Source organism: Trichoderma breve, chromosome 2 (genome assembly GCF_028502605.1).
Source record: "Trichoderma breve strain T069 chromosome 2, whole genome shotgun sequence".
Classification (NCBI taxonomy): Eukaryota; Fungi; Ascomycota; class Sordariomycetes; order Hypocreales; family Hypocreaceae; genus Trichoderma; species Trichoderma breve.
The window spans coordinates 5,420,274-5,886,110 of record NC_079233.1 but is presented as its reverse complement, the minus strand read 5'-3'; the positions used below and the strand labels follow the sequence as shown (position 1 = coordinate 5,886,110).

General features: G+C 51.1%; 141 protein-coding genes across 141 annotated transcripts; 75 read left to right on the top strand and 66 right to left on the bottom strand.

The window, feature by feature from the left end:
- Window positions 1-4,740: 4,740 nt before the first annotated feature.
- On the top strand, window positions 4,741-5,674 carry T069G_03995 (ras family domain-containing protein; the record flags this gene model as incomplete). The annotated part of the gene is made up of 3 exons (XM_056171205.1): window positions 4,741-4,845; window positions 5,066-5,290; window positions 5,345-5,674. The coding sequence occupies 3 exons, from the start codon at window positions 4,741-4,743 to the stop codon at window positions 5,672-5,674; spliced, it is 660 nt and encodes a 219-aa protein (XP_056032097.1).
- A 4,108-nt stretch (window positions 5,675-9,782) lies between these two features.
- On the bottom strand, window positions 9,783-11,119 carry T069G_03994 (uncharacterized protein; the record flags this gene model as incomplete). The annotated part of the gene is made up of 3 exons (XM_056171204.1): window positions 9,783-10,839; window positions 10,912-11,005; window positions 11,068-11,119. The coding sequence occupies 3 exons, from the start codon at window positions 11,117-11,119 to the stop codon at window positions 9,783-9,785; spliced, it is 1,203 nt and encodes a 400-aa protein (XP_056032096.1).
- A 2,915-nt stretch (window positions 11,120-14,034) lies between these two features.
- On the bottom strand, window positions 14,035-15,358 carry T069G_03993 (UAA transporter family domain-containing protein; the record flags this gene model as incomplete). Its single annotated transcript, XM_056171203.1, has 4 exons — window positions 14,035-14,474; window positions 14,536-14,904; window positions 14,958-15,048; window positions 15,107-15,358. 4 exons carry the CDS (start codon window positions 15,356-15,358, stop codon window positions 14,035-14,037), a joined length of 1,152 nt encoding a protein of 383 aa, XP_056032095.1.
- Window positions 15,359-18,061: 2,703 nt separating this feature from the next.
- On the top strand, window positions 18,062-20,935 carry T069G_03992 (chitin synthase domain-containing protein; the record flags this gene model as incomplete). The annotated part of the gene is made up of 4 exons (XM_056171202.1): window positions 18,062-18,133; window positions 18,224-18,429; window positions 18,499-20,734; window positions 20,798-20,935. The coding sequence occupies 4 exons, from the start codon at window positions 18,062-18,064 to the stop codon at window positions 20,933-20,935; spliced, it is 2,652 nt and encodes an 883-aa protein (XP_056032094.1).
- Window positions 20,936-21,727: 792 nt separating this feature from the next.
- T069G_03991 (ubiquitin-conjugating enzyme domain-containing protein) lies at window positions 21,728-22,500 on the top strand (the record flags this gene model as incomplete). Its single annotated transcript, XM_056171201.1, has 4 exons — window positions 21,728-21,748; window positions 21,804-21,903; window positions 21,970-22,259; window positions 22,348-22,500. 4 exons carry the CDS (start codon window positions 21,728-21,730, stop codon window positions 22,498-22,500), a joined length of 564 nt encoding a protein of 187 aa, XP_056032093.1.
- Window positions 22,501-24,718: 2,218 nt separating this feature from the next.
- On the top strand, window positions 24,719-26,268 carry T069G_03990 (acetohydroxy acid isomeroreductase, NADPH-binding domain-containing protein; the record flags this gene model as incomplete). The annotated part of the gene is made up of 5 exons (XM_056171200.1): window positions 24,719-24,926; window positions 25,003-25,034; window positions 25,157-25,435; window positions 25,506-26,173; window positions 26,241-26,268. The coding sequence occupies 5 exons, from the start codon at window positions 24,719-24,721 to the stop codon at window positions 26,266-26,268; spliced, it is 1,215 nt and encodes a 404-aa protein (XP_056032092.1).
- A 2,238-nt stretch (window positions 26,269-28,506) lies between these two features.
- T069G_03989 (subtilase family domain-containing protein) lies at window positions 28,507-31,198 on the top strand (the record flags this gene model as incomplete). The annotated part of the gene is made up of 3 exons (XM_056171199.1): window positions 28,507-29,652; window positions 29,713-30,290; window positions 30,361-31,198. 3 exons carry the CDS (start codon window positions 28,507-28,509, stop codon window positions 31,196-31,198), a joined length of 2,562 nt encoding a protein of 853 aa, XP_056032091.1.
- A 624-nt stretch (window positions 31,199-31,822) lies between these two features.
- On the bottom strand, window positions 31,823-33,383 carry T069G_03988 (PX domain-containing protein; the record flags this gene model as incomplete). The annotated part of the gene is made up of 2 exons (XM_056171198.1): window positions 31,823-32,962; window positions 33,135-33,383. 2 exons carry the CDS (start codon window positions 33,381-33,383, stop codon window positions 31,823-31,825), a joined length of 1,389 nt encoding a protein of 462 aa, XP_056032090.1.
- A 1,091-nt stretch (window positions 33,384-34,474) lies between these two features.
- On the bottom strand, window positions 34,475-36,162 carry T069G_03987 (LETM1-like protein domain-containing protein; the record flags this gene model as incomplete). The annotated part of the gene is made up of 2 exons (XM_056171197.1): window positions 34,475-36,045; window positions 36,102-36,162. The coding sequence occupies 2 exons, from the start codon at window positions 36,160-36,162 to the stop codon at window positions 34,475-34,477; spliced, it is 1,632 nt and encodes a 543-aa protein (XP_056032089.1).
- Window positions 36,163-38,508: 2,346 nt separating this feature from the next.
- Window positions 38,509-39,368, top strand: T069G_03986 (adenylate kinase domain-containing protein; the record flags this gene model as incomplete). Its single annotated transcript, XM_056171196.1, has 2 exons — window positions 38,509-38,665; window positions 38,725-39,368. 2 exons carry the CDS (start codon window positions 38,509-38,511, stop codon window positions 39,366-39,368), a joined length of 801 nt encoding a protein of 266 aa, XP_056032088.1.
- A 909-nt stretch (window positions 39,369-40,277) lies between these two features.
- T069G_03985 (ER lumen protein retaining receptor domain-containing protein) lies at window positions 40,278-41,429 on the bottom strand (the record flags this gene model as incomplete). The annotated part of the gene is made up of 3 exons (XM_056171195.1): window positions 40,278-40,928; window positions 40,985-41,344; window positions 41,415-41,429. The coding sequence occupies 3 exons, from the start codon at window positions 41,427-41,429 to the stop codon at window positions 40,278-40,280; spliced, it is 1,026 nt and encodes a 341-aa protein (XP_056032087.1).
- Window positions 41,430-42,777: 1,348 nt separating this feature from the next.
- On the top strand, window positions 42,778-43,894 carry T069G_03984 (licD family domain-containing protein; the record flags this gene model as incomplete). Its single annotated transcript, XM_056171194.1, has 6 exons — window positions 42,778-42,886; window positions 42,957-42,966; window positions 43,046-43,214; window positions 43,280-43,585; window positions 43,647-43,774; window positions 43,831-43,894. The coding sequence occupies 6 exons, from the start codon at window positions 42,778-42,780 to the stop codon at window positions 43,892-43,894; spliced, it is 786 nt and encodes a 261-aa protein (XP_056032086.1).
- A 153-nt stretch (window positions 43,895-44,047) lies between these two features.
- Window positions 44,048-46,861, top strand: T069G_03983 (uncharacterized protein; the record flags this gene model as incomplete). Its single annotated transcript, XM_056171193.1, has 4 exons — window positions 44,048-44,060; window positions 44,595-44,643; window positions 44,696-46,331; window positions 46,622-46,861. 4 exons carry the CDS (start codon window positions 44,048-44,050, stop codon window positions 46,859-46,861), a joined length of 1,938 nt encoding a protein of 645 aa, XP_056032085.1.
- A 61-nt stretch (window positions 46,862-46,922) lies between these two features.
- Window positions 46,923-47,773, bottom strand: T069G_03982 (CS domain-containing protein; the record flags this gene model as incomplete). The annotated part of the gene is made up of 3 exons (XM_056171192.1): window positions 46,923-47,273; window positions 47,441-47,643; window positions 47,761-47,773. 3 exons carry the CDS (start codon window positions 47,771-47,773, stop codon window positions 46,923-46,925), a joined length of 567 nt encoding a protein of 188 aa, XP_056032084.1.
- Window positions 47,774-48,296: 523 nt separating this feature from the next.
- On the top strand, window positions 48,297-49,427 carry T069G_03981 (CDK-activating kinase assembly factor MAT1 domain-containing protein; the record flags this gene model as incomplete). Its single annotated transcript, XM_056171191.1, has 1 exon — window positions 48,297-49,427. One exon carries the CDS (start codon window positions 48,297-48,299, stop codon window positions 49,425-49,427), a length of 1,131 nt encoding a protein of 376 aa, XP_056032083.1.
- Window positions 49,428-50,370: 943 nt separating this feature from the next.
- T069G_03980 (ANTH domain-containing protein) lies at window positions 50,371-52,647 on the bottom strand (the record flags this gene model as incomplete). The annotated part of the gene is made up of 7 exons (XM_056171190.1): window positions 50,371-50,701; window positions 50,750-50,844; window positions 50,902-51,650; window positions 51,707-51,818; window positions 51,877-52,067; window positions 52,132-52,369; window positions 52,603-52,647. 7 exons carry the CDS (start codon window positions 52,645-52,647, stop codon window positions 50,371-50,373), a joined length of 1,761 nt encoding a protein of 586 aa, XP_056032082.1.
- A 1,269-nt stretch (window positions 52,648-53,916) lies between these two features.
- T069G_03979 (tRNA synthetases class II (D, K and n) domain-containing protein) lies at window positions 53,917-56,171 on the top strand (the record flags this gene model as incomplete). The annotated part of the gene is made up of 5 exons (XM_056171189.1): window positions 53,917-54,097; window positions 54,155-54,837; window positions 54,893-55,012; window positions 55,079-55,153; window positions 55,203-56,171. 5 exons carry the CDS (start codon window positions 53,917-53,919, stop codon window positions 56,169-56,171), a joined length of 2,028 nt encoding a protein of 675 aa, XP_056032081.1.
- A 526-nt stretch (window positions 56,172-56,697) lies between these two features.
- T069G_03978 (utp11 protein domain-containing protein) lies at window positions 56,698-57,592 on the top strand (the record flags this gene model as incomplete). The annotated part of the gene is made up of 2 exons (XM_056171188.1): window positions 56,698-56,793; window positions 56,894-57,592. 2 exons carry the CDS (start codon window positions 56,698-56,700, stop codon window positions 57,590-57,592), a joined length of 795 nt encoding a protein of 264 aa, XP_056032080.1.
- Window positions 57,593-57,955: 363 nt separating this feature from the next.
- T069G_03977 (uncharacterized protein) lies at window positions 57,956-59,803 on the bottom strand (the record flags this gene model as incomplete). The annotated part of the gene is made up of 1 exon (XM_056171187.1): window positions 57,956-59,803. One exon carries the CDS (start codon window positions 59,801-59,803, stop codon window positions 57,956-57,958), a length of 1,848 nt encoding a protein of 615 aa, XP_056032079.1.
- Window positions 59,804-61,091: 1,288 nt separating this feature from the next.
- Window positions 61,092-62,343, top strand: T069G_03976 (uncharacterized protein; the record flags this gene model as incomplete). The annotated part of the gene is made up of 3 exons (XM_056171186.1): window positions 61,092-61,627; window positions 61,699-61,972; window positions 62,023-62,343. 3 exons carry the CDS (start codon window positions 61,092-61,094, stop codon window positions 62,341-62,343), a joined length of 1,131 nt encoding a protein of 376 aa, XP_056032078.1.
- A 1,333-nt stretch (window positions 62,344-63,676) lies between these two features.
- On the top strand, window positions 63,677-64,858 carry T069G_03975 (alcohol dehydrogenase groES-like domain-containing protein; the record flags this gene model as incomplete). Its single annotated transcript, XM_056171185.1, has 2 exons — window positions 63,677-63,712; window positions 63,803-64,858. The coding sequence occupies 2 exons, from the start codon at window positions 63,677-63,679 to the stop codon at window positions 64,856-64,858; spliced, it is 1,092 nt and encodes a 363-aa protein (XP_056032077.1).
- Window positions 64,859-66,717: 1,859 nt separating this feature from the next.
- On the top strand, window positions 66,718-67,745 carry T069G_03974 (membrane-associating domain-containing protein; the record flags this gene model as incomplete). Its single annotated transcript, XM_056171184.1, has 4 exons — window positions 66,718-66,879; window positions 66,941-67,263; window positions 67,325-67,562; window positions 67,629-67,745. The coding sequence occupies 4 exons, from the start codon at window positions 66,718-66,720 to the stop codon at window positions 67,743-67,745; spliced, it is 840 nt and encodes a 279-aa protein (XP_056032076.1).
- Window positions 67,746-68,267: 522 nt separating this feature from the next.
- T069G_03973 (cytochrome c oxidase biogenesis protein cmc1 like domain-containing protein) lies at window positions 68,268-68,882 on the top strand (the record flags this gene model as incomplete). Its single annotated transcript, XM_056171183.1, has 2 exons — window positions 68,268-68,412; window positions 68,569-68,882. The coding sequence occupies 2 exons, from the start codon at window positions 68,268-68,270 to the stop codon at window positions 68,880-68,882; spliced, it is 459 nt and encodes a 152-aa protein (XP_056032075.1).
- Window positions 68,883-69,112: 230 nt separating this feature from the next.
- T069G_03972 (FAD dependent oxidoreductase domain-containing protein) lies at window positions 69,113-70,343 on the bottom strand (the record flags this gene model as incomplete). Its single annotated transcript, XM_056171182.1, has 3 exons — window positions 69,113-69,558; window positions 69,645-70,252; window positions 70,321-70,343. 3 exons carry the CDS (start codon window positions 70,341-70,343, stop codon window positions 69,113-69,115), a joined length of 1,077 nt encoding a protein of 358 aa, XP_056032074.1.
- A 2,485-nt stretch (window positions 70,344-72,828) lies between these two features.
- Window positions 72,829-74,556, top strand: T069G_03971 (cys/Met metabolism PLP-dependent enzyme domain-containing protein; the record flags this gene model as incomplete). Its single annotated transcript, XM_056171181.1, has 2 exons — window positions 72,829-73,011; window positions 73,069-74,556. The coding sequence occupies 2 exons, from the start codon at window positions 72,829-72,831 to the stop codon at window positions 74,554-74,556; spliced, it is 1,671 nt and encodes a 556-aa protein (XP_056032073.1).
- A 1,277-nt stretch (window positions 74,557-75,833) lies between these two features.
- On the top strand, window positions 75,834-76,906 carry T069G_03970 (phytanoyl-CoA dioxygenase (PhyH) domain-containing protein; the record flags this gene model as incomplete). Its single annotated transcript, XM_056171180.1, has 3 exons — window positions 75,834-76,349; window positions 76,418-76,593; window positions 76,675-76,906. The coding sequence occupies 3 exons, from the start codon at window positions 75,834-75,836 to the stop codon at window positions 76,904-76,906; spliced, it is 924 nt and encodes a 307-aa protein (XP_056032072.1).
- Window positions 76,907-76,947: 41 nt separating this feature from the next.
- On the bottom strand, window positions 76,948-78,561 carry T069G_03969 (fungal specific transcription factor domain-containing protein; the record flags this gene model as incomplete). Its single annotated transcript, XM_056171179.1, has 2 exons — window positions 76,948-78,455; window positions 78,528-78,561. 2 exons carry the CDS (start codon window positions 78,559-78,561, stop codon window positions 76,948-76,950), a joined length of 1,542 nt encoding a protein of 513 aa, XP_056032071.1.
- A 1,029-nt stretch (window positions 78,562-79,590) lies between these two features.
- Window positions 79,591-80,376, top strand: T069G_03968 (uncharacterized protein; the record flags this gene model as incomplete). The annotated part of the gene is made up of 2 exons (XM_056171178.1): window positions 79,591-79,783; window positions 79,859-80,376. The coding sequence occupies 2 exons, from the start codon at window positions 79,591-79,593 to the stop codon at window positions 80,374-80,376; spliced, it is 711 nt and encodes a 236-aa protein (XP_056032070.1).
- A 552-nt stretch (window positions 80,377-80,928) lies between these two features.
- T069G_03967 (uncharacterized protein) lies at window positions 80,929-84,075 on the bottom strand (the record flags this gene model as incomplete). The annotated part of the gene is made up of 2 exons (XM_056171177.1): window positions 80,929-83,904; window positions 84,001-84,075. The coding sequence occupies 2 exons, from the start codon at window positions 84,073-84,075 to the stop codon at window positions 80,929-80,931; spliced, it is 3,051 nt and encodes a 1,016-aa protein (XP_056032069.1).
- Window positions 84,076-89,088: 5,013 nt separating this feature from the next.
- On the bottom strand, window positions 89,089-90,882 carry T069G_03966 (the record flags this gene model as incomplete). The annotated part of the gene is made up of 2 exons (XM_056171176.1): window positions 89,089-90,200; window positions 90,252-90,882. The coding sequence occupies 2 exons, from the start codon at window positions 90,880-90,882 to the stop codon at window positions 89,089-89,091; spliced, it is 1,743 nt and encodes a 580-aa protein (XP_056032068.1).
- Window positions 90,883-91,845: 963 nt separating this feature from the next.
- Window positions 91,846-92,229, top strand: T069G_03965 (ribosomal protein s30 domain-containing protein; the record flags this gene model as incomplete). The annotated part of the gene is made up of 4 exons (XM_056171175.1): window positions 91,846-91,879; window positions 91,947-91,972; window positions 92,043-92,147; window positions 92,206-92,229. The coding sequence occupies 4 exons, from the start codon at window positions 91,846-91,848 to the stop codon at window positions 92,227-92,229; spliced, it is 189 nt and encodes a 62-aa protein (XP_056032067.1).
- Window positions 92,230-92,984: 755 nt separating this feature from the next.
- On the top strand, window positions 92,985-93,490 carry T069G_03964 (RNA recognition motif domain-containing protein; the record flags this gene model as incomplete). Its single annotated transcript, XM_056171174.1, has 2 exons — window positions 92,985-93,218; window positions 93,278-93,490. 2 exons carry the CDS (start codon window positions 92,985-92,987, stop codon window positions 93,488-93,490), a joined length of 447 nt encoding a protein of 148 aa, XP_056032066.1.
- A 1,031-nt stretch (window positions 93,491-94,521) lies between these two features.
- On the top strand, window positions 94,522-98,436 carry T069G_03963 (uncharacterized protein; the record flags this gene model as incomplete). Its single annotated transcript, XM_056171173.1, has 1 exon — window positions 94,522-98,436. One exon carries the CDS (start codon window positions 94,522-94,524, stop codon window positions 98,434-98,436), a length of 3,915 nt encoding a protein of 1,304 aa, XP_056032065.1.
- A 401-nt stretch (window positions 98,437-98,837) lies between these two features.
- T069G_03962 (vacuolar sorting 38 and autophagy-related subunit 14 domain-containing protein) lies at window positions 98,838-100,822 on the bottom strand (the record flags this gene model as incomplete). The annotated part of the gene is made up of 3 exons (XM_056171172.1): window positions 98,838-98,956; window positions 99,008-100,325; window positions 100,412-100,822. The coding sequence occupies 3 exons, from the start codon at window positions 100,820-100,822 to the stop codon at window positions 98,838-98,840; spliced, it is 1,848 nt and encodes a 615-aa protein (XP_056032064.1).
- Window positions 100,823-101,798: 976 nt separating this feature from the next.
- On the bottom strand, window positions 101,799-102,682 carry T069G_03961 (NUDIX domain-containing protein; the record flags this gene model as incomplete). The annotated part of the gene is made up of 3 exons (XM_056171171.1): window positions 101,799-101,978; window positions 102,094-102,299; window positions 102,442-102,682. 3 exons carry the CDS (start codon window positions 102,680-102,682, stop codon window positions 101,799-101,801), a joined length of 627 nt encoding a protein of 208 aa, XP_056032063.1.
- Window positions 102,683-109,331: 6,649 nt separating this feature from the next.
- On the top strand, window positions 109,332-110,658 carry T069G_03960 (GLEYA domain-containing protein; the record flags this gene model as incomplete). Its single annotated transcript, XM_056171170.1, has 2 exons — window positions 109,332-109,375; window positions 109,434-110,658. The coding sequence occupies 2 exons, from the start codon at window positions 109,332-109,334 to the stop codon at window positions 110,656-110,658; spliced, it is 1,269 nt and encodes a 422-aa protein (XP_056032062.1).
- Window positions 110,659-110,993: 335 nt separating this feature from the next.
- Window positions 110,994-112,454, bottom strand: T069G_03959 (enoyl-(Acyl carrier protein) reductase domain-containing protein; the record flags this gene model as incomplete). Its single annotated transcript, XM_056171169.1, has 3 exons — window positions 110,994-111,182; window positions 111,709-111,755; window positions 111,830-112,454. The coding sequence occupies 3 exons, from the start codon at window positions 112,452-112,454 to the stop codon at window positions 110,994-110,996; spliced, it is 861 nt and encodes a 286-aa protein (XP_056032061.1).
- Window positions 112,455-113,737: 1,283 nt separating this feature from the next.
- T069G_03958 (endoplasmic reticulum oxidoreductin 1 (ERO1) domain-containing protein) lies at window positions 113,738-115,629 on the bottom strand (the record flags this gene model as incomplete). Its single annotated transcript, XM_056171168.1, has 3 exons — window positions 113,738-113,852; window positions 113,920-115,472; window positions 115,540-115,629. 3 exons carry the CDS (start codon window positions 115,627-115,629, stop codon window positions 113,738-113,740), a joined length of 1,758 nt encoding a protein of 585 aa, XP_056032060.1.
- A 2,016-nt stretch (window positions 115,630-117,645) lies between these two features.
- Window positions 117,646-118,273, bottom strand: T069G_03957 (cyclin-dependent kinase regulatory subunit domain-containing protein; the record flags this gene model as incomplete). Its single annotated transcript, XM_056171167.1, has 4 exons — window positions 117,646-117,676; window positions 117,745-117,803; window positions 117,907-118,051; window positions 118,170-118,273. The coding sequence occupies 4 exons, from the start codon at window positions 118,271-118,273 to the stop codon at window positions 117,646-117,648; spliced, it is 339 nt and encodes a 112-aa protein (XP_056032059.1).
- A 1,092-nt stretch (window positions 118,274-119,365) lies between these two features.
- On the bottom strand, window positions 119,366-120,408 carry T069G_03956 (uncharacterized protein; the record flags this gene model as incomplete). The annotated part of the gene is made up of 2 exons (XM_056171166.1): window positions 119,366-120,033; window positions 120,111-120,408. The coding sequence occupies 2 exons, from the start codon at window positions 120,406-120,408 to the stop codon at window positions 119,366-119,368; spliced, it is 966 nt and encodes a 321-aa protein (XP_056032058.1).
- A 2,345-nt stretch (window positions 120,409-122,753) lies between these two features.
- T069G_03955 (pal1 cell morphology protein domain-containing protein) lies at window positions 122,754-124,746 on the top strand (the record flags this gene model as incomplete). Its single annotated transcript, XM_056171165.1, has 3 exons — window positions 122,754-122,786; window positions 123,419-124,363; window positions 124,441-124,746. 3 exons carry the CDS (start codon window positions 122,754-122,756, stop codon window positions 124,744-124,746), a joined length of 1,284 nt encoding a protein of 427 aa, XP_056032057.1.
- A 789-nt stretch (window positions 124,747-125,535) lies between these two features.
- Window positions 125,536-130,095, bottom strand: T069G_03954 (CPSF A subunit region domain-containing protein; the record flags this gene model as incomplete). The annotated part of the gene is made up of 6 exons (XM_056171164.1): window positions 125,536-125,678; window positions 125,724-126,047; window positions 126,117-127,362; window positions 127,422-127,595; window positions 127,657-127,973; window positions 128,025-130,095. 6 exons carry the CDS (start codon window positions 130,093-130,095, stop codon window positions 125,536-125,538), a joined length of 4,275 nt encoding a protein of 1,424 aa, XP_056032056.1.
- A 598-nt stretch (window positions 130,096-130,693) lies between these two features.
- On the top strand, window positions 130,694-132,475 carry T069G_03953 (LMBR1-like membrane protein domain-containing protein; the record flags this gene model as incomplete). The annotated part of the gene is made up of 1 exon (XM_056171163.1): window positions 130,694-132,475. The coding sequence occupies one exon, from the start codon at window positions 130,694-130,696 to the stop codon at window positions 132,473-132,475; it is 1,782 nt and encodes a 593-aa protein (XP_056032055.1).
- Window positions 132,476-132,771: 296 nt separating this feature from the next.
- On the bottom strand, window positions 132,772-133,941 carry T069G_03952 (uncharacterized protein; the record flags this gene model as incomplete). The annotated part of the gene is made up of 2 exons (XM_056171162.1): window positions 132,772-133,768; window positions 133,847-133,941. 2 exons carry the CDS (start codon window positions 133,939-133,941, stop codon window positions 132,772-132,774), a joined length of 1,092 nt encoding a protein of 363 aa, XP_056032054.1.
- A 1,191-nt stretch (window positions 133,942-135,132) lies between these two features.
- T069G_03951 (uncharacterized protein) lies at window positions 135,133-136,083 on the bottom strand (the record flags this gene model as incomplete). Its single annotated transcript, XM_056171161.1, has 2 exons — window positions 135,133-135,700; window positions 135,797-136,083. The coding sequence occupies 2 exons, from the start codon at window positions 136,081-136,083 to the stop codon at window positions 135,133-135,135; spliced, it is 855 nt and encodes a 284-aa protein (XP_056032053.1).
- Window positions 136,084-139,211: 3,128 nt separating this feature from the next.
- On the top strand, window positions 139,212-143,415 carry T069G_03950 (uncharacterized protein; the record flags this gene model as incomplete). Its single annotated transcript, XM_056171160.1, has 5 exons — window positions 139,212-141,997; window positions 142,064-142,210; window positions 142,429-142,485; window positions 142,565-142,753; window positions 143,307-143,415. 5 exons carry the CDS (start codon window positions 139,212-139,214, stop codon window positions 143,413-143,415), a joined length of 3,288 nt encoding a protein of 1,095 aa, XP_056032052.1.
- A 4,321-nt stretch (window positions 143,416-147,736) lies between these two features.
- On the top strand, window positions 147,737-149,750 carry T069G_03949 (SRF-type transcription factor (DNA-binding and dimerization domain) domain-containing protein; the record flags this gene model as incomplete). Its single annotated transcript, XM_056171159.1, has 5 exons — window positions 147,737-147,792; window positions 147,867-148,023; window positions 148,131-148,609; window positions 148,652-148,679; window positions 148,767-149,750. 5 exons carry the CDS (start codon window positions 147,737-147,739, stop codon window positions 149,748-149,750), a joined length of 1,704 nt encoding a protein of 567 aa, XP_056032051.1.
- A 1,049-nt stretch (window positions 149,751-150,799) lies between these two features.
- Window positions 150,800-151,510, bottom strand: T069G_03948 (uncharacterized protein; the record flags this gene model as incomplete). The annotated part of the gene is made up of 2 exons (XM_056171158.1): window positions 150,800-150,832; window positions 150,902-151,510. The coding sequence occupies 2 exons, from the start codon at window positions 151,508-151,510 to the stop codon at window positions 150,800-150,802; spliced, it is 642 nt and encodes a 213-aa protein (XP_056032050.1).
- A 3,316-nt stretch (window positions 151,511-154,826) lies between these two features.
- Window positions 154,827-157,009, top strand: T069G_03947 (FAD binding domain-containing protein; the record flags this gene model as incomplete). The annotated part of the gene is made up of 4 exons (XM_056171157.1): window positions 154,827-154,860; window positions 155,004-155,072; window positions 155,178-155,415; window positions 155,491-157,009. The coding sequence occupies 4 exons, from the start codon at window positions 154,827-154,829 to the stop codon at window positions 157,007-157,009; spliced, it is 1,860 nt and encodes a 619-aa protein (XP_056032049.1).
- Window positions 157,010-164,910: 7,901 nt separating this feature from the next.
- T069G_03946 (sugar transporter domain-containing protein) lies at window positions 164,911-167,203 on the top strand (the record flags this gene model as incomplete). The annotated part of the gene is made up of 4 exons (XM_056171156.1): window positions 164,911-165,026; window positions 165,468-165,737; window positions 165,856-166,279; window positions 166,343-167,203. The coding sequence occupies 4 exons, from the start codon at window positions 164,911-164,913 to the stop codon at window positions 167,201-167,203; spliced, it is 1,671 nt and encodes a 556-aa protein (XP_056032048.1).
- A 1,526-nt stretch (window positions 167,204-168,729) lies between these two features.
- Window positions 168,730-170,573, top strand: T069G_03945 (IBR domain, a half RING-finger domain-containing protein; the record flags this gene model as incomplete). Its single annotated transcript, XM_056171155.1, has 2 exons — window positions 168,730-169,619; window positions 169,697-170,573. The coding sequence occupies 2 exons, from the start codon at window positions 168,730-168,732 to the stop codon at window positions 170,571-170,573; spliced, it is 1,767 nt and encodes a 588-aa protein (XP_056032047.1).
- A 2,183-nt stretch (window positions 170,574-172,756) lies between these two features.
- Window positions 172,757-173,293, bottom strand: T069G_03944 (uncharacterized protein; the record flags this gene model as incomplete). The annotated part of the gene is made up of 1 exon (XM_056171154.1): window positions 172,757-173,293. The coding sequence occupies one exon, from the start codon at window positions 173,291-173,293 to the stop codon at window positions 172,757-172,759; it is 537 nt and encodes a 178-aa protein (XP_056032046.1).
- Window positions 173,294-178,215: 4,922 nt separating this feature from the next.
- Window positions 178,216-178,710, bottom strand: T069G_03943 (uncharacterized protein; the record flags this gene model as incomplete). The annotated part of the gene is made up of 1 exon (XM_056171153.1): window positions 178,216-178,710. One exon carries the CDS (start codon window positions 178,708-178,710, stop codon window positions 178,216-178,218), a length of 495 nt encoding a protein of 164 aa, XP_056032045.1.
- Window positions 178,711-180,197: 1,487 nt separating this feature from the next.
- T069G_03942 (MBOAT, membrane-bound o-acyltransferase family domain-containing protein) lies at window positions 180,198-182,205 on the top strand (the record flags this gene model as incomplete). The annotated part of the gene is made up of 4 exons (XM_056171152.1): window positions 180,198-180,453; window positions 180,515-181,116; window positions 181,173-182,034; window positions 182,099-182,205. The coding sequence occupies 4 exons, from the start codon at window positions 180,198-180,200 to the stop codon at window positions 182,203-182,205; spliced, it is 1,827 nt and encodes a 608-aa protein (XP_056032044.1).
- A 4,864-nt stretch (window positions 182,206-187,069) lies between these two features.
- On the top strand, window positions 187,070-189,517 carry T069G_03941 (uncharacterized protein; the record flags this gene model as incomplete). The annotated part of the gene is made up of 3 exons (XM_056171151.1): window positions 187,070-188,119; window positions 188,192-188,809; window positions 188,855-189,517. The coding sequence occupies 3 exons, from the start codon at window positions 187,070-187,072 to the stop codon at window positions 189,515-189,517; spliced, it is 2,331 nt and encodes a 776-aa protein (XP_056032043.1).
- Window positions 189,518-190,499: 982 nt separating this feature from the next.
- Window positions 190,500-192,149, bottom strand: T069G_03940 (f-box-like domain-containing protein; the record flags this gene model as incomplete). The annotated part of the gene is made up of 2 exons (XM_056171150.1): window positions 190,500-191,678; window positions 191,742-192,149. 2 exons carry the CDS (start codon window positions 192,147-192,149, stop codon window positions 190,500-190,502), a joined length of 1,587 nt encoding a protein of 528 aa, XP_056032042.1.
- A 1,037-nt stretch (window positions 192,150-193,186) lies between these two features.
- T069G_03939 (mitochondrial carrier protein domain-containing protein) lies at window positions 193,187-194,595 on the top strand (the record flags this gene model as incomplete). The annotated part of the gene is made up of 3 exons (XM_056171149.1): window positions 193,187-193,361; window positions 193,430-193,457; window positions 193,509-194,595. 3 exons carry the CDS (start codon window positions 193,187-193,189, stop codon window positions 194,593-194,595), a joined length of 1,290 nt encoding a protein of 429 aa, XP_056032041.1.
- A 668-nt stretch (window positions 194,596-195,263) lies between these two features.
- T069G_03938 (uncharacterized protein) lies at window positions 195,264-196,547 on the top strand (the record flags this gene model as incomplete). The annotated part of the gene is made up of 4 exons (XM_056171148.1): window positions 195,264-195,561; window positions 195,702-195,801; window positions 195,882-196,289; window positions 196,355-196,547. The coding sequence occupies 4 exons, from the start codon at window positions 195,264-195,266 to the stop codon at window positions 196,545-196,547; spliced, it is 999 nt and encodes a 332-aa protein (XP_056032040.1).
- A 538-nt stretch (window positions 196,548-197,085) lies between these two features.
- On the bottom strand, window positions 197,086-198,031 carry T069G_03937 (FRG1-like domain-containing protein; the record flags this gene model as incomplete). Its single annotated transcript, XM_056171147.1, has 2 exons — window positions 197,086-197,527; window positions 197,619-198,031. 2 exons carry the CDS (start codon window positions 198,029-198,031, stop codon window positions 197,086-197,088), a joined length of 855 nt encoding a protein of 284 aa, XP_056032039.1.
- A 711-nt stretch (window positions 198,032-198,742) lies between these two features.
- T069G_03936 (uncharacterized protein) lies at window positions 198,743-200,246 on the top strand (the record flags this gene model as incomplete). The annotated part of the gene is made up of 3 exons (XM_056171146.1): window positions 198,743-198,794; window positions 199,041-199,193; window positions 199,339-200,246. The coding sequence occupies 3 exons, from the start codon at window positions 198,743-198,745 to the stop codon at window positions 200,244-200,246; spliced, it is 1,113 nt and encodes a 370-aa protein (XP_056032038.1).
- A 4,273-nt stretch (window positions 200,247-204,519) lies between these two features.
- Window positions 204,520-206,093, top strand: T069G_03935 (cytochrome p450 domain-containing protein; the record flags this gene model as incomplete). The annotated part of the gene is made up of 2 exons (XM_056171145.1): window positions 204,520-205,178; window positions 205,238-206,093. 2 exons carry the CDS (start codon window positions 204,520-204,522, stop codon window positions 206,091-206,093), a joined length of 1,515 nt encoding a protein of 504 aa, XP_056032037.1.
- A 918-nt stretch (window positions 206,094-207,011) lies between these two features.
- Window positions 207,012-207,662, top strand: T069G_03934 (uncharacterized protein; the record flags this gene model as incomplete). Its single annotated transcript, XM_056171144.1, has 1 exon — window positions 207,012-207,662. The coding sequence occupies one exon, from the start codon at window positions 207,012-207,014 to the stop codon at window positions 207,660-207,662; it is 651 nt and encodes a 216-aa protein (XP_056032036.1).
- A 310-nt stretch (window positions 207,663-207,972) lies between these two features.
- Window positions 207,973-209,093, top strand: T069G_03933 (uncharacterized protein; the record flags this gene model as incomplete). Its single annotated transcript, XM_056171143.1, has 3 exons — window positions 207,973-208,222; window positions 208,289-208,447; window positions 208,636-209,093. The coding sequence occupies 3 exons, from the start codon at window positions 207,973-207,975 to the stop codon at window positions 209,091-209,093; spliced, it is 867 nt and encodes a 288-aa protein (XP_056032035.1).
- A 3,578-nt stretch (window positions 209,094-212,671) lies between these two features.
- On the bottom strand, window positions 212,672-215,885 carry T069G_03932 (fungal specific transcription factor domain-containing protein; the record flags this gene model as incomplete). The annotated part of the gene is made up of 8 exons (XM_056171142.1): window positions 212,672-212,892; window positions 212,962-212,981; window positions 213,180-213,649; window positions 213,758-214,593; window positions 214,661-214,999; window positions 215,057-215,578; window positions 215,639-215,683; window positions 215,762-215,885. 8 exons carry the CDS (start codon window positions 215,883-215,885, stop codon window positions 212,672-212,674), a joined length of 2,577 nt encoding a protein of 858 aa, XP_056032034.1.
- Window positions 215,886-223,800: 7,915 nt separating this feature from the next.
- T069G_03931 (iron-sulfur cluster assembly protein domain-containing protein) lies at window positions 223,801-224,911 on the top strand (the record flags this gene model as incomplete). Its single annotated transcript, XM_056171141.1, has 2 exons — window positions 223,801-224,086; window positions 224,526-224,911. 2 exons carry the CDS (start codon window positions 223,801-223,803, stop codon window positions 224,909-224,911), a joined length of 672 nt encoding a protein of 223 aa, XP_056032033.1.
- A 2,452-nt stretch (window positions 224,912-227,363) lies between these two features.
- Window positions 227,364-230,584, bottom strand: T069G_03930 (elongation factor tu GTP binding domain-containing protein; the record flags this gene model as incomplete). Its single annotated transcript, XM_056171140.1, has 5 exons — window positions 227,364-227,929; window positions 228,006-228,093; window positions 228,167-230,307; window positions 230,364-230,500; window positions 230,565-230,584. 5 exons carry the CDS (start codon window positions 230,582-230,584, stop codon window positions 227,364-227,366), a joined length of 2,952 nt encoding a protein of 983 aa, XP_056032032.1.
- A 1,467-nt stretch (window positions 230,585-232,051) lies between these two features.
- Window positions 232,052-233,434, top strand: T069G_03929 (uncharacterized protein; the record flags this gene model as incomplete). The annotated part of the gene is made up of 4 exons (XM_056171139.1): window positions 232,052-232,116; window positions 232,190-232,239; window positions 232,296-232,368; window positions 232,432-233,434. The coding sequence occupies 4 exons, from the start codon at window positions 232,052-232,054 to the stop codon at window positions 233,432-233,434; spliced, it is 1,191 nt and encodes a 396-aa protein (XP_056032031.1).
- Window positions 233,435-234,323: 889 nt separating this feature from the next.
- On the bottom strand, window positions 234,324-239,611 carry T069G_03928 (sin3 family co-repressor domain-containing protein; the record flags this gene model as incomplete). The annotated part of the gene is made up of 8 exons (XM_056171138.1): window positions 234,324-234,863; window positions 234,934-236,637; window positions 236,706-236,913; window positions 236,956-237,533; window positions 237,594-237,688; window positions 237,755-238,164; window positions 238,216-238,316; window positions 239,003-239,611. 8 exons carry the CDS (start codon window positions 239,609-239,611, stop codon window positions 234,324-234,326), a joined length of 4,245 nt encoding a protein of 1,414 aa, XP_056032030.1.
- Window positions 239,612-240,957: 1,346 nt separating this feature from the next.
- On the top strand, window positions 240,958-242,491 carry T069G_03927 (nicotinate phosphoribosyltransferase (NAPRTase) family domain-containing protein; the record flags this gene model as incomplete). Its single annotated transcript, XM_056171137.1, has 4 exons — window positions 240,958-241,153; window positions 241,226-241,876; window positions 241,922-242,288; window positions 242,356-242,491. The coding sequence occupies 4 exons, from the start codon at window positions 240,958-240,960 to the stop codon at window positions 242,489-242,491; spliced, it is 1,350 nt and encodes a 449-aa protein (XP_056032029.1).
- Window positions 242,492-243,324: 833 nt separating this feature from the next.
- Window positions 243,325-247,915, bottom strand: T069G_03926 (uncharacterized protein; the record flags this gene model as incomplete). Its single annotated transcript, XM_056171136.1, has 3 exons — window positions 243,325-243,556; window positions 243,640-244,184; window positions 244,247-247,915. 3 exons carry the CDS (start codon window positions 247,913-247,915, stop codon window positions 243,325-243,327), a joined length of 4,446 nt encoding a protein of 1,481 aa, XP_056032028.1.
- An 869-nt stretch (window positions 247,916-248,784) lies between these two features.
- T069G_03925 (something about silencing, SAS, complex subunit 4 domain-containing protein) lies at window positions 248,785-250,508 on the bottom strand (the record flags this gene model as incomplete). Its single annotated transcript, XM_056171135.1, has 2 exons — window positions 248,785-249,827; window positions 249,932-250,508. The coding sequence occupies 2 exons, from the start codon at window positions 250,506-250,508 to the stop codon at window positions 248,785-248,787; spliced, it is 1,620 nt and encodes a 539-aa protein (XP_056032027.1).
- Window positions 250,509-251,378: 870 nt separating this feature from the next.
- Window positions 251,379-253,127, bottom strand: T069G_03924 (uncharacterized protein; the record flags this gene model as incomplete). The annotated part of the gene is made up of 1 exon (XM_056171134.1): window positions 251,379-253,127. One exon carries the CDS (start codon window positions 253,125-253,127, stop codon window positions 251,379-251,381), a length of 1,749 nt encoding a protein of 582 aa, XP_056032026.1.
- Window positions 253,128-255,099: 1,972 nt separating this feature from the next.
- Window positions 255,100-256,001, bottom strand: T069G_03923 (PX domain-containing protein; the record flags this gene model as incomplete). The annotated part of the gene is made up of 3 exons (XM_056171133.1): window positions 255,100-255,163; window positions 255,227-255,405; window positions 255,528-256,001. The coding sequence occupies 3 exons, from the start codon at window positions 255,999-256,001 to the stop codon at window positions 255,100-255,102; spliced, it is 717 nt and encodes a 238-aa protein (XP_056032025.1).
- Window positions 256,002-260,516: 4,515 nt separating this feature from the next.
- Window positions 260,517-261,224, top strand: T069G_03922 (uncharacterized protein; the record flags this gene model as incomplete). Its single annotated transcript, XM_056171132.1, has 3 exons — window positions 260,517-260,625; window positions 260,680-260,768; window positions 260,829-261,224. The coding sequence occupies 3 exons, from the start codon at window positions 260,517-260,519 to the stop codon at window positions 261,222-261,224; spliced, it is 594 nt and encodes a 197-aa protein (XP_056032024.1).
- Window positions 261,225-262,969: 1,745 nt separating this feature from the next.
- T069G_03921 (CDP-alcohol phosphatidyltransferase domain-containing protein) lies at window positions 262,970-264,661 on the top strand (the record flags this gene model as incomplete). The annotated part of the gene is made up of 4 exons (XM_056171131.1): window positions 262,970-263,048; window positions 263,204-263,313; window positions 263,455-263,580; window positions 263,666-264,661. 4 exons carry the CDS (start codon window positions 262,970-262,972, stop codon window positions 264,659-264,661), a joined length of 1,311 nt encoding a protein of 436 aa, XP_056032023.1.
- A 1,024-nt stretch (window positions 264,662-265,685) lies between these two features.
- On the top strand, window positions 265,686-266,895 carry T069G_03920 (peptidase family m28 domain-containing protein; the record flags this gene model as incomplete). Its single annotated transcript, XM_056171130.1, has 2 exons — window positions 265,686-266,296; window positions 266,367-266,895. The coding sequence occupies 2 exons, from the start codon at window positions 265,686-265,688 to the stop codon at window positions 266,893-266,895; spliced, it is 1,140 nt and encodes a 379-aa protein (XP_056032022.1).
- Window positions 266,896-267,289: 394 nt separating this feature from the next.
- On the top strand, window positions 267,290-270,376 carry T069G_03919 (oligosaccharyltransferase subunit ribophorin II domain-containing protein; the record flags this gene model as incomplete). Its single annotated transcript, XM_056171129.1, has 6 exons — window positions 267,290-267,414; window positions 267,535-267,730; window positions 267,791-268,078; window positions 268,141-268,376; window positions 269,198-269,366; window positions 269,492-270,376. 6 exons carry the CDS (start codon window positions 267,290-267,292, stop codon window positions 270,374-270,376), a joined length of 1,899 nt encoding a protein of 632 aa, XP_056032021.1.
- Window positions 270,377-270,560: 184 nt separating this feature from the next.
- T069G_03918 (uncharacterized protein) lies at window positions 270,561-272,418 on the bottom strand (the record flags this gene model as incomplete). Its single annotated transcript, XM_056171128.1, has 3 exons — window positions 270,561-270,962; window positions 271,054-271,636; window positions 271,727-272,418. 3 exons carry the CDS (start codon window positions 272,416-272,418, stop codon window positions 270,561-270,563), a joined length of 1,677 nt encoding a protein of 558 aa, XP_056032020.1.
- Window positions 272,419-273,618: 1,200 nt separating this feature from the next.
- On the bottom strand, window positions 273,619-275,131 carry T069G_03917 (alpha/beta hydrolase family domain-containing protein; the record flags this gene model as incomplete). The annotated part of the gene is made up of 5 exons (XM_056171127.1): window positions 273,619-273,701; window positions 273,752-274,451; window positions 274,620-274,798; window positions 274,867-274,940; window positions 275,019-275,131. 5 exons carry the CDS (start codon window positions 275,129-275,131, stop codon window positions 273,619-273,621), a joined length of 1,149 nt encoding a protein of 382 aa, XP_056032019.1.
- A 1,542-nt stretch (window positions 275,132-276,673) lies between these two features.
- T069G_03916 (uncharacterized protein) lies at window positions 276,674-279,016 on the top strand (the record flags this gene model as incomplete). Its single annotated transcript, XM_056171126.1, has 3 exons — window positions 276,674-276,942; window positions 277,003-277,252; window positions 277,322-279,016. 3 exons carry the CDS (start codon window positions 276,674-276,676, stop codon window positions 279,014-279,016), a joined length of 2,214 nt encoding a protein of 737 aa, XP_056032018.1.
- A 1,036-nt stretch (window positions 279,017-280,052) lies between these two features.
- T069G_03915 (TLD domain-containing protein) lies at window positions 280,053-281,923 on the top strand (the record flags this gene model as incomplete). Its single annotated transcript, XM_056171125.1, has 2 exons — window positions 280,053-280,115; window positions 280,172-281,923. The coding sequence occupies 2 exons, from the start codon at window positions 280,053-280,055 to the stop codon at window positions 281,921-281,923; spliced, it is 1,815 nt and encodes a 604-aa protein (XP_056032017.1).
- A 295-nt stretch (window positions 281,924-282,218) lies between these two features.
- T069G_03914 (hypoxia induced protein conserved region domain-containing protein) lies at window positions 282,219-282,989 on the bottom strand (the record flags this gene model as incomplete). Its single annotated transcript, XM_056171124.1, has 3 exons — window positions 282,219-282,736; window positions 282,808-282,878; window positions 282,934-282,989. The coding sequence occupies 3 exons, from the start codon at window positions 282,987-282,989 to the stop codon at window positions 282,219-282,221; spliced, it is 645 nt and encodes a 214-aa protein (XP_056032016.1).
- A 601-nt stretch (window positions 282,990-283,590) lies between these two features.
- Window positions 283,591-285,365, top strand: T069G_03913 (zinc finger, ZZ type domain-containing protein; the record flags this gene model as incomplete). The annotated part of the gene is made up of 2 exons (XM_056171123.1): window positions 283,591-285,238; window positions 285,310-285,365. The coding sequence occupies 2 exons, from the start codon at window positions 283,591-283,593 to the stop codon at window positions 285,363-285,365; spliced, it is 1,704 nt and encodes a 567-aa protein (XP_056032015.1).
- Window positions 285,366-286,953: 1,588 nt separating this feature from the next.
- T069G_03912 (uncharacterized protein) lies at window positions 286,954-288,852 on the top strand (the record flags this gene model as incomplete). The annotated part of the gene is made up of 4 exons (XM_056171122.1): window positions 286,954-287,179; window positions 287,294-287,354; window positions 287,415-287,849; window positions 288,027-288,852. 4 exons carry the CDS (start codon window positions 286,954-286,956, stop codon window positions 288,850-288,852), a joined length of 1,548 nt encoding a protein of 515 aa, XP_056032014.1.
- A 347-nt stretch (window positions 288,853-289,199) lies between these two features.
- T069G_03911 (VIT family domain-containing protein) lies at window positions 289,200-290,012 on the bottom strand (the record flags this gene model as incomplete). The annotated part of the gene is made up of 1 exon (XM_056171121.1): window positions 289,200-290,012. The coding sequence occupies one exon, from the start codon at window positions 290,010-290,012 to the stop codon at window positions 289,200-289,202; it is 813 nt and encodes a 270-aa protein (XP_056032013.1).
- Window positions 290,013-290,898: 886 nt separating this feature from the next.
- On the bottom strand, window positions 290,899-291,591 carry T069G_03910 (metal binding domain of ada domain-containing protein; the record flags this gene model as incomplete). The annotated part of the gene is made up of 1 exon (XM_056171120.1): window positions 290,899-291,591. The coding sequence occupies one exon, from the start codon at window positions 291,589-291,591 to the stop codon at window positions 290,899-290,901; it is 693 nt and encodes a 230-aa protein (XP_056032012.1).
- Window positions 291,592-292,156: 565 nt separating this feature from the next.
- T069G_03909 (mannosyltransferase (PIG-M) domain-containing protein) lies at window positions 292,157-293,546 on the bottom strand (the record flags this gene model as incomplete). The annotated part of the gene is made up of 3 exons (XM_056171119.1): window positions 292,157-292,432; window positions 292,490-292,748; window positions 292,831-293,546. 3 exons carry the CDS (start codon window positions 293,544-293,546, stop codon window positions 292,157-292,159), a joined length of 1,251 nt encoding a protein of 416 aa, XP_056032011.1.
- A 525-nt stretch (window positions 293,547-294,071) lies between these two features.
- T069G_03908 (translin family domain-containing protein) lies at window positions 294,072-294,989 on the top strand (the record flags this gene model as incomplete). The annotated part of the gene is made up of 3 exons (XM_056171118.1): window positions 294,072-294,253; window positions 294,326-294,343; window positions 294,416-294,989. 3 exons carry the CDS (start codon window positions 294,072-294,074, stop codon window positions 294,987-294,989), a joined length of 774 nt encoding a protein of 257 aa, XP_056032010.1.
- Window positions 294,990-295,732: 743 nt separating this feature from the next.
- On the bottom strand, window positions 295,733-297,520 carry T069G_03907 (alpha/beta hydrolase family domain-containing protein; the record flags this gene model as incomplete). The annotated part of the gene is made up of 3 exons (XM_056171117.1): window positions 295,733-296,926; window positions 296,983-297,243; window positions 297,308-297,520. The coding sequence occupies 3 exons, from the start codon at window positions 297,518-297,520 to the stop codon at window positions 295,733-295,735; spliced, it is 1,668 nt and encodes a 555-aa protein (XP_056032009.1).
- A 1,135-nt stretch (window positions 297,521-298,655) lies between these two features.
- Window positions 298,656-300,527, bottom strand: T069G_03906 (uncharacterized protein; the record flags this gene model as incomplete). Its single annotated transcript, XM_056171116.1, has 2 exons — window positions 298,656-298,915; window positions 298,973-300,527. The coding sequence occupies 2 exons, from the start codon at window positions 300,525-300,527 to the stop codon at window positions 298,656-298,658; spliced, it is 1,815 nt and encodes a 604-aa protein (XP_056032008.1).
- A 6,163-nt stretch (window positions 300,528-306,690) lies between these two features.
- On the top strand, window positions 306,691-308,172 carry T069G_03905 (subtilase family domain-containing protein; the record flags this gene model as incomplete). The annotated part of the gene is made up of 4 exons (XM_056171115.1): window positions 306,691-307,323; window positions 307,382-307,684; window positions 307,742-307,937; window positions 308,003-308,172. The coding sequence occupies 4 exons, from the start codon at window positions 306,691-306,693 to the stop codon at window positions 308,170-308,172; spliced, it is 1,302 nt and encodes a 433-aa protein (XP_056032007.1).
- A 905-nt stretch (window positions 308,173-309,077) lies between these two features.
- T069G_03904 (squalene/phytoene synthase domain-containing protein) lies at window positions 309,078-310,673 on the bottom strand (the record flags this gene model as incomplete). The annotated part of the gene is made up of 4 exons (XM_056171114.1): window positions 309,078-309,200; window positions 309,259-309,420; window positions 309,489-310,542; window positions 310,618-310,673. 4 exons carry the CDS (start codon window positions 310,671-310,673, stop codon window positions 309,078-309,080), a joined length of 1,395 nt encoding a protein of 464 aa, XP_056032006.1.
- Window positions 310,674-312,530: 1,857 nt separating this feature from the next.
- Window positions 312,531-313,508, top strand: T069G_03903 (rmlD substrate binding domain-containing protein; the record flags this gene model as incomplete). Its single annotated transcript, XM_056171113.1, has 2 exons — window positions 312,531-312,998; window positions 313,059-313,508. 2 exons carry the CDS (start codon window positions 312,531-312,533, stop codon window positions 313,506-313,508), a joined length of 918 nt encoding a protein of 305 aa, XP_056032005.1.
- Window positions 313,509-314,148: 640 nt separating this feature from the next.
- On the top strand, window positions 314,149-315,850 carry T069G_03902 (x-domain of dnaJ-containing domain-containing protein; the record flags this gene model as incomplete). The annotated part of the gene is made up of 3 exons (XM_056171112.1): window positions 314,149-314,254; window positions 314,348-315,579; window positions 315,671-315,850. 3 exons carry the CDS (start codon window positions 314,149-314,151, stop codon window positions 315,848-315,850), a joined length of 1,518 nt encoding a protein of 505 aa, XP_056032004.1.
- Window positions 315,851-317,200: 1,350 nt separating this feature from the next.
- T069G_03901 (uncharacterized protein) lies at window positions 317,201-319,636 on the bottom strand (the record flags this gene model as incomplete). Its single annotated transcript, XM_056171111.1, has 1 exon — window positions 317,201-319,636. One exon carries the CDS (start codon window positions 319,634-319,636, stop codon window positions 317,201-317,203), a length of 2,436 nt encoding a protein of 811 aa, XP_056032003.1.
- Window positions 319,637-321,076: 1,440 nt separating this feature from the next.
- On the top strand, window positions 321,077-322,078 carry T069G_03900 (cytochrome b5-like heme/Steroid binding domain-containing protein; the record flags this gene model as incomplete). The annotated part of the gene is made up of 1 exon (XM_056171110.1): window positions 321,077-322,078. One exon carries the CDS (start codon window positions 321,077-321,079, stop codon window positions 322,076-322,078), a length of 1,002 nt encoding a protein of 333 aa, XP_056032002.1.
- A 171-nt stretch (window positions 322,079-322,249) lies between these two features.
- On the bottom strand, window positions 322,250-324,821 carry T069G_03899 (second BRCT domain on nijmegen syndrome breakage protein domain-containing protein; the record flags this gene model as incomplete). Its single annotated transcript, XM_056171109.1, has 4 exons — window positions 322,250-324,314; window positions 324,371-324,605; window positions 324,669-324,728; window positions 324,788-324,821. The coding sequence occupies 4 exons, from the start codon at window positions 324,819-324,821 to the stop codon at window positions 322,250-322,252; spliced, it is 2,394 nt and encodes a 797-aa protein (XP_056032001.1).
- A 660-nt stretch (window positions 324,822-325,481) lies between these two features.
- Window positions 325,482-326,981, bottom strand: T069G_03898 (major facilitator superfamily domain-containing protein; the record flags this gene model as incomplete). The annotated part of the gene is made up of 2 exons (XM_056171108.1): window positions 325,482-325,834; window positions 325,880-326,981. The coding sequence occupies 2 exons, from the start codon at window positions 326,979-326,981 to the stop codon at window positions 325,482-325,484; spliced, it is 1,455 nt and encodes a 484-aa protein (XP_056032000.1).
- A 1,929-nt stretch (window positions 326,982-328,910) lies between these two features.
- On the bottom strand, window positions 328,911-329,873 carry T069G_03897 (GPR1/FUN34/yaaH family domain-containing protein; the record flags this gene model as incomplete). The annotated part of the gene is made up of 3 exons (XM_056171107.1): window positions 328,911-329,004; window positions 329,058-329,453; window positions 329,521-329,873. The coding sequence occupies 3 exons, from the start codon at window positions 329,871-329,873 to the stop codon at window positions 328,911-328,913; spliced, it is 843 nt and encodes a 280-aa protein (XP_056031999.1).
- Window positions 329,874-336,350: 6,477 nt separating this feature from the next.
- T069G_03896 (uncharacterized protein) lies at window positions 336,351-338,176 on the bottom strand (the record flags this gene model as incomplete). Its single annotated transcript, XM_056171106.1, has 3 exons — window positions 336,351-336,603; window positions 336,659-337,875; window positions 337,955-338,176. The coding sequence occupies 3 exons, from the start codon at window positions 338,174-338,176 to the stop codon at window positions 336,351-336,353; spliced, it is 1,692 nt and encodes a 563-aa protein (XP_056031998.1).
- A 1,052-nt stretch (window positions 338,177-339,228) lies between these two features.
- T069G_03895 (uncharacterized protein) lies at window positions 339,229-341,954 on the top strand (the record flags this gene model as incomplete). The annotated part of the gene is made up of 2 exons (XM_056171105.1): window positions 339,229-340,237; window positions 340,303-341,954. 2 exons carry the CDS (start codon window positions 339,229-339,231, stop codon window positions 341,952-341,954), a joined length of 2,661 nt encoding a protein of 886 aa, XP_056031997.1.
- Window positions 341,955-346,728: 4,774 nt separating this feature from the next.
- Window positions 346,729-348,197, top strand: T069G_03894 (rad4 transglutaminase-like domain-containing protein; the record flags this gene model as incomplete). Its single annotated transcript, XM_056171104.1, has 3 exons — window positions 346,729-346,930; window positions 346,985-347,258; window positions 347,339-348,197. The coding sequence occupies 3 exons, from the start codon at window positions 346,729-346,731 to the stop codon at window positions 348,195-348,197; spliced, it is 1,335 nt and encodes a 444-aa protein (XP_056031996.1).
- A 1,401-nt stretch (window positions 348,198-349,598) lies between these two features.
- T069G_03893 (alcohol dehydrogenase groES-like domain-containing protein) lies at window positions 349,599-350,780 on the top strand (the record flags this gene model as incomplete). The annotated part of the gene is made up of 2 exons (XM_056171103.1): window positions 349,599-349,792; window positions 349,877-350,780. 2 exons carry the CDS (start codon window positions 349,599-349,601, stop codon window positions 350,778-350,780), a joined length of 1,098 nt encoding a protein of 365 aa, XP_056031995.1.
- Window positions 350,781-351,403: 623 nt separating this feature from the next.
- T069G_03892 (uncharacterized protein) lies at window positions 351,404-352,060 on the top strand (the record flags this gene model as incomplete). The annotated part of the gene is made up of 2 exons (XM_056171102.1): window positions 351,404-351,551; window positions 351,615-352,060. 2 exons carry the CDS (start codon window positions 351,404-351,406, stop codon window positions 352,058-352,060), a joined length of 594 nt encoding a protein of 197 aa, XP_056031994.1.
- Window positions 352,061-352,661: 601 nt separating this feature from the next.
- T069G_03891 (PQ loop repeat domain-containing protein) lies at window positions 352,662-353,580 on the bottom strand (the record flags this gene model as incomplete). Its single annotated transcript, XM_056171101.1, has 2 exons — window positions 352,662-352,919; window positions 352,984-353,580. 2 exons carry the CDS (start codon window positions 353,578-353,580, stop codon window positions 352,662-352,664), a joined length of 855 nt encoding a protein of 284 aa, XP_056031993.1.
- A 576-nt stretch (window positions 353,581-354,156) lies between these two features.
- On the bottom strand, window positions 354,157-354,906 carry T069G_03890 (uncharacterized protein; the record flags this gene model as incomplete). The annotated part of the gene is made up of 2 exons (XM_056171100.1): window positions 354,157-354,382; window positions 354,728-354,906. 2 exons carry the CDS (start codon window positions 354,904-354,906, stop codon window positions 354,157-354,159), a joined length of 405 nt encoding a protein of 134 aa, XP_056031992.1.
- Window positions 354,907-355,225: 319 nt separating this feature from the next.
- On the top strand, window positions 355,226-357,041 carry T069G_03889 (uncharacterized protein; the record flags this gene model as incomplete). The annotated part of the gene is made up of 5 exons (XM_056171099.1): window positions 355,226-355,351; window positions 355,417-355,504; window positions 355,567-356,068; window positions 356,120-356,785; window positions 356,831-357,041. The coding sequence occupies 5 exons, from the start codon at window positions 355,226-355,228 to the stop codon at window positions 357,039-357,041; spliced, it is 1,593 nt and encodes a 530-aa protein (XP_056031991.1).
- A 743-nt stretch (window positions 357,042-357,784) lies between these two features.
- Window positions 357,785-358,808, bottom strand: T069G_03888 (thymidylate synthase domain-containing protein; the record flags this gene model as incomplete). Its single annotated transcript, XM_056171098.1, has 2 exons — window positions 357,785-358,652; window positions 358,723-358,808. The coding sequence occupies 2 exons, from the start codon at window positions 358,806-358,808 to the stop codon at window positions 357,785-357,787; spliced, it is 954 nt and encodes a 317-aa protein (XP_056031990.1).
- A 449-nt stretch (window positions 358,809-359,257) lies between these two features.
- T069G_03887 (acetyltransferase (GNAT) domain-containing protein) lies at window positions 359,258-360,073 on the bottom strand (the record flags this gene model as incomplete). Its single annotated transcript, XM_056171097.1, has 1 exon — window positions 359,258-360,073. The coding sequence occupies one exon, from the start codon at window positions 360,071-360,073 to the stop codon at window positions 359,258-359,260; it is 816 nt and encodes a 271-aa protein (XP_056031989.1).
- A 1,706-nt stretch (window positions 360,074-361,779) lies between these two features.
- Window positions 361,780-362,733, top strand: T069G_03886 (uncharacterized protein; the record flags this gene model as incomplete). The annotated part of the gene is made up of 1 exon (XM_056171096.1): window positions 361,780-362,733. One exon carries the CDS (start codon window positions 361,780-361,782, stop codon window positions 362,731-362,733), a length of 954 nt encoding a protein of 317 aa, XP_056031988.1.
- Window positions 362,734-363,652: 919 nt separating this feature from the next.
- Window positions 363,653-365,001, bottom strand: T069G_03885 (bromodomain-containing protein; the record flags this gene model as incomplete). Its single annotated transcript, XM_056171095.1, has 3 exons — window positions 363,653-364,705; window positions 364,789-364,919; window positions 364,980-365,001. 3 exons carry the CDS (start codon window positions 364,999-365,001, stop codon window positions 363,653-363,655), a joined length of 1,206 nt encoding a protein of 401 aa, XP_056031987.1.
- A 663-nt stretch (window positions 365,002-365,664) lies between these two features.
- T069G_03884 (oligosaccharyltransferase subunit 5 domain-containing protein) lies at window positions 365,665-366,026 on the top strand (the record flags this gene model as incomplete). The annotated part of the gene is made up of 3 exons (XM_056171094.1): window positions 365,665-365,803; window positions 365,862-365,916; window positions 365,981-366,026. The coding sequence occupies 3 exons, from the start codon at window positions 365,665-365,667 to the stop codon at window positions 366,024-366,026; spliced, it is 240 nt and encodes a 79-aa protein (XP_056031986.1).
- A 175-nt stretch (window positions 366,027-366,201) lies between these two features.
- Window positions 366,202-367,231, top strand: T069G_03883 (repair protein rad1/Rec1/Rad17 domain-containing protein; the record flags this gene model as incomplete). The annotated part of the gene is made up of 2 exons (XM_056171093.1): window positions 366,202-366,358; window positions 366,420-367,231. The coding sequence occupies 2 exons, from the start codon at window positions 366,202-366,204 to the stop codon at window positions 367,229-367,231; spliced, it is 969 nt and encodes a 322-aa protein (XP_056031985.1).
- A 623-nt stretch (window positions 367,232-367,854) lies between these two features.
- On the top strand, window positions 367,855-368,211 carry T069G_03882 (uncharacterized protein; the record flags this gene model as incomplete). The annotated part of the gene is made up of 1 exon (XM_056171092.1): window positions 367,855-368,211. The coding sequence occupies one exon, from the start codon at window positions 367,855-367,857 to the stop codon at window positions 368,209-368,211; it is 357 nt and encodes a 118-aa protein (XP_056031984.1).
- Window positions 368,212-373,768: 5,557 nt separating this feature from the next.
- Window positions 373,769-376,042, top strand: T069G_03881 (uncharacterized protein; the record flags this gene model as incomplete). Its single annotated transcript, XM_056171091.1, has 1 exon — window positions 373,769-376,042. The coding sequence occupies one exon, from the start codon at window positions 373,769-373,771 to the stop codon at window positions 376,040-376,042; it is 2,274 nt and encodes a 757-aa protein (XP_056031983.1).
- Window positions 376,043-376,908: 866 nt separating this feature from the next.
- On the top strand, window positions 376,909-377,244 carry T069G_03880 (anaphase-promoting complex APC subunit CDC26 domain-containing protein; the record flags this gene model as incomplete). Its single annotated transcript, XM_056171090.1, has 1 exon — window positions 376,909-377,244. The coding sequence occupies one exon, from the start codon at window positions 376,909-376,911 to the stop codon at window positions 377,242-377,244; it is 336 nt and encodes a 111-aa protein (XP_056031982.1).
- Window positions 377,245-377,657: 413 nt separating this feature from the next.
- On the bottom strand, window positions 377,658-379,704 carry T069G_03879 (uncharacterized protein; the record flags this gene model as incomplete). Its single annotated transcript, XM_056171089.1, has 4 exons — window positions 377,658-378,889; window positions 378,941-379,016; window positions 379,071-379,322; window positions 379,426-379,704. The coding sequence occupies 4 exons, from the start codon at window positions 379,702-379,704 to the stop codon at window positions 377,658-377,660; spliced, it is 1,839 nt and encodes a 612-aa protein (XP_056031981.1).
- Window positions 379,705-381,123: 1,419 nt separating this feature from the next.
- Window positions 381,124-386,274, bottom strand: T069G_03878 (uncharacterized protein; the record flags this gene model as incomplete). Its single annotated transcript, XM_056171088.1, has 6 exons — window positions 381,124-381,647; window positions 381,711-381,813; window positions 381,892-382,540; window positions 382,613-385,242; window positions 385,300-385,752; window positions 385,843-386,274. The coding sequence occupies 6 exons, from the start codon at window positions 386,272-386,274 to the stop codon at window positions 381,124-381,126; spliced, it is 4,791 nt and encodes a 1,596-aa protein (XP_056031980.1).
- Window positions 386,275-388,277: 2,003 nt separating this feature from the next.
- Window positions 388,278-388,889, bottom strand: T069G_03877 (beta-lactamase domain-containing protein; the record flags this gene model as incomplete). Its single annotated transcript, XM_056171087.1, has 1 exon — window positions 388,278-388,889. The coding sequence occupies one exon, from the start codon at window positions 388,887-388,889 to the stop codon at window positions 388,278-388,280; it is 612 nt and encodes a 203-aa protein (XP_056031979.1).
- Window positions 388,890-390,194: 1,305 nt separating this feature from the next.
- On the bottom strand, window positions 390,195-393,555 carry T069G_03876 (uncharacterized protein; the record flags this gene model as incomplete). The annotated part of the gene is made up of 6 exons (XM_056171086.1): window positions 390,195-390,808; window positions 390,887-391,292; window positions 391,380-392,107; window positions 392,165-392,278; window positions 392,453-393,011; window positions 393,067-393,555. 6 exons carry the CDS (start codon window positions 393,553-393,555, stop codon window positions 390,195-390,197), a joined length of 2,910 nt encoding a protein of 969 aa, XP_056031978.1.
- A 454-nt stretch (window positions 393,556-394,009) lies between these two features.
- Window positions 394,010-395,277, bottom strand: T069G_03875 (uncharacterized protein; the record flags this gene model as incomplete). Its single annotated transcript, XM_056171085.1, has 2 exons — window positions 394,010-394,800; window positions 394,866-395,277. The coding sequence occupies 2 exons, from the start codon at window positions 395,275-395,277 to the stop codon at window positions 394,010-394,012; spliced, it is 1,203 nt and encodes a 400-aa protein (XP_056031977.1).
- Window positions 395,278-395,971: 694 nt separating this feature from the next.
- On the bottom strand, window positions 395,972-397,771 carry T069G_03874 (ferric reductase NAD binding domain-containing protein; the record flags this gene model as incomplete). The annotated part of the gene is made up of 3 exons (XM_056171084.1): window positions 395,972-396,048; window positions 396,116-397,599; window positions 397,659-397,771. 3 exons carry the CDS (start codon window positions 397,769-397,771, stop codon window positions 395,972-395,974), a joined length of 1,674 nt encoding a protein of 557 aa, XP_056031976.1.
- Window positions 397,772-401,252: 3,481 nt separating this feature from the next.
- T069G_03873 (c2 domain-containing protein) lies at window positions 401,253-404,923 on the top strand (the record flags this gene model as incomplete). The annotated part of the gene is made up of 4 exons (XM_056171083.1): window positions 401,253-402,393; window positions 402,460-404,402; window positions 404,470-404,748; window positions 404,813-404,923. The coding sequence occupies 4 exons, from the start codon at window positions 401,253-401,255 to the stop codon at window positions 404,921-404,923; spliced, it is 3,474 nt and encodes a 1,157-aa protein (XP_056031975.1).
- Window positions 404,924-405,215: 292 nt separating this feature from the next.
- Window positions 405,216-406,126, bottom strand: T069G_03872 (uncharacterized protein; the record flags this gene model as incomplete). Its single annotated transcript, XM_056171082.1, has 2 exons — window positions 405,216-405,627; window positions 405,723-406,126. The coding sequence occupies 2 exons, from the start codon at window positions 406,124-406,126 to the stop codon at window positions 405,216-405,218; spliced, it is 816 nt and encodes a 271-aa protein (XP_056031974.1).
- A 988-nt stretch (window positions 406,127-407,114) lies between these two features.
- T069G_03871 (uncharacterized protein) lies at window positions 407,115-408,758 on the top strand (the record flags this gene model as incomplete). Its single annotated transcript, XM_056171081.1, has 1 exon — window positions 407,115-408,758. One exon carries the CDS (start codon window positions 407,115-407,117, stop codon window positions 408,756-408,758), a length of 1,644 nt encoding a protein of 547 aa, XP_056031973.1.
- Window positions 408,759-408,836: 78 nt separating this feature from the next.
- Window positions 408,837-410,576, top strand: T069G_03870 (uncharacterized protein; the record flags this gene model as incomplete). The annotated part of the gene is made up of 1 exon (XM_056171080.1): window positions 408,837-410,576. One exon carries the CDS (start codon window positions 408,837-408,839, stop codon window positions 410,574-410,576), a length of 1,740 nt encoding a protein of 579 aa, XP_056031972.1.
- A 3,858-nt stretch (window positions 410,577-414,434) lies between these two features.
- T069G_03869 (vacuolar sorting 38 and autophagy-related subunit 14 domain-containing protein) lies at window positions 414,435-416,340 on the bottom strand (the record flags this gene model as incomplete). Its single annotated transcript, XM_056171079.1, has 2 exons — window positions 414,435-415,273; window positions 415,761-416,340. 2 exons carry the CDS (start codon window positions 416,338-416,340, stop codon window positions 414,435-414,437), a joined length of 1,419 nt encoding a protein of 472 aa, XP_056031971.1.
- Window positions 416,341-417,374: 1,034 nt separating this feature from the next.
- T069G_03868 (uncharacterized protein) lies at window positions 417,375-417,984 on the top strand (the record flags this gene model as incomplete). The annotated part of the gene is made up of 3 exons (XM_056171078.1): window positions 417,375-417,665; window positions 417,736-417,859; window positions 417,929-417,984. The coding sequence occupies 3 exons, from the start codon at window positions 417,375-417,377 to the stop codon at window positions 417,982-417,984; spliced, it is 471 nt and encodes a 156-aa protein (XP_056031970.1).
- A 243-nt stretch (window positions 417,985-418,227) lies between these two features.
- On the top strand, window positions 418,228-418,728 carry T069G_03867 (uncharacterized protein; the record flags this gene model as incomplete). The annotated part of the gene is made up of 2 exons (XM_056171077.1): window positions 418,228-418,330; window positions 418,388-418,728. 2 exons carry the CDS (start codon window positions 418,228-418,230, stop codon window positions 418,726-418,728), a joined length of 444 nt encoding a protein of 147 aa, XP_056031969.1.
- A 1,103-nt stretch (window positions 418,729-419,831) lies between these two features.
- Window positions 419,832-421,279, top strand: T069G_03866 (protein kinase domain-containing protein; the record flags this gene model as incomplete). The annotated part of the gene is made up of 7 exons (XM_056171076.1): window positions 419,832-419,904; window positions 419,976-420,017; window positions 420,105-420,283; window positions 420,372-420,566; window positions 420,670-420,962; window positions 421,008-421,089; window positions 421,166-421,279. The coding sequence occupies 7 exons, from the start codon at window positions 419,832-419,834 to the stop codon at window positions 421,277-421,279; spliced, it is 978 nt and encodes a 325-aa protein (XP_056031968.1).
- A 772-nt stretch (window positions 421,280-422,051) lies between these two features.
- Window positions 422,052-424,940, bottom strand: T069G_03865 (centromere protein scm3 domain-containing protein; the record flags this gene model as incomplete). The annotated part of the gene is made up of 3 exons (XM_056171075.1): window positions 422,052-422,744; window positions 422,823-424,493; window positions 424,542-424,940. The coding sequence occupies 3 exons, from the start codon at window positions 424,938-424,940 to the stop codon at window positions 422,052-422,054; spliced, it is 2,763 nt and encodes a 920-aa protein (XP_056031967.1).
- Window positions 424,941-425,574: 634 nt separating this feature from the next.
- Window positions 425,575-427,113, top strand: T069G_03864 (autophagy protein apg6 domain-containing protein; the record flags this gene model as incomplete). The annotated part of the gene is made up of 2 exons (XM_056171074.1): window positions 425,575-425,659; window positions 425,729-427,113. 2 exons carry the CDS (start codon window positions 425,575-425,577, stop codon window positions 427,111-427,113), a joined length of 1,470 nt encoding a protein of 489 aa, XP_056031966.1.
- A 1,034-nt stretch (window positions 427,114-428,147) lies between these two features.
- Window positions 428,148-430,680, top strand: T069G_03863 (ATPase family associated with various cellular activities (AAA) domain-containing protein; the record flags this gene model as incomplete). The annotated part of the gene is made up of 4 exons (XM_056171073.1): window positions 428,148-428,376; window positions 428,435-428,959; window positions 429,023-429,562; window positions 429,629-430,680. 4 exons carry the CDS (start codon window positions 428,148-428,150, stop codon window positions 430,678-430,680), a joined length of 2,346 nt encoding a protein of 781 aa, XP_056031965.1.
- A 387-nt stretch (window positions 430,681-431,067) lies between these two features.
- Window positions 431,068-435,978, bottom strand: T069G_03862 (ABC transporter domain-containing protein; the record flags this gene model as incomplete). Its single annotated transcript, XM_056171072.1, has 4 exons — window positions 431,068-431,631; window positions 431,698-434,838; window positions 434,898-435,545; window positions 435,625-435,978. 4 exons carry the CDS (start codon window positions 435,976-435,978, stop codon window positions 431,068-431,070), a joined length of 4,707 nt encoding a protein of 1,568 aa, XP_056031964.1.
- Window positions 435,979-439,968: 3,990 nt separating this feature from the next.
- On the top strand, window positions 439,969-442,325 carry T069G_03861 (uncharacterized protein; the record flags this gene model as incomplete). The annotated part of the gene is made up of 5 exons (XM_056171071.1): window positions 439,969-440,191; window positions 440,272-440,505; window positions 440,575-441,604; window positions 441,677-441,712; window positions 441,770-442,325. 5 exons carry the CDS (start codon window positions 439,969-439,971, stop codon window positions 442,323-442,325), a joined length of 2,079 nt encoding a protein of 692 aa, XP_056031963.1.
- Window positions 442,326-442,925: 600 nt separating this feature from the next.
- Window positions 442,926-444,391, bottom strand: T069G_03860 (DNA polymerase ligase (LigD) domain-containing protein; the record flags this gene model as incomplete). The annotated part of the gene is made up of 2 exons (XM_056171070.1): window positions 442,926-443,762; window positions 443,870-444,391. The coding sequence occupies 2 exons, from the start codon at window positions 444,389-444,391 to the stop codon at window positions 442,926-442,928; spliced, it is 1,359 nt and encodes a 452-aa protein (XP_056031962.1).
- Window positions 444,392-446,049: 1,658 nt separating this feature from the next.
- T069G_03859 (variant SH3 domain-containing protein) lies at window positions 446,050-447,490 on the top strand (the record flags this gene model as incomplete). The annotated part of the gene is made up of 3 exons (XM_056171069.1): window positions 446,050-446,104; window positions 446,222-446,716; window positions 446,781-447,490. 3 exons carry the CDS (start codon window positions 446,050-446,052, stop codon window positions 447,488-447,490), a joined length of 1,260 nt encoding a protein of 419 aa, XP_056031961.1.
- A 508-nt stretch (window positions 447,491-447,998) lies between these two features.
- On the bottom strand, window positions 447,999-450,447 carry T069G_03858 (dihydrouridine synthase (Dus) domain-containing protein; the record flags this gene model as incomplete). The annotated part of the gene is made up of 5 exons (XM_056171068.1): window positions 447,999-448,080; window positions 448,176-449,010; window positions 449,077-450,140; window positions 450,194-450,227; window positions 450,288-450,447. 5 exons carry the CDS (start codon window positions 450,445-450,447, stop codon window positions 447,999-448,001), a joined length of 2,175 nt encoding a protein of 724 aa, XP_056031960.1.
- Window positions 450,448-451,246: 799 nt separating this feature from the next.
- Window positions 451,247-452,991, bottom strand: T069G_03857 (uncharacterized protein; the record flags this gene model as incomplete). Its single annotated transcript, XM_056171067.1, has 3 exons — window positions 451,247-451,765; window positions 451,816-452,500; window positions 452,567-452,991. The coding sequence occupies 3 exons, from the start codon at window positions 452,989-452,991 to the stop codon at window positions 451,247-451,249; spliced, it is 1,629 nt and encodes a 542-aa protein (XP_056031959.1).
- A 789-nt stretch (window positions 452,992-453,780) lies between these two features.
- T069G_03856 (kelch motif domain-containing protein) lies at window positions 453,781-455,430 on the top strand (the record flags this gene model as incomplete). The annotated part of the gene is made up of 2 exons (XM_056171066.1): window positions 453,781-453,971; window positions 454,053-455,430. The coding sequence occupies 2 exons, from the start codon at window positions 453,781-453,783 to the stop codon at window positions 455,428-455,430; spliced, it is 1,569 nt and encodes a 522-aa protein (XP_056031958.1).
- Window positions 455,431-456,334: 904 nt separating this feature from the next.
- On the bottom strand, window positions 456,335-457,115 carry T069G_03855 (uncharacterized protein; the record flags this gene model as incomplete). Its single annotated transcript, XM_056171065.1, has 2 exons — window positions 456,335-456,411; window positions 456,482-457,115. The coding sequence occupies 2 exons, from the start codon at window positions 457,113-457,115 to the stop codon at window positions 456,335-456,337; spliced, it is 711 nt and encodes a 236-aa protein (XP_056031957.1).
- Between the last annotated feature and the right edge of the window lie 8,722 nt (window positions 457,116-465,837).

Here is a 465,837-nt window from a genome sequence, read left to right as displayed (position 1 = left end):
TGCATGGGATGAGATGGCAGAGTGGAAGAGCGACCAAAGGGAGCAGATATGATTTGCCAACGCTCTGTATACTCGTACTCCAACTGGTAGTCACGAGCGCAAGGTTCGTCATGTCATCGTACAGATGCCCGAAACAGTACTAAGAAGACTGACTGCTTGTAGAGCATCATATCCACCAATTCCTCTGGTCGACTGCATGTTGAGAGCGGATGTAGTTTGCGGTCTGCCGCTGCGGGTCGTGCTCCATGTGCTCCATGTGCTCAGCAAGGCTAGGCTAGGCTCCCACGCACGCGGCGGGAGGTTGGGGGCATACGAGAGCACAGATAGATACAGAATGCCGTTGGCGCCTCTCAGAGACAAAGGGAGAAGAATGCCATGCTACTGGCTGAAGGCGAGGCGCCGTGGTCTGTCTTTGCCCTTGATGGGGCTGGAAGCTGCGGCCTTGATCTCAACCCGGAGAGCCCCATATTCTGTACAGTATTCCGGACTAGTGCGCTGTGTGTTGACTGCAGAAGCACTTGTCTCGTGAGCCTTCAGCCTTCAGCTTGGATGGGGTACCGACAAGCACGAGCAGGCACTGCTGGTCGTGCGTGTAAGAAGCTGACGAATTGATAGGCGGGCATTTCCAGAGCAGGGCCAGAGCAGGGACATGGCAGCTGTCATCTCACAAGAGAGGCAGGCTACATGCCGACTCTGGCAGGATGAGAGAGGAGACTGCATATCCACAGCTTACTCTGCGGTGGGTTCGTGCTCTGTGCCCCCGTTCACGCACGGCCATATGCATAAATGTGCGAAGCTGATGCGAGTGACTTGATGCTCTTTAGAAGTCAGTTAAGCACGTCAGCAAGAAGCGTCAGTGCTGGAGCGGGAATGGTTTCCAAAACGAGACGCTGATGTGGCAAAAAGGCTGTCTGTCCGTTGCCGGAGGCACTGCTGCTGCTGCTGCTGCTGCTATGAGGTTTTGCTGGTGCTTGTCCGGAGCACTCAGCTCAGCTCACCAGATATGACAAGAGAGCGATTCTTCCACCCCCGTCTGTCTTTTCGTCTAGCTTCTTCCCGTCAACGCTGGCCTGGCATTATGGGGGCAAACAGCGAGGAAATCAGACCATTGATCTCATGGTCCTTGTCCGCGCGCCTGGTAGCGGCTTTGCTGGGATCTCGGGATGCGAATGTAGCCAGTCTGGAGTTACGAAAAGCACGACTACTGCGACTGCTAGCACCGGTACGAGCAGTCGCGCGCTCTCAACTGTCCATGTACGAGTACGACTAGTGCCCTAATAGTACAAGGTAGGCGCTCAACGGACAGCCGAGCGTGTGAAGCTGCGGTTCCGACCGCTAGCTCGGCCGGCGCTGCAGATCGACGACTTCTGAGAGGCTCGCTGGTGAAGCTGCAGCCATGCTTCCGGCTCTGCTGGCATGGAGCATGTCGCTTCCGCAGTCGCTCCGCGCTACGGATGCAGCGTTGCTTTGGCCCGTTGGACTTGTACGAACGAAGCCGCCGTAACTCGTTTGTCCTTGCGTCGAGCAGCTTTCTGCTCTGGCTGGTGGGCAAGTGAGGGTAGCAGTAGCGTACAGTATCGGCCTCGATTGAGGCTGTAGACCATTGGATTAGATTGGACTGGATGCTGACCTTCGGCGGCAGGCAAACGCTGGTTGCTATCGGGTCGCCCCGGCAGACTCATCACATCGCCATGGATGCTCGCCAGACTTGCAGATTTGCAGCCAGACTTGCGAGCGACACAAGACAGACACGGACACGACTGGGACTGGCTCCTACGAGTACTCACTCGTACATACTGCAGGCTGGGGCTTCGGGCCCCGCAGGTTGGCACATGTCGTGCTCGTGTGATAGCAGCATCTATCCCATGAGAGGCTTCCGACTGGTTCGGCTCGCAGAGGCGTCAATGGCGGTTGGCTAATATGCTGCTGGATGATGTAAAGGGCAGCGGTTGGAGGTTGGCCAACCAGGCATGAATGAGGCAAGAGTGCTGCCCAACCAAAGTGGCTCAAAGCTTCAAGGTGCCAAAGGATTTGGATTCAAAAAATTCGATTGATCCGAAGTGCCGTACCAGTACAACCCACTAACAAAAGAGAGCATATAGAAATCTACCTGTACTAGGTAGAGAATGCGCTGTCTACTGGTACTGATACTGCACGTCCATTTAGCATTGATTGACTCAAATTACTCGGTACATTTCCGTGCAGTATACCTGGCTCCTATTCATACTAACCCACCAGGCACAGCTCCTACCATGGCCGCATTTTACTTTGTAATTACATTGCAGATGCATGCCTTGATCCTCCAATATTACAGATATTGTACTTTAACTTTACAAAAGGTGAGAACTGGGAAGAGAAAACAATTGCTGGGCAGTATCATCGTAGGGCCAAGGAGAGGGCCTCTTGATATTCGTGCCACTGATAAAGTACATGCACATTGTAGGTAGGCTACCAAGGTATCTAAGGTAGTACTGTACAGGCCTCGTCCATGGGCTTGGTTGTTTCCGGCTCGGACTTTATCTCGATGCAACCCATTTTGCAACCTGAGCATTTACAGTACAGTGGCACTTACTCGTACATGTAGTAGTATAGTAGTATTGATGAATTGGTCCATATAGCGTTTCCAGCACTTGGCACTACTATCCTTCATGTTGTCTCTTGTCGTCTCGGTCGGTACTATCCAATGCCTGTTGACCTAGTAGACGCTATAACCTTGGCAGATCCTTTTTGCGTCGCTTCTCTCAATGGCACTTCGAGATGTGCATACGTGGATTTGGTCCGACGTGCCGATGGTTTCCCGTGCCGCGCACTCTGACATAATCCCAGCGCCTACGGAGTACATACACAAGGATTCAAACTGTCTGTTAACTCGTAAGTTGGATCAATTCCTGCGGGTTCAAGGTTAGTTTTGCGCGCTGCATACTCCCTCCGTACGAGTATCTGCTGCACAGTACAAACGCCAACACCAAGCGCCGCTCGCTATTATAAATGGCCGCCTTGCGAGCATCCCCCCCGTTGCCGCTACTGGAGCTAGCGTCCGCGAAACAGCCAGACAAGCCCCAAAAGCCCGCCCCAGACGCCTTGACCGCATGGCTGTCGGGGCCGCAAGCTCAATCCATGTCTGCTGCGAAAAAAAAAACCCTGTGCCAGAGTCGGGTGTGATACGATACCGGCGGACGCAGGCTGCAGACGGACGCCAGCCTCCTGCCCGGGGGCCTGTAGGGGAGAATGAAAAATAGGGGATCATTGGCCGCCGAGATGCCTGCAGGGCTTTTGCATTGGATTGGAGCGGGCTGCAAGTACTGATACCTGCGTCTGTAGACTGGAGGTACCTTGACCTCTTGTTCGTGCGGGCTGGCTGGTACCTCACTTGATCTCATTAAAGTTGCAGCATCAGCATCAGCATCAGCAATTGATCCATAGCACAGGCTGAAGTGTCTATCAATGGATGGCACTAAGACTGCTAGGCACACGTTCGAGCGACTTATAGTTAGTAGCGCTGGGCTGGGCGGGCAGTACCTAATGGATAATGGAGGTGCCATGGAACGGACGGTACGGTACATGGGCGATGGGGTCAACATTAATCGATGGATCAACGGTCGTGTAGTGGAGGCTTTGCTATGGACCTTAGTCCTCATGGAGGGATGGAAACATTGAGTTGGCCGGCCCAACAGCCGTTTTATTCTCCTAGTATTGGTCCTACTGCAGCGCTCAGCGCGCGTTTTGCTGCCCTCGAGTTGAGTTTATTTCCATGGATTGGGTGGGCATTGACCAGACCTCACTCAATTGACTGCACGCCAACCTCAGTACAAGCACGCGTCCGCCTCTGTATCCGTACCTGTACCTGTGCCTGCACCGCTGCTGGTACCTGTACCCCTCATCCTCCTCAGCGCTTCCAATCAACCTAGCCAGACCCAGACCAAGCCAAACCAAACCAATTCAAACCAACCAGTGCTAACCTAAGCCTCTCCGCACATACATTAGCATGCTAGGCCTAGCAGTAACTCCAAAACTCGCCATGCCATGCCATGCGCTGTTCTGCTCTGTTCCGCTCCGTGCATGCAACTTGCACACGAGTTGCATTGACCTGATTGATTGATTGACTGCTTCCAGGCCCCATCATCATCCCCATTCCCATCCCCCATCCCCATTTGATTGATTGATCCCTCACTCAACCCATCCCCCATCCCCCATCCCCCATACCATCCAAACGCATACGGACCGGCTGTCCTGTACGAGTAACTGCACATCTGCGAACGGCTCTGACTGAGCTTGAGCCCTTCCATTATTAGTACCGCTGCTCCGGCCTCGAACCCCCTATCAGCACCCTCTGCAGACCAACCTCGACGCCTGCTATCCCAAATCCAAAGCCGGACCCGCCAAATCCACCTTTTTGCTTCTCCACCAAGAGCACCAAAAAGTCCACTCGGCCAGCTCCAAGGACGCCCAAAGCATCTCGTCTTTTGGCCGTGCTAACACTGGCACAAACATCCCTCCCCAAACTTGCGTCTCTGATCCCAATTGCATCTGCACCGCTCGCACAGCTTCTCCTTCGCCCATTGCACAGTCGCCGCGCCTTTGTGGTTCGACTTCGCTGCCCTTCTGCTCAGTGCAATCTTTCTCCCCCTCCTCCAGCTCCTTTCGCAGCGCCGCTAGCGGGCCCTTTTGGAATCGCCGGCCAAACAACCCTAGGATTGCTTGTCTTAGCTCGGTCGCTCAACCGCTAACTTTGCGCCCATCATGGCGGGCAGAATGGTGCTGTACAAGCTGGTGGTGCTGGGCGATGGTGGTGTTGGCAAGACGGCCTTGACCATTCAGCTGTGTTTGCAGCATTTCGTCGAGACGGTAAGCATTCGCCCTTTCTAAACACCAACGGGGAGACGGAGAGAGAGAGGCGCGCGAGAGGGCCAAGAGAGAGAAAACACCGACTCTTGCTTTCCCCTCTCCTGACCGATTGGGCGACAGCCTCGGGCAACGGCGGTAGCGCATGAGGGGAAGAAACAGGAGCTCTCCGTCCACCGAAAAAAGATGTACGTTTTTATGGCTAACAGTCCTTCGCTCACAGTACGACCCGACAATTGAGGATTCGTACCGCAAGCAGGTTGTCATCGATGGCCAGCCCTGCATGCTCGAGGTCCTCGACACGGCCGGCCAGGAGGAATACACAGCGCTGCGAGACCAATGGATCCGAGACGGTGAAGGCTTTGTTCTAGTCTACAGCATCGCATCCCGCTCGTCCTTTACCCGCATCAAGCGCTTCCACCACCAGATCCAGCGCGTCAAGGAGTCTGTAGCTTCCTCGCCCTCATATCCGGGCTCCCCTCTATCCGCTGCCAGCCCGCAGCTGCCTGTGCCCATCATGCTTGTGGGCAACAAGAGCGACAGAGTCACCGAGCGGGAGGTATCGACCCAGGAGGGACACGCCCTGGCTCGGGAGCTTGGCTGCGAGTTTGTCGAGGCCTCGGCCAAAAACTGCATCAATGTCGAAAAGGCCTTTTACGACGTCGTTAGGATTCTACGCCGACAGCGCCAGCAGGCCTCGCGACCGCCTGCGGGCGCAAGCGGCCGCGCTCGAACAAGCAATGGCGATGTAGGCGGCGGAGGCCGAGACACGCACAAGTATCGGCGCGGCAAGGACGGCGACAAGGGCAAGTCCAAGTGCATCGTGTTATGAGCGGTTCCAGCTTGTCACGCCTTCCAACTCCCTATCAATCTTTTGATGGCTGGGTAATGTCGGATGCGGCAGCGTTTTTGGTCCCCGGATGCTTGGTTTGTTTTTGGTGCTTGTCTCTACTTATCGAATTTGGCATGCTATCTACCAGGACGTTGTTCATTCCCATAGAATGCATCTTGGTATATGTCATACGCTGGCAAGAAGAGCTGGCGCTCTGATTTTTGGCTCCTCTTTCGGTCGTTGGGTGGGCTTGCGATATTGTTACATGATGACGACGACATTCGGCAACAAGAAAAAAAGCATCTTTTTTTTTATTTATTTATTTTTACAAACTCACGGGCCCCCTCGATTGGCGCATGGCGTAAGGCCACTTACGGACGCTCAAACGCACATCACAAAAAGGTGGCATCATTTCCGCGGCGCTGGATTCTTACGATGTTTATACTGCTACTGGACCTCCTGATGGTGCTCATTGATGATTTCTTGAGGGGTAGCGACCTATTTCTTCTGGCTTACCTGACTATCTGACACGCGCCGGCCGGTGCCAATTGCGCCTCTAAACCTCTCATCTCCTGCGTCATTACCAATTCTTACTCTCTCTTTGCGTTCGTTCCCCCCACAGATATGGAATGGATGGTCGCGGGTGTTCCAGGAGTCTTGGTTGAGTCTGTTTTTTCTCTACCCCTTTCCCTTTCCCACTTCGACAATTTCATCTCTACTGCTCCCTCTTCCTTTTGGGTTATAAAAAGTAAATCACCGTACACGTCTTGGCACATGTCATGGGGGGTGTTGATAGCGATATCTTGTTGGATCTGTCAGAATTTTTTTACATCTTTTTTTTTTACATGTTATTATCCCACAAAGTGCTTATTTGTTTTTTTTTGCCGTTATACTACTATCCGGAGAATCTGGTTTCTAGACGCACATGGTATGGAAGAAGGGGATGTTGGATGCCTAGAAGCTACTATTTTTTTCTTCTTCTCTGTTTTTTAAAGAAGCTGTCTTTTCTCTCTATCTCTCACATCTCTCTCCTTTTTTCTTTTTTCTTTGTAAACGAGAGCGAAATTGGGAACGGCCACTGCCGCCTTTTGGCCGACGGAAAAAGCAAGAACAAAAAGTCAAACTGCATTGATGTTTTTCAAAGACGGTGACGGGATTTTTTCATTGGGAGGGTGTTTTGCGAGGTTCGGGTAGCTTTACTACTACGGTACCTGAAATTGACCTGATCCCAGTGCTTCTTGCGTCGTCACTCTACATGTGTAACCACTGCTAACGCCACGAAGCCGACGGTATCACAGGAGGTCTGTGTACAGGTGCCAAGAGGGATGTGCAAGTCTCAATGATGTAATAATGTGATCGGTGTACGCGGTTTCGAGCATGACAGTCCGTCCATTGACCGCTTGATCTTCTAGAGTAAGAATTTCATACAGTGAAAGTAAAAAAGAGGCTTGATGTGTCATAAAACCGGCAATCCCAAAGGCAGGGCGAAGCATTAAAATGGAGCTCCTAAAAACGGTGATCTACACATGAAAAAAGGTGAGGATGTTACTGTCAACAAGCATTTTTTGGAGGGGGACGGAAATAAGTGGCTAGTCCTGGAGAAGTAGGGATATGCACGGCAAGCCGTTCCGACGGGAATTTTATTCTGTTGGTGGAGTGTTGATTTTGGGCATGTGAGTTGAGTGCAGGGAGAGTCTGAAGAGGAGGAGTTGACTTGTGTGTTTCTTGAACTAATTTGTGGCTTGAGGTCGGTCCGTTGACAGGATGCAATGCAAGTTTGGAGTTGTCATGTATGTCTTGCTTTGTTGGGGACTCAAGAGAGGAGAGTTTCGTAGTGGCCGAGCCTATCGCTGGATAGGTAGGTAGAACAAGTGAGACTTCAAGTTGAAGTGCAAATACGCACATATTTTTATGTCAACCACTTTTATGTTCCTAACATTTATTACACCTGTCTACTTCTTGATAACCTCAAATTGTGTTGTTTTGAAACTGCTGACGTATTGAATCCTCCTCTGACATACTGATTCTCTTACACCACAATTACCGTCTACTACAACCGAGCCCTTTCACACAAACGTAAAACAAACTTTTGTCAATTTAGCTCCCTGCAGGAACTCATCTTCTCTTAATTCTCACCGGTTAAACACGGGAAATCGGCACGTTTCTCCAGACTCAATGATAAGAAGAGGAGAAAAAGAAAAATAGGCACATGTTTTCCCGTCGGTCTTCTCCTAGCTTCTCCTAGACACCGAAAACTTGCAGAAAGTGGATGCCTTCAAAACTGCATTAAAAAGGGAAGAAGTCTCTCGATGGCGTGTAAGTTTGCTGCAGTTTGAGAACGCCGCTGCATGAGAGCGGGGTACTAGTTTATATGAGGAAGGAAAGAAAAGAACCCTAGGGATTTCTATTTCGCTTTCTTCCTTTTTCTTTAATCTACGAGGCCTTTTGTGTGGCTCATCTATCAGGTTTTGAGCTTTGTTGGCTTGCGTAAGCAATTAGTTTGAACGTTAGGTAGGGAACTTGTGTATTTCGTTTGACACTCGAACTGTCACTTTAGTGCCTGTTGGCTGGTTCACTAGAAAATAGATTGGATGGATGTCAAAATACCCTAAACACCCCTCGGGGAGGTTAATAACACGTAATTAACATGTTGCCCGTGTGCTCATGGAATGTAGGGGGTTTTGGATGACGGGTTGTTGCGAGTAAATTGGCAATTTTGCCTTTTGCCCATGGTGACATTCTCTCAATCTGGTGTTAGGTTAGGAGGTATGGACCTAGCTGCGGTACCAAAGTCACTACTGAAAGGAGAAGAAAGAAACCAAATAAGAGAAACAAAGATGAATAACAGTCTGCATTACGCGTATGGTTCGAAAAATAAGCTGGCTATTGAGGAGTGAGAAAAGATGATATTGAATGGCTTGTGACTGCCTGCAATTAGATAGACAAAATAAAATGAGACTGTAAGTTGACGAGCGAGAGCTGGAATTAGTCACACTTGGCAGAGAGCCTCTCGTTATAGACATCTAGCACATTCATTCGATACAAGTCGAGTTGCGTATTCATCGAAGCTTGATAAACGTATTGCATCAGCCTGTAAGTACTTTGATCCTAAGATAAGGATTCACTTGCATGGTTTACACTTGGCTATCCATGGAGCAAACCGGATGAATGTACGTGTCTTTATCAGCATCCCGTCCTGGTACTTTTCTTCACCACCAGGTTTATAGAATCAAGGAGATATTACGATAGAACCTCATATAAGGTGTTCGAGTACTATCCCCCGGATCTGACTGTTCCCACATCAAGTAATCCTAAGACAATCACAATCACACAGTCTCGCATATCTTGTCGATATCTCCATTTATTCAGCAATAATCTCTCTTTTTACCCTTCTGCTACATCCATTCATGTAAAGCCGGCTCCATCTAAACATCATTTGATTGTGATTCCAAGAAAAACCCCCTTACCTCACTCACTGCTTGACTGAACTATCCAATCACCTATACGTACGTATCCCATGATACAGCACTGCAAGGAAGTTGAAAGTTTGGCAAACAACTCAAGGTCTCAGTCAATCTCCCACCCCCCCTTACATAGGAGGCAAAACTTACGTCTCGTGTGCCAACGACTATGCAAGTCTGAGCAACTTCATCGGCCATCGTCGACCTACCAACCGCGATTTTTAAATACCTGAGACTGCAGCTAGCTCAGCAAGCACTACCGCCAATCGTTGGTCTGTCTAACTGGCCTCATACCCAATTTACATGAATATCAAAGCTTATAAAGTACCGGGCTCGAGTCGTGGATCACAAGGACATATAATCATCATGCTACAAGAGAGGCAAGTAAAGTAAATCATGTTCTATTCAAGTGGTAATCGAAATCGAGCACACAAATGATGTCCACATTTTGCTGCTTCAAACCGTGCCGCCATCTGTCATATCAATCCCTGCACGTTTGTCCCGATAAAAGACGCCATAAACCCATAATTGAAGATATTCTCTCGTCGCTGAAGAAAGCAGAAGTCTCCAAAAGTATAACACGAAAAGTAGAAATCAGATATATAAAAAAAGACGACAAAGAAAATAATCACCACATCATTGATAGATCAGTCCTTGGTTTCATGCTCATCGCCAAAAGGGCTAGAATCACGCTTTTGTGAGCCAGAATCACCCTCCTTAATAGATCCCCTTTCTCTGCCGGGGGAAGCAGGAGGAGCCTCGACGGAGATTTTGGGGCTCAACTGGTCCGGAGGATCAGAAAATGGGCCCTGGTCTACTGTTGATGACTCTCCACGGCTTGTCGGAGGGGTGGTGTCGTCTGTTGTCTTTGGTGACTTGTTACCAAGCGTCGTAGAAGATTGGCTCTCGGGCTTGGAAGCAATCTCTACCATTCTCAATCCAGAGCCTCCCACCTTGACGACTTGTGCACGGGCTTGAGTCACGGTATTGGCGTTGTTGAGGAACGTTGAGCCGACACTAAAGTTGCTGGCCGCGCTCTGGGGTCGGAGGGTCTTGGAAGGGTTGAACTTGTCGTAATCGATGCTGGGGACAGGAGGTGTGCCGGGGGCGCTTGCGCCGGACTTGACGCTCACCATTGTCGGCTTGGCACGCATAACGGTCTGGGCAGGGGTCAGGACCTGCTGCTTGCCACCACCAAAGATGGTAGACGCGATGCTAGAGCGAGGCGGAGCAAACGAGGTCCTGTCCGAAAAGGCGGAGATGCCGGAGTAGGTAGAGTCTCGCAGGTTGCCGGGAACGAAGAAATGGGGGTTGTCAGCCCCGGAATCGCGGTAACCTTCGGTGTGGTGCATAGGGATCGGCGGAACAGGGGGTACCAAAACGTTGGGTGACGCAGGCGTTGCTCGGTTGGTGACGCCGGGAATATATGCGATTTGGATAATGTTGGAGGCGCGTGTGAGGACGGTAGAGGCAATCGAGTGGACAGTATGCGTAGATCCGCGGCGGGTGACTCGGTTGCCGTTCTTCTCGCCGCCTTGGGTAGCGGCCTCTTCGACTCCGTACACCGACTGAGAGAGCCGCCTCTTGGGCTTGATTAGGAATCTCCAGACCAGGTAGGTGATGATGGCGATGGCAGCAATACCACCGATGACACCACCAGCAATAGGTCCGGCGCTGGGTCCACCACCACCTCCGCCTCCGTTGCTGGGAGTAGGGGAATCGTTGACCGCACAGAAGGACTGTGGGCATTGAGTGCAATCGAGCGGAACCGTAAACTGGCAGCTCTCATTGGAGGCGCAAGACGGGCATTGAAGCTTGGACGTATCGTCGCATTTCACACACTCGCCCTTTCGGGGGACCAGTCTCATCACTGACGTTGTCGTTAGCATTCGCGACCACGACGAGACGCGGCTCATTCCATTGCTTTCTCACCTTGGTGAAGCTCTGTCAGGTCCCTCGCGACGAGGTACGATGTCGTATCCATCTTTGACGATTTGCTTATAGCGATGGGTGATAATAATAATAATGATGAGGAGTAGACACGCGGCGATTGATTTTGGTAGGTCTGATTCGATCAAATCGGAGTTGTAATTCGGCTGACGGAGCTGCGATGGATGGCGGCTGATCGACAATACCGACACTTTGGGACGCTGACGTTCTGGCTCTCGAATATCGTATGATTCGTCTTCTCTTATTTTCTCTTGAACGCGAAGAGTAGATAGATTCGATTTTTTTTTCGGCAAAAATAGAGCGCTTGTCTTGTCGTGTAGAGATCGAAGGACAGGCGGAAATTGAGAGAAAGGAGTGGACTGAGTCTAGCTCAAACAAAACAATACCAAAAAACGAGAATAAAAAAATAGAAGGAAAAAGAAACCACAAAGAGGAAACGAGAGTGAGTGGTAACAAGATGCTAGATCGTGGACGAATAGAAAGACATAATCGGCCCTGGCGACAGTCGAGATAAGAAACGAACGGATGAGAAAAAACTGGTTCCTGTTCGTCGATGGATTGGTTTTTTTTCTCTTCCAGGTGCTGATTGTCGCTCGAACAAGCACAGGCAAGAAAGAGAGGCGAAGCAACGGGGTGGTTGAGAAGCGAAAGAGGGAACAGCGCTTGTTTGGGGGGCTGCGGCAGAGCGACATACGAATAAGCCCGTTTAGAGGCACTAAAAGTACGAGCTCTACAGGCATCAGCAGCGCCAAGTTGCCCTTGCAATGGCGATTCTGCTGCAAAGAACGCAGAAAGATGGAGCACCCCCCAGTTGACGATGGGGGCGTTTCCTGGCGCCAGGGGTAGCATCAGGGAGCTAGAGCCGCGTTGAGACTAGCCGCTCGAATTTATCAGAGGGGCCGAGCACAGTGCAGGAAGTGCTGCGGCCCACCTGTTGTTTTGAGCTGTTTTGGGGCGGCCGGGGGGTGTTTACATGGCGCTGCGTGGCGCTGCGAGGCGCTGAATGGCCGCGGCACGGATGCTGGTGGGGCGTCTGATTGGTCGACGGACGGTGTGGATACTGTGAAAGTGCACTGTAGCCCGCCTCCGCTCCTCCATTATTGTTTACTGGCACCAGCTTAGTACAGACTCGGCCGTGCTGTTGTTTTGAAGCGTTGCAACGGTGTGGATTTCTAGTGGCCTGCCCGATTCGCATCGACTAAGATTCACGACAATGCACCACCAGGATGGATCTTTGTCTCTTTTTTTTTTTTTTTTCTGGCTTCTCATCAAGCCTTGCCGCAATCCGGAATCACTCGGTGCGGGATCCGCAGCTCCCGTGTGTGTGTGCGTCCAGGAACCAATTTAGAGGTACTCCGTGCAGACAATCAAACATCTAGAATACCTTCCAAGTACTCGTACCTGTGGAAAGTACGGAACGTTGCGGGTACTAGGGTCCTCTCCGTGTACATGTACATTGACGAGACTCCGTATTCCACCAACGAAGAATCTTGTTCCGTGGACACGTAATGCAATCACTCGCCCTCTCCGGCACAGCTGACTCTTCGCATCACCGAGACGCCGGCTATCGCTTCGATCACGTTGGCAATAAAATACCGACAAAACTAATTAAAGCAGAAGAACAAGAAAAGAAGAGACAGTTCGCGCCAAGGACGCGTGTCTCGCGTGCCAGTGAACAAACGACTCGGTGCTACCCAAAGCCCATATAACTCCAGCGCCTCGCAGCCCGCGTGGGACGAGAGACGGCTCGCACTGATTCAGCCCAGCCCTCTGGATCCAATGAGTCCTCGTCTAAAGGGAGGCCCTGCGCGAGCTTCTCCAATCAGACCCATGAGGTTGTTGAGGCTTCTAGAGCAGTGACACAGTATGTAGCGGATGAAGAAATTTTAATTGGCGAGCATGTACTCTCGTAGTAAAAGGTGAGATTCATGGTCACCACTCAGTATTGCCACCAAATGAAAAAACGAAAAATAAAAAATTCTTCCTAGCTTCTCTCATCCATTGATTGATCCCTTGCTTGTTCCGACTTTGAGCTAAAGAGAACCACTTGCAGCCGTCACTCCCCGTAAATTAACAATTTGCCAACACAGCAAATCACGCTCGCTGCCCGCCATCACTGAGCATGACACTCGCAAATGAACCAGCCCTCCAGCAGGGGTCCAGACACACGTTTCGCACGTGCAAGCACACTAACACCGCCTAGCAAGTACTCAATACGGAGTACTGGGTACATTCAACAGAAGATGGAGCGACTTTTTTTACTTGATGTGCTCATACGAAGTGCTGGAGAAGGCAGCCTCACCGCATCCTTATCTACATAGCGGCAACGCTGCATATGGAGAGAGCAACTGTTCAGCATCCCGTCAACTCATGGAACTTCAAGGTTACATACTAGTAGTGATAATGCTAGATACTTGAGGAGTATAGCTGCAATAGCAGATATTAGGCGTAAACCAAACGCCCGGGCTTCAATTCTGTCGCATGCTGTTCCGTGCTGGATGGCCAATTTGGCGTGCTGAAGAATTGCGACTCTAAAATATTACCAGGCTGTATCGTGCAGATCCTTCGTTCTGGAACACGCCCTCCTTTCTCATTGCAGCGGAGAATGACCATTTTTGGGACAAGCCCGTTACAGATATGCTCGGGCTCGCATTTACCAACTGTATTTATCCAATCGACAGTGTTTACCCGAAACTCGAATGATGTTTGTGTGGACATTTAACAAGGTGAAGATGCTTTTGAAATCGAATCAATCGTAATTGTCATGACGAGACACTGCTATCATTAATTTCCTGACCTCTTCACACATGGGTTCCAAAAATCTAGAGTACAATCCCATAAAATCTATAGCTTCCCAAGAGTAGCATCAATGTTCAAACTCCAAACATCCCTTCCTGTCCCCGACCCTTCTACCGACAAGTCTTTTTTATATTCCATGATCCAGGGGCTTTACGCTCTTGACGCGTCGTTGTTGCTCTGAGAGCTGGCACTCATGACGGGCTTAGTCACTGGCAGCGACATCTTGGCCTTTTCACCCTGGCGGATCTTGCCCCAAGCGTACACGAGACCGCTGACGAAACCAATGAAGATGGCAGAAACACTGCCAAAGGTAACAGGTGCATCGAAGAAAATGAGACCGCTGACAGCAATGGGAAGCTTGTTCAGAGCTCCCACCATTGAGTAAGTCGTAGAGGAGGTAACGCGAATACACCAGGCGGAGGAGTAGGAGATGAAGATGGCACCCAGACCCGAGTACACCATGCCGAGGATGAGGTTGGTACGCGTTTCCTCGGGAAAGTTTCGTGCCAAGTTTTCGGAAGACCAGTCCTCAACCAGAAGAGATCCAATGATCAGGACAGGAATAGTCAAGAAGTTATTGTAGAACATGGCTAAAGTGGAAAAAGTTAGCGGTCGATGCATCTCAGTATCTATAAATAAGGGGCTCCTCACTGTCCCAGTCCTTGAAGCCCATCTTCTTGATGACCTTGCGCATACCCAGCACAAACGCAGCCTGGCAAATGACGTTTAAACCCATCCAGGTGTAGCCAATCTGCAGAGTACTAAAGGATTGAGATGCCTTTGATGAACGACCCGCGGCATCGGCATCGGCCCAAGCAGCAACCATGGAGCTGAAGATGATCAGGCCAAAAGAGAGAAGAATGGTGGGGGTAACGCTGCCCCCAAACCAGAGCACCTCTCCGTAAGCAATGACAATGATGGTAAGGTTCTTGAAGATGGTATACACGGGCACGGAGATGTATTGAAGCGCCTTGGCACCAGTATAAATCATGCCAACCAAAAGAACAGAAACAGGGAACCCTAGACAGAATGAGCAACTCTGCTTGTCATGAGATATAAGGATAAAAGCTCACATTTCTTTCCCTTCTCCGGATCAAATGGAGAAAGGTTGGTAATTAGGCCAGCCTGCTTGCAGGCTTGAATAGCAACAACACACACAATGGACTATTTTTTGCCAATTAGGACACTATGTCTCAGAGAGGGAAAGAACAAGAGGTCTTACTTGAATAGCAAGGTAGAGAAAGTTCATGTTCCATGAAGAGCCAGAAACAACGTATTTGTTGACGACCGTCATGGAGATGGACGCCAAGCAGTAACCGAGAACAGATGCTCCCGGGCTGTTGTCGATCTTGGAAAAGTCAAAGCCGCCAGACTTGGCTCGAGGCGACGGTGAGCGAGAGTAGGCCCTGACCTTTCCCACATCTCCGTTCTCCATGTCCTGGAGGGGATAGTCGTCGTTCTTCTTGTCCGACATTGTGAGGCTCACTGAGATGGACGCTCAGACAGCTTGGAGGTGAAAATGAGAGTGAGTGAAATGATAGACTGGCAGACAAGAGTCTCGCTAAGGGTGGGTTCCACGCGAAAGAATCAGGATCCCCGGGGTGCTAGAGATGGCGCGATCTGCGTCCGAAGGGAGAAGGACAATGTGTCAAACGAGAGGCTTCTTCTAGAATAACTGAAGAGATGAAGACTATGCAAGAGGCGCACGCGTGAGGGTCGTAGTGAAGACCGCTCTTTGCCAGACACGTACTCCCTAAGACTACTCCTAACTCCGTACATACAATTCAGGAGAACAAATCCTGTAAGGTTGGGAAATTTCATCTCGATCCCTTTGTGGGGCGGGCGGCCGAAAGGGGCTTAGCGAGATGGGCGCACCGCCTCACACAATGTGCTCCGTACGAGGACATTTTGGTAGGCCTTTTCTTTTCACAAGTGGCGATTGGAATCAAAAAGGCCTCGCAGCTGCGAGTGAGTGCTCGTATCGGATCAATGGTACTGTACCAGTGGTGTATCATGTACGAGGTACTATAGTTACGAGATGCAGGCGACGGGCCACACACACTGAGCACCCTTTCTTATCTCAACTTCTTTATGCATGAGGCCTTGATGCTGGATAAGGACTCGAACCTTAGTGAAGCGAGCTGGCACAGATTAGTGATTTGATGCCAATTGCCCTCCATCCGTCTTCAACACCACCTGCACCCGTAATCCCCTCCTTGCAACAAGAGTCGCTTGGCGGGGGTCAAGCCAATCTAATCGCCCCGAGGAGTTGAGATTAGTCGCAGGCTCATGTACTGTGCTCTGCAGGGTGGTAATTCGGCTGTCCCGCAGCTGCTGGCATGTGGTCCCTGGATGGGAAAAATGCCTTGTTACAGGTTCCTGGAACAACTGCCGGGCATCGATGCTTCTATATGCGGCATCAGTGCAGGAGAGTTGCACGCAAAGCCAGAAGCGAGCCACTCGAGTGTATATGACTGGTGATTGTTTACATTGTTCTTGTGCGGAGTATCCCCGTAGCTCAGGATGTGTATTTTGGAAGATTGGCAGATAACCTTTACGAAGCAATTTGTCTACAGTGCCTTTGTTTGTATCTTTTGAAGTGCGCCCAGCCAACATAGAAGACAAATCGAATACTGTGCACGGACTTCTTAAAATATACGCACTGTGGGAAATACCCGTCAGATCAGCGGAAAGCCTTACCACTACGGCGTAGCAAGGCAGCAAACATTCCATTAGGAGAATAGCCCTTTGTAACTTGAGGCTGCACCGCCTCCACAGTGCTGCGGGCGCACAGAGCTGATTGGCCACGGCCTTAGCTGGTGCTATTTTTGGTAATGATCAAGAAGGAATCGGTAATGATGAGATGAGAATGGCCTGTGGCTGCGCTGGCTACTCCCGAGCTGCATTTACCTCTTCGGACATAGCCAAGGGACGGAGAGTAAGCAGAAATGAAGAATATCGCTAAGCAATGATGCTAATATACAGCAACAGCTGGGAAGCCCAGGTAAATATAGACGGATTCCATAAACCACGCTGTGGCTGGAATCAGGAGCGTCCGTTATTATTAGTGAGATGAAGCCGAAATACACAGTGACCAACACTGTGCTTCGTTCTCCAGTGTACAGTGGGACGCAGTCAGCCGCGCTCCAAGGATTGGACGTCAGCAACTGGGCTGGGTTCTAAAGCGGATACCGCCTTGTTTTTTTGTGCCCACAGACATACGAGATTTTGACACATGCGGCTCGTGCGAGCAAAAGGGACGCAGCACGAGCCGTATATCAAATTTTTAGGCCTCTGTTGCGGCAAACGGTGGGCTGGAATGTGGGAGGGCTGCCAATAAACAAGAAAAACTCATCGACGTCAACATTGTACAGTACAAGTATATTAAAACAAGTTGAGACTGAATGTAACCAGACACGAGAGCCGTTGGACCCTCCTGCACAAGGGAGGGGCAACGTGATGACGACAGGTGATACTCTACTGCGTCCGGCCCTTAAATCGAGCTGCGCTGGAGCGGCGTCTTACAGCGAGCAGAGCAGCTTTGGTTCACTACGGCTGTCTCACCGCAGACGCTAAGTCAGGCTGATAAGGCACCCTAACCCAAACGTTGCCCAGTGGACGTTGGTCTGTTTGAGAGTAAGAGTCTTGTCCTGGCACAGTGCATGTGAGGTGGCTCAGCTTCCCCCCAAATCCCCTTAGCGTCAGTCTCCCCTATTCTGGGCCACTACCCAAGTGGCTGGACACTGTATGCCTTTGTTCGTACTGTCCCGAAACAAAGATCCTAGAAGCAAGCTGCACTTGGGGCATCTCCTGAATCGTTCGCGAGAGCCTTTCCCTCCCCTTATTATCTTTTTCAGCCCACTAAGCTTCGTCGGTCGACAACTCTCTCTCCTCCATCTTCCCCAACCTTCAATCCTACCATTCGAGGCTGGTGCCTCATTGCTCGCATCGTTAGGGGTCGGGTTGCTTTCCGCAAACAAAGCTGGCATTGAGCTCAATAGATTTTTTTTCTCTCTTGGTCTTGGGGGTCCCCTTTTTTTTCTCCGTTGCAACCTATTAGGACCTAGGCGGAGCCATCTAGACACGAATTACGAACAACCTTAACCAAAGACGCTCTTTAGCACATTACGATTCCAACAAGCCGTCGTCTTGATATCATTTTAGAAATAGGACCATCATGGCATACAACGGTCCTGGCGGTGGCCAAGGCGGGGGACACCCGCTACAAGATCTTCCCTCGGGCAGTAGCGTGAGTAACTACCAAACCAAATATCAACAATGGGAAGGGAGGGTAAGTTGGACAAGGCTGGCTAACGCGACTTGTTTTTCCCTCTTCTAGTATCACCTGCCCCCTCACGAGGAGGAAGAACAAGCCGGACGATATCTGCTGAACGAGCCTGGCTCGCATGGCTACGAGCATGATAGACTCGGCGCCGGGACTCCTCCCGACCGCCCTGTTTCAGCTTACAGTCTCACCGAGTCTTATGCTCCTGGAGCCTCGCCCATCGGCACTCCTGGCCTGGGCAGCGACAACGGATACGGCCAGTACGGACAGGGCCAAGGATACGATTTCCCTCGCCCCGCCTCTACTGTCCATGACAACGATGACGACAGCTGGGTTCAGAGACAGCAGCAGCCCGCCGGTGGTGGCCTGAAGCGTTACAACACCCGAAAGGTTAAGCTTGTCCAGGGTTCCGTTCTGAGTATCGACTACCCCGTGCCCAGCGCCATCAAAAACGCAGTTGAGCCCAAGTACCGCGATGTTGAAGGCGGCAACGAGGAGTTTGTCAAGATGCGATACACCGCGGCTACCTGTGATCCCAATGACTTCACCCTGAAGAACGGTTACGACTTGCGGCCGCGAATGTACAACCGTCACACCGAACTCCTGATTGCCATTACATACTATAACGAAGACAAGGTTCTGCTTGCCAGAACTCTGCACGGTGTGATGCAGAACATTCGTGATATTGTCAACCTGAAGAAATCGACCTTCTGGAACAAGGGAGGTCCTGCCTGGCAGAAGATCGTCGTGTGCTTCGTCTTTGACGGTATCGACAAGGCTGACAAGAACACTCTGGACGTGCTCGCCACTATTGGTGTGTACCAGGACGGTGTTGTCAAGAAGGATGTCGACGGCAAGGAAACCGTCGCTCACATCTTCGAGTACACCAGTCAGCTTTCCGTCACGCCTAACCAGCAGCTCATCCGACCTTCTGGTGACAGCCCTCAGAATCTGCCCCCCGTTCAGTTCATCTTCTGCTTGAAGCAGCAGAACACCAAGAAGATCAACTCCCATCGTTGGTTGTTCAATGCCTTTGGCCGAATCCTGAACCCCGAAGTCTGCATTCTTCTTGATGCCGGTACCAAGCCCAGCCCGCGCTCGCTGCTGGCTCTGTGGGAGGGTTTCTACAACGACAAGGATCTCGGTGGTGCTTGTGGTGAGATTCACGCCATGTTAGGCAAGGGCGGCAAGAAGCTGCTCAACCCCCTGGTCGCTGTGCAGAACTTTGAGTACAAGATCTCCAACATTCTCGACAAGCCTCTTGAGAGTTCATTTGGCTACGTCTCTGTGTTGCCCGGTGCCTTCTCAGCCTACCGATTCCGAGCCATCATGGGACGCCCTCTGGAGCAGTATTTCCACGGTGACCATACCCTGTCCAAGATTCTTGGTAAGAAGGGTATCGACGGCATGAACATTTTCAAGAAGAACATGTTCTTGGCCGAAGATCGTATTCTCTGTTTCGAGCTGGTCGCCAAGGCTGGCCAGAAGTGGCATTTGACCTACATCAAGGCCGCCAAGGGTGAAACAGATGTGCCCGAAGGTGCTGCCGAATTCATCAGTCAGCGTCGTCGTTGGCTCAACGGTTCGTTTGCCGCCTCTCTGTATGCGCTGATGCACTTCGGCCGAATGTACAAGTCTGGCCACAACATCATCCGCATGTTCTTCTTGCACATTCAGCTCATTTACAACTTCCTCAACGTCATCTTCTCCTGGTTTTCTCTGGCTTCTTACTACCTCACCACCACCGTCATCATGGACCTTGTGGGTACCCCGGTTATTGCTTCATCCAACTCGTCTGAGCATCACGGCTGGCCTTTTGGAGACGAGGCGACGCCTATTATCAACACGCTTCTGAAGTACCTGTACCTCGCATTCGTTATCCTGCAGTTTATTCTTGCCCTGGGTAACAGACCAAAGGGTTCCAAGTTCACCTACATTGCTTCCTTCATGGTCTTTGCGTTGATTCAGGGTTACATCTTGGTTCTTTCCGTCTTCTTGGTCGTTCAAGCGTTCAACACACCTATCCAGGATCAGATCAACTTTGACTCTGGAGAAGATTTCGTCAAGAGTTTCTTCTTCGGAGCGGGTGCTGCAGGTGTCATTATCATTGCCTTGATCACCATTTACGGTCTGTACTTCATTGCCTCTTTCCTCTACCTCGACCCTTGGCACATGTTCCACTCTTTCCCCCACTATCTGTTGCTCATGTCGACCTATATCAACATTCTCATGGTCTACGCGTTCAACAACTGGCACGATGTGTCTTGGGGTACCAAGGGTTCCGATAAGGCTGAGGCTCTCCCGTCTGCCAACGTCCAAAAGGGCGAGAAGAACGAAGTTGTCGTCGAAGAAATTGAGAAGGAGCAGGAGGATATCGACAGTCAGTTCGAGCAGACTGTCCGACGAGCCCTGGCCCCCTTTAAGGAGGAGGAAGAGGTCGAGAAGAAGGACGTCGAGGACGGCTACAAGTCTTTCCGTACCGGCCTGGTCGTCTCTTGGCTGTTTTCCAACATTATCCTCATCATCGGTGTCACTACCGACGACTTTGCCCAGTCTGGTTTGGTGGTAAGTAACATTTCTCGACTTGTTCTCTACGGCTGAGCTTTATATACTAATTGATCGCAACAGGGAACCTCATCCAGCCGTACTGCCAACTTCTTCAAGTTCCTTCTGTACGCTACGGCCGTGCTGTCTCTTATCCGCTTCATAGGTTTCCTCTGGTTCCTGGGTAAGACGGGTCTCATGTGCTGCTTCGCCAGAAGGTAAATTATTGCAAAGTTGGGTTATTGCAAAGTTGGGTTCGGCCCCGGCCGGCTGCGTGGGTGGTGGTTTTTCCAGGAATATTACGGGCCTGCCCAGTAGACAAATTATTTCATATACAGATACCTTGGCTTGTAACGTTATTAGGGCATTAATGTTTTTAGCATGTTTCTTTGTTCATGGGATGGAATAGGCGACTTGAGACACAAAAAAAGTTTTGCAGATAGCTTGGAAGAATGTTTGCTGTGTAACTACAGAGTAGAGAAACGGAGGGATAGAGGAAACAAGGGAACCTATTCAATTGATGATCAAAACGCGGATAATCTGGTGTTAAGTGCATGTCTTGATGGTTACAAGGTGGTCTCCCTCTGTTACAGTGCTTGAGGTTGTATTTATAGTGCACTACCCGCTGTAATGGCGAGAGCTTGCAATAAAGCAGCGCCCTGTGGAAATTCAATTTGATCCCCGCCGACTCAATTCAGTTAGACCACTGAATTAGTACTAATTGCATCCATCCCGCTTATTGTCCCGCCTTATCTTATCGTCATTGTGTGACAGCATTCAGTCATCTTCGGCAGACAGGCAACGAGCACCGAAGCACTCCCCGCGGATAAGGCTTCTTTTTTTCCGTCTCCAAAACGTCACCTGTGCAACAGCTGAAAGCTCTCTGTCCCCTCCGATTCGGCGGTCCAAGCCTCTCTTCCCACCCCTTTCAAAGTTTCTTTCAACCCTCTCCCTTCGATCAGGCATTTCAGGATACCGCTTCTCGTCCTCACCGGCGACCTCCGACGAGCCAAGATGTTGAACATATGGTCTATGGTATTTGGAAAATGCGCCAGCTTTCTATGCCGCCACAGAGAGTTCCTAACACAAGTCGCAGAAAAAAAAGCAAAAGGAGGCTGAGAATGCTGAGGGTCAGGCTGCCGGAGGGAAGAGGAAGAAGGTGACGGCGGCACAGCTACGAGTACAAAAAGGTGCCTCTCTCCAACGTCTTGGGGTCTACTGTTAACGGGGAGGGCGGAACAGCTAACGGGCAGCAGATTTGTCAGAACTATCTCTCGGTGCAACGATGAAGACGGACTTTCCTGATCCCGACAATATCCTCAACTTTATCCTGTCGATCGAGCCGGACGAGGGCATGTACCGAGGCGGAAAATTCACATTCGACTTTGCCATCAACCAGAACTTCCCGCACGAGCCTCCTAAAGTGCTGTGCAGAGAGAAGATATATCATCCCAACATTGATCTCGAGGGCAAGGTTTGCCTTAACATTCTGCGGGAGGACTGGAAGCCGGTGTTGAACCTGAATGCTGTCATTGTGGGGTTGCAGGTATGACACCGCACGTGTTCTTCTGCTTCACGGATTGAGGGAAGCGGAAAACAAATTCGAGCCAAGATGCTGACTTGAAGAAATGTAGTTTTTGTTCCTGGAACCCAACGCCTCGGATCCTTTGAACAAGGAGGCGGCTGACGACCTGAGAAGCAACCGAGAGGGATTCAAGAGGAACGTACGAACGGCAATGAGTGGAGGATCTGTCAAGGGAGCGCCATATGACCGAGTACTGAAATAGATGCTGGTGTTTTTAAAAACCAGGGGACCGGTTTGTGTGGATTGCCCAAGGTCGGTGCCCACAACCTGGAGAGTTTTGGGGGTGGAGAGAGAGAAGGTGGACGTGACAACGACGACGAGCAGCCGACATACCTCACATAGAGTATGTACTTTTGTACATCATCCAACACCCGGCACATCTTTCATCACGGAGATGGCGCCATAACAAGAATCCCGATCTCAGCTAGTGCTTGAGTTGAGGAATGGCATGTTTGCCGTTCTTCGTGATTTTGGCCCGGGCCTAGCTACGGGGTTACCTGATCTATATACTACCTTTCATTAAGTCGACAGTACAGCATAGAAATACATGGCGTTCATTGCAAGATGGAAGATGGCGGTTTGTCGTGATTGCCGAAAAGAGCCAGTTTAACCTTGGTCAAGGGTATGATGACCTGTGGTGGCACGGCTGTATTGTAGAATCAGTATAAATGTTTGGTAGATATTAACCGGTTTGCTATCCAACACCTTGAGTTGGGCATTTCACTGAGATATAGAGTGATAACAGCAGATACTAGAGAATTTAGTTAGTGGATAAATGGCGTTTCTCTGTATCATATTACGGCACTTGAATTCTCAGCTACTCCATCCCATTAATATTCGGATAGCACATAGAAGGCCACCTTACACCAAGTATATTACGATGTGTAAGTTAATGCTTGTGCCTACAACTAATTTTCCCTTGCAACTTGTATATCTAAGGATTCCGCAATAGCTATAACAATGACTGGCCTTGCCCTCTTATCCGAATTTGTCCGATATAGTCCGATGTATTCATATCCCGTCAGCAAGGTAGGTAAGTGCCCATGCAACTCGTGCGTTCGCGTCGCATGGAATATGAAACTTGAGCAATTCCATCGGCCCACGAAGACCTGCATCCCACTAAAATGAAGTCCTTGCATGTATTTCTTAGGGAGAGACGCAAGGACGGGGGATACACGGTGACGCTCTAACGGCCGGTAGATCCAAAAAGATGTGACTTAGTAGTAGATAGCTGCTTAGTATATGCATGCATGCAGGGAGGTAAAGCGTCAAATCAGTCATACTCGGAGTTTACGAGTACATGGTAAGCTCCCCTAGGTGCCTAGCGAGCTGGGCTATAATACTAATCTAGTAGTGGGAAGATGGGCAATCCGGGTATTGGATGTTTGACTGTGGTTTTTACGGAGCCCGTACGGAGCCCGACATGAGTGAGATGGAGTGGCTCGGGAGATGGATAGACGGATGTGGGATTGGCGGGGCTTTTTTGCACCTGGATGGATTTGATGGAATATATCACGACTGGCGTGTTTACTTAGGGATAATCTAAGCGGTGGCAAGTATGACTGAATTGTTGGAGAATATGAGGTCCATCTACTCCGTAGAGATCAGCATACTCGTACATACAATAAGAAACGTCCATTGGTCGGGCCGAGTATTACGAGTCTGGTGCTTGTCAAGAAGCCAGATTTCGGCGGTTGTGGTGGGGGCTCTTAAACTATTTCGTACCCCGGCGGCACTGGCACTTGGTATTAGTGCATGCTGGACGCAGCGAACGAACGCCCAGCGGATGCGTCATCTCACGTCTTGGTCTTGGGCCAAGAGAAAATCAGCGCTGTGTGATTTCCCTGGACTGCAACGCACAAGCCCTATCCATATACTAGTAAATACAATTAATGCAAGCTGGACGCGTTGTACAGAGGTACTACTTGTCCTGCCAGCGAATTGGTCTCTATACCAAGTAAATTGGGGTGCGTGTGCCAGATGGTAAAAGTAGAGTAATATCAGTGCATCTCGATACAGTAAGCTACATGTAGGGTCCCCCCCTCGCAGCAACGCTTGTATGTAACTTGTATCCACGACGCACTCCGGAAAGCGCACAAAATCCCAGGCAACGTAAGGCTGGCCATTGTGCTCGTGCCTGTTACTCATCGCACTGACTGTATTTTTGATACTTAAACCCGGGGCTTTTCACATGCGGTGGGACAGGGGGGGCAAGACCGGCGCCGTTGAGACAAAGTTGCTGGAGCTGCGACCGAGATCGGGCCCTTGAGAGCTGAGGCTTTTCCCCCACCCACCCTTCAAAAGTAGACTTTCTGTTGCTCATCCCAAGCTTTGGACTTTTTCTTTCTTCTCCAAACAATTTTCCTGCCGGTTCTTTTCTCCTCTCCTCTCCATCCTTCTCATTCACATCTCCATCCACAATGGCTTCAAAAGCTTTCTCCAAGACCCTGCGGGCGCCAATTGCTCGTCAATTGATTGCGCCTCGCGTCGCCCAGCGCTCCTACATCGCTGCTCGAAGCGCCACTCGTGCCGTCGCTGCTGCTCGCCCGGCTCTGGCTGGTCTCTCTCAGCAGCAGGTCCGTGGTCTCAAGACCGTCGACTTTGCCGGTGTCAAGGAGGACGTCTATGGTATGTGCAATTCCTCTTCTGCGTGCGAGAGCCTGGAGGCGTGAGAGCTGTGTTCTGACAACGACTGCCTGTATAGAGCGTGCCGACTGGCCCCAAGAGAAGCTTTTGGTGAGTAACTGGCGATTCTGAAGAGTCATCGACGAGTTCAAGCAAGAGGATTTGTATTGATCTCAAACGATCTACGGGTGGCTCATTGGAATGACTTGCATGACTGACCCAATTGCCTGCAGGAGTACTTCAAGAACGACACCCTTGCCCTCATCGGCTACGGCTCCCAGGGCCACGGCCAGGGTCTCAACCTCCGCGACAACGGCCTCAACGTCATTGTTGGTGTTCGAAAGAACGGCAAGTCATGGAACGACGCCATCCAGGATGGCTGGGTTCCTGGCAAGAACCTCTTCGAGGTTGACGATGCCATCACCCGTGGTACCATCGTCATGAACCTTCTCAGTGATGCCGCTCAGTCCGAGACTTGGCCCTCCATCAAGCCCCAGCTTACTGAGGGCAAGGTACGTATTTTTTCAATCTGTGGCGCGCTATGGTAGCTCAGCTGTGACTAACACGGGCTCTTAACTGTAGACCCTGTACTTCTCCCACGGTTTCTCCCCCGTCTTCAAGGACCTCACCAAAGTTGATGTCCCCAAGAACATTGACGTCATCCTTTGCGCTCCCAAGGGCTCTGGCCGAACTGTCCGCTCTCTCTTCCGTGAGGGCCGTGGTATCAACTCCTCTTTCGCCGTCTTCCAGGATGTGAGCGGTAAGGCTGAGGAGAAGGCCGTTGCCCTGGGTGTCGCCATTGGCTCCGGTTACCTGTACAAGACCACCTTTGAGAAGGAGGTCTACTCTGACCTGTACGGTGAGCGTGGTTGCTTGATGGGTGGTATCCACGGCATGTTCCTTGCCCAGTACGAGGTTCTCCGTGAGCGTGGCCACAGCCCCAGCGAGGCCTTCAACGAGACCGTCGAGGAGGCCACTCAGAGCTTGTACCCTCTGATTGGTGCCAACGGCATGGATTGGATGTTCGAGGCCTGCTCTACCACTGCCCGTCGTGGTGCCATTGACTGGACCCCCAAGTTCAAGGATGCCCTGAAGCCCGTCTTCAACAGCCTGTACGACAGCGTCAAGGATGGTTCCGAGACCAAGCGATCCCTCGAGTACAACAGCCAGCCCGACTACCGCCAGAAGTATGAGGCCGAGTTGGAGGAGATCCGAAACCTGGAGATCTGGAGAGCCGGCAAGGCCGTCCGGTAAGTCATGCGTTTCTATACTACATTCATTTAGATACAGCTAGCTAACATGTTCACTTCTTTACAGCTCCCTGCGACCCGAGAACCAGAAATAAGTCAGCGCAACTGGGCGCATTATGGGTTGATGGGTGTTGAGGGGAATCTTTCAAAAAATGTGGTTTTTTCTTTTCTTGTACTTGCATCTGGATTCTCGGCAAAAGATCTTGGAGATCTGGGGTTTGACGAGGGCATGCTGTTGTGTTAGTTTAAAAAGTTAGGGCCTTTTACGATACCGCGCATGGGAAGACAATGAATTCTCGTTTCACACACATAACACACGCTCCCACGCGATCGCACGTGCTTGTAGACTGACACACAAAAAATCTTGTACGCTCTTCTCCTCCGTATTCTCCCGCCGGACTTTGGGATAGCTGATGATTGACGTTTTTCCATGAGTCGAAACAAGGTACAAAGCGGGTCCCCTTGGTCTTGAAGTCTCCGGCTTCGGCCTCTCAACTAGATGTCGCGATATGGAGTAGCAGAGCTGCCAGACTGGGGTTCGTAAATTAGTTCGAGTATAGAATCCATCCAAATCCATCGGCCTGCCGCCGAAGGGCCGGATGTCGCGACTTTGGTGGCCGGGCCGGTTCGAAGTTCTCGGCGGGACGCCAAGACCGGGTTCAACTGTGGTATGAGAAACCGGAGGATTTTGAGTAGCTGGTTTGCAATAGTGTTTCGGGAGGAGAGATGGATTAATATAGCAGTGGGTGTAGAAGAAGCATTGAGATTATTGACAATATCTGCTCTTTTTTACTGTATTTTTGCGTTATTATTTTTATTTAGGATGCCTAACATACCGAGTACACGGACTGCTTGGTGGAACTTGATGTCTTCCAAGTTTTTTAATGGCGGCCTAGTAGCATTGTGTGTGTTTGCTACTTTTGCGCTATTGTAGCCTTTAAGAAGCGCTTGAGTTGGTTCGGTTTTTTTTGTGACTAAGCACATCATACGCTTTACTATTGTACAAGTACGGAGTATGCAAGCCATTTATTGAATTGAAATGTATGTGATGAGGCTGTCTGTATCACAATGGATGGGGCAACAGTTTCATGGATGGGTGACTTTTCCGTCTTCTTCGGGCGTCTATTGATTGTACTAACCCTACTCAGGTCTGCCCACCGATTGCAATCCTTACTCTGATGCTATTCTTGTCTCTGATGCCTGCCTAAGACGGTGATGCTGACACGAATGAGGAATATACAAGGTACCGTAATGGTGGCATACCTACCTGTAGTCCTGCATACAAAACTGCGATAAGTATGGCTGGCTACCTGAAAAAGGTTGGAAATAGCAACACATGATGACTGGTCAAAAAGAATCTAATTGCGGCAACGTGGCATTAAATCCACGACGGTCGAGATCAATAGACGCCCCAAGTTCAGTCGTCAATTGAGGCCTCGAAACGGGGTCCCGTGTTCGACACCTTAGCAAAAGGGCCCTTTCGTAATGAGTTCTGCCGATGCCGATGTATTGACTACCATATGCTTGGTATTCGCCGCGCCAAACCCTTCGCCGGACGCTGGCTAAAGCCAAGTATCTGATACATATGCACATGCACTTTGGCAACTTGGACGTGCTCAGACCTTCTAAAGCTGCGTTAGTGGCGCGGCATCCAGCCTGCTAGTGCAGCGCCCCCTACAGGAGTGTGGTAGCAGTACAGATTGCGTGTCGCTGTTGCGGGCGACGACACAGTGAGAATGCGAGGGGCTGCGTGTACCTGTACTTGAGAGCGGAGGGATTGGCATCTCTATTCAATGGCGGTTTCGACGGAACGGCCACGACAACCTGCATCTCCAAGCCTGCCAATCTTTTTTTTTTCTTTTGTGTCTTCGCTTGCGCATCGTTATATCTTTGCTTGTTTATTTTTTTTGCAGGCATTTCTTGGCCGTTTCAGGAGAAGAGAGGCAACTGATTCCTGTCATTTTGGTGAGTTTCGGACCCGTCGCTCTTTGGCACCATCTACCCACCTGAAATCAATGGTTTCGTTTCTCCTGAGTAATTGGCACTTCTGCTGCGGATGGCGCAGGCTGGCCTCGGGAGCCCCGTTCCGAGTCAAACTGTGGCGAGTTGCGACGCATCTTCGACTCCTGAACCTGCATTTGCAATCGAGCACTACATCTGTATTCCAGTTCGTCTCTTTTTAACTAACGGCTATTGCGCAGACGCTATTCCTGTTTATCGGCCCATCTGCAGGGGAACAAAGAACCCAGAGAGCTCCATGTGCTGGTAGCTCCAGTCGCTATCCTCCAACGCGCGTTCATCCCTTTCCTGCGCCGTCATTGCTTTTCGCTGCCATGAAGGTCGCTTCTGTTCTTGGACTTGCCGGCCTGATGGCCCTGGCGCAGGGTGCTAGAATCGCTAGAGACTACGACAAGAACGACTACTATGTACTGCATCTCGAACCGTCGGTGCAGCCTGGCGATGTCGCCATGCGCCTTGGCATGACGCACGAAGGCCAGCTTGGAGAGCTTACCGACCACCACGTTTTCCGCGCCGAGAAGCATGAGCGAGATGTTGTCAGAGACGAGGTTCGGGAGCGAAGGAGGAGGAAGCGAGACATTGGCGGATACGATGTCCTGGACGGTGTCCTTTTGACCACAAAGCAAAAGGCTCGCAGCCGTCTGCAGAAGAGAATCATTCCGCCACGTCCGCCCATCGATTTAAACCCTCGTTCTCCTCAGAAGCCAGACGATACGGCGGTCCGCACACAAGAGAATGTCATGAGGGACTTGAGCATTGCCGACCCGATATTCAAGGATCAATGGCACCTGTTCAACACGGTGCAGCTTGGCCATGACGTTAACGTCACTGGGCTCTGGCTCGAGGGCATTACCGGCAAGAATGCGACTGTGGCCATGGTCGACGACGGCCTGGATATGTACAGCCGAGACTTGAAAGACAACTACTTTGCCGAAGGTTCTTGGGATTTCAATGACAACGACCCGGAGCCGAAACCAGAACTGTCGGACGACAGGCACGGGACAAGATGTGCTGGTGAGATTTCTGCGGTGCGCAACGATGCGTGCGGCGTTGGCGTTGCATACGACTCCAAGATTGCAGGTATTCGGATTTTGAGCAGCCCTATCAGTGATGCGGATGAAGCCGAAGCCATGATCTACAAGTACCAGGACAACCAAATTTACTCCTGTTCCTGGGGACCTCCGGACGATGGCAGATCCATGGAAGCCCCTGATGTCTTGATTCGACGAGCCATGCTCAAGGGCGTCCAAGCGGGTCGTGGAGGCCTTGGCTCTATCTACGTCTTTGCTAGCGGTAACGGTGCAGCCAGCGGCGACAACTGCAATTTTGATGGATACACCAACTCCATCTACAGCATAACAGTCGGTGCAGTCGACCGTGCTGGCCAGCACCCATATTATTCAGAGCACTGCTCTGCCCTGCTAGTTGTCACTTACAGTAGTGGTGGCGGTGATGGCATCGTAAGTTCTTTATCCCTCTCTTCTCTTTCCGAAATCAGTATTAGTAGCTAACTAGGGCAGCACACAACCGATGTTGGAGAAAACGCCTGCTATGGCATGCATGGCGGTACATCAGCCGCGGCACCCCTTGCCGCAGGTATTTTTGCCTTGGTCATGCAAGTTCGCCCGGACCTGACTTGGCGAGATCTTCAATACCTTGCCATGGACACAGCCGTCAAACTTGATGACCAGACGGATGCTGAGTGGCAGAACACTGCCGTCGGGAGACAGTTTAGCCACACCTTTGGCTACGGCAAGATTGACTCTTACGCTCTCGTTGAAAAGGCCAAGACATGGAAGAAGGTAAAGCCCCAGGGCTGGTACTTTTCTCCATGGCTGCACATCAAAAAGGACATCCCCGAAGGTAACGACGGGTTGGTAGTTAGTTTTGACGTGACCCCCGAAATGCTCAAGAAGGCCAACTTGGCTCGCCTGGAGCACGTCACCGTCACCATGAATGTTGAACATACTCGACGCGGCGATTTGAGCGTGGATCTAGTCAGCCCTGAGAACGTCATCAGCCATATTTCCGTTGCTCGTAAGCAGGACAACTTCAAAGGCGGTTACGACGACTGGACGTTTATGAGTGTTGCCCATTGGTAAGTCCTTTTCCTTCTCCCTTTCAAGGCGTTACCGAGGCGGGCCATTCGATGCTAATAATTTCACTAGGGGCGAGACTGGCGTTGGCAGATGGACACTCGTCGTCCGAGACACCGAGGTGAACAACGAAAAGGGCAAATTTATTGACTGGCACCTCAAGCTCTGGGGTGAGAGCATTGATGCCAGCCAGGCCAAGCTGTTGCCCATGCCATCAGAGGATGACGATGCCGATCACGACCAGATCCTGTCTACTGTATCGGGTGCAGCCTCCACAAAAACCAACGCAGCAACAAGCTCGACTAAGATGGCGGCTGTCGTGACTAATCCTACCGATCACCCTGTACGACCGACGAAACCTGGAGCCAAACCTACAGAGTCAACAAAGCCTCAAGAGGGCCCTGTGGATGACAAGCCATCCGACACCGAGCACGAGGCCGCAGCTGGCACCGAATCTGCTCAGCCATCCAGCACGACCAGCGCGTCTTCATCGTGGGTTTCCTGGCTTCCGACTTTTGGAACGAAGGCCAAGATCTGGATCTATGGCGCCATTGGCCTGATTGCCGCCTTCTGCTGCGGCCTCGGTATCTACCTCTACATCGCCCGCCGCCGCCTCCGCAACAACTCCCGCAGCAACTACGAGTTTGAGCTCCTCGACGAGGAGGAGACTGAAGGCCTGAATAGCGCGGAGAAGGGTCCCAATGCGGGCAAGAAGACCCGACGAACTCGCGGCGGAGAGCTATACGATGCCTTTGCGGGCGGTAGCGACGATGACGACGAGTTTGACGAGTACAGGGATCGATCGGCCGATAGGTTGGCGGGTCACAATCCTGATGAGCCGGAGCACTATGCCGTTGGCGAGGATAGTGATGATGACCATATTGAGGAAAAGCAAAGACTACGGGATTGAACATAGACGTTGCTTATTTTGACTTGCTCTTTTTTTTTTCTTGCACGGAAGAGGGAGGACGTTGATTGAAAGCTTCAGTATTCATTAGACGGAGTATATTTCACATTGGCTTGGTTCATATCTTATATCTCATAACTTACATGCTACTTGTTTATCCATCACTCATTTCGACTTGATATATTTGCCTTTTCGTGTTTGTAAAACACGAGAGGCTTTCTTTGGTAAAACAGTATTATTCTTCTCCTTGTTCTTGATCGGAGTACCTTATAGTGATGCGTTGAATGGCGAAAGGCGGGACTTGTAAAAAGTATCACACAATGGTCTGTCAAAACAGATCATCTCATGATGAAATTCATTCAAGTCACAAGTCACTTCATTTTCTTCTTTACTCATTTCTTCTTTAAACACTTCTTTATTACAACGCCGCCATAGTATCCCAAACGCCCCAAAAGATCTCAATACACCACGCTCTTGAGTTGTTCCTTGACCTCCCCCTTGTGTGTCTTCCATCATTATTTATGCTTCATGTTCCAAGTCAAGCCATGCCCACGCCTCAGCCAGCCCGTCATCAAAAGTGTACTTTAGCTTCACATACAAGAAAAAAAAAAGAAAATGTCAAACACTTCACGCTACAGGAACAACGCCCTCCTTCTCCATCTCCATGACATAAGACTCCCACAGCTCAGCAACGTCACCGTAGAACTTGACATGGGCATCGGCCAGGCCTCCAAGCTGTGCCTTCATCTCGATGCGTTTGATGCGCTCAAAGTCGGCAACTTCACGGATGACCTCGTCGTCGAAGCGATCGCTCGTTAAGCGGGCGTTTTCGACCTCGGTGCTGAGCTCCTCGACCCTCAGCTCCAGCTTCCTGGTACGCTCGCGCCGGGCCTGCTCGTGATCCACGCCTCGGACATCCTCAATCTTGGCGCGGATGAAGCCGCCCGGTCCGCTGGGTGCGCCGTGGCCCGAGCGCAAAGAGTCTCTCTCAGATGTGGATTTGTTCAGGTACTCTGTCAGTTGCTCGTAATCAAGCTGCTTCTGCTCTCTGGCTTTGAGCAGGTTCTTGAGAGCGAGAGAATAAGCTTGCATGTCGCGCAGCGAGCCAAGGTAGTCCTGGTCTGTGACCTCCTTGAGCTGGTGGAGGTTGGCAGCTGTATCCTCGATGGAGGCGGCGAAGGCGTGAACGGCGGGCTCGATGCCAGGTTCAAGGGTAATAAGCTTCTGGAACTGCTCTGCTAGGTCCCGAAGGTCGGTTTCCAGGTCGCCCTCTCGACGGGCCACACGGGCAATGACTTTTTCAATATGGCCGAGGTCTTCGTCGAGCTTGTCGCTCTTTTCCTTGACCTCAATGAAGCGCCTGTCGGGCTGGTGGACTTTGGTAAAGGCATTGATAAAGGTGTCGGCAAAGTTGTCGAAAACGCCGCTAGAGCCGCCGGGGTCGCTCGTTATGCTGCCGCGAGCTGTGCGGCTCTTGACCGTCGCATTCCAATCGGGGCTCTCGAGGAAGCTGTGCAGGATGGTGCTCCGGCGCAGGACCGGGTGCAGAGACAGGCGGTTGAGGAAGCGCTGCAGCGAGTGGCCACGTCGTGAGGTGAAGTCGTTACCAAAGCGATCGCCACGGACGTACTCCATGCGCTGCTTGTCCGGGATGGGCGGGACGGCGCAAGCCGGATAGTCTCGCATCAGCTGCTTGAACAAGAAGGCAAAGTCGGTGAAGCGCCGCCGTACGGTGGTGACTTCTTTTTGGAAGGACGGGAACGTGGACTAAAGACCATGTCGTCAGTTAGGCATCACTCAACAGCAATCGATTTGCATAGCCTTGCAACAGCGTTCAAGGTGAGGTGAGGCGGGGTAACGAGGGGAGACGAAGAGACATGGAGAAAGCCAAAATGAGTTGTCTGTGATTGTGACTGGATGTAGATGAAGATAGACGTACGTGAGTGGTGACGAGATACGAGACAAAGGCGTCCTTGGTGCCGTCATTCTCCTTGATGGGCGACCCAACGGTACACTCGAGCTTCTCACGGCCGATGCCCTGCGAGGAGCTGTTTCCGGCCTCGTCCATGGCGCGAGCAGGTGAGTCGGCAGCGGCTACAGCAGCAGAGCGCGCTGCCTGGTCGTGGACATGGTCGCTCCAAGTGACGTTGGAGAAGTCGTCGTTGTCGTTGTCGTGGTGCGTCGTCATGGTCGAAGCATCAGACGACTCTTTGGTTCGGATTTCGGGAGTTTGCGCCTGAAGGGAGGGGTTACGGGCTGAAGAGATGCTTGATGGTGTAAGCTGCGGCAATTGATTCAAGGCTCTCTCTCGGCTTCAGTAGAGGTGCAGTGCGAGAGAATGAAGGGGGAAGAAACGGCGGGCTTGAGTCGAGAATCAAAGGTGGCGTATGTCTGAGGCTAGTCGAGAGGCGTGGACAGGCAGTTGGTTGCTGGCTGTTGGTGTGGAAAGATGCGCGCAATTAGCAGGGCTCAAAGTGCCTAGCAGGTACATGCAGCAGCTGCAGCTCGTTTCGGGTACATGAACAGGGTGGAATTCGTTGAGACTCCAGCCATCTACAAGCTGTATCATATTACTGCTGAAATATCAGATGAGCTGAAAATGCAATAAAAAATAATTTAAAACCAGGTGTATTTTCTTTTGAAGCTGTAATTTCATGGCTGTTGAAAAGTGCTGTTTCGTCTCCAAAGTCACTTCCCACAGCCTCGGTACCTGGAAGGGACTGATGACGCAACAGCTCGGCCGCATCCAGACAGCCAGCCTTTTTACTTGGCACGGTAGCCTGCATCGTTTTTGCTCTTCCATTCTTTAACCCCTGTCTCTATGATTTCTACTGTACTCCGTATGCTCATCAGTTACTACAGATTGGTATCACGAGGTTGTGCTACAGATTTGAATTACTTTGCATTCAGTACCTTGTGTGCCTGTAGATACTAAGTAATAAGGTAGCTGACAGTCAAATTGGCCTTCACTCCCCTTGGTCATGAACAGTATGCGTAGTCTATTTGTTTGTTTCCTGTGTGTCGAGATGTCTATGCCGCCCCTTCTCCCTAACTAAATAGTTTCCATGTTTCTCATCATCCGGCTATTGTAAACATGTTTCCCTTATCCTTTCAGGGTATGCGGTACCCACTGTACATATGAAATTGCTAAGAATAACACGTCGTTTGATTGCTGGCGCTCTTGTGTACGCCGTAATTTGTTTCCTTTATGACCCTTTGTTTTTTTGGTGCTTTGAGCTTCCTCCTTTTTTTATACTTTATACATTTGCTGGCTCGTCATTATTTCTGGTCCTTGGCAGCGGCCTTGTGCTCGGCCTCGACGGCTTTGATCTGCTCCAGCTCAGCGTCAACCATCTCGCCGGCAGGCTTCTTCTCGAGCCCGCTCTCAGCAGCCGTCATTTGTCGCTCTTCCTTCTCGTCAATGTCGTCGACATCACGAGGAGTGGCGAAGCCGGTGGTCTGGCTCTCCTGGTTCTGCTGCTCCTCCTCCTCAATGAGCTCTTGCTGCTCCTTCAGAACCTCGAGACGCTGCTTGTTGGTGGCGGCACCCTCGGCATTGTGAACCTCGAGCTCAATCTCGTGGAACAGCTCCTCGGGGATGGAGGACAGAACACCAACGAGAGCTTCGATCTGGCTTGAGCCCTCGCCAGATCCTTGACCGTACATGTAAGCATTGCTCAGGACCAGCAGCGTGGAGGGAACACCCTCCTTGAGACGCAAATCAAGCCATGTCTGCAAGTCGGCCCTCATCCTAGCGGGGGATACGCTGTGCGTGCGGATGCCGCGAGCGGCACATGCCAGCTGCAGCTCCGCGACGGTCAGGCTGTCAGCGCCCTCATAGGCGATAGCCTTATCATCGCGCTTGATCTGACGCATGCGGTGACGGATCTGGTATCGCAGCATGGAATCCGTGCCAAAGGTGTTAAGGCCCATGTATCGGCACATGGACACAAGCTGAGGGCGTGACAGATTGTCCAGAGTCATGTCATCCCGGAAGATCTTGCAAACCTTGATGACGTCCTGGTCGGTGGGCGCCTCGCCGGTGGACCTGACCTTGCGGAAGAAGTTGGCAAACTCCTCCTTCTGAGCAGTCGCAGTCGCCTGGCTCAGGGGAAGACCAGTCTCTTTGAGTGTCTGCCGCATAAAGGAGCTGACCTCCTTCCTCGTAGACCGCAAGAGACTAGCCTTGGCCTCCTTGGACTTTTGCCCCTCAAACGTGCTGGGGAGCATGTTGGGGAAGAGCTTCAAGGCCAGAGGAATCAAGGCCTCACCAAGGGGAACAATGACGAAGATGGAAAAGGGGACCAGCCGACCGAGATCCTGAACAGTGCGTCGAAGCTGCTTGTTCTCTCTGCGGGTAAGCTCATAGCCAGCGGCCATCTTGAGGGCCAACCGCCAGCTGATGCGGACCTCTGTAGCAAGAAGCTTGCTTCCATCCCAGTAATGCTGAGCCTCCTTCTTGACCTTTTGCCAGACTGTCAATTTGACCTCCTCTTCTTTCTTCTTGGCCAGCTCTTTTTGGCCGGTGAGCTCGTCCTTCTTTGCGGCTAGTTCAGTTAATGAGGCGTCGTCAGCGGCCTTGCCGGATTGAACAGCAGCATTGGCCGATGCATCTTTAGTATTTGCCTCCGCATCGGACTTTTTGGCAGCGCTCGAGGGATCCTTGGGTAGCGGCTTCTTAGCCAACTCGGCGTTGAATCCGGGGGGCGGTCCAGACGGCGCATCCGGTCGATGAGGCTCGGTTCCCAATTGGCGCAATGGGACCAACAGGGCCAAGGCAGGAATCTGAGTCTGTCGGGCAATATGTCTGGTGATGAGAGCTGACGAGGCACCTCGGGATAGGTTTCTTGCTATTGGGAGATGTCAGGAACCATGGCGGTCTGTAAGGGGTTTTGCATAATCTCACCTTGACCCAGCAGGGGGTTGCGAACCACTGCCCTGCGGGCAAGGCTGGATGAGGCGCTCATTGCGAGCAAATTTGTGAATTACAGAACGAAACGGACAACAAGTTGATGGCGACACACAGCAAAGACACAACGAGAGCAGAACAGAGATGAAAGAGACAGAATTGATGTCGAAGCCGGTGGATGGAGGGATGATGAAGGAAAGAATATCGATGGGTCTAGGCCAAGCCGGCATGGAACAGACCTTGAACAAGGGTCGATCAAGAGGTACGTACCGGTTGTTGGCTTTTGGTGCGCCACATGTCAGAGGCGGATACTGGCATTCCATTGGCCTGATCAGAGTTTACATGGGGCGGTTGGGCTGAAGCCATCCGGCATGTAGAATCACGTGACATAATCTCTCCTGGCGCCAAAGTCAAAGAGGCCAGCATTACATAATCTGCCCTGAATGGCGATCGCTGATTTGATGCTGATTTTGAACTGGGCGTTCTGGGCCTCGGACACGTCGGACTTTGGGGGGGACGCATGCAAGATGCACTGTACATGTATGCTTTGCTGGCAGCATATGCTGGTTTGTATGTACGGTCAATCGTGGGGATGGGTGCCATGATTTGTTGTGAGAGGCCTACGGGTGCATGTACGGATCGCAAACGCTGGCAGACGCTGTCAACCGTGGAGGGACATGCACGACAATCATCATCGTTGGGCTTCACATGGTCGATGCCCTACCTGCTCCTCGATGAAGTGCGTGAACATGCGATGCCTCGGACGACAGCCATGGTTTGGCATTGATTGCGAAGCGTCAAGATACAGTCCCTGGTAATGAAAGGGTACGTGCACTCATCAGACTCTGGCAACAAACAAGATGCCAATGGATCGAATCGGGTTTCAAGAGGCTCCAAATCCAAATCCGAGACGGGGATTGCGCATGGATTAATACTCGTACTCGCAAGAGCTGTGCCCAGCCCTCGACAGCGTAGGCCTATATGGCTGGCCCATCGTGGATCACATCGGGCGTCGTTCGCTCTTTGCTGGAGATTGCTCGGGAACTGGTCCCCATCGGACCTTGAAGTGAAGCACGACTGTCTCAGTGCCTCCATGTACTGCTTTGCTTGTGCCAACAGCCAATAAGCATCTAGCAAAGACCTCAATTCTGTTGGCATCAACAACAAGAGCAAAGCAAGAGCAGCAATAGCCCGGCCATCCTCTCGTTCACTGCCGTTGAACAACGCAGCTAGATCTAATCCACTCAGCTGAGCCCGTAGGTGTAAACAGAAAATCATTGGGGCACCGCCTTTGCTATATATACATGAAGTAAGAGTAATACATCGACGACTTGATTACTTCAAGTTGTAATCGTACCTGATAGTACCTGTAAGACTGCATATATCCTCAACTTGGACATTGATCAGCTCTTTCGGGGCCGGACCGCCGCGGACCGACTTGTCCGCACTGCCAGCAGAGCCCATTCTCTCTGATAATTACTGCTTTCAACCTCAAACGGCAAGACGACACTTGCCATCCAGGCCAGAATGCTGTTTGAGCCGAATGCTCGCCCAAGCAGCAGCGCAACGAAATCAGGCAGACGCCGGCTAAGTCGCTGCTTAGCGCCCACCCTTTCCACTGTTCCACTGCAGCAAGGCACCCCTTGTCCCCGGATTTAGCGCACGTGCCGGCCGTTTCCAGCGCTCTTCCAGCACACCAAGGCCGCGTCGCAACCGCTGAAGTAGGTTTTTTTCGGCGCATTTACAGGGCGGAGCGGCGGGGTCGCCCCAAGCACAAGCTCGTGTGTCCTCGACCTCGAACCGGAGTTTGGAGCTAAAACGTCCCATCGCATGTCCATCAAACCTCGATTAATCCCATCCCATCCCACCATCTTTTTTTTGCGCCCACAAAGTGCCACGTCCGGCCATGAACTGTGCAATTGCACCCATGAAATGCTTGTACACGCCGTGCGGCGCTTCTTCGGCTCGCACATTCAACGGTTCTGAGCTGGCCCCCCGCCCGTCCCGCCATTGGCAAGACCGGGCCATTATCAACACTCAACATTATTAACACCTTTTCGTCCCACGCGCTCGCTCTGGTCCTCCTTCTCCCGTCCTTTTCAGCTTTCTGTTACATTTATATAATAATCCTTTCCTTTCTCGTCCTTGTAGAAAGCTCGTATACATCCTTTTTTTGTCTCCCCAAGGCCACGTCTGGTTGATTTCCGCTGTTCTACGTAAAGAATTTTTTCTTTCTTTCTTCCCTTGTCGGCCGGGTTTCCCCAAGGACTCCGCGTTGTCCGTCTTCGGGCATTGCTTACGCAGCAACTGTCTGCATTCAAATACCTTGCCATCCGAAGCTCCAGGACTTTCCAAAAGGACTTTTTTCTACCGTCTCTATTTCAATCTCGGCTTCACATAGACAATGCAACTCAAGAGAGCAGCGCGGGTAATTCTAGTTGGTGCGCCGGGCGTGGGCAAGGGAACCCAGAGCGACAGGCTGCTGAAGCGCTTCCCCCAGCTCAAGGCCATTAGCACCGGCGACCTCCTCCGTCACAATGTCAAGAACAGGACACCACTCGGTGAGCAAGATAGAAGCCTTTGATGTTATCGTCGTTACTGTAACTAACCATCCAATCAGGCATCATGGCTGAAAATACCATCAAGGCAGGAGGCCTAGTGGCTGACGATTTGATGCTTCGTCTCATCTCAGGAGAGCTTCGATCCCGAGGCTGGCTGCGACCTCCCATCATGACGCTCTCAGCTGAAGCAACCTCAACCGAGGGCTCATTTCATTCCAGCGCCTCCATGGATGCTTTCAACTCGCTGCCTTTCCAAATGGACGAGCACACCATTCCCCAGGCTTCAGAGGACCCCAACGCTTCTTTCATGCTGGACGGCTACCCCCGGACTGTAGCCCAGGCTATCACGCTCGACAAGATTGTGCCCATGAACCTAGTCGTCTCCATCCAGACTCCCTTCTCCGTCATTCTCGAGCGGATTGCTGGCAGATGGGTGCACGAGCCCTCTGGTCGGGTGTACAACACAAGCTTCAACCGGCCCCGTGTTCCCGGCCGCGACGACGTCACCGGCGAGCCCCTCGTCCAGCGCCCTGATGACAACGAGGCGACATATCGTGCGCGCTTCCAGAAGTTCCAGGAGAACAGCGAGCCCATCCTCAACCACTACGCTAAGAAGGGCGTCTTACTCGAAGTCGAAGGCATGAGCAGCGATGAAATCAGCCCCAAGCTGTACGAAGCCTTTGAGCAGCGTTTTGCTCGGTGAATGTCCTGTCTTGTTTAAAACACGTCATACCTACGTTTTATTATTGTTTCAACAGCCTTTTTGATATTATTACTCGGTTGGCTTTTTGCTCGATTCGGCGACTTTTTTTACGTTTTACAGTTTTGGCTATTAACAGGAGTTTACACGTGCGGTTGGGAAAACGCCCTTTGGCTTCAACATTTTTGGGTTATTGTGTTCATGTCACGGAAGAAAGGGAGAGGAGGACCCCATGACGGAGCAATTGCCGAGAGTCTTCTTCCGGCGCCTACCTTGGTTATTTTTTCTGCGTAGTGTGCGAATAGTGTACATATGGGGTGACGAAAAGTCCCCGGCGTTGAATTTTCATCGGAGTTTTAATACCGCGCACCCTGCTACTGTTTTGTATATGAAAATGACCTGACGTTCACATGCCTGTCGTGCGACTTGGGCGAGCTAGAACGGGACTGAACCTGGATGGATGCTTGCGTCTTTCTCCGCACCCCGGGACAGGTACCGAGACTCCACTACCAGGCCGAGGGCCCTTGACTTGTGCTCCTTACCTTCTCGGGCTGTTTTCTCGGCTACAACAACAAATCAACGGCCCGCGGCTCAAACAGTCCCGGAAACACGAGCAGGAGAACAAATTCCATTGCAATACTCCGAACATTCATGCCACTAGCCGTACATGGCCCAGCTATTGAAATCAAGTACTAAACCAACCTCTCGTCATCCAACTCCCCACCACAGCTCCGTGAATCCCGTAGATACAAAACCACAAACCAAATGGAAAATATCCCAAACAATGCCCCAGTGTAAATCAACGGTGAACGGCTGAATAGCCGCCACTACCTATCCTCAGGAAGTCGAAGCTATGACCACGAACTTGTACATCTCGCTGAGAGATGTGATATCGAGGCAGCCACAGCTCCTTCAATCGTCCCATTCGTCTCCACTCCGGATACCTGGCGGCGTGTTGTTCGAGCGAGAGGAGCTCCCGCCACGCAGTGGTGTATCCTCCTCATCGTCGTCGTCGTCCATGGCCTTGGCCAGGTCATCGGGGTCGCGCATCTTGGCATCGGGGTCCACCACTCCGTGAATTTCGTCGTCGTCGTCATCATGTCGACCAGTGTCCAAAACACCTTCGTCGGCACTGACAGAGATGCCGCGAGATCCCCACCTCGCGCGACCGCCACCGTTGCCTGCCACATTGCTCTCTTCGTCGTCGGTAGCATGAGTGTTCTTGCCGAAGATACGGTGTAAGAACCATCCCCGGCTCAAATCGTCAGCATCAACCACGCCGCCGCCGCGAAGCTTAACTCGCTGTCGTGTGTAGTAGACCCAAGCGAAGTCTATATAGAAGGCAGTCTGGATAATGCCAAAAATAACGGCAATGGCATCAGGCGCCCTGTCATTGACATCGAGTTCCCGAATGAACCAGTTTATGCAGTAAAAGGCCCGGTAAGATCCCAATGCCAAAAGGTAGAACGAGTCGATTACAGTCGGAACAGTGGTCTGTCTCAACAGCAATAGCTGCGGAAGAACGGCCACGGATTCTAGGATTTCTGAGAAGGACCACATCCACTATCACGACAGTCAGTAAATAGACGCTTCGACTTTGACAGCGGGCCAGGACATACAGTCAGGAATCCCCAACGGAATTTCTTTTCGAAAATCAACATTGCAAAGGGAGACAGAGCAAGAGAGCCAAAGAGGATAATGGCGCCAAGCTTCCAGGAGATCTCACGCTCTCGAGAGCGGGGGAATACCCACTGCATAACGCCGAGGATGTAGAAAGATGTGACAATGTATGTTACTTTGAATATCGCGTTCCATGCCGACTGTTCTCTGAATAGATCGAGGTATCGCGTACAGAAGACGACGGCGTAGAGGCCTTGTGTGATGAGGGACACTCCCTCTGCGCTGCGGTTTCTGTGGATGGAGAAGATTAGAATGCCCTTGGAGAGCATGTGGACGATGTCGCCCAAGAGGCGAAAGATCTGAGCCGCACAAGTTAGCCTGCATCATTCTCTATTGCATCGCGAGAGGAGGATTGGGGATCAATCGTACATTCCAAGCTCCCATGATGGAGGTTCGCGGCACAGCCTCGCCGCTGCTTCAGGATCGAAATAGGAAGAAGCCAAGGCAGTAAGAAAGGGGCAGAGAGAAGACTGCAAAAGAGACAAAGTCAAGAACTTTTATAGGGTGAAAATCATCGAATCTATCCGGTCGATCGCAAGGACCGTTGAATAGGAGATGCTCAAGGTTCAAGGAGAGAAGCCGAAAAGCAAAGGCAAAAGCATGGAGCTGAAGCTGAGCTTGCGTCAGATCCCGAGTCGCAGGAGGCACGACACAGCCCCACTTTTGTGACGAAGCCTTGGTAGCTGCATATTATGGGCAACGTGTACCTGAGATTGCTAGCGTCGATTGCTTTGATGCAAAGTACCTTCAGCAGGTTGAACGTTTTCAGCCATGGCCATGTTAAAGCTTCATGATGAATCATAGGTACCTTGGGTAGGCAGTGGTACAAAACTATGAGAGTGCCAAACTTACACCGTAATGTCAGCATCTGCCTCTCAAAGTGTGACAGTTTGGAAACGCCATACTTTGCCATTTGCTGCACGTAGGTGTTTATTTTACAATCTAGAAAAGTGAAGTGTTGGATGGCTGTACGGAGTACTGCAACTAGTAGTACTACTAGGTAGCCAATTTCCCCGTGAAATTCCCCGTATGGTAGGTACAGGGGAGACGTTTACGACATAATACACCTTGATATTTCTTTAGCTCGTATTAGGAGGGGTGTTTCACAACCCTCTCCCTTCACATACAATTCTCATTAGATTGTGTCTGTGCAATGGCTCAGCCTGATTTTACAGGGCGTGGAGGTAGAAGGTTTGCTAGTGAAAAGCCTGTACTGTACCTGTAGAGCCCCATTTTCAGAGGTACATCTTTGGGAGCCCAAAATCAGTGTCGCGTGATGTCACCACAGCGGTGTTCTGTTAGGTACCGCTGGAGCCGGAATTTGTCAATTAGTTCCAGGGGGTTTTTTCAACAAAGGGTGGAATTATCAGAATCAAAATCAACAAACAAAAAACATGACTTCTTCTACCTCCCAAACAGCGCGCCGCATCGACAATCTCGAGGTGCATCTTCAATCTATTTAGCATCCCAAATAGGATCGATACGCGCGTCAACCCCCATGTACGAGGACTGCTCCCACCGCTGCCGAAACAGTCGCTGCTGAGTGGTCGCCTTCTAGTCCCCCTTCACGGCATCGTATTGCCGACGCCAAAGCGTCACCAGTTCCACCCTGGATTGAAGTTATTAATTTATATTCCTCTGTTGAATTCCTGAGATTTGTTCAAAAGGGGGTTTTCTGAGGAGACAAGAAGAGAGGCTGCGCCTCTACCGACGAGTATCAAACCAGCCCCAAATGAAGTCCTGCAAGAGCATCATCACCGCAGCCGCGTGGACAGCGCTGGCTTGGAGTATTAGTGCTGCTCCGTCGGCAAAACCCAAGGCTCCTGAGCCAAAATATTTCCGTGAGTGGATATTGAGAGTGATGACGCGGCTACTCACCAGTTGCCATATACTGACAAGAACCGCCTGTAGATGAGAACCCGTGAGTATCTTAGCTACGGCTATGTAACTGTTACTGTTACTAGTCTTGGCTGCTCTCATATCTAACACAGAATCAATAGCTATGATGTTCACTATGATGATCGCTACTCTCTCATACTTCTCGAGGACCCTGAGCAGAGAGAGGCCATCAAAGTCTTAGTCCAGACGTATCTGGCAACATTCCGAGACTTGGGCATTCAAACATGGCTGATGCATGGGACTCTTCTCGGATGGTGGTGGGGTAAGAAGGTATTTCTACCTTGAATCCTTCACACTCATTATAGCCCTTTCTCGCTCTAACCTGCAATCTCAAGGTCATGCCGTGGGACTATGATGCGGACGTCCAAGTCACAGAGGCAGACATGTATCTTCTAGCCGCCTATCACAACATGACCATATACTACTACAAGTACGGCACGATGGAAAAAGGTCGCTACTTCCAGCTCGAGATCAACCCATATTTCGTTCACCGAGATCAAGATGATAGGTCCAATGTCATCGATGCCCGGTGGATCGATATGCAGAACGGACTATACATCGATATTACTGCGGCAAGATATGCTCTTAATCATGAGGAGGGCGAAGGTGTTTTGTATGACAAATATGGCCATGAATATCGCGTAAGGACAAGTTTTGGTTCTGGGTAACTCGCCATTCATAAGGTACTGATGTGCTCAATAGGATACATATGTCTTCCCGCTGCGAGACACAACCTTTGAGGGAGTGCCGTGCAAGATTCCCTATCGATACGAAGAGATGCTGCAAGCAGAATACGGAAAGAGGTCTTTAACTAATACAGAGTATCACGGGTATGTCAAAAGGGCTTTTATCTTTACTTTGGCAGCTCAGCTGACATTCAATTTAGCCACAGATTCGATAACGAGACAAGGTCGTGGATTCCCCTTGAAGAAACGGAAGAAGAATTATAGTTTGGCCATATGGATCGCATCAGCATATGTAGGCGTTGGTACTCTCGGTATTCATGAGACAGTGTTGGCATTTGACGACGGTTGGGGTATTAAATGATGGCAGAATAACCGGCGGGCCCGGTACATGGATGGGCATATTGACAGAATACCACTATGAGGTTTCAAAGTCAAATCATCAAAGGTGCTTGGGATATGTATTTATGTTTGTTACCGATTACACAAAATGGGATTATCATCGCGGATGAGTGCTATGACCGAGATATCTTCAATCTTTTATGCGTTTCCTTTTCGAGTATCTATACTTTATAGCATACACCAATCAAGCGTCTCACTATGTACCAGTACCTCAAAATTCCCAGCCCTACCATGTCGAAAACCCCACAGCATTAATCAACGCGTGTCTCGAAACAGTCGCGTCCTAGCTGCCGTTGGAATCCACTTTTAACGCCTCCAACTTGGAGCTCTCAGATTTGCATCTGCCAGTATCGCAACCTCCAAATCTTCTCTCCATATACGACAATCAGCGCTCTTCACACTCACACAAGAAGAAAACCACCGATCGACCGATAGATGGATGTCAGATCCCACATGTAGAGGCTGAATAGCGCAATTCCCTCCCTGCCTTTAAGATGGCCACAGGCGTGTCTCACCGGAACTGCTTCATTGCGCTATCTCGAATTTCATTCTAACACGCACATAGGACGACAAACCCGCGCGGACCGCCTGAATGAGCGTCTTCGGGGCGCGCAGTAAGTTGACGTTTGACAGCTGCTAATGACCAGCTCGCTTATTGCTCTGCAGGCGCGCCAATGTGGACGACGAATCCTTCAACCTCGACATCAACAGCCTCGACATCGGAGGTCTTGCCATTGCCTCATCCATCGCATCAACCTCAAGCCCAGCGACTCGGAACAAGTACTCTCCCACTACCTCAGCAAAGAGAAGGAGACTGGAGAAAGATGCGACAGCTCCTCCAGAGCCTAAATCGAGCTCCACTCCTCGACGACGACGGGTCAGATCTCGGCCCATAGAGCCACCGGTCGAACCGCCTACCCTACCGAGCGAGCCGATGGAAGAGGATGGCGAAGATGACGGCCCTACACCTAAGGCTAGCAGGACCTATCGAGTGCCAATGTCTATAAGTTCGGTGCGGACAGCCGGACAGTCGGTTGAAGAAGCTCAAGACGAGCTTGAGACCTTGCCTCCACACCCCGGTGCAATATCACCTGTACGCATGCGATCACCTACCTCGGCGCACAAATCCGATGTAATCATGGAAGAGGTTTCAGAGTCTCCTGCGGATGCGCCTGGAAGTGGAAAGCGACGTCGGGTACCTATGAGCGAGACGCTCAGCTCAACCGTGAAGTTAATGGGTGTGCTATCATCAGATGACGGGATTCCTATGCCCTCGTCCCCCCTTAAGAATAAGGCGCGACGTCGCAGTGGTGCAGCTACAGCTCGATCATCGCAGAGATCAGCTGGAAGGGTATATGGTGGTCACGATACGAGGCACTTGGCGGATGAACTGTCGTCGGATAACTTGCCTCAATTAGCAGGAATAGAGGAGGAAGAGGAATTCGTGGAAATAGAGGCTGAGGCTGCTACCGACTTGGTTATTGAAGAGAGCACTTTGGCACAAGATGAGGACGAACAAGAGGAGCAAGAGGAAGACCAAGAGAACTCTGATGGCATTGATGTGGAAGAAGTGGCAAGACTTTTAAAGAGGGGAAGCGCAAGAGTACGACGGGAACCATCTCCAGAGCTGGGATCCCAGGAACTGGAAGATGCAGGAGAAATAGAAGAGGAGGAATTAGAGCCTGAGCCTGAGCCCGAATCGGAGCAAGAATCAGAGCCCGAACCCGAGCCAGAGGAGGCACCCGAGCCAGATGTGGAGGAAGCAACTGAAGTCGAAGAAGAGGAAGAGGAGGTGACAGTCCTGCCAACACCCCCTAAGAGGAAACGCGGACGGCCCAGCAAAAGCCCGGCTGCTCAAAGACAACCTGCTGCCAAGTCACAACCCGCTAAACCCGTCAAACCGAGGAAACGTGTTGAAGCACAGCCACGGGATGCCAGCGAAGAACACGAAGAACCGCAACCTAAGAAGGCTAAAGCGAAGAAGCGACATAGCGACCAGAGCGAGGGCGACGGCGGGACGATTGAAATCACTGTCCAGCGATTTGTCAACCACAAGAAACGTGGCCATGAAGATGACGATATAGATCCTCTACAGAATGAGATGGCATTCGTCAACCACGGAGGAGAAAGCGTAATTGATGTTTTTGCTCAGGTCTGCGACGAGGTGATTTCTTCAACATTGGAGCAGCTCCAGGAGGTGGCCGGTAACGCAGAGGATCCGGCCAAAAAGAAGGAGTATCGCATCAAAACGCGAGCCATTGAGGCTTACCGAGAGGAGCTCAAATCTCGGTTCCTTCAACACGTATGTCCTGAGCAAATGCGAATCTGAACCTTATGAGGCGATACTAATGAGGTGCTCTTAGGCTATCCACTTGAACCACTGGCATTCCCTGCGGAAGCGGGTTCGACACGTACAGAAAGAGAGAATGGCTTTGCGCGAGGAGATTATGCGTATCAAAGCCGAGCGAGAGCAGGTTGCTCTTCGAATGGATGCCATTAGGATCAAACACGAGGCCGATTCTAGAGAGTCGAAGGTAAGAGTCAACTGAGACTTTGCTTTGTCGAGGTATTGTACTAATGAACGTGTTACAGTATTGTCTCGACGCATCTTCTCTTATGCACGATGTAGACCTTGCTGTAGAACAGGGCAGGGAGGCGCCCGAGCTTTCGCGAGCCGCACAAAGGGAAGCCGAGCTGGCTAATCTCGAGTTGCTTGTGTCTCGTGTATCAGAGCAAGCCAGCTCGTCGAGCTTCACAGGCGGGATGCTCAAACAGGTCAAGGAGTTCAATTCATTCTTAGAGCGGGCTGCTATGGCACTTGAATCACGATGATACCCCCTCGTTGTTAAAGCAATTGTTTATTCATTATTTTTGTACATATACCCCCCTCGCCTTACTGGATCTTGGCCTTGCTGAAATCCATCTCTGGGTGTTGCTCCTGGAATTTCTTGAGGATATCCATCTTCTTCTGCTCGTCCGAGGTCGGCAGGCCAGCCTCCTTCTGTCGCTGGTCAAACATCATCTTCTCAACCATGCCCCTGGTCTCGCCGTCAAGATCGGAGAGCTTGGAGTTTTCGGGCTGGATCTTGGTGACGTCGATGGTGGGTGCGCTGGTAACGACGTGTGCCCACCACTCCATCTTGTTGATCTTGTCGAGGTGGATTTCTACGCTCTTGGTGCCGTCGGAGTTGGTGGACAGGGTCCAAGTAGAGTCGTCGACGCGGATCGCATGGGGGAGATCGCCCTGTTGGTAACACTCAGAATGAGCACATGTATATAGGTAGATAGAAAGCTTCTGCCTCGTTTCGTTCCATCTTTGTATAGAGGGAGAAGAAGAAAGGGGAGCGTTTAGGTCGATCTCGCAGAGAGCGGCCATGGCGCATCATGATTATAGCAGAGGTAATGTCATACAGTTATGATGGGTTCCTGTCCCTTGACGCCCGCAGTCAGCGTCGTCTTTTTTATATCAACTACCAGGTCTCTCGACTTGTAGTTTCCGGGGACGTTGAAGGAGAGATCCAGCTCGCCGATGGTCTGGGTCCATTTGTAAGGCAGCGCAGCCTGTTCCTCGGCCTCCTTCTTGCGCGCGGCGGCGTCTTCAGCGGGGGATGGATCTGCAGGTAGCCGCAACTTTGTTAGCTATTTGAAACATGAAGATGTATGTTACAAGGCAGAGAGGTAGATGGAGATGAAAAAAGGTAGCACAGCTTGTCAAGTCGGTAGTATCTTACCCTTGTCAGCCATGGCAAAGCACTGTGAAGCTTGTGAAGAAGAACTTCTTTGCCTGTGATATCAAAGCACTGAAGGTAATGGTAGACAATGGATGCTGGTGGAAGTTTAGCTCGAGTTGGAGGGGCAGATGCGCTAACAATGAGCCTGGCAGATGCTAAACAGGCCCGCAGGCCAATGATATGGCGGGGATCCTGCTTACGTACTCCTAGTAGCCCCCGAAGCTTAACATGCAAGGGCGGAAAGCTATCCGGCCGATAACTTGGTCGCTAGAGAGGATGAATTGTCAGCCATTGGAATCATTCTCTCTCCTCTACACGTCGCGTGGCCCAAGGCGATTGTCCCCGATATAAAGACATAGGTTGCATCGAATATTGCCACAGCCAGATAAAAGATCCATACGACTCAGTTTTGGCTACGTAGTGCCAACGCGACCGCCGTGTCCGACTGGCGTCAGGCCATCTGCACTTCCATCTCGAAGCTCGAGTCTCGCATCCCCAAATCACGATTCCATTATCAATTCACAACATCCGAAACAATGTCTCGTACAGGCGGTACCAGCACCATCTCGGTGCGCCATGCCTCCAGCTCCTCCGCCTCTTTCGTCTCCGCTCCTCTCCCGCCCGCAGACCAGGACGAAGCCTGTCCCGTGTGCAAAACCACACGCTACTTCAACAAGGACATGGAGTTCAAAATCAACACCGAGTGCTATCACCGCATGTGCAAGACTTGCGTTGAGCGAATTTTCAAGGACGGTCCGAATCAGTGCCCTTATGCGGGCTGTCACAAGACGCTCCGCTTGAGAGGCTTCAAGACGGCCTTCTTTGGAGACTTGGGCGTCGAGCGGGAGGTGGACATCAGGAGAAGGGTGGCGGCCGTGTTCAACAAGGCCGAAGACGACTTTGAGAGCTTGGACGCGTACAACGACTATCTTTACATGGTGGAATGCCTCACCGACGACCTCGTCAACGGAAACGACGAGGCTCGCAAAAAGGCCGAGGTCCAGCTCTCCGAGTGGGAGGCCCAGCACAAAGCCGAGATTGAGCGCAACCGCAAACTCGCTCGCGAATCGGACGAGTCACGGCAGAAGCGCCTCGCTCTGGAACAAGAGGCTGCTCGACAGCGCCGTATCCAGGAACTGCAGGAAGATGCCGACGAGAGAGCCAATGCCGCGCGGTTCCGGGAGGAGATGCTCAATTCCCTGCAGAACGCAGAGCTCGGCCATGCCGAAGAGACAGTTGATCGGATCTTGCTCAAGAAACGAGGACAGCAGAAGCGCGATGCTACGCTGGATGCCGTTGCGACGCTGGGAGGCGGCTTGTCGATTCGTGGTCTAAGAGAGAAGCGTACTGCCGTGTTGGATGATAAACCCTACGATCCGTTTGGCGGCCTGGACCTCGCGCCTCAGAGAGTCGACTTGGCCAGCGAGAACCTGTCGCAGTACAAGAGCGAGTGGCTGGACATTACGCGCACCAAGGAGGATTACATTGTGGGCGGATACAGCTCTGAGGAGTACCTCACGAGGGCTCTGTTCGAGGCATTCTCTGGTCTAGGCGTGTTTGTTGCTGAAGACAAGGATATCAGAGAGGAAGCAACTGTGGCAGCTTCTTTGGAGGCTGGTGCGACGGTACCAGTGGGTGGGAAGATGGACGTGGATGATCCATTTTGAGGAACGAACTCTTAAGAGACATCTCTTATCGAGATTGAGAACATTTCGACACTGCAAGGTACCGGTTTTCAAATTACTCACTCGATCTTCACTAGAGTATACATGTTTTTGCATTTCAAGGCGTTAGCGGGAGGTCAGCTGAAATTATAACAAGGCGATATGGGTAGGCGTTTGGACATTGGAGGACTTTTATTTTGTTGATATTTCTTTCTTTTTATTCATCAAGATCGATACCATGACATATTACACTAGGCTAGATATACAGGCAGTTTATTCCAAAAGAGTTGACCTTCCAGCATCTCAATTTTTATCCTGGCCACTTGTACATTAGAAAGTGATGAAGTTGTGATTTTTAAGCAAATAGGTATTTTATTCCTCTGCATATCGCTACAGTATTAATACTACCCCAACTCAACAATAGCCGGGCCCCTTCCATGAAGGAAATGCATTTATAAACCTAACGAATACTCTTTGCATCCCTCGCCCCCCCAAACGAAACCCTCCGCCCAACAACACGCGATACTACCAAGCCGAATCGTTCCAGTCTGCCCAATTCTTTCCGTCTCGTCTTCGCTTTCTTAGCAGAATGCTGCTTCCTTCTGTGCTAAAAGCCATCCCCCCCAGTAATAAAGGCTGTATGAATTTGCATGCTAAAGAAATAATTCCTCCAGAAATTCTGACTAGTAATAATGATTCCACAGCCGAATCCTTCCCCTCGACTGAACAAAGAAAGAGGACGAAGAAGAAGAAATACACCCAAAAGCCAATAAACGCCTCGCTGCTTGATGCGATATGTAAGAGTAATAAAAAAAAGAAAGCGGAACCCCCCGTAGCAACGAATAGACCCATGAAAGGAAAAAGGTAGGCGATAAAGAATGACGAAATCCAGATTACCAGATCACAAAGGCTTTACATAATTCAAAATATTGAAAAGCAAAGGAGTTTATTGTTGCCAGGGCGTCTGCTGTGCCGGGCGAGGGAACACGGGCACAGTTTGGATGTGATCAATACCGCCACCAATCGGAGTCTGATTATGCTGCCAGCCCATCCCAGTAGCGTGATTGACGAAGGCGCCTTGGCGGAACGGATTCGTAACACCCGTCGGCTGTGGAGCAAGTCCCGAAGATTGCTGCTGCTGGTCCTGGAGCTGCTGCTGCTGCTGCTGCGGAGCTTCGGTGGGAACGTTGCGAGCAAAAGGGTTGGTGCTCGTGGGCTGGGGCTGTACAGGCTGGGCTTGGAAAGGGCCCGTATTCTGGCCTGGAGAGTTTGTTGACCTGGCAAAGGGATTAGTTGATTGGCGGTTGAGAGTTGGCGTGCTCGACGTCGGTGTTGACAGCTGAGATGAAGAGGATGTCGGCTGTGCTACCAGCATGGACTGGCGGAAAGGATTGGTCATGCCCGGAGCGGCAAGTGACGGCTGGAGACCAGTGGGTTGGAGGCCAACGGGTTGAAGGCCAGTGGGCTGGAGACCAACAGGTGGTTGTTGTTGCTGGATAGGAGTCTGGAAATTGGCAACAGTGTTCTGAGGGATAGGGCCCAGTTGTGGCCCAAAGCCGCTGAAGCCGGTGATGGTTGGCTGCAGTTGCGCAGGGGGTTGCATAAATCCATTGTCCTGCTGTGGAAATCCATTGCCCTGGACAAAGCCTTGAGGTTGCTGGACAAATTGACCTTGCTGGAAGCCTAGCCCGACGTTTTGCGCCTGGAAAGCTAAATCCTGCCCCTGAGCTTGAATGGGCACCTGCATAGGAGGCTGTTGGGCGGTGACTTGCATCGGTATCTGATTTTGCTCGATGGAGTCAAAGAAGTCGATGAGGTCGGGGTCCGGTCCTTTGTTAGCTTGAGGCTTTGACTCGACCTTGGCAGTCGCATTTCCACTGTTGGGGAGCGGGAACGGATTGTTAGCCGCAGGGGATGGTGCCTTGGGGAAGTCGATTCCGCTCTTTGTAGCCTTGGACTTGGATCCCTTGTTGCCCTTCTTTGCCTCTTGTTCTGCCAGGTACTGCCGCCGGTGGATCTCGAAATCCGGGTCGTTGAGATATTCCTCAAGCTGGCGACCCAAGTTAACGGGCGCATGCTTGAGCTTGGGAACCTCAACCCTGGTATGATGCTGCCACTGCTTCGCAGTGCTGAGGTACTGGACGACGTAGTCTGTGTGCTTAGTGAAAGTCCGATAGATTTCCATAGCTCTGTCGGCGTCCGGCTTTGACATTTCAAAGAAATGACCTATAGTAATAACGTTAGAATGGACCCAACATTCAGCAAAGGTACCCAAATCTGACCAAGAATGTTAATAAGTCCTTGGTTCAAGACCTGGAACAAAGGTAGAAGGTCGAGGACTAGTAATCGAAATACGGCAATCGTGATCTCGGTCTCTGGTTCTTGATCGAGGAGCTGCGAGAAGGGTAAGCTTCAGTTCCACCATCGAGAAAGTATTTTGAATATGACGCACATCGCATTTCAGTAAGGCCGTAAGCTGATGCTGAACGACTTCCGTCTCTCGCAACAGACCCTTCTCGACAGTGAGTCTCTCCAGCCTTGATTCCGGGGCGCGCACCCAATCAGTCTTGGTATCGCGATATGCGCGCACTCGCTCGATGAGGTAATTGGCATAGTGGCGGATGTTTCGGCCTTGGGTTTGAGCTATTGTACACTGTTAGTTTCCTGGTGTGGTTATGGCTTCTTGATGGCTTCGGTTGGAACGGACCATCTGCGAAGTTGCTAATAGCTAGCATGTTTCGATGTCGGGCAAGATACGCCAGTGTCGCCTCTGGAGACCCCTCGCGGATCATGAGGTGAACCGTCATCAAGCTCTTGAAGACGACGGTCCATGTTGAGTCGTGAAGTCGGTTCTGGAGCGCGCGGAGGACCTCGGCGATGCCAGCCTCGCCGGAGTGAGTACCGACTAGGATGTGCTCGATATACTTGGTCTTGGGGGGAGCATTCTGCAGGCGCACATAGACGAGGAGTAGTTAGCCATCTGGTTGGTTGTCTTGGGGGTTGCCCTGCTTCTGTCTCCGTGTTTGGTCTGGCGCTGGGAGCCCAAAGATGAATAGATGCCCCATCGCCATAACAAGAGGGGAAGAGAGAAACAACCATCGCCATCGTCATTGCTTGCCAACAGTGACGCTTGAGCTTGAGCTGTGCGGAGCTGAGCGCAGCTGGAGTCGCAACTCACCTTGATCTTGGTCGCCCCCTTGACGGACTTCTCAAAGGAGCTCATGGTTGCGAGGTGTGATCGGGGGCCGTGCTCGAGGGAATTCTTCCGGCTGAGGGACAATCGTCAAGTCGTCGGTGGTGGATAAGAAAGTTGGGCGACTGAACGGATGTCAGGCCGAACCGGCAGCCGGGCGGAGCTTTGGTTTGGTTTGGGGTTGGTGGGAGGATGCTGGTATTGCTATTGGATTGCTATTGGGCACCAGTAAGTCGAGAGTTGGGTTGAGGTTATGGCGATACCCCGAGCGCTGCGGCACGTGGCGGCGGAAGCAGCGGAAATATGGTGGCTGGGCAGGGAGACGAGAAGGTCACTCACTAACGGCAATTGACTTTACTGTAGATATGCCTTGCCGCGCTGTATCTGTATGTACATAATTCACCGTGCAGTGCAGAGGCGTCATATGCAAGGCTGCGCAAGTCTAGTCTAGTTGCTTTAGCCAAACCGGTTATTTTCCAACCAGCAGCAGCAATAGCAGGAATCACGAAACACGGCAGACGCATTGCTTTTATATCAGTGCGAATGACGTTCCACTCAGGCGCAATTTGGGACACGGCACGGATATTTATTTTTTTACCAATAGCAAATTAAGGAACACGAACCAGGTTCTGTTTGATTATTACAGCATCCCGACACAATCGAAGAGCTAAGCCCTTCTGCGTATCAAGATGCAAGATACTACAAGTGCGAAATCCATGCGTGGGAGAGATACATTGCTGGGCAAACAAACGGCAAGAAAACAGAAAATCCAAAAGATAGATAAAGAATAAAACAGACAATAAGAAAAAATAATAAAAACTTCCACTCTTTATAAATCAGAGCTTTTTTTCATCGCGTCCGATGCAATAACAAGGTCGGTGTGTCGAACGCCCATATCATGGAACCAGCCCTCCATCACCTCCAAACCCTGAAGCCCCGAAGGAAGAGTGTTGAAAGGTCAGGAAAGCGGCTCCTGCATCATATTATACACGGAATCTCATCACCTGCAGTCTCAGTTAGCAATTGCACGCATCGTAGAGTCTCGCGGCGGTTTGGGGTGCGTACGTTTATTTGAATGGAAGGATAAAGAAGAAAAGAAAAGAAAAAAATCTAGCTCGCCAAACGCCGGCAGAAATTTAAAGCTCTGCGCAGGCGTGGGGTATCCGGCATATCATCGGCTGATTGGGCGGCTTCTCTACCAGGTCCATCTTCTATCTTATCGGCATCAGTCATGCCATATTTCTTTGTGCAAGTCATTCTTCTATTACTTGAATGCCAATTTCGAATTGATATTGGGCAATGGGGCCTCTTGTTGGTTCCCGTAGCCTGGCGTTGCGTCGTCATGTTTGCATCAACGCCTTTGCCGCAGCAATTCCACGACGGGTGATTTACAGGAACAGCCGACTCTACTCACAGGTAGCCAAGGATGAGGCAGAAAGCTCGTCAAAGCGCACCAGCTTATTAGATCTTTGGCATAAATGTGAGCCTTTCTATGAAAGAATTCTTTTTAAAACCAAAAACATTTAACATGCAGCAGATGAGGCCAATGATGAATTACTTGGACTCGGATCAGAGGACGTCTACGTGGGATTATTAGGCAAGAGTCGCAATGTCTCAAAGCACCTCTCATTCGCAGATCTCACCACGCCGTCTGGTGAAATCATTCAGGTCTGCTCTAGCTCAGAAAGAGACAGTGAAGCCCATGACGATTTCCGCCAGGTTCCAGCGTTCAGTCCTGTGCTTATTCGTATAAAACAACAAGAGGCTGTAAACGCCGCTGAGCCTACTACCAATGAAAACTCATCAAAAAGAACCGTCTACCTTGACAGCATACGGGCCCTCAACAGCGTTCCGAAAAATCTCATAGTAACACCCGAAGTCCAATTCCCGCCAACCAAGAGACATCTCCAGATTCGATTTCACCCGGAATTACAAGCCAGACTTCAATTTAGATCATGGCTGAAAGGAATGCTCAATCAAGGCTTGCTCCAGAAGGGCTTTACTGATATAGAGACGCCGACTCTCTTCAAGTCTACCCCCGAAGGCGCTAGAGAATTTCTTGTTCCTACTCGACAAAAGGGTACCGCCTATGCTTTGAGTCAAAGCCCTCAACAGTACAAGCAGGTCCTCATGGCTAGTGGTATTATGCGTTATATGCAATGGGCTCGCTGTTACCGCGACGAGGATCTCCGCGCCGATCGGCAACCTGAGTTCTCACAGGTAAGTTGGATCTCAATATATCTTCCGGCAACTTAGTACTGACGACTTGGACCAGCTCGATATGGAGTGGGCGTTTGCTGGAGCTGAGACTGTGCAAAAAGATATCAATGATATCGTCTTAGGAGCATTAACCGCCCTGCAGCCTGCACAAAGCTACAAGGAAATTCGAGGAGAGGTGATTCCGGTTGTTGCTGATATACCTTCTAATCCACCGCCAGCAGACCAACCTGTGGCCCATCAGTTTACCAATCTTACCTTTGCAGATAGCATTGCGGCGTATGGCTCTGACAAGCCAGACTTGCGTATTCCCTTAAGGGTGAGACAATTAAGTGTAACCGCGTTGATTATATACTGACGTATCATAGATACACACTCTCCCGGATCTTGAGCCTTATCGCAACTTCGTTAGCATGATCACTCATCTGTCTAACCCTCTTATAGAGGCCTTCACATTGCCATTGAACGGCTGCTCTCCCTCGGATGCGCGCAAATTTGTTATTAAGTTTATGGACGAACTTCCACCTTCTTTGGCAAACAATCCAGACGGCAAACCTCAAATTCTCATCCACGACTCGAGCAAGCCACTGTGCGGGTTCTCTTCGCTGGGCTTCGAATATGAGAGCGTTTTGGACTTGGTTTCAGAAAAAGAGGGTCTCCAAGACGGAGACCTTGTTATCTTCCAGGCCCGCGAGAAGCCTGCTGGACAATATTACTCAGGCTCGACTAGAATTGGAGACGTCCGTAGCATGCTGTGGAAGGCACTTGTGGACGCAGGTTACATGGAAACCCCACGACTTGGTGAGCCAGGATCGCTCCAGTTCGTATGGGTGACAGAGTTTCCCATGTTCAAGCCAGTTGAAGAGGGTGAGCCCGGTCAGGAGGGTGCAGCAGGAATTGCGGCTTCTCACCACCCCTTTACCGCCCCCCTCTCCCAGAAAGACCTAGAGCTGCTCTTTACCGATCCCCTAGAGGCAAAGAGCGCTGCTTATGACCTGGTTCTCAATGGAATTGAGATTGGCGGCGGCAGTGTGCGTAACCACATTGCCGACGTTCAAGATTTCATCATGCGGGATGTTCTGAAGATGACCGACAAGAGAATCAAGGACTTTTCTCATCTGTTCGAAGCTTTACGCTCAGGATGTCCTCCTCATGCCGGCTTTGCGCTCGGATTTGATCGCCTTGCGGCCTTGATGACCGGCACACCGACTGTCCGAGACGTCATAGCCTTTCCGAAGACGATGAAGGGAGAAGATCCGTTCGTTCAGTCACCCAGCAAGCTCAGCAATGAGCAGCTTGCTCCATATGGTCTGCAACTCCGCTCAAAATCTGCATAGGTTGAGAGTGGAGAATTCTACATCACTAATAATTTCATCACTGAGATCATCTCGAGAGTATTCATATGACTGATTAGAAAGGACGGCCTTTAGAAAGCTATCATGTAAGAGAGAACTGTATGACTAGGGCGTGCAGAGTCTTGGACGCAAATCTTGTATAATAAATGTCTAATCACGACACCATTTAGACAACATATATTCCATTCAATGACATTATGAACCAATTCAACCTTTTCATATGCTTTTTGAAAAAATAAATAATTCTATTCAACTCTTCCCTTATACAACAGAATCATCCTTTGGGGAACTCCTTCAGTGCCATTTCTCTAGCGCCACTCTTGGATTCAACGGCGCCACCAGGCACTAGCCACGCCCTGCTCTCACCGCCAAAAATCTCAGAATTCTGCCGCTCTGCCACCTTCAAGCACTGCTTTCTTCAGATCGCAGCGACGTCTTCGCATTTGAAGCCGCCAAAAGCTCTTTTCCCACCAAATATCTCTACGGAAACGTCGTCGTAGTCGCAGAGATGTCATCTTTGCGAAACTCGATTCAGCGGCGCCCCCATCGGGAGCGTGCGCAACCTCTCGAGCGCCGCCGCCTCGGTCTCCTCGAGAAGCACAAGGTACGAGACAAAAGACAAAGACAGCAAATCCCCAATCTTTATCCCCCGGGAGCCTCTTTTAGAAAAGTCTCGATGAAGTGATACTGACGGCAGAGTGCAGGATTACTCCAAGCGTGCAAAGGACTACAACCAGAAAAAAGCACAGCTCAAGGCCCTCCGCGAAAAGGCCGCCGAGCGCAACGAAGATGAATTCTACTTCGGCATGATGTCGCGCAAAGGCCCCGGCGCCAAGATCAACGTCGGCAGGAAGTGGAACGGCAGGGTCGAGGGCGACCGCGGGAACAACAAGGGCATGGACCAGGACACGGTGCGGCTGCTCAAGACGCAGGACCTGGGATACGTCCGCACGATGAAGCAGGTCGCCGTGAAGGAACTGGCGAGGTTAGAGCAGCAGGCCGTTTTAACAAAGGGCCTGGATCAGCTGGCCGAGGAAGACGATGAGGACGAAGACGACGATTTTGATCTCGACGATGAGATTGACGGCCCGTCAAAACGAAGGTCAAATTCAAATGGTCCCCGGAAGATTGTATTCCTGGACAACGAAGACGAACGAGACGAAGCCCTACAAGCAGCCGAAGACGAAACTACGAAAAGAGAAGACCAAAACGAAGCATTCGAACGATCAGAAAACCTCAACGAACTCAAGCGCAAGCTCGAGCACTCGCGCAAAAAAGTCAAGGCCCTCATGACCGCGGAGACCCAACTCGAGGTCCAGCGCGCCAAGATGGCCAAGACGGCTACTTCAGGCGGGACGACGAGGAGAGGGAAGAAGATTATGGTGCGGAAGAGGAAGCGGTAGATGTGAGGCGAGCGGGCGGAAGAGAACAAAAAGTGGAAAGGGTTGATGAGAGAGAGGGAAGATTCTTTAATCATAAGCGCTGTTAATGCATTATATTGTGCAATTGCAAGATGGTCCTAATGCGTATATATAACGTATGGATGTTAGATCATCCCGAAAATGGATTTTCAAAATGGGCTTTCTTTTATTTACAATTTGTTATGAACAAGTTTCTTGGCATTACAATCATGAAGTAACTGTGTGATGGGCTTATACAACCTAGATTTCCGCATTTAAATGTAGTGGACCGGTAATATTCACGATCACATTGAAAGAGATGTTTCGGTCGCTCGTTGTCATCGATCATCATAATGCATTGTCGTATTAATACTTGGATCCCACACATTTATAAAAAACCTTGAAAACTCCCTTGACACATGCAAACCCAATCGTAAGTATCCATATAAAACAGTTAAATATCCCCTTCACCAGCTTGACAATGACTCGTAGTATAAACGGCCCTTTGTCTTCCGATGACTTTTTGCTCCCCCTACCCAGCTCCTTGGCCAGGCTGTCATTTTGGCTCTCGAGGTCAATTTCGAATTGTTCCATCCGTGTGCGCTTCTTTTCCTTCTTGTCCTTCTTCTTCTTGCCGTCCTCAGAGTCACGGTGTCGGCTCAAAGCGCTGCTGAGGCTTCTTGATTGTCTGGGAGGCTCTGGTAACGGCGGTGCCTCGAATGCCTCTATAACAGTGTTGGGTGAGTTTCGATCATCCATGGCGGCAACAAGAAGCAATGCCGTAACAGCCACATCGACAATATAAAATGACTCAATTTTGGACGCAACACCAGTATCGATTTCCAACCACCCACTACCAGTACCATCTCGCGTCAGCTTGGCAAGGTGTTGTGGCGATTCATGATGCTCTAGTGTATACTCAACACGAGACCAGGCACCAGAATGCTCAATTGTGAGACAGAAGGGTGTCGCCAAAGCGGGATGCACCAAATAGTAACTTGCACTATCGTCATCCCACACAAGCCTTCCACACTCTCTCTCCGCAGCCGCAACCGTGCCAGGATCGTCTGCCCTATCCATGACTATCTTTGTTGCGGCACAGGGCATGAGAAGAGCAGCAAGGCCGTCATTTGGAGAATGTTTTCTAGATTCCTCTTCCAGGGTTGTATTCAGAGCCTCTTGCCAATACTTTCCGTCTGAGGCACGATTGCCACCACCCATTACACCATTGAGAATGTTTGCAGCGGAATTTGACGGTGGTTTGGGAACTTTGTAGGCCTTGCTGGGATCGTATCTGTTTAGTGATACATAGGCTGATGCAGATGTGGGATCCAAACGGAGGTTATAGAAAGGCTGTGAGGTGGAAGAGAGTGTATAAACGGGGGCATCTTTCTGCTGTGTCAACTTCAAGCAGTAAACGCGGCCCTCAGAGCCAGATGCTTGCCAGCCGTTTGTAACTTTCCAGAGATCTTGAAGTTGCTCGGTTGTACAGATGGCGGGAATGACTGGAGGGTTTTGAGGGCGAACGGGGACTCTGACAGGAGGTTGCTCTGGTAGAGGTTCAGCGTTTTCATAGTAGCTCTGGCGACTGACAACAGCCCGAGGCACGCCAGATGGGTTCATTTGAATTGGGCCGTAGTTTTGTTGGTCCAAGGGTAGGTCGGGATTGTATGTCGGGAACATAGATCGCAAGGGCGGCGGCGGTTGAGAATTTGGGGGAGGGTCGAAAAATAGAGGGGGTTTGGCGATGGAATTCCTCGGCTGGTTGACATTATTACCAAGGAACATCGGAGGTGGTGGTGGGAGTGCACCATCTCTAGGAACTTCGATGGTCAATCGTGGGCGACTCGGACCCTCGCCAGGTCCGTCAAGTTGCTCTTCTGTGTCCATGGTTGGCAGAACATTGTGGTCTGAGACAACCTCTGATGCTTCCTCGATTGGAGGATTGAACTCTAGAGGCGTGTGCGTCCTCTGTTGTGGAGTCTGTCGGCCATTTTGAGAGGGCGATGCTACTGGAGCAAGCACCGGCGAGGGTGAAGCAACAGGTGTTACAGCGCGACTATCTGGAAGTTGCTGCTGCGGCGTGGCCGCTCGACGCTCATGGGACTCTGAACGACGGGCTCGAGGTGCCTGGGCGCGTGGGTGAGGTTTGGAAAAGTTGGGATTGGGGAAGAGCGACAAGCTGGCACTGCCAGACGGCCGATGTGAGGCCATGGTTTAAGCACGAGATGGTGTATTAGTATACACAAGCAGCGCTCAAAAAGGGCCTTCTTCACGGAAGAGGCGTGGGGTATCGAGTTGAAGTGGTGCGCCAGAGCACCGAAAGAAACAAAAAGAAACGCCTAGGGTATCCAAAAGGTGAGGGCAAACGCTAACAAGATGCTACGGCTTCATTGTTTGTTGGCTGAGCGTCGCATCGTGATACCAGCAGAGCAGACACAACAAAGAACAACAACAAAAGGAGCACTATGCAAGGGCAGGAATAAAAAACAGCGCTACAAGACCAGATATAATAAAGAAGCACTCCTCTTGTCCAAGTGTGCCAGCCTTGTGAATGGGTGGGGAGCAGGTCGGCGACCCAACCTGATAGCCAAAAGATGCCGCCATCGAATCAGTCGATTAAGCGCCTTTGGCTAGACAGCTTAGTCGAGTCGGCATGAGAATCGCAGCCGGTGTAGACGGACAAAGGCACACATCACGGCGAACCACGAGAGAGAGTGGGTGGCACCATGATCTCTGCGCCCCAAAATAGCACCTTGATCTTGAAGGGTGGACGCCATCGATACCCCGGCAGGCCAATGGGAAGCCGCATCACACTGCATTGGCGTACTTAAGCGCTGGAGACGCAGGGGTGGGTTGAAGCTTGAAGGCACTGGACGAACGCCATAGGCCACTCACACGGCCTGCAGCATCGCGTCTGGTCGCATCGAGGTGGGTTTCTGATAGGCTGGAGGATGTTGGCCGCGGCAGGAAGGGCGCTTAATTTATTGGGGCGGGCGAATGTCTGTCAAGCGTGCAGCGAGCGAGAAGAAGATCTTGGGGGAATGAGATTGAGGGAGGGAAAAATGGAAGATTGAAAGTCGCCGTGTCAGATCTTTGACATGATTAGGTGAGCCTTTGTTTCCTTTGGTCCTTTCTTTTTTGGCTTCCAAATTTGGTGGTTCCTTCCATGACGAGCCCTCCATCTCACGTGGTGGTGCCTGAGCAAGTGCAGGTCGTACAACACCCAAGTTCCAACAGGTACCTCCAGGCAGCGCTACCCCGCTTATCGCAGGCAGAGTTTCGGGAGATACAAGGAAGAGCCCCGCCTCTTTATTTAGCAGCAACTTTAGCATCAAACAATTGCCCAAAGCTGACTGACAGATGCAACCCACTAGAACTTTACTACACGTTTCGGACTTGCAACTCCACAAATAGCTGGATATTTTGGAGAAGCGTGTCTGATAAGAGCTTCCTGGCCGGGTAGCTTCCATCATCATTTCATACCTACTAGTACCTTGCCATGCTTTGGCATAACTGCCCCACAGAGATTTATGACATAGCGCTTCTCTGGGGCGGTCCTTCATATGGCTCCTCGTCCAGATTCCGGAGACTTCTCAGGTCTTTGCCGCGACCACATCCTGACCATCAGCTAGAATGGCATCTACAACTATACGATCAGTATACCAGACTGAAGCGCTGCTTGGAGATAAGAGAGGACACACCGCTGTTATCCGATGAGGATTTAGAGGAACTGAAAGTCATTCGAGGTGCCCCACTTAACATTGACGACTTTGACCCAATTGATGTCGAAAAGAGGTTCTTCTTTTCCAAACCCACTCGTCACAGATGGGCAAAATGGCTGGCCGAACAATATCTCGAGGATGGAGAAGTATGGCCAGAACCCGAAAAAGAGACGCGTTGGATCATAGACGAGGATGGGAATCGAATACCAGACATTTGTTGTGTCAATTACTATGCCAATGCCCTCTGGCAGATGACAGACGCCTGGATTGATGGTGGCACTATGAAACATAACCCATGGTGGATCGTCAGTCGGTATGTGCGCTCCCATCAAGCCTCCCCATCATATCAAATGTATTGATATGCTAATCCCGCTCGCCTGCTAGTTTATACCCTGTAGATCCTACTGGGGCCACGGGTTATGGGAAAGTTTACACAGGTCCAGCAAATGAGTATCATGAGTTTGAAGCAACATCTACGCTCCTTTATCAGGGCGGAAGCCGATATGGACCTAATCCACAAGTGCCTCATATAATTATCATCACATACGATACAATTATACCCGATGACCGAATATTAAGGAGCGAATTGTTACTAGCTGTCAGCATACTCCGCAGGAACCTTGCTCTATTTCCATGGCTCGAGCACCATACATTTCCGGTAAGGGCGTTACAACAGCTGTATAATATCATGGCTCACGTTCATTCCAGGTCTTGATGTTAAGCTTTCACGAAACAGGAGCTCGGATATTACAGATGCACGCCGAAAATGGATACTTCATAGTCAGAGCCTCTCGTCAGCTGGTATTTCCTACAGATGATGGCAGCATACCAGCCGACGGCCTCATCATGCTTACATGGATGCTGGCTGAGCCCATGGGCGCGACGTCTTTCTCTAATATATCAGTCAATACCTCCAGTGAAGAAAAAAAGGTTTGTCGACATGAAGGAGATCTGAGTGTAGCCTCTACATTGGGGATGCCGATTGTTGATGACACAGACGCTATCCCGCTTAAGCACCGTGCTAGATAATGATGATGATTGTTATATTGTGAAGGCGATGTGTAGCGAGTTCTAGGTTTTGACGTACACAACCAACTCTATTTGCTGAGCTACATATTTTACTTCATCTCAGAGATTGGAGCATTTACATCCTTATAAGTACTTGACGAGCTCTTTTATTTAAGACCATCGTGCCTCAAAGTCACAGTGTTTCTAGTACCTATCCAAGTATCACGAAGTTCCCTTTTTGTTTGGTGGCTATCGTTGAGAGACGCCCTCCTTTTAGACCCATTGCGACCCAATCAATGTATTTTGCCTCCCTTATCTATAGAAGCGGATACTGATTGTAACTCATGTTAGTAACTGTGAAATGATAAATAAAGATGAGTCCGCAATGCTCATCTACGAATTGAAGAGTTATGTTTATGTATTCAACTTCGCAAAATACAGATTAGCGACTGGTGTCCGCCGCTTATGACACAGATGCAATAAAAGGAATTGGAAACGCAACCAGGAGAGCTTAATAGAATAATCTCACTCTTGTTTTTGCGCAGACACAGTGACATCATATGGAGAAGAGATATCAGCCTCTATCAAGAGCCACTCTCCATCAATGCCCAAAATATTGAGCTGTTTGCTACAGGGTAGGCATGAGTGGTGTGCTTCAAGCGCAGATATATTGCTCAAAAGACAGCCGGAATTGATCTCATACGATGATATGGGCATGTGATGGTAATGAGTCAATCTCTTAAAATCATTCGGAAAGCTTCCGAGTGTATGCTTCATTGGCATAACACGGATTTCATGGTCATGCTATTCTGCATCCCGACTTACACAGCACGTGGTGTGGCAAGAAAAAATCAATGTCTGCCCAACTACACCACCGAAATCGCTGGCGACCAGAATCTCCATTAATTCTCCAACGCTTCTCCCATTGGTGCGGCTATTGTCACCGGTTAAATTGCCATTGGTCCTCTTATAATTGTGGGTTGCACTTCAAATAGTTTTGAAAGTTCCTTGTCACTCAGGAACCTGGAGCCTCTGCCAAAATACTAGGCGCGCAGAGTAGCACTGCGCGGGGTCCTTGGAATATGGAAGCCTGGCAGCGTGATCCGTGGCTCTCCAATTAGCTATCGTGGGGCGTCGGTTGGGAAGAAACTCGTCGCGGATGGAAAATGTCATATGGCTGAATCCCAATGCGGGGATGAGATTTGCGTATATAATGGAATTGCCATCGGGCTGCGAGAGGAATTTTCTTTCTCGCTCAACTCTTGCTTCATCGTCACTGTGACTGAGGATCTTTTGCTGATTTGAAGAGCTACCCCGCCAAAGCGTCTGCTCATTGAATTCCAGCACCGTTAAAATGGCGACTCAGACGATTAACAAGGATGCGATCAGCGTAAGAGGACTCACCCAACGGAGAGGCAATCGGCGTTGAGAATACACGTATAGAGCATTGGAGCTGACCGGCTGGCCTCGACGGAAACAGAACCTTTCTTTTGTCCTTAACAAGCCCGGAGACGTCACCTTTGAGGAGCGCCCCAAGCCCACCATCTCCGACCCCAACGATGTCCTCGTCGCGGTAAACTACACGGGAATTTGCGGCTCAGACGTCCACTACTGGGTGCACGGCGCCATCGGACACTTTGTTGTCAAGGACCCCATGGTCCTGGGCCACGAGTCTGCCGGAACCATTGTCGAGGTTGGCCCGGCCGTCAAGAACCTCAAGGTGGGCGACCGAGTGGCCCTCGAGCCCGGCTACCCATGCCGTCGATGCAACTTCTGCCGTGCCGGCAAGTACAACCTCTGCGCGGACATGGTCTTTGCCGCGACGCCGCCATACCACGGCACCCTGACCGGCCTGTGGGCGGCCCCAGCCGACTTTTGCTACAAGCTGCCGGACAACGTGTCTCTGCAGGAGGGCGCTCTGATTGAGCCGCTGGCGGTGGCGGTTCACATTGTCAAGCAGGCCCAGATCCAGCCCGGCCAGTCTGTTGTGGTGATGGGAGCTGGACCCGTGGGCCTGCTCTGTGCTGCCGTGGCGAAATCCTACGGCGCAACCAAGGTGGTCAGTGTCGATATTGTGCAGTCCAAGCTGGACTTTGCCAAGAGCTTCAGCTCGACGCACGCCTATGTGTCTCAGAGAGTCTCGCCCGAGGAGAACGCCCAGGCCATCAAGGAGCTTGCAGACCTGCCCATCGGCGCTGACGTCGTCATTGATGCCAGCGGCGCGGAGCCGTCAATCCAGACGAGCATACACGTCGTTCGCATGGGAGGCACTTATGTGCAAGGTGGTATGGGCAAGAACGACATCACATTCCCCATCATGGCCATGTGCTTGAAGGAGGTGACGGCCCGGGGATCGTTCCGTTACGGTGCTGGAGATTACGAGCTTGCTGTTGAGCTTGTCAGGACTGGCCGCGTTGATGTCAAGAAGCTGATCACGGGTATTGTCAGCTTCAAGCAGGCCGAGGAGGCCTTCCAAAAGGTCAAGACCGGAGAGGCTATCAAGATTCTGATTGCCGGACCCAACGAGAAGGTCTAAGTCATGAATGTGCTAGGATAAAGGAAAAAAAACCACACAATGCACAAAAAAAGTTTAAAAATAAAGATTTCAATGAAATTAACGGAGAGCCGGGAAAAAAGTAAATAATATGAGTAATGCAGATTCTTGCAGCGTTAAGCGCGGTTATAGTGAAACCGATGAATTCTATCCATGGATTCTATTTGATCCAGGTGAAAGTGGCGTGGTGATCCGTGTGCTGAAAGCGAGCGGCGGCCACCAAGAACCCCCAGAATTGAGGCTCTACTGGCTGTGGATTCACGGCTCGCCAGTCACGCACGCAGTGTGCAGAAGCGAAGCGCCCCTGGGCTAATTCCATGTCCCTTTGTCGGTTATCACAGGCCTCTGAGAGATGGCAGCAGTGCTCCTACATGTACCTACTCGTATGTGGTGTTACGGAGTTCATTCCCGAGCATGTAGGAATTGCAGCCAATACAGTTGCACCACCTTCATGCTAGCCTTAGCGAACAGTCGGGACAGCGCACAAACAGGACAGAAGCGGCTAAGGACGCTAAACAAAAGTGAGGCTGAGTTGTGAGCGCGATCGGGCTAGTTGAGGAGTTGGACAAGGTCACAGTCACAGTCACAGCTTTCCGCGGCGGATCCCTGTCTGACATCTGACGACCCAATCTATCTGTCTCTGCTTGTCAATGCCCAAAGGTCCGCGCTTCCACGTGCTGAAAAAAGCCTAGAGAGGCATAAGACGGCGGAACGAATCCCGCGCACTGCCGATCGGTCGATATTGATCGACTCCGCTCACGAGCTGCCAACTCTGTACGAGTACAAGTTGGGAAACAAAAGCCGGAACACAAACACATGGTGGTAGCGCAGGCACAGGCACAGGTTCAGCTGCTGGGCCGTGCAAGCAATGTTGAAGCCAGGGGTGGCAAAGCGCCCATGTAACTGTACAGATAGAGAGAGAGTCGATGAGTGTGCCAATTCTCTACCTTACATATTGTCTTCCCTTTTTTCGATATTCGATAGTCTTTCATCCCGCCCTCTAAACTGACAAATCGGCTGCATCTGGGCGGCACCAGTAGCTGATCCGAGGTGGCTTACAACTCTCATTTAACAACCAGCATTCTTATGCAAGCCACATGTTCCAACCCAGCCCACCCTGGCCTGACGTTTTTGCCGCGTCTCGTCTGCAGTATTCTGTCCGCCCACTCACACCATTTGTCCCGTTGCATCGATGCGTGCAAGGCCTTCGGGATGGGGTTCAATGTTTTTTTGTCGCTCCACATCACGATCCTGTGCTCAACTGCAGCCAGGTACATGTGCCACCTATTAGATCAGTCCCAACACCAGCTAACAAGACGCTTCATATGCGGGCCCAGAACGCCGTCAAAACGCCCTTGGGCTGCCACAGCCGCACGGCTAGTGACTGACATCCGAGTCCCTGATCAGCCTGGTCCAAGCTCTCTCAAGCAAGAAACCTAAACACCACCCTGGCCTGCGGCTGAACCCGAGGGGGGCACCAAGGTAGCTAGTCACATCGTTGGCGCGGGCAGAATGGAGCGAGCTCGACAGACGATGGGGACCAAGACCCGGCAGTCTGCCTCACCGACCGCTCCCAGGCTGATAGACGTGCCGGTGGCGGAGATAGAGGTTAAAGCGGACTTGCTCGGCTATGGCCCTAGCAATGTTGGCGGCAGCAATAAGAATGCCGTGTTGTCCTGCTGCCAGCGTCGGCCTTGGTTCCTCGGTTGTTGTAAGGCCAGACTCCTCACTTGATACACCCTGTATAAGTTGGGTTACCAAGTTTTCTTGTTTTGACTTTTCGGTATATTCAAGAAAGCACTCGTTGTGACTTTGGTTTACACTTGGTAGACTCGCCCATCATGCAACAGCCTGAAACCGAATCCGGCCATGTGCTGGTCACTCCTCTCTGGGTGTTCATTTGCCGTATTTTCCAGATTCTCATCTCTCTCATCATCCTCGCCTTGGCTGCTCGTCTGATGCATGATGCCTACCTTGACGAGGAAGGTCTCGCTCTGGCTATTGTAAGTAACTCTCTGCTCTCTATTCCTAATGCGAAATTCAAACCATCTAACAGTGAACTAGGCTATCATCACCTGGCTCGTCTCCTTGTACATTATCCTCAGTGAGAAGCTGCCAACTCTGAACCAATTCTACCATGTCGTTGCCGTCATCGTCCTTGACGGTGTCATGATGATCCTCTGGCTTGCAACCTTTGCCGCCGTGGCTGCCAAGCGCGCCCAGTTCCGCTTCAATGTCAGGGTTGACGGCTGCTTCGACGATGGCAGCTTGTTTAACAGCAAGACATGCTTCAAGAAGCGCGACTTTGTCAAGAAGCGTGACGTTATCCTCTTCAAGTCTGGTGGCGACATGCTTTCTGCCATCGCTGGCCTCGGAGCCTTGGTCTGGTGAGTTTGAATAATTCCCCTTTGAATTGGTTGATGTCTTGCTGACCAAATACGATTGAAGGCTTCTATTTATTGCAACCTTTGCCTGGACTCTGTACAGCTTCCTCCAGGGCCGCAAGGCTGGTCGATTCCTGTTTGACAATGAGTCTGCCCCTGTTCAGACGATTGCCATGGAACCCAAGCAAGATCAGCAAGCCCAGCAGCAGCAGACGCTTATCCCACCCCAGGGTGTTGCTCAGCCCAACGCTCAATACCCCCCACAGGGCCAATACCCGCAGGACCAGTATCCTCCTCAGCCAGTCAGCCCTTACCCGCCAGCTCAGTCTCCTTACCAGCCTCAGACTGCCTATTCTCCTCCTCCTCAGGAGCCGCAGACATATAACCAATATCCTCCTCAGCAGTATCAGCAGCCACAGACTTACCACGAGGCGCCTTCCCATGATACGTCTTCACCTCCTCCTCCTCAACAGACCTCCTATTAATCCCAATAAATAATGAATACATAAAAATGAAATCAAATATTTGGGTTTGGGGACGAGTAGATGAAGTTGGACAAACGATATGTGGGGCGCAATGTGTTTTATGGATATCCCATGGGGTAATGGCTGGGTTAACGTAATGAACTGGATGGAACACGGTAGATACCTATATAACGAAGCATTTTGGGCTTATTGATAGTCAAATTACATTCATTTTTCATTGAATTCTTTGTCCAATCTGAAATGCTATGAAACACGAGTGCAGTAAATGGAAAAAAGGCACATATTGTCGTGATTTCGCTGTAAGTCAAAGTGGGCAGGCGGTGAAAATTCTGCCGGATTATCGGCCCAGCTCAAACCCCATTTGACGATTACCATTCGAGATCTGATCAAGCTCAGGTTCAACCAGCCTCCATTTCATAAAACCCACGTCCACTCTCGAAACGACAGAATCCCTAGCTCAAATCCTGCCTCATTGGCTACTTGATTATCGCTGCTCAGAGATTGTGTACCTCAATGGCCACGATGGCCGCAGAAACCCCCAACATCCCTCAGCAGCGGCTCGGCGTCCCATCTCGGAATCCGCTGCCTTTATCGGCTTCGCAAGAGTCGCAAGTGCGAGATATATATTATGCTAGGGTGCGCAAACAATGCGCCGACGAAATCAAAGGTAGGTCTATCCGCTGCATTCTTTGTTTAGCTGCTCTAGGAGAGAGCGTGAAGCCCTTGTGGAAGTGGCATGATCTCCCCTCACTTTTCTCATCCAATTGCTACTACCCCCCCTCGGAGCTGTCACAGAGCCAGTTTGCTAATAGAAGCCAAACAGCATTTGCCGATTGCGCCCTTGGCCGGACGTTTAGCGTCACGTTTGCTTGCCGAGCTGAACACACCGCTATGAATGCTTGCATGAAGCTCCGAGCTACACAGGAAGAACAGGACGCCGCTCGAGAGGAATGGTTCGCACTGCGAATGGAGCGACAGCGACAGCGCGAGAGGAAAACTAAGATGGCAGCGGCCCAAGAAGAGTTCATGCGGGAGTGGTGGGGTCTGCCAGAGGATGTGAGGCTGTCGAGACAGAAAGAGATGGAGAAGCGAGGAGAGAAGATACCGCCTCTAAGACCCGAGGCCAGCACGAAGTAAGGTTCTCTGGTTGAAAGAAGGAGAGGAAGAAAATCATGGTTTTTGTTGGCGTTTTTTATGTTGGCGCAGGGAGGGTACTTTTGCATTGACCAAAGACTTTGATGCCTTTTTTGTTTGAGTATGAGTTGATGAGAGGGGGCATGTACAGATATAGATAACGGGGACTTGTACGATTATTACATGTTTGAAAAAAAGGAGGAGGCTGCTTTCTGAATAGCGCAGCGGCCGATTTATAGACGACTAGAAACTCGCTGCTTGACAAGCTCAAATACTTCCTCTGCCACGCCCCACGAGAGTTCAAAGCCCCTCCCACCGAGGCCATACGCATGCACAATGGATCTCACCTCATTATCCTGCAGGCCCTTGATCTCATCAGCGGCAATCTCCTCTTTCTCTAACCTAATCCCTCCACGACGAGTTGGTCTCCGTCCAACAATGTCCCCCAGCGGCTGCAAAGGCCCGTCCGCGACGATGGGCGGATACGTGGCAGCGAAGGCGGAGAGTAGGCGGGCGCGAGTCTCGGGACTGGGCTCGGGGTCCCAGTTGTCGGGCTCCTTGGTGCCGCCGATGATGGTGCCGCCGTGGAAGTTTCGGGGCACGCAAAACGACCACGAGCCGTCTGCGTTTTGGCGGGTGACGGTGGCGGGACAGGGGTTTGCGACGAGGCAGGTTTGGCCTGGAAATTTGTAAGATTTTGATACTTTTATGTGTATACAGGCAGAAGATAGGAGATGTGGGGAGATTTGTGACATAAAGGCTTACCTCTTGTGGGAAACACGGCTGGGTCGTTGAATCCCTGGCCGGAGCAGTTGACGACCATTTTGACTCCAGGCACAGTCTTAACAAGAAACGCTTCATTCAAGTTTCGAAGTTCCATGGCCATAGCTTTACCCCCGAGAATATGGAACCGGCGAAGAAGAAACGAGCAGTAAACCATGGGATTCACGCACCACGTCTTGTACTCGCACCCCCAAGCCACCTTGTCATCCGGAAAGTCCTTCTTCTCCAACAGCTTGAACTCCTCAAGACCAAGCTGAAGTGCCTTCTCCACCGTCAAATCACGATGCACAGGGGGAGGATTCTCAAAGTACTCGATGCCCTTCATGAAAGTAATGCCAGCCTCGGGAAACTCCCTCAGCGTGGCCTCCATGTGGCGATACGTCGTGAGCGAAAACTCGTGCTCACGCTGCTCGGCGGGATTCGTAGGGAGAACCCAGCGATTGTGCGCGCCGCCCCATTGCGAGGTGTAGTTGATGAGGGCGCGCTTGTCTGCTGCTTCGAAGGGAGTGGGGAAGTCTTTTGCGATGATGGTGACGCTGTGGCCGGCTTGTTGGAGGCGGAGGGCGGCGCTGAGGCCGATGACGCCGGCTCTGCGAGTGAGAAAGTCATATCAGCTTTTGTGAGGTTAATAGGATGAAGATTTTGGAGGAGGGTTTACCCAATTACGATGATGTCGGACATGGTGTTGTGAGATGAGATGTTGTGGGTGTAAGTCGTGAGAGGTGGGCTGATGAGATTCTATGGGTGTTATCGCACGCTCTGCCACACGACCATGAGTGCTCTCTCCGTCGCTCAATGCACAGATATATATAAGTATGTATATTCGCAAACAATCAACAGACAACGTTACACCAAATCTTGAGCCTCATCCCAGCTCTCACTTCGATAACACACCTGATGACGCAGCCATCACCAATTCCAAGTGTCATGCGGCGAGTCGCGAGTCTGCCTCTAGGAGATCCGGCCTCCGAGTCTCGGCGCTTGGATGCGGGGGGTGGAGTTGGGCAGATCGGGAAGTGAGGCGGGCCAATCATTCGGCCTGGCGGGGTGTCGAGAAGAGGGTGTCGTGAGGGCTGTTTGGACTTGTCGAATTTCTTTTTTTCTCAAACTATTTGGTCTCCTGCATATTAGCTGAGGTGAAAGTAGGGCGGATGGGCTGATTTGGAGCTTGGAAAAGTGCCTACTCGGCAGGATGGATGCCGTCGTGTCAAAGCCGCACTTATATAAGGAGTGTAGCTTGATTTCAGCTATCTCACAGGAGAGCAAGTCCATGATAAAGAAAAAGAGGAGTAAAGAAGTAAAGAAAAATGGGAATCGTAAAATGAAGATGAAAACGGGCTGCGCAACGGAATTACCTATATAGCAAATTTCCTTCCTATGTGTTCTTGCGTCTATGTCAAAGTTATGGCATGGTATGCTACGCTTGTCCTCCCTTCGGAATCGTGTACGTAGAAATTGTTCATCAGCTGTACCTACGACTGGGCGCACTACGTCACTTGTTTTTCTGATCTAAAAGTCAAGCTGCCTGATAATATGGTGATCCTTCATATCCAATCCTCGTTCACATGAGATTTGCAAAATCTCATTTCAGCGCCGATGTACTGGATAGATTAGTTTATCCCTAGTTCTGCGGCTCCTATGCCACCCATTCGTTCCTGCTAGAACCTACAATAAAATAACTGAGAAGAACTACGTCGGTTGGATTAACGACAATACGCCGCAATATTCTACAGTCCCCGGCGCCCTATCTCCATATGTTGGCTCAATTCTTAAGACGGGGAGAATATATAGCTCCATGTAATGAGAACATGCGAATATGTCTCTGTGCAGTGCTGACATTCTAGCATGCATATTTCGGTATAGCCTGCCGTTGGATAGTAAGTATATTGAAGTCAGCTTTCATTGTTGATCGTCATCGCTAACCTATGAGAGATATGTGTCTCGATACTTTTATCTGATCCCAATTGCATCGTTTCTATCTCAGCTGGCAGTTATTTTGCAGATATCCAAGGTATTCGAAGGTGCTTATCGTATACGCCAAGCCCGCTTCTTATCTACTACAGTTAAACAAAGTACCTATAGTACATATCGCAAGGCAGTCGCAGTCCTACTTCGTTAAAAGTGGCAGCTCCCCTTCTCGATTCTAATCACGTGTGAGAAAATACCGCCATCCTTCAAACTTTTCCCTCATCTTGTTTCAAGTCGTAATAAACTTCCTTCGCACTACAGAGATGATTTGTTTATTCATCATGACTGCCGCATCCCGGAGCGGGCTTACTCGACAAAGGTCCGCTCGCAACGGCAATGAAACGCGGCCACGGAGCGGCCCACATCTCCGGGTCGACGACGTTGAACTAAACCACACACGCAGGCGCATATTTTAACAACGCCGAGGGCCATGTGGGCTCTTTTCGGACCAGTTCGCGATGAATGTTTCCATATCTGGTCATTAGTTCTCGAACCATGGGATTGCTTATGCGGAACTTTTGCCGCCTGATTCGCGGACATATATTAACATGAGCCTTTTTAGTTGAAATGCTTTGTAAGGGCGCTATATACGGTCTCACCATAGCTTGCCACCAGCTTACACCCCACCAAACAGCTACTAACAGTTATTTCGATCCATCTTGCAAATCACGACTAGCCTCCAATGGGGAATTTGTACGGAGTAGTGGTAGAGGTATCGGGAGCAAACTTTATCGTTCTCTTCGTGGCGGGATGTGTCGGATCTATACGTGGATTGAGCGTTTGCCTCTTTCGCCAAACAAAAGTCGAGACAAGCCATTCTGGCCTTACCCCGCCAGACAAAAGCTGGTGATACCGGCTTTAAACAGCACAAGCATCATCCTCACTCATCCTGCGTGAGCCGCCACACAAGCGAGCAGCGCTAGCGCCAACAAATCACTGGGGCATACTGTATGTCTGACGAGTATCGGAGCTGGTCCGCTAGCCTCGAATCCATAGGCTATGTACGCATAAGCTCGGAAGCTAAGAAGCGTGGGATTGGTCTCTCCCGGAGTATGCAAGTTGAAGGGGGCACTGCTGTTGTTTAAATAGGAACACATGTCCCCAAATTGCTGCCTTGGGTTCAATCATCTCCCCTTATTTGTGTAACCTCATATTCCTTCAGGATCGTTGTGGTGGTAGCCCATCAAGTACAGCCAAAATGGTCGTCCTCAGAACACAGTCCGACTTTGGCCACGCGCCTCCTCCTCAGACCCCGTACAGCATCATCTCCAACTTGCCAGGATGGAACATGCTTCAGGGCGTCCGTGATGGAGACATGTCTCCCTTTGCGAAAGTTGTCCATGTCTATCCGCGCTTTGGCCCAACTCAATTCGCTGCTAAGGTAAGCCTCACAGCCTACTCGCCAACGATGGTCGACTTTTTAACCATGCACATATAGATTGGTCAAGAGGTTGCAAAGAGACTAGGCTACGAGGGCAAGTCTTGCATGCTCTATCTCAACCCCATCATGTGGCCTTTTACGGCTGGTCATGTCCAGAATAAGGCCCGAGACGAGGCCGCCATTAGTCCGGACAAGCTAACATTCAAGTGCATCGATGTGGCTGGCCACCGCGTTTACGCTGTCTTGTTTGAGCCTATGCACACAAAAGCTCTCATGCTTAGCTGGGGAGCTCCAGGCCTAGGACTCTCTATTCGCATTGCTGAGTACTTGTTAAACAACATCGACACTCTGGTTGAGGTCCCATTTGATGATTACAAGAACCCTCCCAAGCCAACTTTCACTCCCGATGGCCCGGCTCATCAGCTACTCTGCGAGCGCATCAACCAGCTCGTCCACCGCGCCTCCATTGACCCAGAGCTGGTCAAGAGCCAACCCAGTGATGTCCGCCTCTTCCCCACTGGTATGGCTGCCATTTTCCACACGACAAATCTCATCCAGGAATACCGCCCTGGAACCAATGTTGTTCTTGGCGTCGTCTTCCACAACACGCACCATCATTTACATGAGGAGAGCCCCAATGGATTCAAGCACTTTGGCAAGGTTGATAAACAAGGCCTAGATGAATTGGAAACATGGCTCGACGGGGAGACAAAAGAAGGCAGAAAGGTTAGCTTCGTCATTGTTGAATTCCCTGGAAACCCAACCCTGGAAAGCACTGATCTGCCTCGCCTCAAGAAGCTGTCTGAAAAACACGGTTTTGTGTTGCTTCTCGATGATACACTGGCGGGATTCGCAAACGTCGATGTATTGGCCTACTCGGACGTCCTCGTGACTTCTCTTACCAAGTCCTTCAACGGCAGGGCTGATGTCCTTGGCGGCTCCATTGTCCTCAACCCCCTCTCTCCTCACTATAATGAACTCTCTTCTCGATTTGCCAAGTCCCACAACAACGAGCTCTTTGCCGACGATGCAAAGGTGTTGCTTGCCAACTCACACGATTATCTCCAGCGTACACGCCGTTTGAATCGTAACGCAGAAGCCATGGCTACCTTCCTTCACAGAACAATTGGCCGCGATGATTCTCCCGTGGTCAGGGTCCAGTATCCTAGTCTGCTGGCTGACAAGCCCAACTATGATCTCTTCTTGCGGCGTAGCACGACTGAACTCCCCAATCCAGGATACGGCTGTCTCCTGAACGTCGAGTTTGAGAGCGTAGACACGGCTCGAGCATTTTACGACAAGTGCGGATTCTACTCCAGCCCACACCTGGGCGGCCATGTCACCATTATGTTGGCATACAATATGATGATGTTTGGTAAAAAGGCTGAGGAAAAGGAAGAATTTGAAGGGTTTGGTGCGGCTGAAGCAAGTATACGACTCTCTGCTGGTTTGGAGGATGCAGAGGATTTGGTTGACACACTCAAAGATGCGCTCGATGCGGCGATTGAGGTGAAGAAGAAGGCAGCCCCGAATGGCACCAACTGAGGGTTGAAGGTATGCTAGCTGCTATGGTTTACGTATGACGATACAATGAGATCAATACCCCAAGGGCATGTTTACTCTGTGAATAGATGAGTGAGTGTAATATGGACTGGGTTCACAGTGCTTTGCCTCTCCAAGATTAGTAATGTCTTCATGAGAAGCATGAGACTTATAATCAACATGGCGGCCTTTATTGACATGCGAGCCTTGATAACTCAGAGTGGTTATCCGACTTCCTAACTAGGCTATCCAGCAGTCCAACGTATCAACATTGGATTTTTCACTCACTATTACTGCCTGATAGGTTATCGTGGAATGATTAATCCCTGTTGTTTATCACCATCTTCTTCTGGTACCTGTATATCCATTGTGTATCTCTTGGTATAACCATTTCCTCCAGAAAAGCAGTAATTCACTATGGCCATGAGACTCTTCACTCACGTCGTCCATTTCACAATCCCAATTCCCGGCTATAATTAGCACTACTACAACATTATCCTTCCCATCCAACCAATCATCCAACACCGCGATATTAAAAAGGTCTTGCACTGCACACACACACACATCAATCAACGCCTCAACCTATCACCATCCAAAGCGCCACCCAAACGTCCATCAGCATCACCTCGAAACAAAACACACAAAAAACATTCACTCATTAACATTCTGCCCCCATCATCACCATCATCATCATTGTTCTCCGCTGGGGTTTATTTCTCCAACAATCCCTCCTCCATCCCCCCATGTAGCGGAGCACTCCTAACCACATCAGGTTACTATCCGGAGAAGCAAATCGCCGGGGAAAAGAGACGCCCTCTCGGCCATCGAATCTTCCCCTCTTGGGGAAGCAAACTACAACAACTACATATACTTTAAACATTTTAGCCAAAGATAGTTCCCGGGGAAGCCATAGTGGCAGTTTCTCGGCTCTCTCGTCTAGGGTCCGATCTCGTCGTCTTTTCGGATTTACCCCCCAGGCTCTGGCTTGTCATTCTCGATCTATTTGCTTGGATTGGCAAGGTCGCAGCGTCTTTTTCTCTGGATATTTCCCCAAGAGGGTTTTCGATGAGAGCCTAGATCGGATAGACGAGATGGCTCAAGCCCGAGATGCCTCGTTTTGATGGACATGGTGGGCTGCTGGACGAGGATAAAAAGAGAACAGCATGCCTTGATTTCAAACAAGTAGATCTCTTGTCACTCTATCGATCTGAACTATATTCAAATCCATCGCTTGCTGTGCTAGTTAACCAACCATACACTCATCTTTGGAAAAAAAAAAAATGACGTGCACTCAGCATTACGCTACAGACACGTTTCCCTCCGAAGCCGGCAAGGAAATCACCACCGTCTATGCTGACGACCCGGCCACAAATACCACCCTGCTCCATTCCCTATTAGAGAGGGATGGCGCCGTAATTGTCAAGAATCTTTTCCCCAAATCCCTCTGTGCTCAGATCAAAGAAGATCTCAAGCCCATATTCGACGCAGACAAGCCAGATCCCGCTGGTTTCTTCCCCAGCACAACAAAGCGTGCTCATGGCATCCTTGCTCAGTCACCTTCCAGTGCCAAGCTGGTGGTGAATCCGCTCTTTCAGTCTGTCGCAGAGACCATGTTGACCAGCAGATACACCTATTGGGAGGGCCAAAAGCAAAAGAGCGTGGCGGCAAAGCCACAAATTGCGAGCATCGTAGGCTTCCGCGTTGAGCCTGGTGGCAAGCAACAGCCTCTCCACAGGGACGACTCGGATTATCATACTCGAAACTGCGACATGCCCGTCATGCTGGGCTGCGTCACGGTATTTGCCTGCCCCTTGTGTCCAAATGACAATATGAATCCCAGGCTGACAATCGTGATAAATTCCAGGCACTGTCCAAGACGACAAAGGAGAACGGCGCGACGGTCATTATCCCAAAGAGCCACCTATGGGGACCGGAGAGGTGCCCGCTCGACGAGGAGACCATTTCAGCAGAACTCGAAGTCGGAGACGCAGCCATGTTCGTTGGCAACGTATATCATGCGGGAGGCGCAAACGTCACCAAGTACTATCCCCCCTTGAAATATTCCTGGGCAACTCTCATCAATGGGAATCATGATGCTGACTTTTTGTTTACCCGTGCTAGGGACGACGCACGTGAGACAATCGGCGTGTTCATGTGTAAAGGAACTCTAAGGCAAGAAGAGAATCAGTATTTGGAATTGCCACCAGAGGTAGCAAAGGACCGAGGTTTCTCACCGCAGCTGTTGCGTCTTCTCGGGTATGGGCTCTGCCCACCAGCGCTTGGCTTATACAAGTACAAAGACCCAATGGAGGAGATATTCAACGTCTTGGATGAAGAAACAATCCGCAGATAAGAGCCATGCATGTAACATCGATGAACCATCTCTTAGTGCTTTTATACGACAAGAATTCTGAGTCCGTTCGCTTGCAACTGTTGTGCAACCGGCAGCCAGTTTGGCTCTGTACCACTCCAAAAGGCGTTTAAAAAGCTCCGGATGGTCTCGTATTGATTAAAGCCCGTCGTTCTGATAGTCTTGTCGAGAATGGTGGCGACCTTGTGCTGCCGTTCTGTGTCGCCATGACACTCCGTGCCCGCGATGAAAATTGGCCACGGGAGGTTTTGAATGCAGAGAGAGATGTTCTCAATCTGATCTAGCTGGTCAAACAGTTTGGTAACGGAAGCCAGCCAATCGAAATTACTGGGAATCGCATAGCCCAGGCATCTGTACGCGTAGACAACGGCAGCGTGGTGGTATAAGTCCACCAACCTTATAAAGTCACGGCGCACAACCGGGGGGTTTATTTGCAGCTTCCCCGCAATCATCAGCGTCTGGCCTCTTGCTTGCTCGAAGCGTGACTGTACTTCGATGATGGTAAAACTCTCGGGCCAGAGCGATACGTCAATGTCCTCGTTCACAGCCATGGATCGTCGCGAAGCCAGCGTGATTTGATGCAGAAAAGAAAGGTACTCGGAGAACAGCACATGACTACCGGAGCCTGGCGTGGGAAGAATGGTTTCTGCGACATCGGCCAAGTCGAAGGATGTACAAGAGCCGAGGACTTCATGGATTGCGAGCTGGTTTCTCAAAAACGCAAACAGGCCCTTGGTGCACGCCTCGTGCTGCCCAAATACATTGACGATTCTCCTTGCCGCAAGTCGATGGTTTTCAGCAGCCACAGAGTGATTCTTTGCCATTTCGTAATTCGCAATCACGAGGATGCAGGCCAGCATCCATTCTGCGTTGGCAACATCGGCTCGCGTATTAAGCTCAGCTCCGCCGCTGATCCGGGTGTTCATTTCTCGAAGCTGCCTTTGGAGGACTTCCAGGCAGGCGTCTCTCGCCTCCTCATGGTATCGGGCCAACTCGCTCGGGAATTTCATGGGCCCATGGTAGAGAGAAAAGGCGGCAATGGCAAAACGAAGGCCTGGGGCATTGGCAGCCATGGGCAACATACGACGCCGATAGTCATTTTCATCCGAATCGATCCATACCATCCGCCCTGCCAGATACTTGTCGTAGTATTCGATGATCTCCGGTGAAGACGCCCACTGTGTAAAGTTCAACAAATCCGTGCCTGCAGAGGTGCTTTCGATGGCCCTGTTAATGCTGAGAGCCGTCTGTCCCATTACTTGAAGGGCTCCAGAAATAGGAGAGGGTACCGGTGCGGGTGCCGGAGCAGGAAGAGGAACGGGCTCTTCGATTGTCGGTAACGCCAATTCCATGGCCATCGAGCCCGCCACAGGCAATCTCCGACCTTTCAGTTTCCCTCGAACCGCCACTCCATCAGCCCAGCGAAGATGCCGCCCGTATCCGGGGCAGCTCAGGCCCTTCTTGATGCATTTCGAACACTCCGGACGACCGAGGTCACATCGAATGCGTCGCCGCATGCAAGTGCGGCAGCCTTTGGGGACACCAAGTCAGCGCTGCATTAAGCGGAAGGGGAACCAAACCTAGGCGAGAATGCCTCCCTCACCTTTTGATGCGTCAGCCGAGCCCTTTGAGCTCATTGCAGTCTGTGCTTATAATGATAGACGCATTCATCAATCCTGAGGCTCGAAAAGTAGAGTAGCGTTGGAATAGTATAAAGTGGGCGAAGACATGGGATTACCGTTGTAATCGAAGACAAAAAAAAGTGGACGGCATCGGAGAAATAAATTCTACCAGATGACTTATGTCAGTTTACGTACAAAGAATGCATCGCTTCGCCTTATCGGTTTCGTTAGCACATGTAGGCGGCCTTTCCATACGAGCTTTAGCCGCGGCGCCGTTCACCATCCACTCGTCGGAGAGTTCCGTTAGTTTGGCGCATGTAAATAGCTTCAACTTGCAAGGGTGACAGAAAGAGCAGCGACAAATACCCAGCAATACATACATACTTCTTAATTCATCATTTCGTTATCCGATAATCCGCATTAACTTGGCTATCAACAGTCCACATTAATGCATTTTATCAAAGATGGAACCAAGATAGCTTCTCTTCTCGCCCCGATAACAACAGAAAGCTGAGTGTTATCAAGAAAAGCATCAACCCATTGTCCCGCCTTGTCACACAATGCTCGCCTCCAGTAGCAACCCTCTATCTGCATCAATTAACCGTTCCCTAATCCAACAGTTAAAGCCACCTTACACACACAGGTGACACAGCAACAAGAGCACGACACTCCCAAGGCGCGGATTCAAATTTAACAACAGAGCATTTAGACAAAATGGGGAAGAATAGCAAATTAGGCTTGTTTTCATTTGTTTTCAAATCCGCCAGCAGCACTCGATTCACAGGAGCTAAAAGCGCAGCCTATTTGCCCAGGGGCACTCTTAAAGCACCTGCAGTGCATCAGTTACAGCAGCACTTGTTTATCCCTCCTATTTCTCCCCCCAAAAACCTCCATGCCTCAAATCACCCTCTTTGACATTTTTTCTCCTTCACCAAACACACACAAATTACTGTATAGACAACTCTTCTTCTTGCCTCGCCCGACATTCGGGTTGGTTCATCTCTTAGCACATCTCTATCCTCCCATATTCAACAAAGCCCCATCATGCCAAAGGACTTCATCAGCGTGGTACAGGACCTCGAGGACCTCCTGTGCCACCACATCACCACCTCGACTCCAGCAGATTTCACAGAAGAGCTCGCCGACGTCCTCAAGACCGTGCTGAACATAGATCGCAACACCCACTGGAGCATCCAATCATTCCTCTTCGACTTTCGCGAAGAATACTTTCGTCAAAGTATGTCCTCCCGTCTCCCCCTCTTCATGCTTCAGAAAACCTCTAACCAAAGCCAACTGATTTCTTCCATCACAGAGCTCACAAACGAACAACCAGGCCCCGTCCGCCCCCACAACGACATCTGGCCTCGTCTCAACCGCTCCGCCGTCGAGCCCCTAAGCAACATGCCCATGACCCACGACATCGGCCCCGATCTCTGGGCCTTCGCAGTGCGTTACGCCGACCAAGTCTACAACGTTCTTCGTCTCCAGGCAAAGATGCCGTATAAGCCCTTCATCGAAGTGCTTACCGAAAACAGCTTCATCAAGGGCCTAGCAGACACCGATAACATCGTCATGCAAGACAATGCAACTGATGGCAGCAGCGACCACATCATGGACCGCCGGGAGTACGACGTAAGCCTCCATTCGAGACTGATGTTTCTAGAAGACCGTGTCATGATCCTTGAGAAGAGGGAGGAACTATTAGACGGTCAGCTCGATCGAGCTACTCAAGCAATGGGGGCCCTGCGCTCTACAAACTTGGACTTGGCCAGAAAGGTGTCGGAAGTGCAGCAGCGAAACCACGACCTACGCAGAACGTATGCTGTGTAACTTCTTCATCAAGGAAGTATTTATTATTGGTTGGTACACACGTAGACGGAGGGCACTATAGCTGCGAGGTATCATTTGATATATTTGTCATCTCATTCTTGCTAACTCTGGACCAAAAACTCGCCCGCATTTTGCAACATAAATAGCGCCCCCCTCTAAATCATCAGGAAGAACAAGAAAACTCCCCCGTGCATATGTGAAAGAGGTCATAAATAGTTGAATGATAGTCAACAGTCAGCAACCAAAATCCAAACAAGCTTCACCATTAAAATAAGTCCACAATCATCTTTTTGACTTGTGTACATCGTCATAATCATAATCATTATAAGCAGGAAACGAGAAGGGAATCAAAGAAGAAAAGCGAGTTGGGGATGGAATATCAGCTGATAGCCCCCTCCAACCCTGGGTCATTATTTTGAAAGAGACATTTGCTCCAGGAGCTCAATCTTAGTGGGAAACAAATCGTGGCATCATAAATGGGGTGTTATGAACAAGAAAAGAGAAAAGAAAAGGAATGAGATAGAATGAGGGAGAGTAGCGGCAGTATAGTCACTAGTGCAGCCTCTCCTTCACATATACCATGGCAGCATAGCCAGCGCAGCACTTGGTGCTCATCTCGTGGAAGCACCACGGGCACTTCACCGTCACGGATAACGCGCCAGTGAATCCGACACTTCCCCTTGGTCGAACAACAGCATCTGGGTTGGCCATGGCTTCATAGATGTTGCTGGGCATGTCGTGGTAATATTTACATCCACAACACTCCACAAACATTTTGGCAATCGGCTCCCCGCCGACAGGTGAGCCAGTTGTGTGTCGCGGCGCCTTCGTCGGCGCAAGGTCGGTAGTTGGGGATGGCTGGCTCCGGATCGAGGATGGCGGCGTGACCTTGGGACCAAGACGCGGCGATCCCAGCACCTGAGGAGGCGGAGCGAGGGGAGCAGCTTTGCGAGCTTCTTCCAGATAGGAAGCAGGCCACGGGGAAGGAACTAATTGAACCTTGCCATTGACTTTTTCCTCTCCAGAGAGCAGTGCAGTCGAAGGGAGGTGTTGCCTTGGCACTGATACATGTTCCACGGCCTTCAGGGGCTGGTGCTTCAATTTCGGCAAGAAATCATTTGCGGTTATCGCATCCACGTCCGTTTGTGACCGACGGTGGGCAGTCTGGCCTGTAGCCACAGTCGTATTTTTGGTGGAAACGACGACGCTCGACGTGCTGGTGTTTCCTACGGGCCGTGTGTTCTTGGGTGGACTTGAGTAGCCTCCGCCCCCGCCCCCGATCTGGAGGAGAAGCGGCTGTCTGACCGGGCTTGTGGAACCGTTCCTGGCGCGAGGTGTGGCTACTCGTTTACTCTCAACATCTTGCGTCATGGGGGGGAGACCCTTTTCAGATTGAGGTCGGGAAGTGTCAGGCGTACCAGGCATTGATGGCGAGTGGAAATCGTCAGACGAGTCATCATCAGTCGACGTCGTTGGAACTGAATCGTCCGTGAGACGGCGAACAGTAAAATCACTATCATCCCGAAGGGACCCGTGAGATTTGCGGATCGGAGATAGCGATACTTTGGTGTCGATGACCTTCATGACGGAGGATTGAATATCTTCCCATGTCGGAATCTCTATCGGGTCTGGCTTTGGACCCTTGACGATGCGACCAGCCTCTCGTGGAGTAGTTTGGAGAGATGCCCCGCCGCTCTTCAGTTCAGTGTTTCCAGACGCATTGTTCGCGATATGCTTGGGCCGGCCAGACAGACCATGATTGCTGTTGGCAGACTCGGAGCTGCCGGGTCTTGGCGTGCGTGGAGATGACATTGATGACACTGAGCCATCTAAACTCACCACCGAGTTCCGCTTTGAACTTCGACGGGGCGGTGCTGGAGGCAAGGACGTCGTCGCGAGGGTTGCATCTTGAGCATTGCCACTCTTGACAGCGCCGTTGCCTTCGCGTGAAATCCGGGCAAGATTGGTTTGGCTTAATTTCTCTTCCGCTGGCTGCTGCACAGTAACAGCAACGCTTGGAAGGAGATCACGATCGCTTGTAGATACGCTGAGCTTGGGCTTTGTGTTCTGGTTCTCGTTGCCGGTAGGTGAGGCTGGCTGAGGGGCGTTTTGACCAACAGCCGTTTGAGGACGTGTATCGGCAGTTAATCCCGCTTTTGCACTGGTCTGGGATGATGGCAATGCGGATGCGGATTTGGTTGCCTCATTAGTTATTACAGGCTTCTTTGACTTGTCTTGCTGGGCGGCGGTCTTTGATGGCTCAGCCGAGTCCTTTGGCTTCAGGCCCACAAAGGCTCTCCATTTGCTCTCCATTGTCCCGGTCTCCTGAGCCTCCATCTCTGCAGACGAGATAAGAGATCTTGTCTTGGCCGCTGCAGCTGGGTGTCGAGTGATGGGAGGATAAACTCGACGTTGGGACTCGGGGGCCGGGCGTGCTGGAGGGGCAGACCACTTCTGATTATGAGCGTTGTTTGTTCGCAGTGCCGGGTGGATTTGAGACTCGTCCATGTTCTCAGGCGATTCAGCGGTCTTTTGGCTGGCCGCATGTCGTTGAATCTCCAACTTGATGCCGCCGATGAAGCCCGTCTCGCTAGGGCGAGCAGTGTCAGCGGAAGCCCGGCGCGACTCGAACGGCGACATGATATACGAGGTGAAAGAGCCGGATCGCCTGTGATGAGGGCGGACGGGCGCGTCATCTTTGGTAAACTCTAGCGCACTCGAAGGTCTCTGCTTATCTCTAGCAGCTGCCTGTGCCGCCGCTGACGAGCGATTCGCCTGCTCCAAGGCATGCGACGAAGAAGGGGGAGGTTGCTTGCTCAAGCGCTTTTTCTTAATTAAAGCATTCCTGAGCGCGGATTCCTCCTTTTCCCGCTTCGATGCCTTCTCCTGCTGCTCCTTTTTCTGCTGCTCCTTTTTTCGTTGTTCTTTCTCCGCCTGTTCCTTTTTTAGCTGCTCTTTCTTTAGCTGCTCTTTTCTCAGCTGCTCCTTTTTCATCTCCTCCTTTTTCAGCTGCTCTTTGCGCTCCTGCTCCTTTCTCTCCTCTTCTTTCTTTAGTTGTTCCTTCTTCAGCTGCTCTTTCTTCAGCTCTTTCTTGCTGTCCTTTTTATCACTCTTCTTGCGACGACCATATGCCTCCCAGCTTGGAGACTGGCAAATCGACCTCCGTTCATCTTCATCGCTTAACGGGACATCGAAAGAAACAGCTTTGAGAGCGGGCTTGTCCACCGGTGGAGGGTTGTGCACTACCACAGTGGCCCTTTGCGTGTTGTTGTCTAACTCGGGCGCAAAATCTAATTTGAGTTTGGGAGAACTGACGTTGATGGTCAGTGGAACTATTTGAGCAGCCGGCAATCTCTCTTTGGTGATGTTGGCGCCCATTGGAGCATCCTTTTGAGGAGCCGCCTCAATACGTTGAACCTGAACTGCAGGGCGATTTGATGCCGGAAGTGGTCGTCTGGAGACAACGGCAGCTATGGAAGCTGAATTGGCGGACAGCGTATTCGATTGTGAGCTTGCGAGACGCTCAAGCTATATTTGGACGAAAAAGAGAGCGCATTAGCTTCCATGGGCTACTTGGAGGCATCTATCTGAGAAATGCAACGCGACAGGAGAGACCGCTCTTACCATGTAGCGTCGCTCGAGCTCGAGCATGCGCTGCAAGCTGTTCGAGCGAGCGGGTCGAGTCTTGTGGTTGGACATGATTGCCAGGCTGCGAGTTGGGCGCTTTGGCAAATCCTGCCCGACGAAAAGGACGGAATGCGTGTAAAAATAGAGGGCCGAGGACGAGAGCTGGCAAGGCAGCACAAGGGAGAGACTTCGTCAGTGGCTACGATGTGGCTGGTAAGACTATAAGCTGGCGCACGACGGCGAGCAATGCGCCTCTGCTGAGGTCCCAGGGTGGCCAACTCTCAAGAGCACTGTATCAAGACGAATGTTGGGCGATTCGATTCGAGCACAGAGCTCACCCGCTGTGGAAACGAGTGACGATGGAAGACGTGAAGAAGAAGGAGAGAGGAAGAGAAAAATCACCCAACGGAGACATGCATGAGCTGCCCTCGGTAGAAAAGCGGTTGGGCGTTGGCCCTTTGAGGAAGCATTCGACAAATGCACGTGGGGGCTGGCCGAAGCGAAGACGACGACGTTTGGTAATCCGAGCTTCTGGCCCAGGGACGACTCAATACTGTGCCGTACGAGAATCCGTACGGGTAACAGGGTAACAGCACAAATATCACTTAGGAATCGGTGCTAGCAAACTAAGGACCGGGAGCAAGCGGATAAAGGAGGCGCCAAAAACCAAGCCAGTGCCCTTGGTGCCCGCAATACGAGCTGGGGAAGCAAGGTTTGGGGCAGTGTGGTGTGCAAAGCTGAGACACAGGCGATGAGGTGGCCCAATAAGCCGAGCAGACGAACCACGCCAGCTGAGCAGGCGGCAAAGCAGTCGGACGATTGATTGACGCACTTGGGATCCGTATTCGAGAGTGACAAGTCCCAGTTCTGGTCCCTGGCTCACCGTCGACGGTGCGACCCTGCAGGCAGTGCTAACGGAGTCGGGAGTAGGCAGAGCCCACAGCGAGTGTAATTCCGGCTCCTGGGCCTGGCGCTGGTGTTTTCGGGCAGGTGGAATTTTGAGGGCACGCAGCGAAGCGAACGACGATTGTCGGGTTTTGCAGGGGTTTGACGATGGAGACTGTTGAGGGACCCCTACGGAGTACGAATGAGGCCATTGATGGATTGGGTTGAAGTGCGAGGGCGAGTTAGGACAAGCCCAACCGCAAAGGACGGCTCTCCGAACTAGCACCAGCAATACAGTAGCGCTTCGTACAGGCTGGGGCCGCTGCGTGGGGACGTGCGGTGGGAGATGCCCACTGATGGCGCTAGCTCTTTAGCGCACCTGTCGCTGATGCCCAGTATCAATCACTCACTGATCCATGTCGACCTGCAGTCAGTGCCTGACCCGAGAATGCAATGCCTCCATAGAACCACAGCCCTCAACTCAGCTAAACAATGCGCACGAAAGCCACTCTCTCTTCAATACGAACCGCTAGAGACACCCCAAAGCAGCCCATCCCTGCTAGCCCCGGTGGCTGTTGCAAAGGCTCAACTTTGATCTCGTCGCTGGGGGCCGATCGTCGACATGGATCGTTGACTTTGTGACCCGCCGGCCACTAAGTGCCACTAGCGCGCCAGCAACACGTTGTTCCACCTCGTTTTTTATTCACGCCAGCATAAAAATAGGAACAAATTCCATTGGCGCCGTTTTGAAAACGAGCTTTGGTGCAGGGTAGGCCATGACGTTGCACTCGTACATGAATTATTTCCAACACGAACTTTTAATCTCTACTACATATGTAGGTAGGCAAAAGATGTCGTAAAGAATTGGCGGGCATGGGGACGAGCCAATAACAGTTGAGGGGTAAGAAAATACGACCCAAGGTTGAGCTGACTGCACTGGTGGCAACGTTCAACTGCCGCCGATCCATCACTTTGCTACATGATATAGGCCTGACTTTTACCTTTTTATAGCTTTGAATCCATGGCTGTCGATTTTTAGACCTCGTATCCATGCAAGGTACCCATTGATGGCTGCAACCAATGTCAAAAGTCAAAGAGCAACCTTTGCCTCCCCACAGGTCCCGTTCCCAGCATCACTATCTCAACCCTGCCTGTCTTTTTATATAGGTACACACCAAGTATACATATCTGTGGAATGTCTTTTGTAAAATTACATACTATGTAAGAAACCCCAGCTGCTTTTGTATAGATGTTTATACGGACCATTTGAGATCAGTAAGTGCAGTAACATATTGTTTCTCACCTACATTAGATTAAGAGTGACATTGTGCCCTTTATAAGTGTCTATATACAGGTAATTGATCTCAAACTGCATTGTGTACATCACCATATTTGAGGAAGGGAGTGTACTCCCTACCATCGCCCTAGGGGCTCATATAAACTGCCGTGTCTAATGAAGCCCTGTCCAAGCCACGCTGACAAGTGGGTTGATCTGGTATCCATGGTATGGGCGTTCTCTTCCGGGATAAAATATGTCTAGAAGGGGGACGGGATATCGGAGCTAGTCATGCGAGAAGCCGTGCGGATAGTTGAAGCCAGCATGAGCTCTAACTGGGGGCGGGTGTTTCTGCTCGTGAAGATGTGACTGGGCCGCTGCCACTACAAAGCCTCGATCTGATCTTACTAGAGAACTAGAAGCTAGGCCAATACAAGTGTAAAGTGTAACTACTTACTTACGCTGCCGTTACGATGATATTTTTTACCTTGTGTGGCTTCTTGCGGAGTCTGTTTATAGAATGAAAAGAGTGGAGCTTCCACCAACTGTTTACAAGGCCTAGAGATCATGTATGACTACCCGTTTCTTGACTCTCGTCTACTTAACAATGACAGACATTAGGTAACGAGCTCTAAGAACCTTGGAACTTTACTCATCTATGTGAATTGTTGTCTAGAGTCAGGAGACCTTGGGCGCCGGTTGTAATTATCTGGTTGTGACGGAAACAAGGACTGAATTTTTAGTTGCAGATATATTCCTGGTAGTAGTAAGCGCCTATATGTGCGAAGGCGCTTGTTGTCTTTCTGCAGAGCTGAGCCTCTCAACATAGTGATACAAGTCTCAACTCCAGCAAATATGCAGTATCAGAGGCTCTTCAATTAATAAAATCATGGAGATTCAATTGAGGACTAACCCAATGGGCTTTGACGGAAGGCCAGTCGTGACAGGCCAGTCCTACTTGCTCGTTCTGGGGAACAATCTCACTAATGGAAATGTCTAAGACACACTCATTTTGTCGTAGTTTCAACACCTGGCAGCGCCTGGTTGGCTGTAAAGGTTCACTCAAGAGTTTGGGCAGATATCCCTGTGTTGGGAGGTGTGATCCTTGCGTGGAAATACATTCCAGTTCAATGTGCAAATTGTGTATGTCTCACTCGTTTCTACAGAGTTTCATATACTCGTAGTCGTTTAAAGTACTTCTGTGCTTACTGAATCATACACCGTACAGATCTATTTTCTCCCATACGGAGTAAAGCAATCAATTATGTAGTATTACGTGCTCGATCGAGAGCAAGATGACCAGCATCAAATACATTACCGGCAACGATCTGACAAGTTGTCAAAGCTGTTTTATGATGTACTCCATAAACAAGAGCACCTTCAAATGTCTCACAATCGACTCGCGGGAGGGTGAAGAGCACCGGCATTGGACATTCATAACCAGGATGTAGAAACCGGATCCCTGATCCATTAAATTGGGGGAAAGTCTGAGGGAGAGTCGGCGGATGTGGCTCAGTCAACTGTGTTGGAGACACTTCGCTGGCCATTCTGGACAAGTATTGTCAGTAGAAAAAAAAATGATAATTCAAGATCTGTTGATGCAAGTTCTGGTTTCGCAAGCTCTAGCGAAAAGCCGGTGATGCAAGATCTGAATTCACAATTGCTCTAATGAGAATTTGGTAGGATTGGTGATTTGCAGACGTGGACGATGTTGATGAAGGAAAAGAAAAAGAAAAAGAAACAAAGGGGAAAGAAGTTTAGATATAGTCGGCAGAAATCAGGGCGGTGCATATACTTAATACATTCAATTACTGAAGTATAAGGCCGAGTTTGAACTCTATAGGTCAAAGGTCAAGCCTCTCTGGCGAATGGTTTTGACCTTTGACTTTCATATAATATGTTCTACGGCTTCTGCCGTTAGTGTACTTCAAGTATCCAAGGTTCGTGACCGAATTAACCTGGAGTTTGATTCTGATCTTTGACCCAATGGCTGGGTAAAAACAGTTGTTCGACTTGTTGTCTACTAGTACCTGAGTCATTGAGCAAAAGAGGTTGCTCCGAAAAGAATGGAAACTTTATTAGATATAACAACTGAGGTGTAACGTTAGGCCAGTATTTCGAATCTACTAATATCAACGTCGGCACTCTGGCACGGATCTAATCGGGTGTCTACCTACGCAATGTCGGCATTTGTATCCTGCAAACCGACTAAATACTTGCAACAATGCCTATAACAACCTTGAAAGAAAGACGGTTTCGGTAGTAGCCATTCTATTCCGTTCCGGGTGATTGCTTTGGGTCCGTCTGTCGCTGTCTGGGCATCGATGGCCAGTGACTGCGTGGAGGTCACGGTCGAAGTAGAATACGAAAGGGGAGCCTTGTATTTGTTGCTACAGATACTAAGCGCCCGCCTAGTGGTGATAGATGCCCGGTTTTTTGTAAATCTGCTACCATCAGCTACCTTCTGCTATTATTGCTACTTTCCTCTAGTATCTACTACTATATATACATTCTTCTAGCATCTACCATTACAGCTATATTCTTCTGGCGTCTTGTAATATTACCAGGGTTCATGACTAGAAATCACTGTCTGAGTAATGCCTTAGGTGCTACTCATTGAGCGTAAATTTCGTGTGAACAGCGATGCGATGTAATATCATTGCTTTATGCGGAAGAGAAGATCACTTTGTGCTAGATCTAGACGGTCGATGTTGAACCTGGTGCAATCTATCTGTGAAGCATCTATTGTAACATATAAAAAACATTCCACCACTAACGCCAAACTCCTAGTGCTGTTCATACATTCGTTTCCATTCGTCATAATTCTTAATATACAAACTCGATTGATCATACAGGACGGGAATCATGCCACCATACCGCTCTCCCTTTCGAGAAATCAGCAATCGCAAATCACGCAAGTGATTTCATCGAAATTGGTTCATGTATTCTTCCACCTTCTCGTGAGTAGGGCACATGTGTGTCCAGATTTCTTCCTGCTCCCCGAAATCATGCAAACCATGGGCGAGGTCGGCCACCTCACGGCCAGCACAAATAACGAATCGCCAAGTACGACGGAACCATGCCTTTACCCGTACTGAGAACTCATTGGGTATCTTGAGGCGAACAGCAACCCATTTGTGATCAGGTGCGTGGTCCGTCCGAAGAGGCTCTGTGGGCTCGGGTGGTTGCTCTGCAGATTGTAGCAGCTGCTCGTCTGCCCACATGTTGTATTTGGTCTGTTCTGGAGGCAATACGATTTTAAGAAATTCCAAGGATGCTGTGATAGTGAGAGAGATTGCCCGTGTCGGATTGACCATGGACTTCATTAGTATTGACATCCATTGAGGATAAAGCACGGCGAGATCGGTCATTGCGAGATGAGTTGATCCAACTATTGTGAGCATCCAGCACAATGCCCCAGATTCACGCGCTTCATCACTAAACTCGACGACTTTATCAAAATTGTCTTTCCAGTGCATGAAGGCCTCGGATGAGATTGATATAAGCGGCTTCGCGATCCTTTCTTTTTGACTCTCTCCAGCTGGAGGCGTTGCTTGACCCCAGGCATCCAGAATAACTCCCTGACCAATCCATTCCAGCGAATGATCGCGGCAAACCTGGACTGTAGTCGCACCTCCAAATGAGTGTCCCATCATGGTGACATTATTTAGAAACATGCTGCCTTTCCAATCTTCCCAGTTGACGCCATTGAGACCCACGGAGCTAGATGCCACATTGCCTTTCTTTCGGAGATTCAGAGACGCAACATCATCTCCATGACCAGAATTGAGTAGATCGAGAATATGGAAGGCCTCCTTTACCTCTTCTTGCCTCAGTTCAATTTGAGCCGATCTCAAAGTGTGATCAACACCTCTGCGGTTATGAGGAGAGGTGTCCTGGGCATTGTCTTTGGGGAGAATATAGTCGACAACATAGTATGGATTCAAACCCTCTTTCCTTCGACGTTGCACTTTCTTATCTTTGGCATCATTTTCCTTGCCGTCGTTATTTGTGTGTATTTCGGCCGTTGATGATTCTATAGCCGCGGCCTCAACATTACTTGGAAGACTGACATATGTCCTGGCACCGCTGCCATCACGATGTTCTATCGCTACCACAACAAATCCGAAGCTCGCAAGTTCTCCACAGATTGAGCTGTAGCAGAGCCGCGAGCCGCCAAGTCCATGGCTGAAGATGATGACGGGAAATTTTGGCCGACTATTAGGATCTTCCTCTTCCTCTCTGGCCTTCTGTCCGGTTGGGCCAGAGTCATTGCATATATCTTCCGGCCAATGAGCAGCCAGTTTGGCATTTCGAAATGCAGGCAGCTTTGTGAAGAGAGAGGTACAGGCAAGGTAGGCGGTAACTGGCAGTGCTGGAATGTGAAGATACTTGGCGTAGCCCTTGGCAGTTGCAGCTCTTGGTCGTGGCATCCAGTCGACACGATGGGGCTTTTCTGCACCAGTAGAAGCTTGTAAATCACACGGATAATATATTCCCATCAGGATCGTGTCCAGTCGAAGGACTGGTTTCCCATTTCTTCGAAGTTTGGAAACAGGTCGGGGATCGCGGACTGGAACTTCGATGTCCATATATCCAACATTGTAAGGTCCATTGTAGTTAGGTAGTCGATGTAGAAATAGTTCTCTGAATGTCTTTCGTGGTTTGACAGCTGACCTGCGAAGAGGTTTAGTATTGGCCTGTGGAGGATTCGCCATTATGTTTATGCTAGAATGAGGATGAGGCCGCTGAAGTAAGTTAATGAGAGTTGAGCATGGTATTTGTGGTATTTGTTCATTTGTTTGCTTGTTGCATAAAAATAAGTTCAAGCTTACTGGATCAGCACGGGGATTTATGTCGTCGTTGACTTTCATGTTGAATGTTTGGGCTGTGACGTCAAGACTACATGTGCTCGCACTCAAAGGCCGAAGCAGGCTTCCTTGCGGGTCTTTAACGGTGCACATCGTCACTGCAACTTTCACATGCCTCAAAAAGAACTTTTACGAAAGATGCTCTAATCGATGAGAGAATTTAGGTCAGCTGGCAAAAAGTTAATGGGAAACTTGACTTGAGCTTATATCATTGCAATCTTTTCTTTGACGCATGAAATACATTGATATATGGCCGGCTGCAACGTTTTGTCTATCCTAGTTGTTCAACAAGGCTCACCATGTCGATCTTTGTTCCTTACACAGGCATTTTTTGAACACCTTTCACACAACTGTGGCCAGAATAAATTTACAATATTCAGATGTATGTAAAGAACGATATTGTCCAACTACTGCACGACCAAGGCTTATTTTGTTTATATCTTGGTAGCTGCCAACCATTCTTGAGATTAGACTTCCAATGTTCTTGAACTTTCTACATAGTTCACGCGAGCAGTAAATAAATGATGACGACATAATGCAGCCAAACATATCGAAGTAGCGTCGCACCGTTGAGATGAGAGTGGGGCCATTTATTGGCCAATAGAAGGGCTTACTTTCAATGTCCTGCAAATTCGCTGTTCCTTGACTCATTCGCCGGCAAAAGTCGGGGCTAGATTAATCCGGGAGGGCAGTCCCCGCTCACGTGACAGACACCTCTCGCCCACAATCATTTGGCGAAATCCCCCAAAAATCTCACCGCGCCACTGCAGATTCAGCGTCCACACATCATCGCCAAATCAATCTATCACCATGGGTAAAGTTCACGGATCTCTTGCCCGTGCCGGTACGTCCAAACTATCCCCAAAAGTTTCGCCTTTGTCTTCAAGCCCACTGACTTTTTTATTCTGCAGGCAAGGTCAAGTCTCAGACTCCTAAAGTACGCCGAACCGACTCGCTCATCTCCCGCTGACGAACCCAAAATACTGATCATTTTTTCCGCCCTACAGGTTGAGGCCCAGGAGAAGCCCAAGACCCCCAAGGGTCGTGCTCTTAAGCGCCACAAGTACACCCGACGATTCGTCAACGTCACTCTGACCGGTGGAAAGAGAAAGGTGAGAATATCGGAACAGATAGGAGTATCCGGAGTTACGTTGCTGACGACGGCGATAGATGAACCCCAACCCCGGCTCTTAAACGAATTAGACCATGGCTAGGGAGAGAAGGATGTAAAGATTGACAACGGGGCCGTTCTCCGATGGTTGCTTGATTTCAGCAGAAGGCAAATGGAATGAGTCGGGTCGATTGGCAGGCTGAGCATCATCCACAGTTTTGAGAGATGCGAAGAAGCGCGACGGCTTTACTCGGCGTCTGGTGTCGTTCGTCAATATAACGAATATTCGTCCGCGATGAAAAAGTCCCATTAGTGATAATTTTCGTGATGTTAAGATGGGTTGAAATCACAGGCGCTTCTACGAGGGAAATCAACCACACGTCTATTCTGTCCTGATTTGCGGCTGCCCATCTGTCGGAGGTGTTTTAGTACCTAGTACATATAAGAATTGTAATCTGCGGCGCTGATCTTTTACATATCTGCCCTTCATGCCTGCCTTCAAAATATTCAAGCCATGAACTAGCAATAGGTGCCCCTGACTTCATGCCCATATCACACCGGCATGGGTAGAGGATATTTAGGCGTATCGTTTACAACAATAAATATTGCCATATAGTTTATGTGTATGTGACTCTGCCGGCGATTTCTTGATAAAATTACGACAATTTTGATGACGATGATCTATGCCATCTCATAGAAGAAAGCGCTTTGAGCTGTCGCGGTCACGTGATAAATATCCAGCATCCAACTTCTCTGCCCCGCGGTCAATAGCTGATCTACAAAGCTTCAGCATTCGTTCAAACATCATTCTCCTCGCAAACATCAGCCATTGCCCGAGATGGCCGACGTAGAAATGGAAGTCGACGACGTCGCGCCATCATCAACGCGAAACGAGTCCGAAATGCAGACGCATACCAAGGCAACAGCGGTCCGGTCAATCGAAGGATGGATTATCATTGTCACAAATGTTCACGAGGAGGCCGACGAGGAAGCTTTGCAGGACAAGTTTGGCGATTATGGAGAGATCAAGAATCTTCACTTGAACCTCGATAGACGCAGTGGTTATGTCAAGGTATGAGACGTGTCGCAAAGCCAGGGCTTGCAAGCAGGACACTGACTCTTTTCCGCCAGGGCTACGCCTTGATAGAGTACGCAACACTAGAGGAAGCTCGAGCTGCAATCGACGGGGCGCATAATACAAAACTGCTAGATCAAACGGTGCAAGTCGATTTTGCCTTTGTCAGACCTCCCCCGGGCAAGGGTAGGCAGGGAGGAGGCAGAGCTGGAGGCAGGAGAGGACGCAGTCGAAGCAGAAGTCCCGACGCCAAGGGCAACGACGCATGAAGATTTTGAAATAATACTGGGACAATAAGTGTGCGGCCGATGTGATGGCCCGTGGTCATGGCATATCGGCATGTGTAATTTAATTCAGCGAGGTATGGGTCTTAGAAAGCGAATAATTGTCTGGTTCGTGGCTGACTGTATCTCTCTAGGATGCCAGAGTCAAGCCCGAAACCATTGGGATCTCATTATCACCATTATAAAGATGATGGCAAGGGGGCCGTGTCGAATTTGATGGATAGTAGGCACGGTGACTTTCAAGTTGGCTCTTGACTCGCCTAGGATGCAAATGAAACTATACGATACAATTAATCACAACGCCGTGACCTCAGACTGGATGGTCTTGGGTCTAGAACAATACGATATCCTGAAAGCCTTTCTGAGTAGCTTTGACTACCCATCACATAAATAGAAGATTATTACGCGAAGTTTATTCTTCACACAGCCTGTGCCCTACAAACTGTGCATGGCCGCTGGCATTTGGAAGCATGTGGTATCCGATCACAAATCTTGATGTATGTACTCCGTATGTTGCTCGCCTAATACTGTAGCCAGTCGAGCTGCAGTCACGAGGTGGTACAAGATATCATCTATCAAAGAAATTCCCTCAAGTACAGTCATATATTATCTGATGCTACCCGACATGATCTAATGAGCCCCGAGTTCATTTTGCTCCTAGCAAATGTGTTTTGTCGCGCTTGGAGCACGCTTTGGAACTCCTCTGCCATCAATGGTGGCAGCCCCCACATGGTAACTGAAGGCTCAGGATTTCCCCACTACAACATTCTCCAGTCAGCGTCCAGTTATTACAGAGGTATAGTGTACAAGTGCCTGGTCGGTGCAAGCTACAGGCACCTTATCCTCTTCGGTGACTTCATGCCCACTATCGTCAGGCATGATCGCGACGACATTCGATCCCAATCTTCAGCAATCCGAGATACGCAGCCATTTCTCCGCGCGCGCCTCATAGCAATACGCAATTGGGTCTTAGAACAAACACTGTCCACACGCGATGCGCCATTGAGCCAACTGGCATGGCTCGCCAGGCGCATTTCGACTCGAGGATTATGCGCAAGCTACTCGGCAAGGCTGCGCCAGATGCCTCCAGCGGTGATCTGACCAACAGCCAAGGAAACATCCCGACCGTCTTCCGGCCTTCAAAGTCACAGAATGCCGTGCATCCGGTTGGCAGCCCCATTGCCTGCCTCGACATAACGCCGGATCATCGTGCCGTGGTCCTCGGCGGCCCTCACGTCCTCAAAACGATAGTTGCGGATTCGTCTGTCGACTCTAACTTCAGCTTCAAGTTCACCGATGGGGTGGATGTCAGGGCGGCAATTACGTCGCAGAAGCCGTCCGGTTCGGGAGGAAGTCTTGTTGCAGACCAGCTCAACATTCGCGATGTCAAGTGGCAAGGCGCGTCGACAGTCTTCACAGCTTGTGCCGCCGGGAGGATCTTCGCCTACGACGTTGCCAGGCTCGGCTCCGGAGGGGCATCTGATCCCCTTGACTACATACAGATCCAGGAGGACTCGCGACAGGTCAACAGCTTGGATGTGAACCCTCATCTCAAGAGCTGGGTGCTGTCCGGCAGTCAGGATGGAGTTGTTCGCGTCTTTGACGTCTCTGCGCCTCTTCAGACTCGGGCTGGCTTCCTAACCTTTAGACAGCGATACTCACAGTTGAAGACCAATGATTCAGTTAGACAAGTCAAGTGGTCACCCAAAGTCGGCCACGAGATGGCGTGCTGTACCGATTCCGGGGTGATTATGAAATGGGATGTACGGCAGGCAGCACGGCCTTTACTGCGGATCAATGCACACGAAAAATCCTGCTCCGCCATTGCCTGGCATTCGGATGGCATCCATTTGATCAGCGCCGGCTGGGATGCAAAGCTGCACGTATGGGACTTTGGAGCCTCGGCAGACAAGCGGCAGAAGCCCAAATGGAGCATCACTACACCAGCGCCTGTGACCACGGTCGCTTGGCGACCCGGCCTTTGGTCTGCAACTGCTCAGACCCGTCGTCTTGCCCAAGTTGCCGTGACTTACGATGAGACAAGCAATCGACGATATGGCACTTCGGTTGTCCACATTTGGGATCTGGCAAGGCCCGCAATGCCTTACAAGGAGATTGAGAGGTTCGACAGCTCACCGTCAGCACTCTCATGGCTAGATCAAGACATGCTCTGGACGGTGGGGCGGGACGGCATGTTCAATCAGTGCGATGTTGCCTACGCACCAAAGGTCATCGACCGGATGTCTACCTCTGCTATGGCCTTTTCATCCAGAGGAGACGTAGTCATGTTCCTTGACGAGCGGCCACAACCTCCTCGGCCACACCCATCTGTCGGCCATGACTCCGAGGTGGTGCCCCGAACTCCTTTCAGCACAAGCCCCAATACCCCAATGCTCAGCGTCAGCCGAAGTGATTCAGAAGAGGACGTGCTGGGCAGCTTTCTGGGACCACGAAGGCGGACGATTCGGAAAAGGAGGTTTAGCACTAGATCTGGCTTGCCAATGAGCACCACTCCGCCGTCCTTGCCCAGCTTATCGGATGATGGGAAGCAAGTCCTCGGCTTGGAGCAGTCAATCAATGTTACTGGGATGTTTAAGACCCAGCAAGGCATGGCATCCGGCCATGTTCCATCTGCAAAGTCGGTTGGTGTATACCAATATCTTTCTAGCATTTACCTAGAAACCCTTCAGCGAGAATTACCTCTAGATAAAGGCGACAAGTCACTCGTCGAACGAGTGGCGGGCATCATGGAGCAGTATGCTGTGGCGGCGGAGAACGTCCGATTGTATCGCCTCTCACAGACATGGCGCATCCTAGCTTATGCCATGTCCCTATTAATGGAGAGACGCGCGGACTACCACCTGAGGCTTCGGACAGCTCGTTTCCGTAAAAGGAGTCTTGACGAAGGAAAGGGCAGTCTTAAGAAGACGCCTAGCCACATCCATGTCAGCCGCCTCGCCAAGGTCGAAGACCCCCCGCGCAGACCATCAGGGCAAGCCGGCAGTGTGGATGGCCGCTTATCAATGGCGAGGTCTCTGCTGTCGGAGGAAATTGAGAGCACGTCCAATGTACCAACGCCTCTTGCGAGGCCTGTGGGCGAGGGCGATACGGTTGAGTGGGACGAGCGACATTATCTTCATGGGAAAAAATTAACACCCATCATCGAGCCCGAGAGCCTCAACTTGGGACCTTCTGCTCATGGATCCTATCGTCCAAGTCCACGCCAACGTCACGATTCAGCCCCGATTTCAGAGATGAGTCATGACAGCGAAGCATCTAAGATCTCCATCACAGAGGGGTATGACTTTTACGATATGGAGGCTTTAGCACGAGCCATCGATGTGCCAATGACCAAGAAACCTCACGATGATGCTGAAAAGCTCCAGAGGTTAAAGGCCATACGGCATGATTCAACTGATAGCTTTGCTCAAGTGTTTTCTGCCTCTGATAGTAGCGATCCCACTTCGCCGAGGAGAGACTCGTCTAATCCCCCTAGCTCGCTGAAGCCCGAATCATTAAAAATATCGGCGATAGGCAACAAGATTGGTGCAGAGTTTGCTAGCTTAGCTCACGATGATGGCGAGCAGCATTCTCCAAAACAAACCAAGGGGCCGTCAAATGGCACCGCTACTCATCCACGTGCAGACTCCCCTGAAGAGGTCTTCATGATTTCTCAGACGACCGCTGCCACGGACGAGACTTTTCCGTCTCAAATATCGTTTGCTTCACAAACCGACTCGGAAGTCCATCAGGGATTTGCAGGTCATCACCCAACTCCATCCAAAGACATTCAAATGGCGAAACCTGCCAGTCCTGTCCCAGTGGTGACGGCCCCCGAGTACGATCCCAGCCCCAATGTTGTTGTGACCGATTATTTCCCCTGGCCAGGTGATGGACCTTATCCTTTCCCCACAGACACACCAGAATCCAAAACCTTTGCGCCGCGCAGCATGCTTGCATGCCCACTTGATCCCTACTCTCTCATAACGCGTGCCCTGGAATTCGAGTCACGGACTTCGGCACTCAACGCCTCTGCGATAGTGCTCTTACTCAAGCCCCTGGTCCCCGAGTCTATCATTGACACCTTTCAAGCAACTGCAGTCTTGCGGCAGCATCACTCTCGTCTCATGGGAATGAGCCTCTTCGTCGAGGCTGCGCTTCTGCGCAATCTGGCAATCAAAGGCTGGCCTGCTGGCCTGCCCTACTGGGGCGAGAATTACACCTCCTTATTCACGCCAGCGCAACAGGGGGTCAAAGCAGGCTTCATGTGCTCAAACTGTCGCAAGCCCCGAGAAATCGATCGGAGTAACGGGGACTCTGCCTTTTGGACGTGTGAAAAGTGTCGCCAGACGGTAACACCCTGTGCGGTATGTGGACATAGGGATGCGGAGATCGCTAGCTCGATGCCCACCGAAGTCGTCGACATTCCCAGCATCGATTCTTGGATGACGGAGTGGTGGTACTGCCCCAGCTGTTGCCATGGCGGCCACGCATCGTGCATGCAAACCTGGCACGCCGCCCTCCGCCCGTCCGAGGCAACCTCGTCGTCTACCGTATACAGCGACGGATGCTGTCCCGTCGACGGCTGCGGGCATGCCTGTCTGCCTGGAAAATACAGGGGCGAGACGGCGACCGCCCGAGCTAACGAGCTCAGCCACGCCGTGGTGGATGGTAGTCGCATGCGGGACGGAATCGCGGGGGTCAGCACCAGCCGGAGGTCTAGCCCAGGGCGAACTGGTCCAAGTAGCATGGGCGTGGATCGCAGTATCAGGAGCGATGCCAATGACGTGCTGCAGAGCAAAGCTGTTGGAATGGCGAGGGAAGCGCTGAACAAGGGCAGTGGAGGCATTCTGAGTTCAAGTCCTGGGCGGACCATGACTGGCGAGAGGGAGAGGAGGAAGAGCGTCAAGTTTGCTAGGACGGAGCGTTGAAATGTGAGGCTTGTGGATGATGCCTTCTTTTTGGGCGGAACTTTATCAGCTTTTTCTTTGTTTTCTTTTTTTCCAGCATGGTGTTCTGGGAGAACTATTGGGTTTTTTGCTCTCGGGCAAAGGGGGGGTTTGTCTATTAAGCAGCTGTCACAGCAAGATATTAGGGGTAAAGGCAATTAGATGTAGTGTTATAAGGGGTACAACTCATGACATTTGAACAGTCAATAAACGAATACAATTTGATGAGAATAATTCACCAAGCTCTATTTAATCGCTTTGTTGGTACGCTGAACATATAAGATACACGGCTTCTGCCGCCGCTGTGAAGGATATTTCAACCCTCCCTCCCTCTCCCATTCGAAAGACACCCATACTTAGTGCCCCTGACCTCCTTTTATGCTTCAACCCGCAATATTCTCTCGAAGGCCCTTTGTCCTCAGCGTAAACTTAGCATCGCCAGAAGCAAACGGCAAGCCCAAGTCTCTATCCGGACTCCACGCCCCATCAACCACATCACCCCCTGCACCATTACTATTACCATTACCGTTGCCGTTGCCATGCGCATTATTACTCTTCGCAATGGCGTTTCTCAGAGCATCAGCGTGCTGGGTCGTAAGGTCACTATCCGAGCTCCCACGCCTACTACCCGCAGCACTACTGCTCTCCCCGTCCATCAGCGACGGCACAGCCGAGAGCCTCCCCTTAAGCCTCCCTGCCCAAAGGCCCCTGACGCCGCCCTTTTTCCGCGCAGGAACCTCTTCCGAGCCGGCGCTGCAAACGTACAAGAGGTACTTAAGATTCGGAAGCGTTTGTCGAATGTCGACCACTTTGAGGCCCTGGGAGGCACATAGAGCTTCAATGTCTTTGTTGAGGAGGAACCATGCGTATTCGAAGCGCCACTGCAGGGCGGTTGATCCTCCCCTGGGAAGATAGAGAGGGAATTCTCTACGAGAGCCGCTCTTATCCGAGAGAAGAGAGATATCGTCCTTTGCGTAGGAGCGAGAGCCATAATGATACAGCGGATAGGGCAGCGCATGACCCAAGTAAAGCTGCAAATGGCGTGTGACTAGCGCAACCAGCCCCAACCCAGCTGAGAGAACGTCTTCGTTGAGGGTCCTGGCAGTGGCGGCGTCGTATATCGAGTTTGGTAGCGGCACGTCACAGATCTGGAAAGAAAGCGGAGGCGCATTGGGTATGGGTGTAATGGGGAAGATGTCGGCCAACTCGGAGCAGATGCGGCGACGCTGGCCCCGGATTTGCTGCTGCGTCTGTTCCAGTAGCTGCTTGGAGGCCAGCAGCGTCTCGCGGTTATTTCTAATATCTTCGTCTACCTTTTCCTGGAGCTCTCTGCCCGTAGCAATGGCAGCACTCCGCTTACGCAACGACTCTTGTAATTCGTCTCTTCTCGCCAGTGTAAGTTTATTTGTGCGCTGCTGTATGGCGACATACTTTTGGGCCAGAGCAACTTCTTGCTCGGCCACGTCCGGCGCCTCGGTAGTAGAGCTGTTTAGAATCTCGTTAATCTGCTCCATGATTCGTTGCTGAGTCTGGATGGCGTCTTCGATGGAGCTCTCGAGGTTGGCCAACTTCATCAATGCATTATATGACGAGGTTGCAACGGGAGGAGCGTTTCTCGGCTCGGATTGTCTCGTTGGAAAGTCAAAAGAGTAGACGCCGTCTTCGAGGTGGAAGATGAGCGCATTCGGGGGGTATTGGCGGTCCAGCAGCGTGCCAATGAAGTTGAGGTTCCTGAGATCAACCAGCTCCTCCAGCAGAAAAGTCCATGTCGTCTGCTTCAGCCGCCTGGCCCATACTCGGATGACGATACGGCACGATCTGGAGACATCGCCTCCCCGGGATGCGAGATCGAAGAATTGGAAGTTGAAGTTCTAGAATGGACAAGAAGAAGAAAAGCAAGTCAGCGTCGGAGCCTTTGCGAGCTTTGTAATGATGCGCAGGATCCGTTGGCTCATACCGCCGATCTCTCGCGCACTTCGCTGACGTAGACGGGCTCGTCGATGCCGGCCACGTGCAGCGAGAAGAAGACGTCCCCGAGAGTGTCGTCCAGCAGCTCCTTGAGCCGCTTCTGCCTCTGGGCCGGGCTGAGGCTGACGGTGCTGAGGCTCGTCCTCCGGGGCGGCTGCGACCTAGACCGTTCGGGCAGCGCCTCGTGTCGCAAGTTGTCCGACGACCGCGAGCCATGCAGCTGCCCGGCCTCCTTGAGCGCGCCCAGCTTGTTCGGGCTCCTAATCAGGGCGACATCGTCCGAGGTGCGCAGCTGCACGGGGGCAAACGACAGATTCCGCAGCGAGAGGCCCTTGAGGTGACGGAGCTTGCGGTTCTGCGGTAACAGACGCGGCCGGCGAGGTTCGGAAAGCGAGGACATGGATGCGAGGCTCGAAGCATGTCGTCAAACGATCGGAGACTGGAGTCGGCTCTCGCGACCTGCACGATGGAGTTGCGCCTTACTGGAGCATATCACAGGCTCGGCTTGGATGAGGTTCGTCACTGTTAGGTTACGAATGCACTGGGGGGTGGGTATGTAGAATAGTGGGAGAAGCTCCGAGGCCCGGCCATAAGCATAAGACGTAACGGGCGTGGCATGCCTTGTAGCTCTGCACTGAGAAACTGGGGCAAGGTACAAGCTTGTTGCTTTCTGTAGTACGGCTATTTGCATACCTAACTGATAGTGAGCATAGGAGAACTCGAGCTTCATGGGCTAGCTAAGAGAAGTATGAAGAGCAAGAAAAAGAAAGAAAACTAAAAAGAAAACGAGCAAGTGCGCATCTGCGTCCGTGTACAGAATCAATTCTACTAAAAATAGCCTTGCATTATGCCATGCGAGTGAGAAGCATCCAATTAATATCCTGCATGCTGATGCATATGCTCAAAGCTCTGCTGGCACTTACATCATGCAGTCGTGTCTTTCTGTCTTTCTGACCCTGAGTCACTACTACTTGGTAACTATCATTGAAGCACGCATCACCAATGAATTCTAGTGAGCCTTTTAATGAGCATTTATCTTTTCGCAATACGTTCATTTTATTAGTTCATTCTCAGTTTGTAGGCTCCAGCCACAAAGCAGCTCTCGCCCCAGACTTGAATGTAATTGATGATTTGACGTCTTTTTCTTTATCGCACCAGTCGTATCCTACCCTAGAACAGAAAATTCACAATCCGGAAGAGACAGACATGCCCTCCCTGCCGCCCATGATATCCATATCCATGACCTTAGACAACGAGTACCGATGAGAAAAGAAATGGGGAAATTAAAGTAGAAAGATGAAGAAAAGAAGAAGAATCATAAGAATCATAAGCAGGGGTAGGATTACGTGTCGAAACCGAACGATGCGTAGATAGCATCAGAAGCCTTTCGACTTAATAAACTCATCGAGGCTGAGGTCGGATGTCTTCTTGATCAGATTCACTAGAGGCAGAAACAGGCCGTTCGTTGCAGTACCAGCAGCCGCAGCGTCATTGATGGCCAACAGCTCATCCCACGACTTCCAGTACCATCCGTCGCACTTCTGTGGCTCCAAGATCTATAGACAACCAACCGTTAGCCACCTCATCTAGCATGACGTTCTGTCTGATTGATAACGGGGAAAGGGGGTGAAGAAGGCCATGCTTTCCACCCATAGTTCCCGAGAGTCTTACCTTTGGCTTCTGGCTCGGGTCCTTCATGACGAACTTGGCAAAGATTGTAATGTAGTGCTTGCCTTCCTTCAGAAACACATCATTCGTAATAGTAAAGACACCCTTTCCTTCAACCTCAAGGCCCGTTTCCTCAAGCGTCTCTCGCGCGCCACAATCCAGGAGCTCCTCTCCAGGCTCCAAGTGTCCGCCAGGGAACTGCCATGTGCCTGTGGAAACCCCCATTCGTTAGCTCTCATGTCAACAAAAAACGCGCAGATATACGCTTTCTATCCCATTCCAAGGCAGATTGGAACACGCTATAGAATTCCTTGAGGACGAGGTGAGTAAAAAAAAAAGGGGGACACTTACCCTCGCCATGGCTGCCCTTTCGGATGCTGCAGAGGAATTTGCCCTCTGCATTTTGGATCACAGCCGTGACACCAACCCTTGGAACGGCAACTTTTGGAAATTCGGCTGGCATTGGAGCTGCTTGATCGGTGGTCTTGTTTATTTCGGCGGTGGATGCGACATCATCTCCTGGAACCTGGGTTGCCGTTTCTGGCGATGCGGGTTCGATCTTGATTTTGACACTTGAATCTTCAGCCGACATTTTGAATATTGGTCAATGAGAAGGATTGAAGTTGAATAGAATAAATTGAGAGCGATTCACAGTTGCTTCAATACTGGATATCTTGCGTTCAATGCAGCAGACAACGGGGTCTTTTAAGTCCATGATGAGCCATACTTGTGCTACGGGGCTTATGTAATGCTTCAACAAGGCGTTTCTCACGATCCAGGCAACCAGTCCCTTTCCTTTCACGACCGAGCCGCCAACGCAAAAAATCCACAAAAGGAATAAAGAAAGCGGAGAGAATTATCAAAGAAGAGAGTCACTGCCTGGTGTCGCGTGCCGCCGGCCCGAGCAAACTTCTCAAGTTCATACACTTTCTCTTTGACCTAGCCCTAGCCGACAGTCAGGCTCAATCCCAGGAGGGGCTGTGCTTCCTCCTGTCTTTGTTCTCTTGTGCCACCAGGTGATAACTATCCACTTATCTCATTGCACAGCCCGCGAATAAAATCGTCAACCGACGGGATTCCTCTTCTTTCAAAAACCCTCAAGGTGCCTCCAGTGTCGCGCGCTTGTTTGCTTCTTTGTTCTTTTTGCACACTGGCCGTGGCCCTCAGTCTCGTGACGCCGTTGTCTTGGACCAGAGGCCTTGGCCATGCGACAAGAATGAGATGAAAAGAAGAAGAAGAAGATCAGGAGGCCTACTGGTGCTACCGATTCCAATCCAAGGATGATCAGCGGCTCTGGATGAAACGAGGCAACAGCTTCAGCAGACGCGGGCGCAAGACAAAGGAAAGGCGCTGCAAACGTCCCTATGCTACGAATACTATGATCAAAGAGATGTCGACGAATACTGCTCGAAACAACACCGGCAAGGCATTTCGCCTCCCCCCTTACTTATTTCCTCTCGCCCTCAGGCCAATGGCCTTTGACCGGAGCAAAGTCCTGCAATGTTAACTGTCTCGGCCAGTCATTCAGTGAGACACGCTGGCCCTGGCGGAGTAAGGAATTCGTGCTGTCTCAGGGCCACATTATGGGACGCAAGGGGACCAGCTTGCCAGGGCTATGCGTTGTCAACTTGTGAGTGGTCTTCCCTCTCGCCATTTCTCTCCGAGGTGTCGCTGCATCTGCATGCATATTTGATGTGACGTAGTCAGTGTTTTGCGTAGGTGAGCTTGCATATACGGAAGACCATCCCATTATTTTATCAGCCTCAATAACCAGCCTCAATTCAACTCTGGACTCAGAGCTACAGCCCGTTATGTTAGAGACAATATTTGCATAGAAGGCCATTGGGATAATGACCTGTCACTTAATGCTGCCCAGAGGACATGCCTACAAGGCAGTCTGTTGTTTATCAACACTCGCCGATAGGAATGGTGCCGCAACGGAGTACTCCTTCTTGACTTCATACGTCCCAAGATCCTAGGCACAGCAAAAAATATCCATACTGCACAAGTCAAAGCCAGAGCTATTCAAAAACGGGTTGAGATCAGCTTGCCTGTTCCATACTGCAAGCATACCCTTTCTTTTCCCTTACTGAAAGTCAGCCTACGTACCTGTAGGGATAAAACACAATGTTAATCAATAGCCAAAACGCCAACTAATGCGAGCGAGGCAAATTAAGACAGACGCTAGAATAGGAACACTGTCATACGGGTTGCAAAAAAACGCCGCCGGTCTACACTATAAAATTGTAAGTGGTAGGCTGCGGTGTTTTTTGCACCCCCTTTGGCTGTATCGATACCATGGCCTTTGAAATGGATCATCTCCATTGGTACCTGAAACATCGAACGTTTTTTTTTCATAGTGCATACTCGTGCAGCACCGAGAGCCCGAGACATCCAGGGGAATGCAGGCAAAGGATGCTCCCGCGGTCGTAGGGGAAAGGGCGGGTAGTTAGAGGGGCCTTACCGCTGCCGATCAAAGTACATGAACGGGAGGAGCCCTTAGCGGACGACTCCCGGTGGGCTGATATTCAACCGTTATTCTCAAGTCAAGGGACGAATATTCACCTAGGTAGTCTGGGGTTGGTCTTTACTCCTCTTGGAGAGAGGTACTGCTATGATAATGAGGAGTTGCCTTCCCTTTTCCTTTCTTGGAGAGAATCAGGGGTGGTGGTTGGGCAAATATGTTGTCAGCTTGAATTAAAATATGCTGTAATTGGGTCTGAGCCTTGTCATATTAGAAAGCAATTATAACCAAGTTGTAAGTTTTGAACTGGCTGGGCATCACCGTCTGCGAATGAAGGGGTATGTGGAGGTGGGTAGGGGAAGGAGAAAACCACCAGAGGGAACTGGAAAATGGATAGTTCCCCGCGAATTGATATGCCAAGAAGGGTATTGGCAACTTCTTGCAACCGAGCTCACCTGCACGTACGAGTATATGCAGAGCCTTGCCAGGGGTAAACGTCCAATTCGCACCAATAAAGGGTAAGAGTCTGAAACCTCAAACCTAGTTTCGTAAAATGTCTTAACGTCCATCGAACATGGCAACCCTGAAGAGGAAGCAGCAAAAATGCTTCATTTAAAGTTGGAATGCATCGCCTTTCTTGTTGACGCTTGCTGGTCGGACCAAGGTCGCCATTGGTTGATGGCTGGGATATCTCGACAGTCAGGACATTTGCGCGTGTGCTTAAATACACATACTTTTCTCTACTCTCGGCTGGTCGGCTTCATAGTGCTCTTGAATCCCAACACTCCTTTATCTCTTTTGTTTCATCACAATCGTTTTATCATTCGTTCGCTCATAACAACATGTCGCGGTCTTTTCGCCGCGGCCTCCTGGCGGCGGCAGCTGTCTGGGCAGCATCGGCGGCCGCTGGCAGCGAATGGAATCAGGAGCACGACAATGACAACAAGTGGCTCGCCTCGACCGTCGTTGTCACGAGCACCGTCATGGTTGACTTGAACGACATCAACGAGAAGTGCCTCCGAGGAGAATTTGTCTGCGGTCCCACTCCGCCACCTACTGCCGACCCGGAGCACCACTGTCCCGAGTGTGAGAAATGGCATGAGGATCCCAAGGATCCTAAGGGTGCTTGGGATTCTGTAGACATATACCACGGGCTGTGGGGAGGTTGCTCTGGTGATCATCACTGTCCAAATACGTGCAGCTGTAGCTCCAACGCCATCTGCGAACACTCCTCTGATGCTGAAGGGCCCGAGTGCAAGAGTAGCACGGAATGCTCGCCCGGTTACATGTGCAATTCTTACGGCTACTGTCAGCCTCAACCTGGCCCTCGATGTCACGAGAAGGCTTGTGTAGTCGATGATGGACCTGAGTGTACTACGAACAAGGACTGCTCCCACGGTGAGGTTTGCAATCATCACGGTTTCTGTCAAAAGGTTGTTTTCCCCGACTGTGAGAAGAACTGGGACTGCAAGCACGGCCAAATCTGCACCAACAGAGGCATTTGCAAGACAGTCGACGAACCACAGTGCACTTGCGATTCGGACTGCAAGGATGGACAAATCTGCAACTCACAGAGAGTCTGCCAAGACGTCGAGTGCCCCAAGTGCCAGTGGGAGAAGGAGTGCCACGAGGGCGAATCCTGCAACGACAGCTTCTGCAAGCCCAAAGAAAACAAGTGCAAGGACAAGGACGACTGCGAAGACGATGAAGTCTGTGACTGGGAAGGCAAGTGCCGCCGAGGCAAGCAATTCCGATGCAGAGTCGACTCAGAGTGCAAGTGGGGACAGATTTGTGATATTCATGGTAGTTGCCAGAAGCGTCCGGTTGGTCACATTTGCAGTTCAGACCGCGACTGCAAGTCAGACGATTTTTGCAATGCATTTGGATACTGCGAAAGCAAGCCTGAGGAAAGGTGCGAATCGGACAACACGTGTCTTCCTGGAGAGATTTGCTCAAGTGGCAGGTGTCTTCCCAAGATTGGCTGCTCGAGGGACAGAAACTGTCGTCACGGTGAAACCTGTGAGAACGGCTTTTGTGTTTTCAGGAGGTTCTGTGCCATCGATTCGGACTGCAATGGCCTCCTCAACGAAGTTTGCAGGGACCACCAGTGCGAGCAGGAGAGGGTTTGCACATTCAATTTCGATTGTGACCAAGGGGAAATTTGCGTGCCGAGGACTCAGCGCCTGACGGCCTTGGTCGCGAGAGCAAACGAGGCTGTACAGGTACAGGATGGTGTATGCGTCAGGCCTGAATGCAATGTCAACGGAGACTGCACAAGGCGTGGTGAATTCTGCAGGGACCACCAGTGTGTTGAGGAAGAATGCACAATCGACAGAGACTGTGACGATGGTACACAGACCTGCAGAGACGGCCAGTGTTTGACAAGGTGTTTAAACCAGGAGGGCTGCAACAATAACGAAACTTGCGAACTTGGTGTGTGCATCAGGAGGAGGTTTTGCCTCAACGCCGCAAGAGACTGCGAGCTAGGTCAAATTTGCCTAGACAACTATTGCGAGGACCCTCAGGAAGAATGCACAATCGACAGAGACTGTAACGATGTCACGTTGGCCTGCAGAGACGGTCAATGTTTGACAAGATGTATAAACCAGTTGGGCTGCGACAATAACGAGACTTGTGAACTTGGGGTGTGCATCAGGAGGAGGTTTTGCGTCAACGCCGCAAGAGATTGCAACCTGGGCGAAATTTGCTTGGATGGCTACTGCCAGGAACCTCTTCAGGATGAATGCACAGTTGATGCGGATTGTGGCGATGTCACGTTGGCCTGCAGAGACGGTCAATGTTTGACAAGGTGTATAAACGAGTTGGGCTGCAACAATAACGAGGATTGTGAACTTGGGGTGTGCATCAGGAGGAGGTTGTGCGTTAACGCCGCAAGAGACTGCAACCTGGGCGAACTTTGCTTAGATGGCTACTGCCAGGAGGATGAATGCACAGTTGATGGAGACTGTAATATTCTCACGCAGGCCTGCAGAGATCACCAATGTCTGACAAGGTGTGACGACGCAACGGATTGTAACATCCTTACTGAAACTTGCGAACTTGGGTTGTGCCTTAGGAAAAGGTTTTGCGCCAACGCCGCAAGAGACTGCAACCTGGGCGAAATTTGCGAAGACGGCTACTGCCAGGACCCTCTTTCGAATCCAGAATGCATAATTGATGCAGATTGTGGCGATGTCACGTTGGCCTGCAGAGACGGCCAATGTTTAACAAGGTGTATAAACGAGCTGGGCTGCAACAATAACGAGGATTGTGAACTTGGGGTGTGCATTAGGAGGAGGTTTTGCGTCAACACCGCAACCGACTGCGGGCTAGGTGAAATTTGCTTAAACAACTTTTGTCAGGCACCCAACACGTGCGGCGCCACCACATGCCAGCCCGACGAGAGATGCATAAACGACAGGTGTGTGGGGAGGTGCGGCGGCGTTTTCTGCACAGGAGACGACATCTGCGTCAACGATACGTGCGTAAGGAACCGCACGTGTGGTTTGACGGCTTGCGATGCCGATGAAATATGTGTCAACAATAGGTGTCTGCAGACGTGCGGTGCTACTGTCTGTGACGATTCAGAGCTTTGCGTTGGTCTTGAATGCCAGCCAAGATGTGGCTTGACAGTTTGCCAGAACAATGAGGTCTGCGTGGGCAACACGTGCCAGGCAACGTGCGGCAATGACGTCTGTCTGCCCACCGAGACGTGTGTAGCCAACCAGTGTAACGAGAACTGCGGACTTGTTGTTTGCGGACCTGATGAGACATGCAACGACCTCCTCCAATGTGTTCTGAAGCCCCTGTGCGGTCTCGTTGTCTGCGAGAATGACGAACTTTGCGAGGACGGCACATGTCAGCCAAGGTGCGGCGATATCGTCTGCCAGGCCGATGAGGTTTGTAATAACATAAGGTGTCTACAGAGATGCGGAGGCATCACCTGTGGGGACAATGAGGTTTGCAACAACGACGACGTATGCGTCGAGACATGCGGATTAGGCACCTGCCAAGCTAACCAGATTTGCTTGAACGATGCTTGTGTCCAAAGGTGCGGCCTTGGCGTCTGCGACGACACACAGACCTGTGTCCTTGGCCAGTGTCTCGAGACGTGTGGTTTAACAACTTGCAATGCTAACCAGACCTGTGTCCTTGGCGAATGCCTCCAGACCTGTGGCTTGACAACTTGCAATGCTGATGAGACCTGTGTCCTTGGCGAGTGCCTCCAAACCTGTGGTTTAACGACTTGCAATGCTGATGAGATCTGTGTCCTTGGCGAGTGCCTCCAGACGTGTGGATTGACAACTTGCAATGCTAACCAGACTTGTGTCCTTGGCGAATGCCTGGAGACGTGTGGTTTAACAACTTGCAATGCTGATGAGATCTGTGTCCTTGGCGAGTGCCTCCAGACGTGTGGATTGACAACTTGCAATGCTAACCAGACTTGTGTCCTTGGCGAATGCCTGGAGACGTGTGGTTTAACAACTTGCAATGCTGATGAGATCTGTGTCCTTGGCGAGTGCCTCCAGACGTGTGGTTTAACGACTTGCAATGCTAACCAGACTTGTGTCCTTGGCGAATGCCTGGAGACGTGTGGTTTAACAACTTGCAATGCTGATGAGATCTGTGTCCTTGGCGAGTGCCTCCAGACGTGTGGTTTAACAACTTGCGACGCCGACGAGACCTGCGTCAATGACACGTGTTTGGCGAACTGTGGATTGAACCCTCCTTGTGATATTGATGAGCTTTGCGTTGATAATACCGCGTGCCAAGCGATATGCGGTCTCACGACATGTGCCGTCGGCGAAACGTGTCAGCTGGGTGCGTGTGTCAGGACATGCGATGTCGACACTCCTTGTGACGACGGCCTAGTTTGCAGCATCGATGGCACCTGTGAGCCGGGTTGCGACGACTCCACCGATTGCGCAGGTGGCCTTGTTTGCTTGGATATCTTGGGTATCACCCTGCAATATTGCGGTCCTTGCACTAGTAACCTGGAGTGTACAGGCACAGACAGTTGCATCGCCGGACTATGTCAACAAGGATCAGTCTGCTCTCTGGGTTTCCAATGGGCGTATTACAAGCTCGCTCAATCACCCAGTGACCTCACGACATTGCCGGGGACGATTCCCTTCCACGACGACGACCCCGTGACGGATGAGAACTGGCCGCTTTTGCAATTCCAGGCACGAGTTGCCCTTACCGGCCAGACACCCACGGTCACTGGTCAGACGCAGACTCTGGGTATTGATGAGACTTGCCCCCCTGAGGACGCCATCGTCTATGGCATCGACACTGGAAATAGCATTGATTACAGTATCATCCAGCACATCGGATACTTTGTTCCTGCGCAGGCAGGAATATACACTTTCAGTGCCAATGCCCCTGTTCCCGACCAGAGTCTCTACGTTTGGTTCGGCGACATTGCTCGGCTAACCTGGATCAACGCCAACGCAGACCTTATCGCTGATGGAGACTCGACCGTCGGAACCAACACCTACCTGAGGGTCGTTGCTCCGGCAGATGTCGGCGCATATATCCCCATCCGCATCCTGTTTGTCAACCCTCAGGATTGCGGTGAGTTTGAGCTCACTGTCCAGGACCCTCTAGGAAATGTCATTGTCTCGCGCGAGGAGCAGACCACGGATGGAGAGTTCGTGAGCAACTGCCCCGCGGCGAACGACATTCTAGATTTGAACTTCGCTCCCCTCATCGACATTGGACTCGGCCTTGACGGCCTTGCTGCTAACCTCACTGGCGGATTGGATCTGGGTGGCCCTACCAATCTCACTGGCGGCCTTACCAACCTCACTGGTGGCCTCACCAACCTCACTGGTGGCCTTGGTGGTATCAACCTCACTGGCGATGCGAACCTTGGTGGCGGCGGTGGCATCAACGTCACAGCAGGGGCGGATCTTGGTGGTCTTGGTAATCTCACTGGCGATGTGAACGTTGGCGGCGGTGGCATCAACGTCACAGCAGGGGCTGGTCTTGGTGGCCTTGGCACCAATCTGACTGGCGGATTGCTTGGCGGCCTTACCAATCTGACTGGCGGCCTTCTTACCAACCTCACTGGCGGATTGACTGGAGGTGGCAGTTCTTGATTGTTCTTAGGGATACCGAGGCTTTAGCTTCATGATATGTATTATTAGCTTAGGATTACGTGTTGGATATTTCTTTTTTGTGGAATTGAAAGTTTGTAGTGAACCAACCTTTCCTGTGTAAAACAAAAGTGTGCTATTCTTCGGGCGCCAAGATCGCGTCAGTCGCCTAAAAGACGCGGTTCTGGCTATTGTGAATAAGAAGTCGCCGACATTGCGCAGTTGAAGTTACCAACCTCATAGTTGGCGTAAGTCCAATACCAGGAATGCCAGAGGGGATATCCTTGGAACTGTCGAGCTGTAACGGAAACTACTGCTCTGTCCTGGAAGAGCATGTCTTAATGGTAGGAGAAACGCATCAATCTGATTTCGAAGAGCATGGAGTCTGCAGATGTGCTGTTGTAGAGCTCTGAGATGTGATTTGATTTATCGCTGTTGGCTTCCTTGTGTGTCAACTTCTCGGCATGCTCGAGTTCATCGGACGGCCACTGCTTGAAAATACACCATCGTCGAATCGACAGTGGTAGCTAGAGCGATAATCATGTTGATACTTTTCGTCCAGTTTCTTGCTACTGATAGATATGGAGTTGAAGCGTAGGTATGGTATAAAGGAAGTTTATTTCGGTGATATATCGAGGTGCAAAGCAACTTGAGAGAAAGCGCGCTGTGACACGCGAAAAGCAACGCCAGCTGCCAGCAGCTCTTTCCTGAAACGGATAGCCGCATGGCTTCAATTCAGACTCGAATTTGTGTATGACGTCATATGCACTTATTAGATGACTCCAATTCTCTCTACTACATACAAAAATACGTATACAGGTTCTCTTTCAATTCAGAGGCAGATCTATAATTGCTGTTTCTATTTTCCCACATTAGACACATAAACCATCACTCAGGCATGATATATGAGCATGTCGCCCCAGCGTCAACCGTAATCGTCGTCCCTGTAATCCATCTCGCCTCATCACTCGCTAGAAACCTCACCGCCGCTGCACAGTCCCAAGCATTGCCCTCTGTATTCAACAAGCCTTGATTGCGGCGCATCTCACGTACCTCATCTGACATGCCATTGCCCGCAACCATGGGCGTATAAAGGAATCCTGTGACATGAGTGATCTCCGTCTCAGTACTGGGGCAAACGATGGCTATCGAGCAATGGAGAGAAGCCACTTACCTGGACACACACAGTTGACCCGGATGCCTTCTCGTCCGTGATTATACGCCATGCTTCGTGTCATGTTGACTACCGCACCCTTGCTCGTTGGATAGAACAGATGCGGCGTCCCTCCTTGCAGGCCTGCTATAGACCCCATGTTGACAATGTTGCCTCTGATGCCTCCATCCCCAGGCTCGTTTTTGAGCATCAGCGGAATTGCGTACTTGGCCATGAGCATCATCCCCGTCACATTGATGCTCAAGCCCTTGGCCCACTCCTCAGCACTCGCCTCCACAGCCGTTCCCGTTGCGCCCATGATGCCCACATTGTTTATCAGAATATCCAGTCTCCCAAACAGGCCTCCCGCCGTCCGAACTAGCTTCTCACAATCCCCCTCTGTGCTCACGTCCGCGCATAGTGAAGCTGCTGTGCCTCCCTCCTGGACAATCATCTCTACCGTACGCTTTGCCGCAGCCAAATCCCGGTCCGCGCAGAGCACCGTGGCGCCGTCGCCAGCGAGGAGCAGGGATATGGCACGTCCGTTGCCGAGGCCGTCCCCGAGGCTCCCCGCGCCGGTGACAATGGCGACTTTTCCGTCGAGACGGCGTGACGGCCGCGGGGGCAGCGCGGGAAACGGAGGCATATCGAGAAGAGAGGAACTTGTGAAGCCGCCCAAGCTGTTCACCAGTTGGATGACTGTTAAGATGACAACCTAGGTGCTGTGATGATGTGCAATTGCACAATGCCTGTGTCGTTATGAGTTCACTGAATGGAAATTCCAAGGTGCTCACTTACATTGCAAGCATCAACACTCACAACCCCTCACCAAAATGGAGCCAGCTACCCAAGAACTGGGGTAGGCCTTGCAGCTGCAGCGTTGCATCTGCGGGTTGACCAGCCCCAATGAGGAGGCATTCCAGGCTTTGTTTCCAGTGCCTATTGCGGAAATGATGCGATGCTCTGTGTTGTGTACTTACATAGGGGTTGGGGTACAACTGCGCCTCCTAGGTATAAAGCAAACTTCTTGCACAAGTCAAACTTGTAGTCTATGGCCATGCCGTGCGGTCATGCGAGCGAGTCTACCATCGTGGACCCGAATTATATCGCAACCCTGAAAACTCGAGGTATTCTCCGAGTACGCTGAAACCTATAAATCCTCCTCGCATATGCTACCTGCCTCCCTGTACTGCAGCAACTCTCAACACCAAAACCTGCAAACTCCGTATATACACAATTACCATACGCACTCCAACAGCAATCAGCAAAAATAGGCATTTGAGCCGAGTGTAACTAACCAGGACAACGTACAAACTCTGTATCCAAGTACTTGATGCCACAGCTTTCACTACTATAATGCTTAAACTTGAGTACGCCGAGGCCTTCAAACTCCGACTGTGCTTGGTACGTACCTCAGCACCTGCCTCCTGTACTGCCGCAACTCTCAACACCACTTTCACAACCTGTATGTAGATATCTAGCATCACCACAGATCAACAACAAACAACAGGAAAAGGCACTTTGGCCGAGTGGTCTAAGGCGCCGTGTTCAGGATTTATCTTGCTTCGCGGTCTAGTAATAGGCGAGGGTTCGAATCCCTCAGGTGTCATCTTTTTGGAGATTGGGCCTCCAATGCGGGATGTGGTCAATACTTTTTTTTCCGGGTTTGCCGGTCAGCCGTGAGAATTAGGATAAAGACACCGTTCGTGTATTTGTATTTGTATGCATTGTGTTATCACAACAGTCTGTTGGGCATGGGAGCCAATTCTATCAATGCCAGACAAATAACCAGCCGCTCATGTTATGAAGCCCTTCCGCTCAAAATGAAATGAAAACTGAAAACCCAACAGTTTGACCCTCCCCAAAACGCCAAAATCTGCAAATCGAATGTATATACAGCATGTACAGTGGGTGTATGTTGCGATGCGCTTATAACTCGTCTCTATCCAAGCTCGGCAGCCTGAATGCATAACGCCTGGGGCGCGGAGGCAAACCGATCCAAGCACGGTATACCCTCATTGTTTCATCCGAAACAATTTCCCAGCTGATGATTTAGTTAGTCGAGTTCGAACAAGTAGTTGTAGTGTTTAAAAAAAAAAAAGGAGACTTACATCATTCTAGGTGTTCGAATCCAACTCTTGAGCACAATCTTGACCGCCTTCATGACACGGGCAAACTCATTTCCCATCTGCTCGCCCACCGTATCACCGTGGCTTCCGCGATTACGCATTTTGATAAACTCATTCATGTCTTCGTCAACCTCGTCCACGAGTGTCCAGACATCTTCGGGGCTCTTGAACGTTTGGGACTCAGCCTTGTCGCGCATGTCTATCATGGCTCGGAACTTGCCAACAGCAGAAATCGATGAGCTGAGTCTGGCGTATGTGTTGAAGAGGGCCACCAGCTCGGTTCGCTTGAGGGACGGAGGCTTCTGGCCTTCATTGAATTCGAAAAGCACCTTCAAAGCTGTTCCGTAGCCGTTTGTCTGGATCTTGCCCCAGAGGCGGCACTTGTCGCAGCCAACACAGTCCATGACTCGGCTGATGTTGCGGAAGCGGTTGCGGAAATCTTCCTTCAGAGAAGGGCCTTCGCCATTGACAAACATGACACTCTCATCAAAGATTTGAGGGACACTGGCTGCGTGCTGAGTCACGGCAGAGATCTTGTCTCGAGTGTCCTGGTCCTGTAATGGGTCCCCGGTACAGAAGGTGTACTGCGGCCCAAGAACATATGGGGCTAGCTTCGCAACGGCGCGGGTGACGAGGGCGTAGTTAAAGTACAGATTGCTGATACGATCGGGGTATCCGTGCAGTCGGCTTTCATAGCAAGCCAAGTTGGGCTGCCACTCTCCGGTACTCTGGTTCAAGAAATCCCAGCACAAGTGCACGCTGATACTGGCATGCATTCCCGAGACTACTCGGTAAAAGACTCGCTTCTCTAGGCACTCATCCTCGCCTTCGTAACCAGTGTTTGCAACAAACGGAATGTTTGGGTTGCTTTGCCGCTGATGCTCAAGCTGGGCTTGGCGGCCGGCTGTATCCAAGACCTGCTTGAAATCCAAGGCAGCAGGGTCGGTTGGCCGATGCGAAACGCCAAGATCGGCGGATTTGGGAAAAGAGCTCTTCTTAAAGCAGTTTTCCAAATAGATGGCGTCCCAGACCTGCTTTGAACTTTGACCACCGTATCCAGTAAACCGCTCCGGGTTTCGCAACAAGCTGACATAGTCTCCCTTGGAGGTTGCGCCTTCGTCGTCCATGACGCAGTAATCCCTGTCGTCGCATTCGTCGTCGTATTCAACCACGCAGCTTTCCCCCACATCTTCGCCCAACTCTCCTTGTAGCGGTCGATCCGGGTGTTGCTTCTGCATCTTCTTGCCCGGGTGCTTCGCTCGAGGACCCTCCAGCTTGCTAAGCTCGTGAGCCCTCCAAATTTCGGGGATATCCTCTTCATTGTCCAATGTCTCGACGGCGCATGCGATGTTACCGCACATGCCATCTTCGTCATTCCAGAATGGACATGTTTTGTGGAAGAGATTCATGCGATAATGCGAGAAGAAATCGGTCGTGCGAACAAGGTCGTCGACCGCCGGCTTTACTTTAACGTTGAGTCTATCGAGCGTAGCATACGAGACGCATCCATCGTCGATAATGGCGTTTGGAGAAAACTGGAAGAAACAACAACTGTCAGCGCAAAGCGATCTTGGTAAGAGAGGCGAAATTGGGCTGTCCTACCGGGCAGGAGTCTGTAGAGCTCGAACACGCCCCCGGTGCCGCCCAGAGGGCAAACACTGAGAGGAAAAACAGGTTGCTTGCGGATTTCATTCTGTAACCAGCAGAAGAAACTCTCAGTGCGACAAAGTCTATGGGTTACTATTTGGCCAAAACGATTGGCATCGCTTCACGGAGCGAGGGTCCGAAACGGCTGCCGGATGGAAGATGCGATCCTCTGGGAAATTGCGACTTTGACGGCCGATGTAATGCAGTTCGATGAAGAGTCCCAATGAATGCGACCCAAGTAACGAGGCAGTAAAAGCGAAAGATGGATTGAGAGAGGCTGCCGGTCCAATGGGTAAAGAAGGTTGACTGAAGCCTACTAGGTATTGACAAGCCACAGCAAGTAAATGCAACTTGTGGCTACAACTGCAACGGTTCCAAGGCTCGCGGCAGGGGGATATGCAAAATCTTATATAGATGAAAGAAAAAAGAAAAGAAGGCACATTCAAAAGAACAAGCACAAGCAGCTGCACCGGAGACTTTACAGCCTTCTTGCTGACATATCATGAGATGTTCCTCAAAGGGGAAAGATGCCACGCTGGCGATCCGGATGCTTAGAAACGGCGTTTTTGCGCTGGAAGAAAAAAAAATGGCCTCTTTACGGTGCACGGTGTACCAGGTACCACCAGCCTACCGTAGTTTAGTGGTGGCGCGGGGGAAGGAAAAAAAGAGAGACAGGGGCGATTCGGTCACTGGAAGCCGGCCAATGGTGGCTTCAGCAGAATGGCAGTTTGACGCCACCGACGCGAGACAAGAGGAGGGGCCCTTGAAATGTGTCCACAAGGCAAAGATGAAGCCAAAAGTCAGGGCATATAGTCCGATAATTGGCTTCCGACGACGCTATTAATAAATTGAAACCCAAGCCTGCAGATTGCATCGCCTACGCCTACATTTTACGAGGCGTCTGGGCTGGTATAAGAGAGGCTGCGCGCCGCTGGTGAGGCCATCCATCATCACAGAATCAGCCCACCCGACCAGCCGAGATTCGGTTGAGACGCCTTCCACTTTGAGCACCTACACATTCCATTATCACCTACCTTGCTGGTGATACGGCGCATTACTGCTTACCACCACAACTGCTGGAGTTCTCGTGTAAATAGACGCCATCTGCTACTAGGCCTAGGTACTGGGTACTAGGTAGGTAGATTAGATGACTCCATGAGCAAACCTTCTCACCTCTGCATGCCTGCCTCCCAGCAATTACACGTGTTTTCATGGCGTGACATGGTACGGTAAAGCTTGATCTATGAGGAGGTGCAGACGATCGTTGTTGAAGTAGACACGTAGACAATATGAAAGCGAGCAAAGGGTGTTTATGGGATGCGCTCTGCTAGATGTCTGAGCTCTTGCTGAACAATTCGGTCATGATCATCAACAACAACGCATATTCATTGATAGGTAGGATATATCTAATAATACCACTCTGGCATGCGCATCTCTCTGTCAAGAGACCGACCGCCAACGAAGTCAATTGTTTCCCAACGGGTCTCCCCAGAATCAGCTGCAGTCATACTAAAATACTGCCAGTATATATGAGTTCCAGAGTTCCTAGACCATTCTTCAATTCTGCGTCAACTACCTCTACACAAGGCTAACCAATCGCCTAATGCGTCCTTCCTGCAGCACCCGTCATCCTCCAAAGTGTCAACCCATCTGGCCACCAGCTTACATTCGACTCCAGATACCTATAGGGGATTGAAGAGTTCTTGTCACAAGATATGGAAATCATCGAGACACGCGCGCGCCAAATCACAGGGTTAATGCTCGCAATATTGACATATACATCCACATGCCGCTTGTCCAAATTCTGAACCAAGGCTTGCGTGGGGCCCTCAGGTTGCCATAGACACGCCATTCAAGGCAGAGCGAGGGCATGTGCGTCAGGGGAGCGAGGGAGCGCCCACCAGTCTCGCAGGCTTATTAACCCAACATTATTGCAGTATGCAGACCGTAAAAATCGTAAAGAGACATTCAACAGAGAGACTCTTCGTGTAGCAGGAGTCGGCGCGGAAAAGCCATAGCTATCGTACACAACTGAGCGAAGGAGATGTTCGTTCGACGAGCTCACTGAGGAGGTTGGTAGTTGAGAGGTCGCCTTTCCGCCAATTAGACAATGCTGCCCCCGAGTGGCCTGCACACGATGAAACAACGGTAAAAACTTACTTGAAAAGAAGAATATGCGGCTCCGGCTCATGGACCTCGTAGTGCTCCCAGCCGAGACTCTAAATGCGGAGAAGAAACTGGTGTCAGCGTAACGCATTCTTTGCTCCCTTATCCCTTTGCCCGTGGGGGATCCAGAGGGAAAAAAAAAAGGCTGCCCCTCACCTGTGTCATTCCCATGGCCCTCCACTCGTCCTCCCAGAGAAGCTTCAGTGTGCCCTTGGCAGAATCATGGTACTCCTTTGGAATCGCCTTGAGCATCATCTTTGGTAGCTGGACATGGCGGTACTCGAATTCGCTATCGTTATATCTGTTGACCATTTAACGCCTTAGCTTCCGGTGTCATATTCGCAAATCCGCCGTTTGATGTGTATTTTTCTCCTCCCTCCTAGCCGAAGTCGATAGCGATTTTCCCCACAAAGACTCACCTCTCAGAGTATCGAATAGCATCTACAAACTCTTCAAGTCGGGCTCGTTCCGAGTCTGTCAGGGGACGCGGAGTCTTGTTTCGCCGGCTCATGTCGATATCCATTTTGATAGTTTTTAGAGTTTTTCCTGGCTTCTCTAGCACAAAGCGTCCACCGCGTAGCGCGACCTTGTTTGTTGACAAGTCGTAAAAGTTGAGTGGGTTCCTTTCAAGGAGAGACCACGCAAGGTTTGTCCAATTGTTGAGTAATTCGTCTCGAGATGATGAAACAATTCGGCTTCGACCTCTTTTTGCGGTGAAAGTCGAGGGGAACGAGGTACGGCGTATCAGTCAAAGCGGGCGAGAAGCTTCTAGCAGATCGAAAGAACGGCGGAGTCGCGTGGCGCGTGAGTCACGAGCGGCAAGCTGCAAAGGTAGGCGCAACAAGGATGAAAGGGCAAGACTGAATCACGGTCGAACAAATAGAGAATGCGCACGAGACTTGGGCTGGTGGGTTGCGGGAGGAAGAACGGGGGATAAAATAAACAAATCTAGCGCTTGCGATGGTTCTCGAATCGTGGAAGCCCAAAAATCGACCCCTGGTCCGTGGCCCGCTAATCATGGGTGCCCGCCGCTCCGTTGGCGGTACAGAATACAGGGGGGCAAGGTCAGTCTTGACGTATCTGACCGCTGTCGTTGTTTCTACCTCTTCATCATTGCTCTCCATTTTGAAAAGATACTGCGATGGGTGTTGAAATTAGCTGATAGGATTTGTGCTATTAAGCAGATGTATATTAATTCATTTATTTATTAAGGGCGGTTAAAGAAGGATTGTCTTCTTCTCACAACGTTGTACAGCAAGTACCCCCAAGCTCCATTAGCGCCCAAGCGTCAACGTGGTACCGAGGCCGGAGCACATCCGGATTAACTGCTAATGGAACGGAATTAGCCGACATGCCGTGATGCTTGAAGATCCCTCGAATAACAACTGCTGTACAACGAGATTCCTGCTACGCTCAAAGTTTGGTGTTTATTGCTGTCTCGTATGGAGTCCATTTGATAATACTTTTCCTCGAGCGCAAGATGCGTAAATATATTCAAAGACCATTCTATACGCTCCGAGTGACCCGCCAAGTGATGTCAATACTCACGTAGATGCTTATCATCTATCTATACCAACAAGCTTATTTATGAAGTATGCCCATGCTCTTGAGGGCTTTAGAGTCCAAAGAGCGATTTTGATAGGCCCTTTGAAGCAGTTGAAGCCGCTCCCGTAGACAGCGGTAGGTGGCTTACGACATTGCCTATCTTCACCTTGACCCCGGGCACCGAAATCTTCCACGACTTGACGAAATGGAAATCTTCATCTCCAAACGCGTCTAGAGCTTTATTGGATTCTTCATCCACAGGGAGATCGAGTGCCCATCCAATGGATATGTGGAATGCTTCATCAGCAGAGTCCGTCTCCTTGGTCTGGTACAGAATGGGCTGGTTGAACGACTGGACCATGCCATTGCAAGCACTCAACAGCCGCATCAGCTCTGGATTCGATAGCGCTCCAGTGCTATTCGAAGCTTGCGAGCTTGCTACTTGGAGAACAAGAAATGTGCGATTGGAATCAGGAGATTTATACCATTTTAATCTTTTGGGGCTAACAGAGAACTGGGGCACGGCGCTGGCATGTAGGGCCGATGAGATCTTGTCGAGGAACACGTCCTTGTTAGAGGTGCTGAGGGAAATGGGCCTTGACAGGCTAATGTGGAGAGGTAAGGGCGCCCCCAAGTCACTCGTCAGAAAGTTGTGCAGCTTGGCTCGATTGCCAATGTGCTCGTTGACCTTGCATACCAATTGAACCAGCTTCTCATGCTGGTCAGCCAGTGGATGCCCTATACGAGCAGAGAAGAGTTAGCTGCTCCGGCCGTGTGTATACGAGCTCAGCCTGGGCTTTATTGATTGGACTCACACTCAATGTACAGATGGCTGGGCCAGTTGCCCACGACGTGAGGAATCAGTCTCTTGCGGCCCTGATGCAGCGCGGGATCATCGACGACGCTGTGGCGGACGGTGGACGCATACAGGTCGTGGAATGCCGAGGGCAAGGGTGGCAGCCCAGATTCGGAGCTGGACGGAGCGCTCGGGGCGTTGGGCTGTGGCCCGGAGCCCGGCGAGTGCTTACGCCGCTTGGCTGGCGGTGCCGATGGCGCTTCATCGTTTTCGCTGTCGGAATGCGATGACGATGATGAGTAGTCGACAAGAGCCATCGGTCAAGGCGGTGATGCTGTCACCAAGAGAGCGTTCAATGTTGAAAAATGATCAAGTTGATGTATTGCACTTCTGCCTGCCAGGTACAGGTACTACTAAGCAGTGAGTTTTTGCGTGTGTTGGCTACCCTGAAAATCGTGCAAGGCAGTACAGATACCGGACCCTTCCAGAATCACCCTTTGCATGTTGTTACATAAGCCGCGCTGCATGAGCTCTCGGTATCACCTTATCTTACTTTTTCCAGCGTACCGGTACCAATCAATGCTTTTCTGCTGGGTCCAAGGCAGCCGAAAATAGCGACTGTGAGGCTGACACACTGACGCAGATGAAACGCAACGCATCCAAGCCTCCCGTCGTACTGAAAGATATTAGGAATTAATATGTCATTTCTATGTAAGGCGGTCTGTCGAATGCCAGGATCGGGGTGAAAAGCTGAACCAAGACGCAGAGCGCTAACAGTTGCGCCTGGGCGCTGAGAAGAGACGTGGCGCAAGCCTGGTCCCCTGTGGAAGTGTGTGACCAGCCCCCAATGTCCACATCGGTTTTGTTTCCCCATGTTTTTTCTTTGGCTGTGTTGGCTGTTGCGTGCCTACAAGCAGAGTTCAAACGCCCTGTTTTTTTACACGAATTTCGGTGGGTACGGGGGCTTCCTCTTTGAGGGTCCTCTGGCTTCTGGCCCGGTATGTTGGAAAAGTAAATGTTTTTATGGCCTAGAAGAAAGTGAAGGAAAAGAAGCTCGAGATAAGGAAGTCGGACAGTGCGAGACCAAGTTCTGTTGTTTGGGTACCGGCGCCCGTATTGAGACAGCGAACCGACAAGGGATATGAAAGCAGTAAAGGCCGAACGCACATCCAGTCAGACCTAGCAGTTGCTCATCAGCGACGTTTGGGTATATTTAGCATACATGCAGAGCTGTGTGATAATTATAACACTTTTTGTCCAATAGCTCTCCTGCGAGGCTCATGTAGTATTTGTCTATCTCCATGCAAGATCAGAACGGGTAGATCTATTACCGGTCAGGCGCCGGCGAGTTAGTCCAGTAGGGTATCTCGACACTGTATTGCATGGCGTGTGGCTCACACTCATGGCAGCCAACAAGCCCCAATCCAGCTTCCCGCGATGGAGGCGTCTAGCTCGCCAGCGTCTCCGAATCAAGCCTGTTACACCATTATGATCCGTCATTGTGCGCTGTACTGATTGTAGCGTTGGATTCCACATGACAGCTCAGCCGGCCGAGACAGAGGAACGAAGAATGGCCAGCTTCTCCGTCAGCTCCGCCCAGCCCAGATCTAAAGGGTCCAGACTGAAGCAGGGCTAGTCTCGTTATGGCGCCTGTCTCCAAATTCCGAACACGAAGGAGGGCAAGGGAAGCCGTTGGGAGTCATTCTAGTACTAGGTAGTCAAATAGTGTGCGAGAATGGGTGACGACTACTGCAGGTCGGTCACCTCGAGTTCCCTCGACTTACATGGCCGCAGCCTCAAGGACCTCGCCACTTTTTCCCGACTGGGGGCCCTACATACTCCGTACCTCGAATTGGTATTACACAAGTGACTTTTGGGGGGCTTGGTTGGCTGCATGCTCAATAATCCCGATGACAAAGTACCTTTTTTCCCCCTCCAGCAGGCCGCGTGGATGTTTATGTTGGTGAGCCAAAAGCTTCTTGGCCTCGTGGTGGGAACAGCTCCCAGGTTAAAAGTCTCCCGCTTCCCCTCTCCCCTCCATCCTCGTGTAATCCCGGACAAACCGTTTTTCGCACATACATTTTGCAGTGTCGCTGCATTTTGTAGCTAAAGAGATTTTTTTCGTGTTGCTGCGCCTATTGCGGTGTTGCTACTTTGTGGTAGCTTTTACTCCTTCGCCGCCGGAACTCATTGCGATTGAATACACCGAGTTATTCAAACGGCTTTTGTTTTACTTTCACCGGAGAACCCAAATCGAGTTCAACCTTCAAAAGCCCACACGAACTTGACTTTAGCGATAGGATATTTCATATATGGACAAAAACTATAAGGCTTCATCACCTCTGGCAACCGGGAACTTTCATCGAGATAGCATTCGTCCTCCATAGTTGGGCTTCGACTTAAATACCGGCCTGCGCCCTCTTTTTCAGACCCTTCTCTTTACCCTCAAAACACTCACATCTCACCCGCTAAAACACTTGTTCACTCTATACGAGTTCAACTGCCATCTTCTGCGCCTCTCTCTCTCTCTCTATCTTGCAAAGCGCAGATTCCAAAAATCGGCGTCATCGCTATCCGAGCATCCGCATCGAGCAGACCTCAAAACACCTACGGAGCCACTAGCTGCGATATTTCATATTCAGCGCAACATCAATCCGCCAAAATGTACGACAGCGACGGCATAGATAAAGACTGGGTAAGTGTGCGCTGCATTTGCAATCTTTCAATTCATCTCCCCTACCTACTGTGCACTTTCATTTTGGCAATCCTCATCATCTTCTCTCATCACCATTTATCTTCTTCATCCGCGCTCCCGGTGGGTTTTCGTCGTCACCTGCAGGCGATCCACGCCGATCGCAAGGGTGCTGGAGCGAACCCTGAAATGCAGGGATTCAGGATCCCACATGGCCACCACATGCTGCGCTGCGTTGCGTTTCCTTGCGTCACCAATTCGGCTTCAGCGGATCGGGCAGAGCTCAAGTGGGCCGGCAGATCGGACGATTCGCCGTTTGGATTTTCTTGCTTCAATGCCGAGTTTGATTGCGACAGCATCATCTCATCCACCGATAGCTTCAATGTTGTCATTGGCTCTTTTCCAAACCTGTCTGGTTTCGTAGATCAGGCCGTCTGCGTTTATCGCCTTGTGCGACTGCCCGGACCAACATTGAACCTTGTCAGCCATTTCGTCATTCCCCACTTACCACCTCATTCATACTCGTATATACTTTGTGGTTGCCCGTTCTTATCTTCATTTCTGCTTTCTATTTCATTACATGAACACGTTTGAATTCATTCAAATTGAACGCAACTAACATTACCCGATTCTAGGCTCGCAAGTACATCTTGGACCCTCTAACTGCTCCTGAGCCCAGCGAAGAAACTGGCCTTGGATCCTCTCACTACAACCCGCACCGCATCTCGCTGCAGGCTCTACCATCTCACACCCGCCAGCGACCAGCAAGCCCAGCTTCAAGCTCAAGCTCATTTTCAGATCTTGGCGATAGAACTGCAGCCTCGTATCCTACACCTCCTTCTACAGGCAACCCCGAGCACAAATTCAGCCAAAGAAAACGGCTGCCGCCTCCACCCTCAGCGAATCACACGGCTCAACACAGCGTCGACAGCCACTGCCGTCCAATGATGCGGACTCCTAACGCAGCCAGCCCGGAAAGCAATTTCCATCCGACAAATCCGTTTGTTTCTTCTCCGCAGTCATCTAATGGCAAGGTTCTCGGGAAGCAGGCCTCCATGAACCCGCATAACCGCAGTAACTCGGAATTAGGCCACCATAGCCAGCCTGGAGCTCACAAACACAGTCATCGCCGTCCTCGCACTCAGTCTCTTGGCGAGCGCTTCCCCGGAGACATGTCGCATCGTCCTCTGGATATTATTATTAATGATACCCGCGCTGCTGACCGTCAACGTCGTCACCGGCCTCGCGTTTCTGAAACCGACGTCATCGATGCTCTCGACACAGTCGGCGGCATGTATCACCACGGCGGGCCATATGATGCCACCCTCCGGAGCCGAAACCTTGATCCCAGAACCTCGCCGGTTGCTGCGGTGCAGGAGTCAAACATGGAGGCCCTGCGAGCTACGCCTCGGGAATACGTCATGGACAGCCTCCGGCATCACGTTCCTCTCCAGGGTACTTCAACCATACCTTCTGGAGAATATGACTATCGCGGGTCTCGAATGAGCTATGAAGAAGGCGCTGATCTCATGAGGGAACCAGATGCTCCTGGTGGCCCGTACAAGCGCTATGCGGACACTGTAACCTCATCCTCACCCTCCTCTTCCTCCACCTCGGTGCGAGGACATCTTCTTCGGAGATGCTTACTCAATTGCAGAAATATCATCCGGACGATCTCAAAGGAAAAGGAGAGCCGTCCTACTCGCTTGAGCGGGCGCTAAAGGAGAAGAAGCGTGCCAAGAACGGAGAGCCCGATGAGATTGAGATGCAGACCGGCTTGCGCAGTCGCAACCCTCATTCTAAATCCAAGCATCAGCGTAGCATGACTGTTGCGCTGCGTGGAAGCTCTTCGGCCACTGGCAATGCTTACAATGACTCCGAGCTTGAGCGTCGCAACTCGACTGGCAAAAAAATAAGTGACAGTCTGAAGCGACGATGGGGCAGCATTCGCGGTAGGAAGTGATGCTACTCTATACAAGACAAATTTTCGGACTGGATCCGAGTATGTGATCGATTATCCTCCCTATTTTTTTTTTTTTTTTCATTTGGTGGGACTCATTCTACTTTCATTGGTTGTTTTGGTGTTCCGGCTCTGGGACGGTGTTTTTGATGGACGGAGTTCTCCCTGATCGATGGCTTCAAATCTTTCAATGGATAGCCTTCTTTCTTGTGGGCGTTCTGTTTCATGGTTTGGATTTATTTCTTAGGAACGGATTATGTGTGCAAATGATCGGATATGATGGGAATTAGACTGGCAATCTTCGGCTTCGATTTTTTATCCCCTACACCAAGGAGATGGCGTCACAGGTTTTTTGATAGGACGGGCTATAGAACCGGATGGCCACGGAGACAGCCAAATGTCAACAAATATGATAGGATTCTTTTTTGTGTGATATTCGGGAGGAAGCAAAAAGTATCGCTTGTTCTCTCGGCAGATTGTGCAAATATCCGGAATAGATATCCTCACATATGGCAACTTGGGCAGTTACTGCGGGCCCCCTTCTATTTTGTCAACTTTTAGTTAGATTGATCACCAAAATTGATAGTTCTTGTACGATGCCTTTATTACGCACAGAATAAGTGAGCTTGTGACACTATATTCGCCAGTAATACTATATTCTCCATGTAAGCATTGTGACATGTATGCTAGCTACTGTACCCTTATCCATAACGGTCCTACCAAATCCCTCCACGCTCGTCTATCCTCTTTATGCATCAATATATGTAGATATATATAACGAAATCATTCATCTTAAATATATGCAAGTCCACTCCATCCCAACACTGCTTCCAGATCCTCTCTCATCTCCATGATGCCATCATATCCACCCCTAGTCGCAACCTCAGCCCTCTTAGCGGCGCCCAGCTCATTCCATCGAGCCAAGATCGCGCCATCTACGATTGCGCGGCCAGACGCGGCAGTTTCGACACCAACTGTACGAGACATGCCGCCTCCGCCCTCGGGGGTGCGGTGTGCTCTGGCGTGGAGGCCGCCGTGGGGCACGAGGGCCGGTAGGAGCTGGTTTGTGACGGAGAGGAGTCTGCGGTAGGCGGACTCGGGGAGGGGCGTTAGAGCGGCTAGGGAGCCTGAGGGAGATGCGAAGAGGAGCAAGTGCGGTTGAGAAGATGATGAGTCGGGCGATGTAGTCGCGGAATGAGATGCGGGGAGGGTGCGTGGTAAGAGGAGAGTCGAGGTTGGGGGGTTAGGGGTCACGCTGAATGTAGTTCGGTGAAGTAACAGGTGGCCTTGAAGAGATTTGGGGTCTAAAAGAAATGTCAGTATTATCAATCTAGTGATAATCAGTGACCATATAGACAGGCAAGAAGACTTACGCTCTGGATTGAACTCGAGAACATGGATATCCCCATCTGCATCCACAGCAACCATCGATAAATCTTCCCCGTCTGGGAGAAAATCTGCCACCAGCAGGGGCAGCGACCCGCTACTCTTGCCGAGCACCTTGAATGTATATGGCTCCTCCGTATACCCGGCGAACCACAGACCCTTAAACGCGTCCGCAATCAGGCAGAGGCCGGTGCCTGGTAATTCCCGTGCCGTGGATACATGACAGCTCATATCTAGAAAGGCCACAGGAAGCAATGAGCCATCTTCCTTAAGACCGCGCACCATACACTTCTGGCCTTGCGCCACCAGCATAAGCCCCTGAGTGCCAATTTCGGACAAGGCCGTCACGCCGCCACGAGGAATTTCCTCCTTGGCTAGGAGCTTGAGTCTCTTGTTCGTTTCTGGCTTCCCAGGCTCTGGGATGACGGTAACGATGTCGTACACTTGCACGCGCCCTCTAGTGGGCAAGTCTTCGCCTCTTGTCAAGGCAGTGCCTACTGCTAGCAGCATTCTCCGCTCTTTGGTCTCTTCAGACACTTCGAGATGCAACGTCTTCATGCATTCAATCGACTCTCCGGGCTCCATGTCAATTGAGTGAATGACGGTCCATGTGATGGGGTTGATTAGTTTAAGAGCCCCTCTGGCCATCGAAGGCAAGAAAGAGAGCGACTCTCGAGCCCATTCTTTATGATAATCATCATCCTTTGGCAACTCAAATTTCTCAGTGATTGTACAGCCCGCAATGTACATCTCGGTGGGGTGGTGGTAAGAAACATGGCGAACGTCGTGGCCCAATGGAACCTTCTTCACCGAGACACCCAGTTCTGTAAAGTTGGTTTTGCTCGGGAGCTGTGTCACTCTAGCTATGCCTTCAGAGTCTGCGTAAATGAATCCTCTATCGCAACCTTCAGTGTGGAAAGTGCTCATGCCCCGAACCCCAAGGCCTTGCAGACCAACCACTCTCGGAATACTTTTGCTGTTCTTGATAATGAACGCCGGCGATGGACCGGGAAGGAACACGGCGCTGTAGCCACCCACATTCGTGCAGGTTCTCAGAGGCACGTACCGCGGCGGTTGCGCCGTGTCATCCGATGGGTCCTCGATGGCACTCTTGGCCAAAGTAGAATTTGCCGATTTTTTAAAGAAGAGCGTATCTGATAAAGTGTGAGTAGCTGAAGTTGCAGGTAGGCGAATTGGCTCATATATGGTAAGATCATCAGTGGAGTGTCGTAACTAGAGAGCCCTGTTGTTAGCTGATTATCGACGATCGATTGGAGAATCATGAGGCATACTATCAAGTAAGGTGAGGAGTGGACCGAATCTCCAAGGTCTGCTACGACAATCTCCGTGAGACTTTCTCGGGTGGCACCTCTTCTAGCCACAAATCCAGCTGAAAGATGGGGAGGTATTGATGAAAGTCCCTCGGCGACATAAACAGGCTTTGAAAGATCCGGTAGTGCGTATATCTACCACAGTTAGCCTACTGAAATACGAATCATGGTTTGTTCGTTAGACAGGATAACTCACATGCAAAGCTCCTGCTGAATTGAGCAAGAACATCATGACTTCTTCGCTTGGTTTCCTAGCTGCGCCATCGAGGCTTGACTGAAAGACGCCCTTGGTGTCTTTATACAGACATCCAGCTACCCATTTTGTTGATGTAAGGCCACTGTCTGCCTTTTCCACCTCCTCAATCTCATTGTTGCCATCAATTTGTGCGAGGAACACGCTGCCGTCGTCGCGAATAATGAGCAAATACGGGTCAACGATACTTGCACTGACAGCCCGCGGCTCTGCACCTGTTTCTTCATCCAGCATGGGCAAAATCTGGATCAACCCCAGATCTAGAAATCACTTAGCATAAGCATGACCATAACTGCTAACAAGAAACTTACCTCCGTTATAACATCGCACCTCCGACTTGAGCACTTGAATAACCACCATTTGCTTTCCCATCGTGCCAGCTTCCACTGTAAATCCAGCAGCAGGCTCAAACTCTGTCTCCTTCAAGGTCTCAAAGCCCGCTGCCGTCAGGGCATACACATCAGATGTTTCGTACCCATCCAGATCGACCTTGGCAACAATCATGAATTTGTCGTGTTGTATCGGTGTGTCGTAGTCGCCAGCAACCCCAGCATTCGTACCCAACGACTTGGGAACTGGCTTCTTAACACACATTGTCCAGAACCCTCTCGCTTCTGGAAACTCAAACCGGCCGATAACTCTGGGCTGGATCTCGCGGTTGATGATTGCAAGGGAACCTGCTCCTCCACGCCCGACAGCACAGGCAAGCTGCAGATCAGCCGAGACACCTTTGTTCAAGGTGGCCTCCTCGCCGTCTGGAAAGGCGGCCTGTCCGCATGTAATATCTTGTATCGGTGCGATGCTAAGTAGCACATCGTGTATTCGAAAACTCAAATCTCCAGATTTGGCTGGGCCTCCATTTGTCGTTTGGGGCTTGACCGCAGCGGAATCATCGCCGTAGAGGTCATCATCCTCTTCATCATCCTCCAAGTCGAGCTCGTCCACTTCCAAAGCTAGATCTGGATCTATGAGCCGAGATTTCCTACGCTTTTCCTGTGTCTGTCTTCTCGACCATCCTAATACGACGGAGTCGCTAGTTTCGCTCCCGATGAAGAACGCGTTTTTCCCCAGTCGGGAAATACACGTAACTCTGCTCTGGATTACATTGCCGCCGCAGTCTGCGCCCACCAGCCTGACACTGAGCCCTGACACTGTTCGTCCGTCAATCTTGAAGGAAATTATGCCTAGTCGGCCATCACTTAATATTAAAAGTAGCTCGCCATTTTCAACAGCAAGTAGCTCGATGGCACAGTTCTCAAGGCGCAGATTTAAGTCTGCTTGATCAGTCAGACTAAAGGACGTCGCCAGCTTAGCCATAGGATTGACGGCCACGCCATTTGGCTTTCCAGATTGGTCAACATGGATCAACTCGTTCTGACCAACTAACAAGGCGCCACCGACAGGAGCAGGCAGAGCGATAACTTTGTAAAGGTCATGAGGCAGGCCAGTCACTGATAAGATGGTCGTAGAGGCCCTCTGTTGGAGGTCCAGAGTAAAGACCTTGTACGACAGATGATCCTTGGATCCCAGGGAAGCAGCAGGCGCTTGGCTAGAGGACAAGACACCGAACGTGGGCTCGCGATACTCATGCAGAAAGGTGAGGTGCACGGGGTGAAGCAGGCTCGGGTCTAGGAGGGGCAGACGCAAGACAAATGACGGGGTATATGCTGCTTCTACATTGTCGCTATCTCCGTTGACGGCTGCCGCTTGTTCCTTGACAGGTCGAGGTCCGTCTAGGTCCTCGTCCCAGTCCTCCATCTCCAAGTCTTCTTCGGAGCGTCTGAAGGGCAGAATGGCGAGGTTTCGGGTGCCGAATTTGAAGGCGGCACATCTACTGCCGGGATCAGCCTCGAGGTGGTTGACATATTCCCCAAACACCTCCTCCCACGGTGCTCCTTGCAGCTCATCTTTTTCATAGTAGTGGATAGAAATCGTCTCGAGCTCGTTCTTCTTCGGGTCCCACTCTGCCAGACACATCTTAGCCGCCTTGTACGCAAGCAACAAAACCTCGCCTCCCGATGCTGTCTTGCTTGTTTTTAATCTTGCCAGTCCAATTACTGTTCCCGCAAGCGGAATCTCTGCAACAAGCACGAGCTTGGTGTTGTTCGTCCGATCGGTTCGCATAAACATGGACTCGCCGCCGAGAAAGGAGGATTCGAGGCCATCGTCATCGTTTACTTGACGGTCAAATCGGGTGTCAGAATCTGCCGGCTGATTGGGCTGGAATTCGGGGTCGAGCTCGGCAGAGATGCTCTTGACGGTAAAGATCTGGAGCAGCGAGCCCTTTGCAACGACCAGGTTGTTGGCGGTTGCAGAAGTCAGAGGCAGACTCAGGCTGTGGGTAACGGCTGTGGGAGCCGTGAGCTCAGTATAGACCTGCATAGCTGCAAGAGCATTGCCTCCGTCGTCTCACGAGCGCGATTGGGCGATACTGCTGGCGATTGAGAGAGACAAGGCGTCGCAAAACAATTTCCTTGAGGTGGGTATTGATGTTTTGTCCGGGGAGCTGCTGCACTCAGGCCGGCAGTGGGCTAGCGGCCATCGATAGCGGATCAACGCGCTGCCGTGCCGGCCACTGACATTGAGCTTGCTAGAGGATTTGTACCTGCTGGCAGTATTGGGTACCTACAACCAGAGCACGATGCAGGACTCCACTCGTGTATTGGGTACGCTAGGTTTCTTAGACTGCCTCTGTAGCTGCTCCTGTGGAGAGTCACCCCCAGCTCCAATCCAGGCACCGAATGTACCTGAAGCTCTAGAACAGGGAATGTAACGCTGGGTGAGACAACTGGTGATGCCCCCATTGCGTCACAATCCAGCCAAAGACAACAATCGCCACGCGTTCCCAAAGAAACAACATTGAACCGATTACAACAACCCAACAGCCCAGCCAGACAAATGCTGTATAACGAATCTTGCCCTTTATCTACAAGACACACAGCATAGCACTGCTAACGACTGAACCCACCTGTTGCCCGTCATGGCCGCGGGCTTCGTCCAAGCCGGTCTCATCTGGCTGGCTTACGCAGTTGTCGTTTTGCTATGTCTCGGCGCCGCGATTATCACGACATTCACATGGCAGACTCCCATCGACCGTTCGGCGATGGTGAGCATCGTCGCCATCGTCAGTCTCACATCTCTTCTCGCGACTGTCTTGCTTCTTCCTGTCGACATCGCTCTCGTCTCGTCTACCGGATCCTCAGCTCTAGGCGTCAAGAAGGATTGGGCCACACCAAAGCGAGTCGCAGATATTCTCCTGACTCTCAAAGTCGTCTACTATTCGCTTTACAGCTTCGATGCCCTACTGTGCCTCTTGGTCATCCCCTTTGCATATTTCTGGTATGAAGAATACGATGAAGTCGCCTTTGAGGAGGAGGGCCGTACATGGAAGAGCCGGTTTTGGGCCGCCACCAAGTATACACTGTTTTTCGTTGCTCTCACCGTCGTGCTCTTTATTCTGGGATTTTTTGTTCCTGCAGCCGGTGGGAACAAGGGCCATTGGGATCTGGACTACTACAAGTCGCTACTGTCTCAGAACCATGGAGAAAAGGCCCTTACCTTTGCCCTTGGCCTTTTGGTGACGCTCGGAACGTTCCTCTACGTCGTTTACACCAGCGCTGGGCTTGCTCTTTTGCCCATTTCCTTCATCAAATCAGCTCCTCCAATCTCGGCTCCACAGCTCTCAGCAACAACGGCTTCTCAGCTTGAACAGAACCGAGAGCGCCAGCATCAGCTTGAGCTGCGCAATGCCGGCCGTGAAGAGGGCATGTCCCGAAAGGATAGGCGGGAACTGGATGCTCTGATCAGGGAGGAGCAAACTCTGGTCCGGCGCGAACGTCTCGCCGCCGAGGCCCAAGGCGAGGGCAAGAGCCGAGTCTATCAGATTTGGCTCAAACTATGTGCGCTGTTCAGACCAGTCAAGATGCTTGGCGGGATTCTGCTGCTGATATTCGCCGTTGTCATTTGGGTGTCCATGTTCATCACAGGCATCGATAAGGCAAAGAATTCTGTCTGCAAGCAACGTTGCGGATACATTCTCGGACAAGTTCACGTTTTCCAGCCGATGAATTGGATATTCTTGCAGGCTGCGAAGGCGTTCCCTGTCGACTACGTTTTGATGGCTTTACTGGTCCTTCTTCTCTTCAGCAGCTCCATTTCCGGTATTGCCGTGGTTGGAATACGCTTCCTCTGGATCCGCATCTTTCAGATTCGAAGAGGTAGAACAGCCCCGCAAGCCCTTCTCATCGCAACGGTCATGCTCTCACTCATCACTTTGGCCATCAATTACGCGGTCGCCATGTTTATAGCTCCTCAGTATTCATTTTACGGGACGCAAACATTTTGTACGAATGAGCTCGCATATCCCGGTGCTCAGCCGGACTGCAGCCACCACCCCGAGTTGGTTCAACCTTGCTCTGATACTCTTGAGTATAAGCACGCCAAAGATGTTTGTACTCCATCTATGATGTCGACTCTCCTGAATCGTATCACCATCACATGGCCACTCTTTGGCATTATTGATTTCTGGGCTCAATACTTTTTCATGGCTATATTCTTCATCGTTTTTATTACGGCGCTGGTACGTGCCCCAAGAGTCAATGTCGCCGAAATCGATGAGTTTGCCGAAGCCGACGAAGAGGAAAGCCTGCTCGCCTCAACCAGCCGCCGATTCGATGCGACTTGGCAAGATGTCAGGGGCCAACCGAGAGGGACAAGGAACGGGCCTCAGTTGATTCGAGGTTCACGACCACAAATTGGTTAATCAAGTCAAAGACAACATACTGACACCCTTTTTTTCTTCCCCCTTCTTAAGTTGAGAAACGTTTGGTGAATTGGTTTGGTTATTCAGATTGTTTTTGAGGAACAAGGACCGGAATTCAGATTATGACATAGTTTGGGAGTTTGGAGTCAACATCGTTAAGCGCACTCTCTCTATTGCTCATTTTTCATATGATGGAGAGGTGTACACACAATCCTGGGATTAGGTGGCACACATGGAAATTATGGGTTCGGGCATTTTTAACTATTTTTTTCTTTTTATCCCATTTTAGGAAAATATCAAGCTCCTAGCGCTATCCGATGTTGTTTGTCCTTCTTCTTCGCCTTAGTGAACTGGACAGCCTTATGACTTCTATCGTCAAAGGCAGCAGCCGGTCCAATATGCATCTCCCTCCAGCATCGCGTACAATAAGGATCGCCGTCACATCCTATACACTGTAGCGTAGCATCATTAAGACAGACGGTGCACCAGCCGTCGATGTCGTCATCCGTATAATCCGTCTTGCTAGTAAGTCGTTTGACGGGCTTATCGCCCGCAGACGGCTTTGAACTAGGAACAGAGGGGAGTGAGAAGGAGTCTTCGGTAGAGGGAGCTTTGAGCGCGGCCATGCGAGCCGTGATATCATTCATGTTAGCCGGGCGTTGAGGAGCAAAATTCGGGAGATCTGCGAGATTAGAAGGGAGCGAAGGGAGAGCGAGATTTGCGCCTGTCCCATCGTTTCCGTCTCCATCTTCGTCTTGATCTTGCTTTGCAGAGTCTGCTTCATCGTCGGGATTCCCGAGAGCAGCCTCGAGCTCTATTTCATCTTTGAACTGGGCGATGAGGTCCTTCACTTTACTTTGCATGTGCTCGCCGTCTGAATCGTCTGAGTCACCGGCCTTGTTCTCTTTTTCATCTCCGCCTGCGTCACCTTTCGGTACAGACAGTGATAGATTTTCCAAGAGGGCTTTGACCTGCTCATCGCTAGGCTCTTCCACGGGGTTGTCATTGAGGCTGACATCGTTGAGCAGCTCTTCCAGAGTCTGGTCATCCGTCGAGAACATCAGGTCCACCTCATCGCCATCCCCCGGCCCTGCTGATTTTGATGTAGACACAGCATCTTTTGCTTTAGCCGGATGTGACCCCGATTCTGCTGAGGAAGCTGCAGGGACAACCTTCTTCTCCGTCTTCGGTGAGGCTGAGCCATCATCCCGCCCTCGCAACGACTTTAGCCGAGCAGCGAGGGTATCTTCTCGGGTGGCTGGTTTTGATCTCTCAATCAGGTCTACGTCGAACCTGCAGCTGTTTTAGCGACGATTCTTGCTGTGAACTCTTGTTGTGTAGGGATACAATGAGCGGATGGTTTTCTCGTACTTTATGGGAGCTGCTTGACCGGGCGATGCGCCGGAGCTTGAACCCCGCAACGCTTGTAGCCGTTCCAGCAGCGAGTTGTCTAAATCTTCAGGCATTGTGTGAATATATTTGATGTGAAGTAACTCATTAACTCTTGTGTTTAAAGAGGAATTCAGTGAGTCGCATCACACAACTCTGAAGCCGGTTATCATGCGCATTCATGTTCATGTGAGAGGATCTGGTGAAAGCATGATCAATTCGCACGGCGCGCCAAAGTCACGCGCCAAGCTGGCTTTACTTAAGCAGTTCTCTGTTTGCTCTCAGCCTCGCCTTGCTTGACATTGATTCATCACCATCTGCTTTCCCATTTTCCATCTTTACCTCTAGGACAATTTTTTTTAAAAATCGCAGTCATGAAATAATTCGAAATTAACAACCCGTAAAAATGAATTTTTACTTCGTGCATATCAAAAAGAGTCTCCCCACACAGCGCAAAATTTCCAATCAAAAGCGTCGGTATAAAACAGCCCGTAAAAAAGCCTTGCACCCATTTCGGGGATTTGGTGTTGCCAAGAGCTTCAAAGCGTCACCATCGCCAGTAGATTCCGCAGCAGAATCGCTAATGCAGTGTGATTCGACGTAATAAGCAATCGCCGAGTTGGTCCGGCAATAGGGAACGTGGAACCTTACTGGCAAGAATATGGCCGTCACCTAACCTACCAGGAAACCTCGGAGTATCTGATGATATCATCTTGCCACCTACTGGATTTGTACCCAAGACTGCATCATCATGATTCTAGAACACCTCGTCGCGCGCAATGCCTCTCTTAGTGGCGTGGACAAATGCGATTGTTGGTCGTCGCCCTGCAGAAAAGTACAGATTGAAAAAGCACTGCCACTTTTAAGATATTAGATATGCAATTACAATTACTACATCCGCACTAAAAAAGCCCGCTCTGCTATTCCACATGATGCAAGCCCCAGTAAGCTCGTCGAGAAGATAGCCCGAAGTCTAATAATCACTGCCCAACAGACCATTATTCCAAATGATTCCTCTCTATTGGTAGCCGTGTATCATCTACCTCTAGAGGCGGGTAAAAAAGCCAGAAGAAGCGCCAAACCCGTATCACCGCCAACATTTTTTTGGCAACTCGTCGTAAAACATGATGGTATCGATCGTAAAAAAAAAAAAAAAAAAAAAAAAAGTGAAAGCATACACGTAGACATGAAAGGTAAAGAGCACACCTCAAACTCTAGAAAACGTAGTTGTAGAAAGAGAGGCCATCGAAGACCTGGGTTTGCATCTCTTATGCGAGGAAGACGGTGACGAGAACCGCAGCAACAACAGGCCAGAAACCGAACATCTCAGCAGCGTTTCTCAGACCAGTCGCGCTCGAATCTGGGCCGTCGGCTGTTGTACCATTTGGAAGGCTGCCATTAATGAGAAGGGTCGTAGTGCCATTGACGTCGGCAACATTAACAACGCTCTTGTTGAGCGCGGCGTAGCTGCCATTTCCGATAAGGCTGTCATAGTACGCCGTGTTGTTGTTGTCATCGCAACTGCAAACATCGTACGTGCCACATCCGCAGAGAACATCTCGCGTCTCGTTACGACCGCTCGAGTCATTGTGGAAGTGGTACGGTTGGTGATAGGGGTACATGTACGCGCCGTACAGCCAGATTCCGGGCCAGACTGCGAGAGCAGCAGCACCTCCAAGGAGAGCAATCGGGACAATGCCACTTGGGCTTGTGCCGCCGGCACGGTAGGGAGTTGTCGCACCACCGCCATAGTATCGGCCACCGCCGTATGCCGGCTTGGGGCCGCTTCCACCCACAGATGTGCCTCCGACGTTGGAGGTTGGGGCTCGGTTTCCACTGGTTTTTTTGTTAGGTCGCCGATGCGATCATTTTGATGGGGAGGGTGGACGAGGCTTCGGATGGACGAAGACCGGGTCCTAGGGCCGAACATACGAGCTTCCACTTCCACCTCTGCTTCCACTGCTGCCACTGCTGCCACTTCCACTGCTGCCGCCGCTGCCACTGCTACCACCAGAACTGCCACCCTTGCCGCCGCTGCTGCCTCCGCTGCTGCCGCCTCCTCTACCTCCTCCGCCGCCGCCGCCCTTGCGCTTGTACAGATCGTGCTCCTCTGACTGCGCGATGCCCTCAACTCTCACCACATGCCGGGAGCCATCGATGGCACTGGCAGTCACAGTGGTGACGAGCGTGACGAACAGGAGCGTGAAATCGATTCTCATGGTGAACTCGTAAGATGAAAGCGATGCTGGTGGATATACAAATATGCAAACACGCAGCTGTGCGAGAATGAGAAAAGCTAGAGAAGATGAGCACAGATCCGAGATTTGCCTGTAGACCGCGACCAGGTATATAAGACAAACTGGATGGAGGCAGTTGCACTAAAAACCTGAACTACCTTAGCCTGGGACAGGGACAAAGAAGGAAAGCCCTGGGCGTTTGGGGCTGGCTTAGAAGGGGCTGGCGGCGAAACAGGTACCTACCATGTAGTGTTCAGCAGGTACAAAGAGCCTTGGCCTGTTTGTGCGACAAAGTCCTACCCAATACGCTCCGCGAAAAGTACCTCATTTGACACGGGCTGAACTGTTTGGAGCGGATCCGCTCGGGATGCGCTGAATACGCTACCCATTCAATCATTACTCATGCTAGCTATTTTACCCTGCCACACAGCCATCACCAAACGTGGGATGCTCTCTGGGTCATCAGAGCGTCAAATTTGTCATGGTTCCTCCGTGATCCGCGCACGACCGCTTTGTTGCTTTGATGCGCTATGCGCTGCGGGTTGACCGACTGACGGCACGAAGCAACTTGAAGAGACTGCTTCTAAACCCGCGGATTCGGATTTCCATGGCCAACTATTCGAACGTAAAGCCGTACATATACCGCGGCAGGGAGAGCGCAATGCCTCTCAGACATCAGGGTACGGAGTGTCGGCCTCGGTCATCACTCCACAGCGTATTTATTAACTATGAACTTTCCTTACTAAACTCCGTCGCCATGGGAGCCTGGCTTCAAGGCACCTGTGAGAAGAAGCCACGCTGAGTGGCAGTGCTGTGATCATTGCCGCCTTCTGCTTCTGATACTTTTTGATATCCATATGGAGTAAGTACATGGAATTGGAACAGTTGAAGTTGTAAGAGGCGGTCAAGTGGCGCGGGCCGGTTGACCGTCTCGTTGAACAAACAGCCCGAACCTTGGAATTCCATAGCCGCTGATCAGCCTTCCGAAAGGAGAGCGTAGCTTCCAATTGTCTATATCTACGGGTAGATGGTAGGACCGCACTAACACATGATTTGGCAATGTCCCTCTTTTCCTTCTTCCTTTTGTTCTTCTTCTCCTTTTTCTCTCTCTTACAACTTTGCGACCCGTCATTGTGCAGCTAAAATGCACCTGCATGGAGTCGGGCGAGTGCGGAGTCAAGAGTGAAATAAGGTTAAAATCTAGGCGAGTGATTGGGCCAGTTAGTGGTCGGGGGGATTTCTCGGCGTAATTACTCCCGCATCTACGGAGCACCACATCTTGAAATCAACTGCGTCATCTCAGGGTTCCATCGAAAGATACAAAGAACCTTGGTATCTACCTAGTAGGGAACAAAATAGCCGCTTTATCGTCTTTGCCTTAAATCATTTCTATAATAGATCAAATCGATAGGTTTCCAAGCGAAATGACACATCTAAATTTATGTCATGGACTCTCCCACGTTACTTATCGCCAGCCAATCGTGATCTGAGTGTAGTCACATGAATGACGCATTTCTTTCAAGCAAGTTGAAGAGAAGGATCCTAAAAATTGATTAAACGCCAACCATCTTGTTCTAATTATGACCAATCATCCCATCTACCCGGCATGCAATCATGTATCTCTGTGACAACATGTTGCTAGGTAAGAGTGTGAGTGCTTTGGCAACGTATTCACACCGTTTGTTTGTTTGTTATTTTACCTTCTCGCCACAAGGTAGCGGCCAAAAGAACATCTTGTTGTTGTTGTCCTGATTCTTCTTATCCACGCCCCCAAATTGACTATTCAATACCCCAGTGAATATATGTGAAGTTCAAGTGTCGAAACAGGCCGCGAAGAAAAGTCTTTTATTTGCCGGTACTATCGGTACTTACTATGATGCCCGGTCGTATAGCATTCTAGGCTTAAACAAGAAGCTCTTGAGGATACATATTCTACAGCGTCACTCATGAGTCCTCGTACGACGAGATGGAACATGAACGTGTGGAAGGATCTCTCAAAATTTGAACAAGTGAGTCTCGTTATATGTGACAGTTTTTTTCTTTTCTTTTGTCGGTAAACTCAGTACTTCTTATCCAAGATCGAGCCAGCGACTAGGAACATAGACGATATGTTTGGACGGGAGGATAGTCAAAAGACCGTGTGCCCTGACGAAACAGTCGTCTTTATGCCTGAACCCACACCTTATACTGGCTGGCGATGCAGCACTATTTCATCTTTCTTTAAAATAAAGATTTTGGAAAAGATATACGCCACCTTTGTTTGCATTGTAAGGCCGAAGAGAAAACAACCCAGAGAATTGTCTGGGTGCCTATGGCAGTTGGACTAAAAAGCTGATACGGGAGTTTGGAGAGAATTCATTTCGAGGGCGGATTTGACCTTTGCAGTTGTAATTGCGAGGGAAAAAAATATTAAAAACTACGAGATGCACGCAAAGACGATCAAATAAAAAGGTGTTAGAATGGGAATGGGAATATATTCCCTGCAGAAATCATTATATCACTACCTCATATGTCAGCTATAAGGTGCTGCGCATCTTGTAATTGCGGAAGGCCATCATGAAATGGTCAATGCCCGAGAAAACGAAGGCAAGCGGGGTGACTTGCTCGATCAGAGCATAGTTGCCTGAGGCCAAGTCTTATTGAGACCTCAGGCTGCAATAGGCTCAGCTCTTATTTCAGTTCCATGGTCTTCGCAAGTTTGCTCTCACCTTTAACTGAGAACATCAAGATTTTACTCTGGGCTCACTTTTGACTAACATCAAGAGCAGTCAACTCAACATGCACTAAATTTTAGCTGCAGCTTGTTCAGTTCCGCATGCCGACCGGCAGTTTAGGCTGAAACACGTGTGCACGTACCACTTATTGATGACTCAGCGGATTCTGCCGCTGCGCTCAAACGCCACCTCCCAGCTTTCTCCAAACAACCACATCAGAAGCTCACCTCGAGTTCACAGAAAGAGATCTCTGCTCAGCGCCCGCCCTTTACCGCTCCTTCGATCGCACAGATACTACAGTCGCCAATTTTCAATCCATCAGAAGCATGATTTAGGCCCTCCGAAGCCTGCAGACCCCTCGGAGGACGCTTTGAGGGGAGGTAGCGCGTCACGATCATGGCCGAGGAACTCGAGTTCTCGTCATTTGACGAGAAAGATTGGAAAGCGCAGGATGCTGCTGACGACCGTGAGATTGCGCGACTTCTAGAACAGAGTCAGGACGGCCCTGGCGGTGGTCTCAAGCTTGACGATACGCCTTTCGATCAAACCAACAAAGCAGACGATGCAGAAGACTTTGAAGATATCAGCGACGACGACCTACCAGACGAAGAAGAGCCTAGCGCAGCTACATCGCTGGAAGTGCCTGCCCTGACAGATGACGGAAACACTAGCAACGATGCAGACGACCTGTTTGGAGAAGGCCCCTCCTCTCCCATCGATCTCGTCGATGGCCCAACTTCTCCTGCTCCTCACGTTCGCGACGCCGAGGCAGTTGACGATTCGCAAGTGGTGGACGCAGGCATAAGCTTTGGGGCTATCAATTTTGACCCAGATCCACATCTCAACGGTGCCGACAACCAGGATCCTGGCATTCCTGCCCCTGCCGAATCGATCGGAGACTTGTTAAAGGCAACATGGCCAGCATACAAGAAAGGTCATATTCTTACCTGGAGCGAACTATTGCCACCGAAGAAAGCGACTTGGAAGGAGAAAAAGCCACTTAAGAAACCCAAGTATCTAGTGACGAGCAAATTAAGTCTTGACCTAGCGCCTGATGATGAGAAGCAATTTCGGATTCCTGGGCCAGCAAGCTCAACCATGAAGGCGAAGCCAAACGAATTAGCGGTCAACGGCCTGGTACATTGCAACCTTGCAAGCGATGGCCGGGAAGAAGACATTGCACAGTTTGATGTTGATCTTGACTCTGATGCAGAAACTGTCATGGGCTTCACACTACGTGATATTGAGTTGGCATGCGAAGATTGGAATGTCCATATCGACACTGTCGAAAGCAACTTTGCGGCTCAACAGCTGGCTGCAGAACAAGCCGCAACATCACAAAAGCGCCACATCGACGAGGTTGAGCAAGATGACGAGTGGGATGCAGAGTTCCTGATGGATATCGCTGATGACCCCCAACCTCGCCCGAAGAAACGCAAAGCTATTCAGCTCGGCTTACCCGAAATTCCTCGCTATACGGCTCCCTCTTTCGATAACTTTGAAGATGCGACCCGGCGAGGTGCAAAACGCGTTCATCTGGATATTAACGATCCACATCTTCTGCTAGAGACGGAGTCATATAATCACAACAAGAGACCGCGGCAAGAGGCCAAGATGAAGCGCATGGCAAACGGAAACATGGGCCGGGATATTTCGCAGCGTTTCAATCTCTCCAACGATGAGGCGTACGAGCTGTTGAAAGAAAACCATCAGAGTAAAGTCAGAGCTACTCTCGGAAACATTTCGGTGGAACACGGCATGCCCGCCCTCAAGCTTTCATGGCCATATTACAAAGTCAAGCTTGGTGGAACAACGGATGAATATCATCGCCCTCGCTTCCGCTATAAGAAAACAGTGGGACACACCGTTAAATTTGAGAAGCCCATGCATTTCAAGCGAAAGCAGATGAAAGGCAAGGCACATGAAATCTTCCTTAAATCGAAGGACTTGAGCTTGTGCGATAACTCAGCCGCCGTACTCTTCGAATACTGCGAGCCGAGGCCACGGGTATTAAACAGCTTCGCAATGGGTAGCCGGCTTATCAATTATTACAGACGGAAGGAAAACAGCAACGAGGAGGATCAGCTTGCGAAGCTGGAGCTGGGCGAGTATCGCACCCTTCTTCCAGAGGATCGGTCGCCATTTTCCCTATTCGGTACTGTCGACCCTGGTGAAGTTGTGCCAACACTCCACAACGAAATGTACAGAGCACCAGTTTTTAAGCATACGCCTCGGAACACAGACTTTCTTATTATCCGCAGCACGACTGGTATTGGTGGCCCTAAGTGGTACATACACAAGATTGACCATATGCACGTTGTCGGACAGACCTTTCCATCCGTGGACGTTCCAGGGCCTCATAGTAGGCGCGTGACGAATGCATCAAAGAGTCGAATGAAGATGCTGGCCTTTAGAATGATTAGACACAGCCGAACAGATAACTGCCAGTTGTCCGACATTACTAAGCATATTGCGGACTCTACGGATACTCAGAATCGACAGAAATTGAAAGAATTCCTTCAATACGACAGAGATAGCAAGGAGAAGGGAATGTGGCGCCTCAAGCCCGGAGAAATACTCCCGGATGAAAATGCCATACGTGCCATGATCAAGCCTGAAGAGGTGTGTCTTCTTGATGCCATGCAGCTCGGTATCAAGGAACTTGAGGATGCCGGCTACGACCCTCGCAATGCTACTATCGACGATGATGCACAAGGGATAGATGCCGACGACGACGAAGATGATGATGGCGAAGGCAGCAAAATTGTCAAGGGGGCTAAGAAGGTTGCTGAGAAGCAGGAAGAAACACTTGCTGATAAAATGGCTCCGTGGAAAACGACAAAGGCGTTCATTGATGCATGTGCTCAGAAGGCCATGCTTCAGCTACACGGCGAAGGAGACCCTACAGGCCACGGACTTGGATTTAGTTTCATAAGAACTTCCATGAAGGGCGGCTACATAGAAGCAGTTCAGGGGCCCTTGGCCACGTCAGCGGATGCAATGGAGCGTGAGAAACGGGCTAACGGCGGACACGCATACAACGTCAAGAAGCAGCAGGCAATGTACGAAGACGGCATTCGCGAAATCTGGGACAAGCAGAAATCCACCCTCTCGGACCCCCAAGAACACGATATCAACGATATTGCGACGACAGAAGACGAAGACGACAGGTTCAACGTTCAGTCAGCAGCCACGCCGGCCGTATTCGACGAAGGGAACAGCCAGATCAGCGGCTTCACATCATCCAGCCGTCATCCGAAACGAGCGATTCGCATCTCGAGAGAAGTAGAGCTTCCAGACGGCACGACGCAGACGAGGATCGAGGTTGTTCATGACCCAGTAGTCATTTCACAATACATCAAGCGGCGAACTGAGGCCGACTTGGAAATGAGAGAGTACGTCAAAGCCATCGTTCGCTTTCAAACCCTTTCCAGAAAGCCGCCCGCCACTTGGACGAAGCTGCCCGTCTCCGTCCGGGCACTTCACCGGTGGTCGAGGCTTGCTAAGTCTTTCGTAAAGAGGCGGCCTTCTTCTTATGGACCAGGATCTCCCGGTTCAGTGGCAGATATTGGCTTGGAGTTTAGAGCGCCAGCTTACGTATATTTCTCTACAGTATCTACAGCGCAAGGCCTACGGGCAATGCCGATCATGACCGTCTTGCGGGCCTTAGGTAAGCCGACATACCTTTTGCAACAGTTGAAGATTTGCTTTTTTTAGTAGTATCTGAGTTTGCTCACATTGCCGCGCAGGATCAAAAAGGAACTCGAGCGACTGGAGAAAAACAAGGCTCGACGCCAAGCTCGAGAACAGCAGAAAGAGCTACATCAGAAAGCCAGCGCCGGCGACGCCGGGTCTCCTGGAGCCGATAAGATCCCTACAGGAACCACCCGCAAGTGTGCCAATTGTGGACAGGTCGGACACATCAAGACTAACAAAAAGTACGGTAATTCCTACTTGTTCACCTTCACCCCCCATCTCACCACCCCCTCGTGCGTTGTTTGATTGGTGGCATCATGCCCAGGAGGCGGAAGATGGTGCCAGTAGCGCCAAAAGGAAGAGGAGAAGGAAAGCAACCCTCCTATCCCGAAAGCTGCATCAGTCAGATGCTCAAGCGAGAAAACAACTACGGGCAAGCCAGGCCAAGCAGAAAAGCAGCAAGAAGGGCAGGGAAAAGGAGCCAGCTAAAACGCAGGAAGAGCTAGAAAGGGAGCAAGCGCTTCGCGAGGAAAATGAGAAACTGCAAGTACTCAAGCGAGAGTTGCAGCAAAAAGCTCGTCAAGACAGAGAAGAGAGAGAAAAGGCGCAAGGCTTCCCTGACCGGGCGTGGTGGAGAGCTGCAGCTGGCAGGTCTCATTAGCCACAATCCCCCAGGCTGATGAGACCTGTGATCCTCCCACTTTTCCTCTGTGCAACCTTGCCTTTTCCGTTTTTATACTCTCATTGTTTTCCCCGCAAAAAGATTCTATTTTTGCTAACTTTACGCTACCCAAGACTATGTCCTTTGCTTAACGGCACGATGAAGGCGGACAACGGCGCTTCGGAGCACGGCGGCTTTGGTAACTACAATGCCCCCGCGGGAGGCGCAGGATCACCGATCTAAATCTTTTACTACCTACCATTCAAACCCTGAAGACTGCGATACTAGGAAGATTGTTTGTCTATTCCTGCGTTCGGCGGAGAGGAATAGCGCATTGACTGATACGGACAAGAGGAGAGATAAGCTGAGGGGATTACTCGAAGCTTCTTACGGGGCAAAAAGACAGAACTCACTCCAGCTGTTTGATGGAAAGCCTCTTGTAGGCATGGCTTGGACGGTTCAGGTAATGAGAAAATTGGAAATGACGAATTCAAACTAAATACACCAATGGGGGAAGAAAGGATGGACCCGGAGTTGGAGGAGGCTTTTTTTTTCTTTTCAAGAGTGGTGGCCAAATACGGCTTGATTGGCGTTCAAAGGGAGCAGGAGGTCTTTTTTGCATCAAACAAAGAGTTTGTTTCAAAACATGAGCTCGGCATTTTAGGAGCTAGGTAATATCTACCTGTACAAAGAGAAATTGTTCATGGTAACGGTGGTGGTGACAAAGATCTCAAATGGTGTGCACGAAGCTTCTAGGTGACCTGTCATGACGTTTTGGTCTTCCCTTACAAATTATAGGCTACGTAGCCCGTACCTGGGGGTGAGGCATGTCAGACTATGGCCTGCATGAGCCTGGCAGCGTGAGGAATTAGGCTGCTGTGGATTTGTGAGGGTGCATGATTGGGTCTCTGTGCAGCTGGGGCAAGTATTTGGAAAAACGAAGGGCTGGTTCGAACGCAAAGGTGGGATTTGGATGAATGAGATGTGATAAGTTGGCACACGGCTGCAGAAACCAAGTTGCGTTCCGTATCTGTATAAGCGAGTGCGAAAGTCCTAGGGAAACGGACAAGGCCGTGGATGTTGTATGTATGCGTGATAACGGTGATGGTGTTGATGGGAAGCAAAAAAAGGGCGGCATCATAGCGCTGGGACAATGGGAACAAGGGAAAAAAGGGCCCAATCAGGGGTCCACGAAGTATTTTTAGAAACGCAACGACAAAACCTTGCATAAGCTCGAAAGAAAAGTGGGCTCCAATCGGCAGGCTGGAGTGGCGGCGGAGAGGCTGAGCGGAAAGGCGGCGGAGTCAGAAGTGAAAAAGAGAGAATTGGTTGAGGTGACGGAAAGGAAAGTGGGCTGATGATGATTTGGGAAATTCGGAGGGTATCCGTGTTGGGGACTGGAAACAATGGATGCAAAGCGGAGAGGTAGAGGGTAGGGGTTGGGGATAAATCGGTTGAAGCAAGAGACAACAAAGAAGCAAAAGAGAAGAGGCTGGAAGATGAATGCAGTAATGCAGTAAATACAACGTCCATGCAAAGTCTAGCAGGGCCAATGACGGCAGAGACAATAAAAAATGAGCTGAGAAGGAGGCTGAGTCAAAGGAAAGCCCTGGTTCTTTACCTGTTGTAGCCTGGCCACATGCAATGTCTGCAGCATTACGCTTCTTGACTGCTTGCTTGCTACTCTATTTTAGTTTTGTTCCTTGTTCGATCCGAAGGAGAGGGGGAAGGGGGAGGCGTGGGGGTTTCATTGCGTCTGTAAAGTTTCAACTGCTGCAGTGTTCTATTTCCAAATAGTTGGAAACAACACGGCTTTCTAGCGAGTATCCGTGCAATACGTGATGTTGGTTCCGAGAAGGTGGACATGGACAAAGTACGCGTAGGGGTAGCGCCAGGGCGCTTATTCATGACTGGTGATAGGACCGGCAAGGACATGACATGCCATGACCCAGGGCCAGGTCATAGGTATGGATGGTATTTAGTAATTGTGCGGTATTCGGATATGTATGATTATAGTTGACGGGGTACTGGAGCCTCTATTTCGCCGGCACATACTCATGCACAAGCTGTAATAGGAGTAGTAATAGTACTAACATGGAGGCTTATCCGACTGGGTGGAAAAGCGAGGCACCAGATACGGCCCACGATTGAGACGCCTCGGCATGTGACTGTAACAAGCTTACCGGTACGAGTAGAGTAGTGGCCGTCTAAGCGCGTGGCCCCAAAAGATCCACGAGGCTCCGGCGAGAAGCGCGTGTGGGAGGCGTGCTGGCATTGGTCACAAAGGCGACGGTGACGAGGATGAGGTCAGCGTGGGCTCGGGTATCGATGCTTCCGGACGACTCGGTGTATCTAAGCAGTGCGGTGCCATCAGCACGCTGTTTCGTTTTGTGCCCTTGTAGCCTTGCCAACGAGCTAGGGGGGGAGAAGAGAAGAGGCATCTTTGTTGACTCTTGGCAGCTCGGCTGGTAGCTTGCAGTTGGTGATGAAGCGATATCGCCTGCAGGTCGGCTAGTCTTGCCGTCAGTCCTCGTGGGGATTGGGAAGTGGGTTCAACGGTGTCTGCAATGATCAGGGCTTGGCTGGAGAGACAAACGGGCACAGACCCAGGCAGCATTTGACATTGGATCATTGCAATCGGTCGAGCCAACAGATGGACCCTCTTTGGGCGGACTTTGACGACTGGAGAGTGCCCTGTAGCCGCTTTGTGTGTGGTGGGTGGCGGCTAAACAGGGCGCGGAATGGCCGTAGCCGCGATGCATCACAGCATATACGCGGAGTTGGATTCAAGGCAGAATCTCACCTAGATGGAAGCTTGTGAGATTTCGAGAGAATTCGTCCATCATGGAAGCTTGTAGTGCTAGCTCATTAATTGAAATCAATACCAGACGTGAGCTCGTGTATGGGGTAAGTAATGCCGAATACTGACTAATGGACTAGAGTCGGGCTGTAGAGCTCCTAACTAATTTTACGTCAACCGTGGGGCGAGTTTACAAAGACCAAGCCTGTGATGGCTCAATGCGCCAAATGCTATCCACTGACTCGGCTACAAAGGCCGAGGGTGAAAAAACAAAAAAGAACTCAAATCAAGTCAATTCCATAAAGCGGTGGCCCCGTAGAGGCTGCAAGATAGAGAGACCCTTGGAGGGGGTGGTGATGGAGCTTGACGTCGCCGGTGGGTTGGGCCAAACTGGTTCATGAGCCCTGCCTGCTGAGTCTATGGCATGACGTGATTCGTTGAGTATGGATAGTATCTAAAGAGACAAGGCAATACAGAAACCCCCGTTTCTTTGTGACTTGTTTATCGAAACAAAAACAAACGAAAGCACAGGGGGAAACAACGCCAACAAAGGGCCTACAACTGCACGGGCTGTTCATGGAATGGTTAGGTGGACTTGACCCATCAATGGATATCCTTGCAACCTCACCTACAAATTAGCGCGAGCCGTGCTGTATGTCAACCTGTTCTGGTGCATCAGTCCCCTGTAGCCGTTAGTGCTAAGCCCTTGTGCTTGGCGCCGCAGCCAGTCATAGGGCTCGTAGCGGCAGCAGTTTGTGCTTTTGTAGGACACCGCAGCCTCCGCCTCCACCCTTGCTGCTTTGGCTCTAGCGACGGCAGAACCTCTTGTCCCAGTCCCTATCCATCTTTTCCATGTTCCCACCAGCCTTTCAGACTGAACACGATCTGGCTATTATTAGAAGCCTCCAACGCCAGATTCAGCCCCATGGTGCTGCAACACGTTTAAACCGACCCCCAGCATCGATCAACTGCACCATCTTTGCCCCGAACCCGAACCCAAGCGAACAGACTGCCGCTGCATGCATTGCATCGCATCGCATCGCGACAGCGACAGCGACAGCACGGCTCTGGCTCTGGCTCCGCTCCCAGTGAAAACGACATACTTCGACACACACCAGATTCATTCATCCTTGAGCCCTCTGACCTGACGGCATCATCCTTGCGAGCCTCTCCCGCGACCTGGTAGCTGTCCAGTACTACAACTCGTACATAGGTGCCGTCTTCTGCCTTTGCTTCGCCCTTGGCTCTGACGTCCGCCTCGACGCATCCATCGCCCTCTTCCTCCTGCTCCTCCTCCTCTTCTTCCTCCTCGCCCTCGCCCTTATCCTTGTCCTCCTTGCGCGCCCGCGCATAAGGCAAAAACAAGCCAAACAGACGCAGATCAATCTATTGTTCGTCGCCTGGCCTGTTCTCCTGATAGACCCCGTCTTACCTCCCTTCCGTCCTCTTGTCTCTTCTCTTTGTGGGTCCGGACAAACACTTCCCTGCGGCGCGTGCTTTTTTAGACATTGCACAAATCTTCGCTCCCGCTTCACGGGCCCGTTTTCGACTGCGATTGCGATTGCGACTTTGCCTCTAATCTCGGACGTCCCCCCGAAGAGCGACCGGCCTTTTTGAGCTTCAAATCGAGGCCCGACAGAGATATACACACGTACGCGGTCTACTACTGGGCGAACCGAAGCCCTGAGCCCGCAGGCCTCGCGCGCCGTTACACCTCGCCCTACTCGCAGCGCGATACCTTTGCGCTACAAGCAATAATTCAAAATGGGTCGAAGAAAGATCGAGATCAAGGCCATAAAGGATGACCGCAACCGTTCGGTGTATGTTGCTGCCAGGCCATTCCCTTGAGCCCATCGTCATCTCGGCATTTAGACTAACTCCAGTATCTCTCTAGGACCTTTCTCAAGCGAAAGGGCGGTTTATTCAAGAAGGCGCACGAGCTCTCCGTCTTGTGTTCCGTCGATGTTGCCGTCTTCATCTTCGGCAACAATAAGAAGCTATACGAATACTCTTCAGCAGATATGCAGCATCTCATCACCAGATACCAATATGTAGGTTCCACCAGGTCGTTGCTTCGGTCGCATTGCATTCATTCCTACCACACCTTTTACTTCTTGCTCTCCCTGGCTGGACGCGATTAGCTAATATCATGGCATAGCACGGTGGTCCCAACGAACACAAGGGGCCTTCCGACTTCAATGGAGGTCAGAATGACGATGATGACGATGAGGATGGAGATGGAACACCTCCTCGAGGCTCCGAAGGGATGGACAGCTCGCACATGATGCCACCTCATTTCCAGGGCCAGGCCCCTCCACCTTTCCCCCATATTCGCCATCAGACAGCATCGGTGTCGCCTCCCATTCCGAACGGTGTGCCTTTCCAAGGTCATCCTGCTCATCTTCAGCGAAGCCACACGCCACAACCCGCCGTGCCATCACGGCCCGGTTCGAGAGGAGACATGCGCCGCATGGGCCCTGGCATGATGTCCCAACCCGTTGGACCTCACGGACCTCATCCGGGTATCACTTATATGCCCACGCCACCCATCTACAATCCATCTGCTAGCAACCAGTCCAGCCTTATGCCGCCTCAACCTGGCCCTTATCCTTTCCAACCTCCACAACAGCAGCCGCCGTATATGGAAGAACGAAGGCCATCTGCACCTCCCACATTTAGTGCTCATCCGCCGCCCCAGCCGATGGCAGTAGGTCCACGCACAGAGCAGCCATCTCCTCAGCCGCCTCACCAACTGCTACCTCCGCATTCCATGCCTCATACTACTTCACCCCAGCCGGCACGTCGTCACCTGGACCCGCAGCCTCCTCCACCCGTCGAGCCAAGGACAGAGTCCGCAGAGAGGCCTAGGGCGCCACTCATCAACACAGATACGGCTATCAAGAAGATGTCGCAGCGCAAATCCCACAGCATCTTTACACCAATCGAGGAAAACAGATCCATCTTATCCCAACATTTAGCCTCCTTTGCCTCTGAGCCTCAGCCCATGAAGAATGAGGCTGGAATCTCGGCTCCAGCGAACCCGAATCGGTCCCAGTCGGCAGACACCGGGGCTACCGTTCGAAATGGAGAAACAGCTTCGCCACATCTGCAACAACGATCCAGCTTGCGTAATACGTCGGTGTCCTCCCTTCCCGATACACCTACAACCAGTCTGAAGATCAACACGGCTGTAGGAGGCACAAGGCCAAAGCCACCTCGCCTAACAGTGCAAATCCCTGACGGCGGATCTGAAGCTGGTAGTGCAACGGGAGACTCAAACTCGCCTCGGAACGCGACGGATGCTGCATCTCACGCGCCGCATCGCGGCAGCGTGGTCCTCCCTCCTCCTTCTCCGTCTGGGTCTGGGCCACAATCAATCTTGTCCGCAGGGGCCATAGGACCTCCCAATCCTTTTGCTCGGCCGGTACCTCAACAGAACGTCAATGGCGACACGCCCGTTTCGGCCCTTCCCTCTCGGTTCCTGAACAATGAGCTGCTGCCAAGCCCCAGCAGTTTCTATCCAGAGTGGAATTTCAGAGGCAGTGATAACAACACGCTGCCCAGCCCTCTCAACTTTGCCACCCCCGTGGTGGGCACCGGGCCCAGCTTCCTCCGGGAGGATAACCATTTGTTGAGTACCAGCAGTGGGAACGCTGGCACCGGCACAGGAGGCGGATCAGGCTTGGCAAAACGAAAGAGTCCAGATCTTGACGCGACTGGACATGATGAGAACCACGAAACGGCTAGCGATCCCAAGCGCCTGAAAGTGGAACGATAGGCTGTATCAAATACTGTTGATCGATTGCGATGCTCATCATTTTCTTCCAGATACCCCCTTTGTCATGTGTCAACTTTTGCTTTAGTTTCTCCTCATCATCAACTTCTTCTTCTTCTTCTTATTTCAAATGTATTTATAAGGCTCTTTGATGGATGAGTCATCTTCTTCAAATCATTTGGTTGCACTTATTGCAGAGCCGCATGAGCTGGATCATGGTGGAAAGTTCCATATTCCTTTCGTTTTATCCCTCGCGAAGACGGGGGCATTTACTATTTCTTTTCTTATACGGGGAGTGTCTATTGATATATTGGACGGTGCTGAAACGAGGCATTTTTGTTATGATACCGCTTCATGCTTGCCTTTTTTCTTCTTCTTTTTTTTTCCTTTCCTTCTATTCTTTCTTTTGTGGCATATCGAATGGGTTCATCCGCCTTCTTTTGTGGAGATAGGGAAAACAGGTCGGAATATCACTTGTCAGACTTGACAAGGGCAAGTGGTTGAGAGAGGGGGGAAAGCCTCGAGGAGGGTTTTTATTTCCGGGCGTTTTGGTTTAGAAAATGTTGCGGAACAAGAGATGGGAGAATGAGGCATTGGTGGATATTGGTGAATATTGTTTGATTCTGCAATGTTGAATATATTGGGGTTGTTTATTGAAGAACTAGCCTCTACTCATTCTACTTGAAGCACGTGATGACGATTATGGGAGTTGGCTAGCTATGTATATGATCTCGTCGATATCTTATCACATGTTACTGATTCTCACGTCATGGAACAGTATTTGTAAGATTCATATGCTGGCATATTAGCTGCCGGTAAGCCATTCTGTATTATCCATAGATGCCGACGTTATGCTCCTCTTCTGCATAGGAAAGAAGGGAGGTGAAGTACAGGAAACGTCAATCCATTATGCCACTTAGCCCGCCACCGTTGGATGTATAGTAGTTCGAACATGTATATAATAATAAAACATAGGGGGAATAAAACTCGTGTATGATCAAGCCATTTGCCAAAAAAGCAAGCCAAGGAAACAAAAAGCCATCATCAAAACATCACGCGTAATTCAAAACGCCTTTCAAAATCCACTACGTCAAGCATCTTCAATCAGCACAAGGAGCTTTCCTCCAGAGTTCCACAAAAAGGAGCGAACTTACCACCTCGCCATTGGCGACCCGGCTGGCGACACGATCCACCTCTACGCCATCCGGCATGATGACTCTCTTCTCGTCGCCGTTGTCATCCTTCTTGGCCTCCCACCAGATGGTTGTTCCGGCGGCCGTCTTGACCTTGGCGCCGGCTTCCCACGGACTCGTCCCGATGACCAAATGCGCCTGGACGAACTTGCGCAGGTTCTCGTCCGCGCGGTCCTTGCCGCCCGACCCGTCGTAGGCTTGCGATCCTAGGGCGTCATAATCGCTGGGGTTCTCCCAAGGCTTGCGCGGGAGATCCTCGATGACGATGTTGTTTGGCGCGAGGACGGTGGTGTTTGTGTTGGCATCGCCGAGAGGTTCGCTGGTGTCCTCGTGCATGCGCGAGAAGGAGAAGAATGTCGTGAGGGAGCGCTGTGTGCCGAGGATGTCTATGAGCAGCACGGCGGGCTGGACTTGGCCGTCGGCGGGGGCGGGCATCATGACGGGGAGGTGGCCCGGGGGAGGACGTTGGGGGAGCCGGTGGTGGATGGGCTCCTGGGCTGCTTGGTCGGACGCCGTGGCTGCGGTTGTGCTGGTGAGGAGGCTAAGTTGAAGGAAGTTGGAGAACCGCATGGTTCTATTCGAATAGTTGGGGGGAGTAAGTTAGGCGCGAGTTGGGCTGGAAAGTAGTTTCTTGGATATTTGACGATATGGATGACGATTGGCAAGTGGTTGGATAGCAGATATCAGGCGAGACAGGCTGGACGACGTCACTGGGATGGTTTGGACGAATCGGGCAATCGACGGCGGCAGAATGCTGAAAAGGGGACAGTATGGAAAAAGTCACATGATTTGGACTTTCCTCTGGAGAGAAGTGGAAGGGAACGAAAAGTAGAAGCGCAAGAGGTGGAAAAATAATATCCGAAGGCTAAATGCTAGAGCCGGTGGGTATTTCACAACACGACGAGTGCAAAGGGGAATGAAATGAAATAAATCCGTCGTAAGATGGCAATTGCAAGAGGATATTGAGACGTTGTGCTCCGTATTCGGCGTCTTCACTTATGTATAGGTACTTTCGTGTAAGTTGTACGAAGAGGGCATTGCATGGCTACCCACTTACTGGATGACAGTTGGGTACTAGAGAAAAGTAGTGATGATGGCGGATACCAAAAGAAGGTGATGATAGTAATGGCTATTGCAGCAATGCAACGGTGGCAGATGTAGTAGATGTAGTTAATGCGGGAGAGTGCGGAAAATGCGGTAGATGCGGTAGAGACATGATTGCTGTTAACCGAATTAGATATCAGAGATATAAGCCACGCTTGCTCACAGAGTACAACATAAAATGGCTTTACCAGATTGTGACATTATGACCAGCATTATTTTGACATTGGTCGTCTTGCTTTAGGCCGAAAGGCTATAAAGGGCCACCACATCCTTGGATAGTCTCCTGACTGAGTCTCAATGTTATCTTATTGTTGATAGAATCGGCTTACATTCAGTTTCTCTGACGTTCCCTTATGACGATTGGTAACGGTAATATTTCCCGATTGTCTCGGGGCTTCACGATCGACAACGTGCGTGCTAAGGCGTTGCCTTGCCCGACTAATCATTCCAGAAACTCCCTTCCGGCTTCGAATCCAATCTATTCGGACCTTCAAACCTGTCGGCAGCATCCGTGCCCCACATGCCTCCAACCCACAGCCCCAGAGGGATGCGATCTTAGTCAATTTTCCTTCTACAGCCGATTTCCTTGCTACGGCTATGGCAGTTTGCCTTTAGTCTGTGGCACGCAGATTTGTCTATCGTGTGGTCTGCACAGACATATAGTCGTAAAGGGAATTCTACGCAATTGTATTCATACAGACAGGACATCTTTGCCGCAGGTTGGCTCAACATTGACTCAAAGGGGTGGTGAACTCTCTAAACTTGGATAATAAGTATTTGAGAGAGAGACGCTGACCAGAACTCAAACAAGACAATTGGTCTAATACTGCACAGAAGAGAAAAGAAGAAAGGATAAGACAAGGCGAATCGATCATATCTACTGCGTTCTTCCACTTGAGCACCTCATCAACCGCACGGATCTCTCGCGCATGTTTGAGGTCACGTGATGCGAGACGATTGTTCACTCCTTCTCTCAACGGACAATCTACCTGAATTTACTCCGTAATTCTATATCATCTCGTCCACTATTGCACTCATCCTTGATTTAAAATGTAACGAGGTTGGTTCAATGCTGGATTAAAGAATCGGTATAGTAGTTGGTTCCTAGTACCAGAAGCGTATCCCCTCATTTCGATAATTCAAGGTACAATCAAGCAGGGATTCCAGGGAATAAATGCCCAGGCCGTGGTGTCACGGGGGAATGTTTGAGAGCATTGATTTTCATGTGAAAGTCGTTTTTGAAGGGCAAAATATGGACTAGAAAAAGAGCAAAGGGGTCATGCACAGAATGCAACTCCAGAATCGGAGAGCCTGGGGCTACCCCGTAGCGTGGCTGGGGAATCGGCTCACCGATGCAGATGCCGGCAAAGAGAAAAGCCGTCATCTGACTTGCGCCGTGTGGCCCCCCGGATTTGGGAGTTATTATGTGTGGGGTTTGGGGTACTCGTACGCATTGTTTCTGCTTGTTCACTTGATGTACGAGTACTAGGCTTACTCGTGTGTACAGGAGGGAAAATGACACATGAGCGCGGTGATGTCAGTTTCGGTGTCACGGTCAGCTGGCTGATGTTCTGCGACCTTGACATGTGAAAAGCATGTGGGTGCAAGGTTTGGTCGTGGTGGCTTGTGCTAGTAGTTTGGCGCCGTGGGAACATTGTCATGTATCATCAATTGGTGGAATCGCATGTTCTATAGTTTATCATCTAGTCTTGCCAAAGAATAGAACAAGGAGATGGGCGTTGGCACGGATGAATTATGGATTAATTACGAGGTGAGCTTTGTTGAAGCGCGTCTTGGTTAGTGCATGCTAGCAGCCTGCTGGAACAGATTGCACCTCGTCAAAGCGGTTTTGGGGCGACGATAGCCTCGGCAGTCGCCCATCACGTCAAATATGCCACACAAGACAGTCCATTGCCGATCAAAAATCATGAGGCTCTCCAGACAAATACTCTCTACTCTCATTTTTACATGAATCCATTTGGAGAACACTTCTTTGTGGTTTTTGCTCTTCCAAAATGTGTTTCCTCCTGATCCAATGGTAGCCGGATCTTCGGGTATATGCTGGCCGAATGGACGTGCCCCAGTGGAGGTTTACAAAAGCCTAGGCTCTGATTTGGCAGTGCGCTTGGGGTAGTTTAGTGGGGTGATGAAGCACTAAAGGCACAACGGAGTACCGATACCGTTCAAAAGACAGCTTATTGTAAGGATCCAGTTGCAAAATTGGGCAGTCCGGGCCGAGATAGAAAATATCTGGCTCCATGTTTGCTTCTAGTCAAATGGTACGAGTACCAGACATCATAGTATTGACAGAGGGGCCATCTCCTGTAGCTGCTGCTTGCGGATGAACACCAGCCCCGGGGAATGTAGCCAATGTACAGCTACTCGACGCCTCCCCCGGCCCCAGGCTTCAGTGGGCAGAGTGGGCTATCGACCGCCTACTTCCCCACTACCAACCAGCAACAACCTCGCCGCGGCCATGCTGCACAAGTACAGGTACGCGCCCAAATTACGGAGTACCTGCTCGGGCGGCTTACCCACCCCAAGGTTGCCTCGGCTCACTACCGCCCTCGGCGTGGAGCTCATGCCCATCCATTCCCTTATTCTTAAACTCCAAAGTCGAACCGCGATCTGGTCCTGATTCTCTTCTTTTTCTTCCTCTTTTCATTCTCCATTCCCTTCCCTTTCTCTCCATCCATCTGTATACCCCCCTTTTCTCTTTCTCCGCGCGCCGTCTTTCTTTCTGCCCTCATCCACCTCCTCAAAACTTCTACACGTCACAATTATGGCTCCCAGAGTAATTGTCGTTGGTGGCGGCCGTAAGTAGCCCCAGATTGCATCGTCTCCCGCCTGTTCTTTGTGCCGCTGCTCCTTTTCGTCCTCGCGGACGAGCTGGGCAGATGCGCGACAGCGGGAAGAGATTCGGGTTTGACCATCAGTTTGCTGACGTTCGCCATTGCAGTTTCTGGTCTGTCTGCCGCCCACACTATCTACCTTGCCGGTGGCAACGTCGTGGTTCTCGACAAGCAGGGTGAGTACCATTCTGAACAGCGCAATCCTGGGCCAGTCCTCGCATCGCAGAAATCGCGAGAGGCTCCAGCAAAAGCTGTATGAAATGCTGACTTTTCTGCTCCAGGTTTCTTCGGTGGTAACTCTACCAAGGCTACCTCCGGTATCAACGGTGCCTTGACCCGCACCCAGGTCGATCACAACATCCGTGACAGCGTCAAGCAGTTCTACGACGATACCCTCAAGTCTGCTCGTGACCAGGCTCGCCCGGACCTCATCAAGGTTCTCACCTACAAGTCCGCTGCTGCCGTTGAGTGGCTGCAGGATGTGTTCAACCTCGACCTGACGCTCGTCTCCCGACTTGGGTAAGTTTTGCTCCCATGGCTTGGTTTGATTACTTTGACTTTGCGGACCAATTCAACTGACAACTTGGTTTCCAGTGGTCACTCCCAGCCCCGAACCCACCGAGGCCACGATGCCAAATTCCCCGGTATGGCCATCACCTACGCTCTGATGCAGCGCATCGAGGAGCTTGCCGAGGCCGAGCCCCACCGCGTTGAGATCATCAAGAAGGCCCGCGTTACCAGCCTGAACAAGGAGGGCAACAAGGTCACTGGTGTCACCTATGAGGTGAACGGCGAGACCGCCAGCGTGGATGGCCCCGTCATCCTCGCCACCGGTGGTTACGCCGCCGACTTTGGCGATGGTTCTCTGCTCCAGAAGCACCGTCCTGAGCTAATGGGCCTTGCTACCACCAACGGCACTCACGCCACTGGTGATGGCCAGAAGATGATCATGGCTATCGGTGGTAACGGCATCGACATGGACAAGGTCCAGGTCCACCCCACTGGTCTCGTCGACCCCAAGGACCCCGGCAACAAGTGGAAGTTCTTGGCCGCTGAGGCCCTGCGTGGTGAGGGTGGTCTCCTTCTCAACGGCGATGGTGACCGATTCTGCGACGAGCTCGGCCACCGTGATTACGTCTCCGGCATGATGTGGAAGGAGAAGGACAAGGGCAAGTTCCCCATCCGCCTCGTTCTCAACTCCAAGGCCTCCAACGTCCTGGACTTCCACACTCGCCACTACTCTGGCCGTGGCCTCATGAAGAAGATCACTGGTCAGCAGCTCGCCAAGGAGATTGGCTGCACTCCTGAGCACCTCCAGAAGACATTCCAGACCTACAACGCTATTGCCGACGGCAAGCAGAAGGACCCCTGGGGCAAGAAATTCTTCCACAACCTGCCCGTCGACATCAACGACGACTTCCACGTCGCTCTCATGGAGCCCGTCCTCCACTTCACCATGGGTGGTGTCGAGATCAACGACAAGGCCCAGGTCCTCAACCAGGAGAAGCAGCCTTTCGAGGGTCTCTTCGCCTGTGGTGAGCTGGCTGGTGGTGTCCACGGTGCCAACCGTCTCGGAGGCTCCTCACTGCTTGGCTGCGTCGTCTACGGCCGTGTTGCCGGTGACAGCGCCAGCAGCTACCTCTTCCAGCACGCCCTCCAGGGCACCGCCGGCGCTGCTCAGCGTTTGGGCCAGATCTCTCTGCACCTCGACCCCTCTGCTCCCGGCAAGCTGACCGTCGAGTGGGCCAACGGCGCCGCTACCGGCTCCGCTCCCGCCCAGGTCGCCGAGAAGCCCGCCGCTTCTTCTGCCGGTGCCAAGGAGGCTTCCAGCAAGCCCAAGGCCTTCTCCATCCCCGAGAAGGAGTACACCATGGAGGAGATTGCCAAGCACAACACGAAGGACGATCTCTGGGTTGTCGTCAAGGGCGTCGTCCTGGACCTGACCAACTGGCTCGAGGAGCACCCCGGTGGCGTCAACGCCATTCTCAACTTCATGGGCCGTGACGCCACTGAGGAGTTTGAGATGCTGCACGACGACGAGGTCATTCCCAAGTATGCCCCCAGCCAGGTCATTGGCCGCGTCAAGGGACAGAAGGTCACTCTGGAGATTTGAGGAGGGGGATTTAAGTGTAATGGCATGTATGAAAACATGGGCTCTCTGAGCTGAAAAATTGGGAGAGAAAGAAGGGGGTCAATGATTGGCATCTACGAAACGAGAGATGCGTATACTATTATGATGATTGTCAAGGGGGCAAGCCTCTACTGTGTTTTGCTCACCACGACGGGCCGCTAGACTGGCTTTTTACAGGCGCAATGGGCTTGGTTGTTTGATATGTGGTTTTTATGTAGTGTACGGATAGCTATATTTGCATATAAATCAATTGTTTTGATCAATCAACTGGCGTTTTTGATGTGATTACTGAATTACAGCATTTCTCTTGGGTGGGCAACCCACCAAGTCGTGTTCGAAAAGGAGATTTCGGTTCCAATGCATTCATTGACTTGCTTGTTGTAGGCATGGCAAGTTTCTTTCCGTGGTGGTTACCCTTTGATGTATAAGTACGTTGTTTACAATGTAGATACTGAAATTCAGAGTAGCTTCTCTTCCTTGGATGAACTGATGACTGAGTCGTGGTGTTAGTCGTTTGGATGAGCGTCTCTTCAAGTGAAGTGAAGGTTGAGCCTTTCAGAAGTATTGCAAATAGTGCTATTCAGGGATTGTAAACCGCGGACCTGGTGTGAATTTTGCTGGTATTATTTGAAGAGAGGAGCGGAGGGAGAAAGAAAGGTCTAGGAGAGATTAATGAGTATGGAAAGATGGATTCCAGGTATCATGGTGTTGTGAGCTTGCCCAAGAGATTATGGACCAAAGTTGCCACTTTTCGTGTTTGAAGGTATCAAGCCATGATCATTTATGGATTTATAGTCAGAATATATGTTCAACTTGATCAGACCAGTGTTGGTGATGTTATATCTCATAATTTCCTCGGTCATATTCTCGCCTAACCTGCAATAAATATTACATCTCGCGGTGTGGTACTCAGCATGACGATAATCGACCCCGAGACAAATGGGTTATACATGACGTCGCTTTACAAACGCAGATATGACAGACCATGCCATGAGACAATCCCATTCAGAATACAATCAAAGCATTCATCGAATTTAAAGGAGAATCTCAGAATAAGCAGCACAGAATGAATATTCGGTCAGCCCAGCGGAACGGAGAATGCACACTTCCACCACATGTAAGCAAATCCCAAAGCGGAGCAACCACTCCTTTAAAGGGATGAGGGGCCCGCACGTCGATCAGAAAAAGGGAATTACAAGGTTCAACAGCGATCGAATAGCAGATAAGAGAAGAGAAAGAAAAAAAAGTTTTGCATGTAAGACTGCGAAGGGGCCTGCATATGAAAATGATGGGTTTTCGCTCGGCCCCCGAAGGAATCTGGCGATACGACGCTGGACCACTCCGCTAAACCAACGAGGGGAGGGCGATCTACAGTACAAAGAAAAGACTGTTGGATTTTGGGTATAGCGGGAAAACGGAGTCATCGGAGAAGCCAAGTTTTGCGAGGGAAAATCAGCTCGACTTTTGGACAGAATGCCATGGGTGGAAGAAGAAAAAGAGTGGTGTGGGCTACATTCTTACAAGGGACCTGGTACACCATCAAGACCATCTATGAGACACGCCAAAAGAGTGTGACAAACCAGAGACAAGTGAAGAAAAATGACAGGACAGGCACATCAACCATCCGTTCACCGCGGTCGGGAAGAAGAATAAGAAAAAAAAAAAAAGGCACTGGAATTCAAAACACGCCACTTTCACCCCTGGTTTGCTCTCTTCTTCTTTTTTTGCTCCTTTTTGGGGGACACACGGCAAATGCATAGCCCGGTGAAAAAAAGCGTTCCAGGCCTTGGCGGAGAGGGAGCGTGAACACGGGACTGGATTCTGGCAAGCCACTACGATGATTCATTGGATTTTTGGCTAATGGGCAGTGACATTCCCAATGGTACGATTCGATTTTTTCTTTCTCGGTTTATTGTGCTAGAGGTCGTATGGTAGGTAAGCAATTGCCTTTATTTCACTTTTTGTACTTTTACTGTCATTATTTATTCATTTGTATTGATTGGATCTTCTGCCACCTTCCTCTTACCCTCTCGATCTTCTTAGAGCCCTTTCATGTGCCCCTCCTATAGTAGTTCATCTCTCACTTTGGGAGTGATCTGTCGACACACAGAGTAACATGTTGGTCGAGCGCAATGAAACAAAAAAAAGAGGGAAAAACGCCGCCACCACTACGCCCGTGATGGCTGCATGGCAATAACGGCCGCTCGTTCGTCACCGGCAAACCGAAATAAATGAGAGAAAAAAGAAGAGCCGAAAGAGATAATTTTAGAGGCCCTCTTCTTGTCCGTTCTGGCTCTGCTTCAGCTCCTCCATCTTAATTTTCATGGGTAGTTCCCGCGATCGGAAGACGAGGGCGTATTTTAGTTTTGTGTTAGTCGATGCAGGCAACCGGCCCTTTCCCCTTGGAACTAGCAGAAGATGGGCTCTTCTCTCTCTCTCTTTTTGCACTTTCTAATGATGCTTGCCGGGGCTGGGGACGGGAAAAAGGGCTGGCTGGGCCATCACAAGTTAGCATGCTCCGTGATGGGTTCACTGGCGCTGGGAAAAGACGAGTGGGAAAAGAGAAAGGCTTGTACGACTTGATACAAGTCCTGTGGATGCCAGCCCCCCCTCTTCACTCCATCTTCCCTCCTCTGCCCCCCTTGGTCGTCACTTGTGCCGTGCCGCTTCTTGGAAATTACGCAAGAGTGCTGCTTAGCCGTGACACTAGATGGCCGACTCAAGGGGTCTTGGTTGCAGCTGAAGGGTGGTTTGGTGATGCGAAACTAAGGTCTTGTAGACGCCCATCCTCCATCCACATGCGGGGTGGGCTCGACGCCGATCCGGGGTCAAAGGTCGAACTGCGTGATCTGTCAAATCGGGTGGGAAGGGAGGCGCATCGTATCTGCTCAGTGGCAAATTGACAAAGATACGACGAGCTGTACTTTGTGAATCTGCTTTTTACTCCGCAGCGTTGCATTCCAGCGCGGCAACAATGGATCACGGCCGGCGGTTCCAATCTCTGTTGCATGTTGTTGAAGAACCCCCCCTTTTTTTTGCTACCATTTCTTTCTCAAAGGGTATCAAGAATCTCCGATGCTGAGTACCTAGTATTTGGCGTCGGAGATTTGGACCAGAGTGTGACTCTACCAAAGGTCACGAATTGTATTATAAACTAATGCCTTTTCTTTCCTTTTTCCTCGGGTGGTGTGCCGTGCTAGGGTAAAAAGATTCCATCAAGTGATATCAACCACCAGCAAAAAAGTTGCCGAAGCCTCGGCATCTGAGAAGCCCTTCTCAACCATAACCATGGACGAAACTCGGCGTTGGATTCGATGGCTGTACATACATACATACAGTAGCCCATCCTGTAGTATACAGCCTCCTTTTGCTGCATTTGAAAAGATCAAGTGCCACCAGACCAAAGCAGACTACTGATTCCAAGGCTTGCATCGTGCTACGTGAATGAGACACGAACAAGCGAAATAACAAAGGCTCAGCTGCGAGTCGGTTGTGTCGTACAAGCAATAGTTGGCACCGGATTCCATCCATGATGAATAATCCTGATCCGAAGCTGCCGCCACTGCAGGGCGCTCAAGTCTCTATCAAACCAAACCCATGACAGAATGAATAGGATAAAAGCTCACACTATCAAAGGCTCTTTACTCGGCTGGATGAAAAACAAGGTTGATTTTTCTCGTCCAAGGTGCTTCGCAAGGCTAATGCACAGCGCAGTCAGTTTGTACTAGCGGGTGACGGCCCACTCTGTGTTAGAGTGCAGTACATCGATGCAGCATCTGGTTGGGCGTATTGGAAGCGTACCGAAAGCGTCAACACCTATTATTGGATACTTCAAACTCTACTAAACTGTTATACCCATACCTGCTAGGGAGGTAGTTAAATAAAGCCAAGTTTTGAGCTTTCTTTCTTAAAATCTTATACCACTAAGGCAAGGTCGTCAGTCATGTCGAATGCTTTCGCCCTTTCTGTCGGTGTCTGGCGGGGCCCCTACTATGGAACTTACACAAGTTCTCGGACGGAAGTGAGAATATAAGTCTACCAATCCCGCTCCCGGCTAAGCATCATGGTATCAAATACCTATGACTAAATTATAGACCCGGCTCAAATCACGGATGTCGCTCGGTCCCTGGACTATTGCGGCTTGTGTTCCCCTACCACGCGGCACAGGGAGCTTGTGTCAGCTGCAGGTATTCGATTCCTTCAGCCGTCCAAAGCTGGCAATGACAGGCGCAGGCCACAAGGTCGAGAGCCAAGAATGCTTAGCATTTCAATCAAGTCTCCCTGCACCGTGTCCGGGATCCCCCGTACTGGGTACCCCATCCCTTGCCCGCGCCAGTACAAGTACGGAGAAGTGACTTGCGCCGCCGCCCGTCTTGCCCGATTCTTACCCCGGACTTGCCCAGCCCGCGCCCAGACCAGGCCGAGCCTCAGTTGCGGTGGCAAGTATCTGCTAGTCAGGAGTACCGTCTCGCTCCCAGAACCCCAGAGTCGTACACAGTGTGGCGCACTGGACATGTGGCTCGCTGACAATTTTTGACTGAGCCGACCCTTATTGAAGATTTTTTGCCCTTCCCCAGATTTTCTCCGCATAATCTGCGTCCCGTTCCTTTATTTGTTTTTTTCTGATGCTACCACGTCTGAGTCAATGCGCACCACAACATCGTCAATCGCAGCCGCAGATGGTGTGGCGTTTGAGGATCTTGATGGTGCAACAGCTATTTTTGTTAGAATAGTTCATCTGCCCTGTTTTGCGGCTAGGTTTTCCTTGTGGCTTGGGGCTCAACTCAGGAGTGAGTTTCTTGCTGAAACCGCGGCCCAACATCAAAAGCCATGGTCTATCACGCGGGAAAGCCACTTCATATAACCGCAGTGCTCGTACTCGTAAAGATGTCATGACAGAGCGCCGCATACTAGCATCTGCTGCATCTACCATATCTACGGTACAAACAGCACTGTTGTCTGGCCGTGTAAGTCGTGAGCATAGGTAGATAGATGCTTAGGAATAGCTCAGTCTCGACGGTCTTGGCATGATGGATCTCGTCTGCGTGCATCGTTCGACTCATTTGACTGCAAGTTGCCGAGAACAGTTCCAAAGCTTTCCGTCTTCGCACGTGTGCCCTAAACTACCTTGACGCCTCCATGCAAACACGTCGTATCGGTTACAAGAGAGATACTTCTGGCCATGGCGGCGTCAGAGGCACGCCGCCGTATGTGGCTTTAGTACCATGGTCCGTACCGAGGCAAAGCCCGGCTGCTAGTCATCGTGTTGAAAAGCACTCAGCCGTACTGTGCCGCACCAAGCCAGGGAATCGAGTTGCTAATAGCAGCTTGTCAGGCGTGCGGGCGGATGCTTGGAGAGAGGGGGCTGCCCTTCAAGGACTGCAGGTTGCGCACCCAAGACCCAAGGAGAAAAGCCACTCAAGCAGGCGGATGCAGCTAGCTGACAGTCAATATCGAAGCAGCCCGTCAGGCAGTTAACCGAAGGTCGACGGCTCTTGGGATTGCATTCACCGCTCCACCCCCATCTGTGTCAGTTGCTGTCCATGAGACTCCCGGAGGCGTTCTGGGCTCTTACAGGACAAGGGTCGGACATGGCAGTGCGGCGTTGGGGACAGTCTGGCCAAAAGCGTCGTCGAGAACGACCACGGAGCCTCTGCGCCGGAAAGCTGAGGGCCCGATAGTCGGGCAGATTCCTTGGGGCAGGCACAACAAAAGCAGAGGAAAATGCGACAGTCCATGTAGCAGCAGCGTCATATCGTTGGGACTCGTTGTCCTCCCTACTTGGTATGCGTGTACCTGCTTTGTTGAACCTAAAGGTGGCATGCCTCGTACTCGGACGAACGAGCAGGCAGCTCCAGCTCTCACCAAACCCACGAGCCGCACTTTGAGCAACTTTTGCTTCGTGTGAGGGGACTCGGACTCCTTCACTCGGCCTTGCTTGTAATACAGTCGTGAAGCCTTCTTGCGGCGGCGGCGGCATTTGCGTCCGGACTCCCGAATGCCGACTGACGGACCCAAAGCCTGGCCCTTGCTAGCGAGACGATGGTCTCTTCTGCCTCTTCATCTCCTCATCACCATCTCCTTGTGATTCTTCTTTGTGGCTTCAATGACAAGTTTCTCTCCGGGTCTTATTTCTCTCGTAAAAAAGCGCCGGCAGGGGAGGTGGACTCCATTCCTTTGTGGCGGCGAGCGAATCCCCCAACATGGCATGGTGTAAGCTGAAGGAGGGTGGCGAGCCCCAGCCGAGCAAGTGATTAGCCAGCCCAAGCAGCGAATAGACGGCGCCCGGATACTCGCACGAATGGACGCGTACCGAGTACGGGCCTTGTACTTGCGTCGCCGACATGCGTGGGTGGCAGTTGTGTGTCGGAGTTGCGCCTTTGGATGGCCCGATGAGGTACGAGCGGCGTCGAGGACCAAGTATCCAATACCTGGGCTGCGTCTTGTATGTGTCTGGTGTGTGCGCGTGTGCCTTGAGCGGTGTTCTCAAGTCGAGGCTCGGCAATGACCAATAGCGCAAGCCATGCGGCCAACTTGGAAGCTACGAAAGAAGCTTGGCCATCAGTGTAAATGTCAAGGTAATTGATTGATGCCAAACCAACGTCAAATCTAATGTCCTACGGCGCCCAGCATTCACCCGTCGCATCGCATCGCATCGCATCTGTGCCGTGCCGCCTCGTGCTTGCGAGATCAAACCCACGTTGCGATTCCTTGCAGAGGATGGAAGACGGCTAGAAGCCTGTACGCACGTACATGCCTGTACATGGACTGGACGGCCCGGAACACACCACACGAGGCTTCAGGGCTTCCTCCAGGGCTGCTCCAGGGCTTCCTTCAGGGCCTTCCTCTCCTGCCCCAGACGGTCCCAGGCCGCTGCAGAGTGGGGCGCACCACGAGGCCAGCCCGGCCAATCAGACGACGTCAGCGCCATGCTGCTGGTGCTGATCGCTTCCTGTTCGCTTGCTAGCCCTCCCGCCTCCATTGACTTTGAGTCGCCCCGAATCTCACTTTTGCCCACGCGCCGCACCGTTTCTTCCCCTTCCCTTTGCCTTTCCCGCTGCTGCTCTGCCAAATCTGCCTTTGTCTGCTCGCTCGGCCGCCGCCAAAATCTGGATCGCTGCGGTGCTTGCGCGCATCACGTTGCGGCCCACAAATCCCAGTTCCAGCTCGAAGCCTCCCTGTGGACGGGCCAAGATTCAGAGCCCAGGCCGGGTTCAAGGTTCAGGGCCCCCCAAGGCTCGAGGCTGTCGAAACCCGCTTGCTTGGCTGTCTGGATTCCCATGCCGCCAAAAAGCCTCCAAGTCCAGTCCAGCTCACGCTCATCAAATGCTTGCAAACCTCGTCGCCTAAGGCATTGCGCCGCCTTGCTCGCCCCGTGCTTTAACTCGTCTCGTCCTTGTCTGGTGCCTGTCCGCTTACTTTCAAAGGCTTGTGCGACAGCGCTTCGTTTTGCCCGTCGTCTCTGCTCTAGCACTGTACCGTGCCTCTGCCGTCGCTGTTAGTGCCTGCTCTGGCTACCGTTAGCACCGCCAGTGGTCACACTTTTAGCGCAGTCCGGCCCCAAAGGCCCGCCAGCGTCCCAACCCTTGCCTCTGCTCTGGTCTCCGCGCCCCCCCATCTTCCACTGAAACGCAGAGAATATTACCCACTCTCGCCCGTGACGATTCCTCGCCGCAGCCTTTTTGCTCGCCTCTCGCTCTCTCATACGACCGCCTGCGAGATCTCATTTCTGATCTTCTACCAACTCTCGCTCGTCACTCCGCCTCGAAGCGCTGTCCCGGCGACTCGCCATCGTCGAATCCTCGCTCGTCCCGCCGTCCGCCTCGACGCGAAAGGGCGTCGCAACGCCTGAAGCCCTGGATTGACTGCAAAACACCGTCACCATGGCCATCGCCATGGGCTGGCATAAGCCCGACAATGTCGCTGGCTCGTCGGCGCCAGCCATCATGGTCGGCCTCTTTGTCGCTTCTGGTGGATTGCTCTTTGGTTACGATACTGGGTAAGCAGCAGCACCATGTTGTCGCCCATGAATGCGACCCTCGCCCGCCCCTCGCACCGAACCATTCCGATCTCTTTGTCGTATCTGTTGTCGCCCCGTACTGTATTTATCGTCGAGAAATGAAAACGTCAACACTATGGCGTGGGATTCCTTTTGTCTGTTGTGTTATGGGTGGATTGGTGCGGTTAGTGCTGCATCGGGGCATGCTGTCTCTTTTTCGTTCGAGAATACCGTCCTCTCGCACCACGACGAGGGAATGTCGAATGAAATTCGCTGCCGTCGAGACTTGGGGAGACATCTGGATTGCATTCGTTCTCTCATGATTTTTTTCTTCTTCCAACATACACCTTCCTTCTTCGTCATTGTATTCGGGCTGTCTTATTCGCCGTCTGTTGCCTTGTCGGCATTCAACGCCCATCGCTAACTGGGGTTTTCGTTTAGGGCCATCAACGGTATTCTTGCCATGGATGAGTTTAAACAAAAGTTTGGAACATGTAATGATCGAACCATAAACGACGACATTTGCGCCAAAGACTCGGCCCTCATTGTCGCCATTCTTAGCGTCGGCACCGCTCTTGGATCCCTCCTCGCCGCCCCCCTTGGTGATACTCTCGGACGTCGACGAAGCATGCTCCTCTCTGTAGCCATTTTCTGTATTGGAGCCATCCTGCAAGTCTCTGCTGAGGGATCTGCCGCCTTGTTAGCCGGAAGGTAGGTTTCTCTCCCACATTTTCAATCTTCAACCTTCATCCGCCCCATATACGCTCGGATCTATGCTTGGCCTGTGACTTGGCCCAAACGTGCACGCGGATACTGACTCCATCTCCAGGTGCTTGGCTGGCCTCGGTGTTGGTGCCGTGTCAGTCCTCATTCCCTTATATCAGTCGGAAATGGCTCCCAAGTGGATACGTGGTACCCTAGTCTGCGCCTATCAGCTCTCCATCACCATAGGACTTCTCTCTGCCTCCATCATCAACATCATCACTTCCAAAATCAAATCCCCAGCCGCCTACCGAATCCCCCTTGGACTCCAGCTCGTCCCCGCCCTCATCCTAACCGGAGGTCTCATACTCCTTCCTGAAACTCCTCGATTTCTAGTTAAAAAAGGCAACAAAGAGGCCGCTGGCCTTTCGCTCAGTCGCCTCCGACGCCTCGATATCACCCACCCAGCCCTCCTCGATGAACTTCAGGAAATCGTCGCCAATCACCAGTACGAACTAACACTAGGCCCGGACTCGTACAAGGAACTCTTCGTAGGCTCCCCTCATCTAGGCCGCCGAACCTTTACCGGATGCGGCATCCAAATGCTTCAACAGCTCACCGGCATCAACTTCATCATGTACTATAGCACCACGTTCTTCGGCGGTTCGGGCGTCGACAGCCCCTACACCAAATCGCTCATCATCCAAATCATCAACTTCGTGTCCACCTTTGTCGGCCTCTTTGTCATAGAGTCCTGGGGTCGACGAAAGTTACTGATAGTCGGCGCCATCGGCATGGCTTGCTGCCAACTGCTGATGGCCTCATTTGCTGCTGCCGCTGGCGAAGGCCTCAAGGAGGCATCTACTACTATACTAATTGTCTTTTGTTCCATCAACATCTTCTTCTTCGCTGCGTCCTGGGGCCCTGTGGCGTGGGTCGTAACGTCGGAGATCTACCCCCTCAAAGTCCGCGCAAAGTCCATGTCCATTTCAACGTTTTCCAACTGGGTACTCAACTTTGGTATCGGATACAGCACGCCCTTCCTGGTGGGCAGCGGTCCGGGCACGGCTGGCTTTGGTACCAAAATCTTTTTCATATGGGGGGCCTTTTGTATCCTCGCCGTTTTCTTTGTCTGGGCTATGGTGTATGAGACGAGTAAAATCAGCTTGGAGCAGATTGACGAAATGTACGAACGAGTGGATCATGCCTGGAATAGTAGGAGTTTCGAACCCAGCTGGAGCTTCCAGCAGATCCTCGACGAGGGCTGGTCACCTAGCGCCCAACCTCCACCAGATCATGAACTACAAACGACGACCTCGCAATCAAGCGCCGATACCACCCTGGGCGACTCAAATTCAGTCACCATCCACATGCCCCCCAACGCCCATCTAGGGGACGGCAACGAAATCACGACGGCATCAAACGACAATAAGGAGTCGGTACCGACGATGGCACATGTCGACTTTAGCTATTGAAAGACGACGCACACAACTTTCCATCTTCTCTTTACTACATGGAACTGCGTGCCGTGTTCATATCTCGGGCACTTCTTTTTTGTTCTCTTCCCTTCTCTTTTCTAATTGTGTAAGAGGGGAAGGCTCTTATTACTCTTTCAGCCTTTCATGTGACATGTGAATTATATCAGCGATGGAGTTATCGATGCAACGGAGTTTTACGGCGTTTGGGTCTTATTGGTTACCTATTTTGTTTTTTTATCACTACTCTTACCAACCCCCTCTATTAACGGCTATGGGGATCTCCAAAGGTACATGACTCCGGGTGCATCAAACTATTTTTGGTTTATTATTTTTTTTAGGGAGGTGGAATTGGAATATTGGAGGGACTTGGCAAAGGGCACCATTGGGTTTTTGTTTTATTTGGAGCATCTCTGATTGTGCTTAACATGTGGATATCTTGGGAGTTGTGGACAGCCAGGAGGGTTCCCCTTTATTTGCCAGCGTCATGGCTTAACTGTGATTTATGGACCATGGGATGCTGTTTTCCTTTTTTCTTCCTTTGATCTTTTGATTTTTTATATTTTTACTCGTGTTTTTCGCGGGCAAAGACGAACTGGATTATGGATATTGCATACTCTATCTGCGAAATACCCTTGTCCTGTAAAGACAATTATTTTTTCTTTCTTAGTTTTACGTTTCTTGGCAGCAACCTGGCTTTGAAGAAATATGCGCTTTGACTGTATACCATTTTATCATCACGCTCTCGGATTTGGAAGGGTCTCATCTCAGAGTAGCAGCCTTAAAAAAAATTCAACATGCCTTTATTACAGATATTCTTGCCAAAACTTGCAGTTCAACTTGTGAAACGAGAGAGTGAAGCTATACATACGCAGCTACGTTACGCATCCTCGGCAATGTCTCCTATTCACTCGCTTTCGAGATGGCTCCCTAGTGTCCCCATGCCCCCTCTTTTTGATCATGAATGACGTTTATTCTGTCTTGCAGAACTGTGATGTCTGTTCTCCCGTACGACGTCAATTATCATGAATCCTTCATCAGACTAGATCAGCCTGACGGAAGCATCAGCATTCTCACATCCTTCACTTACTCACCGACGACATACTTCTCTGCTTCCACGGAAAACCCCTTTCCAACCAAAAAGCCCAAGTAAACATATCCTGCTAGGTTTGGCAAATAAAGTAAAAAGGACAGATACATGAAAGTCTCCATTAAACCGCCACGTAGACAAACTTTCCCGTAGCCTCCTGCTCAGCCAAAAGTATCAGTGATTGAACAATACATTGATAGCTAGGAATCACTTCAAAGAAATATTGATTTGAGCAAACATAGGAAGCACACAAAATATCCGAGTCGACTGAGTGTTGCCCTTGGCGTATAAATCTCGACCTATGCCGTCGTCTTGGAGCCTGAGCTATCTGCTCTGCTGTTATAGCAACAATGAAGGACAGCCTACGACTTTCCAACCCGAAGAACGAACAAGACCCAACACTTTCCAGAAACTACTACGAAAAATAAAAATAACCATGTCGAATCTCAATAATCGCCAACGTCTCCCTGCCCTCGACCAGGAGCCTGAGAGACTACGACCCATCGAGCAGCTTCATCCCGTATTACTCCACATCGTCGAGCGTATGGAAGTATTACCTCCCGAAGGCAGAGGATCCATAACGGCGACAGAACTAGCCCACGCAGTCTCTCTAGCAATATCCATGCTGCCAGAGGATGAACAATCGTACATCATCTCGCGAATCATGTCCGACGATGAAATCGCCGAGGAAAGACTCCAAAGCCCACAAGTTCAAGACTTGCAGCACCGCGTCCACCTATCCGCGAACGAGATACGCCTTTTGCTACGAGGTTCCCCGGAGCCAGAGGACGACGGCGAAGAAGCCGAACCCGCAGACGCCTGCATCGTGTGCGTTTCCAAAAGCGATGTGACTGTCCCGTGCGGCTGTCACTACTGTGGCCACTGCCTCCGAGAGAACATCCGAGTCGGCCTCCGCTCCGAGGTAGACTTCCCAACAGGCTGTTGCAACAGGCCCTTTGACGAGGCCACAGTCCGAGTCGCCCAGCGTCCGGCCCTGGTCCACCTGTTCCGTCAACTATCGGCCGAATTCAGCGTGCAACCAGGGGAGCGGCTGTACTGCCATGACCCAAGCTGCGCATCCTTCATCCCGGCGACGGCGATCCAGCCGGCCGCCCGTGATGAAGACAATGCCACTGCTATGGGCACATGTCCGTCGTGCCACAAGGCGACATGTGCTGCTTGTGGCGGTAGATCACACCGAGGCTTGCCGTGTCAAGAGGAGGAAGATGACGAGGCGTTGTTGAATATGATGGACAGCCAGGGGCTCGTGGGCTGCCCTAGGTGCGGCGTCGTGATAGGCTTGAGAGACGGTTGTAATCACATGAGGTGAGGACCTCCCTTTTCTTCTTCTTTTTCTTTTGTTCCCAAAACCTGTGGGCTAACCACCAGTTTCCATGTCATAGCTGTCTTTGCGGTGCTGAATTCTGCTATATCTGCGGCCGCGACTGGAGAGGACGATGCGATTGCCCTGAATACAACGGCCTCGACATGCGCGTGCCCGTGCGACAACGGCCAGGCCGCCGGCCCATCTTGCGCGGTGGAAGAGCACATCTAGTTAACAACGTTGATGGGATCCCCCGGATCCCTCAGCTGCGATATGATCCGGAAGACGAAATCGCTCTAGCAGCGGTCGATTACGCCCCCGTTGGCGCTTCTGTTCCAACGGCAGTTCCAAACCCAGCCCCAAATCGCGCGCAGGAGCCAATCGCAAGGCGCAATGAGGCCGAGCACATGGAGATTCCGGCACACAGAGATGTTCCGCGGCCGCCTCAGCATCGGCAGCACGCTCCGGTTGCCCGTCCAAACAACTTGAACCGGGGTCCCATTGGTCTTCCGCCGATCGCCGCTCTCTTCCCCTTCTTGGAGGAGGAGGAGCCTCCTCTCCCTATCCCTGGCGCTTTTCCTGGTGTTTCTCTCCCTGGTGTTTTCCCTAACCCTTTCCCACCTGTTCTCCCTCCGCTTGTCGGTCACCCTATCCCATACCATCCTCCTGACCACCCGTTCAACAGCCGGCTCCCAGAACTACATCCGCTGGCTGATGGGGATGTAGGCCTGGTTGATCATGCGATTGGACAGCTTCGTATCGTTACAGACGCGCTAGAAGATCAACTCGAAGACACCAGACGTCAACGCATCATGGCCATAAGGGACCTTGAGAGACTGATACGTCAAGACCGAGGGCTAGATATTGTACCGCGTGAGATGGCTCGTCTTTTACAAGAGCATGAAGAATATCAAGGGGGCGGACACGGTCGAAGACGCAGACGAGAGAGGAGATGAAGGTGACGAGTGTGTGGGTGTCTGAGTGTGCTGCGTATGTTGTAAGAGTAACATGGCTGGTTTTGTCTGCAATATGGGTGATTTCAGAATACGAAAGGTAGCTGTCGAGAATAACGTGAAATAAAAAAATTGGACCAACACCTGGTGCGCTGCGCCTATGATTATCAGCTTCTCAGTCATACCAAGAACAAGCGTGACATGCTTACAGTTAATACATACTACCGGTTACTTCATCATATCTCAGTAAATGCCGTCAATGACGCATGTTGAGCAGTCTGTAGTTGAGTTGATGCCATCTCCCGGAGCGGTGCTTCGAGAGGGTAACTTTACAATCACCAATGCCTCGACTCTCAGCACAAAGAAGCAAGAAGCTTAGACAGTCAGGTACGACGAGTAACACCAATAAAATAGGGCCAAAAAAAGAAGCCAAAAAAACAAATTGTTCTCAGAGGACGGAATCGAACCGCCGACTTTTCGATGAGATGCTATCCATTACAGTCGAACGCCATGAACCAACTAGACCACTCCGAGCTTGTGATGCTGCTTCGGCGACACAAACAAGATGAAGAAGCCATCGCAAAATGGGAGAGTGGAGAGCGGGCGAAGAAAAAGAGTCGCATAGTGTCGTGAAGAAGAAGAAGAATGGTATTGCAAAGGTGAAAAGAAAGCCTGATTGCTTAGCCGAAAATGAAAAACAGAGAACCCGACAGGGAAAAAAAAACTAAAAGGAATGAACTGCAAAAACAATTGAGTTGCAAAAAGAGAGGTCGAAAAAAAATGTAACTCTTCTCCGGGGAGAATTGTTCTCCGGGGACGGAATCGAACCGCCGACTTTTCGATGAGATGTTACCCATTACAGTCGAACGCCATGAACCAACTAGACCACCCAGAGGATGTAGAAGAGTTGACTTAGAGCGACGTACATTAGTCTATAAGCTAGACAGGGTCCAAATCAATGCAGCGAACCTAACTTCCTTTTCTTTTTGTTTTCTTTCCTACTTCGGTGCAGTGCAATTCCAAGCTTCATGTAGTCTTGATCCCTTCTCGGAATGATGTTCGTTTCTTGCCCCTCTTTTTCATTTGCTTTTCTTCATGCTTCAACCAACAAACTTGTGACTAAAACAAAAACAAGCTTCTCGGTGAAAAAATAAAATAAAAATCTTTCAAACATGTTGCTTGTATGTATCTATCTTCCATGTCAAAAACGCCACTCCCCCCAACAAGAAACCTGCATGCATGCAAGCGAGCCGTAATCATGCATGTCCCGGCCAAAGACAATGAATCAATGACCTGATTGCTCCGCTGCCGAGATCCTGCGCAGCGCAATGCACCACACTACCTACATGTAGGTATCTATCTACGTCCGGAACCTGAGCGTGGCTCCACCCTCTTTCTCATCGTACAGCACGGCATTACGGAATAAAGAGAGACCAAGTACCTAGGTATTTAAACCAGCCCAGTGACAAGTACGATACCTGCAAGTATAGATGTAGGTACGGACCCTTGTTGGTTCTTTGGTAGTTCCAAGTTGGGTCGTCGTCGCCGCACTCGCAGCAAATAGTACATGTACGGAGTACTCCCGCGTGTTTCCTCTTCCGTGCCCGCCTTTAGGCCATTCGGCCGATAAGTTCTGCGAAACTCTCAACTGGTCTGCAGGGAGGGTCGTACGCCACACCTCTTTTGCCTCGGGAACAGCGAGCGGCCGACTGATGGGTGTCGTCTTTCGGCCGATCTGGCGCGTGGCTACCGGCCGGCAACCCCATTGAGTAGTATCATGCGTTTGGCCGGCGTCTCTGATTTGCTCGCACGTTCACCAAGTCAGCTTTTATCTTTCTTTTTTTGCTTGATTTTATATGTAGCTAGCAACTTGAGAAAATACAAAGAGAAGAGGAAGGAGAAGGGAATGCGAAGATCCTGGCATAATCCGTATGCCTTTAGTCCGCCTCACTATCGCCGCCGATTGTAAGAGATCCCGGTTCCTTCTTTATCGCTTCAAGCATAATATCCAATCCAAATCCATAACTCCTTAGCGCCTCAGCATCGCTTTGTATGTGTAAAATCAACAGGCTTGCCCTGATAGATGCGTGTGCCGGACCAATCGATGCATATGAGACGCCGGGTTTTCTTTCCCCCGAATATAACTGTGTGTGCTCCATGTCGTAAGTCCCGATGCAAGAAATCGGCTAGGGGAATGTTCTGGGAGCGTTGGCACGCTGGAGAAGATGCTTTCTGAGAGTGTCCAGCTCCGAGTCCAGTTCACTCATGTATTCGCGGCTTCCATAGCCCTGCCCATTCAACTTGTAACCAGATGTTCCTCGCTCCTCGCTCGACTCCGTGGCTTGGGAGTCACTGCTTGGAGAATATGGCTTGCTCGATCCTTGAACAGGCGGGATCGTTTCCATGCCATCTTCTTCTTCGTCATCGTCGTGTTCCTCCTTGACTTGGCCACTCCGAGACTTCTTAGACTTGCGACCTTTGTGACTCCCTCCCTCTCGATGCTTGCGGGAACCTGATGGAGACAATGGTTTGGGACCTTGTCGAGACTGTGGTCGGCTAAAGTCACTGCCTTGACCCAACCCAGCACTGGGGGTTGATGCGGAACCTGCTGTAGTATCATCCATGGGAGGTTGTCCCCATCCGTTTTCCAACTGTCTCTGGAGCCCTGATTCTTTCAAAATCTCGTAGAATCTCGAGGCCATATGGCAAGACCCTGGATCCATGTCTGACTCAATGGATTGTTCGCCGGATCTCTGAGGCGTCGCTCCCCTAAACGAAGAGTTTGAATATAGACCCCTGGAATCTATCAAGCAAGTTAGATGACCGAACTTGGAGTCTCATATACAGTATACACTTCCATACCCATCAATAAGACAAGGTCTGCGGGGATGTGTGCAATTTGCGCTACTGTAGGTGATGAATGGGCGAAGAGGTAGTGAGGTTTGCAATCAGGGAAAAAGAAGGGGGCAAAACAGAAAAACAATGAGAGAGGAAGGATTCAATATTTGACAGAGGAGCCGCGATATATGAGATGCAAGATATATTGCTCATTCCCCACTGGAAAGGTCCAGAAGATGTATATCCGATTCCAGTCGGCAATATGCAGCAAAGGCAGGAAAAAGTAGTAAGTGCCCTGTGTATGCCGGCTTTGGCTAACAGATGGAGAGGCAACGGGTGAGGAGGCAAGATATATAGGTGGCAAGGGATTCGAGATGGAGGCTCTCATGGCTAAAAGGCTCGTCATCTACTCCTACATGGAGGGTGGGCAGCCGGACCCATGTGACGGCAGCAATCAACAGGGCCTTGGCATCACAGACTGATACAGATCGATGTAGGGAAATGATATGATGGGGACACGTAAAGGCATGACAAAAGGCGTTGGGTGCCAGGCTGAAGCAGATGGGTCGACAAGGAAAGGAGGGCCAACGTACATGTAACTTTGTTGGCTGGCTAGCTAATCGGGATACCGTGTGTATGTGTATCGTACACGAAATTTTTCCCGTTGCAACACCTCTATCGGGAGTGCGAGACACGATGCTAGGTAACAACTTAGTGGTTTGTGCTGTTTGAGACGCTCCGGATGGCTGCAGCTGTTGAAGAAGTTTGAGCGGTGTCGTTCCGGCAGGAGTTGAGATTGAAATTAGAAGTCTCAGTCTGAGTGAGTGTCTCGATGGCCGGTGAAGCAAAGCGGAACTGGCAACCGGCGGGCGGTGGATGTTTGAGTTGACGGTTAAATCTCAGAGACAGAAACGGAACTGGCTCAGAGAGTCAGATTAGGTAGTTATTATTAGCCAGGGGGTCCCATCGACGACGATATTACTGTAGAAGGTAATGAGGTAGGCGAGTTCAGTTCGGTAGACTGGCTGGCTTCACGGTGCCGAGCGGCCATCCAAGAAGCAGACAAGATCAGCCCCAAAACGACACGAGCACGGGTGTGTACGAGTGAAGGAGAGTGTGAGAAGAGAGCTGGAGCCGTTATTGCGCGACTCTGCGAGACGCACAGGGCTATTTTTGCGAGCCATCGGCCGCACCATGGCCAACAACGCCAGATCAGACAAGGGACCGGCATGGTATGAGATGAGAGATTGAGATCCACGACCGCCTGGGCCTTATCGCCGTCCGTCTGAGCGGCCGATGCAAACGCCGGTCGGGCAGCGGGCCGGGCGGCTTTCAGTGCCATTGGCTGCTGGAGTTGCACTGAAGCAGCGGGCGAGTCGGCGACTGCAGCGGGCGAGACAGGCGGGCTCCACCACGCGCAGGCGCATCGCATTGCCGGCACACACGAAAAAGACGCCGGGGCCGACTTTGCGGCAATGGTCTGCGCCTAGCTTCATGTTCACATGCGCTGTGCTGTGCTTGTGCTGGCCTGGAGAGGCTCACGATCGACCCCAGTCGCGCTGCTGCGGCCCACAAGACAAGCCCCAACCGGCCGGAAGCCCACCCTGCTGAGCCGTGGTGCCAGGTTTAGGTGCTGGTTTGGGTGTTGGTTGGCAGCAGCACAGTAGACGATGCTGCTACTGCAGTAACACGAAGATTAAACGGCTCCGGTATGGAGACTGGACTGCTAGCTAGAGCACCGGTTCCATTCATCAGGCGTCGAAATCGTGCGGTGGCGTCCAGAATGTTGTTGGCCGCAATTCAACTCAAGAGCTCAACTGGTCCATGTCCGCGCTGGGTGTGGACACATGTACATGTAGGGAGCAAGATGGATGCATGGGCTTAGCAGCCCGGAGCAATAAATTGCACGATGCTAGCCCTACATCATGTGTGTTCCGCCGAGGGCCTTGTGCCTGGAGATGCCAGGCATTGCTGGATCAATGTTCCATGCTTTTGCACGTAATCTGGATCAGGCATGTTGCTGTGAGCGAGCGAGCACGGCTGAGGTACATGTGCGTATGCCAAGTTGCAGCACGTATCACAGGTACTCCCGCTCGTGTCTTGCCTGCTGTCAGTTGACCTCTTGTCCATCGGCCAACCAGCGCAAAAACCGACCCGGGACGCCGATGGATGGCGATGGCGATGACAATTAACAAGCACAAGCACCGAGATGATTGTGTTGAGGCAGAGTGCCGGCAAGGTTCGCGTAATGGCCACCAGACGGCAAGTGATACGAGTCACGTAATGCTGCATGTACAGTGTTTGTTCTTTCCAATTAAATCAACCTGGAAGTCGTGCAATCAAATCGATACGATCCATGCATGCTCCGTAGAGGGTAGGTGCTATACAATGGATCTTGCCCGTTCATTCAGCCCGACGCATAGCCCTTGCCTTGTTCACCAAAAAAGAAGGAATTTGATGACGGGGGCAGCCATTCATTCAATATTGCAACACCACATACAAATCTAATCCTACACTGTATTCCTTCCATCAACCAAATAAGCACCCATGGATAGGTAATAAACGGCTACCTACCTTGTCAGCCGATCATGAAACTCAGCATTCCTTGCCGCTGCTGCTCCCTGTAATCGACTTGAGCTCAGGTTAGCGGCTCAACTCAATTACAGACAGGGCTGCCCACTTGCCCCAGGCGGCCGCTGCCGAACAACGACGACATTGTTGGAGATTACGGAGCACATGCACCTATCCCGTACTCCGTACTGTGCTGCGCATTTCAAATTGATGAAGCTGATCCAGCCTGTGCAATTGCGTGCCGCCATCTACGCAACATTTTGCCCCTTCACATCTCCTCCGGTACTCGTACGTGGCTCTGCAGCCTAACGTACAGCCGACAAACAAACCTATCCGGCAGATAGTCCCAGCCCGGTCTCTGTCACATCGTCCCGTCGTCCCAGTCCCTATGTGAGTCGCCTCTCCGTTCACCGTCCCCCCCAGCCGATGAAGATGGAATACATGGGGACGGAGTATGTAGGTCAATGCCCCCGTCGCGGCTATCAGAGCCACATGGCCGCAGACATGGTCCGCACTCTCGGCCGACGAAACGGAAATGACGCCTTCGTCGTTAACCAACAGCGCCCGAATCCCGGGATATTAAAATTCCAAAAAAGAAAAGCACGAGAAAAAGCAGCGTGAGGAAAAAAAAATAAGCCAAGGGATCACAGGGGGTCTTGTACCAGGATCTTCAAGATCTTGGCCGACCCTCCACCTCAGTTCTCGCAGCTAACTGCCAACAACAACTAAAATGTCAATCACGATGCAGCCGATTCGTCGTCCAGCGCGCAACAAACTTCACCCAGGCAGGGCATAACCAACGTCCGAAGCGGCCGACTCGTCGGTCTTAAGAAATCATAGGGTCCCCAATTTAAAATGTCCGACACATCCACGCTTGCCACGCCAGTTGCCCCTGTACCTGGGCTCTGGCTACATGACCTGTAACTGGGTACGTGCCTACATGTATATCCGGCATGCCCTCATGTAGGTGACATCTTAAACCATGCTCGTGCGGAGCATCTCGACGGCGCCTATCTGCTCCTATGAACGGCCAACCCTATACACATCGTACTCTGTACACAGTACATGTACGCAACTCCATTGGTAAGTACCAATCGGCGAAGATTACGGATTTAGGTGTTAATAACTTGAGCCTGATAGAAACGACATGGTAGTATCCCGTGGTGGCCATCCATGGACCGCTCTCTGTATGCTTTATAGGTCCGGAATAGGATCCCGCGGAGCCGGAAACCGTGGAGTTGGAAGGCTGTGCAAGGACTACATGTATGGTTTACAGCTCAGAATTGTTGGCCGGAGCTTGTCGTTGTCACGAGAGAGAGACCGATGGGAACAGCTCCCCTCGAGTCAAGACTTCTTTACTTCATATTCACCAACTCTGGATAAGGTACTGTAAATGGACTCAGGTGTGCTCTCAGGCTCAGTTGTACAAGACTCATGCCCTCCACACTCTCGGGGCATTTACACGGCCCGAAGAGAATGAAGAAGGAGTGTGTGCTCTCCTATCTGGATAACGGGGTTTCATTGTGGGCATCTTATACCTGCATGGATATAGCATGACGCCCCAGCCTCTGCAAGAAAAGAGAACCGTAGCTTTCGCGCGCGGGTTCTTTACCGTTTTGATTCTTCAACGGCGGCGCCACTCTGAAGCCAGCGCTTCCTTGCCGAAGTACGGAGACACACACTCTCTGCCGGGCTGAAAGCACACCCCTTCGATTCTGGCTAAAGCAAACATTATGACCAACCAACAGCCCAAATCCAGCAACACTTTGTGATGAGGACCATGAACGACAAATCTCTGACCCAGAAAAATTTCGTGTGGTACTCCTAAAGCCGGCTGGTCCGACAACACTTTCGTCACCTCGAGGCTCCCAGCAAACACACCTTCAAGATACACATCAGCTAGCCACGCAAACATATTCCTCTAGGATTTACTCCCCTCGGTGTCCCTTCACTAACCATGCCATGCCCCCATCCTCTCTTTGGTAGCAGTGCTTATCCTGTCCAGGCTGCTGCCACACACCAATCCGTGAAGAAACTTTTGGAAACTTGAGGGAACATGACTAGGCTGCTTTGATCGATATAACTTCTTTCAGGAAATGCCACCTCCACTCCTGCTCCCCATCCCTGGGTGTGTCATCTTTCTGCCGCAGAGCGGGTATATGTCCGGCGGTATACAGTACGGAAGACGGAGCCAGAGGAGTCCCAGTCAAGGCCGAGGTCATGATACGAGGTCAGATCAATAGTATGATACAGTCGACCCCGACCACGAAGATGATGGCGACCCAACGGTTGGTGTGTCTCCAGTCGATGGCTCCGTCTGCATCTGGATTTGCATTTGCAGCTGAAGCTGCACATCTGACCCCAGCGGCATCATGGACACCCCCTGGTGCTGTTCCATGCCCACAAGCGGAGGAAGCTGCTCTCGTATGTCCGTCCGCTGGAGCGCCATTGGCGTCGGGTAAGGGCTTCTGGAGCTTGGCCTCGCCGCCGTCGGTCGGTCGAAGGGTACCTCGGGCCTCGAGAGGTCATTTCTGCAGGCATCGAGGTTTGCCGTGGGATGGATTCGCAGGCCGCCGCACCCCTCCATCGGGGACCAATTGAACGACGAGTTGATTTCGAATGGCGTGCTGTCCATTACCAGCAGCTTGTCCTTGACTGGGTCGCAGTACTTCATCTTTGCCGCAAAGATTTTCCCGCAGTGGGCGCAGATGGAGAGTTTGACTTCACACATGGTAAGGTCGACGTCGACACACGCGTGTTTTGGAGCAGTTGCTGAATACTATGGCTGGTTTATATCAATATAATGAGTTTCAGATTAGTTAACAAAGGTTCTTTACGGCTCTTTTAAGGATGGGAAGCCGCAGAGAGTCGTGATCCTCTCAAAACCCAAGGCGTCGCACGTCCGACGCTGCGTCTGGGCAAACATTGTTCAGCCTTCAAGTTTCCACTATAACCTCGACTGGTACCACCATGAGCGGCATAGAAAAGCGCATGTGGCTTGGACACCTCAACAAGGACCTGGGGCCCATTCTGAGGCCAGAAATCCCCTTCGCCCTCGTCTGGCTTGTTTAACGCCTTGCAGGGGGGAGAGGGGAAGCTGAATATGGGAGAGAGAAGAAAAAAAAGCAAACATATTTGATCATCATGCAGCAAACCGCGCGTCCAGGTGATTTGCTCGTTGAAGGAGGGCTCCAGGGAAAACAATTTCAAGGCTCGTACAAGAGTGACATCTACGGCAACGCCAACGCATACAGTACAACTTTGCCGCCTGCTTGCCTGGCTCGTCTTGACTGGCTATTTAGAGAGCCGCATCAGCCTCGTGGGCCTGTAGGATTCTTCTCGTGAGCCTCGAGTTATTGGCTGCGTCGCCATTCACGGTGCCACATATTGAGGCCAACTGTAAGCTCTCTGCTTTTTGTCCTGCATGTGCTGGCGGAATTGCGTGAGCCTATGTCACATATAGTCGGCTGTAGCCTATGCTATCGCCGCTTGATATCTCTGAGCAAAGATTTCGGTGTCGGCGATGCGCCTTTTGCGATTCCTGTGGTCACGAAATGCGCTGTGGTCACGAAATGCTTTTTTTCCCTCCCTTCTAGTTAGTATTCGGTAACTGTTACTAGTATGCTCTATAACCCAGATGAGTAGTGTTATCATAAAGTTATCAGTGAGGCTATGACGGATTTTTCAGGCGACTTAGAAGTTACATTGCCATTTGTCGAGACGATACCGACTGTAAATTCCTAACAATGACAACACCATATTTTACCTAATACTTTTTGACTAAGCATTCTTTTATATTTTCAAGAATTGCAATTGTCATTCAAACCACGAATTCGCCGAGATATCATGATGACAACTTAGAAGATGCGAGTTTCATAGGGTAGGTGAAGCAATTTCAAGTGTTAGGATGGTTACGAATCGAGTAGCAATACATGCAAATAGACTCGGCGCAAGTATGGAGCCTAGGGCATTAGCGGCTGCACAAGTACCAGTACTAGTAGCACACAAATCGTGGGGCCGAGGATTCAGGGGCGTCGCTTGCTGAGATGCTAAGCCCCACCTAGCCGCTGTTTCTGTCGAGCCTCACGAGACAACAGCTTGCCGTTTCTGCTGTGTCCAGCCAGAGCATCACTCGTTTGTTTGTCTGCCATTGCAACCGCCCACCCAATCGGATCAACATGTGCTGAACCCAGCTCGCCAGGACCCAGATCAGCCACCATGGGTCTTCTTCGCTATCTGCGCAAGGTCTACGACCTCGACACCCTCGACACGCGATTCACCTCGCCGACCTCCGTCCCCTACCAGACAGTCATTGATTCTCGCGGCGATGTGGTCATAGAGAGAGAGGCCGCGGCCAAGGCCCGAAGCTCAGCTCCGCCGTCGAAATGGCGGACGCCCGAGTTCTTACTATACTATCTCGTCTTCATCTTTGTAGTCCCGTACATGTTCTGGATAGCATATGATGTCTCGAAGCGTAAGGAACCCCGAATTCGAACCCCGAGATGCGATGTACAAGACGCTAACAGCTTGGGCAGCCTCTGACCCCAGATATTCCAAGTATGAGCGGTACCTCTCCGACGGATGGATCCCGGGTCGAAAAATCGACAACTCCGATGCGCAATACAACACGTTCCGAGGCAACTTCCCTGTCATGACGGGCCTTTTAATATTCCACCCATTGCTGCGAAAGGGATTTGAATCTGTGTATAAGCCCTCCGCGCGAGGCAGCAGAGGCTCGACAAGACTTGATCAACGTGCCATCTTTGACTTTGTTTTTGCCATCATCTTCATTGTCATTCTTCACGGCATATCGTCCTTTAAGATTCTCGCCATCCTCGGCATCAATTATCAGATTGCGACCAAGCTGCCCCGGCAATACATCCCCGCGGCAACATGGATCTTCAATATTAGCACATTGTTTGCTAATGAACTGACTATGGGATACAGATTCCAGCTTATGGCCAACTGGGTTGGCCCTCCATGGGGACCGCTGGCGCACTGGGGCTATTGGCTGGATAACTGGGGAGGAATCCTCAAGCGCTGGGACATTCTTTTCAACATTACCATTCTGCGACTCATTAGCTTCAACTTGGACTATTACTGGAGCATCGACAAGCGTAACGTCAACTCTCTAGAGGTAAGCACGTGGTCACACCCGCTTTCAACTGTCACCTTGCGTCTAATACACCCAAGAAGAAGGGATTGGATCCCGCCGGTCTTTCCGAGCGCGACCGCATTTCGATTCCTGCCGACATTAGAGATTTCTCGTATCGCAACTACCTGGCCTACGCATTGTATGCGCCGCTGTATATTGCTGGCCCAATCTTGACTTTTAATGACTACATTTCGCAATCCAAGTATCGCGCCGCGAGCATTGAATGGCCCCGCACTATTCGGTACGGCATTCGATTCTTGCTTGTCCTCCTCTCCATGGAGCTTGTCCTACACTTCGACTACGTCGGCGCAATCAGCAAAGCGGCTCCTGTGTGGAGCGACTACACCGCCGCCCAGCTCAGTCTCCTGTCCTTCTTCAACCTCCACATCATCTGGCTGAAGCTGCTGCTTCCTTGGCGCATGTTCCGCCTCTGGGCATTGGTGGATGGCATTGACCCGCCAGAGAACATGGTCCGATGCGTGAGCAACAACTACAGCACGCAGCTCTTCTGGCGCGCCTGGCATCGCTCATACAACCGCTGGCTCATCCGGTACATTTATGTCCCCCTCGGTGGGTCTTCGTTTCGTAACTGGAGGTCCTCAGCCAGGTCCGTCATCACGTACCTACTGGTCTTCACATTTGTCGCCCTTTGGCACGACATCAAGCTCCGCCTGCTCATTTGGGGCTGGCTCATTGTTATTTTTATGGTGCCGGAGTGGACTGCTAGCTATTTGTTCCCGAAAAAGAAGTGGGAGAACCGGCCTACGGAGTATCGTATGCTTTGCTGTGTTGGAGCCGTGGCGAACGTGCTCATGATGATTTCTGCCAATTTGGTTGGCTTTGCAGTTGGTCTGGACGGATTACAGAGCATCCTCAGCAGCATTCTGCATGATTGGTCTGGTACGTTGAAACTCCCACTCTTATTGACTGTCAAACCTTGTACTAACGTGTGGACGATGTTCAGGGGTTGTCTTTATTCTCACCGCATCATCTTGTCTATTTGTCGGCATTCAGGTCATGTTTGAGATTCGCGAATCGGAGAAGCGGAAGGGCATCACTATGAAGTGTTAGCGTGACTGTTGATAGAAGTGTATGTAACATTAGAGGTTAAGCGGGCATTTTATTTTTTCGCTCAATTAGAAGGGAAAAGGAAGAGGGGTTTCTTGGGTTAGGTACACGTACATGTAGTTAGATCGGTCATATATCGCGCCGATATCAGGTAGAAGTCTACATCTAGATGAGCTGGCCTCTGTTATGATATGGTTTTACATGTTTTCAGTTTAGATCATCGATGGTGCCCTGCCTCGATGAGCTTGCATCCAGCAACGTTTCCTCGCTGACTGGGCTATAATGTATAAAATCACAATACGTGACGTCGGACACACTTCTTTGTTACAGAGCAGTGTATCGTCTAATTCAGATCTGTGGCGCACAATTTTGAACGGCATTTGGGGGAACTAAGATGAATGGGAGCTAGAGCATAACGTCCTAGTACGCTTGCTTCATATTAAACCGATGTGCAGTAATAAATGACACCTTCCCGAAAGAGCCTGAACTCGAGGAAGCAATGCCGTGACAGGTGTAACCTTGAATTAAGAGTACGGAGCAACTACGGGTTAATCTGGAGAGATGGATGAAAAAAGATGGCCCGACTTGCTTGATGCTACCCAACGTTGGCTTTAGTTGCAAAATCTCTAGAGAGGTATTAGGGTGGTGTAGTGATGTTAGAGGACACTCGACGAGGATAGTAGTAATAGAGGACATTAAAAGACTGTCGGGTACGAATCTAGTATTAGGTTTGATATTAGATTAAAAGCTGGGTAAAAATGAAGCTCCATATTGTCTCCGAATTATAGAGTCTTATATTTATTTGACATATTAGTATTGGCGTATTAATAGATATGCAATTGGTAGAAACCTGGTGAAATAAAATGCGCTTCTTCTACTTCTCGCCATGACATCTCGGTGCTGCACTCTCCAGGTTGCTGGATACCTGAGTTACCACTCCCTTGGATATGTATTTTGACAGGCTCGAATCGACTAGTGACACAAGGTCCATTTCCAATGTCGGCAAATGCGTGCTAATTTCTCTTGGGACATTTCATAATCTTGCTTATGCCATCAATCAGTGCCAATTTCTAACATGGTCAACCCCTTAGACAAAGTCGATTGACTAATGTTCCATTTCCTTTGTAGTCTAGACGTGCCTACTCCGTGGGGGTTACAGAGATGGACGTAGAGAGGTCTACTGGTAGCACTCCGCTAAATGCCGGCCCTGGGGATGCTGCAAGGAATGCTGCATCAAACTAAATGTCACAGGAGTGCCTTTCACTTAATAAATGATAGGATATTATACTACTAATTGCCTAGGGATGCAAAACGTAACGAGGCAAACCGAAACAAAAATAAATTAAATAGAAGTAAAGTAAAATAAAACCTACAACATCTGATCCGTGGATATTATGCACTATATTCTCCTCATTCAATAATCGTAGCTGTGTAAGTGACGCTCATCACAGCTTGCCCACATGCTTTGGTAACACAACCACTGATCGTTTCCCAACTTGCTGAATTCAGTAAGCCTGTAAGTGGACTTGCAAGCACTGACGCCACCTAGGCTTTTCCCCTTGCGCGATGATCACGGCAACTTGCAGGCCATCCACTTCTGGGCCACCGATCGTGTTGATCACTTTGATAGTGGGGGAGGTGAAGATGGGGGAGCAACGGGGCCACAGCCTTTGAGAGGATTTGCCGGTAGATGGCGCCGTGATGCCGGGAGTTGTACAGTAGGAGAGCTGCTGCTGTCGTGCAGATGAGAGGAGCTCATGCGGGCACCGGCACTCGTACGAGTGCTCATAGTCTGCAACAACAGCATGCCCTGATAGTCTCAGGCTTATGGCTTCTACTACTCCGTAGTCTAACGGTTAATATTTGCTAGCCCAATGGATGGGTCGATTTTCTGTGGTAAAAAATAACCCCCCATCGCGTAAAAGAAGCCCACTCTGCGAAATTGGAGTGGTAAAGGGTATCAATGCTAGGAAATACGTGCACAGCCTCTCTGAACTACGCTAATGGAAGAGGCGGAAGAACATGAAGGCATCACCTTGCGAATTGGATGCGTGCCAAGAAAAGATGTAAATAAGACAATTGACACGACTTGAGAAACATGATTTCGATAAATGGGGGAGAGACAGACTGCGCCAGCACATAGCCGCAGTCGCGCGCATCCGCCAGCAAAGACCGAGACAACCCTCGCGCTAATGTTAATGTTGCGAGGCCGCGCTCCGAAGCCCCTGGAAATATATATGGCAACAAACTGACAGGCAGGGGAAACAAACTTTCCATCAATCTCCGAGATTTGATGCATGGAGGGAATGAATGGCTCTCGATTAAAATAAAAAAGGAATCCAAGAAAAAAAAGGGAGGAGGGGAAGACAAAACAAGAACTCGCCTGTGAAAAGGACTAGGTGGCAAAGTACGGAGTAGCCAAGGCTGCTGAAATGAAGAGCCCACGGCACCCCGGCACAGGATGCGGCTAAAGCTGTGAACCACTTGGAACAGTATTGGCAGATTAGTAGTAGTAAATAGTAGGTATTAGTAGTAGGGCCAATAAAAGAGGCGCTGAAATTGGACACAGAATCACGGCCGTCGGTCAAGTTGGCTCCTTGCCATGGATGCTTGCGACGACAAGCGGGCGGCGTGTGTAGCTGCATGCAAGCTGACCACCAACTTTGGGCTCCTTTTTTGACAGCAGATGATAAGCATGGCTAGCATAAGTGCACGTCTGGCCTGTGGATGTACCAAATGGGCGAACAAAGAGAGGATATGTACGCAAGTAGATGTATAGAATATGAGTACAAGTACGTGCGTGCCGAATGTTATGGCCGTTCTGGGCCACTTTGCTCGTATAAACGAGGTGCTGGTGGTGGTTTGCCGTGCCATGCCCGGGGCCTCGTAATATCCGGGCTTTGGACGGGCCTTGCTCCGTATTCCAGGTACGATCGGAGATGGACTGACTCTACTGATATCAAATTTGCACTTCTCCTTAGCACATCCGACGACTGCTAAAAATGGCTTTGTCGATGGTGCCATCCACTCGCCTGCGCATTGTAACCCACTGCTGGGGCGAAAGACCGAAGCAAGAGGCAGATGCAGCTGTGCCTGATGGGAACAGAGCGCATGTACAGGCCGGTGTGATGGAATCGAACCCTTATTCAGGTCCCAAGTAGGACAAGCATGTACTCATAGTTCGAGATATCTCTGCAACCACGCGTATCGCCTTTTTGCTATAGATACGTTTACATAGGCAATTTGGGGATCGGCATTGTCTCGACCGTAGAGATCGGGTTTGCTGCTGATCATCGCCTCTTGGACGAACCGACGTATCCACTGGGCCGTGTCTTGCGTGCCTGCTGGTATCGAGCCGATTGATGAATGTCTTGGCTTTTTTTTTTTTTTTTTTTTTTTAAAAAAAAAAAAAAAAAAGAAAAGGCAAAGCCATTCGTTATGGGTACCTTGTAAAGATGGTAGCGATACTGCAGTCGTATCTTTGATGTTGTGCCACGCCACCAAGCCGCTTCTGCTGCTCAATTCAATGCCAATTGATGAGGTGCTGCGACTCGTAGTACAGTAGAATCATTAGCTGCCCTTCCCTTGCATCTGCTGACGAGTGCTAAATACCAGCCCTTGCATTCGAGATTTTTTTTTATTTTCCGTCCATGTCTCGGCAAGCCATCTGTGCAGAATTCAACGACTGGCGGGACACGCACGCACACCGCTTTTGGCTGGCCGGTGTGAATTCCGCCAGACAAAAAAAAAAACAACCCCAAAGAAAATCTTGGAAGAAGAATGACCACTCCGTCGTACTGTACATGCATCAAGGCAAATCTTACTCATTGCTGCTACTGTGCCCCATAATGCGACTAGCACTGCTACCATCTCAGGTACGCGTGCAGTGGCGCTGCTGAGATTGAACCATCAAATCTGTCGAGCCCCATCTGGCCGTTGTCGAGCCCCCCCTGATGAGGTTGGCCGTCCATGCGAGCCGCGTCTCCCAAGCCCAAATTCGAGCTCGAGCTGCAGCACTGGCCACTTCAGGAGTCCATCATCAATCAGCAGGTATCGAAGCCTTACTCCGTACCGTACAGGCATCGACAGGCATCGGCACGGGCTCAGGCACAGACGCCGCAGCGAAACAAAGCTCGACCCTCGCCCATTGGCTCTTCCCTGCCCGCGGCACTAGAGCCAGGGGATCTGATGGCGGGCTCCCATCACCTTGTTCCCAATTTAGCAGTCGAGGCGCCGTTAGTGAGCGGCCAGACCTGCGCTAACAGGCGAACGGGGACGCTTTGGAGGTGGTCTGGGCTCGAGCTGCCACGGACGAGAAACACCTGGGCCTGGGTGGGCAGCAATAACATTAGCACGTTTCGTTTCTGTTTCTCGCCCTCTGGTCGCGCTCGAATCTCCTCCATAAACCATCACCAGAGGCCTGCCTTGGCTGGTTGGTTAGCCGGCCTCTTTCCATCCAACTCGCCTTTGCCGTCGTTGATTCTCACTGGCACCAGCTGGTCGGGCAGTCTGGGACTCACATCTGTCCCGCTCTTGGCTCACGATACCTTCATCTATCGGAATTGAGCACCAACTTTGAGCTTGCGGCTCCTCGAGCTCTCGACCCCGCTATCGTTTCTTTGTTGTACTTGGAAGGGGATATTATGGCTGTTGGTTCAATCTAAACGAAGCTCTTGACGGTGTAGATAGCGCCCCTCGACTCTCGAGACCAGCATCATCGCCATTGCTTGCATCTTGAAGCTATCCCGACTTCTGCCAGCTACCTAGTACACAGCCAGGGTCCCTCGATTCCCACGGCGCTGTGCAAACCCTGATATAGCTTAATCTGGCCGTGCTCTTTTCCATATAACGCAGTATCTGTACCACCATGACATCGACTACTCATTTGCCGCCTCTCGACTTCGACGATGGAGGACTTCGTATCGTCCTGCTCCCCGAGGTTGAGACCTTGTCGTCTCCGCTCTCCCCAGATACCCCCCGCGCCAAAGAGCCCCCTTCGAACACTACCCTAAGCTCTGCACGGTACTCTGAAAGCGACCGACGTGCAGGAGACTCTGAATCTGATGATGACGACCAAGGGGATGTGGACGACAACGAGTCCGACCATGGCTCCGATTCGACGCCACCGCCGCCAGCTATTCCCGTTCACCCTATTCCTGCTCTCCAGGATGCCTTTGCCGAGTCGCTACACGAGGTGATGAGTGGCATCGTGGTTGAGAAACCAAAGCTGAGGGCGCTGGACGCTCAGGGCCGTAGAGAAGCTGTGCTTGCGCAAGGCCTAGACGAGCCCGCTTTTGATGCCGAATGGAGGCTTCGACCGGGGCAGACCCAGCACGAATTGGCCAAGCTTATTGCTCAGATTTCTTTTGGCGTATATCTGATGCTCAACGGCATGGCTAATAACAATACGCAAGTGGTTACAATCCTCCAGGGCCACATTGACGAAGTGGACGAGTTTCTGGAAGTCACAATCGAAGATCTTGAGCAAGTGGAACTGGATCTAAAGAAGCGCATTGACCACTTGATGCTTCCCATGTCCAACGTCACAGTGTTTGAGCAGCTACTCGAGGATCGCAAGTTTCGGACGGAGATACTCGAGGGCAATGAAAAGATTGAGCACATTCTGGCTAGGACTAATGTGGCCATGAAGCAGTGGGACGATGACATCGAAGCCGGGCTGCAGACTAGCAACATCTTCATCAACTGGCTGAACGAACAATCCGAAGGTGCCTGGCGAGGGGACCAGCCAGATGTCATTGACATCTTTGATGCCATGAGCGGCAATGCGGAGGGATGGCTCATTGCATTTGAGAAAATCAGCGACAGTACCCATGACATCAACAGCCTCATTATCCGCCTGATGAACATAATATCCGAGATGGAAAAGAAAGCTGGTGAGGCTAGTCGGCGGACTTGGGTAAGTTGTTCCCCCTCTCTTGTTTGTTGGTCTTGATACTTTGTTGGTCTCGATAGCTGATTCAAAGTTCAGGCGAGCATCAAGCCATTCTCTGCGCCACCGATGCCCAACGCTGAGGATATCCAACCCCCAAAGCTTGAACTCAAGACTGAACTGAAGACTATACCGCATCATGCACCCTCACAATCTATTACTCAACAGAGTGTTCGAAGCGGCTCTTCAGACAAACGGCCCCCCAGCTCTATCCTTTCGGATGATGCCAGCACTATTGACTTTCCTTTGCCAGGTGGTCTACCTTTGCTTCCACCATTCCGTTCCACTCGGCATACTTCGAACACTTTCGGCATCAACAGCCCAAAGTCAGCTACCACCGCGGCTACTCCTACCCTTGATAGTCCTCAGTACACTCCGCAATCTACCGCGAATACCTTTGGCGTCACCAGCCCTCAATCAATGCACATTCACCTGCGCCAAGACTCGGTTGCGGAAACTGAAGAGAGTGAGCCAGAGACCGAGATGGCTCATAGCGATCATGGGGAAGAGCCGGTGTTCCTTCTCCAGCCCCGGACTTATACGCCGCAGCCCCCTGCGCCCTTGCCGTCGCCACTGATCAAAGATCAACTTGGCCACAACGCTCGATCGGAATCTCAGTCGACCCTGCAATCACTCCAATCGGCGCCGTATACTCCGGCAAGCGCCCAGTCCATGACATGGCGAGACAGCGATATTGTGCAGAGAAGGACGTCTCTCCGTGATCGTGTATCCCAAAAAATGATTCCGCCAGGAGACATTCAGATTCCACCAAGATCTCTGAAAGGCATGGAGATGTACGCTCATTCGCCTGGTACTACCACGCCTCAGACGATGAGATCTCACCAGTTTGATTCGGCGTACGAGTCTGATGCGGAACGTCATGGCCGCCACCCATCTGGTAGCTCTAGCAATATGGAAATGTCTCCCCCGCAACTCAATGTCATACCATCTCCACGATCGGACCGACAACGATATCACCCTGTTCACGCGTCGCCACATTCACCACTACAGCAGAGACCGCATACCGCCGTTGGACACGGCCAATCTATGTATATTCAGGGCGGCGGGTCGAATTTGGTACCGCCGCGCCATCTACGTAACAAACAGTCCAACGCCGGCATGAGCACTCTGAGCAAGGTAACGTCCATTAATTACGATGACGGGACAGCTCAAAGTGTACGGACCACGAAAACCGTGGACAATAAGCTCAAGAAGAAGAAGAGCGCGTTTGGATGGCTCAAGAAGGCTTTCAGCATGGACGAAGAAGAGCGGGCAGCCTACGAGCAGCGCAAGGCCATGCAGTTTGAACAGAGCTACTACAATGCTGATCCGCCAAAATTTCTGGACGGAAGGAGGCTTCGGTGAGATGCTCGAAGCGATTTTATTTGAACAACGTATTCTATGTGCTTTATCAGTCCACGGAATTATGAGAGCCTCGATTTAAATCTGCCTTGAGGGAGGAACAGGAAGATGAAGAAGACGACGAGCCGGACTAAGGTCGCAACAGCTACAAGGCAGGGCTGGGGACGACCGCAACAACACATAATACCATTTTTATCATCATACTCATTACAGAAAAGCATATCTCATACGATATACTTGAAAAGGAGTTCTCCATGGGCCTATCATATTATCTTTTTGAAGGGAACACCCTTCCCCCCCCTTATACACAAGATCTCACACAGGCTTATCTAGCATACTCTTTTCTTTTACATGTTATTGACGCATATCTCTCTCTTCCGAGATGCGGTAGCCGTTTACGTATCAGCGATCAAGCGATTTCCTATATTTCATTACCTCTGTTTGTATATGTTCTCTCGTCTTTCCTTTTTGTGTTTTCTTGGTGCGTCATTCTGGGCATTGAGTATCATCATATCATGGCGACGGACCTTCCATTTTATTATTCCTCCTTGGTTTTTGCGCTTTGTTTCTCTTTGTATACCAAAAACTCTAGCGTGGCACATGTGGCATCCTTTTTACAGTCTAGGGGGGAAGCAGGGCGGCACTTACATTTTGTATGTGGAAAAAAATATTATGAATCTAATGGGAGTCTGATGAGGTCTTTTTGCTTAAGGCTCTTTTCTTTGTTGAGATCCAAGGAGTTGCAAGTAACATGTCAAACGCTGTGATATTTTCTTGTTCTAATCAAGACTTCGATGTACATCTATGTGCTTTCAACGTGTCTAACTACCTATTATGCAGAACTTTCGACATTGGGGCTTTAGATCAATTCAATTCGGAATGTGCAAAAAGAAAACGCCTTTCGTGAGGTCATTGATTTGTAGGAAATGGTAGCGTCGCTGACGCTTTTTACCAGTAAAGGGTAAGTATCACGTTACAGAGGATATCAGGCTGATGATTCCCCTACGCCGTAGCTCTTCACTCGGCTGAAGAAGAAGGGCTTGTCGTTTTTAAGCTGGAAATCAGCCCAGTCATCCGTCAGCTTGTTGTAGCTGCTGAAGCTCCTCCAAACGATCTTGTTGTTGCGGGTGCCCTTGCCCGCGCTTCGAAGCGACAAGTCCATGCGGTACATGTACTTTGCGCCGACACCCTCCGTCTCGACGTACAAGTCTGCTTCCTGCTCCTTTGGGTCCGTGTTGTCCGGATAGTCCAACGCAGAAGATTGTCGCCAGCGACCTTTGAGGGCTTGGTGCATCATTGCGGAAGGGAGATGGGCGTGGGGAGCCTCGCGGTGCAGCTTCAGCAGCTCAGGGGTGAGATGGTGCACGACGTCGGCGGGGGACGTTGTTGTGAGGAGGCTGATGGCGGTGCCATCGCGGAAGAAGCGCAGGTAGCGGTAGTAGGTGACGATGAGGTAAGGGTCTCCGCCCCAGACGGCCTGGTTTGTCGCCTGGCCTGTACGGATGTAATTGACGGTGCTGATGTAGCAACCATTGAAGCGTATGCGAGGGCGCGTGCGGAACATGTTCTTCCACGAGGGGTAAACGGCCGTATCGTGGAGGGAGGTGGTGAGAGAGAGGGCATCGGCCAAGCGGCGCTCCTCGACCTCTCTCATGCTGACGAGGAAACCGTCCTCATCTGCCTCTTCCTGGGCCTCGAGCTGCTCCCATTCAACAGTCTTTTGCCAGTGGCGAGGCATGGAAGTGAAGCCAAACTCAGTCCCAAGGCAGACGCGCCTCCAGATGCGCTGCTCAGTGGCGACAAGATAGGCGAATCGCTTGCACACAAGACTGAGGCGGGCAAAGTCTCCCACGTCGGCCACGGCGACGTCACTGAGAATGTGCACGAGCAGCTCATCCGGTAGGTTGGAGATTGGGCATGGAGGTGGCGGGGTGTTTTCAATGATGGGAGGCGCCCCCTCAATCTTCAACCCCGAAAAGCTGGCGATGAGCTCTTCCAAAGTTAGCAGCTGGGGCTCTTCTTCTGCTGTGGTAGGAGCCGCAGGTTTGTGTGATGCCGGTGCCGGTGCCGTTGCTGCTCCTGAGGATGAAGGCGTAGCCTTGGCTGGTGCAAAACCGGCTGGGAAGTGCTTCTCACGATATGACATGTCCACTCGGTGATCCAGCTAGATGGGCAAAGTTAGCATCATCTGCACGCAAATACAGAGTCCAGTTTGATCGGATCTTACTCGATAAGCTTGTCTATAAAGCTTCAGACTTTCCCCCATGTTGCCCTGCGCCTCCTTTTCCATGGCCTTTTCATAATGATCTAGAGCTGAGACCAAGGGCTTCTCATCGTGCTCGTGTTTGCCCGGGGGGTCAGACAGCAGATGCCCCGAAGCAGAAGGAGGGGGCATGGAATCAAAAGTCGGGCCATGGAGATAGTACTCATCATCTTCAACGGCTGGCAAGTGCTTCTTGGTGATTGTTGGACTTGAAGGGCCTGTCCGCCGTCTCGGTCGTGAAGTGACAGCCGGGCCGGCGGCGGCAGATGAAGGCGAAGCTTCGGCCTCATGGGCTCTGGACTGCAGGTCGGAGATCCATTGCTGGCGGAAAGATTCCAGCTCCGAGTTTGCTTCACGGTCTTCTGAAGACATGGCTGTGGCGGCTGTCGCAATTCAACAAAGAACGGGTATCCGATATGGCCGAGCGCGGGGAATTTGCGTGAGAGCAGGGCTTCCGTGCTGAGTCCGTAACAGGTTGATTGCTAATGCTGTATGAACGTGCTAATACTAGCGGTATTCGAGTTTACAGAGACATTGATGGTGGTTGTCACAGGGGAATTGATAATGACGGTGAGGCGATGATGAGACGGGATGAAATGACGAGAATAAAATAAGAGAAATATGCCAATGTTGTTTTTAATTGTATTTTCGTTCACGGTATTGTAAGGACCTGTAGGGAAGCTGCAAAAGTCGATATGAGATGAGACATGCAATCATTCGGTCAAGGCAATGCGTCCCTGGAGTGACTCGATCGGCCTGGGAATCTGGCATAGCGTTGCTTGCTAGATTACTAAGACAATTCAGTCCCCTCGATCAATGTACCCAAGTACCCAAGTACCTCATGTTAGACATGTAAGACACGGGACTCTGCAGGAACTGTTATCTAATCGCCGCTTATCAATCGCCACTGGTAGCTACAGCCAATCACAGCGCCGGGTGACATCATCGGCTACTCACGGGTCCAAGATTCATCTCCGGCTGCGGCGTGGAGGCGAGCAAGACGCCGAACAGAAAAAAAAAAATTCAATGGGGCCGGGGCAATTGAAGCGCTGCACTAGCACCGAACTCACTACTGTAAAACACCTAGCCGGCAACCTTCCTCCGCCTAGCAGCATATGTTAGCACAGCTATGACCACTCGATTCCAGGCGATTCTTGTCTCCTTCATCCTCCCGATACATCTATATTCTTATATTACGCTCAGTCCGCATTGATACCGATATCCATACGCGCATCGCATCGTCTGCTGACGCCCGTATTTACCGCTCTGCGCACGGCCCGACATCCGTCGTCTCACACTGAGCTGGTCCGAGCATCTCCGAGATATTGCTGCCACTACCAGCGCCGCTCAATTCGTGACAGGCCGAGGGCTCGGCTCCTCGCTCACGTCCCCCGCCTCCGACGGCCGGCATGGGATCCTTTTCTACGTCTGTTGTCCACAGCTCAAACAGCCAAAACTACGACAGGATAGACGGGAACCAAGCCGTCATGTCTGGCGGAGATGGAAGCGATGGCATTCCCGACATCACGGCCGGCCAGAAGATGGTGTCGGCCATGTCGGGGAGCTTGTTGACGTCGCTGCTGGGTGAGCAAACAATCCTTTCCCTCTGGCGCACCAAACGAAACATATGCTAATCTCATTTGTCTTTGCAGTGACTCCGTTAGACGTCGTCCGCGTGAGGTTGCAGTCGCAATCATCAACGATTCCCGCCCCGACTGTCGATTTCTCCAGGCTTATGCGAACAACTACCAGCCTTACCCCCGTGCAAACGGCTGAACTTGGCGTCACAGCTTGCTGCCGTGAAGTCTTCTTTGCAGGTGGCGCGGTAGACTACTGCCTCGCGGTTCCGAGGATCGAGGGCATCACGGCACCCAGCAGCGCCGCGGCCGCCGACTGTGCCGTTCAAGAAGTTCAGAAGAAGACCTATCACTCGACAATTGATGGTCTGCGCAAGATTGCTCGCAACGAAGGATTCACAACGCTATGGCGAGGCCTCTCACCCACCCTCGTCATGACGATTCCCGCCAACATCATCTACTTCACCGGCTACGATTGGCTGCGGTTTAACCCTGTGAGCCCGTTTTCCGGCTTCTCGACGGATTATGCGCCTCTTGTTGCCGGCTCTATGGCTCGACTTCTTGCGGCGACGGCTGTTAGCCCTATCGAGCTCATCCGTACTCGTATGCAGGCTGCTTCTGGCGCGTCGACGACAAACCATCTGGTTGAGACTTTCAACGGAATCCGGTCCATGGTCGCCGTCCATGGTTACACTTCGCTATGGAGGGGGCTGACGCTTACCCTGTGGCGAGATGTGCCATTTTCTGGACTCTACTGGTGGGGATATGAGTCAATCCGATCTAGAATATCGGACATTCGAGAAGAGCGCCGGGGCAGGCCATTGACCCGAGACACAATTGATGGGCTCAAGCGCACGACGGCACGGCGTCGATCCCAGAGCCGGGAGAACCACACCGAGACTTTTGTCGACAGTTTTGCTGCCGGAGCTACCTCTGGCGCTCTTGCGTCGATACTGACCATGCCGTTTGACGTGGGCAAGACACGTACGCAGATCTTCCACGATGCACCACGCCGTGGCGCTGGAGGTGCACTGGCGCCTGAGGAACAGAACATGATGAGACTATTGTTGCACATCTTCAAGACAGAGGGATTCCCTGGTCTGTGGCGAGGTTGGATCCCGCGTACCTTGAAGGTTGCACCGGCCTGTGCCATCATGATCAGCAGTTACGAAGTTGGCAAGCGAGCATTCCGAAGCGTCAATGAGCGCTCTAGAGATGAAGGCTTTTCTAGCGAGGACTGAAGAGGAGGTTGAAACAAAGATGAAAATAAAAGACTTGGGTTTTGGCTTTGGCTTTGGCTTTGGCTTTGGCTTTGGGGTGGAATCTTCAACGATATGCAGAGTTGGCGTTTTGTTGCTTTATACGGAGTTTGATAAAAAGGGACGAAGCTGTGAGACGGCCCGTCCCCGTGGCATTTTGCTTTTCCGAGCTGGGTTTGGCGACACTCCTATTCTTGTTGGGCGACGATTTCAACTACCTAGTTAGACTAAAAACTGCGTCTGTACGATATGTTTAGCGGAAGATGGCTATGATAATAATTCATATGAATATAGTTCACGTCTCCTAGAGTTGTTGTGGTGAAGGTGAAGCTCTGTGATATTGACAGTGGTGAGGAATATTTAGTTAACGAGGCTGCATGCTTAGCGCAGCTACCAAGGTACATGTAGTAGAAAAAAAAAAGAGAGTTTGCAGAGCAACATGTCGACACTTTGGGTTTGGTGAGAACGAATCTTTTAATGACTTGAAGAATTGCAATCTAGATCTGGATTTAGAGTAAAGTAGACGATTGACAGTCTTATCGATATTGGCGGAACTACTCCGAGTGTTCTCTCATCCAAATTCCAAGACACACGAAACTCAACCAACTCATCCGTCTTATATCTTATACAACACCATCCCTCCAAAAACAATGTACACCCTCACCAACATCGACCAGCACCACTTCTCCGGCCCAGAAGACGTCTACGTGCTGGAGGCACACCGAACGGCCTCGGGGCTCGCCACGGTGGCCTCGGACCAGACGCTGTCGCTCTTCAACCCGGCCCGGCTGGGGACGGGGCCTGTCGCGAGGCTCAGGACGGAGCACGGCAACGTGACGACGCTGCGGGTGTTTGACGCGGGGACTTCGGTGGTTTGCACGGCGGGGGAGAATGGGTCGGTGGGAGTGTGGGATTTGAGGCAGGGGGCAAAGGTTGCGCAGTTTGCTGGTGAGTTTTTGAGAAGGGGGGATGAGACTGATGAGTGATGAGGATGAGTGATGAGAAGGACGAGGATGGAGATGAGTCAAGGCGAAGAAGACGCGAGAAAAAAGGAAACATGTTTTTGCTAACCATCACGATGAAAACAGCCGGCCAAGCATCCATCCTGTCCATGGCTTGCAGTGCGAGTACACAGACCATCGCCGTGGGCACCGAGCTGGAGAACCACGCAGCCACAATACACCTCTGGTAAGACAAAATACCGCCGTCTTACAACCTCTTCATTCACTATTTTTTCATCCTCTAACAAAACTCTTCCTCAAAAAAAGGGACGTCCGCTCCAACCCCTCCCCAAAGGCAACCTACTCCGAAGTCCACAGCGACGACGTCACCTCCCTGGCCTTCCACCCGTCTCAGCCCACGATGCTCGTCTCGGGCTCGACCGACGGCCTCGTCAGCGTCCACGACACCACCATCCTCGACGAGGACGAGCTCACCATCCAGACGCTTAATCACAACGCCTCCATTCATGATGCCGCTTTTCTCAACAGCACGGAGCTCTTCGCCCTGTCTCACGACGAGGTCTTTGCGCTGTATGATGTTGCGGATGAGCGCGAGACGGGGGATGCCGCGCAGGACTTTGGTGATTTAAGAAAGGTTCTGGGTTGTCAGTATGTGGCGAATGTTACGACAAAGGTGGATGGCAGCGGCGCGATTCTGGGTGCAGGTGCTCAAGAGTATGTTTCCCCTATCGCTTTATATAAATCTAACATTTTGATGCTTACAAAACACCCTCAAACAGCAAGGAAAACTTTGAGCTCGTCTTCCTGGCCAAGGCGGCAGACGGCTCGTGGGCTCTGGATCTCGCCAACAAGGTTGTCTTGCCGGGGGCTCACGGCAGCGAGATTGTGCGATCTTTCTGCTTCTTTGATGATGAGCAGGTCGTGTTTACGACGGGAGAGGATGGAAACGTCAAGGCGTGGAGAGCGGGTTAAAATTGGGATATTTAGACGAGATATTACAAAATGTTTCTTTTTTGTTTGGCATTGGGTGGGGGTTTTTCATTTTGATTCTTTATATTATGGTAGAGGCTCCCATATGATGGAAGCACTGTTTGCACACTTCGAGTGGCCAATCCCCCTTTTTCTTTTCTAGCATCACCAATATATTCGGCGTGAGACACACAGACCAAACTTGTCATGTCATTGCCTCAACTTGATTGTAATTCGCAAGATCCCCAGAGATTTAGTCGCCATTGCATTGCATAATACAATAATCAATCATGCTGATTTGACCTCCTGAAGTCGTGTCCGAACCATTCCTCCGTAATTGCTTTTGTTCAATGCCGGCATATTCCTTAGACTTGGCCTCGAGGGAAGATTATTTGGTTCGGGTCCATCATTGCCGATTCGTTGGGTGAATATGGAGAGCAATGCAGGGCCATGAGAAGGCTTAATTGTCGCCCACTAAATGCCTCCTCTTCCAGCTCCCTTTAGACAGCCATCTGCTTACACAGAATCCAACTCTTCAACTTCAGCCAAACTTGTCATGCTTGTTCTTCACTTTAATCTCCAACAGCCGCTCATGATAGTCGCCCTCCCGCTTAGCCCTCTTGAGCATCCGCACCTCCTCCTCGTCCAGCCTCCGCCCCGCCGCCTCCTCCAGCTCGCGGCGGCTAATCTTTGACTTTTCGCGCTCCTCCTTGGATGTCCTGAGGCGGGGCTTGAACCGGGCCTGCATGCGGATGCGCAGCGTCGTGTTGAAGGTGATGGCATCGGCGTCGCCACGGACCTCGGCCGGCGGCGCATTCGGTTTGGACGACGTGGACGGCTTGATGGTGAGTAGAGTGTCGCGAAGTGTTTGGAGCTGGAAGGTTCCCGGCGTGTCTGCCGTGGCGATGATGTTGAACGATTCCAGGGGGGAGACGGCTTCTGAGGTGGCCGAGAGCAAGCCAATCTTGTCGCAGGCGAGATATCTGTATTGCGGACCTTGGTCAGTACAACGATGAGAAAGCATAGGGAGGTAGCATCTAGAGATTTGATATATTGCATTGTATTCGTACATACCTTCCGTGATGCCCCTTGAAGCGAAAGTTTTCCGTGCCGGCAACGCGGTTCGCTACCCAAACCTGCCTGACATCATGAGGCTCCGCGCTCGTCGGGTTATTATCGACGATGTTCTCAATCGGCAGCGCAAACACCTTTCCGCTCGGGTCGCAGGCGAGGGCCGACGGCTTGTCCGTGGGCAGGACAATCATGACGGGTCCGACGACGTCGCTGACGGCATCGGCAGAGACCCAGCTGTCGTCGTTGGGCTGGTCCTCGTCATTGTTGTCGCGGTCCCTGTCGGACTTGACCAGCTTCTGCTGCCTGCTGCTGTTGCTGGGCTCGCCGGTCTCGTCGTCGTCGGCGCGATCCGCAGCGGCGCGCTTCCGCTTCTTGGTCTTTTTGTCGCCCTTGAAGGTCAGCGGCTTGACCATGGTTAAGTCGTCCGGCCAATGGGGGAAGCGATGCGGGTTGCGTCGGGGCTGTGAGAATTGGAAGGGCGTGCGACCCGGACGAGATGCGCCGTATTATTGATTAATGCCTGGACGGACTCGGTAGCATTACGCGGGAGAGAGCCTTGAGCCTTGAGCTTGTGAAGAGCTATTACTCACTGTAACATGACCTGTAGTTCTAGTAGACTAATACTGCAACTCGTACTTGAAAGAGAGTCGGGGGCCGGCGAGCTCCATCCGCGGCTGGGGCCGTTACGTAAGCCGCCTACTTGGAGCTCGAGCTTCCTCTGCACGTTGGCGGTTCTTTTGGCTCGTCTGCTCTTGTTTGGCGCACTCTAGCACTCTAGTTCATGCCTCGGGACCCTCTCATTTGTCTTGCGATTTTGCTTGCCCCTCCCCCACCCAAAATAAGTCGAGAAACCGGCACAAAAAAGTACATGTAAATGCTCTGATAATTTTCTGGAGCGTGGAGGAGCGGAAATGGAGCCGGTGGTGGCGGGCCTTGGGGGCGAGGATCAAGGACGACGTTTTCCCTTTTCTTAGCGACAGCCCCCTCGTACGACCCGAAGGATCAAGATCGATCCTTTTCTTCCGCATCTTATTTTCTTGCCATTTTGTCTATCACTTGCCCAGGCATTCCTCTGGTCAGCAGCTGACATCTGCCGTATCATCGCTCGTATCGTTCGTCTCAATATGGCGCCCCTGGCTCAGGCTGTGACTGTGTCTCTCAAGGACCTGCAGAATGGTATGAGATCCCAGCATGTCCATCTACTTGTTACTGCCTACTCGGTATAAGTTGTCCGTCCCAGCCATACATAGCCATGAGGCGGAATGGAATGGATGGAATCAAAGCCCACCCATCCACTCACACTTGCACAAGCCCGCATTGCCATTCACACTCTTACTCACTCTCTTACTCTTACTCACACTCGCACTAATTCTACATGAACACACACTGTCGTTGTTCCCCTGGCTTACACACCAACCACAGGAGACGTCTCCTTTGAGACTCTGCAGCAGGCTTTTGGCCCTGACTCTCTCGGTATCCTAGTGGTCAAGGACGTTCCACAAGAATTCGCCCAGCTGCGCCATGTCGCCCTATCATATGGATCCTATTTGGGAAACTTGCCCAAAGAGGAACTGGGTAAGTGCTTGTCTGCCTTTCTTGTTCTTTTCAAGCCACCGAGAATAGAGATGGAGTGATGGGAGAGAAGGAGGGGAGCCTAGGCAGCTGTTTTTCCTATTTTTCAATGACACAAGCAGCGGAGCGCTTACCATCGCTTCTACAGACAAGTTGGAAAACGCCAAAGCAAAGTATCTCACCGGCTGGTCGTTGGGCAAGGAGACTCTCAAGAATGGTCAGGCCGATACCTTCAAGGGATCCTACTACGCCAACTGTGCCTTTTACGTGAATCCCAGCCTAGAATGTGCTGAGCCCACGGCCGAGTTCTCACCGGAGACGTTCCCAGAGTACCTGTCGCCAAACGTCTGGCCCGCCGAGAACGTGCTGCCCGGTATGAAGCCGGCAGTGACGACTCTCTGCCGCCTCATTATCGACGTTGCCGTGCTGGTGGCGCGCGCTTGTGACCGCTTTGCCGAGCAGGAGATCCAGGGGTACCCCAAGGGCTACCTGGAGCACGTCGTCAGCACGTCCAACACCACCAAGGCGAGGCTGCTGCACTACTTTCCCCAGGGGGCGTCTGAGGCGGCGTCGACTGCGGCAGAGGGCGACGAGGACGACTGGTGCGGCACCCATCTCGATCATGGCTGCTTGACGGGACTCACGTCTGCCATGTTCATCGACGAGAAGGAGGTCAACCCGGCGGTGCCAACAGCAGACTTGACAAGCCTCAACGGCGCCTCTCTGCCTCCTCTAGAGGAGCTGCCTGCCTCACCCGACGCCGCAGCTGGTCTCTACATCAAGTCTCGAACGGGCGAGACAGTGCAGGTCAAGATCCCTCGTGACTGCATCGCGTTCCAGACGGGCGAGGCTCTGGAACGCATCACGGCGGGCAAGTTCAAGGCGGTGCCTCACTTTGTGAGGGGGGTGAGGGCCAGCGTGAGCGATGGGAGGGTAGCGAGGAATACGCTGGCCGTGTTTACGCAGCCCAACCTTGGCGAGGAGGTTGACATTGAACAGCACTTGACGTTTGGCGAGTTTGCCAGAGGCGTCGTGACGAAGAACACTGTGTCTTAGGCTGAACCCTTGGACTTAGGACATAGTAAATAGTAAATAGCTGAAATACGATGTGACTGTGACGGGGGATGCTGCCTTGGCTGAAGGCAGATGGCCCTCTGGCACAAATCTCGCTGCCAATGACAAACACTCCATGTGCCCACCCATATGAGTGAGTAGGCAAGTAGGTTACCAAGTTGTTGTTTCAGCCTAGATATTTGTCGAGCTGTTGTGCTGCACCCGTCGCTCCGGTTGTTTCTGCGGTTGATATTGTCTGCTGTCCCAAGAACAGGCCAAAGGCGTCAAAGACAATACTCGGCCAACCCGTGTCCGCCTCACCGGCTACACACAGTCACAGTCACCGTTGTGCTGCCCACAGCAGCTGCAGCCCCCCTGCAGGCACGGCATCGCACTTCCTGCAGGTATGACTGCACGTTCCCGCCGCGACGGAGAGCCGCAGCCGTAGGTAATCCAATAACCTCGTTTTCCTACTTTGTTTCTTGTTGGGCCTCGTGGCAATGCCGGAAAAGACTATGGGCAACCACGTGGTGGGGAGACATGGGAGTCAAAACATTACAGGTCAAGTAGCATTTTCTTTGCTGGGAGGAATAATAATGGGCGAGCCATGTCATGTCATTCCAACCCATGGGTGCCTAAGGCTGGATCGAGGCAAAGGCGACGAAACGTACAGCCAGCCTCGTTCGGCCCCCATGCACATTTTGCGTCGACCAAGCAAAAGACGTCATTCCAAGTTCAATAGCCTGGGGAGTGCCGGGAGCTAGAGTCCCCGATGCGGGCTAGTCGTGGCCCTGCTTCTCCCTTCAACCTCACCTGAACAGCCATGAAAGTAGAGAGAATCGTATCATCCATGGGGCATGCGTGCGTTCTTTTCCCCACCAGCGACGGACGGGAACGAGCGGGCGGGGCGCGGGCATGTTCAGCTGGCCGTGGCCCATGGCGCAAGGCAAGGCCAGGCGAGGCAAGGGGATGAGGCCGCTCGTTCGCTGCCTCAGCTTCGGTGAGAGACGAGCACTTGTTCTGTTCGGTTCTGTTTGTTAGCCAATTCCAGCCGCGCGGAACCGGGATGGGCGAATGGGCGATGCGAGGGCCGATGCATATACGGGTATGCGAGACCAACGGGAACGACCAACGAGAGACGGGAAGACGCAGCCGCGGATCGGGAAGCGGAAGCTTAGAAGTGGATTCGTTCCGTTTGCTCATGATGTCTGCCTGGAATTGTAGGGCGATTGGGATTGGGATTGGGATGATGATTTCTCACTCTCAATCAATCACGTGGAGGCAGAAAGAGAGGGTTAGTCAGTTACTCAGACAGTCACCTGCTCACCTGATGAGGAATTGTAAAACCGTAAACGCCCCCAAAAAACAGGGCATTACAGAGTGAGAGTACGAGTAAGTAAGAGAGAGCGTAAGAGAAACCCATGGATACGAACGATGTGAACGGGTTCGTCGCTTGGCATGGATTGATCTCGAAACCCCGCGCCGCAAGACCCGGGGGTCAGCAAATCTGTCACTTGTCGCCCTCACTCTCCGTCATTCTGTCTCTGGCTTGTGCCGGACGAGTTCTTACCGGCTGACGAACAGACCATCAGCTAGGTGAGCGAGGGAGGACCAGGCCAAAAAAAGAAACGAACGGGAGAGACAGAGACAAGAGCCAATGCATGGCATACAGGAAAACACGGCCCAGATTGGGTTATTACGGGTTACAGTTGGTTGCAAGCACAAGCACAGGGGCACCTCGCCTGTTGTCCTTCACTAAACCAACAGCCCAGCGTCTCACAGCAGCTACCAGCCCTACCCTCCCTCCCTACCCTCCCTCCCGCTGGCTAGTATAGCACTGCTAGGCCCAACGCGGAACAACCCCTGCTGTCGATTTCGATATATTGCTGCTAGCGTTGATGGTAGCCGCAGTAAGAAGCGAATAATGCTCGAGAGCAGCCAAAGGCAGATGCAGATGCATCATTTCATGCGGCCGCCGGCCCCCGCGACCGCCCGCTGTAAACGGCTCCGGGCATATCCTGGCTCTGGGTCTCTGCTCTTGTGTTCGGCATCTCATTCTCACTCTCAATCTCACTCTTACATGTACTCTTCGCTCCACTCGGCGGTATAAGCGCCTCGCCGTGCTACCTACTATGGAAGCTACATAACCCAGCCAGCCGGAAAACGGAAACAAGAAGAGAGTGGGAATATGAGAAATGCCATCATAGAGGGGCAAATACGACCCGGAGCACAGAAGCACAGTCCCCTTGTGATTGGGGCTGAGGGCCGGGGGTGGTTGGAAAGCCTGCAACCCTGCATTTTGGGAAGCGGCTGATGGGGGATGACGCTCGTTTTTCTCATGGTGGGGGGTGACACAGGACAAAGAAAAAAAAAAAAAAAAAAAAAAAGAAGAAGAAGGGCAAGTTGCCCGAAGTGAAACAAGGTGAATGCGAGTGGCCGATTGGATTGGCTAGATGCTGCGTCTTGGTTGGCTTTGATACGAGTTGACCGATCGTTCTATGGGACTGGACGATGATTTTGGGAACCAGTCGGAGAGAAGAGGGAGGGGGCGTGTGGATTGGCCTCTTGCTCGCATAACGAGAAAAAATAAGAAGAAGAGAGCAAAAAAGATGCCTCGACACAAAAACGCCCGTCGATACATTCTCGTCGTTTGCCCTACTAACCGAGTATATCTGCTATTTTCAAGGATGAAAGGATACACACTGCCACCACCAATTCAACATGCCTTAGTACACAACAAGGCAAACTACCGCCGTAATATGATGCATTTTCTCACCTTCAGTCACATCTTCCTCAAGTCATTCATGTCATTCGTGTCATGGTAAAAGTAAAAAAAGCGGAATTCAGGCCAAGACGCGAAACTGAGACATTTGGCAGCCAGAAAAAGAATGTCTCAGGCCCGGATTTCTTTTTATGGCAACACGGGCAAGACATTCTAGAACTCCCGGCGTTACACGGGTGGGACAGCGATGACAATTGATGACTGCAAATCTTGTGGTTTCTGACTTACAAGCACGAGCCTCGTCTGCCCGTTTGTAAGTTGTGGCTTGGGGTTGCATCTACGTAGGTATCCATGTTATGTTGTGTTTTCTTTGTGTTGTTCCATTGCAAGATTTTACGGTTGTTACATGCAAAGTAGAAAAACCGAAAGAAAAGGAAAGGAAAAGGAAAAGAGAGAGAGAAAAAAAAAAAAAGAAAGGAAAAATAGACCCCAAACCAAGGCCCTCTTTCGGTGAAGCTGGCTGGCGGGCCATTTCCCCATTCGGCAACAGCCACTTCTTCCAGGCATCACCATCATGAACCGCCGCAAGACATCCACCCCTGTCTCCCAGCCAAGAGAAAAATAGTAAAATAAATAACACCAAGCCCAAAGAAATAATAGTACCAAGAACATAAAAGGCCAATCAACGCAAGGCGGCCAATCGACTCCTCCAGATCATCGGATTCCCTCTCCCTCATACGCCCCCTCCCCTACAGCCCTGTTTTGATCCTCCTCGAATCCTGCCAATGAGCAAGCCACGCTGGTCACGGCATTCTTGGGCGCACAGGCAGGGGCATCAATCACACGCCCCCCCACGTTTACAGGCCAGCCACATGGCCTCTTACTCTTTTTTTGTTGCCTTGTCTTGACTCTTGTTTTACAGTCACCTATCTGAGCACTTCGTTTTTCAGCTGCACTGGTACATAGCCCTGATCATTGTATTTGCCAGGGGGGGAGTCTGGACACCAACACAGCTTTGACCTGAGCGTTGGGTCCGTTCATTCAGCCCCCCTCCCTGGTCCGTACCGTATCTACTATGACGCCCGGGAAGAGAGAAGCGAGGACAAGCAAAAAGAAACATAGTCATCGAGTTAGGCAAATGTCGTCTTCCGTGAAAAGTGATGGCCGAAGGGGGGGCAGCGCTTGAGGGAACCGGGGAGGGGCATGGTGGTGGAGAGGCGCAATTCAGCTTTGGGCAATGGCAGGATTCGAACCAGAGAATCCGACGGTGGCCTCATGGCTTTTCTCTTTGGTTTATCCCACTGTGTGAGTGTGTTTGGTTTACTCCATAGCCTCACTGGTTGGCGGGCTCCAAAGTGGTTCGTTAGATGCTAGTTTGGTCCTGGATGAGTTGGGGCTGTCATCTAGTTCTCCTCGAGGAGATAAATATGCAGCTGTGTTGCCACTTCATGAAGCTTCTCATCATTCATCACCATCATCAACAAACAAACAATACAGAGTACAGCACTCTTTCACTTATACAAGTCGTTATACAAGTCTTCTTACACTTACAGGATGAACCGAGTTAACGTCATCCCTTCTTCTATATCCCACCACGCGGTGGGTGAGCCAGTCTTGGCCGGAACCAATGTTTCGTCCCATTTTCCCTATCACTTCTTGCTGCTTTTGGTTCTCATTGCCCCTCTTGTTCACACATACCGAGGTCACAAGAGCCGGACCGAGAGGCCACTCTCCGTTCGTCTGTTCAAGATCTTGTCTCAGATGAGATACCAAGTATACTCTTTTGTCTACAATGCTGTTCTCAACTGTGCCAGACCAACGCTGTCCATCAACATCTTCCCACGAAAGGTCCTTGTCACGGACCCTTCCATGGAGAGCATTCTATCAAGACATACCTCAGAGACAAGTCTTGCCAATGTAATCTTCCTCATTGGCCGCCGAGTCTTTGACTTGAGCAACGAGACCATTAATGCCATTGGATCATATGATCCTCGCCCGGTCCATGTTGGCGAGTTCTCTTCAGCAAGCAACGCCAGGGCTCTCGTCGGTCAGGTATCAACAGCTGCAAACAAGAGGCTACAGAGCCAGCCTGATGTTCAAGAAACCGAGCTTGGACCATGGCTCTTCAAGTTGACAAGCTCATCTGTGGCAAGTGCCCTTTGGGGACCAGAGAGCCCTTGGGTTGTCGACGACGAGTTTCAGACCGCATTCATGTAAGCCTACCCTTCTTTCCCATCTTGACTTGGTCATATAACTAACATGATACTATTAGGGAAATCAGCGGTTCGCAAATGACTCTCCTCAGACCCTTCTCGAAGTACACTGCCCAGGCAGCCTACAAGGCCAGAGCTCTCATCATCAGCAAGCTCAAGTCCTTCCACTTCAACAACAGAGACTCCAGGCTTCGACAGATCGCACACCGAATCAACGCCGTTGCCCTGTCCGATACCGAATGGGAGTCTAATAAGGACTACTTCAATGTTGAGCTGCTTACATCGCTCGGTCTCTTGGTCACACCTAGCAGCATGGCTGTCTGGATGATCCGCCATCTGTTGATGCGTCCCGACCTTCTTGCCAGAGTCGTCAAGGAGGCACGCAACCCAGACATTCTCGATGCCGAAGGCAGAATCGACGTTGCTCGCATTCGAGAGTCGTTCCCCTTCTTGGCAGCATGCTTGTATGAGACACTGCGACTTCACATGACAGCCATCCCGCGCCTGGCAAAGACCGATCTTGACATTGCGGTGCCAAACTCACAACCCATTCATCTCAAGAACGGAGACCTCATCTACCTTGCCATGTCTTCATTCAACAAGGACGCACAAACATGGGGCTCTGACGCCAGCACCTTCTCCCCCGACAAGTTCCTCACCAGCGCCGGTAGCCTCTCCGCCTCCATGGTCCGGAAGCTGCGCGTCTTTGGCGTGGCCGGCAATTTGTGCCCCGGAAGAAAGGTCGGCTTCGAGACCATCTTGTTTGTGGTCGCCAATGTTCTGCGAGACTTTGACATTGAGAACCCTCGAGGTGAGGACGTGGCGTACCCAGAGCCGAGGACCGAAGATGGATTCGGCATTGGCTTTGAGCGATGCGCCAACGAGATTACGGTGAGACTCAGGAGAGTCGCTTAGAGAGGTGGGAAGGGAAGATTGTATAAATGACTGGAAACAAAGAATGATATCATGTATTATGCTGGGAGGATTATCTGTTTTGGCTTTTCGTGTTTTTTTTTTTTTGCGATATAGAACTTTGGACGCTCTAGCGTGGGTGGATTTTTGAGAGCCTGGAGCTCGCGGAGTTTTTTACTGTATGATATGATACATGGATGGGAATTAGATTCTGAAATTGACTGCCGGTACTGTCAAATGAACTCCCTTATATGTTTTCACTTGTTTCCCACTTCTGTGATTGACCATATTGAGTTTTGGAGTACATACCTTTCAGCCAATATTCTGCAAGCGGTGATAAATTATGAAGCATAGAGCCGATAGTGAAGGATATAGAATGATAAATATTCTAATAAAAAATAGTAGTACCTTGAAGTTGTTGCAATCGCAATGGTAATACAACGTGTTCGCCGTGTTGCTCTGTAATAGATGGCGAATCATTGCTCAAGTCTCGTCGGGCCGACGAAGTTGTGCAATCGCATGGAATCACGTCATCGGGCATCTTTCTTTTGACAGGCTGCCCCGCTGCTGTAAGCTGGACGAGTGCCCGAGAGCTATGGAATTATTTGACATCACTTTTGAACTTATCGAGTAAAGTACCTGTAATCAATTAGTAAATAGGGGAGAGTAGTGGAAAGTAGTAGGCAGGCACATATTATGCATCGATTGGGCGAGATGGATGGAGGGGTTGAGGGGTAATTGCTTCAAAGCTCCCAGCGATTTCACCATCCTGCCTGCAACTTGCTCTTCGACACCCATCATCCATTAACACTGAGCTCTACAAAAAGCAACCAACTTCAACTTCAAACTTCACCACCTCACATTCAATTTCCTTGCATTCAATACCAACAACCTCTCATTAAATTCAAGCACACAGAAACAATGGCTGTCCCTCCCAACTTCGCCGGCCACAAGCTCGAATTCGCCCCTCCAGCAGCTTCATCCTCGTCCGTCCCGCGCGCAACTCACACCTTTGAGATCTTCCTCGACTACACCTGCCCCTTTTCCGCCAAAATCTTCAACACGCTCACCACCCAAGTCTTCCCCGTCGTGCGCGAGACTCCCGCCTGGGCCAACAGCCTCACCGTCGTCTTCCGCCAGCAGGTCCAGCCGTGGCACCCGTCGTCGACGCTGACGCACGAGGCGGGCCTCGCTGTCCTGCGCCTCGCCCCCGAGAAGTTCTGGGCTTTTAGCGGCGAGCTGTTTGCCACGCAAAAGGACTTTTTCGACATCAGCGTCGTCAACGAGACGCGCAACCAGACGTACCGCCGTCTTGCAAAGGTGGCCGCCAAGGTGGGCGTCAGCGAGGACGAGGTCTACAAGCTGCTGGCCATTCCTGAGAAGGGCGGCGACGATGGCGCTTTGAATGTTGGCAATGCCGTCACCAACGACCTCAAGGTTGTCACCAAGATGAATCGCTTAGTGGGTGTCCATGTCACTCCTACTGTCGTGTTCGATGGTGTGGTTCAGGACACCAGCTCTGGCTGGACAGTGGACCAGTGGAAGGAGTTTTTCACCAAGAACATTGCGTAGATGGATGTGAAGAAGCTGTCATTATTTTAGCAATTGAAAAATGAAGTCAATTCATGTTTTCGCTCATGTGAAATGAAGGTGGGATATATCAATGTGAGAATTATTGTTCAGTAGAGCAATACAGTAGCTCAGTAATGGAGAGAGACGCACCAAAGCTTTATCGTTATCGCAGGTGGACCAATCCGAATGCGACCTCTTGGCTCACAGATCATTTAGCTTAGTTGCACTAACATAAAGATTCAAGCTCAGCAACTTCATGACACTCTGGCTCACTTTGGTCCAATCCTATGACTAAAACTCACAACTCAACATGTTCTCCCTTAGATTGTGTAGTAAAAAGCCATTCAGCACATTCATCAACCCCTCATCACCACCACGCCTCGTTAACTGGCAGCATCTCCCTCAGACTCGCCACCTACGACGACTCGAAAGCAGATGCCTTCAACGATGCTACGCCCAAGTAGCTAAGAAGCCCATCTCAAAACCGACCCTCTCACCAGCCGAGCAGGCAAAACAGCAGGCGAAAGCAGCCGCTGCCACTGCTGGGTCGAAGCACTACGGCAAGCCTTTAAAAATACAACTCATCCCTAGTCAAGAACCAAATTGCTAACGATGAATGAATACAGAAGTCGCTGAGAGATTGCTCATCTATCATGCGGGCACGGGACGGATCACTTTTTTGGCCATGGTCAAGGTGACGACGTTGTTTCTCGGGGCGTTTTTTACATTTATTGTTGTGCCGGGATACGTCAAGGCCGAGAAGCCAGAGTGGGAGACTGTAGGAGGTGAGTTTGATCTCGTTTCCTTTTCTTTCTATACAACATCTCCAAGTGAGGATATTTGAGACTGCTGGAGAAGACTTCTATGACGATCTCATCCATCTCAAGAGACCTCAGCATAGATCCTCGCTCCTCTCACTCCATCCCCATCACCTAGATGATACAAGATTGGTCGTCACGACTAACTCGTCCAGTTGCCCTCTGCGGCCTCATTCCCCTATTTTTCGTGGCATACACCACATCCCCCTTTGTCTCACACATTTACATCCATCTACCTTCCGTCGCCCGCACCAGCCGCCCAGTCCTTAAGCGCTTCATCCACGCCTTGCCCCCTTCTACCGAGCTCACTCTCACCACCATGAGCGCCATCGCAAAACCTCGCTACAGCACCATGCAGGTAGGTCACCTGCGGCCAGCAAAGCGACGCTTCGGCATCGTCAACTACGTGCGAGACGCCGAGGGCGCTATCGCGGAGAACGAGACGAGGAAGTGGTACAACTTGCGGGCCATGACCAAGTTTGGCGTGCAGGAGGCTGGCGTGGAGAAGAAGAAGCCCAAGGGCAAGAAGGGCAAGGACTTGACTGAGGCGTGGATCTGGGATGCAGTCAAGAGCAAGATTGAGAAGAGGGCAGTGGCAGAGAAGGCGGCATAGTTTGTCCTGGGACTAACATTGTGCCAATTTACGAATACATCTGGTGTATGGATGGTCTTGTCTCGATATTACGACTACCTTACTTGTATTACATATCCTATTAAGACGCAGCGTTCTATATAACCTATAACAACCAACCACGAATCATCTCGCTAGCTCTATGCTATATATATAAACAACCTCCATCGCCATCTCACCTATCCACAAGAAAATCCATCAAGCCAAACGCTAGGAACAAAACAAGTAACATGCCCGTTCCCCATCAACGGGATGTGACCCGAGCTGCATACCATCGCGGACGAACCGTGCTAGCAGTAGCGTCTGGCATAGAACGATTGCAATTCCATAGCTTCGGGATTGGAACTTTTCTAGAAGTTTTCGTTGAGATGCCGCGCTTGGCCTGTGTTGTTATGTCTTTGTCTTCCCCGTGGTGGAATGTAACATCGTGGACTTTGAAAAAACGAGACGGACACTTCATACGCGTATCTCATATATAATTCCAGCAAAATTATATTCCAGCTGTAGAAAATTTCACGACTCCAAAGGATTCTCCAGAATAGAAAGATTTCACTCCATTTTGCCGCACTATGAAACAATCCTCGACCCCGCCAAAAAGCCAAGACATTCTTCACCTCGCGTCACATTAAGACACTTTCATTTCCTCACCGAACTTCACCTTGACCTCCCCAAAACAGAACAAGTCCCCCCCCTCCCCAAAAAATAATAAATGAAAAATATCGCAACCCAGTAAATCACACCACCCACACCACATCCCGGAACCAACCCCCCAGTCCCTCTCACATGCTATTTTGTCCTTTCTTCTTGTTACCTCCGATACAAACCTCATAGATCCGATAGGCTCCAGAAAAATCAAGCCTCGGCATTTTTCACTCCCCCCCCCCACAAAACTAAACAATGCATTCCATCCATGCTGTCTAAATCCTCCCCCCCCCTCCTTGCTCGTTATTATCACGCATATGCATGCATATGCCGTACATTACATGTAACTCCATATACCACCTGTACTCCTTCGTACTTTTAACCAACGCCAGTCCAGTTTACAATTTAAAAAAGGGGAAAAAGTAATATCAGACGAATTAGAAAACAGCCCTAGCAAAAAGGACACTGCAACCGTTCCCACAATCTCATCACATTGCATGTGTATCATGTAAGTGTAATTCGTAATACTCTTCGAATACGACCAATAATCAATCTTCTTAACTCCCACTCCCACACGCCCTCCCTCCTCATCGAAACTTTTTTTCTCCCAGGAACATGCATCAACAGGACCAACAACAAGCCAAGAAGAGGGCAAAAAGAGATGGTCAGAATATGCCCACATAGATATAGCCTAATTAGCCCAGGTCGAGTAGAGAGAAGCAGAGGAAGCATTTGCCCCAGAATCTCCACATAGTCGTTTCTGCCCTATCAACCCCGTACTGTATGTAACAATACTCCATACGCCGATTAATAGTTTGAAGCATGGGCCATGTGTAGGATTCCAGTAAAATCCTCGTTTGCTCGAAGCTCAGTGCTTAAACTCCTGCTATTGATGAATAGCAATAGATCAATCAAGTCTTCAACAAATACAACCTCCACATATGCTAGCAAGAAACCAACAATAATATTTCTCCAAATATACCAAATATATCCAAATCAAATCAAATCAAATCAAATCACATCCTCCCTCCATCTCACTCTCCCACACACACACTCTCCCCTCCCCCCTTCATCACGGCCCCAAACTAAACGCGGCCTCGAGCAAAAAAGTTCCCCAGACCCTTCAAGAAGCTCATTTAGCGCCGCCCCTCTCTTTTCTTTCTCCCCCAGACGCCTCTTACTTACTCTTATCAATCTGTTGGCTGGGCTCCTCCCACCCCATATCCCGAACCGAGGGCGTACTTGTACATATAACTGTATGCACACGTACATGCATACAGCATACATGCAGTCTACATACGCACGGCTGTTCTTACGCATAGGTACTCATTACGAGTACAGTGTTTCTTGGTACTAGTATGTAATAGCGCCCTGCGGAACATGTACATCTATATACATAAAGAGCAACAAACAAAGGTGGTTCTGCTAAGTACATGCATGCTTGCATCTTGCCCAGATCGCGAGACTGGTTGGCCCTAAGCCCAACGCTCGCCACCCCCCTCCCTGCTTCAGGTCTCTCTCTCTCTCTTTAGCCTCCATCCTATAATATATCGTACTCGTACAGAACCATCTTTTATCCTCCGGGCTTGTACAACCTCAAAAAAAAGATACATCCAACTACCTACGGAACGTTCCGCCAACCCTGCTCGGCTAAACGACAACTTCGTCCTTGAGACTCTTTCCGAAACATCTCCACATCATCACTTCGTCCCAATATATCAGCGGCGCCTCATGTAGCATCGCGTGTCTGCTCCGTAGCATTAGCATCAAGCCTGTACGGCATTCTCTCGTTATCTGGGCCTCATCAAATTGCTTCGTACGACGGACGGCTCCAGCCGCCAACTCGACATGACATGGACATCAACCCACAAAGCAGAGTCCGCTCGCCCGGCCCGTACGCCGTTAATTAACACAAGTTCGGCTTTATTTCGTTCAATTCCGCTTTCAGCCCAGCAATGCACCCCACAAGAAACCCAGCGCGTTCCCCGTGGGTCCTGAGAGTACTTCTAATCATATTACTCGTACATACATGCACATACATCTCCAATCCCTGAAACTCCGCACCTTGATTTTGTATCCAAAAGACTCAACACCTCTGTAAAACCATACCAAATATGTCAACATTGCCCATTGTCTTGTACATGATGCCGCTGTTCCCATAGCCAACAGAGGCCGTGTTCGTAATAAAGATCCGTTATGCATCACCGTAAACACCAATGATATGTACTACACACACAAGCCAATCCTGCAATTCCCGAGATTCCGACAGAGCCGATGGATGCACCAGGAAGTAAGAACTGAGAAGATGTGTGAATCGACCTGCAACACCGCCAAATTTGCCCATCATAGATTCATTAAGTCCTCCACCAGTACAGCCCGCAGGGCGTTGCTGGTTATCAAATACTGCTTTTGTTTTGCCAGAGCGCCTCTTTCTGTTCCCGAGCCTCCCCTTGTTTTAATATCCATCTTCACAACTTGTTGCCAAAACCATCATTGATCGTCGTGGATGATCGCGTCCCAATAGCACGAAATCCACACCCCAAGAAATGAATAAGTAATAAAAAGGGACAAAGATGAAAAGAAATTAGCCTAGCAGCTCATCTTCGCCCAGCGCATGCAAAACAAATCGAACCAAGGATGAAACAACAAAGCATGGGGAGATAACTATACATGACCATAAAGATGAAGAAGAAAGTGAAGAAAAGAGGACCCGATAAATAATATGTGTCGTTATGAAACCGTCCATCGTCAATGCCGCGAATGGCGTCATGACCCTGCATGAGCCAATCGGTTGAGAACCGTCAATCGTAGTTCCTCAGTCGGAGGTCGCGTCTGGATCGAGTCCTGCGCTGGAGGCCGTGGGGAGCTAGGGGCCAGAAGCCAGAAGCCATGGACGTTCTTTCGGTTCGAGAAGGCCGCTAGCGGCGCTTCATTGCCGGTTGGGTCCCGTCGTAATCCCATCCACGTTTGAGACCGCCTTCGTATACGCTGGCCACAGACTCCTGCCACATCGCGGGCGTGACGAAATTCGGCACAGGCGCAGCCACATATTGATGTGGGGAAATGCTGTGTTGTGAGCCGGACGGCAGCGAGGAGTTTACAGCTTGAATGTCTTCAAGTGTAGGGACTTCGGGTGCACCTGAGGACGAGGCAACGTTCAGAGAACTGGCCGGGGAAACAGGGTTGGGCTCGGTATGGGCGGGCGTACCAAATGTGGTGTTCCATTGTCTAGTGTCCGTGTTAGTCCATCAATCCGTGGGTGTATATTGCAAAGAATGAATACATCTTAGACATGGTAGAGGGATGTAATGGGGGAGTGAGATTAAGGAGGGGAAGTAGAACTGGGAGGAAATAGATGGTAAGAGAGAGAGGGGGGAGAGACAAAGGGAAGAAAGAAAAATTCCAAGTTCGCTGGTAGAAACCTACTCAAAAATCCTAGCCGGGTTCCAAGCTGGCTGCTCTGGCAGGGCCATGTTCGGTGAAATGCCGGGGCCGACTGCCTGCGGCATCATAACGAGCGACTGTGCAGATGGGGAGTCACTCTTACTGTCCAGACCGCCGGTAGAAATTGGAGGTGATATGGGATGGCTTATGTAACTGACTGTTTGATTGCCGCTCGAATCCAGTGCTTGTTCCATGGAGCCAGCGCGTTGCATGCCGCGATATCCCGGGGGACTAGCACTATGAGATGGATGAGGGCTTCCGTAGGGGAAAGAGGGCTTCAGAACAAAAGGCTTCCTAACGTCAGCTGAAAAAGCCTCCCGGACGGCGTCGATCTGTCGCTGCAACTCTGGCATTGGCCACGCCTCCATCACCTTTTCCATGATTCTCATGTGGCGGGTAAAGAATTCTCGCGCATCGGTGTGGAGATCGGGGTCTGGAGAGACAATCGCGACCTAGTTTCGAGAGTTAGACTTGTGCAATATATACGGATAATAACTTTTTTTTCTTTTTTTCTCTCTGCGCAGAGTACAAGGGGGAGTAAAGAACTGAGCGCGGCTTACTAGATGAAGCACAATGCATGAGAGCCCAGCGTAGACAGTGAAACTGAAGCCGCGCTGCATGCACTGTAGCCCCATGGTTCCAAATGAGTTGACAACAGCTTCTTGAAGACGGCAGAGAGCACGAGCCGAATTGTAGCAAATCATCATGTGATGCTTCCATTGAGCTTCCTGGGTAGTCGGGTCCAGGAATGACAGCTGAGGTCGGTGGAATAAGATCAGGGTCAGATAGTAATATGAGTGCAGGTTGCCAAGGAACGGCGACGGTAGCCAGGGCGCTGAGCCGTCCGGAGGAAACGTAACGCTAAGGTCAGCAGGAAGTTCTGCCAAGAAGGCGTTGAAGTGCTGGTCCATTTGCTGAAACTCGGGGTCGACTCCCCAATCCTTTCTCTTCCTAAGGCGCACATAAATGCTGGTTATCCTGGCAATATTTCGCACATTGCGAGCAAAGTAGGTGAAGTTGCGCGATACGTGGTATTCGGCATCGTCTCCACCGGGGATTGGTTTTGGAACGTTGAAGTCTACAGAATCAATGTCGACAGCCAAGTTGTAGCGACCTTGTGGAGTTCCCACCATGACTTCGCAAACAAAGACTGTCTGCCAGATTCGAGTTCGCAGCTGGCAATCCGTCGGGCTATATTCGCAAGGCCGACCCGCCTGGTGCTCCTCGTAATGCTCTTCTAAACCAAGATCCTTGGCCATTTGAACGCATTGAACAACGGTCATCCATGAGCGGTAGTAGTAACCTCGCTTCGGTGCGGCTTCTCTGGCCTTGAGAATCATCAAAAGTGCCTGCAGTGTGCTTAGGCGAGGAACATCCATGAAAGCATCTGCATGTCCTAGACTCGTGTTAGTATAAAAGGTCTCGACGTATGCTGGCATTGAGTAAAATAAGGGGCAACGTACTTGATGCTAGCGCCAGCCATTGTTGGCCCTGTGCTGGTTCATCTGCTAGCCGCCCTCCAATAGCGAACAGAGCTTCGAGGATTAACGGGGAAATTGATTCCCTGGCAGTAGCCCATTGGCGGTAAAACATTGATCGGTTGAGCACCGGGACGTAAGGATGAACGTGGGTGAAGTAGAGGTCGAAATAGTGAATCGCAGTTCCATCATCCGGCATCAATTCTGGAGGGATGCGAATCCTGTGCCCTGGGCCGATCGAGATGGGGGGTAGATCCAGGTCATCATCATCCTCAACTGCCGGTTCCTCACGTCTGAAAGAGGCCTTGTTCCTTAGATATGGCGCTGTGGAGGGTTAGTCAGCAAGGTGGTATATTACAGCTTAGGGCTCGCAATTCATACCTGTTCCGATCTCATTCATCTTGAGGCCGCCCAAGAGATCCGCTAAATCCTGCTGCTGGTAAGAGTCGGCGGAATATGCACCTGGTGATGAGCCCGGCTGCGACGACTGTTGCATGGGAGGCGTTGGGAATGCATCCTGAGGGGCGACATGCTGATCTACCATGGACATTTGCGGGGGGACCGTAGTGTAGTGAAGATTGTGCTGGGGCTGTGAAGCATCGTAGGGAAGAGTTTGGAAAGAAGCCGAAGCTGCGTCGGGATAGCCGGCCTGCGGCGCATAGACGTCTTGTTCGGATTTGAGGGAAGCTTGTCCCTGCTGGTGGGATGGCATTCCCATTTGTTGGAATTGGTTCGTCGGCGGGACAAAAGCCTCGTAGGTCGTCGAATCAGTTGCGCCATCATATCCATTTGGGCGGACGCAGTGAAGCTTGAGGCGAATGCAGGCACTGCAAGGCCAAGTGTTCGTGGTGGCCGCATCGCACTTGATCTTTCTTCTCCGGCAGCCTTCGCAGGCTCTCATGACTGTGGAGCATTGTCAGCAATTTTGGTCACCATGGTTCTATACGGCAGGATCCGAAGTACCTTTGAGCCGCTTATGACGGTTGTGCTCGTCAACGAAGACATAGTCTAGATTGGACAGACGACGGTTAGTTTACGACATTTGCTAGTCTACTAGCAGTGGAAAACGGAGCTCGTGATTCTCACTCTTCTGAGTTTCCCTCTGGGGGTATTGCTGAGGCGCAAAAGTATAGCTGTTCATGCCGACGCTCTGGGCGTTCTGGGAGTCCTGCGGCAGAATGCGACGAATGGAAGGGTCATTAGAGGCCATGACGGCAAAGGATGCGCTTTCGTGGATCGGTCGTCAAGCGGGTCGTTGCGAGCGTGTAAAGAGATGAATATCGGTACCGGTATAGATATAAGATATAAGGTAGGCAGGTATAGGTATGGACGTCAGGTTGGTATATAGATAGGTATGGTAATGTGGTATTGATATCAGCGTCGGGCTCGTGAGTTCATGTACATTAACACCGGAAAGTGGCGACCCCGGCGCCTCGGTATGTGGTCGCGCAAAGCTGCACAGCGGCCGCAGAGAGAATCGAAAGACTGAGAGCGAAACGAGACGGAAGCGGCGGCGAATTCGTCCGGCAATCCGCGAAATCAATCCAGAGTCCCAAATTCTCGGCTGGAGGCAGCGGGATTTGGCAGCGTTTGGTGTTTTTGGCAAAGTTGGAACTCTGTGGTTGACGCGGGCAGTAGCAGAAAGTACAACCTAAGTATAAACCTGAGGTATTGGATAACAGAGGGGCAGGCGCTGGCGTTGTAACTCGTAGCAGGATGCGGACTTTTGGGGTTGGCCAAGGACAAGGGCTAAATGCGTGGGTGGTACCAAACGGGACAGAACAGACAGGAGGGGCGTCTGCAACTCCAAGACAGTGCAAGGGGGGGTGTCCAGAGAAACAAGGACAGGGGCAAGGGGCTTGGCCTGATTCTTGCCTCGAGCTGCTTGGTGCTTGGGTGCTTGGGCCCAGACTTTGCATGCGCCTGTCTCCCAGGCAGGTACTAGAGGGCTGGCGCTGACAGGGTGGGCTGCACTGGGCGTCTTTGGGGTTAGGCGGACGCCTTTAGTGCCCGCAAGACAGTGCAGCTGTGCCGTTCCAGCGGTATCTGCTCAGTGCAGTCCAGCAGCTCGCGAGGGGAGACAAGTACAGGCACACGACCTGTGGCCTGGTCGGGGCAGTGGCGGCTTGTACCTGTACGCAGTGCATCCAGAAGGATTTTTCCTTCGCCTCCCTGCCAGCTGAGGTCCATGGATGATACGGACTTGACGGACCCGAACGCAAGAGTCGGGAATCCGAATGTTACAGCAGAAGACCAAATCACAACACCTCGATCAACTGTTCTGCAGAACCCCGGCGGCCCTCCTGGAAGGGTTCTTTTGTCCTCCAGGGCTGTCAAGTCTTGCTTTCATACCCAAGTTGTAACCACAATCAACAGCAAGTTGTCGAGTCAGGGGTGAGGGGCAACAACTCTCGACCAGTAACTGGCCGCGGAGAGAGAAGCTTCAAGGAGTCCGCGTTGCGCAACCTAGGGGTCAGGTACCAGGCAAGCAAATTGACTGGTTGATCAATCATCAGGACCATGAGACATGACATGATGATGGCCACCTATATGGATCTTGGCGCGGATTAAGCATTGGCCCGTCGAGCTCGATTCCATGGGTCTTGGGTGTGGCTAGCTCTCATAAGCAGTGACAAAACGTAATCAAGTGTTCGCATTATTCATGTAGTGTGGGACTGTCAGTTGTGCGAAGTGAAGTGCCCCAGACATCCATATCGTTCGAGTGGCTTCAATATGTACTAATAGGTACCAGATGCAGGTACCAGACATCTACTAAATACAAAGGTGAGAAGTACTATCTGCAATTAGGCCATCTATCTTTGATGCCGAACAGCGTTACCGGATGGTCTTGCGCAAGGCATTCGGGCATACAGATAGAGCGGGCGGGCGCCAAGGGCGATCGTACAATACTGATCCTTTGTGCTTCCGGACTCCAGATCTTATATCCCAGGAGCACGGAGTTCGCAACCAGAGTCCGGCGACATAAGCATCTCACGCTCGTATTCCACAATGCGAAATGGATGACGGCGCGCTGTAATTCGCAGAGGTACGAAGCAAGCTGTACGCCAAGGGCGATCACTGATATTAGGGTGGAGTGGTGACAGTCGACATGAGCGTTACTTATTCTAAGATGAGAATTGAACCATGCCGTGCTCGTAGGATGGAGCCAAAGGAGCCTCCCATCCCGCAGACTCCGGATGGGATAGCGCGAATCAACTACTAGGTAATAAGCATCGGCCTCGCATTGTATGTACGGAGTACGGAGTAGTTCCCCACAACTGCGCGAGGCTGCTGAGGCACATGTCAAAGGCGCACACTTGCATGCCACTCGACGGTGACAGTGGTTCGTTTCCTCGTGGTTTGTGGTTCTTCAAGTGCATGTAAGTACAGGTAGCGCGAGCGCTTGGGGCAAGTGGCTATTCGAGCTATGACAAGCGCCATGCACGAGAAATTCTATCTTCACTTCATCTCATCTTTCCAGAGGCTCTGGTTGCGCTCCTGGAATCACAGGGTCTGGTGTTTCTGCGAGGTTGGACATGTAGCTTCCTTGCCCTGGCCTGTGAATATCAAGGCAACTCATGCTAAAAGCCTGTTTGACGGCCTACCTCCTAGTAGGGGATACTGGAAGTGTCCAGGTGCTGTGATACATGGTAACTAAATGCTACACACGTTTCTTCGTACAAGTAGAAGAGAGGTCACATATAGTATAGAGCCCACAGTTATCACATCTCACAACAGCTCAATGCAAAAGAAAAGGAGAGCAATATAATGTATAATGACGGACAGGGAGCGTGCGTGCCTCGTCTGCGTTCATAGGCACACGTACTCGTACGTGTAGGATGATGATGACCCGGATAATAGGCCTATCAGATTAGCCTCTTCTACTATATTGGAAAGGCATGTGCATATGCAGCAAGGGTTGGTGGCTTCAATCCAATCCGTCAAAGCTGGTAGGGCTGGTAAGGGGATGCTCGAGCTCCATAGTAGATGCCGTACTTACATTTTAGTATAGTCCTCAAGTCATTGTAACTCGCAATCTGCTGCTCAGATATATCGTAAATGTTGGATTTGACGACCAGCAGGGCTTGCTAGCAGGACAGGGACTCGATTTGATCCTTAGAACCTGGTTCGTAGTGGCATCAGCTTCCTTTCCAGGCCCTCTTCTTTCTCAATCAGGTTTATGCATGAGGTGCCTGTCTGCATGACGACAGGGCCGACTGATTGGTTGCACGTCCCCTCGGACAGGGAATACCCAAGGTTCCCTGCCTCGACAAGCCTTTTGACGCTCTGCCATTCGATGCACTGACGTTGCTTGTCTTCGTCCAGCCCCCCCGCCCCTCTTGACGTGCGGATACGCAGCACAGGCCTCGTTGCTTCTGCTTCTACGGCTACGACTGTACGAGGATAGACGACTAGCCAGGCAACCGAATGATTCCCCGCCGCGCTTGGATCTGCAGAAAGCTCCCTTGCTCTTGGTGTGCTTAGATACAAGTCGAGCCCAGCCATGCGAGTGCGTCAGTTGCATCTGCCGACTTTCAAGCCACTCAACCTGCGGCCGTTGCGCGCGCACCGGCATCGTGGGTTTGGCTTTGGCGGTGTCGAGCTGCCAACCCTAGGCGGGAGAGCGCGCCCCCAACTATCGCCCCCGCACAGCTTTGGCTCTTTGTCTGGGCAATCTTACAACATGAGGGAAGCAATTGAACGCGCGCGAGCTGTGTTGATGCTAACCTAGTGCTAGCAGTGGTGGTGCTACAGCAAAAGTGCTGCCTCCCTACGAAGCAGACAGGGTTTATACTTGCAGTCGTGCCATCCGCCTGTCAAGTCAGGAGCCGGGATAGGATCCAACACTCACAACGTTGCTGCTTCTCCAACACAGGGCTAGCCCTGTCTGCCGCATCAGCAAAAGCGCGAGACAATTTGAATGGAGGTTAGGGATACTGCAGTAGTACTATGCTACGCTGCACTGCCGTGGAGTTGGTGTTCTCCAGTACGAGCACAGCAGCACATCGCCCCCAAATGTTTGTTGATTGATTGTCTAAAGATAGCCATTCATCGTCTTTTCCTTCGGCAGTGGCCGACGGGGCTGGAGGATTTCCTCTGCCAAGCTGGACCGGCGGAAACTTCCGGCAATTTACATGTACTTTGCTAACGAGGCCACCATCGACGATACGTGACACACAAGTTGCAACAGCCTCTTGGGGCTGAGCGGCGCGCTGACGAGATTCGTTTCCTCCTCTTTCCCCCCCTTCATTCAGCTCGCTTAAGCACCTAAGCCGAGGCATCTTGCGGCGAACACAACGTGGTACCTACGGGATATTTTGCTGCTCAAGCAGGCAGATTAGGTATTACACTAACTGTCCATGTTATCTCTTGAGCGCTTCTTAATCTAAGCGCCGATATAGAGTAGTATCCATACTACCTGTACGAGTATTACTCCGTGCTACCCTCCGAATTGCTACCAGGAAGCGTTCAACACATCGACGATATGGAGTGGGGAAGGCTGCAGAGGGCTGACCCTCGCCACGCGTCGCAGATATACGAAGGAGCGTATTACCTTACGGCCTTATTCCTCCGAGCATTATCCGCGTATAAACGGACTTGGACCACATGCATTCAAGGTTCTTTACAAGATGAACAGTTCTTGTCAGTGCCTGTATTATTACAGGGGGGATAAACGATTTGAGGTTCAGCAGACGCCTCCATTTGGAACGACTCTCTTCCGCAGGCAGAAGCAAGCAAGCAGCCGCACTCATTACATGTGCATATTGTTACGGTTACTTTACAGCACTGAGAACAACCACGGCGTTGATTTCAGACGCAACGTCAACCAACAGACGGTGCTGGAAGCCGCTCCAATTGGCGTGCCGGAAATGAAGCTGCTTCCATGGGAGCACGAAAATTGGCTACCTGATACCACCAATGACGAGGCTCAGGCTTCTTCGATGCCAATCTCTGCATTTTCTGCCCAATTAGGAACCTAGCGTGCCACTGTTTGCAGGACTTGGACCCGTTAATATGGGTACGGAGAGATACGTGCGCACGATATTCGGTCCTTTGGTCCGTATAATGAGACAGTGCCTTTTACTGATGCTACCACCAGCGTCCGCTTGTTGGTCATATTGCATGGGAAGGGTGTGTCCCGCCGTTCCGATTTGATAGGCAGAAGACAATGGAGCCATGGTTTGAGGCGCGGAAGGGCGGCAGAGATGAAGGGGAACTCTCCCAGAGCACGCGGGAAATTTCCAAGATGGACGACCCGCTGCGTCGATGTTCCTTGAAGAGCTGGGCTGCTTCTCGAATGGGCGCAACTCTCTCCCCCAAGTCGCTCGAGGCCGCGTCCGCCCGGTCACGACTAGTGCTCCAATGAAGCTGCACATCACCCTCCCACCACCTACCAATTACGAGTACGGCAGGCATACTTGTGCAGATCACTACTGCTAGTACATACATGGCATTATCTATGTCTTGGCCTGGACGTTGCGAAGACTCGGCACTTGGAGTAAAGGGTGGTACTGGTAGGTTCAAAGCAGTTGCTGCACGGCATCGCGCTGCCCATCCCTGAGGACTGCAATGTAACTATCCACACTTCACAATCCATACTACAGTACTCCGTACAGATCATGGTTTGGGGGAAACGAGCATGGCCCGGGTGCCTTGCCGCTCGCTTTTAGGCTCTACCGTATTACACAAGCCAATATTCGCTGCTATGGATATACAAATTAATCCTCCCGGGACAAGACACGCTGGACTAGGGCTGGAGGAATGTCGTTGGACAAAAGGGCGAGTGAGCACGCTTCTAGCGCGGGCAGGGCTTCTAGAAAGATTTTCCAGCAACTCCGCCGTGCCGAGGCTCAGCGCCAGATGTGGCAATGGATGAGTCAAGACCCCTCCCCTCGCAAAGCAACTGAATGCAACAGTTGCAACTTGGCGCATCACCTCCTCTGACTCGCCTAAATGATTCGGCGAATGCAAGCTTCAGCTTTCTCAGTAATGGCCCGACTTTTTGTTTTATTTCAATTTCGGATGGAGAAAGATGGCAATCTTGCTAGATTATCCTATTATGCTTGCTCAGAACAGCCCAGACGCGAAAGTCCGCCCTTTTTCGGCCGTACTTTTTAGTATTAAGTTTTAGCTACTAAAGCGATCGCGTCATCACCGGCACAAAGTTCTGCTTGCTCAGCCAAAAGGCCACCACTAAGGCTTCGAGTACAGGTAACTGGGTCGCCACAGCATGAAAGGCTCAATCTCGCGTTGCCTTGTGGCGATGCGGTGTGGTAGCGAGTACATTTGGCGGTAACGAAGCACCATTTGCTCCAAACATGCGGCGTCGATGCTAAACTTCCAGCTACCTCCTAGTAGGTGCTAGGCTGTGGAAGCATTCCAAACTTGGCGGTCCTCTATTCCAAAATACCGTGCTTTCCAGACACCTTGGCTTTGCGCCATGGACAAAAGCGGTGATGGGGGACTGGAAGGGGGTGGGATGTGGGATATGGGGGGAGGGCATGCGGGGGGGTGTAGAAATAGCACGGCACGCAACGCTTCTCCCTCCTTGTTGCAAGGCAAGGATGGAGAGAACAAGGCAAAGATGAGAAAACAGGCTCGGTGAGCAAAGACAGCAGACGGACCTGGGATGGGATGAGATGGACATCAATGACGAAGTATGGCGCCAGCGTGGGCAGCCTCGTGCTCAAACTTCGGCCGTTTTATCGCACAGGGCACATTCATTCCCTACCTGGACGAGTCCAATCAATACCTCCCTCCGTTTCTGCGAGATACGATGCGATACGACGAGGCTCATGCTTTCTTCTTTTTGCCATCATGACGAACCACTGCAGTACAGGGAGGTACCTTGTTGGAACGGGTACACGTACATGTACTTTGTATTTTGGCCCAGCAGCTTAATGCGCAATGATACCATTGTCCACGACAAAGATCCCCTGCAGTAGATCAGCGTCAAGCGCGCTTGTGCGGACAGGACAGACAACAGCAAACCACCACTCTATGCCTGGACTGGCATAGCAGTAGCATGATTTTAGGAGCATGCGGCGCACAAAGGAAGGATTCAAGAGGATTTGCGGGCTCCAGTGTGCTCGACTGGCGATGCCAGATAGCCCGCGATTGCCTCTTGCGGCTGCTCACAAGAAGGCCCTAGTACCAAGTTGGAACGTGTGTTGGAGCCTCCCCTTGCCGGAACTACGGATGTCGGTGCAGACCATGGATGGTTCGCTCACAGTTACGGGATTCCAACTTTGGTCTGCGTTAAGTCCACCAATTCCGGGGTTCTTGGATGTATACAGGAAAGTCTACAAGTGCGTACAAAGCAGCTCCTTTACTGCATATAGTATCTTAGTCTACCTTAGCTGTATCATCCAATCCCAGCATCTGGGGGGAGGTTGTTGTGTGCTGTGTTCTGAGCACGGCATCGGCAGTATCCAGATGCTCCTCAACTCTAAACTCCGAACAAAATATACAAGTACGAGTGACTACTCCGTGCAGCCAGCTTAGCCTGCAAACTGCCACCCACCCCCTGTACCCTGTACATATTCCATATCGAGCAGTCATATCTCGCTAGAACAACGTGACGAAGCGAGTTGCAAAGCCCTCAACCCCAAACGTCGCATCTAGGATACCTGTACCTGTTCTCCGTAGTAGATACGAACTTGAAGTATTCCAGCCACTCCGATCTTTGTCAACAACGACAAGCCGCGGCTTTTTGACACCTGCCATTGCTCTTATTCTCCCCCCGCTTGCTCCGTTCATCACCAGCAAGACTCTGCCCCGGTTTTGCGCCGGCACGGAGAGCGTTTCTGACCGCCCGCCAAAAAAGCCCCCCCTCATTACTAATGGTCAAACTCCGGGAAGCTTGGACTCTCGACAATCTCCATTGCCGTCCCAACTTGCCTCCACGAACACACCCCCTCGTCTCGTGCGAATACCCTGCATTGTCGCCCTGAACCGTCGGCCGATCGCCCCGCGTCAGGACCCCGAATTATTTCCTCACCAGTCTAGCTTCTGGCTTGTCCGTTGTCCAGCAATTGCAGACAGAGAGAGCCTCTACGCACCCTGCGCACCGCACCATCCCGCTCTCTGAGTTTGAAGCCATCCATATACAGACCAAAGGCAAGATGGCTGCTGCGGCCCTGGATAACGCCAACCCGACGATTCTAAGCGCTTCTCAGCTCCCAACTCGGCAGAAACGGTCGGCTCCGCGCAATGGGCCCGACTGTAGATACTCGGACCTGATTTTTGCGAAGCCGTCGTACATGTCTCGGCCCTTCTTGCAAGACGACGACATCCGGTATCAGGATGACACAGCGGCGGCAGTGGCCTGGTCCCGCTTCGGTGCCGGCTCAGGAGCTTCTGCTGAGGACGATTTATCGGCCGAGCCCATCGACGAGCAAGAGATCTACGGTAAGACTTACGAACCCCCAAATGTTTCAACACAACTTGCGCCTGCTTGGCCCTCCCTCCATCCTCTTGCTTTTCCTAGTTGATATGTCTTTTGATCCGTGCGTCTACTTCTTCCCCTCGGGGTGCCCAGTCGGCGTTTCAAACTGAGGACCGACGTAGCCTCCCCTGACATGCCAAACCCATTTTGTCAAAATCATGCCACCCGCTGTCAATTCTGGGGGATTTGCATGGCTCTAGCTGCTTATTTTGGCTTATTTGGGTTGATAACCATGACCAACAAGGAAAATGGACGAGAAGAAACGTCCCTGCGCAAACGGGAACGGCGGCTCTTCCCCAAAACTTACATCTCGAGATGCCCTTGGAACTCCCCCCCACACTACACTTGCTTTGATTCCGTATGCTGCTGGCAGAATTTGACAGTGCTAACATCCATTCTCAGACCTTATTTCGAGCATAACGGATCCGGAACACCCCGTATCATTGGGTCAACTGTCCGTCGTCAACCTCCCTGACATTCACATTACTCCCTCTCCGGCCCTCGGAGTGCCAAGTCCGAACACAATTGTCCAAGTCACGGTTGAGCTTACTCCCACCGTCACCCACTGCTCTCTCGCTACTGTGCTTGGGCTTGGCGTAAGGGTCCGGCTGGAGCAAGTGTTGCCTCCGAATTACCGCGTGGAAGTCATCTGCAAGGAAAACAGCCACAGCCAAGATGACCAAGTGAACAAACAGCTTAGCGACAAGGAGCGTGTCGCGGCGGCTCTGGAAAATGACTCTCTGAGGAGCGTCCTAGACAAGATGCTAGAGTCTTGCTTGGAGAATTGAATTGCTCAATCTCGAGAGAAGAAAAAAAACCCCGGCGTTCAAGGTGTTGTGACACGCTTGGCTCAAAGCGTGTATGCTAGTGCTCGGTATTTTGTACCACCACCTATATCGATGGTTCTTAGGCCTCAAATGGCCAATTCAACGTTTCGTGATATGACGCCCATGGACAGCATATAAGCATGGCTTTCGGGGGTGCCACTGGGGTATCCATACGGGATTGTCCGAGGACCCAAGTCTGTCAGCGTCTGAGAGGCTAAATGGGAAAGCTTTGACCACAGTGAGAGTCTTTGCTCGCAGCATGGCTGTAAGGATCAGCCGCAGGAAATAGCAGCTACTGCTAGAAGTAGCAACTACTACTTCAAGTAACAACCACTACCGCGCTGATACTGTTGAAACAACTCGAGATAGCCAAGTTAGCTGCATGATATTCGCCTACAACCGATGGTGGTCTCAATGACAACCGATAAAGGCGAACGTCAACACCGGCAGCGAATTGAATCGGACAATATTTTGGGTGTGTTTCCCAATAACCGGACTCTATGATTCATGATTTGTCTTGTTCGTGTTTTCTTCTTTCCCGTGGGGCCGGTGGGAGGTTGGTCAGCCGCTTGGACGTCGCGTGTCCAGACTTTTTGAGAATGATGCCTTGCTGCCAAGGTGTCTTAACGTTCAGACTGCATGGGCAGGAATTGCCTAAAGAGCTATCCTTGGTTCCATGGAGGCCTATCGCAAGCTGCCTCTTGGCTGTAGAATATGGTTGCCTAGAACAAGTCTTGGAAATAAATGTACGAAACTTGGAGAGGAAGAAATTCTCCGTCATCGGCCCAAAGCAAAACCTCCCGTATTATCCCGTGACGGCCAACCCAATGCATCCATGTATCATGATAGCCCATTGCAACCTAGGGAATGAAGCTTCGTTGATGGGCAAACAGGGGTGACTCAGATCTGTGGAAGTCGCCGAAGTTGAATCTAGAAAAGCCATCCATCGCTCAACTTGGCTGGCTTACATCAACGCCTGTAACTCTGCACGAGCTTCCCTGCAACAATCTGGAACCGCTAAATGCCGACCTGACAGCCTATTACGGCTCGATCCAATGTCATCATGCCGGCAGTAATGCTAGCACGGTACTGGGACTTACCTTACCTTACAGTAAGATGCCATAAGCAGTACGCCATTTTCGACAGGTTGACAGGCTTTCGTTTTTGACTGAGTGAGCTGAGTACATGTATGTTTACAGTTACAGTGCGAGTTGCATAGGCGGTGAACCCCGGAAGAGAGAGAGAGAGAGCCAGACTGACTGACATTGGTTGGTCCGTGACATGATTCAAGAATTGACAGGTCAAGTCATATGCAGCAGGGGGTGATTGCGGCAGAAACCCGAGAGTGAGAAAAATATAACTTTTTTTTTTGCACGAACTCCTGCATGAAATGGGGGGCGTCAATACTACAGTACAGTAGGTGCGAATTGCTGTTGGTTGTTGGTTGAGTTGCTGCATCTGCATCTGCATCTGCATCTGCGTCTGCATTTTCGTACAGTCATGGAGAATGGGAAAATGGTATTTGCAGGGGTATACGTATGTATGTGTGTGTAGCTATTCGGCAGTAGTGTAAACTGTCCTGTAGAAGTTCTGAAGGAAACAATTCGGCCTTTTTAATTCATGCTAGGCTCATGGGGTGCGTACCATCGCTGACTCGCAATCTTGCCCTTTTTTTTTTCTCTTGGGATGCCCCCAATCAATCCGTCTTTTCCCTTTTGAGCGCCCTTGTGCTTCTGCCGGACTGGGGAGGGTTTAATTCTCAGATAGGATTACACTGGATCAATCAATTGGAATTGTGATAGATCCTTTCTCCCCCCTTGGACTCTTCATGATGGGATCACCGGTATTGTACCGGTATTGCGACGCTGCCGGATCAGGGAAAATGACGAGGAGCAGGGCTCGATTTGTGTGCTGATTGCCAGGTTGTATCTATCTGGGCTACCTTGCCTAGCAAAAATACGACTCCATGTAAATTGTGTACAGGAAACTAAAGCCAACGCAGAAGCAGGGCATGGGTCCCCCATTCCATATAGCGCTGCAAAGGCGCAACAGAGGCATCGCCATTCTTCCACCAATCACGAGTAGCCGGCTAGATAAATAAAACATTATCACGATAGTCATCTAATAATCTTTGTCTTCATTAAGGTAGATAGATTAAAAAAAAATCTAACATATGCGCCTTGGCCGTTGTATATACCAACTTATTCAACTTGCTACTCCCTGACGGCTCTTGCGTTTCCCATCTCCTCCTTTCTTCATCCCCTTTCCCCCCCTTTTTTGCATCTAACCACTTTGATATCGCCGTTAATACACTTTTTTAACCCTTCCTCGAATTATATATAGCGAACATGGCAGCATAAATAGCAAGTCACATTTCGTAGTAAGGCGCAGGTTCTCATTGTTGCTGAAACTTCTACGCGTCACCGAGCATCCCGCTCTCCATCAGGCTCTGGTAGAATTCCGGCTCCAAGAACGTCTTGACGCTAACATCCTCACTGAGACCCTTGCGCCTCCTCGTCTTGAGCACAAAGTCTCTGGCCGTGGCCTGCGCAGAAGCAGGCTGAAGCGGTCTGGTGACTTGGTCTCTGTCAAGCGGGTCGCCGGGCACGATGCTCCAGCTGTCAAACACCAAGCTGACCATGGAGCCACCCTGTGTCTTGATACGTAAATCCGTCTCGAAGCCAAAGCTATCAATGACGGGGAGAAGGCCGTTTACGCGATAGAGGGGTGTGCCAGCGACAGGGCCATCGGACAGGACGTGGCCTCTACGTCTTGCGAGCACATTGTAGACCTCCATGTAAGAGTCTTCCGGCCCAGTGACTGACACGGAGTAGACGGGCTCCATTAGACGAGGAGAAGCCATGAGGAAGGATGAGTAGCATGCTCTGCGAGAAGTGGGAATGATTTGACCACCGCCGCGGAAAATGGCCTCGTTGGCCAAGACCACGTCTGTGACCTTGAATTTGGTGTTACGGATGGCTATCAACAGCTGTTAGCGAGTGGTCGCCTACACAAAAATTTGGTGTTTGGGAACGGGGAAGTAGTTGGGACGTACGCTCTTCACAGAGGGGACCTTCACGAGTGGCCCAGCTGAAACCCTGTCTGATGGACTCTTTCACAGTATTCAGCAGCTTCTTGTCGACCTGATGTCAAGAAGAGAAACAGTCATTAGCTAGCTTGTTCAAACAGAATCTCAACTTTTCATTTACAACTTACCTCAGTAGGCAGGGTGTCGTCCTGGAGGATATTGGGCCCCATCTCGTCAGGGCCGAACGCCCAGATACTTCTGGCTGCCAGTTTGTCCCAGCCGTGGTTCTCTTCAAAGAATTTGGCCGTTTTCCGTACTGGATCCCGTATTCTGACAGCACCCGTCTCGATATCCGTGGATATGCCCTTCTCCAGCTGCTCCGCCACCATGGTGATTTTGTTCTTCTTGTTCGGCGTGATGGCGTAGCATTTTGTCGCCGAAGTCTCCACCACGGTCTCACAGAATCTTGTTACCGGATCTGATACTTTGATATCCATGTCGGCGTATAATCGCCGCAGATCGTGCAGAACGCAGTCCATGTAGAGCTCTCCGGTTCCCAGGATGATGTGCTCGCCAGATTCTTCGACTTTTGTGTTGATGAGGGGGTATGACTTTTGGACTTTGCGTAGTCCGTCAAGCATCTTGGGGAGCTCGGAGGGGTTGATAGGCTCGACAGCCACTTTGAGAACAGATTCAGTAAAATGAGTGACAGGTCTAAAGATGAAGGCATCTTCATCATCCTCCAGCTTGGGAGGGACGATTGTCGCAGATTTAACAATTGAGTTGTCTACGCCGCCCAGCAGTACCAAGTTACCTGCCGGGACACCGTCTGTAGGAATGTTGTATCTTGTCTCTGCAATAAATACTTCGGCAATGGAGGCCATTGTCATGTCTTCTTCGTCATCGAGGGAATAGCCTTCGCCGAGAACTCTCACCGCATCACCAGGTCGGGCTGTACCGCTCAGAACACGACCAAACGAGTAGAAGCTCTTTGCGTCTGAGGTGTTGAAGAGCTTTGTGACGTGAACTACCAAGGGGCCGTCTTGGTTGCATGCCTTCATTGACTCCGCAACCTTTGTATCCAGAGGACCGGTGTAGTATCGCTCCAGCAACCGTTGTGCGCCCTCTGTTGGCGACGGGATGTGCTTTACAACCATGTCGACGAAGCCCGATGAAGGGCCGAAGAACTGCTCACATACCAGCTTGAGGATGACATTTGCATCTGCCTTGTACTGTGATGGCTTCAGCTCAATGCCAAGCGAAGCCAAGACTAGCTTCAGCTGCTCGGGGCTATCACTGATAGAGTGGGTGAAGATTTTGTAGATGGGTTCGAGAACGAAGTGCACAAAGGATCTAGCAGATCTATCTTCTGCCGGTTTGCGGGTGAAGTTTCTCTTCTTTGGGTTATAGTAAACATCTCCCCATAGTCGCTTGGCAAACTCTTCCGCGTTGATGTCGCCAAAGGTGTCCGTGTACATCTTGGCAAAGGAGGGCAGTGTGAAGCACCATCCCATGTCCGTGCAGGCAAATAGAACGTTGCCCTTCTCAGGACTTAGTCGTCGTGAGGCTGCTTTGGTTGGGATGGTGTTGGCGATGACTGTGTTGACCTCTTCTACAACATGCTTGAGCTTGAAGTAGGCGTCCTTGGGAGGTAGCTTCAGCTCCAGGATCAACCGATCTACTTTGTTGATGATGAGCGTGAGAGGAATGTCTTCCAGAACAGCGTGCTTGATGATCTGTTCAGTGTTGACCTGGACACCTTCAACCACATCCACGACTAGACACACGCCGTCCACCAGCCTAGAGGCCGCTGCCACCTCGTCTACAAAGTTGACGTGGCCAGGGGTATCAATGATGTTGAAGAGGTGCGACTTTCCCTTGGTGCTCTGGAGAACAAGGCTCATGGGTGCAGCTTTGATGGAAATTCCCCGCTCTCGCTCCAACATGTGGACATCGGTGTATCGTAGGGCCTCATCACGCTTCTTGCCCACTCTCCGCTCAAGCCTATCGGTGATGTCATGAGTCTCTAGGACAAGCATGTCCATAAACGCCGTCTTTCCGTGGTGTAGGTGGCCAGCCAGCGCAATGTTCCTTGTTTGCTCGGGAAAGTTCATCAAATCGGCCATGAACTCGCGATCGAAGTAGACGGGCGGCAGGTCGACCTCCTCGATGTTGAACTTCTTCTGCTCGACTGGCGCAATGATGGGTTCCGTTAGAGGCTGCGCATCTTCCTCCTCTACTCGCGTCTCGACGTCGGCGCCGTACACCTGCTCAGCGGTGGGGTAGTATTGCTTGTCCTCATGGAGAATGACGGCATTCGAAGGTCCATCTGCTCGGGGCGCAATCAGCCATCTGCTTTGCAGGTTAAGACGCATTTCGGCCTACCATCGAGCTCCATAAGCTCCTGTCCAGTAACACTGGGCGCCCCCTCGTGCTCATCGTCGTATGTATAGTCGCCCGCCTCTTCTCCAGCCTCGGACGCTTCCTCAGACTCAACCTCCTCCCCAATGAAGTTTCCGAACCTTGGGGGCTTGTCAGCAGCTAATTCAGAGCAAATCTTGGGTGCGAAAAGAGATTAAATCTTACTCATCGTAGAGGTCATCCATTTTGTCGTCGGTCTAGTCCAAAAGCCAAGGTCAATGGCGGGCGACGAAGTCAAGATGCTCAAGACACGGGTATCGTCGCAAGTCGCGTGTACCTGCTGTACCGACCGCCTGCCTGCCTTGTACCAAAACGGGTCTCTAGCAACTTTTTTTCTGCAGGCAAAGCTGGCGGGAGCATATCACGTGGCGATATGCAAGGCTGAAGCATTATCGCATCTTATCTTATCGGCGTCAATCGGCCAAGGTGTTGCTCTCCATTGAAATCTTAGTCAGCAAGTTCGATGAACATCAATTTTGGACAAGGTACTCCATACTTCGTATTGCTGCGTACCCGTGTACTTGAGCATTTCAAACCAACTTAGACTTGTTCAATCCAGGGTGCAATCTACATCTTACGTGCATGCTTGAAGATTGTGATGTGAGCATTATCTTGATTACTGAACGTATTATTAGATCGGAAGGATTGAATAATTGTCTGCACGTCCTTTGTTAAATGACACTCTGCGCGGCAGAGATGTTTCTGACAGCTTTACGGATACGGATACGGGAGGCCCTGGCTCGCATCTTCCTAGCGTAATCGCTCAGCCCAAGTGGAATTTGTCGAGATCCAGATTTCTGCGATTTCATCTCAATGGGGTAAAATTGATACCTATCAAAGATGGGATTTATCAGCAATCAGCAAGGGGCCGGTGTGTTGGTTTGAACTCGCAGTAATATTGCTCGTACTCAATATCAAGGGGGTTGAAGAGTGTTGACGGTCAAAGTACCTGTATCTGCCGTAAATACTGCGGTACTCCATACATGCCACCCTTCGAACCTCCAATTCATGTGCCTGGGCGTTTGCTAGAATGAGGTACAGTGGACCAGACACTGGAGCTTAATCACTGCCCAACATGGCAATTCCAGTGGAGCGGTGAGGTGCAATTCCAGCTAGCATCCAGCCAATGCTGCTTGGATGCGTGTACAATTGGGTGCCATCGAACCATGTACTGGGTACATGTACATATGGTACATGTATGGAGGGGTCCCGTCCCTCTCCAAAGAGCCGAACAACGGCCACTAAGAAAAAAATGTGCCCCTCCGCCGTCACTCGGCATCAGGATAGGACAGGATACCAAGACACTAAGTACAGGAGCTGGTTGCACCATCTATCTGTGTCTATCTATGTCCATTGCAAGATCCAACAAGCCTTGTCCCTTGTCGTCTTCGTCTTCGTCATTTCATCTCATCTCCATCCCGTCCAGCCTCGATCCTGCGATCCATAAATTTCTCACCCTCGTCCAAACACGGCCTGTCACTCCATCACTTGGCCTTCTCTGCCTTGCAATCTGTTGGGCTGGACTGCACTAGTATATATACCCCTTTGGTCTCGCGCCTCTCCCCCATTGTCAACTCTTTTCTTCTCCCCAATCCATCCCAAAGCCAGTTCAATTCAATTCAACCCATTCAATTCCTCCAAACTCCTCCAAAATGTCTGGCCTTCCCCCCGTTTACATCGTCTCAGCTGCCAGAACCCCCGTTGGTTCTTTCTTGGGGTAAGAGATTCCTGTGCTATCTATCCACCCCTTTCTTGGACGCGTTCAGCCTGATGCTGATAATTCGATCCAGTTCTCTGTCCAGCTTGAGTGCCACCCAGCTCGGTGCCGCTGCTATCAAGGGTGAGTCTGCTCTCCAGCACCGTGGCCTCTTGTACCTGATCCTAACAGCATCACAGGAGCCGTTGAGCGATCTGGCGTCAAGCCCGAAGATGTCGAGGAAGTCTTCTTCGGCAATGTCCTCTCCGCCAAGTAAGACAAACATGCCACGAATCCCACGCTCGATCAGACAAGATACTTACAGTCCTCTTATAGCTTGGGTCAGGCTCCCGCCCGCCAGGCCGCCGTCGGTGCTGGCCTTAGCAAGAACGTCATCACCACCACCGTCAACAAGGTGTGCGCCTCTTCTCTGAAGGCCGTCATCCTCGGTGCCCAAAACATCATGCTCGGTGTCAACAACGTCGTCGTCGCTGCCGGTGCCGAATCCATGTCCAACACCCCCCACTACCTGCCCAACCTCCGCACCGGCGCCAAGTACGGCGACCAGACCCTCGTCGACGGTGTCCTCAAGGACGGTCTGACCGATACCTTCAAGAACGAGCACATGGGTCTCCAGGCCGAGCTCTGCGCCGACGAGCACAACCTCAGCCGTGAGGCTCAGGATGAATATGCCATCAACACCTACAAGAGGGCTCAGGCCGCCACTGAGGCCGGTCTCTTCAAGGAGATTGTCCCCGTTGAGGTCAGCGGTGGCCGAGGCAAGCCTCCCGTTGTAGTTGACCGGGATGACGAGGTCAAGAACCTCAACGAGGCCAAGCTCAAGGCTATGCGCCCTGCCTTCAAGCCTGACGGTACCGTCACCGCCCCCAACGCTGCTCCCCTCAACGACGGCGCCGCTGCTGTTGTTCTGGTCTCCGAGGCCAAGCTCAAGGAGCTTGGACTGAAGCCCATTGCCAAGATTCTCGGCTGGGCCGACGCCGAGCGTGAGCCCGAGCGATTCACCATTGCCCCCGCTGCCGCCATCCCCAAGGCCATTAAGCACGCCGGCCTCACCCCCGAGGATGTCGACTACTACGAGATCAACGAGGCCTTCTCCGTCGTTGCCCTCGCCAACATGCAGCTCCTCAACCTCAGCCCCGAGAAGGTCAACGTCTTCGGTGGTTCAGTTGCCATCGGCCACCCCCTGGGTGCTTCCGGTGCCCGTATCCTCTCTACCCTGACCTCCGTCCTGGCAGAGAAGAAGGGCAAGATTGGTGTTGCCGGTATCTGCAACGGCGGTGGTGGCGCCTCTGCTCTGGTCATCGAGAACCTGCAGTGACTACCCACCCCTGAATCAGCTTCCGCACCGGAGGCATCAAAATTATAGCATTATGAATATATGAGTGAATAATTAAAGCGAAGAGGAAAAAAGCTTGGCTGGGCAAAGAGATATAGACCCGCCCGCAATATATACCGCCATAGACCAATATGAAATTTGGCTGGGCTGGAGTTGGATTATACATAGGAAATATTAAATAAAAAACAAATTATTCAAAATCATGGCTCTTTTAATATCGTCTAGTTTTCTAATAAGCAGCTATACAGGAACCCCATCACCCGAAGTACCGGGTCTAAATGAACTTTTAACTTCTCACACTACTAAGCTTACATCGCTACGACGAGGCAACTCCATCTTCTTAGTAACAACCCTGCGTATCAATTGAAGCTACACTGGAGCTACATGTACAGAGTTTTGATGAGAGGAAAAAACATAAACGTAACCTAAGTACAAAAGTAACATTGCATATGAAAAAAATGAAAAAGCGCGCTGCAAGATGAACTGCTAACTTGGCACAGAGACCACCCTCGTTGATATCCATCCCATCAACGGCGTCGAGCCAGTCCTGTTTTTCGTTTAAAGTGGTCTTGCCATCCACTTCACCTGCTGTACTTTTGTTTCCTGCGAGACATTTCTTTTTGTTCTTTTCGTAAAGCTTGCAGCCATTAGACGAGATAAAAAAGGAAATGAAAAAGCAAAGGGAAACATGAAATCAAGAGTGCAACCCAATTCCGCTCAAAGTATGCCTGCAGAGTCCTCCATTCAAAGAGAAAAGGATAGAGGGAGAGAAAAAAATGCAACGAAAAAAACAAGAGCAAAAGAGTGGAGGGAGTCCGCTTCCCTGAAACCCATGACCACATCCTCACTAGAAAACAGCTCGACGGATTTCTTAATCCATATCCACATCCTCATTAGAAACAGCCGGAGAGATTCCCTCGTCCATCCACTTGCGGAAGTTCTTGTTCTGCTCTTGGACTTCCTCGGGGCTCATATCCTTGGCCCACACTGGGTTGTGCACCATCTTCTCAAGAAGCTTCAGCTCGCGAAAGTTGCTGAGCGTCTTTGTGAATTTTTCGCGCTGCTCGCGCTGCTCCTTGGACTTTGGCGCTTGGTCGTAAATAAAATACTCGGAAGTACCAGGTGCCCAAATCATCTTTGAACTCTTGAGACAAATGCTGACAGTGAGGTTTTCCTTATAAGATACCGGCTTAGGGATAGCATCCTCATCAGAGTCGGACTCTCCAGAGGGCAGATTACGAGTCAGAACAACCTTCTGCAGCTTCGATCGAGGAACGCCTTCGGTAGGCTCGACTCGAATAAAGGAAGATATGTAATATTGCCACCTCTCACGCAGACGCATTTCATCCATATAAAAGGTCGTCTCATCTCGCTGGAGCCATCGAATCGTAGCTTCTGATTTTTGAGGGAACTAGAGTCAAGCAGTCAGCAGACAGGAACATACAAATGTCACATAAATCCCCGTATTTTATACAACTTACCCAGCAGATAACAAACAGATCGCCATCCTTCACACATTTCTCAGCGAATTTTCTCGCGCTGATTTCAGTCTGGTAGCTCGTTTCCTCTCGTTCTCGGTTGGCCATGTACTGCTGGATAAGATCCGGCGTCTTCTCTTTCGAGTCGAGGCTCTTGCAAGTCAGAGCCAGGCGGCAGAGAGTCTTGAGCAGATCTTGAATAGTGTACAGCTTCCAGCCGTTTTTCAAGTAATAGTGTCGCATGACATCTTGGTACCGGTTCTCGTCAATCTCGCCAGTAATGTAATCCTCGATAAGCTCAAGAGTCTTGGGCCAAAACTTGGCAGGCTCTTCATTGGGTTCGAAGAATGTCATGTGGTTCTCAGTGAATCCAAGATCTCGGGCAGGCTTAGGCTTGTTGAGGCGGTGAATCTCAACTGCAACGGCCTCCTTGCTGTCTTTGATATCCAGGAGTCGCGAGTACAGCGTTTGGAAGATGCTGAAGAAAACAAACATGGTTTGGTTGCAGAAAAAGTTATACCACGGGCGAGTGAAGAAGCCGTCTGCCTTGAGCTCGCCATCGGCGTCCAGGAACGCATTATCGCTGTCTCCGACCACAACTGGCTTAGGGATACTTGGCATCCATCGCTCGTTCGACACCTCGGGGACGGCAGAGTCTTCGTTAGCATCAGCCATCTCTTCTTCATTGGCAGATCCGACCTCAGGGGTTGTCTCCTTGCTGCCAGAAGCAGCGCTGTCCTCTTTCTGGTTCCGTGGTTTGCTGCCGTTTCGGCCAGGGTCAAGAACCCCTCTAAGGAGATCACCCTTCTTTCCGTTGCGGCGACTGCGGCCGTTGGTTAGCTCAGCCGGAGTCTGATCTTCAATCTCCTCTTCGCCAGATTCAGGCTGCATCTTTGGGACTCTCTCCTGAACCACGTCTTCGGGGAGATCAAAGAAGGCAGGGACAAACGTCTCGAAGAAGTCGAGGATACGTTCCTTCTCTTGACCGCTGTGCTGCCCATTGTGCATGCTATACAGCATCATCAGGCGCAAGAGGTCGAGGACAACCTCCTTGTCTTTGAAATCCCAAACAAACTGGTGGCGAGGAGCTTTGCCCTTAAGAATGCGCTCGCGACGTTGCTCTTCATGCTTGGTCTTGATTACATCAACCAGATGCTTTGCCGTCAGGTTCCTCTTGTCTGTTGATTTGACTAGGATGCCCATGTGGTCCAGACTCTTCAGGTGCATGTTGTGCGTTTGAGCATGCCACACCTTTTCCCACTCACGCTGCGAAAAGCGCCACTCTTCGTCCTTTTGCTTCATACGAGCTAGAAGCACAGGGATGACGTCGAATGGGTTGGTATACATGTCATTGACGACATCAATACCACGCTCTCCATAAATCTTCTTGCATATGCGCTTGAAGATGGAAGTGCTTTGGCCAGCAAGAGCGGAGGGCATGTGAAATGCCTCCCTTTCGGCTGGGGACATTGCAAGCATCTGCTGAGCAATAGGCTCCAGTAGCTGGATACATTTCAGGTTTGCTTCAATGTTGAAATCGTAATCATGGCGCTCTTCTTCGATGCGATGAAGGCCCTCTTCAAACTGGTTTTTACGGTGAGCGACAAACCCAGAATCTTCACTAGCCCAGGTTGGGTGCGAAGCCCACTCGTCGTTCAGGACAGAATTGCAAAGTTCATCACGGCCGCTGCAAGGCTTAAGGCGCTCCTATAATAACATGTCTGTTAGCTGACTATGGACCGGACTGAAGTGCGTTCTGCGTTGTGATTGCTTACCCTCTTTGGCAGGAGTCTATAGCTTGGGCCATACCCGCGGCAGTTGCTCAGGGACACCTTTTCAAGCGGCGGTGCAGGCCTGTTGTCAATAACTACATCCTGGGAGTCGACGCCAACAAATGCCTTCCAGAAAGCCATCAAATCTGGGCTGGCACCAATGAAAAGGGCACCCTTGTGATACAGAGTGTTCTTATCAATGATATTCTGGCTGAACAAGTTGCAAAGTTTCAGGAACTCGTTCATCGAAGACCGATTGCTGAGGAACTTCTTAACCCGCTCAAAGAACGCAATCTCTTCCTGGTTTGAAGTTGCAGGAGAACGAGGGGGGTAAGGTTCAGGCATGACAGGCGTAAGGGTGGGCTCAATGGAGATGCCATCCCCGCTGCCTCTCGCGTGGCTGAGTTTCGGCCGCTTGCTGCCGTTGATATTTTGTGGAGGGATGCGGGTTGCAACGGGGGCTTCGGTAAGAAGGGCGCCGGGAGTAGGGGTTTGCTTATCAGTCCGCGGCCGCTTCTTGTTGTCCTTACCGGCACTGACAGGTGGGGGAAAGCTCCCCAAGGGGGGCATCTTCTGCCCATCCCTCATGCCGGGTTGAGGCGTGTGGCTGGATCCAGCAACGGCGCCGTCGTCCGGACGACCAGGAGGTGCCCGAGCTTGGCCAGCAGACTCCGGCAAAAACTGCTTGAAGTCTTCCAGGAGATCCGGTGCCGAGTTGAAGAGGGTTGTCACTTGGGCATACACATCTTGGATCGGCTTTTGCTCTCTCTGGTAAGTCTGAAGAATCTCAAGGAATTGTTTATATATCTCCGGCTTATCCTGAAAGCGGTTCTACACCGATTTGAATTAGTCCAAAGGTCTCAAGCCGATACTATAAATATGGGCACTTACTTTAATCTTATTGACATAACTGATGGCATGATTAAACTCAACGGGGCCGCGGCGTTCCATGTTTGCCGGGTTAGCAGCACCGCCATTGACTGCGCCTGGACCAGAAGTGGGCATTGGCGTGTGAGCATTCCTCGCATTTGGTCCGCCAGGCGGGCCAGCACTTCCTGGCATCTGAGGGGGGTTGCGTTGTTGGTGACCTCCTGGGCCATCAAACGCACCTTGGGTCGCAGCTTGAACGAACAAGTTTGCCCCATTTTGAACTGGGGTACTAAAGGCAGCCTCTGGGCTCTCAATACTGTGCTGGGGTCGCTGTTGCCATTGGCTTCCACGTTCGGGGAACAAGGGCTGGCCACCAACTGCAAGCCCATGGCCATCAGGCTGAGGCCCTCGCCCAGCGATGGACTGGACTGTAGTCCCCATAGGAGTAGTAACTCGAATAGTATTGGGATCATTACCGGCTCCGCATTCTATTCGGTATCCAGGAGGAAGGAAGGTATTGAATCCTTGGATCAGATTTGGATGCCCGGCAAATAGTTCAGAGACTCGGTTAATCACCCCAGGTGTATCAATCCTGAATGCATGTCAACGTTTGAAATCTGCTAGAACCCTATACTTTACGTACGCCTGGCTCTTAAAGTCTTTCATAATGTCCAGAAAACGATTGTAAACATCGGGTTGGTCGTGAAACTGCACTTTGACTTGGTCAAGATAGGTAAGGGCATCCTAAGGGATTGAGAATGTTAGTCACCACCCAAATAGAAACATTAATAAAACAAGATTAAACGGCACATGAAAGTGATGGTAAAACCCCCAAAGCTTGGTGTTGTCGCGACAGGCCAAGATTAGTCGTTCACCACCGCCAACGAACGCTGTGACTACTTCCCGTGTCCCGGCTGGAAAATCGAGGAAAGCCCGCGTTTGGAGAGCCACCGGGTCAACGACACTGGCCAAAGGGCGACCAGAGGGTAGTGTGATGGCCACCGCAGGGTACTGCTGCGGTCCATCCATGGTGACAGTCGAGTTTAGGCTAGCGCCCAGCTTGTGTACAACGTTGATGGGGTGAAGAGTGAAGAGGATTTATGCAATCGTCGCAACGCATGCAGAATCCGTTGTAGAGTAGTGATGGACAGGGTCTGAAGGGAAATGGAGAAAAGGATGCTGGTGTTTGCAAGAAAAAAGAAAAGTGAAAAGTGAAAAGGCTGAGATGGAGAGGGGAACAAAGTACAAGCAGCTGGAGTGAATCATCTCTGCTCGTCACTCTGGGGCGGCTGGCTGCCACTCTCTACCGGTTGTCCCGCAGGCTTCGGCTCCATTCACTTCACCTTGCGCTCACAACGCTTAAAGAGGAAAGAAAAAGTGAAAGACAACTGAAAGATGGAAATAAAAAAATAAACAACCCCGTCACTCACATTTAAAATGGGCTGCTGGCCCTGTGTGATGCCACCCGGCATCTGGTGCCCACCAGGAGCTACACCAACCATGGTGGCATTTTGCTGGCCTCCCCGGCCTCCATCTTGCTGATGTTGAGGCTGCAGAGGTCCGCCAAATATACCGCCGCCGGGCGCCGCTTGTGAGTTATTGGGAGGAGGTTGTGTATGAGAGATCGATGCAAACATCTGGTGTTGCCCGTTCGCACCGCCTGGCCCGCCGTGTTGGATCGGTCGCCCATGCTCACTCTGTAGAGGTCCGCCAAAGGTGCCCAGGGGCCCCGACGGAGCGCCAAGTGAGATGGGAGGCGCGTTTCCATTATGATTTGCGAGCAGTCCTCCGGGACTGTGGATGGCACCGGAGATCCGCGATGCCACCGGCTGGTGAATGGGAATTGAGCCCGCGCTGCTCTGGTGCGGTGCCGGAGGGTAACGGTCGCTCTCTCGTTCTCGTTCGCGCTCTCTCTCTCGTTCTTGGTCGCGGCGAGCCATCTCTTCGTGCTGTTGAATGGCGCGATGTCGTTCATCCATTTCGCGCTCCCGATCGTACGGCGCGCCGCCGCCGTGGCCGTGGAGATTCTGGCTGTTCATGCTGATCTGCCGAGAAACATTTTTAATTAGCAAAATTCAGGAGACAATCAAAGACGGTTTCTCAAAAGACAATGCGAAACCATGTAAGCTCTTCAGAAAGGGCCTATGTCGGCGGTTGGCAGCTCCTCGCCAATGTTTGCCCATCCACACCTCTCAGCCGGCTCAGGAGATTATTCGGAAGGCTGTCTTTGGGTCGCGCGAAAGCGGAATGAAAAAAAACTGACTTACAGCTTGTAGGCACAGCTGAGCCGATGTACTCCTACATGGAATCTCTGATCCGTGAAGAAGACCTGGCCAGAGGAATGGCGCGGCAAAAGCTACAAGAGAAAAATCCTGAAGGGCACACAAATTGTACCGGTGCAAACCTAGGTGTAAGTAGCTCCGAACTGAGAGGGTGACGAGATCTGACGGCCATCGCCTGGGCTTGCCGCGGAGGATTCTTCGTCACGTGTTGATAAGCGCTCTGGAGCGGAATTCATCCCTCGCAGCAAGGTGTTCGGCAATGGTGGATGGCTCGGATTATCGTTTGTCCCTTATCTGATTTTAGAGCTGCGGAATTCGGCGCCAGCGGTGCGACATGATATCATGCAGCCCATCAGGAGCGCAAACAAGCTAGGGGAGCATTTTGATGCTAATACCAGCGGGAGGCTCGCAAGCGTAGGGCGTGCATAGGCACAAGAATATACTATGCAGCTAGGCAGGGGAGGATAAGGGAGGATGAGACGTTTTTAGAGGTTAATTTAGCTGAACACCTATTTATTGTCCATCCCTTGGATGCCGCTTGTGTAGGTGCGAAACTCCTAATATGGGCAGTACAACAGCTACGGACTTTAGCTATGGATCAGAATCTGTGTTTTGCTAGCACCTCTTTACTTACTCGTACCACCATTACCTAATTACCTCTGTTACAGATGAGGTTTAACAGCAATTCGGTACCTAACACTTGACGAGAAGATAATGAATGCTATACCGTAACAATACAGCACCAAAAGGTGAGACAGGATCCAAGTTAGTAGCTTCTGCTAGGCAGCAACCCTAAAGCAAGCAAAATTGCTAGCATGTACCTTGGTGGCCGTTTTAATTCTCTCGTATAACCAGGCACGTTCCTCTGGAAATCCAAATTGACTCGTTCCGGCTACGGACCGCCGGTAAGTTCGATAGCTCCTTAGTAGTTCCTAGGGAATTTATCAGCGACGACTCTCACCACTTCAGACCCCCGCCAAACATGGCTGAACTTAAACTAACTTAACCCAAAACAACTTTTGCGACAACTCTCTATAAATCACCTCACAGCCACAAACCAAACAGTCGCCTTGCATCCTCTTTTTGTATTTTGATCTCCAGCCATGGATTTCAACAGCTCGTCGCCCTTTCCCGAGGGAGTCATCTCCTTCCTCGACACGGATCTGTATAAGCTGACGATGCAATGCGCCGTCTTCAAGTTCTTCAAGGACGTGCCCGTGACCTATGCCTTTACTAACAGAACCCCCGACAAGAGGCTCTCCAGGGCTGCTTTCAAGTGGTTAGAGGAGCAGATCCGAAGTGAGTCCTTTGCTTTCTCATTGCTCTTCCTTGAGTTGTCCGTTGCGCATGTGTACTGACTCATCTCGACAGAGCTCGGCAACATCTCCCTGTCTGACGAAGAGTACCGATTCCTGCAGGAGCACTGCAAGTATCTGACTGCTGACTACCTCGAATTCCTCAAGGAGTTCCGGCTGCGACCTCGAGAGCAGGTTCTGACAACCTTCAGCCCCATCGGGGATGACTCGGGCTCGGATTCAGACGTTGGCGACGTCCACATGGAGATCAAGGGCACGTGGTCCGACACAATTCTATATGAGATCCCCATTTTGGCGCTGACATCTGAGGCCTATTTCCGCTTCATGGACACGGATTGGAACTACGAAGGACAAGAGGAAAAGGCTTTTGAAAAGGGACTGCGCCTACTGGAGGCTGGGTGCACCACCTCCGAGTTTGGAACCCGTAGACGCCGCGATTACCACACCCAGGCCCTAGTGTTTCGCGGTTTAGTCAAGGCATCCAAGGAAGCGACCGCAAAGAGCTTTCCTGGAAAGCTGACGGGAACGAGCAATGTTCACCTGGCTATGCGATTTGGCATCCCTCCTGTCGGAACTGTAGCTCATGAGTGGTTTATGGGAATTGCCGCCATAACCAACGACTACACCAAGGCAACAGAAGAGGCCCTGCGCCACTGGGTCAGCGCTTTTGGCACCAACCTGTCCATTGCTCTGACAGATACCTTTGGTACTCAAGAATTTCTCAGGGCCTTTAGCTTGCCCATTCGTCCAGTCGACGGCGGATTCGGCGCTGAAATTTTCCAGAAGGCCGACGGAAGCATGAAGACATACGCCGAAATGTTTGCGGGAGTGCGACAAGACTCAGGCGATCCAGCCGAATATGTCAAGCTTCTACGTGATTACTATGATGGACAAGGTATCAAGGATAAGAAGATCATTGTGTTTTCTGACTCACTCAACATCGACCGCTGCTTGGAGTATTTGGAAGTGTCCCAAAAGTACGGCTTTCAGCCTACATTTGGTGTTGGCACCTATCTAACAAACGACTTTACGCACCTCAAGACTGGCACAAAGTCTGTGCCACTGAACATTGTCATTAAGCTCAGCTCAGCTGCTGGTCGGCCAGCCGTTAAGATTAGGTGAGTACCCCGTGAAGCGCACAGCTCCCATAGAATTGGACAGTTGGCTTACTTGAAAATAAAACAGTGACAATGCCGGTAAAAACACTGGTGATAAGGAGACGGTCCAAAAGGTCAAGCAGCAGATTGGCTATGTGGAACAAGAGTGGAAAGACGGTGACGAGACTGCACGATGGGGCAGAGAAGAAGATTCCAAAGCGTAAAAAGACAAAGCTCAACCTATTTGCTCAGCGGATTAAAGCAGCGGCCAAAGAAAAAAAAAATTATGGTTACAAGGCAAAACTGGATATGCATACTCTTGGAGATATGGCGGGAACTGTTTCAACTACACCAGTTATTCATTTTATACCCTATAAAGATAGACAAAGAATACGGGCCAAGGCCAAAAGTAAACTTTTTCGCGCCCATTTGCCACCAAGACTGCAATGATGTGAATGTCACAACAATTACTCTAGTGTTCTGTCCATTCTAGCAAGATTGTAGAGACAGCGAGACACGTGAGAAATGGGCGTCAAATATCCATCGTTTATACACATAGGTTCATGAGGCTGTCGCATTGTTTTCTATAGCATACGCATATTACCGCCCACCCGTGTCCTCTTCCCATCCTGATTATCTTCAACTTCATGACCGCCAACTCCCTAGAAAGCATTGTCATCGTCATCCCTTCCCTCCCGTAAACGCCAGAGTAATGCCAAAAAGCACAATCGAAAACCCTTCTAAAGAGTGCTTTTGAAGAAGGAAGAAAGAAAATAAGGTATCAAATGTACGAATTCCACAGTCTTCCATGCATAAATCAAAGAACCCTCCCACGTTTGTATTTGTTTTTGTTTTTTACTGAGTTTACTATTATATTGATTCTTAGTCAACATCATCGTTGCGCCTTTGTCGGATAGATCAACTTTGTAAGACTTCCGCGGGTTCCCTAGGTTCAGTCTTTCCAAATCATCCGTTCCGCTGTTCCTCGCTCATGCAGACAGCAGCGATTCAAGAGGGAGGAGGCTGTGTTGGCTGAGGCTTTCTGATGATTTTAATCTTAGGGCGTGCAGTCGGAACGGCTGCTGCTGCCACTGCTGCTGCCGTCGCTGCCGTTGCCGCCGGTGCCGCCGGTGCCGCTGTTTGATTTGGCACTGGCGGAGTAGCCGATTTGCTGGGCGACTTGCTTGGTGATTTGCTGTGTGATTGTGATTTCGGTCCAGGCATGGGAGGACGATGTTTCGCGAATATTTTGCTCGTCGTAGGACCTGGGAGGCTCGCCGACGAGCCACCTGTTGGGAGAGGCTTTCTCACCACATCTCCAGAAGGTAGCGGCTTACGCGGAGGCTTTGCTGCATTCGTGTCCTTAGCTAACCCAAAGGAATTCTGTTCCTTGGATGGTGCAGAAGGCAGAGCGGTCCGGCCAGGAATAGCAGAAGCGGCTGAAGCACTCTTTGATTCACCAAGAATAACAGCAAGCCGTTTAGGATTGGAAGTTTTCAGAGTGACAATACGACGCTTTTTCGGGGGAGCCCCAGGAATCTTATCGAGGTTTGACGGCTGCGGTTCCACCTTGGGTCTCTTCGATGCCGGGACACCATCGCCCTTTTCTGGTCTGGGTCGTTTAGCCAATACACCAGCTTGAAACTCCGACTTGACGGTGGGCTTAGCAAGGACGCCATTGCTGTTGGCTGGACGAGAGGCTACAGAAGCAGCAACTATTGTGTCGCTAGGAGGTGTTGGATTCGAAACAGGCGTAGGCCGAGGCGATGGTAATGGCTGTGCGGCCTTCGTATTGATCTTGATCGATGATGCCTTTGGCATGGGCGGGGGCAATTTGGTCTCTGGTACAGGGGGCCGTGATGGAGGCACCGCATTCTTAAGCTTCGTCTTGTAATAAGACTTGAAGTTCATCATCAACTGTAACCAGTTAGTAAGCTATCTAGTAATAAAGGGGAGAGGAAGAATTTATAGTAACTCACCCGATCCGAGAGCTGCTGTACCGGCCGCTCCACTCTCCAACCCTTAGGCAAATTAAGGGTAAGCACCCAGCTTGTAGCTTCTTCAAACATCATAGCCGCCAAATCAAGAAGGGACTCTATTTCAGATCTCCCGAGGTTGGGGTGATCCAGCGCCTTGCGCATGGCAGTGCTGTAATGCCTCTCATCGGTGGCATATGTCTCTTCCATTTCCTTCCTCAAAGCCTTAAGCGCGGCGTCCAGGTTTTCTTTTCGAGCAAATTTTTCCTTTCGAGCAGCAACTTCTTCTGCACTATCTTGAATAAGTAGCAAGGCATCGGCTTCATCCGCAGCAGGCTCGTTCTTAACGGCCTTTGAGTATTCGCCGAATGCAATCGCAGCAAGCCCTCGAGCCACCGCTTGGATAAGTTTGTCCCGAACAAATGGCGATCGATCCGTCATGAGTGAGTAGAATAAAAATGTGAATACTGTCGGATCCATCAGTGCCCCAAGATCAATCAGAGCCTCGAAACATTTGATCCGAATAAGATCATGGGTTCCGTCTAGTAGATATTGGCCAAAATCGGCGTAATTTGTTGGTATCACCTCTGCCTTCATGAGACGCTGCTTGGCATCCAATCCAGCGATGGTCCAAATATTCTGGTAGGAGTTTGTCCACTCGTCACGCCGAAGAACTCGTTCAATCTGCTCCATTGCCTCATCAAGAAACTGGCGTTCCTCATCCGTGGGTATTTTGACCTGGCGTTTGAACCACTCGTCTGCTTGAGCCGGAATGAGTGAAGTGGCCAGCGCTTCAACCAGCTTGGCAATGTAATGATGATCAGAATACGGGTTATTCTCGTTGTTGTTGAAGAGCAGCTGGTCCAAGATAAACTGCCGGGCTTCGAATGGACAGTAATTTGTGACATCTCTGACCTCGGAAATGGCCTTGATGATTGAGCACCGGACATTGTACTGTCTTTTGTCTGAGAAGTCGTTTTGAAGAGGCTGGTTTGTTTGGTCATAGCAAAACATGTCGCGAAAAGCCCGCATCAACTGCCGCAGTCCCAGCAACGGGATATCTTTGATGTTGGCTTGCCTGGTGAGGGCTTGCGCTGCCATGGTGCGAATCCCGTGGAAATAGCGGCGATCAACAAGCGTTCTCACGAGGAACCCCGATGCAATCGGATGAAGAGGGCCGGTTGATAGATATAACATTGCATCTTGTTGAGCAACCACATCCCTGTCTTGCTGAAGCTGGGACACATACATGTACGGCTCGAGAGTTCTGTTCATGCTGCATGCCCACTCAAAATCGGCGTCGACTCGGATCCATTCATAGGACTCCTGATCCATCTTTCGCTCCGTTTCCGGATCCCATTCTATCAACTCCCAGTCACGAAGATCTTCTGGGCTTTGGAGAACATCTCCCAGACAATAAAGAAGGGCATCGTCGGTGTTTTCAGGTATTTCCATACTAGCGCCAGCATTGTGCTTCTCCTTCATACGACGTGTTCTCTTTAAGCGCTTATATTTGGTGTTGTAGGGAATTTCAAACTTGGTAGAACGAGTGGCATCTTCTCGAATCTCCAGAATGTGTTCATACGGCGTTCCATCAGCCTCGTGTATGCGGACAGTCATGGGTCCAGTAAACAGCGGCTGCACTTCACCAGTCTTGAGATCCGCCCTGCGTTCTTTGATCGCTCTCAAGAATTCGTCTCTGCTGAGTTCGGTTTTCTTGCTAGTCTGGTGCTGTACCTGTATCAGCATTAACTCGACACAAAGCCTCTTCTTATTGAATTTGGCTTTGACATCAAAACGTGGACAGCCAGAGCCGTGTACCCATTGGTTCCAAAAGCTCTCGAGGCGGTACTTGGCAGCCTTTTCGCACGTAACTCTAAACTTCTCAGAGTCCAGAACGAGAAATTTATCACTGCCCTCAATCTGAGCCCTAGTCAAGTGTTTCTGCAGAATGCGAGTCAATCCATGGCCGCCGGACGCTTTGCTAAGCCGCTTGTCAAGGATGAAAAACACGATTGGTGCCTTCAGTGCCATAAACTCCATCTCAAATTCGCCCAAATGAAGATTAGGCCCAAGATCTGACAGTGAAGGTCGATTGACATCCAACTCAACAAGTTTGTCTGCCATCATCTTCATTCGGAATCTGTAATCATTGTTGCCGCAAAGCTTCTTCATGAACAAGTCTGTCATGTAATGAGCAATGCCAACCACAAGCCACATGTCGTTGCGCGTGTTGGGGATCATGTTGATTCCAATCCACTGAGAGGTTAAGGTGTGTACGATTTTCCTCGTCGTCTCAATCTCGGGATCGATGATATCCTCAGGATACAACAGTCGGTTGCTGACGAAGGCCAGCGAGTGCAAGACTACCGTGTCCTCCACCATATCATCAAGGAAGCAGAGTTTGAAATTACCAAACGGGTACTTGGCAAAGGTATAAGTGAAGAAGTCGGCAGCCATAGTCAAAGCTGCTGCAGTGTTGCGAACCCAATCCGCCCGGCCGGGTAAGCAGTAGGCGTGAATCTTGAGGGCACTCATTCCAAGTTTCACCTCGTCCTCTTCAGTTCTCGATTCTGACGAGAGGTTGATGTGCTCAAAGGGGCCTATGGCAAACCCCAGCTTTTGCACAGAGACCGTCTTCTCCGGCTCAAATATCATGATCTTTTTGTGGTCGTCTTCGGGATCAACCGTCTCCTCCATGAGGAAACCAGAGCAGACAACGGACATTTCTCGCAGCTTATCTTCCTCGGCGAGTTTGAAGTGTAGATCATTGCCATCAGCTTGAGCCTTCTCCACGCCGTTGTGAGATGGCCCATCCTTTTTAGTCGCCAGAGCCTGTTGGAGGGCGTCACCGAGGGTTCGCGGATATTTGATGGATATCCTCCAATCGCACCTGGCGCCGTGATCGTCAACACAGGGAAAAATGCAGCACGCAGTTCCCGGCTGGATCGAATGGCGAGTGTACATGTGAGTGAATCTGTTGTCCAGAGGATCGACACCAACAAAGTGCAGGCCGTCTCTAGGGTTCTTGTTCGTAAACGGTATAGTGATCTTGAATTGCTTGTGGGATTTTTCCACGGCATCCAGATTCGACATTGATTTTCTTATAATCAACCTTGGTCGTTCTTGCTCTCCTTTGCCACGAAAATTCACCTTGAGCGAGCCGTAGGTCGGCGTTGAACCCTCGAATGTTCTATTTTCGGCGGGTACGTCGGTTTTGCGGCTGTGGAAGATCGAACGAGCGCGGATACGCCGTAGATCATGGTGGTCGGCTCTCCAGTTCCAGCCCTTGGGGTGCACGAGTTTCTGGTAGGGGTCGCGGTATTCAGCAGTCACCTTACGCTTCTGACCTTCCACGGGCTCCCCATCTACCTCTCGCATTTCAGTAACGGTGATGTTGTTTGTATCGATTTCGCATTGGGCAGCGTCGAGTAGGATTTCTTCGACGGCTCTATCGGCGAAGGTAACAATGAAAATACTCGTCGTGCCATCGATGCGTCGATCTCGAAAGTTGACCTCGAGATTTACTTCCTGCTTGAGAACAAAGTATCCGAGGATCGACCGGTCTTCGATGGGAGGAAGGCCATCCCGCCCATCCAGCAGGGGATGCTGCGATGCTGTCTGCTCCTCCATGTCGGGCGTTGAGTTGGAGCCGCTGGGAAGTGTAGTCATGGCGGTGGTAGCGAGAAGTTGGAGAGAGGAGGGAAGTGGAAGAGCGGCGCGGCTCCAGCGAGCTTAAATTGCAGAGTCACTGCATCGAGGTCGGTAAAAATCGTGGCGAGCGCATCTGAGACGAAAGTGAGGCTCTCAGATCAGCATCGCATCTGGATCTCGTCGCCACTGAAGGTTGAGGCTGGGGTTGGTCGCAAGGAGAGCTGCGGCGGCAGGAACGGTGCCGCTGGAAAGGGCACCAGGCGGTGTAACTAAAATCGCAAAACGCCGGTGCGTTAAAAAGAAAGACGCTGAAAAAGCAGAGCTTGAAGAGGTGAGGTGACGATACTAGCAGTTTGCTGAACAAATTGTTGCCAGAGGTGGCGCGCGTCTCGAGAGAGAAGCTCGAGGAGCACGGACCACCAGCGCATTGTGGCTTCCGACTGGCTGAATCTCGAACTCAAGTCCCAAGCGCCGCAAAATATCCGGCATGGGCCGAATTCAGTGACGCTCCCATATTTTCTCTCACCACCATTATCCTTTTACCTTCAATGCCACACTTGTTCTCTCAATAGCTTCACATTGTCCAATTTATTGCGTTTTCTTCTTCTTATATTTTTCGAAGTTTTTTCTTCTTTCTTTTGGTTTTGTTTTAAAAACTTTATTTGTTCCAGCCTGATAACTGCGCACCTCCATATCTCTGATGCATTAATGCTTGGTACTATAACCCCCAATACTGCCTTGGTACTAATCTTACATACATGAGCTACTTAACTCTCCTCTCGATGACCTTAACCGCCAAACGCCCTGCAAATCAGATCCTTAGACGCCATTTGTATTTTGTCCTTCCAAGCCTCCCCCGGGTGACGCCCGTAGCAATGATGCCAATGTTATTTCGAAGTCCGCCGCTCTCGCCTATCCCTGCGCTTCTTCCTCTCACGAGCCTTTAGTGTTTCCTCATCCCGATATTGCTCTGGCAAGGCGAAGTCGGCTTCAATGATATCAGGAATTGGGTGACCCCAGGCGAGGACTTTCCTTCCGGCTCGTCTCTGCCGGTTAAGCGCGCTTTCACGCTCATACTTCTTGGTGAAGAAGGACTTGAACTCCTTGGGGGGCTCTGGAGGCTTTGTCGGAGGTGTAGGTTTGTTAGCTGGCTGTGACTTTTTGGAGTTTTTGGCCGCCAGTTTGGATCTCGCCCTGGCCTCTCGTCGCAGCTGCTTGGCTGGCGAGGACGTCTCGCTAGTATCATCTTGCGAAGGCTCATCCTCTTCAGCCTCGTCTTCGCCTTCATCCTCTTCGTCTTCATCTTCTTCTTCTTCCTCACTCTCCCTGGAATGGCTATCCTCCCTTTGTTGAGATTCTTCATCGCTATTGTCGGATTCCTCTTCTTGTTCCGCTCTCTCTGCGAGAGCCTTCTCTTTCTCAAGCTTCCGCCGCTTCTCCTCCAGATTCCAATTACGAAACTTGGCCAGTATAGCCTGACACCCCTTGATGAAGTGCATCCTGGCCGGTTCAAACTTCTTCTTTTTGGTTTCGGTAACACCACTGACACCCATGACTCTTAGCCAGTCGTGGCCTTGGAGGCCCTCAAGGAGCCGGATGATTTGGTCCTTCTCATGCTGTGCACGACCTTTCTCAGTGTTGCGGATCGACCGTTCAACCCTCTCTGCCTTTTTATGGATTGGCTCAAACAAGCCATCAGGTAAGGGGTCTTCAATATTCTTGTTCTTATGTTGAGCTTCTAGGAAGCCAAAATCGATGCGTTGGGAGTCGAATACGTCAGTGAATAAGGCATCGCCGTATCCTCTGACGGGAAAATCGGCGCCACTTGTGTTTTGGTGGTGGGGTCGAAACGCTGTGCGTTGAGCATCAGGAATCGCGCGCGACAGACTGGTATCGATAATGATGATGGGCGTCTCCGGGTTAAGCAAATCTGCATCAGCTGGTCAGTAACCCATTTGCAAAACAATGTCAAAATAGCAAAAAAAGCTCGAGATGGCAGAAGGGTGGGTTGGTAGAGAGGTAGGGGCTGCTCACGTTCTGCCTTGGGGTCGTTCCCTATCACTTCGTCGTAGTCCGGGAAGTAGGCAGAGAGGTCGCTTTTGAACCTGGTCGCCTCCTGCGACCGCAGCTTGCGGCCCTGCTCCTTGGTATCGTCTTGGCTCGGCTGCAGGCGATCCAGCTCGTGCTTTATGCCATTTATTACTTTGGCCTGGTGCTTCGTCAGGCTGGCGTTGTGCGGCTCCGGTTCTGGCTCTGCGGATATGGGCGCCGCTGGCTTGGTGGTGGTGGGCTGCACAGGGGGGACAGGCTGCCTACTTGCGCTGCTCGCCACAGCGGCTCGTCGCGGTATCGGCGGTTGTACATTCACAGTCTCGAGAGGCAGCTGGGGCTTTGCAAGAATCTCGACGGCGATTCTCGTCTTCTTGTGCCGGATGGCCTCGAACTCGCGCTCGGCCACGTCGAGGGCTCGCTTTGTGCGACCGCCCGCCGCAGCGCCGTGGTGGAAGGAGTTTGGCCCAGGCCCCGAGCGCGTGAGGGGGCTGGCGTTCACGTTACGGTCATAGAGGTGAAGGCCCTCAGCTCGCCGGTTGGAGCGGGTGATGGAGGCCATTGGCAAGCAGGGGCACGCCAGTCATGTTTCTTCAGGTCCGCTGCAGAGGGCGCTGTCGCTGTCGGGACACGCGTTGCCTCGATGTTTTTGCTCGATGCACCGATGCCGATTTGTTTCGTGCGACGTGACGCACTCTCAACTGTATTTCTCCCTCTGGCGCCCGGGGCAGTTTTTTTTTTTTTTTCTTGGGCGGAAGGGGGCGCTCTAGCGCCTGCGCGTCATGGAGTTTGGGGGGTTCTAGCGAGTGGTCCCAGTAGCTCTTACCCCCGAGCTACCTGTGAGGGGGCGCCTTTATAGCGGACTGCTCCCTAAGTTTAGTGGCGCTCAGCCCCCTTTACAGGGCACTTGGAGCTCTCGTAGTGATCCACCGGCCTTAGCATCAATTGATCAATGTGCGCGCTCCGATTACGTCGAGGCGCCTCTGAAGCTTCCAGCTATCTACATGTACATTGAGGCATGGACAGGATGTTGGTGCTCAATTCAAGGTTATTAGAAATCCACATGCACCTATTTGCAAATATGCATAGCCCAACTACCAAACCTAGGATTCAATAGCTGCTGGAAATATACTCAGATATACGCGTTGATTCAATGCTTGTATCTCTTCGATATTGCTTCGTTGCTGCATTAGAAATCAAATGCTCTTAGGTTGCTACCGGGTAGTGAGAAAAGCGCACTCTCAAATATCCAAAATGTCCAAATATCAATTCGCTCCTCTAGATACCTAAAGTATGATGATGTATTCCTCCATGCAGCAACAATGACTTGGCCCGAACAAGTCCCAGGGTATTTATACGTACAGAACAAGTCCAACAGGACTACCTATGCCTAACCAAATGCCCAACCAGAATAAATGATCCATGCTTTGCCTTAAAGATATGTAACAGTCCTCTTTGGAGACTCCTGACCGGCTGCCGTAGGCACGATATGCAGCTTTTCCATTGCCTTCATTGCGGCTTCTTCCACATGTGCCTGCTTCTCAGCTTCTGCTTGCCGTTTTCCCTCTTCCACGACTTGCCTCTCTCTCTGCGCACTTTTGCTCATGTCTTTTTCTTCCTCTTTCTTCTTCTTCATCTGCTTTGGATGAACCGCCTTGTTTTTCCCGTGAATCATCTTGTGCACAAGGTCTTTGCCCACACGCCGCGTCTTGGTATATGTTTCGAGGCCCAAAAGAACAGCATACGCCTTTGAAATCGGCACGTGTCCCACATCGACGCCTTCGGCCTTGAGACTCCGAACAAAGGCGCGGAAATTCGATGTCGGAGGGCGATAGTGCCCGCTCAGCGGTGACAGGAAATTGAGTTTGCCCTCCTTGATCCCGATGAGGCCTCCAGCGGATATGCGAGCGCCTTGGAGAAACGACGAGTGCTGAAAGGCACCAGCCTGCTTGATGCCTATGTAAAGCCTAAAGTTTGTGTCGGCGACAAAGATCCACGTGCCGTCCTTGACGGTCTTGCGCAGAAGTTTGTTTAGAGTCGTCGTGGCAGAAAACTGCTTGACCTTTTTGACATCGCGCTGCTCGGGTGGCGGGTTGATGTACTTGTCTGCGCGATGCTGTTCGGGATTCGACTCTCCGTAAGCAGTCGATGTGTTCGAGGCCAATCCGCTGGCTGAATCGGCATAAGGATTTGGATTCAAAATCGGCCGGTACGGTGGTGTCGGATCGTCTACAGGGACGATGCCATGCATGCTGTCTCTATACTTTTCACTCGTGTCGATGGGCTCGCCGTTTTTGGCCCAGCACAGTCGGCCTTCGTCGTCGACTGTGGCAAGATAGAACTGGCGCTCCTCTCGTGACAGGTACCGGACCTGGTCCCTCTCCAGTTGATCTCGTGGACATGTGTCGAGCGATATATATCGACCCTCGCCATAGTCGAGCCAGTAGAAGAAGTTCTCATTGGTGTCGGCTTTTCGCCATTCCTCGTGATACATGCGTAAGTTGGTGCCGTATCGATGCTTCTGGTCCACGATTTCCAACCAATACTGAAGCCCGAGTGTGAGAGCAGTTGATCGTCGCAGAGCATTAGCCTCCTCTCGACGTCGCCTCAGTTCTTCCTTTTCTCGAGGCGACAAGCTACTTGATTCCGATGAGCTGTCCGAGTCAGACTCTTCCTCCTCATCATCGTGGCCGGCCCGAAGCGCAATCATGCCCAGCTTCTTCCAGTTTGACCGTGCGGTTGATGAGTGTAAGTCGGCCACATCCCCAAGCGACGACAGCGTATCTTGGCTTATGCCGGTGAATGATCGGCCTCGAGGGCGCGTAGTTTCGCGGAACTGCGCCTCGCGGATGGCAGTTATCCATCTCGTGCTAGGATCCAGTGTAAAGCCACTCATTTCTCTTCTTGCTCGATAACCCCGAAACGTCTTCTGAATGACGCGGGCAGCATCGCTCCTCTCATCGCTCCTATTCGACTGCAAGCTCCGCCTGCTCTCCTGTTGCGATTTTCGCTTCTGGTGCTTGAACCTTTGCCTGATCGCCTCCTCTTTCTCCTCCTGCACATGGGCAATGCGCTCAAACTGGTCTCGAGACGGCGGTACTAACGAGTCCATGTATTGCTGCGATTTTGCCGAAGAGGCAGAGAGGGTGGTGAAGCTCGAGGTGAAGCTAGCGGTTGTCATGGTGCCGTCCAAGTGGGCTATTATATCATTACATCAATACAGCGTCCGGGACCTCCCGTAGGAGACTACTTTTGCGGGGTCGCATAAGCGGCCTGGAAAACAAAGAAGAAAAACCAGCTATCGTCACTGTTTTCGGATCAAAGACTTGAGTTGTCAGAATCGATCTGGAGTTTGAAAGGAAAGTTGAAGGTTGTCGTCGACATTCGGGTTGCCCGGGATGGGCTCCGGGCTGTGAGGAGATAAACTCCAAGGTCGGCCGCTGGCTTTATAGCACTTGGCAAGCTTGGCTTGGCAAACAGGCTGCGCTACAGAAAGCGGGAAGACGGGCCCTTAAAGACACTGATAAGAACTAAAAAAAGCGACCTGTGGCCACCTCTACGGACCCAATAAACAGTTCCAGCCGTGCTGGACAAGGTAACATGTCTGATCGGAGGCTGACCACCTATCGCCCTGCCCCTGAACTGGGTATAGGTGCCCATTTCGTTGATGACGGAGTGACGCAAGGACCCGAAAGCGTCGGGATGCCAGTCAACGAACCATGGCGGCCCAAAGAAGCACTGCCTCTGGATGTTCCGAGACTTGGGGGCGAGCTACTATCATGGCTTGAACTACCGTCTGGAGCGTGCGCTACAGTACAAGGGAGGTTGGGAATAGTAGTACTTGCAGCTCGGTACGAGTCCGGTATTAAATCCACAGCTAAAGCACAGGCATTACAGATCAACTTGGTCTCATTATTGACACTTAGTGATGCAGTAAGATGACGTGACGTGGGGCTCTACCAAGTTCGAGGTTGTCTTAGTCTCAGCATAATACTGGGACAGAAACATGGGCGAATTCCGTACTTGGAGAAACGACATGTGCCGTTGTTATTTTCTCGTGTTTGCTCTGTGGTACTGATGCCCAAGACACGCAAGAATGGAAGAGCCAACCCGGAAGATTAGCACGGGCATGCTCTCTCATGCCATTGCGTAACATCCAGAAAAACGCACAACTATTGAATGCTACACAGCCAGTCTCGTGGACCTGTCAAATCCCGCGCATGCATGCGGAATCCTCCGAAATCTCGAGGCGTCGATCTCCAACTCCGTTGCGCCAGCCAAGAAGGGCATAGGGCAGGATTCCAATCATTTTGATGGCGCCGCCTCTGTGTGTTTCTTGTCTCGGAAGCGGGACGCTCTCGGCCAAACAAAGCGCGGCCGTCGGCTGGGGCCATGAAGCAACATGTTTGAGGCGGTGCAGGGCGGAGCGGAGCACAGGCGCAGCGAGGTCCGGGAACTGAAGAAGACGGAGTCGAATACCTAGTCTAGCATATTCAAGTATGGAATCTATGTAGTTTCACATGCGGATCTCATCCCATCCCAGCCAGCGCGTTTATTTCAGTAAGCGGCTGAAGTGAGCAGAGTAGTATCCAGCGTTTAGCGGCTATGTAAGAAGCGCAAGGGGGGCCCATAACAGGCTTGGAATCATCGAAATATGGAACAATTCAGGGCGGCTCGCTTCAAGGGTGTTGAGAGTTTGATGTTTGGTGGTGTGCTACGATGTAACATGCGCTCAACCCAAAAATGCGCTACAGCTGGACCGTACTCTGTACAAGCTTGATTTAAGATTCCTCATTAACATTATAGCAGTATATATACTTAGAATATCATACACGACATAACAAGTCAGGCCATTTCGACGCGCATAAGCCCCAAACCGTGGCTGTAGTAGTAATACAAGGACAAAGAACATGCTCAAAATAGATGAGAAAGATGTTACCCAAAGAGGAAAACCCTCGACTTCGTTTCCAAAGGTCGTCGCGGGGCTGCACGTGGGTGCTTCTCTGGTGTTTCCGCAAACCATACCTGCTTGGGTATGTGCATTTTCTTAACACGCACATTAAAAAAAAAGAGAAGTTGAAACAAAGATAAGAGAAAGAGGGTGTCCAGGATGAGACAGTTCAAGAAAAGAAAAACGATAACATGCCGCGTGATTACGCAAACAGAAAGTCGTTGAGGACAGGTGACCCCGAAAACTCCGGGTTTAATAGTATACAGCTGAACAAGTGTGTCAGTCCGTGCAACGGCAGGAGCTTGTAATTGGCAGAAGACGCTTCATACTTTAAGAAATATTGCAGTCCAGCTCGGCGCTTCTCTAGAAACTTGGGTCGGAATTTGAAGATTGCGCTCTTGGGCGGTAGTTCCGGCACGGCCGCTTTGAAGTTTGGAAATGATAGTGTCAACTTCTGCCGGAAGTCGTCAAACTCGGAGTAGCGCTTTCGAATATTCATAAAGCTTCCCTATGTAAACGGAAAAAGCATCCATTAGCCAATGCCTCATCCATACGACAACAGCCAGCGCAGGCGCAAACGCAGGATGTTTGCGCCAAGGCGCTCGTGTAGGAAAAACGGATATTACTTACAGTGAGCGTTTCGACTCGAACATTCCACACGACAAATGCGCCAATGTTTGTGTTGCTGCCATTGACGATTATGTAGTCGGTAATCTCCACGCTCTTCGCCCAACACGCGCTGTTTCTGTCGTCGTCGTTTGTGTCGCGATCGAATAGCCTTATAGCGCCTACAGGCAGGATAGACTCGGCAGACATGCTGGAGATGGTTCGCTGGTGTGAGCCAGCATGAGGCCAGTAAGGCGGGGGCGACATGATGGAGCTTGGAGACGTCGTCGCTGAAAGCGCATTGCGCAGCGCCTCGTCTTCGTTGTCGTCGGCATCGCTACGTCGATCGCGAGAGCCGTTGGTCGAGGAGAATTGCGTATCCAACCTGCTCAAGATGCGATTTGGCGATGCCGTTGCGCCGGACTCGGCAAGCGGCTGTGACCCTGTCTCGCTCGTCAAGTCGCCTGGCGCATGGTCCTGGTCTACAGCCGGCGCCATTCAGCCATGTGAAGCAATCGTAGAGCTCGCGTGGCTATCGATCGAGATTGCCTTTTGTTATGGAATCGGTTATCTGCCCCGTATTGTCCTGAGGAAAATTCTCAGGCCCCTTGGTAGAAATTGTAATTGCGCGCGGGACTGTCAAGGGCCGGGATTCGAAAGATTGCCGCTGTTATCGGAAGGGCCGGGTTTGTCGTAGACCCAATTCCTGTGCTCAAGATGTACAGATGTGAGAGTGCTTTGCGTCTTAGTAGATGTAAGAGACAAAGATCCCCGAACGGGACGACTTTTGGACTTGTGGCCTATCGTTATCATCCACGGCCTCCGGGTCGCATCAAATAGTCCGATAGTGGCGTAACTATCCCCACGGCAGCTAGAAGCTGCCACAACGTGGGGTTTGTTCGGGAATAATAGAACATAAAGCCATTGAGCTCCCCTCGCAGTGGGAATTGGGTTTTATGAAAGAGTCAATACTAGTTGCTAATTATAGCATCAAGGTGTGCGCACAGAGATGCTATTGTTGCTATTGTTGTTATTGTAATAAGTTTGGAAGCTCCACAGAAATTAAACAAACATGTGGAATCGTCATGGTCAAGGAGCCCATGTGGCGAGCATGCAAGTAAGGAGCATTTACAAAGTGGTGGACTCAAGGAGCTGCGGAACGACTATTGTGGGCAGAGCATGGACCAGATGCGTCCAGGGAGCATTGTACTGTACTGCTTCCAAGTTGGAATCCAGACTGGAATTTCCCTTGTTTTGTCAACCAGGTATTAAGGCACAACGCCGAGGGCTCTCAGAACTACCTAGTGCTCAACTCCTATTCATCCTTCGGCTGCATGATGCAGAACTTATGTCACTATCCTGTAAACACATTGAAGTAAACACAGTTGCATCGCCGATGCCAGGAGAGGCCCACTATTACAATTACTCAGAGAGAGAGAAATGTCCAAAAGCTCCTGCTGAGGTGGGGATTCCTGGATAAAAACTCCGGCCACTTGCTGGAGGCAGTGGTGTTGGTGATGCTGCTATCAGAATCGGATTGAGTCCCGGGCCGTTACGGAATAGAAGCCACAGCTCCCCGATTCCTTGGGAACGTTGCCTTGCCACCAAGTGGTAAGAATCAGAATATGCTCCGTAGTAGCGAATTGTCGACTTGACAGCGGTTTGTCTGGCTAACTTAGTCGGCCTGGTGGCGATGGAACTCTACCCACGACCTATGCCTCCTGTTTTTCCCGCCCCGTTAATGCCTGATATCGCAGACAGTCGCATTGACATTTTGCCATCGATTTTTGCCAGACTAGTCGAATTGTCTGCTGTGGCCATTCACCAAAAGAGGGGGCATAGTCATCCCACAGCCTCTGAATCTTGTTAGGCAGGAAACGAGTAATCCATCGAGATTCTTGTTCGGAGGAGGCATGACTAGATCCGTGCTTCTTGATGGTGATCATCCCCTTAATGCATCTTTCGGTGTCGCCGTATGAGTAATGCTAAGCTGACTCCCCATGGCTACCTGTAATTCGTATGTATTCTCGTTCGAAATCAAAGGAATCAGGGAATGCCCTATTGAACTGAATTGCTGGGCCATGTTGAATGTATGAGTAAACGATGTTGAGCGAGGAGCTGTTTGGTATGACACATCGAAGACGCCGGTTTTGCACGGCTTGATATCTGTGGGACTCGCATGTTGTTGGCCACGCTGGCTGTCACTAGCTGTATATCTCTCATCAAGTGCATTAGTAGGTCCATGTAGAGTCCATTTTGAAGGCTGCTCTGTCGCCACTGTCTCTTCATGTGCCAGTCTGAGACCGTGACATTATGGATCACCTTGTTAAAGTAGCCAAGAACCATCATTCGGCCAACAGTCGCTACAACCACCTGTCGGTCTTTGAGTACGAGTAGCTGCTTGGCTGATACAAAGAGGTATTGCCTTGTAATAAAAGGAGAACTCCGTTTCATCAACGCTAGTGACAGATTACGAGGCGGTGCCTCACCGTCTGTCGACGGTTAATGAGGGCATTCTGAAGGCGGCACATCGCTTCGTAAGTCGTATTCATGCGTCCGTCTTGGCTCTGATACGGTGTATTCCGCCTTGGCACACAAACCAGAGCGCAGTACTCGTAATGATATGGAAACGACACTGTGCCGTACGAGCGTTTTTGGCTAATACTCGTACTAGCAGCACTTGGCTCTGAACTGATCGTCGTCTGATGTGGCAGAAGGGAAAAGCCGTATCCCATCTTGATTCCCCACACTATAACAGTTCTAAACGGGACCCTCTTCATATATCGCGCAGCGCCATAGCTCTCGACTCTCGACTCTCATTCGCGAATCGCTGGGTTGGATTAAACTCCTCCCTCCAATTTTGTCTCTGCCCCAGATTTCAAGATCTTGCCAAGCTTTCCAGGCTCACGGTGGGCATCGTTGCTTTCCCGAGCTTTATCTTGTGCTACAATGCATCAACAGTACTGTCTGCATACGGGTGCTCGCTCCCGACTTGCGCTTGAGCCTTGCTTTCTCGCGATGCTGGGCAGATTCTCCATAAAATGCGCCTGTACAGGTACGGAGCAGCCCGTGCTGGGCCCTTGCCACGAATCCGAAGCATGTCTGTGCAGAAATGAGGCCGAGCAACCAACTGCCTACCTAGGTAGGGAGTAGGAATGGAGCCTCGTACCGGGATGCAGGTCTGACATGTCATGAAATTGCCCTTGTACCTCGTCCACTCCGAAGGGGGCTCTCCGTTATAACTGTACACAGACCCTGTCGCGACCAGGGACGAGAAAAACCTTCAATAAGCTCGGGGCAGTATGGTGAGATATGCACGCTTTCTCCCATATTCGCCCCCTCGCATCGCCAGTGCTGTGGTGATCGTAACCCGGTTGCGCAGGTGGATCTCCCCACGAATGTGACTTTTCAGGCGACTCATTCTTCCCGGAATGCTGTTACGACATGGTGCTATCTTTCTGAGGCTACTCGCTCAGTAGTGTGCGGAGAACGCGGAGCATTTTCACCTGTCTCTGCGTGTGTCGACTGGATGCAAGTGTCTGCATAAGTGCGATTGTAGCTCCCGTCTCCATCTGCATGCATAGCACAGCGGAATACGAAGAGCTCAGAGACTGATACGGTTCAAAATGGATGGGTGGTTCTGGTTCTCGTCAAGCGGAGAATCCTGGTTCGATACTCAACTGCCTTCCAGAGCCGCTAGTGCCTTCTGCTTGCTTGGATGACCGGGGCTCGTAATGTTGGATCCATGGACGGCTTCTTGAAAGAATCCGCCCGACAAGCAGCAAATGCAACCTGTACCAAGGACGAGTACGGAACACGAGGACGCACATGGCAGCGAAGATTAGGCAGTGGACGGTAGCACGGCGGAATGCCAGTCAACAGCTGTGCTGTACAGTACAACGCCCCATGGTTTTGTAAAGGGAGCATCTGGCTGTTTGCTCCTAGCTCTGTACGAGTAGGTATTTCTCTCTTGCGCTTGGCCCCCGTTGTGCCCTTTTTTTGCGAGAGACGCTTCATTTCCTAGCTCGCCCAGAAGCTCAAAAGGGGGGAGAAGCTACTGCAAGCTCGGATCTTTCCACTAGCGAACGCGCGCTACTAATGGGCACTAGCGGGCATTTTGATGACTTGTAGCTTCATGACTTTCGCGGTCGAACGTTTATTACTGAACTCTGGATAAACAAGTCGGGTAGATGGTGGAGGCACTAGGCCGGCAAGGGTCAAAGTCGCCAATTTTGAGTGCGAGATTTGCAGTAGCAGCAGCGCCATAGTGCCAATTGCTCCAGGTACTAGCCACTAGCCAGCGCCTGTGAGAATTGAACCCAACATTGCAACCTACACCTGATTTTGGCTCATGTTGTATGGATGCTTCGACCCGTGCAAAATGTGAGACCTCTCACAGGGGGCCCCGTTTGCTCTGCCCAGACGGTGCTGTGGAGGGAACACGAACTGAGCTAGCCTGATACCGAAGCTGCCCGTTTGTGCGTCCATTGGCTTGATAGGCAAAGCTTGAGCTGGGGGGCCGGTGGACAGACTCGCCTCCTGGTCTCGCTTCCCACCCGCCCTGGTCACTTGGGGCTTCTGGAGAGATTCTGGGCCGGACCTCCGTCGCCTCCGCCGGCCAGCTCATAAAAGTGCTTCCGGGCATGCCTCCTTCTTGATCCTGTCCTTTCTTTCTCGCTGCTGCCGCCATCTCTGTCGTTAACGAGTCGTTTGTTGAGCTCCTTTTTGCCTTCCCAGTCTTTCGCTTTTGGGTCCGCACTTCTCCTGCAGGTCGCCGTTTCCATACCATGTGAGTAACAGAGCTGCTTCCTTTCTTTTCCGGGGTCTGGGATCTCTTCTTCTGCCTTGTCTTTGTCGTCTCTCCGTGATTCTGTTTTCTCTTCGTTCAACCACATCAGGCAATTGTATCTTGCGAATCGTATCACTAATATTCCCCGCCTGATAGTTTCTAATAGTATCACTTTGGCACATCTTCACGAACGCGTCTCCCCGTCGTCGTACTATACAGTCAATATGGTGTCTTTCAAATCAGCCGTTGCCGCCGCCACGATGGCCTTTGTCTCGTTGGCCAATGCGAAGAGCTACTACATCGACCCTGACAGTGTTCCTCTGACCACCAGACGTGAGATACCCATTCGCTATTATGGTATGGCGCGCAGATGCTAACATGGTACAGAGAGCTGGTGCCGTTCTGAGACGTCGACATGCCCCATCATCTGCCAGCAGACCACCAGCAAACCAACATTGGTCAACGACTGCAGCCCTGTATGTTGATGAATAAAGCAGGATTCGTGTGATGTGCTGGTGCTGATTATTTTCTTCTAGGATACCCTGAGCTTTGGCTGTCTCTGTGGTGACAACAAGCAACCTAACATTTCTGAGTACACCCTGACACTGCCCTTTTTCATTTGCCAGGAGTTTGTGGTCCAGTGCAGGACGGCTTGTGGCTCGGACAACACTTGTGCGTCTAACTGCGCCGAGGATAACCCTTGCGGTGCCACTGATCCTAAGCGCTACAACTCAACTTCGACTGCTACAACAACAACCCCTGCCGCCACCTCTACCACTGCCGGCCCTGACACCATCTTCACCGGCGTTCCTGGAGGTGGCAGCAGCAGCGGCAAGGGCAAGTCAATGGCAGCTCCTGCGGTTGAGGTTGGACGAGCCTATGGATTGGCAGTTCTTCTCGGAAGCATGTTTGTCGGCTTTGCTCTCCTATAATAGCTGCTGCATCAACAACAAGGGGGGGCCTGAAAAGAAGTCATGCGATCGAGCAAGTGATAGATTGCTCAATTGAGATCGCCTAATGTTTGATTGGTTTGCTGGTTTCATTGGAGCGTGCGTCTTACATTGGAATATCATTATGCGTACTGCCGGAAGTTTGGTCACGGGAATTACTTAATACTGTTGAATGCCTTTTCGATACGATACATTGACATGAATATATTGCTTTCAAAGCCCTTGTTTGCCATTGAGTCGTCGTCATCGTATCATTTTGCGAAGCATATCAAATGCTCTTTGTCATTCGAGATCGGAAAAATATCGGCGGCAAGCATTTAGCCTATGACGGCTGCAGCTTTAGGAAGCCCTTTTTGTGGTTCTTTGATGGTTTGCACATGATGTTTCTGAATCACATCACGCGACCTTTGCCAAATGATTGACATCATGGCGAGCTAGATGTTTGATCCAATGTCAAGACGCACTCGATCCTTGAATAAGCGCCCAATCACGAGCTCTCCAGCTCAGAATCATGTGCAAGGTTTAACGTGCATATTGGCGAGATGGCGGCTGCAAGGCGGAAAGCTTTGGGTGGACAAAATAAACGAGACTGCAACTTGTCAAGAGCTGGCAGCTGTATGAGAATCGCCCTACTTCGTTCTCGAGGAAGAATCTTGTTGAATTGAACGCATGCGCCCTTTTGGTCTTCGCTTCTTTTCACATGTCCAAGCGAGCACGCTCTAGATATCTTATCCATAGTCTATGTGCTTTGCCAACTAGGTAACATACCCACTCTACCAGCATATTTAGGCACTTCTGCTTTTCGTCCGGTGATTTTACCCAACACCCCAGTGGCTACGTAGGCACGTAGGGTTGAAGAGTCCTGAGAATACACCGTCCGTCTACCGGGCAACTGGTATTCAGGTGTCTTCAAGAATCTGCTACTATCGTTACTCTCTTCTAGTTTCTGCGATCATAACTTTTACATCTCGGAAACTGAATACCGAATGCAGCAACTCCCTTAAAAATGACTTTGTTTCACAGCTTGTCAAACAAACGTTGAAACTTCAACGCTTTATTTTGTCACTACCAAAGTAGCGCTTCCTACCGGCTCATCGACCCGGCTGGCAACGTCACACTATACTTTAGCAGTAACACCAATGACTCAATGACATTCATTGCATCAAGTACAGTATCTTTCCACTTATCAGAAGCCACAGTGTCATCGCGGGTACCGCTACTAAACTGAATGTATAAGGAGATTAGCACCAAGTCGACTTCTTGGCGCCTCAACGAAATTCGGGCTTTCACGTGCTGGCGACTATCATCTCTTTAGATTACCAAAAGCGGGGCCCGCGTGAAAGATCCCCCATTAGGCTCTGAGTTGGGGGGTTGTGGAAGCTCTCTAGCAGCTCTTTGGGGGCTGTAGCGGTTCCAGCTCAGGGGACTTAGAGGCCCACGGGCAGATTTTCCGAGGCTCTTTACAGGGGTCCGAGGACCACAAACCGCAGCTTTTCATGCACGCCTCCCAACGAAACCAGACTCTTGGTCACTTGGCCGACCAAAAATTCTTGTCTGAAGTTTGCGCACTCTAATAGACGCACGGGAGCAAGGAGTAACCAACTAGTTCTCCCACAGAGACAATCCTAGAGCGCCTGGAGGTTCCCCCTTGGCGCCCTTTTGTGTCCTTTTTTAAAAAGAAGCTCCTACCTCCTTCCCCGGGCCCCCGGCTCCCCCCCCCCTCTACGATGTCCAGCAACACGCTGCCATTGCATCAGGGCGATATTACCTCAACACGAGGTGGTGGTAATATGGCTCCTAACACAAGTAAGTACAGAGTCTTGTCTTTGAACTGGGGAGGGATCCTTGTTTCGGTTCTGGGCGGTGGCTAGTCGCTCGCGCTATCGAGATTGACGACGGGAGGGAGTCGTTTTTTACTTTCGTTGGTTTGACTTGGTGGCTAACCCGGCTCGGTGGGCTAGAGCAGGCTGTGGCCGAGTGCATCTCGGATGATGCCCTGATCCATCTCAAGTCGTACAAATATTCGAGCGTCGATAAATCACCGGTATCGAAATACATCCTGGGTCCATGGGTACGGCTCACCGATCATCCCCACGTTTCCGCATGACGTTGCAGTTGGCCTTTGTTGATACCCTGCCCCTCCTCGCGACGGGCAGGCTCAATGCTAACTAAACATTGATGCAAATGGTAGCTAACGGAGATTGCTTCATAGTGGAATGCCTTCGTCGAAGTATTGCCGCTATGGCTCGCCCCCAACATGGTCACCCTTCTGGGGTTCTTCTTCATTCTCTTCAACGTCGCGTTGATGGTCATCTACATGCCCGATTTGGTGGGACCGGTACGTCACCGACATTCGACCATGCCTTATAATCAGCTATGCGCAATTGCGAAAGCCAACATACTGACTGGGAATCCGTGTATAGGCACCGTCATGGCTGTACTTTAGCTTTGCATTCGGACTCTTCATGTACCAGACGATGGACAATGTCGACGGAAAGCAGGCCAGAAGAACCGGAACCTCGAGCGGCTTGGGCGAGCTCTTCGACCACGGCATCGACTCGCTCAACTGCACACTCGCCAGTTTGCTCGAAACGGCCGCCATGGGGCTGGGCACGTCGCCTTCCGGCATCTTCACTGCGCTTATCCCTTGCCTCCCCATGTTCTTCTCGACGTGGGAGACGTACCACACGCACACGCTGTATCTTGGCTTCTTCAATGGTCCGACTGAAGGCCTCCTTATTGCCTGCGGTATCATGATCGTCTCTGGAATCTACGGGCCAGACGTTTTCACGAAGCCTCTGGCACATATCTGGGGCGACCACCTGGAGGGCGTGGCTCACCTCATTGGAGATGTCTCTTTCCGGGATATCTGGGTTGGCATGCTGATTTTCCTGCTGGTTACCTGCCACATCCCCTTTTGCGTCCTGAACGTTACCCGTGCGCGCCAAGCAAAGGGCCTCCCTGTTCTCCCTGTGTTTATGGAGTGGATCCCAATGGCCGTCTTCACCATCTGCACCGGTGCCTGGGTGTTTTCTCCATACAGCTCGCTCATGAGTGACAACCACCTTGTCCTATTTTGCTTCACCATGTCCTTTGTTTTCGGACGACTGACGACCAAGATGATTCTTGCGCACTTGACCCGCCAGCCGTTCCCGTACTGGACTGTCATGCTGACTCCGCTGGTCGGCGGTGCTGTTCTTGCGAACCTTCCTCGAATCGGTTTCCCCCAGATTAGCCCCCAGCTGGAACTGTTTTACATGTGGGCCTATTTCCTCTTTTCGGTGGTGGTCTACTTCCGCTGGGCCTACTTGGTGATCACCAGCATCTGCAACTTTCTGGGCATCCAAGCTCTCACTATTCCCAAGGAGAAGCAGATGGCCAACAAGATGGCTGCTCGAGCCGCCACCAAGCTGCACTAAAGCGTGTTGCTGATCGTCGCCCCGAGGATCTTGTGAAATTTTTCTATTCTGTTCTATTCTTTCTTTTTCATTTCCAGTTTCTCTACTTTTGTTTTTGCTCCTTAAACACAAGTAATGCCCTCATGAAACGAAGTTAGAGACTTTGATGCGGAGCTAGGATTCCAGCAGCCGTTGGTGGGTTAACAAAAAGGGGAGAAGAAGGGGAGACCAGACGATTCGACGACGATTTTAACTAGAAGACATGGTTTGGGGGCATATATACATAGAGAAGGAAATGCGTGCTTGTATATGATATGAGCAGCCCAGAGTGCAACAGGCATGGCTGACTTGGCGTTTGGTTTGGTGCTTTACGCTTTTACTATGAGCATGCTCTGGCTTTTAAGATTCCCGGGCCAAAATGGGCAACATGTAATATTCTTATCTGGTATTCCTTATTAATCCGGGGGCTATATAGATTCAACCTCATGTTTTAAGAGTAATTGCTACAAATACATTGACACATACTGGACTACTCTTTCAAGTGATATCGGGTACCATATACATTCTAGTGAAAACGATATTAATGTGTAACGGGCTCAAAAGCAACAAGGGGGCACTTCAGTTCCCGTGTTGCTGCAACATCAATGAATATCATTCCAGAGTCGAGAGCCCCAAACTCCCTAAGCCGCATGCAGACTAACCGACGCCTGAATTGCCGGCTCAACGATGCTCAGGAACAGGGACATAACAAGGGCTAGGGGGCTCCGCAATGCGGTTTAGCGGGGTGGCTTCCGCACCCGCAGTGTGGCCACGTACTTTGGCTGGTGCTAAGATAACATAACGCCAGACTTTCGATAACACATGGATTTGTATGTCGTCTTGCGCCAGACGATGACAACCTCGTCCTAGACGCTTCTCTGTGTGCCTGGCGTCACCTTTGTTTTCTTTGGTTGCTGCTGGCCTCTCGAACTGCGGAAGAGCGCAGATTGGCCCTGCAGGTTGGAGCCGCTGAGATCGCTCTAACCGAGCCTGACAAACGATAGAGATGCTCTTCAACGTGTTGGTCCCGCTGCTCGGCCTCGTGGGCGCCGCGCTCGGCATTGGGACACTAACCGACGATGACCTGCGCGGCCTACCGTCTCCCGGCGACGATTTCGACATTCACAACGGGAAGCTCCTGGCTCCGATCCTCATACCGCGAGTGCCCGGTACGGAAGGGCAGAAGAAGACGCAGCAGCACTTTGTCGACTTCTTCACGGCCAACCTGCCAGATTGGGAACTCCTATGGCAGAACTCAACCTCCAAGACGCCGGCGACTGGCAACAATGAAATACCTTTCGCAAACATCATTCTGCGCCGCGATCCTCCGGGATATCGGGAGGGAGAAGTCGGGAGGCTTACTCTGGTGGCGCATTACGATAGCAAGATCGAACCCAAGGATTTCATTGGGGCGATAGACAGCGCGGCGCCGTGCGCGATGCTGATGCACATTGCGAGGAGCATCGATGGGGCGTTGAAATCCAAGTGGGATGCCATGGCTGCGAGCGGCGACCTTGACGACAACTTGGAACCTGGTGTTGGAGTGCAGATCCTGTTGCTGGACGGAGAGGAGGCTTTCGTGCGCTGGACGCAGACGGACTCGCTGTACGGCGCAAGGTACGGACTGTCAACACTATCTAAATATCCCTTTATTGTTGAATTGCCTTTATTAACATTGTCTTCCCAGATCATTGGCCGAGACGTGGGAGTCCGAGTTTCATCCTTCCATGTCAACTTTCAGAACGCCTCTGCACTCCATTAGCCTCTTTGTTCTCTTGGATCTTCTCGGGTCGCCTAACCCTCGCGTGCCGTCCTACTTTCTAACCACTCACTGGGCTTACAATAACATGGCGGTACTAGAGAAGCGCATGCGTGACCTAGGACTGCTTGAATCCAACCCCAGCAGTCCGTTCCTACCAGACGCACAGAAGCGTGCCGATCAGTTCGGCTATGGAGGCATTGAAGACGACCACATTCCCTTCCTAAGAAGGGGCGTCGATATCCTCCACTTGATTCCCACCCCATTCCCTGACGTGTGGCACACAATGGCGGATGATGGCGAGCATCTTGACATGCCGACTGTGTCAGATTGGACAAAGCTCGTCATGGCGTTCACGGCAGAGTGGTTGGACTTATCCGGGCACTTCCCAAAGGCCGCTTCGACGGAAAAGAGAAGCGAAACTACGAGTGAAACCAGCAAAAAGACTGAGTTATGACTACGTTGGGGGAAAGTTTTATGATCAGATATGATTGCCTGGTTGATCACAGCGCTTGTAGACCATAGCCAGAAGATATGATTTATTGCGGCCAGATTTGTGACTATCACGAAGCTGGCATTGGACCGAGCATTGCCATGTATATATTGATAGATTTTAAACCAAAAAAGCATCTACTATCATTTATTCGCAGACATTGTTTATGAGATACCGTGTACTCTTCCATAAGACAGTCAGTATGACACAGTGCATAATGTCGCATGCACCGTGTGTTGTACATGACGGCCGGCCAATCAGAGCCCCACCCTGCGACTCAACCACGTAACCTTTAGGACCAAAGCTGTCTAAGCTGTCATCTTGGAGCATCTTCCTCGCACCAACGCCGCCTGTCACCATGCGATTTTCCGTTGCCTCAACACTTTTGGCGCTCGCCACGGTCGCCTCTGCTGCTTCCTCATGGACCTTTTCGGACGGTACCGTCAAAGTGCTCTCAAAAGCCGGCAATGATGCGGTAGAGAAGTGAGCTTCCCTGGCGCCAAGACTGAGCTTTGGCTTGGTTACTTTCCTGGGCCATGCAGTCCTTTGATTTTCCAACAACACAAGCGCTTGAAATCAATTTGCTAACAATTGTAATTACAGATTCAGCGGCGTTGATCGGGTGCAGAACACCCTTACTCTGGGTCACCAGGACAAGCTCAAGGTGACACTCACGACGAAAGACGGCTCCACGGCGAAGCGACCACACCAAGCTTTCTTGGTCGTGAAGGAGGCATCTGGTCTGGAGGCTCCTTTCCCGTTGACCGTGAAGGACTCTGGAAAGGGAACGGTCGAAATTGTATGCTGACTCCCGCAAAAAAGAGATCAATTGGCTGGCGATAGCTAACACCAAAGGCAGTCTCAGAAAGATCTTCCCGTCCAACTGCTTCTCTCTCAAGAGCCCCTCGAAGCCAGCCTTGTTCTGGCCTCCTTTGGCTCTTCCAAGGGCTCAGTTACCCCTGTTTTCGATTTCACCGTCAAGCTGGACGCTGCCACCTCTGCGCCTAGTTACGAGAAGCCACTGCGATATGGCAAGCTTGCTGAGATCCATCACATTTTCCGAGCCGATCCCAAGAACCCTCCCAAGATCGTATCTATTACATTTGCACTCGCCGTACTGGCTACTGTGCCCGCCCTGTTCATCGGCGTATGTTTTATGAAACATCATGGACTTGATAATAGAAGCGTATTTATGCTAACTTGTGATAGTGGTTTGCTCTTGGCGGAAACTTTACCCATGTGCAGAAGGCTCTGGGCAATGCTCCCATATCACATGTAGTCTTCTTCGGCTCAATTGTTGCCATGGAGGGTGTCTTCTTCCTCTACTACACTCAGTGGAACCTGTTCCAGACCCTGCCGGCGATTGGCGCTGTTGGCGTCGCCGCCTTCTTGAGCGGAACCAAGGCTTTGGGTGAGGTTCAGCGCCGACGATTGGCCGGCGAGAGGTGAGGATCTTGAAGAGTAAGGCGGACAATGAAAATGGAGTTGGGATGGAGGCTATTTTCTCAGTTTAGAAGCACCTGGACTAGATCTCTAGTATGGCCCATCGGGCTGGAGAGGCCATTGGCATTCGGCGAGACATGAATTGCCTCTTTTTGACGATATGAGGGATGAAAAGACACAAATGCATAGTCAAGATGATGTAAGATATTATGTATTGAAGCATTGAAGCATTGAAGCATAGAGAAGCCATTGTTGAAATTGGAGTAAATCATCAGATGCTGTCGCGCATGCCGAGGCTCAACACGAATGACGACGGTAGGTACGTATCGCTGATGATGTCAGCAGTTTTGACTTCCAACTACCTCAACACGAGATACCACACCTCCAGCGTCTATACCATTTTACATATCCCGAGGTAAAAAAGCACTGTGCCTTGAAAGACGTGAATTGGATGTTTCAATTTGCATGATATCCTGGCATTTCATCTCCGTAGACGCATATAGAGCGCTATATCTGCTGCACACTAGTTGGGAGCTGTCAGACTAGACGCCAAGTGCTTGTTCTCGCTCCAACGTTCCGATTCTCTGAGTTGGTTTGCTTCTAAGACAGAAGTTTTCAACAAACAACAAGATACCATGTAAGTCCCCTCCACCCAATGCAATCCATCTCAGCAGCTGCCAGAGGCGAGTGTAACGCCCGTTGTTGGTGACACTTCGCGCGACCCACGTCTTGTGTCTCACTCGCTGGCAGTTGTGTCTCGCCTTTCGCCTTGTTTCTCATCACCATTCATCGAATGAGAGAAGCTGACGCTGGCTATTTGTAGGACGTTCACACCACCATCTGCCGAGGAGACGATTAATCATCCGGCTTTTGCTTCGGTAATCTGGGCTCTGGAGCCTCATCAGCAAGGCATCGTTGAGGTTGCCAAAGGGCGAGGTGGCCCTGTGAAGATTGCTTGGGAGATTCATGGAGATGGACCAACTAAAGTTTTGGTATGTTTTTGCCCGTTCTTTGATCTGCCCATGGCTGTTTTTTTAAGCGTTGAATCTCCTTGTATACTACGGAGTAATTGCGAGCCTTTTCTTTCCTTCCGCTGACGATCCTTGGCTTCTTCTAGTTCATCATGGGCTTGGCCGGTATAAAGACATCATGGCAGCGCCAGACGAAATACTTTGGCCACGACCGCTCAAATGAGTATTCCGTCCTCATCCTGGACAACCGAGGCATGGGCGACAGCGACAAGCCCATTGCGCGCTACACCACCAGCGGCATGGCCGCCGACATCGTCGAGGTGCTCGACCACGTTGGCTGGACCTCTGAGCGCGACGTCCATCTCGTGGGCCTTTCCCTAGGTGGCATGATCGCCCAGGAGGTCGCATATGCGATTCCCACCCGCCTGCGCTCCCTGACCCTGATGGGCACCACGGCGCAGTTCGAGAGCGGGCCGGCAAAGTCCTGGTCCGACGCCATGTGGCAGCGCCTGAGCTTCGTCGTCCCCAAGTCGGAGGACCAGAGCATCTTTGATACTGGCCGGAAGCTCTTCCCTGAGGAGTGGCTCGCCGCCCCGGACGATGCCGCGTCGCTGCCTTCGCCGAAGACGACGTCTCGGTGCGGCCCTGCGCCCGGCACGCCTGATGGAGAGTACCGCACCTTTGACAACAACTTCCAGCGGTTCCAGGCGCAGGAGCTCTTCAAGAAGCGTCACGCAAGCTGGTTCACGCAGCAGGGCTTCCTGTGCCAGCTGATTGCGGCGGCAGGGCACCGGAAAACGCCGCAGCAGCTGAAAACGATGGCGGATCGCGTGGGGAGGGAGCGCATCTTGGTCATGCATGGGACGGTAGATAATATGATTACGGTGCCGAATGGAGAGAAGCTGATCAAGCACATCGAGCCGGGCATGGGGCTGATAGTTGAAGGAATGGGACATGCACCAATTATGGATAGAGCAGAGTGGCTCAACGCTCTCTTGGAGGAGAGATTTACGGCTTGGGGGAAACTGTGATAGATTTGAACGGCGCAGACAAGGGCATCATGTAGAGAGCGTGCAGATTTGTTGTGAAATGAATATTAGCCGTTATTTGGGTTATAAATTTGCGTCAACAGCTAACCACTTGGAACCTATCTACCATTTCTTCTCTTCCTATATTTGATGCTATGGTTCTTCCCGTGTACAAAACAAACTCCTTCTAAGGCAAGACCAATCCGACGCCACTAAGGGCATTCTCGTCCAGCTGGTTCTTCTTGTCGACGCCTCCGGCTATGGGGTTGGCCCTGTAGTTGAAGAGGTAGTAGTGCAGCTGCCCGTCGCCGGCGCCAAACTTCTGCTGCTCGAGGAAGAGGCCGTTGTCCATGAGGGACAGGGCGTTGAAGACGTCGAAGCGGGCCTGCTTGGCGAGGATGAGGGCGTCGTGGATGAGGTCGTTGAGGCGGGACTTGAGGGCGGCCTTGTCGAAGGGCTCCTTGAGGGCCGTGTCGGTGGCGTAGTAGAAGAGGTAGGCGACGCGGATGACGTCGTGTTTGGGGTTGTTGATGGCGGATGACTCGATGCAGTAGAAGGAGAAGAAGTCGGTGATGTTTTTCTCGTTATCCTGCAGGGAAGAAGAAGGAATAAACCGTTAGTAAAGGGGAATGGGGTAACTTCGAGGGTACGGGGTGTTTTTTTGTTTTTGTTCTTCTTACCTCGACGACATAGGACCAGATGTATTGGTCCTGGCCGGGGGCAACCGTTGGACAGAACCAATGGGTTGCTTCCTCCGTGGACATCTCAGGAGCAATGTCGAATCGTTTCATGTACCGATCCATCAGCTTGACAACAGATTCGATATCGGCAGGCTTCATCTCACGCAGACCCTTGGTAGAAGTATGGTCCGGAACCGCATACTTGCGGATCTGATACTGAGGCTTGCTTCCATGGGGCAGGTGGACAAAGTTGCATTCGTACAGCTTCTGCCAGTTGAGCGAGCGGTGGTAGTAGCGGCACGTGCTGACGGGCCTGGGGAGGACGATGCCGGCCGTGTAAAGACCTTGCCAGATCTCGTGCAGGTTGCTGATGCGGGTGATTTCCTTGATGAGGACGGGGGCAAGACGCTTGCCGCGAAGCTTCTTGTGGACGCAGAGGAAGTTGACTTCAGAGCAGGTGATGACCTTGTTGCGGACTCGCACGCGCACGGGGATGGCAGAGATGAAGGCGACGAGTTTGCGGGACTGGGTGGCGCGGACGCCGACGTGGTAGTGCTTGGCCCAGCCAGGAGGCATCATGGCCCTGGATTTCACGTAGATGATGTTAGTATCTTGTCCTCTCAGCTCAGTAATGATGTATCGGGGATGAGATGCTAAATTCACGCCAGCTTACCATTTCAGGATGCCAGGTCCGTAGTTGAATCGGAACATGGCCTCGTCGTCCTCGACGTAGTGTCCGTTGAGCAGCTCGTAAATCTCCTTGATCTCCTCGTCGTTGGTCAGATCCATCTCTACCCACTCGAATCCAGCCACCAGAGGCGCCGGCTCCTTGGAGATCTCGTCGACCGTCTGGATCTTCAGAGGCCCCTCCTCGACCGTCTTCTCGTCCTCGCCAAACTTGGGCACCGGCTGCGTCTGCCAGAACTTGTACGAGGCCATGTCCTTGACGTTCTTGCCTGCTGCCGCCAGACCCGTCATGATGTCCTGCAGGTTCATCTTCTTGAGCAGCTCGGCGATCTGGTCCGGCGAAGGGTTTGCGCTGCCCGAGGCCTGCGACAGCTCACCCGCCAGAGCTGGGTTGAGCGCCATGAGCTCCTGGAGCTGCTGCGGTGTGAGCCCGCCAATGGCCTTTTTCAGGTCTGCCTCGGCGTCGCCCGACTTGCCAGTCAGCACCTCCTTGGCCTTCTTCCGCTTGGACTTCTTCTTCTTCTTGGCCGGAGCAGTGCCAGCCGCAGAGGCGTCACCGGCCGTGGGCTCGTCATCTTCCTCCTCGGCGTCGGATTCGGCCGCGGCTTGCTTGCCCTTGATGTCGGCGTCGACTTCGTTGACGGCCGGGTCGACCGGCTTGGATTCCTCGGCGGGCATTGTGCTGTAGATAGCTTCAAGTCCTGGGGCGTCGCGTGATTGTGCTTTTGCGCAATTCAGGGACGATGCGGAGTGGTGGGGTGAAGCAGCTTGAACCGAGCCTCCAAACCTGTGGTGGGGTTAGACGCAGGCTGGAGATGACATGTGGTTTCAGGCTGCCTGGAGCTTTGACTGCTAAATCATGATTTTGTTAGTTCCATTTTCTTTTGAATGACGTAAAGCATTTAAGCTCTTTTGGTCATTTTTATTATTCCATCAGAACAGGTAGACATGAGTGAATGGGGGTTACTTGAAAGCTAGAGTAGCTATGAAGCTCGACAAGTGTATGAGTTTGTTGTAAGCCACAATTAGCCATCTACCACCATGTTGGATACTAAGATTTATCTCGGCCTCTGGCGCTCTCGCTAGATTCTAATGTGCGATTCAACACCCCGAGCAAGGACTATCTATCTCTCTAGCCCTCTTTATCTCCCCAATCACTCAAAGCGATGCAACAAGAACACAGTTTGTGGCGGGTATGAATCTGAACACTCATTCAGATCCCTTACCCTAAAACGAATAAAATTCCATTGAATTCGTACCACACTCCGTAGTATTGCCATACACGCATAATAGACAATAGTGCACCTCCATTCATCAATCATCTGATTGGCGGAGTGCCAGAGTGGTTAATGGGTATGACTAGAAATCATATGGCTTCGGCCTCGCAGGTTCGAATCCTGTCTCCGTCGAAACAGTTCTTTTTTTGCGCGTTATTCCTAGCATGATGAAAAACTTTTTTTCTTTTCCGTTTCTCTGCGCTCGAATCTCTATATTCATCTTGTGCTCCACATCATAACATCTAACATCCAATAGGCGGAGTGCCAGAGTGGTTAATGGGTATGACTAGAAATCATATGGCTTCGGCCTCGCAGGTTCGAATCCTGTCTCCGTCGAGCATTTCTTTTTTTGTTTGGTCTCAAACCAATATTTTTGATCAAAAGACTCAATCAATGAATGGTGCGTAGCAGTCGTGTTGTAGACCCATACTTTTTTTCTCTCTTGAGTACTCCTGCAAAGCAATTGCTCACCTGCGTGATGCCTAATTTTTGCTCTAAAATTCAACCATCAGACCCGACGTGGTTCGAATGAGTATGCAATTCGCAACTTGTAGTGAATGTTCAGTCATGTGCGTGCTGTACCTTCTATGTGGAATCGTTATTAATCGTAGGCTGTGCCTTCAAGGTCAAACGACCTCATAATGGCCAAGCTGACTGGTGCAAAGCTCAGAATTTCATTATGTCCTTTGTGTACAGTCAGCGCTGCGAGCCAATTCTCGAATTTGACAACATACCACCGTAGGGAAATAGCTCTTGACGAATGATAATGTCATCGCCTGTTTTCCATGTAGTCACAAACGAATCATCGCTGGTCCGAACTGTGCAAGACTCTTTCCAAGTGTCGAATTCATCGTCATCTAGAGTGCCAATCGTCTCGCTTGCGGCAGCGCGAAATAGCTTGTTATCCTCCGTCCAGGGGATATCCTTATCATTCTTTGCATGCACCAAGCTTATTCTCAATCTTTTCCTGGTGTGGCGGACGATATTGACGAGCCTGTCGGCTGAGTGCCATTTGTCCACGAGGACTCTGTCGAGAACACGATGGATGGAGGGATAGATAGCGAATGGCCCAAGGGCGGGTACGAGCCCTCCGAAACGATAGCCGCTCAGCATCGTGGCTAAGTCGCTGAAGGCGGCAACTAGCACAATACCCGCAAATTCAACCCCCTGAAGGGCATACCGTTCGGCGACACCACTGACAACGGCGGTTCCAAGGCTGTGGCCGAGCAGAACGATCCGATTCGGGGGAATGTTTGCCACGTTGATTGCCCAGTCGACCACCGCAGCGGCATCTAGAATCAGGCCCTTTTCGTCGGGCGCGCCAGTGGAATGACCGAAGCCGCGGTAGTCAATGGCCAGAACGTGGTAAGATGACGTATCAGTCAGGGCATGATAACTAGCTGGCCGAACATTTTGGGCAATGTGACCGGCGTTCTGCATTCCATGGTTTGGTTAGCTGCGAGATCTAGAGTCCAGATGACAGAAACGGCATGAAAGTATCAGGGGCGGCTTACACCATGAACTGTCAATCTTCTGTTAGCACAAGCCTTTTTCAATGGATTTGGGGCATGTGATGGACTTGCATGTTATGATGAGTCTGGCATCTGGATCGTTTGCTAGAAGCCGAAAAGATTCAGTTTGTGTGAAGTCTTTACAGAACCCCAGGTCCTGTGTTGCCACTGTGGTTTCATGTTGCAGATATAGAGGCAGCGGCATAATGTGCCAAGCATAGATTGTCTCTCCATCAGAGGTTTGTAATCCAAACGGTGTTACTTGATTTTCTACGTGATATCAGTACTGTTAGTTGCGTGAATTCCCCAATTGGGATCGGATGCGCTGGAGTACGAACTGGCGAAGCCCCAGCCTACTGGGGCGTTGATATCCGACCACCATAACGAGTTGACGGTATGGGCATATAGAAAGCTGTATCCGTGTACACGTCAAGTAAGACCGAGTGACCATGGCACTGAAACAAATCGCTGAAACGCATTGGTCACGTACTGCCTCTGGAAGAATGGGATCACGCCCAGTGCTATGAGAGCGATATAGAAGGCGAGCGGTGCGGCCGCCACGCCGATGGACGCCCAAAGGATAGGATGCAAGGGAACTGCCATCTTACAGCACAGGTCACAACGGTTGCCTCCCTTGCGTCCAGGGTCGATAATCGTCGGAAAGCCGCAAAGATCCCAGCACAAGCGTTTGACGTGTGCGGGTTGATGATGAATCAGTTGAACCCGGTGGGGGGTTTTCGTAAGCGGATCTTCAGCATTCCGCCGTGTGCCGCTCCGAAACTACTGTAGACAAGATGCTCCATGCCGCGCTCCGTGGCGGTTTATTCTCTCAGCCTCTTGGTAGGCAAGATATTGCGATTGTTCTCGCTCTATTGCCCTCTTTTTGTTCACCAGTTTATTGATGCGGCGCATGAATTTCATCAACGGATGCGGCGCTATCACATTGCAGCTTGCATTTGGTCATCTGCAGGTTTGACACCCTTTCACGGACGAGGTACTTGGGCGCGGGTGTTAGTGAGGCTTGAGCAAGTATCAGGCTGTGTCCATGCAGTGGCTGAGTGAAAATTCCATTAAGCTTCTGAATCTTCGTATATTATATAGAGTATCTGAGATAACAACTGAAGTCTAAGAAGAAAAGATAGAGATAATCGCATCAAAACTTCCCATTCAGGTCGGCAGATGTGTTGGTGGAAAGCGGTGGTACAGGGGCTGGCATCCACGAGATTCACCCTGCCTAACGGCCCTGCCACACCGAGGCCAAGACGCAATTCGTATCCCAGCCCGTTATTTGCCGCTATATGTAAACTTGAGACATCTTGGGCAGTACAAAGCACGCCGGAGATGCCAACCGAAGTTTAGTGCGGCCATGAGCGACGTTGGGCACTGGTGGCTGCAGGCCGTTGAGGCTCAGTAGGATCTGCATCCTGCTCGCTCAACAGTGCTTTGAGTACATGTACCTCGCAATTACAGAGGGCCGTACTCCGTATATCCGTCCATTATCAATATCAGCTTCCTCTGTGCTGTCGGATGTATTACTAAAGGTGCTGGGCTACCTAGCATCATATCAAATCTATTTGATGACGATATGATGCAGGTAAGCCCTCGCGGCTCCCATACCGAGTCATGGTTTCAAGGCTCTGCGTCAGACGAGCCAGCCATTACGATGATCAACTGCGAATTGCCTTTCGCAGTAAACTCTACGGCGACAATGGCCACCTGAAGTTGTACCTCGCATTTCAGCACTGTGGCTCCTCAAGTCTAGAGCGGATAGCGCTGCAACAGCCCGCCAATCCCGCGTCGCGGCCAGCCAGCCCCGGTGCTCTAGCGGGCCAATCAAGCCCCTGTTGCAGAAGCTCGATGGCACTGCAGCGCATACTTGGGGATCCACAGGGCTCTAGAGCCAACTAACGGCCGGGCAGCTTCCAAGGATTTATGCCAACCTTGGAACCTCTCTGGCCTACTTCCAACCAGTATTTTTCATCGCATTCGCCCTCTGCGCAGTATCGCGGCTCTTCCTCCCCCATTGCAACGCCAGCAGCCTGGCCTCTTCCCCTCGGGCCGCTTGCTGCTCTCGCATGGCGCTCTTATGATGCTGCCCCGTCGCCCATCGCCTGCCGCAGCCGTGTAAAACCGCCTCGAGACGCGATGGAGAAGAAGCGGAAGCTCCCCGCGAGGACTTCGGCCCGCGTTGAAAATGCCAACAAACGCCGGAACATGACACCGCGAGCGGAGCGTTCTGCGACTCCTGTTCCTCCTCCTCCTCCTCCCGAGCCTGTCAAGGAGCCGTCTCCATCGCCTCCGCCGCCTCCGCCGCCGCTACCAACCTCGATCCAGCCAGGGAAGCCGTTGCCAACGGTCGAGATAGCGCAACCAGACGACTTGTCGGCCAAGGAATATCAATCCATCTCCGAAAGGCATGTATACTGTGATTTGTCAACAGTCCGCTTTCGCTAACCTGCCTTCGTATCCGACAGCGGCGTCCTCGCAGAATCTCTCTCTCGGTCTCGATATCGATGGATCAACGATGGACTCTTCGAAAAGTTCTGGACGAAGCCTCATAAGCGAAAGGGCGTCCTCAACGAAGACCCGAAGAATCCTCCAAAGGACAGTATGACGAAGGTTGGCCCCGTTACAATCACCATAGAGCCTCACATTGTCGAGGCCACCATGTTCATCGTCAAAGAATCCAAGCAACGTCCTCCCCCGCCTCGGACACCACAGCAGGCACCAAAGCCGTCGCCAGTGTCTCAAACGCAAAGTCCTGCGCAACCACTACCGCAACCGCAATCACAGCCGCTCACCCGGCCGGTGCTTCAGTATGGCCCTCCAAATGGCTCCATGCCTCCCCCGCCTGCGCCTGGATCGTCGACCTCGACCTCAGTTCCTACGGCAGCCACCACACCAAAGCCCATTGCTCCCCCGAGTCCTTCTCAGAGGCCGCCGTCGTCCTCGCCCAGCACTTTGGGACCTCAGCCCTCACCCTCGCCGCTTACGACCATCAACGTAGCCACGTCACCGTCGCCTAGCCCGGCAGTCTCTACTCAGCCTGCTGCTCAACCCCCTGTGCCTCCACCTTCACTTCCAGCTGCTACTCCCCCACCTCCGATTCGACAGCCCGCGAATCCCCTTCCAGCGCAGCACCAGGCTCCTACAGGCACGCCATTGGCAAGGCCCCCACCGCCGCCACCCCCGACAGCGACCACAACCACGACAGCTCACGCTCGGCCGGCAAATGCTGGGCCAGCTCAGTCTCCAGCTGCAGCGAAACCTGCAACGCCGGTTGCAGGGCGCCCTCCTGCAGCAAAGCCTGTCCCTAACGATCCCGTTATCGCCCTGCTCGCCCAAAAGGCGTCAGGAGACCCTGAGCTACGTGATCTTATGAAGAGGGTCGCCGTGGGCCAGGCTAAACAGGGGGAGCTTGATCGCTTCCAAAAGATAATTGATCAGTTAAATGCGGAGTATCGGCGGAGCGGTGGGCAACAAGGCCCTTCGGCTGATAGGCTGCTTGTGGATGGAAGGACTGTCAAGTATTTTGCTGATGAAGTGCGAACTATTCTCGACATTGTCTTGGCATCCAACCCTCGCCAAACATCAAGCGAACTAAGACCGCCGCCCAGGAGTGATCCTTTGGTCGTTTTGCTTGTGAAGGCTGCCTTGGAGGATCAAAAAACGAGTGATATGATTCGGCGCATTGCCGAAGGCCGTGCCGGCTTTACAGATTCAACAGACCTCAAGGAGATTCTCGACCGGCTCCACAGAGATGCAAAGCCTCCTCTGCAGACACCCCCTGCATCTCTCCCCGCAAAACAGCTATCCAATGATGCTCCCAACGGACACGTGCGAGCTTCGAATCCTCCAACGCCCCAGCAGGCAAATCCCCAGGCACTGAGGTCTAAGGGACCCCCGCCAGTTCCGAAGCCTGACATTTCCGCGGTGGTGTTTGATTTTGGAAACGGCGATCGCTATCTATTTCCCAAATTCAGCATCCTGGAATACCTGCCTACCCCGTCCGGCCAGGAGGTAGTTGCATCGTTCCTCATTGTCCGCAAAGGAAGCACGTCAGAGTATGGCGGAGATCCCAAGCTTGACTATTACCAACCCGTCACGATACGCATTTCTACACACATTGGGCGCTACCTTGAAAACCTGATGCGCGTCGTGGCCCCTCAAGATGAGGTACGGCGGTATATGGACGATGTCATGGACAATATGACACGCGCCGAGTACGTGCTGCTGGCAATGCACTTGCCCAGAGTGCCCAGGGACGAAAAGACAAATGGCGTGGCTGATGAACCCAAGACCAATGGATCAACACCCAAGGTCGAGGCAGAGTCTGACCATACTGTAGAGGTGAAACCGTCTGTTCTTTGGACCAAGACGGCCAATACCACTAAACAGTTTGATCTTCTCAAGCCGCACGACGCTGAGGAAGAGAATGAAGCAAAATATAAGCGCCTCATTCAATCTGTAACGGCCAAGGATTATTAAAGACTAAGCGTTTAACGTCTCCAAGACTGTATAGAGTTGTTGGTAACGCTGTGCACGCTAGAACTATGTTTTGTTATTTTATATGCTTCAAAGACATGCATTTCGCGGAGCGGGAGAAAGGGGTCTGGAGTATTGGATTGGCACGGAGGATACGGATACTTTTCATAGGATGTCTCAACACACGGTAGCTGTAAGATGCTTCTTCGGCCAGGTTTTCTTGAAGTTTTTGCGCGGTAATATGAGTATGAGTATGAGTAAACGAGGCGAACTGGCTGAATCTTATTATGCATGGTTAACTCTATCACGAACGAATATGAAGCACGGAAATGAACAAGAATAAAATGAAAGTAAAAAAGTCCAAAAAAAGAACCACCTCTTTAGAGGTGTGGCGGATCTCTCCCGCCGGGAATTGAACCCGGGTCTCAAGCGTGACAAGCTTGCATACTGACCACTATACTACGGAAGATGTCTCAGGCGTTGAAGCGCCTGTTGTAGGTGGTTGGCTCTTGGAAAAGAGGCGTTGGTTATTTTCCTTATAGAGGTAGCGTACTGGCCCACATGTCAAATGCTGTATGCCGCATGTATCACCAAACTTGTGCCGATTTTCTATAGGTATTCAGCACATGCACACTTTCTTTTTTAATAGTGTTTCTTGAATGTAGTGATGTGCCCAAACGCTGTAAAAAGGGGACAAATAACAGGCTCAACTCATGCACTGTGAACGAGACCATAATGGACACGGAATTGTGCTCGTACTTGCAATCCTGCGTGCTGACTCATCAGATAAACGGTGACGTGAACGACACTCATTTGTCGGCGCTATGGTTTCATGGCTGCGTCTCCCTAAACTCAGAATAAGTGCTAGGCAGCCAACGGCATTCAGACGTCAATCCATCTATCTATCAATGTAACTCTAGCATATCATATGCAACCATTTCATCCGTCCATTCAATTGAATCCCCTTGCGTGTTTTTGTGATACCCTGCCTTGAAGCCCAACCAAATGAACATTCACTGAGTCTCTCTGCTATTTCGCCATGGGTCAAACCCCTTCCCAGACGCGGCCTCGACGAACGCATGAGCAGCTGACACTGGAGCTCGTGAGCATCACTGCATCCAAAGTTGCCCAGATGCATGTTTGCTGATGTTTTGGCAGGCATACAGGTTTAAAGAAAAGTGCTTTACCTCGATTGAGTATTACTCGCTGAAAGATGTCTTCAAGAACCTTGCGGACCAGCAAGGCGACATTCGCTACCTCAAAGAAGACACGATAGCTCGGTTCCTGGAGATCCCAGACATCCTTGGGGCCTCGCCTGTGATTTTCCACATGGTTTCGTATCTTGGTGCCTTTCCTTTTCTGCACGAGGCGCCGGTGGTGCTTGAGCTTGCGCAGTTGATCATGGTCGTTGTCATCATGACGGAACGGTATAAACGGGTGCTCGCCAAGTCAACAGATAGGACCAAGCTTCTGTTCAAAAGCCTGGCTGTATACGACCGAAAAGTGACCGAAGCCGAGCGCACGCCGCAGAGTACCGCTTCAGAAAACGCTGCTGCAAAGCCAAATGCTCAATTCAAAGGCTTCGCAGTTGATCAGCCGGGCCTGGATGATGAAAATGAGGGCGATGAGGAAGAGGAAGATGATCTAGTCCTTACGGCTTTTGAGCTGCTCGATATCAATGAAGCTGCCAGGCGCGGTGATGTCTCCACCATTCATGAGGCCATTATTCCAACCGACAACCTTCGGAAAATAATAATGCTATTACTATTAATTGCGCCGCTAGATCCACAAGAGAGTTTGTCGCAGTATTCTAGCCGTGTCGCGGGCCACGAGTTGGAGCTGCTACGGGCCACGGCAGAGTGCGTCTTGGCCTCCTTCGTCAACGTCGAGACCTCCCCTGGCATTGGATATACCCGATTCAAAACCGTCATTCCCGTTCTGTTTCCCAATCTCTTCGCTGGGTTCAATGGATTGTTTGAGCATTTCCTCTTCTCTAAAGATCTTGATTTCTCTAAGCACAAGATCGAGAATGATGCAACACACATTAGCAAGACAGCGCAACCTCTGCTGCCGACTCCCGGCGAGATTCTAAACGAGCACACCTTATCACAGCTTTCGCTATTCTTACCTGGCTCTTCCTTGTTTCGGAGGGTGAGGTTACTATACTCGGGCAACGATGCTGGCTTTTCAATGGGCAGCCTCGAATCAAAAATCTTCAATTGGAGGGCGCCAACAATCCTTTTGGTAAGCGGATCGAGATTAGCAGACACCCCCGACGGTGGACAGGAGGCATCGTTCGCGGCTTCACTTCCAACCAAACGGTTTCCTCACGGTAGCAAATCCGAGCGTGTGACGTTTGGAGTTTACATCAGGGAACCTTGGAAGCATACTCACCGAGAGTGCTTTGGCGACTCAGAAACGGTTCTTTTCCAGTTGGAACCTATTCATGACGTCTTTGCCGCCTCTACGGTAAATACAGACTATGTCACTTTCACGAAACCTCCTGGGAATCGACCTTGTCTCTCGTTTGGCTGCCCTCATCCTAAGCCGACGCAGTCACATCGCAAGGAAGGCATGCATGCTCTGGGGGCTGTCTCTCTACTATTTGACGAATCCTTTGAGTTTGGAGTATTCAATCATGACTACAAGTCAAGAGGTGGTGCATTCCACACTAGTATCGTGAGAAAATTTGACTTTCAAGACCGGTTCCGGATCGACAACCTGGAGGTTTGGGGATGTGGCGGTGACGACGAGGCAAAGGCGCAAGCCGAGAGATGGGCCTGGGAAGAGAGGGAAGCTGAAGCGCGCCGTAAAATCAACTTAGGAACAGGCGACATCGATGCAGACAGAGCACTGCTGGAAATGGCTGGTCTAGTAGGCGGTAATCGAAGTGGTGGCTCGATGGGATAATAGGCACGGCATGATGTCGATGATTTTGTTTCTTGTTTGCTGGCGCTTGATGCGATGTATAAGATTCCCATTTGATCTGCAATAGATGCCAATGGCAGCATATAGAACACAAAGAATGATACCTGGTGCAGCCGCCAAAGCTGTTTCTTTCATTTTGGGGTGTAAAACCAGAGTAGGGGTGATTCGTCATCCCCCCTGTTTAAAACTATCGTACATGCTCAAACAATTTTTGAGAAAGGGATTTATACATATTTCTTCTCCCCTCCAAGTCGTCTGGCCGTCAACAGAGGACGGTTCATTTCTTGGAGTCATCATCCTTCTTCGATCCATAGAGTTCGCCCAGCGCGCCGAGGGAGCTTTTTGGGTTCTCTTTCCTCGCCTTCTTCTCCGATAGAGATCCTTCAGCGGCTAGAGCCTCCGCCGCAGCATTTTCACCCTTTGACCACAAACCCATCTTGCCCAAGACGCCTCCGGTGCCTTGCGTCTGCGCTTCAGCAGCAGGAGCGGCTCCTGTTTGTTCTGCTTGTCTCTGCTTTATTGCCGCCCTCATCGCCTTGTCCTCTTCGTCGCGGACCTCGAGCTCGTGGATCCATCTCTGGCGCTTCTCCTCTGAATCTCGTTCCTCCTTGAGCTTGCGCAGCTCCTTTGACTTTTCACGATCCTTGTTGTAGTACATGCTTCCTGCGACCATGGCGATGACGGTGAAGCCCTGGGCGGCGACACGGGCGCGGAACATTTTGTTTGCTTGCCTGGAGTCGCCTCTTCTGAGGGCGCGGTAGGCATTGACGAAGGCGAAGACGGTCAGACCGATTCCTGTTGCGCGCGGGTTAGCCAATGGTCCGATGCTGGTTTGCGATTATCATTGAGGGGGATTGGGGCTTCACCGAGAGGCACGAGGGGTTCCTCCTTGAGCTTGCGCTTGACCTTTTGCATCGGACCCTCATTGTAGAGCTCCCTGAAGCTGCATGTTAGCTGATTTGTTGCCTTTTGAGTGTGTGGGATAAACGCACTGGTCGTCAAAGGACGAGGGCATCTGCCCGGTGAATTCCGGCGGCCGACCTGCCATGATTGGCGAAAGAATAGCAAAGATGTGGTGAAGATGGATAGGCGTATTCAACGAAACAGCTTCCAATAATATTTTGAAGCTGCGTTAAAATCCAATCAATCCAGCAGAAACAAAAGCTATATATCCGGACTCAAGTTTTGTCGATGACCACACGACTGGAAAACCGCACCATGGCCCCTCCACATGCGTCAAGGGTCGTAACTTTCGGATCGGTCGCCGACGCTTTGATAGGTGGGATGCCAGCGCTAACCCGCTTTGCTTAAAGAGCTATGGGGACCGCTAGAGCCTCTGTGGCTGGAGTCTTGTAAACATCCAATGTGTTGCAGCTGCGACTGATTTCTAACACGGCATCGTTTTCTGCCTGCTACACACAACCTTGAACTCTTGAGAAACTCAGCAAGCTTGACACAACGTCCTGGCTGGTGCTACCTGCCGCAATCGCGCATTCAAGTGAGAGCGGCTCTCATCCCTCAGCTGCCGCGCTCGTGCCAGTATCCGTTCAACTGCCGCTTGTCCTCGACCATCTTGGACCATCCATCGTTGCCACAGCGAAGCATCCGCCCTCTTCCAAGCTGGTGGCCACGATGCTACAACAATAGCCATGTGGCTTTCGACTCCATCGGTCGAGTCTCTGACTCGTCCGCGAATCGCCGTTGCTCTCGTTTCGGCCATCGCCACAGCTTCGATCGGATATTATGCCTACCAGAACCGCATCAACGCTGCGCAAGAGGCTGTCCTGCCCGGTGGCGGCCTCCACAGAAGCAACGCCATCCGCCGTAGCCGACGACGATCTCGCGGACATAGACCGAGCTCGAGCTCTTCCTCTTCAGATGTCCCCGGCGACGAAAACGCCGAAATCGCCGACAATGCTGAAAACCAAGACGTCCCGGTCGCCCAGCCTGTAGGTGATGGCGAGACCGTTGTAGATGCCAATAATGATGAATGGTGGAACGATCCTAACAACTACCCTCCCCAGCAGCGAGCTGGCCACAATATCGTCAGTCTTTTGTTCCGCGTCTCGGAGGATAATGCCAAACGAAATGGCTGTGTCCACAGAGGATGTCAGTGTAATTCATGTGGCATGGTTCCCATTCGAGGTGTTCGCTACCGATGTGCCAATTGTGCCGACTTTGACCTCTGCGAGACGTGCGAATCCCAAGGCGTACACATCAAGACACACATCTTTTACAAAATCCGGATACCTGCACCCCCGTTCGGTCCCAGGCAGATGCAGCCAGTGTGGTACACAGGAGATCCTGACAGTTGTAGGCGTAATCTGCCTAGACCTCTGATCACGAAGCTCACAAGGGAAACGGGATTCGAACGGCCGGAACTCGAGGCATTCTGGGAACAGTGGACGTTCATGGCAAATACTGAATGGAGAGATGATCCCAGTGATCTTGGCATAGCCATGGATCGCAAGACGTTTGAGCGATGCCTTGTACCGACGGGTGGCTCGCGCCATGCCTCTCCAAATTTAATTCACGACCGGATGTTTGCCTTTTATGACGACAACAAAGATGATCTAATTGGGTTTTCCGAATTTCTACGTGGCTTATCCTATCGCAAACGGAAAGACAAGCTGAGGAAAGTCTTTGATGGATACGACCTTGACAGTGACGGCTACGTTGACAGGCGTGACTTCCTTCGCATGTTCCGGGCGTATTATGTCTTATACAAGCAAATGCACAAAGATATCTTAGACGGTCTTGAAGATCAGCTTCTTGCTAGTTCCGAGGCTCAACAGTTAGTCGCTAGTCGTCAGCCCCTGAGCAGTCTGTTCGGACGTGAAGGACGAGTTCCGACAGCCGATGGTCCTCTGGCATTTAGCGGCAAGAATTTTTATCCCGATGGCCACGTTGAGCTGGAGCCCGGAATGGAGGAGGCCGTTGTGCGCGACAGCAGCGACACAGCAGACCGAGATGATATTCTGACCAACCTCTTTGCTTACGACACTGACCCGTATTCACGTCGACGGATGCCACCCACTGATGATGTTGACACCAACTGGCGTACGGTCCGCACCCTCACTACCAATGATGTTGACCGATCATACTTTTTGGCTTTGATGCACCCGCCTGCTACCCTCGATGAGCTGCCCGGAGCAGTCGCGGGTAACAATGAGCCTGACGATAACGCAACCGACGAGACATCGGAAGACGGAACAACGGACGACAAGGAAGCAGATGAGGATCAGGATCACGATAACCCCGAATCTTCCGGATCGCAACGGCACGACTCCTTTACTAGTATTTTCCGGACCGATAGAAACCCCACCGAAAGTGAAATCAGAGCAAGCTATGTATCCCACTATCGCCAGCATGGTCCCAGAATGACAAAGCGACGTCAAGACTTGGCTCGACGACAACTCCATGAACGGTGGAAGAGGAGACACTTCTACCTGGACGAAGAAGAAGGTGGAGAGGCACCATCGCAATGGGAAGACGAAGAAGACATCCTTGAGACATCTGGCATCATGGGCGAAAGCTCAAAAGGAGCCAGCCCTCATCGCACGTCAACACACTCACGCTCCAGTTCCAAGGTCAGATTTGCAGAAGATGCCAGCGATTCAGAATCTGGGTCCAACAGCTCGGAGTCTTATGCAAGCCGGCCTGGACGCTCTACGTCCTTCACAAGCCAGCCGGAACGCTGGGCGGGGTTGGGAATTCCTGTTGCCGAAAAAGATGCCGGCAAGGAGATCCTATACCAGGTCACACAACAAGCGTTCAATGAGCTTCTCGACATTATCTTTAAGCAAGCTGAGGACCTCGCGGTCCAAGCAGCCGCAACTAAGGAGCAACGAATAAAGTACAAGGCTGCCATCGATGCTGTAAGTCTAGCGGATGAAAAGGCGGAAACCGGCAATGGCAGCCAGCAGGAAGATGTAACAATCTACACAGAGGCGTCTCCTAGAAATAAGACGCTCCAGGAACTCCTAGAAGAATCGGGATACATGCTCGACCAACAGGAGCCTAGGAATGCTGTGGAGATCAGTATCGTTGAGGAAATCCTGCGAGAAGACCCTGCTGGTGAAGCTGTTGAGCACTCTTCGGATCAGGGCGAGAGCGAGACTGAATCCGAGTCTGAGCCTCAGCACGAAACCGAAGACGAATACCGTGACCCTACCTTGCCACAGTTCCGCCCGAACAGCGATCTACCAGTCCCTGTAAGCCAGTCACCATCTTCCTCCAAGCGCAAGGACAAGGAGCCCTCTAAGGAGGAGACCAGACCGGCCTCGGCCAAGCCATCAGCTGCAAAAAAGATGTCAAGTGAGCCATCGCCCAAAACTTTGCGGCGGTGGAAGAAGTTGAACTTGGCCGAGCAGCAAGGAGCTGAGCGAGGAGGTTGGGGCAGACTCAACTTTGCAGAGTTTGAGGAAATTTACAAGAACCAGGAGCACCAGGGAAACAGATTGGATTATCTCGGCAGCTGGATAGACTTTTGCATCCCTTAGTCATGGAAAAAGCTCCCCAAATTTGCTCGTATAGTAGTTTTGGAATTATCTAATGAGTAGATTCTCTTCCTTCAGCACCCGCCACTGGGGAGGCAATCCCGAGGTATTGGGTATTTTTTTTCTACGGGTTGCCTGTATATTAGAATCATCAGCGATGCCAATTTAGGATATCAGCGGATAACATGAATACAACATTATGAAGATAGTAGTTCTTTTCTCTGAGCCAATAGCACGACCGCTCATCTTTTCTGCTCAAGTGAGTCAGGACGCTCCTTTCTTTGCTTCTCCAAGCCACTTGCAACAAATTCAAAGGAGGAAGGTTCACAGGACTCGATATTGTGATCTAATCTCAGCCTATTACACGCTTTGTAGTATTAACATATTTCCTCAGATCACCAACCTCAAGCATCGCCACTCAGACTTATTTACTTGCTCACCTCCTTTCATACGCTCATTCAAAACCTACGCAAGTCATCCTATCAAACAGCACACCGCTGCAAACAAGCGAAAATGGCTGAACCAAACCCGCCGTCAAGAGAGCGCCAACGCCTACAGGCCCAATTTGCAAGGGACGAACGAACGATTTTCACGCAAATCAGAGCGTTTTTTCGTGCTCCTGCAACGATCGACTCTTTACTCGTCATAAATGTGATGTCGAAGCTCTTTATGCTGTCCGCCATCACATTCATTTGGGCGCGGACGAGGCCGTTGGGTTCGGTTGGCCGAAATGTTTTAGGTGGGCAGTCCCCTTGCTTTCGTTTGCTTGCGGTGGTTCTCTGAAAGCAAAAGTCCGATCAAAGTTGACTGTGCCTTTCTCTATCTCCCTGTCTAACTTTTGCTGTCTCTGTAGCGTTCCTTACCGTGAGCGACATTGGTATTACGCAGTTTTTATGGGAATTCAATGATCTCCAGTTTGTGTTTCCGTTATCCATGTTGTCAGGTATAAGAGCTGATGCTGATGTTTTTGGCAGATCTTGGCGACTCGCTCCTCCCCAGAATGATGATGTGGCTATTCAGACCGAGCCTGAGAGCATTGAGATGACAAGAGTTGTGGTACAACCAGATGCTGTTGCACTGCCGTCTTCGGAATTCGTGGGAGTGAGGAGTCTACGAGCTATCGAGGCGAGAAACCGACGTCTGAGGGCTGCAGTACAAAGCGATGGTCCTCCTGCGCTGCCTTCTTTCGAATTCGAGAGGGCGAGACCACGACCTGTCGGGCAGAGCAATCTACATCCAAGGGTTGACGAGGGCACTGGCGTTAGCCAGGCAGGACCAAGAGTTTCCTTCCAGCTACCTGTGGAAACTGTGAGGTATCTATATGCTAATGCGGATGTGGATGTGGAAGTTGCTTCTTCACCGCCCTCTCTCGACTCTGAGACAACTCCAAAACCTCCGGATACTGAAGTGTCAGTGGATGATCCTTCGATGTCCTCTCTCGTGTTCGGTGCAGTCACAGCGATATCAGAGGATGCCTAGGAAGCAGACTCTTCTTCAGACCCTTCTCTCAAGGCCGGTATAGCTTTAACCCGACCGAAGCCTACAAAAGCAAAATATTTGGTTTTGGGGCCTTCTCTCACATCTAGCACAGCTACAACTCAGTCACAGGCTGGAGAGGAGACGGTTTCTACTCTAGAGCCATCTCGCAGGTCTAGCATAGCTACAACAATAGCGGAACCTGCAGAAGAAAGATATTCTACTTCAGAGCCTTCTCGACCGTCTAGCATGGCTACGACAATACCGGGAGCTCCAGGAGAATGGTGTTCTACTTCGGGGCCCTCTCGGAGGTCTAGTTTAGCTACAACGATACCAGAGGTGGCAGAGGTTGCAGAGGTAAAAGATTCTGCTTCGGAGTCTTCCTTCGAATCCACAGCTACAACGCTACCGGAGATTGCAGAAGAAGAAGATTTTGCTTCAGAGCTTTCTCTCAAGCTTGGTAAAGCTGCAACACTACCAGAGACTGAAGAAAATAAAGATTCTGCTTTGGAGTCTTCTCCCAAGTCCGATATAGCTGCAACACTACCAAAGATTGAAGAAAAGAAAGATTCTGCTTTGGAGAATTCTCTCAAGTCCGATGTAGCTGCAATATTACGAAAGGTTGGGGAGGGAAAAGATCTTGCTTCGCTGTTTTCTCAGAAACTTGACACGGTCGTGACGGAACAAGAAGTTGAAGAGGAAAGTCCACGTGGAAGCAGTGTACGCAATTTCTGGGGCAAGGTCAAAGGCTTGAGGAAGAGCAGTGGCCAGAAGCAAAATAATGACCAGAATCAGGGCAACAACCGGAACAATGGCCGTGGCTGGAACAATGTCAATGATTCTGGCCAGAGTGACAGTAACCCAGACTGGGACATTGTCAAGGAGAACCGCCACCTTTTGAAGAACGATGCGTCCGTAGATTCTTCTGATGACTGAGCAATCTACACGAAGAAGGGGGGTTTTCTCGGAGATTTGTCTCTGCCGGCGAGGCTATTTTCTGATAAATGCTCCTCTTCTGTGTGTATATAGCGAAACATGAGGATGAATATGGTAGCACAGCGGATGAATTATACAGCGTAAGTAGTTGTCAAATAGTAGAGTTATCATTCATTATTCATGCAATAAGCTGCTTCATCTCTTGGTGGAACAGATTTTGTACTAATTATACCCCAAACGCCAGCGTGATGATTCTTGTTTTTCCCTCTCACACGCTCCCAATCCTACCAACGCCATTATGTGTGAATGAATCCCTGAATAATATTACAAATAACCAAATTCACACCTTATACATCTGTTCTGTCCAACGCTTTGACAAGGATGTAGCTCGTTCCAGCAGCCAAGACGCCTATTATCAGCGTTTGGATAGCGCCCCATAGACCAGCTTTGTGATTCCTAATCGCGACATAGTTCTTGACGTATCCAAAGCCCAGGAGGATGACGACTGTGACAGCAATAGAGACGAAGAGTGCGTCGGCAACCTTGTCCATGACGAAGTAAGGAATCATGGGGATCAGCCCGCCAACGAAGTAGCTCAGGCCCATGGTGACGCCGGAGATCCACGCGCGGTGAATGTTTGGCTTCTCGAGGCGCAGCGAAAAGTCCATGCGGAAGCGAATCCACTGCTCGCGGCTCTTGCACAGCTCCTCGACGAGCGGTGCGGCGGCCTCGCGGGAGACGTTGTACTTTTCCAGGATGCAGAAGATGTCGTCGCGCTGCTCCTGGGGCAGGGAGCAGCCGGCCTGTGTGAGCTGGCGCTTCTCCTCGGAGTCGTAGTGGTCGCGCTCGGTGACGGCGGCGAGGTAGGCGCCCAGGCCCATGCTGATCATTCCCGAGAAGAGCTCGGCCATGCCGCCCATGATGACGAGCTTTGTGCTGCCGAGGGAGGAGAGGCCGGCTGTGAGGGCGAAGGGGACGGTGAGGCCGTCTGAGAAGCCAATGATGACGTCGCGGAGGACGTCTGTGAGGTCCATGCTTGAGGAGACGGATGAGGTTATTGAGGATGAGTCGGGCTGGGTTAGGTATTTGGTGTCCCAGGGCTGCTCTATGGCGGGCTCTCTGGGTAATAGAGGTGATGATTCTGAAGGTTGCTGAGACATGGTGTTTTGTGGTTTTTTTTCTTCTCTTATATGTTGTAGTGGTTGTTGTTTCGTTGTAGAAGACGCCTCAATTGTTTAAAAGTCCGGTTGGTGAAGATAGTTCCTCAAAGTGATTGAGATGGTAGCTGTGAAGAGCAATGGCTAGGCAGGGCGATGTGAAGTAGAGCTGAGCGTGTGTGTGAAGGCGAGCAGGAGATATTTATTATTATCATGAGATCTGGGTTCGTGAGATCGAGGCGGCCCCTAAGAGATCGGTAGTTGCGTATTTATGGAGCTCCCTTCGCATTCCGCCCGCAGGCCGAACCAATCGCTGAGCTTGTAATTTGAAATCGCCGCCTCGGAGCTATCTGGAAAGGATTGAAGCGGTCGAGCTTTGGCCTGAATTGCTGCTGAAGCTCTTCAATCTCACTGAACATGAGCGAGACGGGATTCTCAGCCAGGGAGCGCGAGCCAATCAGCGTTGAGGGTTTAGTCAGCGACGAGTAACCAATTGCCCGATCGGGAAGTGACAACGCTTCCAAGGCGGGCCCTTGTACCTCCGCTCTCCGTCAGTTGTGAATTGTGTACGAGATGGAAATGAATCCCCTTGTCGTACCAAGCTTCTTTTGTTTTCTTCCTTTTCTCTTCTTCATCTCTTTTATAAGGGATCAAGGGGGGCGAAGGAATCTCGGGGAAATGACGTCTGACTAAGTCCCTCGTAGACCGAGCTGGAGGATTTCGTCACATGTGCTGCGGCGTGAATATGCCGTCCGCAAATCGCCACCCGCAGTCCAACTCCGAACCCCGAGAGTATATGGGCTCATACTTGCTCGCGATGTCCGTTGCATAACAGCCAATGCCGGGATGTGTATTTCATGAAGGATTGATGCTTCGTCAGCTGTCGCAATTACTTTGTTGGCAAATTCTCCGGCCACACCAAGATATCGTCCAAAGTGAAAAGCGGGCAAGCATTCGAGGCTGGCACTTCTGCGCAATCGGCTTTCGGGTCGAGGGCCAAGGGGTCGTTGAGAAATCCAAAGTCGAAGTCCATGTCGTCGAGTTGGACCAGGTCGAGCTGATCTGTCCAGCTCAATCCACTCTCACTCCCAGTCCCGGGACTCAAGCTGGCGGCCATGTCTCGTAGTGTCTTCAAGTATTCCACGGGTGTGATGCCCACGCACTTCTTGAAGACGCGGTGGAAATGCCACTTGGACAAACCCGTCTTCTTCGCCATTTGACTCAGGCTCATCTTCATCTCCCCCATATCCCGGTTCCCGTCGCTGACAGCCTGTTGATGCCGCACAAAAGCCCGGATCTTTTGCACTGCTTCCTCCTCAGGCATCAGGCCCAACACCTCGGGCTTACATCGCTTGCAGGCTCTAAAGCCGTTCTGCTTGGCCTCCTCTCCCGAGACGTAGAAGCGCACATTTGCACGGCGAGCCAGCCTAGCTTTGCAGGTTGGACGGCAGAAGACCTTTGTGGTGCGGACTCCGTAGACAAAGAAGCCGTCGGCATCGGGATCGCGTGACTGGACAGCTTGCCATTTTGAGTCGTCGTCCAGGAAGAGGGGAATAGGAATACCCATGGCTGGCAGACCCATGATTGCTGGTATTATGCGCGTTTAGTTGTTGCTGTTGGCTGTAGGCGTAACTCGTAGCTCAAGGCAAGATGGAGGATATAATAATAATTGCTATCTTGCTGAAGCTTGCAATTTCTGCTATGAGGCAATCGAATTGGCCATCTTGACGCCAAGCCGGGCAGATCACAGCATTTAAGTACTCGCGATGCTGTGAAATTAAACGTTGCGACGTTGTTGCGACTTCGTCCGTCGTGAGCAATGAAAAAATGGAGCTTGCTTTTAATATGACCAATGGGGTTGGGTCAAATAAATGGGGCCGCAAAGTGCCGGACATGGCGATAGCTTAAGCTTGCTGAGGCTGGCCAGGATGATGGAATCTTTGGTTGCTCTATAATTGCTCCAGATATTGATTAAACAACTGATCTCGGAGAAAGGCTTTTTTTTCGTCCAGAATATGCCAGATTGATGAAATATTCTCCTGCGATGACGTCGTAACGTTTTTTACCACGCTCATTGGCACTTGATGATTGAAGATTGCGCATTCTCAAAAATGACGCTTGTTTTAGCTACTTCTACTAAGCTATATTTACATCACATGCACCTTTTGAATATTCCTCTCTGCCCCATCGCCGATAATTATGCCCAATATCCAGCAATTGATGAGGAAAAAGGCCAATGAGGCCAGCCACATGCCAGGGAAGAAGGTACTGACCCCTAGAAATTCTAGCTCATACCCTTGCTGTAGCCAAGCGGCCTGGCCCAAAACCCAAAGCAAAAGCGCCGTGATGCCGCGGCTAGGGACACGAAGCATAGATGATCCGGGAAGGTAGAGAGGTAGGAAGATCATGTACCATAGGAAATACTATACAAGACTGTGAGTTGACTAGTACACGAAATGGAGGTCTTGAGCCCAGCTTACCTGTGAGGTGCAAACTTTGTTAAAGGTGACAAAGGCAAAAGTCTGCGCCATCATGGACGTGGCAAGATCCTTCTTGGCAATGACAAAGGGTATAAAGAGGCATGAGAGGAGCAATTGGGGCAGGAATGCATGGAGGGAGCTGGACGATGGGTCGGCGGATGCGAGATAGAGGAAGATGTTGTAAGGCGAGAAGTTGTGGCGATGATCAATGCGAGTGACGTGATGGAAGTAAGAGTGGGTGAGGAATGGGGTGCCGTAACTGTAACATAGCTGATTAGCGGGAGATGGACGAGTATGTGGTGGTTTGAAAGATAAGGTGGGAATAATTGGAGGAGACGCACATATAATACATGAGGACGTTGAGTCCCATAAATGTCGATAAGCTGATGAGGGTGAGTTTTATCCTTTGGGGGGAGAGGAACTTGATTACAGCGTCAACAATTGAAGCCGGTGATTTAGATACTCCCTTGCCCAGATGCTCATCATCCATCCACCAGATAATCGCGGGAGCATAAATAAAGGGGTAAATCTTGAAATGAACGCTCAACCCCAAGATGAAGCCCGCCACTCCAATCCTCTTCCCTTCCACAGCCCACAACAAGGCCATTGTCAAAACGCCCAGCAAGCCCTCGGAGCTGCCTCTGGTGCTGATAGTCGCCACCATGGGATTCCAAAGCCATATTGCGGCAAATGCACCGGCTCTCTCGGCGCTCATGCCCCTCTGCTTCCTTAGCACCCTGACGATCAACCATCCGGCAAGCAGGTCTGCCAGAGCAAAGACGACCTTGCCAAAGGAGAAGAGATGCGGCTTGGCGGTGGGAACTAGCATCCATGCGAGGAGTGGCGTGTACCGGTATGTCTCTCTGGAATACGGACTGAGGCCATTGGAGACGTAGCGCGCGGCATCTGTGAAGACGAGATAGTCGATGTCCGTGTATTTGACGGCAGAGTGGGCGTCTTGCCAGGTGCCGTAGAGGAGAAGAACGAGGCGGAGGATGGCAGCAATTGAGAAGAGGGGAGCCGGACGGAGTAACGAGGAGACAATTGAAGAAGACATGATTGCGAAGGTTGCTGGTTGCTTTGGATATAAAGATGGCGATGAGATAGACGGCTCTAAGGACAGCGTGTTGCGATGGATGGTGGATTGGTGTCCGGGCTCATGGTTCCAGGTCTGGGCCGTCCAAATCAGACCAAGCCGAGCGAAAATCAATGAGAATCAAGGCTGTATTCAGTTTCTTTGAGAATCTTCGTCTCTCTCAAGAGTGGATGGAGGAGGAAGATTCAGAGCCTGAGGTAGCTGTGATATGAGGATAAGCTGGCGTCGGTACATGACCTCAAACTGGAGCTCTAGCTCTTATGGGGCTCTGACCTCACACGCTGCAATTGTGGTTTTTTAGTGGCTGCTTGGGGACAGGCCGCGTCTCCACTCTCAACCACTCTAGCAATGGCAAGGCAAACTTGAAGCTTTGGGTACACATGCCATCAGTCAAACCGCCAGAAAAGACCCTCCATTGACCAACAACACAACAGGCATTAATTCGCCATATTATATTTCCTTCTTCGCATATAAAACTACCAAGACATGGCTGGGGGCGTCAAGAGAGACCGCGATGGCAATGCTCGTGCTAAGCCCACGCAGGATTTGCCGCGGGGCAGGTTCCATTCCATGTTTGAAAACTTCCGAGATGAGCTGGACGAGCATTACGATCGCAGGGAGCGCGTCATCAAGGTGTCTAGAGACGTGACGGCACAGAGCAAGAAGATGTCAGTAAATTCATGTCTGAGAATATGATGTTAATCATTACTTGCTCCGTTTACTAACCGTCTTCCCTATAGCATTTTCACATTACAAAGGTATCATCACCATCATAAATCTCACTTCAATGCTAGATTCAAGTAGCAGTGGCTCATTTTCTTTCATTACAGAGTTAGAGAACTCAACAAAGATTTCCCCAAAGGGATACAGCAGGACGTTGATACACGCCTTGGCGAAATCTCAAAGCTCCTCTCAACCATCACCGCTGACGTGCAGTCCATCAACCGCTATCGCTACGGCTATTCCATGAAGTGCTTGGAGGAGCTCGTCGAGGCACTCTCCTTCGCACACTACCTACGGCATCAGAAGGTCATCACGCTAGAAGAGACGCAGGCAGCCACTCCCGCCGACGTTGTGCTGACGCCGCATGACTATATGTATGGCCTGTTTGACCTGTTTGGAGAGCTGATGCGGTTTGCAACGGTCACGACGGCACAATCGGGTGAGCTGGTTGGTGATTACGACAGAAACATTCTTAGTGACATACAGGAGCTTGGCTGCGCGTTTGAGCTGCTGCCTCAGATCCCGACCAAGGATTTTCGTAACAAGATGGAGGTTATGCGGCAGAGCATCAACAAGGTCGAGAAGCTGGGCTATGGTCTTGTCGTAAGGGGCAGTGAACGGCCTAAGGGGTGGGTTCCTGACATGAAAGATGACGATCCCCGACCTTCATCGCCTGTGTGAGGAAAATGAGGTGTTCGGGTTTTGTCTTGTTGATGTTTTGTTGCCTGGTCCCGTTGGAGGCCATCTCTACATTATCAGAATGATGAATTCTTTTTCATGGCGGCTTTTTCTCCTCTTTACTTTCTACTTTGTTTTTTATGAACAAATACGTATTCAAAGCTCATCTTCTCTCATGTGGGAATCATCGTTGGTGGACACTTTGGAAGATACGGATTATGTTGAAATTAGTGACCGATCATTAGCGCTCAACAATGGGATCATCTACCACACAACAAATTTTTATATAATACGCTGCTCTGCACTCAACAAGGTTGTGTGTCTCGAGAGAGGCCATTTTATTTACGTCTTTACGACCAAATTTGAGATATCCAAACTCTCTTGACTGGCCTTGTTAGAGTGGTTCATGGGCATCCTCTGTCACTTCATCATCTCTTTAATATCCGATACTCATAAGATTGGGATGATAGATGTCTACTCCTATTCCTAATCGCCATAACCTGATATGTTCCCGAAACCGATACTGCGCAATAATAGCCCATGTGATAGAAAAAAAGAATCGACCCAAGCAAAGTAAGATCAAATCCATCTGAAAACCATCTGAAAAGAAGTACGTGTCCCCAAAACGCCAATAACCCATAGTCAAATACCCATCGAACTCAGATCCCATTCTTAGCATTTCTGTGCCTCCTTAAATTGCTCCATGTAGATTTTCTCCAGGTAAAATTCGTCTGTCGCTTGTGCCTCTAAAGGGCAGGCAATTCATCTTGTGGTGCCGGGAAATCAATTAGTTCGGCAAAAAGAGCATCCTCGTTCAGAAGAAGTGGCTCATCACATTCTGGACTGGGGTAGCTTGCATTGTACTGAAGCAACAGCGCTGGTTGGATGTACTGTGGCTCCACAGAAAGAGAAGCAAGAGTTGAACTCTCTGTGGTTTGAGCCTGGGGGGATTGAAGACCAGTGTTAGCGTCCAAGCGCTTTGTAGCAGGCAAATTATCGTCGCCATCATCATCTCGACCTCGAGGACGTTTCAACGACGTTTCTTGCGTAGCTTCAAAGGCCTCCACAGCTTGAGGAGGCGCTTTGTCGTGGCCTTGCTCCTGGCTCTGCTCCTGGCCCTGCTCTTGATTCTGCTCCTGATTTTGTTTTTCGTCTTGGTCATGGATTTGGCTGATATCAATAACCGCGTAAGATTCAGGCTTGTATTCACCAGGCATCCCGGTCCAACCAGCCACCATAGCAGCAATCTCATCGCTGTTCGTCTCTAAGAACATCAAGTGCCCGTTTCCAGTGACTCCAAACTGTGCCAGATCGAAGTGATCCACCGAGACACCAGCCTGTCTCATGAACATCACGGTAGCCCAGTCAAACATCCTATGAGAGCTCGCCTCAGCAGTGAAAACAGCGTGATCCATCTGTTTAAGCTGAACCAGCTGTGGTACAGATTCTTGTCCATACTTGAGTGGCGCATCCTTTGTGGGAACCACGCATCCTGGCACGTATTTCTGGGCCATATAGCAACCCGAGTTGTTGGGATGTTGGCGGACTTCGAGATCCAGAGCAGGGCCCTGAGGTGGCTCTTTTGCCGGCGGGTTGAAGGTCAAAGGAACATCCGCAAGCCCGTACTTTCGCATGCTATCGTCTCTGCTCAGCCACGAGCTGTACTTTCGGCCCCCATGGTGGTTAATGTGAGCCTTGGCAGCAGGTGGTCCAGCCGGCTCGATTGCAACCACCTTGGCAACCATTTCCGGCATCGCATCGGCGGCAAGCCAGGCCGCTGTACATCCAGCTCCTTGTCCAATCAAGATTGCTTTTCCGATGGCCTTGAGAAGACTGCAGAGGCCATTTTGAGCAAGCTTTTGACGGACCGCTTTTTGCAGAAAGAGAACTTGTTGAGACTTCATATACTCGTCAAAGGCCGGGTCACCACGCTGGCCAGTCTGCTGTGCTGTTAGATAAATTGACTCCAAGCCTCTGAAGTTGGGACAAAACTCACTCCGGGCCACTTGTTGTGCAGACCAGCAGTTGGCCATGCGGCAGTGCCTCCAACGATGTTCCTCTCGGGAGCAGTAAGTTGATTCTCAACGCTCTTCTCGCTCATCTTCTGTTCAGCATCCATGAAGTCGGAACAAAGATCGAAATCATTCGGTATGTAGGACTGGCCGCTGCCCGGCAAGTCAACGACATACACGCGACAGCCTCTCTTGAGGAAAAAGGCAGCCCAGCCCGGGCTACCATCGGGCTTTGTGAACCAAACCTATATTGGAACATGTCAGTGCCCAAGATCATATCAACGGTTTATTAAGTACTTAATGACTTACGATGCCATGGTGAAAATCACCGTGGATCAGGACGACGGGATCCCTATGGCGGACCACCATGGGCTCCAGGCACTCAACATACATCTGGGCGACCTTATCGTCTTTGCCAGGCCACTTTGCCGGCACCTTGAAGCTTGTTCTGATACAAGGTTCCCCATCTATAAAGCAACCAGTTGGCTCGGGATAAGGCCTCGTAGCCATCATGAGCGCCATGGTTACCAGAATAGATGGCGTGGTTGGAGGCTTGGAAGAGAGAGGGGAAAATGAGGAGGAGAGAGAAGAGAGAAGGAGAAGGAAAGTTGTAGAACTATTTAAAGGGCATTTATAGGTGCACGCACGGAGGCGTGCGGCCAAAGTGTTTGCAGCTGGCGTTAGGCGGTGATGGCGAGATTCTGCCCGAGGGCGATCTTGATATAAGTTAGCATCGTTTTGCGGAATTCTGTATTGATGGCTTGATGGGTCTTGGGGGGAGTAGCTATCCGGCATATCACATTATACAATGAAATGAGGAGGTATCAGATGAGTATCTTCTTGATACCAGATAGTAAAGAAGAGTAGAGATAGTATAGAAGAGTGGTGATACTAGAAAACATGGAACAACGACTAGGACGACAATATCCAGCTCATTGCGGTCAGGCTGCAGCTTCACTTCATATTCTGCACAATCACCAAAGTTAGCACATGAATGACCTAAGAACCAGTGTCAAGTGCATCACAAGAAGCATTCCGCAAGACCTCAGCAAGTAAGAGACATCTGTAGGTCACCATATAAAACGAATGTAGTTGCGTCAGGCCATTGGTAGCATAAATCTCAAATATTTCATTACGGGTATCTCAACCTTACTTCACCCAGATATATCTCAATCTCATTGCAGAGCCCCCATCTCCCTCCTCCGTGCTTTGCCAACCCCCCCAGAATTACCCTACCAAAGCAAAATGCTAAGCAACAATAACATCAAAACCAACTGCAGCCCTGAACCCCATATATCCATGATTACTGAGTTTAACAAACCAACTCCGAGCTGTGTTTCGCATTATTTGACTGTCCCAGGGTATGAAAAATCAAGAAGTAGAAAAATCGCGGGACGAAAACTTGAGAACCCAGATCCCATAACCCTCGCTTCGTGCTGTGTGATAAAAGAGTTGCAAACGCCTTAAAAATAGAAGAAGAGATGACATTTCTGTTTGCCTTTCCGCCAATGTATTTGTTCCATAAATGGTTTTTGATAGTTTTTCGGTTTGTTTTTTGTGTTCCATTGGAATAAAAGTGAGAAAATACTTGCTCAATATTCCCAGTGCAAGTGGCTTTTGATATGATCTCTCCAGCTGACAAAATTTCATCACGTAGTTACTGAATGGTAATTCGAGTGGCAAGTGATCGATAATTAGACAGTTTAAGAGAGGTGATGCGTGGTCTAGATGGCTCAGGCGCGATAATCATCCGGCCATCTTTGCTGTAGACAATGTTTCCAAAGGTATCGCTCAATCCGGGAAATGTGGTATTAGGTCGAACCCTATTCATTTCAGTGATGATGTAGTCACTCCAGACCCCAGTGCATTTCCCATTCTGCATGAGGAAATACGGGTTCAACGGTGGCAACACGGAATCTAGCCCTGATATTAGCAGTTGCCTTTGGTGAGAAATGACAGGCCGGTTAAACAAACCTAGATCAACAAATCGAATCCTCAAGTACTCGATCCCCTTGAACTTATCCATCGATCGGACCGCAGAAACAACAAGCTTCTCAAACGCCTCGATAAATGCCATATCCTGGATTCCAGAGCCGGAGTCGTGAAAGCTGAAGGACTGACGACAGCAATTCTTGACGGTGATATCAATGGATTTGAGCTTCGTCGTCAGGGGATCGGCTAATCGCATTGCTGCATCAAAGAAGTGGTGGCAAACACGACCAGTGTAAGCAAAGTGCTCCAACGATGGTAAGACTCGGGCCATGCTGGCACAGAGGTGAGCCTTTTGTGCCACTTTGTAGTAAAAAGCTGGCATCACCCCTTCTCGTCGATAATCGCTTTCCATGCAGAGTGAAAGATTTGTAACGTGGCTTGGTAAGAGCGGCAGGAAATCTGAGGCTGTGATATAACTCTTAGATTTCGGCTTGCTGTAAGATCCCTGCCACTCTTCCAGATTAGGCAATGCCTCCATGAGGATTCTGAAGTCATCGCCATCCCTCATCAAATTCCACTGGCCTTTGGTTACCAAAGTGGTCACCGAGCTTAGAGGAAGAAGTTGCCGATCCTCCGCTGCCAAGCCCGGTATCCTCATGTCAAAGTGAACCACTCGGGGAGCCTTGCGTCGTTCCCCACCTTCCAGAGTGAGTACTTTGGTCTCGGGAAGCGCGGCGGCAACGAATTGAAACACTTGCTCAAGGGTACAGTTGTTCCCCGGCAATGTGTATGTGGCATTGGTCAGCCCATCTGTCGTTACGGTGGGTAATGTGAGAGTGTTCGACAACGCCAACGGTCCGTATGTCGGTTGGAAAACGGGAAACCAAATCTCAATGTGCTTGATATACGACGAAAGATGGGGTCGTTCAACCAAAAAGTCCATAGCATTGTTGATGGAATCAAGCGTCGCCTTGAGCTTGATGTGCCGGAATAGCCTCTGCTGGACCAAGACACTCCATACACGGTTGACCAGAGCTAATGCAGTGAGCTCCCGCCTCCGCGAATGGCGAAGTGCCGTGCTCCACCCCCTAGTCAAACTGGAAATCCTCATTGTGCTTCTCGACGTAGCAGACACGCAGTATCCGAATATGTGATCGAGAATCGCCTCATGGACTTCGGTGGGAAGTTGTTCGAAATGCCGCGCAGGCGGACTTGCGGCCGCAGCGTCAACGGATTCGGTCGACGACTCGTCCCAGCCACTGGCGTCGGGGCAGGACTCTGAATCCCCCAGGCAGCAGATTTGCGGGCTTCGAGTTTCGGGATGTGGGAACGGCGTACTACTGGGCCGCGCGGGCGGAACAAAAGACGTGCTCTTGGCCATCTGGAAAGATGGGCTTGACGGGCCGGGAGAAACGGGACTCGAGGTAGTGTTGAGAAATGTCGCTACCATGGATGTGGTCATGAGCGAGGAGAAACTGCCGTCGTCGGAGTCGTCCGGCCGCATCTCGACATCCTCCTGACATTCAACGACCCTCTCGTCCAGATCCATCCTCAGACTGCGAACGCTCTTTGCGTCGTCACAGTTTGCGACATCCATGGCTTCCCCCATGCTGCGTAGACCTATTCAAATTGTTGATTGGTAGTTCGACGAAGACGACAAGACACGCATTTCACGGCGAAGGATGGTTGGATGATGAGGCGTCGTCAGCCGTTTTTTTCCAGTCGGCAGTCAATTTCCAGGCTTAGTTCGTGGGCAGCCGTACGCCCCCAAGCAATGCCTAAGGAGGAAACGTCTTCACAGGGCTCGTGGTGTCCCTTCGGGCGACGGTGGAAGCAGATGGAGAGATGTTGCACAGAATGGGCGCAGATACAGGTTCAGGTTCAGTTTGGGTGGCCCGGCGAGATGAGATTTGCTGGCACTTTACGCGACGCCCACCCGGTCTCGTGCTCGCGTGCCGATACGGAGATTGCAAGCGACAGAGGGGGCGGTGCAGGAACAAGAAGGGCCAGACGATGGAGGATGGAAGAGTCTCTTGTCTCGCCTGGACAGGAATGCAACAGGGTGGCCACGAGCTGAAGAATGACAGATTCGCAGCGGAGACGTAGCCAACGGGCCAGAAGGGCGAAAAAGACAGAAAACACTGTAGACTGCGGCACTGCAAGGAGAGGGAAGGAAAACCGACGTACAAAAGTGCTTGGTAAGGGAAGGGAAAAAATTGAAATGAGGAGGCAACTTAATGGGCATCAAAACCCGTCAGACGACGGATGGCGCTCAGTGGCTGTTAAGGCACGTCCGGGGAATTGCATGCAGCTCCAAAATGACGATTAGGCGGCAAGCCACTAAAATAACGCCAACCACCACACGAAAGAAAAAAGGTCGGGTTCATTCATATTTTTTTTTTTCTTTTTCTTTTTTTGCTTTTGCGCCGTATTGCGTGTTGCGCTGAGCCAATCTCTTCGTTTGCCAAGGATTGATTGGCTCTTGAAAGACATTTCATTTGCAAGTAAAATTACCCCACCTCAATATTATGCCGCCCAAGACAAAAGTCATTGCTCTCCAAGACAACAGCTGGGAGAGAATAAGACATCAGATTCGATTCACTGTGCTCAGTTTCTCTTGCTCACCCTCGTGACAAATATCTCCTCCATCTCAACGAGTACCTTGGGTAAATAGGACATGGCACATCAAATCATAATAGGCATTGATTCATACACCATGGGTACTTGAACCGACCAGTCTCATACCGTACCTAAGCACGCCTCCATCTTCCAATTTCCCGTCATTTGGCCAGATGCACTCCGCCTTGTGGATTTTCCGTTGGTGACTTCAAGGCCTTCCGTATAACTGTCGGGAACACCGTTGGTCAACACGAGCTAGAACTGCCCAAAGGTCGGGTGATATTCAGTAAGCAGTCAAATCGTGATTAGAGCGCCATCTGCCCTTTGGCTCCATGTTTAATTACTGAATTTCCGACGTCTCGGTAGCTCGCATACACTAGGACGGGCCAATTTCAGTGCTCCACTTTGCTAGTAGTTGATGGGAGCCTCAATGTGCCGTGCATCAACGGAACAAATCGAAGTTGATGAGGAAAGAAAAACAAAGAAAATTCATCCTAAAAATGCAGAGTGCAATCTCTCTATTTGTATGATTGTAAGCGCGCGTGTGAATCTGATGACACTTCTAGATATCTGCATCGAGGTTGGCAAATACACGTATTCGCCAGTTGATGTCGACATGTGATATCATTATTCAATTTTGACAGGGCTGGGGCAATCTACGTAAAAGCCACGAAGACCAACACAACGGATTCACTAACTGCTTCCTCGCTTGTCAGAGATATGACTGGCAATATTTCAACAGGTAGTATATAGAGCTATTCCACATTGCCTCAATGAATATGCAAACTTAATCGCCATCTCGAGATACAGGGTAGGTTAATATGATTACAGAGATTTTACCAAACTACTTCCTTTTTGACAGGCATATGGTGGGTGGAACAAAGGTCGAGTACACACAGTTGGCTATCCGGTAGTGGGTAAACTGAAATACAGTGATTAACCAGCAGCCAGGTTTCCTGAGAACTGTTTAGAGAACATTGAACTCAAGAGCCGTCTTTCAATGTTGAAGGGTGCATATACCTGATATACTACTACGTAATCTCAACTGACAAAAGGGTAACCATGATAGTGTACTGGTAGACAATATATACTAACAGACCGTAGCAGCATATAGAAAATTGTGACTGCCTAGTCGCTACCTAAGTTATCTTACGATTTTATCCTTCCATACGTACTCCGTACATGTGCCGAATGCGGTGCACCAACGTCGATACCATGCTGAATACGCGTATCTACAAGAAGCAACTCCTACGACCAACGGCAGCAGGGGTTTCATATCCAACGACTACATCTATTCCTACACAACAGGACATCATCTTTTTAAAGCTGAAAATGTACGAAATATGATGAAAATCTCTCACTGGTTTATTTTAAGCGCCGCTTGAAACAAGAGCTGCCGGTAACTACTTGTACCGTGGCTCCAAAGTAAACATGAGACGGAACCATCCACCAAACGGCCAAGCCTCCCTGTTGCAGATGCCATCGCCAAGAATCCTTCGCTGGCGCACAAGGCGAAAAGTGGCATGGCTGATCTTGAAATCAAGCCCAGCGTTTGACGACGGCCGAATTGACAGGATTGAATCAAGTCGCGCCATCATGGAGCTTCTTCTTATGCTTAATTTGACCCGGCGTAAGAGTGTCATCCGAGACGCGGAATGTTAGAGCCAAGACGGCTGGACTGCGCATCGTACCTTACACGACTGCCTATTCGTAGATGTCCGCAGAGGCATCACAAGCTAAATCAAGGTTGAGAACCATGCCTTGGATCATACTGGTACTACTCTTTCCGCTACGGAGTCTGGGTTACAGGTTGTCAAGGTAGATCCTTGTATTGAGTACAAACAGCCACCGCGTTTTAGGGTTATCCAAGCCCCCTCCCACAGAACGATATTGTAATGGAGAGGCCCGAGCAGTACATGACGTTTGCCCTGTTCTTGCCGGTATATACATGCAGGGAGATAATTCACTTGTAAATACTACAGGTATGCGGTGATTATAACCAAGGCCGTGCGTGATATGTGTGTTCTAGCCTCTATCTGCCCGAGTATCACCGAGACTATATTGATGCGTGGTCACTGACAGAGAACCTCGTAATGATTTGCACGCATGGAATCAGGCATTGTGGCCCCGTGATGAGGCGAAACAACCAAGAAGCATGCATGCACGTTGTTTTAAAGGAGCTCGTATGCGCTGGCGGACGGAAATTGCTCACTCAACCTCAAACACCACGGAGCACAGGTGCTTGCATATGGGCCTGGAGCCTGTCAGGGCGTGCCCTGGCTGGTGCCGGGGCCGAGCGTGAGGTGTGGGGAAGACGAGAGTGGGATGGATTCAAGGGTGCCAGAATTTTAAGCCATGGGTGTCTATGACAGCTGTTATTCCACTTCTGGCAGCAAGTTAAGGCACGTTCCGGTGACTTGCATCTTGATGCACTATGCTTGATACTATCGGGATATATGATTGGGCAGATTGCTTTTATAGACGTCCATTCGTTTAAGCATTGTAGCATCGGGGAAAGGCATTGATGGCTGCAGTAGTTGACCACACTTACTGGTTGTGGTAACGATCTTCTTCCTCATGGTTCTATCTCTGTTGTGCAAAAGATATCCCACGATGTCGTAGTCGTGATACTGGATATGTGCAATGCGTGCCATAACATCAAGTAGATTGCTCGGAGGATTTGCGGTGTGGTGTTTATGCCGCTCGACGCGATGGCTGAAGATGGTCGTAACGACTTGACCAAATACGAACATGACCTCACGATCAAGCTTAAATCCATTGATACATGTACCAAGCCACCAACGCCCAGACAGCCCAAACGGGTAAACAAACAGCAAAACAAACAAATGCTTATTTTTGCAACCCGCGCCCAAGCTCAATGCTAACAACCAACAAAATATAGCTTAAATTCCAACGTTCGAGAGCTCTGCATCGCATTGTCGCACAGCGCAGAGGACCAAGACGCCGAGCTCTGACTTGGCTCTGTACCGCGCGTTTCAAGTGTCTCATGGCTAGGCCAATGGAAGAAGTTCACCAACTGCATGGAACCTGGAACAGACGCCGAGCTTGGAGATTCACTAGCGCTGCGTTTCAGAGGTGGGGCGCTGGTTTACCCCTGACGCCACCCGAAGCTAATTTCCAGGGCTGCCGAATTGCTGCAGATGGGGGATGCGTGGAATTGTCGAAGTACCAGGTACAAGATTCATTTTGATGATATGAACGATTAAAGTTGGTATACGAGTATCCTCATTGAAAGCTGTAACACAGAGGCAGATGCTGACTCGGGCATCATCTAGATTTTAATTTGAAGCGGCGGTGAGTTGATCGCATTGCGAATACATACATGAACAATCATGAATATCAACGCTCTGCATGCAAGAAAGCTAAGAGATCTGCACTGCGCTTGGGTTATTAATCGCCCGATGATCAACTCGAAGGCCGTTGATGTATGTAGCATTGAACTTTTATGTACTCCGTAGATCAAGCCGCACTTGATCGACACGAGAGCGTGTAGCTGAATTTACGTCAATTGAGTTCATTCTTAGTACTACTACACTGGTTGGCACTAATAGAACAAGCATAACATGCGATTATGACGGAGCAGCTGGAGTGCGTCAAGTTCAAGTGTCAGACAGGATGCGGAGGAAGCATAAAGTGTTTTACTTGCTATTACCGGTAAGCACATGGTAGGTTAATAGCTGTAAAATATAGTACCCAGTTCCTTGAGTAACTATTACTATAGCTACTTTCTTCTTGTATCTGCTACTATGCTGTATATATCTCTAGGATCTGATATTCATCACTATTAGGTAGCGTTCAATTTAAGACATGGGATGTTGGATTGATAGGTACATAGCAAACAAAGTTTGGACGTTGGATGGCCACTCCTTACCCATTTTTACCGCTTGATGCGCGGGTGTGAGATGGCGATGTGCCACTGCCCTGACGATCGATATGGCGCTTGTGGCATCTCTGCAGATACATGCACTCTACCCATTCCATGTGTGATTGGAAAATAAAAAACCAACGGATACATGTATGCCATGTATGCCACGTAATTCGACGTTTTGTGAAATTCACGCATTAAATCCCTCGGTGTTACTGCCTACCGCGATTGAACTCTGTTATACGAACGACATGTTGAACGACCGAAGTGCATGTACATGTACCTGGTACCTGACGATCTGTTGCCTCCACTGCTTCGTACCTCCAAGTAAACCGCCTCGTGCAAGCCAAAGCAAAAATCTCAGCCACAGACATTCGGCTAAAAAACAGAAATCTCGACTCGCCAAGGCCTCGGCTGAAGCATGAAATATGCTTACAGGGGGGAATATAAAAAATAATAGAAATAAAAAACAAGAGCAACAGCAACAACCGCCAACAAGACAAAAATCCAGCTTGCTGCGTTTGAGCGTTTTCCAAAACAGCTCCCGAACGTTTTGCGATTCGCTTGGCACCAACCCCTGCCCACCCGCCCTGAGACACCCCAGTCTCAGCATCAATCTGGACTGGGCCAGCCACGAGCGCCTGTACCTGGGCGGCGCAGTTGCCACCACACGCTACAAGAGCTTAAAGCCACTGAAAAGTTCTGCATACAGCGACAAGGCCCGCTAGCAGGGGCTGCTCCGGCCCCATCAAATTGAACCACGGAAGCCGGACGTCCCTGGACTTGGCTTTTGCGCTGGGAGGCCACTCTCTCGCCTGGTACGAGTACCTTGCCCAAAATCCACTTCTCTCTTCTCCTCACTTTGCTCCCCCATGTCATTGTTTTCTTCTTCTTCTTTACTATTTTTACTTACGTCGTTCCCTCTTCTCTTTTTCCTTTTGGATCTTTACATCCTCCTCATACTCTCCCTCTCTTTCCATTCAAGAGTCTCCGGCCTGGTCCTCCGCACTTGGATCGTTCAACATTTCTTCGTCGTCTTTCTTTCAACGTCTTATTGCTGAACCGAGTAGCTGGCTATAGAGGACCGTTGATCGCACATCCTCGCATTGGCATTGATACTGCTCTGTTACTTTCTCTTTCGAGAGCATTGATATTCATTCATTCACTAGAAGACGGCTGGACCTGTCCTCACGACAACTAGTATTAATATCCAACATTTCTTTCGTCATCTCGCATCTCCAAGTCTTCAGTCACAATGGCGCCCTTCAACACCATGCTCGCATATCTTCTGATGGTCGTGGCCCCTCTGGCCGCGGCTATGCCTTTCCATAACCGTCACTCGCTGAGCCCTCAAACACACACACATAGCGCTCTCAACATGACCCATCTCATGAGCGTCGTCATCAACCCTCACGCGAAGAACATCATCCCTGGCCGCTACATTGTCGTCTACAACAACACCTTCGGTGATGCCGCCATCTCTGCTAAGCAAGCTCAGTTTGCTACCGCCATCGCCAAGCGCAACCTCGGGAAGCGTGATGGCCTCGGCAACCTGCTGTCCACCGAGATCCACTCCTTCCAGCTTCACACCTGGCGCGCCATGGCCCTCGATGCCGACAACGACATGATCAAGAGCATCTTCGACGCCGAGGAGGTTGCTTACATCGAGGCCGACACCAAGGTCCAGAACACCGCCCTCGTTGCCCAGACCAATGCCACCCCTGGCCTGATCCGTCTCTCCAACAAGGACGTTGGTGGTCAGAACTACATCTTCGACAACTCTGCTGCTTCTGGCATGACTGCCTACGTTGTCGACACCGGCATCCGCGTTACCCACACTGAGTTCGAGGGCCGTGCCACCTTTGGAGCCAACTTTGTCAACACCAACGTAAGTATTCTCTTATACAAGGAGAAGGCAATGTTCACAATCTAACAATGAGGCCCAGGACACCGATGAGAACGGTCACGGCAGCCACGTCGCCGGTACCATTGGTGGCGCTACCTTTGGCGTTGCCAAGAACATCAAGCTTGTTGCCGTCAAGGTCCTCGATGCCAGCGGCTCTGGCAGCAACTCTGGTGTTTTGAACGGCATGCAGTTCGTCATCAACGACGTCCAGACCAAGAAGCTCGCCGGCAAGGCTGTTATGAACATGTCTCTCGGCGGCTCCTTCTCTACTGCTGTCAACAATGCCATCACTGCTCTGGCCAACGCCGGTATTGTCCCCGTTGTCGCTGCCGGTAACGAGAACGTACGTTGAACCCCATTCAACTCTCACTTATAACCACATTCCTAACAAGTATTACAGCAAGATACTGCCAACACCTCTCCTGGCTCTGCCCCTCAGGCCATCACCGTCGGTGCCATTGACGCCACGAATGATGTTCGTGCCAGCTTCTCCAACTTCGGTGCTGGTGTTGATATCTACGCCCCCGGTGTTAATGTTCTCAGCGTTGGCATCAAGTCTGATATCGACACTGCGACTCTCAGCGGTACCTCCATGGGTAAGAAAGCCGGCCCTTATATTATGTACACTTGAGTGCCCATAGGCTAATATGACTTTAAATAGCTACTCCTCACGTTGCCGGTCTTGCCGCCTACCTGATGGCTCTCGAGGGCGTCACCAACGTCGACGATGTCAGCAACCTCATCAAGAACCTCGCTACCAAGACTGGTGCCACTGTCCAGCAGAACGTTGCTGGTACCACCGACCTCATTGCCAACAACGCCAACCTCTAAATCACGACATTTCATCTGCTTGTCCGGTCGTCAAATTAGATAACCCTAATGGGTGAGGGAGCGCGCACTGCAACACTTACATCCTGCCATTTCATAGACATAATTTTTTTTTGAGAAAGAGAGAGATGACTTGGAAACGTTGGCGAGATATCTGACCGAGAAATATTACCGAGAAGTATTATTAGACGGTGATTATTGTCAGCGTACGGGCTACATGTAGATATAATAGATAATTGCCCTGATTACTACATTCATGAAACTCGGCAAGAATGAACATCAACATGTGAAATGAGCTTGTACTTAGATGATGAGAACACTGCAATTGACTATCTGACAATAAAAGGGAGCATAAAACAGCAACGAAGAGCTACATAAACGTCACAGATGGCCGTTAAGTTTCACTATTGCTTGACAATAGCTCTAATATCGCCCTGACACGAGTCACAATGTAACGCGGCAAATATTAACTCTTCACAACGCCACATCATAAAGTCAATTGGCACAAAGAAATGTTTGCCCGCCAACACGGATCCAGCCTCGTCAAGTCCAAGGGCGGAGGTTCCACGTTGCGTCAGCTCCGTTAAGAGTAGACCAAAAGCAAAGTTGATATCAGCACTTCTTCGGCACAACCACAGTCATGAAAGGACTGGATTGCAATTTGACATCCGTGCTAGGAGTATGATTCGAGGTAGAAAACGACACCGCAAACTTTCAAGAGATACCACCTGGTTTGATCATCGTACAGAGATACCATTCCCTGTCGATTTTAGTATTAAAGACATTAATTATGATAGGTAAGTATATATATGTATACTTGGCATATATCATGAGCCAAGATCGTTCGTAGTACATGAGGGCATCAAGGCATCGCAGTTAGTGATATAATCCGTAGATGAGTAGTTGCGTTACAATTCGTCGCGAGCGCCCGTTATTGAAGGCGCAGCGCTGGCGGCGCTGTTGCCAAACAGCTTCGCCGTGTCGGCCAGAGTATTATCGAACTTGGCGCCGAGGAACCAAGCAATGCCAACCTGTTCCTCATTAGATTTTCCAAGTCCTGGCTTGGGGGAGATGAAACGTGTGACTTACCATCACGCCCGTCATAGTCAACAAAACACCAAGAACAACAGCAATCATAATGGCAGTCTCACTGGTAGTCAAGCCAGGTTCTTGCGTCTGCTTCTCCTTGGCCTCCTGGGCCAATTTCTTGGGGTCTTGCTTGGGGAACAAGGATTCGATAAATTGCTCAATCTGGAAGAATATTAGCATTTCCGTCAAGGTTCAGTCAAGTTCATGTTCTCCTCAGGATCTCTTCATACCTTGGCGCATTGTGAGCTGATTGCCAAGTAGCTGGGATCGCGAGGATCGTTCTTCTTCTGAATGCGCCGGGCATATCTTCGGAAGACCTCACAAAGAGTTTGAAGGTTCTGGGTGCTTTCCAGCATGATCTGGCAAGCGTCTCCCTTGGTGATCTTGACGTTCCTCTGCAGCACAGCTGGGTTTCTAAAGCAAATCTCCAAAGTAGCAATGGCCATGCCTTGTGGAATGGCAACAAAGTTGAAGGCACTTTGATCCCTCATACCCGCCATGTAGAACAGACACTCTTCAACGTGCTTCAGAGCGTCGAGCACCATGGCTGATATGCACTCCACTCCTTGTTTCTGATACTTGGGGTCGAACAGATCTTCCCATCGGTCAACGTGTTTGCTCCAAATCTCCTTTGGATACCATCGTCGGCCGTCTTGCCAATCTTCGTGAATATCACGGATAATATTCGTCTTCTGCAAAAACTGACCCATGGATTCGGTCAAAGAGGGCCTCTCGGCCAGCTTTGGGTTGGCAAGCTTAGAAGCCACAAATAGTCGCGTCAGGCCTTCACCAACCAATCCTGCAACGTAGTGGCAGTACAGCTCGTATTCCTCAATCGTCTGCACACCGTTTTCGATCATGTAGGTGTTTTGTGCGTAGTCTGCCATACCATTGCCCATTTTGATGGTCATATCCTTAATGATTTCATAATAAGGCTTCTTGATCTTCTTGAGCTCAGTAATGACGCAGTCAAACTTTTCCAGAAGTTCTCGGTCCTTCTCCTTGCTCTCGTGGTATTGCCAGCCATCCTGTTCCATTGTCACATGGAAGTTCCGCAGCATGGGGACCTTTGTAGAGAGGGGAATGGTCATGTCATCCTCGATGGTATCGAGGCCACGTAACACCAAATAGAAGAGAGTCACAGGGACAAGAAGCTCGTGGTTGAGTTCTTGGATGACGGCCGAAAAACTACGGCTTGTCAAGTTCAAGAAGCGGAAACATTCTTGTAGTGTCGCACATTCGGTGCTGGGGTCGCGGCGGTTCACAGGCTCGTGCCATACCTTCCTACAGCGTCAGGTTAGCAGCGTGTTGCCGATTCGGGCTTGGGCCTCTACAAGAGGTGCTGATAGCTAGACATACCATTGAATGATGGAACGCAGTTCGCCTGGGTGCAATAAATAGTAGATGGCGCCCATTGTGGTGGTGTTTTAGTGCGCGTTTAAAGGCTGTTGGCAGTATGCAGAGGGGAGAATGGCAAATTTTTGTAGAGCTGTTGCTGACTAGCAGTATTAAGCGTCCTGCCACCGTGTTCGTAGGAGGAGCAGAATGGCGAGAAAAGAACGAGAAGAAGAGAGAGAAAGTAATGGGATGGGGTATATGGTAAAACAAAGAATTACTGGGAAGAAGACAGAGGGCCGGTAGAAAACAAAGTGAGGGAAAGGAAGTCGGTTGATGGGGGGAAGTGGAATTATAGCAAGCTGTGGTTAAAATGAAAGATTGCCAAAAGGCTGCTAAGAAGTGGGAAGCTGGTGGATACGAATACGGCCGAAGCACGCCGACCCCACAGTTTGCGCACACACCAAATCCGCCGCGACGGGGTAGGCAAGCAAAAGAGGGAAAAGTAGGGTTAGCATGAATTCACTACTGTAGACGGGCAGTTTGCCTATAGGCTGTAGGTTCGATCGCCCTGCTGCAGCACTAGAAGGATCGGAAGAGCAAGCGGACGCTGGTTTGCGCTAGCTGCTGCGAATACGGCATGGAGGATGGGAGAGTTTAGGGGTAATGGCGGGAGTTAATAGTGGCACTTGGGTTTGGGAGGTTTGGTTGAAGAAGACGGCATTCACTGAAATCTCTTTAATTCCGTGTCCACGAGACGGGACGCAAGCAAAACAACAAACTGCTCGGGTTTGGACCGTGATGAGCTGTGATTCTATTCCGCTCGTACCGTACATACGTCGTACATCCGAGAACAACTCACGGCCAAAGGCAGGATCACCTCCTACTAGGAAGTTTCACGCGCCGTGTAACTCGCTTCGAAGCGCCACCAATTTCAACTGATTCCCCTGCGTCGATGACTCAGCTGGAAACTCGCCAGTAAATGCCCTTCGTTGAGGTCGGTCTCTGTGGAACAAATAGACTCGCGATATCAGCGGTGAAGATGCAGGTAAGATGAGACAGTCAATGCAATAACGCCGGCAGAGGCTCCTGGTAAAGGTCTTGGCAGACGCCTTACAGGTATGCAGAGATGGAATTGATGGCGATTGAGTACGGATTTGGCGGGGTTATCTCTCAGAATACTGCCGCCAATTCTATGGGGGTATCTTTTTGCGAAACACGAGGGTGGATATAATCCAAAGTTGCAGTGATTGCCATGCGTGATACCTGTTTGAACTCGACAAGATGAATAGGGGTTGCAGATGAGATGTCGTGTGTGGCCTATCATATCTCTTGGGAGGTAATAGTGAAGGAAGACTCGAATCACGACTAGGTGCTCACAATGCAGCTGACTGTAATACAGTTTTTTGAGATAACAGTAATAGTACATAGATCCGGGAGGGAAACAACAACAACGTATACTATCCACCTCTACTAGAATCTTCATACGCGTCTTATGAGTCAATAGTAGGAGCATGTGCGGTAGTAATGCCCGTTTACAACACACTGTTTCATGAAAAATGATTATAATATGGTGTACACATTGCCTCTAATCATGCTCGACAGTGTAAGGTAAGGTAAGGTAGGCAGCACTAAGAAAATGGCAGCTGGAGCTTGATTCAGTCTTGACCGAACATTGAATCAGGCAGCGCCTTCCCATCAAACCGAAAAAGTTTGCATAGCAATAACCAACAGTAGCACCTTCCTCAGCTCGGCCCCAGCTAGAATGTGACTGCCATGTCTTGTCATCTCTGATTTTGATCATGTCTGAATATCTTCATTCTCCAACTTCTTAGGGAAACCTCACTATCAAAAGGTCAGGACCGCCTACCATTGCTCTACTCTGCAACTAACACCAAGATAATCCTCCATAGTTCACCCCAGATACATTCATGACAATGGCAGCTTGGGAAGCAAACGACCGTCTTGATGACCATTTCCAGCAGCCACGCTTCCTCATATGGGGAGGCAATGGTTGGATTGCGGGTCAGTTGAAGCGCCTTCTGGAGGAGCAGGGCCAAGAAGTTCACACGACAACAATCCGTATGGAAAATCGAGAGGCTGTGCTTTCGGAACTCTTCCTTATCAGGCCAACACACGTTCTGAATGCTGCCGGATGCACTGGGAGACCAAATGTCGACTGGTGTGAAGACAACAAGTCCCAGACGGTACGATCCAATGTCATTGGCACATTGAACTTGGCAGATGCTTGCTTTCAAGCAAAGATCCATTGTACCATCTTCGCTACTGGCTGTGTGTATCAGTACGACCAGACGCACCCCATCGGAGGGGGTGGTTATACGGAAGAGGACCGCCCAAACTTTGAAGGAAGCTTTTACTCTTTGACCAAGAGCCACGTGGAGCCGGTAAGTCAAGTTATCTAGGTGGATTGCATATAGCATGTAACGAGGCTAACATGTGTATAGATCCTCAGCAGCTACTCCAACTGCCTCATCCTTCGTCTTCGCATGCCTGTTAGCGATGACCTTCATCCGCGAAACTTTGTGACAAAGCTCCTTGGCTACGAGAGAGTGGTTGACATTCCCAACAGCAACACCATACTGCATGATCTTCTGCCTGCTTCCATCATTCTTGCAGAGCATGGTGAGACTGGCGTCTACAACTTTACCAACCCGGGTTCTATCTCTCATAACGAGGTTCTCAGGCTCTTCAAGGAAATTGTGAGGCCAGACTTTAGCTGGAAGAACTTTACCTTGGAAGAGCAAGCAAAAGTTATCAAGGCTGGCCGCAGCAACTGCACACTGGACACGACCAAGCTGGTTGCCAAGCTTGGGGAGTATAAATATGGGATTCCCGAGATTCACGAAGCCTACAAGAGGTGCTTCAAGCGCATGAAAGCCGCGGGAATCAAATGAGCCTGATATTAGGTTTGTCATGATTCCTTGATGGCTCAGCCGTGTGGATTATTTATTGGCCCTTCTTGAGAGTACCTCGCCCACCTAGTTGGCGCACATTGTCGCTTGTGATATTCATCTGTATATGATGGCTAGATTCTTACTACTAGGTAGTAGCAGGTAGCTTCGACAAGAATACACCGCGTTCTCTTTGGTATCTGATTTCAGTTAGTAAGGCGACTATTTCGCAGTATGCTCTTCTATATCCTTGCGACAGTGATCGTCATGCTTTGTAGACTGTGTTATGATCCGGAATCCCGGTGACTACTAGCAGGCGACATGCGGACTTTCATGTGAAAGGGTGCCGGTATGCTTACTTGGTGCATCGAATTTGCAATTTTCTTACCGCCCGCCACTAAATCTGGCCTTTGTTCAGGCCTAGCAGGCACTGCCCCGCCATTACGTAGCGCCGACGAAACAAAAGCACACTCAATCTTGGGCAAAATTTCGGTTGCGGAGAGCGAATATGCCATCCCTCGTCTAATGCCGCGATAACAACTTGCATCTCACACAGCGCAGCCAGCCCTTTCGCTTTTCCTTGCTTTCGCAAACATACACATCTGAAGCGCCGTATTCGCCGAATAAGCATCAATCATCCAAAATGGTCGTCGATACGGCCTACTATGACACCCTCGGCGTCTCGCCGACGGCCTCTGAGCTGGAGATCAAGAAGGCCTACCGCAAGATGGCCATTGTCCACCATCCAGGTATTTAGCGGCGCATCCCGTTCTGCGTTTCTACGTTCTGTTTCTTTCTCTTTCCCTCTTTGCGCACTGACTAACTGGCTGTCCCAACGCCAGATAAGAACCCAAATGATCCGACCGCACACGAAAAGTTCCAAGCCATCGGTGAAGCCTATCAGGTTCTCTCCGACGGGGAGCTGCGAAAGGCATACGACAAGTATGGAAAGGACCACGCAAAGCCACAGGAGGGCTTTGTCGACCCGGCCGAATTCTTCTCTGCCATCTTTGGCGGCGAGGCCTTTGTCGACTGGATCGGTGAGATTAGCTTGATGAAAGATCTGGCGGCCACAATGGACATCGCTATGGAGGGAGAGGAAGGCGAAGGAGAGGCAGCGCCGCCTCAGGAGGACGACGAGTTCCCGGGAACTGCCGAGGCTATGAAGGAGAGCATGAAGGAGAAGGAGAACCGAGAGTCTTTCACAGGTTCTGCGTCTGTGCCACCGCCGCCCACGGTGGTCGTGGACGAAGAGAAGGCAAAGACACCATCTGCTCCGTCTGCTACCTCAACACCGCCGCCCCGATCGGAAGCCACGTCTCCGACCCCCTCATTTGGCTCTCGGAATCGCATCCCCATCCGAGCAGCGCTCACAGACAAGGCCCACGAGGATATGGAAAATGAAGTCGGCACGACCGAGGAGGACCTCAAAGGCAAGGAACGCAAGAAGGGCGGAATGAGTAAGGAACAGCGGGAAAAGCTGCTTGCTTATGAGAAAGAGCGCGCGCGCATTCGCAAGGAGCGCGTTGAGGCCCTCACACGGAAGCTGCTGGACAGGGTCAGCGTGTGGACGGAGACAGACAAGGGCGCCGACGTAACACGAGCCTTCCAGGAGAAGATGCGGCTCGAGGTGGAGAATCTCAAGATGGAGTCATTCGGTATCGACATCCTCCATGCTATCGGCCAGACTTACATGTCCAAGGCCTCAACCCTTTTGCGCAGCCAAAAGTTCCTCGGCATTGGCGGCTTCTTCAGCAAGCTAAAGGACAAGGGCACACTGGTCAAGGATACTTGGAACACCATCAGCAGCGCCATCGATGCGCAGCAGACAGTGGAGGACATGGCCAAGATGGAAGAGAGAGGAGGCGAGGACTGGACAGAGGAGAAGCGTGTTGAGTACGAGCGCCGTGTCACGGGCAAGATCCTCACAGCCGCGTGGAGAGGCAGCAGATTTGAGATCCAAGGCGTGCTGCGCGAGGTGTGCGATACGGTTTTGAACGACAAGAAGGTTCCGTTGTCAAAACGACTGGAGCGAGCGCAGGCGCTCGTCCTGATTGGCGAGATTTTCCTCAAGGTTCGTGGCGTTTATTCCCTCCCCCTGCTGCAATGTTAAGCATTCAAAGGGTACCATTATTCTAACTGTGATTCTTTTCTCCCCTCTATAGGCCGAACGTTCCCCCGAAGAAGAAGGTGATTATCTGCTCTTTGAGCAGCTCGTCGCCGAAGCTGCCATCAAGAAGGACAAGCACGATGAGCACAAGCACAAGAAGGACAAGAAGTCCAAGACTGCAGAAGAGATTGCTCAGGATGCTCCCAACGTGCCTAAATCCGAGACTGCGGCGTAAGATGTACAGTTGAGGACGTGGCGTTTAATGGTTCGTGAAGGGAGAAAGGGAGACGTGAGAAGGGAAAATGGAAAATTGAGAATTTGTTTGTTTAGAGAAATCATGTCAAGATTGCCGGATAGAGAGCGATCGGCATATTTATTATATAGAGTATACAACCCACTTCTGTTTTTTTTTTGTCTGGCGACTTTTGTCATTTTGTATGCATGTTTGGGGGTTCTCTTGTTCTTCCAAGTCACCAAAGCAAAATCATTTCACAAGCACCCAAAAATCCAACCCATGGAAGGCATAATCGCTTTTCTTCTTCTATTTCCGTTTCCATCATCACCGAAAGCAGCGTATTCTATATCTCACACATACATAAAAATAATGCAGTTTCCTCTCCTTTGTATATCCAGAGAACATGCGAGCTCGTTACGTTGTTATAGCCTATCACGGCTTAACGATATATAAAGTTTTTGTCTTTTTCTCTTCTTTCCCTTCTTTCAAAAGAAAAAACAAGAAGCAAACAAACAACATAAAGAAAAATAAAATAAAGAAAAGGCGCGTCTCGTCTTTTCTTCGTTCGCGGCGCATTTCATGTGGTGTGTGTTCCGTAAGCTTTCCCCTTTCTTTTTTCTCTTTCGTCCTTTGCTTTGCCTCTGCGGGTATCTTACACATTTGGAGAAACAACGACAAAAAAAAAAACACGACAAAAACAACTGAGTAGTCAAATATGACTAGGATATCATATAGAAAGAAGGACTTTGCGGAGTGAAAAGGGGGAATAAGCCGTTGTGAATGTAATAGCTTTCCCCTTTTTCCATAACGAGGGTGGGTTTTTCGCACTCGGGTCTGTGGAAGAAGGGTATTTGGGGATATAATATGAGGTAGCTCTCAAGTAAAAAAGGAATGGAGACAGCGGGTGGTTGGAAGAATAGAGTGATCATGGCCTTCATCAACGCAAAGAGTAAAAAGCCGAATCTAGTATCAGCGTAAGAGAAAAAGGAAAATATAGAGCATAAAAAACGCCATGCAAAATCCAAATGAGCGCCATGTATCCCCGATATCCCGAGATGCAACTATACGTGCAAAATAAAAAAGAAAAGAAAAAAGTATATGCTGTCGCAAATACAAAAGAAAAAAAGGTAATGATAGAAAGAGAAAAAAGAAAATTTGCAGCAGTGTAGCAAAGAGGAGAAAGGGTCCGAGAAGAGAAGGAAAAAAACTTGAAAATCCATGAGTGGTGATGTGAGCGAGAGTAAGAAATGTTTGCGCCGTGGAAATAAAATAATCGATCGGCCGATTTATGAAGAATAATGTGTCGACTTGCCTTCCCTTCCCCCCTGGTGCATGCGATATGTCGGATATCTAATGGCCCGCGACGGGCAGTTCTATGCCGCTATCACGATCCTGTGATTCTTTTGGCCATACTTCCGCTTCGGACTCCATGATTGATACGGTATCATCCCCAACAGAAACGGTAGATATTGTGTCTTCCTCAACTTGAGATGTGTCATCGCCATAGTCGTAATATGAAGCTGCCAGGACACGGCCGGGCATGGCGTCCACATCAGCGATTCTAACACGGTAGGCCAATGCCTTTTGCCCTTCTTTTATGAGCAAATCTGTCCAGTTTAGACATTTCTTGAGACTTTGGTTCATCTTCTGGCTATCAAGCAGAAGCTCTTGGTGCCTGGTGAGATCGAGTTGGAGACGGCGCTCATCGCGCTTACGCCGTTTATCCCCGGGGGATTCCGCTTTCAACGGTGCTCCATTCGATTTCGAGTCGCCGGCTGCATTTCCGTTGGATAACTCAGAATCGACTAGCGAGTCTTCATCTTCATCCTCCTCATCCTCCTCCTCTTCGTCTTCATCGTCTTCGTATTCGTCGTTGTGATTTGCAGGGCCTGCCTCCTCCTCTTTCTCACTAACATCAGTGAGACCTCCTGAAGCATCCGGCGCTGCTAGAGAGGCTCCGCCTTGGGTAGAGGCTGCAGAGCCGCCTGTAAGGCGACCAGCTCTAGATAGGCGTCGGAAGCGGCGCAATTCGGCAGACTGCTTGCGCAGTTGCCTCTCGAGAGTTTTGTTGATGGCCTCAAGAGAAGCATTGGTAATTTCGAGATCTTGAACTTTGCGTTCACGCCGCGCGCTTAGGACAAAATGGTTAAGGGACTCGGAATTTTGAGATGACCTCTTCCGGCTGATGGAGTCAGTGTCTGAGTCATCGCTGTTCCCGTCCTCTCCGTCCTCCCCCTCTTCGCTCCCATCCTCGTCATCTTCATCCTCTTCATCGTCCAACTCATCGGCCATTTGCAAAATCGAAGCCATCGTCACTGGCTGCGCTAATTGCGGCAAAGCGGGACTTAGAAGTGGCGGCGTCATTTCAGGCGCGTGAATCATGGGTGGTGCCATAGTGGGCGAGGCAAGCTTTGGTGCTGCTACCCCATCTATAGACTGGACACTGCCCGTCCGGCCGTGCCCCTGGTTCAACCGTAGAGGCGCCTCGATACTCACCCGCCTTTTGTTGGCCTGGGTTGTGGTGGACGCCAGCTTCGGGGATGGCTGGGCCGAAGATCTTATCGGAGACGGCTGAGCCGAAGCTCTAATCGGAGACGAGGGAGACATGGCACTGCCTCGTAGCGGTGGTGGCGGGTGCTGCTTATGATGTTGCTGTTGCGGTAATGTAGGGTGTGTTAGATTCTTGGAAGGCGATGCTGGTCGCGAGTAATGCTGGGTTGTGCTGGATCCCACGTTTGAGGAGTTGCTGGTGTTGGGGCGCGTTGCTTTGGAGCCGCTCGAGACCGTCGAGCCCGATCCAGAACTGCGCGCCGACAGTCTGTTGTCAACATCTGGCGTGCCATTGGCGTAGAAGAACTTGGTAGCAACACCCTCTTGCGCCGAGCTCAGCGAATGGGTGCTTGAGCTGGGGTATGCCGGGGGACTCGTCACTCGCTTGCTGGCGGCGTCGCTGGCATAGAAGAAGGTCGGCGTACTCTTAGTATGGACAACCGAGGCCGGTCGGGGCGGTGGTGCCTGGGCCGCGGGTTTTATACTGCTCGCGTAGAAGAATTTGGAGTCGTTGTCGGGTCCATTGGATGAGTTTCCAATGCTCTTCCTGGAGCTCAGGCTGTCGGTACGTGCCAGCGGCGACATGCCCAGCCCGCGGTTGCTCCTTGTCTCCCATCCGTCGTTGGATTTGTCGATGCTCACCGTGCTGCTCTGCGCCGAGAGAACGCTGTCGGCACGGGACTGTCGGGGCGCCGACCGCGGGGTCACGGTATGGCTGAGATATGAAGCCGGAGGACCAGCGGCGCTCTCACCATGCGGCGACTGCGCGCCGACAACAGAAGAGCCGGATTTACGAGCCAGTGGCGTGGTCGCGGACGGGCCCTTGACGGCAACCTTTGGGGTCAGGGGCGTTCGGGTCATGCTTCGGGGAGGAGCCGCGCTCAGCTGAGGCTGGCGAGGCTTGTCGCCGAGAGGCATCGTGGCAGCGTCCCTCTTGGTGGATGAACGCGTAGTTGGAGCAGCGGCAGCCCTCACAGAAAGCACATGTTGATTCGGCTGTCGAGCAGCAGGCGAACGGATGAGGGGCGATCCCTGGGGATTGGGCAGTGGAGGCGTGCCCAATCGAGCTGCGGCGGTCGTCGCGGTGTTGGTGGCTGGTCGCTTGGATGCGGTTTTGCAGGCGGAAAGGCGCGAGGCGGGCGGTTGAGGCTTGGATTTGGGTTTTGGCTTGGGATTTGGGTTCGTTGGATTTGGGTTGTCGGCGACGGTGTCTGAGTATGGGTTGACTGAGCGCATCGTCCGGGCGTCCAAAGTCGCTCGACAGCCGCCAAATGGCTCCCTTGGGTAGGTAATTAAGGCCGCTGTGACGACTAGCCCGGGCCAGAAATTAGGGGGTGTGTGGAGGGATAAAAGGAGCCGGGACTGCCTGAAGAGTGTCCACTAAGCCCAGCGGGACGGCAGCTATGGAGGGATCAAATGTACCAGAGTTACAGGCACGGGCACGGTAACGGGACGGAGCACGGGGGACGGAGCAGCGACCATGAGCTGAGATATGGAAGACATGTGCCATTGGTGACGCTTTAAAAAGTCGGCGATGCTGTTGTTGAATCGTCTGACGATTGAGGAGAAGCACCACACGCAGCAGTCATGGCCCAATCCATTTAAGCGCAAGCACAGCACAGGGTTTTTGCCCCCCCGCAAGTCTGTATCCAGAAAGGCGGTAAAGAGTGCAGAGCAGATGCATCCTATGGGAGCGAGCGACGAGCATCCACAGCTGCACGCACATGCTGTAACAGAGCGGTCGTGCTCCGTCCGAGTACATTAGCATCGTGCGTTTGCAGACGACTAAACTACCTAGTACGGTAGGTAGGAGCAGCAGCAGTAATAAGGGATTGACATGCTGGGTTAGGTGAGGTGTCCATATGGAGCTGGTGCTGTGAGGCGCGATACTCGGTGTAAGCTGTGTACAATGTGGGCAGTGGATATATGCGACAATGCAAGATAAAGATAGATTTGATGCAACATATACCACTGCTACTACTAATACGAATACTAGGTAGCACTACTTTGCATCTGCTCATCTGCTTCTTTAATGCTACAGTATTACGAGTACAATACGGTATTTTACTCCCGTGCATGCAAATGTCTTCAACTCCCCCCCACCCCTTGCTCCGGTAGACGAGATCTGCATCGAATGAGCAGATTTAAGCTACCCGACGAAGAAAAACCAAAACCTCCGTATAAATTAGTGCACACATCCATGCTTAATATCCATCCATACTTCTTCTAGTCGTTCTCTCAGCCACGCCATAGCGCCAGTCACGCGGGCCAAGTCGGATCGCCCATTGTTTGTTTATTTCTAAATCACTGCGACACATTAATCTGCTAGCTCAAAAACGAGCAAAAGAATCAAACAAGAGCAAAACCCGACACCCCCCGAAAGGTATTCCAGACGAAGCCGAGCTCAGCTCCCCTGATGAAACAAAACAACGAAAAAGCCGAGGATTCGCAATTATGCCCATCCGGGTGTAGCGCCTCGTGCCTGGCCTCCCGCTAACGACGTCCCGGTCGCAGCAATAAACGGACCCCATTGGCTGCGACAGTCGACGGGACCCCCTGATGTCCCAAATTTAGAGACCACATGCATGCCTTTGCCGTCATCCTTTGACTGCTTAGCATCAACGTCTGGAATTTCTTCATTTCTTTAAACCGTTTCGTGTCTCAGCGCAGCCTAGCATGGCCCTGCTTGGCATCTCGCTCATTGTCGCGTCCGTCGTCTTCGTCATCCTGCGCCCGCCGCCGTGGCTGTGGTTGCCATGGCAGAGCGCTGGGAAGCCCGCCGCCATCACGGACGGCAAGGAGACAAAGGCATCATCAGATCGAGATCGACATCAAGATGATGGGCAGCATCGACTCAAGGCGGATGCGCCGAAAATCGCCATCGAACCGTCAGACGACATTGAACTGAGGATATCCTCAGCGACGACCTCGGCGGAACCAAGCTCTTCGACTCTGAGGCAGCGCAAGCCCGAAGACGGCGCCCCTAATGTGCTTCCAACGATTGTCCCTCCAGCCATCCAAGAACCGGAATCTCCAACCACGCCCAAGGCTCACGCCGCAACTCCAGCTCTACCTGTCCCTAGCTTCTCCCTCGCCGAGCCAACAACCTCAAATAACATGATGCCTCCGCCGCCTCTCCCTTCATCCCGTCCCAACGGCCGCATTCCTTCCCTCAACCAGTTCCCGGCTCCCAACTCGGCGCAGCGTGCCCGCGGCCCGGCTCCCAATCGAGGCCCTTCGGCATCCTCCTCCGGCCTCGCCCCTCCTCCGACGCTCTCCGCCAAACCCTCCAAGCCCAGTCGCCAAGTCGTCCTAACGCCTGGCCACTCTCCGCTGGACTGGGCGAGGATATCTGGTCCCAACGCCGACCTGCGCGGCGTGGAGTCTTCGACCCCCTATTTGCGCGTGACGCCTTCGATGCTCAAGGTGCAGACAGGGCGCAAGGGCAAGGATGCGTGGATGGCTATCAACGGGAAAGTGTACAACGTCACGCCGTATGCCAAGTTTCACCCGGGAGGCGTGCCCGAGCTGATGAGGGGCGCTGGGCGGGATGGCAGCAAGTTGTTTGGGGAGATTCATCCATGGGTCAACTATGAGACTATGCTGGCAGCGTGTCTTGTGGGACTGCTGGTTGATGAGACGGACGGCAAGGAGGGTGAAATGGACAAGATGGATTAGATTAGATTAGGCTGCATATGAGCAAACAAGAAGCAGAATGGGCACTGCAAAGGGCATACACTATAGATGTTATACATTAGTTAGAGAGAGATACCCCCATGTACGCATATTAGATTACATGTACAAGCTGTGTAGCTAGAGCATGATCCAGTGCCACGCCTTGCCCACCAACTACCGTCTCTTGCCAAATCTAAACTTGAGATCGTCGTCGCTGTCGTCGCTATCGTCGCTGTCCGCCACCTCGAGCAATTTCGGCGCCACCCTCGTCCTCTTCGCCGGCGGCGGGTTATTAGCAGCGGCCGGCTCCGTGGCCACTCTCTTCCCCTGACCAGTCGCACGAGACTTTGCGCTGGAAAGCTGGCTTCGTCCACTGCTCTGAGACTGCACCCCGGTTCCATCTGGCGTTGGCTCCGCCGCTTCCTCCATGTCACTGCTATCCGAGTCGATAACTCGGGCCGACGTACCTCGCCTCGTCGGTTCCGGTGCCAGAGAGGGGGAATTCCTTGTCTCGCTAGCACCGACAGCAGATGGCTGGCTTGTTGTCTTCCTCCGATCACTGCTGACATCTTCCAGCCAGTAGTTATCGCCAACCCCAAATTCTTTGGGCTTAACTTCCGTGAGGGCGATTATGACTCTTGCGGGCTGCCTCCCTACCACCTCTCCCCTTTTGCGAAACTTTTTGAAGTTCTTCATTCCGTTCCACTTGGGGTTCCACCGCCCATCTGCAATATCCTGTTCTCTCGTCCTGTCTGACCCCCTTTCTGTAGGACGCAGCTCAATCTCTTCCACAATATTAAGCCGACGAATCTCGGCCAAGTCAATGCCTTCTGGTAGATTTGCTAGGTCCTCGGCCTCAGCCCGAGCCCGAGCCTCCGCTTCCTCACGATTCTTTGCAGCCACTGCTAAAACGTCTAGCTCCTCCTCCTCCTTCACATTCACCTTCTTCTTGGTTCCGGTCTTTGTCTTTGCCTGATCAGCCTCTTCTCCCTCAGGTTCGGGTGAGGGCGCTGCGAATTGTTCCCCCTTCTCAAGGCGTTGCCGCTTAAACTTTGCTACTGCTGGTGCCATCCCCTCCATCAGATCGCTTTCTGGTATGGGCGAAGGCGGCCTCTTTCTCTGTGATCGAAAGTTGGCATCATTATCGTCGGGCACGAAAGGAGCATCTTGCTCCTGAGACACAAATAACCCTCCCTCGTCCTCTTGAGGTTGTGGCTGTTGTCTCGTAGGTTCCCTAGCGGGAGGGGGTTCATCTGTACCCATCTCGTCATCGTCATCATCGAAGCCCCCAAACCTTCTCTTGACTGGTTTCCGTAGTCGACTTCGCCTGGGAATGGGCTGTGAATCAATCTGTTGGGAGGACTGAGACACCACCGGTGTTAATTGACTGTTCAGGCTCTGTTGGGTGGTCTGTTCAGGCTGTAGGCTTCCCGCCGGCCTTGAGTCCTCAACTCTAAGAGACGATTCCGTCTCCAGTGGTCGTCGCAATTGGCTTGCATCGTTGATTAGAATTGCTTCTAGGAATTCGTTTTGCTCAATAGGTCTGTGATCCAGCAGCAGCGAGACTGCAGTGATAAACTCGGTGTACCAGCTAACAAGCTCTCCTTTGGCCGGCAAAAACCTCACTAGAACAACTCCCTTACCCTCACTGCCATCGTTAAAAGATCCGGATCCCTTTTCACCTGCAACTCCCTTTACATATCGGACAAAATCATCCGCCCTCGTCTCTTCTGGCTCAATAGGATGTAGCATAGCCTTTCCACCTCCGTTTGTGATCGGCGCCATCAGGTTATCATATTGAATCTGGCTGTAGAAGATGAACGTATATCCTTCAAATACGTCTTTTCTTCGATCATCAGGCGCATACATTTCGTCTGGGTGCTGCACTGGTTCGCTACCACGCGTTGGTAGGTGCTCTAATGCGTTGGGCCAAAACTTGTCAAAATCCGTTTCCAGAGAGCTCGACTCTTGGCTATCTGCGCCATTGGAGAGCTCCGTAACAGAGGATATGGCATCGAGGAAAGTCTCCGTAACAATGTATTTGCCATTTATGAGAGCTTGTAGGCCCTTGGCTGTATTTCGCTTCTTCGATATGACGTGCGTCGTGTGCTTGACGCTGTAGTCTGTCAACAGCTTGATGTCTAGCTGCTCGAACCGCTCTTTAAGAGACGTCAAAGGCTGGGTTTGAAGTTCTTTGTTTGTAAATGAGAACGTGAAGACTGTCGGGTGCCATTTCAGCCTACTTTTTGTCAGCAACCGTAAAAGCATTTGCTTGCTCCAGCTGGGCATAAATACCGAAACTTATTCGGACACTTGCCCAGCATAATCTCGTACTCTTCAACTTGAGTATCATATATGCTTCCCTTGATCTTTTGTCCATTGATAACCGTCCCTATCTTCGTTGCGAGGTCTTCGATCTTGATGTGTGACCGGCTCGATAGATTGTGTGCGTGTCCTTCTATGACGTTCTCGACGGTGATTGTCAGGTGTTTGCGCGAGATGGTATTATGCGACAGTGCCAGCAGGCCAGCTATTCTCATCTCAATCAGCACGCGTAGAATCCACCAAAAGATATGCAGATCATCCAACTTACGCTCCACTGCTGTCCTCCCAAAGAGGTACGTTTTGCCTGGACGCAGCCAAAGTCGACGCCCTACGCAGAAACATCTCGGTCAGTACCGCATCTGGCCGAATGCACATTGTCTCACTTGCCTTGGAAGGCTTCTTCATTTTCCAGCAGCCACATCGCCACGGGCTGTGATTCATTCTAAGCCACAGGCCATGGATCTCTTGCGGCGCATCTGCAATGACGCTGTGATGTGGTGTCGTGAACTTTTTGCGGGGCGGCGCGTCGGTGCCTGAACCGTCAACGCCAATTCACGTGCCGCTTTACACGTTGAATCCCTGTGGTTTTACAGGGGTCGCAGCAGCATTCGGCAGGAGAAGCATTTCGCCATTTACCTTTAATTCTCTTAATAGGTGAATGTACTGACATGTAGGCATCGTAATTACAAATAGTAGTTTTCATGTCAAAATTATTGTTGATAGTCAAGTTTAACAGCTGAGATCAAAAATACAGTGAGGGAAAGTGTACTGATTATGTGCTTCCAGATATTAATCTATAGGTAGGTACTCTTTCTATATACATGCGCTCCTAAAATGCCGGAAAATAGCTATTACATCAAGAAGAATGCTCCCATGTGAACTTTCATTACGCCATAACCCCAATATATGCCAAGCTGTTATTATCCAAAGTCGAGTGTCCAATGCCACGCAGACAATCGCAACCACAACCGGCATGACGATTCGTTGAATTGTCATTTCGTAATTCGCCTTTCGTTTCAGAAGACCATCGCCTTGAGTTCCGTCGCCACGGATCTCATAATTGAAAACCCACGATTGAGTCTCATACAACCCTCTTCCTGTAGAAATCAACAAGCATTCGTCGTCGGCCAGCCTTTCTTCCTTGCTCAATCAGTTCCTCGTTATCGCTCGTCTTATATCGATCGACGTCCTCCGGTCTCTCGTTACGTGCTCTGGCAAGCTCGTCGATTTCACCAATCTTCCACCCACGAAGTATAACCATGCAGATTGTAGCAGCAATAAACATCAGGCCTGTCCATAATTGAGTACCCAGATAACTTCCAGTTCCGGACACAATCTGCAAAGCAATTGGCTCGCTGAAAGTGCAGGGAAGCAGAATCATCAGCCACATAATATTAAGAGCAGAGGGCACATCTTGTAACCCAACAATTTCGGCTGCAACAGGTCCGACAACTGTCCAGAATGTGCCGGCCACCATACCGCATACGATAGAGTAGAGGATCAGCACGCCGTATGTTTTGGCGTTGATCCAGATGGCCAGCGAAAAGACACCAGCCAAGAAGCTGCAGATGGCGGCCATGTTCATCCGTCCAGTTCGGTCGCTGAAATACCCCATTATCGGCCGGCCTATACTCTGGCCTAAGTTAAAAAATGCGTTGATGAGAGCAGCCTGAGACGATTGAAGGCCAATCTCGTTGGCGTAGTTGGCGAGACTGAAAATATCCACAGCATAGCCCAGGATACTAAACCAGCCGAACAGGATAAACAGCAGGAACTCGGCTCTCGTCAAAAGAGTACTCTTGAAAGCCAGATGCGTCGATCCTACAATCTTGTTGCGGTCTTTAACTAAAAGACTGCAGGTGAAGTTCACGACGAATGCAAGGATTCCGAGTATTCTGAAGGCCCACGCAAGCCCTAGGTTCTGAATCATGGCACCAGCAGCAAATGAGTAGATAAGACCTCCCATGCCTGAGCCGGCAGCGGAAATGCCGTTGGCCAAAGAGCGATGAGTCGTAAACCACTGAGGGATAATGCCCACCGTGGCTGTGAAGAGGCATCCCATGCCGATGCCAAAGAGAACGCCCTGGGTGAGGAACAGATGCCATATCTTGTAGGCAAAGCTTGCTGCAATCCAACTGCCTGCTTCGAGGACAACGCCGAGGAGCATCACCTGTCTGGTGCCGTACTTCTTGACGGCTATGGTTGCGAATGGTGAGATGGCCATGGCGCAGCTAATGCTGAGGGAGCCAACAAAGGCATACTGTAGAGTCGTTGCCCCGGGGAAAGTGTTGTTTTTGATGTAGTACGCCAAGAAGACTCCGTAACTTGAGTTCATGCCCCATGTATGAGCGTTGATGATGCAGATGGCGGCGGTGACGACCCATCCATAGCCCCCGTTTGGGGGCGGAGGGGGTGCATTGTTTGCTGGTTGCAGATCCGAAGACTCGACCATCAACTCTAGGTTTCCCTTTTCCGTCTCATCGCTCATAGCTCCTTGGTCATTGTTGTTCGTTTGAGCCTCGGAAGTCGGCAAGATATCCTCTCTGTCATATTTTTCACTGAGTACCTGACCATGGTTCATCTTGCCCGCCCAAACCTTTCTCACTTCCGAAGTGAGAATAGGTGATAGTCAGGCGAAACAAATCTGTCAGTGACAAAGAGGATAACTGTCTGTTGAAAAGATAAATTGAAGGAAAAGATGGAGAGGAGGGGGAAAAGTTTTGGATGGCCACCGGCTGAATAGACATTATGTATGTGGTGTTTAACTGGGCCACCGGGGGGCCAAATCGGCCCCATAACCGCAAGGAACAAAAGAGGAAAGCGATTACTTAAATCTCTTCCTGTTTCGTTGATTTGGGTAAGCCTCGCCCGCGACTTGGCTGGAGTCTAGTGAAGGGCGCGGCTGATAATCTCCTCTCTCCGAGCCGGGAATATCTGCCCGGGGATAGAGGGGCTAGCCTCAAGAACTCAGCTACAACCTTCAATTGGCCTTTTCCCCTCATCTTCTTTTACTACAATGCTTGGCCTGCATTTGCATAAAAACTACAGGTCTAACCACCGACAGCCATTAGTTGTAAATGAATCTACAGTGGCTAATTCAGCAATACATTGAGTCAAGACAACGACTACTTTAGGGAGTTGACCTAGGGAAGCAATCCAATGACAAGCTCTTACTCTAAACGTAGCACGAACAAAGAAGAAAAATCTAGCAAAACCAAGCCAAAAAAGGAGGTTGAAGCCGGTGACTCAACCGGCGTCGGCCGTCGCTAAAAGCACCGGATGGCAAACTCTACTTCTCAGAATCCCGGAGAGCGGAGAGCGGCAGACGTTCCGCCCCGCCTTTTTTTCTCAATTCGATTTTTTGTATTTTTGATGACACGCTCATTAGGCAAGGGGATGATGAATTTTTTTTTTCAGCTCTGGGATGAGCCATGGAACATTACGGAGATTGTTTTGGCACCAATTGTTGCTAGCTAGTTACCTTTTCGCTTTTGGCGTTTTGAAAGCTAGAATCTCTTTGCTGCTACTGCTTGAATGATACGGGAAAAACTCTGCCTTGAGATGTAGTATCCCCCATCAATGGACATCGAACTTGAAATAAGGTAGTAACAACGTCTGTTACTTTCACCAATTTACTTTGCAATTGACGAATCAAATACTGTATTTGGACGTAGGGCTGTTAAGCCTGACCGTCGATTGGAGGCCAAGAAATGGAACATCCATCTATCCTCTATTGTAAAAACGAAACATTGGCTCTTGGCAAAGGGCGTCACTTGTCTATCAGACACTTGCCTTGGTCTTATAGATGCTGCTTCTGCGATATTTGAGATTAATACGTGTATTTGTCTTGACCTTTTCGACCAATCATTTCGTCAAAGCAGAGACAAACACAGAAATTCACGTGATGAGCTCACTCTCCCTACCTAGTATCTTCAAGGTAATTGCAACATGTATTAATAGCACAGGTGATATCCGAAACAATAGTAATACACGGCTGCATGAACGGCAGCCTGCATTAGCACCCACTAATGGTGATACTAGTTAATGAGCCTCATGATGAAACATGTTTTATGAGATGGAGTCTGATATATGCACACCTGTGTACTACTAGGTACCATGTACCTACAAAGATCTGAGACAAGATGGCCCGTTTGATGAGGCAGTCACGACGAAGTGCCGCCTTCCTCTGATACAGGTCTTCGCCAATCGAGATTCGCTTAGTCTCTGCAGTCACGAAGATGGGGGCACACAATCAATAGCAATGCTGGGCAGAAGACGTAGACGTCAGTTTCATTAATAGGTATATCAGCAGCTGGTATGCAGCTTCCTGTATTACATCGCAGTAACGTTTGTTAACCAGATAAAAAAAAAAGAAAAAAGGCCCAGTTGTATTCATTCCTACTCGCAGCCCAGCCCGCTAGGAACTGCGCGCTCGCTTCACTCAGGTATCATTCCTTTTCCAACATCGCTCATCATAACCAAGAACAGATCACACTTCCAAAGACGAAACTTATGCCTGAGCACGCTCAGACTTGCTGGCACGGCGCTCACGAGCGGCCTCGGACCAGGGGAAGTGGATGACGGGAACCTGGAAGAAGGAGTTGCTGATTGTTTGTTAGCAAATATGCATCGCACAGGCACATGTCCAAGTACTAACCTGCTGTCCTGGATACCGGCCAAGGCGTTGTACCAAGCGGCGAAAGCAGCCAAGAAACCAAAGAGACCACCAGTCTTCTGCAGAGCCAGGGAAGCGGTCTCGTTGCCCAAGTCGGCAGCGTACTGCTCCATGGCGAGGAAGAAGAAGGCCAGGTCAAGGAAGAAGAAGAGGAGGAAGAAAGCAACAGTGGATCGCAGGGTGCAGAGCAGAAGCACAGTGGTGAAGATGAACCAGCCAGTCAGGAAGAAGCCAAGCACGCTAGCAACGTTGCCCTCGTACGGGCCATCAGGAGCCGTGATGCCCCATTCGGGGGTCAAGAGAATACCGTATGAGATCCAGAAACCACCATATGAGCCCAGAGCAGTAGCACCGAAGGTGTTACCGGCAGCAACCTCCCTAAAGACAAACCATCAGTATAGGTCTAGGGTTATAATACTGCGAAATCCCGGAGATCATGACTTACCACATGCCAGCAAGCAGCTGAACAAGACCGCCATAACCAAAGGCGAGAGAGACAACGACATTGGGGGCCGAGACTCCTCGAGCGTGCATGTTGATGGCGGATAGGACAAAGGTAGTCAAAGCAAAGGCAGAAAGACCCAGAGGGGCGGGGTTGGCGAGCTTGCGGTGCTCATATGGCCTCCAAGCACCGGGCTGGAGAGCACCACCAAAAGCCTGGGCATACTGGCCAATGGTCATCTCATTGAAGTCGCTGTGGTGGTTGTGTGTGAAGCCCTGGCGCGGTACCGCCGTCTGCTGCTGGACACCGTTGGTCTCCTTCTCATTGGGAGCGATGTTGACGGTTTCGTCAGCCATGGTGATTGTCGGACTTGGGAATCGATCGACCTGATGAAAGATGCGAAATGTTGTCGGGTGGTGACCTTGACCGAACACCAGATGTAATTGGAGAGTGGTTGATTTAATGAAAGCAGTGCTTCACAACAAGCAGCTACTATTTATATCAGGGATGACCGAAGCAAGAGGAGAAAGGGCAGCAACTTTTCTGGTGGGGAGCAAAGGTTCTTATATTCACAGCCTATCTACGTTGAGCACGCTACCCTCCCGCCCATAGGTAGGGTCGGGCAAAATGAGACCGATGGCTGAGACCTTCATGGGCGGACACCCGATGTCCCTAAAAGTTGCCGTTTGGTACCACAGCTACTCCGTGCTTAGCACCGCACTGGGGGCGGGCAGGGGGGGTACCGGCGGTCGCGAGTCAATCAACAACGTGCGACAGATCTAGTAAGTGGAGAAGTAGAAAAGGGTTGCACTGAGTGACACGCTGGCGACGGGCATGTCCCGTAGGCCCCGGAGGAGCTGCCATTATGGAGTCGTTGGGATATAATATGAGCCCGCATACGGTATGTGATATACCTACTCCGTACATGAGGAGGATTTTAGGCTCGTCAATGGCAGCCTTCAAGTCGAGAGGCCTGCAGCTGCATGGTAAGTCTACTGTGTCCATCTCTGCCTATCTCTTTTGAAATTCTAATCGGCATACAAAGGACCTCTGGGTGGATTTCCGAGGTACAAACAGAACCGAACCGCACATCAATTGCATTCGTCACCTCGCAATTACTCACTATCCCAGGCCCTGTTCAATACGGCCTGCTCTATTGCCGAGGACTGTTCCCGCCAGTCCGCCTATCTAGCTCGAGCTAGAAGCGAGCCGAACAGCACATGTTCCATACCAGGCGCTCTCTACCGCAACGCAACAGGTCGGACCATCCCACCACAACACGGGACAATCCGTAAACGAGCCAATGTTTGAACTATGCGCAGTGGCTTTTTACCACTAGAATGGACGAAAGGAACTCCAAGGCACTGCCGCCAAAAAAAGAAGCTATGGCCAAGCCACCACCACAATGATTGGGGTAGATGAGTGGGGATGCCTTGGAGTTCCAGATCCTTACTCTCCAGGGACAAGCCCGACAAATTATGCCATGGATTTGGGGTAGTATTGAATTGGCCCACATCCTCCTTGAGCTGACGATGGGCCTTATTGCCGAAGAGGCGTTGCCTGGTGCTTGATCTCGTGCATGCTTAGGCTGTTTCTGTCGTGTTGGTGAAATGAGGCACGGCAGAAGAGAGAAAAAATCCTCCTTACCCCCGGCGAGCCGCCACGACAAGTAGGGCCAAGCCCGGCCAGCCACTTTTGTCCAGGCCTTTCTGGAAATTTTTCAGAGTTTAGCCTATTTAGCCTTGTCGTCAAGCCAGAATAACCACCATCTATCTGGATTGGTTGAATGCGGAAAGGGTTGTGTCGAGGCTCGGCCACTTGGGAAAAAGACCCATGCACGATGAACAAACAAGGGGACAAACAAGGTGCTGGCCGCGAGAAGAGAAACAAAGAGCCATCATGCAAAAGTAGTCCGCCCGTAAGGCTGCTGACCGGACAGGCCAAACCAAGGGCACTGAAAACGGACATTTAGCTCCCAGCTAGATCCAACGATGGATTGAGCAAAGACAAAGGATGGTGAGATGTGATGACAGCCTGTCTGCCGGCCTGACCCTGAACCTAAGCCCGCTTCCATTTACGAGTACAAATGCTCGTAAGCACACGCCATGATCACGATTGTGGTCATTGGCTGTTGAGAATCTCCAGCATGAGAACCTAAACAAGAAAGTTTGTTGGTTCCAGAGTGAGCGGATCCACGAATCTCCTGAGCATATTGTCCATTGCAACAGCGGTTCGGAGCTGTTGGTCGTACCACGGAGCGCCAACCTCAGAGCAGCAACTCTTGCATTCCAAGGTCCAAGTAGACCGTATTGCTCGAGATTACCTGGTAATGATAACAATGCAAGTACTACCAATTGACATCGCTTCGACAGCACAGAAAATATCACCGAGCACTCGAGACCATGGCGATCCACACCGGCTCCGGTCTGACCAACACTTGAGTCCAAACGTCCACCACTCGTAAGCCCGGGAATATGATGCTAGTGCCATGCGGTGACGGACCCTGGCTCTTTTTGCAACGGTGCTGGGGGATCGCCAGAGAACCGAAGGTGTACCTTATCTCAATCTGGACAAGAACTCCGCGCGCGAGTCAAGCCTGATGCCTCTCTCTGGGTCGCTAATCAAATGCGACAGGACGCTTCTGCAACATCAAGCCAGGGTCAGACCCGCGATCCGGCCAATACATTGCTGTTAGGTGCAATCTGCAATAAAAAAAGCAAAAACAAAAAGAGCACACTTGCACCACGGAGTGACTTGCGAGTTGGTATTACTCCGGCCGCCATGCCTGCAATGCCATGTACAGTGAACCGGCTGCAGGTTTGAATTAGGCTTCGATGCATTGGATCATCTAATCCTTGCGGCCTTTTTTCTTGATCTGTCGTCTTGTGGAGAGGATGGAAAGGGGGCTGCAGAGATCTATCCCGGTGGCTACTTTACGGTACGAACTCTGTGGAGCTCACGCACATGAATTGCTCCATAATACCGGAGCACAGATGCTCGAGCAGTTGCCTCCCGCAAGTCTTCATTTTGGTTGAGCCAGGAGGCGATCGTGGTATCAAGTTCGCCTGTCTGTGCTGCAGCCAACAATGCCGGAATGGGAAATGGAAGATGTTCTTCCAAAATTTGCTAGGAGTCGGCTAATGCAACACGCAATCCATATGCCACATCCTTCAGAGCCGAGCGGTATATTTGCGGATCCTCGGAGGAAAGCAATTGTCCATGGAGACGATAGACTTGGGCTTGGGACGAAAATAGAGAGGCGCCGGATGGACGGCTGTGATTGAGCTCATCGTCAACAAGCTCCCCCCTCTCCGGCCCCCCCTCCATCCCCTTCTCCTCAGGCAAGCTTGGGATCACAGCTACTGCATTAGCACATGGCTGGTCACCGCCATACTCGTCTACCTTAATTGCATCAGTCTTCCCTCGAATTCTTCTCCTCTACTCATTAAGCCCACATAGTGGCCCGATCGACCGCCAGAGCTCCGTCTCTTCTCACCGGCCAAGAAACTCAAGTTGAGAACACGAGTCGTAGCTTCGCAACTTTGGTGCCCGCTGAAAGTCTTGGAGCCTTGGCACGTCATATTCCGCTCGTGCGTTCACATGGCTATGACAACTAGCACCATACAAGTAATATACAACAAAACTACGAGCAATTGTATGCGAGTGCTGAGACTTGTCAAGTACAGACTTGTACAGTCAGCCACCATGGCCCACGATGGTACGAGGATTGGTGTCAGCTTTCCCCTGGTGCGAACCCCGTCAGTCTTCTGATTGTGGCATATCAATCACGCGATGTCATCAATTCAGCGAAGCAAAAATGGCTAGGGGTCCCCCATGTGGCTTTGTTGAGCAGACACAAAAGAGAAGTGGTTTTACAGCCGCGGCTTACAAACAGCCACCCGTCGTGCCGATTTCGATTCGGAAGCAGAGACGCTCATCAAGTTCCGTTTGCGGTAGTGGTCTTGGTGTCATGACCTGCTAGCTCCCAGCCATCGGCGACCTTGCCCCTCTCACTACGGCGGACAAAGTTGTCATTGGGGGCAGATCCTCGACCTGCCAGATCGATCAACTAGCCATGATGAAATGGTCCAGGTTGGACAACGCATCTTTTTTGCTGGGATGAAAGGGTTAATACAACTGCTACTACGTCCCAAAAATATACCATGGCTCCGATTCCCCCGCAAATGGCAGTCCGCTATCAACTCTAGCGCATCTAAGCATCTTATTCCCCAGACTCGGCGTTCGGGATCTCTGGCTGTCGAGATTTATGTCTCCAACCCGCTTCCCCAGCATCGACTTCCCCGCACGAAACAATCATTACGGAGTCCTGCTACGGCTTGCTACCCGCAATACCCAAGGAGACGGTGTCGATGGAGTCCGGTCGGCTGAGCGGGAAATGGGCTGTTTATCGAACTAGCCAAAACGTGGGGTGGCTGCGCCCTCGTACGATTCGATCCATGGCAATATGAGGTTTTGCTGCCAAAACGAAATAAAAGCCAAGACTGCCTAAAAGATTTCCGAGAGACGCTACCCGGACTTGCAGAAATCTCCGGCGTCCACGCCTCGAGCTACACAGATGCCGTTCGAAACAAATCTACGAGATTTTCGGGCTGTAAATACAGCTTATACAGAGATGATGGGGTTTCGCGCCTGCTGACTTCAACCCGCATTCGACCTGTACACAATGCAGACGATCCTCGTGTCCTGAGATGCCGTTATCCGGTCGGTTCCCAGATATGCTCCCGAGGACGCGCGTGGTCGTGGGTCTCACTGCATGGCTGTGTCGTTGCTCACTGCAGTTCCATGCCTTCCGCGTCTCCTCCAGCGATTACCGCTGCCAAGCCGAACAAGTGGCGGTTGAACATCGTGCCGGTGATGCTCTACCTCCTCTGTACCCCAATTCTGAATCTAAGAAATACGCCAGCAAAACCACTAGTTTTTGGTGGTAGGTTCGGCGCTTGGTGGTTTTATATGCTTGGTGTTATGGAGAACCCAAGATGACGCTCCCTTAGTCCGAGCACCATAACCTCGGTAAATGTCTGACTTCACGTCTACCGTCTGACAAAGCATCACACGGATGAGTCGGTCGTGATAATCGTGAACTATTTGCTTCGGTGACTTTTTTTCTTGTCCTCTTTCATGCCCCTGGCGCACAGCAGCAATTTCTTACTGCAGCGTAACTTTCGTTGGATAGTATTTCTCGCCAAGAAGCTTGGGTGTGGTGGTAAAAAGCGCCGACATTGAGGATTTTGGTGTAGGGTAGGTGGCTGCTCTGTATCACATACTTTACCACCCGCATGGAAAGGTAAATCTTCGCGCTGGTATTTTGGTATCAGCTGTCCAATGAAGGTGAGCTGTAGAATATTCAAGTAACACGGATTGACCAAAAAAATGTCCGACTTCATATGTACTACCCCAAATCTATTTATTGACAATTGTGTCGTATTCGCCTAGTCTGCAGCAACCACTACACGGTAACACCACCCGAAATATGTTTCATCCTAGCTTTATAGACCAATATATTGGAATGCCACCACCATCACAACTGAGTGCACTGAATAAACAACCAAGTTGGGCATCAATTAATGGTGACACAAACTCGTAATTGAAGGTATTTTTAGAAGGCCAAAAAAAGAGGGTTGCATTCACATATTCCGCATGCAATTTGCAATCATTCTCCCATAGGGTAATACCTGAATGGGCCAGTCCCTCGTGAAAGAATTAGCCATCCGCTCTCTGCATGTGCAAACACTCAAGCCTACCAGTTCAAGAGCTTATCCGCATCTCCCTAGCAGCTAGATACAGATCTGGTAATTTTTGCGCACACACTGCGTGTCCCGCAGAACCTTGATGCACGTGTCAGTTTGGCTGTCCACACATGATTCATGCCTTTTGGCTCAACGGGCTAATGGCGTTTGGCTCCTTGAATAAAGTGAAATGGTGGCATTTGACTTATCAGCCGCGTTTTGTTAAACCGAAGCTTTATTTTTACCATGTCCAGATCCTCGGTATCCCCAAGAGAGAACCATTATGCCCATTCAACAGTAAACAGCCAGTCTATACGGTTATAGACACAAAAATGACCAAGGTGTTTAAATAAGCAATCTGATATTTCTCGGCAGCTACTCTAATTTAGCTAAACTTCACCATAAGAAATAGATTATACTATACACATCTTGCCCACAGTTGAAATGATGTTCAGTATGATATTAGAAACCCTCCGGGACAAAGACGTCAGCTTGCCTGAACCATATCAAACGCCTCCATAACGCTAGAAATATTAATCGACAAATAACTACAATCCACAGTATCTCTCGACGGTTTTTCGACAAAAGGGATTGTTCTTGTCTCACAACCAAAGACCTGTGCGGCAGTCTAGAAAGACTGGTGATGTGCATTCCCATTGTTGCTTTTGAAGTTGGATAGGAGTCGGAACATGAAGCCACCAGTAGATTTCCCAGGTAGCTTTTGGTGAGACTCAGATTTATCCGAGCACAAGAACACATCTATAGCCCAGCTGCCACCACAGGCCTCTGTGGGCTGGCCTTGACACGGCTTTCCGCACTGAGATTGAGGAAGCCGCACGGCATCATCACGGATGGAAGCTCCACACCAACATTCCCTGCCATTCTCTGTTCCAGCAAACATATATCCACTTGAAATGCAGTGGTCTACACATTCCTTGGTAGACATATCTCCCTGAAGATAATCCACGGGTTTGGCGCCAAGTAATATTCGGGAAATGGCATCTTGAAAACACCCTAGTTGGGTCCAGTCGTCTGGAAGGTCACCAGTATTTGGAAGTATCGTTGGAGTTGTAGCACCACCTGTGCTTATAATCCCTGAGGGCAGTCCTGCCACGGAACTTGGAGGAGGCGTTGGGATAGGTGTTGCCGTCGAGGCACAGAACCAGCCTTCTGGACAGTGATAGCATGGCCATCCAACTCCGCAAGGAGCAACTTGCGCTGGTGTCTCTTGCGGAGGGCAAAACCAGCCGTCAAGACATTCAGCACATTTGAAACCCTTTCCAGGACAAGGCCCTTTTGAAGGATCAGGAGGTTGGTGGGCACTTGGGTCCTCGGAGCCCTGTATAGAGCAGATCTTGGGAGCACACTGATCGCAAGATGGACACGTGGGACACGATGGGCTGGCTGGTGTAGTTCCGGCGGGGGCACCATTGTTTGATGCAGGGCTGCCTCCGTTTCCTTCATTTGCAGGAGATGGACTGTTCATTTTGGTCGGACTTGCAGCTGCAGGCTTGGATGAGTATGGACTAGGTGGTGCAGGAGTCGTGACTTCTCCTGAGTTAGAATGAGACGTTGGCCCAGGCAACACAGGTGCAGCCAATGTTGTGAGTTGGCCGACTGAAGTAAGAGACCCGGCTTCGGCTGAAGCACAAGGTATGACTGCGTCAAAAGAAACCCCGTCCAGGACTTGATCAACGGCACAAAGGGGCTTATCCAAATAGTCGGCAACATCACTGACGATCATAGCAACCTGATTGACAACTGCTAGGAGCGATGGATCAGTGATATCTTCAAGGGCTCTGCTGAGATCATTGATGACTGTTGTTCCTTGCTGGAGGACCTTGTCTAACGTTTCCACCATATCCAATGTGCTTACGGAAGGTATCGGAGGTAGAGGCTGATCCATAGCCTGAGCAACGGCAGGAATGATAAGTGGGAGCAGATCCGCAGCTGGAAGAGAAACCTGATTTGCGACTTTTGGTACTGCTGAAGCAATGGCGGACGGATTCACATGAAGAGCATCGAGTACCGTGTCTGTGAGCTTGGCAGCCGCTATTGGATCAATGTCCGATATTTCTGCAACAATATTTGACACTTCGCTCAAAAAAGAAGGGCCACCAGTCGAAAATCCTGACGGGGGCACCTCTGCAATTGCTCGTGCAGTGTGCATTCGTAATGTTAAGTCATCCGCTGAGAGCCCACCAAGGATCCTGACCGAGGGAGTCGGAAGAATTCCCATAGAGTTTGAAAGAGACGTCTGAAAAGGGAGAGATATCGATGAGTCTGCTGAAAGTGGTGCCGCAAATGACTGACCTGCGATCAAATCGGATAGAACGCTCTTCTGAAGATGATTCGGTGCTGTGGATGGGAGCTTTTCTGAATCTTTGATCGCCTGTTTCACTGCCGCCGCCAAGATATCCAGCAGATTATTGGGGTCACCAGGAGAGATATTTGACCCCGTAATCTCTGTGGTTGTCTTTGAAGATTCGAGAGTATGACTTGCCAATGTGGGTATCCCGACTGTGTGACTTGACATCCATGAAGTAGTGGTGGAATCTTGCTGCACAGACTCTGCGGTTGATGGTATTTCGAGAGATTTTGCACCATTTACCTTTTGTATATTCAGTCAAACTTAGACATGCTCATCTCAAAATAGCGCAGAATATATGGCGCCCATGATGACGACTTACCTCTCTAAACATGCCTCCTAGCAATCCACCGAGCTGAAACTGTCGCTTCATGAGGCCCTGTTGCTCAAGTCCTATCGTCCCGACTGTAACAACTTTGACAAATACAGTTGAACAGAAGGTGAGTAGACAAAAACCAGCGAGGACCAAGGCCCTCCGCCGGATAACTGAGAGCCTGTTTGGTGACCAGTTGAAGTCATTGCTTTCGGGAGGTGGACTCGCCATGGTGGTGAGAGTTTGGTGTTTATAAATCGATCAAGGATGAGTTAAGATGCTTCCAAAAGAGCAACCAAAAATGGATCCCAAAAAGAAGCCCCCAAGAATTTGTCGATGTTCGGAGTATGGAACAGACAAGATGTAGAAGACAGGATTGTTTAGAAGCAGAAGGAGGAGGAGAATAGGCTAGAGAAGGGAATGTAGATGCCTCGCTAAACATGGGCGGCTCCTTTCTCATAATTGTTGAGAGAGCACAACATTTGGCAACTCTCCTGCGAAATCACCTACAAGACAGAAATTGGATGCTTTCAAAGAAGCAGCTGCGAAGAAGGTGGCTGATGGGTATCATGTTTGGTGTTTGTATTACCAGTTTTATAAAGAGCAGACACGTCGTTTTTATCTTCCCGAGGTGTGCGCTGTACCATTCTTTTTTGTCAATCGTCTTAGTGTCATTTTCATGACTGTCAAATACATTTAGTGAAAATGCAGCTCGCTGTATAGTGAAAGACGCCAAGCAATAATAAGAAGAGAAGTCTGGTAGAAAACGGATGTAGGTACCTCAGTCCCTGTAGATATCGGCAACAGTGTGGGGCTATCGATAGCGAGGCGAGGCTACCTACAAAACGATTCAACATGTCGTACTTGACAGTAATCTACAGAGCTGCATATTCAGAATAAAAACCTATGTGAGAGTTACGAACATCGGATAGATATCAGAATGCAATAAAATTGCACACTACCAATATGTTGTGTTTGACAATGAAATTTACGCCGTTCTTATAGGGAACAAAAAATGCCCTGGCGGCGGACAAGGCGCTGGCAGAGACCGATAATTGGTGGGGTGGAGGGGCAGCCGTGCATGGGCCGCTGCTTAATTCGCCAGCTCTAAAAAATTTCTGGACGAGGCTGGCACTTTTTTTTTTCTTGCAGCATCACGGCCGACAGCGTTGCGCTTCACCTTCCACAACTTGGGCGGATTTCGGTGTCTGAAAACGCGTCAGACGCTGGCATTCGATTCAACCAGCATCAATAGACGACGGTGAATTGGATCCATCGCCACCATGGATATCCATCGCTGCCGGTTTGTGCCCTACAAGCCGTCGGCTGTCAACGCCGTAGCCTTCTCGCACCCCAAGACCAAGTCTGCGAAGCAAGGCTCTGTCGCGCGATTGGCTGTTGGACGAGCCAACGGTGACATTGAGATCTGGAACCCTTCAAGTGGAACATGGCACCAGGAGCTGGTCATTCGCGGCGGCAAGGATCGCAGCATTGATGGCCTTGTCTGGGTCAACGAGCCTGATCAGGATCTGGGTGATGGAAAGATCGCTGTGGGCAAGTCGCGTCTCTTTAGTATTGGATACACGTCTACGGTGACCGAGTGGGATCTCGAAAAAGGCAAACCCAAGAGACATGCCAGCGGACAGCACGGCGACATCTGGTGTCTCGCTGTGCAGCCTCCGGCTCTGAGCGGTGCATCAGACGATCTGCACTCCAACAAGCTGATTGCCGGCACGATTGATGGCGAGCTTGCCATGTATTCGATCGAGGATGATGACCTGCGCTTCCAACGAGTCGTTGTGCGATCCCCTACGAAAAAGGCCCAGATGGTCAGTATCACGTTCCAGTCACGCAAAATTGCAGTCGTGGGATGCTCAGACAGCACCATCCGAATCTACGACGTTACAAAGGGCCATATGCTTCGCCATATGACGCTAGGAGCAGATCTGGCTGGAGGCTCCAAAGATATCATCGTGTGGTCGGTCAAGTGCCTGCCCAACGGTAATATTGTCTCGGCGGATTCTACGGGTCAAGTCTGCATCTGGGATGGAAAGACCTACACACAGTCTCAGAGACTGCAGAGTCACAAACAGGATGTCCTCAGTCTTGCCATCAGTGCCGATGGAACGACCATCACAAGTGGAGGAATGGATCGTCGTACTGTCCTGTACAAGCAGAATACTGGCACCGGCAACCGCTGGGCCAAGGTTTGGGGGAGAAGGTATCACGACCACGATGTCAAGACAATGGCATCGTTTGAGCATGGACGCACGAGTGTCGTAATTACTGGAGGTAAGATGATGGCGGTCAAACAGACAAAACACTCATGGATTTAGACCGACTGACGTTCTACACAGGGCCGGATGCAAACCTCATGCTGGTTCCCCTGAGAGAAATGGGCCGCGAAAACCACCGAACAATCAGCAATCTCCCACAACAGCCCCCCATTTCGAGCGCACAAAAGGCAAGATTCATCACTAGCTGGTGGGATAGAGAGGTTCACATCTGGGCTCTGCGAAAGCCTGCTACGGAAATATTCAACGTGGCTGGAGGAGAAGAAGTTGATATCAACCAGAACCGCAAACTTCTCAAGACGATTGTTGTCAAGGGCGACTCCAACATCAGCTCTGCTACGATCAACCCAGAGGGAACCTTCCTCATCGTGTCTACAGCAACGGATATGAAAGCCTTCCGGCTAGAGCATCAAGATCCGATTAAGCCTTCGGACGTCAAGCTATCCGCAGTTGAACTCCCAGAGAAGCTGAAGAATGCCGGCGCCTCACAGGTGCGGCTTTCTCCAGATGGGAAATGGCTCTGTGCTATCAAAGAGGGCTCTCGAGTTATCATGGCTAGTCTCGAAGAGGTCAATGATTCGGAGAACTCGTCACAACTCGCCATCCACTTGCAGCGGCTCCCCCGTCTCCGGCGCCATATTCCACGATACATCAAGAACGGCGGGCTAAGAAGCTATGAGAGAAATATCACTCACATCTCATTCACTGCCGACTCGAAGATGGTTGCGGTTGCTGACATTGCCGGTTACATTGACACCTGGGTCTTACGCGGCCCCGATGAGAATATGCAGGAAAAGATGGAAGGGGATGGAGCAAATGACGCGGCACAGTCCTCAGACAACGACAGTGACAGTGAGAGTGACTCCTCGGATGACGAGGAGGGCCAAGCTAGCAGCACGAACCGCCGCTGGATTCGCAACCCGAGCGCAAACCTGCTGCCCAAGCTACCCTCAACTCCCGTTGTCTTGTCATTCTCGGAAGACGTACCCTCTGGAGATGCAAGCGAAGGCGGAGTGGATGCCATCAAGGACTACACCCTCGCTGCCGTTACGGCCTCGTGGAACGTCTTGACATTCCATCCTCTCCAAGGCTCTCTCACACCATGGTCACGCAGACACCCCCGGAAAGCCCTCCCGGCGGCCGTGCAGGACCTGCTAGACTTGGCCAAAGGTGCTTTGTGGCAGGGATCCCGCCTCTGGGTCTACGGTATCTCGTTCCTCCTGATGCTCGACACTGCCCAAGACCTGCCCAAGCCTACTTTAGAAAGCGACGCCGTCGTCATCAGCCATGGAGCCCAGACCGGGACAAAGCGCAAGAGAACCGGCCATACTAGTGGTGCCGGAGGCAAAATGACCCGTGAAAATCTTGCACCGCACCGTATTGGCAAGTACGTGGACGGGCAGTGGGTGAATATCGACGTGGATACCACCTCTCCCCACGATGATGGCAGTGAGAGTGACGACGACATGGCTGATGCCCCCGAGGGCGACCTGGCCCAGCTTCGCAACGCCAACGGCAATGCCAATGGCACGGGGGAGCAAGAGGCGGGAACTGACCGAAAGAGCTGGTGGATAACCTACAAGTACCGCCCAGTTCTTGGTATCGTATCCCTCAACGCTGCAGACCAGCCTCTGGAGGTTGCGCTAGTGGAGAGACCAGTGTGGGATGTGGAGATGCCCGAGAGATATTATGCCGGGGAGGAATGGGAGAGGTGAAAAAATTTTTAATGGCAGGAGGCTGTTTACGACGAAAAAAACGGGAGATGGAATTGGCATGGCATGGGCGAGCAATGTGACAGAACAGAACGGGGGGTTGGGTTCTTTTTCAGGATCACCAAGTACATATCAAAGAGTGATTTAGGGCTGGGTTTGCTGATGTCTACAAAAGTGCTAGTTGAGGCTCGTGGCATATAGAAAGGAGTTGAAATGTTAATTTTGCTTTATGAGATTGCTTCTGGATGATGAGTAGATGTGAGGTGGTGATGGAAAAGTTGTGTGCTTACGAAACGAAGAATGGATGGGTTGATGCGTAATGCTGCGTGTTGACACTCCACCGGTATAGCATCACTTTTGAATCCCCCTTTAGGCACAAGGGATAAAACAAAGCTTTTATTAAGGTAGTATCTTAGGTTGAAATAAGAAATCCTCGTTGAAAGAATAGGGAGTGTTCATCCGAGTCCGCAGCTCCTTGTTACACAGTATATACGCACGTCCACTAATTCGTTTACGAAGAGACGCCAACCATGGTATACACGGAAAACCTGTTGGTCACAGGAATCATTAATTAACGTCACAAGCCAGTCTACGTTCCGCCCTAACGAACTTGAATATGGGAAAAGATGGAGACCACGATCCTGGCGTGAGACGGACGACGACGACGTCCGGGCAGGACAGGGGGCGAGATCCAGTTAACGCGCGTCCCCTTCGAAAAAGCCGCGCTTAAAGCAGGGTGGCCGGGTGCTCTAGCCATGTCGTAGCCTTGTACAAGGTATCTGCTAAGTACTGTACGAATACATTCCAATAAATATTAGTCGTTGTGTCCTGGTACCTGGTAGGCTGTGGAAATTGGGCGTCAGATAAGAGCCTTGTGGAGCGAGGGCTCATGACGAATGTGAATCATGCAGGGCTCATGGGCTGAGTAGCATGGGTTAGGAAGCATGAAGTATTGATATTTCGGTTAATGATGTGGCCCTTTGTAGTACGATAGAGTTCGATGAGAATCATGATATCGTGGCCCTGTGAGGTGGCCATGCGTCTAAGAAGAGAAGTGAGGTGGTAAGTAGATGAGATGGTACTGTATGAATCTAGTCCATTCATCCAATGTCTGGTAAATTAGCAGGACGGTAGTAAACAAAAGTTCATGCGAGGGTGATGGGGAAAATGCAGGGCAAACTCAAGTCGAGTGTCGTGGTAGCATTCGATATGTCAACGTGTTACTCCGTAATATACTCATGCCTTAGTAAACCCCCATGGACCAGCCGTTGGTGGAAAGTAGTGGACCTAGATCCGCCTTTGGGTTGTGGGTTGAAGAGCGTATGATTCTAGCTGGCTTTCGGGGCCGTCAAGCTTTAACGTTGTAGCCTCAATGAAGACGGAAAAGCTTCTTCACACCGACAATGTCAACGAGAGACTGCCGTCACGATTCCCTCTTGTTGCTAGCCGCGGACCATTTGTCAAGCTGGATGTACAACGGTCCGTTTTCCAAGCTCCATGCGTGCAAGACTTGGAGGTTCCTTTCCAGTACGAACACGGACTCGATACGCTCGTATATTCTGCCTCTTTTAGGGTGGGTTTCGCGTGGTAGTTTCCTCATCGTGTCTACCGCAAAAGCCAAGAATGCTTATCGAGCCTCAACGAGCTTGTCCGCTAACCGCAGTGGGCAATGTCTCTGTATAATTGATTTGCACGGCTTTTGTCGTCTGGGTCTGTGTAGGCGTGGAGTGGCGATTGGACGTTGTAGTACGCAAGCCCCCATAGAGCGCAATAGGCGGATGACGCGGCCTCGCACCCCTAACACCACGCCCCAGCTGTGGACGTAGAAATGAAAAATTGTTTGGCGAGGATGTGATTGGATGAAGGCATGTTTAGTTGTTTGTCTTTTGGGGATCGAAATGCCCTTGTCTTTTAGCTTCCGGATCCGGGACCCAGTCTCGAAGCTGAGCTGGAGCCCTGATGAGATTTTGGGCTTTACAGAAGAGGAAGAAAGAGTCAGCAATCAAAGACATATCTCTGGCGGGTTTGTGTCTTTTGAATTATGAGAATTATGCTGAATAGACAGTGGGAGATGGATAAAAGAGAAGAGGCTTTGGGTGTCTAGAAGAATGGGGCGTGATACTCTTGCAGGAAAGAAACGCTAATAGTATTTTGGGTTGTTCAGTTGAGGGGGTTCAAGATCTCACTGCTCTTTTTGGTGTTGTACCGTGGTACTTACTATAAACCACCTTATGTAATGCGAGGTGCAGTTCACGATCGAAGTAGAGTATATGGAAAGTTCACGATCTTTCCACAAGGCCTCCATTCTTATGGCCATGCTGGCGGAGGGGCCGTTTTGGCAGTGCAAAGCCCAGGAACAGGAACGGGGAAACGCAAGGCTGATTATTAGAGTGGAAGCCCCCTTTGGACGTTTGCGCGAGGGTCGAATAGCCGCCTGACGGAGTACTAATCATACAGTGTCGATATGCATACCGTTTACTGTATCACCGGAAGTGCAAATTCTACTGCGGCTCCAAGCAAAAGCCAACACTGCCGCGTTCTCCCGCTCCGATGATCAATTAGTTTCCGATACGTTTTCAACGGGAGATTTTCCAGAGGCCTCGAGATGTGCAGAGAGAGGCGAGAAGTCGCTTGTTGAGGTGGCGGGGATTGCTGATCACAACCACTCCAGACTTCTACAATAGGAAATTAGAGAGGGGAAGACGGCGCAAGAACAATTGTGAAAACTTGAAAAAACAAGAACAATAAAAGAGACAATCCCAACGTCTGAAACGGATAGCGTCCATAAAATTCGCAGATCGTATATACGAAAGGGCCAGGAATAGTCCGGAGAGTGTTCGTATGCCGCATTATTAGTAGCAAGTTAGTACCTTTTGCGGCTAGCGGCTCTGGCCTCGACAAGGGCTGCATCTAGCTGGTGACTCGCAGCCGCGAAGAAAAAAACATTTACAGTAGAAAAAAAAAAGAGAGGAAGAAAATATCGAAACGGAGGCGCAATGCATCGCCTCCGTCCAACAACACTGTATCCAGCGTACAGAACGCAGCAGCGCATCTCAACGAAGCATCGCCGGCTGACTGCGGCACGGCGGCAGCACACAGTGCGCAAACGGGTGTGCGCAGCCATGACGCTAGCATCTTGGCATCGGCTGTGCCACAGCAGAAACGGGAAAGGCGCATCATGCGCTGCGTGCCTCGTCATCGCTGTGCTGGAGGGTCCAGGTTCCGGTACTTGCGGGCTGTCCAGCGCGAGGCCCGCGGTACCTCCCTGTGCGCTTTTTGCAATTGATGTGTAAGTTGCATGTGGGCATCGCGATACGGTTGGGAGATTCTTTGCGAGCCGCGCTCCGCAGCAGCCGTCGCTGTGCGTATTCTGGCTGGGCGATCTAGGTACAGTACGATATGGCTTCCGTAATTGCTCGTGCAATTATTCCCCTTTCTGGCTGGCCGACCCTTGTTCCGCCCTGGGTTGACATCTGTATAATACGAGTATAGGTACGTGCAATGGCAGCCGCGTGTGTCGTTGAGATGGAATGACGCATGCTGAAACCGGGAAACAGAGGACCCTGGGGTCTTGGTCTTGGCCCATTCATTGTTTAGCAAGAAAAAGAGAATCAAAAGAAAATTTGGTCAAAGAAGGTTGTAAGAAATTAAGCATAGAGTGAAACGATATAGTCATATGGTACCTACCGTCTGATCTTTGCTCGACGTGACTCTTCAGACGGTACCGAAGTTGAATGATAGCACGGAATACCTGTCAACAGCACCATAAGACGGATAAACTTAATTGAATCGATCCTTTAGCACTACAGTAATCGTCGGTACGGATATCGTGCCTTGTACGGAGTACAGTAGCATTGTATGTAGCGATCAATGGATCGCATCCATTCCGACTTCTGCGCCCCAGTTCAATGTCTCTCTGCAGTCTGCATCATCCTCAGCGCCCATGTACCCAGGCTTCGCCGCCTTGTAACGGTACCCGCGTCGGGCTCCTCTCACCGAGCAGAGCTAATCCTGGTGCTGGGCCAGGCGGCGGCTGTGATTGGCTGCACTGGCCAGCTGACGCGTAAACCGCCATCAGTGGCTCCAAAGAGGAAGAGGCACCCCCTCTGCCACTAGCAGTGCTACCACTTTCACTACTAGTACCACAGTCACAGCTAGTCCCTTTATTTCCCCTGCCCTGTATGTGCTGCAGCGCTGCGTCTCCAGAGGGCCGGCGACCCCCAAGAGACACATACTTCCTCCACTAAGCCCCCCCGTCTGCCTCTTTTTCATGCTTGCTCAGCTTTCATTTCTGCAACCAGAACCAGCCCAGCGCTCTTCATTCTCTGGCGACGGCTTCAAACTCGCAGCGTCGACCGCCCTTTCCAGTTCGACGGTCGATCCCAGCGACAAGGGATTTTGAAAACAAAAAGGGTCCAACCCCGGATCCACGAGGCCTGGCCAGTTGGCGCACGCTGAGGGGTGGTCTCAGTCACTGTGGCAATTTCAGCGGCCTACGCATCCGCAGCTGACGACGCTGTCCGCCTACGACCACGACCAGACACCAGCCTAGCCGCGACGTTGACGACGACGCAATCCTGTGGCCAACAACCTCTGCCTACCACTGTTTGCTCTCTACTCTATTTACTTGATATCTTGCATCCTTGATTGAGATCCAAGATCAGGCACATTCGATCTCACCCAAAACCCATCCATATCCGCATCGGCGTCCTCGCTCTCGACCCGCTTCACTCGTTAAATCCAGTATAATAATTTCCTTCGACTGTCTTCAACCGCAATGGAGGGCCGAGGCACCCCCTTCGGCTCAGGGCCCTCATCGCAAGGCGACAACTATGGCGAGGAATGGGCCCACGAACTCCGAGTCCGCTTCGAGGGCCTGCTGCGCGATAAGCGCATGAACGACCTCAGGGCTCAACATCTATCACAGCACTCACGAGAACGACCTTCGAGCGCCTATCGCGATGCCCCTTCACCTGCTGGTAGCAGCCAGTTTGACTCATCCCACGCTTCCGCAACCCCACCCTCATATTCAGCACTGCGACATCTTCCCAAGATCCCAACACCACCCACCGCTACCGACCGCGACTCACAAAAGTTCCGAAATCTTCTCCTCAGTCTATCACTCACGCCTACCAAATACGAGAACCCTGGATTGTTGGATGAGGCTCTCCAGACCATTCCCCTCGACCGCATATATGGCGAGGCTGAGGAAGAGTGCCAAGTTCTGCAGGCTCAAGCAGAGAGTATGGGCGACGGACGGAAGCCGGAATGGGGATATCAGGACTGCGTCATCCGAGCCCTTCTTCGGTAGGTTTTTCATGCCGATGAAATGTGTCCCTTTCCTCTTCACTTGGAGTATAGAGTTCTAACTTTTCTACCTTTCACAGGTGGTATCGGCGGTCATTCTTCACATGGGTAAATAACCCCCCATGCCCAGTTTGCCTGTCCCCTACAATCGCCCAGGGCATGACAGCACCAACTCCAGAGGAGAGTGCATGTGGTGCGCTTCGAGTTGAGCTCTACCGCTGCTCTGCCGAGAGTTGCGGTGCCTACGAACGTTTTCCACGCTACGGTGATGTTTGGCGACTACTGCAGACCCGCAGAGGCCGCGTCGGAGAATGGGCAAACTGCTTCAGCATGCTCTGCCGCGCGGTCGGTGGACGTGTGCGGTGGGTCTGGAATGCCGAGGACCACGTCTGGACTGAGGTTTATTCAGACCATCAAAAGAGGTGGATTCACGTGGATGCCTGCGAGGAAGCCTGGGACAACCCCCGACTCTACACCGAAGGCTGGGGAAAGAAGATGTCGTACTGCGTGGCCTTTTCCACCGACGGCGCTACCGACGTGACTCGGCGATATGTGCGCAAGAACGAAGCCGCCAACGAGCGTAACCGATGCCCCGAGGAGGTTATGCTTTACATAATGCAGGAAATCAAGAATCTCCGTCGGGCCAACAAATCCAAGGAAGAGCGCTTCCGTCTTGAGAAGGAAGACCAGGCGGAGGATCTGGAACTCCGGAATTACGTGGTCGCGTCCATTGCCCAGGCCGTTACGGATCTCGTACCCGGATCCCCCAACTCTGTCAACAATCGTGGCGGCAGTGGCGGTGCAGGCCAAGACACCAAGCTGCCGGCCGAGAACCCGTCCCGCCAAGTTGGGTCTGCCGAATGGCTGGCCGCTCAGCAACGCCAGCACGACAGACAGTGTCAACCCCGTGATCCTAGCCATCGGCGACACCTTCCTTGAATGAATGCAAAAGGATACTGTCCATGCATATCATTTATTCTCTTATACCCTCATTTTTTATTGTCTCATACCTATATTAGCCTGACTACCAGGCCGACTCAACCATATGCAGCTGGCGGCCTCACCACGCAACACACGACCGATTCTGTCACGTCGATGATATCCAACGACTATCAATGACAGCCAACCATGTCCTGTCGATGACAAACCGATATGCGATTCTTTATCTATTTTATATTTATTACAACTATTTACGGCAAGAGGTCACCACTTGCCCTCTCATTACTAAAAACCCAAATCTTTCTCTCACATCGACATACTATTTCAGCATAGACTTGGCGTTTCTCTTGTTAGCAGAAAGAAAAAAAACCTCTTTGTCATCCTGTCGAACCCCACCTTGGAGGAGTTGACTTGTAACTATCACTTATACCTGAGTTTCTTATATATCGTTTCCTTTGTTGTTGGATAGGGAGAGCTTGGGCGTATTTCGGAGGGAGGACCGGGACGATTGTTTCACACCAGCGTGAGCCCTTTTTTATTATTATTTTCTTTTGGGACTGGGGAGGGGGTATACCCGAAACCCCCCTTGGGCGCATCGGCTGTTTTGGGATAGCATCTGCTAAGGAGAGGAGGCAACATTGGATGAAGAGATGGGAAAAAGTGTACGGAGGCTTTTTTGGAAAGTAGACCTACCAGAGGAGTAGATGTAGCGAATAGCATGCGTCATGTACGGATGGGACGTTGCAGAGAAGTGTGCATCTGTCTGGTCGTATATGCAATACAAAGAAGCTTATACCTGGTTTCTCATCATAATAATATCAAGGATATGGCTACTACTCTTTTGATGCATTCAGAAAACCCACGAGGAATTGTTACCTTGCTCGTGCATGTATACTCATACACATTGTTTTTATGATTCAGTGAGGTTCAAGTCGACCATTTATTGTAAACACTTGGTATGAGCTGTCATCTCATATTACAAATCACACCTCCACAGCTCATCAATAATTGAAGGCAAAAAGGGGAAAGAAAGAAAAGGGAGCAATGAAGATGAAGCTGGAACTCCGCCCTACGGACATGCCCAGAAACGACTCATCCGATTGATAGGAAGGCTGGCGAGACGGAACCAAAGTCGGCGGCCCACCGCATCGGAGGGACCCACCGAACGCCGAACGTCCCAAATCCGCCGCCGAGGTGGAATTGCCCCGGCATATATAGGCCGATGCAGCTGGAGTTGCATGATGCATGAAGTGTTGTTTTCTTTTCAATCAGATCATGCCCCGTCTTGTCATATCTTGTTCTAGACTGGGGAAATTCCACCGCAAGCAGCATACTGTGGTTTCAAAAGCGTTTTACTACAGCCAACTTTCCAGTCCATCTACTACTTCCATCCGCCGCATCATGGACATCCCGACGACGATGCGCTCGCTTGTGGCGCCACGACAGGGTGGACCTGAAGTTTATGAGGTGCGGGAGTTGCCGGTGCCGAGCATCACGCTGCCGACGCATGTACTCTTGAAGATGCATGCGGCGGCGGCGAACACGGGAGAGCTGCAGGCCGTTGCTGGGAAGATGAAACTATTTCATTCACCAAAGTAAGACCCTATACGCTGGTCTCAGCTACACATTACTATACGGAACCGAGGAACACTGGCCGACTAACTGCGTAATTCATCCAGATATCCAGCTCAGATTGGCGCAGAGGGCTCCGGCGTCGTCGTTGCCGTGGGGTCCGGGGTCAAGGACCTCAAAGTTGGCGATGAGGTGTTTGGGGCGTACATCGACAAGCCCATGTTCCGATTCCCACCACCTGGCTTCATCTCCGAGTATGCGGTGGCCGAGGAGCGCTTCCTGTTGCGCAAGCCGGCGCATCTCTCCCCTGAAGAGGCCGCCGCCATGACGGCCGTGGTGGTGACTTCGTACCAGACGTGGCGGCGCGCTCTGCAACTCATGGGCGCAGACAGCCTCGAGGGCAAGACGGTGTATATCCCCGCCGGGCTGAGCAGCACGGGTGCCATGGCGGCACAAGTAGCAAGAAACGTCTTCGGCGCGGCCCGCATCATCACGACGGTGTCGACGCCCAAGCTGGCGCTGGTAGAGCAGTATCTGCCGGGTATCTACGACCAGGTCATCGACTACAAGACGCAGCGGCCGCGGGACCAAGTAGCGCCGGGCAGCGTGGACGTCATGTACAACACGCAGTGGAACAGCATGGACGAGGGCATCCCGCTGCTCAACCCCAAGACGGGGGTGCTCATCTCCATCACCAGCGCGCCGTCCAAGGCCACGGCGAAGAAGATTATCGGCGCGGACCGGTTCAGCTGGTGGATCGGCTTGCTGCTGGACCTGGCGCAGCTGGTGTACTGGTGGAAGCTTCGGGGAACGAGCATCAAGTACGAGATGGTGTCGGGCAGCCTCGAGATCCGGGAGGACCTGGAGAAGGCGGGGGAGATTGTGGCTCTGGGGAAAGTCAAGCCGGTGATGAGGACGGCGGAATTGGGGGATTTGGAGGCGGTGAAGAAGGGGTGCGAGGAAGTGGTTACTGGCAAGGGGGGGATAGGGAAGCTGGTGGTGAAGATATGAGTGATAGCGGCATGTGAGTGAGATTAGATATGGGATGGGATGCGATATTCAGTACCTTGTCTGTTCAGCAACTTACATATATTTGATATCATCTTTCATTGAAAATCAGATCAACAACATTGTTTGTTTTCAGAGTGTTGTTTGCATTGTAAACACTCTGGCTAAACGGCATTGCCTCTTTATGCAGTTCCTTGTCCATATTATATGTCATCAACCACCAACTTTTAGCTTGTCGCGAAGCCACTCTACGCGCTGCGACGCATAAAAAAAAACCGCGACTCGCGCCATCTCTCAGCGCTTGCAGGCGTTCTCTCGTCGCGCCTCAGCTGCTACAAATACCTGCTGGGCGACCCGCCTTCGTTACCTCAACGACCGCCAATCCAATTGATCCCGTCTCACTCAGCTTCTGTTCCCCCAAAACTCAATTCGCCCCGGCCTCCCGTTTTCGTCTCTTCCTCTTTCTCTTTCCCGTATCACCAACAACTTGTTTCTTCTTTTACATCATCATCTCTTTTTGCGAAGCATTGATTGATTGAGAGGGAGAGCGTTGCGTTGCGTGCGAGCGAATTCTTATTCAAACTTGATTTTTTTTCTGCAATCTTTCACAAGAACCTACTATAGCCATGGCGACGCTCCTCAAGCGCAAACGCTCCGCCGGCGAGCTCTGCCCTCCCGCCGACAACTCTATGATGGTCCTCGACGCACCGGCCCTGCACAGCCGCACCCTCAAGCGCTATCGCGACAACAGGCCGTCGGACGAGGAGGTCCATCGTAAGTTCTACGAATGGCGCGCCCACCACCATCTGAGCCCCAACTCATCATGCCTGCCTGCAGAGCACACCCTGGACCTGCTGTACTCGGCACAGCAGCGGCCGCAGGGCCAGCAGCAGCCTCAAGACCCCGTCGTCGAGCAGCAGCCGGCTGCGAACGCGAACGCGAACTCGAACGGCCAGCAGCAGCAGTCGCTGCATCGCTTCTGGGACATTGGCTCCGAGCCCAGCTCCGGCACCTCCTCGCCCGGCATCGCCAATCCTCTCGCGCCGCCCACCAATTGCGACGACTGCGGCGCTGCCCTGGCCGGTAGCGACGACGACGGCATGGACGTGGACGGCGGCTCTATGCAGGACACGGACACGGCGTGCGGCGCGTGCGGCAAGCACGTCTGCTTCAGCTGCTCGGTGAGCAACCTCGGCGAGCAGAAACGCTGCCTTCAGTGCGCCGGCCGAAGGGTCTGGATCGGCGGCATTGGCTGGACTAATGCCGGCGTCTCGGTTTGTTAAGTGCATGAGATTTGAAAATCCCCCCATATTTTGGATTGGTATTCTGTTTTCTTTTTACTTGTCATCTTCTTATTCTAGTCCTCGATTCTGATTTGGGCGAGCTTTTGAGGAGCTTTTGCTTTGGGACGGCTGGCGTTATCAGGGTATGCGCATGTGTGTGAATGTGTGTAATGTCTGCATGGCATTGATGAAGAAAAGCCAAGGGTTGGCTGCATAGCTGGTATGCTTTAGCGGGCATTAGTGTATTGTATAATACGGGATTTCAAACTTGCTTTGCTATTGGAATTACATGTCCCGTTCTACTGAATGCCGTTTCACTGGGGTCCTCTTATGACAGGTTCCATACATGCGTGCTGGGTACTGGACATGTCCCTGCGTCATGCAATCGTAGTTCAATCTTGAAAGTAGAATAGTAATGCTGATAAATGGCTATATCCCGTTATTAAATACATAGTAGACCCAAGTATACCAAATGACGAACACGCCACGGGCAAGTTGGGCACTTCCACTTCACTCCCATTAGCATATTCCCTGATTCCGACCTGTACACCAGCATCCAGATAAAGACCAAGAAGAAAAAGGAACCTCCAGAGAGACCCGTCTATCCACGGCGCCGAGTGGTGGGGCCCTTCTTTGGAACGGCCGATGAACTTCCCTCGGACAGAGCTCCGACAGGAATCACCTCCTTCTGCTTGCCCCTGGCCTTGGCCGACGGAGCGTTCCAGTAGTACACCATCTGCAGAGCGAGAATGGCATTGAGGGCAAAGCCAGAGATGAAGCCGTACAGTATAAGCTTGTCGTCGACCTCCTGGAGCGTAGTAAAGATGCGAGTCAGCGAGCCGGCCAAGTAGTTGAAGACCTAGATTTAGTGTTTCCGTTAGCCACTTTACGTTCGGTGTGAGACAATGTAGGTGTAAACGAACCGCAAAGGCGCTGAGCTGGCCGGTGCCTCCCTCTTGCCAGATGGCCAGGATCTGAGGAACCTTGCTGGCAACGCCGAGGACACCAGCACCAGCCTGCAGGTAGCTCAAGGCCTGCATATCCACGATGTTGTCCGCAAACAGCGCCGCCGCACTGACAGCCAGCGCGGCGACAAACAGGGCAGCCGTGGCGGGTCGGCCGCTGTAGTTGAGGACGAGCATGGCGATGACGACGTTCTGGCCCATGATGAAGGCGGTCTCGCCAAAGGTGCTAAAGGGGAAGCCATTGCGCACGTTGTAGGCCAGCGAGATGAGGTACGCGCTCGTCTCCAGCAGGTACGACAGGAAGGACACGCCCTCGGCGGACTTGGACTGGAGCAGCTTGAGGATCTGGGGCACCTTGACGACGGCCGAGGCGCCGACGATGCCGATGCCCAGGCCCTTGCTGATGGCCAGCTTGATGCATTCCGTGTTTTCAACGTCGACGTCGAGCAGCAGCGCCTTGTAGCAGGTTTCGCCCACGATCGACACGCCCAGGTCCCGGATGGGGGCCGGCAGGTTGTGCGTGATGGGCTGGACGAGAGACCGGACGGTATCCATGGCGGGCGGATGCGAGGCTGAGCTTGGAGCTTGGAGCTTGGAGCTTGGACAAAGACGAGGCTGTTTCGATTTGTTCCGTTCTCCGCGAGAGAGAGAAAGCGAGAGGGAGCCTGCTCGGGGGAAAAAAGCTTTTTTCTTTTTTCAGTTAGACGCGCCTCTTCCGCCTAGTGCCGGGTGGAGCTCAAAGAAAGTTGTCAAAGCCCCCCTTTGAGGTTGCGTCGCAATGTTGGCTGGTAGCTTTGAAACTATCGTTCTGTCTTCGTTCTCGTCCCTTGTGCGGAATGCGACGCTTCTTTGTCCGAGCCCTGGTCAAGTTCAGGCCAGATTGCGCTTGTGCCTGGATGACATCAGGTTATGGCGGGGGGGCCTTGCGACTTGGTGTGGCTCAGCTGCGGCGTTTGTCATGCGATTCAGTTGTTCGAGGACTGGAAATCGAACTGGCTGTGGAATAATCTGGAAAACATGCAGAAATGAGGTGGTAGATTGAGATGAATATGCACTGCTGTGCAATGTAATCTTATCTTCTACATGGAATTACCTATACCTGTAGTACAGATCTATGCCTCCAAGCCTCTCTCAGATCAACATCTGGAGTCCTGCCCATCCTTTGCCACCGCCTGCCTGCATTGACCGCATGGCGCTGGTAGTGGGCCTGAGGGAGGCAGCTGGAGAGGCGATCAGCCGGAGTCCAGCGGGCTTAGCGGCGGGATGGGGGACGGGGGGGAGGTCATTGATGGAGTCGATAGGCAGGCTGGGCGCTGGACTTAGGCAGTAGCCGCCAATATTGCCTTCACCAACACTGCTAGAATACGGTTGAGTACAATGAGTCTGTTTGGCCTGGTGCTTCCAGTCTCTTCAAACTTCCCAGCTCCATCAATCTGCCAACGTGATGCTACTCATCCCTTCAACTCTTTCATCACCGCTCCCTCTCTCTCTCTTCTCCATCTGTGACATCATTCTCAGCCAACTCTTTTTCTTCTTTATGCACTGCAAAGGCAAAACGCACGCACTAATCTGCTGCACCAGCTAACCACCAAAGCGATCAACCGCTCGCCCCAATCACAGCAGCACAAGTCAACCCTAGCCCATGCTAGTCGACATGCCTCGCCTTTGTCCGCCCTTTGCACCACCTGCAGCCACGACGCACGTGTCAGCCCGTGAGGGTCCGTGAGGGGCCGTTTGCGCCATTCGTCCTTGGTCACCAGCATCACGGCCGTGGCCTTGGTCATGATGGAGTCGCATCTGCTTGGAATCCAGTGCCTGGGCGTCAGCATCTGCCTCGGTCTGGCCAGCCTCTGATACGCCAGCCTTCTTCTTTTTTCCCATGGCATAGCCGAGCCTTTCAGTCTCCAGTTTCTTTTTCTTCCCTTTCTCTTTCTCGCTTGTCTTCTTTCTTCCTGCGGCTCGTCCTTCCTTTGTGGCGCACAACTGCCTTGCTAGGCTGTCTGACTGCCTTTGATCAAAGCCAACCCACCCCCTATAGCCTATTTGACTCCAGGCCCGGGCCCTGCCGCAGCTAGTGACATCAATTCATCTCCCACCCACCTTTTGCTTCCTGCCTCTCAGCTTTTGTTTTTTGTTCCTGAAAAAAAGCCCACAAACCGTCTTGGATGCGAGCCTTTCTCGCCGTCAGTCGCCGTTCAGAATGGCCGTTCCGCGATCGAATGGCTCAGCGCCGCCGGAGCCCATCAAGTACGCCTACATGTTCGAGACAGACAAGAGTCCGACAATGCAGTTTGATGCTCTACTGAGATCAATCGCGCGCTTTATCGTATGCCTTGGCATCCGACCCGACATGGCCAAGAGAGACGGCACAGCTAATGGTTTTCACGACAGGTTGTTGAGCTTGGCGACAAGAATGATTCTCATCTTACTCCCAAGAAGCTCGCTGCGTTTTACAAAGCCGTGGGTGGTGATTATGACTGTACGTCGGTAGCAAGCGGGCGACAACAGGATTGCGCTTCATGTGTTAACTCGCCGCAACAGCCTTATTCATGGAGACTCCTCACTCAACCATTTCCTACATGTGGTCAGTGACGGGTTGCCAGCACAGTCTGCAGCCTACTGAGAACGACTTTGCGCCCCCTTCCATCCCTGCCTTGACGCCCCGGGGCTTCTCGCGCTGGGAGTCGGTAGAGATCCTTCTCGGACCTGAAGAGCATGTGCCCTTCATCCAGTATGCTGTCAAGCATTGGGCCCTGAGGCATCCCGAGACAGGCCAAGCCTTCCCTCCCGACCTTCCCGCCAGCGTCTTTCCCGCACAATCGGATCAGGCAGTCGACCGCTGGCACAAGCAATGCGCCGATACTTTGCGCGACGAAGCGTTCAAGGAGGGAGAGGAAGCAAGCATGCCCAGCTCCAGCTCCGCGTCACGACCCGGGCCCTCTCCAGAACCTGCCGCCCCCAGGTTCGCCTACGTTCATACCGCGAATCCCTTCCGCCCGGTCTCACCTCGATCGAGGGCTGCTGATCCGAATCAGTCCGAAAGGTTTACTTATGTCCGTCCAGGCGAAAGACATGGGGCTAATTTCGGCCAAAGGCCTCCTATGCGTTCTCCCGAACGACCTCGCCGCCAGAGACCCGGCGATGACGCCTCCAGACGTCGAAGCTTTTCCGACTATGCTTCCACGCGCCAACCACACGCAGACGGGATCCGCCATAGCTACTCTGGGACCTATCTCAACCCAGATCCCAGCCGAACAACGCCCAGCCGACCCGGACAAGGCCGTCGGCACAGCCACGTCCAGCATCACTCGTCTGATGAGTCGTCAGGCGATGAATCTGTGGATGAACCGGTGCATGTGAGAGCCAGGCAGCGACAACGTGCCGGCTCACCCCCAACTCCCGGCGTTCGCCGAGTTGTCCCGCCATCATCGGGGCCTCCACCGTCGGCGGGCTCCAGCGTTCCTTCTTTCCGGACCCATCGCAGCGATAGTCGGGCTGAAGATGCAAGGAGAAGGGCTAGCCCGTTTGGCAACATTAGGGACAAGGTCTCGGAGACGGTTTCCAACATACTCCCAGGTAGTCATAGCCGCAACAGCTCAAGACACAGCTCCGTCAACGACCCTATCCGCGTGCGGAGAAGTCGCGAGCACATTCCCCCATCCCGATTGAATCAGAACCACTCAGATCTTGCCTCGGACGGCATATCAGAAGAAGACTCTAGCGGGGAGGAGCTCCGCCGCCGCGAAGAATTGCATGAGCGGCGAGATCGCTACCGTACTGACGACCAAGACTCTGGCGGGCACAGGGACCGGCAGCAGCGGCACCCACGGGCTCGTCCAGATCCAGGGCGACGCACCAGCAGCCATGCCGATGCCGACAGGCGGCGAGACCCGGGATGGGATATGCGAGACAGAGATCGTATGAGGGAAAGGAAGTGGGATAGACGATCCATGGAAGAGGGTTTGTCAAACGGAGGAATGCCCAATCGGCGATACCAGGAATCGGCTTACACCTAAAGGACGCCCTGAGAGAGACAGCTTTTCAGTTCTTATGACGTGATGACGGATATCAATCATTTGTACGGAGTTTAGCGATTGGGGCCTTTTTCTTTTCATTTTTTCGTTTTCTTCAAATTGTCTCTTCTTTCCATCTTTCTTTTGGCAAAGTTCAACGCGATTATATAGAGACACGCACATATATAACAGCAATGATTAAAATGGCTGGAACGCCTCGATTCATTGACTCTTTTGTATCATTATATGTTTTCCATGTATTCTGTTAGCTCTATATAGTCTCTTTGGAGGAGAGCAATCTCATGCACAATTTTTGGTATCAGGTCTTTCCGCCTCTTTCCCTATGAACAGAGAGAGAAAAGAAAATGCACATAGTATCCATGGTCAGCGCTGCGGCTACGATCCATCTGTTTAGTGGCAGACGAAGGCTTATCAATGCTCTTTACATTAGGGAGGTTGCTATTCCGCTCTATCCCTGTTGCTGCCCCTGCAGTTTGATCCGTTGCGCGGCGGTCAAATATGCCCGGCGCAGCAGATACAGAACAGAATACCAGCCCTAAGAGGAACAGCACTGATAAGCCTCCATCTGCCACTGAACAGACGGGGGATCGGCCAAAATGCTGCACATGTAAAAAGGTTTTAGTGGTGGTGAGGGGGTTTTCGCTGGTCTTTTTTTTATCTTGCCAGCATATTTTTGTTCTATCCTCATCTCATCTCAATATCTTCCGTCGCCCCTCACGGCCTGGTTAGACGGACATGTTCATGGGAATCGATTTGTGGGGGTCGTAACCCTTGACCACGAAGTCCTCGACCTTCCAGCCATCGATGCTGCCGCCCTTCTCCCGCGTAATCTCCAGCTCGGGGAACGGCCGAGGCTCACGCTCCAGCTGTGTCTTGAGAGCGTCGATGTGATCGATGTAGACGTGTGCGTCTCCCATGACGTGGGTGAGGCTTCCAGGCACCAGGTCGCACACATGAGCGAGCATGTGTGTGAGCAGCGCATAGCTGGCGATGTTGAAGGGGATGCCGAGGCCCATGTCGCAGGAGCGCTGGTATAGCTGGCAGTGGAGGTGGCCCTTTGGCTTGTTCTCTTCCGTGGGTTCTGTGGCTCCCACTCCCCGTCCGCGTCCAGGGTACGAGACGTAGAACTGGGCAAACATGTGGCAGGGCGGCAAGGCCATGCTCTTGAAGTCTCGCGGGTTCCATGCGCTGAGGATCATTCTCCGGTCGTAAGGGTTGTTGCGAAGCTTGTGGATGATCTCGGCCAGCTGGTCGACGCCCTTGCCTGTGTAGTCCGCCTTTGCGTCCACGTATTCGGCGCCAAAGTGCCGCCACTGGAAGCCGTAGACGGGGCCCAGGTCACCGACCTCGCGGTGGGTCAGGCCGACGCTGTCGAGGAACTCGCGGGACCCATTGCCGTCCCAGATCTTGACGCCGACGTCGTTGAGGGCTATGGAGGATGTGTTGCCCTCGATGAACCAGAGGAGCTCGGCGATGACGGCGCGGAGGAAGACCCGTTTTGTTGTGAGCAGAGGGAGGATGGGGCGTCCGTTGTCGTTGAGCTGGAACTTGAAGCTCTGGGGTGCGAAAACGGACAGGGTGCCGGTGCCGGTGCTGGGGGTGGGCAAAGCGTCAGTATGTGAGAGCCGCATGTATGTATGTATGTCACTTAGCGAGGCCTTACCGATCGGGTCTTCGCTCACCCTGGTCCAAGATCTCGCGGACCAGGTTGAGGTACTGGTGCTCCTCGTGTACGGACGTTGACCCCATTGTTTGTTTCCGGGGCCGAAAATAGAAACAAGGCCGAAAAAAAAAAAGATGCGGTATCAAGGAGAGATAAAGGGAGCAGATAAACCCCAGAGTTTGGCGGGGGAAGAAAAAGGAAGGGCTGCAAGAGACGGTGATACCTGATGGCTTCTGTGTGACGTGGGAAACGAGGCGACGCGCTGGGACGCGCTCAATTAATTAAGGCGGAAGCGCTACACGTGATTTCGCGCCAGCTCATTAACACGATGTCGAGTCAAGCACGCACATGTTAAGATCAAGATTCGCTGTTTATACTATATACCTTATACAGTATTACTATCTAATATTTGATGAATAATTTGTTACTAAGATATGGGACGAGGAGCTCAATCCAGAACATAAATGGCCCATTTCAAATCCAAGCGTTATGATACATGCATGAATAAAAAGAGAACCTAGAAAAATGAACATGTTCAGTTTCGCTCTTCCGCTGGGGCCACTGCCATCAATCCCATCAAGGTGACGTCTAGCCCCTTGTTAGCCAACCGGATATCTTTGGTCGTCCACTGCTTGAACTGCTTGAACTTGGTCTTTTCCAGCACTTTCTTGCTTCCCGGATTTCCCACGTCTACTATGGCAACGAGCATCTCGACAAAGGGGCCATTGCCTGTCTCCAGCGCTTGAGCATCCAGGCTCGTCGCATCAACCTCAATCTCTACCTCGCTGCGAGGCAAACTCCAATAGTTCTCCAGGAAGGCTGCCAGGAACTCGGTGGCGTATCCCTTCCCCCATGCCTCCTGTTTGAATGAGTATCCAACTTCTGGCCACCCAAAATTGCGCCCTGTGATGCTGTGCATGCCGCCTTTGCCCACCAAGTCACCGGTGTCCTTTTCAAAAATGTGAAAGCGATAAGAGTTAATGTCGTTTGGGGGAAGCATCACGTCTAGGCTCCTGCGTGTGTCCTCGAGAGTCTTGTCCGCGCCGTCGACGGAATACTTCATGACTTCATGCTGGATGCGAAGCTTGTGCAGCGCGGGCACGTCTGAGATCCGTGGTGCTCGGATGATGAGCCGCGGAGTGTGTATTTCATCGCGAGCGTCATTGGGTGGGATGAGTGGGAGCGTCGTACGGATCTTGATTCTTTGCCGTTGCTCCATGTCCACCTGAGCTGAGATCAAGAACACGGATTTTGAAAAGGACGGAAACCTCGATCCGACCAGGTTGAAGCCGAGGGCTTTTATAAATTTGTCTTTTTGGCTCTTGATGTTGCCCACTAAGAGTGATGCCATGCCTCTTGAAATCTCCGGAGCCGAGATTAGATAGCCCCCCACGTTTGGTTGCTTCTACTAGGTACAATAGATATTACAGAGGCCAGCATACAAGATTGTGCAAGTCTATTGCTGCTATGGTGTTATGGGCAAGATACACGTAGCTGTATTCGGTATGACTCAACAGCTGAGCACACTCATGGGACCTGATACTAACACAGTGAAGCACATGTTTCTAGCTCGTGTGTTCGCCAAACGGCCATGTGTCCACGCAGCGGAAATATGGAGTATCAACTGGACAATACTCCAAATAGGCGTCAATTATTAGGCCTATTACTCATCGCAAAGAGAGCCGAAGCCGAGCCGCACCAAGCCGAGTGGTTTATTTCGGAGCGTTGAGGATGCCGGATCCGTCGCAAAAGGTCACATATTCAGGCAGCGACAGTTGCAGTGCCCAATGCTTACCTGTACGCTGACGAGGTTTTACTGTACTCGTATTACAGCAGTGGAGTGCACCTGGAAAGTCGATGCGCGGAGTTTTAGAATGATTGAGTACTTATACGATACAAACCTCCTCTCAATACTAAAGTTGAAACTTATCCATGGACGTGTTTCATCTCTACAGGGTAGGAAGGCCGCTGGCGTGTGTGCTTTGGATAACATTTCTGCAAGAAAGAAAAGAAAAAGCATTCCGATGATCAACAGTACTGTAGAAAAGATTGATCAAATTCAATATTCTGCTAATGTGCAGTCCAGGTAGTAAGTGCAGTAGAGCAGCTGTACAGACAGGGGCCCTTCGTTGTTACCGACCCAATCAGCGGTGCCTGTCGCCTGCAACGGCCAACCCACCAATCCATCACGATCAAATCGAACTGCTGCTTCCAGCCAAGCCTCGGGACGACCAGGATGGCTCATGTACCTACTGCTGCCGCTGATTCCATGTACTCCATGTACAGTAGGCACCTGCACATTGACGTGCGAGTACCACCAGGTACTACAGTGAGAGTACCTCTACCATCACTAACCCAGCTGAGGTGCATTCTTCTTCTTCCCCGGCCTTCTATTCTATTCCCCTGTACGGAGCGCTGTAGATTACGGAGCCCGTCATGCAGTTGCTGATCCACTCCGTCGCTCGCTGGACTCCAGCCAGGTAGCAGTAGCACTCACTCACTCAAGTCACTCACTGGATCTTTCTTCACCACGACAGCAGCATTATCTACTGCATCCTTAGGCCCTCATCCGAACCAGACGCACAACAAACATCGTCGGCTGTACAACAACTGCTGCCTGCGTCTCTCCCGCCTCAAACCTTGACCTTGTCCAAGCGTCCTGTTCCCCCCTTAGAGGCTCTCCTTGTCCCGTGCGCGGCCACTCTTTCGGATCAGCCCCCAGAAATAATCTCGGAGGCATTGTCTTCATTCCTAGCGGTCCCAGCACTGCCAACCCGAGTCCGCCCGCATTCGGTGCCTTGTTGGCTTTGCATCTCCCCATCTTCCCTTGTACAAAGCAAGCCAACGTCTTCCAACAGCAGCCTTTTCTCCTGCTTCAACTTCCTTTGCGGCGCCCTCGCTCAATCGCCAATTACGCAACACTCGACCGGCATCTTTCCGCTAAAAAGCCGCTTCGTCGTCCGATTCAGCCGCGACGATCAGACGACTGGTGGCGCCGTGATAAATTCTCAGCAATACGCCCCTCGTTTTGAATCTACCACAGCACCTACCGCAGCCATGAAGGGCCAACCCATCGACCAGCTCGTGTACGAGCAAATGTTTCCTCGGCCAAAGACGTTCGATCCGCAGGACTTCCAAGCTCTCCTTCAACGTAGCCTCATTCCCGAAGTCCGCCAGGAGACACACGCCTTCTACGGCCATCTCGAGACGCAAGAAGCCAAGTATCCCGGGCTCGACTACACCCATCGCACTCACCGCATCCGACTCAGCCGTTGGCAATGGCACCGCCGTCTTTTCAGAGCCTTTGACAGCCTGGGTCTTACACACGCTGAGATTTCTGCCCTTACCAAGTGGGAGGGCACCAAGTGGGCAAAGGAAAAGTTCGAGAAAGAGCAAGGCATCGTCATTAGAGACACCGCGGCCGATGGATTTCCCGATTGGACGGAGCCTGACCGGCCGGCTGCCCAAGGGCGGTCTGTCAGGATAAGCACCATTGACATCTCGAGCCTGGACGACGACGAAAACATGGACGTGGAGGAGAGTGACGAGGAGCTTGCGAGCGTGGGTGTGCGGCTCAACGAGCGTCTGCGCGCACAGGCTGCCCGGCGCGAAGCCGGCGACACATCCGTCGTCCTGGACGAAGAATGGGAGCAGTGGCTGAAGAATGCGATTGAGAGCGGCGAGCTGGCCCTGTTGACTGAGAGGATGACGGAGGAGATGCTTAGCCAGTCCCGTTCGTCCAGCTCTATGGCCGCCAGCCTTCTTCCCGACGACATGCTGCTCATGGCACGAGCTGGCCAGTGGTCGGACATTCCCGAGTTCCTCCAGCCGTTGCTCCGCCGCACAATCGACAACGAGAACTCCCTTCGCAGCGAGCACATCTTGACTTCGGCCACGCGGTCCACCTTGCAGTCCGCTCCCGATCACATCCCTTGGCCACGGCGAACGTATTCAGATTTACGGCTACCGGCAGGGGAATCGTCCACAAGCCAGTCTGGAAGACAGGCTTAAAGGGGGTGTGGCTCAAAAGACGACACACTCTTAACGATGCAGTGCCTCCGAGCTGATAGAACAACTCGAGGGACTTCAGCGAGATTTTTTACTTCTTGCATTTCTTAGAACACTCAAAATTGTCCAGATAGATGTTTTTATCCCGTTCACCTTTAGCGAGATAGTTTTGCGCTTTGGTCGCATTTTGTCAAGCGTATGGGGACGTTGCTCTGTTTTTTCCCTGCTCGGAGTTTAGGTGGTCAAGCGCGTATAATGGTTCATTTCTCAATTATTTTTCTTGTTTGATTTGAGAGATTACCTTTTTGTTCTTCGTTTCAGCCATGCGTCGGAGTCTTGTAGATAGGCATATATGTGTGTACCTAAGAGAGAAGAAGGTTCAACAGAGATTTTCGAAAAAGAAGGCAGGTTGAGGAGGAAATGAAATCAAATTGTTAGCAGAGAGATACAAGCAAAGGACTTGAGGGGGCATTTAGATGGATTGCTACAATAACACGACGAGGTCATGGCACATCCGGCATGTGTCTTTCACTTCGCTTTTAACACTACTAAATTTCGTCTCTCTAACCGTTTTAAAGTTCTCGTGATATAGTTGTAAGTACAATATTAAAATACAGAGCCTTGGTATAATGCGGCTCATGACACCCTAAACAAAAGTTTCTTTCGATTGAAGCCTTTTCGTTCTGATATTGTTTATGGGGGGTGTAACTAATAATGATATGCCAAATGGGAAATCTGTCCATGTAACCCACATCTGCGCCTATACCGAAACGCCATTGCTCTTTTGGGTTCAAACAAGGATCCAACAAAGTTAATTGAAAAAGGGAAAAAAAAGAAGCATCAAAAACAGTAAGCGTCTCGCATCATGATATCATAGAAGACATACTATAGTTCCCAAGTTGTGTGGATCCTGGGAGATGTTCTATTTCTCCGGCTCAAGATGCGACCACTCCGGGACGGCCTTGATCTGCTGCCACATGAATCGTTCAAGTTTGTTGGCCGACTTGGCATATGGTGTGTTCTCGTTGTTGTATTTGCGGCAGTTGTCAAAGATGAGTTTGGCGTCCTTGATAAAGTCTTCGGGTGTGGCATATTGATCGGCTTCCAGTTTGCTTTCCATGGTGCTGAGGTCCATGGGCTCTTTGATCACGTCATAATAATCAGCCACGTCGTCTCTGTTGACCGGGACGAGGAATGGCCAAGCAGAATTGTGGTTCTGGAGGTCGTTGAGTAGGTGAAGAAGCTGGTTGTAATTGGGCCCGTGACGTGGCTGGCGGGCAAGCTCGTCCATATCGGGAGACCACCCGGATGCCCGGATGGCGGGGATGTCGAGAGGATTAATCTGGCGTATGCCATTCTTCCACTCCTTTGGTGGTGGGTGAATGTTGTGAGACTTGGAGTATGCTCGAATCTTGGCCTGGACGCATTCCTTCTGCTTAAGGAGCATGCGACCCATTTCCAGATATCGAATGCGTGGTAGCATTGAGCATTGCATAATAGTTCCACCCTCGTAATCCTTGATATAACCCATCCAGACATGTTTCGGGAGGGTGATTTCTTTTGTGAATCCTTGCTTCTTGAAATAACCAATCGCATAATTGTCTGCATAAGTCAAGAAGTGCATGACATCGCTTGTCGCCTTGACATAATCCTTCAAATGTGACATGAGATGCGCACCGTATCCCTTGACTTGCTGATCGGAGCTGATAGCACAAAACACGATTTCGGCGAATTGACGACCCTTGAAAGGTCGATATGTGATACCGCCCACGACCTCGAGCGGCTTCTTGACAATGGCGATGGAGAGATGGGTTCGATCGTAGACGAGTCGCGCGATGTAGTCTTTGGGCATTTTGGGGAGCTGCTTCTGAAAGATGCATTTGAGGCCTGTGAGGATGATGAGTGATTCGCGCTCGTTGTCGTTGTTGACCACGCGGAATTCGATTTCGCCGTTGCGCTCTTCAATGACGGCGGGCTAAGTGGGAGCAAGAGTAAGTATGAGAGAATCGTCACACCTAGGTGGGTGTGTGAATGCGAGATGCTAAGGATGATGCGTACCTTTTCAGGGAATGGAATTGGCTTCATCTCGACGGGCTTCTGCTCCGCTTCCTCAGCGGCATCCTCATCGTGCTTGACCCGCTTAGATGAGGTGGGAGAGGAGGGATCATCTTCGGCTTTGCGCTTGCCGCCTAGTTTGATGCGTTAATGATGCGAAGGGGTTGTAAATAACGGGATACCTGTCGCCTTACTCTCTTCTTTGACATCAGCCATGGTGTCGGTATGCGCCAGCGCGGCTGGACCTCGAGAGGTAAATCAAATCAATGCGAGATGATGGAATTATGGAGAGGTTGAAGATGGCATGTGTAAGAGACGGAGCAATAAACGTGACGTTACGCGGTTTCGGGGGAGGTCATGGTCCGAGCGTCTTGCTTAGGTAATTTGGCTGTGGGGGAAACCGCATGTCAGAGCTGCATAGAGGGACGGCTAGATTGGGGAGCTACAGTATTGTTGGATGGAATTGATGCTCTTGTGAACTGAATTGCTGATGGTTTATAGAAAATTTGCGTATAGTTTGTCCTGATAGTAAGAGAAGATTGGTTAGAGAATCAGTATAAGTTTTGATCGGTCCCAAAGCTTTAGCTTGGGTTCCTCGTTCCTGCCGAATTCAACCATCAGTTGCTTGAGTGCAAGTGCTGCTTACATGATGCCAAAGTGCCACGAATCGCGCTAGACCCAATCGGCGTAATCGGCCAGATATCAAACATGGACAGCTGTGCACTCACTGCACGAGCTCCCTCCAGCTCCAACAATCTCGCGATTGATTGAACTGTCACCGGCTCCAACGAGAAGCCGATTGTACCAAGTTTTCTCCCTGCCATTCCTCGTGAGAAGCAGTCTGGAGCCTCAATCGCTTCGTCGCACAAAGCGCAGCACATGGATTCCTCATTGTACCAAGTTTGGCAATCTGCTGCTGGCAGTCCCTTCCTCCCCGTTATTGCTAAGGAAAGCCAATTCACCGTCGCCTTTGCGCTTCTCTCGCTGGGACTCGCCTTTACCGGTGTTTTTGCACTGAGTGAGTTCTGTCAAAATGCTGAAAATTGGGATATTCATCTAATCATGGGTTGTCGCAGATCGTTCTCTGGTCAGCGTCGTTGCGCTCGGTGTCCCGGCCTCTCTTGCAATTGCGTATGAAGCAGCCCCCCTGGCTCATGCGCCATTCAATTGGAAAGTTTATGCTAATAAGTCGCAGCTTTGGAACTGTCTACATGTTCTGTGCGGTCGGAGTTTATGTCTGAGATACCCATTGTATACTAGTTGGCAAGAAAATCGCAAAAAGAAGGCTCCCGGAGCGAGTTGTTTTGTCTTGCGCCGTCCCTCATTTCATTACTCCTACAAGATTTGTTCTCACACCTGTTCCATTTCTCCCAACATTTTGACTATTGCCCATCCAAAGAGGGCATCTTTTCGACAATGGCTGCAGAAGTAAAGCCTGTCTTTCGAGCGGTCTCGACATCTCCGAGGCCGCTATACCAACTTCTCCGCTGCATAGACTTTGCACAGAGAGTCCACGTCCAGATCACCGAAGATGGCATTCGCTTTGCCGCCGATAATTCGCGGGTCATGCAAGGTGCGATCAGAATGAAATGATCTCTTGAGAACGTAGGCGGCAGAGCTAACAGTAAGCGTAGGGGTTGCATTTCTGGACAAGACTCTGTTTTCTGTGTATACTGTGAACTTTCCTCTGTCAGAAGATGGCGAAACACCCGAATATCCCAACTTCCAAATACCACTATCGACATTCCTCGAAATCTTGCAAATCTTTGGATCTGTGGACATGGCTGCTCGAGCTCAGAAGGCCGACCAAGACCCATACCGAAGTAACTTTCGCAACTATAGGCCAAGTGCGTTTAGCAACCAGACTCTTGGCATACCTGGGACCTGCACGATGTTATATGCCGAAGAGGGCGATCCATTCAAAGTCACCCTTGAAGAGTCTGGCATCAAAACTACATCAGCCCTGTCAACTTATCTTCCCGAGATGCCAGAGGATATTCCGTTTGACCGTAATGATTTGACGTTCAAAATCATCATGTCTTCCCGCACCTTGTTTGACTGCATCGCCGAGATTATACCGGCGGGGCCCGTCAAGCTAACTATAACAGCCACCAAGACTTCGCCATTCTTAACCCTATCTTGCGCTGGAGATATAGGCAGCTCTAGTGTGGACTTTGCTCGAGGAAAGGATCTACTCGAAACATTCACCATCAACGAACGCTGGTCACAGGCATACAAGTTTGACTTTATCAGACATGCTAGCGAGGCGATGCGTATTGCAAGCAAAGTCAGTCTAAGAGGCGACAGCCAGGGCGTCCTGAGCTTACAATTCATGGTCGACGTGGAAGGAGGGAAAAGGAGTTTTTTGGACTTTCGCTTTGTTCCATTCGCCTCACACGATGACGGTGATGAAGAGGATGATGTTGAATCGGAAGCATATGATTAAAGTAGCCACCTCTCGTACAGAGTAATTGAAGCAAGTTTGCATGGTAGATTAATTCTAATTTTTACTATGACGCGTCGAACTCAGCCGGTGCCTGGTTCTCCTTTTTTTCCAACATTTAGAGAATGAAGTCATCCCTTCCAGACACTTAATGCGGTATGGATGTGTCGATAGGGCTCGTCATGACGCGGTATGAAGCTCATTATCGCGTGTGTGAGACATCAACTGAGACCAAAAGCCCGCTGTTTCTCGCATGCTTCGGATGACTCCCTTGCGCCCAGACGCCAGATTACGAGCAAGGTCCGCCTGTGTGAGACTTTGCAAAGCGAAATGAGGTGGTCGCCTAGGAGGTCTGAGGAATGCATTCCGACAATTACAGCTGAGTGTGGCGGATAAGGGGTTGGGCTGCGAAATGAAATTCTCTTTATTTAGAGCTCTTTAACCCCGTGGCATACAGGCCCTTTCTCTAATCCTACTTTTTTTATTCTATTCTTGTATGAAGCTATTCAGACATTTTCCATCGGGAAAAACGAACCCCCTGTGTTAGTTGTTGACGGCTCTTGGAAGACTTTGACTTTGTGCCTCCTTTTACCTATATCATCCGAGCAGCTCGCCCATTCGACACAATGTTTCAATCAAAAGGCATCCGACTTGACTCCGAGCCCGAGAAGCTCCCCTTCCCTCTCTTCTACAACCCCAAACCCTCCACTTCATGGCACGCAGATGTCCTCCAGTCCATCAAAAGCTGGCTCACTATGTGCTGCGGCAACCGCGCCGCCTACAAGACGAGCGACGCGGCAGTTAGAATACTGGAAGAAGGGAAGAGCCGGGTCGAGGAAGACTGTGAGCCACTGATTGAAGGTGGGACGGGTGCTGCGGAGAAGAGGGAGGCGTTGAGGGTAACGTTCCCAAGGCATGCGGCTGCCTCGTTTTTGAAGACGGGGACGTCGAGAGGGATGATGGAGGCGAATTGGGTGTTGTGAGGGTATGGGAAGAGAAGGGAGATGTGATGGAGGGGTTATATCCTTGGAGTCTTGGGGAGGAGATGTTTGGTATGAGCGTCCGTGAACAGCTTCAGTGTGTTGGTTTCATTGGTGTTGATGCTACCTAACTGCTAATATAAAGACAGCTTACACTACAATTCGGCATTACGACTACGGAATAGGGCAATTATTACTAGATTGTACTTTGGGAATTGGGTTTTTACTTGGGGGTACGGAACAAGCATTAGGTGGTGCATTTCTTTGGTATCATTTTGAGGGAGGGAATACGGTGGCATGATGAGAATAGTTACAGCCACAATCGCTTTGAATAGAATTTCGGACTCGAACCGACAAAATATTCCAAAATCAACATGTTTCCACAGTGACCTTGGCTATTAAAAGCTTCCCCGCATATGACAGTAGGCTTGTTACCTGGTCTGGTAGGTCGAATAGAGTAATTACGTACATTTGTAATGATACTACCACATCGCCCGCTCGCCAGGGTTTAAGATGGCTACATATCTATTAGGTATGATGGTGAGTCCATAAGCTTGCGACGTTTCAGTGTCGTGGTGTCGAATCATTTCATAAACTAAGCACAGCAGGACATCTATCTTTATATTAAACGAAATAAATCACCGAGATGTCCGGAGTAAGTGGTTTCATCGGCGAAACATGCGGGCGCTAGGTCTGGCTTTATGCGCGAGAGACAAAAGAAAAAGAAAAGAAAAAACAATAGGACCAAGAAATGGAAAAGAAAAAAAAAAAAAATTCTACTAGGAGCTGCCTCTCTCGACAAGGGCAACATGCAAGCAATGACCAAAAAAGATGGCCCGAGCGGTACTTTTTCTTTCTTCTTCTGCCGACGCGAAATAGCCGTTTCGATCATACATAACCCCCCCGGCTGTTTTGTTACTTGCTTTTTTTTTTCTTGCATGCGAGATGGACTAAGGCAGCAGGCAGATTGTGGTTTGGGCTTTACCCTCGATGCTCGATGCAACATGGCCTCGTGAGAAGCTACCTGTCATTGCCACGCAAATTCGCACGACATAGCATGGGGACATGGACGATGGCATGGGGCGGATGCTATTATCGGACCACCCAAATGGTTGTCACCTACTGTAGAAGGAATACCGATGGGTTTTGGTGATGTCAGAGTAACGAGAGCGTATTGAGCGGGATGCGCTGGTATGACATGGAACTCGGACTGCTGTGGACTTGCCGGATATGTGCTTGGTGCTGTACTAAGCCTCGGGGTCGATTTGGGCGGCAGGATGCGAATTTGTTTCATCCGTCAGCAGCAGGGTGAGAGAGTACGAGTATACGATGATGCTGCTGTGGTTGGGTCGAGACAACATGAAGAGACATGGATGCCACTCGGTGAACAACCGTGTCCCATCCATACCGGCAGTATATGCGGTAGTATGTGCGTGCTTGCATGCTGCTTTGTCTGGGTGCCTATGGTCTAGAAGCTGGCAATAGGCAATATGCACATGCAAGTATGTATGAGCAATCCTGGCCTTTTGATCGCCTCCAAGCTGGTTGCAGCAAAGATGTTCACGCCCCGCCGAGGCAAACAAGAAATGGCCGCTCTGTCGTGCTTTGCTTTTGTCGCCTGCCTCGGGATCTAGAACTATCTCGCCGTGTATGTACTGCAGTTGTCGCTCGGCAGACGCATGTGGGCAGCGCTATCTTGACGTGAGGGGTAACAATGGGGATGACACCTACTGTCTCTGGCTATTGCCCATGTACGAGTATGTACTGTATGAGCATGCACTAATTGGCGTGTAAGATGAAAACGGCTTGCTGAGTGAGTCTGTGAGTCTTTGAACGTGGCCGCACTTTGTTTCTGGCAGATTGCCTGTGAAGGGCGGCCCAGCTGGCGGCCCAGGCGACGTGGCCGTGTAAGCCCAGACAAGCATGGCTGAATAGCTGTGCTGGGCTATTGTCATTGGAAGAGTCGTTGGCTATACTCGCACTCGCAGTATTTGCCGGCTGCGAATCATTTTCAGCTGGCGGGCAGCGTGGGATCCGACGCTTGTGGGGCAAGGATCAATGGGTGGAAGAGCCTGGTGACTCGCTGCTAGTCCGAGTGGTACAAAGTACGTGCATGGCATCCATCTCAGGCCGTCAATCGCCCAGATCGTCTGCTGTCGGCTTCCGAAGGATGGCTGCATGGATGCTGGATTAATTGCCTGGGCTGCGATTTGATTCCTCCGATTGACCGTGCTTGCTTCGGCACTAGCGGGATACGCTGATGCCGAAATGCCTGCATTGCCTATTTTCCCTTTGTTCCTTTTTCCATTTTTTCCATTTTCTTTTTATCAGTTTTTGTTTTTTCGAGCTTCCCCTTCTCTTTGTGTTGAGCATGATGGATGTGGATGAGGCAGAGAACACGACTCGCTCCGTGCCCCCGTTGGTCCTTGCACTTCATGCATGTCAGGTAGGATGGATAGGATACCGACAATGATGACGGCGTCTGCGTCTCGCCTCGCCTCGCCTCATCTCGTTCAAATCCCTCAGCGCATGTCTCGCCCACTGACCATCAGATGCCGAACATCAACGAGTACACACGAGTAATTCCTTGTGGACTAAAAGGCCCCGATGCCGCTGCTAAGGCGACATGGCGGCCATGCTGTGGCGGACTCACCGAGGGCGGATGAGGATAAAAGGCCTCTTGGATTGACTTTGAATTCGCGGGGACCATCGACGGAGCGTAATCGCTAGCGCCATTAGCTGGGCGCCACCACTTCAAGTCAGCCGGGATGGTCCGTAGGGGAGGGAGGATTCCAGATCTGGGCTTGAACTTTGCTGTACATACGAGTACCTGTGCATCATGTTGCTTCTAAAGATAACAACGGAGGCGCATTGAGGTATAAACGTTTTAGCAGCAAACACATTGACATAAACAATCCTTGCTTTCACTGGCCTTCCAGAAGCAGGGAAAAAAGGGGATCGTGCACCTTGGCGGAAACCACTGGCAGTTACAGAATGCTCCATGCCGGTGGGTACGTACCCCGCGATGTGAAGCAACTGGGCGGGCAAAGTCCAAGTCGCTCGCATGGTGGCATCGGCCCGTCCATCTCGTCTTGTGCACAGCTGGCCAAGTGATGCGCCTGTTGTACCGAGTATAATACCGTGGATAATATCGACTTTTCAAGGTTGCTTTGTTGCAGACCTGTGGTCTGTGGAGGTGTGCCAGAGACAAACCAAGGTACTAATGCAAGCAGAGACGGAGGGATGGACTCAAAGACTTACGGTGAAGCGGTGCTAACGTGCTCCCTGGGGCACTTTTGGCACGGACGGTACTCCGTATCTGATTGCGCATTTGATCAGTTATTTTTTTTTCTGCAATCAGCGTGATCACAGTGGGCAGATAGTGCTGGCAATAGTATATACTGTCTCCATTCCGCAATATATATGACGGTGGATGGTAGCGGATTTACTACTGGCAATAGCAAGAGTACCTATTGCAATATTAAGTGGTATAGCATCTACTAAGGCGATAGCTGAGCGAAGTCGAGAACATTGGATCATGGCATGGAACACTTCAAGTTGGCATTTCGTAATACATGCGCCTAGCACTCTTACTGTCAATGCTGTTATGGGGTACCTGGTACTGACTTACCTTGCTCACTCATGTACCATGTCTGCCATCAATGACTTAGTTCTGATTCAACTTGCCCTCCCCTTGCTTCCCATTACTCGCTGCCTGAAAGCTCCATGTTCCATGTTCCATGTCCAAGCTCCGTCTAGCCGTACTATCTACATGCAGTACATCCGTACTGTGGTAGAAACATGCACCGATATCAAGTTCTCTGCGTCTTCTCTCTCCGTCCTGCAACGCAAATGCGGGGCCGCGACCAGAGCTGGGATGGACGGTCCGTCCTCGTACATGTATCCATATGTACAGGTAGCATCAACATGTCCCATGAACGACTGTCGACTGCTCTCGGCGAGATGTCCTTGCCCAGAGACTCAACGTAGCAGCAGCTGACAGCTTTTGGGGCCCTTTTGGGGGTCTCTGTGGGGAGCGAAGCGGCATCTGAACTGCTTCAAGTGCCTTTGTGGGCGGGTTAACTTACAAGTTACAGCGCGCTAGGCCTCTTGAGGTGCTAACCCGCCTTGTTAGGGGCACCTCTGCAATGGCCGCCGTCGCTAACGAATCAACAGCGCCATTGCCGCCTATTACTCCGGATGTACCTGGTGGAAGTCAAAGGCCACGACTCCGTCAGGCTCGTGCAACGGCGTTGCGTCCGTCGCCTTCTTTATCCAGTGAAGTAGATTACACTATCTTTGAGAGATATTTGATGTATGTAGAGACAGAGAGACAGAGAGGGATTTGGCCACCATTTGATCCACTCCGCCACTGCCGTGCACAATGAACCCAAGAGCTGAATGCATCAAATGCCAATATTTCGAGGCCGAAAAGGGCGCTATTGGCTCCGAGCGGTGCTGCCGCATATTGCCGTGCTGTGCTTGCTTTTGTTCAATTACGAACACGGGCATCTGGCCTCTCCCAGTGGATCGTGAGCCCGAGCTGAAGATGCGTCCATCATCTTAACTCTGCAAATCTCCCTGATTAGCCAAATTGCACGCAAAGAGGGAAACCGAACAAGCACGGCTGCAGGTAGAAACTACTTCCTCGCTAGGACTGGCGTAGCGGGCCGGACGTCTCGGTTAGGCTTGGCTTTGGGAGCTAAAGCAGCTCCGAGGTGGCTCCAGCCTGCCCTTGTGCCTGCCTCCCCAACCAAGACGCCATCAATTGCTCCAATGACAGCCATTGGTTCGCTGCAGCCCCGGTCTAGCCCCATCGGCCAAACTGCTAGCAAGAGGTACTCCGGACAAGTACCTGGTACCGTACTCGTACTGCCTGTACTGCAATCGTACTGCTGCAGCACAGGTGGTACCTTTGGCTGCTTGGGTGGTTGCAAGGGAAGGAGCCTCCAAGGCCAATGCATGCCGGGATCCAAGGATGATGGACATGGCATGATATGGATGGACTTGCCTCTTAAGTCAACTCTCCCCACGCAAATCGAGAAGCCTCACTCCTACACACTGCATATCTCATACATATACAATCTTTCCAATCCCCTCCTCCATCGTGGAGGCCTTTGTCTTTTTCCTTTCTTTTTTCTTTTCCTGGCCGGCCGTTGCCACAAAAACGCCATAGGTCCTTTTAGCCTTCCTTAGCCCGCTACTTGTTCACCCCCAACACCCGGCGCGAACAAATCCAGCGACACAAAGAGAAAGCGAGCAACGCACGCAATCCGCCAAACAGCAAACTCGAATCGCTTCTTTTTACTTCGGGCCAACGCAGCGACACTTGGTGATACTACCATGCCTACCCACAGCTCCACCCTTCCTATCGCCCGCGCCTGGTAGGAGTTGGAATCTTCCGCGCAATCTCACTCGGCCGTTCAATCCTGCGTTCTCCCGACCTGTTCGCCGTTTCTTCTTCTTCTTCTTGATACCCTGCGCAGTTGCCTTTTTGCGCTACTATTTTATACATACTGCAACACATCTCAACTCCATCTCTGGCTACTTACTCGCCGAGATGACCAAATTAACAAAGCGGCTGGACTTCCACAGGGAGTCAGGTGGACTAGGACTGCTTCGTTCCCACTCACGCGCCAAGGCCGTCGAGACAGCCAAGGCCAATGAGTCTGCGGCCGAATCTGAGGACTCAGCCAAAGACAAGAAGCAACAGCGGTCACGATCATGGTTTTCCCCTCATAGGAGAAAAGACTCCGTCGCCTCTACGATTCTGCGGAGCACCAAGAGCCTTCGCCGCCTATCAGCAGTTTCATCCTCCGCCTCATCACAACCCGCAGTCTCGACACCAACTACACCCTCCTTCTCGCGCGGTAGTTACGAAAGCGATGCCGCTTTCCATCACAGGAAGCTTTCCTCTGTTGGAAACAGTGAGAGAAATGCAACGACATCAGAACCTGCTCCGACAGACCCGCCTTCAATTCCTTACCCTCCACACCGACCTGAGCGGCCTGAGGAGGATCTTTTCGAAGGCACAGTTATGGAGAAGAGCAGTCCGTCTAGTCACCGCCCCAGTCGGAGCCGCAGCATACTGCGGCCATTTTCACCCTTCCCTGGCCCTTCCATCAGAGACACGCGGCGCCTCAGCCAACAATCTGAGCACAAGCTGCAGGCAAACACTACGACAGCGGCGGTCACCACCACCATCGCCGCTGCGGCCAACCAGGTTTCGCAGGAAGCCGACCAGGCGCACGAACCCACAGATGCAGGCACAAATGTAGCTTCGTCCAATGCATCTGTGTACTCTGAGGCCACACCGGTGCCAGTAATTCCTGGTCGCCGGTCCAGCTGCAGGGCCACCAGCCATGGGTCTGTGTCTGGTGTGGCGCGCAAAGCATCTGTTTCCAGTTCCTTTCACTTTCCTATTCATAGAAGACCAAGTCAAGCAACAGCTGACATAGAGTCACGCAAACATGTGCGGTCTTCTCGGTGGACCCTTACAGAGAACATGGCAGAGATGTTCAAAGCACAACATTCAAAGACTGAGAAGACTGAGAAAGCTGAGAAAAAGCCTATGACGCCTGCCCAAATCGAGGCCATCTGGAATGGCCAAGACAATAGCAAGGCTAAGAACAAACAACAAAAGTCCAAAGAAAGACGGTTGAAAGCGGCATCAGATACTTCTGCCATGATGCCTCGCCACTTTGGAGGCCCACTTACAGAGCAGGAACAAAGCCCAGTGTTCCGTGACTCTTTCCAGTGGCCAGACAGAGGGGCGTCGCCTGTGCCAATGAGCAGGGCTGACATTAAAATGAGAGCTCTACCATTCGAAATCACTGTCCCGCCACCCCACTCGCCAATTATCTCTCCGGAAATCATCCACGGTGACGTCTCACCGAAGTCTCCCTCAAAGGTTGATAGGGACAGGATTCTACCTGGAAAAATGCTGGTGCCACAGCTATTACTTCCAGAGACGGAAGAAGCCATTGTGGAAGACGATGACGCTTCATCAACCAGCTCGTTGCCGGTGGTCCCCCCCAAGAATCCAGCCAGATTTGTGGCCAGAGCTCCCACAATGCCACTATTGCCACCTATCCCAGAGGGCTTCCGATCTGCCTCGGATAGCAACAGGAGCTCAAAGGCATCTGGCCACCGTCGAAGCCACAGCTGGAACCATGCCTCAGAAGTAAAAGACGAAACCACTCAATACAACAGCACCCCTTTCACCAGGACCAGCCCGTCCTTCAGACACGGGCCCATTGTCCTCAGTGACGCTGGCAGTCGCAACTCAGTGGCAACAGTAGAGGCAGTGGAAGGCGATCGGGACGTTGATTGGACGCAGTTCCAAACGGCGATTCTGGGTGGTGCCGCCGAAGACTTGGATGGGCTATTCCCAGAAGAGCCTGTACAGGCAGATGAAGAGGAGAGTCATATGGCTGAAGAGGTGACTACTTGGTTTGAAGGGTTTGGCTTCGAAACTCCCGGCGAGCTTATCGCCTCAGAGAAGAAGTCGGAGCGATCAGCACAGCGAGACTCGGCTGGCAGCATGACATCCGCTGCATCAACACCCTCGACAGTACAGACGGATGCTGATGCGGAGCTCAAGACCCCTGTGAGCGCCCAAGAGCAACACCACATCTTTGACACTATTAAGCAGCTTCGCAACGGCTGTGAGAGCACCTACAGCGCTAGCATCTATACGACGGATAGCATGGACGGCCCTTGGCCAGCAGCAGCTGAGGGCGAGATGGAGGGCGAGGGAGCTGGGGGTTCAAAGCAAGCCATGGGACATGGCCTGGACGCATACCTTGGATTCAAGGTTGATGACACGTATTAAAGTGTTGCATGATATACTGGGGGATATTGTTTTGATTTGAAATTTTGCATGATGTGATGGCTTGGGATCTTGGTTGAATCATGTGCCAAATGCCGCATTTCATTTCCTTTGTCAATTATATACCATTGCATGAGCTTGGAAGTTGAGAGCTGAGTCGGTCTTCATGGAGGCAGATACCAGTTGTTGAATGATACCACAACGCGAACAGCGATTATTTTGTCCAAGCCGGCGTGTAATATTTATGCTGCTATTGTGTAAGATGTGTTGAGCTTAGGCTGTAATAGTAATTAAACCAAACCATATAATGTATTATTACCAACCCATTGAGAATAGCATCATAATAACCGTGTGATTTGCGTGTGATCTGATAATTCATTGAAGAAGTGCTGTAGCTGCCCCAGTTCCCCCACCATGGCTGTGATTGCCGTGGCGCATTACTAGGTAGCTGGCGGCGCTTGTCTCTAGTTCCCTTGACCTCACTTGATCTCATCTCACCTTTTACATCCTCAATCGCCAGTGAATAAATTTCAACTTTCAACATCTGCACAGGTCGTCAAGACAATTTCACACATTTCCTGTCTGGGATCCCTCTATTACAACATTCGACGGGTTTATCTTTGCATTCTTTCTCATTTCTGGTACACGGAGATAAGCCCCAGTACGAGACACAGAGCGCGTTCTCTAGCAAAGGCTCATAGACGCATACATATAAAAAGTGCACAAGCAGAGTCGACAATAACCACCACCATCAAGAGAAGGACTCAATCACGGGTTTCTTTACCAGTTCTTCAAAGGACACATCTGTCTACTTTCTTCCTTTGAGAAGAGTAATACAAGAGAAAGACATAAAACACACCACAACAACAATGCTCCGCCGCCCGCCGACAACGTTGCAAATCACAGCCGAGGACATCGCCGCGTACGAGGACCGGCGCGCGAGCGAGGCGCTCCTGGCGGCGCAGCAAGCTCACGCGGCCGAAGTCCAGGCGCGGGCCACGTCCAAGGCTGGAGGAACTGGAGGAGGAGCCAACATTGGAGGAGGAGGAGGAGCGGAGGCGGCGACGCAGCAGACGACGGCGGCGATGGGGGATCTCGGGCTCGGGCAGGCGATGGAGGGCGTGCAGGAGGATGCGGAGGGGAGGGCGAGGAGGAACAGGGAGGAGAGGAATGAGAGGATTGGGGTGGGGAGGAGGGCGAGGTGAGTGAGGAGGGAGAGTTTGTGAGAGAGAATGAGAGAGAGAGAAGGTGGGATATGGGACGTGGAGGTTAAGATTTCAAAGTGGTTTATCCTATTATGATTATGATTATTGACTATTGTTTTCAAGTCCTGTGAAATATATATAAAAGATTGACACAAATGATGGTACGCTCCGGTATTGAATGCTTGGTATAAACCTGTTCTAGCCATTTGTCCTGATCATGCATCTCCTCCCGCCCATTTGCCAAAACACATACACACAATTTTCCCCATTGATAATTAAGTACCTAGTAAGTAATGCAATGCAATGCAATGCAGCATCTACAGCCCCATCCATATGCAGAAATCTGAATAAATAAAATACAAGACTCGTTCATTCTATCTCATCTTTCGCCGGTCCAAATCAAAATGGGCACTTTAGCCGTTCCGTATCAGATATATCCAAATCAGTACCGCGATCCAAGTTACTCTCCACGTCGTGGTCCACATCTCCGTGACCATGACCTTGACCGAGAACCGATCCCCCCTGCCGGTCGTTGTTTTCCACGACTTGCTGGTGTCGTAGTAGTCTTCGTTGATCGTGATCCGCGGCCACTTGCCGTCAGCCAAGCTCCGTCGAGGCCTATGCTTGCCCTTTTTACCAGCCCAGCGCGTGCTGCCGGCGCCGTTGCTCGAGCTGGACGAGGGCGTGATCGGTGGCTCGACCTTGTCTTTGTAGATGGGGAGGCTGGCGCCCCTTCGTTCGGGCGGCAGGGCAAAAGGAGTGAGGCGCAGGATGGGAACGAAGAAGGCCCTGACGGCGAGGAGGATGAGGGAGAAGATGCAGAAGGCGATATAGTTCATGTATTTGACGAGTTGGTTTGGTAAAAGGCACAGATTAGTCTGTACCGTCTTCTCGGGCGAACCGGGAAGGGGCTTGCCATCCTTGTCGATTGGGTTGTAGAGACTGACCATGAGGAAGCCTGGGGTTGGCACTCCCTGCGACATGCTCATCGTCTTGACGGTAATCTCCCGCACATTCTCTTTGGCGTCAGAGTGCACGAGTTCGCAGTAGTCGTGGTCGTCGCCTGAAAAGGCATGAACGACGTTGCCGATACTCTTGACGAGCTTGACGGAATCCTCCTCCGAAAGCACGTTCTGATATTGGTATCCAGCCACCACTGATATAGCATTGGCAGGATCTTTCTCGTCGGATCCCTTTTTCTGCGGCCAGTGTTCACGTTGCGGGCCACAGGGCGTATTAGGCTCACGATAGAGAGGAACATGTGTAAGGAGAAGCGTGGGGAAGTCGGCAGCGCCCGGCCCAGGATCTCTTGACCATCGGGTCAAGTCTGCCTTGTCCAGCTCCTCGACGTGGTGCTTGAACTTGATCCCCCGCTCGACACCATACCAGAACTTCAGCTCGTTCTGTGCCATCTTCCGCTTTGTAGACTGAACACCGTCCAGGAACTCGTGGACGGGGCCGTAGATGGATGACAGATCGTGGTTGGCCCTCTGAGTAGACGTTCCCGCGCTCAGGGAGACAGCATCAACCGAGACAATGGTATGGTTTCCCACAATGTCGACCCGATTTCCATCTCCAAAATACGCCTGATAGCGATCTCTTACCGGCACCTGGACCATGGCGCCAAAACCGAGGTCATGGTTTCCTGGCAAGCTCGCCACCAACTTCCTCCCCCTCTGCCAGGGACCCGGCTTACTGCCTGCGATATTCCAGGGGTCGAAGAAAATCTCCCCAAAGCGTTGGTATTCACTGAGCCAAAAGTCGTCGCCATACTTTCGATGCCACGTCTTGACCCATCTCTGCTCCTTGGCCGTGCGTCCACGCACTCCCCATTTGGGATCGACAAAGAGGCCCTGCCTCGTCTTCCACTCGCGGCCGCCCTCTAGCATGTCGCCGAGGAAGAACAGGCTGTCTGGGTGCAGCTTGTGCAGAAGCGCATTGTAGCTCTGCTTGAGATATCTGTCGGTGATGGTGACGACGGTGGCCAGCACCGCTGATGGCCAGTCGGGGTTGGTGTGAGGATCGAGGATTTGCGGGTCGGCGATGAGGACAAGATGGTGAGGAGTTGCACCTTTGGGCTGGTTGAGAAGTTAGTTAGCCATTGTCTCTTTTCACTGCTACATCACATAGCCATCCATATTCAAGCAAGGGGGGCCATCAATATCAAGGCACAAAACTCACCCACTTCTCCCAGCTCTTCCAGTCGCAGACGTTGACATGGTTAGTGTAGATCCAGCGCTCTCCCCATAACAAAAGGAGCATCCAGAAAAAGGCCAGCAGGTGCGGGAAGCTCAGCAGCCTCTTGGCCGTCATGTTCCGCTTGACCTGGCGCATCACCGCGGCGGCGACGATGGCGGCCCTGTGCATGCCTGGCCCTTTGATCCATTTCCACAGCAGCTGCAGCAGAGTCGCCACGCCGCCGTAGATCTCCTCTGCCACGGAGAGGTTGGAGGGGGGCATTTTGGGCCCCAATTGCAGCTCGTCGACGCGTAGCCAGCCAGTTCTGCCAGTGACGGAGACGGAAGAACGGGGTTGGGGCTGGTGGGATGCAGATATCCAAATGGATATAAGGTAGTATAGATGGCGCAGGCAGATGATGACAGCACAGTCGGTGTTGCAAAAGTCCGGGGTCTATGCAGCAGTGCCTTGAACCCCGTGCTAGGTCTTTGAAAGGACAGGACAAAGAAGCGCTTCGCTCAATCAATCAATCAATGCAGGGCCCGCATAATAAGCACAGGCAAGCCATCCGAGATGCGTCAATGGCGATGCGATGGGAGGCAGCAGTTGAAATTGCATCAAATGGGAAAATGATTTGACGTCTGGTTGGGTACAGGCGCATACTCGTACATCTACAGTACAGCACAGTACTCCGTAATATGGGGGGGAAATATGCTCCGAGACACAGGCGAGTTCTGGGCCTGGGGCGGGGCCGCTAGCAGCCTCTCCCTCCCCTAATCCTCCGGCGGCGCTGAAGTTATAGGAGGCTTCTGGGGGCAGCATTTGATGTACCTAGGCATTAGGAGGACATGGCCAACATGTGAATCTGCACTTACAGCACAGCACAGATTTCAATGACAAAACAATTTACTATCATAGCTTATTCGTAAGCAAATTACCTCACAAAGCATGAATTCCACATGCCATTCTTCCTCTTTCCCCTCAATTCTTGATCCGCCGGGGTGGTTGGGTAGCACCGGACGTCGATTTGTTACCCCGTACTAGGCAGGTGGCTCATTGGATAAAATACTCCTTGCAGCCCAAGTAAACGAGAACTAACATGGGTTGTTTTGAGTGACTAAGTATATAAGTACTAACAAGATACTGCCTATCATAGCTCAAATTGCCCGCTTGGCTAAGCGGTATAGCGTGTCACTAGTAAACACTTGACATGACAAGGTGATCAGTTCGACTCTGATAGTGGGCATTCTTTTTTTGCATCTTTTTCCCAATGCCCTCCTCCTTTTTTGATCACTGTCCTTAAATACTTTAAGACGTACTTGATAACAAGGTCTAAGGGATCAATCGTAATTTTATCTAAGCTGGCATGTAAATTCTCTCTAGAATGCACGAATTCACACCAAGCACTAAGAAGACATGTATGTATATATAGTGAACAGATCCAATCTCTCTTTTTCTACTATCCTCCACATATGGAGTCCTGTACTATCATGTCCAAATATCCAAATCTCCAAGGGGAAAAAAAGGTATCTAGAGCCATCCATATACTCAATCAAAAGATTCCATAGGCTACTCATAAATACGCCAAAATGCCATTACAAGACTTTTTAAATACCCGTCCCCAAATCTCATAAACACGAATAATAAAAAGAAAGAAAAATTGTTAGTACCACGCTTCCAAAGTACCGATATATACCATCTCTAGTATCTATCGTCATACATTTCGCTGTCATCGTATCCCATCTCTTCCGTTTGCTCTCCCTCAAGTTCCGCAGAAGGAGCCTTGGGCTTCTTTCTAAAACTGAGGAACTTCTTGATGCCAGTTGGCTCCGCTGCTTGGAACAGGTCGTCCTTGGACGAGTATTCATAAAACAGCTTGGGCACCAAGATTCGGTATGGGACGGTAATGCCTGTGGGGTCTTTGGGGTTTACCTCCATATTCAGAGAGATGTCCAGGCCTCCTTCCAGATTAACTTCGTGCTTCTCGGCTTGTTTCAACTCTTTTGTTGACAGCCCGGTAGGCGTTCGATGGAAAGGGCGAGGAGCGGATGGGTCATCCACTTCGTAGCCACCAGCAGGGCCGGCGTGGTAGTTGACAGTCTGGGCTCGTCGAGGCGTTTGAGCCATGAATTGGGCCTCGTCGCCCGCCGAGAACTCATCGTAATCGCTACCGCCTCCTCCACGGAGACCCGAAGGACGTGGTTGCTGGGCCTGGGCTCGGTGGTCTATGTATCCGCCGTCAAACTCGCCGCTCCATTGACCGCTCATATTGTTTTCATCGAACTGACCCTGGCTACCATAATGTCCGTGGTATGTCATGTCAGCCCTTTGCTGTGCCGCCTCTCCGCGACCAAGTGACATTGTTCGAGTCACTCCACCTCCGGGGCGTTGCTGATCCACCGAGTTTCGTCGGGAAAAGTTCTTGAAGAGGCCACCTCCTCCGGAAATAGGAGGCCGAGGTCCACGCACAGATTCTCGTGAAACATCAAAGGGCTGTTGTGAAGTAGACTTTCGCCGCCTAGAGGAGAGTCTTCGGAGCAAACTTCCGCCTCCTCCTGGGCTTCGACTTCTTCCTCGGTCAGACATGGGTGGCGTGGGCGGCGGTGTGCTGCCAGGGGTCCACATGCGAATAGAGCACCAGTTGCGATGAGGCAGGAGATTCTTGTTGTTCCTCGGTTTGCCATCGACGCCGTTTTGGAAAATCGGAATCATGCACTCATCGGTCTGTTTGTCAAAGTGATGAACCTTGTTGCGCTTGTTGAGCATGTCGGCAACAATGTCCGGGGGCGGGCGGTTGACGATGGCAGAAGATACAATGTTGGGCATGTACCTAGGGTCCTTGTGCTTTGGTAGGCCCAACTTGGGGTTGGAATAAAACTGGCCAATGGCGCCAAGGTGAACGTCGCCACTCAAGATGGTGATTCGAACAGATCGGTCGATAGCCAAATCTTGCAAATCCTCAATGATGATTGTGCGTTCTTTTTTATGATTCTTGGCTGTCCAGTGGTCATTGAGATCATCCAGAATCTCATAACCACCGTCAATATTGTTCATATGTTTACCGAGCACTCCTGTCCTGCCAAGTGCTTTAACCGGAGTCATCAATTTCGAGGTCAATCTACAAATGTTAGTACAAGAGAGAACAGAAAAGGGGAAGCGTTTCATATCCGAGGAACAATCGGCAACTTACATATTCTCCAGCCATACCAGACGGGGATAAGCAATGGGAACACCTAGAAGCACAAGTAGGTGCTCCACCTGTCCCCGTCTGATCTCTGCGTACATCCTGCTTGTGATTTTTTCCCAAGTCTTCTCATCCAGGACCGTGTCTTCGGTTCTCTCGGTGCGGGCGTCCACAGCAAGTAAAGCAACTTTTCCACCCATCGACATATAAAGACTGCGGCTAACCTCTTGGATATACGGGCCTGGCTGCTCACCCAAGATCCAGCTTGGTTCAGAAGCTTCCGTCTCGGTAACAATGCTTTGATGTTGGAAGAGCATGTAGTATTTGAAACCCACGCGCCCCAGCCCAGAGAATACAGGTGAGCTCATGTCAGGATGAGAGTAGGAACCGTATCCGTCGAATATGTCATGGTCATCATACATGTTGACCATGGGGATTTGCGAGGTGGCCAATCCGAACAAGCCTTGTGAAAACCAGGTGCAATATCGCTCCAAGTAGAAGGACTCCAGCTCAGCCTGTAACTCGGGCGTGAAAGCTGCGTTCAGCTTCTTCTCTGCAACGTTTATTTGTAGCCATTCGTCAAACAGCGGGCTGTCGTAGGCCACGCAGTCGTTGTAGATCTGGTCTCCTCCGCCAATCATGGCATGGAATGGCTGTGTCTGGTGCGCGTTCAAGACATCGCGCCACATGGGATCAGGCCCACTCATCTCGTTGGAATTGACGGTGAGACTGAAGCCGTTGCAAGTATAAAACATCATGTTCATTGTTTGTCTACGTGCGGGAACCCAGAAGGCCATGGCTGGGCCACGGTTAATGCGGTATGCGATTCGCTGTTGCTGTTCCCGAAGCTCAACCTCAATGTTGAACCGCCAGAACGTACAACCTCGTTCGGCATGAAGACGGAAGCCCCTCACGTCCTTGTACTTCTGCATCTTCTCCCCATCAATATCTACCCGTCCTCGACGGCTAGCAAATGATCCGGGATAGTCGCTAAGCCCTTGCGGCAAAGGCTCATCTGGCGGACTCCTTGTAGTCTCGAACAATCCATCCTCGGACTCGACATGCGACAAATCTCTGCCCTCTTCAAGGTGGTCCACAGGCCGAACATACAGCGTCTCACCACGACGGCCAAGCTTGGGATGCCCAGCGATGGGATCCACATACTCAGGTGAGAGTTCGCCATCGACCTGATGTGGAGGTGGAGGTAACAATTCAACATCCTGTACAAAGAGCCGGAGCGTCGGCGCAATTTCATAGGATGATTCTGCATCATTGGTGACAATCATGACGCTTCCCCTCCAAATCTCACGGTCTTGAGCAGCATTTGCACCCCGAGGCCTTGGTGGGGCTTGTTCATGCCGCATGCCGCAGTATCTCAGAAGCGGGCCGCATTTGAGGTACAAGGGTGGTTTGAATCGAGTGGGTGCGCCATTCGTATTGTCATACTCACCATCAAACGCTTCGGCCTTGCGCGGCCTCGTCGTCATGCTGGCGTTTCTTCTGTGTTGGCCTCCTTGCTCCCTGTCCCCCCAGCCGCTGATCTTCTCTACTGACCCAGCCGGCATAGGTCCATTGAGGTCGAGAAGAGTACCGGATAGAGTACCGACGGTACCCTTCTTCCATTCATCCAGCCACTGAGGAGAATTGTATAAGCCATCGCCAGGGTGCATCTCTGCTGGGTTCTTGAATACCAGTCTTGATTCGTGACGCTCCTCTAGCTCCTGCGGCTCCTGTGGCATGTGTGGCAGTTGTGGTTGTAGCATCTGCGGTTGTAGCGTTTGTGGTTCCTGTGGCATTCGCGGTTCCTGCGGCATTCGCATTGCCCTCTGTTCCTGTGGCATGTGTTGCATTTGTGGTTCCCGTGGCATTCGCATCGCCCTCTGTTCCTGTGGCATATGCGGAATCTGTGACTCCTGGGGTTCCTGGGGCTCCTGTGTATCCTTTATTAGATCATGGTCCGTCTGATCTTCCAAGCTCTTTGCTGCTGGGTTCGACTGTGGAAAGCGTCCTCGGGCTTTTTGACTCGCCTCGTAAATGATCCTGCCAATGGCAGCCGCGGGGGCATATTCGGCGTTAAGCCCTCTCTCTTCCCGGGCGTAGATGGGCTCAGTAGCCCGCCGTTGCATAGCCTGGATCTCGGCCTCGGTAGCAGACTGGGAATGCCTCTTTGTTTCTGGCCGAGCATTCGGTCCATTGTTTGCCACAAGAGGTAAGGGGGCCTGCTCTCTGTTGCGTTCTTGTGGTAGTGGTGCTGTCCCTGCTGCGGCCCTGGGAGACTGGGTTGGGTCTTTGTATTGAGCCTCTCCAGGCTGCGATCCCGGTGGCAGTCGTCGCTCTGCTTCGACGCGTATCCGGTGCCAAACATCCGCTGGGGGGTCCTTTTTCAACTTGTTACTTCCACTGCGTGTCAAGGAAAAGCCGCTGGATTCCTTTGTCGGTTGGTTCACATCTGCGCCAAGAGGCTTCGCTTCACGCCAAATATCACGTTCGCGGAAGCTAAGATTGCGCTGAGGAACATCGGTCTCTTGAACAAATTGTCTCTGATCCATGCTAGCTCGAGGCCGCTGAGGAGACTCTTGGCTAAAGTATCGGTGTTGATCATCGGGCCGGGGGGCTTCCTGTGGATAAGCTCTGCGCTGCTCATCGCGTATGGGTGGTTGGGGCAATTGCCTTGGTTGAGGATCCTCACGTACAGGCGGTTGAGGTAACTGCCGCGGCTGGCGCTCCTCACGCACCGGTGGCTGCGGTAATTGTCTGGGCTGACGGGGGCCCTGATCCTGATTCTGACGATAGTATTGGTCTTCGGCTACTCGTCGTGGGGGGGATATCGGTTGCGTGACCGAATCTTTGGGAGGGGCAGCATCTCGCTGGGGCGTTATTCTCTGAGCTGCTGGGCTAATTGGCTCAACCGCTGCCGGAGGCTGTTGTTGGCGTCGGCTGGGAGTTGAGGGCGAGGACTGATAGTCGAGGGTTTGAGGACGGCTTTCGCCAGTTTCAGCGGCAGCCCTCTTCGCAGCCCTTGCTCTGGCTCGTTGTTCTGCAGCTTCCACTCTTGCCCTCTTTTCCTCTTTGGTCATGCTGTCGAGCGTCAGCTCAAGCCTCTGGAGGGGTGATCGATTGTCTGTTAACTTTTTGCGCCGTTCGCCCTGCCCCGTCGTTGCGCTTCTTTGAAGCTGATTAGGCGATGCAATACTATCTGTGCGGGTAGGCACATTATCGCCAAACAGCAGCGGTACGTCTCGCTGAGATTCGTTTGCGTAAGGATCGCGGTAGTTTGTAGGTGGCCCTCGAATTATAGTATCCGTGGCAGAGGGAGCTGGAGAGGCGGCACCGAAATCGTCGGAGATGCGGTTTGACCGTCGATCTTGCCTGTCGTATCCTTCATATGTTTGCTCTTGAGGAAACCCGAATCCACGATACGAGGCTGGCCTGGGAGCCAGACCTTGGTACTCAGCTGCCGACGTCGGGGAGTTGGGACTGAAAGTTGTGTCGGTGGGAGCCTCGGTGTAAGTTGTCTGGATTGAGGCACGGTTCGCCTTCCGTTGCGGCTGGACGTCTAGCGAGCGTCTCTGGTCGTTTGGCGAGAATTCATTAGTGTAGTCTGCCGAGACTCGTCGGCTTTGGATGCCCTTGGGCTGGGGCAATGCACCCCAATATGGCGCAGACATGGTCGAGGTTCTTGGATATTAGGACGTAGCGAAAGCACCAAGCATAGGCTCGCGCCTAAAACGGGGCACGGGGAGATGACGGTTACCCGCACGCTGAGCCCAAACACGACACGAGAAGGTTTATTGTGCCGTGATGGGGACTCGAAAGAGAGGATTCAAGACTCGATTTACCCGAGAAAGCAACAGGCGTAGGGGGAGATTGCCTCGATTAGCTGCTAGGGCTCATGCAGCTGTCCAGGCCGTCACCGTGGCACTCGTACGCTGCCGGGAGGAGTATGCAATGCAGAAATGCGCAGACTAGAGATGCGGGCAGATGCTGTCGTTGCTCCTTTTGTTGTTTGTGATGGATGTCAGCGCAAGGGGAGGAAAAGATTTCCGTCGGTTTGCTGGCACCAGCTACTGCTCCCAGGTCCGTCCGCGAGCCGGGGTCTGGAGTGGCTTGGTTGCTTAGGTGCTAGATGATGTCTGAACGAGTCGACCAGCCTGCCCAGGGCCCTGCGATTGGAGCCCAATTGATCGAGCGGTGGGACGAATGAACGCAGAGCCTGCGATCGAACGAAGAGGCGGTCGGGAGCTGCAGGACGAGGTGGAGGAGCTAGTGGAGGCGGCCAGGAGCTCGCGAGAATATGGGTGGCTGGACGAGATGCTTGAGCAGCGGTACGATGCAAGGCACCGGGACAGAGGCCACGCATTTGCTGCGGCTGAGGACCAGGGAGAAACGGGGCGGAGCTGAACGAGAATGATCTTGATGGATTACAGCTGCAAGGACTCCATAATAGCAGTCTCGATTGCTTTTTGTGAGCTGAAGCTGGAGATGGAGATGGAGATGAGACTATCAAGTGGTTGGTGGCCAGACATCACAATACGATACGTAACTGATGGCATACCGCCACAGCTTAGCCGCCAGTTGGTCCAGAGCTACCAACTACCATCAGTTAAGCCCGTCCCCTTTTCCCAATTTCCCTCCTCTTAGAAGCCGAGCCAAATTTCCAATGCTGTCATTTATTCAGTTAGCATCTGCGGGCTGGGCCGAGCAGGAACATGCGTCTCCACAACGATCATGGGCCATTTGGCGCCATCTTGGGCTTTGTCTTACTACTAATGCCCAATTTGATAGGCCCTAGTCAAATCGCGGGCGCCAGCCACCAGCCACCAGCCACCTGTGGATTGGGGAGCAAACAAACAATTGCCAGCCACCCAAACAACGACAAGGGGTTTTCCCCTGCCTGGTCAATAGAGTGCTCTATGCTTGATTGGGACTTTCCTTGAATTTTGCTTCCTTCACCATTGGATACGCAAGCAAAAAGAGAGAAAAAGTGCAAAAAAAGAATTGCTCTCAGGGCACTGGAGATTTGCTCCCGGCAGGGCTTGAACCTGCGACCTTCGCATTACCAAGATTTCGCTGTAAGGCGGAAATATTAGTACGAAGCTCTAACCAACTGAGCTACGGAAGCCCTGGATTAGTCATCAGATGACTCCAATTGTTGATTGGAAGCTGCAAATGCTATGCTATAACCTTTACCTTGCCGTAGTTGGATAAATGTTCAAATTGAACCCAACACTTGGAAACAGACAGTGATTCAATTGGAGAGCTTGATTATGGCATATATTCTGGAACTTTGAAAGTGTTTTCCTTTCTAGAGTGTCATCTAGTTCGCCATTATGTTCTTATAGATGAATTCTTTGTTTTGAACGACGGTTCTTTTAACACACACTTGGCCGCTAGCCGTGAGCCAAGTTCAAAGAGCCAACCAAAGCGTTTCAAGGTGTAACGTATTATATGTAGTCCAGAAAGATTGAGCTGGTGAGTATATGAGCAAAGTATAGAACAAAGGTTTATGTCAAAGAAAATTCCCAAACATGATTAATATCTTTGAATCAGGTGTCCTGGTATAGGTACAGGTACTTTTAAATCTTCGTTCAATTAAGGTCACGGGTAACCCTACTACTACAGTTGTAATCAGCCAAGATGCAGAAAACGCTATAACCCTATTGAAGAAACATCACAGCTCAGCTAATTGAGCGGCAAGTTCTCGAATCTTGCTCTTGATGACTATATGGGCTCCGCTCGAGGGCACATCGCCGGAGTGTATAACTCCTACATTGGACAGCACTGATATCACGCAGTCTCCCTCCTCTTTCCACCACAAAGCCGCCGTGAAGCCCAGCACGCCACCGAAGTGGCCTAGCCACCCATGTTTCTCAGAGTCTCTCATTCTGAAGAGTCCATGGCCCATCTCGGAGGTCTCGCTCGAAGTTGGTCGCCACATCTTCATGGTAGCAAGCGATTCCGCACTGAGCAACTTCCCATCTCGAATGGCAGTGGCGAATTTGACTAGATCAGAAGGCGTGGAAACCATGCCGCCGGCTGCCCACTCAACAGAAAGATTAGATACCGTACAGTCAATGAGCTTGCCGCCTTGAAGCTCGGGAAAAGCTGCATTGATTCCCGCTGCCTCACGATATTCCTTTGTGGCAAAGTGATAGCGCTTTGTCATCGTGCCCTGTTTCTGTTCTTCAAACCCCTCTAGGAACGTGTGTTCCATTCCGAGCGGCTCAAGGATTCGTCGACGGATTTCGGCCTCTACCGTGTTCTGCGTAATATTTTCGACCATAAAGCCGAGAAGCTCGTAGTTGGTATTGGCATAGTAATAGTTCCCACGCTCAGGGGCGGTCAATCTTGGGCGTCGAATGTAATCAAGAGGCTCAACTTTGGTCCATTTATGAGCTGGATTCAACTTGCTGCCACGTCCTGCCTTGATCCAAGTTGGATCATCTTCCCAATTGTCAATGCCCGTTTTATGGCTCAAGAGCAGGTCAACGTTGGCTTCAGCGGCATTATCAATGTCCCGGTATATTTCGGGGTCAAGAAGCTCGCTGACAGTATCTGTCAACTGTAGCTTTCCTTCTTCTATAAGTTGGAAAATAACCACGGCCGTGAATACCTTGGTGATGCTACCAACGCCAAACAAGTGAGTAGATGTGATAGGCTGCTGGCTCTCCAGATCCGAGACACCGGCAACAAAGGTCCAGTGTCCGCGGGCTGAGGTTATCGCGGCGGAGAGACCAGTCACTCCAGCTGCGACGCTTTCTTTAAGTATGGCATCGATTTTGGCGAGGAAGTCTGCTTGAGTAGTATCTTCGGAGGCCATGGACGCTGGGTGTGTATATTTTGGTGTCTTTCTAGCGTTTGCTTCTTTTCTTCGCTTGGAGGTAAATTAGAATGTGTAGCTAGCTTCTCCTCAGCCTAAAGCTGTTCTCGAAGTGTCGATTTCTATTGAGACAATGCATGACGAGCAAGACTAAGTCCATGCAGTTATATTTGTAGTTTGTCCCATATGTGATGTAATGTTAATGCAGTAAAAGCATCCTAGTGACTAAGTTATATCCGCAACAAAAGCGAGGTCCGCAACCAGAGCAATGTATACTGTGTAGCCTCGTCAGAAATATAGGTCGGCATCTGGTGATTATTAATAGCCCGTCGCTTGTGCACTTCAGCCATCCCACAGATATCCACTTCTCAGCAGTTTCTGCTTATACTTGTAGAGGGCGTAGCAATTAGACCATGGCTCGTATAGGGCGTGGCAGGTAAATACTTGAGAGTATATTCGTATAGGGCGTCACATATAGCAAAAGTACCGTTATAATTGTATCAGCATCTGCTAATATAAAATTCATAGATAGGTACTCAATTACATTTCAGCAACTGCACACCTCACCTAAACCAGCAAGAGTGGTAAGTTCATGCATAGATACTTCATGTTGTTAAGAGGGGGAGAAAGCGGTTCTGTCACCTTTGGTGAAAAAGCAAATCCAAACTGAGGAATATAGCTATTACTACTGTTCATAAAGGCTTGTGCGCCGCCACGCCTCCGTTGAAGCAATATACTACCTAAAAGTTCTTAAACTATACCCTTTTCCTATGCAACCGTAGCACTGTCTTCAGGAACACCCATCTCGCGGCGATGCCTATCTTCAAGTAGAGCTTTAACTTCTCCTCTCAAAGTCTCGTTGGCCGACGCAGTCTCCAATATTTCTTTTGTGATCTTGAATTCGTGGCCGCGTTTATCGACGAGCAGAGATATTATATCTGACGCATGGCGTTTATTTCCTGCTGCAGCCTTGACAATATCCTCTGTCATCTTGATGTCGTTGCCACGCTTGTTAAAGAGAACGGCCAGCCAGTCAAGTGATGCCTTCTGCATCGCGGCTATCATCAAAGACTCTGTGATCGTGATTTTGTGACCATACTGATCGAGAAGAGCAGATATCATCTCTGTGCCACTCCGGGCCCTCGTCGTGGCCAGAAACATGTCTTCCGTAATCTCTGCCTGGCTGCCTCTTTTATTCAGGAGTAACAACATAGTCTCCGCTGAACCATACCTTATTGTGTATTCAAGCAATTCCTTTGTAATGCTGACTTCGTTTGGACACTTAGTGAAGAGCAAGTCCAAGATGGCTGCCCCGTCGTGATAATTACTCATCGCTCTCATCAAAGTCCTCTCATCGATCTTGACCTCGCCGTTACACTTGTCTAGTAGCAATGCGAATATCGCAGGCGTTCTTCTTGCCGCCCCGTAAATGTGGTATTTAGTAATCCTGACTCCACTACCAGTACTTAGGAGGATTTCTATCATTTTAAGATTGCCTTCCTCTATGGCTGGGGCGAGCGCGTCTGTCGCATTGACGTCGGGATGTTCATGTGTCATCATATCGCTTACAACGGAAGTTAAATTGAAGCAAACCGCAAGCCAGAGATCGAGATTTTTCTCCGAGAGCAAGTAGATATCCTCGAACGCATATGAATCGCAACCCTCTAACCAGTTTCTTGTTTGCGGTGCAGATATATCACAAAGGCTGCGCGCAAGCTTCCGAGAAATATCCGTGGAACTTGCGTCCTGTGATTCAAAGTGTAAAAACCAGCTGTTAGCCGCGTAAGAGGAAAAAGGATATTTTTCTTTCAATTTAGTCGTGTTTTCGAATTGAGCATCAAGCATGAGCAAGTAACTCATGCAGGCCTTGGCCAAGATCCCATGTGACCGTGATAAGTTTAGCCGTCCCCTCCACGCTCCTGAAGGGTTCGTATCAAGTAGAAATTCTCTAGCCGTTTGATGGATGAGATATAACTTGGAGTCATGAATGCTAATGAAAAGGCCGCATAAGTTTCCTGGTGTTGTCTTGAATCTATCTTGTGGCCATAAATTTTCTTGCAGCTTTTCATGTGACGAGAACTCATCTCCCAATGCGAGTGTAAGGGCATAGTTAGCCTCGTCGAGAGTCAACGGGCGTTCAGCAGCTAGGACAATCTGTAGTAGGGCCTCGACCTTTTTATCATCTTGACTTCTGGACAGAATCTTCTCATAAGCATCAGATACTGTAGACGGTAGCTTAGACAGGAACTCCTCCATATCCAATCGTCTGCTATAGGCACTCATATTTCTTTCAATAATCTCCAAGGTTAAGTGTAACCATAGATAGGTTCTGCTCTCCATATTTTTAAGACGCTGAGAGATCTTGTTGCGGTCTTCGGCGGTAAAGCTGCTGGTTATATAATCCACTCTTACATCGATGACAAGATTTATTTCTTGACCAATCTGACCAGATTTATCATCGCCATCAAAGTGCAAATAAGCAGGACTTGCCGTCAGTCTGTCGAATGACATTTTAAAGGTTTCATATGGGCGGCTAGTAATGAGAAACCTTAGCCGTGGCGGAGCAGATGAGTTGGTATTGAGGTATAAGTCGCATAGCTTCTTAGTCAAGCTGGTCCTACCCTCCTCTTCACATTCATCTAAAGCGTCGAGCAAGCAGATAATTGGGACTGGTGACGAATCTACACAGTCGAGAAAGATTCGCCATAACTCATCGGTTCTCCGCATGAGATCTTGACTATACTTCTTGTGACTTGCAAGCGCATGTGCCATGAGCTGAGGCGTATGGATGAATAGCTGGTGTAATATTGCGCATAGAGCTTGAGCGCTATCCATTTTGCCCTCCCCGCCATCTTTAAAAAAGAAATAGCAGATGATGCTTTGAGATACAGTAATAGTTGAGGATGAAATTGTAACGGTAGTGTCTGGACTCAAGTGGCGCTCATCAATTAGGGATCTTGATAAGACTGACTTTCCGCATCCAGGACCTGCAGAAACCCAGAGAAGGTCTCCCGACTTTTTGTCACGCCAAGTAAGAAATCTTTCATCTGTTAAGAACCACATACACGTTCCTGGCACCCTCTCTGGATTGATGTTCTTGTATCTCTCATAGTCTCCTGAGGTCGTGGCAAGATCACTCAGCAGCTTTCGCTCTTTCTCGTCCTCTCTATCTTCTTTTATAACTTGAAGCATCTCTTCTTGAACAATCCGTGATCTCTGGATTTCTTGCAGCTGGCTATCCATTTTAGTTTGGATGACATCTTTGTGTACTCTGTCAACTAGACAGAGGCACATATCATGCAGCTCCTTGGCTGATTTTATTGCGTTGTCCCAGTCGTCGGATCCCATCATACCCTGCCAAGCACGAGAGAGCTGTGCTTTTGATAGATGGCATATGACGCGAGCTTGGTACTCAATGATGAAAGAGTATAGCTGGGCTAACAGATATTTGAGAGCTTGATAAGATTTCGTGTCTGGCTGCCCGATGTAGGTCTCCTCATAAGACTTCCAGAACATTTGCATGTCGCTAATGGAGCTGAAGCCATCTAACATACCCTCGTTATACTTCGCACCGCATACAAGGAGCTAAGAACTGTAAGTCAAGTGTACCATGATCCATTGCGAGGGACTGTTTATTTACTGGAAGAAACAGTGAAACACCAGACCATGCTAAAGCAGCATACGGCTGAGCGCTTACTGCCGACTTAACAATGGCATCGGACCAGAGCAGGAACTTTGCCAACTTCTCAATCTGTTCTCGCATCGTAATATCGTGCCCCATGATTGAGACCTGTATTTCCTTCCTCTGCCGTAGTTCTAGCAGCTGGTTTACATGAACTTTGACATCGTGCGGAGCCGAAAAGCTCTTGCCGTCGACAGAGACACCTTCTAAGGAAGCTATATGCCTCTCATAATCATCTATAAGCTGTTTATCGCGCTCCTTGGCCAGCGTATAAGCCTGAGCCCAGAGCTCATTGCCTTCACCTGACAAGTTATCGGCCGTAGACGCGGCCGTGGCATGGGGTAGGGCTGGATTTGGATCCTTGTCTGCGGGTACCGGTACAGGAGCAGAGGGGACGTCACTGTCTCTCTTCGATATACGATCCCTGAGCCTTGAGAAAATTGGCATCTTTGCTAAAGGAGTCTCGAGGAGTGACGTAACTCGGAGTGGACATGTGCAGGTATTTAATGTTGTGGTTTTAGCAGGAACTGGAGCTGACCTGCCCAATCAGTGCCTGATGAGCATATGCATGCAGGATAATAGCGCGTGGATGCTTACAGGTACTAGGTATTCAACACACCAATTGTATTATCCAGCATCTCGTGTTGTAAATAAAACAAATACTAAATAAATATATTTAGAGTAGTAAATACCTATTGACAAAATTGGTTACGTAGGTGTTTAAATCTCTCTAACTTGTACTTTACAAACTTCTAAACTCCTAAACTCCTAATTGACATTATTGCCCACCTTCGCACTCTCAATAGGGTATTAAAACGAAATATCCAGTCTATAACATCCTCTTCGTCCTTATCCAGTTTCCATTTTCGCCAATTCAAAACATGTTTCCAAATAAAGGACTCTACGTCCACGACCAACTAGTATTCACAACTTTAAACTGAGTGTTCACCTCACTATGTCGAAGAATCATATTGAACCACCACTTCAGACTTCGAAACGACAGTCGGATCGGCAATAGCATCAGCTCACGACCAGGAAGACTGACCCCGGCACCAAACACCATCAGCCCCAAAACGCCGACGAGAGAAAGGAGCGCCACGAGCCGCACGGCGTTAATCACCAGAGATAAGAGTCCAATCGAGGAAAAGGGGAACCTGCTGCTGATATGATTTTGCAGCGGAACTTCAAGTTTATCATCCCAGTCGGTGTAACCTCCGATGTATGTGACGACATGTGGCTGCATGACCTCATATGTCGCTGTGCCAGTGAAATACCCCTTGACCGCGTGCGCGTGTCTCGTGATTTTCGGTGCGGTCGAGATCATGACGCGTGTGCGGCTTCGAATACCATGAAATTTTTCATAACTCGCTGAGGAAGGCGTCTTGTATTCTCCAACGCAGAGATGGCTGTGTTGATATGTCTCGCCGGGCTGGACCCATTCGAAAACGGTAATCTTGGGAGACAGTCGGATAGCGAGATTAAGCCACCCAGCAAGTGCAACAATGTCATGTAAAGCCTGATACGATGATGCAGACGGCGCGTCTTCTCCAAGAGCGGTAGAGAGGGGAGAGAGCAATGTTACGATTTGGGCGGTGATTTTGTCTACGCGTTTCCAGAATAAAGGCGGAACACCACCCGTTGCTTCAAGATACACGCGATTAGTGTCGGCCCGAAGGGCTGTACGTCGGAAACCTATAGATTGCACGTCTGTGTTAGCTAAAATCGCGTCCTAAATGATAGTTCAAACAGAGTCATACCTTCAACGTTGATCATAGAACTGTCCTCCATCCTCAGCAGTTCCGCATGCTCCGGTCCAGCACCAAACAAGAGATCAGAAAACACATGCTTCTCCAGCATCATCATCATCACGCCCGACAAAAGGGCACATCGATAAGGCCGAGACCTGAGCAACTTCTCCCACTCCCCATCAGCGCCAGGCCGAGCAACCATGCGAGCAAAACTCAGAAATTCCCTGGGATGCTTCAGCTTCCAAAGCGATTTCTTCGAGCTGGCTGCCTTTTTGCAGATTCCATCCTTGAGGAAGTTATTGATTTCGGAATAAAGCAGTTCGAATGCTTCTTGGTGGCCTTCATCGGGTATGTCTCCCTGAAGCTCGGAGAAGGGGAGCTTGCGCTGGCTTGGCTGGAGGGTTTTGAGTTGGCGAGGCATTCTTGCGGATAGTCTGCTGCTGCGTCTGGTACTATGGCCGATCGGCATTGTGAAATGTGAATTAAATGCAGCTCGAATTCAGATTTTTACGACAATTGAAAAAAGAGACAAAATGAGTAGATGCAGGCCTCTGCTCTTATACATTCGTAGGATTGTGATGTTCGGTGACATGCAGACTAGCGGTCAGACGTCCTGCATCTTCTTATGCCGCTCTATCTAGGGTCTGCCGGCAGCTTCTCAGAGACAGCGTCTTTCACTGGTCGACGCGTTCAATCGAACCGTTCAGAGATGCGTTCAATTCACGGCCAAGTATGCACGCCTCTTTCATCTGGCTGGGGCCTGTTCAAAGCGTGTCAATCAAAGGGGTCGTGCACAAATCATCGTTGGCATAAAAATAGAATGTCAAGAGGGATAAAGCCGACCGTTAGGCTTTTAAAGACAATGGTCATGAGAACACGTCTTTATTTCAATAAATCTTCAACTGGCTTTTAGCCACCCATGATGCTGCTACTCTCCAACTACTTGCTAGACTGAAAATTGCCATTTGCGCTTCCATAGACTCAAAACTCCTACGAGATCCACACATACCATCATATTTGATATCAATCATTTGTAATATATGAAACGGAGGAAAGAAAAAAGAAATTGGTATTGTCTGGTATACAGATATTGGGGAAATTTTAGGCTTTGTAGATTAAAAGTGCTCTTTCCAGAAGCGGAACTCGACTTCGCGAGCCGTGGCAGCCTTGCAGGCAGTCTTGATATCACGAGCTAGAGAGATGACATGTTAGCTTAGAATAGACATAAAGGGATATATGATAGGAATATTAGTACATACCTGCAACAGAAGGACCGCAGAAGTAAACACCGACCGTCGTCTTCATGCTACCCTCGAGACCGCCAAGATAGGTCCTGTCGAGAATACCATCACGCATAGTTCTGAAGAGGCGAGCAAAGTTGGGTCGACCAAACTGAGTCCGTGACTTGAGCTCAGTGAGGGGATCCATCTCGGCACCGACACTGTTCAACACGATGTTCTGGGCGGTGTCCATGTCAAGTCTCTGGGTAAGGTAGGTGTGGATCTTGAGGAATTCAACACCAGAGCTTCCAGGGACGCGAGCAGCTTCGTTGGACTGCTCCTCGAGAGAGGACAGCAGTGTCTGGAACCATTCAAAAGAGCCGGTGTCCTTGCAGACCCAGATGAACTCAACACGACGAAGACGAGTGGGGGGGTTGGGGGAGTTTCGGAGATGCCAGATGTTCTTCAGGATAGAAGCCCAAGGAGTGACACCAATACCAGTTCCGATGAGGACAGCAATTTCGTTCTCAAAGACATCTTCGGCCGGAGCTCCGTAGGGGCCGTCAATACGCAGAGCAGGCATCTGCTGACCGTTTTGCAAAGCGACTTCGTACATACCCATGGGGTCGACACCGTCGTAGAACTTGGCTTGAGCGGCACCGGCACCAAGGGCGTCTCCCAGCTGGCTAGTGAAGTCACCGACCTGGCGAACGTGGACGGAGACATAGGGATCGAACGGGCACGAGGTAATGGTAAAGGGGTGCCACTGGTACTTTGAAATGGATGGCACTTGAAGGAACAACCACTGGCCGGCCTTGTACTTGAAGGAAGGCTTGTTGAACTGAATTTCGACGACGTCATACGGGTGTCGGATGACACGAGTAATCTTGGTCTCACGACGGGCACGAACCTCGCGATACAGACGCTCAATCAGGTAGAAGCCACCAGTGAAGAGCTCCCATCGCCATCCGAGATAACCGATGCAGTGCGACCAGTATTGCTCACCGTCAAATGGAGAAAATCCATTAGCGGTATCACGAACGAAGCAGCCGACAGTGTGGGTGTAGAGAGCCAGGAAGAAGGGGATGAACAGGTGGTGTGTGTACCAGAAAGTCTCGAAAGACTGCTGACGGATACGAGCATGGGCGGTAGTATACATGAGCAGCATGCAAAGGAGCATGACGTGACCGGTAATACCACCAGGCTGAGCGTAGTGAATCTGTAGAGCGGTAACGGGACGAATCTGCCTCTTCTCGACATTGTAGAAGTTGACGTAGTGGGCTGACGTGTGGCAGATGCTGAAGAATAGCAGAGAGTAGGCAATCTGGCGATGCATCCACAGATTCTCATCAAGGGGGAGGAAGCGGATCTTGGGTCGGATCCATCGCATAATGGTTCGGCAGACGGGGAGCAGGATGAGCATGCAGTCGACGCTGAGCACCAGACCAGCACCTCGAGAAATCCACACAGAGTATTTCAGCGTGTTAAGACCTGCCAGCCTTGGATCGGCGGCTTGTTTATACCTGGAATAATGTTAGCTGCTTCGAGGATAACCAGAAGTCATTTCAGTGGCGAAGCTCACCATCCATATGCGAAAATGCCGAAATGAAATCCCCAAAAGAGAATGTGATAGAAGAACTTTTGAATGGTGAACTGCTTGCGAATGAGTTCGCCATATGTGAGTTGGCCAGCCATCTTGGATGATTGGTTTCGAGTCTCCTCCTAACAGTTGAAGCCCTTTGAAATTAAAATGTCGGCCCGCGACAATGCTGAAATATTATAATAGGATGCCCTTGGGTTACCCAATGCAAGCGGCTCCCCGACTCTAAACAGCGATAATACCCTCCTCGACTTTCCAAAATAGACACCGATTCCCAAGTCGACTTTGGATCCGCCCCAAGTAGGTCGTTCAAGGCAGAATACAAAAAATACTAGTCAAAAATCGGAGACGCTGGAAAACGAAGGTTGAATAAAGAGTGTAAAGAGTGACCTGAGCCAGCAGTGGATAGAAAGGAAAGGCCCAGAGGGACGTCCGTAGAAGAGAAAGAAAAAGATGGCTGCTCTTTTGGCCCGCCTAACGACAGCTGAGGGAAGAAGGAAAAGAAGAAGCCAAGAATATGGGAGTCGCCGAGTGATAAAAGAGGGCTCCTGGTCGACCTAATCGGCGTGAAACACGGACAGGCTGGAGAAGTCGGGGATGGATCCGAAATGGTGGCTCCGTCTTCCTTTGACTTCGGATGTTGAGGTTCCTTGTAGCATGAAACTCCAGACCCCTGCAGCTGCGAAGCGATTCGCCAAATGACACGGTGAGGGCTCGCGGGCCGGTAGCATCGGCCGCTGCAGCAGACGCCAGGCTATTCCCTCTGCGACGAGCTCTTTTGAGAGCTGCGATTGCAGTTTAGGGCCTGGTTGAACTGTAAACTGTAAACCCAGCGAAGATCACGGTGCAGAAAGTGAGACTCTCGTGGAGCGGATTGTGCGACGGCGAGTGTGAGAGCAGGGCCGAGGGGCAGCTGTAGCGGCGTTTCGAGCGCTGGCTCAGGGGGCCTTTGGGGACCTTTGGGGAGTGGCACAGGGGCGTGTGCGTTTGAGAGTCTGGTCAAGCAGCTCAAGCTTGTCTGCACTTTGACGATGCTCCGAGCTGTAATGTTTCAACAGGATTGTCTGTGCAAAATGCAAATACAAGTGCAAGTGCAGATGCGGAGTTGGAGGTTTGCAGATGCCGCAGAAGCAGAAGCAGGAAAGTGGAAGATTTGGATAAGACGTGGTACAAGTACAGTAAGTGGTACAGGCGCTCTTCACTTTGTGCCTGGATGGATTCGATGAAGTCACCTGCAGGGCTCCAATGCCGTTCCCCCGCTTCTCCGCTGCTTTGTGCTGCTCAGAATCTGCTCTTTTGCACCCATAAATAGGAACATTGATATCCATCACATCCAAAGCCGCCGGCCTTCTATGCACTTGCATTCTCACGATGGGCTCTGACTGGTCTGACCGAGTTAGTCAGGGAGTAGCAAGGCGCGATGCCAGTCCTGATGCGGCAACGGCCCTGAGGCTCGGCGCTTAAAACACCAGATGGCTGGCCAACAAGAGGCTAGATTTGTATCCCCTGAGCTAGCTGCACGGTGATGGAACTGCTAGGGCACGCGGACCCCTGTCTGGTGTGGACGCCTTTGCCTGGCCACGAGGCGGGTTGGGATGCCTCTATTGAATCGTGGAATTTGCTCTTCTGGGCGACTTAAAACAGCATATCTGGTGATATCAGTTGCTGAACGGGTGATTTGGGATGTCAAATCGAACCATTTTGTGATGCTGTAACGGAAGTGCATCTCCGTCAGTCGATAGCATTGTCGCCAAGACCTGGGCAGTTGTCTGGAGTAAGCTTGACTTAGCTGACACTCGAGTTCCAATCTTAGACAACCTTTGCCTGCATTGTCGATATATTAATTAAATCGATGATGATTGGTCATGACACCTACCAGCAAGTAGGCTATGGATTAATCTGTCCGTGCTCTTTACCTTAGTAATTACCATAATCAAGCTCTGTATCAAGATTTAATTTGGAAAGCATTGGTCCATCGCCACCGGCAATCTGGTGTGTCACAGGTTAGGCTACTCCTGATATCCATCCCTCCTTTCCCCGTGTTAGCTGGAAAGGTACATGCAGAGATTTAACGCTTCCATTTAAGATTATACATCTTGTTCAAATGCAGATGATCCATGGCTTCTAGCCGAGTTCTGGTTGTGTCTCTCCTTGCTGTTTACCTCCTGAAGCATTGAAGAAGGCGGTGTTTACAAAGATTAGCTACTCTCAACTGAAACGAGTAGTATTAGCAACTTAAAACGTTAGCGCTCGTGATAGATGGACGCCCTGCACCTTTTGCGCACGGAGGTTTGGGCTTGTCCCTTGATTTTAGCGCAGCTCCTGCGGCCCCTCCCATCCCGGCGTGAGGTCTTCATGTTGGTCTGTTGGTCCCTTGCAAATGAACCGGCATTGGCGAGGCGGCTGTTTGCATTGGCAGACGTAGTATCGAGATTTTGACGGGAAACATTCATGCTATGATGAAAGAATCGTACGATTTTTTTGCAAAGCTCCCCAAGAGTCGCACGTGGCGGGATCCAGCAGTTTGGCTATAAAACGCTTCCATTCGCATGCTTAAATTCGTTCCGTTATCCTGTTTTACGACTTTTGGCCACTCTGACTTGCTTTCCCAGACATATCGATCGACCAATGCTACTCTCGCCGCCCTGCTCACGATGACAAACCGAATACGAAGTACAATGTACAGGTTATAGCGCGTAAGAGAAGGACGAGGAGGAAGCGTCAAAACTTCGTGCGGCACAACGCAAAACACGCCCCGAGATGCTCGTCGCCTAGTACACCAGACGCGGACCAGACACTGGACACGACTTGGTCACCCTCGATGCGCAGCCGGTCCACAATACTGTTACCTTAGTAGAGCAATGCCTGTCGACTCGAGGATCATCAGGGCAGCTTCAGGGCGGCTTCGGCTTAAAGGGTCTCCGTTTGCGACGACAAGGATGATCAGCAAAGCTGCCAGACGTAACCGATGGAACGTGCAAAATTTTGAAGGGGGAAGCGAGTCCAGTTCAAGCGGTACTTTTTTCATTTTATTTTTGGCTCTTCCTGCATACCTACTACTGGATGCGTGTAGGTGATAGCCGTGGCTTCGTATTCACTGCTACTCTGCGTGGAGGATCCTGACAGCATTGAGCATCTCATTGCGGGCGGCAGTTTGGCCAACAAGTGTCGCATGAATGAATGACGTTCCCCCGTAAATTCAACGTCAATGGAAAGCCAATCGTAGTTTGCTGTCTCTTTTTAGTTGTCTCGGCATTAGCCACTGAGCAGCAGGACAAACGTAATTGCATTGAGCAGTTCCCGGTCTGCGCTGTGCGACAATGTGGGGAGTGGTCAGTCTTTAGAGGCGGATGACGTAGTAGTGATAAATGCCCAGCCATGTCCATCTTCATTCGCCATGCCGTCATCCAGAGTCAATCGGCGATTTGAGAAGTATGGAACTCAATGGCATGTAGTTAGGTAGTTATAAAGTAAAAATTCGAGTCGGGTAAATTATCTCTGAAATTCTTTTCATGTATACGCGTGTTGTTTGCACAAAGAAATTCTCCCATCAGCTGCGATGTGTAGAGCTTCATAATGGCTGGCAAAGAAGATGTGGAGCATGCCCGTCGCTACGAAGCTCCATACAGCGAACGACACCCAATTCCTACCATATCGAAATATAGAGAGGAAAGGGAGGCGAGACAGCAAGATGCACTAAAGAGCGGTATAGACGGCCCAGACAAACGTCCTTCTCAGACCGAAGAAAGAGAAGCTTGGAGTCCCGATGACGAAGTAGAAGATCTTGAGTCTGGCAACGACGAGGCATCTATCCAGGATACATCGCAAGTTGACCCTGCCGCAATCAATCCACGAAAAAAGAACAAGGATTCCAAAAAAGAAAGGGCGGAACGCGAGGTCACGGATCCAGTCACTCATCTCCCTGTGAAGATTCACGACTTCACTGATAGCGCTCTCAAAGAACTGGACGTGAACGAGGACCCGTTTGAACAAGCAAAAAGAACCTCGAGTGGTATAAGTGAGAAGAACAAGTCTGACGCCGAACTACGCAAGGAACAAGATGGTTCACAAGAGAAACACCATGCCTTGATGAATCAGTTCCCGCCACCGGACCTCGATTTCTTACGCAAGGAAGTCGTTGCAGCAAGCAGCCGCGGGTTTGCGATTTCTTTAGCCGGTGCATGCGGCATCTTGGTCACCACCTTTATTATTCGCGAAGTAATTTTCACAAATGCACATCAAGATGGAGGATGGAAAGCTGTTGCTCAACGGTTATTACCGTGGCTTGCTCTGGTTACTGTTAGCGCAGGGATATTTGGTGTCTTCATCTTCGGTGTGAGGGATTGGACGGCCAAAAAGGTCGACAGCGCAATCCAAGACGAGATCTGGCGCTCTCAGCGCCGGCAGATGAACCGCGAAGTCAAGAAATACGAAAGGGAGACTACTCTATGGCTCAATTCCTTGCTGAGCTCAGTATGGCCGCTCATCAACCCCGACCTCTTTACCAGCTTGGCAGACACGCTTGAAGATGTTATGCAAGCCTCCTTGCCCAAAATGATACGCATGGTCAGCGTAGAAGACATTGGCCAAGGCAGCGAATCGCTGCGCATCCTCGGCGTTCGGTGGCTGCCCACTGGAGCTGCTGCACAAGCCGTAACGGAAGATGGGAAGATTATCTCACACAAGGATAAGGACAGTCGCAGCAATTCGGAGCTGGGTGAAGAAGAAGAGCCTGATAGCAAAAGCGACAAGTCCACTTCTCGGGGCATGGCGGCTGAGGAAGGTGATTTTATCAACCTGGAAGTTGCCTTTGCATACAGGACTCGATCAACCAGCAAGTCATTCAAGGAGCGAAGCAAAAACATGCACCTCTACCTGGCCTTTTATATGCCCGGAAACTTGAAGATACCTGTCTGGGTTGATTTGCATGGAGCAGTTGGCACCATGAGGCTGCGCCTGCAGCTGACGCCTGATCCCCCATTCTTCGATCTCTGTACTCTGACACTTCTCGGCCAACCAAAAGTAGATTTAAGCTGTGTACCCCTGAACAAGCATGCCTTGAATCTTATGGATGTACCCTTCATTAGCAATTTCGTGCAATCGGCAGTTGACGCAGCCATGGCGCAGTATGTCGCTCCAAAGAGTCTCACGCTAGATCTCAAAGACATGCTCGCCGGTGATGACTTCAAAAAGGACACATACGCCAAAGGTGTTCTTATGGTCAATATCAAGCGTGGTTACGATTTCAAGATAGGAGATTCAGGCATACCACTTATCAAAGACTCTAGCTCAGATCCATATGTGTCTGTTGGATGGGCAAAATTTGGCAAGGTTCTCTGGAGCACGCGCATTTTACTGTCTGAAATGGAACCATACTGGGATGAGACTTGTTTTGTGCTGGTCACCCCTGAAGAGCTAAACATCAACGAAAGGCTCCGCATTCAGCTTTGGGACTCTGATCGGTTTACGGCGGATGACGACCTCGGGAGAATTGAGGTTGACCTCAAAGAGCTGATGCAAAACGAAGAGTCGAATGGGCGCATGTGGCAACGCACAGATGGATTTAGAGCACTAAAGTCTGGCCACGACATGCCGGGGAAACTTGAGTGGAGTGTTGGATACTTCTCAAAAGCAAGACTTCAGAAATGCCAATTTGAGAAGCAGACCCACGACCCAGAAGTCAGATCAATGAAGCAGCTTGAAGAAAAAGTCAGCAACAGCTGCGAACGGAAACTTCGCGAAGCCATGCTCAAACATTCATCGTCTGATCGCGATGATAGCGAGCTAGAGCAGCAGAAGATGCAGGAAATGAAGTCAGAACAAGATGCGATGATCATATCGGCGCCGCCGCCAGACGGATATCCAAGTGGCATCCTCAGTCTGCAGATTCACAATATCACCGGACTCGAAGTTCCCACACTAAATAAAAGCTTGAAGGACAAAGATGGGAATGCCAGCGACGAAGAGACTGGCGAGGGTCTCCCCAGCGCCTACTGCACAGTAATCGTTAATCATAAGAAAACCTACAAGACGCGAACCAAGCCGCAAAACACAAAGCCATTCTTCAACGCTATTTGTGAGCGCTTCATTCGGGACTGGAGATCCTGCGAAGTCTACGTCTCCGTGAGGGATGCCAGGTTGCACGAGGACGATCCATTATTGGGCATCGTCCATCTGCCTCTGAGCGAAGTGTTCAAGGAGCGTTCTCAGAGAAATGGCTTCTGGCCCATATCTGGAGGCATTGGCTATGGGAAGATCAGACTCTCCATGGTATGGCGCAGCGTCCAACTTCAAGCGCCGCGCAACCTCGTCGGATGGCAGTACGGCACAGTGAATGTGCAGCCCGTCGCAACAAGCTCAGATTGTCCCGAGGACTTGAAATACGCGAAGCTGAAGCTGAGAACGGACATCAGCTCCGGCAAAATGTATTCTCGCGGATCTGGAGAGGCGACGTGGGCGACGAGTAAAGAACGGCCTCTCAGTCTGGCTGTTCAGAAACGATACAGCGGTTGCTTGTCCATTGCCTTTAAAGACAAGAAAGTGCTGGGAGACAAAGTGTCTGCTTTCAGTGTGTGCTGGCTGAAAGATATTCCGGATGGGGAGAATTTGATACTCGATCTGCCCATCTGGAAAGGCGACTTCAAGAGGGCGACATCATGCTGCCTGGACCAATGCGGAGAAAGAATTGGAACGCTCAGTATCAAGGTCACATTTTGGCCGGGGATGGTAAGTTGATACCCTGATTTCAGACTACCCTGTAAGAGAAGAGAAAATATCTAACACAGTCTAATAGGGCGCCGCGCATTCCCAATGGGCTAATAGCAGCGAGCATATACGAGATGTTGTTGAAGTAATCGATGCTGCAAGAGATAATCTCAGAGACGATGATATGGAAAGAGCCGCAGGGATTGTGGACGAAGAAATTTCAAGCGACAGCGATAGCTCTGATGAGGATGAGTACATACCAGATGGTAGTGCGGAGCATAAGCAGGGCCCCATAGACCAAGTCCGGGATTATAAAAAGAGAGATAAAGCCCTACACAGACAGCATCGGGGCCTTATGCAATGGAAGGTAAGACAAAATCACCAGAATATGCCGGCTTCAGAGGAAACGATTAGCTAACCCCCTGGTGCAGGTGCCCCGAACCGCGAAATGGGTGAAGCACAAGGTGGACAAAGTGGAAGATAGCGTCACTGGCATGCTCGATCACAGAAACAAGGAAGCTGGGATTGAGACTGAGGTGTAATAAATACGGTCCAAAAGAACGGATATCATATAATTTTCTAGCAAGCAAGACCATGGTCTATGAGGAAATGACGGTGGCTAATCTAACTAAGGTATCTGTAAAATGATAATAACTCCCTCAAACGAATTGCGCCCCAAAGGATTCCCATTCATAAGAAATAAAAGTCGTGAAGTAAAATGCAACCACAGACGCAAATGCCATGGCATGACGGTGACCCCGGGAATACTGGCCACAGGCTTCATGGTAGATTCTGCTGCGTTGCAGCGTTTAAAAGTGTTGTCCTTGATCCAGGTTAGTTACTGTTGTCGAGTAGGTCGCCTGTCGTCAGGACGGGTTCCAAGGCTTCATTGGATGGTGCGGGAGTGGCGTTGTTCTTACGGTTCCTCTTTGATCGCACCTCAACTGCCTCTGGCTGCAGGGGAGTCACGTCGTCTTCAGGGTCGTCGCGGTAGCGCTCAGGATCGTCTTCTGCCAGCAAGGGGGCGAGCAAGGGTGCATCACTACGACGCCACGGAAATCTTAGACCCAAGTTCAAATTCTTAACGCTATGGAACCAAGGGATCTCGGGCAATGAGGAAGGTCGCAGGTGGTGCTCGCAGTTTGGACAATCTGGAGGAAGGATTTGCCAGGCAACCCACTGTAAGAGTCCGTGAATAGCGAACCCTTGATAGACGGCTAGAGCCGCGGCAAAGAGATGGCAGAAGCTGTCCGGCACATGTTAACTTCGATCATGCAAAGAACCAGATACGGCTGTGCCAGAATAACGACTCAGGCTTTTTGGAGGGGTTTGGGGACATACAAGCTTGTCAGAATAGGCAGCGTAGCATAAGCAGCAAGCATACTTAGTGAAGCCGAACGGCCGTGATGGGTCCATGTAAAGACGAGAACGATCATGAGGGCAGCCGCAAGCACGACATCGTGAACGAAAACAACGATGGGATGAGTTAGGATAGCGCGAATAGAAATGCCGCTATGGCCTTCAGATTCGATGGACTCGACATCAGCCTCCTGCCTGTGGCCTGCGGTGCGAAGAAGCGCAATCGAGGTGACGACAGACACGGCTTGAGGCACCAGGCCAACAGCCGGAACGGGATTATGCGACAAGACGCCGTGGGCAATGCAGAGAGCGAAAGACGGGACAAAGGACACGACAGCGGCGATGCGAAGCGGGCGGGCAGCCGCGTCAACAGCTGAGTCTCCCATGATGGGCGGTGCAGGTGAATAGAGGCCAGGCTGAAGGTGACTGTAGCTGCAAGAAGTCGGCAGCGAGTATAAGAGGACAGCGAGATGCCGTCAGTCAGTCGGTGCCAGCGCCAACGCCTGTGGTTTATTTTATTTTATTTTAATTTTGGGCTCATATTGTCAGGAGAAGCTGCATTGGGCAGAGAGATTACCATAGTGGAAAGCGCTGCCCCTCACTGAGACCCCCTGTTTGTCTGAGATGTACAAAGTCAGTTAGTGCATTGCCAATAGCCGGATCTGGTATCTTGACGACAGGAGCTGATTAGGAGAGTGGGGGTTGCACAGGTGCGAGCTTGATTCAACGACATGACACGCAGATTGACGACATAATTGGACGGCATTGCAAAACTATTAAATATTGGGAATTATAGGATGAAAATGATGATATTATTGAAGGTTTAGAGAATTCTAGGTGAGTCATTGAATTTGCCTGAATTGCCGTACTTTCATGGCTGTGTTGGATATGAGTGAGTGACCTGACACAACCTCTACAGAGTCCAAAACACCAAGCCTCCGACGGTGGTTATGCCATCTCGCTGCCACACAATTTTTCAGCAACGCGAAAGAGCGCGAACACGGTGACGTTGCCTGGCCATCAATTGGTTTTCGTCTGATGTTCTCGCGTCAGTCACCGCGTTTGGGTTCACCTACGGCCAGCTGTAGTGAGGAAAAAGTGAGGCCATGCTGAGCTTCTGCCCTATCGACTCGCCAGCTGGCGAGCAGTCCGCCACGCAAAATCAACAGAGAATTCACTGCAACGCGCTCAATTGGTCAGAAAAAAGTGAAATCATGTGCCCACAGCTGCCTAGAAAAAAATAACAAAACCCCCCGCCCTCCTCCTCTTCTTTTCCTCTTCTTCTCTTCCTTCTTCAAGTTACCATCATCACATCAAAGTATCACGCAAACGCACACAAACGAACGACCAAACCTCACAATTCTGACAGACAAGATGGAGTTTTCTACCATTTTCACCCTCGTTCCGTATCCCAAGTCCCCCTCCCTTGGCGATCCCGCTATCTTCCTGCCCATCTGGGCTTTCCTCTTTCTCGTGTGCTTGTTTACGAAACTGGTCACCGCCTTGTGGCCATCGATTCTCTTCTACCTCTCCTTTGTTGTAGCATTCGCCCCGGACAAGAACTTTGTTGTCGCTGCCATGTCCTGGCTTTCACTGCTTTGGCTTTGGAAGCCCTGGGCCGCCGCGACAGCTGACCTACGTCGTGAAGTCGATCTCGCGATTGACTTTGCATTTCTCGCGTGGTTCCTGATGGCCTTCCCTTTCGTTGTCTTGACAATCTGGGTCGGACTGATGGGGGTTCTTCGTCTTGCCGCCAACGCCATAATCCGCCGAATCCATGACGCCATGGAGTTCGAACTCGACCTGGAATATGTCGCCAAATGCTACTCGCCCATGCAGCTAGAATCACCCGGCGATCGCGCCATGATCTGGCTCCTTGCCGCCTCTGGAAACCCGACATTCATCCTGAGATTATCTCGCCCTCCTCTCGGCATTAACCAAGCTGGAATTGAAGCTATCTTTCGGGATAAGCGACCGCGCCGCTTGGTGAAGACCTCCATCCAAGAGCAGGAGCAATCTCGGGCACGATTGAAGAAGTTTGTGAAGGAGTGCCGTGCAGAAATCATGGCAGCAAAGGAAGCAGAGAGAATCGCCGCTGCGCAGCTTAACGATCCGAAGCCAACGCCATTCGACAGCGAACCAGTGCCTCAGTCAAGAGAGACCCCCACCCCGGTGGTTCAGGTTTCTGCTTGGCCCACTGTTCCCGAGTCGGACAACGTCACAGAAGACGTCAAGACTGCCAGCGGATTTATAGAGACCCAGGAACCCGAGATCACATCTGTGGTTGATGACGGCGAAAGTCTAGTCGGAGATGAAGAAGACAGCAAAGCGAAGGAACCCGAGTCCTCATCTGAGGAGTACGGTGAAAGCTTGGCCCAGGAACCCGAGATCACATCTGTGGTTGACGACGGCGAAAGCCCGCTGTATATCGACACCCAAGCCCAGGAACCAGAGATCTCTTATGAGAAGTATGGCGAAAGCTTCGCCGAGGATCCCGAGTCCACATATGTGGAGGACGACCAAGGCCCAGTGTCCGAGTCGAGCGCCACGGTACCCGCCGCAGTCCAAACCGAGGAACTGGAGGTCTCATTTGAGGCTGATGAAGGTGAAGGTTTCACCGAGGAACTGGAGGTCTCACTTGAGGCTGATGAAGGTGAAGGCCTCACGGAGGACAAGACCTCGTATGAGGAGGAGTTCGACGTTGAGATGACTGACGCGGAACCCCTTGAGGGAATAGTACCTGGCCTCTTTATTACATCTACATGTGGCTACTCCAACCCATCGGAGCCTATCCTGCCATTGGAAGTTTTGGCCCCACGGTCTCCTGCTTGTCAGGAACCTGGTTACCATTACGATACCCGCGGATACTCCAACCCACTGGAGCGTATCCTGCCATTGGAAGTTGTGGCCCCACGGTCTCCTGCTGGTCAGGTACCTGGTTGCCACTACGATACCCGCGGATACATGTCATTGTCGCCTATTGTCGAGAGTGCTCAGCCTGTTGTCGAGGCCCAGTAGGATGGGTACGACTTTCAGCCTGACCTCTTATCAGTCGCTGACTACGAGACACTCCTGGGGGATAATGAGTACGCCAACATGGACCCCGACCTCCTAGATCGCAAGATGGACGATCTCCTCGCCGGCGTCACCACCCAAGCGGACCAAGCCTTCACCACCGATGCTTCTTTTGAGGAGTTCGAGGCGTGGCTGGATACCCTTGTTGTGGACGCCGAAACAGCAGTTCCCGACGCCAAAGCGTTGGACGGTGACGAAGAAATGCGAGACGCGGATTGGATCCCGACTCCAGCTTCCGATTCTGACGACGACTCGGTCACCATCGTGGAGCCATTCTCCATGTTCTTCGAACCATGCGTCCTTCGGGATTCTAGCTTGGATGAAGACATGATCTCCATGGACCTGAGTGGCAGCGGGTCCGACCCCGAGGTAGAGTTTATAACTGCAGCTTTGGCTCAGTTGACTCTTACTTTGGATGTCGGCAACGTCATCATCACGGACCAGCAACTATCCCAGGAAGATGTCGCAATGGTGGACCTCCAAAGGCCAATTCCCCCTGTCATCGTCATTGACATGGCAGAGCCGGAGGAGCCAGCTCCCCCCACCGACAACACGATGGAGCTCAACGGGCCAATTTCCCCCGTCATCGAGATGGCGGAACCCGAAGAGCCCGTCGACGACATTGTTCCGGATGCTGTTCCGGATACTCTCCAGCATGAGGCATTGCCCCCGCAACTGCCGTACATGGGAGACGATGATGAAGATTGGAATGAGCAGGGCGTCGTGTCTGACGGTTTGACGACACGCAGCATGTCTCCAAGAGGCTCGGAGGGAGGTGAGCTACTCGTGGTAGCCTCGCCTGGACCTTCACTCGAGGATGAGATGTGGGCCGCCTTTGAAGAAAGGGATTTAATGGCCGCCCTGCTCGGCATGTCACCAGACCGATTGTCACTTTCCTCGCGATCGAGATCGACTTCGCTTGACTCGGGCGACGTGCCCTTATGGGCATTTCCCCCTGACATGGTGAACGCGTCTGACTCTGGTGCTGCCACCAATCTTTCGTTGAACCAGCTGTTCGACAATTCCCGGACAATCGAAGGCAATCCTACGACCGAAAGCGCCGCTGACGAACTTTCGGAAGAGGATCCAGCCTCAGCAGATTTTGTTTCTGGACCGGACTCAGTCACGGAGGCGCAAGAGCCAGCTCCAGAGGACCATAACCAGGCGGGTAGTTCCGATTCCCCCGAAGACGACACCACCCTGGCCTCTGGAGAAGTTGCTGAAGAGCAACTACCGATGACTGAGACCCCGGCTCCAGACAACCTACCGGCGATTGTGATAACCCCCGAGCCAAACCGAGTGGTTCAGGTTGAGGTCGCGCCTATCAGGATGGGAGGACTTATTCTCCCTGGCGGAAATCTTGTTCTGCCCGCGACTCCCGCCCCCATGACCCCGTTGCCGCAGCAAGCCAATATTCCCGACCCAGAGGCTGTGAGGAAGCAGAAGGAAGAAAGCCTGGCAAGGGATCTGCGCAACGTCATGAGGAGGCGCCAACCTGCTTCCATTTTTCACCCCAAGCGACCGCAGAAGTCTTCGGCTCTCATTCGCTCACCAGACGCCGCGGAGAGAGAGAGTGTTCTCCGATCTCCGCAGTCCTTCCATGCCATGTCTCGCGCTGGAAGTGACGCTGATGGTGGAGTGGATGCCGAAGATGAAGGAGCGGCGAGGGTGATGCTCGTTTCGCCTGCCGTTATGAAGGCGGTTCGAGACAGTGAGGCTCGGCGAGGTTTTGTGCGTGAAGGTAACGCAGACGAAAGATGAGCATGGGGCTCATTCTTTCCGACTAATTTTTAATATTAATTCTTAATTTTTAATATTCGATGATACTACGATGGACAGCAATTTCGAGCTCGACGACTGCTTTTTTCTTCTTTTCTTTTCTTGTTTTCCGGCTTTGGACTCCGACTTCTTTCTTTTGTTTCAAAGTTTTGAGAATCTTGTCTGCGCAGGTCGAAGCACTCCTCTTTTTACTTTTGGAGCTGAGCGTAACCGTGTCGAACTTTCTTCTTCTTCTTGACACACACGAGACAATCATATTGGAAAACAACCGGGAAAAGCAGCTGAGCTTGGCTCTCTTGAGGGATTCAGATGGTTTTTGGGCACCGAGCAAAATGTCTTCTGTCAGAGACTTGGACGCGAATACTCTTGATTCATATTTCGCCGACCAATTTGCTTCATTCGCCCTCTGTCAATCTACACATATTGTGAGGATATGTTTTGGCACTTTCTTTTACGACCATCACCGAGAGCTTTAATTGCTATTTTTGGACAAGCGATTCAACAAAAACACGCACACTCATATATCCCTTTCTTTGCTTGTGGTTTTTGTTGGAAACGTTTCGTCCATATTGATGATATGTAACCAGAGCCCCTTCTTTCGAGCACTTGTTTCCGTTGGGACCTTATTCTTTCTTCTTGACGAGCAACGAGCGACATGACATATACCTATGCAGCATTCTTGGCTTTGCTCACCTTTGTCATCGAATTCATTGCTCAGTCAAACCAGACGGAAAGGGGCTCGCCACTTCTTGGGAAAGACGCAACCAATCACAGTCGGCACAGATGATCTTCTTTATATCCAGTCGTCTATCACCGCAGTCTTTCCCAAGACGTCCAAAGATGTCGACATCAGTTTACACACCATTCGATATCTAGGACGAAATTCGGGGATCATTACAATCTGGAATCGCGAGCGAAGACAATCCGAATTACTTATTCGCTTGCATTTCACTTTGTAATGATGTCGAAGCACGTCGACAATTTTCATTCTACGATGTGCTTTCGACGAACATTCAGTCAGCACCGCGATCGGGAAAGCGAAGCAGAAGCAGAAGCCAGCATCAGCTACCTTACTTTCTGATACATCTTACTTCGTCAATTCAACTTCAGCTGACCCTTTGCTTTCCTGTTCGCATTCATGTCTCTGTCCATCCGCAACTCTTCAATTCATATCACGTTGATGACAGGGACATGAACACTCTTGAGGGCAAGATTTAGTAGGATTATTGGTTTGGTTACGGTTTGGTCACCGTTTGATTACACGCATTTTCGAAAGCTGCCGCCTTGAACAAGGCAGCTATTTCACACAACCTGCTTCTTCACATGGAGCACTTTCACACAAAACAAACCGCTCCTTCGCAAGGAGCATTTCTACAACTACATTACTCTACATATGGGGTATTTTGGCGATTCTTCATGAAGACTCTTTCCACAACCACAATACCACTTCATATGGAGTAATTCTACAAACAAACAAACTACCACTTCCGAAGTGTTTCGGCAAACGATCCGCGACTTCGAGCGAAACACTTCATGACACGGACTGCCATCCCACATGGGATGCTTCTTTCATTGGAGGTTTTCTCCAATTCACACACACAAACAAAAAATCACAGCTTCGTATGAAGTACTTCTTCTTCATACATCATACTTCTTCAGTACTTTTTCAGTACTTCTTCAAACCAGACCAGACCAGACTAGACCAACCAAATCACATGGCGACTGCAAAACCGCAAGGCTCGCAGTTGTGATCCGACGACGATCTTGCTTTCGAGAATGAGACATGGAATTTGCGCATGATAGTGACAGGGGATAAACGCAAACATTTATCACTATCATCAGGCTTCACTTACATCACCCAAGCCTTGCAAGATTCCTGTCTAGTGTGTCGAGGGCCAAACCAAATATCGCTCTCTCGCCCTTGACGCACAAAATTGGGGAAAACATTCGCATTCGCACGTGCTTGTCAGAGAGTATCACGATCCGATTACCTTTCTACCATTTGACAAACAAAACCGGAGACACTTTCATACAACTTTATCGAGGAAAACCGTGCGAATCGAACGAGGAGAGATCGGGCCCATCCATTATTTTCATGGCCTGATCCTCCTACAATCATACATATTATCAATGGGGAACTTGGGAGGGTCAGAAGTTATATCAACAACGAATGGCTATTTCGCATCTGACCCTCCCAAACACTGAGAATCATCAGATATCACGCAATCATCTGACTTCAATCACATTCATCTGCACGATGATTCTCAGCTCTGTGCCGAATCACATATCACGATACGACACACATAACGGGGACTTGCTAGAGATAAAATCACTCTCTTTTCATATCTCGGCAAGATTTTTTTTTTTAATACTAGAGATTAGAGACGACATACACCTCTATATCATGAGCGCCATCTAATCTCTTGGGTGATTTTTGACACGGTGGCGGACATCGACCTCATAACAGGACTGATCCTCAATGGACACAACTCAAAACATGATTCAACTTTCCAACCAAAGTTCACTGAGTTACCATTGAGTTGAACAGACTTACTTCATTCTGGTCTGATGTCTGCCACCTCCAGCTGAACCAATCATTACGCTGGGAACCAACCAATCCAAGGCAACCATTTTTTTTGCCTTGCGACTTGGACAAATCAGTCGTGACTGCCCTCCGCAAGGATTGGCACCAAACGGGAGGATAAAAGAATCCCTCGAATTGGTAACGAGTCATGGCTGCCTCCTCTTGGATGATTTCACCGATCAAGGAACTTTATACTTTAAGAATCACAAATATTCTGGAGCAAACGCCACAGCCCGCTCTCCGAAAGGACTGGCCCCAAACGTGAGGGAAAAGAATCTCGCGAATTGGGAGCAGGTTTGCTGGCACTCCTACAACCTTTTGAACGAGTCATCATCCGAGAAACACATTGCCTGGGAAAATTTTGTCTGGCTTCCCTCCTTTGTGAAATCTTCACACTGGATTGGCCCCAAACGGGAGAGAGGAAAATCTCACGAATTGGGAGCAGGTCATGACAAACAAGTGTCTAGCTGCCCTCCTTTGTGATAATTTCACATTGGACTGGCCCCAAACGGGAGAAAGAATCTCGCGAATTGGGAGCAGGCTATGACCAACCCCCATGGACAAACCAAAGACGACGAGCTATGGCAACCACAAACAAACCAAGCTCGCTCATTTGAACCAAAGAGAGAAACAGGACCAACCAACCAAATCACATACTCTATCGATTGAGTCTGGCCTGTCTTGATAAGACTATTCATCATCTCTCTCGCTGCCGAATCATGAAGACAAAATACAATATCTTCATTCGGATACAGCCTAGCAATTGACCAATACCGATCACAATTGCCAAAGAACACCGACAAAGAATCGCAAAGGAAGCGAACACAATCGCGAATACACGAATACAAACATACATTCATCCACGCACACACCACACGCCACACGACACAAAACAAGGTTGAACATAAAATGTTCAATTATTTCTCACCGAAACAAAGCAGCACAAAGACGACGAAAGAAAAAAGAAGAAACTGAACATAAAATGTTCAGTTACCCAGCCTCCGAATGACCGCAATGAGATGACGAAAAACAAAGGAAATAAGACGTTGGACATAAAATGTCCAACTGCCTTTCTGCCAAAAGAAGGCAGATCGAGTACAAAAACGAAAAGCAAAAAAAGTTGAACATAAAATGTTCAGCAATCAGCACGCTACCAAAAAAAAAAAAAAAAGGTGGCAAAGCCAACACGAAGAATCACAGCCAGGCAAGGAACTTGAGTGGAAAAAGTCATTCATTTCACACTGGTCTAGAGTCTATCATCTGCTCTTCACTTTCATCCACCCATTCGAGTTGCTAGTCCGAGGCGAGTCTTTCACATCAGCAAGACTGCCATTCTTGTTTCCCAACGCCTTTGGATCAAACGCCCCGTTCCCAGCCAAGCCTTCGTCCTTCCATTCGTCATCGCCAAGGACCTCCCAATCAGGCGCGGGCGCGTCTCCGAGAAGCTTCTTCTTCAGCTTATCGGCGAGTTTCAAGGGGTTGGGGAGCTTGAAGGACTTGATGAATTCGGTTCCTTCGTCATTGGTCAGGGAGTAGAAGGTCGTGCCATGAGCAAAACGGCCAATCCAAGTCCGCTTTTCGTCGGCATTCTGGCCTCTAATATGGTCATTCGTTCCTGGAGAAAAGTTGTTGACGCCTGAATATTGGTTGTTCATCAAAAGGTTATACAAGTTCCGGCCCATGTTGCAAATATCCTCAAACGAAGTCCTATCACCAACGGACACGCCTTGCGAACAGCAAAGCCAGGCTACATCATAAGCCAGCAACGTGGCGCCTTCGAGGAATAGGGAATAGTTTGCGGGGTCTTCCTTGGAGAGCTGTGGTAGTGGTTTATCCACGAAGAGAGGGCGAGGACGAGGGATGTGGGAGTTGGCAAAGGGGGTATCAGAGAGGGGAGTAGTCACGAGACTGCCGGGGAAGGAAATACTATCGCCATGGCGATATGAGTTTTGGATGGTGAACATGGTTGGTCGAGGGTAATCGCGGTGAGGGAGGGTGATCTCGGCAGGGAGGCGGATGGAAAGGTAATGGGAGACCAGCATGAGGATGTGGGCGACGTGGGAGAGAGAGGTTGAGATAACCTCGAGCGAAAGGGCTGTGAAGGAGTTAGCAGGTTTCCTGGGGCGGGTTTTTCTTCTTCTTCTGTTCTTGTCCTTTTTCCTGTCCTGTAATTTTTTTCTTTTTCTTCTCTTTTTCTGTCCTGTCATTTTCTCTCTCTTCTCTTTCTTCTCCTGTCACTTATCTTCTTCTCTCTTCTCTTTCTTCTCCTGTCATTTATCTTCTCTCATCTTTTTCTTCTCCTGTAATTTTTTTTTCTCATTTTTCTTCTCCTGTCATTTATTCTCTCTCTCTTATCTTCTCCTGTCCTGTCATTTATCCTCTCTCTTCTCTTTCTTCTCCTGTAATTTTTTCTCATTCTTCTTCTCATCAGTTTCCTCTCATGTAATTTTTCTCGTCTTCTGACTTTTCTGACTTCTGAGTATATATCTCTCTTATTTCCTTATACTCTTCTATATAGATGGACAAGAACAGAGAAGTAGATAAAAGCATGGGAAATAAAAGGAAACATGGGGAAGACTCACAGTCCATACTAGTAAGGTCCACAATGGGAACCCTGCCGAGACTATATTCGTAGCGCCCCGTGATGCCTTTCTTCGCGACTCTTCTAAGACCGTAGAGCCGAACGGCTTCCGCACATAAGAAAGTTCGAGTAGAAGCCGTATCCTCGGCAGTTTGAGACCATCGGAATTTGAGCACTGAAATCGACTTCTCCACGTCTTTGAGCTGCTTGGTCCTCCGTTCTGCTAGACCGGCCGAGACAGAGGCTAGATCGGACTTTCGCCGAGCAAGCGCCGCCTTCCGGGCCTGGATCTCGTCCCTGGCAGCCCTGATGTCACCGCGAAGCTGTTCGGCGGCGGCGAGGATCTGGTCAGTCTTTTGCTCGGCGGCCTGCTTGTGTGAGATGACCTCATCCAAGGAGTGCTTATTTGGCCGGGTGTTGTCAGCCAAAAGCTCGTTAATCTGCGCCTTGAGCGTGTCGTTCTCAATCATGAGCTGCAGGTTCTTCATGCGGCCTTCGTAGATTCTGTTGCGAGCATCTACAGCGCACAAGAACGGCCGGCGCTGGGCGTCATGCGGGCGGTGGCAGATGTCGCATTCCATGTCGGAGGTAGTTGGCGGATCCTGTTACAGTTGGAGAGTGAGATGGCGCGCTGATTATATGCAGTACCAGGCAGATGGCGGGATGCAGACGTGGGATGTCTGCATACAGATAGGTAGATAGATGGCTGAAGAGAGAGGCTCCGATAGAGGCGCCGACGGTAGGGGCGATAAAGGGAACAGGATGCGTGAACAAGTCGTCGGGTTTGAACGTCTCTACGTATAGGGTAGCGGATTATATGAAAGAGAAAAGGTTTAAAATGCGAACGGCCTGTCCTGGGCGATGCTTGGACAGATGACTGCGTGTGTCATGTACTTTAAAGAACGAAGATCGATGAGATCACGGGGTGCGATAACGAGGTCGACGGTCCAATGCCCGGAACGCTAGGGCGGCTCTCCACTAGCTTCCAGCTGGCCCGCCTAGGCACCCGCCTGTATCAGAGCTTACAAGCCCTGGAGAGCCTTTGGCGCCTGTAAACTTCACCCACAGCAGCTCCACCGCGGTGTTGTTGATTGGAAGTGCTAGCGCTGCCTGGAATTTCCACATCCTGATGTCAACTGGGCTGGCATTTGCCTTCTGCCGTCCGGGACTTGTTCTGTTCATCCAAACGTTAATTGTCCAGGCTGACGTCTATTTCAGCAACTAGCGGCGCCTTGTCACTGCGATATCGCTGCTCTGTCCTGTTCCGTCTTTGCAACTCTGTTTTGCAGTGGATTTCCTTTGTTCGTTTGCTACGGCTTTAATCTGATTCAACTTCAGGGCAGCTCTCGCCACCCGTCGTGTAGCGTCAGGCTTGTGTCGAAACAGGTGGCGGCCTCGCAAGACGCGCGACTGGCAAGCGTCCATTCAAGTGAACAGCACACCATCTGCGCCTCTCCGGACCGGCTCCGCTTGATTCAGTCTCCCTTCCAGTTACAGCCAACACGGAGCACAAGCCCCCTTTCTTCCCCCTTCGCAGCCGCGCCAGAGAGGCTGTCATAGGTGCAAGGATCATCACTTCAGCTCCACCGCAGCCTAAGCATCGCCATATTCCATCATGGCTTCGCCTTCACCGAGATCGCCTAACGGCGAGGACCGTCTGCCAGTCTATGGGACCAAGGTGGCCGGTAAGGATGATACGGCCGTGTTGGATGTCGAGAAGCATCGCCGGACACGCATCAAAACGCCTGAACCCGCTGAACAGCGCAACGGTACAGCGACACCAAATCCCCCCGCCGTATTGGAGCCATTCGACTGGGATGATTTCGAGGCGCGGTATGAGAAGGCGCTGGCGGAGGCAGAGGGACAGGAACGAGAAGTCCTCAAAGAGGCCGAAAGTCTCTTCAGGGTGAGCCACTCTGCCCTGTTTTGTCGGTTTGACATGACTTATACTAAACAAAACCATTATACATATACAGTACTTTGAAGCGTGGTCCTCAGCTGCATCAGCTCATGATGATAAGCGCGCGGTGAAGCGGCTTCAGACGCGACAACGGTACATTAACATTTCTGAACAAAGAATGGCTCAGAAGCAGCAGCATTGTGAGTATCCATAGGCTCCCATCATCTTGTTTCCATCATCATCAGGCTAATGGCATAACTACTACCTAGATGATGAGGTTATGCGTGCATTTGAGAGTGCATTGGCCTTGCTGCGATCTACTTAGACTCACTTCGCATGAGCCGAGTAAAGTGGCCTAGCTCAGTCTAGTTCTTCTTCTCCTTCTTACTTTTCTCCTTTGGCGTATGCGCATGGCTCAAAAGCTCTTGGTTGCTTCGTCAATATGTCCTGATCAACCATGTTGGGCTGCCAGCTGAAGCACGTGACCACGCAACAGCGTGGTTTTCTCAATCCCGCGTTTTAGTCGTGGCCGCCTAAACCATTCTTTGACCTATGGATGCGCGTCAAGATGTCGATTAACGAGCTTCCATTCAAAATACCACAAATAACAAGCGACGAATTACTACAATTCCAACAGAGGCATTTTTCAAGCGAAGCCACCGCTGATTTCGGTCAAAGTTTCACAAACCTTCCACCTCAAGAGTCCTCCGAGGCTCATTTATACGAAGAATGGGAGGAAGAAGAGGAGGACGACGGTCTTGGCTACTACGAAGATGGTGTGAAAAGAACCCTTACAGATGAGCAGATTGCCATATTCCGACACTCGGAACTTAGAGAGCTCCGCAAGCAACAAGAAAAGCAATCGCAATCTAAATCAGAGCTGCCACGAGATGCTTCCGCAAATGAAACAGACATCGCCTCTCCGCATGGATCAGGTGCCCCTGCCGGTTCTCGGAACAAGAAGAGGAAGAAGAAATCCAAGGGGGGGAAGCAAGAACCCAAGCCAGACTTACGGAAGCGTACCTGGGACGTGGTCGAAGCTGGACTCGACACCCTCGATTACGATTGAAGCCATTTTAATGGCAAAGCTCATGGCAGGTTTAACGAGCAGCCATGCATGTTTTATCCGGTTAGCGGATATTATCGCATCATGTTGAGCAATTTGCAACTTATTTCTTAACGCGTTCCCAGGGCATCTCGACTAGTAAGTAAGCACATTTTCTACTATTGTTATTCAACCCCTTACCGCAATATGATGAGAACCTTTGTATCGTCATCCTTAGTCAGATCGCGCATGGAGGCCCGAAGAACCAACGACCAAATCTGGGGAGGGTTGACAACAGCGGCGTGACGAAGACTCTTATAATCTTCTCTCTGAGGCTACACAGCCCTTTTTTCTTTCATCGTTTTGGCATTTGCTGTTCTGGAGTTGGCATCTGGACTAACCTGAAAACTTTGAGTAGGGATTGTTTTCAATTGGGATGGATTCGGCGTCTGGCAAGATATGATGAAGTAGCTGGTAGCGAATGTGTGAGGTGGCTACCTATTATGATACCTATGATGAAGTTTATGGAGCAGCATGATACTCCTACATTCTCAAGTCTTATATAATGATGAAGCAAAGACATGCCTGCGCCAAACTCGAGTTGTATCAATGTGATGTCTAGGTGTTCCTAAGAGCAGTAGGCCGGTCTAATAGGCGGCAACCGGAGTAAGCAACAGGTAATACCTAGAGCTGGCTGCATGCGCCTAGCAGTCCATTATATGTGATCCATCGAATCTGTAGCTAGCACAGCAGTACTGGAGCTGATCTGCGGTGCTAGGCCTGGGAGCGGCCTGGGAGCCACAAAAGCACTGCCGCCATGTTCACATGCGGCGATTGAGTGCACGGAATCGCAGAATCCCAGTGCAATGAATCCTGACTCAGCAATGCTCAGCTTCAAAATTCTGCCCGTAGCAGAATCGGCTAAGCGATAAGCGCTGCAGCCAATGGCCGCTCGCAGCTGGCGCCGGTGTGGGGCCTGGCCGGGCGGCACATCCCACCTTTGGATTCTCACCTCTGTCGCCAGAGATCAAGAGAGATCCTCGCCTGAAGCACCCGCGCGGACATCGCCAGCATCCTTTTTCCCTTATCCTCATTGCGTCGCTGATCCGCGACCGAGCCTGCCCAAGATGGCGCGCGTCTACGCCGACGTCAACCAGAACATGCCCCGTAGTTACTGGGACTACGACAGCGTCAACATCAGTGCGGAGTTGCCCCAAACCCAAACCCAATCACCACGCGAGCGATGCGGGAGGCGCTAACATGGACGGCAGGCTGGGGAGTTCTCGAGAACTACGAGGTCGTTCGCAAGATCGGTACGTTGTGATGGCCTCCGGGCTTCTGGATCTGTTCCCTCTGCTGCCGCGTCGGCACGCGTGGCTAACCCGAGAATCTACGCACAGGCCGGGGCAAGTACTCCGAGGTCTTTGAGGGCATCAACGTCGTCAACTATCAGAAGTGCGTCGTCAAGGTTCTCAAGCCTGTTAAGAAGAAGAAGATCAAGCGAGAGATCAAGATCCTGCAGAATCTGGCGGGTGGCCCCAACGTCGTTGCGCTGCTCGATGTCGTGCGAGACTCTCAGGTCAGTAACCTAATGAGCACAAATTGCCTGCTATGCGTGTTGCGGTGAGCTGACGGGAGACGCGGGAATGCGTTCTGGCGCCCTGCAGAGTAAGACACCGTCTCTCATTTTCGAGTATGTCAACAACACCGACTTCCGAAGCCTGTACCCCAAGTTCAACGACCTTGACGTGCGATTCTACATCCTGGAGCTGCTCAAGGCTCTGGACTACTGCCACAGCAAGGGAATCATGCACAGAGACGTCAAACCTCATAACGTTATGATCGACCATGAGAACAGAAAGGTACCGCAGCGTTACAATTTCCGGTTGAGCCAGCATCAATCATAATCCCCCTTGTGCCTATCCGTGTATGTATATGTGTACTAACTTTGTGGGGTATCAATAGCTGCGTCTGATTGATTGGGGCTTGGCTGAATTCTACCATCCTGGAACCGAATACAACGTGCGTGTTGCATCTCGTTACTTCAAGGGACCCGAGCTGCTAGTCGATTTCCAGGAGTACGACTACAGCCTCGATATGTGGAGTCTCGGCGCCATGTTTGCCTCCATGATCTTCCGGAAAGAACCATTCTTCCACGGCAACAGCAACTCGGATCAGCTTGTCAAGATCGCTAAGGTCCTTGGCACAGACGATCTTTTTGACTACCTTGACAAGTACGAAATTGAGTTGGATGCACAGTATGATGATATTCTGGGACGGTTCCAGAAGAAGCCTTGGCATAGCTTTGTCACATCGGAAAACCAGCGTTTTGTCTCTAACGAAGCCATCGACTTCCTTGATAAGCTGCTACGCTACGATCACCAGGTTCGTTATGTTTTCCTTTTCTTCTTCGTCTTTTTTTTCTTTTGCGGACTGTAATACTGACTCTTTCTCTCAACAGGAGCGTCTCACGGCAAAGGAGGCCCAGGCCCATGCCTATTTCAACCCTGTTCGGGATCCTGAAGTTTTCAAGCAGAACTTGATCGGCGCTAACGGAGGACCGTACAAGTCCTGAAGACACAAATGAGCCCATTTATTGATTTATTTTTCCTATTTTTCTATCTCGAGTATCGCGTTTCCTTTTGCTCTTCTGCCCTCATCCATGCCATTTGAATCATTGCCTCTTGAAGATAACTCTAGCTATTCGGCCGTACTGCCTAATAAAGCTTATGCGTTTTCGATAAGACAGAATATGTGCAAGGAGGGACTCGCCATGGGTAAAACAATGGGAAGGGCAAAAGGACTACGATGGACGGCAATTGTTATGTTGACGTTTTTGCGGAAGTGTGACAGGAACAACAATATTCAGTGCTGGATATGAGAAAGAAAGCAAGCGGCTAGGAAATGACTACAGCGGACAAACCTCTCCATCCCCCCCTCCCCCCCTTCTTCCCTAACTCATCCCCTTTCCCTTATCCCTTTCCAGTTCATGAACTCTGGAGCTGTATCTCACTCAGTCGGTCAACGGCGTTTCAGGAAATTCGGGCATTTGACAAACTCGGGTGCGAGGCAAGAGAGGGTAAGGGGGGGGGGGATTCTCATCCATAGTTTCTCGCTTCTTGTTAACGACTTGGAACACTTGATTTGATTTGCGGGTACCTAATATGAGGTAGCGGGTAATATATTGCCATTTCACACTGCCTTTTTACGTCTCTTTTTTGTAAAGAAGAAAAGAAGAAAAAATAAATATTCCCCCGATATATGTTACTCCATTGCGCCAGCCAGTTGATTTCCCGTAATTCCTTACCCACTCGCTTGTTTTCCCATAACTAGGTATTAGCTACGCTTTATAGACACGTAAAACAGAAATCTCGTCCACATCTATATCCATCCAACCCGCACGCCCTCAGTGTGCCACCAGGCGTCTTGATAATGCTGCCAGGGCTGACGGGCTCCGACGGCCTTTTCTTGACCGGAGTATGGTACACCTCTCTAGTAAGGGTGCTGGACTTCCACACTTTGCGTGCAGTCGTCTGCGTCGCGGAACTCAGCAACTTGGGAACCGCAGTCAAATTGCGACCTAGCTCGTCAATCCCCTCGTCTTCATCATCAGACAGCAAAGATAGGATAGAATGTCGAGAAGAAGGGACTTTCAAGGAGCGATGCCGACGGGGTGTCTGAGGCGGATTGTTCAACGATGGCAAGGGCCTATCGACCTCCATGCTGGAGGCCAACTGCGAATCGCGTTTTGAAGGGCTCTTCGTGGGGGACTTCGACGGAGCATTTGAAGCTCCTTTTGAAGGGGATTTCGACGGAGAATTTGAAGGTCCTTTTGAGGGAGATTGTGCGAGTGCCTGATTTACTTCCTCGGGAGGCGAGATAGTGCGTCGGGGAGATGGAAGAGCTGGCTCGACGCGCAGAGAAGCCTTGGCGAGCGGCGAAGATTCGGTATGAGAAAGGTCGTCGAATGTTTCGTAAGAGCTATCGTCAATGACGGTGACGGCGGCTATATGTTTTACTGGCTTCGAGCGACGTCTCTTCTGCGTAGAGGTTATGGCCTTCGGGTCTTCACTAGCAGATGAGCTTGAATTCGGAATAACCGCAGACTGATTCCTCGCCTTCTTTGCTGAGGTTTCTAAGGTCTGAGGCGTATCATCTAGGGACACCTCGAGAGTGTTTCGAGACAAAAAGCGAGTGGGAGAGGAGGATGATGGTGCCTCGCCGCTGGATTCTTCGGATGGAATGTCAAGGCGTCCAATGCCTCCCTTATGCGCGGTGGGAGACGAGTTTATAATGGCATTTTTCGTGCTCATGCGCTTTTTGAGAGAATAGCCTGACAACCTTTCTTTACCAACATCTGAGGAGTTGGCTTCAGCTCTCGAATTAGCCTCGACATCGTGAATCTCCCGCAAGGGAAGCGTACTGGTTGATATACGTCGGGGGGCAGATTTCCTCGGCTTGGACAACAAGGTAGGGGCTTCGTCGTCCGAAAGAATGCAACCAGAATCGACAGGCTTGCGGAGAAATCCAGCTGGTACTTGCGCACGGGATTGATTAGCAATTTCTGGTTGGCGAGCTTCGCTTTCATGTGGAATAGGCAAATCGATTTGGGGGTTTGCATCGCCATCCTCTCCTTCTCCTCCTTCTTCTTCCTCCTCCTCTTCGTCAGCTGAGTCTGGGATACAATCAGTCTCTGGCTCTGACAAGGTACGGTGCTCTTCATATTCCGGGGTCGATTCAGGCCCCTCAGCTTCTCCATGTTTGGGATATAAGTCGTGTTTCTCGGCACTTCGCTCTGCCAATGCTTCAGCCCAAGAAATCTTGTTCAGGAATTCAACCTGTTTCCTCGTCCGTCCAGAGCGCCTTCGTCCATCGGTCTCGTCAGGTAGTTCAATAAGCGATGCCTTTAGGTCTGGCTCTTTGACTTTGTGCGAAAGCTCGTTGGGTTGTGGATTAGAGGCCCTCTTTAAACTCTCAGAGGGTGTAGCTGAAGCCTCATTCCTGGTCAAGTCTTCGCCTGACCTCTGTTTTCTCTTCCTGCTTCTCCGAGCGCTTCCCACGGACTTGTAGCCGCTGTCACTCGAAGTTCCTTCCCCTCCCCTTTCTTCAGCCTCTTTCCTCGCTAAGCTCTTGGATGGTTGCAAATTACTGCTCTGCCTAGCAGGCTCTGCTGAGGTGTCATCGGTAGTTTGCTTCTCTTTATATCTTTTCCCGGTCAGAATCACATCTTCATCTTCCTCCTCTTCCTCCTCTCCTCTCCTGCTCTCATCATCCACAGGCTTCGTAGGCGGCAGCAGCAATGGATGTCTGATAATTTTCTTCCTCCTTGTGAGCAAGTGCTTCCCAAAGGTGTTTGTGAATGCTGATTGAAGGGGTTCATCTTCATTGTCTCGAAATTTCGAATTGGGCGCCCAGATTGAGCTTTCGCCACTCTGCGAAGGGAAATTATATCGACTAGGTTTGATTGGTAATTGTTGCTTTTGTGGCTGATGGACTGCAAATAATTCGGGTTGATCCCATAATGGATCAGCGAAATGGCCAGGGAAGCCCCAAGGTTCCGTGGCAAATGGTGATCGGTCGAACGAGAATGGAGAGGAAGCAAAGGGTAGCTCCGTGGGAGACGCAAAACCTTTCGCCGCATATAGTGAGCTGCGTGCGACTGCTCTAGAAACGTCCAGTGTGTTTCTTGACGATGATCCCAGCACAAGGGCTGTAGAATGTGAGTCGCGAGACGCCTCGCGGCCCTGTATTATCCGATCTTCCTCGTCGTCATCCATATCGTTGATATTCTGTGATTTCGCTCCAAAACCCCCCTGGCTCTTTTCTTGTCCCCTAACCTCGTCTCCATCTTCCTCCTCGTCATCAAAAAGATCCTCCAACAGAATTCCTTCGTCTTCGTCATCCTCCCCGTCCGCGAGGTCGCCTGCTAGACCATCTCCAACGTCTCCTTCGTCGCGCATATTGCGAACATGGCCATTGTTAACGACAATCTCGCCTGTCACAAGATCGATCTCGTCGCCAATGCCGTCGAAGTCACGGCCATACTTTTCGAAGATATGCGCCATGGTAATCTGAAATCGCTGGTCTGCGTAGGCTCGTTCGACAGAAAGCTTGTAATCTGGATCTCGCTTCGCCTCAACCTCGAAAGGCTGAGAGGCGAGCTCATCGTCTTCGTCGGCATTTTCTTTGTCCAGTAGCCACTGGCTCATGCGGCGGCGCTTTGCCGGAGGTTCCATAGCTAGATTAAACCCAAATTGCGGTGATCGATATAAGATACAGAGAGAGAAAAAGTATTGTCAATTGATATAAAGAGGATATTGAGACTGTGCCAGTCTTGGGCGCTGCGGGCTGCCAACCTCCTGGCGACCTGACCTGGGGCGTTGAAGATGGCCGAAAATGCGGCACTCGGAGCTTGGATAAAAGATGGTTGCGGGAGCAACGAGATGGATGTTGCACAAAGATGGAGTAGCGCATTCGCGTCGCGATTCCGTCCAGCGGCGCGTTAAGTGGCTGCACCTCTAGGAAAGCTGCAAATACAGTGCAGTGAGGCCACTGATCACTCTGGAGCTAAGCAACTAAGCTCTAAATGCGCCAGTGCTACAGGCAGTATAGCGGGGCGTGCAGCGCCTCAATCTCCATGGCGTCACAGGGTCAAAGAGCCAGACCCTGATACTACAAGTTTCCACCATGTATTGATACAACTTATCTAGACTCAACATTAGCATTTACTCTTCCTCGCAGCAAATCTTTTCCGCCTCAGGCAGGTTTCCTTCTCTTTACCTATATAGATGACAACCAGAGCATGAAACGGCACTTCGACTCGCAACCAAACGAACCTCTCCCATCTTTCTCCGCCACCAAGCCATCGAGATGCATTGCCAAAAGTGCCGCCAGCCGTTGAAGCTGGACAGCTCTCTCGACGACCTCAACCCAGCCGCATATGATCTCCTTGTTTGTAAGTGTGAAGGTCAGTGTCGCTGAAAGCATGCGCAGTTGCTAATCTAGTTGTTCTGTCACACAGCAGCCACATCGTCTTCACAAACAGCGACCAAAGCCTCAACCCCGCGACCATCAGTACTCCAAGCTCAAGAACAATCACGAAAGTCACTCTACGATAAAGTATCGCAAAATGCTACCGCGCCGACCTTCAAGCGATACCGGGGTGGCCAGCCCCGCGACGCTACAATGTCCTTCATCTATCTCACCGAGTCACAAGTTGGGCATCCTCTATCACCTCAGCAGCAGCAGAAAGAACGAGCAATAATCCCCCCGCGCCGACGAGGATCTAGCACAAATGGAGCCCCAGAAGACGAGCCCCAGGCAAATAAAGGAGATGACTTGGACAAGATAAACCGGCTATTCGAAATATTGTCCGCCAGGTCCGACATCGATCACCCAGTCTGTGTGGATTGTACCGAACTACTAGTGGAAGGCCTCCAAAAGAAACTCGATTCCGCATCCAAGGAAAGAGACGCATATGTCCAATACCTGAAAGATGTCCAAAGTAATCGACCGAGTGAAGAGGACGTCAAGGCTTGGAAAGAAGCTCTGAAGAAGGCAGAGAAAGACAAGGCCGCTGCAATGGAGGAGCTGAAAAGGCTGGAAGCTGAGAAGGATACCTTGGATGAGGAGATATGGGCATTAGAGGAGGAGTCTCGACAGCTGGACAAAGAAGAGGAGAACTTTTGGAGGGAAAGGAACGCCTTTGCCACCAAAATGGCAGACTTCCAGGCTGAGCGCGACAGCATAAATGCGAAGTATAACAATGACTCGCAGCTGCTTGAGAAGCTACAACGATCCAATGTCTACAACGACACCTTTTGCATCAGCCACGACGGGAGCTTTGCTACCATCAACGGCTTGCGCCTAGGCAGGCTCTCCAATAAACCTGTGGATTGGCCAGAAGTCAATGCCGCTTGGGGCCATGCGCTGCTCCTGCTGGTGACAGTTGCTGATAAGCTTGGGTATAGATTCCAAGGGTACGAACCGGTGCCGTTGGGGAGTACCTCCAAAATCATCCGGTACGAGCTGCCAAACCCAGCATCCAGTAGGTTAGGAGGCCGGACAATGCATGCGCCCCCAAAGAAACAGGTCCTAGAGTTGTACAGCTCAGGAGACATGCCGCTTGGGCTCACGTTTATGCACCGCAAATTCGATACTGCAATGGTTGGTTTCCTCGAGCTAGTTCGGCAACTGGGCGTCTTTGTTCAACAGCAAACAGAGTCAACGGGCGTCCCATTGACTCTTCCGTACAAGATCGAAGGAGACAAGATTGGGGATACCAGTATCAAGCTCGGTATTGCGCAGGACGATGGATGGACAAAAGCATGCAAACTCACGCTCACATGCTGCAAGTTTCTGCTAGCCCATGCTAGCAATGTGACTTCAAATGCGAGAAACGGCACCTAGCGAGATAACAAGATCCAGGTGATTGATTCATGATACTAGGGCATCACACTATCCAGGATGGCAGCTATGTACAAACCGCAGCATGGCCCGCCTTACAATCATACTGGAAGCGACTTTGGGTATGTTGCCATCTCGTTCTACTTCACTGTACCCTATCTGTTGTTTGTCTCTGCCATGATGTTTTTTTTTTCTCCCTCCGAATGGCCATTGAGGCGCTAATCCGAACATCTAGGCCTTGGCTCCAACGAAGCGTCATGTGGTGGGGGAATGGTATCTACCATATATCACGGCACATCGTGCAGACAAACAAACAAAGACGGTATCTTGACGGACCGTGGACAGCGTCACAAGAGATACCCCAGATTTCATAGTCACGAGGCCCAATAGAACTTCCTTTCACCACAAAATCATGTCGTACAGCCCTATCTCTGCCGCCTATAACCGTTTCAATCTAGCGAGTTGCTCCGTCTGACAAGGATTCCTTCAGACGCTTATTAGACGTTTATCTCAGCCCCAGTGGGCAAGCTGCATGACAGTGACAACACAACGCTTGTTTGGACCAACGAGCGATGCAGTTCACAGCCTCATTTTAGGCTTCCCCTCCAGCCCTCCCACTGACTTACATACACCTCGCCGGCACTCATCCACGCTACAGGCCTGCAAATCGTCCGGCGGTTGCTCTGCATAAGCCTAGTCCAAATTCATACTCGTCGCATTGTGCTGGAGTGTCGCAATGATGGTCTGTTGGGCTGAGCGCCAGGCAGAGAGCCTCACTAGCTTGAGCAGACCGAGATCAGGATGCTGCTGCCTTCGGTGTCACAATACTGGCCCAGCTGTTATTCGATCAGCTTAGATTGATTTAGAGCTTATAAGAATCTCTGTCTGCCACTGCCTGGCCCAAATGCCACTTCGGTCCGTCACATTTCTTGCGTTTCTTATCCAACCCATTTATAACCATTCATTCCATATACCACCTGTTTCTCTTCTTTGCCTTTGTATCTCTACCCCTAACCAAGTAACTCCACGTCGGCATCATGGCTGAACCTCGCTTCGTTCGGGACTATGTGCCTCGGGACTATGATCGCCGTAGGCCCATCGTTCGGGATTACGACCGCGAGGACAGCATGAGCGATGGTTTCGAAGAGCTAGGACCGCGTAGTTTGTTGCCTAACCCGCGACGACTCAAGTATGCCGTCGACGGCGAGGTTCCTGAGATCCTCTATACCCTTAACCATGTTAACCAGAATAGACATTTCATTGGGCGTAAGTTGAGAACCCCCCTCTATCTTTATAATTCATTGCTGATACCTTGGGCTGCCAGGCTTGCGAAGCTCCAAACCATTTGAGAACGTGACTAGCTACGAAATCAAGGATGATGAAACCGACGAGGGTGGCGAACTTATCAAAAAGCCCATCTTTGAGATTGTTACCAATGTGTGCATTGAGGGGAGGAGCATTGATAACAACAGACACATAGTTCATCCTCGTCGGGTAAATCCTAACTTGGATCGACCCATCACAGCGGCTTTTGACAACGTCGACTATCGAAGCGATGGCTATTATACCGAGGAAGAGCAATATTATGACCCGCCGGGAACTCCTCAAGTAGAGACCCCTCTCATGGTCATCTATTCTAATCATCTCCTCAATGCTCTTAGAGCTGTCATCCGATACTACCCGAACATCAACCTCAATGGGAAGTCGGTCCAGATCAGCGCACCCTACCGTGTACTCTACCATCATCGCTATGAGCTGTCCGAGTATCGTGATAACCAGCCTGATGAGCATAGCGTTGAGTATGCTGAGACCACGGCGCACCACATTGATGTTCTCCTCAAGTTTCTTGGTGAGAACTTCAAGGATGAGATTGCCAAAGAAGAGGAGCGTCACAAGCTTGAGACTCCTACAGCCACATTTGACTATTTCTGGCTCCTTCTTAAGCCGGGTCGAGTCATCTACGTGAAGAAATTCGACATTTGGACGCCATTGGTTATTAGCAGTGTCAGCATTGGAAACCGTGTCCACGGTGGCCTGGACAACTATAGACTCAGCTGCTGGTCGCTGGAGTCCAATGGCGCCAAGGTCGGTCGATTCATGGAGAGTGTCATTGTGACTCCGTGGCCAGGCGAACAAGTTATCAGCTCCCTGTCTGTTATTCCTGCGGACTTTTGGAAAGACGACCTTGAAGCCCAAGGCGGCCTCCCAATGCGTGAAAAGATGATTGAAGAAGGCAAGCTATACTGGGAGCTCCTGAAGCGACCTACCTACATGGAGTATGATGGCCTTCTCGTCAACTCTGGCTCCGGCAGCAGACTTCCTGGTGGTGCGACTGGCTTCATGAACGGCCGTGTCATTTGCGATGCCTCGGGTTTCGACAAGTTCTTTGAGTCGTCCCCCGATTGGGATGGAAGGCGATATCCTCAACCTCATCGCCGCCGCGTGACTCAGGGTATCCCTAACAAAGACTTCCTTCCTCTGAACCTCCCAAGATGCGGCTGCACTGTTTGCGATAAAGATCGATCTAGGGAGAACGACGGCCCCTTTGTCGGATTTGAGGATCTCGATCCTCTATGCGACACTCCTCCCGACAACGACCTTTTTTACTTCGTTCTCAGCAAGACAATTCCAGGCTTCATCCTTGGTACTCGCCGCTGGGGAAATCTTCATGTTGCCAATCTCAGCCCAGTCAAGCCCGACAAGGAGGCTTTCAAGTATCTCGTCCTGGACGATGACATCAAGATGACCGTGAGGGCCCTCATCGGCCAATACACCACCGGCGTTGATGGCCAAGTGGCTCCCTGGGGCAACGACTTCATCCGCAACAAGGGCGAGGGTCGCATCTTCCTGCTCCACGGTGCGCCAGGTGTCGGAAAGACATGCACCGCCGAGTGTATCGCCGAGTTGACCAACCGTCCGCTCATTTCGCTCACCAGCGGCGATCTGAGCGTCGACTCATTCCGCGTCGAGTCCAACCTCAATTACTTCCTTGAGCTGGGCCAGCGCTACGGCGCCCTCGTCCTGCTCGACGAGGCCGACGTCTATCTCGAGCGCCGCCGCGCAAAGAACATTTCCCGCAACGGCCTCGTCTCCGTCTTCCTTCGTGCCCTGGAGTACTACCGCGGCGTTCTCTTCCTCACCACCAACCGCGTCCGCTCCTTTGACACCGCTTTCCTCAGCCGCATCCACGTTGCGCTACACTACAAGAACCTTGGCGACGAGGAGCGCGAGCGCATCTGGACTCACAACTTTGACCGCCTGGACCGCGATTCCCGCGGTAAGATCCGCGTTGCCATTGCCGCTCGCGAGTTCGTCTGGTCCAGCCAAGAGGTTCGCGCGCTCAAGTGGAACGGCCGAGAGATTCGCAACGCCATGCAGACGGCGCTGGCGCTGGCCGAGAGTGATTCCAATGAGGAAGGTCTGCAGACCATTACTATCGGCGAAAAGCACATTCGCGCTGTGGTTAAGATGAGCAAGGGCTTCAAGGACTACATCAAGTCCGTGGGGCCCCTGGACTCCGACGATGTCGACTACGATGGAGATGGCGATGATGAGGCTTTTAATGAGTGATATCAATGAGAGGATTATCTAGATTGTTCCATGTTTTTTGCCGAGTCGCGATATTAAGGAGGAATAGGCTCTTGTTTTTCCCCAGTTAATGACTTTGATGATTTGTTTCCCTTTATGATTTTAATGCAAGTATCTACAGAGCACGTACTCAGATAGCTACAAATGATAAGACACGAGATCATGACCACTCAAGAAGTATTGGAGGTGACTAACTATTACAAGGCTGCTACCTTGTATGCTTGCAGCAAGTAACAAACAATTGTAACAGTAAAATAAGACAAACAAGTAAAAGCCAAAAACATAGCAACTCTTTTAACCCCATTTATGTATCCTTTTTTCGTTTCTTTTTCTCTCCCTCTAGTTCACCACCATCCTTGGAATTCCCATCTATTTCCCCAAGATCGTTTCGCGTAGTTTATCCTTCTCACCACTGTGCTCACACATATCCCTAAAAATGCTCCCTTCCTTTTCCCAAAGCTCCTTTGGCGTTCCGAATTCCGCCACAGTACCCTCGCTAAGCACAAGAATACGGTCGAAATCCGCAATCGTGCTAAGACGGTGCGCAATCACGATGAGCGTGCTGTCAGTGAACTCCTCGCGGATGCTGCGCTGGATAAGAGTGTCGGTTGCCATATCCACGGCCGAGGTGGCCTCGTCGAGCACCATGATCTTGGGCCGTGAAACAATGGCGCGGGCCATACAGAGGAGCTGGCGCTGGCCTTGGGACAGATTACCGCCAGACTCGGCAATGCCGCTTGAGAGATCACGGAAGATGTTGGCGTTGACTGGAGATGCAGTTGAAACGGCGGCGGAGGATGGCTCGTTGGCTGGCGTGACTGGTTGAGAGTCGACCAAGTGAACACGGTGAAGCGACTCGCGGAGTTCCTCGTCAGTACGCTCATTGAAGGGATCGAGGTTGCTCCTGACAGAGCCAGAGAACAATACAGGGTCCTAAACAGATTTCATCTATTAGCAAGGATTATTCATAATAAAAATCGACGGCTATTCATTTCTTACCTGAGGAATGATGGCCAATTTAGAGCGGAGGCTGTGAAGGTCAATCTTGGAGATGTCTACGCCATCGATCAAGATAGTTCCAGATCGAGCCTCCAAGAAGCGGAAGAGGGCCAGGGTAAGCGATGACTTTCCAGCGCCAGTACGACCAATAACTCCAACTCTCTCGTTGTTCTTTACGTTGAATGAAACATTCTTCAAGACAGCTGGAAGGTCTTCAGCATAGCCAACTTCAAGATCCTTGACCTCGATATCTCCGGATGTAGGCCAAGCCGCAGAAGCCTTCTCTCCGCCCAGCGGCTCCGTCTTGAGGTCCGCGTATTCAACAACACGCTCAGTAGCATTCATATCCAGCTCCAAGTTGGTATAACACCAAAGAGTCATGAGAATATTACCGGAAAAGTCAACAGCAAACGCCAGAGTGAAACCAGCCATGGCGGCGTCAATGTAGGGAGACAGAGCAACAACAATGCCGACGATGGAGCTAAAGGCAGTGCCGATCAGGGCCATGCGGAAGGCCATCCATCGGTTGAACAGAGCACCGTAAATGCTTACAGAGTCCCAGGTATCGAGGTGGCCATGCATACGATCCACATATACCTGAGTCTTTTGATAGGCTCGAAGAGTCGCAACGCCCGACAAAGTCGCATTGAACTGCTCAAAGACGGGTGACTTGGATGTGCTTTCAAGTCTCTTCATAGGTCTAGCACCAGCCATGTATCGTGTGGCTACCGAAGTAGCGAAGAAGACCAAGACGAATGCCATGGGAAGGATATAGGGCGAAACGAGAGCAGCAGCAACACAGATGCCCACGAGGCCCAAACCACGCCAAAGCACCATTCCGAAATCAAGGTTGAGGCGATTGTCGATGATGTCAAAATCAGATGTGAGGCGGTTAAGAATCCGGCCGACAGGGACTGTGTCAAGCCACCGCAGAGGAGTTCGGAGAACCGTAAAGAGAATCTGGTTGAAAAGGGTCCTACTAGCCCTGATGCTCATGATGAAAGACCAGACGAATCGAATTGTTCCCAAAATGGCGCTGGCGCCCGACAGAGCAACATAGACCAACAGGTAATAGGTTACGCCGTGCTCTCCCGACTGGGTGTTCCGCAGATTGGAAGAAGTGACATGGAAAGGGCTATGCTCCAAAGTGAGACCATAAGCAAGGCCATGTTTCTGCTCAACTTCAAATGTATGCATCACATCGACTTGGCTTTCACTTCCTGAAGTCCAGATTTTCACCCACCAATTGCGAGCGAGGTTGCTTACCTCGAAGCTGGTGAATAGCAAGGCGAGGACAATCCAGAATATCCAGCCACCACTGTGCCGTAGATAGGTCAGATAGATGCGGCTCTTAACTTGTCCTTTATCGCGAGTCTCTTTCTCAATGAAGTCTTTGGCAGCCTTATCTTTAGCCGGTTCTCCTCCTTCTACGGTGCTTTCAGTTGAGATTCCATCCACGCCAGTAAGAGATCCGTCTTCCGAGTTGACCGCTGTTGAGGCCTCAGCAGCCGCTTCTTCCCTCTGAATCTCCTCCGGGGCTTGTTCATGGGTCTTGATCCGTTCGAGAGTGCCGTCCTCAGCAAGCTCAGATGTCAGGCCAGCTGCTAAAACAGTGCCCTCGCCAAGTTCAACCAGGTATTTGGCCTTTGATTGCACAAGCGCCACGTGGTGAGTAACCAAAATTCGGGTGCGTCCTTCACAGATATCACCAGTAATGCACTTTTCAAAGATGTGTCGACCAACATGGGCGTCAACAGCGCTAAAAATATCGTCCATAACCAGAATCTCGGCTCGTGAGTAGATGGCTCGGGCCAATGTTACTCTCCACTTCTGGCCGCCACTCAAGTTGATTCCATTAGCTCCAAGCTCCGTCTTGTCACCATCAGGTAAGATTTCGAGATCCTTCTTCAGTGCGCAAATTTCAAGGACTTTTTGGTATCTGGGCTCGTCAAAGGGGAGACCGAACAGGATATTGTCTCGGAAAGATGCACTTTCGAGCCAAGGTGTCTGAGCCACGTATGCAATGCTGCCAGGAAGAATCCAGTTTCCAGGATGAGCTTTGTGGTCATTACGCTCAAGAGGTGCTGCAGTTGGTGGCGCATAGATGGCTCCGTTTAGAAGATCAACCTCGCCGAGGATGGCGGAAAGCAGCAGACTCTTTCCTGTTCCAGTTTTGCCAGATATAACGGACAGTTCTCCAGCAGGGAAAGACAGGTTGACATTTTTGAGAATGAAGCGATCTTCGTCGGGGGTTTCAGCATCGACAGGCCAGGAAACGGTAGCATTGTCGAACGCCACATCTGGTCCTTCGGACAGAATTTTCTTCATCTCAGGGCCGCTAAGGTATGTATCAATTCTCTTAATTGAGACAAGTGAATCAACAGAAGTGGTAAGGAGTTCCGGCAGAGCTCCAAGAGTGACTTCAAGGCTCTTGAAAATGCTGATACTGACAAAAGCAATCGACGGGGACAGGTCACCATGCAAAATGGCGTAGACGACCAGCGAAGCGGCGGCAAGGAAAATTGGGCTAATGACCCAGCATCCGAACAAAACAGAATCAGCGATAAAAGTGTTCTTCAAAGTTGTAAGCTCCTGCTCTCTCATCTCTTGAATACGCTTCTCCCATTGACTCTCCAAAGCCGAAAACTTGATTTGGCGCATGCCCAGCAGGGCTTCGTTGACAACAGCTAGCTTGGCATCACGATCCTTCATGAGCTTGGCCTGGCATTTCATGTACTTCTTTGTGAAATAAGTGTTGATTGGCAAGACGAGGGCCCAGGCCAAAATGCCAGCAGCGAAGGGCAAGAAACCGATCAATTTTAGGAGGAATCCGCAATAAACGAAAAGATTTGCGAAGCTGCTGATGATAAAAAATTGGAAAGCGGCGAGGTTGGATACATGTCGAACATCGACACCGACAAGGTTCACGATGGCCTGGCGCGACTTCAAAACGGTATCTTCTTCCTCGGATTTCTTGTCATCTTTCTGGGCCTCGTCGTCGTCTGTCTTTGGCGGTTCTTTCTCCGCCATTTTGACATTTTTACGTTTCAAGGACTTTTCGAAAATAAGAGCCGAAAGCTGGCCTCGGAGAGGGATGGACGTCTTGTACATCGAAAACCAGTTGACCCATCCTTGCATCCACTACAACATACGTCAGTTTGTATATTCGATGGTAAAGAAGGAGAGAAGATGTCTTGTACCTGTCCAAGGAGAGAGAAAATGGCAAGAGAGAGAATATACGCCAATATTTGGCCCATTGGCCGTTCCTCTGATCGTCGTTCTAAGAGCTCAATTACTCGCAACATGGCCCAAAACGGTCCCAGGCCAACAACAGAGCGGGCAACTGTGACAGTCCATTGGAACAGGAAAAGAGGCAAGTAAGCTCGAAGAAGGTTCTTGAGGAGTGTGCCCTTGAATTCAAAGCTGCGCCATTCGTCGACCAGATCACGAGCTCTGAAGTTGTGATCAGGCCCCGGAACATCCTTTTCGTCCAGATCACCCTTCTTCGCAGCCAGCTTTGCTATGGATTCTCCCCAGGACCAAGTGTATCGGCTCAGGACAGATGATGTGAATTGTGCGTCCACCGGTTTGTCATTGTGGAAAATATCCGGCCGTCGCGGGAGCGAAATGGTAGCAAATAGCAACGGAATGGTAGCCCCCAAGCTGACCAGCCGAAGAATGAAGACGGTGTCGTTCTTAGAAGCTCCCAGCTGCAAAGCGTGGAGAGACTGGAGAATAAGGACTGCAGTGCTAAGCCAGGTCGAATGGAATGCCCAAATGCCAAGATCATGGGACTTGACTGGAGACCGATGAGCAAAGATGCAAATGGCCTGGATGGCAATGGTGGCCTGTGGAGGAGCGCGTGGTCCATTAGCTGACATGCCCGAGCAAATCGCGATTGGAGGTGCGAAGCACGATTCAACTTACAAGAGCAGCGGAAATCAGCCAGTTGGAAACAAACAAGTCGTCTTCCTTTAGGCGAAGGCTGGATAGGACGGACAGGGCAAGGGATGGACCGAAGCTTGTCAGGGACAAGAGAAGAATCGCAACTTTGGGCCATTTATTGGAGAAAGAAGCAACGGCCTCGGGTGTACTGGTACCATCGATATCTTGGTAAAAGTTGTCCTTTGGGGTTCGATTGCGAATCTGAGCAAGAAGAGCAAACACAGCAGGCAGAGAGAGAAGCCCAATAACAGCTGAGCCAGCAATGGAGAGCGGCAGCACCAGGTGGCCCAGGGGGTCCGAATTGGCGACGACGCCGAGCACAAGCTGATGCGACATCACGGCGAGAGAGGCTCGCCGGCGTACCGGTGGGAGCTCAAGTTGAAGATGAAGTTGAAGCAATCTACAGAAGCCGCCAATGGCAGCATGGGTGCACAGACACAGCGGCAAAAGAAGCGCCTCTTTCCTCAGGAGAAGAAAAAGGTAACGCGACGGGATGAAGAGAAAAGAAACCAGAATCTCGGCACCGACCAAGGCAAGATGCGATGTAGTTATCAGGGTCGGCCGGCCAGACCAAAAGGGCTATCGCAGGATCCAGAGCTATCCACAAAACCCGCAGAATGCAACCTCCATCCTCCCAGTTGCGAGCTGCATCTCCCAGGATACCCTGGCCGGGTAGCGCATCTCCAGTGCCTGTCTAAAGCAGCAGCAGAAGACGACCGTGGTTCCGTGCCTGTCCTGTCGGTGGATGCTGGTCAACCGTTGGTTCGATCAGGATCAGTAATAGCAATGGCCAGCGGCACGAGTTGAGCGGTACGAGGTAGCCTCAGGTAGGGGTCCAGGGCGCTTGTACAGACGGAGAAAAGCTTCTCGTCCACGCCTCAGGCACTTTTGATAGCCCTTGGGAGTCATCGCTCGTGCCTTGCAAACAAAGAAGATCACCAGAGCTACCTGTGATTTCCTAAAGGAGCTCCTGGACTTGCTAGTTCTCGCCTTAGGCTGCCTTAGGCTGCCACTTGCGTACATATGTATCAGGTTTCTCTCTATTTTTTCTCCGTAGACCCCCAAGGCAGCAACTATACCCGAGCAATAGCTGCAATTTTACGGAGGTGCCTGAGAAGGCATCAGCATTTTCACCTACCTAGGTGTTGAGCATCGGATATTAGGGGAGAAAGCAGAGACATCTCCATCCCCGTATCTTGAGCTAACACAAACCAACACGATAGTAGTTTCAGGCTTCTCTTTTTCTTGTTCTCTCTCTCTCCTCTTCTCTCCTTCCGTCTATCTTGAGTGAGATCCCAGGAGCTGGGATGAGATTACATGCTGGTATATCCATCATATCCGTAGCTCCTTGTAACGCCATCAGAAATGCCACCGATTGGCTCAATGCGTCCGCCACGGGTACTTTTACAGATGCTAGGCAGTGACCAACAACGCCATCGAGCGGCTTGCGGGGAACTGTTCGTGTGAGCCGAGAAATCAGCATGGAATAATTCCAACGCCCACCTCTCGTTAGCGGCCTGTCGCAAGAGTGAAGTCTGGTGCTTCTCGCCATGTATAAACCTCCAAAGGCGTCGCTGATCGATGCCATTCCTGGTACCTACAGTAGTAACCTACATTCATGTCTGAGATTTTTCGCAACCGCCTTAGTTTATGGACTCCAAGACATGCACCGATTAGACACGAAGAGCTGGGCTTTACAGTACTTTACAAGTAGGTACGACTACAGTCTTGCACATGCTCATGCTCAGCTCATACATATTACTTGTCGTATCAGTTAAATCTCACCGCTCTCGCGTTATGAGGTCTGCTTTGCTCATCCCTCTCATGCCATCTTTGCATCACGGATGCTTATATGCAAGGCTCCTTTCTAACAACTCAGCTTCACCATGGTAGCTGCATGTATGGCTCGTGTATCTGAGATGCAATTTGCTTGTGACTCTCGTCGCCGTGCCGTTATGGTTATGGAACCTACACACTCAATCAGTGCTAAAGTCGTTAGTTTGACCCGCATCTCACCGACACAGTCATCGGCCTGGTTTGAAGATTTCCTGGGTGCAGTACCCTCAGATATCCATTTTAGGTCAGTTATCAAGGCTTTTATATAAAATCATTACTTACATCCATCACGGGCCTCAAAAGCATATTCGACGGTGTTTTTTTCCCTCCTTCGCGACATGGTAGGTTGAGCATCAAGGGCACGACGACATGAATTACAAAGTCCAAGATAAGCACACACACCCGGTTCTAGCGGGACGAAGAGCAATATAGTTGCATACGCCCCGGGGGGCTTCCTAATTTGTCCGGCCGCGAAGTGACTCACCGGATTTCATGCAGTCACCGCTCAGCAGTTTAATTAGATGTGCTATTGCCAAGTGTTGTTGGCGTTGGCTTACACCAGCTGCGATGTTGAACCAAATGGATGGGAATACTTGTGCTGTATGAATGGGTAGCACCGCATCGATAGATGCCATCAATGGCTTTGTATGCGCGATTGCTCGGTCCTGCGTGGGCATTGGATGCCTGCTGTATATAACCTGACCACCTCTGCTATCCGGCGCAGAGATGGACGTCTTTCACACTGGTCATGATTGGCTCTTTATCATGCCGCCCATCCAACCTTAGTCCAAGAAGTTGCTGAAGGATCAATGGTGGTGTCTCGGGGGCCAACAGGCGATAATAACCCCTCCAGAATCGTCACCTGACGGTTTAAAGCATTCTGGTGCCGAAACCCAGATCTAGGTTGCCTCCATCTTCTTGAAGAGAGTTCGCGCGAATGGGAGGCTATGCTTGAACAGCCGTAATTAGGCGGTAACATGTGTCCAAGATACAGGCAGCAGAGAACAGAGAAAGAGGTAAAGGGGATGAAATGAATGAAAGAATATGAGAAGCGAAACGGCTTTGGTTGCTTCCTGTGCAAACGTGAAGAATAGCAACCTGATACTGAGCTGTTCAGCGGCTAATCACCAGAAGAGGCACCGCCTGTTTCTTTCGTATCGAGATCGATCTGCACCTCCAGAGCCATAAGGAGGAGCCCTGCCAACTAAAACAGCGAATGTTTTCAATCCCAAGCGACCAAGCTCAGTGTGATGTGCATTCGTGCCAGGTTGGGTGAGAGTCGTACTGTAGCGTAAGGCTATTAGCTAACATAAATACGTAGCGATGATCGACAGGCATTCGGTTACAATACGATACGGACAGTCATCATCTGTCCGGGTTGGTCAAGATCACGCTCCAAGAGCAGGGAAGGAAAGACAAAATAGGACGGGAGGGCGGGAACATGCAGCAGTCAGCTGGGTAAGGAAAGTCGTGTCTGGGAGAGCATGTATGTATCATGTTAACGGCAAAAAGAAAGTAAAAAAGAAACTCCCATTGGTAATGCCAATCACAATCGTCCTCGGCTTCTGCAGGGTGTGGCTACGACGCATTGAAAACGTCAAGCATCCGCCCAAAAGCCAGCGGACGTCGTGCTGGTATGATCCAGCGCCTCAGTCAGATCAGGCGAGTGCCAATCGCGTTATTCATTTTGCCCGGGTGATTGCAGAGGATTTCTGCGGTGTCATGCAGGGTGTCGAGGCTACATGTTGGACGTGGACGACGGGCCAATCAGCTCGGGAACAGCGCATCTGGCTGGCAGATTTTCTGACACAGGGCCTTGGCTGCTCTCTGCCTTGCAGGTATAGGGCCAGTATCTGGTTGATTCTGATTGATTGACAGTGGACAGAGTGCGTGGCATCCAGTCTTTTTTCTGTGGTCCTCGCATGAGGCTGCTGCAGGGCAATGGGAAACAACAGGGCGGTCCGTGGCACTACTGTAACCTCACAGGGCCTGTAAGCAGCGCAAGCAGCGGAACTAAGACAGCAGTTGAGCCCAGCCCAGCCCCCCCAAGGTTCAATCCGTCCGGGCTGTTAGCCGCCTCTAGCCCGGTGGCCCTTAGCCCACCCAGTGCGCTGATCACGCTGCTGGCGCCCCTCGATTTCAGCCGGGTCCTTCCATGCCCCTAGCCTCTAGCCTTTTAGTGCACCTCAGCCATAATATTTCCAACGCCGCACCGAGCAAAAGCTGGACCAGCTTCTTTGTCGCGGTCGAGCCTCTCCATCTTTTAACTTTGAACTACCACGAGCTTCTGTCGCCCTTCCCCCACGCGTTAACTCGACCAGCTGCCGGTCAGGCCGAGCCATCGCCAACCACGACGGCCTCAATCCTTCCTCTTCCTCTTCATCGTCTTGTCCAGCCTTGCATCGAGATCCATCGAACGAAACCGCCATTGTTGGAGAGACGCTCTCCATGCAGCTTGTCCGACAGCCGCCCTAACACGCAAGCGTCAAGATGAAAGCCTCGCCGCTCATCATCAATTGGCACGACCAGAATGCCCCAATCTACTCTGCCCACTTCGAGCCAAACGGCAAGGGCCGCCTAGCCACGGCTGGTGGTGACAATCATGTTAGAGTGTGGAAGGTCGAAGCCGATGGGCCCGAACGCAAGGTCGAATATCTGTCGACGCTCTCCAAGCACAACCAAGCTGTCAACGTCGTACGATGGGCTCCCAAAGGTAAGCATTGAACACCATTTACTTGCTGCTCTGCTCTGCTATATCGTTTCCTATGGGCTGACAATGGCTATCAAATGAAGGAGAGACACTCGCCTCGGCCGGCGATGACGGCAATGTCATCCTATGGGTTCCCAGCGAGATCCCGACTACCACCTTTGGATCCGAAGGCCTAGATGATAAGGAATCATGGAGAGCAAAGCACATGTGTCGCTCTAGCGGGGCGGAGATATACGATCTGGCATGGTCACCAGACGCTGTCTACTTTATTATCGGTAGTATGGATAATATTGCCAGGATTTACAACGCAAGCTCAGGTGTGTACTCGCAATTATATCATTGTCGCTGAATTGCACGTGCGGAAGGCTAACCCGAAAACACAATAGGAACCCTCGTAAGGCAAATCGCCGAGCATAGTCACTACGTGCAGGGCGTTACTTGGGACCCGTTGAACGAGTACATCGCAACTCAGTCGTCAGATCGATCCGTCCACATCTACTCACTCAGAACCAAAGACGGGCAATACACCTTGAGCCAAGACGATAAACTGCCACGGCTGGCAAGCCACATCAAGGCCGATCTCCCCCCTCGGCGAATCTCTTCGAGCAGTCCCGCACCACCCGAGTTCGGTCATCGAGCACAATTAACTGTGGACTCTTCTACATCTGTGGGATCACCGGCTCCCTCAGCACCAAGCACGCCAACTTCAGCGCCTCTCCCCATGAACCCGCCGAGCGTAATCAGTCACAGCCGTCGATCCTCGTTCTCCTCTCGTCGCTCAGTTTCGCCGGCACCTTCGCTGCCCCTCCCTGCTGTCATGCCAATGGAGACATCGCCGAAGCCTCATCATACCCTCAACTCCAACTGGGCCCTAGGAGTGAAGAACGCAAGTCTTTATGCGAATGAGACTCTTACATCATTCTTCCGACGACTTACGTTTACCCCTGACGGAAGCCTTCTGCTCACGCCATCTGGGCAATACCAGAACCAGCATCAGGCGGACAAGGACGCAAAGCCAACTTACGAAGTCATCAACACCGTGTACATTTACACTCGAGGTGGCATTAACAAGCCTCCGATAGCCCATTTACCCGGCCATAAAAAGCCGTCTGTTGTTGTCAAGTGCTCTCCGATTTTCTACACGCTCCGCCAATCTCCGCCAGTGACTAAACATGTCACGATTGATACCTCTTCCGCTGAAGATACCATCCCCTCCCTCCCAGAACCAGTTTCCAAGCCAGCAGCCGCCGCATCCGTCATGGAACCTCCGCCGCTCCCCACACCATCTTCAACTACGGCTGCACCAGCAGCTGCTGCTGCTGAAGGAACTGCTTCGTCGAAGGGAGCAACAGCAGCCGAGAATAATGCATCTACGCCAGGCCCCAAGCCGGCTTTTGCCCTTCCATATCGGATGGTGTACGCTGTCGCCACACAGGATTCCGTCCTGTTGTACGATACACAACAGAAGACCCCGATATGCGTAGTTAGCAATCTGCACTGTGCAACCTTTACCGACCTTGCTTGGTATGTACATGCCGTTTCTTGATTTTGAATTGATGTAAGCTAACCAGCATTATTCAGGTCAACTGATGGACTCACCCTCATCATCTCGTCATCAGATGGATTCTGTTCCACGTTAACCTTTGCCGCCGGTGAGCTTGGCGAGGTTTACAAGGGCGAGGTTGGTGCAAAGGCAGTTTCATCAAACCAGAATGCATCCACATCGACTCCCACGTCCAGCTTTGCCTCCCCATCGCCGTTCCCCAGCGGACCACAGCATCAATCTCGCAACTCGGCGAGCTCTTTCACGGCACCTTCTCCTCCATCCACCTCGGCAGGTCCATCTCATCGCCCGTCGTCACCCACAAGATCAAATTCTACGTCTTCTGTGGCCACCCAGCCTTCTGTAGTCGTGAGCAATCCGCCCCTCATTAGTGGTAATGTGCCATCGATCACGGCCACCAATTCCGGCAGGGTGACGGGCGTGCCGTTGACAACGCCTCCGGAAACACCCAAGGTGGTGGCTCCCCCAGCGAGCGCGGGCGTAAAGAGAGACGCCGATGAGGCGGAGAAGGAGGAGGGGAAGGAGCCTAAGAAGAGAAGAATCGCTCCAACTCTCGTCACGAATCCAACATGATGGAGTTTCATCTTGTTTGGCTCTTTTCATTATTTTTGCTTTATTTTCTTTGTGGAGCGAGTTATACTGTGTCTCGTCTTCTTTCCTGCAGCGAGACGGTCAACGTCACAAGATGGGGAACGCGGTTTAAGCAATGAACTATATAGATATGATGGTGGGTGCCAAATGTCACTGGCATAGACTGGCGTTTTGCGGTTTGGCGTAGTATGTTTCGATCATATGGCGGCAGCTGAGCCTGCGTAAAATCACGCTGCTATTGTAACTAGGTTGCCATTCTTCTTCTTTTTCTTCTTTCTTTCTTTTTCGGTGGTCTGCTAGGTACAGGCGATTTGCTCAGTGCTAAGATTAAGCAGACTGAATCGGGTTGGGCAAAAATAGTAGCAGTTTTGTAGTTTAGTCAAATAAAAGAGAAATCTGAATGACTCCATTGACGCATGGGTTTTGGCAGCGTGTTTGCTCTTAGTGCTGCAAGTCATGTCGATATTTACAATATTGGTGGTAGAGCTTGTTTATGGCAGCATCCAGGCAAGATACTCGGCAGGCAAATAGTTTACATGGCCTACGACTTAAATGGAAACAGCGGCGTCTCCTCGCAGACGCTCACTTCATCACGGGCATCCAACCTTTCCTCGGGATAAAGGTAGTCACGCCTTCATCCCGCAGAACGTCCTCTCCTCTTCTCCCCGTCACCACGCTCTGTTCAAACTGCGGCCCGCGGACGTAAAACGGAAACGAGAGTCGCGAGGGTCCTGGTTCCGAGGTTGAAGGTGATTCTGCCGGAGGAGGCTCCCATATGCTACTGCGGCCGCGACGCCGCTTCTCTGTAAAGCCACATGCGTGGCGGTCTAGGGAGAGGTACCATCTTCGTTGGTGGATGCTGCCGATGGTGTTTGAGGCTCCGGGGTAGGCGTTTGTGAGGCGGATTTGAGCGTCTTGCTGTTCGCTCACAGAGGGATCGTCAGTGGCTTCGGTTTGGGGCTTTTCATCATCCAAGTCATGGCCATCGTCATCATCAGCCTCGCCGCTGGAAGAAGAAGAAGAAGAAGAGCTGGTTTCCCGCTCTTGTGGCTGGGCCCGTGTCGTTCTCCCTCGACGCCTACGAATAGTACCTGCAGCCCGTCTTTTCAGGCCCCTAGACCGCCCTGCGGCGTCTTCCGACTTGGTCAGGCGGAGATTGATGACGTAGGGATCGGGGAGCTTTACTCCGTGGAGACGCAGCCGGATCTTACGGTCCTGAAAGGCAGCGTGAAGCAGAGATTGGGCCGTCTGTGAGGGAGCTGGAGATGCAGATGCAGACTGAGATTGGTGAGAGGCTAGCGGCGAGGAGGGGTCTCGAGTAGGGGCATGTTTGCTGGGGCGTGGGAGAATCGAGTACGTGCCCGTGTCCCAGATGAGGAGGGAGCCCGTCTCTGGAGACGCGGTTTCGACAAGGTGATTCTGCGTTGCTCTCGGCGGTCAGCAGCAAGCGGCGCCTGTATATGTGCAGGGTAAGGTAAGGTAGATCAGAAACAGCATCAAATCAAGATTTTGGAAGTGAAACTTGCCCAAAGACAGTGGATGCGAGTCTCGGTGGCATTGCGGCTCGGGCGGCTGCTGTTAGCATCACCAGGGAGCCCATACATGATGGCCCAGCTGACGCTGCTCGTCTCGTTGATCTGAAGACGCAGGTCGTAGTGCGGACCGGCCACGGGATGGTCGTGCTGGTGCACCACGAAATGCGCACCGCGGGGGCTCCCTTGGCAGCTCTGGTAGAGGTGCGAATAGGATGAGACAGATAGCTGAGGGACGCCAGCCGATGTCGGGCGCAGATGTGAGGAGAGAGTTGATGAGAAGCGTGCTAGATGGTCGGGTATCTCGACGGCTCCGGACTCGATCTCGGCGGTGGTGCCGGCGGTGGGTCTGCCGGAGGGGATGGAGGCGGTCGAGATGCTGGGAGAAGCAGGACGATAAGGATGGGGATGGGGATGAGATGAGGGAGAGTCGATGGACCAGGTGAGGTTGCGCTTCTTGATGAGGGGATTGGGCACGAGGTCGGGGTTGGGAGGCCGTTTGCGTGATTGCTGCATGATGGTTATGAGTAGATATTGATACAATCTATGAAATAAGTGAAAGTTGGGAGGAGAAAAGAGGGCATCAAGCTACATCCATTTCAATATCAATGGATCTCTATATTGGATATGAGATGAAGTGGTCACTAGCATTCCAAGCACGGGTTCCATCACTACAGCTCGTCTTATGTAACCAATTTGACCTAAATTGAGCATTGACAGGTTAATCGCATCGGAACAGCCTCTTCGTACCTCTGTAATGGTGATTTACTCATCACCAAACGTCACAGATCGAATAGAACATCTGTCTGCTTCCCAATCTCCATTCCTTCCAAGATTAATGCCCAAATGCAACCTCCCGGGCCTTTGTGCACCAAGCCATCAATTCGCTCGAATCGGATGCCCTGCACACGCTCGTGCCGTATCAGGTATCTCACCCGCCAAACCTGCTAGGGAATCTACATGCACCCGTACATAAGCCGCTCCACTGCCCAACCACAGCGACCGAAATGAATGAATAAACAAAAAACAAGCCGCGGGGTGCATGCTAATGATTATCTGCATAGCCATGGATATATGCGTGAGACTCGGCTCATGCACCTCGCAGCCACTCAGAGGTCGCTCTGGTCGCAACGTAGCCGCGGCCATGGCAGCTGAAAGCTGAGTCTGTGTGTGTCTGTGTGGCTGTTCTGCCAATGTCTGTCTGCCTTGGAACCCAAGATGCACAAAAATCAAGTAAACATTCGGCGGATACGAGCCGCCCAGGTTTGTTGATCCAGCCAAAACAGCTGCACAGCGCTGGAGACTCGCACCCAGGCCAATCAACTTGCCCGCTACAGTACGGGTACAGCGCTGCAGTCCGCTGCCAGCCTCCGCTGCTCTACAGCATCAGAACACTAGAACAGCACCAGGCCGCTACAAAGTGGCGACGTGCAGCGCGCGCTTCAGCAAATTAGCTGGGCGTGCTGATCCATCCTGATGCGTCTGGTGGAATTGCAGTACCACAGAGCCATTAGCCGTCGGCCAGCCGTCGTCATGGAAATGCCGAGGCAAACAAACCACTAACCACGGCGCCCCGCTTTTCCCGTCCCCCAGAAGGGTCAGCCGCAGCTCCGCCTCAGTGGGAAGATGCAAGGGAGATACCTTTTCGGTACCCCCTGCGCCGCGTCAGCAGGGATTGCCTCGCAAGTACTGCCCTCGTACCCGGTGCGAAACCACGCGAGCCCCGGGATTTCCTGGGCCTCGATTAATTACCAAGCCGGGGGCTTGTGATTGCATCCAGCCATTCGCTCTCCCCTCTCCATCAACCACAACCTTATCGCAACTCTTCCCCTTCCTCTTCCAATTCCACCATCTGACCTCGCGCTGTGCCTGTCAGAATCGACGCGTTCATAGACCACGGCCTTACGCCCTCTTTTATTCTTTTTCTGTCGATACCGCCGTCTTGCCGTCGCTTATCGCCACACCTGGGGCCTGTCGCAGCCCCAGCTGAAAAAATCATAAACCAATCCTTCGGCAGCTCCCAGCCATCCGGTTTGGTTCCCTACTTGCACAGCTCCTTGTCCACACCATAGCGAGATTCGACCAAGCGCACGCGCTCCTCGGCGGCAATTCCTGTACTATTGTGATACCCCGGTTGTTGTTTTTCTTCTTCATTTCTCTTCTTATCCCCCATAATGGCTTCGCCACCTAAGCCCTGGGAGAGAGCTGGCGCTGGCTCAGCACCTTCACGTAAGTCCTTGACGCGAAGCTGCCTCTTGGCTGCGGTAGTTTCGTTTGCCTCTCTCTGCTTTGACCCAAAGCGCGCTCGCCCGTGACCTTCACATGCTGACCAGCCTCCCTCCACAGTTACCATCCCATCCTCACCAGCATCAGCATCATCAGCACCCTTATCGCCTGCTTCATCTGTCGCCTCCATGGACGCACCACCGATACCTGAGCGCCCTGCGTCGCTCGCCGCTTCCATCAACCAGAACGCCGCCGCTCACACCCGCGTCGGCGCCATGGGTGGTATGGCAGGCATGCCAGGCATGGGAGCCTCGCCATATGGTGGTTACAACAGTGCATACTCATCACCCTACTCAAGTCCTTACTCACGCTTTGGAGGCGGATATGGAGGATATGGCGGCGGCATGTATGGCGGTTACGGAGGCATGGGCGGTATGTACGGCGGCGGCATGTACGGTGGTGGTATGGGCATGGGCGACCCCAACAGCATGGTAAACCGCTTCAGCAACGGCACCCAGGCCACTTTCCAGATGCTCGAGGGCGTTGTCACTGCCTTTGGTGGTTTTGCGCAGATGCTTGAGAGCACATACATGGCCACGCATTCTTCCTTCTTCGGTAAGTCTTGATTGTCAACCTCCAATTCGATCTTGCTCTTATGGATGGCTAACACATTGACCAGCTATGATTTCCGTTGCTGAGCAGTTTGGCAACCTGCGTGACACTCTGGGCTCCCTGCTCGGAATCTTCACCCTGCTTCGCTGGATCCGAACTCTCCTCGCCAAGCTCACTGGCCGTCCTCTGCCAGCCGATGCCGCGTCTCTCAATCCCTCAGATTTCGCCCTATTCCAGGGTCGATCTGGCAGCCCCGGCGGCGGATCTTCTCAGCCTCCCAAGGCTAGCCGAAAGCCCCTCCTCTTCTTCCTCCTCGCCGCCTTCGGCCTCCCCTACCTCATGTCCAAGGTGATCAAGAGCATCTCTGCCAACGTCGAGGAGGAAGAGAGACGTATGGAGCAGCAGGCCCTCGAGGCCCAGAAGCCTGTTGATCCCGCCAAGCTGGAGTTCTGCCGTCTCCGCTTCGACTTCACTCCCCAGCAGCCCAACGGCATGGAGCTCGAGGGAAAGAAGGGCGACCTCGTCGCTGTCTTAAGCAAGAATGACCCCGCCGGCCAGCCCAGCGAGTGGTGGCACTGCCGTAGCCGCGACGGCCGCCAGGGATACCTGCCCTCTACCTACCTCGAGGTCTTGAAGCGATCTACATCCGAACCCAAGAAGCTCAAGGCTGCCCCCGACAGCAGGACCAACTCCTTGACCAGCTCATCCTCATCCGAGGAGGGCAAGAAGGAGTACGCTACGGCAGACGGCATGCAGAGGAGTCACTTCTACTCTTAAACGACCAAGCTTTTTCTTTTCTGCACTGTAATGATGAAAGTCGGCCAACCAAGGCCACGCGATTTGATGCTCTGGCATAGCATTTCCTCTTTTTCTTATAATTCACAGGGCGTGCACACTTTTCATTTTCTTTTGTAACGTGTCGTTATTAAACCACGGGAGTTGAGCTTTTTTGGAAACGTACTTTGCTACCACATTAGCCTCATGTGTTAATGCGCTTTTTAATGGAGATGTGGATGATTCCCTCCATTTTTCTTGTATAAAAGTCGGCGTGTCTACTATTTGTATCATCAGTTTTTATACACTTTTTTAAATCTACTTTATGACGTTTGGAACAGTATTAATCAGCTCGTGTGAATCTTATTATTCTTATGTCTTGAACATGTACTGCTACGTCGCCTTGGCTAACGAGCCCAAAATTTTAAAGGCAGTCTTTTATCATCATATATAGCACGTATAACACCACTGCAAGTTACGTCGTAGATTTAGCTTGCGACGAACACCAGCACTAGCCTTCAGCTTCGTAAGAGTTCGACTTGTGCTTGGGCTGGAACTGGAATCCTGGGTGAACGGGTCCGAGGAACATTTCGCTGTGAACCACAAGTTAGCTCATATTTTACAACAATGCATAGGCAGTTCTGCCAAAACTAAGTAGGAGAAATGGGGGCTGAAACAGTTTGCGTACCTTATCTTGATCCAGTCCTTGTAGTTGTCAGACGCCATCATCGTCTCCATCTCATCTCTGCCCTTGTACGCCGGTGGCCGATCGTTCAGTCGTGGAGGCAAGTGCTCCAGCAGACCAATTGGCACATAGCGGTGCGCGAAGCTGAGATACTCGAGGAGGAAGCGTCTGGTGTAGCCGATGCCCAGTTCATCCGAGCCCCACGCTTCGAGACCATACTTGACAAACTTTTCAATGTAGCCAAGGCGTTCGGTGGAAGACTTGTCGAGGTATTGGCCCTTTTCGATTTCTTCAAAGATCCAGGGTTTGATGAGGGCTCCGCGGCCAATCATGACCGTGTCAACGCGAGCCTTTTCAAGGTGCTCATAGTAGTCGACGTGGGAAAAGCAGTCGCCGTTTCCGAGGAAGTACATGCGTCCGTCCTTTGAATTGGCTAGGGTGCTCGCATCTGGCTCAGCAATGGTGTCGGTGATTTTGGCTTTTTCATCGTTGTATGTCTTAATGAGAGCAGCACACTCGCCAATGTAACCCCAATCTGCCGTCTTGGTATACCGCTGCTCGCGACTACGGCCGTGAAGAGTAAGTGCGGCGCATCCAGGAGCACCAAGTCGTTCGCGATGCTCGCGAGATCCAAAGGCCAGCTTGCCGATGATCTGGGTGGCGGTTGAGCGGTCCTTGCGAACTCCAGTCCGGATCTTGGCGCTGATGGGAATCTCGCCAGACACAGCATTCATGCCTCTGATCATGCGCTCCATTTTGCCACTGGCATCAAGAAGAGCAGATCCAGCACCTGACTTGAAGACCTTGTCGATTGGGCAACCGCAGTTGAGATCGATTACTCGGAGATGAGGGCAGTAGCGGTTGAGAACATCAGCAGCCTTGGTGACAACCCAGTGAGCACTACCTGAGATTTGGGCGCCAAACTTGAGATCGCGCGAATGGTTATAGTCGTCGAACAGCGGGATAGCTCCCGGATTCATCTTGGGGGGCGTAATCTCAGACCTGTGAGCGCGCATCAAGGTCCAATCAGGCTTGGAGCCCTGAAGCAGGGGCATTCCCAAAGCCATTTCCGAGTAAGTCGCTTGACAGCCGAGTTCTACACATAGACGTCGGAATGGGAGGTTCCCCTGAGTCGTCAAAGGAGCAAGAGTCGGAGTCTCTGCACCAAAGTACAGGCGGCGCTTCTCGGATGGCTTGAACGGGGGGTCGACAAATCGAGCCCGAAGGTCTTCGAGACCTAGAGCTGGTTGATCTTTGCGACGGTGATGAAAGTCCTGGCTGATGCCGGCCTCGTGATTCAGCCATTTGATGTATTCGTCTGCCTTGGTAAAGTCGAGTCTCTTGCGGTTCAATTCAATTTTCTGACCCATAGTCACAACGTTGAAGATGCCGGGTCGCAGTTCGTCTTCGCTTTTCCCTCTCTCCTCAAACTTTGATCCCTTTTCCTCCGAAGCCTCCAGAGGAGCAGACTCTTCTTCCTTGGGCGGCTCCTTGGGCTCCACCTTGGGCGGACGGTTGTCGCTCAAAACCAGCTCTTTCCTGCCATCGGCGTGCTCAATTTCTTGCATGTGGCTCTTGACGAACCGGCACTTCCAGCCTGAAGCACAGTAGCCATACGCCTCGAATGCAGGGCATTTCCCGCCGAGAGCCTCGACATCTTCGCGACGGCCCTCGCTCAGGTATTTGCGTAGATCGTGGCACATCTTGCACGCATCACCGTACTGGCATTCCTTTGGCGAGAATTCTGCAGAGTAAGCCCTGCTGTTGCAAAGTGGAATAGCATCGTCAAATCTTCCAAATGAACGATCAATATTCTGGCCCTTTTGCTTCTTCTTTCCCTTCTTTCCTCGATCTCTCGCATCTTGCCCATCTCTCTGGTCTCGGTCATTAGAACCTCGACCCTCAGCAGCGTCGTCATCCACAGCAGCAGAACGCTCAGTCTGGTTCCCTGACATATCGATGAGATACCTAGGAAGATCAAGTTAGGATCGTACGCGAGCTGTCATTGACGTATGACTTACTCCTTCTTAATGGGAGCCATGCCCTTGACCCGATCTGCGGGTTCACCATTCTCCTCTGATGGTTTTGAAGTCTCAGACACCGGCTGGGTTTGACTGTCTGAATGCTTTACATGATTGCCGTTCTGAGGAACTTGAGCCGTCTCTTGGCCATTTTCTCCCTTGTGGTCCAGAGCAGCACCTGCGTCGTCAATCTTAATTCGCTTCGCAGCTCGCTCCTCTGGTTGCGAGTCAACATCCGGATGTTGTCCATTCATTTTGATATCAGATTCTGTAGCCATAGTGTACCAATGATGCTGTCAAATATCTTGATATGGATGATAGTCGGTTGGCTTGTTCAGAATCTCAAAATGAGAGTCTCAGTTGTGGAAGGGAAGATTTTATCGGATAATGTGTACAGCAAAGAATTTTCAAAGTCTTTGCCCAACGTACTGGGTAAAAATAAAACAAAGGCTTTTCCCCAACTAAATCAGCTTCAATTGGGCCGGCCTTGCGGTGTGATGGTTTGGAGGAAGTTGAGTAAACGCAGTGGAGCTAGAAAATTCTACTGATAGTGAAGTGAAGCAGTTGCACACCTTTGGCGCTTGCGATCCAGTGGCGCTGTGGTAATACCGTGCCGATGAGAAATTTATACTGTAAATGTCTTCTGCTGTTCTCAGCATTGGAAAATACTCCTCGCGCACTGTACGGGTATCCACCCAACCACCTCTGTAAGACCTCATTTCTAGAGCTGCGAGCCTACATGACAATTCTATTTCTCCAACAGTTTTCTCTTTTGCTTATCCTAACCTGTAAAGTTGGATTAGCCATAATGGCGTGTAGTTTAATTCCTACGACAATGCTTTTTGGCATACTGGAGCAGGAGAGGATTGCTGCATACTGATGCGTTAAGCAGCAGACTCCAACGCCTCACAGCGATCAGTAATCTGGTGTCTGAATCAGATATAACCGATAACTTGTCAGTGCAAATTTACTTTTAAATCTCAGGGCAGCTTGGCAGACTACTAATGTATACATCGAGTACAAACATTCAACTCGCAATTGATCTCTCGCTTTCTATTCGCTAATAGAAGCTCCAACTGCAGCTGGCGGAGGAAATTTGGCCAACAGCTGCTGCAACATCTGCACGACCTTTTGATGATCATTGATGAGATTCAAAGCCTTTTGCTCTTCCTGCATAGAGATCAAGATCTTCTTCTGCTCATCCAATGCTCGAATAACCTGGTCTTGCTTCCTGTCGATTTCACGAAGTCGGAGATGGGCTTGTCGCAGCTCTCTCCGATGAAGATATTCCACCTCCTTCATAACTTTCTGGGAAGACCGCCGGATCTTCGCGATGGTGTCTTTCAAAATCTGAGTATTCCGCCCTTGTGCCCATACTTTCGACTTTTCTCGCAGAACCTTGAGCACTATTGTCATCCCCGAAAAGCTTTCGGTATATAGCTCCATTATTATGACCTTGAGCTTGGGTTCCGGGTAGAGCTCGTACTCTCGGGTGCAGGTCTCCAGGGCATCTTGCATCTCGCGCAGTGCTTCCCTGATTAATTCGAAATACTCCGCCCATTGTCTTGCGGCCTTGATATCAATTAGCTCATCTCCGTTCGGTGTTGTGATTTTTATCCTACCTCAAATATAAGTCCCATTCCAGCATATGCCACTGTAGAGATCCCTATGGGGTCCAGTAACATGGCCCCTTGGGTAAAATCATTAATTTTTTCAAATATTCCCCCAAATCGGTTATGTCTTTTAGTGGCCTGTCGTTCTTCAACCTCCTTAAGTTGGTTAATCACATTGCTGAAGGTAGAACTAGAGGATTCTACTGCAATATTCTCGGGATCATCTGCCCCATTTGCGTAGGCGACCACCTCCCATTGCCGTATGGCGTCTCGGAACCCCGGTAATAGAGAGTCTAAAATTTCGATGTCCTTTTTGGTTTGATTCGCAATATCTTCTTGTTGATTTTCAAACGGGAAATCAACTGGGCCAATGTCCAGTGTTCCAGAGCTAGAAACTGCAAAATCCACGTTGCTGTCAACCGACTGCACAGTAGATAGGTCGCCAGTCTGTAATAGTTCATTTGGGATAATGCTGTCGTAAAGTTCAGTAACTCGGAGATTATTTTGCCCATGAACCTCAGCTGCAGTTCCCGAAAGAATATCTATTCTTTGCAAGAACCTGTACTCGAGCTGTTCTAGCTGAAATGCGATCTTCTTGTGAACATGATGAAGATGAGAATTAAGTGTACGACCATATGCGTCAAGTTTAGTGTCGATGGATGACAATTCATCAAGTACGACACTATCAACTCTCCTGGTTGAAATCTCATGTCAGTATTATGGCATGTAGCAGCAACGCTTCACTAGCCGCTGCACTCACATCCCAGCAAGAAGCATGGCGAGAACCAAGGTCTGTTTCGCCGTCTCGAGATTTTTGGTAAACTTTTCAAACTCTTCAGTCTTGACGACCCATTTGACACTAGCAGCAATTTTGTTCAGGACATCACTCCAGATGATGCCAGGCTCCGTACGGAGCGGTTCGACAGCCAACCATAATGTGTTGAACTCCGTCTCACATCCTTTCAGACAAGCAAAGATTATTTCGAGGCTCAGTGGCATAGCATGAACCAGTTCAGAAATTGATCGTGCGATCTCCGGGAACAATTTCTGGAGAAGTTGCAACTGTGCACACATCTGACGCACCTCTTCCGGTGCGTCCTTGACATCGCTAAAGAATTTATAGATTCGACTCCCTAGCCCCAAAACAGTTTCCACCGCTCCTAGGATTTCGAGAGAATTGGTCATTTAAAATATTGGACAAGATTGCCGGAGGTAGCAGACTTGAATAAGTGAAGGAAATCATAGAGTGGAGAGATGAGGAAAAGGACGCCCTCGAGGATTCTTGTAGGCAGTGCAGTCGCTGGCTTAGGCAGAATCAGGCTGTTCAGCTTGTCGCCCATCATTTTATTTTTAGATGAAATGAGCCTTGTATTAAAGGCCATCAGTCGTACAAGCGGCTGGAGAGTTTCCAAGGCCAGCCACTCAAAACAGGCGTGTTGGTCTTAACGCACCCGGTGTCACTCTTAGCCAGCAGGTGTTTACAAGATGTTGGTGACATTGAGTGAGAAAAGGACGGGAATGCAATATATTTGAGGAACCGCCAGGGGTAGCAGATTACACCAACAAGCTTGTACGAACGAAATCACCGCATGTGGCGATGTGCTTGATGTTATCTTAGCCCTTACTTGCAATGGGAAGCTGGAGGAGACCTCAATTCCACATGCAGGTTCTCTACATATTGGCAACATAGCGGTGTTTCGACGACTGAGCCCAACATAAGCACCCAACCCCACTATAGAACCGCTGTGGCTCGACATTTCAGCGCTCAGACCGCTACAGCAGCAGCACTAAAGTCGGAATTCAGTGGCCGCTGCCATTGACCCCACCAAACATACCAGACCCCCTCAACCCGCCTCCTCATCAAAGGAGTTAAGCTCCTCCTGCACGCGTCCCTGTGAGACCTCGCGAATTGTGCTGCCGAAACTCCATTGCCTGCTCTCCGTTAGGGGGCAATGAGGAGCAGTTGGCGAGACCATGGAGGATCTGGGCCAGTCGTCTGCTAGTGCGACCCGATCTCCTGACAAGTCATCAACCTTGAGCTCGGGACACGCCTCGCGGTCCCAAAGGACTGACATCGACCCCTCCGCTACTAGACGGCCCCCGATGTTCGACGATGACGATGACGATGAGGACGAGGAAGAGGAAGACTTAGACGGTGTAGACCGGTATGAGGGGCGTGAATACGACGAGGTTGAGCCACGATACGTGCCAGTGGAGGACGAAGAGTCGGTAATACCATTGCCCAGGAGCCACACGCCAGGCCAGCTTGCTGCCAGGAGCAATCTACCAGGCGAGCCACAACGCGGCAGCAAGGGAGCTGCCGAATTGCCTCTTCGCCAACGGGCAATCTCAGCTACGCACTCACATCCGCCGCCCCCTCGCCCGGCCACAGCTCCCGGGCAGAGAAAACCGACAAGCTCCTCCAACAACGTCCCCGACAATCCCCCTCCCCTCCCTCGCGATGGCGAAGCAGAACAAAAGCCGGCAGCGGCACCAGCTGCAACTCCATCGTCGAGAGCAACATCCGCAGTGTCAGCTCGCCAAACGAGCACCATCATCTCTCGCCCGGTGTCCGGCAAACATACCACTTTCCCCCCCTTGCCGAAACCCGACGATGGGCCAGACGTCCAACCCGCCCCAGCATCTGGCATGTACTGGTCTAAAGCCCCGGTATCTGGATCACCACACTCGAACCTGCGAGCTCATACGGTGACGCTCATTGGCTCCAACGTATACGTGTTTGGGGGCTGTGATGCAAAGACGTGCTTCAATGCCATGTATGTCCTCGACGCCGACTCCTTCTACTGGTCAGTGCCGCACATGACGGGAGATATTCCAATGCCCCTCCGAGCCATGACTTGCACGGCGGTGGGGAAGAAGCTCGTGGTATTTGGAGGCGGTGATGGCCCAGCGTATTACAACGATGTCTATGTACTTGATACCGTCAATTTCCGGTGGTCCAAGCCTCGCATCGTGGGAGACAAGCTGCCCTCAAAACGTCGTGCCCACACGGCGTGTCTGTACAAGAATGGCATCTACATCTTTGGCGGCGGTGACGGCGTGCGTGCTCTCAACGACATATGGCGGCTCGACGTCAGCGACACGACCAAAATGTCATGGAGGCTGATATCCAGTGCCGAGAAGCCGGTCCCTGGATCCAGGGACAGGCGGCCCAAGGCTCGCGGCTACCACACGGCGAACATGGTCGGCAGCAAGCTCATCATCTTTGGCGGGTCGGACGGCGGCGAGTGCTTCGACGACGTGTGGATCTACGACGTGGAGAGGCACATCTGGAAGCTCGTCAACATCCCCATGACGTTCCGCCGCCTCTCGCACACTGCCACCATTGTGGGCTCGTACCTGTTCGTCATCGGCGGCCACGACGGCCACGAGTACTGTAACGACGTGCTGCTGCTCAACCTGGTCACCATGACGTGGGACCGCCGCAAGGCGTACGGCCTGCCGCCCAGCGGCCGCGGGTACCACGGCACCGTGCTGTACGACAGCAGGCTGCTCGTCGTGGGCGGCTTCGACGGCAGCGATGTGTTTGGCGACGTTATGCTTCTGGAGCTGGCGGTCCACGCGTATTACTCGCAAATCAGCCATTTCACGATTGATGTATGATGATGGATTTTTTCCCCCTACCATGCGATTATGAAGAGACAGCAAAGAACGTTGGACACTCTATTCTATACCTATACCTATTGACCTTTCTTTTTTCTGAAATTTTTTTTCATCTGTGTGCATAGAGAGTAAAGCTGATACGGCTGGTATTTTTCCTATTTTCCGAATGTACAGAAGCAAGCAGCAGCAGTTTTATTACAAGTTTTTATCTCATAGGAGGTGGAAGTAGAAGTCTTCATGATGCCAGTAGTCAAAAATCTAGATTGGTTCATGATATCATATGATTAAACATTCTCATATTGTTTTCTGTTATACAAAAGGGAAGTATATGTATATAAGATATATATACTGCAAAGGAAATTATCCTGTACAATTTGTTTCATTCCAACCACCCAAATGAAATGCCAAAGTTGAATCAAACACGCCCCATCATGTAAATGCTAATAAATGAAAAATGACAAAATGAAAGATTAAACCAGTCCCAAATGACCCCGTCATCAAGATTGGCCCAAGTACGTCTTCATGAGTGTGGTTTTCTTTTCTCTATAACCCGTGACGAAAACCCATCCCGAAAATTCCCCTCAAAACCCATTGGATGAAAAATATGAAGCTTCGAATTGTTTTTGTGTCTTTTTGTGTGCGTGTGCGTGGAATCACCTTCTTCTGCTGTAGAGAAATGTGTGAGTGTCCATGAGTTGATACATGTGTGAGTAGTGGTAGTGGTGTGTGTCTATGTGTTTATATGCGGATGGTGTTTTGAGTTTGAAGGGGCCCGGTTATAAGCAACCGGATGTGACGGATAAAGGTTGCATGCCATGCCGCCATTAGTGCAGAGCCTCAGGCGGGCAATCTGCTGCTAATGGCTGACCATGGGCGGGAGAATGAAGTGCATTCAGCAGCTTGCTTACTGGGCCTGCTGCTGCTCGCGCTCCTGCTCAGCCTTGCGGGCAGCTATTCTCTTCTCCTCAGCCTCAACCATATCTAAAGGAGTTCATGTTAGCCAACAGTTCTCTCTGGAGCTTAATTGTATAGTATGAGGGGAACAACTTACCCATCCACAAATCTTGTCCCTCGTACTCCTCGTGGTGGATTCTCTTCTCAATGAGGTGCTTGTGCTCGGGATCGTTGGGGTCGAGAACCATGACGGTCTCCCAGCGGCCCTTTGCGTTCTTGGCATCGTTCATCTCAAAGGCAGCCGAGACGATGAGCACAGCAAGAGTCAGGCCCTGCGCGTAGACACGAGCCTGCACGATCTTCTGGGGGGTGCTCATAGGCGCGCGGCTAACGATGGCAAAGGCAACGGCCAAACTAGCAAGCCATGAAGCGCAGACAATGCTGTAACGGTGCTCGCGTCCATAGTTCATGAATCGCTCGTATGCAGTCTCGTTCTCACGGATAACCTCCTGAGCACGCTGAGAGGCATCGCGGTAGGTCTTCATGGGGTCCTTGCCCTGCTGGAACTTGATACCAGCTCGATCAGCCTGGACAATGGCTCCAAAGGTGGCGGTGGATGTGACGAGGAAAGTACGGAAGGGGAGTGTCAAGCCACGGAAGCTGGGGTAGCGCCTTGAGGCGTAGACAACACCAGAGACACCAATGGCAAGACCAAGAGTACCACCGATAAGTCCTCCCTTGACGACAGCGCCGTAGTGGGCGGCTTCTTCTTCTTTGGTGACGACCTTCATGATGACTGTTGGGGGTTGGTTGTGTAGGGGAGTGCGGTGGTGATAGCTATGGAAGCTAGAGTGGAGGGGATGTGGCTCAGTAGCGAATATATATCTCGAGCTTCGGAGCTTTTGGTTTCTATTGCGCGGAAAGCGGGGTTGCGAAAAGGCCGCGAAAAGGCTATCTCTCCAATTGAAGTAGGCTGATTAAGGCCGGCTCGAGCGGTAACTGTGATGGCTGTCGGGGCTGTTTAAGGAGTAAAAAGCCTGGTTCTAGGTAGTCGGGCGAGATTTGATACCCCAGAGGAACTCAGATGGGAGAGGGGTGGTGTCAGAAAAGCTGTGGTGGATCCCAAAGCAGCAAGAGGCAGCGAGTTATGGGCCGATCGGTAGCAGATGGTTGGTTCTCCTCGGAAGTGTATTGGGGAGCTGTTTGAGGATGGTCGTGTGAGGGTTTTTATTTAAAAATGTAGATTGGGTGGTTGAGTTGTTGTGTTGGTTTGTTTGTTGATTGTTTGAGTGAGGATGTAAAGATGTGATTGGCTGTTTTATGTGTTGTCGAGTGTTGATTGTATTGATGCTGATGGCAATGCAAAAAGCCCCAGATGATGGAAGCGAGGCGCCTGTAAATATAGTGCTGGTCCATCCCACCACAAGCCTCGTCTAGCGGCATGATGTCAACCTGAAAATTTCTTTGATTCCCCCTTCCGAGCCGCCCCGCCACAGAAACCGAGAATTCCCCACCGAGAAATTCCCGTGTCTTCGCCGTGCCTCCGTCCGGCCACCAAAAGAAGGCGCCCTTTTTTTGTTTCCCCTGCCAAGATGATGCAACAAAAAGATTAAAGCACATGAAATCATTCTAATTGGAATCTTATCTTACGCACCAATTAGAATTAATCATTTTCCCCGGTCCATGACGCGCAGAGCTTCTCGTAGACAGGCAAAATTGAAAGCTCGCGTTGCCTCTGTCTTTCTGCTGGCCTATTTCCTACATGCTCCGAGAGCTGTCTCTTTGCGGCGCGGCGGCCGCCTCCGGCTTAGGTAACCGGCGAAGCTGTGCCAGCAAAAAAAACACAAATGGCGGCCATGGGCGGCGGCGGCGGCATGTGCGGCATCGATTTCGCGGCAAAAAAGAGCGTCCATGCGAGGCTCAAGGAAGAGCCGCCATGAAGCGCGGCCCTGCGGCGGTTTCGCCCGCGAAAACTCTCGTCTCACGTGTTCCCCTTGCTAGCCAAAAAAAATGCTATACGCCGCAGAATAGCTGACGGCGCCCCTTGGCCCGCCTAGCAGCGGCGCGCTTAATGCTTCGAGTAACGTACAATCGGGGCGGTCATGCCGCAGCCGGGACGGCCTTGGCGGCGCATCATCGTACGAGCTGAGCATGTTTTGTCATGCCGACTTCCACCCCGATTGCCTCGACGTCAACGGGCCGCTTTTTCTTTTCTAGAAGCTCGGGGCGTTCCGTTTCATGCCGGTGGTACGATTTTAGTTTTTTAGTTTGTCGATTTGAGTTGTTCTGGGTGTTGGTGATTTTGATTTCCATATTTGCAATACGTGTATGCATGCAGGCTTAGTAGCTCGCTAGTGAGGCGGCCAAAAATGGAATCTGTTGCGTCAGAAGGAAGAGAGACTCCGACGACCACCATATACATCAAAGAGTGTACACTATCAAAGATTTCTATTTAATGAATTCAACCTGCAACATTGATTCCATCTCATAGACAAGTCCAATTCAGATCTGTCACAGAAAACAACACGCAAAACTCATCCACACGTGCTTACGATCTCCTACCCTGGAGACCCCAGATTCAAGCCTCGACTTACACCACTCCAACAACCACTTTGCCACTACCCCCAGATCCTGTAGCCGCGATGCATGCCACTATCGATCGGTAACGCTTGCCGAACCTCCGGTGTCAGCCGCATCGCCTTGGTATGCTAGGGAAAGCTTTGTGGCACTCCCCCTTATCTGGCAGCCCCCCGGCTTCTATCACTCCGGGGACGATCTGACTGATCGGATATCTGGCTAATGGCAATTCTGTGTGATTTGGCAAGGGGGCTGAAAGATCTGCTTGTACGTGTATGGTAAAGCCTGCGGAGTATTCGCCACGATGTCTCTGCATGGGGGAATCCTCATGGTGACTGGGGACTGCTTGGCACCACAGGTTGGTCACTTTCGCTTGATCGTAGCTACTCGTGCAGAATAGTAGTCTGATTGGCTTTCCCCGATGTTCTCAATATGTAATTCAACTCTGTATATTCCCTATGGTTCAGTGAATAATGGTTCTCGTTGCCCCTGTCCCATATATCGTAACATTGCCCCTCTGTGTGGCTGGCATTCGGGCCATCATTGCACTATATGTAATTTTTGCCATTGAGACTGTAATGTTAATGAAGACACGCCGGTCAGCTGGTAATCATGATCGCGCTACCGTTTTCTCACCATAAAATGGAATCAGCTTAGTAGCAGTCGATGTCTGCATGTAAATGTTCATGTACCTTCCTACCTCTATGAGTGTGCGGGTGGTGTAATTACACGAGACACAAAAAGACTAACTAGAGTACTCCGTAATTGGTACATAGCCATATACGCGTTGGTTCCTGCCAATGCCGCCTATGCAGGGGCATGCGATAACCTTGTTCAGAGAACCCTTAAGAATCGAGATCTGCAGATCCGCTGGCCTCGTGTAATTTCTGACAGACTCTCAGCGACTAGCCCCGATGCTAATCAGACTGCCATCGAACCGTGAATAGCAATACCAAGAGCAAAATCTCCTGCCAAATCGAGAATAATATGCAAAACTGTGAGCCAATAGCCTGCCAGACTCCCCCTGTTGTGTGTTATCATTAGAAAGGCCTTGTATCGGCGACCCAACACAAACACTAGTACGCTATGTCTTCTACGGATTAATCACATTATCGTTGACACATAGCTGGCACATGTAGTAGGATGTATCAGAGAAAATGGCACAATTGCCCCCTTCTTTTCACCATTGAAGAGCATGCCGAGCGCCATGATCACACAACGCCCTCAGAACCATGAGCCTATCATCGCACGGACTCAAGATGCAAGCTCAGGCGCAACAGTAGTAACACTCTTGGAGGTGCTCCCGGACTCCTCGTGCTAAAAATGGATGCTTAGCCCGGTAGCTCAAGCACGGCCTTAGTACGAATACTCGTATGGATTGGAGCTCTGTTGCTCTTAATGTGGCAAAATACCTATGAGTAAGGTACTTGGCCAAACCAGAGGTACCTACCACATTGCCAAATAACAGCAACGGAAAGGTACTCACCTGTATATACCAGTAGATACTAATGACTTTCGGCTAAACGGAGTAGACAGACACCTGTGTTTATTCATGTACCTTGGCGAGGAGCCGAGGTGGAGTTCCGTTGGTCGGCGATACTGAAGCGACGATCGACAGCACCATGTGTGGGAACAAATGGCCGTGAGATGCATCAAGGGTCCAACATCTCCAACCAAAGCTTTGCAACCGCTAGCGCAGTGAAAAAAAGCGGACGAAAGGCGAATGTCTCTCGTGGCCGACGGATTTGTGGCTGCCGGACCCCTGTCTAACGAAGCCATGGAAGGGCCCCATTTGTTCCATGAGATGCCGAAGTCTACCGCAGCACCCACTTGGACTCATGACACCAGCACAAAACAGGCTTCGGTTGCGCAGCCAACAGAAATGCCAGGAAAAAAGAAGGAAAAATCATTGTTGGTCGTTTTGACGCAGCTTTCTCCTTCTTATTCTCTCCAAGCTCAAGCGGCTAGGCCCGGTATGTGGGCGGCTTGTTCCTGGCTCAGTGCTCAAGGCCTAGTTTTCCACCTATTTTAAACCTGAGTGGTGTGTCTCAGGCATTGCCTAGGCGGGTATAAGGTGCGTTTCAAAGATCTAGCGTACTCAGAAGATCCCGTATTATGGTCTTGAGTAAAGGGAAGAAGAGAGGAGAAGTAGGGAAAAAAAGAGAAGGAGAACTCCCACATTGTATGGAGCACTTCTACGTTCGCATGTGACCTCTTCCGTTTCTCTAATTTAGCTGATTTTTTTACTCCTCATTCATTTTGTGACAATATCAGATGGGACTCTGTAATTTCGGTCTGCCAAGATGCGGCTTTAAACAGATTCCAATGAGTGAGTTTTTACACACACTCAATGGAACGCCAGCCTACCTCTCCACACATGAACCTGCAGGCAAGCGAGAGGCTAAAAGGTCTCAGGGTGTCTTTTGCCGCATCTGAAAAGACCTTGATTAGTCGTGGTATTAAAAAGGTTTGCGTCTCGTAATGGATATAGCAACAAACCCACGCACACACTCTGACTCAGGACACTTGGCGGCAGAGGCGCATCCAGAACCGACGAGGATTAGACTTTAACCCAAGAGATGTCCCACCGCAAGATGGATCCCGCTTGTGCCTTGTGATGTCAAAATTGACAACTCGGGAAATGGGGCGACAGAATCGTGTCGGTACGAGTAGCCCTCAGTCCAGTTGATATTACAGAGTAGCATTCGGAGCGAGCCTGGAGCTGAAATTGGCGAGCTGCAGGTATCCTTCATTGATCGATATCCACGGCTATCGCAAATGCTTGCTCAAGGGCAATAGTGCACGCGACTGCGATGGAATCCTTGTCCTTCGGGGGCATTCTCGAGCGTTTGACAAGCCGGAATGTGACGCTGCAGCGCTGACGGCCCGAACAAGGGAACCTGAACCGTTCTAGGTTATTACTATGCTCCATGTATCGTACAGTATAATTTTTGCGATCTTATTTGAACTGGGGCCGAACATGTGGGCTTTGTTGGGGATCCAAAGGCATTTGGCTATGATAGGTAGGTAGGTAAGAGAATGTGCCTGTCTGTGTGCTCGTACCTGTAGGGATGGGGCGTCAAGAACGGAGGAATATGAGATGAGACGTTGAGCGAATTGTAGAATATCAAAAAATGTGTTGTTCAAGAGGGCGCCAATCGCGGCCTTTCTGATACAGCTCCGTGATGCATGAGAAACACGGACATGCCCTTTTTACTTGTTGTCAAGCTCTGAGTGGCTCTGCGCAGGGCTCTGCTTGCCAACGTGACACTCGCCTCACACATCGACCGCTCGTCACGCCTGTTACCACTCATGCTGCTGGAGAAGGGTCCAAGGCTAAGCTGCAGGTCACAGGCGCTACTCGAGATCTGGCGGTGTCCAGCCCGACCCCAACCAGATTGTCGGCAAGCCCTACAACGACGTTGACTTTGTGCCTGCAGCTTGCAGCCGTTGCAGGCGGTCGAGGTCTTGGGGAGGAATACGGAGCTGGAGTGCAGTAGTCTCTGACATCATTGGGGAGCTTGGGCTGAGAGTCGAGGCTGGTGGGTAAAAATATAAGACGGGACAGCTGGTCTGTACTGCTCACCGTATTGCATAGTTGCTATTTGTAGGTGCCGCGTTTCTAGATGCAGTGAGCTTTCTTATGCTGTGTTCTTCTGTCTGGAGATGCCGTGTGGAGAGGCAGCTGAGCGGTGAGAGAAGATGGCATGGCACAAGCTGGAGCTGAGACAAAAGATCAAGTAGGGCAGCAAGATGGAGGTTAGTGGGCGATCATGTGGGATGGAGTTTTGTTGCCAAGTCGCAAGACGGGCATGGAAAGAGCGGCGAAGGCTCTTGACGACTTCTAGCCTGTTGTCAATAGCATTTGAAGACATTCCCAATACGGCTTAATCACGTTGCCTATACCCAGATGAGGTACCGAGATGCGCATCTGTCTCGGTGCTAATGTATTGACAGATACTGGCCTCTCGCTCACCTCACTCAGCTCAAGTTTCGTTGCTTCCCTTGGTTTGATTCCAGTTGACTGCTGCATCTGCCCTTTCTTTCTCCCGAGTCCGTTTGCTCGTACTACTGCTCACAACTGTACAGAACTTAACACATGTCAATATGTACGGTACATGCCGAACACGTACAAGACTCAGCTGACACGGAGTATTCCGTATAACGGCCTCTGTTACAGGTGGCAATGGAGTGCCATCCGGCGGTCAATCGCTATTACGATTGTCCTGATGCAAAGCTCCATTACACAGCAACGGCGCTCCGTAGTGGCTCAGCGTTAACGCGGCCCCGAGTAGCGTCGATGCTAGTGTGTATTGACCAAGGCTACAAAGCGCCACCACTGGCTGGGCAGGTTGATGCCACTGCCATCAGGTAGCCCCAGGTACCGGCTAGTATGGACTGCTAACAGCATCTCCGACACCTTGCTATTGTCGGCTCGACGTCCGTGAGTTTGGCTTGGGATTTCGCCTCAATTATCAGCCATGTCGGTGTGGCCAGAGCAAAGGTGCTTCATGTATAGACAGGACGGGAGCGGGCCATTTTGAGGTATTCGTACTGCTGATACCTGGCCCCCTACGTCTGCAGACGAAACAATGCGGAGTGCCGGCCAAGCAGGCAGGATGAATGCCTTACATGACATTCGATTAAATTAGGTCACCCATCCAATGCGAGTGGCTGGCGTCTTGGCACTGGTTCTGGTAACGACGGGCGTTGTTCTCCGTGATTGTGCAAAACGCCAAGCACGTACTCGTAATAGGCCTATGGAATACTTTCATGGTCCCGACCTGCCGACAACGTAGTCGAATTGAGCACTAGCCTTTCCAGGCAGACGAACCTAATATCTCTTGCTTCGGAGCAGCAGCAGGAATGAGTGTATGATTGGATTGATTCCTTGCCACTTAAAGAGTCAGACCGTGCTAGTCAGCTCTCAGAAACGCGGCAGAACCTTTTGGCATTACTGTGGCTAGGTACTTGTAGGTACGAAATCGCCCGGAACAGGCAAAATGGAACGAGGAAATTCCGATCTCCGGAGAGGCGGAAAAAGAACCTCGCACTACTCGTACTGGGAGTTACCTTAGTGAGATACGTAATGCCACCACTCGTTTACACCTAGTCTGATGCCGGCTTGAGCTGAGTTGAGTCTGACTACGACCTACTGGGTAATTCATCATCGTTGACCTGCATTACTGCTTTAGTCCTGACCGAGCCGGGCCCTGTAGCTCGTGCTCCATCAGGTACGAGGACGTGTCGTGTCCGAGTCGCAGCCAAAAACCCCCACGGATAGATGGTTGTGCCATACCACATACCCAGCTTGCCAGCACTTGGCGTTGCAGGATCCCTTGCACTGTACGACGAGTCGAGAGATGGATGTCCGCTACTGAAGAAAACCAGGGCAGATGGATGAGAGATGATACCAAGGTCGTCGACTCGCATGCTCGTACACACATGTGGTAGCATTCGCCTGCCCAGTAGGTACTAATGTGCATCATCACCACTGTGTTCCCTGCTTCGGCCAGGTTCCAGCGGGCACCTGTGCGGCCAAACGGACATGAAGCACAGGTCCATACCTCTTTCACTATTACGAGTACGCAGTAGACTCGGTCAATGCTGCCAATAGGTGCTATAGATAGGTATTATCAGCGGGTGCACGCGGATGCCGCGGTCGAGACGAGACAGGCAACGCTTCTGACTCCCGTGCGTGTGAATACAACACCAGAGGTGTTTCTTCCGAGGCTCTCAAGTCCTTCCGCCATGGATGAAGCCGTCCAATTAACCGTTAGCGCCAACCCCTGTTCCTGTGGCACTGTGGCTACTGACACGCTGCACCGTGATCAGTGCTGCGAGCTTGCAGGGGCCTGAGGCCAGCTAGGATGCCGTGGATGAGGTGTGGATTCACATCGTGGTGATCATGCCGTCAACCATCTTGGGCCTGTGTCGATGCTCTGCTCGCTCCCGGTTCTTCTTATTTCTCTAACTCTCTCTCCCGCATTCTCTCCCCTCATCTTTCTACTCTTTAGTTTAAATTGAACAGTGCTTTACTTCTGCAAGGCCCAGATCGCTGTGGAAAGAAAGAAACGGCACTGGCAACTTGGGAATCCCATCTCGTACATGTAGCGTGTGAAGATACCTACCTCACCTCAAGCCACTTTCTGTCTATCTTAGCCGTGCATGCACCGCGCCATTTGAGCGACCAAGAACCGACCAACCAACCGACTTACACCCTTCGTGTCTCGCACCGAGTGCCTCCGGCCGCCATTCGCTGCGTTTGGGGACCAAAAGCCGTCAATCAAGAGCCGCCAGACAACAATACCAGATACAGGCCGCACCGCTCTTCCTGGGCGACACACACTACCCATCGATCCGGTCAAGCTCCCCAAGTTGTTGGCCACACGACTCGCGCATCCAGATCATAAATACATTGACCTGGAACCCCAACCGGTGACGAGTGACATACTCGTTGTTTTGCCTGTACTCGTACGAGCACCAGTACGAACGGCCTGCCGAGTCTCTCAGCGCCCTCCCGCCCCAAAGCTTCCACGGCGTCGGCGGAACCTTGCTTGAGCCATCAAATTCATCATATAAACTGTGCCTCCAGCGTCTTGTTTCTCTCTTTTCCGAGTGTTTGGCGACGTGTTCGAATTGCATCCCGACCTTACGCCGTGAGAGCCGTCGTCATATCCCAAGTACAGCCGGTCGACTACAGTCCGCCCACTTACACTGTAGGCGTTGACAGTACCACTTAGGTACGGTGTACTTTCCGCGTACTCCGCATTCACGGCCTAGGGAAAAAGCACAAGTCGTGGCACGCCTTTCCACCGTCACCGTGCAGTCAGGCTGACCCAACCGAACCATACCGGCGAAAAAAGGCCCAGCGCGACCAGGGGTTGGTGACCTGCTCTGCGTCGGGATTACTGCACGTCCAGCTGCTATACACGC